General features: G+C 47.6%; 4 protein-coding genes across 10 annotated transcripts; 3 read left to right on the top strand and 1 right to left on the bottom strand.

Annotated features, from left to right (window-relative positions):
- The first annotated feature begins 18,565 nt into the window (after positions 1-18,565).
- Positions 18,566-24,981, top strand: LOC134945412 (uncharacterized). Its single transcript, XM_063934671.1, has 2 exons — positions 18,566-19,409; positions 22,718-24,981. Exon 2 carries the CDS (start codon positions 22,971-22,973, stop codon positions 24,207-24,209), a length of 1,239 nt encoding a protein of 412 aa, XP_063790741.1. The 5' UTR covers positions 18,566-19,409; positions 22,718-22,970; the 3' UTR covers positions 24,210-24,981.
- Positions 24,982-71,389: 46,408 nt separating this feature from the next.
- On the top strand, positions 71,390-176,607 carry TELO2 (telomere maintenance 2). Of its 3 annotated transcripts, XM_063934669.1 has the most exons (22): positions 71,390-71,542; positions 111,507-111,602; positions 113,745-114,093; positions 115,398-115,678; positions 116,205-116,273; positions 116,470-116,617; positions 118,644-118,746; positions 118,856-118,924; positions 127,534-127,675; positions 127,770-127,906; positions 128,397-128,494; positions 128,595-128,684; positions 135,595-135,683; positions 135,767-135,855; positions 136,410-136,526; positions 142,900-142,971; positions 143,151-143,339; positions 155,189-155,280; positions 156,111-156,210; positions 172,427-172,491; positions 174,295-174,410; positions 176,100-176,607. In XM_063934669.1, exons 2-22 carry the CDS (start codon positions 111,590-111,592, stop codon positions 176,204-176,206), a joined length of 2,535 nt encoding a protein of 844 aa, XP_063790739.1. In that variant the 5' UTR covers positions 71,390-71,542; positions 111,507-111,589; the 3' UTR covers positions 176,207-176,607. The 3 variants fall into 3 exon arrangements, with proteins under 3 accessions (XP_063790739.1, XP_063790740.1, XP_063790738.1); XM_063934670.1 differs by lacking the exon at positions 111,507-111,602 and having other exon boundaries at positions 71,391-71,542; XM_063934668.1 differs by lacking the exons at positions 71,390-71,542; positions 111,507-111,602 and adding an exon at positions 71,913-72,242.
- Positions 176,608-209,321: 32,714 nt separating this feature from the next.
- IFT140 (intraflagellar transport 140) lies at positions 209,322-574,230 on the bottom strand. 5 transcript variants are annotated; one of them, XM_063934664.1, is made up of 33 exons: positions 573,966-574,230; positions 573,167-573,225; positions 515,133-515,287; positions 514,112-514,288; positions 510,529-510,750; positions 504,570-504,691; positions 503,761-503,882; positions 501,129-501,304; positions 471,554-471,645; positions 470,684-470,790; positions 468,846-468,991; positions 468,562-468,765; positions 466,519-466,591; positions 458,401-458,492; positions 451,498-451,625; positions 450,633-450,750; positions 446,231-446,349; positions 426,788-426,950; positions 419,751-419,882; positions 418,175-418,210; positions 413,897-414,099; positions 301,348-301,525; positions 293,164-293,354; positions 247,483-247,578; positions 246,860-246,992; positions 245,975-246,118; positions 245,747-245,875; positions 245,453-245,635; positions 213,345-213,551; positions 212,159-212,371; positions 211,916-212,082; positions 210,789-210,930; positions 209,322-210,275 (listed from the first exon to the last, which is right to left on the bottom strand). In XM_063934664.1, exons 4-33 carry the CDS (start codon positions 514,256-514,258, stop codon positions 210,072-210,074), a joined length of 4,389 nt encoding a protein of 1,462 aa, XP_063790734.1. In that variant the 5' UTR covers positions 514,259-514,288; positions 515,133-515,287; positions 573,167-573,225; positions 573,966-574,230; the 3' UTR covers positions 209,322-210,071. The 5 variants fall into 5 exon arrangements, with proteins under 5 accessions (XP_063790734.1, XP_063790736.1, XP_063790735.1 ...); XM_063934666.1 differs by lacking the exon at positions 515,133-515,287; XM_063934665.1 differs by lacking the exon at positions 573,167-573,225.
- On the top strand, positions 388,534-409,536 carry TMEM204 (transmembrane protein 204). The gene is made up of 3 exons (XM_063934662.1): positions 388,534-389,391; positions 397,613-397,768; positions 403,263-409,536. Exons 1-3 carry the CDS (start codon positions 389,130-389,132, stop codon positions 403,505-403,507), a joined length of 663 nt encoding a protein of 220 aa, XP_063790732.1. The 5' UTR covers positions 388,534-389,129; the 3' UTR covers positions 403,508-409,536.
- Positions 574,231-576,716: the final 2,486 nt, after the last annotated feature.

Genomic DNA, 576,716 nt, shown 5'->3' with positions numbered 1-576,716 from the left:
GAGGCCGTCTTGTCAGGGTCATCATACAACATGCCCAGTGCCGTAAAAAAAGCATCAACACTTTTAAGCGACGGACAGTCAGGCTGCAACCCATATGCCCAGACCTGTGGGTCTCCTTGTAGCAAGGAAATCACTATGCCCACCCGCTGAATCTCCAAACCAGAAGACTGAGGCCTAAGCCGGAAGTATAGCTTGCAGCTCTCCTTGAAACAAAAGAACTGCGAGCGATCTCCAGAAAAACGATCCGGGAGATTTACTTTCGGCTCCTTAACCCCTGCAGGTGCTGCTGCTGCGGGAGCTCCACCAGCAGCCTGGGAGGTGTGCATTTTAATGGACAAATCATTAAATTGTCGAGTCAGGACCTGCACCTGATCGACCACCTGTTGCAACGTATTTTGAGGGGTATGCTCCATATTCCCACAAAATTTCAACAGGAGTATTAGGCTGCTGAATATGTTATGCACACCAGTGCCTGCAGGAAAGTACTGGTGTCAGAACTGTTATGCACTCCAGTGTCTGCAGGAATGTACTGGTGTTAGAACTGTTATGCACTCCAGTGTCTGCAGGAATGTACTGGTGTTTGAACTGTTATGCAAAACAAATGGACTCACAGACAAACTGGGGAATATGACATAACGTACACAGAAGGTAATAGGGTAACAAAATACACACAAAGTGAACAGAGAAGCCCAGAGGCTAAGGAACTGGGTATCTCCCTTGTATTAGAACTGCACAGATGGAAAAAGCAAGATGTTGTGTTTTAATACATAGAGAACCCGAAATGCTGTTGCTAAGGGCAACAGCAAAACCCTAAAGGGTTACCAACGGGTGTGGCAGTAAACTCCTTGGTCAGAGATGGAATGATAGACACAAGGAGAGTCTCCACAATCCTATTTCTCACTTGCAGTGCACAGGTTTTAGCTTACTGCCACTAAACTGACCCCTGACACCTAGCACAGTGAGACAGGATTAGACAGGCAAGTCTTAGAATACAGCCGCAAACTTGCTAAGTTCACAGAGTAGTAACAGAACCCCAGCAAGCTAAACGACTGACTCCAGTCTTACTGCTAGGTCTGGATTGGCAGAGTGTAATACCAAATCCCCAGGCCTATTTGCAGTAAGCAACAAACAAATACAAAGCTACACAGTACTGGCTAACTTTCATGAACTGACTAACCAACAAAGATTCAGCAGCATCTGCTTACCCTGAAAAGAGGCCTTATAAAGCAGGTGCTGTCCACGCCCCACTCAGACCTCACAGACTGTGAGCACAAAAACCAGCACCGGATCCCCTGCCGTGCACAGAGCCTATAACCACTGCACAGCAAAAGACCCGAACCGGAGTATCAGCTGCGCTCAGGTTACTCCACTAGCACTTGTCTCCCGGTTGCCATGACGATGTGGCAGCACAGGGCAGGAGACCCTAACAAAAAGATTGTAAGCTTGTGAGCAGGGCCCTCTTACCTTTGTGTCTGTTTGTTATTACCCACCCCCCATGTGCCTACACTACCACTTTATCACATGTACAATATCCCATCCCAGAAAATAAGATCTAGTTTTCCAGTTTTCACAGATAATAATCCTCATTCAGCAAACAGTTCCATTGGTTGACCCATCTCCCCCATTCAGGGGACTTTATGAATTCCTGCAGCATTTGGCTTGTAAATTACTTTATGGGTTTATTCACACCAATCAACTGTTAATGCACTTTTCATGGTCTGACACTTGAATAGGATAAATGGTTTATTGATGCTCATACCTACAACGCGTTTCACCAGCTCTCAATACCATATTAACATTTGTACAATGTTAGAACTTAATTATAATAGTTTGTAACGGTAAAACCACAGTGCATGTATGGCACACAGAAAACACAGTATGACGCATGTAAAAAGTACATTCTTTCTCAAATGTTTTATTCATTTTGCCAGGGCACGAGTGAGTGAGGCCTTAATGATATAATTTTAACTTCCAATATAATTACTGAAAATTAGATACATTTTTGTGACTGAAATGAAACATAACTACACGTACAAATGGGGCGGAGGGAGCTCTAGCTCCAGGCCTCCACATAAAAATAGGCCCATCATAATGGCAGTTGGCCACACATTTCTATTTTTCTTACAAAATTACGCATTTTTTAAATATTTTTACATATTTAGGGAGACATTGGAGCTGATAGTGTAGGGGATGTACATGCCCACATGGATCTCACCACACCCACACAGCACTGATCACACCTCTCCTGTTTCTCACAATGGGCCCTTGAATATTTTCAGCTTCAGGTCCATGTAGCACTTAATCCGGCCCTGCACGTCCAATGGGCCTAATTCAGACCTGATCGCTCCTCTGCGAGTTTGCAGAGCTTTGAGATCAGATAATCTCCACCCAAAGTGAATACCCGCCCCATGCAAGTCTGCATACGCCAGTCTTGCGTATGCCAGCCTGCAAATCTGTTCGCAACTCACTCACCAGCAAATGTTTTTTTTCCAGTCTGTGCAGTCTGTGCGTAACCCAGGACCTACTCCCACAGTATGATAGAAACAGGTTGAGAGTGCACCCTCCCTGAAAACGCTTGGGAATGCTTGCATTTTTCCTGACACTCCCAGAAAACGGCCAGTTACCACCCCCAAACGTCCGCTTCCTGTCAATCAACTTAGACTTAGCAATCAAAAAAAGATGATTTTTTTGCAGTTTGGTCTCGCGCATGTGTACTACATCCACACAACAGCAATCAGGTCTGAATTACCCCCAATATTGCTCATTACAAAACATTATACTTTCTATTGTATTGTTTTCTTCATAGCCTTCTCTTTACTAGGTTATTACTCTATATGCATCAGTGGATAAACCTGTTAATGGCGCAGCAGTAGCAACAGTGCCACCTGCAGGCACTATCAACCACTACAAGTAAAAACTTGATGGATACTGTATGAGATAAATATGATTAACCTTTATTTACCTCCAAATAATATGTAGCACTATACAGAGAATAATCATTCACATCGGTCCCAGACCCAGTTACCTTACTGTTCTCTACCATACACCTACTGGTACGGTAACCCACAAACACAGGTTGAATATACAAATAGAAAGACAGACAGACAGACAGACAAGAGCTAGATGGATCCAGACAGACTGATGAGACACTAGAAGTTGCGACCAGTGTTGCCTGTTTTTTTGCTGTGAAGTAAAACTGTGCAATGTCTGCATAGCCCGGTATGTATGGCAGGTTAGGCCGCACTCACTCGCTTCTTCTCCGGATTGTGGCAATTTCCCTCCGGAACTTTGAGAAAAAGATTACAGTAATTAAGATGGGAGAGTACATGAACTCCAACAGTCATGTTAACAGTCAAGCCAAAAATAAACTGCAGTGTTATAGATCATCAGTAAGTGATTTATATTTGTTGTGAATAATTCAGAACAGTAAATCGGAACCAGGAATGCCAAACCAGCCTTTCGTGAAACATTATAATCTGATCTTGTTCATACTATTACAGGATGCAAAGCCTCCTTCAGACGCCAGCAGAGAACAATCGGCCCCTCTTGGGAATCCCAATTACCTGACTGAGCAATGCTGCGTGAACTGTAAAAGTACATCTGAGCGGTATGGATCTCCGGAGAGGTCTCCTGTCATATACCATTATTGCAGGACTGTGTCATCTGCAGCCACAATACAGTGTGCAGCTTCTGGCGCCCAATACTGTACATTCACCCTGCTCTGTGACTAAACTACAATACATCATTCTGCACACTTGACAGTTTTACCATTTAGGGCCTAAGGGGCCTATTTATCACCATCCGCATCCAGGATGTGGATGACAAGTGATAAAATCGCCCCAACTCGCACTGCGCTAACTGATTACATCGCAGAGATGTATCAATTATCGCGTGCATGGACAGAGCTTGCGGTCAAGCTCTGTCCCTGCGATGCCTCTACGCAGCACCATCAGGGTATTTTTCGTAAAAAAATACCCCGATGTACTGCTGCGCATGCGCCGCCCCCACCAACATCGCCGCTACCACCACCACCCGGTCGACATCCATCCCCCCCCCCGTCGAGACTACCCTTGCGCGCCGTGAACACACCCCCAACAGGATAATATACTCACCAGTCCAAGGAGCTGGTCCGCACTGCTTCAGGAGGCTGCTGGGCGTGGGTTCCTTCGCCTGCGCTGTGACCCCCGGTGCTGTATAATGCGCTGCCGATTTGCAACGTCACTTTACTGCACCGGGGCTCAAAGCGCAGCATATGGGGGACCCAGCGCCCGGCAGCGCTCACCGGAGCAGCGGACACCGGCTCCCTGGACAGGTGAGTGTTTTTTTTTACTTAGGACACACAGAGCTGATCACTCTACTGGATCCCCGCCCAGCTTTCTCTGCCAGGGGCAGAGAAAGCTGGGCAAAAGGGTGCTTATCGCACTGCTGCCCTGTGAACTCGCCAGCCTGAGCTGGCGAGATTATCACAGGGCGCACTGAGGTATTTTTTCAGTTTTTTTTTTTTTTTGTAAATTTGGCCACATCACATTTCCTATTATAAGTATTGGGAATGCGATGCGGCTTACTAAAAAAAAGTGACTTAAAGGGTTTGGAGCAGTTTTTCTTGAAAACTGCTCCATATGTAATGGATAACCCGCGCTTTAGAAATAATGTGGAGCTGCTCCTTTAAAAAATGGTAACAATAAAACGGAGTGAAAGGAGCGCTTAAGATGTATGAAAAAAAAAAATATAAGGGAAAAAGAAAATAATAATAAATTTAAATGAAAAATAATTTTTCTGCAAACACCTGTGAAAAGAAAAAATGGTTAGTGAGAAATGTTTACAGCACTTTCGTGCTAATGTGAGTAGTCCTGTGTGGGAGTCCTTTTTATAAATGCCGGCACTTTTGTCCGTTCTGCGGCTGCAGTTGGGACGTCTAGCTAACTATCCCTATTGCTGCCTACCTTTCAGTCACGTCCAGACTGTAATTCTTTCTTGCGGATCGCGTCCTGCCGGCTGGTCCCAATGCTGGTGCACGCGCTCCCGTCTTTACACCTGTTCGGCGCAGGTGGGATGACGTCAGGGCTTCACTCACAGATTGTTTGCAGCCGCAGAACGGACAAAAGTGCCGGCATTTATAAAAAGGACTCCCACACAGGACTACTCACATTAGCACGAAAGTGCTGTAAACATTTCTCACTAACCATTTTTTCTTTTCACAGGTGTTTGCAGAAAAATTATTTTTCATTTAAATTTATTATTATTTTCTTTTTCCCTTATTTTTTTTTTTTTTTCATACATCTTAAGCGCTCCTTTCACTCCGTTTTAATGAAAACTGCTCCAACTACCCTTTAATACATTCAGGTGATACTAAAATAATGTGAAAAGGGTGTGAAAACACCCTTTTTCACATTATTTTAGTAAAAATAATGGAGGTCATTCCGAGTTGTTCGCTCGGTAAAAAATTTCGCATCGCAGCGATTTTCCGCTTAATGCGCATGCGCAATGTCCGCACTGCGACTGCGCCAAGTAAATTTGCTATGCAGTTAGGAATTTTACTCACGGCTTTTTCATCGTTCTGGCGATCGTAATGTGATTGACAGGAAATGGGTGTTACTGGGCGGAAACAGGCCGTTTTATGGGCGTGTGGGAAAAAACGCTACCGTTTCCGGAAAAAACGCAGGAGTGGCCGGAGAAACGGAGGAGTGTCTGGGCGAACGCTGGGTGTGTTTGTGACGTCAAACCAGGAACGACAAGCACTGAAATGATCGCAGATGCCGAGTAAGGTTGAAGTTACTCAGAAACTGCTACGAGGTGTGTAATCGCAATATTTCGAATACTTCGTTCGCAATTTTAAGATGCTAAGATTCACTCCCAGTAGGCGGCGGCTTAGCATGAGCAAATCTGCTAAAATCCGCTTGCGAGCGAACAACTCGGAATGACCTCCCATGTTAATAAATAGACCCCTTATTCAGGTTGGATCGCTATTCGAGATCCAATCACAAAAATTACTAAAAAGGAAAGGATACGGGCGCATGCACAGCCCCGTCCTGTGTATGCACCCGCATTTACTATGGGCAGCCACAGAAAATGTGAATGCCTCTGCCTGTCAATCAGGCAGGGCATTCGCGGGGCGCCAATTTTCCGTTTCTTAGGTGGAGACGGAGCGTTGCAGGGGCGCTCATGACACACAGCAGCTGCAATCAGAAAAATGGCATCAGGCCCACTGCGGGCGCAGCCAGGCTGCGTTGGCAGGAGGCATCCCCACTTTTTGCGATCAGGCAGAAATTGCAGTGCAATCGCAATTCCTTCTTGGTCAAGAGGGGAAGGGGGTGGCGGTTAGCATGCTGGGCGGCCTTGCCCTATGATGGGCAGCCTCCAGCATGCGATCACAAGGATTGCCAATTCTGCTACTTTGCAGAATCTGCCATCCTTACTGAATTAGGACCTTGGTGTTTACCTCAACGATAATTATCAAATTATTACGTTTACTCCAGGTCTATGCCTCAGGTCTCCCATACTGTGACACCTCAAAGTGAACCAATCTTGTAGACTCTGGAATCGCTTGCTTGGATGCAAACACTGGGGGTAATTCAGACCTGATCGCAGCAGCAAATGTGTTAGCAGTTGGGCAAAACCATGGGGGTCATTCCGAGTTGTTCGATTGTTATTTTTTTCTCGCAACGGAGCGATTAGTCGCTAATGCGCATGCGCAATGTCCGCAGTGCGACTGCGCTAAGTAAATTTGCTATGCAGTTAGGTATTTTACTCACTGCATTACAAGGTTTTTTCTTCGTTCTGGTGATCGTAATGTGATTGACAGGAAGTGGGTGTTTCTGGGCGGAAACTGGCCGTTTTATGGGTGTGTGCGAAAAAACGGTACCGTTTCTGGGAAAAACGCGGGAGTGTCTGTAGAAATGGGGGAGTGTCTGGGCGAACGCTGGGTGTGTTTGTGACGTCAAACCAGGAACGAAACTGACTGAACTGATCGCAATGTAGGAGTAAGTCTGGAGCTACTCAGAAACTGCTAAGAAATTTCAATTCGCAATTCTGCTAATCTTTCGTTCGCAATTCTGCTAAGATACACTCCCAGAGGGTGGCGGCTTAGCGTGTGCAATGCTGCTAAAAGCAGCTAGCGAGCGAACAACTCGGAATGAGGGCCTATGCTTGAAGGCTTGGGGTCCACCCCGTTCACAGCTGCCTCTCTCTGTGAATATTCCCTTCATTATTTAGAGCATTTTCACACATGCAGAAACTGGAATGGACAAGTGTGGCTCACAATGATGTGTAATTCCTGCGCAGAGTCATAGGGATCTAATCCAGGGACGTGCAGTGAGGTAAATGGCTCAGGATGCAATGGCTAGTACCAAAGCCAGATATACACACAATATATGAGCCCATGGGTTCACATGGGCATTATACACAGGTGCAGCAGTATATACTGCTAGAAATTTGATGAGTTTTGTTCAGAGATAAGTGGACTAGGAACTGCCTCACCTGTCATAGACTTTTCACTCCAGAGTTTTGACTATAAAAATGATTAGAATAATACAAATAAGATATTTCTAATATATTATTTGTATTTTTCATATACTTTATATAGCCAAACCTCTGGTTAACATGTTAGTACGATGGGAAAGGCTATGCCTCACTTGACCGTACGTCACTGGTCTATTCATGAAGCAGTGAAAAGAGTGGAGTAGTTGTCCATGGCAACCAATCAGCTACTCTGTATAATTTTATAGTATGCTAATTACAAATGTTACTTCAATGCTGATTGGTTGCCATGGGCAACTTATCCACTGGCTCACTTCTCCACTCTTTTCACTGCGTCATGAATAGACCCCATAGGGAGAGCAGGCAGCAGGGAGGGGTAGCAGAGGAAAGACAGGAAGGAAGAGGGAGACTGCAGTGATGGGGAAACTGAAATAAGAGGAGGAATGTGACAATAACAAGGAGGAAAGAAAGTGCTGTTGGAAGGATTACATAAATCATATTTACACACTCACTTGTTTTCTTACTGTCAGATTTATGGATAATATGAGGAGACCTTTTAAAATAACATTGTTGAAATGCAGCTCGATAACTCCAGCCTGACCATAATGCCATGTTACAGTTCTTGTGCATGCTCAGCATATACTTAATGCACCCAAATATGCAGATCAGAGGCGGAACTGCCGGCAGTGCAACCAGTGCGTTGCACTGGGGCCCGCCTCTGTCCAGGGGCCCAAAGCATGTAATGAGTCAAACTGACTCATTACATGTCGCTGTGTGCTGCGGGCAACCGCTGCCCGCAGCACACAGCCGCCCGGACAGGAGAGGAGCAGCGGTACTGGGGAGAAGCAGGAGGAGGGAGGTGGAGGAGGGAGCCGCAGCAGCGCTTTGTTAATGGTTGAGGCGCTGCTGCTGCTGGCCCTCTGCTTCACTATAGGCTGTCTTCCGAGAACAGCCTATAGTGAAGCAGAGGGCCAGCAGCAGCAGCGCCTCCACCAATAACACAGCGCTGCTGCGGCTCCCTCCTCCACCTCCCTCCTCCTCCTTCTCTCCTGCCCGGGAATCGTGAGTGACCAGAAGCTGCACCGAGGAGCCTGAGCCAGCGGAGAGGGTAAGTATAATTCATTCTTTCTTTCTTTCTTTCTTTCTTTCTTTCTTTCTTTCTTTCTTTCTTTCTTTCTTTCTTTCTTTCTTTTCTTTTCTTTCTTATCTTTCTTTCTACAAAAAGGGGGACTGTCTGCCACAATGTGTAAAAAGGGGGAATCTGCCTGCTGCAATGTGTAAAAAGGGGGAATCTGCCTGCCGCAATGTGTAAAAAGGGGGAATCTGCCTGCCGCAATGTGTAAAAAGGGGGAATCTGCTTGCCACAATGTGTAAAAAGGGGGAATCTGCCTGCCGCAATGTGTAAAAAGGGGGAATCTGCCTGCCGCAATGTGTAAAAAGGGGGAATCTGCCTGCCGCAATGTGTAAAAAGGGGGAATCTGCTTGCCGCAATGTGTAAAAAATAAGAATTTACTCACCGGTAATTCTATTTCTCGTAGTCCGTAGTGGATGCTGGGAACTCCGTAAGGACCATGGGGAATAGCGGGCTCCGAAGGAGGCTGGGCACTCTAGAAAGATCTTAGACTACCTGGTGTGCACTGGCTCCTCCCACTATGACCCTCCTCCAAGCCTCAGTTAGGTACTGTGCCCGGACGAGCGTACACAATAAGGAAGGATTTTGAATCCCGGGTAAGACTCATACCAGCCACACCAATCACACCGTACAACTCGTGATATGAAACACAGTTAACAGTATGAAACAATAGAGCCTCTCAACAGATGGCTCAACAATAACCCGATTTAGTTAACAATAACTATGTACAAGTATTGCAGATAAACCGCACTTGGGATGGGCGCCCAGCATCCACTACGGACTACGAGAAATAGAATTACCGGTGAGTAAATTCTTATTTTCTCTGACGTCCTAGTGGATGCTGGGAACTCCGTAAGGACCATGGGGATTATACCAAAGCTCCAAAACGGGCGGGAGAGTGCGGATGACTCTGCAGCACCGAATGAGAGAACTCCAGGTCCTCCTCAGCCAGGGTATCAAATTTGTAGAATTTTGCAAACGTGTTTGCCCCTGACCAAGTAGCTGCTCGGCAAAGTTGTAAAGCCGAGACCCCTCGGGCAGCCGCCCAAGATGAGCCCACCTTCCTTGTGGAATGGGCATTGACAGGTTTTGGCTGTGGCAGGCCTGCCACAGTATGTGCAAGCTGAATTGTACTACAAATCCAACGAGCAATAGTCTGCTTAGAAGCAGGAGCACCCAGCTTGTTAGGTGCATATAGGATAAACAGCGAGTCAGATTTTCTGACTCTAGCCGTTCTGGAAACATATATTTTCAGTGCCCTGACAACGTCTAGCAACTTGGAGTCCTCCAAGTCCCTAGTAGCCGCAGGCACCACAATAGGCTGGTTCAGGTGAAACGCTGACACCACCTTTGGGAGAAACTGGGGACGAGTCCTCAATTCTGCCCTATCCATATGGAAAATCAAATAAGGGCTTTTACAAGACAAAGCCGCCAATTCTGATACTCGCCTGGCAGAAGCCAAGGCCAATAACATAACCACCTTCCACGTGAGATATTTCAGATCCACTGTTTTTAGTGGTTCAAACCAATGTGATTTTAAGAAACTCAACACCACGTTGAGATCCCAAGGTGCCACAGGAGGCACAAACGGGGGCTGACTATGCAGCACTCCTTTTATAACTGTCTGAACTTCAGGTACTAAAGCTAGTTCTTTTTGAAAGAAAATCGACAGAGCCGAGATCTGTACCTTAATGGAACCCAATTTAAGGCCCATAGTCACTCCTGCTTGCAGGAAATGCAGAAATCGACCTAGTTGAAATTCCTCTGTTGGGGCCCTTTCGGCCTCACACCATGCAACATATTTTCGCCATATGCGGTGATAATGAGTTGCTGTAACCTCTTTCCTGGCTTTAGTAAGCGTAGGAATGACTTCCTCCGGAATGCCCTTTTCCTTCAGGATCCGGCGTTCAACCGCCATGCCGTCAAACGCAGCCGCGGTAAGTCTTGGAACAGACAGGGCCCCTGCTGCCGCAGGTCCTGTCTGAGTGGCAGAGGCCATGGGTCCTCTGATATAAATTCTTGAAGTTCTGGGTACCAAGCTCTTCTTGGCCATCCACGAGTATCGTTCTTACTCCTCGCCTTCTTATTATTCTCAGTACCTTTGGTATGAGAGGCAGAGGGGAGAACACATAAACCGACTGGTACACCCACGGTGTTACCAGAGCGTCCATAGCTATCGCCTGAGGGTCCCTTGACCTGGTGCAATATCTTTTATAGCTTTTTGTTGAGGCGGGACGCCATCATGTCCACCTGTGGCCTTTCCCAATGGTGTACAATCCTATTGGAAGACTTCTGGAGGAAGTCCCCATTCTCCCGGGTGGAGGTCGTGTCTGTTGAGAAGATCTGCTTCCCAGTTGTCCACTCCGGGAATGAACACTGCTGACAGTGCTAACACATGATTTTCCGCCTATCGGAGAATCCTTGTGGCTTCTGCCATCGCCATCCTGCTTCTTGTGCCGCCCTGTTGGTTTGCATGGGCGACTGCCGTGATGTTGTCTGATTGTATCAGTACCGGCTGGTTTTGAAGCAGAGGCCTTGCCGGCCTCAGGGCATTGTAAATGGCCCTCAGGTCCAGAATATTTATGTGTAGGGAAATAACCTGACTTGACCAAAGTCCCTGGAAGTTTCTTCCCTGTGTGACTGCCCCCCCAGCCTCAAAGGCTGGAATCCATGGTCACTAGGACCTAGTCCTGTATGCCGAACCTGCGGCCCTCTTGAAGATGGGCACTCTGCAGCCACCACAGTAGAGATACCCTGGTCCTTGGAGACAGGGTTATCAGCCTATGCATCGGAAGATGCGATCCGGACCACTTGTCCAACAGGTCCCTCTGAAAAGTTCTTGTATGGAACCTGCCTAATGGGATTGCTTCGTAGGAAGCTACCATTTTTCCCAGGACTCGCGTGCAATGATGCACCGCTACCTATTTTGGCTTCAGGAGGTCTCTGACTAGAGATGACAACTCCTTGGCTTTCTCCTCCGGGAGAAACACTATTTCTGGTTTATGTCCAGAACCATCCCCAGGAACAGTAGACGTGTCATAGGAACCAGCTGTGACTTTGGACTGTTTAGAATCCAACCATGCTGTTGTAGCACTTTCCAAAATAGTGCTACCCCGACTACCAACTGCTCCTTGGACCTCGCCCTTATAACGAGATTGTCCAAGTACGGGATAATTACAACTCCCTTTTTTCGAAGGAGTATCATCATTTCGGCCATTACCTTGATAAAACACCCTCGGTGCCATGTACAGTCCAAACGGCAGTGTCTGGACTTGGTAATGGTAATCCTGTACCACAAATCTGAGGTACTCCTGGCGAGGATGGTAAATGGGGACATGCAGGTAAGCATCCTTGATGTCCCCGGATACCATGTAATCCCCCTCGTCCAGGCTTGCAATAACCGCCCTGAGCGATTCCATCTTGAACTTGAATTTTTTTATGTATGTGTTCAAGGATTTTAAATATAAAATGGGTCACACCGAACCATGCGGTTTCGGTACCCCAACCCGTGTGGAATAGTAACCCCGTCCTTGTTGAAGTAGGGGCACCTTGAGTATTACCTGCTGGGAATACCGCTTATTAATTGCCTCTAGCACAGCCTCCCTGCCTGAGGGAGTTGTCAGCAAGGCATATTTTAGGAAACGGCTGGGGGGAGACATCTCGAATTCCAGCTTGTACCCCTGAAATACTACTTGAAAGAAACAGGGATCCACCTGTGAGCGAGCCCACTAATTGCTGAAATTTTTGAGACGGCCCCCCACCGTACCTGGCTACACCTGTGGAGCACCCGCGTCATGGTGTGGACTCACAGGAGGCGGGGGAAGAATCTTGATTCTGGGAACAGGCTGACTGGTGCAGCTTTTTCCCTCTACCCTTGTCTCTGTACAGAAAGGAAGCGCCATTTGACCCGCTTGCTTTTCTGAAGCCGAAAGGACTGTACCTTTGTCTGTGAGGAAACCTGAGGTAAAATTATTTCTTCCCAGCAGTTGCTGTGGATACGAGGTCCCAGAGACCATCCCCAAATAATTCCTCACCCTTATAAGGCTCTCTATGCGCTTTTTAAGTCAGTATCACCTGTCCAGTGACAGGTCTCTAATACCCTCCTGACAGAATGGACATTACATTCATTTTGGATGCCAGCCGGCAAAATATCCCTCTGTGCATCCCCCATATATAAGACGACGTCTTTATATGTTTTTATGTTTGCCAACTAGTATCCCTGTTTGACAGGGTCACCGACCACGCTGCAGCAGCACTATCTGCAGGTCTCAGTCTAGTACCTGAGTGTGTAAATACAGACTTCAGGATAGCCTCCTGTTTTTTATCAACAGGTACCTATTAAAGTGGCCGTATCCTAAGACGGCAGTGCCACCTTTTTTGACAAACGTGTGAGCGCCTTATCCACCCTAGGGGATATCTCCCAGCGTAACTTATCCTCCTGGCGGGAAAGGGTACGCCATCAGTAACTTTTTATAAATTACCAGTTTCTTAACGGGGGAACCCACGCTTTTCACACACTTCATTTATTTATCTGATGGGGGAACAAAACACTGCCTGTTTTTTCTCCCCAAACCTAAAACCCATTTTTAAAGGTGCTTGGGTTAAAGTCAGAAATGTATAACACATTTTTTATTGCCGGGATCAAGTCACGGATGTTCCTAGTGGATTGTGTATATGTCTCCACCTTGTCGACACTGGAGTCAGACTCCGTGTCGACATCTGTGTCTGCCATCTGAGAGAGCGGGCGTTTTTGAGCCCCTGATGGCCTTTGAGACGCCTGGGCAGGTGCGGGCTGCGAAGCCGGCTGTCCCACAGCTGTTACGTCATCCACCCTTTTATGTAAGGAGTTGACACTGTCGGTTAATACCTTTCACCTATCCATCCACTCTGGTGTCGGCCCCACAGGGGGCGACATCACATATATCGGCCTCTGTTCCGTCACCATATAAGCCTCCTCATTCAACATGTCGACACAGCCGTACCGACACATCGCAGACACACAGGGAATGCTCTAAACGAGGACAGGACCCACAAAAGCCCTTTGGGGGGACAGAGTGAGAGTATGCCAGCACACACCAGAGCGCTATATAATGCAGGGACTAACTGAGTTATGTCCCCTATAGCTGCTGTTTTTATATATATAATGTATACTGCGCCTAAATTTAGTGCCCCCCCTCTCTTTATTAACCCTTTGTAGACTGCAGGGGAGAGCTAGGGAGCTTCCTTCCAGCGGAGCTGTGAGGGAAAATGGCGCCAGTGTGCTGAGGAGATAGGCTCCGCCCCTTTTTCGCGGCCTATTCTCCCATTTTTTATGGAATTCTGGCAGGGGTATTTACCTCATATATAGCCCCTGGGGCTATATATTGAGGTATTTTAGCCAGCCAAGGTGTTTTTATTGCTGCCTCAGGGCGCCCCCCCCAGCGCCCTGCACCCTCAGTGACCGGAGTGTGAAGTGTGTGAGAGGAGCAATGGCGCACAGCTGCAGTGCTGTGCGCTACCTTGGTGAAGACAGAGTCTTCATGCCGCCGATTTTCCGGACCATCTTCTTGCTTCTGGCTCTGTAAGGGGGACGGCGGCGCGGCTCCGGGACCGAACATCAAGGCTGGGCCTGCGGTCGATCCCTCTGGAGCTAATGGTGTCCAGTAGCCTCAGAAGCCCAATCCGGCTGCAAGCAGGCGAGTTCGCTTCTTCTCCCCTTAGTCCCTCGCTGCAGTGAGCCTGTTGCCAGCAGGTCTCACTGAAAATAAAAAAATCTAAGACTATTACTTTCTAAGAGCTCAGGAGAGCCCCTAGTGTGCATCCAACCTCGGCCGGGCACGAAATCTAACTGAGGCTTGGAGGAGGGTCATAGTGGGAGGAGCCAGTGCACACCAGGTAGTCTAAGATCTTTCTAGAGTGCCCAGCCTCCTCCGGAGCCCGCTATTCCCCATGGTCCTTACGGAGTTCCCAGCATCCACTAGGACGTCAGAGAAAGGGGGAATCTGCTTGCCGCAATGTGTAAAAAGGGGGAATCTGCCTGCCGCAATGTGTAAAAAGGGGGATGATGTCTGCCGTAATGTGTAACAAGGGCACGCTGTCTGCCGTAATGTGTAACAAGGGCACGCTGTCTGCCGTAATGTGTAAAATGGGGACGCTGTCTGCCGTAATTGTGTAAAAAGGGCACGCTGTCTGCAGTTATGTGTAAAAAGGGCACGCTGTCTGCCGCTATGTGTAACAAGGGCACGCTGTCTGCCGTTATGTGTAAAAATGGCACGCTGTCTGCCGTTATGTGTAAAAATGGTACGCTGTCTGCCGTTATGTGTAAAAAGTGCACGCTGTCTGCCGCTATGTGTAAAAAGGGCACGCTGTCTGCCGTTATGTGTAAAAAGTGCACGCTGTCTGCCGTTATGTGTAAAAAGGGCACGCTGTCTGCCGTTATGTGTAAAAAGGGGGACGCTGTCTGCCGTAATGTGTAAAAAGGGGACGCTGTCTGCCGTAATGTGTAAAAAGAGGAATCTGTCCGCCGTAAGGTGTAAAAGAGTCTCTACCTGGTGTAGTGGTGCTACTGTGCGGCGTAATTTGAATAATGGAGACTACTGTGCACCGTTTTATGAATTGGTATTATTTTGTGGCCACACCCCTTCCCCATGCCACTATGTATTTTTGCGCGCGCCTATGGCGCGCACTGCCCTTGTTTTGCATGCAGGGGTGGGGCTCCGATGCCGTTTCTTGCACACAGTGCTAAAATGTCTAGTTACGGCACTGTTGCTAGGTATCCATTTCTCTGGCCCTGAGCAGGTCCCCCTCACCAGATCCTCTCCAGGGGTGAGGGGGTGGACTTGGATGGGATGGGGGGCCCAAAGCATTTTGTCGCACCTGGGCCCACCGCTCGCTAGTTCCGCCACTGATGCAGATATCATGGGCGGGATGTACTAATGTACATCGCCGCCCTGCACCACGATGCTGATCGCATATGTACTTCCAATAAGAGCTGTCCTCCATGATGCGCAGCGGCAGCCTGACTTCCGGGATTCAGCCTCGGGAGTCAGTCTGCGCATGCGCGGGGTGACAGGGCCGGCCGTGGGGCATGATGGGAGGCAGGGTTGGTTGTAGGTCTTTTGGCGCCCAGGGCGGAGAATAGGGGCGTGGCTTCATGCAGGGGGCATGGTCAGTTACGCCCCCTGTAGAGTTGTGCCCCCATTTGTGCCCCCTGTAGCGTAGCGCCACTTACACACACACACACAAAAAATAATACTTACAATCCCCGCTCCTGACCGCTGCAGACCTCCGCCGGCGCCGCTCCTCTCCTCGGATCTATGGGAGAGACGTCATGACGTGTCTCCCATAGCACAGCATACACAGATACTAGAGGTCAAATATGACCCCTAGCGTCTGTCAGTCCCACAATGCTGTGTGGTGCGCGATGATGTCATCGCGCACAGCAAAGGTCCTCTCCACGAAGGGAAACTAGATGCGTAGCGTCTAGTTCCCTTCACAGCAGGGGACACAGCGGTGGGCACAGTAGCGGATCTTGCCATGGTGCGGCGCCCTCCGGAAGGCGGCGCCCCGGGCAAAAGTCCTGCTTGCCTGTGGCAAGATTCGCTACTGATGGGAGGGATCCAATCGGATCCCTCAGACAGCACCGCAGAGAGAAGCTCATAGGCTTCTATGGGATATCGCCAGCAAAAGCTGGTGAACCCAGTCACGGCGCATCACCTGCCGGCCAGAGGATAGAACATCAGGAAAATGCGGTAAACACAGGGTTTACCATATTTTCCGCTTAGTACATCTCGCCCCATATAAGTAATACTTATATAGTACAGTCCAGAGGCAAAACTACCATTGGTGCAGCAGGTGCATTGCACCAGGGCCCCTAAGGGCTAAGGGGGCACCACTGCCCAGACCAGCAATGAGTATATCCCCTGGCCCCCCTGCAGAACATTTTGAGCAATGTCAGATGAATGCAGAGAGCAGGCAGGACAGGCTCCGTACTTTAGGGAAGCAGGGCTGACCTTGTGTGTGTTGGACTGAGAGGAGTTCTGCCATCTATGAGCACTGATAATCACAGCCACATACTGCCTCTAAATAGCAGACATCTGTACATCATTCTGATTCACTCCTGTCTGTGTATTAAAGGCAGCCACAACCGATGAAACTGGCACTGTCAAAGGGCCTAATTCAGACCTAAATTTAGCACATCTACGATCAGCTTCCTTGACGTGTGGGCCGACGCACTAGTCCGCCCCATATGTTAGGCCCTACCCAACCGCACAGGTACAAAAGCATTGCACGGCAGCGATGCTTTTGTACTTGACGAGTAGCTCCCTACCAGTGCAGCTCCAGCTACTCGTCGCTGTCCGGTTCACAGCGGCTGCGTGTGACATCCCGCAGCCGCTGCAGCCCGCCCCCGCACGGTCCGGGCACACCTGCGTTGCCCGGACCGCGCCCCTAAAACTATGGCCAAACGCCGCCGGCCCGCCCACTCCAGCCCAGTGACCACCTCTGCTTGTCAATCAAGCACAGGCGATCGCAGGGCTGAGACGGTCGTCGGCTGTCTGGCATGTGCGAAAATGCACAGCAGCGATCAGGTCTGAATTGGACCCAAAGTCTGCCTGACCTTGTGCCAAACTGAGGAAAGCACAAGCAAGGGGACAGGAAAGGGGCGGCTGTGTTCCTGCCCCCACCAAGGAACACGCCCCTTGTTATCTGCACTGCACAGGACATTGTGCTTGCACCCTGTCACCCTTTAGCTCTGTCACATTCTCCCTGGCACCCACTCAAGGTCAGGGCTAGGGTGTACAGTGCCCCCCCCCCATCCCTGCAAACTATAAATTTGCACCTTATCATACTTCACAAAGGTGGGGGCAGGTGACACAATAGCTGGGACAGAACACAGAGGGGTGGGGTGTGTGAAACCGTGACAGAACACGGGGGGGTGACAAAACACAGAGGGTGGTGAAATAGCGACAAAAAAGGTGTGTGTGCGTGGGTTGGTGAAATAGTGACAGAAAACGGGGGGTGAAATAGTTACAGAACAAAGAGAGTGGGTGTGAAAGAGTGACAGAACAGAGGGGAGTGGTTAAGTAGTGACAGAACACAGGGGGATGAAATAGCGACACAACGCGGAGGGGAGGGGGGGGGGGGACAGTGACAGAACATAGAGGGGGGATGAAACAGTGACAGAACATGGAGGGGTGGGTGAAACAGTGACAGAACATGGGGGGGGGTGAAACAGTGACAGAACACAGAGGGGGAGGGAAATAGTGACAGAACACAGAGGGGGAGGGTTCTGTGAGAAAATGGCTGGGACAGAACATGGGGTGGGGGTTTGAAAGTGACAGAACACAGAGACCAAACACTGATCACAGAGTCTCAGTGCACCCCCCATGCCCTCCCCCAGCCCAGTGACCTGAAATGCTGCACAGCTCAAAGCTGCGTGGGACTATTGTGGCTTCATTGCTGCTGCGGAGGGGCAAGGCATGGCGGCTGCAGCAGGAATATGAGGCGCAGTGAGGATGTAAGGGGGTGGAGCTTACCACACTCCGTGTGCGGTCTCCATTGCAAGTGATGGAGAGGAGCTTAATAAAATTATGCTGCAGTTTATAACCACAGAGCTGCTGGCGCCGCAGCCTGCGCACAGCGTCAGCCGGCAGCAAGTCAGGTACAGCAGGGATGCAGAGCAAGGAGACCATCTGTAAAGCCTGGGCCCTCCCTGCTTCGCATACCTCTGCTGGGCGAGTAGCGCTGGGCCTGCACCCACTGTCTCCCCTGTCACCCTCTGCCTCCTCCTACATTCTGGTGACACCCTCTGACACTTCTTGGCTTTCGTTGTCACCGTCTGCCCCCTACGTCAACCTCTGACTCCCCCTGCTTTATGCTATCACCCACTGTTTCTCTCTGTCATCCTCTGCCTCCCCCTGCATTCCCGTTGTCACCCTCTGCCTCTCCTTGCCTTCCATTGTCAGTCTTTGCATCCCACTGCTTTACGAGGTCACTGAAGGGTTAAATATGTTATATGAACTGTTATGGGCTTGAATAAATACGTACCATTCTGTGCCGGGTACCTTTATCTGTTCATACAATACAAGGCTTGTATGTGTCTCCTTTTCAGGGACAGCTACATTCCAGACCAAATCTGTTATCTCTACTTCTGTGTGATTAACAACTTTTCTTAGAGGTTTTAAGACGTTTGCAGAAAACCCATATATGGACATCCGCCTGATGCACAATCTTTTGTATTCTGCCTGGTAACTACTAACGAGCCAATAAGAGTGTAACAACATGTCAGTTACACCCATGTACGTTGTCTTTATATACCTTTGTTAACCTTATAATAAAGCAGAGTGACTCTTAACCCTCAACTGTGTGTTGTCTGTATGGGGTTAGGAGCTGCTTTCACTGGTACCAGAGATGATTACATCGAGGAGGCACAAAAAGGGTTAAATCCCTTCAGCTGGGGGCTAGGTCCGGTATCTAGGCGATCGTCCCCTGCCCGGTAAGATAGAGAATTTTATTGTCTGTCTTTTCCGTTCAGGGATTGCGATTACTACTAGATCTGAACTCATTCCGTGTTCCGGGAACACGTGACCAAAAATACAATCCAAGTCCGGGACTTGGCAGAAAAGAAACTTGTTTTCTTAAAGGCGCCGGGCGCCACATAAAGGTATCAGGGATACCAATCTTTAAAGGCAAAGGTATCAGGGATACCAATACAAGGACCAGGGGTCCACGAAATCTTTAAAAGGCACAGGTATCCGGGATACCATAGATGGACCAGAAATCCAAATAACAACGCCTCCTCGATTTGATCACCTAAATGTTTGTATGTTTGTCTTATAAGTACTTATATTGTAATTTTTCTATTAAGGACACTCAGTGAACGGTTGGTAAGTGCACGGGCGCTGAGTCTCAGAGGACATTGTTGTTTACAGTGATTTTAAGTACATTTGAAAGTTGATTTGTAACAAATAACATTGTCCACGATTGCAGAGATATTAATTGTACGGGTGGTAAGTTTACGTACATTTGGTATCACAAGTTGTGCTGTTATTCCTTATCTTCTCTGTTCTGTCTCTGGTAGTTTGTGTAGGGAATGTGTAATCCCACATGTTACCAATGATTTATGATCAGATCAGCTGAATGCATACATAGACTATTGCTCCCCTTCCCTGTTATTTGTGAATTCTTTTAGAAATATATTGCGTGGGTGGTAAGTGTACACGCATTATATGACAGTGTGTTCGGAACAGTCTATGTTTTTATGATAGGATTGTTGTTGCTTCACCTTAAAATACGTTAGTTACTTGTTGGTAATATGGGATCAGACCACAGTAAAGAGATTGAATACCCCCCTCCCCTCCCCTCCCCTCCCGGGGGAGACCTGCAAGGAATGTGCTGCTCGTCTCTCCCAGCAGCAGCAGTAGCTTGCAAACAGAAACCTAGTGAGAATGTGACTGAATTCTGGAATTGATTTAAAAGTGTTGGTCAGAGGAGGCAGGTTTCACCCTAGTTAATACCGACAACTTACTCATTTCTACATTTATAAACAACTTGTTGCCAACAGTGTCATTAACTGTAAAACAGAGTGTTTCCAGTTGGACCTCTGATAATTTAAAGATTCTGAAAAAAATTTATATGAGAAAGAAGCAGCAGGTTGTTTTGAAATGAGGAAATCTGTCAGTACTATACCCTCACATAACTACCAGAACCCCCCGGGAAAGCCAAATAGGTCTTTCCGCCCACCCAAGACAATAGGTTCCAGAGGGGCCCTATGACACTGGCCTAATATCTTGTACCCCCTACAAGGCCACACTGAAACCTGATGTACACCCCTTTACCAGAAACAATATCCATTGTCTAAAAGAAAAAATAGAAGGTCTTAGACCTATGGTACAGCAATTTTTAGAGCAAGGCATTCTTAGACATGTAGTATCCCCATACTGCACACCAGTTAACCCTGTAGCAAAAGTAGATGGGACTATAAGGTTTGTGCAAGATCTTAGAGCAATTAATCAGCTAATTGTTCCCATTGCACCAATTGTACCTGATGTAAACTCACTCCTCTCAGCCATCCCTGTAGATGCTGCATTTTTTTCAGTGATTAATTTAAAAAATGCATTTTTCAGCATACCAGTGGACCCCCAAACACAGTTACTTTTTGCTTTTTCTTTTGAGGGCAAGCAGTTAACATGGTGCAGATTACCACAGGTATGTTTATTCACCTGTTGTGTATAGCATTGTACTCCAAGCCATATTGGCTCCCTGGCACCCCCCCTATGGTTCTGTCCTGCTACAGTATGCAGATGATCTGCTTCTCTGTAGTCAAACGGAGGAGGCCTGCCGACAGGATGGTATATCACTGTTAAACTGGCTCTGTGAATGTGGACACAAGGTGTCTAAAAACTAAAATGCAATGGTGTAAAAAGCATGTCGATTATTTGGGTTTTGTACTCACAGAGGGAGAAAGGAAAATCAGTCCACAACGCATTCAGTCTGTATTGGGCCTGGTCACCCCAACTACTCAGAAGGAAATGCTATCCTTTCTGGGCATGATTAATTACTGCAGACAGTGGATATCTGATTGTTCCTACTATGACAATATCTTGAGACAAGCCACTCTCAATGACAAACCTAAACAGATTCAATGGTCACAAGAAATGTTAGCTGCATATGAAAGTCTAAAATGTATGTTGGTAAAAAGTCCGGCACAGAGCCTCCCAAACTGTATTGCCGTTTCATTTATATGCAAGGGACAACTGTAAAACCATGGCGGGGGTACTAACTCACATGGAGGCAAACTGCGCCCTGTGGCATTCCTGTGTCGGTCCAAGGTATGCCTGCCTGCCTCAGAGCACTGGCAGCTTGTGCAATGGTGGCTGAGATGGCAACTACACTCACCTTAGGTCACACAACAATTCTACACACAACACATGATGTCGTAGCAATACTTAACGGCTTGCATACACAGCATATGTCGGCCCAACGCCTTAGTGGGTATGAAGTCCTATTGCAAAGCAGCCCATCCCTCATCATCAAATATGCAAACACGTCATCAGGCCCAGCACCCATTCTTAATGCACTCCTAGGACAAAAGGGTCCCCAAGATGACATACCTGACGACCATGACTGCTCAGCATCAATAGAATCAGAGACCTCCCCGAGATTAGACATGTCCCCTGTGCCAATACCCGGTTCAGACAATGTCTTTGTTGATGGCTCCTGTAGCAGACCAAATGACTCCACATACCAAGCAGGTTATGCCGTTGTGCGCCTGCCCAATGACATTCTTGAAGCAAAGCCCATACCTTACCAATCGGCACAGGCTGCAGAGCTCATAGCCCTTATCAGAGCCTGCCACATGTACCAAAACAAACCCGTTACAATTTACGCAGACTCCAAATATGCCCATGGCGTTGTCCACGACCATGAAGTTATTTGGGCAAGAAGAGGCTTTGTAGGAGCCGATGGAAAAGGCATTTCCCATGCACAACTTATCACAAACCTCCTCCATGCCATCACACTGCCCTCTGACATTGCAATTTTGCACTGTAGGGCCCATACTGGTGGCAAGGACGACATATCAGAAGGAAATGCCCTTGCTGACAGAACTGCCAAAGAAGCAGCTCTACAACCCATTGCCCAGTCCCATATGACTGTCATGACCCCCCCTGCCATTAATGATCAATATCTTATCACGGAACTACAGGCCACAACCTCCAACAAGGATTTGGATGATTGGGTATATCCTGTATTGCAGAAAAATCCCAAATCAGGATTAATCTGCAAAGAGGGGAAACCTTGTATACCCCAAACAAGTGCCCCTTTGTTCATTGCTCACTACCATGGGGTAGGACAAACTTAGGAAGGCCACAGGAGGTACCTTCCACAAATGGAAACAGGTTCTTCCCATTATCTTAGCAGAAATCAGAATGACCCCACAAAAGACCCTAGGTTACGCACCCTTTTGAAATACTTATGGGTAGGCCCTTCCCTACACCTTGGGCTAAGAAACCATTAATAGTACAGGAAGGTGATTTAGAACTTATAAAGGAAGAATATGTGAGGTCCCTCATCAGCAAATTAGATGAAATTGAACACAAGGTTGTTTGTAAAAATCCTTTTAATCCACAGGAACCGACACATCCTTTTCAAGTCGGAGACAAAGTCGTTGTAAAAGTGCTCCCGAGGAATGAAGGTCCAGGAGATTTCACCTATGGTCCAGAGACGGAAGTCGTGGCAGTGACCAGGACGGCTGTCCTTACTGAAGACGGGCCCACGTGGATACACGCATCCCGAGTAAAGAAGATACCCAGCCCAAACCGCGAAGCAAGTCGAGGAGATTCCAGCGAGGTACTAACCGGGGCAGACAGCCCTGACCTCCAACATGGAGAAGCAGACGATGCAGAAAAAGAACAAGATGCCTACCTATGGCCAGGGGACTATGTTGACAATCCTAATGGTCCTCACTTGCCAAGCTACAGCTGAAGTAGACATTACACAAAACTCTGGCATTTACACATTCTGGTACAACTCCTCCAACACTGAGGTTGCTACTTATAAAATAGACTTTTGCAATTTTGGCCCATGCCTCAGAAAACATTATGAATGGGGATGTGACCAGTATGGAACACGTAATACCCCCAATGAAGCTTATATTTGTGTTACTAGTAAATATTGGGGAAATAAATGTGCGTATTGGGGATCAGTGGGATGGAATTCTGGTCATAGTTACGGATACCAGCCCAAGGAGGCTCTCTCAAGTAAAGACAAATATGGTGAGTCCCTGCTTACCCGTCTTACCCTTTATAGACAAAACAGATGTGATAGTAAATTCATATTAAGCATAAGACATCCCCAGTCTACTGATGCAGGCACCTATGTCCTGGGTGAATCCTTTTTTATAAATCCATCCCTTACACAATTCTTGTTACAGGATATGTTTAACAATGAAAAGTATGCCCAGCTCAAGTCCCCTAAACCACGCCCCAACCTCTTGAGACCTCATATAACCACCTTCCAGTTAATGATTGCTATAGACAACCCCACTTTTGAAGGCACTATGGCCATTGAAACTGGGTTTTCAGATATTAATCTTTGGGTAGAATGGATGAGATATAATGCCAAGAAACATAATATGACTAATTGTTATGTATGTGGTAAATCTAGACCCCATCTGGGAACAGTCCCTCTAAATATCCCCTTAGACCAAGAAAGCTGTTTCTTTAGTTTATACAATGACACAGAAACTAATGAAGGTTCCCCTACCTCAAACACTGCTCCCACACATAGAAGAAAAAGGGAAACTCCAGTAGGTAGCTTCGATCCACATGTTTATATTGACACAATTTGGGTCCCAAGAGGGGTGCCAGACGAATTCAAAGCTAGAGATGAAGTAGCTGCAGGATTTGAATCCTTAATCCCTATAATAACTGTCAATAAGAATGTTGCATGGATCAATTATATCTACTATAATCAGCAGAGATTTGTAAATGACACAAAAGATGCTCTTAAGGGTCTTTCTGAGCAACTAGAAGCCACTTCCCAGATGACATTCCAAAACCAAATGGCCCTTGATATGATACTAGCAAAAAAGGTGGTACTTGTGTTTACATTAGTAAGGTAGAAGGGTGTTGTACCTATATACCTGACAATACTGGCCCTAATGGTAAAGTTACCTTAGCCATAAAGAAACTAGATGATTTATCCATAGAGCTAAAAAAGAATTCAGGTATTGATAATCCATGGAGCCAATACTTTGGTTGGTTTGAAAATTGGAAACAGGGTCTTGTTCAACTAGGAATCTACATATTGATTGTGATAGTAATTTTGTGTGTTGTTTTCTTTTGCATTATACCCTGCTGCATAAAAACTCGCCACAAAAGGTATTGAAAACTCGCTTATGTATGAAGCCGTCCTTACAATCCCTCCTAACTCCCCTGCAGCCTATAAGCAATACCTAACTGAATATAGAAATAAAAAGCTCTATGAAAAGAATCATGTTATATAAATATATGATTCTAAGAGGGGATTGAAGGGTTAAATATGTTATATGAACTGTTATGGGCTTGAATAAATACGTACCATTCTGTGCCGGGTACCTTTATCTGTTCATACAATACAAGGCTTGTATGTGTCTCCTTTTCAGGGACAGCTACATTCCAGACCAAATCTGTTATCTCTACTTCTGTGTGATTAACAACTTTTCTTAGAGGTTTTAAGACGTTTGCAGAAAACCCATATATGGACATCCGCCTGATGCACAATCTTTTGTATTCTGCCTGGTAACTACTAACGAGCCAATAAGAGTGTAACAACATGTCAGTTACACCCATGTACGTTGTCTTTATATACCTTTGTTAACCTTATAATAAAGCAGAGTGACTCTTAACCCTCAACTGTGTGTTGTCTGTATGGGGTTAGGAGCTGCTTTCACTGGTACCAGAGATGATTACATCGAGGAGGCACAAAAAGGGTTAAATCCCTTCAGTCACCCTCTGCCACTCCCTATCACACACTGCTGTGTGGCATGCAGGGGTGTATCTACCCATTGGCCAGGATGGCACTCGCCAGGGGCGCCAGCCAAAGAGGGGGCGCTACCCGGCAGTGCCACCCTCAGCCAATGGGAGGAATCACTTAGTAGTGGCATCTCCTGTGCTGGAGGATCGCGCAGTATTCAGGAACAAGCGCCGGTGTTCGGCACTGCAATGCACTAGTGAAGAAAGTGAAAATAAACTAAAGTTACCAGCAGCCCTTGCTGTAGGGAGCTCATGCAAGCAAGGGTTGCTGGGAGCTGTAGTTTACTTTCACTTTCTTCAGAAAGTGTGGTGCGGTGCGGAAGTCTGGTGTTCCTGCCTACTGTGCGACCCTTCAGCCCAGGTGATGCCCAGCTCATCACACTAGGTATACATATTATGGATATGTTCTTTGAGGGGAGAGGACTATAAGCAGGGAGGGGAAAGACATTGTGCAGGGAGGGGGGAGCCTATGTGCAGGAGGGGAAACTATGGATATGTGCTGAGAGTGGGGAGACTTTGCCTATGTGCAGGGAGGGGGAGACTATGCCGATGTGCAGGGAGGGGGAGACTATGCCTATGTGCAGGGGTGGTCTTCTGTATGCCGGCGGTCGGGCTCCCGGCGCTCAGTATACCGGCGCCGGGAGCCCGACAGCCGGCATACCGACAGCCGGCATACCGACACTTATTTTCCCTCGTGGGGGTCCACGACCCCCATAGAGGGAGACGCCACCGTACCCGTAGCGTGGCGAGCGCAGCGAGCCCGCAAGGGGCTCATTTGCGCTCGCCACGCTGTCGGTAAGCCGGCGGTCGGGCTCCTGGCGCCGGGATGCTGGTCGCCGGGAGCCCGACCGCCGGCCAGCCGTAGTGAACCCTATGTGCAGGGAGGGGAGACGATGGATATGTGCAGGGAGGGGGGACACTATGCCTATGTGCAGGGAGGGGAGACTGTGGATATGTGCAGCTAGGGGGGGAGACTATGCCTATGTGCAGGGGGGGAGACTGTGAATCTGTGCAAGGAGGGAGGAGACTATGCCTATGTGCAGGGAGGGGGAGACTATGTCTATGTGCAGGGAGGGGAGACTGTGGATATGTGCAGGGAGGGGGAGACTATGCCTATGTGCAGGGAGGGGGGAGACTATGCCTATGTGCAGGGAGGGGGGAGACTATGCCTATGTGCAGGGAGGGGGAGACTATGCCTATGTGCAGGGAGGGGGAGACTATGCCTATGTGCAGGGAGGGGGAGACTATGCCTATGTGCAGGGAGGGGAGACGATGGAAATGTGCAGGGAGGGGGGAGACTATGCCTATGTGCAGGGAGGGGAGACTGTGGATATGTGCAGCTAGGGGGGAGACTATGCCTATGTGCAGGGGGGGGAGACTGTGGATCTGTGCAGGGAGGGGGGAGACTATGCCTATGTGCAGGGAGGGGGAGACTATGTCTATGTGCAGGAAGGGGGGAGACTATGCCTACAGTATGTGCAGGGAGGGAGAAGACTATGTAAATGTGCAGTGGGGGAGACTATTCCTATGTGCAGGGAGGGGAGAGACTATGCCTATGTGCAGGGAGGGGGATGGGGGCTATGGCTATGTGCTGGAATGGGGGCTATGGCTATGTGCTGGGGGGAGACTATGGCTGTGTGCTGAGAGAGGGATGAAGACTATGGCTACATGCTGGGAGGAGGATGGAGACTACTTCTATGTGCTGGGAGGGGGATGGAGACTACGGCTATGTGCTGGAAGGGGAATGGGGACTACTTCTGTGTGCTGGGAAAAGAATGGAGACTACGGCTATATGCTGGGAGGGGGATGGGGACTACTGCTATGTGCTGGGAACGGGATGGAGACTACGGCTATGTGCTGGAAGGGGGATGGAGACTACGGCTATGTGCTGGGAGGGGGATGGAGACTACGGCTATGTGCTGGAAGGGGGATGGAGACTACGGCTATGTGCTGGAAGGGGGATGGAGACTACGGCTATGTGCTGGGAGGGGGATGGAGACTACGGCTATGTGCTGGAAGGGGGATGGAGACTACGGCTATGTGCTGGAAGGGGGATGGAGACTACGGCTATGTGCTGGGAGGGGGATGGAGACTACGGCTATGTGCTGGAAGGGGGATGGGGACTACTTCTGTGTGCTGGGAATAGAATGGAGACTACGGCTATATGCTGGGAGGGGGATGGGGACTACGGCTATGTGCTGAATGGGGGATGAAGACTACGGCTATGTGCTGGAAGGGGGATGGAGACTACGGCTATGTGCTGGAAGGGGGATGAGGACTACTTCTGTGTGCTGGGAAAAGAATGGAGACTACGGCCATGTGCTGGGAGGGGAATGGGGACTACTTCTATGCTGAAAGGATGTGGGGACTACGGCTATGTGCTGGGGACAGGAGGTTATCTACAGTACCCATTGGCCAGGATGGCACTCACCAGGTGCACTGGCCGAGGAGAGGGCGCTTTCTAGTGTTGCCACCCTTGGCCAGGGGGTGAAATCACTTAGTAGTGGCAGTGACAGGGCAGGTGGTTCACACAGCAGCCAGGAGCTGGCACCGGTGTTCAGCACTGCAATGCACCACAGTGAAGAAACTCAAAATAAACTACTAGAATACTATCCTTAATATATAACTACATTACCACTACTAGGTAGTGAGCAGAGATTCGGGTGACATCGCCGGGTGGTGCCCCTCCTTGACAGCACCAGGCACTGCTGATTTCTCCACAGTGTGACAAGGATTACTACTGTAGTACTGTGAAACGTAATTTTAACTGGGAGTAATATTGTGTTTGGTCATGTCCCTTTCCCACAAGATCATGCCCCTTTTTTGCACATGCCCTTCCTTTTTTCAAATATGGGGGCGCCAGTCTCTTACTTTGCCAGGGGCGCCCGGACCCCTAGATACACCTCTGGTGGCATGTTGTGAAATTTGGTTGGGATGGAGGAGGAGGGCCCAAATTATATATTTACACCTGGGTCCACTACTCACAAGTTCTGCCACTGGTACGGTCCTCCGTCTACCAACAGACAATGCACTAAAATATAATAATTATACCATACGGTGCGCTCCACCTTTGTTATAATTCCAGTTTGGGCTATACAGTATATTAAATCTAGCTGTAAGGTGTGTAAGTAGTTGTGCTGGCCCCAGACTCATGTGTAATAGATAGGGCTGGCACATAGTTAGCTAGCCAATATAAGTTTGTTGGCTATGGAGGCTATGGTGTGGGCTGATGATCCAACGTTTTGTCTATTGCTTCTGCCCTTTGCAACACACTTACCCACATGCTGTGTTGTAATTCATGCTACAGTTGATTTATTGGCCCAAATGTGTTAGCCAGCGAGTTACATTCACAGACACATTTTCATTAATTGCTACATTTAAAGCAGCAACCTGGTTTGGCCTTTTAAATAGTAACTTTAAATCTAGCTGCTAAATCATCAAAAACACAGTGATGCTGCAACTTGCTGTTATTACATTTGGTTTCTTGTTAATCAGTATTCAACTTCTAAAGTGTCATAACCAGTGCTCAAAGTGGGCCGATATACAACGGTATGGCATACCGGCACTTCTTCGAGCACTGAGTCAGTCTGCCCCCGCCGCCGCATTGAGCTCTCGCTGAAATGACAGTGGCGCTACTATTTCAAATCTGCCTTGGACCGGCAGCCAATCAAAAGCGTCCGCTCCTGATTGGTTGCCAGTCCGCAACAGTGCTGCTGACCCAGGGCCGGCCTGAGCTTAATTTTTTTGGTAAGTGAATTTAGAATTTAGTGCCCCTTGTTGGGATCAAATTTTAAAAGAGGTGTGGTCTCACAAGGAAGGGGCGTGGCCACACAATAGTACCCACAGGGGTCCAGGGAGATTGTCAGTGACAGGGAGAAAGTGCGTGACTGGGTGGCAGAGGTGATGGAGAGAGTGGGTGACTGAGGAGGCTGGGATCACAGGGAGATAGTGGGTGCCATGTGCTCACAGTGCTAGATATGCCCCCACAGTGCCAGATATGACGCCACAGTGCCAGATACAGATATGCTCCCACAGTGCCATGTGCCCACAGTGCCAGATATGCCCCCACAGTGCCAGATACAGATATGCCCCCACAGTGTCATGTGCCCACAGTGCCAGATATGCCCCACAGTGCCAGATACAGATATGCCCACACAGTGCCATGTGCCAGATATGCCCCCACAGTGCTAGATATGCCCCCACAGTGCCACATATGCCCCCACAGTGCCATGTGTCCACAGTGCTAGCTATGCCCCTACAGTGCCACATATGCCCCCACAGTGCCAGATATGTCCCCACAGTGCCATGTGCCCACAGTGCTAGCTACACGCCCACAGTGCCAGATATGCCCCCACAGTGCCAGATACAGATATGCCCCCACAGTGCCATGTGCCCCACAGTAACAGATATGCCCCCACAGTGCCAGATACAGATATGCCCTCACAGTGCCAGATATGCCCCCACAGTGCCAGATACAGATACGCCCCCACAATGCCATGTGCCAGATGCAGATGATATGACCCTACCGTGCCATGTGCCCACAGTGCCAGATATGCCCCCACAGTGCCATGTGCCAGATATGCCCCCACAGTGCTAGATATGCCCCCACAGTGCCAGATATGACCCCAGTGCCATGTGCCCACAGTGCTAGCTATACCCCCACAGTGCCACATATGCCCACAATGCCAGATATGCCCTCACAGTGCCCCCATAGTACTGCTCACTGTTTTGCTGCGTAGAGAGCGCAGCGCATGCCTCTCCTCTCCTGTATATCTCAAATCAGGCGCCGGTCCGCGAGCTCTGATTGGCTAATGAACCGGAGCCTGATTTGAGCTATACACTCTGCCATCATTGCCGGAGACCAGACTGAGGGGCAGGGTGGCAGGCAGGAGAGGCGCGCGCTGCGCTATCCTCGCCTGTTGTCGATGGGTGGCGGATCGCGATCGACTGGTCGCATGTCCATGATCGACCAGTCGATCGCGAACGACTGTTTGGCCACCCCTGCGGCTGCCAACGCCTTCAACACTGTGACGCCTTACCTGTGCGCGTACCACGCATAACGGGCGGGCCGGCCCTGTGCTGACCACAGCCTCCTCCTCCTTGCACCATCATCGCTGCTCTCTTCCTCCTCCTCTGCTACACCGCCGCCCTCAGTCCTTCTCTGCACCTCTGCCTCCTCCGCACCATACCGACCACAGCCTCCTCATCCACCGCACAGCATCCTCAGCACCGCCGCTGCTATATAGGTAATCTTACCCGCTGCCTTTCTCTCTCCCTAGTCCCTACTGTATGCCCTTGCTGTCCTTCTCTCTGTCCCTATGTCCCTGCTGTCACTTTCCCTGTCCCTATGTCCCTGCTGTCACTTTCCCTGTCCCTCTGTCACTTTCCCTGTCCCTACGTCCCTGCTGTCACTTTCCCTGTCCCTCTGTCACTTTCCCTGTCCCTACGTCCCTGCTGTCACTTTCCCTCTGTCACTTTCCCTGTCCCTATGTTCCTGCAGTCACTCTCCCTGAATTTTGTCTCATTCCATGTGGCATAATGTGAATTTCGGCTCATTCTGTGTGCTATAATGTGAATTTCGGCTCATAACGTGTGCTATAATGTGAATTTCGGCTCATTCTGTATGCTATAATGTGAATTTCAGCTCATACCGTGTGCTATAATGTCAATTTCAGCTTATACCATGTGCTATAATGTGAATTTTGGCTCATTCTGTGTGCTATAATGTGAAAGGGGCACCAGTACTAGATAGTATAAGGGGTCCTACTATTGTGGTGCATAATGTGTATAGGGGGTGGTAAACTACACTGAAGGACATGCCCTCTTTTGAGTGGCCACACCCCCTTTTCTGGAGCGTGGGCATAATTGTAACCTTCACTTTTTCATACCCCCACTTCAAAATTTCCACTTCGACCAGTGGCCATAGGGCTCACAGGGAAGATTCCCGGTGGGCCGACGTACCCACGGGGCCTGTTTTGTTTGAGGACATGTGGTCCTATTTATAGACATAATGAATAAGATGCAAAATAATTTGCTTATATGAAAATTACTTTGCCACTTAGCCTGTGATTGCAGATGATCTAGTGCATGCTCTGTCTGCCTGCTTGGCTGATATATAAGATTGAGTGAATAGTGATTGGGATACGCGGTTGGTGTAATAAGCAAGAAAATATATCTTTCTAAAGAATTATATAGTTTCCTAAATTCTAAAGGTGTATCATATAATGTGCTCATAATATTTAATTTTATTTCCTTTTAACTTCCCCCTTGATACTGGACATGCCCACTATCTGGAAAGTCTTGGGGGGAGGGTGCTGCTGCCATGGCCCATGGCTAGACCTTACACCTCTGGTGCTGCCCATGTGGGGCCACTAGTACAAATTTTTCCAGGGCCGCTTTTTGTTCCCAATCCGCCCCTGGTCATAACACCATGTACGTGCGGTGAGGCAAATGGCTCAGGAGGCACAGGCTAGTACCAGAGCCAGATTTACACACAATATATGAGCTTAAGGGTACATGTGGACATTATACACAGGTGCAGCAGTATATACTGCTGGAAATTTGGTGAGTTTTGATCAGAGATGTGTGGAATAGGTAGGCAGGGATGCACTACCTCACCTGCCATAGACTTTTTACTCCAGTGGTCTGACTATAAAAATAATTTGAATAATATAAAGAAGATATTTCTACTATATTCTTTGTATTTTTCATATACTTTTGTAATGTCCACCCACAAACAAACACATGACATTTACGGTGCCGAAAACTTGAACTAAATTGTGGGGTGCTAGTGTGAATCAGGTTCGGGTGATCAGTAGAGATGAGCGGGTTCGGTTTCTCTGAATCCGAACCCGCCCGAACTTCATGTTTTTTTTCACGGGTCCGAGCGACTCGGATCTTCCCGCCTTGCTCGGTTAACCCGAGCGCGCCCGAACGTCATCATGACGCTGTCGGATTCTCGCGAGGCTCGGATTCTATCGCGAGACTCGGATTCTATATAAGGAGCCGCGCGTCGCCGCCATTTTCACACGTGCATTGAGATTGATAGGGAGAGGACGTGGCTGGCGTCCTCTCCATTTAGATTAGGGTTGAGAGAGAGAGAGAGAGATTGACCTGAGGCTGTGATACTGTAGAAGAGAGTGCAGAGTTTAGTGACTGACGACCACAGTGACCACCAGACAGTGCAGTTGTTTGTTTTATTTAATATATCCGTTCTCTGCCTGAAAAAAACGATACACACAGTGACTCAGTCACATACCATATCTGTGTGCACTGCTCAGCCCAGTGTGCTGCATCAATGTATATATATATCTGACTGTGCTCAGCTCACACAGCTTATAATTGTGGGGGAGACTGGGGAGCACTGCAGTGCCAGTTATAGGTTATAGCAGGAGCCAGGAGTACATAATATTATATTAAAATTAAACAGTGCACACTTTTGCTGCAGGAGTGCCACTGCCAGTGTGACTAGTGACCAGTGACCTGACCACCAGTATATATAATATTAGTAGTATACTATCTCTTTATCAACCAGTCTATATTAGCAGCAGACACAGTACAGTGCGGTAGTTCACGGCTGTGGCTACCTCTGTGTCGGCACTCGGCAGCCCGTCCATAATTGTATATACCACCTAACCGTGGTTTTTTTTTCTTTCTTTATAGTCATACTAGTTACGAGTATACTATCTCTTTATCAACCAGTCTATATTAGCAGCAGACACAGTACAGTGCGGTAGTTCACGGCTGTGGCTACCTCTGTGTCGGCACTCGGCAGCCCGTCCATAATTGTATATACCACCTAACCGTGGTTTTTTTTTCTTTCTTTATACATACATACTAGTTACGAGTATACTATCTCTTTATCAACCAGTCTATATTAGCAGCAGACACAGTACAGTGCGGTAGTTCACGGCTGTGGCTACCTCTGTGTCGGCACTCGGCAGCCCGTCCATAATTGTATATACCACCTAACCGTGGTTTTTTTTTCTTTCTTTATACATACATACTAGTTACGAGTATACTATCTCTTTATCAACCAGTCTATATATTAGCAGCAGACACAGTACAGTGCGGTAGTTCACGGCTGTGGCTACCTCTGTGTCGGCACTCGGCAGCCCGTCCATAATTGTATATACCACCTAACCGTGGTTTTTTTTTCTTTCTTTATACATACATACTAGTTACGAGTATACTATCTCTTTATCAACCAGTCTATATATTAGCAGCAGACACAGTACAGTGCGGTAGTTCACGGCTGTGGCTACCTCTGTGTCGGCACTCGGCAGCCCGTCCATAATTGTATATACCACCTAACCGTGGTTTTTTTTTCTTTCTTTATACATACATACTAGTTACGAGTATACTATCTCTTTATCAACCAGTCTATATTAGCAGCAGACACAGTACAGTGCGGTAGTTCACGGCTGTGGCTACCTCTGTGTCGGCACTCGGCAGCCCGTCCATAATTGTATATACCACCTAACCGTGGTTTTTTTTTCTTTCTTTATACATACATACTAGTTACGAGTATACTATCTCTTTATCAACCAGTCTATATTAGCAGCAGACACAGTACAGTGCGGTAGTTCACGGCTGTGGCTACCTCTGTGTCGGCACTCGGCAGCCCGTCCATAATTGTATATATCACCTAACCGTGGGTTTTTTTTCTTTCTTTATACATACATACTAGTTACGAGTATACTATCTCTTTATCAACCAGTCTATATTAGCAGCAGACACAGTACAGTGCGGTAGTTCACGGCTGTGGCTACCTCTGTGTCGGCACTCGGCAGCCCGTCCATAATTGTATATACCACCTAACCGTGGTTTTTTTTTCTTTCTTTATACATACATACTAGTTACGAGTATACTATCTCTTTATCAACCAGTCTATATATTAGCAGCAGACACAGTACAGTGCGGTAGTTCACGGCTGTGGCTACCTCTGTGTCGGCACTCGGCAGCCCGTCCATAATTGTATATACCACCTAACCGTGGTTTTTTTTTCTTTCTTTATACATACATACTAGTTACGAGTATACTATCTCTTTATCAACCAGTCTATATATTAGCAGCAGACACAGTACAGTGCGGTAGTTCACGGCTGTGGCTACCTCTGTGTCGGCACTCGGCAGCCCGTCCATAATTGTATACTAGTATCCAATCCATCCATCTCCATTGTTTACCTGAGGTGCCTTTTAGTTGTGCCTATTAAAATATGGAGAACAAAAATGTTGAGGTTCCAAAATTAGGGAAAGATCAAGATCCACTTCCACCTCGTGCTGAAGCTGCTGCCACTAGTCATGGCCGAGACGATGAAATGCCAGCAACGTCGTCTGCCAAGGCCGATGCCCAATGTCATAGTACAGAGCATGTCAAATCCAAAACACCAAATATCAGTAAAAAAAGGACTCCAAAACCTAAAATAAAATTGTCGGAGGAGAAGCATAAACTTGCCAATATGCCATTTACCACACGGAGTGGCAAGGAACGGCTGAGGCCCTGGCCTATGTTCATGGCTAGTGGTTCAGCTTCACATGAGGATGGAAGCACTCAGCCTCTCGCTAGAAAAATGAAAAGACTAAAGCTGGCAAAAGCAGTAGCACCGCAAAGAACTGTGCGTTCTTCGAAATCCCAAATCCACAAGGAGAGTCCGACTCCAATTGTGTCGGTTGCGATGCCTGACCTTCCCAACACTGGACGTGAAGAGCATGCGCCTTCCACCATTTGCACGCCCCCTGCAAGTGATGGAAGGAGCACCCGCAGTCCAGTTCCTGATAGTCAGATTGAAGATGTCAGTGTTGAAGTACACCAGGATGAGGAGGATATGGGTGTTGCTGGCGCTGGGGAGGAAATTGACCAGGAGGATTCTGATGGTGAGGTGGTTTGTTTAAGTCAGGCACCCGGGGAGACACCTGTTGTCCGTGGTAGGAATATGGCCGTTGACATGCCTGGTGAAAATACCAAAAAAATCAGCTCTTCGGTGTGGAAGTATTTCACCAGAAATGCGGACAACAGGTGTCAAGCCGTGTGTTCCCTTTGTCAAGCTGTAATAAGTAGGGGTAAGGACGTTAACCACCTCGGAACATCCTCCCTTATACGTCACCTGCAGCGCATTCATAATAAGTCAGTGACAAGTTCAAAAACTTTGGGTGACAGCGGAAGCAGTCCACTGACCAGTAAATCCCTTCCTCTTGTAACCAAGCTCACGCAAACCACCCCACCAACTCCCTCAGTGTCAATTTCCTCCTTCCCCAGGAATGCCAATAGTCCTGCAGGCAATGTCACTGGCAATTCTGACGAGTCCTCTCCTGCCTGGGATTCCTCCGATGCATCCTTGCGTGTAACGCCTACTGCTGCTGGCGCTGCTGTTGTTGCTGCTGGGAGTCGATGGTCATCCCAGAGGGGAAGTCGTAAGCCCACTTGTACTACTTCCAGTAAGCAATTGACTGTTCAACAGTCCTTTGCGAGGAAGATGAAATATCACAGCAGTCATCCTGCTGCAAAGCGGATAACTGAGGCCTTGACAACTATGTTGGTGTTAGACGTGCGTCCGGTATCCGCCGTTAGTTCACAGGGAACTAGACAATTTATTGAGGCAGTGTGCCCCCGTTACCAAATACCATCTAGGTTCCACTTCTCTAGGCAGGCGATACCGAGAATGTACACGGACGTCAGAAAAAGACTCACCAGTGTCCTAAAAAATGCAGTTGTACCCAATGTCCACTTAACCACGGACATGTGGACAAGTGGAGCAGGGCAGGGTCAGGACTATATGACTGTGACAGCCCACTGGGTAGATGTATGGACTCCCGCCGCAAGAACAGCAGCGGCGGCACCAGTAGCAGCATCTCGCAAACGCCAACTCTTTCCTAGGCAGGCTACGCTTTGTATCACCGCTTTCCAGAATACGCACACAGCTGAAAACCTCTTACGGCAACTGAGGAAGATCATCGCGGAATGGCTTACCCCAATTGGACTCTCCTGTGGATTTGTGGCATCGGACAACGCCAGCAATATTGTGTGTGCATTAAATATGGGCAAATTCCAGCACGTCCCATGTTTTGCACATACCTTGAATTTGGTGGTGCAGAATTTTTTAAAAAACGACAGGGGCGTGCAAGAGATGCTGTCGGTGGCCAGAAGAATTGCGGGACACTTTCGGCGTACAGGCACCACGTACAGAAGACTGGAGCACCACCAAAAACTACTGAACCTGCCCTGCCATCATCTGAAGCAAGAAGTGGTAACGAGGTGGAATTCAACCCTCTATATGCTTCAGAGGTTGGAGGAGCAGCAAAAGGCCATTCAAGCCTATACAATTGAGCACGATATAGTAGGTGGAATGCACCTGTCTCAAGCGCAGTGGAGAATGATTTCAACGTTGTGCAAGGTTCTGATGCCCTTTGAACTTGCCACACGTGAAGTCAGTTCAGACACTGCCAGCCTGAGTCAGGTCATTCCCCTCATCAGGCTTTTGCAGAAGAAGCTGGAGACATTGAAGGAGGAGCTAACACGGAGCGATTCCGCTAGGCATGTGGGACTTGTGGATGGAGCCCTTAATTCGCTTAACAAGGATTCACGGGTGGTCAATCTGTTGAAATCAGAGCACTACATTTTGGCCACCGTGCTCGATCCTAGATTTAAAGCCTACCTTGGATCTCTCTTTCCGGCAGACACAAGTCTGCTGGGGTTGAAAGACCTGCTGGTGACAAAATTGTCAAGTCAAGCGGAACGCGACCTGTCAACATCTCCTCCTTCACATTCTCCCGCAACTGGGGGTGCGAGGAAAAGGCTCAGAATTCCGAGCCCACCCGCTGGCGGTGATGCAGGGCAGTCTGGAGCGACTGCTGATGCTGACATCTGGTCCGGACTGAAGGACCTGACAACGATTACGGACATGTCTACTGTCACTGCATATGATTCTCTCAACATTGATAGAATGGTGGAGGATTATATGAGTGACCGCATCCAAGTAGGCACGTCACACAGTCCGTACTTATACTGGCAGGAAAAAGAGGCAATTTGGAGGCCCTTGCACAAACTGGCTTTATTCTACCTAAGTTGCCCTCCCACAAGTGTGTACTCCGAAAGAGTGTTTAGTGCCGCCGCTCACCTTGTCAGCAATCGGCATACGAGGTTACATCCAGAAAATGTGGAGAAGATGATGTTCATTAAAATGAATTATAATCAATTCCTCCGCGGAGACATTGACCAGCAGCAATTGCCTCCACAAAGTACACAGGGAGCTGAGATGGTGGATTCCAGTGGGGACGAATTGATAATCTGTGAGGAGGGGGATGTACACGGTGATATATCGGAGGGTGATGATGAGGTGGACATCTTGCCTCTGTAGAGCCAGTTTGTGCAAGGAGAGATTAATTGCTTCTTTTTTGGGGGGGGTCCAAACCAACCCGTCATATCAGTCACAGTCGTGTGGCAGACCCTGTCACTGCAATGATGGGTTGGTTAAAGTGTGCATGTCCTGTTTTGTTTATACAACATAAGGGTGGGTGGGAGGGCCCAAGGACAATTCCATCTTGCACCTCTTTTTTCTTTTCTTTTTCTTTGCGTCATGTGCTGTTTGGGGAGGGTTTTTTGGAAGGGACATCCTGCGTGACACTGCAGTGCCACTCCTAGATGGGCCCGGTGTTTGTGTCGGCCACTAGGGTCGCTTATCTTACTCACACAGCTACCTCATTGCGCCTCTTTTTTTCTTTGCGTCATGTGCTGTTTGGGGAGGGTTTTTTGGAAGGGACATCCTGCGTGACACTGCAGTGACACTCCTAGATGGGCCCGGTGTTTGTGTCGGCCACTAGGGTCGCTTATCTCACTCACACAGCTACCTCATTGCGCCTCTTTTTTTCTTTGCGTCATGTGCTGTTTGGGGAGGGTTTTTTGGAAGGGACATCCTGCGTGACACTGCAGTGCCACTCCTAGATGGGCCCGGTGTTTGTGTCGGCCACTAGGGTCGCTAATCTTACTCACACAGCTACCTCATTGCGCCTCTTTTTTTCTTTGCGTCATGTGCTGTTTGGGGAGGGTTTTTTGGAAGGGCCATCCTGCGTGACACTGCAGTGCCACTCCTAGATGGGCCCGGTGTTTGTGTCGGCCACTAGGGTCGCTTATCTTACTCACACAGCGACCTCGGTGCAAATTTTAGGACTAAAAATAATATTGTGAGGTGTGAGGTATTCAGAATAGACTGAAAATGAGTGGAAATTATGGTTTTTGAGGTTAATAATACTTTGGGATCAAAATGACCGCCAAATTCTATGATTTAAGCTGTTTTTTAGGTTTTTTGGAAAAAAACACCCGAATCCAAAACACACCCGAATCCGACAAAAAAAATTCGGTGAGGTTTTGCCAAAACGCGGTCGAACCCAAAACACGGCCGCGGAACCGAACCCAAAACCAAAACACAAAACCCGAAAAATTTCCGGCGCTCATCTCTAGTGATCAGAGCGGCAGACCTGCTTTACCTCTCAGACACAATGACAACACAAACATAATATAGTATCCAACTCCATTTTATTATCCTAACAAAATTTACAAGTGGCAGGTAAACAGGGAACTGGCGCACAATTGAAGCAGGCTGGTTATGGCTTCTAAATAACAGTCTCAAGTAACCAGCGTTAGCAATACAGGTAGCAGGTAAGCAAGTAACTGGTGCACAATTGAAGCAGGCTGGTTATGGCTTCTAAATAATAGTCTCAGGTAACCAGCGTCAGCAATACAGGTAGCAGGTAAGCAGGAACTTGTGCACGATTAAAGCAGGCTGGTTATGGCTATTAAACGACAGTCTCAGGTAACCAGCGTTAGCAATACAAGTAGCAGGTAAGCAGGTAACTTGTGCACAATTAAAGCAGGCTGGTTATGGCTACTAAACAACAGTCTCAGGTAACCAGCGTCAGCAATACAGGTAGCAGGTAAGCAGGAACTTGTGCACGATTAAAGCAGGCTGGTTATGGCTATTAAACGACAGTCTCAGGTAACCAGCGTTAGCAATACAGGTAGCAGGTAAGCAGGAACTTGTGCACAATTAAAGCAGGCTGGTTATGGCTACTAAACAACAGTCTCAGGTAACCAGCGTCAGCAATACAGGTAGCAGGTAAGCAGGAACTTGTGCACGATTAAAGCAGGCTGGTTATGGCTATTAAACGACAGTCTCAGGTAACCAGCGTTAGCAATACAAGTAGCAGGTAAGCAGGAACTTGTGCACGATTAAAGCAGGCTGGTTATGGCTATTAAACGACAGTCTCAGGTAACCAGCGTCAGCAATACAAGTAGCAGGTAAGCAGGTAACTTGTGCACAATTAAAGCAGGCTGGTTATGGCTACTAAACAACAGTCTCAGGTAACCAGCGTCAGCAATACAGGTAGCAGGTAAGCAGGAACTTGTGCACGATTAAAGCAGGCTGGTTATGGCTATTAAACGACAGTCTCAGGTAACCAGCGTTAGCAATACAGGAAGCAGGTAAGCAGGAACTTGTGCACAATTAAAGCAGGCTGGTTATGGCTACTAAACAACAGTCTCAGGTAACCAGCGTCAGCAATACAGGTAGCAGGTAAGCAGGAACTTGTGCACGATTAAAGCAGGCTGGTTATGGCTATTAAACGACAGTCTCAGGTAACCAGCGTTAGCAATACAAGTAGCAGGTAAGCAGGAACTTGTGCACGATTAAAGCAGGCTGGTTATGGCTATTAAACGACAGTCTCAGGTAACCAGCGTCAGCAATACAGGTAGTAGGTAAGCAGGAACTTGTGCACGATTAAAGCAGGCTGGTTATGGCTATTAAACGACAGTCTCAGGTAACCAGCGTTATCAATACAAGTAGCAGGTAAGCAGGTAACTTGTGCACAATTAAAGCAGGCTGGTTATGGCTACTAAACAACAGTCTCAGGTAACCAGCGTCAGCAATACAGGTAGCAGGTAAGCAGGAACTTGTGCACGATTAAAGCAGGCTGGTTATGGCTATTAAACGACAGTCTCAGGTAACCAGCGTTAGCAATACAAGTAGCAGGTAAGCAGGTAACTTGTGCACAATTAAAGCAGGCTGGTTATGGCTTCTAAATAATAGTCTCAGGTAACCAGCGTTGGCAATGCAGGTGGCAGGTAAGCAGGTAACTGTTGCACAATTGAAGCAGGCTGGTTATGGCTTCCAAATAATAGTCTCAGGTAACCAGCGTCAGCAATACAGGTAGTAGGTAAGCAGGAACTTGTGCACAATTAAAGCAGGCTGGTTATGGCTTGTTAACAACAGTCTCAGGTAACCAGCGTTCCTTAGTAGCGGATAAATGCATTAACATTAGCTTTCACACTGCTGGGCGGAGCTTGCATAAAAAGAACTATCAGTACCAGCATTCCTTAATAGCAGATAAATGCATTAACATTAGCTTTCACACTGCTGGGCGGAGCTTGCATAAAAAGAACTATCAGTACCAGCATTCCTTAATAGCAGATAAATGCATTAACATTAGCTTTCACACTGCTGGGCGGAGCTTGCATAAAAAGAACTATCAGTACCAGCATTCCTTAATAGCAGATAAATGCATTAACATTAGCTTTCACACTGCTGGGCGGAGCTTGCATAAAAAGAACTATCAGTACCAGCATTCCTTAATAGCAGATAAATGCATTAACATTAGCTTTCACACTGCTGGGCGGAGCTTGCATAAAAAAAAACTATCAGTATCAGCAATCCTTAATAGCGGATAAATGCTTTAACATTAACTTTCACACTGCTGGGCGGAGCTTGCATAAAAAAGAACTATCAGTACCAGCATTCCTTAATAGCAGACAAATGCATTAACATTAGCTTTTACACTGCTGGGCGGAGCTTGCATAAAAAAGAACTATCAGTACCAGCATTCCTTAATAGCAGATAAATGCATTAACATTAACTTTCACACTGCTGGGCGGAGCTTGCATAAAAAAGAACTATCAGTACCAGCATTCCTTAATAGCAGATAAATGCATTAACATTAGCTTTCACACTGCTGGGCGGAGCTTGCATAAAAAAGAACTATCAGTACCAGCATTCCTTAATAGCAGATAAATGCATTAACATTAACTTTCACACTGCTGGGCGGAGCTTGCATAAAAAGAACTATCAGTACCAGCATTCCTTAATAGCAGATAAATGCATTAACATTAGCTTTCACACTGCTGGGCGGAGCTTGCATAAAAAGAACTATCAGTACCAGCATTCCTTAATAGCAGATAAATGCATTAACATTAGCTTTCACACTGCTGGGCGGAGCTTGCATAAAAAAGAACTATCAGTACCAGCATTCCTTAATAGCAGATAAATGCATTAACATTAGCTTTCACACTGCTGGGCGGAGCTTGCATAAAAAGAACTATCAGTACCAGCATTCCTTAATAGCAGATAAATGCGTTAACATTAGCTTTCACACTGCTGGGCGGAGCTTGCATAAAAAAGAACTATCAGTACCAGCATTCCTTAATAGCAGATAAATGCATTAACATTAGCTTTCACACTGCTGGGCGGAGCTTGCATAAAAAAGAACTATCAGTACCAGCATTCCTTAATAGCAGATAAATGCATTAACATTAGCTTTTACACTGCTGGGTGGAGCTTGCATAAAAAGAACTATCAGTACCAGCATTCCTTAATAGCAGATAAATGCATTAACTTTAGCTTTCACACTGCTGGGCGGAGCTTGCATAAAAAAGAACTATCAGTACCAGCATTCCTTAATAGCAGATAAATGCATTAACATTAGCCTTCACACTGCTGGGCGGAGCTTGCATAAAAAAAAACTATCAGTATCAGCAATCCTTAATAGCGGATAAATGCTTTAACATTAACTTTCACACTGCTGGGCGGAGCTTGCATAAAAAAGAACTATCAGTACCAGCATTCCTTAATAGCAGACAAATGCATTAACATTAGCTTTTACACTGCTGGGCGGAGCTTGCATAAAAAAGAACTATCAGTACCAGCATTCCTTAATAGCAGATAAATGCATTAACATTAACTTTCACACTGCTGGGCGGAGCTTGCATAAAAAGAACTATCAGTACCAGCATTCCTTAATAGCAGATAAATGCATTAACATTAGCTTTCACACTGCTGGGCGGAGCTTGCATAAAAAAGAACTATCAGTACCAGCATTCCTTAATAGCAGATAAATGCATTAACATTAACTTTCACACTGCTGGGCGGAGCTTGCATAAAAAGAACTATCAGTACCAGTATTCCTTAATAGCAGATAAATGCATTAACATTAGCTTTCACACTGCTGGGCGGAGCTTGCATAAAAAGAACTATCAGTACCAGCATTCCTTAATAGCAGATAAATGCATTAACATTAGCTTTCACACTGCTGGGCGGAGCTTGTATAAAAAGAACTATCAGTACCAGCATTCCTTAATAGCAGATAAATGCATTAACATTAGCTTTCACACTGCTGGGCGGAGCTTGCATAAAAAAAAACTATCAGTATCAGCATTCCTTAATAGCAGATAAATGCATTAACATTAACTTTCACACTGCTGGGCGGAGCTTGTATAAAAAGAACTATCAGTACCAGCATTCCTTAATAGCAGATAAATGCATTAACATTAGCTTTCACACTGCTGGGCGGAGCTTGCATAAAAAAAAAACTATCAGTATCAGCATTCCTTAATAGCAGATAAATGCATTAACATTAACTTTCACACTGCTGGGCGGAGCTTGTATAAAAAGAACTATCAGTACCAGCATTCCTTAATAGCAGATAAATGCATTAACATTAGCTTTCACACTGCTGGGCGGAGCTTGCATAAAAAGAACTATCAGTACCAGCATTCCTTAATAGCAGATAAATGCATTAACATTAGCTTTCACACTGCTGGGCGGAGCTTGCATCAAAGAACTATCACCGCAGCACTTACCAAGGGGTGTCTACACTCCTACCCCCTACCAAACAATCCCAGATGTGGGTACCAATATATAAGGGCAGTCTACCCCCTTTTACAACATTCCCAAAACAAATATGCGGGGCACATACAAATGAGGGGAGCGCAACCCCTAATTATCTAAACTTTGCGGGGGTACTATCATGAGGGGAGCACACCCCTTTTATTACATAAGATGTTCCCAATTGCAGAGTTTATGCAGCGGAAGGGGTTAAATATCGGACACAGGGGATCTTAGGGGTGTCTACACCCTTTTTCAAATACTATGTCCCCTATTAGCAGAGTTTTTGCAGCGGAGGGCACAACAGGGGCAGAGTATGGCAGCGGAAGGGCGATCAGGGTCTCACCACCTGCTGCGGCGCTTCTGCCACCTCCGATCGGCTCCCATATCTTCTTCACTACTTCTGCCGGCGCTGTCCTCTTCTGCTCCGGTCCCCACTGTCCTCTCACTAATCTCGCTCTGCTCCTGTGCAGCAGGCTCCGGTCCGCGCCGTCATCTCCCACGCTGGGGTCTTCTCGGGTCCTCGCCGTACTCCAGCCGCCAGGGGTCCTCGCTGGGGTCTTCTTCCCGGGGTAGTCCTTCGCGATGCCTGCTCTCTTCCCAGCTGCCGCTCCTTGGAATCCAGGGGACGGATGTCATCACTGCTCTGCTGGACGGGCTGCGGTTCCTCCGGCCCAGCGCTCCAGTCTCTCAGCAGCGGCGGCTCTTCTCCGCACTCCATCCCCGCTGGCACTGACGCTGCCAGCTGTTCTCCTCAGGCAGGGTCTCCGGCATTCTTCTGGCACTGGTGCTCCGGTCGCTGGTTCTCCCCTCGGCTTCTTCTCTGCGCAGACGGTCCTCACACACTGGCAGGCGGCTCCTGGGGCTACATGGCGACACCTTCCCCAGGTAATCTTCCCATTCCTCCAGGGCTCCTCTGGCAGCGATCCTCCCAGCGCTGCATACTCCAGTCTTCAGGCTCTGGACACTACATGGCTCCACTTCCCCAGGTACATATTCCCATTCCTCCAGGGGCTCTCTCTCCTGTGCTGTGAGGCTTCTTTTAAGGGTCCTGGTGCTCCTCCACCTCCCCTCTCCTCTATGATGACTGGCTCCCGGGGCCCCAGCAACAGACTACCCCCTGGTCACTCTGCCCTACAACCCAGGGGACCCAATCAGCTGGGGACATGTTTCCCAGACTTTTTATGTTGCTGGGTAAGAAGTGACAGGACCAGAGAATTGGCGGCAAAATCCCTGTCCCAATCTGACAGGGTCACATAAAGTTCAGCCCACGATCTACTCTGGGACTTGTAGTTCCACAATGTAAACAAAAAAAAAATCACAAGGGGATCTCCATGGTGCAATAGCTTCAGGGTATTACATTTTATAAAATTAAAACTCATTAGTGTGACATGAAAGGCTCTGCCTCATCTCACCGCACGTCACTGCATAAGACTACCTGGTCAATTCAATTAAGAGTGATGTTTGGGTTGTGCAAGCAATGTACTATTATGAAGGTATTGGAACACTTATGACTGTGTTGCATAGCTGGCATCACACTTATTTGAATCATCCCCTATATCCAATATCCTTTACCTACTGTATATATAACGTGATATACATTACTGAATCGAACCCAGTTGTGACTATTGTAATACTCCCTTCTTTCATTCCCTATTTGTGGCTATTCCTCTTGTGTTGTAAAATCTTGTGTGAGGGACACTGCCCCCTAATGTTATAGTTGTTTATTGACATTTCTTCTTGTGGGTCTGATGGTTCCTGCCCCACGGAGTGAAATAAGTGAATATCGAAAATGTAATAATAGCAATAATAGCAGTAACAGAAGCCAACATATGTCCTAAATAACATTTTGTGCTATATCTTAGTAAGAGGAACCTCTTTACTGCAGACTTGTCTAATCAATCTCTGAAACATAGTGTTCTTTCATTTCATACTTTCGACAATTAGCAGACAATTAATATTTTATGTAAAGACTACAAAGAACAAACATTACCAGGGTTGTGTGTATCAGGTTTGAAAGTCTTTGAAAATGATTTTGACATTTAAAAAAAAAAAAAACACAAAAAACTTACTGACTGTTTTTTACTTACACATTCATATGTGGTTTGAACATATGTTAAAAACAGAAAGTAGAAGTGATATCAGCAACAAAACGGGGTCCAGGTGTTCTACAAAGCAGAGGCATCAAAGTCTTTGGTGCTTTCTCTGGTTGTCACACAATAGGAATTCTTCTACTTTATATCCTCATGCAAAGAGAAGGAAGAGTATCATAGTGTAATGACTTCAAATCAATTGAATAGCACTGCTTGTGACATACACACACGGGGCCTGATTCAAGTCCTGTTGGATCTCTTGCAAATGTGCCAGACGGCCTGTGATGTCGGACGCAGATCAGATTGAGTTTGCTGCCACATGGGGGCGGTGACGGCTGTTGTTTCTTCAAGCAGAGGTGTGCCGCCGATGTTTTGCCGGAGTGAGAAGTCCAGGATCTCCATCAGAAGACAATGATTTCCTGGCCTCTTTGCTGGATCTGCGGCGGCCGGCTTGTGTGACCCCATCGGTCACGTAGCCTGACGATGGTGTTGCAGATGATCCGATGCTGCATCCTAGGGCGCAGCCTGGATCACTAATACTGTACAAGTAGGAGGCGTCTACTTATACCAGATGCCTCCTGCTGCATTACCATATTAGTGCATCTGAATCAGGCCCACAAATCCTTAAGGGTGAAATGAGAGCCTCCTCCAGCACACAGGAATAAGGATTTCCTGGTTCTTAATAAAATGGTATTATATAGAAGTTCTCTTAGGACCAGATTCAGGGATGGACGGTATAGCACAGCCGCTACATCTTTGTACACAGCGGCTGTGCTAAAATATGCAAATTCCGCAGGAGGCGCCTGTAGTAGAAAGAGACTGTCTGCTTTATGTGATCCCCTTCTGCGTCCAAGGACTCAGCACTAGATTATCTTGCAAGCAACATTCCAGCCCTAGATCTGCACAAGCACAGTGCAGTGCTGTTTCTGCTCATGTACAGACTTACAAACATTGGGTTTGTGTAATCTATCAATTAGGTCCTTAGGGAAACATTTACTAAGCAGTGATAAGAGCGGAGAAGTGAGCCAGTGGAGAAGTGCCCATGGCAACCAATCAGCACTGAAGTAACATCTATAATTTGCATACTCTAAAATTATACAGAGCTGCTGATTGGTTGGTGGGGCAACTTCTCCACTTGCTCACTTCTCCGCTCTTATCACTGCTTAGTAAATGCCCCCCTTACAGGTCCATTTACTAAGCCTTGGATGGCGATAAAGTGAACGGTGATAAAGTCCCAGCCAATCGGCTCCTAACTGCCATGTTACAGGCTGGGTTTGAAAAATGACAGTTAGGAGCTGATTGGATGGTACTTTATCTCTGTCCATTCTATCTCCATCCACGGCTTAGTAAATAGACCCCTTAGTTCTTTAAGGTGCCCCATTTGGGTGTATACTTACACAGTATAGATGTAAAACACATATGCGGGGGGTTTCTTTACATATCACCATCAGAACAGGACCTCCATCAGTAGAGACATATATAAAGTTTATCTTGTGCATTACTCCTTTAAAATTATTGTTAATGCACACCATGCTATTGTGTGCCCTTACATGGCGGTATTTATGTACATTGTCTAGAAGAGTTCTATCCAGTGCACTTTTTTCATATTTTATAAAGAAGGTTTACAATGCGACACAATCTCAGAATCATTTTGGCTGCACTTTTCTGTGTATTATAGTAGGGAAGTGGTGTTTGATGCTTAATGATCAGTGTAAATGTGGCTTGTTTTTTATAATTGGTAAGTTTGGTAATAGTTGGCAATGGGTATGTACTAAACAACCCTATTGGCAGTGAATAATGGGTACATTACCAAAATAGCTGTAATGTTCTGTTACACCTATGCAAACACAAGAGGGCACTGCTGAGTTCCACTTTATTTATTTCCATTAAAACCTACAGGTATGCTTCTATTAAGTGCTCTGCGTGTGGTCTTTATCTGTCAACGAGCGGCCACGCAGACAAACTGCTTCAAGGGTGGTGTACTGTGTAATTACCAGCGAGAAAATCCACTTTGTTCCTAAATGTTTCATTTAGGAATAAACTTGCACAACTTCAGTCTTACCAGTCACACTCGCTCATGTACTAATTATCACAGCAACTGTTATTTAAATGGAATTTTTCACACAAGGAGGAGTTGACTCTCAGTGTACATGGTAGGTGGGCATTGTCAGTGTCACATTGGCACACTGGGGAACTCTCCATGAGCCCTATCTTCCTCTGTCCATAAACCTACCGCATGGCACTGCTCTCTTCACTGCTAAGTCGACATGGGCATCGACCATCAATGGTTTTGCAACCAGTGATGGTCTCTGGCCGATGGCAAGGGGTTTTCTTCAATCGATGATGGGCCACTGATGCTGCTGAAAGTCTGCGCATGCACAGCAATCAGTCATCGATGGCTCAAGCATGTATGATTTTCTGCTGATGTTCTAAAACCATCGATGGTCATCACTACGCCTAAGTTTGCCCACTGCCAGGGTTGAACTGGCCCCCAGGGCACAGGAAACCCCCTGGTGGGCCCTTCTGCCTGTGGCCCTTCCTCCTCATCTAGGGATCATGTTCCAGACTGTGCACTTGAATTATACAGAGTGATTCAAAAGTCGCAGTACACCCTTTTGTTTCAAAAACCGTGCAGGAAATGGGAAAACTGAATAGTCCAGTAAGGTATGGGTGAGATGGGCTATCTTTTAGGGTATGTACCGAACATGGGTGCCATCTTGAATTCGGCCATCTTGAATCTAAGTGGGGGGGTTTTCAAATGGAAAGGGGGTCATGTAACATGTCAAACGACATCTGACTTTGCTGAGAAATTTGTTGCTGCACACAGATTTGAAATAGCAGTTATGGTTCAAAAGTTACAACACTTTTATATTATACAGTATGTAACAAAATATACAGGTTCATAAATGTAAAGATGTTTCAGTATACAATACGTTTTTCACGATAAGCTCCAGATGATGTTCTTTTCTTTTCTATTTTCATCTGCTGTTGCTCCCGAGTATTTTCAAAGTGTGATGTTGATAAAGCTGATTATTTATCTTATAACATTCACTATATGTGGGTAAGAGACTCAGTACGCAATTGGCGTATGGGGTACCGTAAGGGTACGCACTTAGTGTAGCAGACGCTTAGCCGTGGTCGAGACGCACATGCGGCACGCTCGTTCACAGCTTAACGCTTGGTGTCGAGTACGCTATAGGCGGCCGACTACCGTAATGTTACGCTACCAGCGTAGCGGACGCTCGTGACCACGAGGGGAACACGAGCGGCGCAGACGCTCACGGGATGACACTCAGTAAACCTTGTATGCAACACACTGAAAGATTGAGTTTGTACTGTAAATCTTACTACTGAAATACTGTAGCGATATAACGCTGCTTGACCTTGTTAATGTGAAAGCTGTTTGAGCGATTGAGACGCTCCAAATACCCTCAGTAATGTAATAAACACACAATACCTTGCTAAGGTTCCAACACCTTTACTAACAATATCTAGCTATGTAAAAAGGGGAAAACAGTTAACAGTTCATACACTACAGACTAACATCAATATCTAAGCAGAATAACTACACATATACAATATACAACAGCGTAACAATAACACAGAGAGAGAGAGAGAGAGTATGGCAAATACAAACAGAGATCAAGTTGGTTACAGAGAATAACTTACACACATGGGAATGAATCGCAGGCGCAATCTGGAAATCCAGCTCTCAGTTAATCAGTGATGAAAACCTTGTGGAGAGTAGAGTCTTGTGTCCCCAAGCCTATTGCAAACTATATTTATTTACTAGCTCAAGACATACTACAATAGATACTGTGTGCCCTCTTTCCATTGGTTAGGGGGTGGGACATGTACTGCACCTGGGATCATTGGTTAGTTCAAGAAGTGGGCGATGGCTGGGACTAGTTAGTATTCTAAATTCCTCTTTGTCTTGTTATATTGAGGAAAGCTATTGTTTGGATCTTCCAAACAAACTCTGTCTCTGGGCTTTGTTTACCCCACCTTCAGTTGAGACAATTGACTACTCAGAACTCATTATTCTGGAGAGAAACCTGGTTCTATTCATAAACAAAGGTGTAAGCCCTCTTCATAGAATCTCAAAGCTTAGTGTAAATAAGGCTATTGTTTTCAGTCTGTGAGAAAGAAGTGACTGAATTCCATTCACCCACCCTGCATTTATGTGTAATTTATTCGGAATGCAATTAATCTTATTTTCTATTTCTGTGCATAACCATGAGCAGGAACTATGCAAGTCCCTCCCAATTATCATAGGCACAACATCCCTTCAATACCCCACAGCTGGACACCATACACTACCCTCCAACCTTTGTCTGAGCCCTCCCAGCATGCAAAGAGGAATCTCTCAGGTCCAAGAGCCGTTTTAAACTTACCATACTTGCTGACATTATGAAGGGGAATATTAACTATAAAACGCATTATATTGGTTAAATATGTAGTGATCGAGTCGCTCGCTAGTCGCACACAAACACAGCCCTAAATACCCATCTCCATGCGCAGGCGACGTCAGAGCGTCCCCTACGCAACCTGAGGGGATGCGTACGCACGGGGGAGTCGGTGCGCGAGCAGTGGGCACATGCATTGGGGTTAGTACAAGGCATCATAGGTCGCTATATTTTTCGACTTTGACAATGTACATAAAAAAAAATATGCAAATGTGTAGAACAGTCTCAAGTTCAAAAAGATAAGTGTTCACTTTTTCCTCAACATTCCCAATGCAACTTATTATAGTGTTAAACGTGGTAGAAGCGTACCACAGCTCACAGTTCAATATGTAGTGATGTGCATATAAAGGTATCTCCTAATTCTGTCACCCAAATAACAATAGATACTGTCACGCGATTAAATCAAGTGTGGTTAAATTTGTGTACCCCACTCACTAGATTTGTAGAATGGGTGAAGCCCATAAAGAATGTAGAATTTGTAGAATGGGTGAAGCCCATTCCTTTAAGGTGAAGAAACGTGCGTACCCGACTCACAATGTTAGAAACGATGCAAAGCACATCAAGGTTTCTATATTATTGTTCCTCCCCGTAGGTGATCCCGATATTCTTAGGCTCAGTTCCAACAAGTGGTTGAGTATATAAAGTAGTGAAAAAAAAAAAAAATCCAATGTGTAGTATAGAACAAAATATGTGAGATATAATTTATTTGTGATCTCAGAACATACCTGAAATCTTATATAAAGGTAAGTATTTTTAATACTTATCCTAAAGTTAACCCCACAGATGCCAAGATCAAGGGCTGGCTTCAACATCAGTATAAAGTAAGCGTACCCCACTAACTGGGAGAATGCAGAATGGCTTGCACATAAAGGTATCTTTATATATAACAGGTATCTTTACATCAGTAAGTATGTGGTATTTATTTAATGTACTTTTTAAAATCATCTTGTGGTGATCTGAGAGGCTGAATCTTCTGCCATATCTTCCATTGACATTACCGCGGGAGAGGATAAAACCTATGGTGAGGTCTGTAGCTACACAACATATAGCAGATGTAGCTTTGCTGCCAGTATAAAGGCACCAGACATTTATCAGCGGGTCATCAGCGACGTAGTTGTTCTGCACACCAGATGTGACAGCCCAATGGATGACGGCACACACCTGGATGCGGCACTGAACGATATATTGAATGGTTGCCTGCTATATCGTTCTGTGTGTACAGGCAACTGTTGTATCTTTACATCGGTCATCCCGTCCGCAACAATCCATGCTGTTGTAATCTGCACCGGTCTAATGGTTCTCAGTTTTTTATTGTGTAAATTGGCACAGCAAGGGGCATATTTTTTTATTATGACGTGGTTTTTTAAAGCTGGCGATCATTCATGGCTATGACTAGTTTTAAAATGCCAACAGGAATGAGTGGTAAAAATAGGATTTTAATACCTACCGGTAAATCCTTTTCTCTTAGTCTGTAGAGGATGCTGGGGATGCTTCAAGAACCATGGGGGGGTATAGACGGGATCCGCAGGAGACATGGGCACTTTAAGACTTTAAAAGGGGTGTGAACTGGCTCCTCCCTCTATGCCCCTCCTCCAGACTCCAGTTATAGGAACTGTGCCCAGGGTGATGGACATTTTGAGCAAAAGGATTTATTTAATTTTTAAACTAAGGTGAGATACATACCAGCTCACACCTCAAACACGCCGTACAACATGGCATTCAACAACAACGCATGCAACGGCATGACCAACATCAGCCACAGACTGACTGAACTTAACTCAACATGAGTGTAACCATAACCAAACTGCAGATACAGCCCGCACTCGGACGGGCGCCCAGCATCCTCTACGGACTAAGAGAAAAGGATTTACCGGTAGGTATTAAAATCCTATTTTCTCATACGTCCTAGAGGATGCTGGGGATGCTTCAAGAACCATGGGGTTTATACCAAAGCTCTAGAACGGGCGGGAGAGTGCGGATGACTCTGCAGCACCGATTGACCAAACAAGAGGTCCTCCTCAGCCAGGGTATCAATCTTGTAAAACTTCGCAAAGGTGTTTGAACCCGACCAAGTAGCAGCTCGGCAAAGCTGTAATGCCGAGACCCCTCAGGCAGCCGCCCAGGATGAGTCCACCTTTCTGGTAGAATGGGCTTTTACCAATTTCGGTAACAGCAATCCTGCCGTAGAATGAGCCTGCTGAATCGTATTACAGATCCAGCGCGCAATAGTCTGCTTGGAAGCAGGAATCCCAATCTTGTTGGGAGCCCACAGGACAAACAGAGCCTCTGTTTTCCTAATCTGCACCGTTCTGGCGACATACAGTAGATTTTCAAAGCTCTGACCACATCGAGAGACTTCGATTCCGCCAAGGCATCAGTAGCCACTGGCACCACAATAGGCTGGTTTACGTGAAATGATGAAACCACTTTTGATAGAAATTGCTGACGAGTTCTCAACTCCGCTCTATCAGCATGGAAGATTAAATAGGGGCTTTTGTGAGACAAAGCCGCCAACTCAGAAACCCGCCTTGTGGATGCCAAGGCCAACAACATGACTACTTTCCAAGTAAGGAATTTTAACACCACCTTACGTAAAGGTTCAAACCAATGAGATTGCAGGAACTGCAATACCACATTAAGATCCCATGGTGCCACAGGGGGCACAAATGGAGGTTGGATGTGTAGCACGCCTTTCACGAAGGTCTGAACTTCTGGAAGGGAGGCCAATTCTTTCTGAAAGAAGATTGATAAGGCCGAAATTTGTACTTTAATATAGCCTAACTTTAGGCCCGCATCCACACCTGCTTGCAAAAAATAGAGCAAACGCCCCAGCTGAAATTCTTCCGTAGGAGCCTTCTTAGATTCACACCAAGACACATATTTCCTCCAAATATGGTGGTAATGCTTTGCCGTTACTTCTTTTCTAGCCTGAAGAAGTGTGGGAATGACTTCACTGGGAATACCCTTTCGGGCTAGGATTTGGCGTTCAACCGCCATGCCGTCAAACGCAGCCACGGTAAGTATTGATACACGCACGGTCCTTGTTGTAACAGGTCCTCCCATAGAGGAAGAGGCCAGGGATCTTCTATGAGCAACTCCTGAAGATCTGGAAACCAGGCCCTCTTTGGCCAATCCAGAACAATGAGTATCACCTGAACCCTTGTTCTTCTTACAATCTTTATCACCTTCGGAATGAGTGGAAGTGGAGGGAACACATAGACCGACGGAAACACTCACGGTGTCACTAGGGCGTCCACCGCTATTGCTTGATGGTCCCTCGACCTGGAACAATATTTCTGAAGTTTCTTGTTGAGGCGGGACGCCATCATGTCTATTTGAGGAATTCCCCAACGACTTGTTACTTCTGCAAAGATCTCTTGATGAAGACCCCACTCTCCTGGATGGAGATCGTGTCTGCTGAGGAAGTCTGCTTCCCAGTTGTCCACTCCTGGAATGAAGACTGCTGATAGAGCGCTTGCATGTCTCTCCGCCCAGCGAAGAACTTTCGTGGCCTTGGCCATTGCCGCTCTGCTCTTTGTTCCACCCTGGAGGTTTATGTACGCCACTGCTGTTATGTTGTATGACTGAATCAAGACGTGCAGACCGCGAAGATGTTCCGCTTGCAGAATGCCGTTGTAAATGGCCCTTAATTCCAGAATGTTTATGTGCAGACAAGCTTCCTGGTTTGACCATTTTCCCTGAAAGTTTCTTCCCTGTGTGACTGCTCCCCAACCTCGGAGACTTGCATCTGTGGTCACCAGGATCCAATCCTGAATCCCGAACCTTCGTCCCTCCAGAAGGTGAGAACTGTGCAGCCACCATAGAAGGGAGATCCTGGTCCTGGAAGATAGGATTATTTTTACGGTGCATGTCCAGGTGAGACCCGGACCACTTGTCCAACAGGTCCCACTGAAACACCCTCTCGTGGAACCTGCCATACGGAATGGCCTCGTAGGCCGCCACCATCTTCCCCAGCAACCGAGTGCATTGAAGAATTGACACTCTTGCCGGTTTCAGAATCTGTTTTACCATGTTCTGTATTTCCAGAGCCTTTTCCACTGGAAGAAAAACTCTCTGTAATTCTGTATCCAGAATCATACCTAGGAACGACAGCCGTGTCGTCGGAACCAACTGTGATTTTGGCAAGTTTAGGAGCCCCCCATGTTGTTGCAGAATCGTCAGTGAGAGCGCAACATTTTTCAGCAATTGCTCCCTGGATCTCGCCATTATGAGGAGATCGTCCAAGTACGGGATAATTGTGATTCCCTGGTTGCGCAGGAGAACCATCCTTTCCGCCATAACCTTGGTGAAAATTCTCGAAGCCGTGGACAGACCAAACGGCAACATCTGAAATTGGTAATGACAATCCTGAACAGAAAACCTCAGGTATGCCTGATGTGGAGGATATATGGGAACATGTAAGTAGGCATCCTTTATGTCGAGTTTGAGACGTGCCCCCACCGGTGTGGACTCCCGCAGAGGAGCCCCAGCGTCATGCGGTGGATTTGGTAGAAGCCGGAGAAGACTTCTGCTCTTGGGAACTTGCCACAGCCTGTGACCTTTTTCCCTTTCCTCTTCCTCTCGCAGCCAGGAAGGAGGACCCTCGTCCTTTTTAGTATTTATTGGGCCGAAAGGACTGCATCTGATAGTGGGGCGTTTTCTTTTGTTGTGCAGGAACATAAGGTAAAAATTATGACTTACCCGCGGTAGCCGTAGATACCAGGTCAGTGAGGCCGTCACCAAACAAGACACTACCGTTAAACGGTAGAGACTCCATAGTCTTCTTAGAGTCAGCATCAGCATTCCATTGATGAATCCACAATGCCCTCCTAGCTGAGACTGCCATGGCATTGGCTCTTGATCCCAAAAGGCCAATATTCCTCGCAGCTTCTTTTAAATATGCTGCAGCGTCCCTGATATGACCCAGAGTCAAAAGCACGCTATCCCTGTCCAGGGTATCTATCGCAGATGACGTTATCTGCCCACTTTTCAATAGCGCTACTAACCCATGCCGAAGCAACGGCAGGCCTGAGTAGCGACCCTGTAGTGACATAAATGGATTTTAGTGTATTTTCCTGCTTACGATCCGCAGGATCCTTTAGGGCTGCCGTGTCAGGAGACGGAAGCGCCACCTTTTTGGACAGACGTGATAGAGCTTAGTCCACGTGGGGGTTGACTCCCACTTTTCCCTGTCCTCAGAGGGGAACGGATATGCCACTGGAATTCTTTTGGGAACCTGTACCTTCTTGTCAGGATTTTCCCAAGCCTTTTCAAAAAGAGCGTTCAGTTCATGAGAGGGAGGAAACGTTACCTCAGGTTTCTTTCCTTTAAACATACAGACCCTTGTATCAGGAACAGCAGGGTCCTCTGTGATATGCAAAACTTCTTCTTTTATTGCCACAATCATGTACTGAATGCTCTTAGCCAGTTTAGGATTTAATCTGGCATCACTATAGTCGACACTGGAATCAGAGTCCGTGACGGTATCTGTATCAGCTATCTGGGTAAATGTACGTTTCTGTGACCCCGACGGGGTCTGAGCTTGTGACAATGCATCCTCCATGGATTTTCTCCATGTCTGGTTCTTAGACTCAGATTTATCTAATCTCTTAGTCAACCGAGCCACATTTTCATTCAAAACACTCAACATATTTACCCAATCAGCTGTCGGCGGTGCCGACACGGTCACTCCCACAGCCTTTTCTGTCCCCACTCCAGCCTCCTCCTGGGAAGAGCACTCAGCCTCAGACATGTCGACACACGCGTACCGACACCCACAACCACACTGGGGCTATAGGAGACAGACCCACAGTAAAGCCTGTTAGAGAAACACAGAGGGAGTTCTGCCAGCTCACAACCCAGCGCCTGTCCCAGTTCTGAAGCGAGTAATATACTGCCCAGACCTATTAGCGCTTTTAATTTCAACAAAATAGCACCAAATCTCTTATGCCCCCCCCCCCCCCCGTTTTGCACCCTGTTAGTTGCACAGTAGTGTGGGAGGACAGGCTCAGCATCTCTGCAGCTTCTGTGAAGTGAAAATGGCGCTGGTCACAGCTGTGAGGGCTAAGCCACGCCGCCTTAATGGCGCGCTTCAGTCCCGCTTAATTTCACATATTTATACTGGCGGGGTCTGTATTTAGTGCCCAGGCACTGTATACACTCTCAGGGGCGTATCTACGCATTGGCCAGGATGGCACTCGCCAGGAGGGGCGCCTGCCAAGGAGGGGGTGCCGCCCAGCGGTGCCATGCTGGCCTGACACCCTCTGTCCTCAGCAGCCGCTACGCTGAGCTGTGCGGACGGCTGCGGAGGCAGGGGCTGGAGACGTCTGGCCTGCCTCGGGGGGGGGGGGGGGGGGGGGCTTGCGGGCGTGCAGTAGCGTAGCCTCTATGGCCACAGCACCCGGACCCGCCCCCTACTATCCCTCACTGGCGGCTTCTCACAGGGCGGAATGTGGCTGAGCGCACTTTCCCGCTGCTGTTCTCCCACGGTGGCCATGCGGCTGTGAGCCTGTGCCACCCTCAAGGGACAGCTTTCCTTCATCACTCTCCTGGCTGCCTGCATTTATTTACAGGAGGAAAGAAAATAAGAGGTACCATGGGGGGCACTGTGTTTTAGGGGGCTGTACGGGGGAGCTTAATGTACTGGGGTGATATAGGGGTGCAGTGTGTATGGAGGGGCAATATGGGGGTGCTGAATGTATTGCAGATAATATGGGAGTGCTATGTGCACTCGGGCAAGGGTAAAATGGAGACACTGTGTACTGGGCTTAATATGGGGTACTGTGTGTACTGGGGGTAATATGGGGGGTGCTGTATATACTAGGGTTTTATATAGGGGTGCTGTGTGGGGTTGGGAATGAAATGCCGGCTGTCGGGATGCCAGTGGTCAGGAGGCCAGCAGCAGCATCCCAATTGTCGAAATCCTGATGTGGGTTGGTAAGAAGTCTAATCCCTACCCTAACTCTAACCCTCCCCCTACCCCATCTCTAACCCTCCCCCCTACCCCATCTCTAACCCTCCCCCCTACCCTAACTCTAACCCTCCTCCTACCCTAACTCTAACGCTCCCCCTACCCTATCTCTAAACCTCCCCCTACCCTATCTCTAACCCTCCCCCTACCCTATCTCTAACCCTACCTTTTAGGTGCCTAACCCTAACCCCTCCTTGCAGCCTACCCTGAACCCCCACGGGAGCGCCTAAACCTAACTGCCCTTGCCAGCACCCTAAACCTAACCGTCTCCCCTCCGCAGCCTAAGCCTAACTCCCCTGGTGGTGCCTAAACCTACACCCCCCCATCCCAGGTGTAGTACTTACGTGGTCCGCTGTCTGTGACTGTACATTCAGGATCCCGGCGGTTGGGGTTCCAGCGTCAGTGTCCTGTGCCCTTTTGGGATTCCAGCGTCGGCCTTCCTTTGTGTGTAGGGATTCCGGCGCCGTTATGTTGTGCACCGGGATCCCGACCGTCGGGATATTAACTGCATCCCGCTGTGTGTACTGGGGGAATAAATAACATGGTGGTCACTGAGACTGATGCATTCTGGAGCCTGACAGGGATAGCCGGAGGGGGGAGTTTTCACTCCCACACTCTGGCATAAAAGATGTTCTTACATCTTGGTAAAGAGGCGAAGAGGGAAGACTTACACCGACACAATCCCGGGCAGTGTAATACATCCCCCCCTAATGTGTGGCTAGACTAGGTTAGGGTTAATGGTGAAGGTGTCGGTGGGGTTAGTGAGAGTATATTATTTAAAAAATATGGCGTGGATGGGGGGGAAGGGGGGGGGGGGCGCCAGTTCCTTACTTTGCCAGGGGAGCTCAGACCCCTAGATACACCCCTGTACACTCTTGCCAGTCACTATTTAAGGATTTATGCTGCCCAGGGTGCCTCCCCTGCGCCCTGCTGTGCCGTTATGTATGTGGGAGGATGGCGCACGGCGCGGCCACTGCGCGGTACCTCAAACGCCGTCTTCTGCCGTCACTGAAGTCTTCTGATCTTCTTCTACTTACCCGGCTTCTGACTTCTGGCTCTGCAAGGGGGTTGACGGCGCGGCTCCGGGAACGAGCATCTAGGCGTACCTAGCGATCAGACCCTCTGGAGCTAATGGTGTCCAGTAGCCTAAGAAGCAGAGCCCTGAAACTCACAGAAGTAGGTCTGCTTCTCTCCCCTCAGTCCCACGATGCAGGGAGCCTGTTGCCAGCAGGTCTCCCTGAAAATAATAAACCTAACTAAAGTCTTTTTTCTGAGAAACTCTGGAGAGCTCCTCAGTGTGCATCCAGTCTCACTGGGCACAGAATCTAACTGGAGGAGGAGGGGCATAGAGGGAGGAGCCAGTTCACACCCCTGTTAAAGTCTTAAAGTGCCCATGTCTCCTGCGGATCCCGTCTATACCCCCCCCCCATGGTTCTTGAAGCCTCCCCAGCATCCTCTAGGATGTATGAGAAATGCCTGGTGCCCCCAGACCTGCCCCTCCAGTGTTCTCCTTGTAGGGAGGTCTCTTGTAGTAAGGGAGTCTACAGCAAAGTACAAATGGGCAATTAAATGATTGGTCTCTGAATCTGACTAACCTGAAGAATATACACATTATAGAAGCCCCTTAGATATGTTATCAATTCACATAATTCTAGTTAAGATACAGAGGAGTGGGCTGGTCATTATTATTATTATCATTTATTTATATGGCGCCACATGGGATCCACAGCGCCCAATTACAGAGTAAACAAATAAGCAAAACGTGAATACAGTGACTTACAGTTCAATACAATATAGGACAAGTACAGGGTATATAAACATAGCTGCGTCAGTAAACAGCACTGAAATAAGTATCACGGTGGCAGAAAATTAAGGATTTGGCGCCATCAAAGGGAGTATTGAAAAGAAGATAGGTTAAGTAAGAGACATAAAAGCACATGAGGGAAGAGGAACCAGCTCGTGAGAGCTTACATTCTAAAGGGGAGGGGCACACAAACAGGGGTGACACAGATGGAGTAGAAAGTGAGCGTGGGCCACAGAAGGCTTAGGATGAGAGACAGCTGGGTTTGGTGAAGAAGTGTGTCTTGAGAGCCCATTTGAAGTTTTGTAGAGAGGTGAAGAGTCTGGGGGGGGGGGGGAGAGGTAGAGAATTCCAGAAAAAGGGAGCAGCACGTGCAAAATCTTGGAGGTAGGAGTGGGAGGAGGTAATCAAAAGGCAGGAGAGGCCATTACTGCAGCTCAGATCTTACATGGACAAAATAACCACATCTTCCCACACCTGGCCCTGCTATTGGCTGTTTCTCATACATTGTACGCTGCTGGCCCTGCATTGTCATCGCTAGGTGAGAATGAAGGTACAGATGTGTCCTCATACATCTAGCCTCAATCAGCCATGCACTGTGAAATGAGTGAGCTGGCAGTTCCCGGGTAACTCTGCTAACATTGGATGTCTTTTTTCGCTGAAACTGCGTCTTATTCGCATCGCAAGATGCACAAGCAGACTCTGCTGATTTAAATGATATGCTGCATGCCTTTATTCTATGTATGACTGCAGCGGTGTCTGCATAAGGAATGCTACGTTACAGTGTTTTCCAGGAAAACACTGCAACATAGCATTTCATATGCAGATACAGCTGCAGTCGCACACAGTATATACACAAGCCGCATATCATTTTAATCAGCAGAGTCTGCTTGTGCGTCTTATTCACATAGTGATGTGAAAAAAATGCACAAAAAAGAAACTCAGTCTTAGTAAACGTGCTCATGACAAGGCGCGACTAGAAGGACACACAGAGCAAGTAGAATGAGCAGAGACTGTAGGCGGCACAGGAAGACCAGTCTGCGAGTAAGCCCGTGAGATAGTCAAGTGAAGCCATCTGGCCAGAGTCTGTTTGTCAGCAGGTCTGCCCTTCTTGTGGAATCCGTAGAGCACAAAGAGGGAATCTGATTTCCGTATGGAACTAGTACAATCCACGCAGATCCGGAGGGCAGGGACCACATCCAGGGAGGCCTCCCCCGCGAACTTATCTGGAGAGTGAAAGGCCGGTATGGCACATCACCTCAGAAAGGCAGCCAGGCCAAGTTCGAAGAACAGCCCTGTCTCGTTGAGATCAGAAAGGGAGATCGACAGGAGAGTGCCCCTAAATCTGACACCATTCGGGCCAATGCAATAGCCATAAGAAAGAGTCTTTGCAGTTAGCCATTTGAGGTCCACTGATTCCAGGGGTTCAAACGGATGCTCCTGTAGTGCATGAAGAACCACTAACAAATCCCACAGAGCCACTAGAGTTACGAAGAGAGGTTGAACATGGAGGACACCTTGAAAAAAGGTGCAAACATCCATCGGTGGAGTAATTCCAGATTGACAGAGCAGGGCAGAACTATCAAAGAGGCCAGGCGGAGACAGAGATCCAGTCCAGCTTGGAGAAAGGCGAGGATTCAGGACTCTCTAAAAACCAGAGGGTAATAGCATCTTGCAGCACACCACTGGAAGTACGTATGCGATACACGGTAATACATATGGGTGAAGGCCGGCTTTTGCTCTCCGTGCATGGTCTGGGCCATGAAGCAATCATTTGGATTTTAGGAGGGATGACTCTAGAGCCACGCTGTCAAAGACAGATGGGCTAAGTCCTGGTGTAGACAGGGACCCTGAGACAACAGGTCTGGTCTTAGAGGAAGTGGAAAGTCCATGGATAGACTCTGGAGATGCGAGAACCAATGGCATCAGGGCCAGGCCGGCGCTACCAACAGGGCGGTGCCTCTTCCTTGAACTTCCGAAGAACCCACGGAAGTAGGGAGACGAAGGGAAGACGTATGGCAGATGGAAGGTCCACTTCACTGCCAGGGCATCCACAAAGGCTGATCTTGTGCCCTGGACCCATACACTAGAATCTTGTGGTTGTGTCGTGAGACCATGAGGTCCACGTCCGGCTGACCCCATTTGTCCACCAGAAGCTGGAAGACCTCTGGGTGTAGATACCACTTATTATCACAATAATACTACATAATTACCTGGGATTTAGAATAGATATAAATATATTTATTCACGTAAGGTACATATGTCGGATCTTTGGATATTTGATGGTATTATGGACATATATTATTACTCACAGTAAAAGAGTGTGACTTACACAAGATATGTGAACACTTCTTAAAAAATTAAAGAAGTCTGCATACACCGTAACGAACAATCATTCTTTTTCTTTCATTTTCTGTGCTCTCTCATTGGGCAACAAATAGTTAAGATACCGAACGCAGAAGCACGCTTTTTCATTTTGCACAAGCACCTGAGGGTTCTCTCATCTTCAATTCGATGCCGCAAGGTATGATTGAGGACAGCAGAAATCCTGGATGCTGGTGCATGTGAAATCTGTTTTTCTTAGATATTCTATTTCATTAGGATGTGTCTGTGATATATATTACCAGTGGCGGATCTTGCCACGGGCAAGCGGTACTTTTGCCCGGAGCACCACCTTCCGGAGGGCGGACGTCATCGCGCACCGCACAGCAAAGGTCCTCTCCATGAAGGGAAACTAGACGCTACGGTCTAGTTTCCCTTCATGTAGAGGACCTTTGCTGTGCGGTGCGCGATGACGTCATCGCGCACCGTACAGCATAGTGGCACAGACACTAGGGGTCATAATTGACCTCTAGTGTCTATGCTGTTCTATGGGAGAGACGTAATAACGTCTCTCCCATAGATCAAGCAGAGGAGAGAAGAGCAGCGCCGGCGGAGGAGGTCTGCAGCGGTCTGGATCAGGAACGGGGATGGTAAGTATACTTTTTTTTTATTTTCTTTTTTCTTTCAGCGTCGCTACAGGGGGCATAAATGGGGGCGTAACTGACCACACACCCATTTGAAGCCACGCCCCTATACTTTGCCCGGGGCGCCACAAGGCCAAGAACCGGCCCTGTATATTACCTACAAAATTGTAAGATTATCTTTACCTCAATTACTATCCATGTATGTCACTATTTAAATCGTGACACTCTGTCAAATTAATGTATTATTTTCTTAATTAATTTTCGCTGAGCTCATAAAAATTGAGCAATAAAGGTGGATAATCCATTTCAGCTAGGGACCTCTCCCCTGTACTCTCATTAACCCAAGCCCATAATTGGGCATATTAGGAGTTAACAGCAGATACAGGTCTAGGGACTTATGCATGTGCTCCATGTGGTTCTCTCATTGAAAATTCAATGCTATTTAGCAGATTTTCAAAAGCAGAAGCCTGGTACATGTCACATGTGCCCCACTTCCTTCTGACTTTACCTTGGTTATTATAATTAGATCGTAATCCTCTAATTACAAAATAGACATAGAAATAAAAATCTATATAATTATCTGTATCAGATTACAGTTTTTGCACTATACAGCCATATACCATGGTTTGGGACTGAAAACTGTCATGACATTTGTTACAATACCGTTATAGTGCATATGATGGACATGGAAATAGTGTTCAGGTACATTTGGCAACATTGTTTCTATTGGTTGGCTGTGAATGTGTTTTCTTGAAATGTTCTTTGAAAAGTTACTGTCCTAAACATTGCTATAATGTGTTAATATAGAGGAATAACTGTATCAACATAATTCATACACTGATTTCAACCAAGTCATAAGGCTATTTCATTCAAATACAGTAATCTATTTAGAGGTTTAACGACTGACACCAAAAAATGCTTTTTATATTTATATGTTATATGTTTGTATGTCAGTCTAAGTCATTAAAATCTTATTAAAGTTACGTTTTAAAATTATGTTAAGAGTGCCCCATAAAAAAAAAAGAGTTGTCTTTTCTCTCTGTATCATATGTAGATAGCAGTCGCCAGACTGAACGTAGTGATGGCTGGGAAAGTCTGCTTCCCAGTTGAGGACTCCTAGGATGAACACTGCTGAACTGGCCTTGAGAAGCCGTTCGGCCCATTGGAGGATGTGCATCGTTAACCGTCTGGGCGTGCCTCCCTGATGGTTAAGGTAGGCCGCACCGCAGTGAGGGCTCTGTAGACAGATCATAGTTCCAGGATGTTGATTGGTAAGCAACTTTTGGCAGATCGTCCAACGGCCCTGAATGGAGTGTTGCCCAGACATGGCCCACCAGTCGCGGAGACTGGCATCCGTGGTCAGGGGAACCTAATCCGGGATCCAGAAGGGGCGACCCTTGTCCAAGTGGGACGAGTGGAGCCACCAAGTTAGAGACAGATAAACTTCCATCATCTGGGACTAGAGCAGATGTGGTTGTCCGTTCCATCTTGATAGGATGAGGTGTTGTAGTGGTTTGGAGTGGAACTGGGCGTACTCCACCATGTCGAAGGTGGACACCATGGACCCCAAGACCTGCAAGCTGAGTGGATCGACATTCGGCGACTGTGAAGCAACTTATGGACCCGTTGCTTTAGAGCGGAAATTTGGTCTGTGGTAGGAAAATCCATTGTACCTGAGAGTTCAGGAGAGCTTCCAGATGCACCATCCTTTGAGAAGGTAGAAGGGATGATTTTTCCAATTGATGAGCCAGCCGTGCTTCTGTAGGAAGACAATGGCCAGCTGAAGATGGCAGTGAAGAACTTCCGGAGAGTGTGCAAGGATCAGCAGATCGACCATGTCAGGGAGTATTCTGACCCCCTGATGACACAGATGTGCTGCCATAATAGTAAGAATTTTGGTAACCCTGGGAGCAGTAGAAAGACCAAAGGGCAGTACCTGAAATTGGAAATGTAATTGAAGTACAGCAAATTGTAGGAACCATTGATGAGAAGGTGCTATAAGGACCGACCTATTCTCGATCTCAAATCCATTAACAAGTTCGTTAGGTTACAAACTTGTTAACGGATTTGAGATCGAGAATAGGTCGATAAGACCCGTTGGGTTTCTGAACCAGGAACAGGGTAGAGTAAAAACCTGTCCTGTGTGATAAAGTACCAACCAATCAGCTCCTGTAATTATTAAAACCCAGCCTGTAACATGGCAGTTAGGAGCTGATTGGCCTGTACTTTATCACCGTGCAATTTATCATTCTCCAAGGTTTGACGTATGGCCAGTCTTAAGCTGGGTACACACTTGACGATAAGCACCATGAGCAATATCGCCTATTGTTTTCCCTACCCTCCCGGGTGACCGATACAGTGCGTACACACTGTACGATATCATTAGCGATATCGTTCATTGACGTCACGCCGCCCCGTACATGCAGTTTTGGACGATAAGTCCAAATTGAGCTGCATGTACAGTCGACAGAGGTTTATAGTTGTTCATCGTTTGTAGCGTACATAACGGACAATATTCCAAACGTTATCGCTCAGAAGCGTGAAAATGAGCGATAAAAATAGGATTTTGGTACTTACCAGGTAAATCCTTTTCTTTGAATCCATAGGGGGCACTGGAGTACTCTTGGGATATGGACGGCCTCCATAGGAACAGGGCACTGAATATTTAAATTTAGAACACTCCACTCCTCCATATCCCAGAGTACCTTAGTGTTTTTTACTGAGCCGAACAGGAGCTATAGAGAGGTTGACAATGGAGTATTACATATAACATAACGGACAACAATGAAGTTGACACATAACGTTACTGACAACTAAACAGTTGACACCATAACCAGCACTTGATAATTTGAACCAGTCGGTGAGAGTGTGTTACCATAAGATCCCCTGAACTTACCACAAACCAGGTAAAACTGCTCTGGGTGGGCGTCCAGTGCCCCCTATGGATTCAAAGAAAAGGATTTACCTGGTAAGTACCAAAATCCTATTTTCTTTTTCATCCACTAGGGGTCACTGGAGTACTCTTGGGACGTACCAAAGCTTCCCCCGTGGGCGGGAGAGCTGTTTGGCATCTGTAACACTAGGCGGCCAAAGCTAGATGCTGGTGCCGCAAACGTTTCAAACTTGTAAAAGCGCACAAACGTGTGCACTGAAGACCATGTAGCCGCACGGCAAAGCTGCGTCGTAGAAGCTCCACGACCAGCTGCCCATGAAGTTCCCACAGAACGTGTGGAATGAGCTGTTACTGATGTAGGCGGCTGTAACCTAGCATGAAGGTAAGCCTGACGTATGGTCAGTTTTATCCATCTGGATAAGGTCTGCTTAGAAGCTGGCCAACCCATCCTGGCAGCATTATAGAGAACAAACAAAGTATCCGTCTTACGAACTGTAGACGTTCGGGATACATAAACGCGTAATGCGCGTACCGCATCCAGAGTTCCAGAATGTGCTGTTAACACAGGAACTACTATTGGTTGATTGATGTGAAAAGATGACACTACCTTTGTCAATTTGGGGGTGAGCTTTTGGGGCGTGGAGCTCCCTATATTGCTCTGGCTGGGCCACCTTGGGGCATCACCACCTTACATTTACTTTTAACACTTATATCACATTGTGTTTGTTTTATATTTATGTAGCTTTTTTCACATATTTTTTACACTTCTAACACTGCTCAGCTAAACTTCACATTCTAACACTTTACTGCTGTCCTCTTCTTTTCTTTTACATTCAGCAGCCTCTTTCATTTGCTTAACACTGATCTTTCACTCCTATCCTTTTTTCTGTGTGATGCCCTGGGGTGGTTTGGCTGGGGTGGTCTGAGGGTGCTCTGCGTCCCGGAGGTGAACCCCTATAGTGTTAGGGACCTGTCCGATGAGGTCACCGTGAAGCAGGTGGGCAGGCTCATATACTGGCCAATATATGCCAAGAACCTCAAATATTATATTATGGTTATAATAATTTTAATGGTTTATGGTGCACCTGCACCCTTTGTTCCTATGTTGTATTACTACCTTTGGTAAGAAAGCGGGATTCGTCCAAAGTTCCGCTCTGTCATCATGAAACACCAAATACGGTGGCTTGCATGATAAGGCACCCAAATCTGAAACACGCCTTGCCGAAGCTAAGGCTAGAAGAAAAATTGTTTTCCAAGTGAGAAACTTTATATCCACTTGCTGTGAGGGTTCAAAATATGAAGACTGTAAGAAATCTAAAACCAGATTCAAGTCCCATGGCGCTGTAAGTGGAATGAATGGAGGCTGTACTCTGAAGACACCTTGCAGAAAAGTGTGTACCGACGGCAATAGAGCCAATCGTCTTTGAAAATAAATTGACAACGCAGATACCTGCACCTTTAGTGTAGATAAACGCAGTCCTCCATCTAACCCCGTCTGTAGAAATAACAAAAGACGGGATAACTTGAAAGATAATGTCGGAAACTTCCGAGCTTCACACCAACCTATATAGGCACGCCAAATTCTGTAATAATGAGCTGCCGTAACTGGCTTCCTAGCGCGTAACATGGTTGGTATTACCGATTCTGGAATGCCCTCACTTCTTAAGAGTGCGGTCTCAATAGCCACCCCGTCAAACGCAGCCGCGCTAAATTGGGGTAAAGGAACGGACCCTGTTGTAACAAGTCCGGACGTAGTGGGAGCGGCCAAGGATCGACTGCGAGTAGTCCGTGGAGATCCGAGAACCAAGCTCTCAGAGGCCAATGAGGAGCCACTAGTATGACTGTGACAGACTCTCTTTTGATCCGTTTTAGCACCAGAGGAAGCAGCGGAAACGGTGGAAACAGGCACACTAGGCTGTTCGGCCAAGCGATTGTGAGATCATCCACCTCCACTGCCTTTGGATCTCTCGTTCTGGACACATACTGGAGCATTTGGTGATTGTGGCGAGACGCCATCAGGTCCACTTGAGGGTAACCCCACCGCTGAACCAACATGTGAAACACTTCTGGATTTAATGCCCATTCTCCTGGATGAAAATCCAGACGGCTGAGATAATCCGCCTCCCAGTTGTCCACATGAACACTGCCGACAATATCATCTGGTGGTAGTCTGCCCAATTGAGGATTCAAGCTACTTCCCGCATTGCCATGCGGCTTCTCGTTCCTCCTTGTTTGTTGATGTATGTGACTGCCGTCGAGTTGTCTGACTGCACTTGGACAGTCTGAGAGCGAAGCATGTGTACTGCTTGTCGTAGTGCATTGTAAATTGCGCGGAGTTCCAGGACATTTATAGACAGCAATCTTTCGTGATCCGCTCAGAGACCCTGGAGCTGACAATTTTGAACTACAGCTCCCCAACCTCTGAGACTCGCGTCCGTCGTTAGAATTATCCAATTCCAGCCGCCGAACAGTTTCCCTGCGGTTAAATTGTGTACCTTGAGCCACCAGAGTAGAGACACCCTTGCCCTTGGCGACAACCTCACCCTGTGGTGAATCTGCAGATGCGAGCCCGACCACTGTGCGAGCACATCCAGTTGAAATGGACGTGAGTGAAATCTTCCGAACTGAAGCGCTTCGAAAGCCGCCACCATTGTTCCTAAGAGGCAATCTTTCGTGATCCGCCCAGAGACCCTGGAGCTGACAATTTTGAACTACAGCTCCCCAACCTCTGAGACTCGCGTCCGTCGTTAGAATTATCCAATTCCAGCCGCCGAACAGTTTCCCTGCGGTTAAATTGTGTACCTTGAGCCACCAGAGTAGAGACACCCTTGCCCTTGGCGACAACCTCACCCTGTGGTGAATCTGCAGATGCGAGCCCGACCACTGTGCGAGCACATCCAGTTGAAATGGACGTGAGTGAAATCTTCCGAACTGAAGCGCTTCGAAAGCCGCCACCATTGTTCCTAAGAGGCGAATGCACAAATGTACCGAGACTGTGCGTGGCTTGAGCACTAATTGTACCAGATGGCAAATAATCTGTACTTTCTGTTGTGGTAGGTAAATTATTTGATTTACCGTATCGAGAATTATACCTAGGAATTGAAGGCGTTGAGACGGAATTAGATGTGATTTCTTGAAGTTGACAATCCAACCGTGGTGAACCAGTACATTGTACGTTAGCAGCGCATGTTGGAAAAGCATCTGTTGAGACGGGGCTTTGATGAGCAGATCGTCTAAGTACGGAACTATTGTCACTCCCAGGGATCTGAGATGAGCTATCATCACAGACATCACTTTGGTGAATACCCGAGGCGCTGACGAAAGGCTAAACGGTAGAGCCTGAAACTGGTAATGGTTCTGGCGTATTGCAAACCGCAAGAACCTCTGATGAGGTTGCCAAATCGGAATGTGTAAGTACGCATCCTTGAGATCTAGCGCAATCATGAATTCCTTTGGCTCTAAACCTGCAATTACTGAGCGCAGAGATTCCATCTTGAATCTGTAGTAAGTTACGTACCGATTGAGACCCTTTAAGTTCAATATTGGCCTGACTGAGCCATCCGGCTTCGGTACCACAAACAGACTGGAATAATAACCCTGACCCTGTTGGTGTACAGGGACCGGAATCAAAACTGCTGAATCCAGTAGGGACTGAATGGCAATTTGCAGAACCGCCCTCTTGTCATCCGAGAGAGGTAGGCCTGTCTTGAAAAACCGCAGTGGCGGAAGACAGTCGAACTCTATTTTGTAACCTCTTAACACTAAATTGCGGATCCACCCATCCGCGGATGTCTGGAACCACGCCAAATGGAATGTCTGAAGGCGTGCTCCCACAATCGGAGAACCGAGATGGGCTGGTAGCCCGTCATGCCACTGGCTTGTCGGTGACCTTAGCGTCCTGACGACTTGAGTTGGTTTGTTGGAAACCACGTCCTCGACCCCGTCTACCAGGCGTGGCTGTTCCTCTGCCACGTCCGCGAAAGGACTGAGGTCTAAAGGATTTGAACGCAGATCCAGAGTATCTCCGTCTTGGTACCGGTGGAGGCAATGGTAAGAAAACCGACTTTCCTCCCGTGGCCTCAGAAATCCATTTGTCCAATTCAGGACCAAACAACTTCTCGCCACCGTAAGGTAACGCCTCTATACCGCTTTTGACCTCTGCCTCCGCTTGCCAAGAACGCAGCCAGAGAGCTCGTCGTACTGTAACCAGTGACAATGAAATGTGAGAAGTGAGCTGACAGACGTCAGTAGAAGCTGTACATAGATACTCCGCAGCCTCACACATTTGATCAGCAAGAAGTATAAGGTGTTCGTCATGTAGGGCAGACTTGAGTTCTGTTATCCATACTATGAGCGCCTTAGTGACCCAGATGCCAACCAAGCCAGGTCTCAGCAGCACTCCTGCTGCTACATACATGGACTTTAGCATAGTTTCTATTTTGCGATCTGAAGGGTCTTTAAGCGTAGTAGCAGCTGGCACTGGTATGGTTAATTTCTTTGTAAGTTTCGACAATGACGAATCAACCGTTGGTGGATTCTCCCATGTACATGTCACAGAGTCTGGAAACGGGTAACTAGACTTAAATCTGCGATGTATAGAAAACCGTTTATCTGGATTCTGTCGTGTTTCTACTAACATCTTATTAAGAGACTCCGAAACAGGAAAACACATTGGAGTTCTCTGTCGTTTAGTAAATACGACTTCATCATTTGTCAGAGGCTCCTCAGTTTCTGTAAACTTCAGAGACTGACGCACCGCTCTGATGAGATTATCAATGCCTGAGCTGTTAAAATCCTCACTATCTGACTCCACTTCGCCCTCCTCACCCTCATCTTGTGCCGTGAGGTCTGGCATGGAATCGTCAGAATGCAACATAGCAGAAACTGGTAAATCATAAGACATATGAAATTTATCCCGTCTACCCAAAATGGATTTGGACCTTTCGCAAGGCTGAGACGCCTCCGGTAGTTCTGGCGGTCTCACCCTAGACTCAGATCTTGCCGCTTCCCGCTCTTGTCGAGCGGCGGTCAATTCTGATTGCAACCCAGCCAGTACATTGGCTAGCATTTCCCATGGAGGGTCCGGGGAGGAAACTGGCTTTAAAACCGGAGCAGAAATTGTATTCGTAACTGAATCCACAAAACATACTGTACATGTGGTAGATCCATCCGGTAACACACTGCTACAGACTTTGCAGTGATGCTTTTTAATTTTTGCTGGTGCCTTACTCATTATGGAGACAGACAATACAATACACAAAAACAGACAACTTGCACGACTCAGTAAAATAGTACAAAGGTGTCTCTATATATATATCTGGCTAAGTGCAGTACACGTGGCCAGTACTATGAAATGTGATCCCAAATTCCCACTAACACCCCTGCGCCTCCGGTGGAGTAGAGATGTAGTACTGGAACGTTCTGGAATCACAACAGGAAGACAAAGGAAGCATGGTTAAAATGCTGCCATGCTTAAACTTATAGTCACACTACAGGTTATAAGCTTTTAAACTGATATATAACCATGTATGAACAGCCTGTGTAAATCATCCTGCAGCCTAGCATACTGCTGTTTATCCCCCCTCGTGCCGCTGATTGTACCCCCTCGTGCAGCTGCTTGCAGCCTGTAATGCCCCCCCCTGTATGCTCCGTTGCGGAGGCAGTATGCGGGGCGGGCAGCTTTAGTGTGGGGCGGCCAGCGGGAGCCGGGTAGCGGGACGCGCTGGAAACAGACAGCGGAAGGTGGGGAGCGCGGTCCTTTAAAGCGCTCTGATCAGCGCAGGCGGCCGGAGCAGCGGTGGCGGGCGGGCTGTATAGGGATCCAAGCAGCCAGTATGGTGCGCCAGCGTAACTATTAAAGAAAACATTGTCCCCACACAGCGGGGCGGCAGCGTGAGCTGACCGCCCCAACCAACATACCTGGACTCCTGTGGTGAGGCTCCGACGGGGCTTCTCTGTAAGCACCGGCCAGCCTTTCTGCAGGATGTCTATCTGGCTGTGAGGGTGCTCATTTAGTGAGGACCGACACGCCACAGCTGCTTGTAGCAGCTTGCACTATCCCTGACCCTGGCCTTTTGGAAGGGGGAAAGGGATGTGTATGAAAAAAGAAAGAATATTAACTAAAAAATAAAAATATTCAAAATAATTGTGGACTAAGCCACAGAACCTGTTGCTACTTGAGCACAGAAAAAACACTGAGGTACTCTGGGATATGGAGGGGTGGAGTATTCTAAATTTAAATATTCAGTGCCCTGTTCCTATGGAGGCCGTCCATATCCCAAGAGTACTCCAGTGACCCCTAGTGGATGAAAAAGAAATTTAAAATATTACCTAGTGTGTATGCACATTTAGGCTATATATACTATCAAGAAAACCTGCACACCTGACGACTGCGGGTGTGGGTATATTCAAAACAGCGTCGGGGTATGAGAGTGCAGGGATGTTATGCTGCAGGCTGTATTGATGTGTGCAGCTGTGTGATAGAGAGCAGACCCTGCTGTACTAGGACTGGTAACAGTCACTAATTTCAGTGTCTAGCACGGGGGATACGGTCGTTAGGTCGACACAACTTAGGTCAACAGTCATTAGGTCGACCACTGAAGGTCGACATGTACTATGTCGACATGAGCTTTTCTATTCCCCCCCATTTTTGGACTTTTTCATACTTTACTATCCACGTGGACTACAATTGGGAACGATAACCTGTCCCGAGCGCAGCGGTAGCGGAGTGAGGCACCTCGCTCACCATGTGAGGGGACACGGTGCACTAATTGGTGCTCCCCGTCACTTTACGAAGGAAACAACACCAAAAAAAGTCCAAAAACTCATGTTGACCTTTTCACCTGTCGACCTAATGTCCATGTCGACCTTCAGTAGTCGACTCGACCTAATGACTGTCGACCCAGCTAAGTTGTGTTGACCCAACGGCCCATACCCCTAGCACGGAGTCCAGAGTGCGTTGCTGGGAGGGTGGTATCAGGACTGCTGCGTTTGGTTTGTAGAATTAACACATCACCGCTGCTGCTGACAGTGTGCTAATGGTACGGTAGATGCTTGAATCAAGTGGTACTAGCGACTAGATCAGCCATAATTAATAGCAGCAGCAGCAGCAGAGTTTCGCGCTGGTGCTCCCATCACATGACGCTGTGTCATCGCCTCCTATCACATGACGCTGTGTCATCGCCACCTTTTGCCGATTCTCTCTTACCGCTGCGGTTTGTGCTGGTGTAGTAAGATGGCGGCGCCGAGGCCGAGCTTCCCACTGAGAGGAGCAAGATGGCGGCGCCCATCAAAGCAGACAGATGTGTTGACAGTGTAGGAGAGAGGGTGAGTGTTTAAAGGAAGTATCCGTTGCCTGTATCTGTATCGTGTGTGTTCTGTGTCATAAGCCGATGTGACTGGAGGTGTAATGTAGGATATGAGCAAACCTTCAGTGTTAGGAAGCTGATAATGTACAGTATGTGAGACGGTAACTTAAGTCTCTGTCGGCCTGGATATTCTTGGTAGAAACATTCTTATTTTTATTCCAGGGCAGTACTGGTACTGTCCTCACAGCTAAAGTGGAACTAACAGTCCCAGCATGCACTACCACTCTATGGCATCTTCATTGTCTACCTGTTCTGGAACTGCAAGTCACAGCATGTCTGCTATTCTGTGGAAATGGCAGCCTGTGGCTTTCCTGTTGTGAACTACAAATCCCTCATAACCGCTGTGACTTGTAGTTCTGCAGCAGTGGAAGAGCAGAGGTTACCTAAATCATGGATTTTTTATATAACATAAATCATACTTGTCAACTCCCGCATTGTCCAAGAGACTCGGGTAGCTCTCAGGATCTTGAGACTAAAATGTTTCCTTGCAAATATCACCATCACGACCTGAGCAGAAATATGGGGAAAGGGATGACTGGGCTGATAACACATTTCACGGCACTATGTTCCCCGCACTCATCTGGACGTTCTCCTCCAGGATTTCCCAGAGGGGAAGCATTAAGGAAATATGTAGAACATGCCGACCCAGAATGGTTTAAGTAAATATATATATATTTTTTTTAAGTGTGACAAAGGGCCGGATGTAATGCCACCCAAGTTCGGCGAATGTGCTGGATGCCGGCCGAACCTTGATGGGTTTTTTTTTAAAGGGGCAATCACTTACAAGGCAAAACAATGCCCTGTATGTGATTGCCCCTTTAAAAAAACGTACGAGTTTGGCCGGCATCCCGCACAGCAGCCAAAATCGGGCAGCGTTACATCCGGCCCAAAGTATTAGATTGTGTTTTATTGAAATTGGTTTTATATCAAATTATTCATGTTTTAAATGTTCATATTATATGGCCCATATCTATCAAGCCTTGGAGAGTGATCAGCCAATCACCTCCTAACTGTCATTTTTCAAACACAGCCTTTAACATAGGAGGTGATTGGCTGACACTTTATCACTGTACTATTTATCACTCTCCAAGGCTTGATAAATGTGGACCTTAATTTCTATCAACATATTATAAGCAGAATACCGCACCAGCTATTCTTTTATATTCTATCTTCTACCCTTTCACACGCATATGGAAATCCCTGTTTCTCTGACGTCCTAAGTGGATGCTGGGACTCCGTAAGGACCATGGGGACAACTAAAAGAAAGCTTTAGACTACTGGTGTGCACTGGCTCCTCCCACTATGACCCTCCTCCAGACTTCAGTTAGATTCTTGTGCCCGGCTGAGCTGGATGCACACTAGGGGCTCTCCTGAGCTCCTAGAAAGAAAGTATATTTTAGGTTTTTTTATTTTACAGTGAGATCTGCTGGCAACAGACTCACTGCAGCGAGGGACTAAGGGGAGAAGAAGCGAACCTACCTAACTGGTGGTAGTTTGGGCTTCTTAGGCTACTGGACACCATTAGCTCCAGTGGGATCGACCGCAGGACCCGACCTTGGTGTTCGTTCCCGGAGCCGCGCCGCCGGCCCCCTTACAGAGCCAGAAGCAAGAAGTGTTCCGGAAAATCGGCGGCAGAAGACTTCTGTCTTCAACAAGGTAGCGCACAGCACTGCAGCTGTGCGCCATTGCTCCTCATGCACACCTCACACTCCGGTCACTGATGGGTGCAGGGCGCTGGGGGGGGGGGGGGCGCCCTGAGGGCAATATAATACACCTTGGCTGGCAAATCATCACAATATATAGTCCCAGGGCTATATATGTGACAAATTACCCCTGCCAGAATCCATGAAAAAGCGGGAGAAAAGTCAGCCGAAAAAGGGGCGGGGCTATCTCCCTCAGCACACTGGCGCCATTTTATCTTCACAGTGCAGCTGGAAGATAGCTCCCCAGGCTCTCCCTGTAGTTTTCAGGCTCAAAGGGTTAAAAAGAGAGGGGGGGCACTAAATTTAGGCGAAATATGTTTATACAAGCAGCTATTGGGGGAAAAATCACTCAGTTATAGTGTTAATCCCTGCATTATATAGCGCTCTGGTGTGTGCTGGCATACTCTCTCTCTGTCTCCCCAAAGGACTTTGTGGGGTCCTGTCCTCAGTCAGAGCATTCCCTGTGTGTGTGCGGTGTGTCGGTACGGCTGTGTCGACATGTTGGATGAGGAAGGTTACGTGGAGGCGGAGCAGAGGCCGATAAATGGGATGTCGCCCCCTGTGGGGCCGACACCAGAGTGGATGGATAGGTGGAAGGTATTAACCGACAATGTCAACTCCTTACATAAAAGGCTGGATGACGTAACAGCTGTGGGACAGCCGGCTTCTCAGCCCGCGCCTGCCCAGGCGTCTCAAAGGCCATCAGGGGCTCAAAAAACGCCTGTTACCTCAGATGGCAGACACAGATGTCGACACGGAGTCTGACTCCAGTGTCGACAAGGTTGAGATATATACACAATCCACTAGGAACATCCGTTACATGATCTCGGCAATGAAAAATGTGTTACACATTTCTGACATGAACCCAAGTACCACATAAAAGGGGTTTTATTTTTGGGGAGAAAAAGCAGCCAGTGTTTTGTTCCCCCATCAGATGAGTGAATGAAGTGTGTAAAGAAGCGTGGGTTCCCCCGATAAGAAACTGGTAATTTCTAAAAAGTTACTGATGGCGTACCCTTTCCCGCCAGAGGATAGGTCACGTTGGGAGACATCCCCTAGGGTGGATAAGACGCTCACACGTTTGTCAAAAAAAGTGGCACTGCCGTCTTAGGTTACGGCCACCTTGAAGGAGCCTGCTGATAAAAAGCAGGAGGCTATCCTGAAGTCTGTATATACACACTCAGGTTCTATACTGAGACCTGCAATTGCCTCAGCATAAATAGTGCTGCTGCAGCGTGGTCTGATACCCTGTCAGATAATATTAATACCCTAGACAGGGATAATATTTTGCTAACATAGAGCATATTAAAGACGTCGTCTTATATATGAAGGATGCACAGAGGGATATTTGCCGGCTGGCATCCAGAATTAATGCAATGTCCATTCTGCCAGGAAGGTATTAGAGACCCGGCAGTGGACAGGTGATGCTGCCTTTAAAAGGCACATTGAGATTCTGCCTTATAAGGGTGAGGAATTGTTTGGGAATGGTCTCTGGGACCTCGTATCCACAGCAACAGCTGGGAAGAAATTTTTTTACCTCAGGTTTCCTCACAGCCTAAGAAAGCACCGTATTTTCAGGTACAGTCCTTTCGGCTTCAGAAAAGCAAGCGGGTCAAAGGCGCTTCCTTCCTGCACAGAGACAAGGGAAGAAGGAAAAAGCTGCACCAGACAGCCAGTTCCCAGGATCAAAAATCTTCCCCCGCTTCCTCTGAGTCCACCGCATGACGCTGGGGCTCCACAGGTGGAGACAGGTGCGGTGGGGGCGCGTTTCGGGAACTTCAGGGACCAGTGGGCTTGCCCACAGGTGGATCCCTAGGTTCTGCAAGTAGTATCACAGGGATACAGGCTGGAGTTCGAGGCGACTCCCCCTCGCTGTTACCTCACATCAGCCTTGCCTGCTGCCCTCGGAGAAAGGTAGTACTGGCGGCAATTCACAAGCTGTACTTCCAGCAGGTGAAATCAAGGTACCCCTCCTTCAACAAGGCCGGGATTACTATTCCAAAATGTTGTGGTACCGAAACCAGACGGTTCGGTGAGACCCATTCTAAAATTGAAATCCTTGAACACTTATATACGAAGGTTCAAGTTCAAAATGGAATCGCTCAGGGCGATTATTGCAAACCTGGAGAATTTCATGGTATCACTGGACATCAAGGATGCTTACCTGCATGTCCCTATTTACCCTCTTCACCAGGAGTACCTCAAAATTGTGGTACAGGATTGCCATTACCAATTCCAGACGTTGCCGTTGGTCTGTCCCCGGCACCGAGGGTATTTACCAAGGTAATGGCCGAAATAATTATCCCGTACTTGGACGATCTCCTTATAAAGGCGAGGTCCAGGGAGCAGTTGTTCGTCGGAGTAGCACTATCTCGGGAAGTGCTACAACAGCATAGCTGGATTCTGAATATTCCAAAGTCGCAGCTGGTTTCTACGACGCGTCTACTGTTCCTGGGTATGGTCTGGACACAGAACAGGATAAAAAGGGTTTCTCCCGGAGGAGAAGTCCAAGGAGTTGTCGTCTCTAGACAGAGACCTCCTAATACAAATACAGGTGTCGGTGCATCAATGCACGCGAGCCCTGGGAAAGATGGTAGCTTCTTACGAAGAAATTCCATTCGCCAGGTCCCATGCAAGGATCTTCCAGTGGGATCTGTTGGACAAGTGGTCCGGGTCGCATCTTCAGATGCATCGGTGGATAACCCTGTCTCCAAGGGCCAGGGTGTCGCTGTTGTGGTGGCTGCAGAGTGCTCATCTTCTAGGGGGCCGCAGATTCGGCATACAGGACTGGGTCCTGGTGACCACGGATGCCAGCCTTCGAGGCTGGGGGGCAGTCACACAGGGAAGAAACTTCCAAGGCCTATGGAAAAGTCAGGAGACTTCCCTACACATAAATATTCTGGAACTAAGGGCCATTTACAATGCCCTAAGTCAGGCTAGACCCCTGCTTCAACACCGGCCGGTGCTGATCCAGTCAGACAACATCACGGCGGTCGCTCATGTAAACCGACAGGGCGGCACAAGAAGCAGGATGGCGATGGCAGAAGCCACAAGGATTCTCCGATGGGCGGAAAATCATGTGTTAGCACTGTCAGCAGTGTTCATTCCTGGAGTGGACAACTGGGAAGCAGACTTTCTCAGCAGACACGACCTCCACCCGGGAGAGTGGGGACTTCATCCAGAAGCCTTCCAAATGATTGTACACCGTTGGGAAAGGCCACAGGTGGACATGATGGCGTCCCGCCTCAACAAAAAGCTACAAAGATATTGCGCCAGGTCAAGGGACCCTCAGGCGATAGCTGTGGACGCTCTGGTAACACCGTGGGTGTACCAGTCGGTGTATGTGTTCCCTTCTCTGCCTCTCTTACCCAGGGTAATGGGAATAATAAGAAGGAGAGGAGTAAGAACTATACTCATTGTTCCGGATTGGCCAAGAAGAGCTTGGTACCCAGAACTCCCAGAAATGATCTCAGAGGACCCATGGCCTCTGCCGCTCAGACAGGACCTGCTGCAGCAGGGGGCCTGTCTGTTCCAAGACGTACCGCGGCTGCGTTTGACGGCATGGCGGTTGAACGCCGGATCCTGAAGGAAAAGGGCATTCCGGAGGAAGTTATCCCTACGCTAATTAAAGCTAGGAAAGAAGTGAACGCAAACCATTATCACCGCATATGGCGGAAATATGTTGCGTGCTGTGAGGCCAGGAAGGCCCCAAAGGAGGAATTTCAGCTGGGTCGATTTCTGCGCTTCCTACAGTCAGAGGTGACTATGGGCCTAAAATTGGGTTCCATTAAGGTCCAGATTTCGGCTCTTTCGATTTTCTTCCAAAAATAGAACTGGCTTCACTGCCTGAAGTTCAGACTTTTGTTAAGGGAGTGCTGCATAGTCAGCCCCCTTTTGTGCCTCCTGTGGCACCTTGGGATCTCAACGTGGTGTTGGATTTCCTAAAGTCACATTGGTTTGAGCCACTTAAAACCGTGGAATTGAAGTATCTCACGTGGAAAGTGGTCATGTTGTTGGCCTTGGCTTCGGCCAGGCGTGTTTCAGAATTGGCGGCTTTGTCATGTAAAAGCCCTTATCTGATTTTCCATATGGATAGTGCAGAATTGAGGACTCGTCCACAATTTCTCCCTAAGGTGGTATCAGCCTTTCATCTGAACCAACCTATCGTGGTGCCTGCGGCTACTAAAGACTTGGAGGCTTCCAAGTTGTTGGACGTAGTCAGGGCCCTGAAAATTTATGTTTCCAGGACTGCGGGAGTCAGAAAGACTGACTCGCTATTTATCCTGTATGCGCCCAACAAGTTGGGTGAACCTGCTTCAAAGCAGACTATTGCTCGCTGGATCTGTAGTACGATTCAGCTTGCACATTCTGCGGCTGGACTGCCGCATCCTAAATCAGTGAAAGCCCATTCCACGAGGAAAGTGGGCTCTTCTTGGGCGGCTGCCCGAGGGGTCTCGGCTCTACAACTTTGCCGAGCAGCTACTTGGTCGGGGTCAAACACATTTGCTAAATTCTACAAGTTTGACACCCTGGCTGAGGAGGACCTAGAGTTTGCCCATTCGGTGCTGCAGAGCCATCCGCACTCTCCCGCCCGTTTGGGAGCTTTGGTATAATCCCCATGGTCCTTACGGAGTCCCAGCATCCACTAGGACGTCAGAGAAAATAAGATTTTACTCACCGGTAAATCTATTTCTCGTAGTCCGTAGTGGATGCTGGGCGCCCATCCCAAGTGCGGATTGTCTGCAATACTTGTATATAGTTATTGCCTAACTAAAGGGTTATTGTTGAGCCATCTGTTGAGAGGCTCAGTTGTTATCATACTGTTAACTGGGTATTGTATCACGAGTTATACGGTGTGATTGGTGTGGCTGGTATGAGTCTTACCCGGGATTCAAAATCCTTCCTTATTGTGTCCGCTCTTCCGGGCACAGTATCCTAACTGAAGTCTGGAGGAGGGTCATAGTGGGAGGAGCCAGTGCACACCAGTAGTCTAAAGCTTTCTTTTAGTTGTGCCCAGTCTCCTGCGGAGCCGCTATTCCCCATGGTCCTTACGGAGTCCCAGCATCCACTACGGACTACGAGAAATAGATTTACCGGTGAGTAAAATCTTATTTCTCTAACGTCCTAGTGGATGCTGGGGACTCCGAAAGGACCATGGGGAATAGCGGCTCCGCAGGAGACTGGGCACAAAGTAAAAGCTTTAGGACTAGCTGGTGTGCACTGGCTCCTCCCCCTATGACCCTCCTCCAAGCCTCAGTTAAGATTTTGTGCCCGAACGAGAAGGGTGCAATCTAGGTGGCTCTCCTGAGCTGCTTAGAGTAAAAGTTTAAATAGGTTTTTTATTTTCAGTGAGACCTGCTGGCAACAGGCTCACTGCATCGAGGGACTAAGGGGAGAAGAAGCGAACTCACCTGCGTGCAGAGTGGATTGGGCTTCTTAGGCTACTGGACATTAGCTCCAGAGGGACGATCACAGGCCCAGCCATGGATGGGTCCCGGAGCCGCGCCGCCGGCCCCCTTACAGATGCTGAAGCAAGAAGAGGTCCATAAATCGGCGGCAGAAGACTTTCCTGTCTTCATAAGGTAGCGCACAGCACTGCAGCTGTGCGCCATTGCTCTCAGCACACTTCACACTTCGGTCACTGAGGGTGCAGGACGCTGGGGGGGGCGCCCTGGGAAGCAATGAATTTACCTTATTTGGCAAAAAATACATCACATATAGCTCCTGGGCTATATGGATGTATTTAACCCCTGCCAGTTTTCCAGAAAAAAGCGGGAGAAGAGCCCGCCGTGAAGGGGGCGGGGCCTATCTCCTCAGCACACAGCGCCATTTTTCCCACACAGCTCCGCTGGTAGGAAGGCTCCCAGAATCTCCCCTGCATCCTGCAACTACAGAAACAGGGTAAAAAAGAGAGGGGGGCACTTATTTGGCAAAATAACAGATATAAGCAGCTATAAGGGATAGACACTTATTGTAAGGTTGTCCCTATACATATATAGCGCTCTGGTGTGTGCTGGCAAACTCTCCCTCTGTCTCCCCAAGGGGCTAAGTGGGTCCTGTCCTCTATCAGAGCATTCCCTGTGTGTGTGCTGGGTGTCGGTACGTGTGTGTCGACATGTATGAGGAGGAAAATGATGTGGAGGCGGAGCAATTGCCTATAATGGTGATGTCACCCCCTAGGGAGTCGACACCTGAATGGATGGCCGTAATTAAGGAATTACGTGACAGTGTCGGCACGTTACAGAAAACTGTTGACGACATGAGACAGCCGGCAGCTCAGTTAGTGCCTGTCCAGGCGTCTCAAACACCGTCAGGGGCTATTAAACGCCCGTTACCTCAGTGGGTCGACACGGACCCAGACACAGACACTGACTCCAGTGTCGACGGTGAAGAAACAAACGTATTTTCCAGTAGGGCCACACGTTACATGATCACGGCAATGAAGGAGGTTTTGCACATCTCTGATACTGCAAGTACCACAAAATGGGGTATTATGTGGGGTGTGAAAAAACTACCCGTAGTTTTTCCTGAATCAGATGAATTGAATGAAGTGTGTGATGAAGCGTGGGTTACCCCAGACAAAAAACTGCTAATTTCTAAAAAATTATTGGCACTATATCCCTTCCCACCAGAGGTTAGGGCTCGTTGGGAAACACCCCCTAGGGTGGATAAGGCGCTCACACGCTTATCAAAACAAGTGGCGTTACCGTCTCCAGAAACGGCCGCCCTTAAGGAGCCAGCAGATAGGAGGCTGGAAAATATCCTTAAAAGTATATACACACATACTGGTGTTATACTGCGACCAGCAATCGCCTCAGCCTGGATGTGTAGTGCTGGGGTGGCTTGGTCGGATTCCCTGACTGAAAATATTGATACCCTGGACAGGGACAATATATTATTGACTATAGAGCATTTAAAGGATGCATTCCTATATATGCGAGATGCACAGAGAGACATTTGCACTCTGGCATCAAGAGTAAGTGCGATGTCCATTTCTGCCAGAAGAGGATTATGGACGCGACAGTGGTCAGGGGATGAGGAGTTATTTGGGGGCGGTCTATCGGACCTGGTGGCCACGGCAACGGCTGGGAAATCCACCTTTTTACCCCAAGTCACCTCGCAGCAGAAAAAGATACCGCCTTTTCAGGCTCAGTCCTTTCGTCCCCATAAGGGCAAGCGGGCAAAAGGCCACTCATATCTGCCCCGGGGCAGAGGAAGGGGAAAAAGACTGCAACAGACAGCTTCTTCCCACGACCAGAAGCCCTCCCCCGCTTCTGCCAAGTCCTCAGCATGACGCTGGGGCCTTACAAGCGGACTCAGGCACGGTGGGGGCCCGTCTCAAGAATTTCAGCGCGCAGTGGGCTCACTCGCAAGTGGACCCCTGGATCCTGCAGGTAGTATCTCAGGGGTACAAATTGGAATTCGAGACGTCTCCCCCTCGCCGGTTCCTGAAGTCTGCTTTACCAACGTCTACCCCCGACAGGGAGGCGGTATTGGAAGCCATTCACAAGCTGTATTCCCAGCAAGTGATAATCAAGGTACCCCTCCTACAACAGGGAAAGGGGTATTACTCCACGCTGTTTGTGGTACCGAAGCCGGACGGCTCGGTGAGACCCATTTTAAATCTGAAAGCCTTGAACACTTACATAAAAAGGTTCAAGTTCAAGATGGAGTCACTCAGAGCAGTGATAGCGAACCTGGAAGAAGGGGACTATATGGTGTCTCTGGACATCAAGGATGCTTACCTCCATGTCCCAATTTGCCCTTCTCACCAAGGGTACCTCAGGTTTGTGGTACAGAACTGTCACTATCAGTTTCAGACGCTGACGTTTGGATTTACACAAAAACAACAATTGAGTCAAAGGCTTCCTTCGGCGCATGGGAAAAATTGAGGAATGATTGAAACTTTCCTCAACCATGTAGTATAACGTATTAATAGGCGTACCCCCACTCACGCTGTAATGAGGTGGGTTAAACTCATCAAGGTATCTTTAATTTTCTAATGTCAAAAAGAGGGTCTCAGATGGCGTACCCCAACTCACACGATAATGGGAATCTGGACTCCTATCAAGGTTTCTTTAAGGTGTCTTCTAACGATAGTTTATGCAGGTGTGTCCTCCATACGTGATGACATCATTTACATGCGGAAAACGACAAGAAAATATCCAATGTATAGAATTTTCTATACCATACACTATAAACTGTGCAATTATATATTGTTATAGTAATTGTATGTACCACCACTAAGTGATTCCTTCACCAGATTGTAAATGAGGCAGGCGTACCCCTCACTCACACAGAGATTAGATGTATAACTCGTATAAAGGTATCTTTGTGTTGAACGAGGGTAAAAATCTCATGGGCGTACCCCAACTCACACGTGAAGCAATGGATGGAATCTCATCAAGGTATCTTTATCTGGTCTTTATAACACACCCACACTCACACAGGGGTTTGATATATGACTTCTAAGGTGTCTTTTTGTGCAGAGGGAAAGGATATGAATATCTCATGGGCGTACCCCAACTCACACGTCAAGAGGCAGGTTGAATCCCATCGAAGGTATCTTTATCCTGTCCTTATATCAACACTTTATGCAAGGGAAATCCTCTGTACCAATCTTTGGCAGTATTAAACTCCAAGGCATAAATCCCAAAATTGAGAGAATTCAATGAAAGAGAGTCTTTGTGTGACATATGGTTTCCAAAAACATCGGTAACATCAAAGTTCCAAAAAATTTTTTTTATTGAAAACCATAAGATATTTTATATTCCACAAAAATTGACATCTATAGCCTATTTGATATCAAAAATTGATATAAAAAAAAATTGTTTACATCCAAAAACATAAATACAGGAATGGAGTTAAAAAATGTATGTCCACTGAAAATTCAATAAAAAATAAAAACTCAAAAAATTAAAAATTCAATAAAAAAATTCCGATTGAAAGAAATGGCTACTCACACAGGGATCTGTCGACGCGTTTCGGTCTCCTGGACCTTTTTCAAGACATGACCTTCTGTGTGAGAAGCCAGCTATTTATGATGCCTGTAGCCAATTGTCTCCTAACCGGAAGTCAAAAAACCGGAAGTGACCTCATTGCTGGTAATTTACATTTTCATTAAAAATTTACATTAAAAATTACATATACATAAAGAGGCAAATATGGTCCCTATTATTAAACCAAAGTTATGCCTTATTATTATAAATATATTGTGATAGAGGAGCGAATCTATCTTTTACCATTCTACGACAAAATGTCGCTCGGAATTATGGGAAATGTAGTCCCACAAAGATAACGTTACTCCTTGTTTACTAAATTAATCTAAATCGAATTTTTCACATCTTATAGTCTCCAGATAGCGTGTGCATATAATAATCTTGTTATTCAAACAATATTCACAAAGTTCATAGGGAAAATTAGAGACCCGATATTTCGCCGCTTTGCATCTTGGGAAATGTAGTCTTATGGGATCGTGGGTTGCCGTGGCGTCGTGAAGCTGGAACCGGAAGTTGTCGACGTGTCTACTTCCCTTCTATGCATGACGGGAAGTGTAGTTCTTTGATTGTCCTTTGCGCATGCGTTCTTGCCTCTCTTTCCGGGACATCGTATTCCTCCGTTCTCTGTGATATTGAAAACTTTAGTTTCTCTCTCTCTTTGGGTGTTGCGCATGCGTCTTTGCAATTTGTCTCCTTCATTGGCGTTCAAGAGCATTTTTATTATACACGGCCGCCTCCATTATCAATACTTTTTAGATGATTCGGGTTTCTTTTGACATTTTCATATGGCCAGTGATATTTCAATGACAGGAGAAAAAATACAGATGGATTATTACTAATGTACAATAAAAAATATATTACTGATATACAGTGAAAAATTAAACCATATTGTTGAACTGATGTTTTGTAATAGATAGCATTAATCCTAATTGAAAATGACATTCAAAATTACTAAAAGAATGCATAGAAACAAGATGAATAAAGTGAAATGAACATCTATGTGGCAGGGAAATTTTCATAGAAACCACTTCAATTCGAAATCTGAATTGAGACCACTGGGAATTAAAGTTTTACATTGATAAATTAGTTTCATTTCTGCTTTTGCTAGCGCTGCAGATGAATCTTTGTTTCTCACATTTGGTTTAATCACTTTTAACCCATAGATACCCGTTATTCCTGACGGGCAACAGTTATGTTGTTCTTTAAAATGTGTGGATAGAGAGTGCGTTAATAATCCCTTTCGAATGTTTCTGAGATGTTCACCTACACGAATCTTAAGGGGGCGGGATGTGCGGCCTATATAATAAAGACCACAACTGCAGCCTATGGCATATATCACATTCTTTGTATCGCATGTGACAAAATCCACTATTTTAATAATTTGATTGTTAATACATATCTCATTGATCTTATTTGCTCCTTTAGTGTTTTTACATCCCATGCAGTTCAGGCATCTATAAAACCCCTTTGATGTTATTTTTGAATTTAAAGTGGAAGATGGTAAATGACTCGCTACCAATGCTGATTTGATATTGGGGGCCTTCCGGTATATATGGATAGGTTTGTCAGGTATTAATGACCCGATGGACGGATCTCTTTTCAAAAGATTCCAGTGTTTTTTAAAGATATTTTCTATCTTTTTATGATGGGTGCCATATTCAGAAATAAAAGCCCATTCAAATTTGTTATTTTGTTTAGATTTTTTGGTATTCTTCTTTAGTAGTTCATGGCGTGGGACTGCATTCGTCTCATTTCTGGCTCTTTCTATAGTATCTCTGGAATAGCCACATGCGGTGAATCTTTCCTCCAATCTATTAGCTTGGGACTGGAATGTCGCATCATCGGTGCAATTTCTCTTGATGCGTTTAAATTGACCCACTGGAATCGATTGGAGCCAATTTTGATGATGGCAGCTATCTGATGGAATGTAACACTGGGAATCTGTTGGTTTTGTAAAAGTCTTGGTATTTAATTTGCCTTCCTCTACATAAACTGTAATGTCTAGGAAGTTGACCTCTTGTTGACTTATTTCGAAACTCAGGTTAATATTTCTATTGTTGTTATTGAGTTTACTACAAAATAAATTCAAGGAATCAAGATCTCCTTTCCAAACAAAAAAGATATCGTCTATGTACCGAACATAGGACACTAGGTTCGCGCCATAGGGATTATTGGACCATATATTGTCCAGTTCCCACGCCCCCATGAAAAGGTTGGCGTAACTTGGCGCGAACCTAGTGCCCATTGCTGTTCCTGTCTTTTGTATATAAAAATTATTTTTGAACAAAAAGAAGTTATTGGTTAATATAAAATTAATCCCACTCAAAATTAATTCTTGTAACTTCTCATCTAAATCTGAAAGTGTTAGGAAATATTTTACTGCTTCAACACCTTGTGTATGATCAATTATGGTGTAAAGCGAACTTACATCCGCAGTCACCAGGAAGAAATTATCTTCCCATACTTGTTGATCTAAATGAGTCAAGAAATCACCGGTATCCTTTAGGTGCGATTTGTTAAGCAGCACCAAAGGTTGTAGGTAAAAATCTATGAATTTAGACAAATTGGCCGTAATTGAATTAACCCCTGAAATTATAGGCCTTCCCGGGGGATTTTCAACACTTTTATGTACTTTAGGGAGTATATAAATTACTGGTGTCGTGGGACTTTCATTAACAATAAATTTGGCTTCCTTAGTTGTAATGGTTCCATTCTGTCTCATAATCTCTGACTCATATTTCTTTATGTCCATTAGACAGCTGGTTTTACTATATCTTTTTCCCGAAGTATATACAAGGCCCGTTCATAGAAACATTTGGGGCACTGGTAATAGAGGACCTAGAACAACTAAAGAAAAATCCCAAGAGTAGATCTAACCTTACATTTAAAGAACGTAAGGCATTACAAGATCTTAAAAATGATAAATCCCTCATAGTAAAACCAGCTGACAAAGGGGGTGGGATTGTCCTAATGGACATAAAGAAATATGAGTCAGAGATTATGAGACAATTAGAGGATATAGTAACTTACAGAAGTCTCAGGAACGATCCAACAGAGACCACAATCACCAAACTCAAAGCCCTGATTAGCATTTATGAGAAGAATGGAACCATTACAACTAAGGAAGCCAAATTTATTGTTAATGAAAGTCCCACGACACCAGTAATTTATATACTCCCTAAAGTACATAAAAGTGTTGAAAATCCCCCGGGAAGGCCTATAATTTCAGGGGTTAATTCAATTACGGCCAATTTGTCTAAATTCATAGATTTTTACCTACAACCTTTGGTGCTGCTTAACAAATCGCACCTAAAGGATACCGGTGATTTCTTGACTCATTTAGATCAACAAGTATGGGAAGATAATTTCTTCCTGGTGACTGCGGATGTAAGTTCGCTTTACACCATAATTGATCATACACAAGGTGTTGAAGCAGTAAAATATTTCCTAACACTTTCAGATTTAGATGAGAAGTTACAAGAATTAATTTTGAGTGGGATTAATTTTATATTAACCAATAACTTCTTTTTGTTCAAAAATAATTTTTATATACAAAAGACAGGAACAGCAATGGGCACTAGGTTCGCGCCAAGTTACGCCAACCTTTTCATGGGGGCGTGGGAACTGGACAATATATGGTCCAATAATCCCTATGGCGCGAACCTAGTGTCCTATGTTCGGTACATAGACGATATCTTTTTTGTTTGGAAAGGAGATCTTGATTCCTTGAATTTATTTTGTAGTAAACTCAATAACAACAATAGAAATATTAACCTGAGTTTCGAAATAAGTCAACAAGAGGTCAACTTCCTAGACATTACAGTTTATGTAGAGGAAGGCAAATTAAATACCAAGACTTTTACAAAACCAACAGATTCCCAGTGTTACATTCCATCAGATAGCTGCCATCATCAAAATTGGCTCCAATCGATTCCAGTGGGTCAATTTAAACGCATCAAGAGAAATTGCACCGATGATGCGACATTCCAGTCCCAAGCTAATAGATTGGAGGAAAGATTCACCGCATGTGGCTATTCCAGAGATACTATAGAAAGAGCCAGAAATGAGACGAATGCAGTCCCACGCCATGAACTACTAAAGAAGAATACCAAAAAATCTAAACAAAATAACAAATTTGAATGGGCTTTTATTTCTGAATATGGCACCCATCATAAAAAGATAGAAAATATCTTTAAAAAACACTGGAATCTTTTGAAAAGAGATCCGTCCATCGGGTCATTAATACCTGACAAACCTATCCATATATACCGGAAGGCCCCCAATATCAAATCAGCATTGGTAGCGAGTCATTTACCATCTTCCACTTTAAATTCAAAAATAACATCAAAGGGGTTTTATAGATGCCTGAACTGCATGGGATGTAAAAACACTAAAGGAGCAAATAAGATCAATGAGATATGTATTAACAATCAAATTATTAAAATAGTGGATTTTGTCACATGCGATACAAAGAATGTGATATATGCCATAGGCTGCAGTTGTGGTCTTTATTATATAGGCCGCACATCCCGCCCCCTTAAGATTCGTGTAGGTGAACATCTCAGAAACATTCGAAAGGGATTATTAACGCACTCTCTATCCACACATTTTAAAGAACAACATAACTGTTGCCCGTCAGGAATAACGGGTATCTATGGGTTAAAAGTGATTAAACCAAATGTGAGAAACAAAGATTCATCTGCAGCGCTAGCAAAAGCAGAAATGAAACTAATTTATCAATGTAAAACTTTAATTCCCAGTGGTCTCAATTCAGATTTCGAATTGAAGTGGTTTCTATGAAAATTTCCCTGCCACATAGATGTTCATTTCACTTTATTCATCTTGTTTCTATGCATTCTTTTAGTAATTTTGAATGTCATTTTCAATTAGGATTAATGCTATCTATTACAAAACATCAGTTCAACAATATGGTTTAATTTTTCACTGTATATCAGTAATATATTTTTTATTGTACATTAGTAATAATCCATCTGTATTTTTTCTCCTGTCATTGAAATATCACTGGCCATATGAAAATGTCAAAAGAAACCCGAATCATCTAAAAAGTATTGATAATGGAGGCGGCCGTGTATAATAAAAATGCTCTTGAACGCCAATGAAGGAGACAAATTGCAAAGACGCATGCGCAACACCCAAAGAGAGAGAGAAACTAAAGTTTTCAATATCACAGAGAACGGAGGAATACGATGTCCCGGAAAGAGAGGCAAGAACGCATGCGCAAAGGACAATCAAAGAACTACACTTCCCGTCATGCATAGAAGGGAAGTAGACACGTCGACAACTTCCGGTTCCAGCTTCACGACGCCACGGCAACCCACGATCCCATAAGACTACATTTCCCAAGATGCAAAGCGGCGAAATATCGGGTCTCTAATTTTCCCTATGAACTTTGTGAATATTGTTTGAATAACAAGATTATTATATGCACACGCTATCTGGAGACTATAAGATGTGAAAAATTCGATTTAGATTAATTTAGTAAACAAGGAGTAACGTTATCTTTGTGGGACTACATTTCCCATAATTCCGAGCGACATTTTGTCGTAGAATGGTAAAAGATAGATTCGCTCCTCTATCACAATATATTTATAATAATAAGGCATAACTTTGGTTTAATAATAGGGACCATATTTGCCTCTTTATGTATATGTAATTTTTAATGTAAATTTTTAATGAAAATGTAAATTACCAGCAATGAGGTCACTTCCGGTTTTTTGACTTCCGGTTAGGAGACAATTGGCTACAGGCATCATAAATAGCTGGCTTCTCACACAGAAGGTCATGTCTTGAAAAAGGTCCAGGAGACCGAAACGCGTCGACAGATCCCTGTGTGAGTAGCCATTTCTTTCAATCGGAATTTTTTTATTGAATTTTTAATTTTTTGAGTTTTTATTTTTTATTGAATTTTCAGTGGACATACATTTTTTAACTCCATTCCTGTATTTATGTTTTTGGATGTAAACAATTTTTTTTGATATCAATTTTTGATATCAAATAGGCTATAGATGTCAATTTTTGTGGAATATAAAATATCTTATGGTTTTCAATAAAAAAATTTTTTTGGAACTTTGATGTTACCGATGTTTTTGGAAACCATATGTCACACAAAGACTCTCTTTCTTTGAATTCTCTCAATTTTGGGATTTATGCCTTGGAGTTTAATACTGCCAAAGATTGGTACAGAGGATTTCCCTTGCATAAAGTGTTGATATAAGGACAGGATAAAGATACCTTCGATGGGATTCAACCTGCCTCTTGACGTGTGAGTTGGGGTACGCCCATGAGATATTCATATCCTTTCCCTCTGCACAAAAAGACACCTTAGAAGTCATATATCAAACCCCTGTGTGAGTGTGGGTGTGTTATAAAGACCAGATAAAGATACCTTGATGAGATTCCATCCATTGCTTCACGTGTGAGTTGGGGTACGCCCATGAGATTTTTACCCTCGTTCAACACAAAGATACCTTTATACGAGTTATACATCTAATCTCTGTGTGAGTGAGGGGTACGCCTGCCTCATTTACAATCTGGTGAAGGAATCACTTAGTGGTGGTACATACAATTACTATAACAATATATACCGTATATACTCGAGTATAAGTCGACCCGAATATAAGCCGAGGCACCTAATTCTACCACAAAAACCTGGGAAAACTTATTGACTCGAGTATAAGCCTAGGGTGGGAAATGCAGCTCTAGCCGTACACAGCCCTCAGTGCCAGATATGCCCTCATAGTGCCAGATATGCCCCCACAGTGCTGCCAGATATGCCCCCACAGTGCTGCCAGTTATGCCCCCACAGTGCTGCCAGATATGCCCCCACAGTGCTGCCAGATATGCCCCCACAGTGCTGCCAGATATGCCCCCACAGTGCTGCCAGATATGCCCCCACAGTGCTGCCAGATATGCCCCCACAGTGCTGCCAGTTATGCCCCCACAGTGCTGCCAGATATGCCCCCACAGTGCTGCCAGATATGCCCCCACAGTGCTGCCAGATATGCCCCCACAGTGCTGCCAGTTATGCCCCCACAGTGCTGCCAGATATGCCCCCACAGTGCTGCCAGATATGCCCCCACAGTGCTGCCAGTTATGCCCCCACAGTGCTGCCAGATATGCCCCCACAGTGCTGCCAGATATGCCCCCACAGTGCTGCCAGATATGCCCCCACAGTGCTGCCAGATATGCCCCCACAGTGCTGCCAGATATGCCCCCACAGTGCTGCCAGTTATGCCCCCACAGTGCTGCCAGATATGCCCCCACAGTGCTGCCAGATACGTTCCCTCCCCAAGTGCCAGGTATGCCCCACAGTGTTGTTACTTACCCCTCCATCGATCCCGCGCTGTCTTCTGGAGGGACACGAAGCGCACAGCATGCGCCTCTCCTGTGTCCCTCCTGCATCTTCGGCGGCCGCGGCGGGTCTATTATAGGAAGTGCCGGTTCGTGATCAGAGGTCACGAACGGGTACTTCCTGTAATAGAACCGCCGCTGCTGCCGCCGGAGATGCAGGAGGGACACAGGAGCGCCGCGCGCTGTGCGCTCCATGTCCCTCCTTCACACTGCTCTGCCTCTGCCTGCACTGACTCGAGTATAAGCCGAGGTGGCTTTTTCAGCACAAAAAAAAGTGCTGAAAAAGTCGGCTTATACTCGAGTATATACGGTAATTGCACAGTTTATAGTGTATGGTATAGAAAATTCTATACATTGGATATTTTCTTGTCGTTTTCCGCATGTAAATGATGTCATCACGTATGGAGGACACACCTGCATAAACTATCGTTAGAAGACACCTTAAAGAAACCTTGATAGGAGTCCAGATTCCCATTATCGTGTGAGTTGGGGTACGCCATCTGAGACCCTCTTTTTGACATTAGAAAATTAAAGATACCTTGATGAGTTTAACCCACCTCATTGCAGCGTGAGTGGGGGTACGCCTATTAATACGTTATACTACATGGTTGAGGAAAGTTTCAATCATTCCTCAATTTTTCCCATGCGCCGAAGGAAGCCTTTGACTCAATTGTTGTTTTTGTGTATGTTCATTCTGTTGGATTAAGGGGTTATATCCATTCCCGAGTCATAGGTTCCCACCTGGCTGCATTTTCCTTTGCGCCAACTTGTGGAAATCACAGAAATCTTTTTTCTGTCACGCTGACGTTTGGATTGTCCACGGCACCCCGGGTCTTTACCAAGGTAATGGCCGAAATGATGATTCTTCTTCTAAGAAAAGGCGTCTTAATTATCCCTTACTTGGACGATCTCCTGATAAGGGCACGGTCCAGAGAACAGTTAGAGGTCGGAGTAGCACTATCTCAAATAGTACTACGACAGCACGGATGGATTCTAAATATTCCAAAATCGCAGCTGATTCCGACGACACGTCTGCTGTTCCTAGGGATGATTCTGGACACAGTACAGAAAAAGGTGTTTCTCCCGGAAGAGAAAGCCAGGGAGTTATCCGACCTAGTCAGGAAACTCCTAAGACCAGGCCAGGTGTCAGTGCATCAGTGCACAAGGGTCCTGGGAAAGATGGTGGCTTCTTACGAAGCGATTCCATTCGGCAGATTCCACGCAAGAACTTTTCAGTTGGATCTGCTAGACAAATGGTCCGGATCGCATCTTCAAATGCATCAGCGGATAACCCTGTCTCCAAGGACAAGGGTGTCTCTCCTGTGATGGTTACAGAGTGCTCATCTCCTAGAGGGCCGCAGATTCGGCATTCAGGATTGGGTCCTGGTGACCACGGATGCCAGCCTGAGAGGCTGGGGAGCAGTCACACAGGGAAAAAATTTCCAGGGCTTGTGGTCAAGCATGGAAACGTCACTTCACATAAATATCCTGGAACTAAGGGCCATTTACAATGCCCTAAGTCAGGCAAGGCCTCTGCTTCAGGGTCAGCCAGTATTGATCCAGTTGGACAACATCACGGCAGTCGCCCACGTAAACAGACAGGGCGGCACAAGAAGCAGGAGGGCAATGACGGAAGTGACAAGGATTCTTCGCTGGGCGGAAAATCATGTGATAGCACTGTCAGCAGTGTTCATTCCGGGAGTGGACAACTGGGAAGCAGACTTCCTCAGCAGACACGATCTTCACCCGGGGGAGTGGGGACTTCACCCAGAAGTCTTCCACATGATTGTAAACCGTTGGAAAAAACCAAAGGTGGACATGATGGCGTCTCGCCTCAACAAAAAACTGGACAGATATTGCTCCAGGTCAAGGGACCCTCAGGCAATAGCTGTGGACGCTCTGGTAACACCGTGGGTGTACCGGTCAGTGTATGTGTTCCCTCCTCTTCCTCTCCTACCAAAAGTACTGAGAATCATAAGAAGGAGAGGAGTAAAGACTATACTCGTGGCTCCGGATTGGCCAAGAAGGACTTGGTACCCGGAAATTCAAGAGATGCTCACGGAAGACCCGTGGCCTCTACCTCTAAGACAGGACCTGCTCCAGCAGGGACCATGTCTGTTCCAAGACTTACCGCGGCTGCGTTTGACGGCATGGCGGTTGAACGCCGGATCCTGAAGGAAAAAGGCATTCCGGATGAAGTCATCCCTACCCTGATCAAAGCCAGGAAGGATGTAACCGTACAACATTATCACCGTATTTGGCGTAAATATGTTGCGTGGTGCGAGGCCAGGAAGGCCCCTACGGAGGAATTTCAACTGGGTCGATTCCTGCATTTCCTGCAAACAGGACTGTCTATGGGCCTCAAATTAGGGTCCATTAAGGTTCAAATTTCGGCCCTGTCGATATTCTTCCAAAAAGAACTAGCTTCTGTTCCTGAAGTTCAGACGTTTGTCAAGGGAGTACTGCATATACAGCCTCCTTTTGTGCCTCCAGTGGCACCTTGGGATCTCAATGTAGTGTTGGGATTCCTAAAATCACATTGGTTTGAACCACTCACCACTGTGGACTTGAAATATCTCACATGGAAAGTGGTAATGCTGTTAGCCCTGGCTTCAGCCAGGCGTGTATCAGAATTGGCGGCTTTATCCTATAAAAGCCCTTACCTAATTTTTCATACGGACAGGGCAGAATTGAGGACTCGTCCTCAATTTCTCCCTAAGGTGGTTTCAGCATTTCACTTAAACCAACCTATTGTGGTGCCTGCGGCTACTAGGGACTTGGAGGATTCCAAGTTGCTGGACGTAGTCAGGGCCCTGAAAATATGTTTCCAGGACGGCTGGAGTCAGAAAATCTGACTCGCTGTTTATCCTGTATGCACCCAACAAGCTGGGTGCTTCTGCTTCTAAGCAGACGATTGCTCGTTGGATTTGTAGTACAATTCAGCTTGCACATTCTGTGGCAGGCCTGCCACAGCCAAAATCTATAAAAGCCCATTCCACACGGAAAGTGGGCTCATCTTGGGCGGCTGCCCGAGGGGTCTCGGCTTTACAACTTTGCCGAGCTGCTACTTGGTCAGGGGCAAACACGTTTGCTAAATTCTACAAATTTGATACCCTGGCTGAGGAGGACCTGGAGTTCTCTCATTCGGTGCTGCAGAGTCATCCGCACTCTCCCGCCCGTTTGGGAGCTTTGGTATAATCCCCATGGTCCTTTCGGAGTCCCCAGCATACACTAGGACGTTAGAGAAAATAAGAATTTACTTACCGATAATTCTATTTCTCATAGTCCGTAGTGGATGCTGGGCGCCCATCCCAAGTGCGGATTGTCTGCATTACTTGTACATAGTTATTGTTACAAAAATCGGGTTAATGTTGTTGTGAGCCATCTTTTCAGAGGCTCCTTCAGTTATCATGCTGTTAACTGGGTTCAGATCACAAGTTGTACGGTGTGATTGGTGTGGCTGGTATGAGTCTTACCCGGGATTCAAAATCCTTCCTTATTGTGTACGCTCGTCCGGGCACAGTATCCTAACTGAGGCTTGGAGGAGGGTCATAGGGGGAGGAGCCAGTGCACACCAGCTAGTCCTAAAGCTTTTACTTTGTGCCCAGTCTCCTGCGGAGCCGCTATTCCCCATGGTCCTTTCGGAGTCCCCAGCATCCACTACGGACTATGAGAAATAGAATTATCGGTAAGTAAATTCTTATTTTCTCTGACGTCCTAGTGGATGCTGGGAACTCCGTAAGGACCATGGGGAATAGCGGCTCCGCAGGAGACTGGGCACAAAAGTAAAAGCTTTAGGACTACCTGGTGTGCACTGGCTCCTCCCCCTATGACCCTCCTCCAAGCCTCAGTTAGATTTTTGTGCCCGGCCGAGAAGGGTGCACACTAGGGGCTCTCCTGAGCTTCTTAATGAAAGTTTAAGTTTAGGTTTTCTATTTTCAGTGAGACCTGCTGGCAACAGGCTCACTGCATCGAGGGACTAAGGGGAGAAGAAGCGAACTCACCTGAAGTGCAGAGTGGATTGGGCTTCTTAGGCTACTGGACACCATTAGCTCCTCGGAGCTCGGTCCCAGAGCCGCGCCGCCGGCCCCCTTACAGAGCCAGAAGCAAGAAGAGGTCCGGAAAAATCGGCGGCAGAAGTCATCAGTCTTCAACAAGGTAGCGCACAGCACTGCAGCTGTGCGCCATTGTTACTCAGGCACACTTCACACTCCGGTCACTGAGGGTGCAGGGCGCTAGGGGGGGGCGCCCTGAGCAGCAATGTAAAACACCTTGGCTGGCATAAATACACCACATATAACCCCCAGGGCTATATGGATGTATTTTAACCCCTGCCAGAACTCACCTAAAAAGCGGGAGAAAAGGCCGCCGAGAAGGGGGCGGAGCCTATCTCCTCAGCACACGGGCGCCATTTTCCATCACAGCTCCGCTGGAAGGACGTCTCCCTAACTCTCCCCTGCAGTCCTGCACTACAGAAAAGGGTAAAAAAGAGAGGGGAGCACTAATTTGGCGCAGTTTTGATACTAACAGCAGCTATAAAGGGAAAAGCACATTTTATAGTGGTATTCCTGTCTATATATAGCGCTCTGGTGTGTGCTGGCATACTCTCCCTCTGTCTCCCCAAAGGGCTAGTGGGGTCCTGTCCTCTATCAGAGCATTCCCTGTGTGTGTGCGGTGTGTCGGTACGATTGTGTCGACATGTTTGAGGAGGAAAATGAGATGGAGGCGGAGCAATTGCCTATTATACAGTTGTCACCCCCTAGGGAGTCGACACCTGAGTGGATGAGCTTATGGAAGGAATTGCGTGATAGTGTCAGCTCTTTACGACAGACAGTTGACGACATGAGACAGCCGGCTACTCAGCTTGTGCCTGTCCAGGGGTCTCAAACGCCATCAGGGGCTTTAAAACGCCCGTTACCTCAAATGACAGACACGGATACTGACTCCAGTGTCGATGATGAGGAGACATACGTGACTTCCACTAGGGCCACACGTTACATGATTGAAGCAATGAAAAATGTATTGCATATCTCTGATAATACAAGTACCACTAAAAAGGGTATTATGTTTGGTGAGAAAAAACTGCCTGTAGTTTTTCCTGTATCCGAGGAATTAAATGAAGTGTGTGATGAGGCGTGGGTTTCCCCCGATAAAAAAACTGATAATTCCTAAAAGGTTATTGGCATCGTACCCTTTCCCGCCAGAGGATAGGGCACGTTGGGAAACACCCCCATGGGTGGATAAAGCGCTCACACGCTTGTCTAAACAGGTAGCACTACCCTCTCCTGATACGGCCGCCCTAAAGGAACCTGCCGATAGAAAGCTGGAGAATATCCTAAAATGTATATACTCTCACACGGGTGTTATACTGCGACCAGCAATCGCCTCAGCCTGGATGTGCAGTGCGGGCCTGGCGTGGTCGGATTCCCTGACTGAAAATATTGATACCCTAGATAGGGACAGTATATTACTGACTATAGAGCATTTGAAGGATGCATTTCTATATATGCGTGATGCACAGAGGGATATTTGCCGACTGGCATCAAGAGTTAGCGCGCTGTCCATTTCTGCAAGAAGAGGTTTATGGACGCGGCAGTGGTCAGGTGATGCGGATTCTAAAAGGCACATGGAAGTATTGTCTTATAAGGGGGAGGAGTTATTTGGGGTAGGTCTATCAGACCTGGTAGCCACGGCAACTGCTGGAAAATCCACATTTTTACCCCAGGTAGCTTCTCAACCTAAGAAGACGCCGTATTATCAGGCGCAGTCCTTTCGGCCCCATAAGGGCAAGCGGGCAAAAGGCGCCTCATTTCTGCCCCGTGGCAGAGGGAGAGGGAAAAGGCTGCAACAAACAGCCAGTTCCCAGGAACAAAAGCCCTCTCCCGCCTCCGCAAAGTCCTCAGCATGACGCTGGGGCTTTACAAGCGGACTCAGGCACGGTGGGGGCCCGTCTCAAGAAGTTCAGTGCGCAATGGGCCCACTCGCAAGTGGACCCCTGGATCCTTCAAGTGGTATCTCAGGGGTACAAATTGGAATTCAAGACGTCTCCCCCTCGCCGTTTTCTAAAGTCTGCTTTACCGACGTCTCCCTCAGACAGGGAGGCAGTATTGGAAGCCATTCACAAGCTGTATTCCCAGCAGGTGATAATCAAGGTACCCCTCCTACAACAGGGAAAGGGGTACTATTCCACACTATTTGTGGTACCGAAGCCGGACGGCTCGGTGAGACCAATTTTAAACCTAAAATCCTTGAACACTTACATACAAAGGTTCAAATTCAAGATGGAGTCACTCAGAGCAGTGATTGCAAACCTGGAAGAAGGGGACTATATGGTGTCTCTGGACATCAAAGATGCTTACCTACATGTCCCAATTTACCCTTCTCACCAAGGGTTCCTCAGGTTTGTGGTACAGAACTGTCACTATCAGTTTTAGAAGCTGCCGTTTGGATTGTCCACGGCACCCCGGGTCTTTACCAAGGTAATGGCCGAAATGATGATACTCCTTCGAAGGAAGGGAGTTTTAGTTATCCCTTACTTGGACGATCTCCTGATAAGGGCAAGATCCAGGGAACAGTTGGAAGTCGGGGTAGCACTATCTCAGATAGTGCTGCGCCAGCACGGTTGGATTCTCAATATTCCAAAATCACAGCTGATCCCGACGACACGACTTCTATTCCTAGGGATGATCCTGGACACAGTCCAGAAAAAGGTGTTTCTCCCGGAGGAGAAAGCCAGGAAGTTATCCGAACTAGTCAGAAATCTCCTAAATCCAGGCCAAGTCTCAGTGCATCAATGCACAAGGGTCCTGGGAAAGATGGTGGCTTCTTACGAAGCAATCCCATTCGGCAGATTCCACACAAGAACCTTCCAGTGGGATCTGCTAGACAAATGGTCCGGGTCGCATCTTCAGATGCATCAGCGGATAATCTTGTCACCAAGGACAAGGGTGTCTCTCCTGTGGTGGTTGCAGAGTGCTCATCTTCTAGAGGGCCGCAGATTCGGCATTCAGGACTGGGTCCTGGTGACCACGGATGCCAGCCTGAGAGGCTGGGGAGCAGTCACACAGGGAAGAAATTTCCAGGGCTTGTGGTCAAGCCTGGAGACATTACTTCACATAAATATCCTGGAGCTAAGGGCCATCTACAATGCTCTAAGCCTAGCAAGACCTCTGCTTCAAGGTCAGCCGGTGCTGATCCAGTCAGACAACATCACGGCAGTCGCCCACGTAAACAGACAGGGCGGCACGAGAAGCAGGAGGGCAATGACAGAAGTTGCAAGGATTCTCCGCTGGGCGGAAAATCATGTGATAGCACTGTCAGCAGTGTTCATTCCGGGAGTGGACAACTGGGAAGCAGACTTACTCAGCAGACACGACCTCCACCCGGGGGAGTGGGGACTTCACCCAGAAGTCTTCCACATGATTGTGAACCGTTGGGAAAAACCAAAGGTGGACATGATGGCGTCCCGCCTCAACAAAAAACTAGACAGGTATTGCGCCAGGTCAAGGGACCCTCAGGCAATAGCTGTGGACGCTCTGGTAACACCGTGGGTGTACCAGTCAGTGTATGTGTTCCCTCCTCTGCCTCTCATACCCAAGGTACTGAGAATCATAAGAAGGAGAGGAGTAAGGACTATACTCGTGGCTCCGGAATGGCCAAGAAGGACTTGGTACCCGGAACTTCAAGAGATGCTCACAGAGGACCCGTGGCCTCTACCTCTAAGAAAGGACCTGCTCCAGCAGGGACCCTGTCTGTTCCAAGACTTACCGCGGCTGCGTTTGACGGCATGGCGGTTGAACGCCGGATCCTAAAGGAAAAAGGCATTCCGGATGAAGTCATCCCTACCCTGATCAAAGCCAGGAAGGATGTAACCGTACAGCATTATCACCGTATTTGGCGTAAATATGTTGCGTGGTGCGAGGCCAGGAAGGCCCCTACAGAGGAATTTCAACTGGGTCGTTTCCTGCATTTCCTGCAAACAGGACTGTCTATGGGCCTAAAATTAGGGTCCATTAAGGTTCAAATTTCGGCCCTGTCGATTTTCTTCCAAAAAGAACTGGCTTCAGTTCCTGAAGTTCAGACGTTTGTCAAGGGGGTACTGCATATACAGCCTCCTTTTGTGCCTCCAGTGGCACCTTGGGATCTCAATGTAGTTTTGGGGTTCCTAAAATCACATTGGTTTGAACCACTCTCCACTGTAGACTTAAAATATCTCACTTGGAAAGTGGTAATGCTGTTAGCCCTGGCTTCAGCCAGGCGTGTCTCAGAATTGGCGGCTTTATCCTATAAAAGCCCTTACCTAATTTTTCATACGGACAGGGCAGAATTGAGGACTCGTCCTCAATTTCTCCCTAAGGTGGTTTCAGCGTTTCACTTGAACCAGCCTATTGTGGTACCTGCGGCTACTAGGGACTTGGAGGACTCCAAGTTGCTGGACGTAGTCAGGGCCCTGAAAATATATGTTTCCAGGACGGCTGGAGTCAGGAAATCTGACTCGCTCTTTATCCTGTATGCACCCAACAAGCTGGGTGCTCCTGCTTCTAAGCAAACTATTGCTCGTTGGATTTGTAGTACAATTCAGCTTGCACATTCTGTGGCAGGCCTGCCACAGCCAAAATCTGTAAAAGCCCATTCCACAAGGAAGGTGGGCTCATCTTGGGCGGCTGCCCGAGGGGTCTCGGCTTTACAACTTTGCCGAGCAGCTACTTGGTCAGGGGCAAACACGTTTGCTAAATTCTACAAATTTGATACCCTGGCTGAGGAGGACCTGGAGTTCTCTCATTCGGTGCTGCAGAGTCATCCGCACTCTCCCGCCCGTTTGGGAGCTTTGGTATAATCCCCATGGTCCTTACGGAGTTCCCAGCATCCACTAGGACATCAGAGAAAATAAGAATTTACTTACCGATAATTCTATTTCTCGTAGTCCGTAGTGGATGCTGGGCGCCCATCCCAAGTGCGGATTGTCTGCAATACTTGTACATAGTTATTGTTACAAAAATCGGGTTATTATTGTTGTGAGCCATCTTTTCAGAGGCTCCTCTGTTATCATGCTGTTAACTGGGTTCAGATCACAGGTTGTACGGTGTGATTGGTGTGGCTGGTATGAGTCTTACCCGGGATTCATTATCCTTCCTTATTGTGTACGCTCGTCCGGGCACAGTATCCTAACTGAGGCTTGGAGGAGGGTCATAGGGGGAGGAGCCAGTGCACACCAGGTAGTCCTAAAGCTTTTACTTTTGTGCCCAGTCTCCTGCGGAGCCGCTATTCCCCATGGTCCTTACGGAGTTCCCAGCATCCACTACAGACTACGAGAAATAGAATTATCGGTAAGTAAATTCTTATTTTTCTCTTACGTCCTAGAGGATGCTGGGGACTCCGTAAGGACCATGGGGTATAGACGGGCTCCGCAGGAGATAGGGCACCTAAAAAGAACTTTGACTATGGGTGTGCACTGGCTCCTCCCTCTATGCCCCTCCTCCAGACCTCAGTTAGATCTTGTGCCCAGAGGAGAATGGGTGCACTGCAGAGAGCTCTCCAGAGTTTTCTGTGGAAAAAGAATTTTGTTAGGTTTTTTATTTTCAGGGAGTCCTATTGGCAACAGGCTCCCTGCATCGTGGGACCGAGGAGAGAGAAGCAGGGCTGGCTTGTCAAGTTGGGCACTGCTTCTAAGGCTACTGGACACCATTAGCTCCAGAGGGAGTCGGAACACAGGTCTCACCTGGGGTTCGTCCCGAAGCCGCGCCGCCGTCCTCATCACAGATGCCGAAGATAGAAGCCGGATAGAGAAGGCAGAACACGTCTTAGGCGGCAGAAGACATCAGATCTTCATGAGGTAAGGTACCGCTGCGCGCCATTGCTCCCAGTCACACACACACAGAGCAGCACTGAAGGGTGCAGGGGGGGGCGCCCTGGGCAGCAATAAACCTCACATTTTGGCACAAATACACTTGGATTAGACTGCTTAGGCAGTAAATCTATGATCCCCCGACATTTTATGAAAAATCACTGGGACCGAAGCCCTCCGTCAGGTGGGCGGGGCTTCATCCTCAGCACTAACCAGCGCCATTTTCTCCACAGAAGCTGCATGAGGAAAACGCTGGCTCCCTGGTCTCTCCCCTGCTGAACTCACAGGCTGGAAAAAAGAGGAGGGGGGCACATTAGCGATGCAGTGAGTGGAAATTGGCATATTATATATAAAAAAGCGCTATCTGGACATATTTTTTCCAGTGCTTTTAAGCGCTGGTGTGTGCTGGCATACTCTCTCTCTGTCCCTCCTTAGGACCTGGTTGGGGTTTTGTCCCCTTATAGGTTAATCCCTGTGTGTGTGGGGTGTCAGTACGTGTGTGTCGACATGTCTGAGGCGGAAGGCTTCTCCAAGGAGGGGGTGGAGCAAAGGAGTGGTGTGTCCCCGTCGGTTGTGCCGACTCCAGATTGGATGGACATGTGGTATATGTTGAATGCAAGTGTGGCATCTTTACATAAAAGGCTTGATAAGGCTGATTTAGGGGGGACATCAGGGGGTCAATCCTCAGATTGGACCGACTCACAGGGCCCTTCGGGGTCTCAAAAGCGTCCCTTAACACAAGACACTACTACCGACACGGATTCTGATTCCAGTGTCGACTATGACGAAGTAAAATTGCACCCTAGGGTGACTAAAACCATTCAGTGTATGATTGTGGCAATAAGGGATGTGTTGCATATTGTGGATGAACCCTCTGTCCCAGACACAAGGGTACACATGTTTAAGGAATAGAAACAGATTATTAACTTTCCCACATCTCATAAATTAAATGAGTTCTTTGAAAAAGCTTGGGAGACTCCGGATAAGAGACCGCAGATCCCCAAAAGAATTTATATGGCATACCCTTTCCCTAAGCAGGACAGGGAGATTTGGGAATCACCCCCCACTGTGGACAAAGCCCTGGCACGCTTGTCCAAGAAAGTGGCGCTACCGTCTCCTGACACAGCAGCCCTTAAGGACCCTGCAGATCGCAGGCAAGAATCTACCTTAAAGTGTATTTGTTCTCATACGGGTGCTGTGCTAAGACCGACAATAGCGTCGGCATGGGTGTGTAGCGCAATTGCAGCTTGGACAGATGAGCTGACAGATCAATTTGATAATATGGATAAGGATACTATATTCCTAACTCTAGCCCATATTAAAGACGCAGTCTTATTTATGAGGGATGCTCAAAGGGACATTGGATTGCTAGTTTCTAGGGCCAATGCCATGTCTGTCTCGGCGAGAAGATCCTTATTGACTCGCCAATGGACGGGTGATGCGGATTCCAAGAAACATATGGAAGTACTACCCTACAAGGGTGATGTATTGTTTGGGGATGGGCTGACGGATCTGGTTTCCACAGCCACAGCAGGTAAATCAAATTTTTTACCATATATTCCCCAACAGCAAAAGAAAGTAACACCCTATCAGATGCAGTCCTTTCGGTCGCACAAGTCCAAAAGAGGTCGGGGATCCTCTTTCCTCGCCAGAGGTAAGGGCAGAGGCAAGAGAGCACCTGCTTCGGCAGGTGCCCAGGAACCAAAGTCCTCCCCGGCTGCTCCAAAACCCACAGCATGACGCTGGGGCTCCCCTGAGGGAGTCTGCACCGGTGGGGGCACGTCTTCGACTTTTCAGTCAGGCCTGGGTCAGTTCGGACCTGAATCCCTGGGTGCTGGAAATAGTTTCCCAGGGTTACAAATTGGAATTCGAGGAGGTGCCCCCGCGCCGATTTTTCAAATCGGCCCTACCAGCTTCCACATCGGAAAGGGATGTAGTGTTAGCTGCAATTCAAACGCTGTGTATACAGCAAGTGATAATCAAGGTTCCCCCGCACTAGCAGGGAAGAGGTTACTATTCAACCCTATTTGTGGTCCCGAAACCGGACGGTTCGGTCAGACCTATTTTGAATCTGAAATCCCTAAACCTGTACAGAAGAAGATTCAGATTCAAAATGGAATCTCTCAGAGCGATAATAGCCAACATGGAGGAGGGGGAGTTTATGGTGTCTCTGGACATAAAGGTTGCATACCTTCCTGTCCCCATATATGCCCCCCATCAGGAATACCTGAGATTCGCTGTACAGGATTGTCATTACCAATTTCAGACGTTGCCGTTTGGACTCTCCACGGCCCCGAGGATTTTCACCAAGATAATGGCGGAAATGATGGTGGTCCTGCGCAAGCATGGAGTCACAATTATCCCATACTTGGACGATCTCCTGATAAAAGCGAGATCAAGGGAGAAATTGCTGAACAGTGTGGCGCTCTCGTTGAGAGTGCTCAAGCAACACGGTTGGATTCTAAATCTACCGAAGTCACAGTTGATTCCGACAACTCGACTACCGTTCCTAGGTATGATACTGGATACGGAACAAATTAAGGTCTTCCTCCCAATAGAGAAAGCCCAGGACATCCAGAACATGGTCAGAGACCTGCTAAAACCGAAAAGGGTGTCAGTTCACCAATGCACTCGAGTTCTGGGGAAGATGGTGGCGGCCTACGAGGCCATTCCCTTCGGCAGGTTCCATGCAAGGACTTTTCAATGGGACCTTCTGGACAAGTGGTCCGGGTCCCATCTGCACTTACATCGGAAAATAACTCTGTCCCCAGGGACCAGAGTGTCCCTCCTGTGGTGGTTGCAAAGTGCTCACCTCCTGGAGGGTCGCAGGTTCGGAAATTCAGGATTGGATCCTGGTTACCACGGACGCGAGCCTCCGAGGATGGGGAGCGGTCACACAGGGAAAACATTTTCAGGGTCTTTGGTCAGACCAGGAGTCCTGTCTACACATCAATGTTTTGGAACTCAGGGCCATTTACAACGGCCTTCGACAAGCGGAGAGTTTTCTTCGAAACCTACCGGTTCTGATTCAATCAGACAATGTCACAGCAGTGGCTCATGTGAACCGCCAAGGCGGGACAAAAAGCAGAGTCGCGATGGCGGAAGCCACAAAGATCCTTCGCTGGGCGGAAAATCATGTAAGCGCTCTGTCAGCTGTCTTCATTCCGGGAGTGGACAACTGGGAAGCAGACTTCCTCAGCAGACACGATCTCCATCCAGGAGAGTGGGGACTTCATCAAGAAGTCTTTGCAGACGTAACACGTCTTTGGGGAACTCCTCAAATAGACATGATGGCGTCACGCCTCAACAAAAAACTTCAGAGGTACTGCGCCAGGTCTCGGGACCCTCAGGCAATAGCAGTGGACGCTCTGGTAACACCGTGGGTGTTCAAATCGGTGTATGTGTTTCCTCCTCTTCCTCTCATCACAAAAGTGTTGAGGATCATAAGACGAAGAAGAGTACGAACGATACTCGTTGTCCCAGACTGGCCTCGAAGGGCCTGGTACTCTGATCTACAAGAGATGCTCACAGGAGATCCCTGGCCTCTTCCTCTGAGGGAAGACCTGTTGCAACAGGGGCCCTGTGTATTTCAAGACTTACCGCGGTTACGTTTGACGGCATGGTGGTTGAACGCCGAATCCTAGTGAAAAAGGGGATTCCGGAAGAGGTCATCCCTACGTTAATAAAGGCTAGGAAGGAGGTGACGATAAAACATTATCACCGTATCTGGCTAAAGTATGTGTCTTGGTGTGAGACCAAGAATGCACCTACGGAAGATTTTCATCTGGGTCGTCTTCTCCACTTCCTACAGACAGGAGTGGATATGGGCCTGAAATTAGGCTCTGTTAAGGTACAGATTTCGGCCCTCTCGATTTTCTTTCAGAAGGAATTGGCTTCTCTTCCAGAAGTCCAGACGTTTGTAAAGGGAGTGCTGCACATTCTGCCCCCTTTTGTGCCTCCAGTGGCACCATGGGACCTGAACGTGGTGTTGCAGTTCCTAAAATCACACTGGTTTGAACCGCTTAACAAGGTTGAGTTGAAATTTCTTACCTGGAAGGTGGTCATGTTGTTGGCCTTAGCATCAGCAAGGCGAGTGTCAGAATTGGCGGCTTTGTCACACAAGAGCCCCTACTTGATTTTTCATGTGGATCGAGCTGAATTGAGGACACGTCCGCAATTTTTGCCTAAAGTGGTTTCTTCGTTCCATATGAATCAACCTATTGTGGTGCCTGTGGCTACAAGTGACCTGGAGGATTCCAGATCCCTGGACGTAGTCAGGGCCTTAAAAATTTATGTAGCCAGGACGGCTAGAATTAGGAAAACACAGGCTCTGTTTATCCTGTATGCGGCCAATAAGATTGGCGCTCCTGCTTCGAAGCAGACTATTGCTTGCTGGATCTGTAATACGATTCAGCAGGCTCACTCTACGGCTGGATTGCCGGTACCAAATTCGGTTAAGGCCCATTTCTCTATCGTCCTTGTGGATGCTGGGGTTCCTGAAAGGACCATGGGGAATAGCGGCTCCGCAGGAGACAGGGCACAAAAAGTAAAGCTTTCCGATCAGGTGGTGTGCACTGGCTCCTCCCCCTATGACCCTCCTCCAGACTCCAGTTAGATTTTTGTGCCCGGCCGAGAAGGGTGCAATCTAGGTGGCTCTCCTAAAGAGCTGCTTAGAGAAAGTTTAGCTTAGGTTTTTTATTTTACAGTGAGTCCTGCTGGCAACAGGATCACTGCAACGAGGGACTTAGGGGAGAAGGAGTGAACTCACCTGCGTGCAGGATGGATTGGCTTCTTGGCTACTGGACATCAGCTCCAGAGGGACGATCACAGGTACAGCCTGGATGGTCACCGGAGCCGCGCCGCCGGCCCCCTTGCAGATGCTGAAGTAAGAAGAGGTCCAGAATCGGCGGCTGAAGACTCCTGCAGTCTTCTAAAGGTAGCGCACAGCACTGCAGCTGTGCGCCATTTTCCTCTCAGCACACTTCACACGGCAGTCACTGAGGGTGCAGGGCGCTGGGAGGGGGGCGCCCTGGGAGGCAAATGAAAACCTTTTTTGGCGAAAAATACCTCACATATAGCCCCCAGAGGCTATATGGAGATATTTAACCCCTGCCAAGATTCACTAAATAGCGGGAGACGAGCCCGCCGAAAAAGGGGCGGGGCCTATCTCCTCAGCACACAGCGCCATTTTCTCTCACAGAAAGCCTGGAGAGAAGGCTCCCAGGCTCTCCCCTGCACTGCACTACAGAAACAGGGTTAAAACAGAGAGGGGGGGCACTGATTTTGGCGATATTGAGATATATATAAAGATGCTATAAGGGAAAACACTTATATAAGGTTGTCCCTATATAATTATAGCGTTTTGGTGTGTGCTGGCAAACTCTCCCTCTGTCTCCCCAAAGGGCTAGTGTGGGTCCTGTCCTCTGTCAGAGCATTCCCGGTGTGTGTGCTGTGTGTCGGTACGTGTGTGTCGACATGTATGAGGACGATGTTGGTGAGGAGGCGGAGAAATTGCCTGTAATGGTGATGTCACTCTCTAGGGAGTCGACACCGGAATGGATGGCTTATTTAGGGAATTACGTGAGAATGTCAACACGCTGCAAGGTCGGTTGACGACGTGAGACGGCCGACAAACTATTAGTACCGGTCCAGGCGTCTCAGAAACACCGTCAGGGGCGTTAAAAACGCCCATTTACCTCAGTCGGTCGACACAGACACAGACACGGACACTGAATCCAGTGTCGACGGTGAATAAACAAACGTATTTCTCATTAGGGCCACACGTTAAGGGCAATGAAGGAGGTGTTGCATATTTCTGATACTACAAGTACCACAAAAAAGGGTATTATGTGGGAGTGAAAAAACTACCTGTAGTTTTTCCTGAATCAGATAAAATAAAATGAAGTGTGTGATGATGCGTGGGGTTACCCCGATAGCAAATATTGGCGTTATACCCTTTCCCGCCAGAAATTAGGGCGCGTTGGGAAACACCCCTTAGGGTGATAAGGCGCTCACACGCTTATCAAGTGGCGTTACCGTCTCCAGATACGGCCGCCCTCAAGGAGCCAGCTGATAGGAAGCTGGAAAGATATCCTAAAAAGTATATACACACATACGGTGGTTATACTGCGACCAGCGATCGCCATCAGCCTGGAGATGCAGTGCTGGGTTGGCTTGGTCGGATTCCCTGACTGAAAATATTTTATTCATATAGAGCATTTAATAGGATGCATTCTATATATATGTACGTGAGATGCACAGAGGGATATTTGCTCTCTGGCATCAAGATAAGTACGTTGTCCATATCACCCAGAAGATGTCATGGACACGACAGTGGTCAGGTGATACAGATCCCATACGGCACATGGAAGTATTGCCGTATAAAGGGAAGGAGTTAGTTGGGGTCGGTCCATCGGACCTGGGGACCACGGCAACAGCTGGGAAATCCAACCTTTTTACCCCAAGTTACATCTCAGCTGAAAAAGACACCGTCTTTTCAGCCTCAATCCTTCCTTTCCCATGAGGGCATGCAGGCAAAAGGCCAGTCATATCTGCCCAGACATAGAGGTAAGGGAAGTAGACTGCAGCAGGCAGCCCCTTCCCAGGAAAAGAAGCCCTCCACCGCGTCTGCCAAGTCCTCAGCATGACGCTGGGGCCATGCAAGCGGACTCAAGGTGGGGGGGTAGTCTCAAGAGTCTCAGCGCGCAGTGGGATCACTCGCAGGTTGACCCCTAGATAGTACAAGTATTATCCCAGGGGTACAGATTGGAGAGTCGAGACATCTTCTCCTCGCAGGTTTCTGAAGTCTGCTTTACCAACGGCTCCCTCCGACAGGGAGGCAGCATTGGAAACAATTCACAAGCTGTATATCCAGCAGGTGATAATCAAAGTACCCCTCCTACAACAAGGAAAAGGGTATTATTTTTCCACACTATATTGTGGTACTGACGCCAGACGGCTTGGTGAGACATAGTCTAAACTGAAATCTTTGAACACTTACATAAAAGGTTCAAATCGAGATGGAGTCACTCAGAGCAGTGATAGCGAACCGGAAAAAAGGGGACTATATGGTGTCCCTGGACATCAAGGATTACCTCCATGTCCAAATTTGCCCTTCTCAACAAGGGTACCTCTGGTTCGTGGTACAGAACTGTCAATATCAGTTTCAGACGATGCCGTTTGAATTATCCACGGCACCCCGGGCCTTTTACCAAGGTAATGGCCGAAAAGATGTTTCTTCAAAGAAAAAAGGCATCTAAATTATCCCTTACTTGGACGATATCCTGAAAAGGGCAAGTTCCAGAGAACAGTTGGAGGTCGGAAGAGCACTATCTAAAGTAGTTCTACGACAGCACGACTGGATTCTAAATATTCCAAGAATCGCAGCTGTTTTCCGACGATACGTCTGCTGTTCCTAGGAATGATTCTGGGCATAGTCCAGAAAAAGGTGTTCCTCCGGGAGGAAAAAGCCAAGGAGTTATTCGACCTAGTCAGAAACCTCCTAAAACCAGGCCAAGTATCAGTGCATCAATGCACAGGAGTCCTGGGAAAAATGGTGGCTTCTTACGAAGCGATTCCATTCGGCAGATCTCAGGGGATTTGCTGGACGAATGGTCCGGATCGCATTTTCAGATGCATCAGCGGATAATCCTGTCTCCAAGGACAAGGGTGTCTCTTCTGTGGGGGCTGCAGAGTGCTCATCTTTTAGAGGGCAGCACACTCAGCATTCAGGACTGTGTTCTGGGGACCACGGATACCAGCCTGAGAGGCTGGGGAGTAGTCACACAGGGAAAAAATTTCCAAGGAAGTGTGGTCAAGTCTGGAGACTTCTCTCCACATGAATATACTGGAGCTAAGGGCAATTTACAATGCTCTGAGCCTAGGAAGACTCCTGCTTCAAAGTCAACCGGTGCTGATCCAGTAGGACATCATCATGGCGGTCGCCCACGTTATCAGACGGGGCGACACAAGAAGCAGGAGGGCAATGACAGCAAGGATTCTTCGCTGGGCGGAAAATCATGTGATAACACTGTCAGCAGTGTTCATTCCGGGAGTGGGCAACTGGGAAGATTTCCTCAGCATAAATGAATTCCACCCGGAAAAGTGGAAACTTAATCTGGAAGTTTCCACATGATTGTAAACCGTTGGGAAAGACCAAAGGTGGTTATGATGGCGTCCCACCTGAAGCGCCAGGTCAAGAGACACTCAGGCAATAGCTGGGACGCTCTGGTAACACCGTCGGTGTACCAGTCGGTGTATGTGTTCCATCCTCTGCTTTTCATACCCAATGTATTGAAAATGATAGGAAGGAGAGGAGTAAGAACTATACTCGTGGCTCCGGTTTGGCCAAGAAGGACTTGGTTCCCGGAACTTAAAGAGATACTAAGAAGGGTCTTGATTCGGCAAGAACCGTGTCTGTTCCGGGACTTACCGCAGCTGCGTTGACGCCAAGGCGGGTGAACGCCGGATCCTAAGGGAAAGAGGCATTCCGGAAGAGGTCATCCCTACCCTGGTCAGAGCCAGGAAGGAGGTGACCGCACAACATTATCACCACTTAGGTGAAAATATGTGCCAGGGTGTGAGTCCAGGAAGGCTCCACGGAAGAATTTCAACTAGGTTAATTTCTACATTTCCTGCAAACAGGAGTGTCTATGGGTCTCAAATTGGGTCCATTAAGGTTCAAATTTCGGCCTGTTGATTTTCTTCCAGAAAGAAATTGGCTTCAGTTCCTGAAGTCCAGAAGTTGTTAAGGGAGTACTGCATATACAGCCCCTTTGATGTCTCCAGTGGCACTGGGCGATCTCAACGTAGTTTTGGGATTCCTAAAAAATCACATTGGTTTAAACAACTCAAATCTGTGGATTTGATATATCTCACATGGAAAATGACCATGCTGTTGGTCCTGGCCTCGGCCAGGCGAGTGTCAGAATTGGCGGCTTTATCTCACAAAGCCATATCTGATTGTCCATTCGGACAGAGCAAAGCTGCGGACTCGTCCCCAGTTTCTCCTTAAGGTGGTGTCAGCGTTTCACCTGAACCAGCTTATTGTGGTACCTGCGGCTACTAGGGACTTGGAGGACTCCAAGTTGCTGGATGTTATCAGGGCCCTGAAAATATAGTTTCCAGGTTGGCTGGAGTCAGGAAATCTGACTTGCTGTTTATCCTGTATGCACCCAACAATGCTGGGTGTTTCTGCTTCTAAGCAGTCGATTGCTCGTGGGATTGGTAGCACAATTCAACTTGCACATTCTGTGGCAGGCCTGCCACAGTCTAAATCTGTTAAGGCCCATTCCACAAGGAAGGTGGGCTCATCTTGGGCGGCTGCCCGAGGGGTTTCGACATTACAACTTTGCCGAGCAGCTACGTGGTCGGGGGAGAACACGTTTGTAAAATTCTACAAATTTGATACCCTGGCAAAAGAGGACCTGGAGTTCTCTCATTCGGTGCTGCAGAGTCATCCGCACTCTCCCGCCCGTTTGGGAGCTTTGGTATAATCCCCATGGTCCTTTCAGGAACCCCAGCATCCACAAGGACGATAGAGAAAATAAGAATTTACTTACCGATAATTCTATTTCTCGGAGTCCGTAGTGGATGCTGGGCGCCCATCCCAAGTGCGGATTATCTGCAATACTTGTACATAGTTATTGCTAACTAAATCGGGTTATTGTTGTTGTGAGCCATCTTTTCAGAGGCTCCGATGTTATCATACTGTTAACTGGGTTCAGATCACAGGTTGTACAGTGTGATTGGTGTGGCTGGTATGAGTCTTACCCGGGATTCAAAATTCCTCCCTTATTGTGTACGCTCGTCCGGGCACAGTACCTAACTGGAGTCTGGAGGAGGGTCATAGGGGGAGGAGCCAGTGCACACCACCTGATCGGAAAGCTTTACTTTTTGTGCCCTGTCTCCTGCGGAGCCGCTATTCCCCATGGTCCTTTCAGGAACCCCAGCATCCACTACGGACTCCGAGAAATAGAATTATCGGTAAGTAAATTCTTATTTTCACTAGGAAGGTGGGCTCTTCTTGGGCTGCTGCCCGAGGCGTCTCGGCTTTACAACTTTGCCGAGCGGCGACTTGGTCGGGGTCAAACACTTTTGCTAAATTCTACAAGTTTGATACCCTGGCTGATGAGGACCTAGCGTTTGCTCAGTCGGTGCTGCAGAGTCATACGCACTCTCCCGCCCGATTGGATGCTTTGGTATAAACCCCATGGTCCTTCCGGAGTCCCCAGCATCCTCTAGGACGTAAGAGAAAATAAGATTTTAAACCTACCGGTAAATCTATTTCTCCTAGTCCGTAGAGGATGCTGGGCGCCCGTCTCAGTGCGGAAACTCTGCAAGACTTGTATATAGTTGTTGCTTACATAAGGGTTATGTTACAGTTGACATCGATCTTGGACCGTTACTGTCGTTTGTTCATACTGTTAACTGGTTATGTATGTTCCAGGTTACATGGTATGATTGGTGTGGGCTGGTATGAATCTTGCCCTTGGATTACTAAATCCTGCCTTGTATTGTCCATCTCCTATGGGCACAGTTCTCTAACTGAGGTCTGGAGGAGGGGCATAGAGGGAGGAGCCAGTGCACACCCATAGTCAAAGTTCTTTTTAGGTGCCCTATCTCCTGCGGAGCCCGTCTATACCCCATGGTCCTTACGGAGTCCCCAGCATCCTCTACGGACTAGGAGAAATAGATTTACCGGTAGGTTTAAAATATATATTTTTTTCACGTGAATGCGCATTAACACGGGATATCTGTATGTGTGAATGCAAACGACCCGGGACTAAGGAATCTATTTACTAAGCCTTGGATGGAGATAAAGTCGACAGAGATAAAGTACCAGCCAATAGACTCCTAACTGCCATGTTACAGGCTGTGTTTGAAAAATGACAGTTTGGAGCTGATTGGCTGGTACTTTATCTCTACCCACTTTATGTCCATCCAAGGCTTAGTAAATAGACCCCTAAGTCCCGTGTCCATGACCCTGAGCTCCAACCAGGGTCACGGAGCTGAGACCTGAGAATTTGCCGGTTTGCTAGACCCGGCATATTCCCAGGTCACATGTTTGTAAGCGGTTTTATTTATTTATTAACAGTTTCTTATAGAGCGCAGCAAATTCTGTTGCACTTTACAACTGGACACAATGATAATACAAAACTGTGTAATAACAAACAGTCAGAGGTAGGAAGGCCCTGCTCACAAGCTTACAATCTGTGGGGAAATAGGGGTGTAGTATGTTATGCCGGCGGTCGGGCTCCTGGCGGCCAGCATACCGACGCCGGCATAACGACAGCTGGGCAAGCGCAAATGAGCCCCTTGCGCGCTCGCAACGCTGTGCTCGCTACGCGTGCCACGCTATCTATTCTCCCTCCAGGGGGGTTGTGGACCCCCAAGAGGGAGAAAAGCTGTCGGTATGCCGGCGGTCGGGATTCCGGCGCCGGTATGCTTGTCGTCGGGAGCCCGGCCGCCGGCAAACTGAAGACCACCTGGGAAATAGGCATTGATACACAAGAAAAGGTGCTCTCTATTGCATAGTTGTCCACCAGATTGCAAACGTTCTTGGTGGGCTGCATGATATCACATCACAGCAATGATGAACCATGGTCATGAGGAAGGGAAAGTGAAGAAAGATAAAATGTGTGAGTATATGTGTGAACTGTACAGTGGTGATATAATTGGATAGGAAAGCTATGAAGGTTATGTGAGCGGTTCTGGAATTTGATAAGCTTGTCTGAATAGGTGAGTTTTCAGGGAACGCTTGAAGGTTTGGAGACTAGAGGAGAGTCTTATTGTATGTGGTCGGGCATTCCACAGAGTGGGTGCAGCCAGAAGAAAGTCCTGTAATTGTGCATGGGAGCAAGTAATGAGTGTGGATGAGAGACGAAGATCTTGTGAAGAACAAAGGGACGGGTTGGGAAATATTTTGAGATAAGCAAAGAGATGTATGTTGGTGTAGTATGGTTAATAGCCTAGTGTGTGAGTAAAAGTATTTTATATTGAATACAGATAACCAATGGAGGGACTGACAGAGTGGCTCTGCAGACGATGAACGTCTAGCGAGGAAGATTAGCCTCGCAGCTGCATTCAGAATGGATTGTAATGGTGAGAGTCTCTTCTTGTTAAGACGAGTAAGAAGACAATTGCAATAATAATGCGGGAGATAATTAGAGCATGGATTAGATTTTTAGCAGTGTCTTGTGTAAGGTATGATCGTATTCTGGATATGTTTTTTGTTTTTAGATGCATGTAAAATGATTTTGAGACCGATTGAATGTGGGGAACAAAGGACAGTTTAGAGTCATGTATATAGAGAGCCAGCATCTCTCTGAACAGGTGGCTGCTATAGAGGCTTCTGTTTTAGGAACATATTTGATACAAATTGTGACAAAGAGAGCATAAATCGGACATGGCTGTAAAACTGCAGAGTTGTGGCTGGAGAGAATCCAGGACAAGCATTTCTTGAGGCCAGTGTTGATAAGCAGCTGATTGCAGGCATCTGTCAGTTGCTGCTAAAAGGGCTTCTGGCACAAAGAACATTGCCCCTGATGTTGGACAAGCTGCCTAGGTTGGTATTCAGTATGCTGGCTGTTGGTATCCCGGCGCTCAGTATACCGGAGCCGGAATCCCGACACCCGGCATACCGACACCTATTCTCCCTCTTGGGGGTCATAACCCCCCTGGAGGGAGAATAAATAGCATTGCGCGCCACCATGGCCGCCGGCATACCATACTACACCTGCTGCCTAGGATGTTACTGTTAGGGGTCCTGGAACTTAGGGCCTACTGAAGAATTGTGTTTGCAGTATTTGAAGACTCTGTGAACATTGTTTGGCTGTTAAGAACTAACCTGTCATGTGAATTCACTAAATTGCCTGTAAACTGCCTGTGGTGAGAATAAAACTAGATTTACTCCGGTCTAAGTGATACTTGTCACAGCATACAAATACTATATAATGGATATATTTTCTAATTAGCATTAAGCACCTGAAATTGTGTGTTCCACACTCTTTTTATCCAGAATGGTAAAAGGTTAAGTCTCCCATATCTAGAAATCTGAAATTTTTTGAGCACGGCAGAGATAGTGACAACTTTGCCTCTGATTGTTCAGTTTACACAAACTTTATTTCATGCACAAAATTATTAAACATACTGTATAAAATTACCTTCAGGCTGTGTGTCTAAGGTGTATATGACACACAAATGCATTCTGTGTTTAGACTTTGGTCACATCTCTAAGATATCTCATTATGGTATGCATCTATTCCAAACTACGGAAAACTCTGAAAGCAAGAATGCTTCTGGTCCCAAGCATTTAGGATATGGGAGACACATCCTGTACTGCACCGATCGTGACTCTCTGTCCTTTGCTGCTAAATGTATATTACCATTTAATATAGATTTGAAGGGCAAAGTATTGAAATTCTAAGTCTAAAGGGCCCTACACTTTTAGTGATATTGAAGGACAATATGAGTGATATCGTTAAAAAATGAACGACAAATTGTTCATAGCGTAACCATGTCCCCTCAGTCGTTCATCGTTGGTCGATCATCGTTTATTCATGCAGGCAAATTTGGACGATATCGATGTAATGTCATATCGTCCAAAACGGCCATAAAAATCATTGTGTGGATGTAAAAAATCGTTGAAGAACATTCAGCCAACGATAATATCGTTGGTCATCAAAATCGGCCAAATCGCCAAGTGTGTAGGGTCCTTTAGATTATGTTTTACCATTGGCATGTATTGAATGAAATCTACTCAAAGCAACTGATCTTTGCCTTTAATAAGGAAATACCAGTAAGCACATGTAGAAGTATGAATTACATTACTTTTAATACCTTTGAGAGTTTTGTTCAAAAATGACTGCATGTTTCTTTTTCTTTCTTTTTTTGCTTTATAATTTGATTAGGTGGTGCAGTTCTATTGAAGTTTTTATGGCATTCTTTACCCTTTGGAAAGTCTGTCGGTTGGTATTTGTTACTAGTTGGCGCCGCGGATGGCTGCCTCGGTGCTGCTCTGCCAAGCAGCCTTAGTTTTTAGTCTTAAATGTATAATATGTCTACTGTACACTTGCATATGTGCAGTATGAACTCATATGTGTAATGTTTGTAATGTATGCTACATTTTTTTTCCTCCATGTTGCTGCTTGGCGATGCATTGTACCACAAAGAATTCCTAGTGTACGTGAGTACACCTGGCCAATAAAGCTGATTCTGATTCTCACTATCTCTTTCACTTTGTAGGATTAGCGAGTTCCTCTATGATGGATCAGGAGATTTTGTCTGTGCGCTCTGCGGTCCAAAATATTTTTACTGACTTATCTAAGATCCATGATGGCGACACATTAGTGAAAGAACTGACGAGTGTGAAATGTTACCTTGGAAAAGGCGAAAACCCTGCATCTGCTCAGGAGATTGCTGAATTTAATAGAACACATTACACCCCATTCCTCAGGTTTTTGGTGGTTCAAATGGGTCCACAATGGTTTGACCTCCTGACACCCGAACGTTTGGAGATATGGGACAGTTTCTTCTTGGAAGGTCCAGCAGACCAGGCTTTCTTAGTGCTAATGGACAGCTTGGGAACAACAGGGTGAGTGTGGAACATACATTTGATAGTTTTCCCTAATTTGTGTCCTCTCCTCAGGCTCCAGGGCCTCCCTCATGTTCCGTCCCCTGGCCAGCTCATGTGGCTCCTTCTGGGTCTGATTGTGTGCCAACAAAAAGCTATATAGCAATGAAATAAGCAACTTCGAAGAGTATTGTAAAAGGCAGAATGTTTCTAAGGGGGCATTGGACTCTACAGCAGGCTAGCCTGAAGAAAGTGTGTAGTTGTTGTATGTTGGAGATATGGGATGCAGTTAAGTTGCCGATGGTCGGTATTCCAGTGGTCAGAATACTGACGTGGAATTGCGACCGCTGACAATGCCACCAGCCGAAATCCCAGCTAACGGGCTATGCCCACTCTGTGGATGTCCTCTACACTCATAGAGTGGGAATAGAACCTGTGGTGATCGCGGCGAGCCACCGATCCCGCAAGGGGACTCTTTGCACTTGCCCCGCTGCCGGCATACTGTCGGCCGGAATGCCATTGTCGGTATACTGACGGCCGGCATCCCGGCCGCAGGTATATCGTACTGAACCCAGAGATATTGATAGGAATTCTGGGAGGGAATTTCAAAGCTTTCTCGAAGTTCTAAAAAATGCAGGAAACCTGGACATGGGGCATGACCTCAGAGAAACTCAATATTGGGCCTGAACCAAGGAGCAAAACTTTTAGGGCTAATTCCTTATGGTTCCATTTCTGGAGCAGGTTTTTTTTTTTTTTTTTCAACCAATGTAAAAAATAGTCTTTAGTAAATGTGTTATTTAGACCCTCTAACACAGCATCAATTTTGATTGATTTACATCAGTTTAAAACAGAACAAAAATGAATCTTTAGTAAATTACCCCTTAGTCCTATGTGGAAAGTGTGAATTTGGTGGTAGGGGGAACAAGGATGGATGGAGGCCTGTTGCTGGGGTGAAACCAACAAAAAGGTCCACCCATACTCAAAGGTGGCGTCTACATGGGCTAGGGCCGCCTGGCAGGATGGGCAGCTAAATAGTATTTTTGAAAATGTTGTAATCCCAAACTGTCATCTATAGCATGCTTACATAAATACAGAGAGGGACCCTCAGTCTCCTACTGAACTAAATAAATGTGCCAGAGGTTCTGAAGGAAAAGGGATGGAACACAGACAAGTAAGCTTTGGGGAAAAAATAAATATAGGGTGGCTGCATTCTTATGGATGTAGGTTCAAGAAAATTATGTTCCCGTTGTGAGTAAATGGCAGCAGGAGGGCTACGGCTATGTATTTCCCTTAGCATACTGCAGTGACTATTGCTCTTATTGTAGGCCCTGTATCCGCCAAGATCGCTGTGTCCATGTGCTGGAGAAGTTCCTACAGCGCGGGGCCCTAGCTGAGGTTATCTGGGAGGTTTGTCAGCAGCAGCTGGAGGTTACCCCAACACCCATCTTGCATGATGCCATCTTGGCAAAGATCTGCAGTTTGCCAGACCACCTGGCTAACTGTCTCCAACAACACAATAAATCGGTCTTCTATCCCAAAAACTATTACCCTCGTGTGGGAAATGCCATACTGAGTGTGCTACTGATGGTATCTGTCTCTCTGAGAGGTAGGTGTAGCCAGTATTTTGTTTTTTTACCATAACAAGCATTTGTACACCGTCAGCAGAATCCTAGTTACAGAATACTAGCAGAGAACTACTATAGTAATTCTTCAAAAATGTACTTCACATCTGACTGGATCTGGATTAATGGATCGACAAATGTTATGGTCGACAGTGGTTAAGGTCGACAGGATGAAAAGGTGTGACATGACAATGGCCGCCACAAAAAACTTGGTTTTTGGGCCATATCTTGTATATTTCATATTATATGACCACCATCATTACAGTCTACCCTCACGGGCTCGCTTTCCACAGGTTACTATTCCCAATAAATGTCCACTTGGATAGTAAATCAAGCAAATGTTGGAAAAACATGTGAAAACCCCCCCCAAAAAATTCCGCCCATCATAAATATTAAAATGAAAGAATTCTTTTTGCATCTACTATCTTATATAGAGACCATTCCCGTCCCATAAACATAGATGTGTACTCCTAATACTGTATATCTCTCATTATCCCTCCTCTCTCCTAGATGGGAAGGGCTGTTCCATCTCTTTCGTATCCCAGCTCCTGGGAAAAGTCTGTATGCAGGGCCGGCAGAGTAAGTATTTGTTCGCTACACCTGAGAATAGTGCCGACTCACATCAACAGCTGAATGGCAGTAAAATATAACCCCATCCCAGGGGAATGGCTTTCTTTGATTGGCAGATTTACAAGAATGCTCTTGTTACCTGCTATGAAAGTCTGCCCTCTGCTGGAAGTGCCGTATGTCAACATCTACTTACATTTACTTACAGAGGAGCTGTTTACTCTCTTGCTGCCACGCCTGAGCTCACTCATCCAATCCGATTGCATCTGGCAAAGGATCTGTTGGAGATTGGTAGAGTCTGTTCCTGACCGGTGGATGGAGCCTGTGGTAACTGGACTGGTGCATTTGGCACCTGGGTAAATTGCATCTGTTCTACCTTGACATCTGTCTGAGCCACTGTCACGCACACTTGCCAGTTTTTACGGTACTCTGCGTCTTTCCTTAAACGATAGGGCAGATTGAAAGTTGCACAGCGATCAGCCGCAATTACCCTGGCACTGCGCGCACAAAATGAAATGCAGGCATTCGCCCACATGCAGAGTTGTACACGTCTCTATTGCTGCACCTCCCCAATTCATGCGCTTGCCAAAATAGACCTCATCCCTCCCAGTGTGTACGTGCACCAGCTCTGTATCCGGTACAGGACATCATCTGCAAGCAGGTGGATCTCTGTATACACATACCCAACATAGCCCATAGTACTATCTACATGCCAGTGCCACATTACCACCCAGTTACACACATTCAGTTGCATGTAGAGAGGCAAAGAGATGCGAATGACCCCTGAATCACCCGCAGAGGCGCATGCTCCGCAGATGCATGCTCTCAGGTTCTGACCACGTGCAGTGCCAAAACCCGCTAGGTCTGTCCGCAAAACAGGCTTGTGCATTGGCCCCTGTGCCGACAGTGTATTATTGGGTTTCAACTATATGAAATGGCTAAAAAACTATATATATTTATCAATCTATATCCATGTGCATCTCTATCTGTCCAATCTTCACTTTGCCCTATTGCAGTGGTTCCCAATCTCTGTCATCAAGGAGCACCAGCAGTCTAGGTTTAGTACATGACTCAATTTGATGAAAGCATTTGTGCTGAGACATGGATACCTTTAAAACCTGGACTTTTAGTGCTCCTTGAAGACCGAGTTTAGGAACCACTGCTCTGTTGATACCAGATACAGATAAACAGACCGATGTCTGATAGAATCTCCTGATGTTCCCTCTTGCGGTGATTGTGACTCTTGCACAGAAAGCAATTTTTAAGACGTGGGCTCCTCCTCCCAGCCTAGATTGATGTGTTGGGTACGCTGTACATGGATAGGAGACCTGATTGACCAGATGTAGATTCTACCAACAATGGGCCTGTATATATAATCTCCTGATCAGGTGCTAAGTCCAGTATTATGACAACCTCAGGTTGCTCTCACAGTTGTGATAAAGTTTGTAGCTTGTAACATCTTTGGTCTCATGGGACACTAAAACACCTCCATCCCTGTAGTTCGACTTGTTCCTTCAGCACCCCTATCTCTGTTGAATATCACCATTCTCTGTATTCCCTCCGGTCTTCTAGATTATGGTTTTCTCATCTAATTGGATGCCCCCCAGTGATGCTCTAAAACAGGGGTTCTCAACTCCAGTCTGCTAGTGCCACCAACAGGTCATGATTTGTGGATCTCATTTGCAGACAGAAATCCTCAAATCTTGATCTGTTGAGAACCCCTGGCCTTAACTGTTTTGTTTGTTTAATTGTATCTGTGCATCACACCGGATGTTAATCTTTATTAATTCCATGTCAGTATTGCTTCCGATGTGTGGACAGCTGCTACCAAAATACTGTCTGCACATGCGTGATCAGATGTCATACATGATTCTCGCAAACTAGAATCAACTGAATACTAGGTAGCCTCTTGGGACCTCTAATAAAGAAAGGACCTGTTACAGAAAATATGTGAAAACTAGCGTTTCTGCTTTAGTAACAGGCCTTTAAGTGAGGATGAATAGGCCCCAATGTCTAATTATGTCCTTTTCCCCTTGAGAACCATACAGCCAGGTATGACAGGTGCATTCATCACATTGTTTCTGAGAAAACCAGGGGAGAACATAACATCATATCCTTGTTAACGCACAAAGCTGCGGTTAATCTATTACATAGAGTGCATGGCTTATTTATTACACTTCCAATATCTCTAATAGTACACTACAGATGTGTCTCTTCCTCTGCATTAGTTCTCCCATCTTATCATATACCCCAGTCTTGGATTCCCATCCTAAGCGTCACTGCTGGCCTGTTGTCTGCAGATCCCCAGCCTGACATTGCACAGCGCTGTGTAGTGCAGTGCCAAGTGCCAGTCCCTCTTATACAGGCCTCTGTCATTCTCAGGTCCGCTGCTCTCTCCCAGTTACTAGGGGATCTGGTTTTGAAGAATAAAAAGACCAAGTTCCTACTCACCCAGAAGCTGCTGTTTCTGCAGTACAATCTCAAGGTAACTTTCAGCCTTTCTCTTATTATACTGCTATTATATATAGATTTGATACATTGTGATGGGAACTATGAAAATTAAATGACTGGTAGTTTCTCTTTCTCTCCTACAGAAAGAGGTGCTGCTGAGCATTCTGGGGTATTTGTCTCTGGATTCCAGTCGCCGGCCCTTATTGATTAAGGTGAATACAACGTATGGTTGTATGAGGATCAGTCATATCTGAATGCACCGTTGTGTTCCTGATGCTGGGAAGCATGCCTCATTTCCAGCTTTGGGATCTGCTGAGGCTTAGAGAATGTAATGTATGGGTGTGTATGAGGATCAGACATATCTGAATGCACTGTTGTGTTACTGATGCTGGGAAGCATGCCTCATTTCCAGCCTTGGGATCTGCTGAGGCTTAAAGAATGTAATGTATGGGTGTATGAGGATCAGTCATATCTGAATGCATCGTTGTGTTACTGATGCTGGGAAGCATGCCTCATTTCCAGCCTTGGTGTCTGCTGGGGCTTAGAGAATGTAATGTATGGGTGTATGAGGATCAGACATATCTGAATGCACTGTTGTGTTACTGATGCTGGGAAGCATGCCTCATTTCCAGCCTTGGAATCTGCTGGGGCTTAGAGAATGTAACGTACATTAATAGCAAGAGATTAAAGAAGGAGAGTATAGGCCCTTTAAAAGACAAGTTGGGAGTCTTAAGCAAAAATGATAATGACACAGCGGACACACTAAATTAGTTTTTTTCAACAGTATTTACTAGAGAGGACCCAATTCAGGGACCAACACATAATCTCAATAATGAGAATATCCCACTGATAGGTACTTATTTAAACGAGGAAGTAGTCTGTGACCGATTAAACATTTAAAGATTAATAAGTCACCAGGTCCCGATGGTATTCACCCAAGGGTTCTAATGGAGCTTCACTCTGAACTTGCAAAACCGCTATTTTTGATCTTTAAGGATTCAGTAATATCAGGTATGGTTCCCAAAGACTGGCGTATAGTGGAAGTAGTGCCTATATTCAAAAAGGGAAGTAAAGCTGAACCAGGTAATTATAGACCAGTTAGTCTTACATCTATAGTGGGGAAAGTATTGGAAGGTATTCTAAGAGATAGTATTCAGAAGTTCCTTGAAGTCAATAAGGTCATTAAAAGGAATCAACATGGGGTTATGAAGGACAGATCCTGTCAAACCAATTTACTTGGCTTTTATGAAACAGTAAGCGCAAACCTAGATCAGGGTAAAGAGGTGGATGTAATCTTTTTAGATTTTGCCAAAGCATTCGACACTGTACCACACATGATACTTATCTACAAGCTACAAGAATCAGGGCTAGGAAGCACAATATGCACTTGGGTCAAAAACTGGTTAGATAATAGGGAGCAGCGCGTTGTGGTTAATGGATCTTTTTCAACTTGGACTGAAGTGCTAAGTTATGTGCCGCAAGGCTCAGTATTAGGACTGCTATTGTTCAATGTTTTCATTAACGACCTAACAGAAGGTCTAGAGAGCATGGTGTCAATTTTTGCAGATGATACCAAATTGTGTAAAGTTATAAATGCGGAGGGGGATGCTGAGTCGCTTCAGAACGACTTAGTTAAATTAGAAGCTTGGGCAGCGAAATGGAGAATGCGCTTCAATACAAACAAGTGTAAGGTAATGCACTGTGGTAACAAGAACAAAAATAACACCTACCTACTAAATGGGGTAAAATTAGGGGATTCTGAACTGGAAAAGGACTTAGGTGTCCTCATAGCAAACTAAGCAGTAGTACCCAAAGTAGGACTGCAGCAAAGAAGGCTAATAAGATATTAGCATGCATAAAACGGGGAATTGATGCTAGGGACGAGAGTATTATACTCCCGTTATATAAATCACTTGTGAGGCCACACCTTGAATACTGTGTACAATTCTGGGCACCTTACTACAAAAAGGATATCCTGGAGCTAGAAAAGGTTCAAAGGCGGGCGACCAAACTAATTAAGGGTATGGAGACGCTGGAATACGAGGAAAGGCTTGCAAGACTAGGCATGTTTACACTGGAAAAGAGGAGATTAAGAGGGGACATGATCAACATTTACAAATATATAAGGGGACATTATACAGATCTTGCGCAGGACCTGTTTTTGGTTAGATCAACACAGAGAACTCGTGGACACTCGCTCAGGTTAGAGGAGAGGAGATTCCGCACAATACGGCGTAAAGGCTTTTTTACGGTAAGGACGATACGTGTTTGGAATTCCCTGCCTGAGGGAGTTGTAATGGCCGACTCAGTCAACACCTTTAAGAATGGGTTAGATAAATTCCTAATGGATAAAGGATATCCAGGGTTACGGGGCATAGTCACGCACTATGGTTATTATAAAAAAGAGGGGTAAAACGTAACGGCAGTCATCAACTTCAGTCAAAATTTTCTACAAAATAATCGTGCATAGGAGACCACAAATAGGTTGAACTCGATGGACAATTGTCTTTTTTCAACCTTAGAAACTATGTTACTATGTATGGGTGTATGAGCCTCAGTCATATCTGAATGCACTGTTGTGTTATTGATGCTGGGAAGCATGCCTCCAGGGCCGGTGTAAGGTTATTTGGCACCCTAGGCAAAACTTAAGACTACCTCCCCCCCTCCTTATTCACGTTACGCTACAATGTTACGTCACACAGTAGTGCCCCTTATTCACGTTACATCACAGTAGTGCCCCTTATTCACGTTACAACCGAGCCCATTTACATTAAACCACACAGTCCATTCACATCATGCCACCCAGTAGTACTCCTTATACACATTATGCCACACAGTTCTAGTGCACCTTATAACACAATATGTCAACAGTAATGCCCCCTATACATTATGCCACACAGTAATACCCCTTATACATTTAGCCACACAGTAATGCCACTTACACATTATGACACACACAGTATTGCCCCTTACAACATTATGCCACACATTAGTAATTCCCCTTACACATGATGACACATTGCCTCGCGGACGGCTCCAGATTTAAAATGACGGTGTTGTTGTCTCTGACATGGCTCTGTGCACTTGCCAGTGCACCACCTGTAAACAGTTGGCACAGAAAACAAAAATGTGTGCCTGTACTGGAGCAAAAATGCTAATTTTATATATATATATATATATATATATATATATATATATATATATATATATATATATATATGCACAAAGAAATGAGGCGGCACTCGGAGTCTGGTGAAAATAGTGAATGTTGTATTAACAAACGAGTTGACGTTTCGGGGACGTGCTCCCCTTCCTCAGAACAATCTAAATAGTGTGACATGTGTACAATAAATACCCTACTTACCTCGTGGACCTCACCCACCAGCGTGCATCCTCGACACGTTGCCCGCGGCTCCGGTCTGACGCTTCCAGCATCCGGCGGCGGGGCGGACGTGACGCGACGGGACCCAGCCTGGTGACCATGGCAACGCTGCGCCTGACCGCCCGCTATACTCCTGCTGTCCCATCAGCTGCCCACAGCCGGGCGGATGTGACATCATGGAGCCCGGCTCGGTTGCCAGGGAGACACTGTAACAAAACACATAAACAATAATTCATATACAGTGCCCATACAATCATCAAATGCACAATACGTGTTATACTCAAAGAGATAAAATCGTAATATTAAAAACAAACCCTGTTAAACTCATTGATTATTGAATATGCTATAATATAAAAACAAACTAAAGTTCAGCATGTAAACAACATAAACACAAGCATCCATTTAGATTGTTCTGAGGAAGGGGAGCACGTCCCCGAAACGTCAACTTGTTTGTTAATACAACATTCACTATTTTCACCAGACTCCGAGTGCCGCCTCATTTCTTTGTGCTTTGGTATTGTGGGGTAGCCCCCCGGGAGGAAGGCACAGGAGCAAGGTATTTGTTTGCCATTTTTGGAGTGCCGGAGTTTCTATGTGGGATATATATATATATATATATATATATATATTATATATACACAACCTTTTTATAATACAGTAATTCCATTTCATGAAAAGTGACTGCCTATTATGTTTCTTTCATTAGTTATAGTTGCAAATGGTAGTTACACGTGTGTGTGTGTGTGTGTGTGTGTGTGTGTGTGTGTGTGTGTGTGTGTTATATATATATATATATATATATATATATATATATATATATTGATTTTGTGTCATTTTTCCCCTTTCCTATTTCTAGATTTTTTTTAAAACAATTATTTTATTTATTTATATATATACTTTATAGGGGGTGGGGGTGATTAACAGAAAATATATAAGGGTGTCCACAAAAGGATACTATATATATATATATATATATATATATATATATATATATATATATATATATATAAATTATATCTATATATGCTCAAGTTCACATACGTTTTTTGCTGACTGTGGCTGGGACTTTCATTGAGGTGCGGTTCCATGGCAGCACTGCGTTGTTCCTCTCTGTACACTGAGCAATGAGCATGCAGGGTCAGGAGGTGGAGCCGGCCAGGGTCAGTCAAAATACAAGGGAGGGAGCCTAAAGCAGGTGGGCGGCCAGCAGGTGGTGGCAAACGGCGTCGGCGGAAGGAGCATGAAAGACTGGGGACATCGATCGGTTCTCCCTGCCTGCGGCTGCAGGGGGAGGAGGGAGAGGACGATGCTGCCTACCCGGACTTTAGGACACAGCAGCATCGCGCAGCTGTTTCTGCTTGTTGCCGGGGTCCGCCAGCAGAGGGGGCGCGGCAGATGCAGTTCACCCTGGCTGGGGTTGAGGGTGACTGATAGCGATGGCTGCGGCCGGCTAGACGCGCACTGCGGCCGCTACTAGCCAGCCCAGCACAATATGATTTTTAGGTAAAACTAATTCAGGAGGAGCGTGCCGCCCTCCAATGGCTGGCGCCCATAGGCAGCTGCCTAAAGCTGCCTAGTGGAAGCGCCGGCCCTGCATGCCTCATTTCCAGCCATGGTGTCTGCTGGGGCTTAGAGAATGTAACGTATGGGTGTATGAGCCTCGCGTCATATCTGAATGCACCGTTGTGTTACTGATGCTGGGAAGCATGCCTCATTTCCAGCCTTGGTGTCTGCTGGGGCTTAGAGAATGTAACATATGGGTGTATGAGGATCAGTCATATCTGAATGCACCGATGTGTTACTGATGCTGGGAAGTATGCCTCATTTCCAGTCTTGGGATCTGCTGGGGCTTAAACATATTTGGAGTGATCCCAGTATTGTGTCTGCCTATCTGTATAGTCTTCTAACCAAGCCTGTACTCCTTGCCATTACATTACCCAGATTCTTAGTTTATCTGTCTCCATCGACCATCTATAAATGGCCTGTAGAGCAGGTGTTTGACCAAGTGAGCCCTCCCTAATCTAGTGGATTTTGGCAAAAGTTCAGAACCCTTTTTTTTTTTTTAAAGTGAACAAGGGGCTTTTAAAATAATTAATAATTGCAACTAAAATAATATAGAGTTTTAACATGCCCCCTATCTCTTGTCTAAAGTGACGGGAGATAGAGGTGTGATATTCAAATGGCCCCCGTTATCGCCCCTATCACGCCCAATACAGTAAGGTTTAGGCACGCAAAGCACCTAAATCCGACTAAACTAATGGGCGCGATCGTGAAAAGACCTGTTTGGGCGCCCAAACGGGTCTCTTTATGCTCATTTCAGCGCGCTACCTCCGGGGGCAGCGAGCTGAAATTAACATAACGCGCTCATCCACAGCGACATTAGAATAGCTGCGGGCGGGCGGGAGCAGGGGGGAACATTTGAATCCTGCCCCATATGTTGTAACCATTTGAACCTAACTCTGATCATGACAGCCAGTGCTTCTGACTTAGAAGAACTGGCTGACGTAGTGACATCTTACATCCGCTTTTGTGAGGACCTGTGTGTGCCAATTTAACAACAACAAGCCGTGGTTCATTGCTCAGTTGAAGAAGCTTCTTCGGGCCAAGGAGCAGGCCTTCAGCAGTGGGGATAAGGACCGGTATAAATTGGGCAGAAACTCCCTGACCCGTGAAATTATGCTGGCATAAAAGCAGTTTTCTAACAAGCTGAAGGTGGGCTTGGGAGAGGTAGAAGACTTGTTTAAAAGGGTCAAACATTGGAAAGCGTCTGGCCCGGATGGTGTGTCGCCATCTGCCCTGAAGATCTTTGCTGTTCAGCTTTTTACCATGATCTTCAATTCCTCACTGGAGATGTGCAAGGTTCCCTCCTGCTTTAAACACTCAATAATTGTTCTGGTTCCCAACAACTCAACTGTAAAAGATATGAACGATTATAGGCCAATTGCATTAACATCGGTGGCCATGAAAGTGTTTGAGCGGTTGGTGCTGACTCATCTGAAAGAGGCGACTAACTCTCACCTGGATCCTTTGCAGTTCGTATACCGTGCGATTAGGAGTGTCGAGGATGCAGTTAACTTGGGGTTGCATTATATCTTACAGCACTTGGAACGACCAGGCACCTATACGAGGGTTTTATTTGTTGACTTTAGCTCAGCATTTAATACAATCGTCCCCTGTGTCTTGCAATCCAAACTTCTCTCCTTGGGGGTTCCTGTATCAACATTCTCCTGGATTGTAGATTTCTTGACAGCGAGGACACAGGTGGTGAAAGCAGGGAAGACTTCATCCAGTGTGCATTCGACCAGTACAGGGGCCCCTCAACCCTCAAGGATGTGTTCTCTCCCCCCCCTGCTCTTTTCCCTATGACTGTACTATGGCTGAGCAATCTGTAAAAATTATAACATTTGCAGATGACACCACCATCATCGGTTTAATCAAAGACGGGGATGAGGCTGCTTATAGATGTGAGGTGAACTGGATAACACAGTGGTGCGGCAGGAACAACCTCGACCTAAATCCTCTTAAAACGGTTGAGATGCTGGTAGATTTTAGAAAGAAACCTGCTGCACCCACTTGTGATAGCCGATAGCGTGGTGTCATGGGTTGACTCCTTCAAATTCCTGGGGTCCACAATTTCCCATGACCTTAAATAAGGGCCGAACATTGGCTCCATTGTCAAGAAGGTGCAACAGCGGTTGTTCTTTCTGAGCAACTCTGGAAATTCAATATTTCACAGAAACTGCTGATTATCTTCTATACAGACATTGGGGAGTCTGTTTTATGCTCTTCAATCACAGTCTGGTATGGAGCTGCCAATGAGTGTGACAGATGGAGGCTACAGAGGGTTGTGAGGACCGCAGAAAAGATCGTTAGTGCTGTTCTCCCCTCTATTCAGGACCTCTACCTGTCCAGAGTCCAGAAGTGTGCAGGGAAAATCAAACAGACAAGCTGCACCCTGGTCACGTCCTGTTTGAAACACTTCCATCATGCAGGCGTTATAGGTCCATTCTTTCCAAGTTGACCAGAACTAAAAAAAGCTTCTTTCTGTTGGGTGTAGTACGGTATGCCGGCGCTCGGGCTCCCGGCGACCAGCATTCCCGGTGCCGGGAGCCCGACTGCCGGCATACCGACAGTGTGGCGAGCGCTAAGGAGCCCCTTGCAGGCTCGCTGCGCTCGCCACGCTGCGCTCGCCACGCTGCGAGCTCGGTGGCGCGCTACGCGCGCCACACTATTTTATGCTCTCTCCAAGGGGGTCGTGGACCCCCACGAGGGAGAATAGCTGTCGGTATGCCGGGTGTCGGGATTCCGGCGCCGGTAAAATGTGCGCCGGGATCTTGACATTCGGCATACTGAAGACCACCCCTTTCTGTTAGCTATCCACTTACTAAATTATGCCTAACAAGTCTGGCACAACGAACTGCTAGGTAATTCTAAACAGTGTTTTATAAACAATGGGGTATATTTACTAAGGTCCCGATTTTGACCGAGATGCCGTTTTTTCTTCAAAGTGTCATCTCGGTCATTTACTAAACTCAAATCTCGGCAGTGATGAGGGCATTCGTATTTTTTTTGAAGTCCAACAAAAAAAATACGAATGAATACACCATCGGTCAAAACGCGGCTGTTTAAGTATGAATCTCGGTCATTTACAAGTGCAAAGCAACAAAAAAAAAAAACACTGCCGTGAAAAAATACAACCCGGTGCTGGTTTTAAAAATACGGGGGACCCCTACTCTTTTTGTCCCCCGTATTTTTGGAACCAGGACCAGGCGCAGAGCCCGATGCTGGTTGCTTAAATATGGGGGAACCCCTGTCCATTTTTTTCCCATATTTCTGCAACCAGGATCGGCTCAAAGAGCCCGAGGCTGGTTTGCCTTAGGAGGGGGGACCCCACGCAATTTTTTTTTAACATTTAAACTTTATTTATTTTTTTAACAAAGTGCACAATGAAGCCCAGCGCGGATCTCTCAGATCCGTCCGAGATTCATTGTATTAAAGTCGGCAGTGTTTTACAAGTCACTCACGTAAAATACAGCCAAAAAAAACGAATGACATCGACATCGGAAAACCCGAAAATGCAGAATACGGCAGCTTAGTAAATTAGTCGTAATAAATTCAAAAAGTTGCAGTTTTACACTTTCGATGTCATTCGTGATTATTCTCCCACCAAATCGGGAGAATCACGAATGTTAGTAAATATACCCCAATGTATGTAATGTGGGTATGTATGTTATGCTATGTACTATGTAATGTTCGTATTTGGCGAAGCATTGTAAACCGCAAACAATTCCTAGTATATGTGAGTATACATGGCCAATAAAGTCGATTCTGATTCTGATAGGCTTGTTACACATTGCGCCAGACTTGTCTTGGCTTTATCAGTAGCAGAAACTTGGGATCAGTCTGCAGACCATTGATTGTTGTGTATTGTTTCGGCAGGTCCTGCGAGACCTCCTGGAAGTCTGGTCATCAGGCAGTGTAGTGAAACACTCTCCTTATTCCCAGCTGCTACATGTTAGTAGATCCATTTTTATCTGCCTGAGTCTTCTGAACAAAAAAGAACTTGAGAGCTGCAAGCAGGGTAAGATGATAAACTGCGGCAGTGTCTCTTATAACAGTGCTTATCTGCTATCTCTCCCTGCTATCTCCTCTGTCCCCTGCACATTCTTCCACAGAGTTACTCTTCGCGCTAACCTCTGGGACCCGCTTCTATCTGGACAGTTCTCTCCCTCCAGTCAGATGCTTGGGGATGGTAGTCTCTGAATGTTTGAGCCGTCAAGTGGATTCTGAGGGTCCCAGTCTCTCGTTCCAGGTAAGTTTCCTCGTTATACAGACCATAAGGGACAACTGTCCCACTGGGGATGTGTTATTGCCTACATGTAGGGGATGTAAACTTCATACCAGCCACAAATGTGCTTGTCATGGTTTTTGCTTGCAACACAAAGATGTTATTTTGCTTTGCAGTAATAATACATTTTCAAAGTACTGTAAGTTTGTTTAAAGAAATCTCCCCACAAGTGTGGTATGATGGGAACAAGTCTCCATCATCACCAATCGCCAGCTCAGGCAGTATGCTGAAACAGCCGAGGGTGCTGTGACTTTGTGTGATCTTCTGAATGTAGAAATGGTTCCCCAGACCTTTAGATGGTGCCCATTTCGATGACTCTTGGAGTGACCAGTTGTAGCATTTGGGGTATCATTAGGGCAGTTCATGAGCCAGGTTATTATAGCATTGGCAGGACGGTGTGAGTGGGTAACCAGTATTAGGAATACATGAACTGTATATAAATGACATCTTACAGTATGAAGAAGATGCAGAAATCAGAGACCTGAAGTCACTGCTGTCTCCTCCGTGCATTTGCCCGGACTCTACAGAGGACAAGACGGTTCCAGCTCAGAAGTAAGTAGAGAGCATATGTGGTATGAGCACAGCCCTGCTGGCATTGCTGTTTACATCTTCTTACCAGTGTGGTAAGTTCCAAATTTTCTTTAATTCTCAGCTCCTTGTCCAAAGTCCAGTCTGCCACGAATGAAGGGAAACCTGAGGAAGAGCCGAAAATGGACACAGGATCAGAATCCGAACTAGACAGGTGATTATCTCAGAGAGTTCTTATCTGTTTTTAATATATGAGTAGGTCTGTGTATGGAAAGCTGGTGCAGGTACATCTTTAACCCCTATGAGACAGTGATCATCACTGGAGGGTGGATCTCCTTTTACACTATGTAGGCAAAAGTTATTGGACACTGGCAGCAAATAGATCAATGAGATTTTATTGCTATCCGTACTCTGTAGGTCCACCACATACAGTGATTACTGCAGACCTTTCTTGGCAATCTGTCCACAAGTTCCTGGACAACAGCGGACGGAGTGTTTTGCCATTCTGCCTAAAGTACAGTGACCATCTGCGACACTGCAGGAGGTTGAGTCGGTCTAGATCGCACATGTTACTCCAATTTGTTCCAGAGGTTCTCAGTGGGGTGAAGATCTGGACTTTGAGCTGGCCAGTCCATCCAGGTTACCAAACTTTCTGTATACCAGTCCAGCGTCGCCCTGCAAACATGACATTGTGCAGACTACACAGATCTGCTATTAAAATTCTGTTCCTTCTGGCAAGCCATTTTGTTAGCAAATTATGTAATCATTGCCCCTCTACCCATTTTAAACCTTCACTAATGGGATGCGTTCGGCGTCCCGGCGGTCATGTGACAGACGCCGGAATCCCAAAACACCACTCGGGAGACGGACACCGGAATACAGACAGCTGATATTCTGAAGGTAAGTATCGGGGGGTTAGGGCCCGTGGGGGGGTTTAGCGTTAGCCGTAGCTGCCACCCCCTGAGTTTGGATTAGCCCTAGCTACCACTCCCGGAGTGTTAGCCATAGCCGCCACCCCAGGAGGGTCAGGGTAGGGGAGGGTTAAAAAACGTACACCCGTCCGGTGTCGGGATGCCGACGTCAGTCATGTAACCGCCGGTATTACATACTGAACCTTCACAAACTCGTGTCTGCTGTAGCAGCATAACATTTTGCTTGCAAGGGGATGGGGGGTTCAATCATGTTTGTCTACATCAGAGGTTCTCAAACTCGGTCCTCGGGAGCCCACACAGTGCATGTTTTGCAGGTAACCCAGCAGGTGCACAGGTGTATTAATTACTCACTGACACATTTTTCTCTGACGTCCTAGTGGATGCTGGGAACTCCGTAAGGACCAGGGGGAATAGACGGGCTCCGCAGGAGACTGGACACTCTAAAGAAAAGATTAGGTACTATTTGGTGTGCACTGGCTCCTCCCTCTATGCCCCTCCTCCAGACCTCAGTTAGAATCTGTGCCCGGCCAGAGCTGGGTGCTCCTAGTGGGCTCTCCTGAGCTTACTAGTAAAGAAAGTATTTATTAGGTTTTTTATTTTCAGTGAGCTTCTGCTGGCAACAGACTCACTGCTACGTGGGACTGAGGGGAGAGAAGCAAACCTACCTGCTTGCAGCTAGCTTGTGCTTCTTAGGCTACTGGACACCATTAGCTCCAGAGGGTTCGAACACAGACACCTGTCCTCGATCGTCCGTTCCCGGAGCCGCGCCGCCGTCCCCCTTGCAGAGCCAGAAGAACAGAAGCTTGAAGACGGCGAAATCGGCGGCTGAGGACTCCTGTCTTCATTAAGGTAGCGCACAGCACCGCAGCTGTGCGCCATTGCTCCCAGCACACTTACACACTCCGGTCACTGTAGGGTGCAGGGCGCTGGGGGGGCGCCCTGGGCTGCAGTTGAAGTACCTTTGGCATAAAAACATACATATATACAGTCTAGCACTGTATATATGTAAAAAAACCCGCCATTTTTTTTTACATGGAAAGCGGGACAGAAGCCCGCCACTGAGGGGGCGGGGCCTTCTTCCTCAGCACACCAGCGCCATTTTCTCTTCACAGCTCCGCTGGAAGCAGCTCCCCAGGCTCTCCCCTGCAGTATCCAGGTACAAGACGGGTTAAAAAGAGAGGGGGGGCACATAAATTTAGGCGCAAACAATACAAAAAAAGCAGCTATTGGGTAAATCACTTATTAGCAGTGAAAATCCCTGTGTTATATAACGCTGTGGTGTGTGCTGGCATACTCTCTCTCTGTCTCCCCAAAGGACTTTGTGGGGTCCTGTCCTCAGTCTGAGCATTCCCTGTGTGTGTGCGGTGTGTCGGTACGGCTGTGTCGACATGTTTGATGAGGAAGGTTACGTGGAGGCGGAGCAAGGGCAGATAAGTGTGGTATCGCCCCCGTCGGGGCCGACACCTGATTGGATGGATATGTGGAAGGTCTTAAATGACAATGTAAACTCCTTACATAAAAGGTTTGATGACGCTGCAGCCTTGGGACAGCCGGGGTCTCAGCCCGCACCTGCCCAGGCGACTCAGAAACCGTCAGGGGGTCATAAACACCCTCTATCTCAGATGGTTGACACAGATGCCGACACGGAGTCCGACTCCAGTGTCGACGATGATGAGGCACATTTACAGTCTAAAATGACCAAGGCCATCCGATACATGATTATTGCAATGAAAGATATATTACACATTTCTGAGAGTAACCCTTTTAATACCAAGAGGGTTTATATGTTTGGGGAGAAAAAGCAGCCAGTGACTTTTCCCCCATCTGATGAATTAAATGAATTGTGTGAAGAAGCGTGGAGTTCCCCTGATAAGAAATTAGTGATTTCTAAGAGGTTACTGATGGCGTACCCTTTCCCGCCATCGGACAGGTTACGTTGGGAAACATCCCCTAGGGTGGACAAGGCGCTATCCTGAAGTCAGTGTATACACACTCTGGTACTCTACTGAGACCTGCTATTGCTTCAGCCTGGATGTGTAGTGCTGTAGCAGCGTGGACAGATACTCTGTTAGACGACATAGATTCCCTCGACAGAGATACTGTTTTGCTAACCCTGGGCCATATCAAAGACGTCGTCTTATATATGCGAGATGCTCAGAGGGACATTTGCCTGCTGGGCTCTAGAATTAATGCTATGTCCATTTCTGCCTGGAGGGTCTTATGGACTCTGCAATGGACAGGAGATGCTGATTCTAAAAAACACATGGAGGTTTTGCCTTATAAGGGTGAGGAATTGTTTGGGGACGGTCTGTCGGACCTCGTGTCTACAGCGACAGCTGGAAAGTCGACTTTCTTGCCTCAGGTTTCCTCACAGCCTAAGAAAGCACCGTATTATCAAATGCAGTCCTTTCGTTCCCAAAAAGGCAAGAGGGTCAGGGGCACATCCTTTCTTGCCAGAGGCAGGGGTAGAGGTAAGAAGCTGCACCATGCAGCCAGTTCCCAGGAACAAAAGTCCTCCCCTGCTTCCACTAAGTCCACCGCATGACGTTGGGGCTCCACAGGCGGAGCCAGGTGCGGTGGGGGCGCGTCTCCGAAACTTCAGCAGCCAGTGGGTTCGCTCACAGGTGGATCTCTGGGCTATACAAATTGTATCTCAGGGATACAAGCTGGAATTCGAAGCGACTCCCCCCCGCCGTTACCTCAAATCAGCCTTGCCAGCTTCCCCCATGGAAAGGGAGGTAGTGCTGGCGGCAATTCACAAGCTGTACCTCCAGCAAGTGATTGTCAGGGTCCCCCTCCTTCAACAGGGAAGGGGTTACTATTCCACAATGTTTGTGGTACCGAAACCGGACGGTTCGGTGAGACCCATTCTGAATTTAAAGTCCTTGAACACTTATATAAAGAAATTCAAGTTCAAAATGGAATCGCTCAGAGCGGTTATTGCAAGCCTGGAAGAGGGGGATTTTATGGTGTCGCTGGACATCAAAGATGCTTACTTGCATGTCCCCATTTACCCACCTCACCAGGAGTACCTCAGATTTGTGGTTCGGGACTGTCATTACCAATTCCAGACGTTGCCGTTTGGCCTGTCCACGGTACCGAGAATATTTACCAAGGTAATGGCCGAAATGATGATACTCCTTCGGCAGAAGGGAGTTATAATTATCCCGTACTTGGACGATCTCCTCATAAAGGCGAGGTCCAGGGAGCAGTTGTTGATCAGCGTAGCACTCTCTCAGGAGGTGTTACTACGGCACGGCTGGATTCTGAATGTTCCAAAGTCGCAGCTGATTCCTACGACGCGTCTGCTTTTCTTGGGCATGATTCTGGACACAGAACAGAAGAAGGTGTTTCTCCCGGTGGAGAAGGCCCAGGAATTAGCATCTCTGGTCAGGGACCTCCTGAAACCAAAACAGGTATCGGTGCATCACTGCACGCGAGTCCTGGGAAAGATGGTGGCTTCATACGAAGCCATTCCCTTCGGCAGGTTCCATGCGAGGATTTTTCAGTGGGATCTGTTGGACAAGTGGTCCGGATCGCATCTTCAGATGCATCGGCTGATCACCCTGTCCCCGAGGGCCAGGGTGTCTCTTCTGTGGTGGCTGCAGAGTGCTCACCTTCGGCATACAGGTTCGGCATACAGGACTGGATCCTGGTGACCACGGATGCAAGCCTCCGAGGATGGGGGGCAGTCACTCAGGGAAGAAACTTCCAAGGGCTGTGGTCAAGTCTGGAGACTTCTCTACACATAAATATACTGGAATTAAGGGCCATTTACAACGCCCTGAGTCAAGCAGAGCCCCTGCTTCAAAACCGGCCAGTGCTGATTCAGTCAGACAACATCACGGCAGTCGCCCATGTAAACCGCCAGGGCGGCACAAGAAGCAGGATGGCAATGGCGGAAGCCACAAAGATTCTACGATGGGTGGAGAATCACGTGCAAGCACTGTCAGCAGTGTTCATTCCGGGAGTGGACAACTGGGAAGCAGACTTCCTCAGCAGACACGACCTCCACCCGGGAGAGTGGGGACTTCATCAAGAAGTCTTCCGACTGATTGCAAACCGTTGGGAACTGCCACAGGTGGACATGATGGCATCCCGCCTCAACAAAAAGCTAAAAAGATATTGCGCCAGGTCAAGGGACCCTCAGGCGATAGCTGTGGACGCCCTAGTGACACCGTGGGTGTACCAGTCGGTATATGTGTTTCCTCCTCTTCCTCTCATACCAAAAGTACTGAGAATAGTAAGAAAGAGAGGAATAAGAACAATACTCATTGTTCCGGACTGGCTAAGAAGGACTTGGTACCCGGAACTGCAAGAAATGCGCACAGAGGACCCATTGCCTCTGCCTCTCAGACAGGACCTGCTGCAACAAGGGCCCTGTCTGTTCCAAGACTTACCGCGGCTGCGTTTGACGGCATGTCGGTTGAACGCCGGATCCTAGCGGAAAAAGGCATTCCGGATGAAGTTATTCCTACGCTGATAAAGGCTAGGAAAGACGTGACAGCAAAGCATTATCACCGTATATGGCGGAAGTATGTTGCGTGGTGTGATGCCAGGAAGGCCCCTACAGAGGAATTCTAACTGGGTCGTTTCCTGCACTTCCTACAGTCATGGGTGACTATGGGCCTAAAATTGGGGTCCATAAAGGTCCAGATTTCGGCCCTATCCATTTTCTTTCAAAAAGAACTGGCTTCACTGCCTGAGGTTCAGACATTTGTTAAGGGAGTGCTGCATATTCAGGCCCCTTATGTGCCACCAGTGGCACCCTGGGATCTTAACGTTGTGTTGGATTTCCTGAAATCCCACTGGTTTGAGCCACTTAAGACCGTGGAACTAAAGTATCTCACGTGGAAAGTGGTCATGCTGTTGGCCTTAGCATTGGCTAGGCGTGTGTCGGAATTGGCGGCTTTGTCATGTAAAAGCCCATATCTGATCTTCCATATGGACAGGGCAGAATTGAGGACTCGTCCCCAATTTCTCCCAAAGGTGGTGTCATCGTTTCATTTTAACCAACCTATTGTGGTGCCTGCGGCTACTCGGGACTTGGAGGACTCCAAGTTGCTGGACGTAGTCAGGGCTTTGAAAATATATGTTTCCAGAAGGGCTGGAGTCAGGAAGACTGACTCGCTGTTTATCTTGCATGCACCCAACAAGCTGGGTGCTCCTGCTTCAAAGCAAACTATTGCTCGCTGGATCTGTAGCACGATTCAGCAGGCTCATTCTGCGGCTGGATTGCCGCATCCAAAATCGGTGAAGGCCCATTCCACAAGGAAGGTGGGCTCTTCTTGGGCGGCTGCCCGAGGGGTCTCGGCTTTACAGCTTTGCCGAGCGGCTACTTGGTCGGGTTCAAACACATTTGCAAAGTTCTACAAGTTTGATACCCTGGCTGAGGAGGACCTTGTGTTTGCTCATTCGGTGCTGCAGAGTCATCCGCACTCTCCCGCCCGTTTGGGAGCTTTGGTATAATCCCCATGGTCCTTACGGAGTTCCCAGCATCCACTAGGACGTCAGAGAAAATAAGAATTTACTCACCGGTAATTCTATTTCTCGTAGTCCGTAGTGGATGCTGGGCGCCCGTCCCAAGTGCGGACTTTCTGCAATACGTGTATATAGTTATTGCTTAACTAAGGGTTATTGTTATGAGCCATCCGTTGAGTGAGGCTCAGTTGTTGTTCATACTGTTAACTGGGTAAGGTTATCACAAGTTGTACGGTGTGATTGGTGTGGCTGGTATGAGTCTTACCCTGGATTCAAAATTTCCTTTCCTTGTAATGTCAGCTCTTCCGGGCACAGTTTCCCTAACTGAGGTCTGGAGGAGGGGCATAGAGGGAGGAGCCAGTGCACACCAGATAGTACCTAATCTTTTCTTTAGAGTGCCCAGTCTCCTGCGGAGCCCGTCTATTCCCCCTGGTCCTTACGGAGTTCCCAGCATCCACTACGGACTACGAGAAATAGAATTACCGGTGAGTAAATTCTTATTTAAAAGGTCCACAGGTGGAGCTAATTATTTCACTTGCGATTCTGTGAGGAGACCTGCAAAACATGCACTGTGTGGGCTCCCGAGGACCGAGTTTGAGAACCTCTGGTCTACATAATGTAGTTTGGGCAGAAATGATGGGTTCCAGAGCAGCCACTCTACTACGCTATAACCCTCCTAGTAATAATTGTCTTCCCAAATCCATTCTACAGCGATGATGACCTTACTCCATATGACATGAGTACGGATTCCGAGCTAAAGAAAAGTAAGACCCCTGCATATATCCGGGACTGCATGGAAGGTAGGACACGGTCCAGTCTGTCATGTATCAGAGGGATTACTGAGAACTTTGACGGTACTCAAGGTCTGTGTCCATCTCCCTAGTGCTGTTTTCTGAAGATGTGGAGAAGCTGGAGGTGACCATGGTCTCACTAGCCACCCAGATCCGCTCAAACCCTGCTGCCACCAAAGAGGTATAATTAGAGGTTAGGGGCTGGATTCAGAGGTGGATGCAGAAGTCCCCGCAGCAGCGTCTGTTGGCGGTCGCCCACCTGCGACTTAATTCGAACACTGTTACATAGCCCTTCCCTTATGTACATCCATGCATGCGAATGTACAAGGACTGACTTGCCCACTGTCAGCTCCCATACATGGAGTAATACCGAGTGGTGCATCCTTAGACACCATCGTTCACGGCATCAAAACTCGCTCCAGCCCTATGGCAGGTGCACTTTCTCTGTCCGAGTATGGCCTCAGGAACTCTCTGCATTTACAATATACTTCTTCCTGCATGTGCCTGAAACAATGACGGCGACTCTGCACGGACACAGTCGGGACGCATGCACGGTGCGACTTATATGCATTTGCAGTAGCAAGAAATCTTATTGCTACATCTGACATAGGCAGTGTGCCCACCTCTGGCCCAGGCCCTAGATGTGGACCATTGGTAATGGATCAGTTTTTTTAGGTTTTGCTTAGGAAGGAACCAAATAGAACCAGTGCTGCAATTCATTTGTGTCTTCTGTAGGTCAGTACGGAGCTGGCCAAAATCCTCTTGCACCTTGATGACCGCCCTGGTGTAGAGCTTTTCAGAGAGTACAGATTTGCAGCCATGGTTGCAGTCACTGTAACCGATCCTGTGCCGGTAAGAATCCTTACCCTGCCTGCCGCCTGTTGTTAAGTACTTACCATTCACCTCGTACGTATCATTCACCTCATCAACCAATATCTAGTTTTCTGCTGCGGGGTACACTGGGCTCCACAAGGAATGGACAATGGGGTGTAGAGTAGGATCTTGATCCGAGGCACCAACAGGCTCAAAGCTTTGACTGTTCCCAGAATGCACAGCGCCGCCTCCTCTATAACCCCGCATCCCTGCACAGAAGCTCAGTTTTGTAGTTGGTACTGCAGTAAGCAGGCACATAACAGAGGGGCTGCTCTAGGCAGCCCTAAGAAGAGCTTTTTTTGAAGAAAAAAGTGAAGACTTCAAGGGCAGCAGCGGTGGTAAATGTCAGAAGACATTTACTGCTGCAGCTCCAGCTCTCCCCAGCGGCGCTGTATACTCCCGAGCCCTGGTTGCCGGGTAACTACAGCAGGAGGCTCCGGTTTTCTTCACGTCAGGCACACACGACGGGGGCTCTCCGGGATCGCGTGGCCGCGTTTCGGGAGGCGGTAGGTGGGTCCCGCTTGCGGGACCCGGTCTTTATCGTGATCCGGCGCGGTCAGTGGGAGGCGGACCGCGCGCTGGCGGTGGACACTGTGGCAGTACAGGCGAACCCACTAGATCACCAGGGCATGGGTGCAGGTCAGGTTTTCTCTCTAAACCATTTTCAGTAGCCCACAGTACCCGGTGGTTTTGCCAGCAGGGGGATAAGGCTTAGACCTGAAGCCCATCCCCCAGCCCCAGGGTGCCATTTCCCGCAAATGTTCCCGCCCTGGAGCTGCATATCTGTCTTTCCCTCACTCCCTGTCAGTGTCTGGGCGCCATTATCTCTCAGCTTCACTGTTCCTGGGACTGCTTGGGCAAATCCTCCTGTGTAAAGCCGCCTGGTTGTCAGTGCTGTGACTTTACATGACACTTAAGTATTCTACCTGCCTTTTAGACAGTGCTAGTTAAGAAAGAGTGCATTTAGTCAGGGTTTTCTAGTACAATTACCCTGTGATATACATCCAGTTCTTACTGTGTAGTGTTATATCTATTGACTATATAGCTATATATATAAGCTAGTCCACTGCAGTATTATTGTTAGTAATAACCTCTGCATTGTACAAACTGTGACTATCTGTGTGTGCATTAGATAGCTGAGTGGTGTCCATTTCGTGTCTTTCACTCAACTTGCTATCCCTATATTCTATAACCTGAGGGGGCTTGGTGCGTCAGGTTTTATATTGATATAGGATTTTCACAAAGATATAGTTTAATACGTATTTTTCTCTGTGATTTTAGTCACCATATCTCTCCTTTATCTCTGCTAGTGCTGACTACACTGCGCAGGGGTTTGGGTTTAGAGGTATAGTACTGCTGATAATTGTACTGTGTTACCTGATACTGCAAGTTATATCATGTCTGCTTCTGAGGGTAACGGTTCTGGGGCTGAACACACTGCCGGTGTTGCTGAAGCCACAGATCCATTTGAGGAGAATATAGCAGCTGTGGGCTCTGGTTCTGGGGGCTCATTGCCCCCAAGTGGGACTGTGGCAACGCAGGTACATAATGACCCACCGTGGGCCGCTTTTTCCACGCTTCTACATACGCTAGTTAATAAAACTAACACCCCACTATGGGACCCCCTATGCCGGTACAACCGTATGTGGTCCCTGCAGCTAACACGCCGTGGGCGGACGATTTATCTGCCATTTGAAGAAGTTGAACCAGTCCCTGACTACTAAAAAGTCTGACCATCGCTCGCCTAAGTCCAAGGGGTCCTCTAAGCAAGCGCTTGTCTACTCACAATCCACTGCTGTCACTGACACCTCGTCAGATGAAGACGGTACTTACACTGACCCCACAGGTTCTGACTCGGATACGGCTGATGGGGAGGGTAGTTCACATGTGGATGTTCCTGATCTTTTGGAGGCTATTAAGTTAATTCTACAGATTACGGATGATCCCGAGCCATCCATCCCTCCTAAGAAACCAGATAGGTTCAAGCGTCAGAAGGTAGTTAAACAAGTTTTACCTCACTCTGACCACCTAGTGGATATACGTCAGGAACCCTGGGAAAACCCGGGTACGAAGTTTGTGCCTCAAAAGAAGATGCTGGCTCGCTATCCCCTCGCACCAGAGCTGTCTAAGAATTAGGAAACGCCTCCTCCAGTAGACTCACATGTGGCTAGGATGGTGGTTTCCTCAGCTCTACCTGTCACTACCGTCACGTCTCTAAAGGAGCCTACGGATAAACGTGTGGAGGGTTGTCTGAAAGCGATTTACACCCTCACGGATGCTGCACAAAGGCCCACTATTGCAACAACATGGGCTGTAGAGGCTATTGAAGCATGGGCCTTGGAGTTAGTAGCTGAAATCTCTTCTGACCATGCTAGACAATGCTTGTCATATATTGTCACAGCTTCTCGCTATATTAAAGAGGCGGCTTCTGATGCCGGTATCCTAGCAGCCAAGGCCTCTACTACGTCAGTCCTGGCTCGCCGGATATTGTGGCTGAGATCCTGGTCTGTGGATCTGGACTCTAGAAAAACCCTGGAGGTACTCCCTTTCAAGGGAGATATTCTGTTTGGGGAGGACTTAAATAAGATAGTGGCTGACTTGGCTACTGCCAAAACTGCCCGTCTGCCAAGTACCGCTCCTTCTGTGTCGAAGGCTAAAGGTACTTCCTTTCGCCCCTTTCATCCTTCAGGTAAAGCAAAAGGTCAGGTGTACAACAAGCAGGCCCGCACTTACAAACCTGGTAAGCCAAAGCCCAAAAGAGCCTGGGCGGCCCGTCAGCCAGCTTCCAAGGCCGATAAGCCTGCCGCATGACGGGGCGGGCCTCCCCCTGGGGTATCCCAGGGTGGGGGGCCGGCTTCTAGGGTATACCCAGGAATGGTTGAAGACCACGTCGGATGCCTGGGTACGGGAAGTTGTCACTCGAGGTTACGCCATAGCCTTCAAAAACCGACCCCCTCATTGATTTTCCCAGACAGACCAGTCAAAGGCAAACACTTTGCATTCGGTTGTACAGACCCTCCTGGATACAGGAGTCGTAATACAGGTGCCTCTTGCGCAGAGGGGCCGGGGGTACTATTCTCCACTGTTTCTAGTCCCGAAACCGAAAGGGTCCTCCCGGCCCATTCTCAACCTCAAGGCATTGAACAGGTTTGTGAAGGTTTCCAAGTTCCGTATGGAAACCCTTCGCTCTATAGTTCTGGCCTTGGAACCTGGGGACTACATGGTCTCCCTGGACATACAGGATGCTTACCTGCATATTCCTATAGCAGCGTCACATCAGCAATACCTGAGGTTTGCTATTGGCAACCTCCATTTCCAGTTTCGGGCGTTACCTTTTGGTTTAACAACGGCATCGCGAGTCTTCACCAAAGTCATGGCGGTGTTGATGGTGGTACTCCACTGTCCAGGGGTCAGGATACTGCCATATCTGGACGACTTGTTAATCCTGGCAAATTCCCCAGAACTTCTCCTACGTCATCTAGATATGACGGTCCGGTTTCTACAAGCCCACGGGTGGCTCATCAACTGGAAGAAATCCTCCCTGATCCCTGCTGAGAGCATGGTGCATCTGGGAGCGCTATTGGACACTCACAACCTGAGGTTGTTCTTGTGTCAGGAGAAAGTCCTGAAGCTTCAGGACATGATTCGTTGCTTCCTTTCTCGTCCGCAAGTGTCGATACATTCGGCGATGCGGGTGCTGGGCCTCATGGTGTCAGCATTCGACATGGTGGAGTATGCTCAATTCCATTCTCGCCCCCTCCAGAGGCTGATTCTAGCCAAGTGGAACGGCCTGCCTCACCGGATCAGGTCTCAAATGATCTCATTGACTCCGGAGGTCCGTCTGTCGCTGCTCTGGTGGCTCCAGGACCAACAATTGTGCAGGGGCCGTCCCTTCTGGATATCCAACTGGGTCCTGTTGACGACAGATGCCAGTCTAAGAGGTTGGGGCGCGGTGCTGGAGCAACACTCCCTTCAGGGTCGGTGGACCAAGGAGGAGTCCCTCCTTTCAATCAACATTCTGGAATTGCGGGTGGTCTTCAATGCATTGAACCTAGTCCAGCATTTAATTCAGAACTGTCCTTTTCAAGTGCAGTAGGACAACGCCACCAAAGTGGCTTACATAAATCATCAAGGCGGCACTCAATGCCGTCTGGCAATGAAGGAAGTCTCACGGATTCTACATTGGGCGGAATGCCATCTACCGGCCATATCGGCAATCTTCATTCCGGGAGTCCTGAATTGGGAAGCGCACTTTCTCAGTCGTCAGGACGTACATGCCGGCGATTGGGGCCTCCATCCAGAAGTGTTTCAACTCCTAGTGGAAAAGTGGGGTCTTCCAGACGTAGATCTGATGGCATATCGACACAATCACAAGGTTCCGGTCTTCGGAGCAAGGACAAGGGATCCTTCAAGCAGCATTCGTGGATGCGCTGGCGGTGCTGTGGAGGTTTCGGCTGCCGTACGTGTTCCCTCCGGTGTCACTCCTGCCCAGGGTAATTCGGAAGTTCAAGCAAGAAAAAGGAATTCTGCTTCTCATAGCTCCAGCGTGGCCCAGACGGCACTGGACCTGCAAGGCCTATTGTCAGAGCGTCCAACTCTACTTCCACAACGCCCAGACCTCCTCGTTCAGGGCCCCTGTGTCTACCATTAACTAGCCCGGCTGTCTTTGACGGCGTGGCTCTTGAAGCTTCCGTCTTAATGGCTAAAGGGTTTTCTGAGGCGGTCATTCAAAGTATGTTGCGGGCCCGGAAACCGGCTTCGGCTCGGATTTACTATAGGGTCTGGCATTCTTACTTTGTTTGGTGCGCATCTAACGATTATGACGCTTCCAAGTTTAGTATAGCCAAGTTCCAAGTTTAGTATAGCCAAGTTGTTGGCTTTTCTTCAGCAGGGCCTGGATTTAGGCCTGCGTCTGGCTTCCCTCAAGGTTCATATTTCTGCCTTGTCGGTGTGGTTTCAGAGAAAAATTGCGACCTTACCTGATGTGCATACCTTTACTCAGGGTGTGTTGCGTATCCAACCTCCGTATGTCCCGCCTGTGGCTCCTTGGGACTTGTCGGTGGTTTTGAAGGCATTACAAGAGTCTCCGTTTGAACCTCTTGGTTCAGCTGATCTTAAGTGGCTTTCCCTTAAGGTGGTGTTTCTGCTGGCTATTGCTTCAGCTAGAAGAGTGTCGGATTTGGGTGCCTTGTCCTGTAGTTCCCCATATCTGATATTTCACCGTGACCGGGCGGTTCTTAGGACTCGTCCCGGATATTTACCTAAGGTGGTTTCCTCGTTCCACCTTAACCAGGAGATTGTAGTTTCGGCACTTGTTTCTCCTGATCTGTCTCCCCAAGAGCGGTCTTTTGATGTTGTACGGGCTCTCCGTATCTATGTGAAGAGAACTGCTTCCATTAGGAAATCTGATTCTCTCTTTGTACTGTTTGGATTTCACAAACGGGGCTGGCCTGCTCACAAGCAGACTTTGGCCAGATGGATTAGAATGGTGATTGCACATGCTTATGTGAGGGCTGGTCGGTCAGCTCCTGCTCACATTACGGCCCATTCTACTCGGTCTGTTGAACCTTCTTGGGCGGCCCGCCGTGGTGCGACCCTTGAACAATTGTGCAAGGCAGCTACGTGGTCCTCTGTGAACACGTTCATAAGGATCTATGCCTTCGATACTGCCCCTTCCCAGGATGCTTCCTTTGGACGCCGGGTTCTTGTGCCCGCTACAGTGCGTCCCCTCCCATAGGTAACTGCTTTAGGACATCCCCAATGTCTATCCTTGTGGAGCCCAGTGTACCCCGCAGCAGAAAACGAGATTTATGGTAAGAGCTTACCTTTGTTAACTCTCTTTCTGCGAGGTACACTGGGCTCCACAAGGCGCCCACCCTGACGCACTTAGCTTCTTTGGGTTGGTATGGCATTAGCATCTGACACTTCTCCTGTCGTGAGAATGTGGTAGCCACTACTAACCATTGTCGTCTCTTTTCCTGCTACTGCATTGGGCTGGTTAACTAAAAACTGAGCTCCTGTGCAGGGAGGCGGGGTTATAGAGGAGGCGGCGCTGTGCATTCTGGGAACAGTCAAAGCTTTGAGCCTGTTGGTGCCTCGGCTCAAGATCCTACTCTACACCCCAATGTCTATCCTTGTGGAGCCCAGTGTACCTCGCAGAAAGAGATTTAACAAAGTTAAGTTCTTACCATAAATCTCATTTTAAAATAATCACAACTAAGTAAAAGGAGAGGTAGTCTTAGTAGCATTATGTCTGGGGTTGCTTTCAGGTGGTCTTAGCATGTGGTGCTTGATTTATAATGATGTTGGGCATGCTGGGAATTTTCTGATCAAAAATTCTCCCTCTTCACAGGTGTCTCAGTATCTTACCGGAGAATTCTACTCCTTAAACTACAGCTTGCGACAGAGAATGGATATATTAGACGTATGTTTGTCCTAATATTGTGGTTTGTGAAGTTTCCTGTGTAAAGAGTGGAAGTCTGCATTTGAGCCTACAACTGATTTGTCTGTCATCTGCTTGTGGTATAATACACTGTAATAAGCGAATCTGTGTCTGCCAGCGTTCTAGTATTGTCCATGTGAAGACTTCCCTCTCTTTGTCAGGTTGTGTCATCAGCAGCGCAGGAGCTTTCAGAATCTGAGGACTCCAAAAAACCTGCGGCCTCTAAGACCCTGACTCATACCCTCCAGCCAGCTAGTAGCGCGGCTGAGACAGGTAAAGGAGATGCCCCCGTCGATTGGAGAAAAGTTGTAGAGGAAAGGATTGCAAAAAAGACCAGGCGCTTTGCCAAGGTATGTGCAGGGGATGAATATATAACCTGAATGTCAAATCTTGTGTGAGAGAGCACCCAGTGGAGGCTGCCATTTTGTGGTCTTGTGTAATATCTAAGTATACAGCAGTCTATTTACTGGTTACCAATGACAGAGGCACAGTACGACTAGTGTTCAAGAGCTAAGACCCAAATCCATGTTGTTCTGATTTGTAATGCGTTGGTTGGCTGTATTTTTATTTATTGGTTCAGCCCACAAAATGGCTGCCACCTGTGTTGGTGATAAGTGTACTTTATTATAGCAAAGTGGATGTGTCCTGCTTACATGTTATATAGAGTTCTTGCCAAGTTGAAACGCTAATGAGTTAAAAATTGTCTAAGGGGGGAATTTTATTGCCTGTGAATACATTTGCTTGGCCGAATTTGCATGTCAGTAGCTGCACTGTATGGCAGCCACATAGGTGAGAAGGGTGCACGATGGGGTGCCGTTGCCGATGTTTAAACGCCACGACAATAGCAATTTGCAGCCTTTGCCCGGATTTGAATTACCCTACTAAGAACCTTACAGAGATGCAAAGTACAAAGCTCATGTTAACTCTAGGCAACATATAGGATTCACAATTGTTATCTTAGAAATGTTTCCCTTGTTCCACTGTGCCCAAAACGGGTCACTTTTTGTTTTTGGTACAGATGAATTTGGTGTTATTATCTAAAGCTGCTCTCACCCTTTCACACCCTGATTATTGCAATCCTCTTTCTGGTTTACCTACTTCGATTGTGCTTCTTAAACATCTGCAGCCCGCTCTGTCCCCTCGCTTTGCAGCCCGCTCTGTCCCCTCGCTTTGCAGCCCGCTCTGTCCCCTCGCTTTGCAGCCCGCTCTTTCCCCTCGCTTTGCAGCCCGCTCTGTCCCCTCGCTTTGCAGCCCGCTCTGTCCCCTCGCTTTGCAGCCCGCTCTTTCCCCTCGCTTTGCAGCCCGCTCTGTCCCCTCGCTTTGCAGCCCGCTCTGTCCCCTCGCTTTGCAGCCCGCTCTGTCCCCTCGCTTTGCAGCCCGCTCTTTCCCCTCGCTTTGCAGCCCGCTCTTTCCCCTCGCTTTGCAGCCCGCTCTGTCCCCTCGCTTTGCAGCCCGCTCTGTCCCCTCGCTTTGCAGCCCGCTCTTTCCCCTCGCTTTGCAGCCCGCTCTGTCCCCTCGCTTTGCAGCCCGCTCTGTCCCCTCGCTTTGCAGCCCGCTCTGTCCCCTCGCTTTGCAGCCCGCTCTTTCCCCTCGCTTTGCAGCCCGCTCTGTCCCCTCGCTTTGCAGCCCGCTCTTTCCCCTCGCTTTGCAGCCCGCTCTGTCCCCTCGCTTTGCAGCCCGCTCTGTCCCCTCGCTTTGCAGCCCGCTCTGTCCCCTCGCTTTGCAGCCCCCCGCTCTTTCCCCTCGCTTTGCAGCCCGCTCTGTCCCCTCGCTTTGCAGCCCGCTCTGTCCCCTCGCTTTGCAGCCCGCTCTGTCCCCTCGCTTTGCAGCCCGCTCTGTCCCCTCGCTTTGCAGCCCGCTCTGTCCCCTCGCTTTGCAGCCCGCTCTTTCTCCTCGCTTTGCAGCCCGCTCTGTCCCCTCGCTTTGCAGCCCGCTCTGTCCCCTCGCTTTTTAAATTTTCTAGCATCTCACAGTATAAAGGAAATCTTCTCATATCTAACCGTACTTTGTATTACCCATCTTTTTCTTTGCTTTTAAAATAAAAATACTTTCAACTTCCTATATATAAAATATCTTCTTATTCCCTAAACTCGGTCCTCTAGCTACCCTAACAGTTCAGGTTTTAAGGCTATCCATGCTTAAGCACATGTGACTTAATTAGTACCTCAGTCAGTTTGAATATACCATCTGGGCACAAGCCTGGGCTATTAGAGTGCCTTGAGGACTACGTTTGGGAAACCATGCTCTAAGGCAGTGATGGCTAACCTTGACACTCCAGCTGTTGTTGAACTACACATCCCAGCATGCCCTGCATCAGTTTTGCTATTTGGCCATGCTAAAACTGATGCAGGGCATGCTGAGATGTGTAGTTCAACAACAGCTGGAGTGTCAAGGTTAGCCATCACTACTCTAAGGCATTGTCTTTATTCCTGGCTTTACCATCTACTCCACATGCTAAACTTTCTGACTGACCACATTTCATGACCATCTGTCCTTAAATCTGAACTAATTTCTTAAATCTAGAAATATCATTTTTAACATTTATTTAGAGGGTGCCATATGGAGTACTGTCCCAAACAGGGGAGACATATTAACAGGATTACAGGGTAAACTGCATAGCTATAGATAATTACAAGCAATTCTAGCTGTGTGACCTATAAGAGGGGGGAGAGTAATGCTCATGAGCACTTACCTTCAAAGGGAGAGAGGCGGGAGTGGTGGTACTAGAGAGAGGCAGCAGGGGCTCTGATGGAATTGCAATGGTCCGGCAGGCTTCAGTGAATGCATTTTGGGGACACTAAGGTTGGGGAGAGTCTGATAGAGGAAGGTAAAGTGTTCCATAGCTTATGTGCAACACCGGAAAAGTTTTTGGGATTGGAGAGAGAGGGGTGGAGAGGCTGTGGGCATGCAGTGTTCAGTGGAGAGATGAGGTTGTAGATTTATGTAGTAGATCAGAGAGGAAGGGCTAGATCTAAAATAGACAAATGGCGGTGTTATCCATAAGCAACCAACCTGATTCTGTCTATCATGTTATTGAATGTAATAGACCAAGCCTGGACAACCTGTGGCTCTCCAGCTGTCCCATCATGCCTTGCCACAGTTTTGCTATTAGGGAATGCTAAAACTGTGGCTGAGCATGCTGGGTTGTGTAGTTTCACAACATCTGGAGAGCCACAGGTTGGCCAGGCCTGTAATAGACAAATGATAGCTAGAATCTAATTGGTTTCTTTCACCAACACCACTACTTGTCTATTTAAGAAGCTTTAGTAAATCTACCCCTAAGAGCTTTGTAGGTGAGGGGGAAGAGGTTGAATTGAATTCTGAGTGGGTTAGGGCAAGGTTTTCCCAGAATCCGCCATTACAGTCCAGGTTTTAAAGATATCCATGCTTGAGCATTGGTGACTTAATTAGTACTTCAGTCAACTCCATCTGGACTCAAGCATGGAATTCCTTAAACCTGTACTGTAATGGTGGAGTTTGGGAAACTGGGTTAGAGAGTTGATGGATGGAGTGGCTGAGTGTGTTGGGGCTGGGGAGGGGGGCAGAAGGCGAGGGGCATGAGATATATATATATATATGTGGCAGCAACATAAAGGACAGACTGAAGAGGAGAAGACCTCCACTATCACACTATGCTCCTATGTGTTTGGGGAGATACCCCAGCAGGGCTATTCCATTATCTTTCTGCAGTATCTACACTGAGATGAAATATATTGTCTTGTCAAAAATCCTACAATAAATGGTAAAGCTACAGTGAGCGCAGAGATTGATCCTGTCACCTATTATGCAGGATAATTAATGGTTTTCCACGTGTGACATTGTTAATAATCAATAATACCGTGGTCTGTTTGTGATATGATTCCCCAATAACAATAGTTTCAGATTTCTAATAAATGGCTCCTTAGGCCTCCGCCTCCTATCTAGGTGCCCCTTCATGTTCCCCCTTTTCTCTGACGTCCTAGTGGATGCTGGGGACTCTGTAAGGACCATGGGGAATAGACGGGCTCCGCAGGAGACTGGGCACTCTATAAGAAAGATTTGGTACTATCTGGTGTGCACTGGCTCCTCCCTCTATGCCCCTCCTCCAGACCTCAGTTAGATTTCTGTGCCCGGCCCGAGCTGGTTGCACACTAGGAGCTCTCCTGAGCTTCTAGAAAGAAAGTTTAAATTAGGTTTTTTATTTTACAGTGAGACCTGCTGGCAACAGGCTCACTGCATCGAGGGACTAAGGGGAGAAGAAGCGAACCTACCTGCTTGCAGCTAGCTTGGGCTTCTTAGGCTACTGGAAACCATTAGCTCCAGAGGGATCGACCGCAGGACTCGTCCTTGGTGTTCGTTCCCGGAGCCGCGCCGCCGTCCCCCTTACAGAGCCAGAAGCATGAAGATGGTCCGGAAAATCGGCGGCAGAAGACTTCAGTCTTCACCAAGGTAGCGCACAGCACTGCAGCTGTACGCCATTGCTCCTCATACACACTTCACACTCCGGTCACTGAGGGTGCAGGGCGCTGGGGGGGGGGCGCCCTGAGCAGCAATAATATCACCTTGGCTGGCAAAATAACCACAATATATAGCCCCAGAGGCTATATATGTGGTAATTACCCCTGCCAGAATACAGAAAAAAGCGGGAGAAAAGGCAGCCGAAAAAGGGGCGGAGCCATCTCCCTCAGCACACTGGCGCCATTATTCCCTCACAGTTCCGCTGGAAGGAAGCTCCCTGACTCTCCCCTGCAGTCTACACTACAGAAAGGGTAAAAAAGAGAGGGGGGCACTAAATTTGGGCGCAGTTTAATACAATAAGCAGCTATAAAGGGTCATAATTCAGTTAGTCCCTGTATTATTATAGCGCTCTGGTGTGTGCTGGCATACTCTCTCTCTGTCTCCCCAAAGGGCTTTTGTGGGGTCCTGTCTCCTTTAAGAGCATTCCCTGTGTGTGTGTGTGTGCGGTGTGTCGGTACGGCTGTGTCGACATGTTTGATGAGGAGACTTATGTGGAGGCGGAGCAGATGCCTATAAATGTGATGTCACCCCCTGCGGGGCAGACACCTGAGTGGATGGATTTATGGAAGGAATTACGTGCAAGTGTCGACTCCTTACATAAAAAATTTGACGACATGCCAAATGCGGGACAGCCGGCTTCTCAGCTCGTGCCTGCCCAGACGATTCAAAGGCCGTCAGGGGCCCTGAAACGACCACTACCTCAGATGGCAGACACAGATGTCGACACGGATACTGATGCAAGTGTCGACGACGATGAGTCAAATTTAATGTCCACTAGGGCCATTTGTGGCATGATTGAGGCAATGAAAGAGGTGTTACACCTTGCTGATATAAACCTAGGTACCTCAAAAAAGGGTATTATGTTTGGGGAGAAAAAACTACCAATAGTTTTTCCCCCATCTGAGGAATTGAATGAGGTGTGTGAAGAAGCGTGGGCTTTCCCCGATAAAAAATTGGTGATTTAAAAAAAATTACTAATGGCGTTCCCTTTCTCGCCAGAGGATAGGTCACGTTGGGAAACTCCCCCTAGGGTGGATAAAGCGCTCACACGTTTGTCTAAAAAGGTGGCACTACCGTCTCCGGATACGGCCGCCCTAAAGGAACCTGCTGATAGAAAGCAGGAGGCTATCCTAAAATCTATATACACACACACTGGTGTTATACTGAGACCAGCTATTGCTTCAGCCTGGATGTGCAGTGCTGCTGCTGCTTGGTCAGATTCCCTGTCGGAAAATATTGACACCCTAGACTAGGGGTGGGCAACATGCGGCCCGCGGGCCGGATGTGGCCCGCGGACCGATCGTGCCTGGCCCGCTGTGCCCCACCAGAGTGCAATGACAAGCGGCCCGACAGGCCGCTTGTCATTGCACTGCTCTCAGACGCGGCGCCGCTGAGGAAATCCCGGTCACGTCACAGGGTCAGCTGACCGGGATTTCCTCTGTTACCATGCGCACGCTGGGCGGCACGGGGGGCGGGCACTGCAGTGAGCAGGAGCGGCGGCTGAGTCAGGAGAAGAAGCGGTGGCCAGCGAGCGGGAGCAGGAGAGGCCACATCAGCAGCGACTCCAGGCGGCAGCAGCAGCGCGGATCATCGGACAGTGGGGACCGTCTGCCACTGTGACAAACAGGTAAACCCCCTGTCCAGCCAGCCCCTGGATCAGCGCTTCAGCTGCCATATAGGTTTAGGGGTGGGGAGGCCGCGGAGTTAAAATCTGCAATATGGGTTTAGGGGAGGGGGGAAGGGACTGTCTGCCATAATATGTAAAAAAGTGGGACGCTGTCTGCCGTAATGTGTAAAAAGGGGGACGATGTCTGCCGTAAGGTGTAAAAAGGGGGACGATGTCTGCCGTAATGTGTAAAAACGGGGGCACTGTCTGCCGTAATGTGTAAAAAGGGGGACGATGTCTGCCGTAATGTTTAAAAAGGGGGACGATGTCTGCCGTAATGTGTAAAAAGGGGGACGTTGTCTGCCGTAATGTGTAAAAACGGGGGCACTGTCTGCTGTAATGTGTAATAAGGGGGACGATGTCTGCCGTAATGTGTAAAAAGGGGGACGATGTCTGCCGTAATGTGTAAAAAGGGAGACGATGTCTGCCGTAATGTGTAAAAAGGGGGACGTTGTCTGCCGTAATGTGTAAAAACGGGGGCACTGTCTGCCGTAATGTGTAAAAAGGGGGACGATGTCTGCCGTAATGTGTAAAAAAAAGGGCACACTGTCTGCCGTAATGTGTAAAAAGGGGACTCTTTTTGAGTATTTTGTGTGTGGCCCTCGAATATTCGCTGGAAGTGTTAAGCGGCCCCCCAGCTGATATAATTGCCCACCCCTGCCCTAGACAGAGACACTATATTGCTAACCATAGAGCATATAAAAGACTCAGTCTTATACATAAGAGATGCACAGAGGGAGATCTGCCGGCTGGCATCTAGAATAAGTGCTTTGTCCATTTCTGCTAGGAGAGGCTTATGGACTCAGCAGTGGACAGGAGATGCAGATTCTAAAAGGCACATGGAAGTTTTGCCTTATAAGGGTGAGGAGTTATTCGGGGACGGTCTCTCAGACCTTGTTTCCACAGCAACAGCTGGGAAGTCTGCATTTTTGCCCCATGTCCCCTCACAGCCTAAGAAAGCACCGTATTATCAAGTACAGTCCTTTCGACCCCAGAAAAATAGGCGGGGAAAAGGCGGGTCCTTTCTGTTGATAAAGCTAAATTATTTATCTTATATAACACCCTTTATGAGGTCTAAGAACACTGTACGCTATTCACGTATGGAGTACCGTAAGGGTACGCACGTTGCGTAACAATCGCTTAGCCGTAGTCGAGACGCTCAAGCGTCACGTTCGCTCACGGCCAAGAGATCACAGGCAGGCACGCTATTGGCTGCCGACTAACGTAATGATTCGCTATAGCGTAGCGGACGCTCGGGACCACGAGGAGATCACCAGCGGCGCAGACGCTCACAATGTTAAACCTTTATATCTAAACCATAAACAATGTAATATGCAGTAAAACCTTAGTGTAATGATAGAGTGTAGATGCAACCTTGTGTAACCTTATTAACTTAAAAGCTGTTCGAGCGTCACCGACGCTCTGAGAATACTTAACACTATAAGAAATACACAGATACCGTGCTTAGGGTCTAACGCCTTATATGAATGTTATTACTTGCAAAAAGAATAATACAATACAAGTCACACACTACAATATAACATAGACTAACTAACCAGATAACTACACAGGGAATACAATATAATACAATTACGTTTGCAGGAAAATTAAGAGAGAAAGGGGAGAAGAGAGAGAGAGAGAAATGGCCCACAACAACAAGAAATACAATATGATTGCGGAGAAAAACTTACGCACAAAGGGGAACGATCGCATGCGCCTCTGGACATCCAGCTCCCGATTATCAGCAATGAGAACCGTTGAAGAGTGAGAGCTGGATGTGATCGGCTTGTCTATGTATGCCCCACACACAATACAATTCAATGGTCCCTACAATCTCATTGTTCATTGGACACAGGAATTCCTCCTCGCATTATAACAAAAGGTCATAGGTTGATTCATACAGGTGGGCTGTGACGATTTCCAACTGCTCAGGTGGGTGGGAAACTAGGTTTCCCGCCGCATGGATAAGTAAGTGCAAATAATAGTAAATGGACATAAACTTCTTATGTCCATAACTATTCGCACGAGCGATTAATTCGCTTCAAACCAACACCGGAATATTGCTAATTAAATACTCTTCCGATGGATACTAAACACCACTGTATTACTCCTGTCTGACCCTTCGTATCAAACAAAGAGGGATTTCTCCGTACATGAACATTCTACATTAACCAAACTTTCAGATTCTATCAAAGGGACCATAATCTACAAAATACATTATATGGTGAAAATATGTAACGAAAGAGTCGCCCGCTAGACGCATACAATCTCTACCGTAAATGCGCATACCGTGCGCCTGCGGGTGCCCGCAACAGCGAGTATGCGCACGCACGGGAGAGCGCACGCATGCGCAGCAGGGACACATATGAGGTGCAAATATGGCAGTGTGCATCGTGATATTTTTCTGACTTTGACACTGTCTAGAGGCAGAGGAAGGGGGAAAAAGCTGCAACACACAGCAGGTTCCCAGGACCAAAAGTCCTCCCCCGCTTCTTCCAAATCCGCCGCATGACGGTGGGGCTCCACAGGCGGAGCCAGGTACGGTGGGGGGCCGCCTCAAGAATTTCAGCGATCAGTGGGCTCGCTCACGGGTGGATCCCTGGATCCTTCAAGTAGTATCTCAGGGGTACAAGCTGGAATTCGAGGCGCCTCCCCCCCGCCGTTTCCTCAAATCAGCCTTACCGACGACTCCATCGGGCAGGGGGGCTGTGCTAGAGGCCATTCACAAGCTGTATTCCCAGCAGGTGATAGTCAAGGTACCCCTACTTCAACAAGGCCGGGGCTACTATTCCACACTGTTTGTGGTACCGAACCCAGACGGTTCGGCGAGACCCATTTTAAATTTGAAATCCTTGAACACTTACATAACAAAATTCAAGTTCAAGATGGAATCGCTCAGGGCGGTTAATGCAAGCCTGGACGAGGGGGATTACATGGTATCCCTGGACATCAAGGATGCTTACCTGCATGTCCCTATTTACCTTCCTCACCAGGAGTACCTCAGATTTGTGGTACAGGATTGCCATTACCAATTCCAGACACTACCGTTTGGACTGTCCACGGCACCGAGGGTGTTTACCAAAGTAATGGCAGAAATGATGATACTCCTTCGAAAAAAGGGAGTTTTAATTATCCCGTACTTGGACGATCTCCTTTATAAAGGCGAGGTCCAGGGAGCAGTTACTGGTCGGAGTAGCACTATCTCGGGAAGTGCTACAACAGCATGGCTGGATTCTAAACATTCCAAAGTCACAACTGGTTCCTTCCACTCGCTTACTGTTCCTGGGGATGATTTTGGACACAGAACTGAAAAAGTGTTTCTCCCGCAGGAGAAAGCCAAGGAGCTGTCATCTCTAGTCAGAGACCTCCTAAAACCAAAACGGGTATCGGTGCATCACTGCACACGAGTCCTGGGAAAAATGGTGGCTTCATACGAAGCAATTCCATTCGGCAGGTTCCATGCGAGGACCTTCCAGTGGGACCTCTTGGACAAGTGGTCGGGATCGCATCTTCAGATGCATCAACTGATAACCCTGTCTCCAAGGACCAGGGTGTCTCTACTGTGGTGGCTGCAGAGTGCTCATCTTCTAGAGGGCCGCAGATTCGGCATACAGGACTGGGTCTTGGTGACCACGGATGCCAGCCTTCGAGGCTGGGGAGCAGTCACACAGGGAAGAAACTTCCAAGGACTATGGTCAAGTCAGGAGACTTCCCTACACATAAATATTCTGGAACTGAGGGCCATTTACAATGCCCTAAGTCAGGCAAGACCCCTGCTTCAAAACCAGCCGGTACTGATCCAGTCAGACAACATCACGGCAGTCGCCCATGTGAACCGACAGGGCGGCACAAGAAGCAGGATGGCAATGGCAGAAGCCACAAGGATTCTCCGATGGGCGGAAAATCACGTACTAGCACTGTCAGCAGTGTTCATTCCGGGAGTGGACAACTGGGAAGCAGACTTCCTCAGCAGACACGACCTACACCCGGGAGAGTGGGGACTTCATCCAGAAGTCTTCCTACTGTTGGTAAACCGTTGGGAAAGGCCACAGGTGGACATGATGGCGTCCCGCCTCAACAAAAAGCTAAAGAGATATTGCGCCAGGTCAAGGGACCCTCAGGCGATAGCTGTGGACGCTCTAGTGACACCGTGGGTGTACCAGTCGGGGTATGTGTTCCCTCCTCTGCCTCTCATACCAAAGGTACTGAGAATAATAAGAAGGCGAGGAGTAAGAACGATACTCGTGGTTCCGGATTGGCCAAGAAGGGCTTGGTACCCAGAACTTCAAGAAATGATATCAGAGGACCCATGGCCTCTACCGCTCAGACAGGATCTGCTGCAGCAGGGGCCCTGTCTGTTCCAAGACTTACCGCGGCTGCGTTTGACGGCATGGCGGTTGAATTCCGGATCCTAAAGGAAAAGGGCATTCCGGAGGAAGTCATTCCTACGCTGATAAAAGCCAGGAAAGAAGTAACCGCGAACCATTATCACCGTATTTGGCGAAAATATGTTGCGTGGTGTGAGGCCAGGAAGGCCCCAACAGAGGAATTTCAGCTGGGTCGCTTTCTACACTTCCTACAGTCGGGAGTGACTATGGGCCTAAAATTGGGTTCCATTAAGGTCCAGATTTCGTCCCTGTCGATTTTCTTCCAGAAAGAACTGGCTTCACTGCCTGAAGTTCAGACTTTTGTAAAGGGAGTGCTTCATATTCAGCCCCCTTTTGTGCCTCCCGTGGCACCTTGGGATCTCAATGTGGTGTTGAGTTTCCTAAAATCACATTGGTTTGAACCACATAAAACTGTGGATCTGAAATATCTCACGTGGAAAGTGGTCATGTTATTGGCCTTGGCTTCGGCCAGGCGTGTGTCAGAATGGGCGGCTTTGTCTTGTAAAAGCCCTTATCTGATTTTTCATATGGATAGGGCAGAATTGAGGACTCGTCCCCAGTTTCTCCCTAAGGTGGTATCTGCTTTTCACTTGAACCAACCTATTGTGGTGCCTGCGGCTACTAGGGACTTGGAGGATTCCCAGTTACTGGATGTAGTCAGGGCCTTGAAACTTTGTTTCCAGGACGGCTGGAGTCAGGAAGACTGACTCGCTTTTTGTCCTGTATGCACCCAACAAGATAGGTGCTCCTGCTTCTAAGCAGACTATTGCTCGCTGGATTTGTAGCACAATTCAGCTGGCGCATTCTGCGGCTGGATTGCCGCATCCTAAATCAGTGAAAGCCCATTCCACGAGGAAAGTGGGCTCATCTTGGGCGGCTGCCCGAGGGGTCTCGGCTTTACAACTTTGCCGAGCTGCAACTTGGTCAGGGGCAAACACGTTTGCTAAATTCTACAAATTTGATACCCTGGCTGAGGAGGACCTTGAGTTCTCTCATTCGGTGCTGCAGAGTCATCCGCACTCTCCCGCCCGTTTGGGAGCTTTGGTATAATCCCCATGGTCCTTACGGAGTCCCCAGCATCCACTAGGACGTCAGAGAAAATAAGATTTTACTCACCGGTAAATCTATTTCTCGTAGTCCGTAGTGGATGCTGGGCGCCCATCCCAAGTGCGGATTGTCTGCAATACTTGTATATAGTTATTGCCTAACTAAAGGGTTATTGTTGAGCCATCTGTTGAGAGGCTCAGTTATATTTCATACTGTTAACTGGGTATAGTATCACGAGTTATACGGTGTGATTGGTGTGGCTGGTATGAGTCTTACCCGGGATTCAAAATCCTTCCTTATTGTGTCAGCTCTTCCGGGCACAGTATCCTAACTGAGGTCTGGAGGAGGGGCATAGAGGGAGGAGCCAGTGCACACCAGATAGTACCAAATCTTTCTTATAGAGTGCCCAGTCTCCTGCGGAGCCCGTCTATTCCCCATGGTCCTTACGGAGTCCCCAGCATCCACTACGGACTACGAGAAATAGATTTACCGGTGAGTAAAATCTTATTTTAATTTCTCTGAAAATTTTAGCACCATATAATTAAACATGCAAATAAAATTTTTTCATTTTTATTTATTTATTTTGGATTGGTTTCTGTAGGGTCAGTCAAGCACCACCCCTGCCCCCTCCCCAAACCGGTTTCATGCTGTCGCTGGATACTTCTTTTTTCCACTTACCCAGAACTTTGACAGGTGAGTGCAGTTTATGTAGATCCGTATTCTGCTTTTATACCACGTTCTAGTTTTTGTTTTCTGCTTGATTTTGGGTCTAGTGCTGCTTAGTGATTATATGTATGCATCAGTAAGAGACCCACTGCTCTCGGCTAGCTATCGGTCAGCACGCACTTTCATTTTAGGATTTTCCCGCTAACATCGGAAGGATATTTAACCCCTAATTTCTGATGCTCTGGAATTACTAGTAGAATTGGGTAGCTATAGATGCCACTCCCACCTCCCCTACATATGTAAGCCCTACAGAGCCAGAGCTTGCACAGGCAGGAGGGAGTGCGCGTGGTGCAGAATCCACTGCACTCTCTCCTCCTGGTCAGTCTCCTGTGCTCAGAATAAGTCAGACTGGGGCACAGGGATGAGAGCTATGGGTGATGGCTCACCGGCCATCTGTTGCCCACCAGTGGCTTAGAACTCCCCAAATAACAAACGTTTCTCAGGAGAATGTGTGACTGAGATACTGGTTTAGCTCTGTCAAAACACAGCAATGTGGGATTTGCTTGTTCCAAAACAGAAATAGACTTGACCACTGGTGGATCTCCTTCACCACCTGCCCTACTCCACCGGGGATCAGACGCATATTCCGTGTCCCTCGCGCATAGCTGCATCCTTTCTGCCCACTACCCTCATTTAAAATAGGGATATAGAATGTTTGCAGATATGTCCATGTAGGATCATTTTATGTTGCTGTAGAGCGCTGTTGTGCCTCATTATGTAGCTGATGCCTGTACCATACAGTTTCTGTTTTTTCTTTTGATTCTTCAATAATTACACTTATTTCTTATTATTCCTAGGCCTGTCGTGACGTTTGACCTGCTGGGGGAAGACCGTCTGATCCTCGGAAGATTGGTGCATACGCTGGGCATCATGATGCACCTCTCATTGCACTCCATGGTAATGTATATATGTATGAGAAGCAAAAATGTACAATAATACAGGATTGACACACATATCATTCCTAAAAAAAACACACACACACATATATATATATATATATATAACATCCAAGAGTCCGGCTCTACGCAATAAATATAAATTGCACTGGGTGCCTGCACGGAAAGATAGCATACACAACGGAGGATGCGGCGCTCCAAGCGGCGGGTAAATCAGAGACGATACTGGATCAATTGAGAGACAACGTTTCAGTGCTGGTTACTCTAGTATTTTCATCAGGTCACAAAAAAACATAAAACACACTCACCTATTTAACAAGTGTCAATCCCCGTGCACCTGCGCTTCCGGAAATCGGATCACCCGCCCGACTCCATAGGCGCATACCCATGACGTGCATTTACCTGACGTCATCCCCCTGTGTCCGTAACCCTGGCAACCTACATAGAAACAATACAATGTATAATCAAACAGTATCATTAATGCATAATGATGACCCTACGTTACTTAAACCATAGGTACAAACCTCAACGCTACCATAAGTAACCACAGGTTATGTAAATATTCACTAAAACCACAAAGCGCTTACACGGAGTCAAAAACACTAATGCAATACAACTACTGGATTAGATAAAACTGCTCAAACCTAGCTGTTCATTAAGACCCTTAGGCTGTAGAGTACTCAAGCGGTGAATCCACCTAGTTTCAAGTTGAAGCAATATCTGCCCGCGGTCGCCACCACGCAATGTTGCCGGCACATGGTCGATCATCAGATATCGTAATGATACCAACGTATGTCGCGCCTGGCTGAAATGCCTAGCCACCGGCTGGTCACCGGAACCCTTACTAATCGCTGATTTTATTGCCGACCTATGAGCTGCCATACGCTCTTTGAACATTCGTTCCGTTTTCCCAATGTATGACAGCCCACAGGGGCACAGCAGTTGATAGACCACGTACCGGGAGCTACAAGTAAGGGTAAAGTTGATGTGCAAAGTGCGTCCCGTCAGCGGATGCTGGAATGTATTGCCAATAATATGATACTGACAGGTGGTACAAGTGCACCTAACACAACCCCTAGGTCTAATGTTGCTAAGCAAAGACACATTTCTGGTAATGTCTGGTTTAACCAGATAGTCCCTGAGGTTTTTCCGCCTAGTATAGCATAATAGTAGCCTAGTCTGACTCACATTTAATTCCGGGTCTGTTTGCACATGTGCCATAATATTTTAGAGATATTATTAATGCCAGGACTAGCCGGACTGAACTGTCCTACCCAAGGAATCACAGCAGACTGGACTTTACTCTTAGGTATACCATGTAACAACTGCGCTCGATCTACTGACACAGCCTTGTGTTTCACTTGCTCAAGCACATGTAGCGGGTATCCTCGTACCTGAAACCTCTCTCTCATCTCGTTCTTCTGGCACTCAGCTACATCCGAATCTGAAGTAATTTTCCTTATTCTAATTAATCGAGGATAAGGCAATCCCAATTTAAGGGGAGCTGGATGGAAACTGTCAAAATGTAGCAGGTTATTACGGTCTGTAGGTTTACTGAATAATGACGTCTGTACAGAACCATGGACTAAAGATATTTGTACGTCTTTTGGAAAGGTACTCAACAACGGTTGGAGCAAATTGTTAATGATCATAATGACTGTGAGCATCCAGTCAAACTTACTTATTCCATGAGCAAGGTGGCCATCAACTATTTGGACGAACAAATATCTTTAGTCCATGGTTCTGTACAGACGTCATTATTCAGTAAACCTACAGACCGTAATAACCTGCTACATTTTGACAGTTTCCATCCAGCTCACCTTAAATTGGGATTGCCTTATCCTCAATTAATTAGAATAAGGAGAATTACTTCAGATTCGGATGTAGCTGAGTGCCAGAAGAACGAGATGATAGAGAGGTTTCAGGTACGAGGATACCCGCTACATGTACTTGAGCAAGCGAAACACAAGGCTATGTCAGTAGATCGAGCGCAGTTGTTACATGGTATACCTAAGAGTAAAGTCCAGTCTGCTGTGATTCCTTGGGTAGAACAGTTCAGTCCGGCTAGTCCTGGCATTAATAATATCTCTAAAATATTATGGCACATTGTGCAAATAGACCCAGAATTAAATTTGAGTCAGACTAGGCTACTATCATGCTATACTAGGCGGAAAAACCTCAGGGACTATCTGGTTAAACCAGACATTACCAGAAATGTGTCTTTGCTTAGCAATATTAGACCTAGGGGTTGTGTTAGGTGCACTTGTACCACCTGTCAGTATCATATTATTGGCAATACATTCCAGCATCCGCTGACGGGACGCACTTTGCACATCAACTTTACCCTTACTTGTAGCTCCCGGTACGTGGTCTATCAACTGCTGTGCCCCTGTGGGCTGTCATACATTGGGAAAACGGAACGAATGTTCAAAGAGCGTATGGCAGCTCAAAGGTCGTCAATATAATCAGCGATTTCTAAGGGTTCCTGTGACCAGCCGGTGGCTAGGCATTTCAGCCAGGCGCGACATACGTTGGTATCATTACGATATCTGATGATCGACCATGTGCCGGCAACATTGCGTGGTGGCGACCGCGGGCAGATATTTCTTCAACTTGAAACTAGGTGGATTCACCGCTTGGGTACTCTACAGCCTAAGGGTCTTAATGAACAGCTAGGTTTGAGCAGTTTTATCTAATCCAGTAGTTGTATTGCATTAGTGTTTTTGACTCCGTGTAAGCGCTTTGTGGTTTTAGTGAATATTTACATAACCTGTGGTTACTTATGGTAGCGTTGAGGTTTGTACCTATGGTTTAAGTAACGTAGGGTCATCATTATGCATTAATGATACTGTTTGATTATACATTGTATTGTTTCTATGTAGGTTGCCAGGGTTCCGGACACAGGGGGATGACGTCAGGTAAATGCACGTCATGGGTATGCGCCTATGGAGTCGGGCGGGTGATCCGATTTCCGGAAGCGCAGGTGCACGGGGATTGACACTTGTTAAATAGGTGAGTGTGTTTTATGTTTTTTTTGTGACCTGATGAAAATACTAGAGTAACCAGCACTGAAACGTTGTCTCTCAATTGATCCAGTATCGTCTCTGATTTACCAGCCGCTTGGAGTGCCGCATCCTCCGTTGTGTGTGTGTGTGTATATGTCTCTGTCTGTCTGTCTATCTATCTCTCACGTTCTAGAGGATGCTGGGGTCCACATTAGTACCATGGGGTACAGACGGGTCCACTAGGAGCCACTGGCACTTTAAGAGTTTAATAGTGTGGGCTGGCTCCTCCCTTTATGCCCCTCCTACCAGACCCAGTTTAGAAAATGTGCCCGGAGGAGCCGGTCACAGCTAGGGGAGCTCCATAGGAGTTTTTCTAGTTTTATTATTTTTCTTAAAGTTAGGCACAGGAAGGCTGCTGGCAACAGCTTACCTACTTCGTGGGGAAATAGTGTCCAACCCTGAGAGGTTAATGGCCACTATCTTCGCTGACAGGACTCTGAGCTCCTGAGGGTGATGATCGTTAGCTGCCCGAGGCGACCGCTCACTCCCGCAGTATGCCGCCACCCCATAACACAGCCAGAAGATTCCGCTGGCGAGTGAGTCACCGGCGACCCGACAAGCGGGGAGCTGGTGTGAATGGCGGCAACAGGGTAGGAACGCAGTACTAACTATGCTCCGGAGAGCTCAGCGGTACTCAGTGCGGCGCTATGAGGGGAGTCCTGAGCCAGCGCAGAGACACCCTACACGGCTACCGCGGGTAAGTCACCTTTTCTTCCCTCAGCTGCTCCTTCTACGAAGAAACCCTTTTCTTCCTCGGCATCGCAGTCCTTTCGGACCGCTAAGACAAAAAAGTCCAAGCCTCCTACCACTTTCTTTAGAGGTGGTCGGTCAAAATCCAAGAAGCCTGGTATCCCTGGATATCAAGCATGCGTACCTCCACATCCCGATTTGGCCGCCGCATCAGGCTTATCTCAGATTTGCACTGTTAGACAGTCACTATCAGTTTCAGACACTACCATTCGGGCTCCCACAGCACCGAGGGTGTTCAACAAGGTGATGGCAGAGATGATGTTCTCCTCCGCAGACAGTGAGTGAACATAATTCCATATCTGGACGATCTGCTGATAAAGGCATCGTCCAGGGAGAGGTTGTTGCAGTCCATTGCTCTCACGACTCGTCTGCTCAGGGAACATGGTTAGATCCTGAACCTTCCAAAGTCACATTTGGAACCGACGAGGAGATTGTCTTTCCTGGGGATGATCCTCGACACGGAAATGCAGAGCGTGTTTCTACCGGTGGAGAAAGCGTTGGTGATACAATCGATAGTCCGGGATGTCTTGAAGCCTGCCCGGGTATCTGTTCATCAGTGCATTCGCCTTCTGGGAAAGATGTTGCCTCCTACGAGGCTCTATAGTACGGCAGATTTCAAGCTCTATCCTTCCAACTGGACTTCCTAGACAAGTGGTCGGGTTCTCATCTACATATGCACCAGAGGATACGTCTGTCGCCGAAAGCAAGGATTTCACTCCGCTGGTGGCTGCAAATGCCTCACCTTCTGGAGGGCCGCAGGTTCGGGATTCAGGACTGGATCCTTCTAACCACGGATGCAAGTCTGAGGGGAAGGCGCAGTCACTCAAGGGGAAACATTCCAAGGAAGGTGGTCAAGTCTGGAATCCAGTCTTTCAATAAACATTCTGGAGCTAAGAGCAGTGTACAACGGTCTTCTCCAAGCGGCATATCTTCTGCGAGATCGGGCCATTCAAGTGCAGTCAGACATTGTAACGACGGTGGCCTGCATAAACCGACAGGGCGGAACGATGAGCAGAGCTGCAATGTCGGAGGTAACAAGAATCATCCTTTGGGCAGAAAAGCACGCGTTGGCGCTGTCAGCAATTTTCATTCTGTGAGTGAACAACTGGGAAGAAGACTTCCACAGCGGACTCGGCCTCCATCCGGAGGTGTTCATGGAGGTGACAAATCTTTAGGGTGTACCTCAAATAGACATGATGGCCTCCCATCTCAACAAGAAGCTTCGGAGGTATTGTTCCAGGTCAAGAGTCCCGCAAGCAGTGGCTGTGGATGCCCTGGTGACTACGTGGGTGTTCCAGTCGGTGTACGTGTTCCCTCCACTTCCACTCATTCCAAGGATCCTAAAGCTCAAAAGGAGAACAAGAGTTCAGGCAATCCTCATCGCTCCGGATTGGCCAAGAAGGGCTTGGTTTGCGGACCTTCTGGGTCTACTGCTGGAAGACCCGAGGCCTCTCCCTCTTCGGGAGGACCTGTTGCAACAGGGGCCGTTCGCCTATCAAGATTTACCGCGGCTACGTTTGACGACATGGAGGTTGAATGCCAGATACTAGTTCGGTAGGGCATTTCGAACAAGGTTATTTCTACCCTGATACAGGCTAGGAAAGGAGTAACGTCTAAACATTTACCATCGCATTTGGAAAAAGTATGTATCTTGGTGTGAATCCAAGAAGTTTCCTACGGTGGAGTTTCAACTGGGACGATTTCTCTTCTTCCTACAAGCAGGTGTGGATATGGGCCCGAGGTTGGGATCCGTAAAGGTCCAGATTTCGGCCCTATCCATTTTCTTCCAGAAACAACTGACTTCCCTCCCTGAGGGTCAGACTTTCTTGAAAGGGGTTCTGCACATTCTGCCTCCCTTTGTGCCACCTATGGCACCCTGGGAACTTAACGTGGTGTTACAGTTCTTCCAATCGGATTGGTTCGAGCCTGTACCGGAAGTTGAGGTTCCGTTTCTCACGTGGAAGGCTGTCACGTTGTTGGACTTAGCTTCTGCTAGACGTGTGTCGGAGTTGGAGGCTTTTTCTTCTAAGAGCCCCTACTTGATCTTCCATGAAGATGGAGCTGAGCTCCGGACACGTCAGCAGCTTCTTCCTAAGGTTGTGTCAGCTTTTCATATCAATCAACCTATTGTGGTGCCAGTTGCTACTGACTCCTCAATTACTTCAAAGTCCTTGGATGTTGTAAGGGCTCTGAAAATCTATGTGAAGAGAATTGCTCGTCACAGAAAATCAGACTCTCTGTTTGTCCTGTATGATCCCAAGAAAATTGTGTGTCCTGCTTCTAAGCAGACGATCTCTCGCTAGATCAGGTTCACTATCCAGCATGCGTATTCTACGGCAGGATTGCAGTGTCCAAAATCTGTTAAAGCCCACTCTACTCGTAAGGTGGGTTCTTCCTGGGCGGCTGCCCGGGGTGTCTCGGCTTTGCCGAGCGGCTACTTGGTCAGGGTCGAACACGTTTGCTAAGTTCTACAAGTTCGATACTTTGGCCTCTGAGGACCTAAAGTTTGGTCAATCAGTTCTGCAGGAACTGCATCTGAGGAATTAAATGAAGTGTGTGATGAAGCGTGGGTTTCTCCCGATAAAAAAATGATAATTCCTAAAAAGTTATTGGCATCATACCCCTTCCCGCCAGAGGATAGGGCACGTTGGGAAACACCTCCTAGGGTGGATAAAGCGCTCACACGCTTGTCTAAACAGGTGGCACTACCGCCTCCTGATACGGCCGCCCTTAAGGAACCTGCTGACAGAAAGCAGGAGAATATCCTAAAATGTATATACACTCACACGGGTGTTATACTGCGACCAGCAATCGCCTCAGCCTGGATGTGCAGTGCTGGGGTGGCTTGGTCGGATTCCCTGACTGAAAATATTGATACCCTGGATAGGGACAGTATATTACTGACTATAGAGCATTTAAAAGATGCATTTTTATATATGCGTGATGCACAGAGGGATATTTGCCGACTGGCATCAAGAGTAAGTGCGCTGTCCATATCTGCCAGAAGAGGGTTATGGACGCGGCAGTGGTCAGGTGATGCTGATTCCAAAAGGCATATGGAAGTATTGCCTTATAAAGGGGAGGAGTTATTTGGGGTAGGTCTATCGGACCTGGTATCCACGGCAACTGCTGGGAAATCCACATTTTTACCCCAGGTAGCCTCTCAACATAAAAAGACGCCGTATTATCAGGCGCAGTCCTTTCGGCCCCATAAGGGCAAGCGGGCGAAAGGCTCCTCATTTCTGCCCCGTGGCAGAGGGAGAGGAAAAAGGCTGCAGCAAACAGCCAGTTCCCAGGAACAGAAGCCCTCTCCCGCTTCTGCCAAGTCCTCAGCATGACGCTGGGGCTCTACAAGCGGACTCAGGCACGGTGGGGGCCCGTCTCAAGAATTTCAGCGCGCAGTGGGCTCGCTCACAAGTGGACCCCTGGATCCTTCAGGTGGTATCTCAGGGGTACAAATTCGAATTCGAGACGTCTCCCCCTCGCCGTTTCCTAAAGTCTGCCTTACCGACGTCTCCCTCCGACAGGGAGGCGGTATTGGAAGCCATTCACAAGCTGTATTCACAGCAGGTGATAATCAAGGTACCCCTCCTGCAACAGGGAAAGGGGTATTATTCCACGCTGTTTGTGGTACCGAAGCCGGATGGCTCGGTGAGACCTGTTTTAAATCTAAAATCTTTGAACACTTACATACAGAGGTTCAAATTCAAGATGGAGTCACTCAGAGCGGTGATCGCGAACCTGGAAGAAGGGGATTATATGGTGTCTCTGGACATCAAGGATGCTTACCTCCATGTCCCAATTTACCCTTCTCACCAAGGGTACCTCAGGTTTGTGGTACAGAACTGCCACTATCAGTTTCAGACGCTGCCGTTTGGATTGTCCACGGCGCCCCGGGTCTTTACCAAAGTAATGGCCGAAATGATGATACTCCTTCGAAGGAAGGGAGTTTTAATTATCCCTTACTTGGACGATCTCCTGATAAGGGCAAGATCCAAGGAACAGTTGGTAGTCGGTGTAGCACTATCTCAAGTAGTGCTGCGGCAGCACGGTTGGACTCTCAATATCCCAAAATCGCAGCTGATCCCGACGACACGTCTTCTGTTCCTAGGGATGATCCTGGACACAGTCCAGAAAAAGGTGTTTCTCCCGGAAGAGAAAGCCAGAGAGTTATCCGAGCTAGTCAGAAACCTCCTAAAACCAGGCCAAGTATCAGTGCACCAATGCACAAGGGTCCTGGGAAAAATGGTAGCTTCCTACGAAGCAATCCCATTCGGCAGATTCCACGCAAGAACATTCCAGTGGGACCTGCTGGACAAATGGTCCGGATCGCATCTTCAGATGCATCAGCGAATAACCCTGTCCCCGAGGACAAGGGTGTCTCTCCTGTGGTGGTTGCAGAGTGCTCATCTTCTAGAGGGCCGCAGATTCGGCATTCAGGACTGGGTTCTGGTGACCACGGATGCCAGCCTGCGAGGCTGGGGAGCAGTCACACAGGGAAGAAACTTCCAGGGCTTGTGGTCAAGCCTGGAGACATCACTTCACATAAATATCCTGGAGTTAAGAGCCATTTACAATGCTCTAAGCCAAGCAAGACCTCTGCTTCAAGGTCAGCCGGTGCTGATCCAGTCGGACAACATCACGGCAGTCGCCCACGTAAACAGACAGGGCGGCACAAGAAGCAGGAGGGCAATGGCAGAAGCTGCAAGGATTCTTCGCTGGGCGGAAAATCATGTGATAGCACTGTCGGCAGTGTTCATTCCGGGAGTGGACAACTGGGAAGCAGACTTCCTCAGCAGGCACGACCTCCACCCGGGAGAGTGGGGACTTCACCCAGAAGTCTTCCACATGATGATAAACCGTTGGGAAAAACCAAAGGTGGACATGATGGCGTCCCGCCTCAACAAAAAACTGGACAGGTATTGCGCCAGGTCAAGGGACCCTCAAGCAATAGCTGTGGACGCTCTGGTAACACCGTGGGTGTACCAGTCAGTGTATGTGTTCCCTCCTCTGCCTCTCATACCCAAGGTGCTGAGAATTATACGGCGGGGAGGAGTAAGATCTATTCTCGTGGCTCCGGATTGGCCAAGAAGGACTTGGTACCCGGTACTTCAAGAGATGCTCACAGAGGACCCGTGGCCTCTACCTCTGAGAAGGGACCTGCTCCAGCAGGGACCCTGTCTGTTCCAAGACTTACCGCGGCTGCGTTTGACGGCATGGCGGTTGAACGCCGGATCCTAAAGGAAAAAGGCATTCCAGACGAAGTCATCCCTACTTTGATAAAAGCCAGAAAGGATGTAACCGCAAAGCATTATCACCGCATCTGGCGGAAATATGTTGCGTGGTGCGAGGCCAAAAAGGCCCCGACGGAGGAATTTCAATTGGGTCGATTCCTGCATTTCCTGCAAGCAGGAGTGTCTATGGGCCTAAAATTAGGATCCATTAAGGTCCAGATTTCGGCCCTGTCGATTTTCTTTCAGAGAGAACTGGCTTCAGTGCCTGAAGTCCAGACGTTTGTTAAGGGAGTGCTACATATACAGCCTCCTTTTGTGCCTCCAGTGGCACCCTGGGATCTGAATGTTGTTTTAAATTTCCTAAAATCACATTGGTTTGAACCACTCAACTCTGTGGAATTAAAATATCTCACATGGAAAGTGGTCATGTTGTTGGCCCTGGCTTCAGCCAGGCGTGTGTCCGAATTGGCGGCTTTATTCTGTAAAAGCCCTTACCTGATTTTTCATACGGACAGGGCAGAATTGAGGACGCGTCCTCAATTTCTCCCAAAGGTGGTTTCGGCGTTTCATCTGAACCAGCCTATTGTGGTACCTGCGGCTACTAAGGACTTGGAGGACTCCAAGTTGCTGGACGTTGTCAGGGCCCTGAAAATATATGTTTCCAGGACGGCTGGAGTCAGAAAATCTGACTCGCTATTTATCCTGTACGCACCCAACAAGCTGGGTGCTCCTGCTTCTAAGCAGACTATTGCTCGCTGGATTTGTAGTACAATTCAGCTTGCGCATTCTGTGGCAGGCCTGCCACAGCCAAAATCTGTAAAAGCCCACTCCACAAGGAAGGTGGGCTCTTCTTGGGCTGCCCGAGGGGTCTCGGCTTTACAACTCTGCCGAGCTGCTACTTGGTCAGGGTCAAATACTTTTGTAAAATTTTACAAATTTGACACTCTGGCTGAGGAGGACCTGGAGTTTTCTCATCCGCACTCTCCCGCCCGTTTGGGAGCTTTGGTATAATCCCCATGGTCCTTACGGAGTTCCCAGCATCCACTAGGACGTCAGAGAAAATAAGAATTTACTTACCGATAATTCTATTTCTCGTAGTCCGTAGTGGATGCTGGGCGCCCATCCCAAGTGCGGATTATCTGCAATACTTGTACATAGTTATTGTTAACAAATCAGGTTATTGTTGTTGTGAGCCATCTATCCAGAGGCTCCTCTGTTATCATGCTGTTAACTGGGTTTATATCACAAGTTGTACGGTGTGATTGGTGTGGCTGGTATGAGTCTTACCCGGGATTCAAAATCCTTCCTTATTGTGTACGCTCGTCCGGGCACAGTATCCTAACTGAGGCTTGGAGGAGGGTCATAGGGGGAGGAGCCAGTGCACACCAGGTAGTCCTAAAGCTTTTCTTTTTGTGCCCAGTCTCCTGCGGAGCCGCTATTCCCCATGGTCCTTACGGAGTTCCCAGCATCCACTACGGACTACGAGAAATAGAATTATCGGTAAGTAAATTCTTATTTTTCTCTGACGTCCTAAGTGGATGCTGGGACTCCGTAAGGACCATGGGGATTATACCAAAGCTCCCAAACGGGCGGGAGAGTGCGGATGACTCTGCAGCACCGAATGAGTAAACTCTAGGTCCTCCTCAGCCAGGGTATCAAACTTGTAGACTCTTGCAAAAATGTTTGAACCCGACCAAGTAACAGCTCGGCAAATTTGTAAAGCCGAGACCCCTCGGGCAGCCGCCCAAGAAGAGCCCACTTTCCTTGTGGAATGGGCTTTTACAGATTTAGGGTGCGGCAGTCCAGCCGCAGAATGTGCAAGTTGAATCGTGCTACAGATCCAGCGAGCAATAGTCTGCTTAGAAGCAGGAGCACCCAGCTTGTTGGGTGCATACAGGATAAATAACGAGTCAGTTTTCCTGACTCCAGCCGTCCTGGAAACATATACTTTTCAGGGCCCTGACTACGTCCAGTAACTTGGAATCCTCCAAGTCCCAAGTAGCCGCAGGCACCACAAAAGGTTGGTTCACATGAAAAACTGATACCACCTTAGGAAGGAATTGGGAACGAGTCCTCAATTCCGCCTTATCCATATAAAATACAGATAAGGGCTTTTGCATGACAAAACCGCCAATTCTGATACACGCCTGGCCGACGCCAAGGCCCACAGCATGACCACTTTCCACGTGAGGTATTGTAGCTCCACGGATTTAAGTGGCTCAACCCAATGCGACTTCAGGAAATCCAACACCACGTTGAGATCCCACGGTGCCACTGGAGGCACAAACGGGGGCTGACTATGCAGCACTCCCTTAACAAAAGTCTGAACTTCAGGCAGTGAAGCCAGTTCTATTTTGGAAGAAAATCGATAGAGTCGAAATCTGGACCTTAATGGAACCCAATTTTAGGCCCATAGTCACCTCTGATTGTAGGAAGTGCAGAAATCGACCTAGCTGAAATTCCTCTTTTGGGGCCTTCCTGGCTTCACAGCACGCAACATATTTCCGCCATATGCGGTGATAATGGTTTGCGTTCACTTCTTTCCTAGCTTTAATTAGCGTAGGGATAACTTCCTCCGGAATGCCCTTTTCCTTCAGGATCCGGCGTTCAACCGCCATGCCGTCAAACGCAGCCGCGGTACGTCTTGGAACAGACAGGCCCCCTGCTGCAGCAGATCCTGTCTGAACGGCAGAGGCCATGGGTCCTCTGAGATCATTTCTTGGAGTTCTGGGTACCAAGGTCTTCTTGGCCAATCCGGAACAATGAGTATAGCTCTTACTCCTCTCCTTCTTATCATTCTCATTACCCTGGGTAAGAGAGGCAGAGAAGGGAACACATACACCGACTGATACACCCACGGTGTTACCAGAGCGTCCACAGCTATCGCCTGAGGGTCCCTTGACCTGGCGCAATATCTTTGTAGCTTTTTGTTGAGGCGGGACGCCATCATGTCCACCTGTGGTCTTTCCCAACGGTGTACAATCATTTGGAAGACTTCTGGATGAAGTCCCCACTCTCCCGGGTGGAGGTCGTCTGCTGAGAAAGTCTGCTTCTTAGTTGTCCACTCCGGGAATGAACACTGCTGACAGTGCTAACACATGATTTTCCGCCCATCGGAGAATCCTTGTGGCTTCTGCCATCGCCATCCTGCTTCTTGTGCCGCCCTGTCGGTTTACATGAGCGACCGCCGTGATGTTTGACTGGATCAGCACCGGCCGGTGTTGAAGCAGGGGTCTAGCCTGACTTAGGGCATTATAAATGGCCCTTAGTTCCAGAACATTTATGTGTAGGGAAGTCTCCTGACTTTTCCATAGGCCTTGGAAGTTTCTTCCCTGTGTGACTGCCCCCCAGCCTCGAAGGCTGGCATCCGTGGTCACCAGGACCCAGTCCTGTATGCCGAATCTGCGGCCCCCTAGAAGATGAGCACTCTGCAGCCACCACCACAGCGACACCCTGGCCCTTGGAGACAGGGTTATCCGCCGATGCATCTGAAGATGCGACCCGGACCACTTGTCCAACAGATCCCACTGGAAGATCCTTGCATGGGACCTGGCGAATGGAATTTCTTCGTAAGAAGTTACCATCTTTCCCAGGGCTCGCGTGCATTGATGCACCGACACCTGTATTTGTATTAGAAAGGTCTCTGTCTAGAGACGCCAACTCCTTGGACTTCTCCTCCGGGAGAAACCCTTTTTATCCTGTTCTGTGTCCAGAACCATACCCAGGAACAGTAGACGCGTCGTAGGAACCAGCTGCGACTTTGGAATATTCAGAATCCAGCCGTGCTGTTGTAGCACTTCCCGAGATAGTGCTACTCCGACGAACAACTGCTCCCTGGACCTCGCCTTTATAAGGAGATCGTCCAAGTACGGGATAAGTACTTCGGCCATTACCTTGTTAAATACCCTCGGTGCCGGGGACAGATCAACGGCAACATCTGGAATTGGTAATGACAATCCTGTACCACAATTTTGAGGTACTCCTGGTGAAGAGGGTAAATAGGGACATGCAGGTAAGCATCCTTGATGTCCAGTGATACCCTGAAATTCTCCAGGCTTGCAATAATCGCCCTGAGCGATTCCATTTTGAACTTGAACCTTCGTATATAAGTGTTCAAGGATTTCAATTTTAGAATGGGTCTCACCGAACCGTCTGGTTTCGGTACCACAACATTTTGGAATAGTAACCCCAGCCTCGTTGAAGGAGGGGTACCTTGATTTCACCTGCTGGAAGTACAGCTTGTGAATTGCCGCCAGTACTACCTTTCTCCGAGGGCAGCAGGCAAGGATGATGTGAGGTAACGGCGAGGGGGAGTCGCCTCGAGCCTGTATCCCTGTGATACTACTTGCAGAACCTAGGGATCCACCTGTGGGCAAGCCCACTGGTCCCTGAAGTTCCCGAGACGCGCCCCCACCGCACCTGTCTCCACCTGTGGAGCCCCAGCGTCATGCGGTGGACTCAGAGGAAGCGGGGGAAGATTTTTGATCCTGGGAACTGGCTGTCTGGTGCAGCTTTTTCCTTCTTCCCTTGTCTCTGTGCAGAAAGGAAGCGCCTTTGACCCGCTTGCTTTTCTGAAGCCGAAAGGACTACCTGAAAATACGGTGCTTTCTTAGGCTGTGAGGAAACCTGAGGTAAAATTTTTTCTTCCCAGCTGTTGCTGTGGATACGAGGTCCCAGAGACCATCGCCAAACAATTCCTCACCCTTATAAGGCAGAATCTCCATGTGCCTTTTAAAGGCAGCATCACCTGTCCACTGCCGGGTCTCTAATACCCTCCTGGCAGAATGGACATTGCATTAATTTTGGATGCCAGCCGGCAAATATCCCTCTGTGCATCCTTCATATAAGACGACGTCTTTAATATGCTCTATGTTAGCAAAATATTATCCCTGTCTAGGGTATTAATATTATCTGACAGGGTATCAGACCACGCTGCAGCAGCACTATTTATGCTGAGGCAATTGCAGGTCTCAGTATAGTACCTGAGTGTGTATATACAGACTTCAGGATAGCCTCCTGCTTTTTATCAGCAGGCTCCTTCAAGGTGGCCGTATCCTAAGACGGCAGTGCCACCTTTTTTGACAAACGTGTGAGCGCCTTATCCACCCTAGGGGATATCTCCCAACGTGACCTATCCTCTGGCGGGAAAGGGTACGCCATCAGTAACTTTTTAGAAATTACCAGTTTCTTATCGGGGGAACCCACGCTTCTTTACACACTTCATTCACTCATCTGATGGGGGAACAAAACACTGGCTGCTTTTTCTCCCCAAAAATAAAACCCCTTTTATGTGGTACTTGGGTTCATGTCAGAAATGTGTAACACATTTTTCATTGCCGAGATCATGCAACGGATGTTCCTAGTGGATTGTGTATATATATCTCAACCTCGTCGACACTGGAGTCAGACCCCGTGTCGACATCTGTGTCTGCCATCTGAGGTAACGGGCGTTTTTTTTTGAGCCCCTGATGGCCTTTGAGACGCCTGGGCAGGCGCGGGCTGAGAAGCCGGCTGTCCCACAGCTGTTACGTCATCCAGAATTTTATGTAAGGAGTTGACATTGTCGGTTAATACCTTCCACCTATCCATCCACTCTGGTGTCGGCCCCACAGGGGGCGACATCCCATTTATCGGCCTCTGCTCCGCCTCCACGTAACCTTCCTCATCCAACATGTCGACACAGCCGTACCGACACACCGCGCACACACACACAGGGAATGCTCTGACTGAGGACAGGACCCCACAAAGTCCTTTGAGGAGACAGAGAGAGAGTATGCCAGCACACACCAGAGCGCTATATAATGCAGGGATTAACACTATATGAGTGATTTTTTCCCTCAATAGCTGCTTGTATACATATATTGCGCCTAAATTTAGTGCCCCCCCCTCTCTTTTTAACCCTTTGAGCCTGAAAACTACAGGGGAGAGCCTGGGGAGCTATCTTCCAGCTGCACTGTGAAGATAAAATGGCGCCAGTGTGCTGAGGGAGATAGCCCCGCCCCTTTTTCGGCAGACTTTTCTCCCGCTTTTTCATGGATTCTGGCAGGGTTAATTCATCACATATATAGCCCTGGGACTATATATTGTGATGATTTGCCAGCCAAGGTGTCTTATATTGCCCTCAGGGCGCCCCCCCCCCCCCCCCAGCGCCCTGCACCCATCAGTGACCGGAGTGTGAGGTGTGCATGAGGAGCAATCGCGCACAGCTGCAGTGCTGTGCGCTACCTTGTTGAAGACAGAAGTCTTCTGCCGCCGATTTTCCGGAACACTTCTTCTGGCTCTGTAAGGGGGTCGGCGGCGCGGCTCTGGGACCGAACACCAAGGTCGGGTCCTGCGGTCGATCCCTCTGGAGCTAATGGTGTCCAGTAGCCTAAGAAGCCCAAACTACCACCAGTTAGGTAGGTTCGCTTCTTCTCCCCTTAGTCCCTCGCTGCAGTGAGTCTGTTGCCAGCAGATCTCACTGTAAAATAAAAAACCTAAAATATACTTTCTTTCTAGGAGCTCAAGAGAGCCCCTAGTGTGCATCCAGCTCAGCCGGGCACAAGATTCTAACTGAGGTCTGGAGGAGGGTCATAGTGGGAGGAGCCAGTGCACACCAGGTAGTCCTAAAGCTTTCTTTAGTTGTGCCCAGTCTCCTGCGGAGCCGCTATTCCCCATGGTCCTTACGGAGTCCCAGCATCCACTTAGGACGTCAGAGAAAATAGGATTTTAATTACCTACCGGTAAATCCTTTTCCTGTAGTCCGTAGAGGATGCTGGGCGCCCGCCCAGCGCTTCATTATCCTGCAGTGGTTATCTGGTTCAGTACGGCTTTGTTCTTCGTTAAGTACTGCCTTGTTACTTAGTTTAGTAATGTTCAGCTGTTGCTGAGTTTCAAGCTAGTTTGCTTGGTTCGCCTTGTTGTGTGAGCTGGTGTGAATCTCGCCACTATCTGTGTATAATCCTTTTCTCGAAGATGTCCGTCTCCTCGGGCACAGTTTCTAGACTGAGTCTGGTAGTAGGGGCATAGAGGGAGGAGCCAGCCCATACTCTCAAACGCTTAAAGTGCCAATGGCTCCTGGTGGACCCGTCTATACCCCATGGTACTAATGTGGACCCCAGCATCCTCTGCGGACTATGAGAAAAGGATTTACCGGTAGGTAATTAAAATCCTATTTGTTCTTACACAGGTGGCGTCTCAGATGGGGAAATCGCTTCTGGAGTTCGTGTGGCTCTTGCGCTTTCATACTGACCAGTGAGTGTGGAATTGTGGCCAGAGGCGTGCAGTTTGTTTTATTACACATCCATGGATGACTTCCACTGAGGGTTCCGTAAGACCAGCAGTGTCTTCTGATGTCACTTACCTTTTTCCCATCTGTAGTATCACTTGAATCACACAATGACAATATATTCCCCCTGTAGGGCAGTAATTATACAATCTCTTTACGTAAATATCGTCCATAAAGAAAAGTATTTTGAAGTAAGATATATATATATATATATAAAGTGAAATGATGGTTTAATCATTTTGAATTTCTAGCTTAATAGTCCATTGTATACATTTCCCGTTCTGATACTGCAGTGTGCTCCTTGCTGACCCGTAACGCTAACTGATCACCTGGCCACTCACGCGTTTCACCCGCACTGTGCTGTGCTCATCCGTCTCTCCGTTCCACTCTGCTGTTTGGCTTATACTTATCTGTTTTCTATATCACCGTGTGATGTTACATTGAAATGGGTCTAACCTATAGCCACTCTTTAGGGCTTGTATAGGATCTGCTATATCCTTACTGTCAGCATAGGTACCATATATGTACTCACCACATCAGTCATTATGGGATTATCTAGATCAAGGGTATTCAACATGCGGCCCTCCAGCTGCTGCGGAACTACACACCCCAGCATGCCTTGCCACAGTTTTGCTGTCAGGGCATGCTGAGATGTGTAGTTCCACAACAGAGGTAGAGCCACATGTTGAGTAATCCCTCATCTAGATAACCCACTGATCAAGGATGGAGACCCCATATTGTCTCTTTTCTATCGAGACCCACTGCTACACATAAGAGACTTCTTCCAGTGGCAGAAGTGGAATGTTTCTCCTTTTGCCATCTGCCTAATTCTTAGTAGTCTAGTACTAGAGTTGTGCTCACATACACCTATTACACTATTACTGAATTTACACACAAAATTAAAAGTTCTTAGATGCTCCGCCATGGGTAGCGATTCCTTCTCCTAAGTCGTGCCAAGCGTCTCACACCATATGTCGCAAAAATGATAGGTGTATGAGGACAATCGTTCCTAATTTACCCTCTCTCTCACCCCTGTGCAACACTACAGACTCCTACAAATGGAATTATGGCTCATCCCTCTTCAGTTCTAAATAGTGTATCTGCCTATGTGTGATCCATATCATTGTACGCTCAGCATAGGGCCTGTATAACAATCTTGTACCCACTATCTCACCCTGGCTTTTCTCCTCCCTTCCCCGTTCTGTGGTCTCCTTCCTCTCACACATGGGTAAAACTCCTGAAAGATGGGGTTTGCAGTATATATAGCTTACCGTACTATCCCTTAAAACCGGGACGCTCATGGATAAAACAGGTTCTGTGGCTGAACCTGTGTAATTCATTAGCGTCCAAGAGTGACTGAGCTACAGGGCCGGATGTAAGTCCGAGTTGGCCAGACATGCGGGTTCCCAGTCGAACTTTGATTTTTATTTTTTTTAAAAAGTGGCAACCATGGGCCTAATTCAGACCTGATCACTGCTGCAAATTTGTTAGCAGTTGGGCAAAACCATGTGCACTGCAGGTGGGGCAGATGTTAGATTTGGGTGGGTTATTTTGTTTCTGTGCAGGGTAAATACTGGCTGCTTTATTTTTACACTGCAATTTAGATTTCAGTTTGAACACACCCCACCCAAGTCTAACTCTCTCTGCACATGTTATATCTGCTGCCCCCTGCCGAGTTTGGCTGGGAACCCACACCTCTGACTTAATTACATCCGTCTCACAGTGTCTTAATCACAGGACCGTGCATTAATATAACGTCTTCTCTACAGATATGTTAGACAGGGCCTCCTGTTTTGTGTGTCTACCATTCTGCTGAGCGTCCCCTGGGAACGGCTAATGACTGACATGGCTGAGGAGACCCTGGAAATGAAATGCTGGCTGGAAGGTGAGGAGCAGAACAACGTTTATTAAACTCGCCTCTCTCTGATGTATGTACATTGTACAGTCATGCAGTATGACAAATCTAGCATTAGTATGGTCTGAGCAAAATTACGGCTAGCTGCATAGCGCTCTGGCGAGAATAAAGTATAAAACTTTGCTCCGCTATCTATTCTACTTTATACTTCACCACCGTGGCATCATTTAAAGAAGAAGATTTATCAGAGATTGGAGAGAGAAAAAGTACCAACCAATCAGCTCTTAACTGCCATGTTACAGGCTGGGTTTGAAAAATGATGTGAACTGATTGGTTGGTACTTTATCTGTCTCCAAGATTTGCTAAATCTCTCCCCAAATGTCTGAAGATCGTGTGACTATTCAGAACCAATCAGGTGCAGGTGTTGGAAGCTTGCATAGTTCCTTGTGTATTCTCATTCATGCTTATGACCAGCAGTGCCTGCTGCTCCTGGGCTGCAGCGCCATCCAAAGTTTCCAGGTTGCTGACCAGGACATGTGAAAATACATGTGAAGTTGTATACAACATATGTCCTAGTTTTTTCCCCAGGATCTGCCGCAGCACTGAACTAACTGCTCAGCCTGTCAATCTGTCAGTCGTTATTTAGCCCGCCTCCGGACTGCTGTGAAGCCAGCCAATGGAAGTCCGGCGGCGGGCTAAATGACTAGTGACAAGCTGTGCAGTGTGTCCCATACTGCGGTGGCTGCTGATTCCTGGGGAAGGAAGTCAGAGCATATGTATATACATGAGAAGTCGTTTGTAACATATGTCCTGGTCTGCTCCCCCCTGCACACTTTGTACGACGCTGCATCCCAGGGGTAGCAGCCGCCGCTGCTTGTTATTATTTCTACCTCCCAATAGAGGGTCATATTATGCAGACATGTATAAAGGTGATGGTAGGAGAATCTATACATATTCCTAATCATTATATGCCTGGACAAGTGCAGGGACGGAGTCACTGAGGGAGATTAGATAGCGTTAGCTGACTATCACTAGTGATCTATGGCTGCGGCGGTGCAGGAAGAACAGGGGTTTCTAACGTCATTCCTAATGTTCCAGTGACAGGCGTAGGGAGGGGTCTGTCACCTCTTCCACTCTCTCAGCAGTTATAGAGCTCAAGCTGTGATGTACAAAAATAAACCTACATTTATACAGTTACTACGATATCTTCTCCGACATCCATGTAATTTCCAGTTCCGTGTAGGCGACAGGTACTCTGATGTATTATTCTCATAGTACACATAGGGGAGTTGTATCAAGCCTCCTAAAGAGTGGCGTTCCCATAGCAAACAGCCAGCTCTGAGGTAGCATTTATTAAGTACATTCTGCAACGGAGTGAGGCGGCCTGTGCACTGGAGCTGCTGTGGAACTACACATCCCATTATATCCTGTCATGGTTATAGGATGTGTAGTTCCACATCCACTGAAGTGCAGCCCGTTCTATATAATGATAGGTAGATGCTAATTGGTTGCTATGGGCAACTTCACTACTCTTTTTAGAAGGTTTGATACAAGGATCTCCGTCATTGTACCTTCTCAGTGGCGTTACCATGGGATTTCCATGTTATTCCCCATTATTAGATCCCCCCAATACAGGCAGAAGTGAGGAAAACATGGAGGCCGGGTGGTCTGGTAAAGTGCAAACCGTTTCATTAATCTGAGCTTGGTGCTGTCTTTCAGATGTGGCCGAGAAGGACCCTGACGATGACTGCCGTCACTTAGCAATGAATGGCCTGTTACTGATGGAGAAGCTGAGGAATAACCTCCAGGTGGCCCCCAGCCAGTGAGCGGCTATGCAGGAATCCTACTGGTGTGTTGGAGGAATCGGGACTGTGGTGCCCAGGCAGCTGCCTGGACTGGTAGAAGTTACCAGAGTTCCGGCCATGGTTCCATGCTCTGACGTCTGTGGCTGGATGACATCTCAATGCACTGCGCCCAATGTCAGCAGCTCACCTAACTGCTGTATGGGGACTACAGTGATACAGTCTCCCTACACAGCATCCGAGCCCACATCTGCTCTCACCAACCAATATCCTCATGTACAGAGTGTTGTAATATCCGTTATCCAGTGGTAATGGAGAAAGAGCAAATAAAGGGGCAGCAGCATTGCCAAGTTTTACAGTATGTCAAATTCTGTCTGAATTGAAAGAGAAATAAATTGTAATAATTTACATTTTTTTCCAAATAATGATGCTCCTGTGACAAATGTTCTATCACTGTATGCAGATACTGCGCCGATAAACATTGCTCTCAGTTGGTGAAACACAATGATACTTTTGTTTAAACAGTGTATAGTTTTATTTACATTTATCGGATTGCAATGCACTTTCCTAATGCCCAGCTGCAGGTCCTTGCACAGTGATACCGAATCGCACTGGTAAAAGAGACGGAACTTACAGGTCTGAAACAGGCATGTAATGCCTAACGATAAGACAATCCCCACTACTCACAGCAATTCCTACTGATGGCACCATCTCCTGCTAATTTCCGAACACCCCCTCAGCTATGTGCATGGAACTCCTTCTGTATGCTGAAATGTAGTTATTAAGGGCACGTGTCAGAATTACGCACAAGTCGTCCACAATAGTACTCTATTGCGCGCACAGAACTAAGGGCCCGTTTCAGATTGGATCGCAAAGCTCTATCCGACCGTAAATATTACAAAAAGGATGCGCCTGCAGAAACTGCGCATGAGAGGCAGTCGCGGGGGGGGAAGGGGGGCAGTGTGGCGCAAACGGGATTGGGGCGGCTGTGTGACGTCACACGCAGCCACCGTGATCAGAACGATGGCAGCCTCGCCAGCAGAATTTCTACGATCAAGCAGAAATTGTGGTGCGATCACAATTTCTGCTTGGTCAAGGTGGGGGAGCGGTGGTCAGCATGCTGGGCGGCCTGCAGCATGCGATCGCAAGTATTGCAAATTCTGCTACTTAGCAGAATTTGCAATCCTTACTGAATCGGGCCCTAAATGCGGATAATTGTCTGTATGGTGAGACTACACATCAATCTGACCGCATTGCTCCTATCCATCTGCTTTGTTCAAACGGCCATTATCATTGGCAGTGCCCACTTTCACCAGTGTGCTGTCTGCTGCAAGAGATGTGTCTGTAATCAGATGGGCTATGAAGGAGAAGAATGTGCCTTGCAGGGTTCCCTAAAAATACATCTTGTTTATTGCATAGAGAACAGGAGCGTGACATGTTAGGAATCTATTTCCTACCAAGCACAGCCTACAACCTAGCAGAATAACACAGCCAGAAGAGGAGCTAAGGCGGAGAGCTGCAAGGTGAAGCGTTCTCATATACCCGCTCTAGGAAGTGTCGGCAGGCTGTATGGAGAGGCAGCGTGGCTTCAGTCCAAAAGTGCTACATTTAAATCCAGCAGAGTCTCTGGTCTTTACACCGCGCAGAACGCTCACAGCAGCCATGGGGCAGAAGTGGGATCATTAGCGAATAGGCCACACAGCACTGAGGTCAGCCCTAAGGAAGGGGATAGCGCTTGCATTGGGATATAGTAAAATGGCAACATTGTTAAAATGTTGATATCAAATGTGTTGGCGGTTTCACAATGTTGGCGTGTGAAATGCCGACATTCTGCATGGACCAAAAGTGGATGACTGTCGACATTCTAATCTTGTCAACATTTCATTAGTGTCAACATGATGAATATCTACCTAGTCCATGTCGACATGACCATGATGACAAAATATTCAACAACCTCTGATTATTATAGTTTATTTATTTTTTGCTCTGTTCTCTTTTTTTTATCTAAAACTTTAAAGTTGGGGGATAGAATCTGCAGTTATACATATGTTATACAGACGTTATATGTGACGCCTGCAAACAACAGGAAAAGGAGCAACCTCTGGAAAATAATACGGATATTATTATATGGAAAGACCAAAAAAAAAAAATCCATTTACACATTTGTCACTAAAGATTTAAGTCTCCTGGTTTAGAGTTGTCCAGACAATTAATAAGTTGAGATCTCTTCCATGGTGGGTATCAGATAAGATGGAGAGCTGTATGAAGAACCTGCGTAGCACTACAAGCGTCACTCTGGAGATTGTAGCACTAAAATACAAGAAGGTGTTAATTACATGATAGGTACTGTACATAACCAAAATGTATCACTAGATGTTGCACTGAAGAGCTCAGTGAGTTTCAAAGTGGCACTGCCATAGGATGCCACCTTTCCAAGTCAGTTTGTCAAATTTCTGCCATGGTCAGCTGCTTGTGCTGGCCCGAAGTCAAGCGTGTCACCATATACAATAGTAATTATCAGCTGTAGCGGTCTAAAGATGACTTGGAGCAGCTGAAGTGCGTGTCTGCAATGATGAATCATGTTTCACCATCCGGCAATCTGATGGATCAATCTGGGTTACCAGATGCCAGGAGATAACTTCCTCATATTGCCACCTGTAACGTTTGGTGAGGAGCAATAACGTGGTCTGGGGCTGCTTCTCATGGTTTGACCTGGGTCCTTTTGTTCCAGTGAAGGGAAATGCTAATGCAATGGCATACTATCACATTTTAAAGGATTGAGTGCTTTCAGCTTTGTGGGACCAGTTTATAGAAGGCCCTCTCCTGTTTCTTCATGACAAAATTAGTTTGTCATATTCGGTGTGGAAGAACTTAACTAACCTGAACAAAGCCCTGACCTCCACCCACTGAACACTTTTGAACTGAGTTGTTACTATGATTGCGGGCCAGACCTTATATCCCTACATTACTAATAGTCGTAGGGGAGACGTAGTAAAGGAGAAGTTGCCCAAAGAAACAATCAGCTTCTGTCATTTCAAAGACTGATAAATTTCTCCATTTTATCTGTCTCCAAGGCTTGACACATCCAACCCCCCTCCCCCCCCCCCTCTTGAGGTGGATTGGATATTAATCAACCTTGCCCTGGGCAATGCGATTTAATCAGTAGCAGAATCTGCAACTGATACTGAATATTGTCCTATATCCAATGTCACATTGAGCATGTACATTTATTCCCAGTCCTGCCACAAGGTGGGGATAGAGAGTCATAAAGGTAACGGTTTTTAACAACCAGCCTTGAGCATAGTACAAAGCAAGGAACTTCTGTCTCTGGTGGGTATAGACTACTGATAGGTTTTTCATGTAGACCACAAATGCTAGACAGCTTTTTTTTTTTTTTTTAAACCGTGCATTCAGATTCGAGTTTGGACACTGCTCTCTCACATCCCAATCTCGCCTTGCGAATCTTGGGCATCTGTCTCTGTGCCATATGCAGTGCAATATGGTTTTACCAAGGTGCAATGTTGTTTGCTCCGCCTTGCTTTGCTTCCAGTTTAGGATCATCTCCATTAACATCTCGCAGAAAACTGCAGCAAATCAGGGAGGGTTGGCAAGTATGGGTTCTACTGGCACCTAATCTAGAGGGCCATCTAGTGGTTGTGTAATGCAAATACATTGCTGTAATCATGGGCAAGTGCTGGGCTAATGTTACATCCACTCAGGACACAGGGGGTCATTCCGACCCGTTCGCTCGCTGCGTTTTAACGCAGCAGAGCGAACGGGTCCCTGCTGCGCCGTAGTGCGCCGGCGCATGCCGGACAGCAATCGCCTCTGCCTGATTGACAGGCAGAGGCGATCGATGGGCGGGAGGGGGCGAAATGGCGGCATTTGGCCGCCGTTTCGTAGGCGCGGTCCGGCCAATGCAGGCTTAGCCGGACCGAACGGGGGCCGGGCCGCAGCGGCTGCGTGACGTCATACGCAGCCGCTGCGGGCCGGGGAGCGAGGAATAGCTCCCGGCCAGCACGCTAAGGCGGCGCTGGCCGGGAGCTACTCCTGAAGTGCAAAGGCATCGCCTTTGCTTGAGGGTCTCTCGACCTGGAACAATATCTCTGAAGCTTCTTGTTGAGACGAGATGCCATCATTGAGAAAACTCCCCAACGACTTGTCACCTCAGCGAAGACCTCTTGGTGGAGGCCCCACTCTCCTGGATGGAGATCGTGTCTGCTGAAGAAGTCCCTGGAATGAAGATTGCTGACCGAGCGTTTGTATGTCTTTCCGCCCCGCGGAGGACCTTCGTGGCTTCTGCCATCGCCGCTCTGCTTTTTGTTCCGCCTTGGCGGTTTATGTACACTACTGCTGTTACATCGTCCGACTGGATCAATACGGGCAGATCGCGAAGATGTTCCGCTTGCAGAAGGCCATTGTAAATGGCCCTTAACTCCAGAACGTTTATGTGGAGACAAGTTTCTTGACTTGACCATCTTCCTTGGAAGATTTTCCTCCGTGTGACTGCACCCCAGCCTCCAGTCCTGGATCCCGAACCTGCGCCCCTCTAGGAGGTGAGAGCTGTGTAGCCACCACAAAAGTGAGATTCTGGTCTCAGAAGACAGGATAATCCTTCGGTGCATGTGTAAGTGGGATCCGGACCACTTGTCCAGCAAGTCCCACTGGAACACTCTGGCATGAAATCTGCCAACTGAATGGCCTCGTAGGCCGCAACCATCTTTCCCAGCAACCGAATGCATTGATAGATTGACACATTTGTTAGTTTCAGAACATGTTTGACCAGGGTCTGAAGTTCCAGAGCCTTTTTCCCTGGAAGAAAAACTCTGTAGTTCTGTGTACAGTATCCTTCCCAAAAAACGACAGCAGCGTTGTTGGAATTAACTCTGCTTTTGGCAAGTTTAGGAGCCAACCATGTTGTTGAAGAACTGTCAGGGATAGTGCAATGTTTTGCACCAACTGGTCCCTGGATCTCGCCTTTATCAGGAGATCGTCCAAGTACGAGATAATCGCGACTCCATGCTTTTGAAGGAGAACCATCATTTGCGCCATTATGTCGGTGAAAATCCTCGGAGCCGTGGATAGACCAAACGGCAACGTCTGAAACTGGTAATGACAATTCTGAATTGCAAACCTCAGGAAAATGGAAAATCAGAATGGAATGGAAATCTGTAAGTAGGCATCCTTCATGTCTACCGAAATAATGAAAACTCTTTCCACCAGACTGGAAATCACTGTCCTGAGAGATTCCATCTTGAATTCGAGTTTCTTTTGGTAGAAATCGAGGGATATCTGTTAAGGATTGGCCTCTGTCCGGTCTCAGGACCACGAAAAAGGGCTTGATTAAACGGCTTCACCCTGTTGTGACGGGGGAACCAGGACAATGACATGATTCAGACATAGACGTTATGGTAAGAATTTACCGTTGATAACGTGATTTCTCTTATGTCCACAGGTATCCACAGGATAACATTGGGATATGGTTGAGCGACAGCGGAAATGGCACCAACACGGTCACGAGCTTTCTGGCCTCCCAGGATGCATCGGGGCCTTCACCATATAGTCCCGCCCACTGACTCAGTCAAATCAGTTCTTTCCACAGCGATTTAGGCAGGAGCACACCCTCACACCCTTCCATACAAGAAGGAAGAGGTTTAGTGATTGTCAAGATCCTCAAATCAGGTGCGTCAGGGTGGGATCCCTGTGGACGTAAGAGAAATCACGTTATCAACGGTAATTTCTTACCATAACGTCTATTTCTCTGGTTGGGTCCACAGGATTACATTGGGATTCCCAAAGCCATTCTAGTGGTGGGGATGCTCCTGATTGCACAGGAGGACCTTTTGCCCGAAGTCTGCGTCATGAGAGGCAAAAGTATCCAAGGCATAATGTCTAATGAATGTGTTTATGGAAGACCATGTGGCTGCCTTACATATCTGTTCTGCTGAAGCACCCTGTTGTGCTGCCCATGAAGGACCTACCTTACGTGTAGAGTGTGCAGAGACGTTAGCCGGAGTAGGGAGATCTGCATGAGAATAAGCTTCTGATATTACCATTCGGAGCCATCTCGCCAGCGTCTGTTTACTAGCAGGCCATCCTCTTCTATGAAATCCGTAGAGGATGAAGAGAGAATCTGTTTTCCTGATGGCACTAGTACGATCTATGCAACGCTTCTCCCGCAGATAGTCCCGATACCTGAAAAGCTGGGACTACAATCTCTTCATTCAGGTGAAACTTTGATACCACCTTTGGAAGATAACCAGATCTCGTTCTGAGAACTGCTCTGTCTGGAAAATAACTTAGGGAAGGAGACTTACACGATAACGCTCCTAAATCTGACACTCTTATGGCTGACGCCATTGCCAGTAAAAAAAAAAGTACTTTAACCGTTAACCATTTAAGATCTGCTCTCTTAAGTGGTTCAAACGGAGGACCCTGGAGGAATCAAAGAACTAGATTCAAATCCCAGGAAGCTGCAGGAGGAACAAATGGAGGTTGAATATGTACCACTCCCTGAAAGAAAGTACGTACATCCTGTAAATCAGCAATCTTTCGCTGAAACCATACAGTTAATGCTGATACTTGAACTCTCAAGGAAGCCACTTTCAAACCTTTATCCAATCCTGCTTGAAGGAAATCCAAAATCCTGGATACTTTAAAAGATCTTGGATTGAAATTTTTTCCAGTACACCAATGAATATAGGCTTGCCATATTCTATGATACACACGAGCTGAAGAAGGCTTTCTTACTCTAAGCATAGTTTGGATTACTTGTTTCGAAAATCCTCTAGCTTCTAAGATAGAGGTTTCAACAGCCACGCCGTCAAAGACAGACGATCCAGATGGCTGTACCAAAAAGGACCCTGCATTAGCAGATCTGGACGTTGAGGGAGCAGTATTGGTGCTTCCACGGACATCCTCAGAAGATCTGTGTACCAATGCCTTCTTGGGCAAGCTGGGGCTATTAGAATTATGACTCCCTTTGCTTGCTTTATTTTTCTCACTACTCAGGGTAACAGAGATATTGAAGGGAACAGATACGCCAGATGAAATTTCCATTCTACTGACAGTGCGTCTACAAGGACCGCTCCGGGATCCTTTTCTCGATCCGTACTTCGGAACTTTGTTGTTTAGACGAGACGCCATGAGGTCTATCTCTGGTAGACCCCATCTGTTCACTAGTGTCTGAAACACTTCTGGGTGTAATGCCCATTCGGTTTCCTGAATGGTGTGTCGACTGAGAAAATCCGCTTCCCAGTTCAGTACACCTGGGACAAACACTGCTGACAATGCTGGAAGATGGAGTTCTGCCCATCTTAGAATGGGAGTTACTTCCTCCATCAGTCTCTTGCTGTGAGTTCCTCCTTGATGATTGAGGTACGCTACTGCTGTCACATTGTCTGAGCGAATCTGGACCGGTCTTCCTTGCAGACTGTCCTTTGCCTGAACTAGAGCCATGTAAATAGCCCTTATTTCCAACAGGCGACTTTCCCTTGCGGTCTCCCCTTGTTTAAATGGTCTGTCTGTAGCCACCACGCTAGAGACCTTTTACGTTTACTGGAAACTTTATCATCTGCTTTTTTATCGTCTGATGATTTCCGTTCCATTTGGTCAGAATAAGGTGCTGCAATGGTCTGGAGTGGAATTGCGCATATTCCACCATGTCGAAGGTTGATACCATCAGACCCAACAGTCGCATTGCTGCATGGACTGACATTGTCTGGGCGTGCAACGCTTCCTGAGCCATGACCTGCAACTTGACTATCTTTTTCTCTGGTAAGAGAACTTTCTGTAGGTCTGAATCCAATATGGCCCCCAAATGAACCATCCGCTGTGACGGATTCAGGGACGACTTTTCCCAATTTATGAGCCACCCGTGTCTCTGTAAACAAACTATTGTCTGTTGAAGATGGCTCAAAAGTAGATCCTGCGAATGTGCTAGGATTAACAGGTCGTCGAGGTATGGGAATATTCTTATTCCCTGTTTGCGCAGACAAGCTGCTATAACCACCATAATTTTGGTAAACACCCTGGGTGCTGTTGCTAGCCCGAAGGGCAAGGCTTGGAACTGAAAATGTTCCTGGAGGATGGCAAACCTGAGGTAACACTGATGCTATAGGCACATGAAGGTAAGAATCCCGTACATCCAGAGATACCATGTAATCTCCCGGTTCCATAGCCAACATTATGGAGCGTAACGTCTCCATGTGGAACTTCGGGATCCAAATGTATTTGTTCAACATTTTCAGATTGAGAATTGGTCGATATGACCCATTTGGCTTCTGGATTAGAAATAGATTGGAGTATACGAGACAGGCTGGTGCAAAAAAATCTTTGAGAAGGCTGCCTCCTGAATGGGAACCCATACCCCTGAGATACTACCATCTGCACCCAAGCACTGTTGCCATATGTGTGCAAAATGAAGGAGTCGGCCCCCAACCCTGGAATCCTCCAGGCGGAGGCTCGTCTCTTCAGGCTGATGGTTTCTGTTCAGGTTTAGAAGCTGTCTTTTTGCTAGCCCACTGCTTCCTACCCCTGGTTTTAAACTGGGGTTGCTTAGGTTCCTCTTTAGCTTTCGCTTTGCCAACGAAAAGAGTGAAATTTTAGACCCTTGGATTTAGGGTTATAGGTAGCCGGAAATCTGACCTTCTTTGATTCAGCCTCTGATTCTAGGATATCAGATAATGGTTTTCCAAACAATATATTACCAACGAAAGGCAATGCTTCCAATTCTTTCTTGGATTCCGCATCTGCCTTCCAGGTACGTAGCCAAACTGCTCTGCGAGCGACTACTGTCAAGGCTGAAGCTTTAGAGGCAACTGTACCCACATCAATTGCTGCTTCTTCCAAGTATTGGGCAGATTATCTTAAACGGCTAAAACAATCCTCTTGCTCCCTACTAGGAGAAGAGATGTCATTATTTAGTTCCTCTTTCCATTCGCCCATTGCCTTTGCTACCCAGGCCGAAGCCATAGCAGGTCTTACCACTGCTCCTACTAGAGAAAATACATTTTTCAAAAGGCTATCTACCCTTCTGTCTGTGACATCATTTAGTGAGGTAGATGACAGTGGTAAAGCAGATTTATGCACAAGTCACAGAACATGTGCATCTACTTTTGGAGGAACTTCTCTTTTTGAACACTCCACAGCTGGAAATGGATAATAAGAATCCCATCTTTTCGGAATCTTATATTTCTTACTGGGCATCGCCCAAGACTCATCCACCATTTCCGTCAGCTCATCTGACGCTGGGAATTCAGCTTTAACTTATTTTGTTCGTTTAAACACAGGTGCTTTAGATTTTAACACTGTCTTGGCTGGCTCTTCTAAAGAGAGAACAGCCTTCACAGCATTAATAAGTTCAGCTACATCTTCTGAACTAAAACTCTGCGACTGATCATCATACGGAGTATTTGAATCTACTATATCATCATCTGTTGTATCATCTTGTGTAGTCTGCCACATAGACGTATCTGTCTTAGTCTTACCTGTCCCTTGGTTGCTTGTAGAGGCTACTGGAACCAAGCCGTAGGAAAGGAGCTGTATGTATGGGTTAATAGTGTAACCTAACCCTTGAGGTGGTGCTACTGGAGTTAACCTGTCCGCTATTGAAGATAGAGTCTTTGAGAACATATTCCATGGTGGTTCAACTACCTCCTGTTTTTTACTTTGCTGAAAAGCAAAACAGTTCGCACACAAGCCCTCATAAGTGACCAATTGGTCCATACCAATTAACCCTGTCTTACAAGATAAGCATGTTAGGGATGTAGGAGTGCTTGATAAATTCTCCTCGTCACTTTTGCCACTCACAGACATGGTAATAATGTGTTAAATGACTACACAATTTGTGACTGAAAATCACCTATATATAAGTATATAGAAGTGAGATCAATCTGACCACAGTGCACCTGAATTGAGGGTCAGAACATGACTGATATTACACAGAAAAGTCAGCACGCATACTAGCAGTCAGTCACATGTTAAAGCGTTAGACATTGTCATATGAGAATACAACCCCCATAACAACTTATAAATAAGTAGGAAAATTGTACTTCTGTTTTAACTGGTTCTTTTTCAAACATAACATGCAGAAAACACAGTAATATACAGATCCCATATGCAATAGCTACTAAAAAATAAGAATTTACTTACCGATAATTCTATTTCTCGTAGTCCGTAGTTGATGCTGGGGACTCCGTAAGGACCATGGGGATTAGCGGCTCCGCAGGAGACTGGGCACATCTAAAGAAAGCTTTAGGACTAGCTGGTGTGCACTGGCTCCTCCCCCTATGACCCTCCTCCAAGCCTCAGTTAGGATACTGTGCCCGGACGAGCGTACACAATAAGGAAGGATCTTGAATCCCGGGTAAGACTCATACCAGCCACACCAATCACACCGTATAACTTGTGATCTGAACCCAGTTAACAGCATGATAACAGAGGAGCCTCTAGAAAAGATGGCTCACTACAGCAATAACCCGATCTTTTTGGTAACAATAACTATGTACCAGTATTGCAGACAATCCGCACTTGGGATGGGCGCCCAGCATCCACTACGGACTACGAGAAATAGAATTATCGGTAAGTAAATTCTTATTTTCTCTAACGTCCTAAGTGGATGCTGGGGACTCCGTAAGGACCATGGGGATTATACCAAAGCTCCCAAACGGGCGGGAGAGTGCGGATGACTCTGCAGCACCAATTGAGAGAAACTCCAGGTCCTCCTCAGCCAGGGTATCAACTTTGTAGAATTTTACAAACGTATTTGCTCCTGACCAAGTAGCTGCTCGGCAAAGTTGTAAAGCCGAGACCCCTCGGGCAACCGCCCAAGATGAGCCCACCTTCCTTGTGGAGTGGGCATTTACAGATTTTTTGGCTGTGGCAGGCCTGCCACAGAATGTGCAAGCTGAATTGTACTACAAATCCAACGAGCAATAGTCTGCTTAGAAGCAGGAGCACCCAGCTTGTTGGGTGCATACAGGATAAACAGCGAGTCAGTTTTCCTGACTCCAGCCGTCCTGGATATTTTCAGGGCCCTGACAACATCTAGCAACTTGGAGTCCTCCAAGTCCCTAGTAGCCGCAGGCACCACAATAGGTTGGTTCAGGTGAAACGCTGAAACCACCTTAGGGAGAAACTGAGGACGAGTCCTCAATTCCCCCTGTCCGAATGGAAAATCAGATAAGGGCTTTTACAGGATAAAGCCGCCAATTCTGACACGCGCCTGGCCCCGCCAGGGCCAACAGCATGACCACTTTCCATGTGAGATATTTTAACTCCACAGATTTAAGTGGTTCAACCCAATGTGACTTTTGGAACCCAAAACCTACATTGAGATCCCAAAGTGCCACTGGAGGCACAAAAGGAGGCTGTATATGCAGTACCCCTTTTACAAACGTCTGAACTTCAGGGACTGAAGCTAGTTCTTTTTGGAAGAAAATTGACAGGGCCGAAATTTGAACCTTAATGGACCCCAATTTCAGGCCCATAGAGACTCCTGTTTGCAGGAAATGTAGGAATCGACCCAGTTGAATTTCCTCCGTCGGGCCTTACTGGCCTCGCACCACGCAACATATTTTCGCCAAATGCGGTGATAATGTTTTGCGGTTACATCCTTCCTGGCTTTGATCAGGATAGGGATGACTTCATCCGGAATGCCTTTTTCCCTTCAGGATCCGGCGTTCAACCGCCATGCCGTCAAACGCAGCCGCGGTAAGTCTTGGAACAGACAGGGTCCATGCTGGAGCAGGTACCTTCTTAGAGGTAGAGGCCACGGATCCTCCGTGAGCATTTCTTGAAGTTCCGGTTACCAATTTCTTCTTGGCCAATCCGGAGCCACGAATATAGTGCTTACTCCTCTCCATCTTATCAATCTCAGTACCTTGGGTATGAGAGGCAGAGGAGGGAACACATACACTGACTGGTACACCCACGGTGTTATCAGAGCGTCTACAGCTATTGCCTGAGGGTCCCTTGACCTGGCGCAATACCTGTCGAGTTTTTCCCAACGGTTTATAATCATGTGGAAGACTTCTGGGTGAAGTCCCCACTCTCCCGGGTGGAGGTCGTGTTGAGGAAGTCTGCTTCCCAGTTGTCCACTCCCGGAATGAATACTGCTGACAGTGCTATCACATGGTTTTCCGCCCAGCGAAGAATCCTTGCAGCTTCTGCCATTGCCCTCCTGCTTCTTGTGACACCCTTGTTTGTTTACGTGGGTGACTGCCGTGATGTTGTCCGACTGGATCAACACCGGCTGATCTTGAAGCAGAGGTCTTGCTAAGCTTAGAGCATTGTAAATGGCCCTTAGCTTCAGGATATTTATGTGAAGTGACGTCTCCAGGCTAGACTATAAGCCCTGGATATTCCTTCCCTGTGTGACTGCTCCCCAGCCTCGCAGGCTGGCATCCGTGGTCACCAGGACCCAGTCCTGAATGCCGAATCTGCGGCCCTCTAGAAGATGAGCACTCTGCAACCACCACAGGAGGGACACCCTTGTCCTTGGTGACAGGGTTATCCGCTGATGCATCTGAAGATGCGACCCGGACCATTTGTCCAGCAGGTCCCACTGGAAAGTTCTTGCGTGGAATCTGCCGAATGGGATTGCTTCGTAGGAAGCCACCATTATACCCAGAACCCTTGTGCATTGATGCACTGAGATTTGGCTCGGTTTTAGGAGGTTCCTGACTATCTCGGATAACTCCCTGGCTTTCTCCTCCGGGAGAAACACCTTTTTCTGGACTGTGTCCAGGATCATCCCTAGGAACAGAAGACAAGTCGTCGGAACCAGCTGCGATTTTGGAATATTGAGAATCCAATCGTGCTGCCGCAACACTACCTGAGATAGTGCTACACCGACCTCCAACTGTTCCCTGGATCTTACCCTTATCAGGGAATCGTCCAAGTAAGGGATAACTAATATTCCCTTCCTTCGAAGGAATATCATCATTTCGGCCATTACCTTGGTAAAGACCCGGGGTGCCGTGGACCATCCATACGGCAGCGTCTGAACTGATAGTGACAGTTCTGTACCATAAACCTGAGGTACCCTTGATGAGAAGGGTACATTTTTTACATGAAGGTAAGCATCCTTGATGTCCCGAGACATCATGTAGTCCCCTTCTTCCAGGTTCGCAATCACTGCTCTGAGTGACTCAACCTTGAATTTGAACCTCTGTATGTAAGTGTTCAAAGATTTTAGATTTATAATCGGTCTCACCAAGCCGTCCGGCTTTGGTACCACAACAGTGTGGAATAATACCCCGTTCCCTGTTGCAGGAGGGGTACCTTGATTATCACCTGCTGGGAATACAGCTTGTGAATGGCTTCCAAAACTATCTCCCTGTCAGAAGGAGACATCGGTAAAGCCGACTTTAGGAAACGGCGAGGGGGAGACGTCTCGAATTCTAATTTGTACCCCTGAGTATCACCTGAAGGATCCAGGGGTCTACTTGCGAGTGAGCCCACTGCGCGCTGAAATTCATTGAGACGGGCCCCCCACCGTGCCTGATTCTGCTTGTAAAGCCCCAGCGTCATACTGAGGGCTTGGCAGAGGCGGGAGAGGGTTTCTGTTCCTGGGAACTGGCTGATTTCTGCAGCCTTTTTCCTCTCCCTCTGTCACGGGGCAGAAAAGAGGAACCTTTTGACCGCTTGTCCACGAAAAGACTGCGCCTGATAATACGGCGTCTTCTCATGATGAGAGGCGACCTGGGGTACAAACGTGGATTTCCCAGCTGTTGCCGTGGCCACCAGGTCTGAAAGACCGACCCCAAATAACTCCTCCCCTTAATAAGGCAATACTTCCAAATGCCTGATAATACGGCGTCTTCTCATGTTCCAAATGCCGTTTGAAAACCGCATCACCTGACCACTGACGTGTCCATAACCCTCTACTGGTAGAAATGGACAACGCACTTAGACTTGATGCCAGTCGGCAAATATTCCGCTGTGCATCACGCATACATAGAAATGCATCTTTAAAATGCTCTATAGGCAATAATATACTGTCCCTATCTAGGGTAACAATATTTTCAGTCAGGGAATCCGACCACGCCAACCCAGCACTGCACATCCAGGCTGAGGCGATTGCTGGTCGCAGTATAACACCAGTATGTGTGTAATACATTTTTGGATATCCTCCTGCTTTCTATCAGCAGGATCCTTAAGGGCGGCCATCTCAGGAGAGGGTAGAGCCCTTGTTCTTACCAGCGTGTGAGCGCTTTATCCACCCTAGGGGGTGTTTCCCAACGCACCCTAACCTCTGGCGGGAAAGGATATAATGCCAATAACATTTTTATCAGTTGTTATCGGGGGAAACCCACGCATCATCACACACCTCATTTAATTTCTCAGATTCAGGAAAACTACAGGTAGTTTTTCCTCACCGAACATAATACCCCTTTTTGGTGGTACTCGTATTATCAGAAATGTGTAAAACATTTTTCATTGCCTCAATCATGTAACGTGTGGCCCTACTGGAAGTCACATTTGTCTCTTCACCGTCGACACTGGAGTCAGTATCCGTGTCGGCGTCTATATCTGCCATCTGAGGTAACGGGCGCTTTAGAGCCCCTGACGGCCTATGAGACGTCTGGACAGGCACAAGCTGAGTAGCCGGCTGTCTCATGTCAACCACTGTCTTTTATACAGAGCTGACACTGTCACGTAATTCTTCAAACAGTTCATCCACTCAGGTGTCGACCCCCTAGGGGGTGACATCACTATTACAGGCAATCTGCTCCGTCTCCACATCATTTTTCTCCTCATACATGTCGACACCAACGTGCCGACATACAGCACACACACAGGGAATGCTCTGATAGAGGACAGGACCCCACTAGCCCTTTGGGGAGACAGAGGGAGAGTTTGCCAGCACACACCAGAGCGCTATACATATACAGGGATAACCTTATATAAGTGTTTTTCCCCTTATAGCTGCTGTATTGTTTATACTGCGCCTAATTAGTGCCCCCCTCTCTTTATTTAACCCTTTCTGTAGTGTAGTGACTGCAGGGGAGAGACAGGGAGCTTCCCTCCAACGAAGCTGTGAGGGAAAATGGCGCCAGTGTGCTGAGGAGATAGGCTCCGCCCCCTTATCGGCGGCCTTATCTCCCGTTTTTTTGTGTATTTTTGGCATGGGTTAAATGCATCCATATAGCCCAGGGGCTATATGTGATGCATCTTTTGCCATTTAAGGTATTTTTATTGCGTCTCAGGGCGCCCCCACCCAGCGCCCTGCACCCTCAGTGACCGGAGTGTGAAGTGTGCTGAGAGCAATGGCGCACAGCTGCGGTGCTGTGCGCTACCTTGGTGAAGACAGGACGTCTTCTGCCGCCGATTTTCCGGATCTCTTCAGGCTTCTGGCTCTGTAAGGGGGCCGGCGGCGCGGCTCTGGGACCCATCCAGGCTGGGCCTGTGATCGTCCCTCTGGAGCTAATGTCCAGTAGCCTAAGAAGCCCAATCCACTCTGCACGCAGGTGAGTTCGCTTCTTCTCCCCTTAGTCCCTCGATGCAGTGAGCCTGTTGCCAGCAGGACTCACTGAAAATAAAAAACCTAAAACTAACTTTTCACTAAGCAGCTCAGGAGAGCCACCTAGTGTGCACCCTTCTCGTTCGGGCACAGAAATCTAACTGAGGCTTGGAGGAGGGTCATAGGGGGAGGAGCCAGTGCACACCAGCTAGTCCTAAAGCTTTCTTTAGATTTGCCCAGTCTCCTGCGGAGCCGCTAATCCCCATGGTCCTTACGGAGTCCCCAGCATCCACTTAGGACGTTAGAGAAATTAACAATTCATACTAACAAGTAGAGCGGGATACAGGGAGACTCACCACACTTCTATATCCAAGCAAATGCGCTCGTAAGACGCTAAGTGGATTCAGACGCTACTGATGTACACTACTGCTGTAACTGATAACGGACACAGTCGCTCACTGACGGACACGGACGCTCAGCGACTTCCACGTGTATGCAGACGCTAAGGCCTGCGACTCGGTCTAGGCGGGATCTCTAGTGTACACAACCGCAGCGTCTAAGCTGCGACCGAGTACCCTCGTGGTAGCGTTTGAGACGGAAGTGAGGTCATTCAGTTCATGGACGGGAGACACGCGGAAACTGGTCATGAACTCGGAGGAGGGGGCGGCCAGGAGAGCGTCTGAATCCCCCTGTTGACTTAAACCCTAAGGATCGCGGCCTCTACCTAGTCCTGGCGCCTATGATCCCTAGAGTGTAGCGCCGTTGCACTCAAGATGTTCGGCGCATCAACACACTGTAGTCTCCACCAATACAGTGTAGCTGTGTCCGGACCCCCCTAGTAAGAGGAAATCCATAGACTTACCGTCCCCCCATGCTTTGTCTACAGCCTGGTTACGTCTGCTGGACCTGCTAGAACATCCGACAGAGACGCCCGTCGAGACAGCACTATTACCGCGAAGGTAAGCGTTGTTGCGACCGGGTGGGGAGTTGTTGGAGCGACTCTTTCCAGTATGCGTTTAAGATGGTGTTAAGAAAAGTCGCTCAAAAAAAACATAGTAAGTCTATAAAAATAAAATAATAAAAGCTTCAGGCTGCTTTATCTCAGCAGCCCTGTGACCATGCGGCTTCCTGCCGCACCAAGCAAAAAACTGATTTGACTGAGTCAGTGGGCGGGGCTTTATGGTGAAGGCCCCGATGCATCCTGGGAGGCCAGAAAGCTCGTGACAGTGTTGGTGCCATTTCCGCGGTCGCTCAACCATATCCCAATGTTATCCTGTGGATAATCCTGTGGACGCAGCCAGAGAAACAATTTTTTGTATTGCGTCGCATCCTACCTCCCTGTTCGGAGAACTGGTAAGGCCAATTTGAAAAATCGTTGAGGGGAAATGTCTCGAAAACTGCCAGTTTTCCGAATGAATCCAGAGCTGACTGAAGAGTTTTTTGTTTTGTTTTTTTTAGACGCGCCCCCACCGGTGCGGCCTCCCGCAAGAGAGCCCCAGCGGCATGCGGTGGATTCGGCGGACGCAGAGGATGATTTCTGCACCTGTGATCTGAAAGAGACTGCGGACCTCTTCCCTTTCCTAAACCTGCAAAGAAAAGGGAATCTAACGTCTTGTGCATCTATTGGGTCGAGATGACGGCATCCGATAGTGATGCGTCTTCATTCGTTGTGATTGACCATAGGGCCAGAAGGTTGACTTACCTGCGGCCGTTGCTGAGATCAAATCAACTAAGCCATCACCAAACAAGGCTTCCCCTTCATAGGGGAGAGGCTCCATTTCTTCTTGGAGTCAGCATCAGCATTCCACTGGTGAATGCACAACGACCGCCTAGCCGAGACCGCTATAGAAATGGCCTGTGAATCCAAAATTCCAATTTCCCCTGCAGTCTCACTTAAGCATGCTGCAGCGTCCTTGATATGACCCAACGTAAGGAGTATCTCATCTCCCTCCAGGGTATCTATATATCGGATGACAAGGTATCCTATCATTTTCGAATACTACTACTCACCCATGCGCCTGCCATGGGAGGTCTAAGTAAGGTCAGGGCCGAAACTAGGAGTTTTGGCACCCGGGGCGAGCCATTAACTTAGCGCCCCCCCTCGCATTCAAGTGGGGGGGGGGGTGTAATTTCTCCCCTGTGGCCCCTCTTAATGCGGCTCTGCTGTGCCGATCACAGCACGCTGCAGAGATGAAACTGAAAGTAAAGTACAGCTCCCGGCAGCAAGGGCTGCTGGGAGATGTAGTTTAATTTCAGTGTCTTCTCTGCGATGCGGTGCGTGTGCCTGCTGGCTAGAAGGGAGCTTGCAAAGTCTGGAGCTCAAGCTGCCCGGCTCTATGCTATTGCTGCCGCATAGGGAGGGGGCGTTAGGGGGGATTAAAGTGACAGTCTCGGCGCCCTCTCCAGTCTGGCGCCTAGGTCACATGCCCCCCTAGCCCCCCCCCCCCCCCCTAGTTTAGGCTCTGGTAAGGTACCTGTGGTTACACAGCTAGGGTATAGTGTAGCTTCCTGTATACGATCCACTGGATTTGTGACATGGTCCCATGCAGGGCAGGGAGTGACTCATACTTTATTCTGTCCGCGGGGGGAACGAATAACCATCGGAAGCCACCAGGATTCTTTCTCAAACAGAGCGCTCAGTACATGAGATTAGCTATCTGTATATGCCTATACATACATATACATACTATATACATATAAACATATATTAATCCACATACATATATAGACCCTCCGTCAGGAACAGCAGGGTTCTCCGTGACGTTAATACGTCCTTAATTGTACTGCACAATATTGGATCTAATCAGGAAACAATCTGGTCGACACAGGAATCAGTATCCGTGTCGGTATCAGGGAGTAGCAACTGGGCAAAATAAAATTTTATGTTATTCATGTACTGAATATGTTAATCATGTACTGAATGCTCTTTTCCAATTTTGGATCTAAACTGGAATCACTATAGTCGACACGAATCCGTGTCCGTATCAGTATGTAACATTTCTAATTTCTTACTGATATGCTCCATATTTGCATTCAAGACATTCACCCAGTCAGGAGTCGGCGGTGCAGACACGGTCACCCCCTCATACGTCTGTGTCCCTAATATAGCTTCCTCCTGGGAAGAGCACTCAGCCTCAGACATGTCGACACACGTGTATCAAACACCAACAGACACACCGGCTTATATGAGACAGACCCACAGTAAAGTCTGTCAGAGAGACACAGAGGGAGTTTGCCAGCCCACAACCCAGCGCCTAATCACCGGTTCTGAAACACTAAAGAATGCCCCAGACCTGCAGCGCTTTTATATTAAATATATATTGCACCAATATTTATTCAGAAGTGTGAGGAAGGACCAGCGTCTCTGCAGCCTGTGTAGAGGAAAATGGCGCTGAGCTGTGTGGACAAAGCCCCGCCCCCTTAATGGCGCGCTTCAGTCCCGCTTTTTTGAAATATAGATTTATACTGGCGGGGGTTAGGACAGTGCCTAGGCACTTATGTCCCCTCTTGCCAGTTTATTTTGAGTTTTTTCTGCTGCCCAGGGCGCCCCCCCACCACCTCAGAATGCAGTCACTGAAGTCTTCTTGATCTTCTTCTACTCACCTGTCTTCTGACTTCTGGCTCTGTAAGGCGGGTGACGGCCGGCTCTGGGAACGAGCATCTAGGGGTACCTAGCGATCAAACCCTCAGGAGCTAATGGTGTCCTGTAGCCAGAAGCAGGGCCTTTGAACTCACTGGAAGTAGGCTTCTCTCCCCTTAGTCCCACGAAGCAAGGAGACTGTTGCCAGCAGTCTCCCTGAAAATAAAAAACCTAACAAAAGACTTTTTTAGAGAAACTCAGTAGAGCTCCTCAGTCTGCCTGGACACAATTCTAAAACTGGAGTCTGGAGGAGGGGCATAGAGGGAAACCAGTTCACACCCTTTGAAAGTCTTAAAGTGCCCATGTCTCCTGCGGATCCCGTCTATACCCCATGGTTCTGAATGTGACCCCAGCATCCTCTAGGACGTATGAGAAAAGAAGAATACATTTAAAGTTTTGGAATGACCAAGTCAAAGTCCTGACCTTAATCCATAAGAAATATTGTGGAAGGACCTGAAGTGAGCAGTTCATGGGAGGAAACCCACCAATAGAACAGAGTTGACGCTGTTTTGTACGGGGGAATGCGGTAAAATTCCTCCAAGCCGATGTTCAGGATCAACAATTACCGGAAACATTTGCATGCAGTTATTGTTGCACAAGGGGGTCATACCAGATACTGGAAGCAAAGAGTCGCATACTTTGGTCAATCACAGATATGTGATACTGGATTATTTTACTCTATAAAAAATTATCACGTCTAATTTTTTTTAGTCTCATTTGTTTGATTTGGTTCTCTTTATCTACTTTTAGGACTTAGGTAGTTTTAGGCCAAATTTCAGCAGAAATATGGAAAATTCTGAAGGGTTCACAAACTTTCAAGTACCACTGTAGGCAGGGCCGGTTCGAGCGGTTGCAGCGCCCCGGGCAGGCAATGGGGGTGTGGCTTCATACAGGGGGCGTGGTCAGTTACGCCCCCTGTACAGTATGAGCGCCGCTGAAATGATGTGCGGTGCGCGATAACGTCATCGCGCACCGCACAGCAAGTTCCTCTCCACGAAGGGAAACTAGACGCTACGCGTCTGGTTCCCTTCACAGCAGGGGGCACAGCAGCAGTGGATCTTGCCATGGTGCGGCGCCCTCCGGAAGGCGGCACCCCGGGCAAAAGTCCTGCTTGCCCGTGGCAAGATCCGCTACTGACTGTAGGAGTGATTAGATCTGCGTCATGTAATGTATCTAGGTTATCCTTTATTTATATGGCGCCACAAGGGTTCCGCAGCGCCCAATTACAGAGTACATAAACAAATAATCAAGCGGGAAAACATCAACTTACAGTTGAAGACAATATAGGACAAGTACAGGGTAAATAAACATAGCTACATCAGCAGATGACACTGGAATAAGTATCAGGTGGCAGAAGACTGCTGGATTTGGTGCAGCTGAAGATTATTAAAGTAAGAAAAGAATAAGCACATGAGGGAAGAGGGCCCTGCTCGTGAGAGCTTACATTCTAAAGGGGAGGGGTAGACAGACAGGGGTGAGACAGATGGAGTACATAGAGAGCGTAGAACAGAGGGTTAGGATGAGATTTGTCTGGGTTTGGTGAAGAAGTGGGTCTTGAGAGCCCGTTTGAAATTTTGTAGAGAGGTGGAGAGTCTGAGGGGGAGAGGTAGGGAATTCCAGAGAAGTGGTGCAGCACGTGAAAAATCTTGGCGGTAGGAGTGGGAGGAAGTAATCCGTAGGCAGGAGAGTCGGAGTGCATTAGCAGAGCGAAGAGGACGTGTGGGAGTGTAAAGGGAGATAAGGTCAGAGATGTAGATGGGAGAGGAGTGGGTGAGGGCTTTGTAAGTGAGTGTGAGAAGCTTGAAATGGATTCTGAAAGGGAAGGGGAGCCAGTGAAGGTCTAGTAAGAGAGATCCACGTCATGTAATGTATCTAGGTGTGATTAGATCCGCATCACCTAATGTATCTAGGTGTAATTAGATCTGCATCACGTAATGTATCTAGGTGTGATTAGATCTGCTTCATGTAATGTATCTAGGTGTGATTAGATATGCATCATGTAATGTATCTAGGTGTGATTAGATCCGCGTCATGCAAATGTATATAGGTGTGATTAGATCTGCATCATGTAATGTATCTAGGAGTGATTAGATCTGCGTCATGCAAAGGTATATAGGTGTGATTAGATCCGCATCACGTACTGTATCTAGGTGTGATTAGATCTGCGACACGTACTGTATCTAGGTGTGATTAGATCCACGTCACCTAATTGTATCTAGGTGTGATTAGATCTGCGACATGTACCGTATCTAGGTGTGATTAGATCCGCGCCACCTAATTGTATCTAGGTGTGATTAGACCCACGTCACCTAATGTATCTAGGTGTGATTAGATCCGCGTTACGTACTGTATCCAGGTGTGATTAGATCTGCGTCATGTAAATGTATCTAGGTGTGATTAGATCCGCATCACATACTGTATCTAGGTGTGATCAGACTCGCGTTACGTACTGTATCTAGGTGTGATTAGACCCACGTCACCTAATGTATCTAGGTGTGATTAGATCCGCGTTACGTATCCAGGTGTGATTAGATCTGCGTCATGTAAATGTATCTAGGTGTGATTAGATCCGCGTCACATACTGTATCTAGGTGTGATCAGACTCGCGTTACGTACTGTATCTAGGTGTGATTAGATCTGCGTTGTGTAAATGTATCTAGGTGTGATTAGATCCGCGTCACGTAATGTAGTTTATATGCAAACTTGTATTTTACACATAATGTCCAAGGGCGGCTTAAGAGTGGAGAAGATCCGTCACAGGCCGTGCACTGGCTTGGTGTGTATATAAGGTGTGACGTAGGCCGTCTGCACACATCATTCGTTGCTGTCATGGATAAAAGAGGAGATTTATTAGAGTTGCAAAAAGGGACAAGGGTGGCAGTATTTCTGGAACAGCGCAGTGTGTGAGCGTGCTGCTGTGGTGAAGGTGTATTGTAAGTGGACAAATGGCACTATTGCGAATAACAGATGTGGAAACTACGGAGCACCACGTACCATTGATGTGAGAGGTGAACGTTGGCTGAGGAAGGTGCATGAAGGCCGACCGACATGCTACAGTGGATCAGCTCACCGTCAAACCTGGGGGTTACCAGACGCAGAGCCGGCCATAGGCATGGGCAAACTAGGCAATTGCCTAGGGCATTTGATATGCCTAGGGGCATCAGCAGCTTCTACTGATTAAAATGATATGTGGCATGCCTATATTCTGTGTGTAGCATTTCATATGCAGATACAGCCACAGTCTCACACAGTATATAGGCATGTTGCATATCATTTTAATAAGCAGAAGCTGCTTGTGCATCCTAGCCACATACCAATGCAAATAAGATGCATTTTCATAAAAAAAAGGTGCCCGACGTTAGCATTGAGGCAAGATTTATGAGGACACACCTGTTTCCAAGCAGAGGCAGAGTGCATGTGAGTGGGTTGGTTGTGCAGTAGTGTTTGGAATATGTGTAAGGAGCATTATGTGTGTCATGTAAATATGCATTAATAATGTGCAACATATGTGTAAGAGGCACTATGTGTCATTATGTGTATAAGGGCATTAATAATGTGCGGCATATGTGTAACAGGGTACTACTGTATGTGTGTCATTATGAGTATAGGGGCACTAATAATGTGCAGCAAATGTGTAGGGGGCACTATGCATGTCATTATGTGTATAAGGGCATTAATAATGTGCGGCATATGTGTAAGGGACATTGGTGGTCATTCCGAGTTGTTCGCTCGCTGCCGATTTTCGCAGTGCAGCGATCAAGTGAAAAAAATGGCAAAAATGCGCATGCACATGGTACGCAGCGCGCATGCGCTAAGTACTTTCACACAAAACTTTGTAGATTTACACAAGCTCGAGCAACGTTTTTTCATCGCTCCAGTGATCATAGTATGATTGACAGGAAGTGGGTGTTTCTGGGCGGAAACTGGCCATTTTCAGGGAGTGTGCTAAAAAACGCAGGCATGCCAGGTAAAAACGCAGGAGTGGCTGGAGAAACGGGGGAGTGGCTGGCCGAACGCAGGGCGTGTTTGTGACATCAAACCGGGAACTAAACGGACTGAGGTGATTGCAGTCTAGGAGTAGGTCTGGAGCTACTCAGAAACTGCAGGGAATCATTTAGTAGCAGTTCTGCTAATCTTTCGTTCGCTATTCTGCTAAGCTAAGATACAGTCCCAGAGGGCGGCGGCCTAGCGTTTGCAATGCTGCTAAAAGCAGCTTGCGAGCGAACAACTCGGAATGAGGCCATTATGTGTAAAAGGGCATTAATAAAGGTTGTCATAATGTGTAAGGCGCATTATGTTTATAAGAACATTAATAATGTATCTAATATGTGTAAGGGTCATTACTGTGTGGAATTATGTGTATAAATGCATTACTAATGTGTGGCATTATGTGTATAAGGTGCTCTACTATGTGGCATTGCGTATAGAAAGGGCACTACTGGGTAGTCTAATGTGAATAAAGAGCGATAGGGTGTGGTGTAAGGGGCTCTACTGTGAGGAGTAACGTTTATAAGGTAAAGTTATACTACTGTGGGATGTAATATGAATTATGGACACTATTGCATGATCAAATGTGAATAAAGTTGCAGTACTGTGTGGCGTAATTGGAATTGGGGTTACTATTGTGGGGCCATGCCCCTTGCCAGCAAAAACACACCCCTTTTTGGACTGTGCGCCAAATGTGCTAACTGTTCCTATTTAAAATATAGGGGTACAAACCCCAAAATAAGGACTGCTATGGGTGAGGGGTGATGATGCTGGGAAAGAGGTGCAAGGTCAGAGGTGGAACCAGCGGTGGTGCTAGGGGGCACCAGCCAAAATCTTGCCTAGGGCATCATATTGGTTAGGGCCGGCTCTGACCAGACGTGTGTCTAAAAATGACAGTTCAGCCCATCTAGCTGCTGTCCGTGCTGTACATGGTGGTTACTCTGGCTATTAGCTGGTGGTCATACTAATGTGACTCGACCATGTATAGATATATATACATCAGGGACGTGCAGTGAGGTAAGTGAACTAGATGAGTTTTGATCAGAGATGTGCAGATTTATGCCCCAGATTTAAGCAATGCTCTGCCTTCGCTCTCTGGTGGCTATTTCTGAGAATAAAATAAGAGAAACAATTTTTAAGTAATTGAAGTGGCTTCTACTCCACATAAAGTAAAGCCGAGATAAGACAAGCAATGTTATACATAGGTAGGAAGCAAAACATCCCTTTTTATGTTGTTTAACTGATTCTGTATCCTGAACACTGAGTCCCAGGGAAGGAAAGAGAGGGACTGGCAGACGGAGGAGTCATGAAAAGGACACACTATATAAAGCCAGGCTGATCCCATGCAGAAAGCGCTAAAAATACCCTATAAGGATCATCTTCTCACGACTCTGAGCGCAGGGCGTCTCCTCCTGGCAAACCCTGATTGGGAGACACCTTTGCTGGAAACGAAGCCTGTGTCCTATTCGCCAACCTTTTTATAATACTTTCTCTATTGCTAAAATGTTTTGTTTTTCATTTAAATTTCACTGCGTGTTGCAGAATTCTACACTAGAAATATTCCAGAACCAGGGGTGTACATAGAACTTTGTGGTTCCATTAGATCAGGCATGTCAAACTCATGGTCATCCAGCTGTTGTGAAACTACAAGTCCCAGCATGCTTTACCAGCTGATCAGTGGAAGGTATGCTGGCAAAGCATGCTGGGACTTGTAGTTTCACAACAGCTGGAGGGCCACGAGTTTGACATGCCTGCATTAGATCATTTTGGAGTGACCCGTCCAAAATCCACATACACGAAAGGGTAGAGGGGTGTATCTACATACAGGGGTCCACAATAACATATCATCCATCACCTTGACCCCAAAACAGCAATACTGGAGGCAACATCTCCATATCTAGGTAAGGGGGGTCATTAACCCTCTCACTGCATGATCACCAATGAATGCTCAAGCCAACCATCACTACGGAGACCATGATAATGGTGGTGCACCTGGGAGAGGCAGTGTAATGCCATCTGTCCTATCACAGTGTGCAATGATTGGTGACATGCAGGAGCTAAGTGGCTCTGAGGTTATCTATCAATGTAAATTGATAGCAGCTGCTACTGCATCACCGTCCACCTGACTGTGCAGGGACTGGGAAGCTGCACTCCTGCTTGGTGCGTCTTTAGAGGACACTACCGGTCGTACCACTGAAACTTCCATCCCAGTGTCTGAGTACACAAACACATCAGCGACACACCTGAGACACTATAATAACACGCCCGACATCTCTGTGCATCTGAATAGTCACTGGCCAGTAACGCACAATACATTTCCATTACTGTTCTCTGTGTGTGCCTTTTACTGTTCTTCCAGACTAAAACTCTGTACAAACACAATCAGGACACAACATAGATGTATGTGCAATTACAAAAAATGTCACACAACTAGGTGCATCATTGATACAGCGTATTCCTCGGAGTCAGGCCGTATGTTACGCAGGACAGAACCAGAGAAAGATCAAAGAGAAAGGGAAAGGCCACTGCTCTTATATGTGGCTCTAGATCTTCTGCTTTTGATTCTTCAGTCTTGGGAATGTTCAAGAGTATTAGTTATTGTGTCCCTGAAATTAAAAGAAGGACATTTGCTGAGGACTTGTTGTTGTAAGCCGGGATTTACTGTTCCATTTTTGACACGAATGAGGAGTTTGGTGGTGTTTCTGGCTGCACTTTTAATCTGGAAAAGTCACTGTCGATGTGGCGTAATGTGGTGTCCAGACTGGGTTGGTGAGCTCAGGTGAGGCTGCCCTATGCCACCATAGTTATTTAATTGCCTGGGACACAGGAGTGGAGGAGATGCTGGCATTAGATCTGTAATGACTGATTTCTGCTACCTGGTTGTATAAACCTTTGCTTATGCCCGTTATGCTCCTCCAGTACCCGGCTTCTGCAGTAGAGCCCTTAACTGTTTTGCTATAGAAATGGACATCGATTTTTCTCCATCAATAATGCCTGAGTTCCAATGATGGCGTAGCAACTTTTTATTTCCCCCGTTGCATATTACTAAGCTCTATTCTCCCATCAGGCATTCCTGAGCCTCACCCTATTCTTCTGATTGGTTCGCCTGTCACATAGCTGCACACAATGGTGATACCATTGATGGTTTTCCTGTCATCGATGGAAGGTACCAATTGCGCCATCAATGGAAAGCATTTGATGTCCATCCCTACTTTGTTTCTACACATCATCAAGGAGAAGGCATTTAACTTACCACACTCACTCAGCAGTCAGACGCAATGGCACCCGCCCATTGACACTGTGGTAGCATTGGTCCCTTGGTCACTGCCTGTGCCAATAGTGAAGACTGCCTTCTGGAAAACATTCCACGGATGGTGGCAGGAAGAAGCTATGAGATCAGAGCCTTCCCTGCCTGCTTCATGTCTCAAGCAGCCCCTTGTTAATCAAAAGTAGTGTAGCAAAAAAATTGGATTTTACTTACTTACCGGTAAATCCTTTTCTCGTAGTCCGTAGAGGATACTGAGGTCCATTTAGTACCATCGGGTATAGACAGGTATACTAGAAGCCTTGGGCGCATTAAGAATTTGATAGTATGTGCTGGCCCCTCCCTCTATGCCCCTCCTACCAGACTCAGTCTAGGAAAGTGTACCCGAGGAGACGGACATATCTTGAGAGAAGGATTTAAATGACAGTGGTGAGATTCGAACCAGCACACACAAACAAGAGGAAAGCCATGCTAACCAAACTTGATGAGGAATAGCAACAGCTGAACCAACAACAGTACTTAATAAGTAACAGTGCAAGAAAACACAAAGCACTGGGTGGGCGCCTAGTATCCTCTACGGACAAGGAATTACCGGTAGGTATTTAAAATCCTATTTTCTCTTACTTCCTAGAGGATACTGGGGTCCACATTAGTACCATGGGGTTGTACCAAAGCTCCCAAACCGGGTGGGAGAGTGCTGAGGTTCCTGCAGAACTGACTGACCAAACTGAAGGTCCTCAGAGGCCAAAGTATCGAACTTGTAGAACTTAGCAAACGTGTTCGAACCTGACCAAGTAGCTGCTCGGCAGAGCTATAAAGCCGAGACACCCCGGGCAGCCGCCCAGGAAGAACCCACCAACCTAGTAGAGTGGGCCTGTACAGATTTTGCAAACCTGCCGTAGAATAAGTATGCTGGATAGTAAGCCTGATCCAGCGAGCAATGGACTGCTTTGAAGTAGAACACCCAATTTTATTGGGATCATAGAGAACAAACAGCGATTTTGATTTTCTGTGATGAGCTGTCTGCTTCACGTAGATCTTCAAAGCCCTCACAACATCCAAGGACTTTGAAGAAGCAGAGGTGTCGGTAACCACCGGAACCACAATAGGTTGGTTGATATGAAACCCAGACACCACCTTAGGAAGAAATTGCTGACGAGTTCTAAGTTCAGCTCTATCTTCATGAAAAGTCAAATAGGGGCATTTGTGAGACAATGCACCCAGTTCCGACACACGCCTTGCTGAAGCTAAGGCCAACAGTGTGACGGTATTCCACGTAAGAAACTTCACGTCAACCTCCTGTAAAGGCTCAAACCATTCTGATTGTAGAAACTGCAACACTACGTTGAGATCCTAAGGTGCCGTGGGAGGCACAAAGGGCGGTTGGATGTGCAGAACACCCTTCAAGAACGTCTGAACCTCTGGGAGGGAAGCCAATTGTTTCTGGAAGAAAATGGACAAGGCCGAAATCTGGACTTTTATGGAGCCCAAGCGTAGGCCCACGTCCACCCCTGACTGCAGAAAAAGGAGAAAACGTCCCAGTTAAAATTCCACCACAGGAAATTCCCTGTTTTCACACCAAGAGACGTATCTTTTCCAAATACGGTGGTAATGTTTAGACGTTACCCTCTTTCTGGCTTGGATCAAAGTTGGAATAACCCTGTCCGGGATCCCTTTCTGGGCTAGAATTTGACTCTCAATTTCCATGCCGTCAAACGTAGCCGTGGTAAGTCTTGATAGACGAACGGCCCTTGTTGCAGAAGAGCCTCGCAAAGAAGTAGAGGCCACAGGTCCTCTAAGAGCATCTCCAGTAGATCCTCGTACCAGGTCATTCTTGGCCAGTCCGCAGCAATAAGTATTGCTTGAATCTTTTCTCTTTTTATTCTTTTGAGAATTCTTGGGATCAATGGAAGTGGTGGAAACACGTACACCATCTGGTAAACCCATGGAGTCACCAGAGCGTCCACCGCCACAGCCTGTGGGTCTTTTGACCTGGAAAAATACCGCTTGAGCTTCTTGTTGAGACGAGAGGCCATCATGTTGATCTGAGGAACCCCCCACCGACGTGTCAAGCCCCCGAACACCTCCGGGTGAAGGCCCCACTCTCCCGGGTGGAGGTCGTGTCTGCTGAGGAAGTCTGCTTCCCAGTTGTCCACTCCCGGAATGAAGATTGCCGACAATGGCACAGCGTGTCTTTCTGCCCAGAGGAGAATCCTTGTTACCTCTGACATTGCTGCTCTGCTCTTCGTTCCGCCCTGCCGGTTTATGTACGTTACTGCCGTCACATTGTCCGACTGAACCTGAATGGCTTGATCTTGAAGAAGATGTGATGCCTGTTGAAGGGCGTTGAATATGGCCCTTAGTTCCAGAATGTTGATTGGGAGAATGGTTTCCTGACTTGACCATTTTCCTTGGAACTGTTCCCCTTGGGTGACTGCTCCCCAACCTCTGAGGCTTGCGTCTGTGGTTAGCAGAATCCAATTTTGAATTCCGAACCTTTGACCCTCTATCAGGTGAGAAGTCTGAAGCCACCACAGAAAAGAAATCCTGGCTCTTGGCGACAGACATATCTTCTGGTGCATGTGGAGATACGATCCGGACCATTTGTCCAACAGATCTAGCTGGAAGGGCCTTGCATGAAACCTTCCGTACTGCAGTGCCTCATAAGCGGCTACCATCTTCCCCAGAAGGCTAATGCATAGATGCACCTATATCTGGGTTGGTTTCAGAACATACCGCACCATCGACTGGATTACCAAAGCCTTTTCCAATGGAAGGAATACCTTCTGTGCTTCCGTATCTAGTACCATCCCCAGGAACGGAAGCCTCCGTGTTGGTTCCAGGTGAGATTTTGGTAGGTTCAGAATCCACCCGTAATCCCTTTATCAGCAGATCGTCCAGGTACGGAATTATGTTCACTCCCTGTTTGCGGAAGAAAAACATAATCTCTGCCATTACCTTGGTGAACACCCTCGGTGCCGTGGAGAGGCCAAATGGCAGGACCTGGAACTGGTAGTGACAGTCCTGTAATGCAAACCTTAGATAAGCCTGATGAGGAAGCAAGGGTCTTACCGAACCGTCCGGCTTCGGTACCACAAACAGGGTGGAATAACAACCTTTGTTGCGCAGATGAAGTGGAACTGGAACAATGACCTGAGTCTGTACCAGTTTTTGAATTGCTTCCTGTAAAGTCATACTTGTTTCCTGAGAAGCTGGTAAGCCTGATTTGAAGAATTTGTGAGGTGGGAGTTCCTGAAACTCAAGCCTGTACCCCCGGGTGATAAGATCTTTGACCCAGTTATCCTGGCATGATGTCGCCCATATGTGACTGAAATCTCTTAATCGGGCTCCCACCTGCCTGTCTTCCAGGCAGTGCATTCCACCGTCCTGCTGAAGGCTTTGAGGAAACAGAACCTGACTTCTGTTCCTGTGAACCTGCAGTTGCTGGTTTTCAGGGTTTACCTCTATTGCTTCTGGAGGATGTAGAAGAACCTCTGGTTTTATTTTTAAATTTGGCTGTCCGAAAGGACTGCAAAGTTGGAGCCGAGTAGGTCTTCCTAAATAGGGGGGGGTAGTTATGGGGGGAAGGGGGCCGCGGAAGGAAGATATGTAGACTTACCCGCCGTAGTCTTGGATATCCACGTATCCAGTTTATTTCCAAATAGGGCCTCACCTGTGAATGGTAGGCTTTCCACGCCCTTCCTGGTATCCACAGTCCGCTGGCGTAGCCATAAGCCCCTGCGTGCTGACACTCCCATGGCAGTGGTGCGTGCGTTGAGCAAGCCTATTTCTTTTATGGCCTCCACCATAACATTTGCAGAGTCCTGTATATGTTGTAGGAGAAAAACTACCTCCCCCCTGGATAATGAATCTAATCCCTCGATTAGGTTACCTGACCATTTTGCAATGGCCCTAATGATCCATGCACAGGTAACAGTGGGTCTTTGGGCCACTCCAGCAGCTGTATATACAGATTTGAGAGTGGTCTCAATCTTGCGGTCAGCAGTGTCCTTTAAGGAGGCTGCCCGAGGGACAGGTAAGATTATCTTACGTGATAACCTAGATACCGATGCATCAACAATCGGTGGATTGTCCCATTTCTTCCTATCATCCTGAGGAAAAGTGAAGGATGTGTGTAACCTTTTTGGGATCTGAAATTTCTTATCAGGATTTTCCCAAGTCTCTTCAAATAGGGAATTCAACTCTTTTGATGCAGGAAAAGTAGCAGAGGATTTCTTTTTTACATTAAGATTCCTCATCCTCTGTCACCTTATAAGGAATGTGCAGGACATCTCTAATAGCTTCTGTATTAGGGCCTGTATTCCTTGTGACAGAGCAGCATCCCTCCCTCCTGAGTCCACCTCACCGTCCTCCGCGTCTGATACGTCATCATCAGTGTCAGCCTGCAGGATTTGAGCAAGTGTACGCTTTTGCGGACAAATGGTAGGGGCCTGTGACGCCGGTATGGGAACTGAATCTCTATTTATCAGGTCATCCACAGACTGCCTTAAGTATTGAGTCTCTCTTTCATTATGGGATAATTTATTTGAAATATGTGAGATCATCCCTTTAAGGGAATTCAACCATGCTGGTTCGGACCCACTAGCCTGAGAATGTGTACTATCCTGAGTACACTGTAGAGATCTCCCTGAGGAAGAAAGACACTCTGCCGTGCATGAAACACACTCCTTGCCTAACATTGTAAATGTGAAGCACACAAACACAGGAAAGGTTAAAATACAGTTAACCCACACAGAGCCCTTCCAGGGAGACACAGAGTATATAGGGGCCATCCACACTGCCCTGCCCTTAGTGCTTATGCCAAGCTTAGCTGGGTCGCAGACTAAGTACCCTGATAGGGGCTTAGTACTCTAAAAATGCTGCCCCCCCTTACTATGACCCCCTGGTACCGCTGAGCTGCGCTTCCCTGCCAGTCTGTTTGTGTAGAACTGCAGCGGGAAAATAGCGCTGGTGAGCCGCTCATAGTGAAACCCCGCCCCCTTAATTGCAAGCGGTCTTCCAGGTTTTAATTTAAACTGACTGAGGTGTATTAGATGCTTAAACAGTGGGACATAGCCCCTGTAAGCGTATTTGCCGGTGTGGGTACTGTATAGGATGACTCAGCTCGCCCCTCATAGCGGTACAGCCTGCGCTGATCTGGGCCTGGAGACGCAGCCTGCTCCTCAGTGCTGCGCTCCGTATCCTCATGCCGCCATAATAGCCGGCGACCTGCTAACCGGGACGCCGGCATAACATTCACCACACTTCTTTCTTCTGGCTCTGTTAGGGATGGCGGCGTGCTGCGGGAATGTCCGCTCACCGTGGTAGGGCTTGCGAATGGTTCCTTCAAGAGCTCAATGTCGTGTCAACAGGGAACGGGACCATTAACCCTATAAGAGGTCGGACCGCCCCCCCAAGTCCCACGAAGCAGGCAGACTGCTGCCAACCGGACCTGCATGAAAATAACAAATAGAAAATAAATGCAGAAAACTCTTCAGGAGCTTCCCTAAGCGTGACCGGCTCCTCCGGGCACATTTTCTAACTGAGTCTGGAAGGCGGGGCATAGAGGGAGGAGCCAGCGGACACTATCAAATTCTTAAAGTGCCCAAGGCTTCTAGTGGACTCGTATATACCCAATGGTACTAAATGGACCTCAGTATCTTCTAGGACGTAAGAGAAATAAAATAAAAAACATCAATGCACTGATAATAAGTAGCTTAATAAGCATCCTCTCCTGTGCGTACTCTAAAAGTCTTTAGCTTAGTCTTTGTCCAGAGTGGATAAGGACAGAATTGTAAACACATTGGGACTTCTACAAGTCTGTTTTGCAAATATATCATGTGTGTTTTTGTACCATGCATGCACCTGGCATAATCATATAATTATGGTTTCTTTTGCACCAGTGAGTGAGCTATTGCAAGTGCGCATGGAAGAGGACAATAGTTATGGTGTGGTGTTTTCAGGTCCTGGGGAAAGCAATGCACTGGGACCCTGACCAACCCATTCAGGTTAATAAATAAATCATAATTTGCTACTCCTTTGATCCCGCGCTGTCGCTCCACCTGCTCCCGCACAGTGAATGTCTGTCAGCACTCTGACTGGTGGATTGCTCCAGTCATCCACCAATAAGCGTGCTGCCAACCTTTCACTGTCTGGCTGCAGGCTGGGAGGCAGAATTGGTGCCTGCACAGAAGCTGTCAATAACCGCAGGTACGCCTTATGACAACAGGTGTACAGTCCACTTGCAGAGATGTGTACAGTTCAGCCCTTTTGTGGATAAGGGGGGGGCCATGCCTGTACGGGGGCGGGCCGGGAACATTTTCAGGGTGGCTGCTTGATGTCACATGCAGCAAATCCGATTAAAATAAATGGCCGCTGACCGCCTGACAGCACAGCTAGGCTGCGCTGCCAAGGGTCAACCTTAATTCGATGCATCTGCAATTTTGCATCAGGAGGTGGCGTCACACATGCTGGGTGGCTTTACCCTGTGCTGGGTGGCCCCCAGCATGTGAGGAGATGGACACAGATCTTGCTGCGTATATATCTGAATCAGGTCCAATGAACGAGGGGCGGAAATATTTGAGATGATAATGTAAACCCTTCTAGGGCTAATGAAGGGGTTGAAGCTGCATGTTCTCCCCATTATGAAGGAAGCGTGGTACAATGAAGTAACAAAGGATTACACCCTTTTCACGGCATATCTCAGCATTTCATATATCTAATATATAACTACCAAGATTTTACCTTGTATGGACAAAACCAAGCAGTCATAACAGGTGGATCAGTCAATAAAATCTTTTATATATACATACATGTATAAACAGACAATAAAAAATAATTTAACTTTTTTAGAAAAACAAAATCATTTCCCCAGTTTCTCCCTTTGCTGTAACTATTATATAAAAAGTGAGAGTTGGCCGACGGTTTCATCCGTTTCCAACAGTGCTGTGACGCTACACGCTTGTCTGACTTTGGCTGTATGGTGGCCTCTGGAGTACAATGCCCACCATCTAGGCTGACGTTGGATGTGCTCTGGAAGTAGAAGTTACACTTTGCTGCACCTGCTTCTTATCACATTACATGACATTATGCCCTGATCCCATTGCTTTATGTTAATATCAGGGCATCATAAACTGTCTGTCACTGGTTCCATAGGTAAGCTCGTCCCTGGTGTCTGTGAGCAATGCTGCCTGACTTTACACAATCAGGGTAAGGAGCCGCACTGGGGACTTCACTAGAAAAAGGCCGCTTAGATTGCAGAGGGATATGTGCCATTGTATGCTGGATAGAACTGATCCAATACCCTTTATCAATCACTTATAGTCTCTTTGACCAAAGGCCCAAGTGACGGGATAAAGGTCAGAGACAAGAAGCTTGATTGGTGCCAGAAGGCTAGGCACACATAAACGTGATGTACGTTATGGTTGTGTAATGATGCAGCTCATTTACAACTGCTATTTACAGTACATCTCCATGCTGGAATAGGGTAGTCAACATGAGCCAATGATAGGAACCAATGATGCAGGAATGGTTAACCATTGTACTCTATATCGGGTGCTTCTTCCACCTCCTCGCTGTCTTCCATGCTATTGTGCCGCACATGCTCAGACACAGGTTGCTGGCTGTGTGGGATGGAGAGGGCCCGGTACACCGTCTCCACTGTGCTCTGCGGTACGTAATAGCTTAGGTTGACTGAGGGCATCTTGGATCTCATTTCCTCTAGAAAGCGGTACGCCTGGTGAGAAGGGAGCGAGAGAGGGAACAGCAACATGTTTCAGATATGTTGTCCATCTGTACATCTCTAATATACATATCTGGCTGCATACAGTAGGTGAGACACTAATATTCACCAATTGTGGTATGGTGGGTTATGGTTCCCGGGACTGTGAGCTGAATATCCCAAACCAAAGGGTTAAGTCAATAAATCCAATCTCATTTGTAGAATATCCTACAATATAAATTAACATTAATATTGAAGCTCCCAGGCCCAGGAACAAGGTCACACAGGATCTACTTATTCTTGCAACATGCACACTGGCAGATCGGGCTTTTAAGGCAGTCTCAACCAACATCCGATGGACTGAGCTGGTAGTTTTGGTGACCAATTTTGGGTCAATTTGATCTAAAACAGTTAAATTGGTTGCGCAAATAAAACTACATATTGGGCAACTTAAGGTTATATGCAGAGCACCCTGTTTTGTGCTACATTGCTGGGGGTAATAGATAAATTCTCAGCTGCCCACTTTACCTTCTGAAAGTCTTCCTGCTGTGTATAATGATCCACCAGAAATGCATACACATCCCCGATGCGGACAGCACTTTCCAAGTCTGGTTCTTCCAGCAGCTGCTCACATTGTCTGATTGCTTCTTGCTTGTCCACGGAGTAAGATCTGTTGGGGCAACCATAAATTATTGTCTGTCTGCCTATCATAGCACTAGAAACCGGTAACATGACTAATATACAAAGTTGCAACTTACAGCCTAACACATCACTAGGAGCCATAGAAACAACACTGATGTATAAAGTGACAATATAGAACCAATCAAATCACTAGGAAACAGTGACATTACTTAGGTAAAGAACTGCAATCGTAAACCATGGTACAACCCTTCTATTCATTTAGCTTTATTCATATAATGGCTGCTTCAGGCTTATTGCAGACCCCATCACTATCCCTTATACACTAAAAGAAGCCAAAAGAAGCCACTGAATAAGATGAAGAAACAGAACCTGTCATAGGAGCAGCTTTAACCCACGTAATATTTCTTGTGGAAAATCCACCAAACTAGAGTATTGTACACTTTTTGCTGCATTAGAATGGACAAAATGTCAGAATGTTGCGTGTGGTTACTGGAGGTGGTGTGTTGATGTTATTATACACACTGATCTTTGCTAACACCGATTGGATACTAAGGTCCTAAGAACGTCCCCAGCCCTGGTGAAGAACAGGCGAGATGGTCAGACTTGAATATCTGGAGGACGCAGAGTTTGTAGCAGGAATTTTGTAGATGAACCTACAGAAGGCTTATTAATATGTGGTCACAACCCCCGAGGGACAGCCACACCGGAGAAAGGGTGGGGCCATGAAGGAGTAGAGAGTGGATGCTCTCTGAGGCCTGAGAGCGGAAGATGGCTGGATGGCATTACTGGTAACGCACAACTGCAATTGCTGGAGTCATACGTCTGGGAGTGCACACATTCCTGGCCAGGTGGGAATGACCATCAAACTTCCAGCTGTGATACCAAAAGAGGACTTGCTGGGTGGGTGCCCTTACACTGCTAGGGGTCTTTTACAGAGCCATATAAAGTCTACATACTGTTGGAGGAATCTACAGAATGGTATAAAGAATACAATGGTTCCAGTTATATCTTACCTGCGTGCCTGGACAAACCGCTTGACCAGCGTTATCTTGTTCTGCATGTCAGACAGCTTTCTTTCTTGTTCCTCAGGGCTCCGCATCTTGGCTTTGCTCAAACACTTGTAAGCCTCCGTCAGTGCCCCTATTGCCTTCTCATAATTCTGATACTCGTCAATCTCCACCTAAAACAGAGGTGGGTTCAGGAATAGACAAGAAAACATCATAGATAATCATTAATTCATTGTCCCAAGCTCTCACCTGAGCGCAGGCATCGTAGAAACCAGCTAAAAGGTCAAGGGCCCGTCCCTTAGTGTAGAAGGTGATAATGTTATTGATGATGTTGGGATCGTGGCGCCAGTCCAGGGACTGCAGATAATTGGCTGCCATGATGTAGATTTCCTTCTGTCGGGACACTCCAGCAAAGAACACAATCTTCTCAGTGTCACCTGACTTTAGCAATGACCTCATGGCCTACAATGGACAACAAGGACATGTCTGGAGAGTCTGGTGCATTATACAGATAATGGCAAGCATACATCGCTACACTGTGGCAGCAATCTTAGTCATTACAATCCTCTGCAATTCCTTAACAATAACCTATTACCATATATTAACATTTCCTAATTCTAAAGAATATTGGGGCAGATGTATTAACCTGGAGATGGCATAAGGAAGGGGTGGTCTTCAGTATGCCGAATGTCGGGATCCAGGCGCACATTATACCGGTGCCGGAATCCCGACACCCGGCATACCGACAGCTATTCTCCCTCGTGGGGGTCCACAACCCCCCTGGAGGGAGAATAAAATAGTGTGGCGCGCGTAGCGCTCCACCGTGCCCGCAGCGTGGCGAGCGTAGCGAGCCCGCAAGGGGCTCCTTAGCGCTCGCCACGCTGTCGGTATGCCGGCGGTCGGGCTCACGGCGCCGGTATGCTGGTCGCCGGGAGCTCGAGCGCCGGCATACCGTACTACACCCTAAGGAAGTGATAAACCAGTGATAAATGCAAGGTGATACACGCACCAGCCAATCAGCTCCTAACTGTTAATTTACATACTGGAGCTGATTGGCTGGTGCGTGTATCACCTTGCATTTATCACTGATTTATCACTTCCTTGTGCCTTCTCCAGGTTAATACATCTGCCCCATTGTATATAAACTCTGATCTTTTAGAAAGTGTCTGAATGACTACATAGAGACCTCGCACAACTGTGGAAGACAGGCATCCAGAGCATTACTCTAACCTCAGAGGTGCATTTCTCATACCTGCATCCCTGGCATCATTACTTATCACCCACGGAAATGGTCTGCTTTGGTTTTCTTACTTTATGGCATTTAAATACATTATTATATTACATATTCTGTATATTAAGTCTACCCACAGAGCTATTCACCTATCAGAGCGTTTCTATTACTGTCTGGCGGAGACAAAGAAAAGAATGGCCTTACCTTCAGTTTGTTTCCAGCCTGGGTGTATTTCTTAGTTGCAAGGTGATAATTGCCTTGCCGCATGCAGCAGTCTGCGATTCGCTCCAGCAGCTCCCGTCTGGCTTCCTCACTAAGCTCTTTGGAGTTTTTCGACACAGTCATCTTTTCCGCCATGTCTTCTGTGATTATGAGGTTCTGCTCCAGGCATAGCTGAAGAGCATCGTAGTACTATGGGGAAAGTATACATTGGATGCATTGTCCTACTCACACTGATAAAAGTCAGATTGATCATGTTCAGTGGTCAGGTCATCTTGGGGGTGTAGTGTCCTATATCTGTATAGGGTGTTATAGAAGTATATTACGGTCACGTCATGTTGGGGGTGTAGTGTCCTATGTCTGTATAGGGTGTTATAGAAGTATATTAGGGTCATGTCCAGTGGTTAGGTCTTGTTGGGGGTGTAGTGTCCTATGTCTGTATAGGGTGTTATAGAAGTATATTAGGGTCATGTCCAGTGGTTAGGTCTTGTTGGGGGTGTAGTGTCCTATGTCTGTATAGGGTGTTATAGAAGTATATTAGGGTCATGTCCAGTGGTCAGGTCATAAAGGGTGTGTAGTGTCCTATGTCTGTATAGGGTGTTATAGAAGTGTATTATGGTCATGACCAGTGCTCAGGTCATGTTGGGGGTGTAGTGTCCTATGTTGGTATAGGGTGTTATAGAAGTGTATTGTGGTCAGGTCATGATGGAGGTGACTTGCATTGCATACTGTAGTAACAAGGAGTACTATGCAGCCCATGGGCTTTAGCTGCAACACTTATTGTTAGCTACCCTGTTAGGAAAAGGGCTGTTACTAGCTAAAGCTTAGCTAAGGCTGGAGATATTCTCTAACACAGAACAAGGAACACGTATGGAACCAATCCACGATTCTATTAGCTTTCTAGCTCTCTCTAAACACTCAGATGCTCACTCGTACAATAAAAAAAGGTAGCTGACTGGAAGCGCTGGGTAAGATGCAATTTGTGTAGGAATTCACGGTCTATTTGCAGCATCAGAAATTTTATTATTCCCCTTCTATCCTCTTGGAGGACAGTGGAACAGAGGGCCAACAAAGAATTTTAAGAACTTCTAGACAAAGTCTGGAATCCTCCTCATCATATGCAGACATGATAGCCTCATTAACCACTTGCCTGGCATAGTCGCATTGTTTGCAACCCCACCAGCAAGTGCACTATCTGATCTGGTTGCAAACGATGCGACCAGTCAGATACATAGCATGGGCGGCTGCCAGAATATAATCTTTCTGCAGCCACCACTCACACAGGGACCTCCCTCCCCTTCTGCTTTCCTGCACCCTCCCCCAGTGTCTGCTGTGCTGCTGATTACTGATGAGCAGCCGCTGGGCAAATCAAAAGTCGCAATGGTCACAATGTGTTTCGATGTTCTGATGGTGGTGAGCCGGTGTTTGAAAAGCAGATATTTCTTACAAATATTTAAATATATATATATATATATATATATATATATATACATACATACATACATACATACACACACACAAGTTTTATGGTAAGAACTTACCCTTGTTAAAACTCTTTCTGCGAGGTACACTGGGCTCTACAAGGAATGGACAAGGCTCAAAGCTTTGACTGTTCCCAGAATGCATAGCGCCGCCTCCTATATCATCCCGCCTCCCTGCACAGGATCTCAGTTTTTAGTTAACCAGTCCAATGCAGTAGCAGGAAAAGAGACGACAACGGTTAGTAGCCACAACACTGCATTCTCACGACAGGAGACGTGTCAGCGGCTAATGCCATACCAACCCAAAGAAGCTAAGTGCGTCAGGGTGGGCGCCTTGTGGAGCCCAGTGTACCTCGCAGAAAGAGTTTTAACAAGGGTAAATTCTTACCATAAAACTCGTTTTCTGCTGCGGGGTACACTGGGCTCCACAAGGAATGGACAATGGGGATGTCCTAAAGCAGTTCCTTATGGGAGGGGACGCACTGTAGCGGGCACAAGAACCCGGCGTCCAAAGGAACCATCCTGGGAAGCGGCAGTATCGAAGGCATAGGTCCTTATGAACGTGTTCACAGAGGACCACGTAGCTGCCTTGCACAATTGTTCAAGGGTCGCACCATGTTGGGCCGCCCAAGAAGGTCCAACAGACCGAGTAGAATGGGCCTTAATGTGATCAGGAGCAGAGAGACCAGCCTTCACATAAGCATGTGCAATCACCATTCAAATCCATCTGGCCAGAGTTTGCTTGTGAGCAGGCCAGCCACGTTTGTGAAACCCAAACACAACAAAAAGAGAATCAGATTTCCTAATAGGAGCAGTTCTCTTCACATAGATACGGAGAGCACGTACCACATCCAAAGACCGCTCTTTGGGAGACAGATCAGGAGAAACAAGTGCCGGAACTACAATCTCCTGATTAAGGTGGAACGAAGAAACCACCTTAGGTAGATAGCCGGGACGAGTCCTAAGAACCGCCCGGTCACGGTGAAATATCAGATATGGGGAACTACAGGACAAGGCACCCAAATCAGACACTCTTCTAGCTGAAGTAATAGCCAGCACAAACACCACCTTAAGGGAAAGCCACTTAAGGTCAGCTGAACCAAGAGGTTCAAACAGAGACTCTTGTAACGCCTCCAAAACCACCGACAAGTCCCTAGGAGCCACAGGCGGGACATAGGGAGGTTGGATACGCAACACGCCCTGAGTAAAGGTATGCACATCATGTAAGGTCGCAATTTTTCTCTAAAACCACACCGACAAGGCAGATATTTGAACCTTGAGGGAGGCCAGACGCAGGCCTAAGTACAGGCCCTGCTGAAGAAAAGCCAACAACTTGGCTATACTAAACTTGGAAGCGTCAGAATCGCTAGATGCGCACCAAATAAAGTAAGAATGCCAGACCCTTTAATAAATCCGAGCCGAAGCCGGTTTCCGGGCCCGCAACATAGTTTGAATGACCGCCTCAGAAAACCCTTTAGCCCTTAAGACGGAAGCTTCAAGAGCCATGCCGTCAAAGACAGCCGGGCTAGGTCCTGGTAGACACAGGGGCCCTGAACGAGGAGGTCTGGGCGTTGTGGAACTAGAATTAGACGCTCTGACGATAGGCCTTGCAGGTCTGAGAACCAGTGTGGTCTGGGCCACGCTGGAGCTATGAGAAGCAGAATTCCTTTTTCTTGCTTGAACTTCCGAATTATCCTGGGCAGGAGTGACACCGGAGGGAACACGTACAGCAGCTGAAACCTCCACGGTACCGCCAGCGCATCCACGAATGCTGCTTGAGGATCCCTTGTCCTTGCTCCGAAGACCGGAACCTTGTGATTGTGTCGAGACGCCATCAGATCTACTTCTGGAAGGCCCCACCTTTCCACTAGGAGTTGAAACACTTCTGGATGGAGGCCCCACTCGCCGGCATGCACATCCTGACGACTGAGAAAGTCCGCTTCCCAATTCAGGACTCCCAGAATGAATATTGCCGATATGGCCGGTAGATGGCGTTCTGCCCACTGTAGAATCCGTGAGACTTCCTTCATTGCTAGGCGGCTTCGAGTGCCGCCCTGATGATTTATGTAAGCCACTGTGGTGGCGTTGTCCGACTGTACTTGAACAGGAGGGTTCTGAATTAAATGCTGGGCTAGGTTTAAGGCATTGAAGACCGCCCATAACTCCAGAATATTGATCGAGAGGAGGGACTCCTCCTTGGTTCACCGTCCCTGAAGGGAGCGTTGCTCCAGCACCGTGCCCCAACCTCTTAGACTGGCATCTGTCGTCAACAGGACCCAGTCGGATATCCAGAACGGACAGCCCCTGCACAGTTGTTGGCCCCGGAGCCACCAGAGCAGCGACAGACGGACCTCCGGAGTCAATGAGATCACTTGAGACCTGATCCGGTGAGGCAGGCCGTCCCATTTGGCTAGAATCAGCCTCTGGAGAGGGCGAGAGTGAAATTGAGCGTACTCCACCATGTCGAATGCTGACACCATGAGGCCCAGCACCAGCATCGCCGAATGTATCGACACTTGCGGACGAGATAGGAAACAACGAATCCTGTCCTCAAGTTTCAGGACTTTCTCCTGAGACAGGAACAACCGCTGGTTGCGAGTGTCCAATAGTGCTCCCAGATGCACCATGTTCTGAGCAGGGATCAGAGATGACTTATTCCAGTTGATGAGCCACCCCTGGGCTTGCAGAAACTGGACCGTCACATCTAGATAATGCAGGAGAAGTTCTGGGGAATTTGCCAGGATTAACAAGTCGTCCAAATACGGCAGTATCCTGACCCCTTGACGGCGGAGTACCACCGTCATCACCGCCATGACTTTTGTAAAGACTCGCGGAGCCGTTGTTAAACCAAAAGGTAACGCCCGAAACTGGTAATGGCAGTTGCCAATCGCAAATCTCAGGTATTGCTGATGAGACACTGCTATAGGAATATGCAGGTAAGCATTCTGTATATCCAGGGAGACCATGAAGTCCCCAGGTTCCAAGACCAGAACTATAGAGCGAAGGGTTTCCATCCGGAACTTGGAAACCTTCACAAACCTGTTCAATGCCTTGAGGTTGAGAATGGGCCGGGAGGACCCATTCGGTTTCGGGACTAGAAACAGCGGAGAATAGTACCCCCGGCCCCTCTGCGCAAGAGGCACCTGTACTACGACTCCTGTATCCAGGAGGGTCTGTACCACTGAATGTAGAGTATTTGCCTTTGTCTTGTCCAACGGGACATCTGTCTGGCAAAATCGATGAGGGGGTCGGTTTTTGAAGGCTATGGCGTAACCTCGAGTGACTACTTCCCGTACCCAGGCATCTGAAGTGGTCTTCAACCATTCCTGGGTATACCCTAGAAGCTGGCCCCCCACCCTGGGATCCCCCAGAGGGAGGCCCACCCCGTCATGCGGCAGGCTTATCTGTCTTGGAAGCTGGCTGACGGGCCGCCCAGGCTCTTTTGGGCTTAGGCTTACCAGGTTTGGAAGTGCGGGCCTGCTTGTTGTACGCCTGACCTTTTGCTTTACCTGAAGGACGAAAGGGGCGAAAGGAAGTACCTTTAGCCTTCGACACAGAAGGAGCAGTACTTGGCAGACAGGCAGTTTTGGCAGTAGCCAAGTCAGCCACAATCTTATTTAAATCCTCCCTAAACAGAATATCTCCCTTAAAAGGGAGTACCTCCAGGGTTTTTCTAGAGTCCAGATCCACAGACCAGGATCTCAGCCACAATATCCGGCGAGCCAGGACTGACTTAGTAGAGGCCTTGGCTGCCAGGATACCGGCATCAGAAGCCGCCTCTTTAATATAACGAGAAGCTGTGACAATATAAGACAAGCATTGTCTAGCATGGTCAGGGGAGATTTCAGCATCTAACTACAAGGCCCATGCTTCAATGGCCTCTGCAGCCCAAGTAGCTGCAATAGTGGGCCTTTGTGCAGCACCCGTGAGGGTGTAAATCGCATTCAGACAACCCTCTACACGTTTATCCGTAGGCTCTTTAAGAGACGTGACGGTGGTGACCGGTAGAGCTGAGGAAACCACCATCCTAGCCACATGTGAGTCCACTGGAGGAGGCATTTCCCAATTCTTAGACAGCTCCGGCGCGAGGGGATAGCGAGCCAGCATCTTCTTTTGAGGCACAAACTTCGTACCCGGGTTTTCCCAGGGTTCCTGACGTATATCAATTAGGTGGTCAGAGTGAGGTAAAACTTGTTTAATCACCTTCTGACGCTTGAACCTATCTGGTTTCTTAGGAGGAACGGATGGCTTGGGATCATCCGTAATCTGTAAAATTAACTTAATAGCTTCCAAAAGATCAGGAACATCCACATGTGACCCACCCTCCTTATCAGCCGTATCTGAGTCAGAACCTGTGGGGTCAGTGTAAGTGCCGTCTTCATCCGACGAGGTGTCAGTGACAGCAGTGGATTGTGAGGAGACAAGCGCTCGCTTAGAGGACCCCTTGGACGTAGGCGAGCGACGGTCAGACTTTTTAGTAGTCAGGGACTGGTTCAACTTCTTTATTTGAGCAGATAAATCGTCCGCCCACGGCGGGTTAGCTGCAGGGACCACAAATGGTTGTACCGGCATTAGGGGTCCCATACGGGGTGTTAGTTTATGAACTAGCGTATGCAGAAGCGTGGAAAAAGCGGCCCACGGCGGGTCATTATTTGCCCCCGTTGCCCTGTCCCACTGGGGGGCAAGGAGCCCGCTGAACCAGAGCCCAAAGCTGCTATATTCTCCTCATAGATATCTGCGGCTTCAGCAACACCGGCAGTGTGTTCAGCCCCAGAACCGTTACCCTCAGAAGCAGACATGATATAACTTGCAGTATCAGGTAACACAGTACAATTTGTCAGCCGCACAATACCTCTAGCCCAAACCCCTGCGCAGTGTAGTCAGCACCAGCAGAGATAAAGGAGAGATATGGTGACTAAATCACAGAGAAAAAATAAGATTTTACTTACCGGTAAATCTATTTCTCGTAGTCCGTAGTGGATGCTGGGGACTCCGTAAGGACCATGGGGAATAGACGGGCTCCGCAGGAGACATGGGCACTTTAAGAAAGAATTTAGGTTCTGGTGTGCTCTGGCTCCTCCCTCTATGCCCCTCCTCCAGACCTCAGTTAGAGAAACTGTGCCCAGAAGAGCTGACAGTACAAGGAAAGGATTTTGGTCATCCAGGGCAAGATTCATACCACCCACACCAATCACACCGTATAACATGAGTTTATAACAACCAGTCAACAGTATGACAACAACAGAGCATCAGGTCCAACCCTGATGCAACCATAACATAACCCTTATTGAAGCAATAACTATATACAAGCATTGCAGAAGAAGTCCGCACTTGGGACGGGCGCCCAGCATCCACTACGGACTACGAGAAATAGATTTACCGGTAAGTAAAATCTTATTTTCTCTAACGTCCTAGTGGATGCTGGGGACTCCGTAAGGACCATGGGGATTATACCAAAGCTCCCAAACGGGCGGGAGAGTGCGGATGACTCTGCAGCACCGATTGAGCAAACACAAGGTCCTCCTCAGCCAGGGTATCAAACTTGTAGAACTTTGCAAAAGTGTTTGAACCTGACCAAGTAGCCGCTCGGCAAAGCTGTAATGTCGAGACCCCTCGGGCAGCCGCCCAAGAAGAGCCCACCTTCCTAGTGGAATGGGCCTTAACTGATTTTGGCAGCGGCAATCCAGACGCAGAATGAGCCTGCTGAATCGTGTTACAGATCCAGCGAGCAATAGTTTGCTTTGAAGCAGGAGCACCAAGCTTGTTGGAAGCATACAGGAGAAACAAAGACTCTGTTTTCCTGACCCTAGCCGTTCTGGCTACATAAACCTTCAAAGCCCTGACCACATCCAGCAACTCGGAATCCTCCAAGTCAGTAGTAGCCACAGGCACCACAATAGGTTGGTTTATATAAAAGGATGAAACCACTTTCGGCAGAAATTATGGACGGGTCCGCAATTCTGCTCTATCCGCATGGAAAACCAGATAGGGGCTTTTATGTGACAAAGCCGCCAACTCTGACACACGCCTAGCCGAAGCCAAGGCTAATAGCATGACCACCTTCCACGTGAGATATTTCAACTCCACCGTTTTGGGATTTCAGGAAACTCAACACCACGTTAAGATCCCAAGGTGCCACTGGAGGCACAAAAGGGGGCTTAATATGCAGCACTCCCTTTACAAACGTCTGAACTTCAGGTAGAGAAGTCAACTCCTTTTGAAAGAAAATGGATAGAGCCGAAATCTGGACCTTAATGGAAACCAATTTTAGGCCCAAATTCACTCCTGACTGTAGGAAGTGAAGGAACGGCCCAGCTGGAATTCCTCCGTAGGGGCATTCCTGGCCTCACACCAAGCAACATATTTTCGCCATATACGGTGATAATGTTGAGCTGTTACGTCCTTCCTAGCCTTTATCAGCGTAGGAATGACCTCATCCGGAATGCCTTTCTCTGCTAGGATCCGGCGTTCAACCGCCATGCCGTCAAACGCAACCGCGGCAAGTCTTGGAACAGACAGGGCCCCTGTTGCAACAAGTCCTGTCTTAGAGGAAGAGGCCACGGGTCCTCTGTGAGCATTTCTTGCAGATCTGGATACCAAGTCCTTCGTGGCCAATCTGGAACAATGAGTATTGTTCTCACTCCTCTTTTTCTTATTATCCTCAGCACCTTGGGTATGAGAGGAAGAGGAGGGAATACATAGACCGACTGGAACACCCACAGTGTCACCAGGGCATCTACAGCTATCGCCTGAGGGTCTCTTGACCTGTCGCAATACCTCTGTAGCTTTTTGTTGAAGCGGGATGCCATCATGTCCACCTGTGGCAGTCCCTACCGACTTGTAATCTGTGCGAAGACTTCCTGATGAAGTCCCCACTCTCCCGGGTGGAGGTCGTGTCTGCTGAGGAAGTCTGCTTCCCAGTTGTCCAATCCCGGGAGGAACACTGCTGACAGTGCGCTTACGTGATTCTCCGCCCAGCAAAGAAATCTGGTGGCTTCCGCCATCGCCACTCTGCTCCTTGTGCCGCCTTGTCGGTTTACATGAGCCACTGCGGTGATGTTGTCTGACTGAATCAGAACCGGTTGGTCGCGAAGCAAGTTCTCCGCTTGACGCAGGGCGTTGTATACGGCCCTTAGTTCCAGGATGTTGATGTGAAGGCAAGTCTCTTGACTTGACCACAGACCTTGGAAATCTCTTCCCTGTGTGACTGCCCCCCACCCTCGGAGGCTTGCATCCGTGGTCACCAGGACCCAGTCCTGAATGCCGAATCTGCGGCCCTCTAGAAGGTGAGCGCTCTGCAGCCACCACAGAAGAGGCACCCTGGCCCTGGGGGATAGGGTGATTAACCGATGCATCTGAAGATGTGATCCGGACCACTTGTCCAGTAAGTCCCATTGAAAGGTCCTCGCATGGAACCTGCCGAAGGGAATGGCCTCTATGATGCCACCATCTTTCCCAGGACTCGAGTGCAGTGATGCACTGACACCTGTTTTGGTTTTAATAGGTTCCTGACCAGTGTCATGAGTTCCTGAGCTTTCTCTATCGGGAGATAAACCCTTTTCTGGTTTGTGTCTAGAATCATGCCCAGGAAAGGCAGACTAGTCGTAGGAACCAACTGCGACTTTGGAATATTTAGAATCCAGCCGTGTTGCCGTAACACTTCCAGAGAAAGTGCTACGCTGATCAGCAACTGCTCTCTTGATCTCGCCTTTATGAGGAGATCGTCCAAGTATGGGATAATTGTGACCCCTTGCTTCCTCAGGAGTACCATCATTTCCGCCATTACCTTGGTAAATATTCTCGGTGCCGTGGAGAGACCAAACGGCAACGTCTGAAATTGGTAATGACAATCCTATACCACAAATCTGAGGTACGCCTGATGAGGTGGATTAATGGGGACATGAAGGCATGCATCCTTTATGTCCAGAGACACCATAAAATCCCCCCCTTCCAGGCTTGCGATGACCGCTCTCAGCGATTCCATCTTGAACTTTAACCTTTTCAGGTATATGTTCAGGGATTTTAAATTCAATATGGGTCTGACCGAACCGTCCGGTTTCGGGACTACAAACATGGTCGAATAATAACCCCTTCCCTGTTGAAGGAGGGGAACCTTGACCACCACCTGTTGAAGATACAATTTGTGAATTGCAGTTAACACTATTTCCCTCTCGTGGGGGGAAGCTGGTCGGGCCGATTTGAGGTATCGGTGAGGGGGGCATCTCTTCGACTTCCAGCTTGTATCCCTGAGACACAATTTTTATTGCCCAGGGATCCACCTGGGAGTGAACCCACTTGTGGCTGAAATTTCGAAGACGTGCCCCCACCAGGCCTAGTTCCGCCTGTGGAGCCCCAGCGTCCTGCGGTGGATTTTGTAGAGGCCGGGGAGGACTTCTGTTCCTGGGAACTAGCTGTGTTGTGCAGCTTCTTTCCTCTGCCCCTGCCTCTGGCAAGAAAGGACGCACCTCGGACTTTCTTGATTTGTGATCGAAAGGACTGCATTTGATAATGTCGTGCTTTCTTAGGCTGTGCGGGAATATAAGGCAAAAGATCAGAATTACCAGCTATAGCTGTGGAGACCAGGTCCGTGAGCCCTTCTCCACACAATTCCTCAGCCTTGTAAGGTAAACCTTGCATATGCCTCTTTTAGTCGGCATCACCTGTGCATGTTCCACAGGACAAGTCTAGCAGAAATCGACATAGCGTTGACTCTAGAACCCAGTAGACTAATGTCTCTTTGGGCATGTTTTATATATATATATATATATATATATATATAAAAAAGACAGCATCTTTTATATACATATATATATATATATATACACATACATATACATATGTATACCCATACTAGGGTCTCAATGTCCACGCTGCTACAGCGCTATAACCCCATGCCGACACAATCGTCGGTCTGAGTAGTGTACCAGCCTGTGTGTAAATGGACTTCAAAGTACTTTTACTGCAAGCTATCTGCAGGATCCTGAGGATAGCTGTTAAGTCAGCGCTACCTTTTGAGTAAACGTGACAAGCTTTGTCCACCCTAGGGGAAGATTCCCATCGTATCCTGGCCCTAGTAGGGAAAGGATACTCCCTGAGAATTCTTTGTGGGAAGCTGCAGCTTCTTGTCTGGAGATTCCCGCTCTTTTTCTTCATGAGAGGAGGGAAATTTACCTCAGCTTTCTTCCCCTTAAACATGTGTACCCTTGTGTCAGGGACAGATGAGTCATCAGTGATATGCAAAACATCTTTTATTACAATAATCATATATTGAATACTTTCCTGCCATTTTGGCTGTAACTTTGCATTATTGTAGTCGACACTGGAGTCAGACTCTGTGTCGATATCAGTGTCTATTATTTTGGATAGTAAGCGTTGTGAGACTCTGAATGTCTCTGCGACATAGGGACAGACATGGGTAGATTCCCTGTCTGTTCTCTAATCTTTTGTGCAATAAATTTACCTCAGCACTTAATTTCACATATCCAATCAGGTGTCGGCGTTGTCGACGGAGACACCACACACACACACATTTGCTCCATCACCTCCTTAGGAGAGCCTTTTACCTCAGACATGTCGACACACACGTACCGACACACCACACACTCAGGGAATGCTCATCTGAAGATAATTCCCCCACAAGGCCCTTTGGAGAGACAGAGAGAGAGTATGCCAGCACACACCCCAGCGCTATATGACCCAGGAAAAAACACAGCAATTTAATGTTTACCCAGTAGCGCTGTTATTATCTGCGCCAAATTATGTGCCCCCCCTCTTCTTTAAAACCCTCTCTTCTACCGTGGTATAAGCAGGGGAGAGACCGGGGAGCTTCCTCTCAGCGGTGCTGTGGAGAAAAAACATGGCGCTGGTGAGTGCTGAGGAAGAAGCCCCGCCCCCTCGACGGTGGGCTTCTGTCCCGCTTAAATATACATTTTCTTGGCGGGGGCTCATATATACAGTGCCCAACTGTATATATGTTTACTTTTGCCAAAAAGAGGTCCAAATGCTGCCCAGGGCGCCCCCCCCTGCGCCCTGCACCCTTACAGTGACCGGAGTATGTGAGGTGTGTGGGAGCAATGGCGCACAGCTGCAGTGCTGTGCGTTACCTCAGTGAAGAACGGAGTCTTCTGCCGCCGATTTCGAAGTCTTCTTGCTTCTCATACTCACCCGGCTTCTGTCTTCCGGCTCTGCGAGGGTGACGGCGGCGCGGCTCTGGGATCGGACGGCGAGGGTGAGATCCTGCGTACGATCCCTCTGGAGCTAATGGTGTCCAGTAGCCTAAGAAGCAGGACCTAGCTTCAGAGAGTAGGGCTGCTTCTCTCCCCTCAGTCCCACGATGCAGGGAGTCTGTTGCCAGCAGAGCTCCCTGAAAATAAAAAATCTAACAAAATACTTTCTCTCAGCAAACTCAGGAGAGCTCACTGAAAAGCACCCAGCTCGCTCTGGGCACAGTATCCAACTGAGGTCTGGAGGAGGGGCATAGAGGGAGGAGCCAGAGCACACCAGAACCTAAATTCTTTCTTAAAGTGCCCATGTCTCCTGCGAAGCCAGTCTATCCCCATGGTCCTTACGGAGTCCCCAGCATCCACTAGGACGTTAGAGAAATACGTAATACAGTATCTCTTTGTGAAAATCCTATATTAGATAAAACCTGACGCACCAAGCCCCCTCAGGTTATAGAATATAGGGATAGCAAGTTGAGTGAAAGGCACGAAATGGACACCACTCAGCTATCAAATGCACACACAAATAGTCACAGTTTGTACAATGCAGAGGTGCACTGGACTAGCTTACACAGCTATATAACAATAGATATAACAGTCAGTGGTGCAAGTGGGCGGGTACGGGTGGGTACGGCGTACCCGTAAGAATTTAGCCGTGGGTACGCCGTACCCACACCGACGGGCCGCCGCTCCTCTTCCTTCCCTCCCTCCCCCACGCCGCACCGCCGCACACGCCGCTGATGTGAGGGCAGGAGAGGCAGGAGAGTGCAGCCTGCGCCTCTCGTTCCCCTCAGTCTCCGGTGGGTGTTTCAGTTTACGTCAGCGCCGATCCGTGAGCCAATCAGAGCTCGCACCCGCGAGCTCTGATTGGCTCACGGATCGGCGCTGAATTAAACTGAGACACCCGCCGGAGACTGAGGGGAACGAGAGGCGCAGGCTGCACTCTCCTTCCCTCACATGACAGACATGAGGACAGCGACGGCAGCAGCAGCGGTGAGTAGGGGAGGGGGGCATGTTATACCTGGCACTGGGGGGGCATGTATACCTGGCACTGGGGGCATATCTGGCACAGGGGGGCATATATACCTGGCACTGGGGGATATCTGGCACTGGGGGGGCATGTTATACCTGGCACTGGGGGATATCTGGCACTGGGGGCATATTTGGCACAGGGGGGGTATATATACCTGGCACTGGGGGATATCTGGCACAGGGGGGCATGTATACCTGGCACTGGGGGCATATCTGGCACAGGGGGGCATATATACCTGGCACTGGGGGCATATCTGGCACAGGGGGGCATATATACCTGGCAATGGGGGATATCTGGCACAGGGGGGCATGTATACCTGGCACTGGGGGCATATCTGGCACAGGGGGGCATATATACCTGGCACTGGGGGATATCTGGCACAGGGGGGCATGTATACCTGGCACTGGGGGATATCTGGCACTGGGGGGGCATGTATACCTGGCACTGGGGGATATCTGGCACTGGGGGGGGGGGCATGTATACCTGGCACTGGGGGATATCTGGCACTGGGGGCATATCTAGCACAGGGGGGCATATATACCTGGCACTGGGGGATATCTGGCACTGGGGGGGGGGGGCATGTTATACCTGGCACTGGGGGGGGCATGTATACCTGGCACTGGGGGATATCTGGCACTGGGGGCATATCTGGCACAGGGGGGCATATATACCTGGCACTGGGGGATATCTGGCACAGGGGGGCATGTATACCTGGCACTGGAGGATATCTGGCACTGGGGGCATATCTGGCACTGTAGGGGCATTTCTGTATCTGGCACGGGGGGCAATGTATATCTGACACAGTGGGGGCATTTGTGTATCTAGCACTGTGGGGCAATGTGTATCTGACACTGTGAGGCAATGTATGGCACTCTGGGGGCATTTCTGTATCTGGCACTGTGGGGCAATGTGTATCTGGCACTGTGGGGCAATGTGTATCTGGCACTGTGGGGCAATGTGTATCTGGCACTCTGGGGACATTTGTGTATCTGGCACTGTGGGGCAATGTGCATCTGGCACTGTGGGGCAATGTGTATCTGGCACTCTGGGGACATTTGTGTATCTAGCACTGTGGGGCAATGTGCATCTGGCACTGTGGGGCAATGTGTATCTGGCACTGTGAGGCAATGTGTATCTGACACTCTGGGGACATTTGTGTATCTGGCACTCTGGGGACATTTGTGTATCTGGCACTGTGGGGCAATGTGTATCTGGCACTGTGGGGTTATATGTATCTGGCACTGTGAAGCAATGTATATCTAGCACTGTGGGGCAACGTGTATCTGACACTATTGGGGTCATACGTGTATCTGCCCCTCCCCCATATGTGTATCACGCCCCCATTTTCATTGACCACGCCCCATGTGGCATTTGGCCACACCCATTTTTTTGCCCGCGCGCCTTCGGCGCGCGCACACAGTACCCGTAAGACATTTTTTCTACTTGCACCACTGATAACAGTACACAGTAAGAACTGGATGTATATCACAGGGTAATTGTACTAGGAAACCCTGACTAAATGCACTCTTTCTTAACTAACACTGACTAAAAAAGGCAGGTAGAATACTTAAGTGTCTTGTAAAGTCACAGCACTGACAACCAGGCGGCTTTACATAGGTGGATTTGCCCAAGCATTCCCAGGAACAGTGAGCTGAGGGATAATGGCGCCGCAGACACTGCCAGGGAGTGAGGGAGAGACAGATATGCAGCTCCAGGGCGGGAACATTTGCAGAAAATGGCGCCCTGGAGCTGGGGGAGGGGCTTCAGGTCCAAGCTCTATCCCCCTGCTGGCAAAACCACCGGGTACTGCGGGCTCTAATAAAACGGTTTATAGAGAAAACCTGACCTGTCCATGCCCTGGTGATCTAGTGGGATCGCCTGTACTGCCACAGTGTCCACCACCAGCGTGCGCTGCCCGCCTCCCACTGACCGCGCCGGATCGCGATAAAGACCAGGTCCCGCAAGCGGGATCCACTTACCACCTCCCGAAGCGCGGCCACGCGATTCCGGAGAGCCCCCGTCGTGTGTGCCTGACAAGAAGAAAACCGGAGCCTCCTGCTGTAGTTACCCGGCAACCAGGGCTCGGGAGTGTACAGCGCCGCTGGGGAGAGCCGGAGCTGCAACCGTGAATGTCCACTGACATGTAACACTGTTGCTGCCCTTGAAGTATTCACTTTTTTCCTCAGAAAAAAAGCTCTTCTTAGGGCTGCCTGGAGCAGCCCCTCTGTTAAGTGCCTGCTACTGCAGCACCAACTACAAAACTGAGATCCTGTGCAGGGAGGCGGGGTGATATAGGAGGTGGCGCTATGCATTCTGGGAACAGTCAAAGCTTTGAGCCTGTTGGTGCCTCGGATCAAGATCCTACTCTACACCCCATTGTCCATTCCTTGTGGAGCCCAGTGTACCCCGCAGCAGAAAATATATATATATATATATAATAAGAATTTACGCACCGGTAATTCTATTTCTCGTAGTCCGTAGTGGATGCTGGGTACTCCGTAAGGACCATGGGGTATAGACGGGCTCCACAGGAGACTGGGCACTCTTAAAAGAAAGATTAGGTACTATATCTGGTGTGCACTGGCTCCTCCCTCTATGCCCCTCCTCCAGACCTCAGTTAGGGAAACTGTGCCCGGAAGAGCTGACATTACTAGGAAAGGATTTGGAATCCAGGGTAAGACTCATACCAGCCACACCAATCACACCGTACAACTCGTGATAACTATACCCAGTTAACAGTATGAACAATAACTGAGCCTCTCTCAACAGATGGCTCATACAATAACCCTTTAGTTAAGCAATAACTATATACATGTATTGCAGAGAGTCCGCACTTGGGACGGGCTCCCAGCATCCACTACGGACTACGAGAAATAGAATTACCGGTGAGTAAATTCTTATTTTCTCTGACATCCTAAGTGGATGCTGGGTACTCCGTAAGGACCATGGGGATTATACCAAAGCTCCCAAACGGGCGGGAGAGTGCGGATGACTCTGCAGCACCGAATGAGCAAACTCAAGGTCCTCCTATCAAACTTGTAGAATTTTGCAAAAGTGTTTGAACCCGACCAAGTAGCAGCTCGGCAAAGTTGTAAAGCCGAGACCCCTCGGGCAGCCGCCCAAGAAGAGCCCACCTTCCTCGTGGAATGGGCTTTTACTGATTTAGGATGCGGCAGTCCAGCCGCAGAATGTGCAAGCTGAATCGTGCTACAGATCCAGCGAGCAATAGTCTGCTTTGAAGCAGGAGCACCCAGCTTTTGGGGGCATGCAGGATAAATAGCGAGTCAGTTTTTCTGGCTCTAGCCGTCCTGGAAACATAAAGTTTCAGGGCCCGGACTACGTCCAGCAACTTGGAATCCTCCAAGTCCCTAGTAGCCGCAGGCACCACAATAGGTTGGTCCAAATGAAACGATGATACCACCTTAGGGAGAAATTGGGGACGAGTCCTCCATTCTGCCCTTTCCATATGGAAGATCAGATATGGGCTTTTACATGACAAAGCCGCCAATTCTGACACACGCCTAGTCCAAGCTAAGGCCAAAAGCATGACCACTTTCCACGTGAGATATTTTAGCTCCACGGTCTTAAGTGGCTCAAACCAGTGGGATTTTAGGAATCCAACACACGTTAAGATCCCAAGGTGCCACTGGAGGCACAAAAGGGGCTGAATATGCAGCACCCCTGTAACAACGTCCGAACTTCAGGCAGTGAAGCCAGTTCTTTTTGAGAGAAAAAGGGATAGGGCCGAAATCTTGGCCTTTATGGATCCTAATTTTAGGCCCATAGTCACTCCTGACTGTAGGAAGTGCAGGAATCGACCTCCCTGGAATTCCTCTGTAGGGCCTTCCCGGCCACACACCAAGCAACCTATTTTCGCCATATACAGTGAAAAAGTCTTGCTGTCACGTCTTTCCTAGCCTTTATCAGCGTAGGAATAACTGCATCCGGAATGCCCTTTTCCGCTAGGATCCGGCGTTCAACCGCCATGCCGTCCAACGCAGCCGCGGTAAGTCTTGGATCAGACAGGGTCCCTGTTGCAACATGTCCTGACTGAGAGGCAAAGGCCATGGGTCCTCTGAGAGCATTTCTTGCAGTTCCGGGTACCGAGTCCTTCTTGGCCAATCCGGAGCAAAGAATATTGTTCACACTCCTCCGTTTATTACAATTCTCAGCCCTTGGGTCTGAGAGGAAGAGGAGGGAATATATAGACCGACTGGAACACCCAAGGTGTTACTAGTGCGACCACAGCTATCGCCTGAGAGTCCCTTGACCCAGCGTAAAACCTTTTTTATCTTTTTATTGAGGTGGGACGCCATGTAGTCCACCTGAGGCAGTTTCCATCAATTTGCAAAACTGCGTGAAGACTTCCTGATGAAGTCACCACTTTCCCGGGTGGAGGTCGTGTCCACTCCCGGAATGAACACTGCTGACAGTGCGCTTACTTGATTCTCCGCCCAGCAAAGAATTCTGGTGGCTTCTACCCTCGCCACCCTGCTCTTTGTGCCGCCCTGGCGGTTTACATGAGCCCCTGCGGTCTGACTGGATCAGAACCGGTTGGTCGCGAAGCAGGAACTCCGCTTGACTTAGGGCGTTGTATATGGCCCTTAGTTCCAGGATATTGATGTGAAGGCAAGTCTGTTGGCTTGACCACAAACCTTGGAATTTTCTTCCCTGTGTAACTGCCCCCCACCCTCGGAGGCTTGCATCCGTGGTCACCAGGACCCAGTCCTGAATGCCGAATCTGCGGCCCTCGAGAAGGTGAGCACTCTGCAGCCACCACAGTAGAGACACCCTGGCCCTGGGGGATAGGGTGATTAACCGATGCATCTGAAGATGTGATCCGGACCACTTGTCCAATAAGTTCCATTGTCCTTGCATGGAACCAGCCGAAGGGGATGGCCTAGTATGATGCCATCATCCTTCCCAGGACTCGAGTGCAGTGAAGCACTGACACCTGTTTTGGTTTTCAATAGATTCCTGACCAGTGTCATGAGCTCCTGAGCTCTCTCTGTCGGGAGATAAACCCTCTTCTGGTCTGTGTCTAGGATCATGCCTAGGCGAGGCAGATGAGCTGTAGGAACCAACTGCGACTTCGGAATATATAGAATCCAGTCGTGTTGCCGTTTCACTTCCAGAGAAGGTGATACGCTGTCCAGCAACTGCTCTCTTGATCTCGCTTTTATGAGGAGATCATCCCAGTATGTGATAATAGTGACACCTTGCTTCCGCAGGAGCACCATCATATCCGCCATTACCTTGGTGAAATTGGTAATGACAATCCCGTACCGCAATTCTGAGGTACGCCTGATGAGGTGGATAAATTGGGACACGAAGGTATGCATCCCTTATGTCCCGATTAATTTCAGGCATGCAGTGACCGCTCTTAGCGATTCCATCTTGAACCTGAACCTTTTCAGGTATATGTTCAGGGATTTTAATTCAATATGGGTCTAACCGAACCGTCTGGTTTCGGGATTATAACATGGTCGAATAATAACACCCTCTTGTTGAAGGAGGGGACCCTTGACCACCACCTGTTGAAGATACAATTTACGAATTGCAGTTAACACTGGCTCCCTCTCTTGGGGGGAAGCCCGCCGGGTCCTCGGTATCTTCTCACAGTCCAGCCTGTATCCCTGCGATACAATTTCTATTGCCCAGGGATCTAACAGGGAGTGAACCCACTTGTGGCTGAACTTATGAAGGCGTGTCCCCACCGGGCCTAGCTCCGCCTGTGGAGCCCCAGCGACATGCGGTGGATTTTTGTAGAGGCCGGGGAGGACTTCTGTTCCTGGGGACTAGCTGTGTTGTACAGCTTCTTTCCTCTGCCCCCGACTCTGACAAGAAAGGACGCACCTCAGACTTTCTTGTTTCTTTATTAGAAAAGCTGCATTTAATAATGTCGTGCTTTCCTAGGCTGTGCAGGAATATAAGGCAAAATTTCAGAATTACCAGCTATAGCTGTGGAGACCAGGCCCGAGAACCTTTCTCCACACAATCCTCAGCCTTCCATATGCCTCTTAAGTCGGCATCATCTGTCCAATGTATATTCTACAGGACACGTCAAGCAGAAATCGACATAGCTTTTGTCTCTAGGACCCAGTATACTCATGTCCCTTTGGGCATGCTTTATAATTATATATCTATCACTTAAGACAACATCTTAAAATATTTATATGCATACTAGGGTCTCAATCTCTGCTGATAAGGTACCTGTCCACGCTGCCACAGCGCTATAAACCCATGCCGACACAATCGCCGGTCTGGGTAGTATACTAGAATGTGCACACTATCTGCAGGATCCCTGAGAATAGCTAGTGCAAACAGGACACCCAAGGGGAAGATTCTCAACACATCCTGGCCCTAGTGGGGAAAGGATACAGCATGAGAATTCTCTTGTGGGAAGCTGCCGTCTCTTGTCTGGAGATTCCCGCTCTTTTTCCTCATGAGAGGAGGGAAATTTACCTCAGCATTCTTCCCCTTAACATGTGTACTCTCGTGTCAGGGACAGATGAGTCATCAGTGATATGCAAATCATCTTTTATTCCAATAATCATATATTGAATATCTTTTAGCCCTCTTGGCTGTAACTTTGCATTATCGTAGTCGACAGTGGAGTTAAACTCCGTGTCGATACTTTGTTATTTTGGATAGTGAACATAGAGAGACTCTGAAGGACTCTGTGACATAGGGACAGACCAGGGAAGATTTCCTTTCTGTTCCCTAACCTTTTGTGCAATAATTTTACCTCAGCACTTACACATATCCAAACAGGTGTCGGCGTTGTTGACGGAGACACCCTCCCACACACTTATCCGCTCTATCACCTCCTTAGAGGAGCCTTTTACCTCAGACATGTCGACACACGCGTACCGACACACCACACACACAGGGGATGCTCTATTTGAAGACAGTTCCCCCCACCAGGCCCTTTGGAGAGACAGAGTATGCCAGCACACACCACAGCGCTATATAATACAGGGATGTACACTATACTGAGTGATTTTTCCCCTATAGCAGCTTATATACACAGTTTTGCGCCTAAATTTATGTGCCCCCCCCTCTCTTTTTTACCCTTTGTGTACCAGGATACTGCAGGGGAGAGCCTGGGGAGCTTCCTTCCAGCTGAGCTGTAAAGAGAAAATGGCGCCGGTGTGCTGAGGAAGAAGGCCCGGCCCCCTCAGCGGCGGGCTTCTGTCCTTTTATGTACTTTAATGGCGGGGGTTAATGCACATATACAGTTTATCAGACTGTATTATGTGCTTTTCGCCAAGTAAGGTAATCTAATTGCTGCCCAGGGCGCCCCCCCCCAGCGCCCTGCACCCATCAGTGACCGGAGTATGTGGTGTGCTAAGGGAGCAATGGCGCACAGCTGCAGTGCTGTGCGCTACCTTAATGAAGACCGGAGTCTTCAGCCGCCGATTTTCAACTTCTCTTCGTTCTTCTGGCTCTGCAAGGGGGACGGCGGCGCGGCTCCGGGACCGGACGACCGAGGACTGGGCCTGTGTTCGATCCCTCTGGAGCTAATGGTGTCCAGTAGCCTTAGAAGCCCAAGCTAGCTGCAAGCAGGTAGGTTCGCTTCTCTCCCCTCAGTCCCACGTAGCAGTGAGTCTGTTGCCAGCAGATCTCACTGAAAATAAAAAACCTAACAAATACTTTCTTTTCTAGGAAGCTCAGGAGAGCCCCTAGGGTGCATCCAGCTCTGGCCGGGCACAGATACTAACTGAGGTCTGGAGGAGGGGCATAGAGGGAGAAGCCAGTGCACACCAGATATAGTACATAATCTTTCTTTTAAGAGTGCCCAGTCTCCTGCGGAGCCCGTCTATACCCCATGGTCCTTACGTAGTACCCAGCATCCACTAGGACGTCAGAGAAATATATATATATATATATACCACCGCACGTCACTGATATATACACACACATACACACACACACACACACACACATGTATATAAACACTGCTCAAAAAAATAAAGGGAACACTAAAATAACACATCCTAGATCTGAATGAATGAAATATTCTTATTAAATACTTTGTTCTTTACATAGTTGAATGTGCTGACAACAAATTCACACAAAAATTATCAATGGAAATCAAATTTATTAACCCATGGAGGTCTGGATTTGGAGTCACACTCAAAATTAAAGTGGAAAAACACACTACAGGCTGATCCAGCTTTGATGTAAAGTCCTTAAAACAAGTCAAAATGAGGCTCAGTAGTGTGTGTGTGGCCTCCACGTGCCTGTACGACCTCCCTACAACGCCTGGGCATGCTCCTGATGAGGTGGCAGAGGGTGTCCTGAGGGATCTCCTCCCAGACCTGGACTAAAGCATCCGCCAACTCCTGGACAGTCTGTGGTGCAACGCCACGTTGCACCACAGACTATCCAGGAGTTGGCGGATGCTTTAGTCCAGGTCTGGGAGGATGGAGCGAGACATGAGTTGGTGGATGGAGCGAGACATGATGTCCCAGATGTGCTCAATTGGATTCAGGTCTGGGGAACGGGCGGGCCAGTCCATAGCATCAATGCCTTCGTCTTGCAGGAACTGCTGACACACTCCAGCCACATGAGGTCTAGCATTGTCTTGCATTAGGAGGAACCCAGGGCCAACCGCACCAGCATATGGTCTCACAAGGGGTCTGAGGATCTCATCTCGGTACCTAATGGCAGTCAGGCTACCTCTGGCGAGCACATGGAGGGCTGTGCGGCCCCCCAAAGAAATGCCACCCCACACCATTACTGACCCACTGCCAACTGGTCATGCTGGAGTATGTTGCAGGCAGCAAAACGTTCTCCTTGGCGTCTCCAGACTCTGTCACATCTGTCACATGTGCTCAGTGAGAGCCTGCTTTCATCTGTGAAGAGCACAGGGCGCCAGTGGCGAATTTGCCAATCTTGGTGTTCTCTGGCAAATGCCAAACGTCCTGCACGGTGTTGGGCTGTAAGCACAACCCCCACCTGTGGACGTCGGGCCCTCATACCACCCTCATGCAGTCTGTTTCTGATCGTTTGAGTAAACACATGCACATTTGTGGCTTGCTGGAGGTCATTTTGCAGGGCTCTGGCAGTGCTCCTCCTGTTCCTCCTTGCACAAAGGCGGAGGTAGCGGTCCTGCTGCTGGGTTGTTGCCCTCCTACGGCCTCCTCCACGTCTCCTGATGTACTGGCCTGTCTCCTGGTAGCGCCTCCATGCTCTGGACACTACGCTGACAGACACAGCCAACCTTCTTGCCACAGCTCGCATTGATGTGCCATCCTGGATGAGCTGCACTACCTGAGCCACTTGTGTGGGTTGTAGACTCCGTCTCATGCTACCATTAGAGTGAAAGCACCGCCAGTTTTCAAAAGTGACCAAAACATCAGCCAGAAAGCATAGGAGCTGAGAAGTGGACTGTGGTCACCACCTGCAGAACATCTCCTTAATTGGGGGTGTCTTGCTAATTGCCTATAATTTCCACCTGTTGTCTATTCCATTTGCACAACAGCATGTGCAATTGATTGTCAATCAGTGTTGCTTCCTAAGTGGACAGTTTGATTTCACAGAAGTGTGATTGACTTGGAGTTACATTGTGTTGTTTAAGTGTTCCCTTTATTTTTTTGAGCAGTATATATATATATATATATATATATATATATATATATACACACACACACACACACACACATTTTTTTTTTTTTTTTAGAAGACCATGTTGGATAAATTTGAGTGGTTTTTGGGAAAACATTTTGTCAGTTAAGTGGTTAAAGCAAGGGTGGGTAACCTTTGGCCCTCCAGCTGTTGCTGAACTACACATTCCAGCATGCCTTGCTACAGTTTTGCTATTTGGCTATGCTAAAACTGTTGCAGGGCCTGCTGGGATGTGTAGTTTAACAACAGCTGGAGGGCCGCAGGTTCCCCACCCCTGCGTTAAAGGGTCTAGCACAGTCTCTCTATTGGCTCTCAAATGGATATCTGTAGTGTTCTGCGAGAAGGTTTTACAGTCGGTAAGATTGTCTTGATCTATGAGCCAGTACGGCTCATTCTTCTAAGACTGAAACAACTTCAACAAGGGTCACCCCTACATCATTCCCTATATAGCACTTGACAATGGACAGAAGCCTTCGGGAGTTGAAGGCTGTCACCCTTCGGCGTTAGGAATTAACAGCATTCAAAGCTCCCAATAAGTGTGCACAAGGTAAGTGGAGTACTATATGTCCTAGTTGGAGGACATCTTCTGTTGCTAGGAAGTACCATAAATACATAAATAGATCATCAATGAGGCACAAAGAGCTCTCTTTCTCATGAGAAAAAGGAGATTTATGGTAAGAACTTACCTTTGTTAAATCTCTTTCTGTTAGGTACACTGGGTTCCACAGGGAATAACATCGGGGTGAAGAGTAGGATCTTGATCCGAGGCACCAACAGGCTAAAAGCTTTGACTGTTCCCAGAATGCCTAGCGCCGCCTCCTCTATAACCCCGCCTCCGTGCACAGGAGCTCAGTTTTGTTAACCAGTCCAATGCAGTAGCAGGTAAAAGAGACGACAACTGTTAGTAGCCACGTTCACCACATTCTCACGACAGGAGAAGGTATCAGCGGCTAATGCCATACAAACCCAAAGAAGCTAAGTGCGTCAGGGTGGGCGCCCTGTGGAACCCAGTGTACCTCGCAGAAAGAGATTTAACAAAGGTAAGTTCTTAACATAAATCTCCTTTTCTGCTGCGGGGTACACTGGGGTTCCACAGGGAATTACATCGGGGATGTCCTAAAGCAGTTCCTCATGGGAGGGGACGCACTGTAGCGGGCACAAGAACCCGGCGTACAAGGAAGCATCCTGGGAGGCGGAAGTATCGAAAGCATAGAACCTTATGAACGTGTTCACTGAGGACCACGTCGCCGCCTTACACAATTGTTCAAGGATCGCAACACGGCGGGCCGCAAAAGAAGGTCCAACTGACCGAGTAGAATGGGCCTTCATAGTAGCAGGAGCTGGAAGGCCAGTCTGTACAGAAGAATGTGCAATCACCATTCTAATCCATCTGGCCAGGGTCTGCTTGTGAGCAGGCCAGCCACGTTTGTGAAAACCAAACAGTACAAAGAGAGAATCAGACTTTCTAACAGAAGCTGTCCTCTTCGCATAGATACAGAGAGCCCGTACCACATCCAAAGACCGTTCTTTGGAAGACAATTCAGGAGAGACAAAGGCCGGTACAACAATCTCCTGATTAAGGTGGAAAGAAGACACCACCTTAGGTAGATACCCGGGACGTGTTCGAAGAACCGCCCGTTCACAGTGGAAAATCAGATAGGGGGACCTACACAACAAGGCACCCAAATCCGATACCCGTCTAGCAGAGGCAATAGCTAGCAGAAACAAGACCTTAAGAGAAAGCCACTTAAGGTCTGCAGATTCAAGAGGCTCAAACGGAGACTCATGCAATGCCTCCAGAACCACCGACAAATCCCAAGGAGCCACAAGCGGGACGTAACGAGGTTGAATCCGTAACACACCCTTAGTGAATGTATGAACATCAGGCAGAGTCGCAATTTTTCTCTGAAACCAAACCGACAAGGCAGAAAAATTAACTTTGAGGGTGGCCAGACGAAGGCCTAAGTCCAGGCCCTGTTGTAGAAAGGCCAAAAAATTTGTCCGTACTAAACTTGTAAGCGTCATGATTGTTATTCGCGCACCAAGCAAAGTAGGAATTCCAGACCCTATGGTAAATCCGAGCCGAAGCTGGCTTCCGGGCCTTCAACATGGTTTGAATGACCGCCTCAGAAAATCCTTTGACCCCTAGAACCGAAGCTTCAAGAGCCACGCCGTCAAAGCCAATCGGCCCAAATCCTGATATACACAAGGGCCCTGAAGGTCGGAGAACCAATGCCGTCTTGGCCACGCTGGGACAATCAGAAGCAGGCGTCCTCCTTCTTGCTTGAACTTCCTTATTACCCTGGGCAGAAGTGACACCGGAGGGAACACGTACGGCAGCCGAAAGTTCCATGGAATTGCCAGTGCGTCCACGAACGCTGTTTGAGGATCCCTTGTCCTTGCCCCGAAGAACGGAACCTGCCGATATGGCTGGCAGATGGCGTTCCGCCCACTGAAGAATCCTTGATACTTCCCTCATTGCCATGCGGCTTCGAATACCGTCTTGATGATTTATGTACGCCACCGTGGTGGCGTTGTCCGACTGTACCTGAACAGGCCTGTTCTGTATTAAATGCTGGGCCAGGTTCAGAGCATTGAACACCGCCCGCAGTTCCAGAATGTTTATCAGGAGGAGAGACTCCTCCTTGGTCCACCAACCCTGAACGTAGTGTTGCTCCAACACCGCGCCCCAACCTCTCAGTCTGGCATCTGTTGTCAGGAGGACCCAGCTGGAGATCCAGAAGGGACGACCCCTGCTCAATCGATGGTCCTGCAGCCACAAGCTCAGTGACCGACAGACCTCCGGAGACAAGGAGATCATGTGAGACCTGATCCGGTGAGACAGGCCGTCCCACTTGGCTAGAATCAGTTTCTGCAGAGGGCGGGAATGGAATTGAGCGTACTGCACCATGTCGAAAGCCGACACCATGAGACCTAGCACTTGCATCGCCGAGTGTAGCGACACTTGCGGACGAGATAGGAAGCATTGAATCCTGTCCTGAAGCTTCAGGACCTTCTCCTGAGACAAGAACAACCTCTGGTTGTGAGTGTACAACAATGCCCCTAGGTGCACCATGCTCTGAGCAGGGACCAGGGAAGACTTCTTCGGGTTGATGAGCCACCCGTGGACTTGCATAAACTGGAGCGTCAGATCCAGATGACGTAGGAGAATTTCTGGGGAATTTACCAGGATCAACAAGTCGTCCAGATACGTGAGGATCCTGACCCCTTGATGGCGAAGTACAGCCGTCATTACCGCCATGACCTTTGTGAAGACACGCGGGGCCATGGTCAAACCAAAAGGTAAAGCCCAAAATTAATAATGGAGGTTGCCCACAGCAAACCTCAGGTACTGCTGATGTGACATTGCAATAGGAATATGCAGTAAGCATCCTATTATATGTCCAGGGAGACCATATAATCCCCATGCTCCAAGGTCAGAACAATAGAGCGAAGAGTTTCCATACAAAACTTGGAGACTCTCACAAATCTGTTCAAGGACTTGAGGTTGAGAATGGGCCGAGAGGACCCATTCGGTTTCGGGACTAGGAACAGCGGTGAATAGTACCCCTTGCCTCTCTGAGCCAGAGGCACCTGTACCACCACTCCTGTGTCCAGGAGGGACTGTACCACCAAATGAAGAGTTTTTGCCTTCACCTGATCCAAAGGGATGTCTGTCAGGCAAAATCGATGAGGGGAGACGATTCTTGAAGGATATGGCGTATCCGCGAGTGACGACTTCCCGTACCCAGGCGTCGGAAGTGGTCTTCAACCATTCCTGGGTAAATCCTAGAAGTCGGCCTCCCACTCTGGGATCCCCCAGAGGGAGGCCTGCCCCGTCATGCAGCAGGCTTGTCAGTTTTGGAAGCAGGCTGACGGGCCTCTCCAAAAGAATGTCTCCCTTAAAAGGGAGCACCTCCAGGGTTTTCTTAGAGTCCAGGTCCACAGACCAGGACCGTAGCCATAGGATCCGGCGAGCCAAAATGAACTTAGTGGAAGCCTTGGCCGCCAGAACAATAGCATCAGAAGCCTCCTCCTTAATGTAATGAGATGCTGTGACAATATACGAGAGACACTGTCTAGCATTATCAGAAAAGTTGGAAGGCAGCTCCGCTTCCACCTCCTGAGCCCACGCTTCAATAGCCTCTGCAGCCCATGTCGCTGCAATAGTGGGTCGATGCACAGCTCCTGCGAGGGTGTAAATCGCCTTTAAGCAACCGTCCACACGCTTATCCGTCGGTTCTTTCAGAGAAGTGACGGTAGTTACAGGCAGAGCTGAGGATACTGCCAGCCGCGCCACTTGCAAATCCACTGGCGGGGGTGTTTCCCAATTTTTACTTAGCTCCGCAGCGAGGGAATAGCGAGCTAGCATCTTCTTGTGAGTTTTGAATTTCTTTCCTGGATTTTCCCAGGATTCCTGACGTATGTTAACTAAATGTTCAGAGTGAGATAAAACTTGTTTAACAATCTTCTGACGTTTAAACCTGTCCGGTTTCTTAGAGGTAGCATCAGGTTCTGGATCATCAGTAATTTGAAGAATCAGTCTGATAGCCTCCAATAAGTCAGGAACATCCACCTGTGAGACAGATTCCTCATCAGAAGTATCTGGATCAGAGTCTGTGGGGTCAGTATACTTGCCATCCTCATCAGACGAGGTGTCTGGGACGTGGGTGGATTGTGATGAAGTAATGGCCCGCTTAGAGGACCCCTTGGTCTTAGGCGGGCGAGGGTTCGATTTCTGTTTAGTCAATGAGTGGTTCAATTGCTGTAACTGAGTGGACAATTGATCTGCCCATGGCGGATTAAACTCAGGGACAATATGCAGTTGTACCGGGACATGAGGCCCCATAGGGGGCATAAGTCTCATTACCAGCGTACTTAATAACGTGGAGAAAGTAGCCCAAGGCGGGTCATTATGAACCCCTATTGCCACAGACCCATTGGGGAGTAGAGAACCCCCAGAACCTGAACCCTCTGCTGCTATGTTTTCCTCTAATGTGTCTGCAGCGTCACCACCACGCATTGTGGGATCAGCCCCAGCTCTGTCGCCCCTTGTAGCGGACATACAGTACCTGAAAGCTCAATTCACAGGCAACCCAGTACAATATCAGCAGCTTAATACCTTAACAAGAACCCCCTGTGCAGTATTAGCACAAACAGAGAATTCAAGAGGTATATGGTGACTGAAAATCAAAGAGAAAAGTACTCAATAAGTATATCCTGTGAAACACCTATATGAACTAATACCCCTGACGCACTTAGCCCCCTGCAGGGTACAGAATATAGGGATAGCAATCTGAGTGAGATACACGGAATGGAAGTCACGCAGCAGCTGTATATGCACGCACACACACACACACACACACACACACACACACACACACACACACACACACACACACACACACACAGTCACATGTACAATGCAGAAATTATGACATGCAATAAAACTGCACTGGACCAGCAATACTAAGTAACACTGAGTAAAGCTATACAGATTACAGTAAAACACTGGATGTATATCACAGGGAACTTGTACTACATTACCCTGAATAACTGCACTGTTTCTTAACTAACACTGTCAACAGACATGTAGAATACTTAAGTGTCCTGTAAAATGCACAGCGCTGACATGCAGGCGGATTTACAGAGGAGAATTTGCCCAAACAGTCCCTGGATCAGCTCAGCATGTGAAGATGGCGCCCAAAACCTGACAGGGAGTGAGGGAGAGAGAGAGATGCAGCTTCAGGGCGGGAACATTTACTCTAAATGGCGCCCAGGGACTGGAGAAGGGGCTACAGGTCAGAGCCTTATCCCCTTGCTGGACTTCACCACCGGGGTTCTGTGGGCCATAGACAAAATGGTTTTTAGTAAAACAGACCTGTGCCCTTGCCCTGGTGGTCTAGTGGGGTCCCTGTACTGCCACCGTGTACATGCCAGCGCATGCGGCCTGCCTCCCACCGGCCACGTCGGATCGCGATTTCTAGCGGGTTCCGCTTGGGGGACCCACTTACCTCCTCCTGAAGTGCGGCCACGCGATCCTGGAGAGCTGCGGTGGTGTGTGTGTGCCTGACTGAAGAAAACAGGAGCGCCGCTGGGGGAGGTGATGGAGCTGCAGCAGGAGATGTCTGACTGACATCTAACACTAACAGTGTCTCTGCTGCAGCCCTTGAAGTCTTCAATATTCACTTAAAAAAGCTCTTCTGAGGGCTGCTGGAGCAGTCCTGCCCGTTGTCTGCCTGCACTGCAGGCACCAACTACAAAACTGAGCTCCTGTGCACGGAGGCGGGGTTATAGAGTAGGCAGCGCTATGCATTCTGGGAACAGTCAAAGCTTTTAGCCTGTTGGTGTGCCTCGGATCAAGATCCTACTCTACACCCCGACGTTATTCCCTGTGGAATCCCAGTGTACCCCGCAGCAGAAATGAGTGATTCTGCCCAAAGACAAGGGATTCGCAGGTGTGTTTGGTAGATGCTATGTCCGTCCCATGGAACTTCATCTTATTAACCTGTAGCAATGATTTCACAGATTCTAAACAAGGTAAAAAGCAAAGGGTGCTCAGTTGATTCTGGTGTCTGCAGGCAGCCCAAGAATGAAACAGTACCTGGAGATTTTGAAGTTGGCAGCCGGACCTTCATGGTGTCTTCCTGTATGACAGGACTGGTTAAGCCTGGGCCCATTTCATATGCAGGGTTCAACATGACTGGGTTTAATAGTTTGGCTAAAGAAGCGATGATTTTTATGGAAAAGAGCTTTTCCTGACAGTGTGGTCAGGAGCATGCTCAAGGCAAAAGTGTCATTTTTGGACAAGAATGATCATAGATTGTGGAAGATACACTATATGGACAGAAGTATTTGGCCATAACTGTTATTTATTGAATTCAGGTGTTTCAGTCAGACCCATTACCACTGGTGTATAAAATCAAGCACTTAGCCATGCAGTCTCCATTTGCAAACATTTGTGACACAAAATCGATCTTTCTGAAGAGCTCAGTGACTTCAAGCGTGGTACTGTAAAAGGAGGCCAGCTTTGCAATATGACTGTTCCTGAAATTTCATCCCTGCTGGATATTCCACGGTCAACTGCAAGTGATATTGGCCCTCATTCCGAGTTGATCGCTCGCTGCTGTTTTTCGCAGCGTAGCGATCAGGCTAAAAATCGGCTGTTCTGCGCATGCGTATGGTACGCAGCGCGCACGCGCGAAGTACTTTCACACAAAACTATGCAGTTTTACACAAGCTCGAGCGACGCTTTTCAGTCGCTCGAGTGTTCGTAGTATGATTGACAGGAAGTGGGTGTTTCTGGGCGGCAACTCAGCGTTTTCAGGGAGTGTGCTGAAAACCGCAGGCGTGCCTGATAAAAACGCAGGAGTGGCTGGGGAAACGGGGGAGTGGCTGGCCAAACGCAGGGCGTGTTTGTGACGTCAAACCAGGAACTAAACATTCTGCAGTCATCGCAAGGTAGGAGTAAGTATTGAGCCACTCTGAAACTGCATGAAATTTTTTAGTAGCAGAACTGCTACCCTTTCGTTCGCACTTCTGCTAAGCTAAGATACACTCCCAGAGGCCGGTGGGCTTCAACTCGGAATAAGGGCCATTATCAGAAAGTGGAAGCATTTAAGAACAGCAGCAACTCAGTCACAAAGCCCAAGACCACGTAAAAGCACAGAGTCAGGTCAACGACTACTAAGGCGCATGCTGCGTAAAAGTCGCCAACGTTTTGCTGATTCCATAGCTGAAGAGTTCTGAATTTCCACTGCCATTAATGTAAGCACAAAAACTGTGCGGTGGGAGCTTAATGGAATGGGTTTCATTGGCCAAGCAGCTGCATGCAAGCCTCACATCTGCAATGAAAAGCGTCGGATGGAGTGGTGTAAAGCACACCAACACTGGACTGTGGAGCAGTGGAAACGTGTTCTATGGAGTGATGAATCACACTGGCAGTCAGATGCCTGGAGAATGTTATATGTGTGACTGCATTATGCCAATTGTGAAGTTTGGTGGAGGAGTGATAATGGTATGTGGCTGTTTTTCAGGGTTTGGGCTAGGCCCCTTATGTCCAGTGAAGCGCAATCTTAATGTTTCAGCATACCAAGACATTCTGGACAATGCTATGCTTCCAACTTTGTGGCATCAGTTTGGTGAAGGCCCTTTTCTATTCCAACATGACAGTGCCCCAGTGCACAAAGCAAGTACTATAAAGACATAGTTTGACGAGTTTGGTGTGGAAAACTTGACTGGCTCGCAGAGCCCTGACCTCAGCCTCATCGGGCACCTTTGGGATGAACTGGAACGGGGATTGTGAGCCAGGCCTACTCGTCCAACATCAGCACCTGACCTCATAAATGCTGTACAGAATGAATGGGCACAAACTCCCACAGAAACACTCCAAAATCTTGTGGAAAGCCCCCCAAGAAGAGTAGAAGCTGGTATAGCTGCAAAAGGGAGACCAACTCCATATTAAAGTCTATGTATTTGAATACAATGCCATTACAGTCCCTGTTGGTGTAATGGTCAGACTTTTGTCCATATACTGTACCTCCTAATGTGAGAAGAAAAAGGTCACCATCTCTTCTTTTCAGTTGGTTTGAGACTAGGGGGTATATTTAATAACGTGCACGTTTCAAATGTGAAGATGTTGGCCACAGCAACCAATCAGATTCTACTTGTCATTTATCTTAACACCTTCTGGAAGATAACAGCCAAAATATGATTGGTTGCTATGGGAAACATCTTTTGGAAATCTGCACTTTAGTAAATATACCCCTTAGTGTTTTAGAAGTTTACATCTCAGTAGTCTCTGTATTTTTTCAGAAGTAGATGGCACCGTTACCGGAAGTGCACACCTTTTTGCAGAGAGTGATATACTTTAGTTGCAACCTCTGTACACTCTTTCAATACCTCAATGAGACTTAATCTGAGCATTTAGTCTTGACAGCTTTAGAACATTCTTCTCTTACATGGCAAATAACCTTTATTTTGGTTACATCTAAAGCAAGGAGAGTATCGGAGCTAGGAGCTCTGTCTTTCAGGTCAACGGGTCTTATTTTTCAGGAGGATTGCTCTTTCGGTCAGTCTAAGGCAGTGTCATCAGAAGGCGGGTGCAGGGGGTGCGGCCCGCACCCAGGTGTCACCCTCGGAAGGGGTGACACCAAAGTGACGGCTCTTCTGCAGTGACAGGAGCCGAGTGCTGCAATGTGATAATCCTCTGCAGCACTCAGCTCCTGTCACAGATAAGGAGCCGGCACTGCAAGCTGCACAGTCTCCGAGGGCAGCCAGCATCTCCGGGGAAGCTGGACACGCCCCCGGAGTGAAGATGTGGAGATCAGTGAGGTCACGCCCCTTTAAATCGTACAACGCCCCCTTTTCGGGCGGCCGCAGCTACGGCGGGGTGAGTGGGGGGGGTGTAGTAATGCAGAGTGCGCACCGGGTGTCACCACACCTGGTGACGTCTCTGGTCTAAGGTGGTACCCAGTTTCCACTTAAATCAGGATACTGTGATCCTAACTGTAGATCATTTCTCTTGTTGGATGTTGTCAGAACGCTGAAGACCTATGCTGAGTTTTTGCCCAAACGCCTAGCTAAGCCTCTATACCACCAAGAGGTTCCAATGTCCCCCAATGGAATCATAAAAAACTATTTCATGTATGTACAAAAGTCCTGTTTTATATTTGGCTGATATGTAAATAGATGATATCTCTTATGTATACAAATGAAATGATTTACCTTTTTAGCAGCTAGTAGTAACTCCACGGCCTTGGCATACTGGTTATGCTGGATGAAGAAATCTGAGCAACGGGCGAGTAGGGCTGTGTCTGACTTCTCATCCAAGTCCTCAGCGATTAACTGAAGAGCCCCAAACTGCTCAGTGGCAAATGCCAACTCCAGGGCTTTAGAGAGGTGTCCGGACTGAGAGGAAAAGAGGAGGAGGTCAAGTTTTGCATTTTACTGCAAGCTTCAAATGCAGACTAGGTAACAACTGGCTTTCCCCTAGGACAAAGCTCCACTCCAAAGCTCTACCTTGTGGTAAAGCATGACTGCTCTATCCATCTGCTCCCCCTTCTCTTCATAATAGCGAGCTGCTCCCATCATGTCCTCCGGGGTGCTCAGCAATGCCAGGTTCATGAGCTGGTCATCCAGGTTATTCTCCTGTACAGTGAGAGACGGTCTGGGTTACACTGCACTCAGTACACTAACATACAGTCTATATTCCCTATCACCTGGTGATATGTAATGTTGTGAGTCTACCTTGCACAGCCTGATGGCGTTGTTATATGCCTGTGCTCTGGTGTAGAAGTGCACTGCCTGCTTCAGATCCCCTTGGGTTTCATAATGACGTGCCAGGTGGTAGGAAGCTGCCAAGTTACCCGTCTCATTGGCTATCTCTGCAGCCTGTAAAATATGATTGTTACCACAGATGGACAACAAAGGTAAACTCATAATGTAAGGTCTACAAAGAAATATTTATAAGCATTCAGTTACATTTCTTATTTTAAGAGATGATCCCTTCCTCCAAGTGTCTGTGTTTGGTAAAACTTTTCCAGGTTGTATAGTCACAAAAGAGGGAACAGTGCCAGGCCTGGCAAGGATGGCTACTGCTGGGTCCCTCTGCAACTGGAAAGTTCAATTCTATACTAAAGAATGCGTGGATGTATCATCATTCACCTAGTGTGTTTGTGCTAGATGGCAGAAGCTTGGCATGACTTACAGTAGATGCTCCACCACGGGTAGTGATGGGTACTTTTTCCTAAGTTCTACATCTTATTCACATCGCAGCACCACACAAAGTCACTCACACGGTACCAGGGACACTAGATTAGTACTTTCATCACAAAGGAACTGGGATAAAATGTGTTTCGGATTGTTGCAGATTAGACATAACGACATGTCGGCAGGTACAATGTGGCTGCTTGTATCGGAACGCTGTCTTTTGCCTTTTTTATCTAGATTTGTCGCACACAGAAGTACAAGTAATGCCGGCCCTAGTAGTCAGTGTACCTTTAGAATGTACTTTTCTCGTATTTGTGATGAGACTTCTACTTATATTTACAGAAAAAAACTACATGGACTCCAAAACAAGACTATTTGGCACATCTGTAAGCGATCCACTTGATGTGTGTGGTGGTCTCTCACCTTCTGAATGTTCCTCAGGAAGCAATGCACTCGCACCAAGGACAGGTAATCCTGAGCCAACTCGTAGTACTTGAGAGCAGAGTCCATGTCTGAGCGGCTTTCCAGGAACTGAGCCCACCACTTCCAGAGACTTCTGCATGAGGACACCCAGACAAAAACACAAATCTATAATAGTGAGTAATATGTCTTCTTATATCAACTTCTTGGTATCTATGGTACAGAAAAGCAACCAAGAGGCCCTGAAGGAGCCAATCAGCAATGGTGGATATAGATGGTAAGCGAAGAGAGTCATAGCAGCACATGTAGCACAGAATTGGGTCTAACAAGGTCAATATTTGAAGCCAGTCTGGGGGCAAAGTAAAACTAACAGTAAGAGGATTAGCAATCAGACATGTCATGTTACAATTTATAGAGAAAGCAGTAAGAGAGGACATGACAAGCCAACATAAATAATAATAATGGCATTACCACCAAATACAATAACTAGGCAATACCCATGTTCATTTGCAGGTAAGTGACCCCCTAATTCTCCTTTGCAGGTAAAAAAGTAATGCTACATCCTGCTTTGACATAGGCCTGTTCCTATACATTACATGCAGGTGAGTGGGATTGGATTAACTTACTTATCCTTCTTCGTATTAATGTAGTTTTCTAAGGCCTGTGGGTCATCGTGGAGCATCCTTGGAACCTCGAAACGGTGGGTGTCTGACTTCTCATAACTACACAAAAGAAAAGGACAGTTCTGTGAGTGTGACTAGCTTCTCATGGAATATACAGTATACGGTAAGTCTATAGTCACAGTGTGACTATACAAACAGGCGAAAGCTGGTACCGGGATCCTGACATGGCTAAAATGCTATGTAAAGCATTGTAACCACACAAGCATTATCATTTTAAACACTGCACTGTAGGAGTATGTATAAAGTTATAATGCCTGCGCACAGATCCTGGGTCCACACAGTGGCTGCAGACTTCAGAACTACATCCCTTCCTAATGACATTACACATTTCAGTACTTTACGACATCCCAACTCTAAGGATTTTCTCAGTCAGGAAGGAAACCAAATGTACTGTATATTAAGCATTCCCATCTGCTACTTCAAGACTGATTTCCAGTTCACCTACTAACTGAAATGAAACGTAAAATCGTGCTACAGTTACTATTACAGAAACCTGCTTGAACAGCTGCACTGTATAACATACAAGCTGTATCACTGATAGCTATAATTATGAGACGTATAATCAAGGGTACTGAAATACACCTGAGGCACATCTTACGGCTTGCCACAGTGGCCCTCATTCAGATCCCGAAGGATCTGTGGCACATGCTACAAACTACCAATGTTCGGTACTTTGCGCATGCCCCGGACCTGTACTGCACATGTGCAGTATGGGACTCCGCCAGCAGCAAAGGCAGGATGGCCTCAGACAGTCAGCGATTCACAGTCTGATGCAGTTTGGGGGCAAGGAGAGGGTGGCAACTTAGGCCTCCAGATGCATGTCGCCAGCGTTGCAGGGGAGGGAAGAGGCCAGGAGCTCCGTAAGAGTATGGTGATCTCCGGGCTTCTGTGTAACAAATGCGGCTGCCGTTTTGCGCAACCACATGGGTCACACAGTTGACCAATGGGGTCACAGATGATCTGACACTTCTTCCTAGGATGCAGCTCTGATCAGTAATGTGTGCAGGAGGCGTGACGCCCTCTGCTGCATTACCCTATTAGAGCTATCGCCCCTTCTCTGTAAGCAGCGATAGCAACTCTGTCCACATCTGAATGAGGGCCCATGTGCAGAACGTTCCGATACAGGAGTAAGGGGTGATAATGCTTCTGTCTTGGGGCATAGCATGGCCAGTACATCTAATGGTCCAAAGAGTACAATACTCTATTCCGTACAGGAAACAGTCAGAAACACACATCACACCCTTTAAATGTTGTTTGAACTTATTTTTACACAAATCGACAGATGCTTGTAATATGCAAGGAATTTACAATTCCATTTTATTATTTATTAACCATTTATTAACCATTATTTATATAGAACACACATATAATGTAGAACTTTACAGAGACTATTTCAGTCACTCAGGTCAGTCCGTCCCCTAGTGTAGCATATAATCTCAATTTCCTATCACCGGGAGACACATACACTATTTTTTTGGTTAGAAGCCAATTAACCTAGCAGTCTATTTTTGGAGTATGGGTGGAAACCGGAGTACTCAGAAGAAACCCACACAAATGTGGGAGAACATACAAACCCCGCACAGATAGTGCCATGGTCAGGAATCAAACTCATGACCTCAGGGTTGTGAGGTAGTAATGCTAACCACTGTTCCAACCTTTCTGCTTAGTGTGGGACAAATACTTTAATGGGTTTAGTAAAGAAATGATCTACGTGAACTGGGGAATCCCTTCTTGGCGTGGGGCAGGCACACTAATGAGACTAGTTATCACCCATATGCAAAGATTTAATTTAGCTACATATGTTATATTAAATTAGATTTAAGGTGTGAAATATATATATATATGAACAAGGGGGGGAAGGGGGGTCCCAAGGGAGCTAATTATGGTAATAATTTAGCTACACAATATCTCCAAGATGTTTATAACCACAACATTTTCTAAAAACAAATTTATTCATAAAACAATACTGGATCCCAGTCAATAAATTTGTCATCAGCACATAAAGTACATCCAAAATGACAATTCACAATTACTTATTAAAAACATGTATGTTACAATCATTTGTGGGTATATGATTTATAATCCAATTTTCATTCAACACCAAATAAGAGAATGCATGATGACTTCAATCCTATGGAGTACAACCCCATTAACTGTGCCTCCCAGGCCTCTACTAAATTCCCTAACCAATTCTATGGATTGGTTAGGGTATTTAGTAGAGTCCTGGGAGGCACAGTCCTTAGACCAGTTCCTTGCTGTTGACTACTATATGTATGTGCTCTTGTGACTACGTTGCTGTACCTTGAGAAATGTCCTCATCTAGACCGAAACATCGGTGAACCTTGTAACCATTTGGAACTGTAAGATAGTTTTTTCCTTTCTCTAAATAAATTGTATTTTTTGCACTATTGATATATAAGTCTGGGGAGTGCTATCATTTCCACATTTGTGGCAAACACTGCACCTATATATATATATATATATATATATATATATATATATATATATATATAAAAAATATGCAAAAAGGAGATTGACTCACTGATTGACTCATCACGAAGTCTCTTAAACCACAAGGCCTACAATCTTGAAACTTGGCAGGTAGCTTCTCCTTAGGTCCCAGGTGCTTGCTAAGAACCGGTTCTACAAATGTCACTACCCATCCACGGAAATCGCCAAAAATGGATTTTGGGTGTGTATGTACGTACGTACGTACGTACGTACGTACGTACGTACGTACGTATCTATCTATCTATATATATTTATTAGTGATGGGCAACGATTAAAATTTCTAATCGCGATTAATCGAATGATTTTCTCAGATTAATCGCATTGTTATGCACAAGATTCAATAATGAATTCAAAAGTAGTGTATTGCGCACATGTAGAGAGAGAGGGAGAGAGAGGGAGAGAGAAAGAGAGAGAAAATAAGATTTTACTTACCGGTAAATCTATTTCTCGTAGTCCGTAGAGGATTCCGTAAGGACCAAGGGGAATAGACGGGCTCCGCAGGAGATAGGGCACTTTACGAAAGCTTTGGACTCTGGGTGTGCACTGGCTCCTCCCTCTATGCCCCTCCTCCAGACCTCAGTTAGGGAAACTGTGCCCAGAGGAGATGGACAGTACGAGGAAGGATTTTTGTAAATCTAAGGGCGAGATCCATACCAGCCACACCAATCACACCGTATAACTTGTGATAAACTACCCAGTTAACAGTATGAACAACAACATAGCCACGGTTCAACCGATAAACTATAACATAACCCTTATGTAAGCAATAACTATATACAAGTCTTGCAGAAGAAGTCCGCACTTGGGACGGGCGCCCAGCATCCTCTACAGACTACGAGAAATAGATTTACCGGTAAGTAAAATCTTATTTTCTCTAACGTCCTTGAGGATGCTGGGACTCCGTAAGGACCATGGGGATTAAACCAAAGCTCCCAAACGGGCGGGAGAGTGAGGATGACTCTGCAGCACCGATTAAGCAAACAGGAGGTCCTCCTCAGCCAGGGTATCAAACTTATAGAACTTTGCAAAGGTGTTAGACCCCGACCAAGTAGCTGCTCGGCACAACTGTAATGCCGAGACCCCTCGGGCAGCCGCCCAAGAAGAGCCCACTTTCCTAGTGGAATGGGCCTTAACCGATTTCGGTAACGGCAATCCTGCCGTAGAATGCGCCTGCTGAATCGTGTTACAGATCCAGCGAGCAATAGTCTGCTTTGAAGCAGGAGCGCCAACCTTGTTGGCCGCATACAGAACAAACAGAGCTTCAGTTTTCCTGATTCTAGCCGTTCTGGTCACATAAATCTTCAAAGCCCTGACCACATCCAGGGACTCGGAATCCTCCAAGTCCCGTGTAGCCACAGGCACGACAATAGGTTGGTTCATATGAAAAGATGAGACCACCTTTGGCAGAAATTGAGGACGAGTCCTCGACTCTGCCCTATCCACGTGAAAAACCAAGTATGGGCTTTTATGTGATGAAGCCGCCAATTCTGAAACACGCCTAGCCGAAGCTAATGCCAACAACATGACCACTTTCCACGTGAGGTATTTCAACTCCACAGTTTTGAGTGGTTCAAACCAAGGTGACTTGAGGAAACGTAACACCACGTTAAGATCCCAAGGCGCCACCGGAGGCACAAAGGGAGGCTGAATATGCAGCACCCCCTTCACAAAAGTCTGTACTTCAGGAAGAGAGGCTAATTCTCTTTGAAAGAAAATGGATAAGGCCGAAATTTGGACCTTTATGGACCCTAATTTTAGGCCCAAAGTCACTCCTGTTTGAAGGAAGTGAAGCAGACGGCCCAAATGGAACTCCTCCGTAGGAGCAGCCCTGGCCTCACACCAAGAAACATATTTCCGCCATATACGGTGATAATGTTTTAACGTCACGTCTTTCCTAGCCTTGATCAGGGTAGGAATGACTTCCTCCGGAATTCCTTTTTCCGCTAGGATCCGGCGTTCAACCGCCATGCCGTCAAACACAGCCGCGGTAAGTCTTGGAACAGACAGGGCCCCTGCCGCAGCAGGTCCTGCCTTAGAGGAAGAGGCCACGGATCTTCTGTGAGCAACTCTTGCAGCTCCGGATACCAAGTCCTCCATGGCCAATCTGGAACAATGAGGATTGTTCTGACCCTGCTCATTCTTATTATTCTCAACACTTTGGGTATGAGAGGAAGAGGAGGAAACACATAGACCGATCTGAACACCCAAGGTGTCACCAGAGCGTCTACCGCTACCGCCTGAGGGTCCCTTGACCTGGCGCAATACCACTTTAGCTTTTTGTTGAGACGGGATGCCATCATGTCGATTTGAGGCAGTCCCTATCGATCCGTGATCTGTGCGAAGACTTCTTGATGAAGTCCCCACTATCCCGGATGCAGTTCGTGCCTGCTGAGGAAGTCCGCCTCCCAGTTGTCCACCGCCGGGATGAACACTGCTGATAGTGCGCTTACATGGCCTTCCGCCCAGCGTAGAATCCTGGTCGCTTCTGCCATGGCCACTCTGCTCCTTGTTCCGCCTTGCCGGTTTATATGAGCCACTGCCGTGACGTTGTCCGACTGAATCAGAACCGGTTTTCTCCGTAGCAATTCCTCCGCTTGACACAGGGCGTTGTATATGGCCCTCAACTCCAGGACGTTGATGTGGAGACAAGTCTCTAGGTTTGACCAGAGACCTTGGAAATTTCTTCCCAGTGTTACTGCTCCCCAGCCTCGGAGGCTTGCGTCCGTGGTCACCAGGACCCAGTCCTGAATGCCGAACCTGCGACGCTCTAGCAGGTGAGCACTATTCAGCCACCACAGGAGAGATACCCTGGTCCTGGGAGACAAGGTGATCCTTTTATGCATTCGTAAATGGGACCCGGACCACTTGTCCATTGAAAGGTCCTCGCATGGAACCTGCCGAAAGGGATGGCCTCGTATGAAGCCACCATCTTCCCCAGGACCCGCGTGCAATGATACACTGAAACCTTTTTTGGTTTTATGAGGTTCCTGACCATGGCTTTGAGCTCCTGAACCTTTTCGATCGGAAGAAAAACCTTTTTCTGGTCTGTGTCTAGAATCAGGCCCAAAAAGGTTAGGGACTAGCTGGGACTTCGGTATACTGAGAATCCAGCCATGTATCTGCAACGTCTTCATGGACAGAGACACACTGTCCAGCAACTTCTCCCGAGATCTCGCCTTTATGAGGAGATCGTCCAAGTATGGGATAATTGTGACCCCCTGCCTGCGCAGGAGCACCATCATTTCCGCCATTACCTTGGTGAAAATCCTCGGGGCCGTGGAAATCCCAAACGGCAACGTCTGAAATTGGTAGTGACAGTCCTGCACTGCAAATCTCAGGAACGCCTGATGAGGGGGGAATATCGGAACATGAAGGTATGCATCCTATATGTCCAGGGACACCATCCAATCCCCCCCCTCCAGGCTGGCGATGACCGCCCTGAGTGATTCCATCTTGAACTTGAACCTCTTCAAGTACAGGTTCAGAGATTTTAGGTTTAAAATGGGTCTGACCGAACGTCCGGTTTCGGAACCACAAACAGGGTCGAGTAATATCCCTCTCCTTGCTGGAGATGAGGAACTGTGACAATCACCTGTTGAATATACAATTTTTGGATTGCCGCCAACACTAGCTCCCTCTCTGACGGGGAAGCCGGCAGAGCCGATTTGAAAAACCGGCGAGGAGGCAAGTCTTCGAATTCCAGCCTGTATCCCTGAGAAATAATCTCTAATGCCCAGGGATCCACCTGCGACCCAGACGTGGCTGAAAAACCGAAGACAAGCCCCCACTAGATCTGCCTCCCCCCGGCAATGACTGCATATGCCGCTTTGAGTCGGCGTCTCCCGTCCACTGGGGGTCATTCCGAGTTGTTCGCTCGCAAGCTGCTTTTAGCAGCTTTGCACACGCTAAGCTGCCGCCTACTGGGAGTGAATCATAGCTTATCAAAATTGCGAACGAAAGATTAGCAGAATTGCGAATAGACACTTCTTAGCAGTTTCTGAGTAGCTCCAGACTTACTCGGCATCTGCGATCAGTTCAGTCAGTTTCGTTCCTGGTTTGACGTCACAAACACACCCAGCGTTCGCCCAGACACTCCTCCGTTTCTCCAGCCACTCCCGCGTTTTTCCCAGAAACGGTAGCGTTTTTTCGCACACACCCATAAAACGGCCAGTTTCCGCCCAGAAACACCCACTTCCTGTCAATCACATTACGATCACCAGAACGAAGAAAAAACCTTGTAATGCCGTGAGTAAAATACCTAACTGCATAGCAAATTTACTTGGCGCAGTCGCACTGCGGACATTGCGCATGCGCATTAGCGACTAATCGCTCCGTTGCGAGAAAAAAATAATGAGCGAACAACTCGGAATTACCCCCACTGTCGGGTCCACAAGAGTCGCCTAGCAGAAATAGACATAGCGTTTATTCTGGAGCTTAGTAAACAAATGTCTCTCTGAGCATCCCTCATATACAAAGCAGCATCTCTGATATGCTCAATGGTCATTTGAATAGCATCCCTATCTAAGGTGTCAATCTCCGTAGATAAGGAATCTGCCCATGCCACAACCGCACTACAAACCCAGGCCGACGCCATAGCCGGTCTAGCAATAGTACCTGAATGAGTGTAAATGTGCTTCAAGGTAATTTCCTGCCTGCGGTCAGCAGGTTCCTTGGGGGAAGCTGTATCCTGAGCAGGCAGTGCCACCTTTTTGGACAAGCGTGTCAGCGCCTTGTCTACTTCAGGCGAAGATTCCCAGCGTATCCTATCAGTTTGTGGAAAAGGATACGCCATAAGAATCCTTTTGGGAACTTGTGGTCTCCTATCCGGAGATTCCCAAGCCTTTTCGCACAATTCACTTAGTTCAAATGAGGATGGAAAGGTGACTTCAGGCTTTTTCCCTTTATACATGTGTAACCTCGTGTCAGGGACCGGGGGGTTCTTCAGTAATATGCAAAACCTCTTTAATGGCAATAATCATGTACCGAATACCTTTTGCCACCTTCGGCTGTAATTTTGCATCTTCATAGTCGACACTAGAGTCAGTATCTGTGTCAGTATCTGTGTCATCGATCTGGGATATGGTGCGCTTCTGCGACCCCGAAGGGCCTGGCGCCACAGGGACAGGCATGGACTGGCTACCTGACTGATCCCTAGCTTCTGCCTTGTCTAACCTTTTATGCAATAGATTAACATTTGCATTCAAGACATTCAGCATATCCACCCATTCCTGTGTCGGCGTTGCCGACGGCGACATGACATTCAAGCACTCCCCATCCACATTAAGCGAGCCTTCCTCGTCAAACATGTCGACACACGCGTACCGACACACTTCACACACACACACACACACACACACACACACACACACACACACACACACACAGGGAACCCCTTTCCTGAAGACAGTATCCCTGTCAAGGCCCTTTGGAGAGACAGAGAGAGAGTATGCCAGCACACACCCCAGCGCAATGATCCTGGAGACCAACACAAAATGTTTTTGCCCAGCAGCGCTGTATAATATGTTATCCGCCAATTATGTGCCCCCCCCCCTCTCTTTTAAACACCCCTTCACCGTGTGTAAGCAGGGGAGAGTCTGGGGAGCTTCCTCTCAGCGGTGCTGTGGAGAGAAAATGGCGCTGGTGAGTGCTGAGGGAGAAGCCCCGCCCCCTCGGCGGCGGGCTTCTGTCCCGCTCAAACTTACAAAAATATGGCGGGGGCTCTTTTATATACATGTACAGTGCCCACCTGTACATGTATATTGTCTTTTGCCATAAGAGGTGTTTATATTGCTGCCCAGGGCGCCCCCCCCTGCGCCCTGCACCCTTACAGTGACCGGAGTGTGTGAGGTGTATGGGAGCAATGACGCACAGCTGCAGTGCTGTGCGTTACCTCCGTGAAGCTGAAGGCTTCTGCCGCCTGACGACTTCTGTCTTCTGTTCTTCTAGCTCTGTGAGGAGAACGGCGGCGCGGCTCCGGGGGTGGACGCCCAGTAAGAACCTGCGTTCACCCCCTCTGGAGCTAATGGTGTCCAGTAGCCGAGGAAGCAGAGCCTATCTTAGACAAGAAGGTCTGCTCCTCTCTCCTCAGTCCCTCGATGCAGGGAGCCTGTTGCCAGCAGTGCTCCCTGTGAAAAAGTAGAGAAAAAATCCAAACAAAAATGCTTTTAGGCAGAGAACTCAGGAGAGCTCTCTGCAGTGCACCCATCTTGCTCTGGCACAATGTAAAACTGAGGTCTGGAGGAGGGGCATAGAGGGAGGAGCCAGTGCACACCCAGAGTCCAAAGCTTTCTTAAAGTGCCCTATCTCCTGCGGAGCCCGTCTATTCCCCATGGTCCTTACGGAGTCCCAGCATCCTCAAGGACGTTAGAGAAAAAAGTAAGAGAGAGATACACATACATACATACATACATACATACATACATACATACAGCATGTAAGTATTCTATTGTGCAAAACTGGATCAGGCTGTGTAGTGCATGGCTTTATAACTTCAAATAGGTATCACAAAACAAAGCCTTCATTTATGTATAAACAGGAGTCTGTCTCAAAAGAAACACTGCCTCTTAGCTCCTATTCTTGAGGCAGGACCATGAACAGATTGTGAGCAATGAGTGCATAATGTACCTTAGCAAATGTCCACCTCCCCGTGCCGCTCCAGACTCGTCTGTCAGCTTGGTGAGTCCCATGTGCTGATTTTGCTAGCTGCTGCTTCCTCTCGTCTCCTCCATCTTGCCGGGCGCCAGCTGCTTGGTGAGTCCAGCATGGGAAAGTAGATGCAGCCTCTACAGCCTGTGTGGGCCAATCTTGGAGCCATGGAGACCGTGATAGCGCCGGCGGCATTTCAAATGTGCCGCCGCCATGAGCCAATCAGAGCTTGTCGCCCAGCAGCAAATCAGGAGCCACCGATACGGATGCTTCTGATTGGCTGCCAGTCCTCGAGTTCCGATTGGCTCGCTGGTGGCCAGCAATGCACTTGAACAGCACCGGCGCTGTCACGGTCTCCATGGCTGCCCGCAGCTAACCACTGTATGCACCAAACAGCTGGGAGGACGAAGAGAGCTGATTACAACTGCACAGTGCTATGGGGGGTGGGGGCGATCACCACAATCGCCGCCCGCTGTATCCGCCAATGACTGCAGGGAGATGGAGAGGAGCTGCATGGCCGCCAAGCGTTAAAATAATTGTCGGAGTTAATTAGTTAATGCGTTAACGCGATATTAACGCGTTAACTTGCCCAGCCCTAATTATATATATATATAAATATATAAATACAGGTTGAGTATCCCATATCCAAATATTCCGAAATACGGAATATTCCGAAATACGGACTTTTTTGAGTGAGAGTGAGATAGTGAAACCTTTGTTTTCTGATGCCTCAATGTACACAAACTTTGTTTAATACACAAAGTTATTAAATATATTGTATTAAATGACCTTCAGGCTGTGTGTATAAGGTGTATATGAAACATAAATGAATTGTGTGAATGTACACACACTTTGTTTAATGTACAATGTTATAAAAAATATTGACTAAAATTACCTTCAGGCTGTGTGTATAAGGTGTATATGAAACATAAATGCATTCTGTGCTTAGATTTAGGTCCCATCACCATGATATCTCATTATGGTATGCATTATGGTATGCAATTATTCCAAAAAAACTGAAAAATCCGATATCCAAAATACCTCTTGTCCCAAGCATTTTGGATAAGGGATACTCAACCTGTATGTATGTATGTATATATATATATATATATATATATATATATATATACATACATATATACACATACACAGTTCTTGCGTGGACCGGCACTCCCGCTGCTGGAAAAAATGTGCCCCGGTGCCCTCTGGTACAAATGAGTTAGACGAGAGGCGGTAAAGCAATCAGCGGCACTCAGGGTCTTGTTGTAGCAAACGGGTGTATTAATGAATCACTGCACGAATGCCAACGTTTCGGGACAAACAAGTCCCTTTATCAAGGTGAATAGCAAATGAACAAAGGAAAAGAACATACCTTTATACCAAGAAGTGAAAAGTCCCTCAGGTGCTCGTGCGTCCGGCGCCGCCCGCTGCTCCCCGGCAAGTCCCGGCTTTACCGCCTCTCGTCTATATATATATATATATATATATATATATATATATATATATATATGTACATGTATGTTCCAGAACAATTCCAGAATGCCTGCAGCAATTTACACCAAGCTTGGTACACATGTGACCTAACAATCTGGGAACAAACACTGTGGGGGTAATAACCCCCTAGCACCCCTAGGGGTGGGACAGCAGCACAGAGTATATCAGGAGACAGCATCACTCTGGAATGCCTGGACCAATTTACACCACACTTGGTACACATATGACTTACAATCGAGGAACAAACACTGTGCGGGTAACACACCCCTGGCACCCCAAGGGGTGAGGCAGAAGCTCAGAGTATTTCAGCAGACAGCATAACTCTGGAATGCCTGGTGCAATTTACACCAAACTTGGTACACATATGACTTAAAATTTGGGAACAAACACTGTGGGGGTAACAAACCCTTAGCAAGCCTAGGGGTGGGCCAGCAGTACAGTCTATATATCAGGACATGCATGATATGTCAGTGACGACAGGGCTTCATGTGACAGTGGCAGTGACATGATGCGAGGAGGGGAATGGAGGTAGCAGGAAGCCACACACTGACAGTCATATAGTGGGAGGAGCAGGGTCCCCAGCAGCACAGAGTATATTAGGAGATGCATGATATGTCAGGTAGGACAGGGCTTCATGTGACAGTGGCAGTGACATGGGGGGTAATTCTGAGTTGATCACAGCAGGAACTTTGTTAGCAATTGGGCAAAACCATGCGCACTGCAGGGGAGGCAGATATAACATTTGCAGAGAGAGTTAGATTTGGGTGTGGTGAGTTCAATCTGCAATCTAAATTGCAGTGTAAAAATAAAGCAGCCAGTATTTACCCTGCACAGAAACAAAATAACCCACCCAAATCTAACTCTCTCTGCAAATGTTATATCTGCCCGCCCTGCAATGCACATGGTTTTGCTCAATTGCTAAAAAATGTCCTGCTGCGATCAACTTGGAATTACCCCCATGATGTGAGGAGGGAAATGGAGGTAGCAGGAAGCCACACGCTGACAGTCATATAGTGGGAGGAGCAGGGTCCCCAGCAGCACAGAGTATAATAGGAGATGCATGATATGTCAGGCAGGACAGGGCTGCATGTGACAGTGGCAGTTACATGATGTGAAGAGGGGAATGGAGATAGCAGGAAGCCAAACGCTGAGAGTTATATAGCGGAAGCATCTTAAAATTGAGGATGAGTCCTCAACTCTGCTCTATCCACATGGAAAATGAGATAGGGGCTCTTATTAGACAAGGCCGCCAATTCGGACACCAGCCTTGCAGATGCCAAGGCCAACAACATGACCACCTTCCAAGTGAGAAATTTTAACTCAACAGTTTGAAGAGGCTCAAACCAGTGAGATTTTAGGAACTGTAACACCACGTTAAGGTCCCATGGTGACACTGGGGGCACAAAAAGAGGCTGGATGTGCAGCACTCCCTTCACAAAAGTCTGGACTTCTGGGAGAGAAGCCAATTCTTTCTGGAAGAATATAGAAAGGGACGAAATCTGTACCTTAATGGAGCCTAACTTTAGGCCCATATCCACTCCAGTCTGTAGAAAGTGGAGAAACCGGCCCAAGTGGAAGTCTTCCGTATGAGCATTCTTGGCTTCACACCAAGAAACATACTTCCTCCAGATACGGTGATAATGTTTCGCCGTCACCTCCTTCCTAGCCTTTATCAGACATATATGGGAAAGGAAAAGACAAAAGAAATCCTTTTTGGGAGCACTCTTATTTGAAAATAATAATAATGACAATCAATCAAAACAGTATACAATGAGATGATGTGATAATGAATAATCTAAAACTTAACATTTATTCTGTTCCTTTAAAATATCGACCTATGCGGTCCAAAGTAATTGAAATCTCTATCTTAATTTCTAAATAAGAGATGAGAGGGTGAAATATAGATTAAAATGGTGAGAGTGAGCAGCATAGAACAGCTCCACCAGTGTTTTTCAAATGAAAATATAGGTGATCATCTTGATGATATCCACAGTGCCTGGTATTCCTAAATGGTCCCCCTTCAAAGTACTAGCCAGGTCTATCCTATCAGCTTCCGAGATTGAAGATCGGGCTACTTTCAGGATAGTACGACCTTGAATAGTAAAGATGATATATGAAGGAAGAAAGAACCCACTTCTGCTGTCTGTACTCTGCCTGCTACACGTCACTGGATAAATTGGCCCCAGGCTTTTCCAGGTGAGAGAGTGTTGGAAAAAAGAGCCATCACCTGTCTTAAAGTGGAGTAAATCGAATATCAAAATAATTTTCCACTTTAAATATAAGACAGAAGGCAGTGTTTTAGGGGCGTGGCTACGACGGCTGAGGAGTAGGCAGCAGAGTTCGGGAGCTCCCCGGCCATTAACTCCTGCAATCAATCCTGACCCCCTCTGGTGTCTCTGCCCGGCCGGAATCTATCACCACAGGCTGTGGGCACCGGCGGGCACCTCATCGCGCACTCTCCGGGACTCGTGGAGCGGCATTTCCCGACTTCCAGCCCTGCGGCCTGCACCTCCTCCGGATCCCCGGCCTCGATTTTCGGCGACCCGGACCGCGAGTCGCCCGCAGCTCGAACGGCGGGTTGCTGCTGCTGCCGGAAGCCGCTGAGAGTCTGGAAACAGGGGATAACATCTCCTCTGCCTGTCGGGCCGTGATCTGGGGCCCTGGTAGCTGGAAAAGATTAAGGTACTCCTGGGGAAGGGGAAGAGGCACGGCGGCCATCTTAGAAGCTGATTATAGGCTGCTGCCCACGCATGGTCACATGTAAAATCACCTGATGGGATTCACATATTCTCATATGCCCTGCGAACTGTCCCTGCATTCTGAGACCTTTCTGCATGCTGCTCTCTCCCATTCCTGACAGGATCCTTTAATGCACACTGATTTCTTCTACTACTACTCTCCTAATGACTATGCTAATACCTACCTGAGACTGGAGACAAACTCAGCTATTTATTGTGCACTGCCCTTCCAATATAACATACTGGAACTGCACTTAAATCAGATCTGCCTACACTGCTGTGCTGCACCAATTTCTCACAGTGTACTACGTACCATCATCCTATTTTACTATTCTGACATATTGACTGTACGCGGCTGATTCCCGCCACTGATTATACGCGGCCTGGCTGCGTCCGTCATCTAGCCACAACCCTATACTATAGCCTTAATCTGGGAAGTGTGTGACTGCTCCTGCTCAGCATGGTGGGGGGCGGCCGGAGTGCGGCCGCGGCCAAACTTGAAAAATTTACCAGGCAACCCAACCCTAGGGCTGCACCGGCTCCTTCTCAAGAAGCCTCTCCAACACACTCGACCTTCCCTCCTGAGACAGCGGTTGATTCCCCGGAAGTGGTGGGGGCCCCGTCTATTCAACAAGTGCTGGAGGCTATAGCCGGCAGTGAACAGCGTCTCTCCGATAAGATGGAAAAGGTGCAGTGCGATCTCTCCTTGCTCCGCCAAGATGTACAGCGTATCCGAGAGAGAGTGGGTGAGGCGGAGACACGGGTCTCCAACCTGGAAGATTTATGTGGTCCCCTTAAGCAATCTGTATCCGGGGTGACCCAGCAGGTCTCCTCACTTCAAACCAAGCTCCTAGACATGGAGGGACGGCTGCGTAGGAACAACGTCAGATTCGTAGGCCTGCCTGAAAAAGAAGAGGGTCCGCAGCCGGAGGAATTCCTCGAATCCTGGCTTAAAGAACTATATGGCGCTGAGTCCTTTACGGCCCATTTTACGGTGGAGCGTGCACATAGGATACCATCTCGGCCTTTACCCCCAGGTGCCCCTCCTCGCACCTTCATCGCTAAATTCCTGCACTATAAAGACCGTGACTCGGTTCTCCGTTTAGGTCGCACGAAGGGCCCGCTGATCCGCAATGGAGTTGGGGTTTCGGCCTTCCCGGACTTTGCCGCTGACGTCCAGAAGGACCGTGCCCAGTTTATGCCCATCAAAAGACGGCTGCGAGACCTCAACATTTCATACTCTATGCTGTTTCCCTCAAGGCTCCGAGTTGTGGCGGATGGGGAGACCAAGTTTTTCAACTCCCCCAGAGAGGCGGCCCAGTGGCTGGACAGATATGCACCGGGTGCTCGGCAACTGGCTCCGGAGTGATCTCCTACGAAAACAGCCCGGGGTTTGATCCACCGGAGGCTTGATCATGGTTCGGGGAGCCCCCTCTCTTTGCACTGGTGGCTCAAGACTTGTACGGCCAAGCGGCGTTGGCTAGAGAAGGGTTGGAGGTTCAGTTAAGAATCTAGCCTTCCTAGCGCTTGGTAGCTAGCTGATTGTTCGGGATATAAGTATGCCGAAGTTGGGGGTGGTATACGGGGAGGGAATGGTTATTTGGGAAGCTGCTAGTTGCGTTTCCTTTTACTATTTTTGGGGTTTTATTTTTTTCTTTAGTTTGTTATTTTTCTTATTCAAGTATTTACGGAGGCAAGGATGTTTCATATTTAGATGCTGTGGCTTACAACGCAGGGCTCATATACGTCATGTTTTATGGGTATTGATAATGCTTATACTCAAAATGTATTTTGGGAGAGGTCCATCCGGGAGGTGTATAGAGTTTATAGGGGGTCATGATTAATCTGAAAATTCTGGCATGGAATGTTCGAGGTCTGAATAACAACATCAAACGCTCTTTGATACTAAATATGATTAAGAAATATGACCCGGATATTGCATGCCTCAGTGAGACCCACTTGGAGGGACAGAGGTTACTGTCCTTACGACGGGCCTGGGTGGGCTGGGCATATCATGCCTCCCACTCCTCCTTTTCTAGGGGGGTCTCAGTTTTGATTAAGAAGACAGTGCAATTCGAGTTGATATCGATTAAAACTGACCCGTATGGAAGATATGTATTTATAGAGTGCAAGCTGAACTCCCAGCCCTATTACATATTAGCAGTGTATGTCCCCCCTCCTTTCTCATACAATGTGCTGCAACAAGCTGCGTCCTTCATAGCCCCCTCCCCTAATACCCCAGTGATATGCTTGGGGGATTTTAATAATGTCCTGGATCTGTCTATGGACCGATGGCACTCCCCACCGGCTGCGCTGGCGGGAGGTGGTCCTACCAAGTTTGCGGATTTTTTAAATAGTTTGCAATGGGTAGATGTATGGCGACTTCGTCATCCTGCGGTTCGTCAGTTCTCCTGCTTCTCCAGTACTCATGGCTCCTTCTCCAGAATTGACCTGATGCTGGTGTCCCCCACCCTCGTCCCTAGGATAATTGACGTCCACTACGAGGCTCGAGGGGTCTCTGATCACTCTCCTCTGATGATGACTCTTGCTGTGGAAAGTCAGAGGGGGCACTCCTATTGGAAATTGCACCCCTCCTGGCTGACCCAGCTGGGGGACTGCGGTGACTTGGAGACTCAATGGGAGGGGTTCTTTGGCGACAATATAGGGTCTGCCCCGGGTACAGTAGTTTGGGACTCGTTTAAGGCGTTCTTGAGAGGCTCATATATTGGACGGATAGCGGCTCATAAAATGGCCTCTAGGGAGAGAGAACAGGCCCTTGAAAAAGATGCTAGAGACCTAGAGTCCCAATATTTATCTGACAACGCCCCTGCGACAAAGACACGATGGCTGGTGGCTCAGTCAGTCTGGTTGGCCCACCTGTCTGATAGAAACTCTCGCTCCCTTCTTTTCAAAGCTACTAATATATATATGCAGGCTGATAGGACGGGGGGCCTTCTGGCCCGCCTTATACATTACGATCGCCCTGGGACCACGATCACCCAGATGTCCGGAGCGGATGGCTCCTTTGTCGACACCACACCGGACATTGCGCTGTTATTCCGATCTTACTTTTCTGAGGTTTATAATTCTCAGTTGCAGCGCTCTATTTCTGATCTTTCACGCTACATGGGGGGTGTCCCGCTACCTGCACTCTCCTCTGAGGCCTGCGAGTTGCTGGAGGCACCTTTAACGCTCGAGGAGGTGACTGCGGCCATTGGTATGTCCCCTAATGGCAAGGCTCCGGGATGCGATGGAATTCCCTCCGAGGTATATAAGAATCATATTGATTTTTTTGGCCCCAAGCTGCATGCCCTATATTTAGATATATTTGCCAGAAACGATCTCCCCCCCTCCATGTCAGAGGCAGTTATAATAGTGATCCCAAAACCCGGTAAAGACCCCAAATCTCTGGACTCCTATAGACCGATATCCCTGATTCCCACCGACGCCAAGATCCTGGCAAAGATACTGGCAATACGGCTTAACACAGTGATAACCTCCCTCATTCACCCGGATCAGACTGGCTTCATGCCAGGAAAGTCCACGTCTATTAATTTACGTAGATTGCATACCATTTTACAGCTCCCACACGGACTCCCTTCTGACTCGGCTGTGGTCTCGCTGGACGCGGCCAAGGCCTTTGACAGCATTGAGTGGGCTTATTTGTGGGAGGTGTTGGCTCGTATGGGATTTGGACCCAATTATATAAAATGGATTAAACTACTGTATCAACATCCGAGTGCCAGGATCTTGGTGAACGGTTATGTATCCCCATCTTTTCAGTTGACCCGAGGTACTAGACAGGGTTGCCCCCTGTCCCCTACGCTGTTTGCCTTGGCCATAGAGCCCCTGGCATGCTTGATTAGATCACACCCGGATATTGTGGGAATATGTACAGGATCACGTGAGGATAGGATAGCTCTTTATGCCGATGACATGTTGCTGTTTTTGCAGGATTACACCAGGTCAATGCCCATCCTGCTGCGTGTGATAGAAAGATTTGGAGATCACTCGGGCCTTAGAATTAACTGGCCTAAATCATACATTATGCCAGTCATAGGCCCCCCTCCTACGGTTTCCAAAATCCCCCTACCACTGTGTTGGACGGTACAGTTTAAGTACCTTGGAATCCAAATAACTAATGACCCTTCTGATTTTCTCCCACTGAATCTGGATCCGACCATGCAGTGGGTCATGGGCAAATCTAAGACTTGGTGTAAGCTTCCACTAACGGTCTCTGGCAGGGTTAATCTCATTAAAATGATTATACTGCCTAAACTCCTATATATTATTCTTCAATCCCCGGTATATATCTATCCAACATTCTTTAGAAAATTGAATAGCGTTCTGTCCTCACTGATCTGGGCTAATAAAAGACCTAGGATACAGTTAAATACTCTTACCAGACAGAGATCTGACGGTGGCCTGGCTCTACCTAACTTTCAGATATATTACTTCGCTGCTCAGCTGACTCATATCACTATATGGGCACAAAACTCTGAGACCGACTCTCTACATTGTGAGTTTATCCGTTGTTACTTTCCCTACCTCTCTCCTATGCAGGTGCTACTGAGTGGGAGCATAGCTAGGTTTCTTCCCCCTATCATTTTTCAGGCCCTAAAGATTTGGAGGGCCCTGAGAGACCTCCTGAGATATGACGACCTAGACCCGGATACTCCCCTGTGGTACTCTGACTGGCTCCCTGAATTGCATGCGCTTGAGGGGCGGGAGGTGTGGGCTCCTAGATCGGTGATCTCTGTCTCTCAACTTTATCTAGATACTACATTAAAATCCTTTCAACAGCTGAGGGATGAGTTTGACCTACCCAATTCCTACTTCTTCAGATACCTCCAGCTTCGTCATGCCCTCCAGACCCAATTTGCTGAATCACCCCCGCGAATCCTCCCATTTCCCATCAAGACATTTGTGACCACTTTGGGTCAGGCTAAGATGGTCTCACTTGCGTATGGATATCTTCTCACCAAGCTCCATGCGGACCCCTTGACGCGTCTCCGTGGAAAGTGGGAGGAGGATCTGGGTCCAATAAATGAGGAGGATTGGGTCCTCGCTTTAGAATACCCTGCTAAGGTTACTAAGTCCCTTAGATATCAACAGATTCAATTCTTCATTTTACACAGAACTTATATGACTCCAGCTAGACTGGCTACGTTTGGCACAGGCAGATCTCCTCTCTGTCCTAAGTGTGGGGGGGCGGTGGGAACATACTGGCATTTAGTGTGGGACTGTCCGAGGTTGGGGGTGTTCTGGTCGGGGGTCGGGTCAATTCTGGAGAGTACGGGGGTGCCTGGCGGACTGCTTACCCCACATTTCTGTATATTGGGAATAGGGTGCCTTGCTCCTGAGTCTGGTTCAATGGGTCTCTATGCTCTAAATGTATGTGCCTTGGCTAAGGTTTGCATTGCAAGAGTGTGGATGGCCCCTAAAGGACCGTTAATATCTGCACTTAAGGCCTTAATTAATGACACTATAATTAAGGAGAGATATGTTTACATGAAGCAAAACGCATCAGCTAAGTTTGAAAAAGTTTGGTCTCCATGGCTAGATTCCCCCCACTCTCATCCTGTTCCCCAAATATAGTAGACACTAAAGTGCAAGCATGTCAATAAATTACTATGACTGAAGTGTACTGAGACGATGACGGTTGGGCCCTGTGAGCCCACATGCTCACACACGTGTATGACTAGTGGAGCCCTGAATCAAAATACTCCTTAATTTGCCTCCCTTGCCTTTTTCTTTGGTTGTTTGTTATTTTTCTATAGTTTAGATTACGGGTTTAAAATAAGATTTTACTTACCGATAAATCTATTTCTCGGAGTCCGTAGTGGATGCTGGGGTTCCTGAAAGGACCATGGGGAATAGCGGCTCCGCAGGAGACAGGGCACAAAAAGTAAAGCTTTTCCGATCAGGTGGTGTGCACTGGCTCCTCCCCCTATGACCCTCCTCCAGACTCCAGTTAGGTACTGTGCCCGGACGAGCGTACACAATAAGGGAGGATTTTGAATCCCGGGTAAGACTCATACCAGCCACACCAATCACACCGTACAACTTGTGATCTAAACCCAGTTAACAGTATGATAACAGCGGAGCCTCTGAAAGATGGCTTCCTTTAACAATAACCCGAATTAGTTAACAATAACTATGTACAACTTATGCAGATAATCCGCACTTGGGATGGGCGCCCAGCATCCACTACGGACTCCGAGAAATAGATTTATCGGTAAGTAAAATCTTATTTTCTCTATCGTCCTAGTGGATGCTGGGGTTCCTGAAAGGACCATGGGGATTATACCAAAGCTCCCAAACGGGCGGGAGAGTGCGGATGACTCTGCAGCACCGAATGAGAGAACTCCAGGTCCTCCTTAGCCAGAGTATCAAATTTGTAAAATTTTACAAACGTGTTCTCCCCTGACCACGTAGCTGCTCGGCAAAGTTGTAATGCCGAGACCCCTCGGGCAGCCGCCCAAGAGGAGCCCACCTTCCTTGTGGAGTGGGCCTTTACAGATTTAGGCTGTGGCAAGCCTGCCACAGAATGTGCAAGTTGGATTGTGCTACAGATCCAACGAGCAATCGTCTGCTTAGACGCAGGAGCACCCATCTTGTTGGGTGCATACAATATAAACAACGAGTCAGATTTTCTGACTCCAGCTGTCCTTGCAATATATATTTTTAATGCTCTGACAACGTCCAGTAACTTGGAGTCCTCCAAGTCACTTGTAGCCGCAGGCACTACAATAGGCTGGTTCAGATGAAATGCTGACACCACCTTAGGGAGAAAATGCGGACGAGTCCGCAGTTCTGCCCTGTCCGAATGGAAAATCAGATATGGGCTTTTGTAAGATAAAGCTGCCAATTCTGACACTCTCCTGGCAGAAGCCAGGGCTAGAAGCATGGTCACTTTCCATGTGAGATATTTCAAATCCACCTTTTTTAGTGGTTCAAACCAATGAGATTTTAGGAAGTCCAAAACCACATTTAGATCCCACGGTGCCACTGGAGGCACCACAGGAGGCTGAATATGCAGCACTCCCTTAACAAAGGTCTGGACTTCAGGGACTGAAGCCAATTCTTTTTGAAAGAAAATTGACAGGGCCGAAATTTGAACCTTAATAGATCCCAATTTGAGACCCATTGACAATCCTGATTGCAGGAAATGTAGGAATCGACCCAGTTGAAATTCCTCCGTCGGAGCACTCCGATCTTCGCACCACGCAACATATTTTCGCCAAATTCGGTGATAATGTTGCACGGTTACTTCCTTCCTTGCTTTAATCAAAGTAGGAATGACTTCTTCCGGCATGCCTCTTTCCTTTAGGATCCGGCGTTCAACCGCCATGCCGTCAAACGCAGCCGCGGTAAGTCTTGAAACAGACAGGGACCCTGCTGAAGCAAGTCCCTCCTTAGAGGTAGAGGCCACGGATCTTCCGTGATCATCTCTTGAAGTTCCGGGTACCAAGTCCTCCTTGGCCAATCCGGAACCACTAGTATCGTTCTTACGCCTCTTTGCCGTATAATTCTCAATACTTTTGGTATGAGAGGCAGAGGAGGAAACACATACACCGACTGGTACACCCAAGGCGTTACCAGCGCGTCCACAGCTATTGCCTGCGGATCTCTTGACCTGGCGCAATACCTGTCCAGTTTTTTGTTGAGGCGAGACGCCATCATGTCCACCATTGGTCTTTCCCAACGGGTTACCAGCATGTGGAAGACTTCTGGATGAAGTCCCCACTCTCCCGGGTGAAGATCGTGTCTGCTGAGGAAGTCTGCTTCCCAGTTGTCCACTCCCGGGATGAACACTGCTGACAGTGCTATCACATGATTCTCTGCCCAGCGAAGAATCCTTGCAGCTTCTGCCATTGCCCTCCTGCTTCTTGTGCCGCCCTGTCTGTTCACATGGGCGACTGCCGTGATGTTGTCCGACTGGATCAATACCGGTTTTCCCTGAAGCAGAGGTTCTGCCTGGTTTAGAGCATTGTATATTGCTCTTAGTTCCAGAATGTTTATGTGAAGAGACGTTTCCAGGCTCGTCCATACTCCCTGGAAGTTTCTTCCTTGTGTGACTGCTCCCCAGCCTCTCAGGCTGGCGTCCGTGGTCACCAGGATCCAATCCTGTATTCCGAATCTGCGGCCCTCCAATAGATGAGCACTCTGCAACCACCACAGAAGAGACACCCTTGTCCTTGGAGACAGGGTTATCCGTAGGTGCATCTGAAGATGCGACCCTGACCATTTGTCCAACAGATCCCTTTGGAAAATTCTTGCGTGGAATCTGCCGAATGGAATCGCTTCGTAAGAAGCCACCATTTTTCCCAGGACTCTTGTGCATTGATGTACAGACACCTTTCCTGGTTTTAGGAGGTTCCTGACAAGCTCGGATAACTCCTTGGCTTTTTCCTCCGGGAGAAAAACCTTTTTCTGAACCGTGTCCAGAATCATCCCTAGGAACAGCAGACGAGTTGTCGGCATTAACTGGGATTTTGGAATATTCAGAATCCACCCGTGCTGTTTTAGCACTTCTTGAGACAGTGCTAATCCCATCTCTAGCTGTTCTCTGGACCTCGCCCTTATTAGGAGATCGTCCAAGTATGGGATAATTAATACGCCTTTTCTTCGAAGAAGAATCATCATCTCGGCCATTACCTTTGTAAAGATCCGAGGTGCCGTGGACAATCCGAACGGCAGCGTCTGAAACTGATAGTGACAGTTTTGTACAACGAACCTGAGGTACCGCTGGTGTGAGGGGTAAATTGGAACGTGGAGATACGCATCCTTGATGTCCAAGGATACCATAAAGTCCCCCTCTTCCAGGTTCGCTATCACTGCTCTGAGTGACTCCATTTTGAACTTGAACTTCTTTATGTACAGGTTCAAGGACTTCAGATTTAGAATAGGCCTTACCGAGCCATCCGGCTTCGGTACCACAAAAAGAGTGGAATAATACCCCTTCCCTTGTTGCAGAAGAGGTACCTTGACTATCACCTGCTGAGAGTACAGCTTGTGAATGGCTTCCAACACCGTCTCCCTTTCGGAGGGGGACGTTGGTAAAGCAGACCTCAGGAAACGGCGAGGTGGATCTGTCTCTAATTCCAACCTGTATCCCTGAGATATTATCTGCAGGATCCAGGGATCTACTTGCGAGTGAGCCCACTGCGCGCTGTAATTTTTGAGACGACCGCCCACCGTCCCCGAGTCCGCTTGAGAAGCCCCAGCGTCATGCTGAGGCTTTTGTAGAAGCCGGGGAGGGCTTCTGATCCTGGGAAGGAGCTGCGTGTTGCTGTCTCTTCCCTCGACCTTTGCCTCGTGGCAAATATGAATAGCCCTTTGCTCTCTTATTTTTAAAGGAACGAAAGGGCTGCGGTTGAAAAGTCGGTGCCTTTTTCTGTTGGGGAGTGACTTGAGGTAGAAAGGTGGATTTCCCGGCTGTAGCCGTGGCCACCAAATCTGATAGACCGACTCCAAATAACTCCTCCCCCTTATACGGCAAAACTTCCATATGCCGTTTTGAATCCGCATCGCCTGTCCACTGTCGCGTCCATAAAGCTCTTCTGGCCGAAATGGACATAGCACTTACCCGTGATGCCAGTGTGCATATATCCCTCTGTGCATCACGCATATAAAGAAATGCATCCTTTATTTGTTCTAACGACAGTAAAATATTGTCCCTGTCCAGGGTATCAATATTTTCAATCAGGGATTCTGACCAAACTACCCCCGCACTGCCCATCCAGGCAGTTGCTACAGCTGGCCGTAGTATAACACCTGCATGTGTGTATATACTTTTTTGGATATTTTCCATCCTCCTATCTGATGGATCTTTAAGTGCGGCCGTCTCAGGAGAGGGTAACGCCACTTGTTTAGATAAGCGTGTTAGCGCCTTGTCCACCCTAGGAGGTGTTTCCCAGCGCTCCCTAACCTCTGGCGGGAAAGGGTATAATGCCAATAATTTCTTTGAAATTATCAGCTTTTTATCAGGGGCAACCCACGCTTCATTACACACGTCATTTAGTTCTTCTGATTCAGGAAAAACTATAGGTAGTTTTTTCATACCCCACATAATACCCTGTTTAGTGGTACCTGTAGTATCAGCTAAATGTAACGCCTCCTTCATTGCCAAAATCATATAACGTGTGGCCCTACTGGAAAATACGGTTGATTCGTCACCGTCACCACTGGAGTCATCGCCTGTGTCTGGGTCTGTGTCGACCGACTGAGGCAAAGGGCGTTTCACAGCCCCTGACGGTGTTTGAGTCGCCTGGACAGGCACTAATTGATTGTCCGGCCGTCTCATGTCGTCAAACGACTGCTTTAGCGTGTTGACACTATCCCGTAGTTCCATAAATAAAGGCATCCATTCTGGTGTCGACCCCCTAGGAGGTGACATCCCCATATTTGGCAATTGCTCCGCCTCCACACCAATATCGTCCTCATACATGTCGACACACACGTACCGACACACAGCAGACACACAGGGAATGCTCCTAATGAAGACAGGACCCACTAGCCCTTTGGGGAGACAGAGGGAGAGTTTGCCAGCACACACCAAAAGCGCTATATATATATCAGGGATAGCCTTATAATAAGTGCTCCCCTATAGCTGCTTTGTTATATAAAAATATCGCCATAAATTTGCCCCCCCTCTCTGTTTTACCCTGTTTCTGTAGTGCAGTGCAGGGGAGAGACCTGGGAGCCGTCCTGACCAGCGGAGCTGTGAGAGGAAATGGCGCCGTGTGCTGAGGAGATAGGCCCCGCCCCTTTTCCGGCGGGCTCGTCTCCCGCTATTTTGAGAAATCAGGCAGGGGTTAAATATCTCCATATAGCCTCTAGGGCTATATGTGAGGTATTTTTAGCCTTTATAGGTACTATTTTGCCTCCCAGGGCGCCCCCCTCCCAGCGCCCTGCACCCTCAGTGACTGCCGTGTGAAGTGTGCTGAGAGGAAAATGGCGCACAGCTGCAGTGCTGTGCGCTACCTTTAGAAGACTGCAGGAGTCTTCAGCCGCCGATTCTGGACCTCTTCTGTCTTCAGCATCTGCAAGGGGGCCGGCGGCGCGGCTCCGGTGACCATCCAGGCTGTACCTGTGATCGTCCCTCTGGAGCTTGATGTCCAGTAGCCAAGAAGCCAATCCATCCTGCACGCAGGTGAGTTGACTCCTTCTCCCCTCAGTCCCTCGCTGCAGTGATCCTGTTGCCAGCAGGAATCACTGTAACATAAAAAAACCTAGCTAAACTTTCTCTAAGCAGCTCTTTAGGAGAGCCACCTAGATTGCACCCTTCTCGGCCGGGCACAAAAATCTAACTGGAGTCTGGAGGAGGGTCATAGGGGGAGGAGCCAGTGCACACCACCTGATCGGAAAAGCTTTACTTTTTGTGCCCTGTCTCCTGCGGAGCCGCTATTCCCCATGGTCCTTTCAGGAACCCCAGCATCCACTAGGACGATAGAGAAATATAAAAAATAAATGAGGACTAATATAGATGGGTGCGGATTTTGTAAGTCATGAAGGTTAGAGCATTAGGAAATCCTAGTATACATCTATACTGAAAATGTATTGATACTTTTTTGATGTAAGATATGTGTAAAACGCGACTTGACATATTTTGAATAGATGTAATGCTTGAGACATGATTATGCTCTGCAATGTATGTACCTTAATCTCCAGACTGCTGAATAAAAATTACTTTATAAAAAAAAAATATAAGACAGAAGAAAGAAACACTTCTGCTTTCTGTTGTGACAGCAAAGTGTACGCTGAAGAGGGCGAGGCCCTTGTCAGCACTGCTGTCAGCCAGATGAGAGAGTGATGGAAGGAGGTACAGCTCAAATAGAATATTTGGGATGATTAATACTACATAGCTTGATTGTATTAGTTCATTCAAAAGGCATCCCGATTTCATATATAACTGATCACCTCTGAATTTACTAGACAAATGTGCACAAGAACAGCAATGAATAAGCTAATATTTCTAAAAGAGGAACCAGCTAGGGTTCACACACTTTAGTTCAATTGTATATCCTAAGCATTGGTCATTCAGCATACAATAGTAATTCCAGTTAAATAGTCAGACAGGAGTAGCAAAATCTGTGGGGATAAACACGATCATATTCACCTAAAACACATTTAAATAATGGGTCATTAATAACAGGAAGACCCTGGTCTCTCACATAGGAATGTTAAAATTAAACAATGTTGCAGAAAAAATCATCAAGCAGTAAGTCTGCAGAATCAATTCAAAGGTTCATTGGTCGATGCAATAAGCCTATATCAATTCAACAAGAAGGTATCCACATATATAAATCCTTAATTATGCTCATTACATAGCACAGTACTGCAGAAGGTATATCATCAGAAATTGTTATACTAATTAATTCAGAGAATCATTCATCTTCTGCTACTAAAGCTGTAAATTAAGTCTGTAAAGATTCTGCCACATTAGATTACTGATCAATGATATAAACAATCATAAAACAGAACTTTTTATGGAGAAAAATTGCAACATATGTAGCAAGTGTAACAAAGCACCTCAATAATAATTTATTTATTTATAGGGACGGCAGGGAGATATTCTTAACTAGAATTAGTACTAGGCATATACGTTAATACATTTGATTATCAATCCTGCAGAGGGATATGTATACGTATAAATCCCTGATAATAGTCCTCAAGTATTGGCGTGAAATATGGGAGGAGGGAGGGGGAAACAAGGCAAATGCAGCCGTGGATGAGCACTAACAGGTGACACACATCACATTACCGATCGCCGCTCCAAACCAATTTGGATGCCGGCGTTTGTCAGTCTCCTCTGCTGCTCCGGCCCAGCCTGCTTCCACTTTCCATCACACACCTCTCACACGCGCCGAGGTGCAGCGGCCGCCCGGATCAAAGAGGGGGGGCGTGGCCGCACGACGTCCCTTGATGACGTCAGTCCCGACGTACGTTTCACCGCTGGGCTTGTTCACGGGAGGCTCCCATGAACAATCCCAGCGGTGAAACGTACGTCGGGACTGATGTCATCAAGGGACGTCGTGCGGCCACGCCCCCCCTCTTTGATCCGGGCGGCCGCTGCACCTCGGCGCGTGTGAGAGGTGTGTGATGGAAAGTGGAAGCAGGCTGGGCCGGAGCAGCGGAGGAGACTGACAAATGCCGGCATCCAAATTGGTTTGGAGCGGCGATCGGTAATGTGATGTGTGTCACCTGTTAGTGCTCATCCACGGCTGCATTTGCCTTGTTTCCCCCTCCCTCCTCCCATATTTCACGCCAATACTTGAGGACTATTATCAGGGATTTATACGTATACATATCCCTCTGCAGGATTGATAATCAAATTTATTAACGTATATACCTAGTACTAATTCTAGTTAAGAATATCTCCCTGCCGTCCCTATAAATAAATAAATTATTATTGAGGTGCTTTGTTACACTTGCTACATATGTTGCAATTTTTCTCCATAAAAAGTTCTGTTTTATGATTGTTTATATCATTGATCAGTAATCTAATGTGGCAGAATCTTTACAGACTTAATTTACAGCTTTACTAGCAGAAGATGAATGATTCTCTGAATTAATTAGTATAACAATTTCTGATGATATACCTTCTGCAGTACTGTGCTATGTAATGAGCATAATTAAGGATTTATATATGTGGATACCTTCTTGTTGAATTGATATAGGCTTATTGCATCGACCAATGAACCTTGAATTGATTCTGCAGACTTACTGCTTGATGATTTTTTTCTGCAACATTGTTTCATTTTAACATTCCTATGTGAGAGACCAGGGTCTTCCTGTTATTAATAACCCATTATTTAAATGTGTTTTAGGTGAATATGATCTTGTTTATCCCCACAGATTTTGCTACTCCTGTCTGACTATTTAACTGGAATTACTATTGTATGCTGAATGACCAATGCTTAGGATATACAATTGAACTAAAGTGTGTGAACCCTAGCTGGTTCCTCTTTTAGAAATATTAGCTTATTCATTGCTGTTCTTGTGCACATTTGTCTAGTAAATTCAGAGGTGATCAGTTATATATGAAATCGGGATGCCTTTTGAATGAACTAATACAATCAAGCTATGTAGTATTAATCATCCCAAATATTCTATTTGAGCTGTACCTCCTTCCATCACTCTCTCATCTGGCTGACAGCAGTGCTGACAAGGGCCTCGCCCTCTTCAGCGTACACTTTGCTGTCACAACAGAAAACAGAAGTGTTTCTTTCTTTCTTCTGTCTTATATTTAAAGTGGAAAATTATTTTGATATTCGATTTACTCCACTTTAAGACAGGTGATGGCTCTTTTTTCCAACACTCTCTCATCTGGAAAAGCCTGGGGCCAATTTATCCAGTGACGTGTAGCAGGCAGAGTACAGACAGCAGAAGTGGGTTCTTTCTTCCTTCATATATCATCTTTACTATTCAAGGTCGTACTATCCTGAAAGTAGCCCGATCTTCAATCTCGGAAGCTGATAGGATAGACCTGGCTAGTACTTTGAAGGGGGACCATTTAGGAATACCAGGCACTGTGGATATCATCAAGATGATCACCTATATTTTCATTTGAAAAACACTGGTGGAGCTGTTCTATGCTGCTCACTCTCACCATTTTAATCTATATTTCACCCTCTCATCTCTTATTTAGAAATTAAGATAGAGATTTCAATTACTTTGGACCGCATAGGTTGATATTTTAAAGGAACAGAATAAATGTTAAGTTTTAGATTATTCATTATCACATCATCTCATTGTATACTGTTTTGATTGATTGTCATTATTATTATTTTCAAATAAGAGTGCTCCCAAAAAGGGTTTCTTTTGTCTTTTCCTTTCCCATATATGTGTAGTTAACCTACAAAAGTGTTTTGGGAGCACCACCAATAAGGAAAGTGCTATCTAAAGATTTTGCTATTAGCAGTGTTTATATTGGTTATTTTCAGATTTGTTTATATTTAAGCGTGGCTTTATAGTGCACTGCTAGTGCGGAACTGACAAACCATATTACAAACATAGCCTTTATCAGAGTAGGGATGACTTCTTCCGGAATACCCTTCCCAGCTAGGATTTGGTGTTCAACCGCCATGCCGTCAAACGTAACCGCGGTAAGTCTTGGAACACGCAGGGCCCCTGCTGCAACAGGTCCTCCCTGAGAGGAAGAGGCCATGGATCTTCTGTGTGCAGCTCCTGAAGATCTGAATACCAGGACCTTCGAGGCCAATCTGGAACAATGAGTATTGTCTGCACTGTTTTTCGTCTTATGATTCTCAGTATCTTTGAGATGAGAGGAAGAGGAGGGAACACATAGACCGACTGAAACACCCATGGTGTCACGAGGGCGCCCACCGCTACTGCCTGAGGGTCCCTTGACCTGGCACAATACCTCCAAAGCTTCTTGTTGAGGCGTGATGCCATCATGTCTATTTGAGGAAGTCCCCAAAGACTTGTTATCTCTGCAAAAACTTCTTGATGAAGTCCCCACTCTCCTTGATGGAGATCGTGTCTGCTGAGGAAGTCTGCTTCCCAGTTGTTCCTTGTGTGACTGCTCCCCATCCTCGGAGGCTCGCGTCCGTGGTCACCAGAACCCAGTCCTGAATGCCGAACCTGCGACCCACTAGAAGGTGAGCACTCTGGAGCCACCACAGGAGAGACACCCTGGCCCTGGGGGACAGTTATTTTCTGATGAATTTGAAGGTGGGACCCGGACCACTTGTCCAGAAGGTCCCACTGAAACGTCCTCGCATGAAACCTGCCGAAGGGGATGGCCTCGTAGGTCGCCACCATTTCCCCAGTACTCGAGTGCATTGATGGACTGACACTCTTTTCGGTTTTAACAGGTCTCTTACCATGTTCTGGAGTTCCCGGGCTTTTTCCCTCGGGAGAAAAAGCCTCTTTTGTTCTGTGTCCAGAATCATGCCTATGTAAGACAGCCGAGTCCATGGAACCAACTGCGACTTTGGTAGATTTAGAATCCATCCATGTTGCTGTAGCACTCTCAGGGAGAGCGACACGCTTTTCTGCAACTGTTCCTTTGATCTCGCTTTTATCAGGAGATCGTCCAAGTACGGGATAATTGTGACTCCTTGCCTGCGTAGGAGCACCATCATTTCCGCCATTACCTTGGTGAACACCCTCAGGGCCATGGAAAGCCCAAACGGCAACGTCTGAAACTGGTAATGACAGTCCTGTACAGCGAATCTCAGGTATGCCTGATGAGGAGGATATATGGGGACGTGAAGGTATGCATCCTTTATGTCTAATGACACCATAAAATCCACCCCTTCCAGGCTGGAGATGACTGCCCTGAGCGATTCCATCTTGAACTTCAACCTTTTTAAGAACAGGTTCAGGGATTTTAGATTTAGAATGGGTCTGACCGAGCCATCCGGTTTCGGGACCACAAATAGGGTTGAATAGTACCCTTTCCCCTGTTGTGTTAGGGGAACCTTGATAATCACTTGCTGTTGACACAGCTTTTGAATTGCAGCTAAAATTATCTCCCTCTATGGGGGAGAAGCTGGTAAAGCCGATTTGAAGAATCGACGAGGAGGCACGTCTTCGAATTCCAGCTTGTAGCCCTGGGATACAATTTCCATCGCCCAAGGATCCACGTCCGACTGACCCCAGACGTGGCTGAAGAGTCGAAGACGTGCCCCCACCGGTGCGGCCTCCCTCAGTGGAGCCCCAGCGTCAGTAGCGGATCTTGCCATGGGCAAGCAGGACTTTTGCCCGGGGAGCCGCCTTCCGGAGGGCGCTGGCGCCATCCGGAGGGCGCCACACCATGGCAAGATACACCACTGCTGTGCCCTCCGCTGCCCGCTGTGTTCCCCGGCTGTACGGCTGTGTCCCCTGTGAAGGGAACTAGACGCTACGCGTCTAGTTTCCCTTCGTGGAGAGGACCTTTGGCTGTGCGGTGTGCGATGACGTCATTGCGCACTGCTCAGCATTTAAGCGGCGCTACTACTGTACAGGGGGCGTAACTGACCACGCCCCCTGTATTAAGCCACGCCCCCATTTCCGCAACGGGGCGCAGAGAGGGCTCGAACCGGCCCTGCCCATCATGTGGTGGATTTAGTAGAAACCAGGGAGGACTTCTGTTCCTGGGAACTGGCAGTAGCAGGCATTCTTTTCCCTCTACCCTTACCTCTGGCGAGGAAGGAAGAGCCCCGACCTCTTCTGGATTTATGCGACCGAAAGGACTGCATCTGATACTGTGGAGTTTTCTTTTGCTGTGGGGGAACATTAGGCAAAAAAGTAGATTTACCCGCGGTAGCTGTGGAAACTAGGTCCGTGAGACCTTCCCCAAATAAAACCTCACCCTTGTAAGGTAAAACTTCCATATGCCTCTTTGAGTCTGCATCACCCGTCCATTGGCGGGTCCACAGTGCTCGCCTAGCCGAGACCGCCATCGCGTTGGCCCTTGAACCTAGAAGTCCGACGTCTCTCTGAGCGTCTCTCATATATAAGACTGCGTCTTTGATGTGACCTAAGGTCAATAAAATGGTATCCCTATCTAGGGTATCAATATCAGCTGACAAGGTATCTGTCCAAGCTGCTACTGCGCTACAGACCCAAGCCGATGCTATAGCTGGTCTGAGTAAAGCACCAGTATGTGTATAAATTGATTTTAAAGTCGTTTCCTGCCTGCGATCAGCAGGATCTTTGAGAGCTGCCGTGTCTGGGGATGGTAGCGCCACCTTTTTGGATAAGCGCGTCAAAGCCTTGTCCACCCTGGGCGAGGACTCCCACCGTACCCTGTCCTGTGCCGGGAAAGGATACGCTATAAGAACTCTTTTGGGAATCTGCAGTTTTTTTTCTGGAGTATCCCAAGCTTTTTCAAATAACGCGTTTAGCTCATGAGATGGGGGAAATGTTACCTCAGGTTTCTTTTCCTTAAACATGTGTACCCTTGTGTCAGGGACAGAGGGGTCATCTGTGATATGCAAAACATCTTTTATTGCAATAATCATATAATGAATACTTTTGGCCATCCTTGGGTGTAGCCTGGCATCATCGTAGTCGACACTGGAGTCAGAATCCGTGTCGGTATCAGTGTCTGCTATTTGGGATAGGGGACGTTTTTGAGACCCTGAAGGGCCCTGTGACACCGTCAAAGCCATTGATTGACCCCCCGTATTATCCCTGGACTCTGCTTTGTCCAATCTCTTATGTAACAAGGTCACATTTGCATTTAAAACATTCCACATGTCCAACCAATCAGGTGTCGGCGTTGCCGAGGGAGACACCACAATCATCTGCTCCACCTCCTCTCTAGAAGAGCCTTCCGCCTCAGACATGCCGACGCAGGCATACCGACACCCCCCCACACACAGGGATTGTATGTATATATATATATATATATATAATAAGAATTTACTTACCGATAATTCTATTTCTCGTAGTCTGTAGTGGATGCTGGGGACTCCGTAAGGACCATGGGGAATAGCGGCTCCGCAGGAGACTGGGCACATCTAAAGAAAGCTTTAGGACTATCTGGTGTGCACTGGCTCCTCCCCCTATGACCCTCCTCCAAGCCTCAGTTAGGATACTGTGCCCGGACGAGCGTACACAATAAGGAAGGATTTTGAATCCCGGGTAAGACTCATACCAGCCACACCAATCACACCGTACAACTTGTGATCTGAACCCAGTTAACAGCATGATAACAGAGGAGCCTCTAGAAAAGATGGCTCACTACAGCAATAACCCGATTTTTTGGTAACAATAACTATGTACCAGTATTGCAGACAATCCGCACTTGGGATGGGCGCCCAGCATCCACTACGGACTACGAGAAATAGAATTATCGGTAAGTAAATTCTTATTTTCTCTAACGTCCTAAGTGGATGCTGGGGACTCCGTAAGGACCATGGGGATTACACCAAAGCTCCCAAACGGGAGGGAGAGTGCGGATGACTCTGCAGCACCAAATGAGAGAACTCCAGGTCCTCCTCAGCCAGGGTATCAATTTTGTAGAATTTTACAAACGTATTTGCTCCTGACCAAGTAGCTGCTCGGCAAAGTTGTAAAGCCGAGACCCCTCGGGCAGCCGCCCAAGATGAGCCCCCTTCCTTGTGGAGTGGGCATTTACAGATTTTTGGCTGTGGCAGGCCTGCCACAGAATGTGCAAGCTGAATTGTACTACAAATCCAACGAGCAATAGTCTGCTTAGAAGCAGGAGCACCCAGCTTGATAAACAGCGAGTCAGTTTTCCTGACTCCAGCCGTCCTGGAAACATATATTTTCAGGGCCCTGACAACGTCTAGCAACTTGGAGTCCTCCAAGTCCCTAGTAGCCGCAGGCACCACAATAGGTTGGTTCAGGTGAAAACGCTGAAACCACCTTAGGGAGAAACTGAGGACGAGTCCTCAATTCCGCCCTGTCCGAATGGAAAATCAGATAAGGGCTTTTACAGGATAAAGCCGCCAATTCTGACACGCGCCTGGCCCAGGCCAGGGTCAACAGCATGACCACTTTCCATGTGAGATATTTTAACTCCACAGATTTAAGTGGTTCAAACCAATGTGACTTTTGGAACCCAAAAACTACATTGAGATCCCAAAGTGCCACTGGAGGCACAAAAGGAGGCTGTATATGCAGTACCCCTTTACAAACGTCTGAACTTCAGGGACTGAAGCTAGTTCTTTTTGGAAGAAAATTGACAGGGCCGAAATTTGAACCTTAATGGACCCCAATTTAAGGCCCATAGACACTCCTGTTTGCAGGAAATGTAGGAATCGACCCAGTTGAATTTCCTCCGTCGGGCCTTACTGGCCTCGCACCACGCAACATATTTTCGCCAAATGCGGTGATAATGTTTTGTGGTTACATCCTTCCTGGCTTTGATCAGGATAGGGATGACTTCATCCGGAATGCCTTTTTTCCTTCAGGATCCGGCGTTCAAAACCGCCATGCCGTCAAACGCAGCCGCGGTAAGTCTTGGAACAGACAGGGTCCTTGCTGGAGCAGGTCCCTTCTTAGAGGTAGAGGCCACGGATCCTCCGTGAGCATCTCTTGAAGTTCCGGTTACCAAGTCCTTCTTGGCCAATCCGGAGCCACGAATATAGTGCTTACTCCTCTCCATCTTATCAATCTCAGTACCTTGGGTATGAGAGGCAGAGGAGGGAACACATACACTGACTGGTACACCCACGGTGTTACCAGAGCGTCTACAGCTATTGCCTGAGGGTCCCTTGACCTGGCGCAATACCTGTCGAGTTTTTCCCAACGGTTTATAATCATGTGGAAGACTTCTGGGTGAAGTCCCCACTCTCCCGGGTGGAGGTCGTGCTGAGGAAGTCTGCTTCCCAGTTGTCCACTCCCGGAATGAATACTGCTGACAGTGCTATCACATGATTTTCAGCCCAGCGAAGAATCCTTGCAGCTTCTGCCATTGCCCTCCTGCTTCTTGTGTCACCCTGTCTGTTTACGTGGGTGACTGCCGTGATGTTGTCCTACTGGATCAACACCGGCTGACCTTGAAGCAGAGGTCTTGCTAAGCTTAGAGCATTGTAAATGTCCCTTAGCTTCAGGATATTTATGTGAAGTGATGTCTCCAGGCTTGACCATAAGCCCTGGATATTCCTTCCCTGTGTGACTGCTCTCCAGCCTCGCAGGCTGGCATCCGTGGTCACCAGGACCCAGTCCTGAATGCCTAATCTGAGGCCCTCTGGAAGATGAGCACTCTGCAACCACCACAGGAGGGACACCCTTGTCCTTGGTGACAGGGTTATCCGCTGATGCATCTGAAGATGCGACCCGGACCATTTGTCCAGCAGGTCCCACTGGAAAGTTCTTGCGTGGAATCTGTCGAATGGGATTGCTTCGTAGGAAGCCACCATTTTACCCAGAACCCTTGTGCACTGATGCACTGAGACTTGGCTCGGTTTTAGGAGGTTCCTGACTAGCTCGGATAACTCCCTGGCTTTCTCCTCCGGGAGAAACACCTTTTTCTGGACTGTGTCCAGGATCATCCCTAGGAACAGAAGACACGTCGTCGGAACCAGCTGCGATTTTGGAATATTGAAAATCCAATCGTGCTGCCGCAACACTACCTGAGATAGTGCTACACCGACCTCCAACTGTTCCCTGGATCTTACCCTTATCAGGGAATTGTCCAAGTAAGGGATAACTAAAATTCCCTTCCTTCGAAGGAATATCATCATTTCGGCCATTACCTTGGTAAAGACCCGGGGTGCCGTGGACCATCCATACGGCAGCGTCTGAACTGATAGTGACAGTTCTGTACCATAAACCTGAGGTACCCTTGGTGAGAAGGGTAAATTTTGACATGAAGGTAAGCATCCTTGATGTCCCGAGACATCATGTAGTCCCCTTCTTCCAGGTTCGCAATCACTGCTCTGAGTGACTCAATCTTGAATTTGAACCTCTGTATGTAAGTGTTCAAAGATTTTAGATTTAGAATCGGTCTCACCGAGCCGTCCGGCTTCGGTACCACAACAGTGTGGAATAATACCCCGTTCCCTGTTGCAGGAGGGGTATCTTGATTATCACCTGCTGAGAATACAGCTTGTGAATGGCTTCCAAAACTGTCTCCCTGTCAGAAGGAGACATCGGTAAAGCCGACTTTAGGAAACGGCGAGGGGGAGACGTCTCGAATTCTAATTTGTACCCCTGAGATATCACCTGAAGGATCCAGGGGTCTACTTGCGAGTGAGCCCACTGCGCGCTAAAATTCATTGAGACGGGCCCCCCACCGTGCCTGATTCTGCTTGTAAAGCCCCCGCGTATACTGAGGGCTTGGCAGAGGCGGGAGAGGGTTTCTGTTCCTGGGAACTGGCTGATTTCTGCAGCCTTTTTCCTCTCCCTCTGTCACGGGGCAGAAATGAGGAACCTTTTTGCCCGCTTGTCCACGAAAAGACTGCGCCTGATAATACGGCGTCTTCTCATGTTGAGAGGCGACCTGGGGTACAAACGTGGATTTCCCAGCTGTTGCCGTGGCCACCAGGTCTGAAAGAACGACCCCAAATAACTCCTCCCCTTAATAAAGCAATACTTCAAAATGCCGTTTGGAATACGCATCACCTGACCACTGACGTGTCCATAACCCTCTACTGGTAGAAATGGACAACGCACTTAGACTTGATGCCAGTCGGCAAATATTCCGCTGTGCATCACGCATATATAGAAATGCATCTTTTAAATGCTCTATAGGCAAAAATATACTGTCCCTATCTAGGGTATCAATATTTTCAGTCAGGGAATCCGACCACGCCAACCCAGCACTGCACATCCAGGCTGAGGCGATTGCTGGTCGCAGTATAACACCAGTATGTGTGTAAATACCTTTTAGGATACCCTCCTGCTTTCTATCAGCAGGATCCTTAAGGGCGGCCATCTCAGGCGAGGGTAGAGCCCTTACAAGCGTGTGAGCGCTTTATCCACCCTAGGGGGTGTTTCCCAACGCACCCTAACCTCTGGCGGGAAAGGATATAATGCCAATAACATTTTAGAAATTATCAGTTGTTATCGGGGGAAACCCACGCATCATCACACACCTCATTTGATTTCTCAGATTCAGGAAAACTACAGGTAGTTTTTCCTCACCGAACATAATACCCCTTTTTGGTGGTACAGGTTGAGTATCCCATATCCAAATATTCCGAAATATGGAATATTCCGAAATACGGACTTTTTTGAGTGAGAGTGAGATAGTGAAACCATTGTTTTCTGATGGCTCAATGTACACAAACTTTGTTTAATACACAAAATTATTAAAAATATTGTATTAAATGACCTTCAGGCTGTGTGTATAAGGTGTATATGAAATATAAATGAATTGTGTGAATGTACACACACTTTGTTTAATGCATAAAGTTATAAAAAATATTGGCAAAAATGACCTTCAGGCTGTGTGTTTAAGGTGCATATGAAACATAAATGCATTCTGTGCTTAGATTTAGGTCCCATCACTATGATATCTCATTATGGAATGCAATTATTCCAAAATACGGAAAAATCCGATATCCAAAATACCTCTGGTCCCAGGCATTTTGGATAAGGGATACTCAACCTGTACTCGTATTATCAGAAATGTGTAAAACATTTTTCATTGCCTCAATCATGTAACTTGTGGCCCTACTGGAAGTCACATTTGTCTCTTCACCGTCGACACTGGAGTCAGTATCCGTGTCGGCGTCTATATCTGCCATCTGAGGTAACGGCGCTTTAGAGCCCCTGACGGCCTATGAGACGTCTGGACAGGCACAAGCTGAGTAGCCGGCTGTCTCATGTCAACCACTGTCTTTTATACAGAGCTGACACTGTCACGTAATTTCTTCCAACAGTTCATCCACTCAGGTGTCGACCCCCTAGGGGGTGACATCACTATTACAGGCAATCTGCTCCGTCTCCACATTATTTTTCTCCTCATACATGTCGACACAAAAGTACCGACATACAGCACACACACAGGGAATGCTCTGATAGAGGACAGGACCCCACTAGCCCTTTGGGGAGACAGAGGGAGAGTTTGCCAGCACACACCAGAGCGCTATATATATACAGGGATAACCTTATATAAGTGTTTTTCCCCTTATAGCTGCTGTATAGTTAATACTGCGCCTAATTAGTGCCCCCCTCTCTTTTTTAACCCTTTCTGTAGTGTAGTGACTGCAGGGGAGAGCCAGGGAGCTTCCCTCCAACGGAGCTGTGAGGGAAAATGGCGCCAGTGTGCTGAGGAGATAGGCTCCACCCCCTTATCGGCGCCCTTATCTCCTGTTTTTCTATGTATTCTGGCAGGGGTTAAATGCATCCATATAGCCCAGGAGCTATATGTGATGCATTTTTTTGCCATCTAAGGTGTTTTTATTGCGTCTCAGGGCGCTCCCCCCCAGCGCCCTGCACCCTCAGTGACCGAAGTGTGAAGTGTGCTGAGAGCAATGGCGCACAGCTGCAGTGCTGTGCGCTACCTTGTTGAAGACAGGACGTCTTCTGCCGCCGATTTTCCGGACCTCTTCTGCCTTCTGGCTCTGTAAGGGGGCCGGCGGCGCGGCTCTGGGACCCATCCAAGCTGGGCCTGTGATCGTCCCTCTGGAGCTAATGTCCAGTAGCCTAAGAAGCCCAATCCACTCTGCACGCAGGTGAGTTCGCTTCTTCTCCCCTTAGTCCCTCGATGCAGTGAGCCTGTTGCCAGCAGGTCTCACTGAAAATAAAAAACCTAAACTAAAACTTTCACTAAGAAGCTCAGGAGAGCCCCTAGTGTGCACCCTTCTCGTTCGGGCACAGAGATCTAACTGAGGCTTGGAGGAGGGTCATAGGGGGAGGAGCCAGTGCACACCAGATAGTCCTAAAGCTTTCTTTAGATGTGCCCAGTCTCCTGCGGAGCCGCTATTCCCCATGGTCCTTACGGAGTCCCCAGCATCCACTTAGGACGTTAGAGAAATATATATATATATATATATATATATATATATGGAGACAGTTCCCCCAATAAGGCCCTTTGGAGAGACAGAGAGAGAGAGTATGCCAGCACACACCCAGCGCCAATAACACTGGAAACAAAATTCCCAGCTAAACAGCGCTTTTATATAATCATATGGATAAATCTATACACTCACTGCGCCTTACAAGTGCCCCCCCCCCAATCCTCTTTTTTGCCCTCCATCACCGTGTACAGCAGGGGAGAGTCCGGGGAGCCAGCTTCTGCAGTGTGCTGTGGAGAAAATGGCACTGGTTAGTGCTGTGAGATCAAGCTCCGCCCCCTCAGCAGCGGGCTCCGGTCCCGCTCAAATGTATTTATACTGGCGGGGGATTATAAAATATACTGCCTCCGCAGCCTATATATTCATATGAGCCAGTCCTAGAGGTTTATTGCTGCCCAGGGCGCCCCCCCAGCGCCCTGCACCCATCAGTGCATGCAGTGTGTGTAGGGTGTGGGAGCAATGGCGCTGCGCGTTACCTCATAGAAGATCTGAAGTCTTCTGCCGCCTTTGAAGTCTTCTTTCTTCTTATACTCACCCGGCTTCTATCTTCCGGCTCTGCGAGGAGGACGGCGGCGCGGCTCCGGGACGAACGGCGAGGGTGAGACCTGAGTTCCGACTCCCTCTGGAGCTAATGGTGTCCAGTAGCCTAAGAAGCAGAGCCTATCATTTAAGTAGGTGTGCTTCTCTCTCCTCAGTCCCACGATGCAGGGAGCCTGTTGCCAGCAGTGCTCCCTGAAAATAAAAAACCTAACAAAATTCTTTTTCAGAGAAACTCACGAGAGCTCCCCTGTAATGCAACCAGTCTTCTCTGGGCACAGGATCTAACTGAGGTCTGGAGGAGGGGCATAGAGGGAGGAACCAGTGCACACCCATTCTAAAGTTCTTTATAGTGCCCATGTCTCCTACGGAGCCCGTCTATACCCCATGGTCCTTACGGAGTCCCCAGCATCCTCTAGGACGTAAGAGAAATAACGAGATTTATGGTAAGAACTTACCTTTGTTAAATCTTTTTCTGCGAGGTACACTGGGCTCCACAAGGATTGGACAATGGGGTGTAGAGTAGGATCTTGATCCGAGGCACCAACACGCTCAAAGCTTTGACTGTTCCCAGAATGCACAGCGCCGCCTCCTCTATAACCCACCTCCCTGCACAGGAGCTCAGTTTTTAGTTAACCAGCCCAATGCAGTAGCAGGAAAAGAGACGACAACGGTTAGTAGCCACATACACCACACTCTCACGACAGAAGTGTCATCGGCTAATGCCATACCAACCCAAAGAAGCTAAGTGCGTCAGGGTGGGCGCCTTGTGGAGCCCAGTGTACCTCGCAGAAAGAGTTTTAACAAAGGTAAGGTCTTACCATAAATCTCGTTTTCTGCTGCGGGGTACACTGGGCTCCACAAGGATTGGACAATGGGGATGTCCTAAAGCAGTTCCTTATGGGAGGGGACGCACTGTAGCGGGCACAAGAACCCGGCGTCCAAAGGAAGCATCCTGGGAAGCGGCAGTATCGAAGGCATAGAACCTTATGAACGTGTTCCCTGAGGACCACGCAGCCGCCTTGCACAATTGATCAAGGGTCGCACCACGGGGTATCCGGACTCCAGGTCGACAGCACAAAGGTCGACACACCTTAGGTCGACGCCAATTGGTCGACACACCTTAGGTCGACATGGGCAAAAGGTCGACATGGACAAAAGGTCGACAGGAACAAGGTCGACATGGAAAAAGGTCGACATGGAAAAAGGTCGACATGAGTTTTTCACGATTTTTTTCTTTTTTTGAATCTTTTCATACTTAACGATCCACGTGGACTACGATTGGAACGGTAAAGTGTGCCGAGCGAAGCGGTAGCGGAGCGAAGGCACCATGCCCGAAGGGGACGCGGTGCACTAATTGGGGTTCCCGGTCACTCTACGAAGAAAACGACACCAAAAAAACATAAAAAACTCATGTCGACCTTTTTCCATGTCGACCTTGTTCCTGTCGACCTTTTGTCCATGTCGACCTAAGGTGTGTAGACCAATTGGCGTCGACCTAAGGTGTGTCGACCTTTGTGCTGTCGACCCTCAGTCCCAGACCCGCACCACGGCGGGCCGCCCAAGAAGGTCCAACAGACAGAGTAGAATGGGCCGTGATGTGAGCAGGAGCTGAGAGACCAGCCCTCACATAAGCATGTGCAATCACCATTCTAATCCATCTGGCCAGGGTCTGCTTGTGAGCAGGCCCGCCACGTTTCTGAAATCCAAACAAAGAGAGAATCAGATTTTTGAATAGAAGTAGTTCTCTTCACGTAGATACGGAAAGCCCGTACCACATCCAAAGTGCGCTCTTTGGGAGACAAATCAGGAGAGACAAAGGCCGGAACCACAATCTCCTGATTAAGGTGGAACGAAGAAACCACCTTAGGCAAATATCCGTGACGAGTTCGAAGAACCGCCTGGTCACGGTGAAAAATCAGATATGGAGAACTACAAGACAAGGCACCCAGATCCGACACTCTTCTAGCAGAGGCAATAGCCAGCAAGAACACCACCTTAAGTGAAAGCCACTTAAGGTCTGCTGAACCCAGGGGTTCAAACGGAGGCTCCTTCAACGCCTCCAAAACCACGACAAGTCCCAAGGAGCCACAGGCGGGACATAGGGAGGTTGGATACGCAACACACCCTGAGTGAAAGTATGAACATCAGGTAAAGTCACAATTTTTCTCTGAAATCACACCGACAAGGCAGAAATATAAACCTTGAGGGAGGCCAGACGCAGGCCTAAATCTAGGCCCTGCTGCAGAAAAGCCAAAAGTTTGGCCGTACTAAACTTGGAAGCGTCATAATTATTAGATGCGCACCAAACAAAGTAGGAATGCCAGACCCTATGGTAAATCCGAGCAGAAACCGGTTTCCGGATCCGCAACATAGTTTTAATGACCTCTTCAGAAAAACCCTTAGCCCTCAAGACGGAAGCTTCAAGAGCCATGCCGTCAAAGACAGCCGGGGTCCCTGAACGAGTAGGTCTGGGCGTTGTGGAAGTAGAAGTGGACGCTCTGACGATAGGCCTTGCAGGTCTGAGAACCAGTGCCGTCTGGGGCCACGCCGGAGCTATGAGAAGCAGATTTCCTTTTTCTTGCTTGAACTTCCGAATTACCCTGGGCAGGAGTGACACCGGAGGGAACACATACGGCAGCCGAAACCTCCACGGCACCGCCAGCACACCCACGAATGCTGCTTGAGGATCCCTTGTCCTTGCTCCGAAGACCGGAACCTTGTGATTGTGTCGAGACGCCGTCAGATCTACATCTGGAAGACCCCACTTTTCCACTAGGAGTTGAAACACTTTTGGATGGAGGCCCCACTCGCCGGCATGCACGTCCTGACGACTGAGAAAGTCCGCTTCCCAATTCAGGACTCCCGGAATGAATATTGCCGATATGGCCAGTAGATGGTGTTCCGCCCAACGTAGAATCCGTGAAACTTCCCTTCAGTGCCAAATGGCTTCGAGTGCCGCCTTGATGATTTATGTAAGCCACTGTGGTGGCGTTGTCCGACTGTACTTGAACAGGACGGTTCTGAATTAAATGCTGGGCTAGGTTCAAGACATTGAAGACCGCCCGCAATTCCAGAATGTTGATCGAGAGGAGAGATTCCTCCTTGGACCACCGACCCTGAAGGGAGTGTTGCTCCAGCACCGCGCCCCAACCTCTTAGACTGGCATCTGTCGTCAACAGGATCCAGTTGGATATCCAGAAGGGACGGCCCCTGCACAATTGTTGGTCCCGAAGCCACCAAAGTAGCGACAGACAGACCACCGGAGTCAATGAGATCATTTGAGACCTGATCCGGTGAGGTAGGCCATCTCACTTGGCTAGAATCAGCCTCTGGAGGGGGCGAGAATGGAATTCAGCATACTCCACCATGTCGAATTCTGAGACCATGAGGCCCAGCACCTGCATTGCCGAATGTATCGACACTTGCGGACGAGAAAGGAAGCAACGAATCCTGTCCTGAAGCTTCAGGACTTTCTCCTGAGACAAGAACAACCGCTGGTTGTGAGTGTCCAATAGCGCTCCCAGGTGCACCATGCTCTGAGCAGGGACCAGGGAGGATTTCTTCCAGTTGATGAGCCACCCGTGGGCTTGTAGAAACCAGACAGTCATATCCAGATGACGTAGGAGAAGTTCTGGGGAATTTGCCAGGATTAACAAGTCGTCCAGGTACGGCAGCATCCCGACCCCTTGACGGCGGAGTACCACCGTCATCACCGCCATTACTTTGGTGAAGACTCGCGGAGCCGTTGTTAAACCAAAAGGTAACGCCCGAAACTGGTAATGGAGGTTGCCAATAGCAAACCTCAGGTATTGCTGATGTGACACTGCTATAGGAATATGCAGGTAAGCATCCTGTATGTCCAGGGAGACCATGTAGTCCCCAGGTTCCAAGGCCAGAACTATAGAGCGAAGGGTTTCCATACGGAACTTGGAAACCTTCACAAACCTGTTCAATGCCTTGAGGTTGAGAATGGGCCGGGAGGACCCATTCGGTTTCGGGACTAGAAACAGCGGAGAATAGTACCCCACGGCCCATCTGAGCAAGAGGCACCTGTACTACAACTCCTGTATCCAGGAGGGTCTGTACCACCGAATGCAGTGTGTTTGCCTTTGTCTGGTCCGACGGGACGTCTGTCTGGCAAAATCGATGAGGGGGTCGGTTTTTGAAGGCTATGGCGTAACCTCGAGTGACGACTTCCCGAACCCAGGCATCTGACGTGGTCTTCAACCATTCCTGGGTATACCCTAGAAGCCGGCCCCTCACCCTGGGATCCCCCATGGGGAGGCCCGCCCCATCATGCGGCAGGCTTATCGGTCTTGAAAGCTGGCTGACGGGCAGCCCAGGCTCTTTTGGGCTTTGGCTTACCAGGTTTGGAAGTGTGGGCCTGCTTGTGGTATGCCTGACCTTTTGCTTTACCTGAAGGGCGAAAGGACGTACCTTTAGCCTTCGACACAGAAGGGGCGGTATTTGGCAAACAGGCAGTTTTGGCAGTAGCCAAGTCAGCCACTATCTTATTTAAGTCAACTCCAAACAGAATATCTCCCTTGAAAGGCAGTACCTCCAGGGTTTTTCTAGAGTCCAGATCCACAGACCAGGATCTCAGCCACAATATCCGGCGATTCAGGACTGACGTAGTAGAGGCCTTGGCTGCTAGGATACCGGCATCAGAAGCCGCCTCTTTAATATAACGAGAAGCTGTGACAAGCATTGTCTAGCATGGTCAGAGGAGATTTCAGCTTCTAACTCCAAGGCCCATGCTTCAATAGCCTCGGCAGCCCATGTCGCTGCAATAGTGGGCTTTTGTGCAGCACCCGCGAGGGTGTAAATCGCTTTCAGACAACCCTCCACACGCTTATCCGTAGGATCTTTTAGAGACGTGACGGTAGTGACAGGCAGAGCTGAGGAAACCACCATCCTAGCCACACGTGAGTCCACTGGAGGAGGCGTTACCCAATTCTTAGACAGCTCTGGCGCGAGGGGATTGCGAGCCAGCATCTTCTTTTGAGGCACAAACTTCGTACCCGGGTTTTCCCAGGGTTCCGGACGTATATCCACTAGGTGGTCAGAGTGAGGTAAAACTTGTTTATCCACCTTCTGACGCTTGAACCTATCTGGTTTCGGGATCATCCGTAATCTGTAGAATTAACTTAATAGCCTCCAAAAGATCAGGAACATCCACATGTGAACTACCCTCCCCATCAGCCGTATCTGAGTCAGAACCTGTGGGGTCAGTGTACGTGCCGTCTTCATCAGACGAGGTGTCAGTGACAGCAGTGGATTGTGAGGAGACAAGCGCTCGCTTAGAGGACCCCTTGGACTTAGGCAAGCGATGGTCAGACTTTTTAGTAGTCAGGGACTGGTTCAACTTCTTTAATTGAGCAGATAAATCGTCCGCCAACGGCGGGTTAGCTACAGGGACCACATACGGTTGTACCGGCATAGAGGGTCCCATAGGGGGTGTTAGTTTATGAACTAGCGTATGCAGAAGAGTGGAAAAAGCGGCCCACGGTGGGTCAGTATGTGCCTCCGTTGCCACAGTCCCACTGGGGGGCAAGGAGCCCCCAGAACCAGAGCCCACAGTTGCTATATTCTCCTCATATGGGTCTGTGGCTTCAGCAACACCGGCAGTGTGTTCAGCCCCAGAACCGTTACCCTCAGAAGCAGACATGATATAACTTGCAGTATGAGGTAACACAGTACAATTATCAGCAGTACTATACCTCTAAACCCAAACCCCTGCGCAGTGTAGTCAGCACTAGCAGAGATAAAGGAGAGATATGGTGACTAAATCACAGAGAAAAATACGTAATACAGTACCGGTATATCTTTTTGAAAATCCTATATTAGATAAAACCTGACGCACCAAGCCCCCTCAGGTTACAGAATATAGGGATAGCAAGTTGAGTGAAAGACACGAAATGTACAACACTCAGCTATCAAATGCACACACAGAAAGTCACAGTTTGTACAATGCAGAGGTTATTACTGACAATAATACTGCACTGGACCAGCTTACACAGCTATATAACAAGAGATATAACAGGACACAGTAAGAACTGGATGTATATCACAGGGTAATTGTACTATAAAACCCTGACTAAATGCACTCTTTCTTAACTATCACTGTCTAAAAAGGCAGGTAGAATACTTAAGTGTCATGTAAAGGCACAGCGCTGACAACCAGGCGGCTTTACATAGGAGGATTTGCCCAAGCAGTCCCAGGAACAGTGAGCTGAGGGATAATGGCGCCGCAGACACTGCCAGGGAGTGAGGGAGAGACAGATATGCAGCTCCAGGGCGGGAACACTTGCTAGAAATGGCTCCCTTGGGCTGGGGGAGGGGCTTCAGGTCTAAGCCTTATCCCCCTGCTGGCAAAACCACTGGGTACTGTGGGCGATAAAAAAATCGGTTTAGAGAGAAAACCTGACCTGCGCCCATGCCCTGGTGATCTAGTGGGATCGACTGTACTGCCACAGTGTCCACTGCCAGCGCGCGCGGCCCGCCTCCCACTGACCGCGCCGGATCGCGATAAAGACCGGGTCCCGCAAGCGGGACCCACTTACCACCTCCCGAAGCGCGGCCACGCGATCCTGGAGAGCCCCAGCCGTGTGTGTCTAACGTGTTAAGTGCCTGCTTACTGCAGCACCAAACTTACAAAACTGAGCTCCTGTGCATGGAGGCGGGGTTATAGAGGAGGCGGCGCTATGCCTTCTGGGAACAGTCAAAGCTTTGAGCCTGTTGGTGCCTCGGATCAAGATCCTACTCTACACCCCATTGTCCAATCCTTGTGGAGCCCAGTGTACCCCGCAGCAGAAAAAACAAATAGTAAAAATAACTCAATGGTCTTCCTCGCCATCTTTTAATTTAAGGAGAATGAGATAGTCCTATATTTTTAAAGACTTTTTAAAACAAATTTCCAAGAGCACTCCAAACACTACAACAAAAAGCTTCACACACAATTGTAATAAAGATAATTCCCATTTTCACTCACACTCATGATTAAAATAAACCATAACTAAGGCTAAACTGAAGCTAAAACTAATCTGTGTTTTAGGAGAAATATTAAGAAAAAAAAGTTAAACAGAAAAATATGTGAGGAGAAAAATGAAAGAAAATTTGCACAAATACAAATGTATTGCATAGCTGTATAGTTTGTGGTTCCAAAATGACTTTTACTGTATACTTCTCCCCACCTTCTCTAGTCCAGTTACCATGATAGTACTGATCACTATTAGTATACTTACTGCATGAGAGATACACTACGGTCTCCAGTAGCCTCCATGTGCTTGGCATAGTGATAGTAGGTAGTGCGGAGGTGCATTCGGTCATGGCTCTCCGCGGTCTCAATGGCCTTCTGCCACTGGCCCCAAGCCTGGTAGAGGTTATTTAGAAGATCGTAGCGCCTGCAGCTTTTATACAGCTGTTCTGCATCTTCCTACAAGAGAGACACTAATCATCCATGCACTTCTATTTCAGCAGGCTCTAATGATTAGTGCTCCAAGCATGCAACAACAGAACACATCTTCCTTGTCAACATACTAAAGTGACTTACATCTGCCCCCAAAGAATCTAACTGCTAAGGACAAATTTCTAGTCTCCCTCAGATTTATAATTTGTATTTTTATTTTCTCAAGATATTCACAAATTGCAACTATCCCGATTAGTGCAAATTAAATAAACGTGGAGAAGATCATTTACATATTTGTCATTTACACCTCGGCTTCATGATCAGATAGAAGTCAGGTACAACTCTGAAATCAGAAGCTACTGCGCAGTTCATCCACACCAGACATGTTGTTGAAGTTGTCGCTGGCTGCTAAAGGAGATCATCATTCCAGCTGTAGCTGCTCATATATAGTCCACTAAATTGAATGTGTTCTTCGGATTTGATACATTACCTAAGTTATTTCTAAAAATGATAATGCAATGCTAGCACTTTAATATGTGCACTAATGCATATCAGTAAATATCTTTATTACAGCGCTATTGCAAATCTGCATTTTGTTTTTCCTGCTGTGTGACAAGCGATCAGTACTTGCTCTGTTTACTGTGCCCGTTTAGAACATGTAACTAGCATCAATAGTTGCCTAAAACCTGTAAAGCCATATTCCCATCTTTGGTAACCAGTAAATATATAACAATATATTCCATGAACATTCATACTGAATATTTGAGCAATATCTTCTAATTCATTTCACTTTTCTTACATCTTATTAACTTTAGCAAAGATGGCACTGCTTTCAGAATAGCACAGGAGGTCCTAATAAGTATGAACAACAATCTAGGATTACGCACCAGTATCTGCCACAAAGAAAGGCAGCTACACCGACGCGTACCTTCCAAATGCCCTAATCTAGGCAGGCCAGTAACAATTCTAGGGGTGTCTTATTGCGTACTTGGCTACTTTACCAGAAGCACACTGCCAAATTTTGAGGGAGTTCTCCCACACTCTGTGAAATGCGAGATCCAGAGGCTGATTAAGTCACTTGAGGTGAAACGCGACATCATGGCCCAAGGTGTTGCAAATCACTGCAACATCTCCCTCTACAGAAAGTATGTCCAGCTGGCTCAACTACCAGGATTTTTGTACCGACTGCCAGGATTGTTGGGAAAGTCCACACAAGTGTCTTACTGGGGGGTCATTCCGAGTTGATCGTAGCCCTGCAAAATTTTGCAGGGCTACGATCATGTCCATAGACATGCGGGGGGACGCTCAGCACAGGGCTATCCTGCCCCGCATATCAGTGCCGCCCCCCTCCCCCGCAGAAGTGATTTTGCACTTTAGGAGTAGCTCCCGGCCAGCGCAGATTTAGCGTGCTGGCCGGGAGCTACTCGTTGCTCCCCGGCCCGCAGCGGCTGCGTGTGATGTCACGCAGCCGATGCGGACCACCCCCCCGCACGGTCCGTCTGGCATGTGCTGCGATAAACTGCAGCGTGCGATCGGGTCAGAATGACCCCCAGAATCACTTAGATCTTTAGAAGCACTAGATACACCCTGTTGACGTGGCACGGCCAAATGATAGGGGCACATCCCCAGAGAAAATTCTGGAGATTTCACTGACAAAACACAGCTGTGTACCAGTTTTCCTTTCTCCAAATGAAAAAATAAATCAAAAAAACTATTTAAAAATTTTTTTATTTTTTTATTTCTTTGTCAAAAACTTCTAGTCATGTAAAATAAAATAAGAATTTACTTACCGATAATTCTATTTCTATTTCTCGTAGTCCGTAGTGGATGCAGGGGACTCCGTAAGGACCATGGGGAATAGCGGCTCCGCAGGAGACTGGGCACATCTAAAGAAAGCTTTAGGACTATCTGGTGTGCACTGGCTCCTCCCCCTATGACCCTCCTCCAAGCCTCAGTTAGGATACTGTGCCCGGACGAGCGTACACAATAAGGAGGGATTTTGAATCCCGGGTAAGACTCATACCAGCCACACCAATCACAGCGTACAACTTGTGTTCTGAACCCAGTTAACAGCATGATAACAGAGGAGCCTCTAGAAAAGATGGCTCACTACAGCAATAACCCGATTTTTTGGTAACAATAACTATGTACCAGTATTGCAGACAATCCGCACTTGGGATGGGCGCCCAGCATCCACTACGGACTACGAGAAATAGAATTATCGGTAAGTAAATTCTTATTTTCTCTAACGTCCTAAGTGGATGCTGGGGACTCCGTAAGGACCATGGGGATTATACCAAAGCTCCCAAACGGGCGGGAGAGTGCGGATGACTCTGCAGCACCAATGAGAGAACTCCAGGTCCTCCTCAGCCAGGGTATCAATTTTGTAGAATTTTACAAACGTATTTGTTCCTGACCAAGTAGCTGCTCGGCAAAGTTGTAAAGCCGAGACCCCTCGGGCAGCCGCCCAAGATGAGCCCACCTTCCTTGTGGAGTGGGCATTTACAGATTTTTGGCTGTGGCAGGCCTGCCACAGAATGTGCAAGCTGAATTGTACTACAAATCCAACGAGCAATAGTCTGCTTAGAAGCAGGAGCACCCAGCTTGTTGGGTGCATACAGGATAAACAGCGAGTCAGTTTTCCTGACTCCAGCCGTCCTGGAAACATATATTTTCAGGGCCCTGACAACGTCTAGCAACTTGGAATCCTCCAAGTCCCTAGTAGCCGCAGGCACCACAATAGGTTGGTTCAGGTGAAACGCTGAAACCACCTTAGGGAGAAACTGAGGACGAGTCCTCAATTCCGCCCTGTCCGAATGGAAAATCAGATAAGGGCTTTTACAGGATAAAGCCGCCAATTCTGACACGCGCCTGGCCCAGGCCAGGGCCAACAGCATGACCACTTTCCATGTGAGATATTTTAACTCCACAGATTTAAGTGGTTCAAACCAATGTGACTTTTGGAACCCAAAAACTACATTGATATCCCAAAGTGCCACTGGAGGCACAAAAGGAGGCTGTATATGCAGTACCCCTTTTACAAACGTCTGAACTTCAGGGACTGAAGCTAGTTCTTTTTGGAAGAAAATTGACAGGGCCGAAATTTGAACCTTAATGGACCCCAATTTCAGGCCCATAGACACTCCTGTTTGCAGGAAATGCAGGAAATGTAGGAATCGACCCAGTTGAATTTCCTCCGTCGGGCCTTACTGGCCTCGCACCACGCAACATATTTTCGCCAAATGCGGTGATAATGTTTTGCGGTTACATCCTTCCTGGCTTTGATCAGGATAGGGATGACTTCATCCGGAATGCCTTTTTTCCTTCAGGATCCGGCGTTCAACCGCCATGCCGTCAAACGCAGCCGCGGTAAGTCTTGGAACAGACAGGGTCCTTGCTGGAGCAGGTCCCTTCTTAGAGGTAGAGGCCACGGATCCTCCGTGAGCATCTCTTGAAGTTCCGGTTACCAAGTCCTTCTTGGCCAATCCGGAGCCACGAATATAGTGCTTACTCCTCTCCATCTTATCAATCTCAGTACCTTGGTTATGAGAGGCAGAGGAGGGAACACATACACTGACTGGTACACCCACGGTGTTACCAGAGCGTCTACAGCTATTGCCTGAGGGTCCCTTGACCTGGCGCAATACCTGTCGAGTTTTTCCCAACGGTTTATAATCATGTGGAAGACTTCTGGGTGAAGTCCCCACTCTCCCGGGTGGAGGTCGTGCTGAGGAAGTCTGCTTCCCAGTTGTCCACTCCCGGAATGAATACTGCTGACAGTGCTATCACATGATTTTCCGCCCAGCGAAGAATCCTTGCAGCTTCTGCCATTGCCCTCCTGCTTCTTGTGCCACCCTGTCTGTTTACGTGGGTGACTGCCGTGATGTTGTCCGACTGGATCAACACCGGCTGACCTTGAAGCAGAGGTCTTGCTAAGCTTAGAGCATTGTAAATGGCCCTTAGCTTCAGGATATTTATGTGAAGTGATGTCTCCAGGCTTGACCATAAGCCCTGGATATTCCTTCCCTGTGTGACTGCTCCCCAGCCTCGCAGGCTGGCATCCGTGGTCACCAGGACCCAGTCCTGAATGCCGAATCTGCGGCCCTCTAGAAGATGAGCACTCTGCAACCACCACAGGAGGGACACCCTTGTCCTTGGTGACAGGGTTATCCGCTGATGCATCTGAAGATGCGACCAGGACCATTTGTCCAGCAGGTCCCACTGGAAAGTTCTTGCGTGGAATCTGCCGAATGGGATTGCTTCGTAGGAAGCCACCATTTTACCCAGAACCCTTGTGCATTGATGCACTGAGACTTGGCTCGGTTTTAGGAGGTTCCTGACTAGCTCGGATAACTCCCTGGCTTTCTCCTCCGGGAGAAACACCTTTTTCTGGACTGTGTCCAGGATCATCCCTAGGAACAGAAGACAAGTCGTCGGAACCAGCTGCGATTTTGGAATATTGAGAATCCAATCGTGCTGCCGCAACACTACCTGAGACAGTGCTACACCGACCTCCAACTGTTCCCTGGATCTTACCCTTATCAGGGAATCGTCCAAGTAAGGGATAACTAAAATTCCCTTCCTTCGAAGGAATATCATCATTTCGGCCATTACCTTGGTAAAGACCCGGGGTGCCGTGGACCATCCATACGGCAGCGTCTGAACTGATAGTGACAGTTCTGTACCATAAACCTGAGGTACCCTTGATGAGAAGGGTAAATTTTGACATGAAGGTAAGCATTCTTGATGTCCCGAGACATCATGTAGTCCCCTTCTTCCAGGTTCGCAATCACTGCTCTGAGTGACTCAATCTTGAATTTGAACCTCTGTATGTAAGTGTTCAAAGATTTTAGATTTAGAATCGGTCTCACCGAGCCGTCCGGCTTCGGTACCACAACAGTGTGGAATAATACCCCGTTCCCTGTTGCAGGAGGGGTACCTTGATTATCACCTGCTGGGAATACAGCTTGTGAATGGCTTCCAAAACTGTCTCCCTGTCAGAAGGAGACATCGGTAAGGCCGACTTTAGGAAACGGCGAGGGGGAGACGTCTCGAATTCTAATTTGTACCCCTGAGATATCACCTGAAGGATCCAGGGGTCTACTTGCGAGTGAGCCCACTGCGCGCTGAAATTCATTGAGACGGGCCCCCCACCGTGCCTGATTCTGCTTGTAAAGCCCCAGCGTCATACTGAGGGCTTGGCAGAGGCGGGAGAGGGTTTCTGTTCCTGGGAACTGGCTGATTTCTGCAGCCTTTTTCCTCTCCCTCTGTCACGGGGCAGAAATGAGGAACCTTTTGCCCGCTTGTCCACGAAAAGACTGCGCCTGATAATACGGTGTCTTCTCATGTTGAGAGGCGACCTGGGGTACAAACGTGGATTTCCCAGCTGTTGCCGTGGCCACCAGGTCTGAAAGACCGACCCCAAATAACTCCTCCCTTTAATAAGGCAATACTTCCAAATGCCGTTTGGAATACGCATCACCTGACCACTGACGTGTCCATAACCTTCTACTGGTAGAAATGGACAACGCACTTAGACTTGATGCCAGTCGGCAAATATTCCGCTGTGCATCACGCATATATAGAAATGCATCTTTTAAATGCTCTATAGGCAAAAATATACTGTCCCTATCTAGGGTATCAATATTTTTAGTCAGGGAATCCGACCACGCCAACCCAGCACTGCACATCCAGGCTGAGGCGATTGCTGGTCGCAGTATAACACCAGTATGTGTGTAAATACATTTTAGGATACCCTCCTGCTTTCTATCAGCAGGATCCTTAAGGGCGGCCATCTCAGGAGAGGGTAGAGCCCTTACAAGCGTGTGAGCGCTTTATCCACCCTAGGGGGTGTTTCCCAACGCACCCTAACCTCTGGCGGGAAAGGATATAATGCCAATAACATTTTAGAAATTATCAGTTGTTATCGGGGGAAAACCACGCATCATCACACACCTCATTTAATTTCTCTGATTCAGGAAAACTACAGGTAGTTTTTCCTCACCGAACATAATACCCCTTTTTGGTGGTACTCGTATTATCAGAAATGTGTAAAACATTTTTCATTGCCTCAATCATGTAACGTGTGGCCCTACTGGAAGTCACATTTGTCTCTTCACCGTCGACACTGGAGTCAGTATCCGTGTCGGCGTCTATATCTGCCATCTGAGGTAACGGGCGCTTTAGAGCCCCTGACGGCCTATGAGACGTCTGGACAGGCCCAAGCTGAGTAGCCGGCTGTCTCATGTCAACCACTGTCTTTTATACAGAGCTGACACTGTCACGTAATTCCTTCCAACAGTTCATCCACTCAGGTGTCGACCCCCTAGGGGGTGACATCACTATTACAGGCAATCTGCTCCGTCTCCACATCATTTTTCTCCTCATACATGTCGACACAAACGTACCGACATATAGCACACACACAGGGAATGCTCTGATAGAGGACAGGACCCCACTAGCCCTTTGGGGAGACAGAGGGAGAGTTTGCCAGCACACACCAGAGCGCTATATATATATACAGGGATAACCTTATATAAGTGTTTTTCCCCTTATAGCCGCTGTATCTTTAATACTGCGCATAATTAGTGCCCCCCCTCTCTTTTTTAACCCTTTCTGTAGTGTAGTGACTGCAGGGGAGAGACAGGGAGCTTCCCTCCAACGGAGCTGTGAGGGAAAATGGCGCCAGTGTGCTGAGGAGATAGGCTCCGCCCCCTTATCGGCGGCCTTATCTCCCGTTTTTCTATGTATTCTGGCAGGGGTTAAATGCATCCATATAGCCCAGGAGCTATATGTGATGCATTTTTTGCCATCCAAGGTGTTTTTTATTGCGTCTCAGGGCGCCCCCCCCAGCGCCCTGCACCCTCAGTGACCGGAGTGTGAAGTGTGCTGAGAGCAATGGCGCACAGCTGCAGTGCTGTGCGCTACCTTGTTGAAGACAGGACGTCTTCTGCCGCCGATTTTCCGGACCTCTTCTGCCTTCTGGCTCTGTAAGGGGGCCGGCGGCGCGGCTCTGGGACCCATCCAGGCTGGGCCTGTGATCGTCCCTCTGGAGCTAATGTCCAGTAGCCTAAGAAGCCCAATCCACTCTGCACGCAGGTGAGTTCGCTTCTTCTCCCCTTAGTCCCTCGATGCAGTGAGCCTGTTGCCAGCAGGTCTCACTGAAAATAAAAAACCTAAACTAAAACTTTCACTAAGAAGCTCAGGAGAGCCCCTAGTGTGCACCCTTCTCGTTCGGGCACAAAGATCTAACTGAGGCTTGGAGGAGGGTCATAGGGGGAGGAGCCAGTGCACACCAGATAGTCCTAAAGCTTTCTTTAGATGTGCCCAGTCTCCTGCGGAGCCGCTATTCCCCATGGTCCTTACGGAGTCCCCAGCATCCACTTAGGACGTTAGAGAAAAGAATATACTCCCTCCTTAATGTATAAGTATATGAGAAGTCTACTTGACCATTACCTTTACAATATCACTTGACCTGCAGCTTAATGTTTTTCAATGGTCACCGAAATCCTTACACCCCTTTCACATCGCCAATGCCGGAACCCACCCGGGAATTTGAAACGGGTCCTTCCCGAGTGGGATCCGGCATTGGACGCTACTGCTGGCTTCCCTGACCCGGCAATATGCTGGGCGGGTTGCCATGGCAGCGGGGGGCAGAGCTGGCAGTGGGAGCTCATCTCCGCGCCGCCTCTCCCTGTTGTAGTGAACGGGTCCTGGGTTTCATCGACCCGGGAGCCCGTTTACGCTGTCATTGACCCGGTATTCAACCAGGGAATAACACTGTTTTATTTCCGGGTTGAATTGCCAGGTCAGTCGACCCGGGATTTCAACTATGGCGCTTTCACACCGCATGCTGACCCGTGTCGTCCCGGCAATATGCCAGGTCGATATTGGGTTATTTGAGCGGTGTGAAAGGGGTATTAATGATCTCTAGTATCATAATCTCATATATGTCCTTTTACTGTATATGCTGGTGTTGCTATCTGTTGAAGTCAATGTCAGTGTGAAGACAATCTCCTACCAGCATGCCCAGCTGTATGGCTAACATAGCCACTCTGGCCTCTATCTCCGGCTCCTGCTCTGCTTCTCGCAATGCCTTGGCTCCTCTGGCGTGGCCCATTTTTCCCAGGCACACTTTGGCAACATCGAGTCGTCTTGTCTTGACGCACATACGTGCCATGTTTTCCCAGACTGTTTCACTATAATGAAGACAATATACATGGTTACCAATTTTAATTGGAACAATAAGGTTATATTTTATTTTAATTGTTTCCTATTAGTGTACCCAATGTAGACAACTTTTATATCTTTGTTTAATCCATGTACTTTAATATTGCCTACAGTATCACCCTCTTCGCTTCATTCACAGAAATAAAGATATGTAGTCTACACATTAAACATTGTCAATAATATACAAACAGGGGTCATTCAATCCATTTGTCCACCTATTTCCAGTACTGATGATTAATCCACCCTTTGCACTATTCCATACAGGTTGAGTCCCATATAGCCAAAAATCCACTATCCAAATATTACAAAATTCTAAATACTTTGAGATAGTGACAGCTTTGCTTTCTGATGTACACAGACTTTGTTTCAAGCACAAAATTATTCAAAAGCCTATATAATAAGAATTTACTTACCGATAATTCTATTTCTCGGAGTCCGTAGTGGATGCTGGGGTTCCTGAAAGGACCATGGGGAATAGCGGCTCCGCAGGAGACAGGGCACAAAAAGTAAAGCTTTAGGATCAGGTGGTGTGCACTGGCTCCTCCCCCTATGACCCTCCTCCAAGCCTCAGTTAGGATACTGTGCCCGGACGAGCGTACACAATAAGGAAGGATTTTGAATCCCGGGTAAGACTCATACCAGCCACACCAATCACACTGTACAACCTGTGATCTGAACCCAGTTAACAGTATGATAACAGCGGAGCCTCTGAAAGATGGCTCACAACAATAATAACCCGATTTTTTGTAACTATGTACAAGTAATGCAGATAATCCGCACTTGGGATGGGCGCCCAGCATCCACTACGGACTCCGAGAAATAGAATTATCGGTAAGTAAATTCTTATTTTCTCTATCGTCCTAGTGGATGCTGGGGTTCCTGAAAGGACCATGGGGATTATACCAAAGCTCCCAAACGGGCGGGAGAGTGTGGATGACTCTGCAGCACCGAATGAGAGAACTCCAGGTCCTCCTCAGCCAGGGTATCAAATTTGTAGAATTTTGCAAATGTGTTTGCCCCTGACCAAGTAGCAGCTCGGCAAAGTTGTAATGCCGAGACCCCTCGGGCAGCCGCCCAAGATGAGCCCACCTTCCTTGTGGAGTGGGCATTTACATATTTTGGCTGTGGCAGGCCTGCCACAGAATGTGCAAGCTGAATTGTATTACACATCCAACTAGCAATAGTCTGCTTAGAAGCAAGAGCACCCAGTTTGTTGGGTGCATACAGGATAACAGCAAGTCAGTTTTCCTGACTCCAGCCGTCCTGGAACCTATACTTTCAGGGCCCTGACAACATCCAGCAACTTGGAGTCCTCCAAGTCCCTAGTAGGCGCAAGGCACCACAATAAGCTGGTTCAGGTGAAACACTGACACCAACTTAGGGAGAGAACTGGGGACGAGTCCGCAGCTCTGCCCTGTCCGAATGGACAAACAGATATGGGCTTTTTTGAGAAAAAAAACACCAATTTGACACTCGCCTGGCCCAGGCCAGGGCCAAGAGCATGGTCACTTTTCATGTGAGATGCTTCAAATCCACAGATTTGACTGGTTTTAAACCAATGTGATTTGAGGAATCCCAGAACTACGTTGAGATCCCACAGTGCCACTGGAGGCACAAAAGGGGGTTGTATATGCAATACTCCCTTGACAAACTTCTGGACTTCAGGAACTGAAGCCAATTCTTTCTGGAAGAAAATCGACAGGGCCGAAATTTGAACCTTAATGGGCCCCAATTTGAGGCCCATAGACACTCCTGTTTGCAGGAAATGCAGGAATCGACCGAGTTGAAATTTCTTCGTGGGGCCTTCCTGGCCTCACACCACGCAACATATTTTCGCCACATGTGGTGATAATGTTGTGCGGTCACCTCCTTCCTGGCTTTGACCAGGGTAGGAATGACCTCTTCCGGAATGCCTTTTTCCCTTAGGATCCGGCGTTCCACCGCCATGCCGTCAAACGCGGCTGCGGTAAGTCTTGGAACAGACATGGTACTTGCTGAAGCAAGTCCCTTCTTAGCGGCAGAGGCCATAAGTCCTCTGTGAGCATCTCTTGAAGTTCCGGGTACCAAGTCCTTCTTGGCCAATCCGGAGCCATGAGTATAGTTCTTACTCCTCTACGTCTTATAATTCTCAGTACCTTGGGTATGAGAAGCAGAGTAGGGAACACATACACCGACTGGTACACCCACGGTGTTACCAGAACGTCCACAGCTATTGCCTGAGGGTCTCTTGACCTGGCGCAATACCTGTCCCGTTTTTTGTTCAGACGGGACGCCATCATGTCCACCTTGGTATTTCCCAACGGTTCACAATCATGTGGAAAAACTTCCCGATGAATTTTCCACTCTCCCGGGTGGAGGTCGTGCCTGCTGAGGAAGTCTGCTTCCCAGTTTCCACTCCCGGAATGAAACACTGCTGACAGTGCTATCACATGATTTTCCGCCCAGCGAAAAGTCCTTGCAGTTTTTGCCATTGCCCTCCTGCTTCTTGTGCCGCCCTGTCTGTTTACGTGGGCGACTGCCGTGATGTTTTTCCCACTGGATCAATACCGGCTGACCTTGAAGCAGAGGTCTTGCTAAGCTTAGAGCATTATAAATTTACCCTTAGCTCCAGTATATTTATGTGGAGAAAAGTCTCCAGACTTGATCACACTCCCTGGAAATTTTTTCCTTGTGTGACTGCTCCCCAGCCTCTCGGGCTGGCCTCCGTGGTCACCAGCATCCAATCCTGAATGCCGAATCTGCGGCCCTCTAGAAGATGAGCACTCTGTAACCACCACAGGAGAGACACCCTTGTCCTTGGATATAGGGTTATCCGCTGATGCATCTGAAGATGCGATCCGGACCATTTGTCCAGCAGATCCCACTGAAAAGTTCTTGCGTGAAATCTGCCGAATGGAATTGCTTCGTAGGAAGCCACCATTTTTACCAGGACCCTTGTGCAATGATGCACTGACACTTTTCCTGGTTTTAGGAGGTTCTTGACTAGCTCGGATAACTCCCTGGCTTTCTCTTCCGGGAGAAACACCTTTTTCTGGACTGTGTCCAGAATCATCCCTAGGCACAGCAGACGTGTCGTCAGGATCAGCTGCGATTTTGGAATATTTAGAATCCACCCGTGCTGTTGTAGCAGTATCCGAGATAGTGCTACTCCGACCTCCAACTGTTCCCTGGACTTTGCCCTTATCAGGAGATCGTCCAAGTAAGGGGTAATTTAAGACGCCTTTTCTTCGAAGAAGAATCATCATTTCGGCCATTACCTTGGTAAAGACCCGGGGTGCCGTGGACAATCCAAACGGCAGCGTCTGAAACTGATAGTGACAGTTCTATACCACGAACCTGAGGTACCCTTAGTGAGAAGGGCAAATTTGGGACATGGAGGTAAGCATCCCTGATGTCCCGGGACACTATATAGTCCCCTTCTTCCTGGTTCGTTATCACTGCTCTGAGTGACTCCCTCTTGCTTTGAACCTTTGTAAGTGTTCAAATTTTTTTAGATTTAGAATAGGTCTCACCTAGCCTTCTGGCTTCAGTACCACAATATAGTGTGGAATAATACCCCTTTCCTTGTTGTAGGAGGGGTAATTTGATTATCACCTGCTGGGAATACAGCTTGTGAATTTTTTTCCATACTGCCTCCTAGTCGGAGGGAGACCTTGGTAAAGCAGACTTCAGGAGCCTGCGAGGGGGAAACGTTTCGACATTCCAATCTGTACCCCTGGGGTACTACTTGTAGGATCCAAGGGTCCTGTACGGTCCCAGCGTCATGCTGAGAGCTTGGCAGAAGCGGTGGAAGGCTTCTGTTCCTGGGAATGGGCTGCCTGCTGCAGTCTTCTTCCCTTTCCTCTATCCCTGGGCAAATATGACTCTTATAGGGACGAAAGGACTGAGGCTGAAAAGACGGTGTCTTTTTCTGCAGAGATGTGACTTAGGGTAAAACCGGTGGATTTTCCAGCAGTTGCCGTGGCCACCAGGTCCGATGGACCGACCACAAATAACTCCTCTTCCTTTATACGGCAATACACCTTTGTGCCGTTTGGAATCTGCATCACCTGACCACTGTCGTGTCCATAAACATCTTCTGGCAGATATGGACATCGCACTTACTCTTGATGCCAGAGTGCAAATATCCCTCTGTGCATCTCGCATATATAGAAATGCATCCTTTAAATGCTCTATAGTCAATAAAATACTGTCCCTGTCAAGGGTATCAATATTTTTAGTCAGGGAATCCGACCAAGCCACCCCAGCTCTGCACATCCAGGCTGAGGCGATCGCTGGTCGCAGTATAACACCAGTATGTGTGTATATACTTTTATATGATATTTTCCAGCCTCCTGTCAGCTGGTTCCTTGAGGACGGCCCTATCTATAGACGGTACCGCCACTTGTTTTGATAAGCGTGTGAGCGCCTTATCCACCCTAAGGGGTGTTTCCCAACGCGCCCTAACTTCTGGCGGGGAAGGGTATACCGCCAATAATTTTCTATCGGGGGGAACCCACGCATCATCACACACTTCATTTAATTTATCTGATTCAGGAAAAACTACAGGTAGTTTTTTCACATCCCACATAATACCCTCTTTTGTGGTACTTGTAGTATCAGAAATATGTAACCCCTCCTTCATTGCCCTTAACGTGTGGCCCTAATAAGGAATACGTTTGTTTATTCACCGTCGACACTGGATTCAGTGTCCGTGTCTGTGTCTGTGTCGACCGACTAAGGTAAACGGGCGTTTTAAAACCCCTGACGGTGTTTTTGAGACGTCTGGACCGGTACTAATTGTTTGTCGGCCGTCTCATGTCGTCAACCGACCTTGCAGCGTGTTGACATTATCAAGTAATTCCCTAAATAAGCCATCCATTCCGGTGTCGACTCCCTAGAGAGTGACATCACCATTACAGGCAATTGCTCCGCCTCCTCACCAACATCGTCCTCATACATGTCGACACACACGTACCGACACACAGCACACACACAGGGAATGCTCTGATAGAGGACAGGACCCACTAGCCCTTTGGAGAGACAGAGGGAGAGTTTGCCAGCACACACCAAAAAACGCTATAATTATATAGGGACAACCTTATATAAGTGTTTTCCCTTATAGCATCTTTTTATATATTTCTAACGCCAAATTAGTGCCCCCCCTCTCTGTTTTAACCCTGTTTCTGTAGTGCAGTGCAGGGGAGAGCCTGGGAGCCTTCCCTCCAGCCTTTCTGTGAGGGAAAATGGCGCTGTGTGCTGAGGAGATAGGCCCCGCCCCTTTTTCGGCGGGCTCGTCTCCCGCTCTTCAACGGATTCTGGCAGGGGTTAAATATCTCCATATAGCCCCCGGAGGCTATATGTGAGGTATTTTTTGCCAAAAAATAGGTTTACATTGCCTCCCAGGGCGCCCCCCTCCCAGCGCCCTGCACCCTCAGTGACTGCCGTGTGAAGTGTGCTGAGAGCAATGGCGCACAGCTGCAGTGCTGTGCGCTACCTTAAGAAGACTGAGGAGTCTTCTGCCGCCGATTCTGGACCTTCTTCTCTTTTCAGCATCTGCAAGGGGCCGGCGGCGAGGCTCCGGTGACCATCCAGGCTGTACCTGTGATCGTCCCTCTGGAGCTAATGTCCAGTAGCCAAAGAAGCCAATCCATCCTGCACGCAGGTGAGTTCACTTCTTCTCCCCTAAGTCCCTCGTTGCAGTGATCCTGTTGCCAGCAGGACTCACTGTAAAATAAAAAACCTAAGCTAAACTTTTCTAAGCAGCTCTTTAGGAGAGCCACCTAGATTGCACCCTTCTCGGCCGGGCACAAAAATCTAACTGAGGCTTGGAGGAGGGTCATAGGGGGAGGAGCCAGTGCACACCACCTGATCCTAAAGCTTTACTTTTTGTGCCCTGTCTCCTGCGGAGCCGCTATTCCCCATGGTCCTTTCAGGAACCCCAGCATCCACTAGGACGATAGAGAAAATAAAAGGTTAACGCTGCTCCTCACCTCTATGGGGGGAATTCAAGTGTTTTGCTCGCTGGCATCTGACAGAGCAATTCAAGTGTTGCTCAGTTCGGGTGCGCACAGCCAGCGCTGACATTACTGTTATGTTTGGTACGTCATTTAGACGGGCTGGTAACTAGTATTGTAGAAATTTAGCGTCAGGTTATGTGTATAAGGTGTATATGAACATAAAATGCATTTCGTGGTATGCAAATATTCCAAACTACGGAAAACTTCTAAATCCAAAATACCCAATCACTTCGGATATGGGAGACTCAACCTGCACAAAGTCATTTAAAGCATTAGGGGGGTATTCAATTAGTGCTGTTTTTTCGACCACGCGTATTGGTGAATTCGCTGCCGATACACGTGTTTTGGCGAATTTGTGGGGCGTTTTTGCTCATTTTTGGTGCATTTTCGCCCATGCCGATTAAAAAACAAAACAAAAAAAAGGGAAACAGCATGGGCAAAAATGGATTAAAAATCAGGCGAAAATGCCTGCAATTGAATACCCTGTCGAATTACTGCCATTTTTTTCGACCAGTCGAAAAAACAGCACTTCATTTTATATCCTCCTTAATCTTTAACAGATGGTAAAATAGCACATAGCTGCCACTGTTGTTAATAGTGATGAGATCATAAATTATATAAAAACTCTACCAAGATACTACTAAAATATTGCTAATGGCAAAAGATGAATTATATAAAGAAAACATTAAGGACACTGATTAGTAACCCTTTTCTCAATAATTCCTTATCAAATCTCAGGATCCATGTTTGTATCCTTACAAATTAAAGTAAATAATTTAAATATGAAATCAGTAAATGATGAGCAGATGTAAAACAGGGTCGTTCTTCATAAATTGTCTTGTGACCTTTGTATCTTGGCATGCCCAGATAGATTTGTCTTTTTATAGATGTTTATTATATGTGATGAGTGTTTATGAATGTGCTTGAAGCACAAACACGGCTGAACACGAGAACACGTACACAGAATCCCTTCCCATCAGTAAACACCCCCTGTTCTCACTATGGTGTGGACAGTGCATTTCCTGTTTCTAAGTCAAGAAGAGAGAGCCCTGGCTTGGCCTTACTCTGACTCTGGGCATTAATGGCAGGAGAAGTGATAGAAGGGAGAGAGGAATAAATATATAGGAGAGAGAGAAAAAGATAGGAGGGAGAGAAAGAAATAAGGAAAGGGAAGAGAGATGTGAGAGAAAAAGAAAGAGGAGAAAGTGGAAGAGTATGAGAAAATGAGAAAAAAGGTGAGAAAGAAATAGGAAGAGAGAGATAAAGGAGTGAAGGAAAAAAGATGACAGAAGAAAAGGGAAGAGGTCAGAGAAAAATAAAGAGGAGAGACTGAAAGAGAAAGAGAAAAGGAGAGAAATAAAGTTATAAAAGGGGAGAAAGAATGAGAGATAATGAGAAGGAAGACAGAGGAGAAAGAAAGAGAAGGAAGAGAGGAGAAAATAAGAATTTACTCACCGGTAATTCTATTTCTCGTAGTCCGTAGTGGATGCTGGGGACTCCGTAAGGACCATGGGGAATAGCGGGCTCCGCAGGAGACTGGGCACGCTAAAGAAAGATTTAGTACTATCTGGTGTGCACTGGCTCCTCCCTCTATGCCCCTCCTCCAGACCTCAGTTAAGGAAACTGTGCCCGGAAGAGCTGACATTACAAGGAAAGGATTTTGGAATCCAGGGTAAGACTCATACCAGCCACACCAATCACACCGTATAACTTGTGATAAACTTACCCAGTTAACAGTATGAACAAACAACAGAGCATCAACCAATGGATGCCAACATAACATAACCCTTTATTAAGCAATAACTATATACAAGTATTGCAGAAAGTCCGCACTTGGGACGGGCGCCCAGCATCCACTACGGACTACGAGAAATAGAATTACCGGTGAGTAAATTCTTATTTTCTCTAACGTCCTAGTGGATGCTGGGGACTCCGTAAGGACCATGGGGATTATACCAAAGCTCCCAAACGGGCGGGAGAGTGCGGATGACTCTGCAGCACCGAATGGGCAAACACCAGGTCCTCCTCAGTCAGGGTATCAAACTTGTAGAACTTTGCAAATGTGTTTGAACCCGACCAAGTAGCAGCTCGGCAAAGCTGTAATGCCGAGACCCCTCGGGCAGCCGCCCAAGAAGAGCCCACCTTCCTAGTGGAATGGGCTTTTACTGATTTTGGATGCGGCAATCCAGCCGCAGAATGAGCCTGCTGAATCGTGTTACAGATCCAGCGAGCAATGGTTTGCTTTGAAGCAGGAGCACCCAGCTTGTTGGATGCATACAGGATAAACAGCGAGTCAGTCTTCCTGACTCCAGCCGTCCTGGCAACATAGATCTTCAAAGCCCTGACTACATCAAGCAACTTGGAATCCTCCAAGTCACGAGTAGCCGCAGGCACCACAATGGGTTGGTTCAGATGAAAAGATGACACCACCTTTGGCAGAAACTGCGGATGAGTTCGCAATTCTGCCCTGTCCATATGGAAAACAAGATAGGGGCTTTTACATGACAAAGCCGCCAATTCTGACACACGCCTAGCTGAGGCTAGGGCCAACAGCATGACCACTTTCCAAGTGAGATACTTTAGCTCCACCGTCTTAAGTGGCTCAAACCAGTGGGATTTCAGGAAAGCCAATACCACGTTAAGATCCCAAGGTGCCACTGGTGGCACAAAAGGAGGCTGAATATGCAGCACTCCCTTAACAAACGTCTGAACCTGTTAGGGTCTCCTGCCCTGTGCTGCCACGTCGTCATGGCAACCGGGAGACAAGTGCTAGCGGAGTGACCTGAGCGCAGCTGATACTCCGGTTCGGGTCTTTTGCTGTGCAGTGGTTATAGGCTCTGTGCATGGCAGGGGATCCGGTGCTGGTTTTTGTGCTCACAGTCTGTGAGGTCTGAGTGGGGCGTGGACAGCACCTGCTTTATAAGGCCTCTTCTCAGGGTAAGCAGATGCTGCTGAATCTTTGTTGGTTAGTCAGTTTCTGAAAGTTAGCCAGTACTGTGTAGCTTTGTATTTGTTTGTTGCTTACTGCAAATAGGCCTGGGGATTTGGTATTACACTCTGCCAATCCAGACCTAGCAGTAAGACTGGAGTCAGTCGTTTAGCTTGCTGGGGTTCTGTTACTACTCTGTGAACTTAGCAAGTTTGCGGCTGTATTCTAAGACTTGCCTGTCTAATCCTGTCTCACTGTGCTAGGTGTCAGGGGTCAGTTTAGTGGCAGTAAACTGAACCTGTGCACTGCAAGTGAGAATTAGGATTGTGGAGACTCTCCTTGTGTCTATCATTCCATCTCTGACCAAGGAGTTTACTGCCACACCCGTTGGTAACCCTTTAGGGTTTTGCTGTTGCCCTTAGCAACAGCATTTCGGGTTCTCTACGTATTAAAACACAACATCTTGCTTTTCCCATCTGAGCAGTTCTAATACAAGGGAGATACCCAGTTCCTTAGCCTCTGGGCTTCTCTGTTCACTTTGTGTGTATTTTGTTACCCTATCACCTTCTGTGTACGTTATGTCATGTTCCCCAGTCTGTCTGTAAGTCCATTTGTTTTGCATAACAGTTCAAACACCAGTACATTCCTGCAGGCACTGGAGTGCATAACAGTCCTGACACCAGTACTTTCCTGCAGGCACTGGTGTGCATAACATATTCAGCAGCCTAATACTCCTGTTGAAATTTTGTGGGAATATGGAGCATACCCCTCAAAATACGTTGCAACAGGTGGTCGATCAGGTGCAGGTCCTGACTCGACAATTTAATGATTTGTCCATTAAAATGCACACCTCCCAGGCTGCTGGCGGAGCTCCCGCAGCAGCAGCACCTGCAGGGGTTAAGGAGCCGAAAGTAAATCTCCCGGATCGTTTTTCTGGAGATCGCTCGCAGTTCTTTTGTTTCAAGGAGAGCTGCAAGCTATACTTCCGGCTTAGGCCTCAGTCTTCTGGGTCGGAGATTCAGCGGGTGGGCATAGTGATTTCCTTGCTACAAGGAGACCCACAGGTCTGGGCATATGGGTTGCAGCCTGACTGTCCGTCGCTTAAAAGTGTTGATGCTTTTTTTACGGCACTGGGCATGTTGTATGATGACCCTGACAAGACGGCCTCAGCCGAGGCTCAGATTTCGATCCTTAAGCAAGGGCGAAGGCCAGTTGAGGTTTACTGTACGGAGTTTCGGAGGTTGGCCCATGATACCCAGTGGAATGACCCAGCCCTGAGACACCAGTACCGAAGAGGTCTTTCTAACCAGATAAAGGACCAACTGGTACAATATCCCTTGCCTGATAGCTTGGATCAGCTCATGCAGTTATCCATCCGGGTGGATAGACGGCTGAGAGAGCGTAGGCTTGAAAGGGAGACTGAGATTTCCTTCCTTCCCAAGGGAACCTCAGACTCTGAGGAATTTTCCGAGGAGCCTATGCAGATTGGGGCTACCCGCCTCTCCTCGCGTGAGAAGACGCGGAGGAGACAGCAGGGGTTGTGTTTGTACTGTGGGAATAAAGGTCATGTGGTAGTATCATGCCCAGAAAAGCCGGAAAACTTCAGGGCCTGAGGGTGATGGGAAATATCCTGTCAGGCCAGAAGTCAGAATTTCCCAAGAAGACTTTTATCATTCCGGTGACCTTGAAGATCCTCGGTCAAACTGTCAAGACTGAGGCCTTTGTGGACAGTGGGGCCGACGGGGTTTTTATGGACCGCCAATTCGCCCTGAAACACTCTGTTCCCTTAGTACCCTTGGCATCGGAAATTGAGATTTGTGGGTTAAACGGGGAACCATTATCCCAAGGTAAAATTACCTCTTGCACTAGCCAGATTTCTTTGTTTATTGGAGCCACACACTCTGAAAAATTGTCCTTTTATGTGACTGTCTGTACTTTTGCCCCATTGGTGTTGGGGTTACCCTGGTTAAGGGCCCACAATCCTCAATTTGACTGGGTCTCTGGGGAGATTCTTAGTTGGGGTACTGATTGTTTCAGGAGTTGCTTGAGCCTTCCAGTCAGGCTCTCGCAGCTAAGTTTGCCAGGATTGCCCGGGTGTTATGCAGATTTTGCGGACGTGTTCTCCAAAAAAGTTGCAGAGGTACTACCTCCCCATCGCCCCTATGACTGTGCCATTGATTTGTTGCCAAATGCTAAGCTTCCCAAGAGCAGGTTGTACTCCCTGTCACGTCCTGAGACTCAGGCTATGGCAGAGTACATTCAGGAGAACTTGGCTAAGGGATTTATCAGACCTTCACAGTCTCCAGTTGGGTCGGGGTTCTTCTTCGTGGGTAAAAAGGACTGTTCGTTGCGACCCTGCATCGACTTCAGGGAATTGAACCGTATCACGATTAAAAACTCATACCCACTGCCTCTCATTTCGGTCTTGTTTGACCAGCTTCGTACTGCCACCATTTTTTCTAAGATTGACCTACGCGGTGCGTACAATCTGATCCGAATAAGAGAGGGGAATGAATGGAAGACTGCCTTTAATACCCACTCAGGGCATTATGAATATTTGGTGATGCCTTTTGGGCTCTCTAATGCCCCGGCAGTCTTCCAGGATTTCATGAATGATGTGCTCAGGGAATATTTGGATAGATTCTTAGTTGTATACTTAGATGACATCCTAATCTTCTCCCATTCCCTGGAGGAACATCGGAAGCATGTACGCTTAGTCCTCCAGAAACTCAGAGACCACCGGCTTGGGGCGAAGCTGGAGAAGTGCGAATTTGAAGTTCAGCAAATCGCATTTCTAGGATATATTATCTCCCCAGAAGGTTTCCAAATGGAGGGTTCCAAGGTACAGGCAGTCCTGGATTGGGTGCAGCCCACTAGTTTGAAGGCGCTTCAGCGTTTCCTGGGCTTTGCGAATTTTTATAGACGATTTATCGCTGGATTTTCGTCTATAGTGGCGCCCTTGGTGGCACTCACTAAGAAAGGGGCGGATGTTGCTCACTGGTCTTGTGAGGCTAAAGCGGCTTTTGCCCGTCTCAAAAGGGCATTTGTTTCGGCCAAGGTGCTGCGACACCCAGATCCAGAGCGTCCTTTTGTGGTGGAGGTGGATGCCTCTGAGATGGGTATTGGGGCAGTGCTTTCTCAGATGGGAGTGTCTGATAATCGCCTTCATCCCTGTGCTTACTTTTCCCGTAAATTTTCGCCTGCCGAGATGAATTATGACGTGGGTAACCGGGAATTGTTGGCTATTAAGGATGCACTCGAGGAGTGGAGACACTGGCTTGAGGGGGCTAAGTTTGTGGTCTCAATTCTCACTGACCATAAGAATCTGGCATATTTAGAGTCAGCGAAGCGTCTCAATGCCAGGCAGGCACGATGGGCTTTGTTTTTTGCTCGCTTTAATTTTTTGATAACATATCGCCCTGGGTCAAAAAACATCAAGGCTGATGCGCTCTCGCGGAGTTTTGCTCCAATCCAGGAGACCACCGAGGAGCCGTTGCCCATTGTTTCCCCATCATGTATTAAAGTGGGCATTACCCAGGACCTCTTATCATTAGTCCTTAGAGCACAGGAGCAGGCTCCTCCAGACCTTCCGGTAGGTCTTTTGTTTGTGCCTCCTAGGTTAAGACAGCGAGTGTTTCTGGAATTCCATGCCAAGAAGTCTGCAGGTCACCCGGGTATTGCCAGAACTCGGGAGTTGCTATCTAGGGCGGTGTGGTGGCCCTCGGTGGCTAAGGATGTGGATCAGTGGGTTCGGGCATGTGACATCTGTGCCCGAAATAAGACTCCTAGAGGGGTTCCTGTTGGCCCATTACATCCACTCTCTATCCCATCTAAGCCATGGACCCACATTTCAATGGATTTTGTGGTGGACTTGCCCAAATCCTCGGGGATGACAGCCATCTGGGTTGTCGTTGACAGGTTTTCGAAGATGGCGCACTTCGTTCCACTGGTTGGGCTGCCATCGGCCAGACGCCTGTCTGAATTATTTATGCTGCATGTTGTGCGTCTCCACGGGTTGCCACTTGATGTGGTCTCTGACCGCGGATCCCAGTTTGTGGCCAAATTCTGGAGGGCATTTTGTTCCGATCTCCAGATTTCTGTCAGCTTGTCGTCGGGCTACCATCCGCAGTCTAATGGGCAGACTGAAAGGGTGAACCAGTCCTTGGAGCAGTTCCTCAGGTGTTATGTCTCCAAGTGTCAGACTGACTGGGTTGCTCATCTGTCCATGGCGGAGTTTGCCTATAACAACGCGGCTCACTCTGCTACAGGGATCTCTCCCTTCCTTTGTGTGTATGGGCATCGTCCTAAGGCCAATTCTTTTGACCCCCTGGACTCCACGCCTGGTGGTTCCTCTGTGGTTTCGGTCCTTAGAGGTATTTGGCGGAAAGTGAAGAAAGCCCTTGTGTCTGTGTCATTAGTGACCAAAAGGGTTTTTGATAAGCGGAAAAGACCCTGCAGCTTGAAATTAGGAGACTTCGTCTGGTTGTCTACCAAGAATTTGAAGTTGAGACAGCCATCTCATAAGTTAGGCCCCCGGTTCATCGGCCCTTATAAGATCACCAGGGTTATCAATGCGGTGGCATTTCAGTTAGATCTGCCCCGTTCTTTGGGTATCAATAAAACATTTCATTGTTCCCTTTTAAAACGGGCGATTAGTAATCCTTCTTCCAGTGGAAGACCTTCCCCTCTTCTGATACGTGGCCAGAGGGAGTTTGTTGTTGAAAGGATTCTTGACTCCAAGGTGGTTCGGGGTCGGCTGTCATTTTTGGTGCACTGGAAGGGGTATGGCCCGGAGGAGCGGTCGTGGGTGCGCAGTTGTGATCTTCATGCCCCCAGACTGATACGCTCTTTCTACTCGCAGTTCCCCGATAAACCCGGTGGTAGGGGTTCTTTGACCCCTCGTCAGAGGGGGGTACTGTTAGGGTCTCCTGCCCTGTGCTGCCACGTCGTCATGGCAACCGGGAGACAAGTGCTAGCGGAGTGACCTGAGCGCAGCTGATACTCCGGTTCGGGTCTTTTGCTGTGCAGTGGTTATAGGCTCTGTGCATGGCAGGGGATCCGGTGCTGGTTTTTGTGCTCACAGTCTGTGAGGTCTGAGTGGGGCGTGGACAGCACCTGCTTTATAAGGCCTCTTCTCAGGGTAAGCAGATGCTGCTGAATCTTTGTTGGTTAGTCAGTTTCTGAAAGTTAGCCAGTACTGTGTAGCTTTGTATTTGTTTGTTGCTTACTGCAAATAGGCCTGGGGATTTGGTATTACACTCTGCCAATCCAGACCTAGCAGTAAGACTGGAGTCAGTCGTTTAGCTTGCTGGGGTTCTGTTACTACTCTGTGAACTTAGCAAGTTTGCGGCTGTATTCTAAGACTTGCCTGTCTAATCCTGTCTCACTGTGCTAGGTGTCAGGGGTCAGTTTAGTGGCAGTAAACTGAACCTGTGCACTGCAAGTGAGAATTAGGATTGTGGAGACTCTCCTTGTGTCTATCATTCCATCTCTGACCAAGGAGTTTACTGCCACACCCGTTGGTAACCCTTTAGGGTTTTGCTGTTGCCCTTAGCAACAGCATTTCGGGTTCTCTACGTATTAAAACACAACATCTTGCTTTTCCCATCTGAGCAGTTCTAATACAAGGGAGATACCCAGTTCCTTAGCCTCTGGGCTTCTCTGTTCACTTTGTGTGTATTTTGTTACCCTATCACCTTCTGTGTACGTTATGTCATGTTCCCCAGTCTGTCTGTAAGTCCATTTGTTTTGCATAACAGTTCAAACACCAGTACATTCCTGCAGGCACTGGAGTGCATAACAGTCCTGACACCAGTACTTTCCTGCAGGCACTGGTGTGCATAACAGAACCTCAGGCAGTGAAGCCAGTTCTTTTTGAAAGAAAATGGATAGGGACGAAATCTGGACCTTTATGGACCCTAATTTTAGGCCCATAGTCACACCCGACTGTAGGAAGTGCAGGAATCGACCCAGTTGGAATTCCTCTGTAGGGGCCTTCCTGGCCTCACACCAAGCAACATATTTTCGCCATATACGGTGATAATGTTTTGCTGTCACGTCCTTCCTAGCCTTTATCAGCGTAGGAATAACTGCTTCCGGAATGCCCTTTTCTGCTAGGATCCGGTTTTCAACCGCCATGCCGTCAAACGCAGCCGTGGTAAGTCTTGGAACAGACAGGGCCCTTGTTGTAACAGGTCCTGTCTGAGAGGCAAAGGCCATGGGTCCTCTGTGAGCATTTCTTGCAATTCCGGGTACCAAGTCCTTCTTGGCCAATCCGGAACAATGAGTATTGTTCTCACTCCTCTTTTCCTTACAATTCTCAGCACCTTTGGTATGAGAGGAAGAGGAGGAAACACATAGACCGACTGGAACACCCACGGTGTTACTAGTGAGTCCACAGCTATCGCCTGAGGGTCCCTTGACCTGGCGCAATATCTTTTTAGCTTTTCGTTGAGACGGGACGCCATCATGTCCACCTGTGGCACTTCCCATCGATTTGCAATCTGCGTGAAGACTTCTTGATGAAGTCCCCACTCTCCCGGGTGGAGGTCGTGTCTGCTGAGGAAGTCTGCTTCCCAGTTGTCCACTCCCGGAATGAACACTGCTGACAGTACTAGTACATGATTCTCCGCCCACCGAAGAATCCTGGTGGCTTCTGCCATTGCCACCCTGCTTCTTGTGCCGCCCTGGCGGTTTACATGGGCCACTGCCGTGATGTTGTCTGACTGAATCAGCACTGGTTGAAAGATCTTCGCATGGAACCTGCCGAAGGGAATGGCTTCGTATGACGCCACCATCTTTCCCAGGACTCGCGTGCAGCGATGCACCGACACCTGTTTTGGCTTTAGGAGGTCTCTGACCAGAGTCACGAGCTCCTGAGCCTTCTCCTCCGGGAGAAACACCTTCTTCTGGTCTGTGTCCAGAATCATGCCCAGGAAGGGCAGACGTGTCGCAGGAATCAGCTGCGACTTTGGAATGTTCAGAATCCAGCCGTGCTGACGCAACACTTCCTGAGAGTGTGCTACGCTGATCAGCAACTGCTCCCTGGACCTCGCCTTTATGAGGAGATCGTCCAAGTATGGGATAATTGTAACCCCTTGCTTCCGAAGGAGCACCATCATTTCCGCCATCACCTTGGTAAAAACTCTCGGTGCCGTGGACAGGCCAAACGGCAACGTCTGGAATTGGTAATGACAGTCCCGTACCACAAACCTGAGGTACTCCTGATGAGGCGGATAAATGGGGACATGCAAGTAAGCATGCTTGATGTCCAGAGACACCATAAAATCCCCTTCCTCCAGGCATGCAATGACCGCTCTGAGCGATTCCATTTTGAACTTGAATTTCTTCAGATAAATGTTCAGGGATTTTAAATTTAAAATGGGTCTGACCGAACCGTTTGGTTTCAGTACCACAAACATAGTGGAATAGTAGCCCCTTCCCCGTTGAAGGGGGGGGGACCTCTACCACCACTTTCTGGAGAAAAAGTTTGTGAATTGCCTCCACCACTATCTCCCTTTCCATGGGGGAAGTTGGTAAGGCCGATTTTAGGTAACGGTGAGGGGGCATCACCTCGAATTCCAGCTTGTATCCCTGAGACACAATTTGTATAGCCCAAGGATCCACCTGTGAGCGAACCCACTGGTGGCTGAAATGTCGGAGACGCGCCCCCACAGCTCCTGGCTCCGCCTGTGGAGCCCCAGGGTCATGCGGTGGATTTAGTGGAAGCCGGGGAAGACTTTTGTTCCTGGGAACTAGCTGCATGGTGCAGCTTTTTTCCTCTACCCCTGCCTCTAGCAAGAAAGGACGCACCTCTGACCTTCTTGCTCCTCTGAGAACGAAAGGACTGCATTTGGTAATACGGTGCTTTCTTAGGTTGTGGAGGGACATAAAGGCAAGAAATTTGACTTCCCAGCCGTAGCTGTAAAACTAGGTCCGAGAGACCGTCCCCAAACAATTCCTCACCCTTATAAGGTAAAACCTCCATGTGTTTTTTAGAGTCGGTATCCCCTGTCCATTGCCGAGTCCATAAGACCCTTCTGGCAGAAATGGACATTGCGTTAACTCTAGAGCCCAGCAGGCAAATGTCCCTCTGGGCATCCCGCATATATAGGACCGCGTCCTTGATATGTGCCAGGGTCAGTAGAACAGTGTCCCTGTCCAGGGTATCTAACTCCTCAGACAGAGAATCCGTCCATGCAGCTACCGCACTACACATCCAGGCCGAAGCAATTGCTGGCCTCAGCAGTGTGCCAGAATGTGTATAAACAGACTTCAGGATAGCTTCCTGCTTTCTATCCGCAGGATCCTTTAGGGCGGCCGTATCCGGAGACGGCAGGGCCACCTTCTTAGACAAGCGTGTCAACGCCTTGTCTACCCTAGGGGAGGATTCCCAGCGTAACCTGTCCGTTGGCGGGAAAGGATAGCCATAAGTCATCTCTTGGAAACTATCACCTTCCTGTCAGGGGAATCCCACGCTTTTTCACATAATTCATTTAATTCATGTGAAGAGGGAAAAGTCACTTCATGCTTTTTCTCCCCATACATATAAATCCTCTTGTCAGGGACAGGATTTTCCTCAGAAATGTGTAATACATCCTTCATAGCTACAATCATGTAACGGATGGCTTTAGTCATTTTAGGCTGCAACTTTGCCTCATCGTCATCGACACTGGAGTCAGATTCCGTGTCGACATCTGTGTCAACTATCTGGGATAGTGTGCGCTTTTGAGACCCTGACGGCCTCTGCCCTGTAGGATCAGGCATGGGTTGAGACCCTGACTGTCCCCCGGTTACAGTTTTATCCAATCTGTTATGCAAGGAGTTTACATTATCATTTAACACCTTCCACATATCCATCCAATCAGGTGTCGGCCCCGTCGGCGGCGACACCACACTCAGCTGCACTTTTTCTGCCTCCACGTATCCTTCCTCATCAAACATGTCGACACAGGCGTACCGACACACAGCACACACACAGGGAATGCTCTGACTGAGGACAGGACCCCACAAAGGCTTTTGGGGAGACAGAGAGAGAGTATGCCAGCACACACCCCAGCGCTATATAACCCAGGGATTACACCGTACCTTAGTGTTTACCCTGTAGCTGCTGTTAATATATATACTGTGCCTAAATTTATGTGCCCCCCCCTCTCTTTTTTACCCTTTAATGCACCTGTATACTGCAGGGGAGAGCCTGGGGAGCGTCCTTCCAGCGGAGCTGTGAAGAGAAAATGGCGCTGGTGTGCTGAGGAAGAAGGCCCCGCCCCCTCAGCGGCGGGCTTCTGTCCCGCTTTAATGTGTAAAAAATGGCGGGGGCTCGGGCATATATACAGTCCCAGACCGTATATATGTCTCTTTTTGCCAAAAAGGTACTTAATTGCTGCCCAGGGCGCCCCCCCCCTGCGCCCTACAGTGACCGGAGTGTGCGGTGTGCTGTGGGAGCAATGGCGCACAGCTGCAGTGCTGTGCGCTACCTTAAGTGAAGACAGGAGTCTTCAGCCGCCGATTTCGATGTCTTCATGCTTCTGCTGCTTCTGTTCTTCTGGCTCTGCGAGGGGGACGGCGGCGCGGCTCCGGGAACGGACGATCAAGGTTAGGTACCTGTGTTCGATCCCTCTGGAGCTAATGGTGTCCAGTAGCCTAAGAAGCGCAACCTAGCTGCCGTGAGTAGGTTTGCTTCTCTCCCCTCAGTCCCTCGTAGCAGAGAGTCTGTTGCCAGCAGAAGCTCTCTGAAAACAAAAAACCTAACAAAATACTTTCTTTTCTAGCAAGCTCAGGAGAGCCCACTAGGAGCACCCAGCTCGGCCGGGCACAGATTCTAACTGAGGTCTGGAGGAGGGGCATAGAGGGAGGAGCCAGTGCACACCAGATAGTACTAAATCTTTCTTTAGAGTGCCCAGTCTCCTGCGGAGCCCGCTATTCCCCATGGTCCTTACGGAGTCCCCAGCATCCACTAGGACGTTAGAGAAAGAGAAGGAATAAAGAGAAGACAAAAGGAGAAGGAAGACAGAGGAGAAAGAAAGAGAAGGGAGATAGTGGAGAAGAGAAGGAAGAGAGAGGAGAAAGAAGGAAAAGAGCAGAAAAAGAAGGAAGAGAGGAGAAAGAAAGGAGTGAAGAGAAAGAGAGAAAATGAGAAGAAGAGAATGAAATAATAAAAGAGTGGAGATAGATGAAAGGAAGGAGAGATAGAGAATGAAAGAGTGAGGTGAGAAAACAGAACAGGCTACAGAGAAAAGTGTAACGGAACGATTAGCATGAGGGTGGCAGAAGCAAAAGATGGAAGATTAGAAAAATGAAGCTACGGAACTATATAAATGAATACAGGCAGCTTTTTGGTGCATTTACAGGAATCATATCTAAGAAAATAATGAAATAGTAAAGACAATATCCAAAGGTTCAATTAGGAAAACCTAATCCACCAAGTTTCCCCACGTGTAAGCATACTAACATGATCCTATTCCGAATTCTCGCATTCCAAAACCAAAAGTTGCAGTTAGCTTGGAAGGCTTGCTATGAATAAAATTAGTCTACGACCTACTGTCCCATACTTTATCCACCAATGCATGATTTGTTCTCACTCAACCAATCCTAAGCTTTCTAGATAGTTTCACCTACATTCAATGTCACAGGGACATCTAATAGCATAAACCATAGGTGCTCAACCTCTCTCAAGTGTCAGCGTACCATTGTCAGCTCCTAGTTGAATGTACTGCCTATCTGACATCCAGGAGACAGAGATTCTGGGGCTCCTTTTTGGGTCCCAGGCCGCAGGTTGGCACCTCTGCCATAACCAATAAAGCCAGTGTCACAAGTGGCAAACAGCTTATGATAAACCAGGTCACCCTGTATCACATTAGTCAATGCATCCCTATTCATAACAGTTTGCCAATTTATGTAATTGAAACTGAGGACAAACCTGGTCCAATAAAGTAATAACATATTCTGGCTCATTTACTGGAGAGCACAAGTGGACTGCTAAACTTGGAACAATCAGTGATGGAAAAGAACAAGCCAATGCCATAGGTGTATAGTACCATCTGTAATGATGTGTTTATCTTATATAAGCCAAAGAGACCATTGGGGGATGGGTGAAAAATTTCACTACACAAGAGCGTTGTGTTTTTTTGGATCCATGTCTAAAGAATATTGACCTGTTTACAATGAACTGTCCCGAACATGGACTTTACTGTGCAGAAATGCTACGTCTGAAATGAAAAAAAGTCATGGTGACTCAAGGTGATCAGAAAAAAAAATGAGGGCATACAAAAACTGAAGGGATTCCAGGAGGCTCATCTATAAACCATGGTTCTTGCAGAGGGATCCTGATGGACAAACCTGGCACACAAAACAACCATGCGGGCAAATACACAACTCATGAGATGACGCATGGGAATTGTGTGACAATGCAGAGATAAATATGGTCAAGTTTAAACAATGGTGTATTTACCAACAAGGTGTTTTCAACAGCAAATCTGTCATTATCTGTATAATAATCATTCTTTCTACTATAATAATAATAATATGTTAAATCCCCCCAGAATTTGCTACCTGAAACACCTGACTCAGGTTGCCTAACCACATAATATGCTGATTTTTAAAGCGGTCCTCAGACATTGTGCAATATACAAGTCTGCCACCATCCCATGTGTCTTCTGCAGTCTGAGATATGCTCACCATGTATTTGTTATGGTGGGTACACACTATGCGATACACTCTATGAGCGATATCGCATAGTTTTTCCCCTCCCGGGCCGCCGACATAGTGCATACACACAATGTGATATCACAAGCGATATCGCATTGTGACGTCATGCCGCGGCCGGCTCGAACATGCAGCATCTGACCGGCGACAGCAGGGGGTAGTTAACGGACCCTGTGAGCGTGTATTGGCCATTACGGCAGCACACGCACTTGGCGATATTGTAAACAATATTGCTCAGGAGGGTAAAAATTGGTGATATTGTTTACAAAATTGCCTAGTAAGAGACAAAGGGGGTCATTCCGACCTGATCGCACGCTGCCGTTTTTTGCAGCGCAGCGATCAGGTTACTACTGCGCATGCACCGCAATGGGCAGGCTCGTCGTACTGATACAAAGCAGATCGTTGCTGTGCGATGAGTTTAACGAATAATCCATTCGCACAGCCGATCGCAAGGAGACTGACAGGAAGAAGGCGTTTGTGGCTGTCAACTGACCGTTTTCAGGGAGTGGTTGGAAAAACGCAGGTCTGTCCAAGCATTTGCAGGGCGGGTGTCTGACGTCAATTCCGGGACCGGACAGGCTGAAGTGATCGCAGCAGCTGAGTAAGTCCAGAGCTACTCAGAAACTGCACAAAATGTTTTTGCAGAGCTCGGCTGTACAGGCATTCGCACACTTGCAAAGCTAAAATACATTCCCCTATAAGTGGCGACTATCTGATCGCAGCGCTACAAAAAGTAGCTAGCGAGTGATCAACTTGGAATGACCCCATTGTGTAATATCACCAGGCACGCGTACAGAGCCGGCCATAGGCAAACTAGGCAATTGCCTAGGGCATTTGATATCCCTAAGGGCATCATCAGCTTCTGCTGATTAAAATGATATGCGGCATGCCTATATTCTGTATGTAGCATTTCATATGCAGATACAGCCACAGTCTCACACAGTATATAGGCATGCTGCATATCAGTTTAATCAGCAGAAGCTGCTTGTGCATCCTAGCCACATAGCAATGCAAATAAGATGTATTTTCATTAAAAAAAAAGGTGCCTGACGTTAGCATTGATGCAAGATTTGTGAGGACACATCTGTATCCAAGCAGAGGCAGAGGTCACAGTGTTATTGGAAGTGTGAGTGCTGTGTGCATGTGAGTGGGTTGGTTGTGCAGTAGTGTTCGGAATATGTGGAAGGAGCATTATGTGTGTCATGTAAAAATGCATTAATAATGTGCAACATATGTGTAAAGGGCCACTAAGTGTGCCATTATGTGTATAAGGGCATTAATAATGTGCGGCATATGTGTAACAGGGTACTATTGTATGTGTGTCATTATGTGTATAGGGGCACTAATAATGTGCAGCAAATGTGTAGGGGGCACTATGTGTGTCATTATGTGTATAAGGGCATTAATAATGTGCGGCATATGTGTAAGGGACATTATGTGTAAAAGGGCATTAATAAAGGTTGTCATATTGTGTAAGGTGCATTATGTTTATAAGGACATTAATGTGTCTCATATGTGTAAGGGGCATTACTGTGTGGAATTGTGTATAAATGCATTACTAATGTGTGGCATTATGTGTATAAGGTGCTCTACTATGTGGCGTTGCATATAGAAAGGGCACTACTGTGTCGTCTAATGTGAATAAAGAGCAATAAGGTGTGGTGTAATGTGAATAAGGAGCAATTCAGTGTGATGTAATGTGAATAAGGGGCTCTACTGTGAGGAGTAACGTTTATAAGGTAAAGTGATACTACTGTGGGATGTAATATGAATTATGGACACTATCGTAAGATAAAATGTGAATAAAGTTGCAGTACTGTGTGGCGTAATTGGAATTGGGGTTACTATTGTGTGGCCATGCCCCTTCCCAACAAGAAGATGCCCCTTTTTGGGCTGTGCGTCAAATGTGCGAACTGTTCCTATTTAAAATATAGGGGGTACAAGGACTGCTATGGGTGAGCGGTGATGGTGCTGGGAAACAGGTGTAAGGTCAGAGGCAGAACCAGCGGTGGTGCTAGGGGGCACCAGCCAAAATCTTGCCTAGGGCATCATATTGGTTAGGGCCGGCTCTGCACGCGTAACATTTATGCCCCCCTTGCTCACATGCTGTAAGCCTTTTATTATATATAAGTAATGAAGAGAGCAGCAGTCGGAGTCAATGCAGCATCCACATATAGCCAATCACAAGCCTTCTGCAAATAAAACTGACTTTCCGAGTGTAAATACATAGTTTTTTCCCAGTCTGGTGGGGGATATTCAATTACCCGCACTCACTGCTCGGGTGTAAAAGTATCACCAGGGGGCTATTAAATTTTAAAAGTAGCTAGTGAGTGATCAACTCGGAATGACCCCCAATAGGGGTCATTCCGACCTGATCGTAGCTGTGCTAAATGTAGCACAGCTACGATCATCTTCCCTGACATGTGGGGGGACCCCCCCCCCCCCACAGCGGCGATGCTTTTGTACTTGTAGAGTAACTCCCAGCCAGTGCAGCTCCTGCGGCTGGCCGGGAGATACTCGTCGCTTCCCGGCTTGCAGCGGCTGCGTGTGACGTCACGCAGCCGCCGCGGCCCGCCCCCCCGCACGGTCCGGCTAAGCCTGAGTTGGCCGGACCGCGCCCAGAAAACGGCGGCGAAACACCGCTGTGCCGCCCCCTCCCGCCTCTGCCTGTCAATCAGGCAGAGGCGATCGCTAGGCAACAACAGCCGTCGGCGCACGCGCAGTTCTGACCTGAACGCTGCGAAGCACTGCAGCGAGCGTTCAGGTCAGAATGACCTCCAATATACTGGCAAGATCTGACGATAAACTTATTTATTGCTACACCATTTACACAGACAGTCATTTGTTGAAAGACTTCTCCTGGCAATACCCTTATTTTTCATCATTACTTGCCTGTATAGTAAATCTTATACTTTATATGATGTAAATATCACTTCTGACATTTTATTGATTTTAAATGTTAATATTTAATCAAGATATGTTAAATGCAAGACTCCTCTGATGTGCTTACAGCCTCCTGCTCAGTAGCAAATGTCCCAGGAAATCACTACAACTTGGTTACAATACTACAGAACACTGCGCGTTTAGTTATTACTGTCCCATGATCTGAGAACTGCAGTCCATCAACAGTCAGATATACAACTGCTCCATCATAGACTATTATCAGTGTGCGGCTCATTAGAGCACTGCAGAGAGAGGATAAGGTGTGTACCCTGCTCTTCCTCTGGACACTCATCACATCAGTAACTGCTTCAGAGCAGACCCTGATAACATTTTCCTGCCACGGCAGTGACGCAGCTAAAATGTGGGGTCCATCCCAGTGAGTGCATGAGACGTGATTACTGGGGGGGATCTGAAGGTGCAGTTGCTTCTCAGACCAAGTCAACAATTTTATGTTTGTTTAGCACATGGCAGCTTGTAGCCCGTTCCCTCTCCATTTAACCCATAACACTCTGTGCAACAAATGCAAGATATCATAAGTGTTCAGTACCACATTTATTTCATGTGCTTACACCAACTTTAACAGTGCAAGTACTATAGATGTACAGTATATCACACTTTGAGGCTCATTAATTAACTAAAGGGTTTTAGGCGTATTTAGACAGTTTTATAGCGGCAAAAATAAGAATTTACTTACCGATAATTCTATTTCTCGGAGTCCGTAGTGGATGCTGGGGTTCCTGAAAGGACCATGGGGAATAGCGGCTCCGCAGGAGACAGGGCACAAAAAAGTAAAGCTTTACTAGGTCAGGTGGTGTGCACTGGCTCCTCCCCCTATGACCCTCCTCCAGACTCCAGTTAGGTACTGTGCCCGGACGAGCATACACAATAAGGGAGGCATTTTGAATCCCGGGTAAGACTCATACCAGCCACACCAATCACACCGTACAACTTGTGATCTAAACCCAGTTAACAGTATGATAACAGAAAGGGCCTCTTAAAGATGGCTCCTTAACAATAACCCGAATTAGTTAACAATAACTATGTACAAGTATTGCAGATAATCCGCACTTGGGATGGGCGCCCAGCATCCACTACGGACTCCGAGAAATAGAATTATCGGTAAGTAAATTCTTATTTTCTCTATCGTCCTAAGTGGATGCTGGGGTTCCTGAAAGGACCATGGGGATTATACCAAAGCTCCCAAACGGGCGGGAGAGTGCGGATGACTCTGCAGCACCGAATGAGAGAACTCCAGGTCCTCCTTTGCCAGGGTATCAAATTTGTAAAATTTTACAAACGTGTTCTCCCCCGACCACGTAGCTGCTCGGCAGAGTTGTAATGCCGAGACCCCTCGGGCAGCCGCCCAAGATGAGCCCACCTTCCTTGTGGAGTGGGCTTTTACAGTTTTAGGCTGTGGCAGGCCTGCCACAGAATGTGCAAGTTGAATTGTGTTACAAATCCAACGAGCAATCGACTGCTTAGAAGCAGGTGCGCCCAACTTGTTGGGTGCATACAATATAAACAGCGAGTCAGATTTTCTGACTCCAGCCGTCCTTGAAATGTATATTTTTAAGGCTCTGACAACGTCCAACAACTTGGAGTCCTCCAAGTCGCTAGTGGCCGCAGGCACCACAATAGGTTGGTTCAGATGAAATGCTGATACCACTTTAGGGAGAAAATGCGGACGAGTCCGCAGTTCTGCCCTATCCGAATGGAAGATTAGATAAGGACTTTTATAAGATAAAGCCGCCAATTCAGATACTCTCCTGGCAGAGGCCAGGGCTAGTAACATAGTCACTTTCAATGTGAGATATTTCAAATCCACCTTTTTCAATGGTTCAAACCAATGGGATTTGAGGAAATCTAAAACTACATTTAGATCCCACGGTGCCACCGGAGGCACCACAGGAGGCTGTATATGCAGTACTCCCTTGACAAAAGTCTGGACCTCAGGGACAGAGGCCAATTCTTTTTGGAAGAATATTGACAGGGCCGAAATTTGAACCTTAATGGATCCCAATTTGAGACCCATAGATAATCCTGATTGCAGGAAATGTAGGAAACGACCCAGTTGGAATTCCTCCGTCGGAACACTCCGATCCTCGCACCACGCTACATATTTTCGCCAAATGCGGTGATAATGTTTCACGGTGACTTCCTTCCGTGCCTTAATCAAGGTAGGAATGACTTCTTCTGGAATGCCTTTCCCTTTTAGGATCTGGCGTTCAACCGCCATGCCGTCAAACGCAGCCGCGGTAAGTCTTGAAAAAGACAGGGACCCTGCTGTAGCAGGTCCCTTCTCAGAGGTAGAGGCCACGGTTCGTCCGTGAGCATCTCTTGAAGTTCCGGATACCAAGTCCTTCTCGGCCAATCCGGAACCACTAGTATTGTTCTTACTCTTCTTTGCCGTATGATCTTCAATACCTTTGGTATGAGCGGCAGAGGAGGAAACACATACACTGACTGGTACACCCAAAGAGTTACCAGTGCGTCCACAGCTATTGCCTGTGGATCTCTTGACCTGGCGCAATATTTGTCCAGTTTCTTGTTGAGGCGAGACGCCATCATGTCTACAATTGGTCTTTCCCAACGGTCTATTAACATGTTGAAGACTTCTGGATGTAGACCCCACTCTCCCGGATGAAGATCGTGTCTGCTGAGGAAGTCTGCTTCCCAGTTGTCCACGCCCGGGATGAACACTGCTGACAGTGCTATCACGTGATTCTCCGCCCAGCGAAGAATCTTGGCAGCTTCTGCCATTGCACTCCTGCTTCTTGTGCCGCCCTGCCTGTTTACATGGGCGACCGCCGTGATGTTGTCCGACTGAATCAACACCGGCTTTCCTTTCAGGAGAAGTTCCGCCTGGCTTAGAGCATTGTAGATTGCTCTTAGTTCCAGAATGTTTATGTGAAGAGACTTTTCCAGACTCGTCCATACTCCCTGGAAGTTTCTTCCTTGTGTGACTGCTCCCCAGCCTCTCAGGCTGGCGTCCGTGGTCACCAGGATCCAATCCTGAATGCCGAATCTGCGGCCTTCTAATAGGTGAGCCTTCTGCAACCACCACAGAAGTGACACCCTTGTCTTTGGTGACAGGGTTATTCGCAGGTGCATCTGCAGATGCAACCCTGACCATTTGTCCAACAGATCCCTTTGGAATATTCTTGCATGGAATCTGCCGAATGGAATTGCTTCGTAAGAAGCCACCATTTTTCCCAGGACTCTTGTGCATTGATGTACTGACACCTTTCCTGGTTTTAGGAGGTTCCTGACCAGATCGGATAACTCCTTGGCTTTTTCCTCTGGAAGGAAAACCTTTTTCTGAACCGTGTCCAGAATCATTCCTAGGAACAGCAGACGAGTTGTCGGGATTAAATGGGATTTTGGAATATTCAGAATCCACCCGTGTTGTCTTAGCACCTCTTGAGATAGTGCTAAAGCTGTCTCCAGCTGTTCTCTGGACCTTGCCCTTATTAGGAGATCGTCCAAGTATGGGATAACTAATACGCCTTTTCTTCGAAGAAGAATCATCATCTCGGCCATTACCTTGGTAAAGACCCGAGGCGCCGTGGACAATCCGAACGGCAGCGTCTGAAACTGATAGTGACAGTTTTGAACAATGAACCTGAGGTACCCCTGGTGTGCGGGGTAAATCGGAACGTGTAGATACGCATCCTTGATGTCCAAGGATACCATAAGTCCCCTTCTTCCAGGTTCGCTATCACTGCTCTGAGTGACTCCATCTTGAACTTGAACTTTTTTATGTAGAGGTTCAAGGACTTCAGATTTAGAATAGGCCTTACCGAGCCATCCGGCTTCGGTACCACAAATAGAGTGGAATAATACCCCTTTCCTTGTTGTAATAGGGGTACTTTGACTATCACCTGCTGAGCGTACAGCTTGTGAATGGCTTCCAACACCCTCTCCCTTTCGGAAGAGACGGTTGGTAAAGCAGACTTCAGGAAACGATGAGGAGGATCCGTCTCTAATTCCAACCTGTACCCCTGAGATATTATCTGCAGGATCCAGGGGTCTACCTGCGAGTGAGCCCACTGCGCGCTGTAATTTTTGAGACGGCCGCCCACTGTCCCCGAGTCCGCTTGAGAGGCCCCAGCGTCATGCTGAGGTTTTTGCAGGAGCCGGGGAGGGCTTCTGTTCCTGGGAAGGAGCTGCCTGTTGGTGTCTCTTCCCTCTTCCTCTGCCTCGTGGCAGGTACGACAAACCCTTTGCTCTCTTATTTTTGTAGGAGCGAAAAGGCTGCGGTTGAAAGGTCGGTGCCTTTCTCTGTTGGGGAGTGACTTGAGGTAAAAAAGTGGATTTCCCGGCAGTAGCCGTGGCCACCAAGTCTGATAGACCAACTCCAAATAACTCCTCCCCTTTATACGGCAAAACCTCCATGTGACGTTTTGAATCCGCATCGCCTGTCCACTGTCGTGTCCATAAGGCTCTTCTGGCTGAAATGGACATAGCACTCACCCGAGATGCCAGTGTGCAAATATCCCTCTGTGCATCACGCATATAGATAAATGCATCCTTTATTTGTTCTAACGACAGTAAAACATTGTCCCTATCTAGGGTATCAATATTTTCAATCAGGGATTCTGACCAAACTACTCCAGCACTGCACATCCAGGCAGTTGCTATAGCTGGTCGTAGTATAACACCTGCATGTGTGTATATATTCTTTTGAATAACTTCCATCTTTCTATCTGATGGATCCTTAAGTGCGGCCGTCTCAGGAGAGGGTAACGCCACTTGTTTAGATAAGCGTGTGAGCGCCTTGTCCACCTTAGGGGGTGTTTCCCAGCGCGCCCTAACCTCTGGCGGGAAAGGGTATAATGCCAATAACTTTTTTGAAATTATCAACTTTTTATCAGGAGCAACCCACGCTTCATCACACACGTCATTTAATTCTTCTGATTCAGGAAAAACTGTTTGTAGTTTTTTCACACCATACATAATACCCTGTTTTACGGTATCTGTAGTATCAGCTAAATGTAACGTCTCCTTCATTGCCAAAATCATATAACGTGTGGCCCTACTGGAAAATACGTTTGAATTTCTACCGTCGTCCCTGGAGTCAGTGCCTGTGTCTGGGTCTGTGTCGACCGACTGAGGCAAAGGGCGTTTTACAGCCCCTGACGGTGTTTGAGGCGCCTGGACAGGCATTAATTGATTGTCCGGCCGCCTCATGTCCTCAACTGACTGTTTAAGGGAAGATAAACCATCACGTAATTCCACAAATAAAGGCATCCATTCTGGTGTCGACCCCCTGGGGGGTGACATCTGCATATTTGGCAATTGCTCCGCCTCCACACCAATATCGTCCTCATACATGTCGACACCCCGTACCGACACACACCGCAAACTCACAGGGAATGCTCTAATGAAGACAGGACCCACTAGCCCTTTTGGGGAGACAGAGGGAGAGTCTGCCAGCACACACCACAAAGCGCTATATATACAAGGGATATCCTTATATTAAGTGCTCCCTTATAGCTGCTTTAATATATAATATATATATATATAGCCATTAATGTGCCCCCCCTCTCTGTTTTACCCTGTTTCTGTAGTGCAGTGCAGGGGAGAGACCTGGGAGCCGTCCTGACCAGCGGAGCTGTGACAGAAAATGGCGCCGTGTGCTGAGGAGATAGGCCCCGCCCCTTTTTCGGCGGGTTCTTCTCCCGCTATTTTTCCAGTCAGGCAGGGGTTAAATATCTCCATATAGCCCCTATGGGCTATATGTGAGGTATTTTTAGCCTTGTATAAGGTTTATATTTGCCTCTCAGAGCGCCCCCCCCCAGCGCTCTGCACCCTCAGTGACTGCCCAGTGAAGTGTGCTGAGAGGAAAATGGCGCACAGCTGCAGTGCTGTGCGCTACCTTATGAAGACTGAGGAGTCTTCAGCCGCCGGTTTCCGGACCTCTTCACGCTTCAGCATCTGCAAGGGGGTCGGCGGCGCGGCTCCGGGACCGGACTCCACGGCTGGGCCTGTGTTCGATCCCTCTGGAGCTAATGGTGTCCAGTAGCCAAGCAGCAAATCCACTCTGCATGCAGGTGAGTTTACTACTTTCCCCCTAAGTCCCACGTTGCAGTGATCCTGTTGCCAGCAGGACTCACTGTAAAGAAAAAAAACCTAAACTAAACTTTCTCTAAGCAGCTCTTTAGGAGAGCCACCTAGATTGCACCCTTCTCGTTCGGGCACAAAATCTAACTGGAGTCTGGAGGAGGGTCATAGGGGGAGGAGCCAGTGCACACCACCTGACCTAGTAAAGCTTTACTTTTTTGTGCCCTGTCTCCTGCGGAGCCGCTATTCCCCATGGTCCTTTCAGGAACCCCAGCATCCACTTAGGACGATAGAGAAATGAAATTATATGCCGCCAAGCTGCTGAATTCAGGCACAACTCAGCTGGGAAAGAGTGAGCAGCTGCACTGGGGTAAGGTGAGCAGCTGAGCTAAGGGATGGCTCAGCTGTGTAATGTGAGCAGCTGAGTTCAGGCATGGTTTAACGAGGTTAGATGAGCAACTGAGTTCAGGGATGGCTCAGCCTGGGGTAAGGTGTGTTCAAGCATTGCTCAGCTTGGTAAAGTGAGCAGCTGAGTTCAGGTAAGACTCAGCAGGGGTAAGGTGTGTAACCGAGTTTAGGCATGGCTCAGGTGGGTAAGGTGAGCAGCCAAGTTCAGGCATGGCTCAGCTGGGTGAGCAGCTGCACTGGGGTAAGGTGAGTTGCTTAGCTAAGGCATATCTAAGCGGAAGTAAGGTGAGCAGCTGAGTTCAGGCATGGCACAGTGGGGGTAAGGTGAGCAGTTGAGTTCAGGCTTGTCTCAGAGGGGTACAATTTTGTGTGTCATACAAAAGGTGCTGTTCAGTTTGAACCGCTGAATGATACACTGGAGCAAGAGTGTATGTCAATTTTGTGGTAGATAGAAGTATGCGTATTTTAGTAATAAGTATAACACATTTATTTAAGTAAAAAACAATTAAAAGGTATTTCCATAACAAATTATTTACAATGGAGGTATACCGCACAGGTTAAATATCATGATCAGTTATAGGTACCAAGATAACAGTGATAAGATTTAATAAAATCACATTTTCTAGTCTAAATCTATCCTTGGTGGTGCACCCTGAGTCAGTGTGAGAATTTGCAGACACAAAAGGAGAGAAAGAAGACTCTTTTGTCTGAATAATAAAGAGAGTATAAAATTAATTGAGTTTTATTAAATTCATAGTAAAATATATCCCGCACGTCTGCCCTGCTGTCTGCATGCACGGACTGATCTCCCTGCCGCCTTCTGGAGCCCTGCACCCGTCCCCACCGCCTTGCTTCGTCACACTCCCCAGGGAACGAGGTTCCATACTGTGACGGATCACAGTCTCCGCTGCGGCACGCTAATTACCGGTAATATCTACCATCTCCCCAACCCATTTTAAAGATCACCGCAACGGGACATCATCTGTTTGATATTTCACTCTCACCTGATAACCATTTATCAGCAGTACACCTTGATTCCCTCTTAATAACTGAGTGTGACTTAGTCCTCATTTATACGTATAGCAACACTGTGTCAGATCAGCTTGTATCATTAATGCCATTTCCAATCAGGCATTTGCAAATTGAATCTATAAACTGAACTAAGGGGGTAATTCCAAGTTGATCGCAGCAGGATTTTTGATAGCAATTGGGCAAAACCATGTGCACTGCAGGGGAGGCAGATATAACATGTGCAGAGAGAGTTAGATTTAGGTGGGTTATATTGTTTCTGTGCAGGGTAAATACTGGCTGCTTTATTTTTACACTGCAAATTAGATTGCAGATTGAACACACCCCACCCAAATCTAACTCTCTCTGCACATGTTATATCTGTAGTACTCGGATCCTTGAGCCAATCACTCCATTTCTCTACCATTTTTCTGGACTCTCACCAATGATTCAGAGTTTCCTACCTCTGTCTAATGTTGGCAGCAGATCCACCCATTTCTCTTTTTTCCCACTATCCTTGTTGCTACTTTCTTTATTCTTATGAGTTTGTGAACTCTCATCAGTGACCCCAGAGCGTTAAAGATCATCTGTACATCACTCTACTAGCTAATCAGTGCCGGGCTGAGTCAGTACTCGGGAGGGAGACTCCTGAGGAAGACCCAGTTTAGTAGAGTATTTTCATGATCACCATGCCGAGTACTTAACACTGACAGCAGATTTACCTTTTTCTATTTTTTCTATTCTTAACACTCATTCGTTAATATTAATATTTTTTGGCGGCTTATACGGTCAATTTTTGACCCTAAAAGACGTTTGAAATTACCGCTTAGGCCCTGAGGCGGCTTCTGATTATTAACTTTGTCAAAATGATGTATTGAGATCAATTTGTGAATCTACTATATGCAGGATAAACCTCAAGTAATTTCAAAATTTTCGCAGACAGAAGTTATGTGTTAATTCATACCAATCGTTGTTATTATTGTCGTCATTATTGTTATTATTTTTGTCATTGTTACACAAACTATTGATATATTTTACTATGAATTTAATAAAACTCAATTAATTTTATACATTCATTACTTCTATCAAGTTTCTAAAATATTAAGAGTGCACCCACAAAAGATTCTTCTCTCTCTCCTTTTGTGTCTCCATAACAAATTATGAAAGACAAAATTGTATATAAAAAACAAAAGTATTTTGTGCAGCAAATATTTCAGAACTGTGTCAAATAATGCTTGGATGGTACCCCAAGAAGAAGGTGGGAGCCGCGGGTGTTAGTAGTTATGGTGTTCGGTATACCCTGCATCGACTCCTTGCACTTCTACTAGGTAAAGTCCAGTCCAGTGTTGGATATGGTGTAATCCAGATGATGAAGGTAAGTAGTTCCAACGCGTTTCAAGACCTTAGTCTCTTCCTCAGGGCTTGTGTGATCCTCATGTCAGGTTAACCCCTTGATTAGGATGATAATGGTTTGGAAGATTAAAAAAAACAAAAAACGGGTACTTCCGGTCCGGAAATGACAGGAAATGGAAGTGGATGGAAATTTGAAAATAAATGTTATATTTTGTTGACACAATATGGTCCTTCATTCAGGGTAATGTATGGGGTGGTCTGATTATAATAACTGAGCCTCAGTGTGCTCCTGGTGGCTAAACTGAACAGAATTACTGAATCGGGCAGCCGGTGACGTCATGGGAAGTGACGCGGCCCGCATCCGCGACTGGAAGTGGGGCATGGTGGAGGTAAGACTGGGCCAATGACGTCTCGGGAAGTGGCGTGGCCGTACCGGAAGTGGGGCATATAGTCAATTATTCATTCTTGTGACCAGTATTTTAATATTGTTAATGTTGATAGGAAATAAAAATAGTAAAAATAGTATAAATAAGGGGAGAGACTAAATGAATAGTACTGTGAACTTGTTTCACTGCCACATTGGGGCATAAAAAAGGAAAAATCAAAATGAAAGATGGTAGGTCAAATATAGGTGCCCTATCTAGGGGAAAATAGGATTTTGGTGAGTTCCAGGATAGAGAGGAAGAAACCGGAAGTCTCGGGCGTCCATTTTCTAGGGGATTTATGTCGCTGTTTTTGGGCGCCATCTTCTTGAGGATTGACATCCGGTCGGAGATGGAAGTCCTTCGGTGGCTATCTTGTGGTTGGTATGTGTTCTTCATTGAAAGGTTTATTTTCTTAGGACTTTCAAAACAGTCAACCGCCATTTTGTTGTTTATCAGTGTCCTGAAAATTGAACGTTTTGGTCTGCCATTTTCTTGAGGTGGATTTTGATTATTAGTGATGATTTCAAAAACCACATAAAAACAGAAAGAACATGGACATGATTAAATATTAGATAATCAAGGTTTTTTTTAATTTTAATTATTTTATGTGAGGTATGTGAGGTAAGGCATGTGTGAGATCATGAGGGGGTTGTGTTTTGTGTTGTTATTGCAGGAACCATTTGATTTCAAAATCTCGGTTAAGTCCAGAAGATTCTAAGGTTTGAAGTCTGTAAATGGTTTTCATCTTTGTACGTGCCAAGTTTTTTTCTGTGTTTCTATTACGCCATATCGGCCTGATGGTTTGTAGGCCCAAGAAGTATTTGATATGGTTGGTGGAACATTTGTGGCGAGTTCGAAAATGTTCCAACGGAGTATGAGTAGTGAGACCTTTTCTGATATTTCTCAGATGTTCCCCTAGTCGTATTTTAAGGGATCTTGACGTTCTGCCTATGTAAGTTTTATTGCACGTGCATGTAATTGCGTATATCACATTTGTGGTGTGACAGCTGATAAAGTCTTTTATTTTCCATTCAATTCCATTTATTTCCACTTTCATGTATTTAGCGGTACTGTCTTTAATAATTCTGAGACAAAACAGTCACCGCATCTATGAAATCCTTTAGTTCTTATTGGATTCGATGATTTGGCTGGAAAAATGCTCTTTACTATGCGGTTTTTTAGGTTAGCTGCCTTTTTGGGAATGATGTTTTTAAGAATGGGGATTTCACAGAGTATGTGCCAATGTTTCTTGATGGTGGTTTCAACTTGTTTGAATCCTGAGTAATAACCAGTGAGGAAGGACAACTAATGTTTGCAATTGTTGGTTTTATTCAGGGGCGTAGCTATGCACATTGGGGCCCCATAGCACAGTTAGTCAGGCCCCCCCGCCAACTGACAGTCGGGGCCGGGGATTAGGGTTACTCAGAGATCCTCCCGCCGCCCCCCCCCCCCCCATAGGACTAACTGCAGTGGGTGTGGGCACTCACCAACGGGGCGCCGTTTTCTGGGGTTTTAGTAATCAGCAGTGTCAGTGTGCCCATATCTGCTGCTCTCCCAGCCGGCTCCATCTAGATGAAGAGGAGGTGGATGCTGAGAGGAGGAGTGGTGCGAGTGGTGCCCGTAGTCTAGTGATGTCCCTGCAGACTCGGCTACGCCTCCTCCCAGCGTTAGGACTCAGGAGAGGTACAGCCAGCCGGGTGAGCAGCAGCACAGCCAGCGCCTTTAAGGGAAAAAAAAGCAGCCAGCGGGGCTCAGCAGCTAGGTGCAGGGGAAGGACTAGGCCTCAGAGACGGCTCGGGCCCCATAGCAACCGCATCCCCTGCACATATGGTAGCTACGCCCATGGTTTTATTGGTTACCGGCTTATTCGTCAACAAAACTGGTCTCTCCAAATTGAACGATGTGGTGGCTGCGTGTCCAGGTCTTCTTTTTTTTTTTTTTTTTTTAAAGCCTTTTTTTGAGAACTTGGTTTTGAGTTCTTTCATTTGTTCAAGGCAGACCGTGTCTTCGCTACAATTTCTCCTGATTCTGATTAATTGATTTCTGGGAATTCAATTCAGCCAGTTGTGATGGTGTTTGCTGTTAATGGGCATGTAATTTTAAGTGTCAGTTGGTGTCACGATCCGGGTATCTGGACGCCATTTCTTACCCATCAGATGCCTCCTAAGGCTGGCTCAGCGCTCCAGGACCGGATCCCATCTGTTATCCTGATGTGTACATTCCTGTATCCTCTCCTGTCACTCTGGGACGCTGTCACAGTAAACGCCATATTACACCTGGCATGGCGTCTCCCGCGGCCTCCGCCGCCGTCCCTGAACTTCTGCATGCAGAGTGTCTGAGTGGCGATTACGTCAGCCGCGGCCTCCGCTGTGTCCGCGTGGTTGGATGTGCATCTGTCAGCCTGGCGCCTCCTGTCTCCGGTGGCCGGCGCCGCCATTACTGTTTTCATTACCACATGGATTACAAACCAAACTTCCCTCCAAGTGTCTGCATGGGCGCAGCCATCTTGGATTCTGTCAGCTGATCATTTCCACCAATCTGTTCTCAGTATTGATAATCTGCATAATTGCCTAGCCAATCCCTTCCTTGCTGCAGGTATAAATACACTGTGCCTGAGCAAGGAAGGCGTCAGTGCTTTGGTTGTCAAACCTAGTTCCTGTTTGTCTCTCTCCTGTGATTGTCTTCCAGGTTCCAGCTCCTGTCTCAAGACTTCCACCATAGAGACCCGCACCAGCATTCCACCTGCGGTGTAGCCTGACTCTCCAATCCATTGTGGATTCATCTGTTTCCAGCTACAACATTACCTGCTTCCAGCTCAGCTTCCAGCAGAGTACAGCTTCCCTTAAAGGGCCGGTGTCCTTTCTACACTTTACCACTCTCCACCGGTATTATTATTTCTCCGCTCTCAAGTTCTACATTTCAGTTCATATTTCATCGCTCCCAAGTTCATTTATTATTTAACTGGTTCCAGCCAGTATCTACTCCGTGCTAACAACAGTCTGGTTCCAGCCAGTATCCACAGCAGCTGTTTTATCTTCAGCAACCCAGCTTTTCCTGGAACACCAGCTGGCACAATCCTGGGTTATCTCCATTGCTACAGTCGGGCCTGGTAAGGACTTTCCATCTAGAAGATCATAAGAACTATCTCACACTACCAGTGCCCTGTGGCTCCTGCCATCCTGTAGTACCCAGGAACTGTATTTATTCTTTGCTGACTTTTACGTTTTCTTTTACTGCTGCTGTGTTGCGGAGTTGTCATAATAAACATCATTGACTTTTATCCAAGTTGTCGTGGTCACGCCTTCGGGCAATTATTATTCATGTTACTTACATGTCCAGGGGTCTGATACAACCTCCCAGGTTCCGGTACATCTCAGCCCCTACAACTGAGGCTGCCTCCCGTCACCTCAGGCCCTCAGTTGTGACAGTTGGTTTGTAATGAGTCCTGGTTTGGATGATGCTCTCCTTAACGTAGATGGCCAGGAAGTGGATTTCTTCTTTGCTGTAAGTGAAATTGAGTTTCATGTTTCTAGATTCAAGCCATCACAGAAAGCTTGAAGACATTCCACCGTGCCTTTCCAGGTGAAGATAATGTCATCGATATATCTATTCCATTTTATGATGTTGCTCTCCCAGACTTCTTTACAGTAGATCTCCTTTAATTCCCAATATGACATAAATAAATTTGCATAACTGGGTGAGAAAAACACGTGCCCATTGCGGTCCTGTTTCTGCAAGTAATAAGTTGTGTATCATGATTGTTTTAAAAACTATGCGATTGCTTCTTCTCCTTGTTGGTGTGCTATAATGGTATATAGTGTCAAAGTTGAAAAATATCATGATGCATATCTTTTTGTGCTAACCCCTCATGCACATGCACGCTGCTCGTGCACCTGTTCCCCCGTGCGTGCACATACCCGCAAGTTGCGTAAGATCGCTCCGGCGATCGTGCACATGAGATGTGTATTTACGGCGGAGTTTGTGAGCGTGTAGCGTGCGACTCGATCGTAGCATATTTAACCCAAATAGTGCATTTTGAAGTTAATATTCCCCTAGACCATGTCAGCGAGTATGATTAGTTTAAACTGCTCCTGGACAGAGAGATTCCTCTTTGCATGATAGGAAGGGTCAGATAAAGGTTGAAAGGTGGTGTCTAGTATCCAGCTGTAGGGTATTTTAAGAGTAACATTCCGGTGTTAGTTAGGAAAGGATCGCTCGCTCCTGCGTATAGTTATGTACAGAAGTAGATTATGAACATTAACTGTATTTGCTGTAAATTACACATGCGGCGGGAATCCTGAGGATACCACCCACAAGAGCAGTTGGGGAAAGACACAGCCCACCTGTTCAAATCCACCTATGACCTTTGCTGTAATGTAGAGACACATCCCTGTGTCCAATGAACAATGAGATTACAGGTACCATTGTATTGTGAATGTATGTTGTGTATATAAAGACCACTGTTGCCTGGCCAGCCTCATGTCTCTGAAGGCTTTCTACCTGAATAGCTGAGGACTGGATTCCAGGTCGCGCATGCGAAAGATTCCCCACGTATGTATATTCTCTGTAGCCATTGTTCGTTTTATTCTCTGTTATTCTGTTAGATTTCTGTGTTAGCTTGTAGTGTATAACTTGTATTGTTTTCCCCTTTTTCTCTGAATAATCCACGGCAGTGTTAGAGCTGCTGTGGTTTTAACCAAAACCCGGTGTTGTGTTTTCACTTTCCTGCAAAGGGCTCTCTTAGCGTCTTAATCGCTCAAACAGCATACACATTGTTAAGGTTTTTAAGCGTTACATCATTACAGTATTTGACTACAAAGGTTTAGACAGTACGGATGGTGTAATGGTTAGCATTACTGCCTCACAGCACTGAGGTCATGGGTTCAATTCCCACCATGGCCCTAACTGTGTGGAGTTTGTATATTCGCCCCGTACTTGCGTGGGTTTCCTCCGGGTACTCCGGTTTCCTCCCACAATCCAAAAATATACTGGTAGGTTAATTGGCTCTCAACAAAATTAACCCTAGTGTGAATGTGTGTGTGTTTACATGTGATAGGGAATATAGATTGTAAGCTCCACTGGGGCAGGGACTGATGTGAATGGCCAAATATTCTCTGTAAAGCGCTGCGGAATATGTGTGCGCTATATAAATAACTGGTAATAAATAAATAATAATAAATAATAATATTCTTACTGTGTTTTATTAACAAGGTTTAAAGGTTATCAACTGTGTGTGCGCCCGCTGTGTGTATTCCGTACACTCAGCGCAGCGTGTGTACGCCAAGTGCGTACTACTTGCGGGACTCTGTACGCAAATAGCGTACAAAGTGCGTAGCACGTGCACGTGGTCTGGCGGCCATAGCGGCTCCACGGTAATAGTGTATAGCTTTATGTTTAAAGATAATAATTGACAATTTCAATTGGGGGCTCGTCCGGTTCTCCTCATATCCGCAGCCTAGCAGGACAAGGCAGACTTTTATCTATCAGCAAAGGGCAGGAAGGTAGTATCCCCTGTTAGCCGTTTTGTGGTCGGGGATACATTAGTGCTGATTAGATAAGCGTCTGCTCCGCTTGGTTTGAAGGGATGCTGGTTGGATCCGGAAGGTAAGAACGTAAAGCTATTGTTTTTTTGTTTTTTTAAATCTGTTTAATTTCTGTTTGGTGCAAACTGCGCACGCAACACACGTAACACACGCACACACCTGTATTTCATTTGTGTATTTTTCGCATATCTACCCTCTTGTTTGCCATTAGCATTGATCACGTGCTGAGAAAATTTGTTGCTATTTTAGTTAAAAGTAAAGAGTAATATTTAAGGGAGTAATTGTAAAACACACACGCAGCCTGACCCAGTTATAAAGGTTTATACAGGAGATACTGTGTGGTGTTAGTAAGCGATTATAGTTGAATATCGTTTACATTTATATAAACGTGTTATTTGTGTTACTGCGGGCGCATCCGGCCTTTGTACACGTGTCTCGGACAGCGTACGGGACTGCGTACGCAACGCAAAGGCCTACACACGTGGCGTGTTTACGCAACGTGCGTACAGATACGCCCACTAAATTCAAATCACACGATAGCATTGTTTTAGTTTAGGCGATACGGTAGCCACGCGATAAAAGCACAAATTTGTTCAGTTTCCAATATTTTAGTTTAAAAGATCCTTCTCTTATTGCATCACCTCTGGGATTAGCCTGTTTTACCTGAATGAAAGTAATTTTCTGTACAGAAAAATTGAAGTGTATATGAGTGAGCAAGAGTGAGTGTGCAAATAAAGGTTTTGTGAACCCAGAATTCGGGATCCCGTAGGAGACCACATCAGGTGAGTGGACACTTGGTGGCGTGGGAGTGGCTTTCTCACGTTAACATTGTATAAGGTATAAAGGAGCAATTAGTATTACAGCAGACCAAAAGGTCGGCGAAGTCAGAAATCCGCTGACCAGGTCAAGCGAAGCTCTGAAAACCCTGGCCTGAGAAAGGTCAGAGGTAGAGAGCGCAGCCCCGGGGTTTGCGTAGTACCCATATAGGCCCGTTTTGAGAATACGCTCCGGCTGAGGTTTCGCAGCCTAAACAACCGATTCCGTTGGTCGTTCGGCGGATAAGTAATAGTTACTTATACGCAGTGCGACTGTACCGCACGTTACTGTGTGCATTAGTTAGTTCACCTTGATACCCACTCAATTTGCGGGGTCATAGACGCTAATTGTACACGTAACGTGATTTGTGTAACAGTTTTTTTTATTTTAAGGGAGTTTCGCTGTTCACTCAGGAAATCTCCAACAACTGATATTTACTGGGAGGGGTAGCATACTCCCACACGCTCTCAGTAAATAACGGTTACACAGGAGCCCGAGGTTGGGTACGACCAGCATTGGGCACAGTGTTCGGTGTATTGGCCAACAGGGGCGTGAGTGGGTGAGAGCGCTCGGAGAACTTTCACCGTCGCCTTATCACTGAGTAATTTGGTTTTTGTAAGGATTAGCTGAGAAGGCAATACCTGCAAAGAATGGGGGCCAGTTGCTCAAGTAAGGGACGATCAACAAGGGTTCACGTTGATATCATTCCGCGGCCCAAAGGGTCGGCGAGGTACATAATGTGTGAAAAATATGGATCACACGCAGAGGTCTTATGCAATGAATGGGAACGAATGACTGTGGATGATAGGGAACCGTTCCCTAGGGTAGGCAGTTTTAATCCTGAGGTGTTGCAAAATCTAAGTAGAAGGATATGTCTGATAAAATCAACAAAGGATTAGACATTATGATTATTTACAGTTATGGCAACAGGAGGGTGAGATACAACAGGGATTAGCTCAAGCAGCTGGTTCCAACCCTAGCAGGAAACTGATAGCAACAGCACCACCACCACCATACATAACAGGAGAGAAAATGGCTACAGAGAATGGCATACTGGTATACGATAAAAGTGCACTTAATAAATGTATTAATGGTGATAAGAGTAAAGTAGATAAGTGTATTGATGCTAATGCTAACCCGTGCAAGTTGTATCCCATCTTAAACTTCCCTCAGGACTGCGACCAGGAAGATGAGCCCACCACGATATCGGCACTCTCTCTAGCAGCCACCATACAAGATACTACAGTGGGCACGGCCCAACCAGTAAGAGCAGTAGCGAAGGCCCCTAGTGGAGGGACAGGTGAGGTCGTGTCCACAGGTAAGTACGGTACTGTACATTATGCAGAAACAATCACACCTCACATTGTAGAATCAACCCAGAGTGATGTAATTGAACTTAATCCTGTCAGGGTGATCGCAGTCCCCAATGGAAAGACTGACGCACAGGGAGTCACTCCCGTCAAGAACATTGCAATGCATTGTCCCTGGTCCCGGACAGAATTAAGGACAATTATGTCTGAATTTCCCGATCCCAGGAAAGATCTAGCCGCATGTCAAAGGTTTATTAAGGAACTAGGTAACGCCGCCGAACCCAATAACAAAGATTGTCGGACAGTGCTGCGGGCATGTTTGCCTTCTAGTATTGACCCTGTGAAATTCATTACTGATTGTAAATTAGATGAAGAGGTACCTCTCACTGATGAATACAATCAGGAGAATGTTAAACAGATCAATCTGCAGTTAGGAGTATATTTCCCAACTGTTGTCAAGTGGAACAAAATTTTCTCCATTAGACAAAAAGAAGGTGAAACTGCTTCTGACTATTTCCATCGAGCACTAGAGGAAATGGCTAAATACACTGGGGTCGTGGACATTGAGGAAAATATGCATCATAGGGAGGTAGCGGTGTCCGTATTAATGGACGGTTTAAAGGAAGTGTTGAGAACCAGGGTACAGACCACTCAACCTAACTGGAGAGGTATCTCGGTGGCTGCATTAAGAGAGTCCGCTGTCGGGCATGATCGGAACATCGTTAGACACAGGGAGTCACAGGGGGATAAGCTGATGACAGTAAGTATACAGGCCCTTACAACAAGGCCTCATCAGCCTAAACCCCAGACCCCTGTTGGTAAGTCGAATGTGATAACATGTTTTAACTGTTAGAGAGAAGGACATTACGCACGAAGCTGTATTTTTAGAGACCCACATAAGGTATATCGACCCCCTAGACCAGAACATGACACACGGTATGGCGCACGCAAATGGGATCAGGACTGCAGAGGAGGAGTTATGAGCCACATGCAGGGGAAACAAAGAGGTACCCACCAAAGAGAGACTGGCAGGTCTCTGAAAATTCTCAGTTACCCCCCCTCACATATCGTAGCTGCCAATGCGCTGCGGGAGGGTCTCAACCTACAATAGGGGTCAGGCCACACCTGTAGTCTGCAGCCAGTAAAATTTATAGCGAGCCTTGGAAGTGAACCTGAGGTCACAATTGATGTAGCTGGTAGATCACTACCTTTCCTTGTAGATACGGGGGCGGCCAAGTCAGTGTTAAATTCAACGGTGGGTATGAAAACCACGGGTAAAACAATTCCAGCAATGGGAGTAACAGAAGTAGTACAACACTACCCTTTAAGTAAACCAGCAGAGATTACGATAGGGCCTTTGCAGACCAAGCACTCCTTTTTGCTAGCTGCATCGGCTCCGACTAATCTACTTGGGAGAGATTTACTGTGTAAGATGGGGTGTGTCATATATTGTACTCCTGAAGGTGTTTTCTTAGATATAACCGAGAACCACGCTCAGGAAGTGCAGGATATGCTAGACTACCCACAAAGGTTAATGTCACACACTGCTGTTACAGACAGGTGTCCATCCAAGGTAGAGGAAATGATCTCCCAGATACCGGAGTCACTTTGGACCAAAGATGGACAAGACACTGGATTGATGGCAAATGTAGCTCCTGTAGTAGTTCAAGTAAAAGATGGTAGGATAGCTCCAAAAATCCCACAGTATCCTCTGAAGCCAGAGGTGGAGTTAGGAGTGTACCCAGTCATACAGCGCTTGCTGCAACAGGGCATCCTAGTCAGGACGTCCAGCACTGCCAATAGTCCCATCTTCCCTGTGAAAAAGAGTGGGGGGAGGGGTTACAGGCTAGTGCAGGATCTAAGGGGGATCAACAAAATAGTCGAGAGCCAATTCCCCGTAGTGTCAAATCCAGCTGTCATCCTTATGCAAATCCCTCCCACTGCGACATTTTTCACTGTTATTGACCTCTGCTCCGCCTTCTTCTCGGTCCCTCTGCACCCTGACAGCCAATACTTGTTTGCATTCACATACAGAGGAGTACAGTACACCTGGACTCGCTTACCACAAGGTTTCATTGACAGCCCAAGTATTTTCTCACAGGCTTTGCATGATTGTTTACAATCCTTTCAACCTGAGAGCGGATCAGTATTAATACAGTACGTAGATGACTTACTGCTGTGTTCTGATTCACTCAAATCGTCCTTGAGAGACACGAAACAGCTTTTGTTTCATCTTTCTAATACGGGACACAAGGTTTCAAAGGATAAGTTGCAGTTATGCCAGACCAAGGTAAAATATTTGGGACATTGCTTAACACAAGGACTGAGACACCTCACTGCTGATAGAATACAGGCGATTCGCGACATGACTCTGCCACAAACCCAGCAACAGATCCGCACTTTCCTAGGAATGTGTGGGTATTGCCGCAACTGGATCCCAGGGTTTTCCATGCTAGCCTTATCTTTGCAAGAGATGGTCTCATTAAACAAACCATATCGGATTTCGCACACAGACGAGTCCGAACTGGCATTTGAGAGACTCAAACAGTGCCTATCGCAGGCACCAGCATTAGGTATGCCAGATTATGGGAAACCCTTTGAATTGTGTGGTACGGAGAATGCTGGGTGTGCGGCAGGTGTTTTAACCCAGAAACATGGTGATGCCAGCAGGCCGGTAGCCTACTACAGCGCTCAGCTAGACACCGTAGCACGATCCCTCCCCACATGCTTGCAAAGTGTTGCAGCGATAGCATTGCTAGTGAGTAAAAGCGAAGATGTAGTGTTAGGTCACAACCTGACCATCCATACACCTCATGCAGTGTCAGCCTTACTGAATTCTGCCCAAACCAGACACGTCTCATCTGCACGGTGTACGAGGTGGGAATTAGCACTAATGGCCCCTGTAAACATCACCATAAGGAGATGCAGCGCACTAAATCCTGCAACGTATCTCCCAGGTGTGCCTGGACAGGCACAAAGGGTGGGGGATGAGAGTGATGGTGTAGGAGGATTTAGTACAGACACTGACACACATGATTGTATGGAATATTTGACCCAAAATTTCACTGCAAGGCCTGACATCAGTGACAACCCACTGGAAGGTGTAGATTTTACTTTTTACACTGACGGTAGTTGCCACAGACAGACGGACTCGGGAGACTTGTGTACTGGATACGCAGTCGTAGATGACAAAGGTACCATAGAAGCGGAACCCCTGGGCCCACCACACTCAGCACAAGTTGCTGAGCTGGTCGCCCTAACCAGAGCGTGTGAATTGGCTAAGGGTAAGTCAGCCAATATCTACACGGATTCTAGGTATGCCTTTGTAGTAGTGCATGATTTCGGGGCCCTATGGCGCCTCAGAAACTTCATGACGGCAGCTGGCACACCCGTGGCGCATGCGACAAACATCAAAAGACTTCTAGCAGCGATACAGGAACCTGACAGAGTGGCTGTTATCAAGTGTAAAGCCCACACGTACAGCCAAGACCCAGTGTCACTTGGTAACAGCCGGGCAGACGAAGCTGCTAAATCAGCAGCCAGCACCCCCATACAGACAGACATCACACAACTGATGGTATTCAATACCGTCAACACACAGAAATTGAGTGAAATGCAAAATTTGTGTTCCCCACAGGAAAAGGCAGTCTGGAGGTCAAAAGGATATGGCCAGGAGTCCTCAGGACTCTGGACAGATGGACAGGGTAAGCCAGTGGCACCCAGAGCATACCTTCCAAGTTTAGCTGAGGCGGCACATGGTCTGACCCATCTAGGCAAAGAAGGTATGTGCAAGTTGGTAAGAGCCTACTGGTGCGCGCCAGGATTCTCTTCTCATGCGGGTAAGAGAGCAATGACATGCCTCACCTGCTTGAGGAAGAATATTGGAAAGGCGATACCAACAGAACCATCCCATATCCCGCGAACGGACGGCCCTTTTCAGGTGATACAAATTGATTTCATACAATTGCCACCTTGTAGAAACTTAAAGTATGTGTTGGTTTGTATTGATGTGTTTTCAAATTGGGTAGAAGCGTTCCCTGCTGCCACAAATACTGCTGTGTTTACTGCAAAGAAAATTGTGCAGGAATTTGTGTGCAGGTATGGTATCCCTAGGATAATTGAAAGTGATAGGGGTACCCATTTTACAGGTGAAGTCTTTCAGGTAATGTGCCAATTAATGGGAATTAATAGTAAGCTGCATACTCCGTACCGCCCACAGGCGAGTGCGAAAGTGGAAAGAGTAAACAGCACTATTAAGAACAAGTTGAGCAAAGTGATGGCTGAAACTGGATTGTTGTGGCCAGAAGCTTTGCCACTTGTATTGTACAGCATCAGAACCATTCCCAGGTCCCCTCTTAACCTGTCACCCTTTGAGATTCTTTTTGGTCGACAACCTCATGTAATGATTGACCCCCAGGATGATTTGAAATGCAACAATGAAGTAACTGTAAAGTATTTGGTTAAGATGAGCAAGCAGTTGAGGAATCAAAATAGCAATCTAAAGCTAGTGATTCCTGACCTGCCAGACAGTAATTGTCATGACATTGAACCTGGGGATTATGTAATGATTCGGAATTTTCTACGCTCAGGTTGCCTGATTGACCGGTGGGAAGGACCGTACCTAGTCTTACTAACCAGCACGACAGCATTGAAGGTTGCCGAAAGAGAGACTTGGGTCCACTCGTCCCACTGTAAGAAGGTCGCTGACCCAGATAAAGCCCGTGACAAAGAGCAGAGTATAGAGGAAACCATATCACTGGAGTGCCTGTTCCGGGAAGGTTGTTAGGCAGGACTGTTGTCATGGCACCTGAGCACAGAGAACTACAAGATCAGAGGCGGTTGTCGCACCAGTTGTTTTCTTTCCCCTTCTAATTATTTTCTTTACCTCCCATTACCACTCTTTCTTTCTCCTCCTGCAAGATGGACTTGCCCCAAGAGACTGCATTCCGGGTTTTCCTGTTGACCCTGTTGTTGACCAGAGCAGTCTATTTCGGTGAAAGTACCAGAGAGGTCGAGAAAGGATCTGGAATGGGTTCTGATGACAAGGATGGATTCGTAGAATTCCAAGAGCAACACAATCACCGAGCAAAGGCGAGTATCAGAAAACGATCTGGTAGTCATGACACTAGGAGACATTGTGAAGGATTGTTAGCTGAGGAAAATTGTATCTGTAGGAATTGTGAAAACATAGTTGAGGACGGGTGCATCCAGAGATGTCAGTCCAGCCTTAATATCAACATGGACCGTCATCCATTGAGTGACTATCACTCATTAGTGGGTAAGGTTTTAAACCAAACGGAATGCTAGGTGTGCTCACAAGTACCTCAAGGTCAGAGCAAGTCAGGACTAGTGCCATACTCTTTAACAATAGGTGAGGTACTTGAATTAAGTGGTGGGAGACCGGTGGACAAGAAATGTAATATTTCTAGGCCTCCTAGTTTGAAGCTCCACCAATATCATGTGGATAGGTCCTTAGTATGTTTTAACATTTCCAATCCCCGAAAGCCGGGAAATTGGGAAGTGACATGGAACAACCAAACCATGGCATTTTCACACAGAGCCGATAGAATGCCCGTAGACTCAGAACTTATACGCCAAATAGCCACCGGTGGGAGATATTTTCAGTATAGGTACACTCTAGGAAGTAGGACCATGCGGGTTGGAGAAGTATCACCAGGATACTGTGCGCATATCATACAGCCTGATACGTGTACTGAACAGATGAGAGAGTTAGGCATAGGATTTTTCACCTGGAAGGTTTGCAATATGGTGATGTCATATTCTGTCCCATATGTCCTCCCCGATGATGCATATTTCATATGTGGGAGGAAGGCGTATAAGTGGCTTGCCCCAAGCTCAGAGGGATTGTGTTACATTGGAAGAGTGTTGCCAGAAGTAATGACCATTACCCATGATAAGATGAAAGACGTTCACCACAATGCTCAAGCTCCTTACACTCACACTCACTACGAACACATTGTTAAGAGACACCTTATAGATAGGACAGAGCACGCAGCCTCTGATTTGATCCACGAATCCACCGGGATTCAATTCCTACTCGCGTTAGATATCACCCATACCGCCAGAGGAACTATAAATTTTAGGTATATTACTGCGCTAGTGAACCTGATAGACAATATCACCGAAATGTATGATGACACCTTCAGGTATAATGGGAGGGAATTGCAAGCTTACAAAACGGAACTGATCCAGCACAGGATGGTTCTCAATTATATCACAGCGGTGACAGGCGGGTATTGTGTCACCCTAGCAACTCAGTATGGCGTGAAGTGCTGTACATATATCACAAACAGCACCAATGACCCAACCGAGGTCATAGATCAAAAGATGGACGATATCTTGCAATTGAAGTGGGAGTTCCGAAGGAGACACAACCTTACCCTTACTGCTGTGAGTAATGAACTGACCGGCTGGGTTTCATGGTTGAACCCACGCAATTGGTTCTCAGGTTTAGGAGAATGTGCTCAAAATGTTATCGTGAATGTAGGGAAATTTCTCTTGTGTATCCTGGGGGTTGTCATAAGGATTGGTTTGATATTTAGATGTGTTCGGATTTTAATGCATTGCAAGCGCAGTACCAAAGTGATGAGTTTAAGAAGCGAGGGCATTGTTACAACAACTGGTTTGATTTATGACCCATCAATCGAGACAATGTTGTGATAAGACGTGATTCCACGGTCCGTTTCTTTCACCCGTTTCTCCTTTGTTTTTCTCCAAGGTAAAAAGACATCCACTCGGAAGAAGATTTTGATGAACAGTTCTACAGACCTTTTGATGAACATTTTCACAGACTTTGCGAGACACTTTAGGAGACTTTAACTTTCTATGGACACTTGAAAAACTTTGCTTACCACCCACAGCAAAGATACACCTATCCGGACAAGACTTCAACAAGACATCCAAGGACAATTACACACATTATCATATGAATGTATTTATAACACGTTTCTTATCTTCATCTCTACGATTTTCAGGTAGTGACACACATAGTTGACAGGTGATATAGGTACATATATTAGCACTCACATATTTCTCCCCCTCCATGTATCATCAACTAATGTGCACCCCATTTGTTGGAACAAAAAAAAGCCGAAAAGAGCTCGGTAGTGTTTGTTAGCCCACTTACAGACCCTTAATACGGGATAAGAAGGATTTAATGTATACTTCGCAATACCTCGAAGCTTATCTAGCACATGTACGGCACGATGATACATGACCCCTCAGACATGAATTTCATACATACATGCTTTTACTATCCCACTAGGTCATACATTTCCCACCTTCTCCTCTCCTCCCTCCACCCAATCATCTATAAGTATTTCATTGTATTATATATTTTTCTGCTTAATTGTTTAGATAGTGGCAGTTATTGTTGACTGCCAAAGGGTGGACTGTCAAAGTCAAAAAATATCATGATGCATATCCTTTTGTACTAACCCCTCATGCACATGCACGCTGCTCGTGCACCTGTTCCCCCGTGCGTGCACATACCCGCAAGTTGCGTAAGATCGCTCCGGCGATCGTGCGCATGAGATGTGTATTTACGGCGGAGTTTGTGAGCGTGTAGCGTGCGACTCGATCGTAGCATATTTAACCCAAATAGTGCATTTTGAAGTTAATATTCCCCTAGACCATGTCAGCGAGTATGATTAGTTTAAACTGTTCTTTGCATGATAGGAAGGGTCAGATAAAGGTTGAAAGGTGGTGTCTAGTACCCAGCTGTAGGGTATTTTAAGAGTAACATTCTGGTGTTAGTTAGGAAAGGATCGCTCGCTCCTGCGTATAGTTATGTACAGAAGTAGATTATGAACATTAACTGTATTTGCTGTAAATTACACATGCGGCGGGAATCCTGAGGATACCACCCACAACAGCAGTTGGGGAAAGACACAGCCCACCTGTTCAAATCCACCTATGACCTTTGCTGTAATGTAGAGACACATCCCTGTGTCCAATGAACAATGAGATTACAGGTACCATTGTATTGTGAATGTATGTTGTGTATATAAAGACCACTGTTGCCTGGCCAGCCTCATGTCTCTGAAGGCTTTCTACCTGAATAGCTGAGGACTGGATTCCAAGTCGCGCATGCGAAAGATTCCCCACGTATGTATATTCTCTGTAGCCATTGTTCGTTTTATTCTCTGTTATTCTGTTAGATTTCTGTGTTAGCTTGTAGTGTATAACTTGTATTGTTTTCCCCTTTTTCTCTGAATAATCCACGGCAGTGTTAGAGCTGCTGTGGTTTTAACCAAAACCCGGTGTTGTGTTTTCACTTTCCTGCAAAGGGCTTTCTTAGCGTCTTAATCGCTCAAACAGCATACACATTGTTAAGGTTTTTAAGCGTTACATCATTACAGTATTTGACTACAAAGGTTTAGAGTATAAGCATATTCTTACTGTGTTTTATTAACAAGGTTTAAAGGTTATCAACTGTGTGTGCGCCGCTGTGTGTATTCCGTACACGCAGCGCGTGTACGCCAAGTGCGTACTACTTGCGGGACTCTGTACGCAAATAGCGTACAAAGTGCGTAGCACGTAGTCTGGCGGCCATAGCGGCTCCACGGTAATAGTGTATAGCTTTATGTTTAAAGATAATAATTGACATTATCAATAGGGAGGTTACGTCTGCAGTTACTAGGAACAAGTCTTCATCTCATGTGATGTCTTTTAGTTTGTTGATTGTGTCCACTGTATCTTTCAAGTATTTTAATCACTAGGGTTTGTATTAGGTGATCTATGAAGGCGGAGGTTTGACGTGAGGCTACTGGTTCCTGCTATGATAGGCCATCCAGGGGGGTGCAGTGATGTTTTTGTGCACTTTTGGTAGTACATATATAGTGGGGTTATCGGGTCTTCTATGTTGATGTAGCCGTATTGATCTTCTGAGATTGCTCCAGCTTCCATGTGTTCAGTGTGTTGAAAGTTCGTTTTGATTTTGATGGATGGGTCACTTTGTAATTTTTGATATGTGGTATTATCAGATAATTGTCTGAGAATATAATTTTTGTAATCTTCTTTGTTTAATATGGTGATTCCCCCGCCTTTGTCGCACAATTTGATTATAATGGTTTCGTCTTTTTTTTTTATCTGTGATGGCCTGGCGTGCTTTCTTGCTTAGATTCCAGGTGATATTCTTACTCTTTTTGATGTTTCGGATGTCTTCTGTAATCAATTTTTGGAAGGTCTCCACAAAGTTCCCTTTTACATGTGTGGGATTGAAATGTGAGTCTTTTTTGAAGGCGCTGGATGAGTGAGCCGTTTCATCTACTTGTTGGTTGTTTTCTTCTGGGTTGGTTTTTGTTTGCGTCTTGATTTAAAATAAAAATTTTTTAAGAGAGATCTTCCTGATAAATTTTTGAATGTCTCAGGGAGTGAGGTTGGTGCAAATTTGAGTCCTTTTTCAATACTCTTTTATTCTATTTCTTGAGCTCAAACTAAAAATTACTCTTATTTCTTTTCTTGTACTTCGCTGTTTGTAGGTGTGAGGTTAGTTATTTATTCGGGATGTAGTCACCATCCCGGCGGTCAGCATACCGACGCCAGGATCCGGCCGCCAGAATGCCTGCAGGGGGCCCAAGACTATTCCCACTCATAGGTGTCCACGACACCCATAGAGTGGGAATAGAACTTGTGGCAAGTGCAGCGAGCCACCGAGCTTGCAAGGGGCTTTGTTGCACTCACCCCCTGCCGGCATTCGGGCGGCCGGGATCCCGGCGGTCAGCATACCGACACCGGGATCCCGGAGGGTAAGGTGAGCAGCTGAGCTACGGTATGACTCAACTAGGTAAGGTGAGCAGCAGAGTATAGATGTGGCTCAATAGTAAGCAACTAGTTCCAGCATCGCTTCGTTGGATGAAAGCAACAGAGTGCATCTGTATTCTATTCGCATAGCAATGCGACTTAAGACGCATTTAAACAGAAAAAGTCGCACATAAAGAAGCTCAGCGCGCCGAGCCACACTACGGCATGGCGTGACTAGAAGGGCTGTTTAACGTGACTGCAGACACATCTGTATGTCCTGGATATCGACAGTGGCAGATAAAATGCCTGTCGGGCTGACAGGCATTTTATCTGGCCGTGTATGCCCAGCATACAGTAAGTGACAGTCCGCCTTCTTAATGTGATGGCTAGGCAGCAGAGAGGGAAGTTACCTCAGCAGCATACAGTGATCCCTGCGGCAGCTGTGCTCACTGACACAGCAGTCCGACAGCCTCCCCTAGTGATCCTATGCAGTCCGAATCACAGAAGGAGGGAGGGAGGGAGCTAAGGAATCAGAGGGATCCTACAGGTAACTATAACTACTGCCTGTTTAGCTGTGAGAAGACTATAAGTCCCAGCACATCTTGTCAACTGGATGTGCTGGGACTTTTAGTACCATCACAGTTAGAGAGGACCTGACAAGAACACAAGTACAAAGCTTGAGTAATTACTGTTTTTTCACACACACACACACACACACACACACACACACACATGCGCACACACACACACACACACACACACAAATATTTGTAAATACACATCTACTTCAATAAAACTGGCATATATTTTCTCAAAATGTTTTTACAGTGAACTACAGATCCCATCATGGCTGGCTGCATACCTGTCCAGGTACCAGTACTATATACACAGAGCCGTGTAACCTGCATGGCCACACCCACCACCTTAAAGTTGTATATATTGGTGGAAGAAAACAGTGACACCATTAGCAGATGTACAGGGATAAGCAAGTGTGCAGTTCTTCGGGGACATCCCAGCAATACAGTGGTTAGCATTGCTGCTTCACAGAACTGAGGTACTGGGTTTGATTCCCATATGTGTGTGGAGTTTGCATGTTTTCCATGGTTTATGTGGGTTTAGTCTGAGATGTCCAGTTTCCTCCCACAATATAAAGACATACTGCTAGGTTATTTGTCAAGATTATTTGGCAAGATTAATTAATCTGACAGGAAAATAAAAAATGAAGCCTAGTGTATATGGGTACATGTGTGTACATGTGGTAGGGAATATATGCCCTCATTCCGAGTTGATCGCTAGCTACCGTTGATCGCAGCGCAGCGATCAGGCAAAAATCGGCACTTCTGCGCATGCATACGGGCCGCAGTACGCACGCCCCAAGTACTTTCACACAAAACTATGCAGTTTTGCACAAGGTCGAGCAACGCTTTTCTGTCGCTCTGTTGATCGGTGAGTGATTGACAGGAAGTGGGTGTTTTTGGGTGGTAACTGACCGTTTTCCGGGAGTGTGCTAAAAACCGCAGGCGTGTCAGGTAAAAACGCAGGCGTGCCTGGGGAAACGGGGGAGTGGCTGGCCGAACGCAGGGCGTGTTTGTTACGTCAAAGCAGGAACTAAACTGACTGAAGTGATCGCAAGATAGGAGTAGGTTTGGAGCTGCTCAGAAACTGCATGAAAATTTTTACGAGCAGTTCTGCTAACCTTTCGATCGCACTTCTGCTAAGCAAAGATACACTCCCAGAGGGCGGCGGGCTAGCGTTTGCACTGCTGCTAAAAGCAGCTAGCGAGCGATCAACTCGGAATGAGGGCCATAGATTGTAAACTCCACTGGGGCAGGGAATGATGTGATTAATGTGTAAACTGCTGAGATAAATAACACCCTGCTGTATCTGAAACCTCCTGGAACTTATTTAATTTCCTAGAGCACAAACTGTGGGTGAGATTCAGAGGTGGACGCAGGGATGGCAACGGACACAAGCAGATCATGTTTTCAGTCAGCACACACATCCAAATCACAATGCAGATGTGTCCCAAAGGTTACGGCTCTGAGACATAGATCACAATTGAACACAGATCCATGCAATTTGGATTTGTCTCTCTGGGTGGTAACTGGGGGAGGATGCAGGGCTATATAAAGTATATATACAGTATATGTAGAAAAAAAGGGATTGGACCCTCCCAACACAAGCGAAATGGGTGTGCTTCTGCAACAGACACATGTTCGCAAATGAATAAAATGGGTGGAGGGTCACTGGTTAGATCTTTTGATAACGAAATGGCTTGCCAGAAGGAGCTAGCCAAGTTTGAAAAGGGGATCATCGTAGGCAGTGCAATACAGAATATACAGAATATACAGAATATTTGGTAACCCGGATGGACTGGCTACCTCAGAGTCCACAGGTAGAATGTAATAGGGTGTGAGAATCAGAAAGTGAGAGATTTTGAGAAAATTCTTTTTTTTAAGTGAAAATCATTGACATGGCAAAATCAACCTGGTCTTGCCATGTAAATGATTGCCACTTTAAAAAAAACGAGTTTTATGGTAAGAACTTACCTTTGTTAAAACTCTTTCTGCGAGGTACACTGGGCTCCACAAGGAATGGACAATGGGGTATAGAGTAGGATCTTGATCCGAGGCACCAACAGGCTCAAAGCTTTGACTGTTCCCAGAATGCATAGCGCCGCCTCCTATATCACCCCGCCTCCCTGCACAGGATCTCAGTTTTTAGCTAACCAGTCCAATGCAGTAGCAGGAAAAGAGACGACAACGGTTAGTAGCCACAACACCACATTCTCACGACAGGAGACGTGTCAGCGGCTAATGCCATACCAACCCAAAGAAGCTAAGTGCGTCAGGGTGGGCGCCTTGTGGAGCCCAGTGTACCTCGCAGAAAGAGTTTTAACAAAGGTAAGTTCTTACCATAAAACTCGTTTTCTGCTGCGGGTTACACTGGGCTCCACAAGGAATGGACAATGGGGATGTCCTAAAGCAGTTCCTTATGGGAGGGGACGCACTGTAGCGGGCACAAGAACCCGGCGTCCAAAGGAAGCATCCTGGGAAGCGGCAGTATCGAAGGAATAGAACCTTATGAACGTGTTCACAGAGGACCACGTAGCCGCCTTGCACAATTGTTCAAGGGTCGCACCACGTTGGGCCGCCCAAGAAGGTCCAACAGACCGAGTAGAATGGGCCTTAATGTGATCAGGAGCAGAGAGACCAGCCTTCACATAAGCATGTGCAAGCTTGTGAGCAGGCCAGCCCCGTTTGTGAAACCCAAACACAACAAAAAGAGAATCAGATTTCCTAATAGGAGCAGTTCTCTTCACATAGATACGGAGAGCCTGTACCACATCCAAAGACCGCTCTTTGGGAGACAGATCAGGAGAAACAAGTGCCGGAACTACAATCTCCTGATTAAGGTGGAATGAAGAAACCACCTTAGGTAGACAGCCGGGACGAGTCCTAAAAACCGCCCGGTCACAGTGAAATATCAGATATGGGGAACTACAGGACAAGGCACCCAAATCCGACATTCTTCTAGCTGAAGCAATAGCCAGCAGAAACACCACCTTAAGGGAAAGCCACTTAAGGTCAGCTGAACCAAGAGGTTCAAACGGAGACTCTTGTAACACCTCCAAAACCACCGACAAGTCCCAAGGAGCCACAGGCGGGACATAGGGAGGTTGGATACGCAACATGCCCTGAGTAAAGGTATGCACATCAGGTAAGGTCGCAATTTTTCTCTGAAACCACACCGACAAGGCAGATATTTGAACCTTGAGGGAGGCCAGACGCATGCCTAAGTCCAGGCCCTGCTGAAGAAAAGCCAACAACTTGGCTATACTAAACTTGGAAGCGTCATAATCGTTAGATGCGCACCAAACAAAGTAAGAATGCCAGACCCTATAGTAAATCCGAGCAGAAGCCGGTTTCCGGGCCCGCAACATAGTTTGAATGACCGCCTCAGAAAACCCTTTAGCCCTTAAGACGGAAGCTTCAAGAGCTACGCCGTCAAAGACAGCCGGGCTAGGTCCTGGTAGACACAGGGGCCATGAACAAGGAGGTCTGGGTGTTGTGGAAGTAGAATTGGACGCTCTGACGATAGGCCTTGCAGGTCTGAGAACCAGTGCCGTTTGGACCACGCTGGAGCTATGAGAAGCAGAATTCCTTTTTCTTGCTTGTACTTCCAAATTACCCTGGGCAGGAGTGACACCGGAGGGAACACGTACGGCAGCCGAAACCTCCACGGTACCGCCAGCGCATCCAAGAATGCTGCTTGAGGATCCCTTGTCCTTGTTCCGAAGACTGGAAACTTGTGATTGTGTTGAGACGCCATCAGATCTACGTCTGGAAGGCCCCACCTTTCCACGAGGAGTTGAAACACTTCTGGATGGAGGCCCCACTCGCCGGCATGCACGTCCTGACGACTGAGAAAGTCCGCTTCCCAATTCAGTACTCCCGGAATGAATACTGCCGATATGGCCGGTAGATGGTGTTCTGCCCACTGTAGAATCCGTGAGACTTCCTTCCTTGCTAGGCGGCTTCGAGTGCCGCCTTGATGATTTATGTAAGCCACTGTGTTGGCGTTGTCTGACTGTACTTGAACAGGACGGTTCTGAATTAAATGCTGGGCTAGGTTCAAGACATTGAAGACCGCCCGCAACTCCAGAATATTGATCGAGAGGAGGGACTCCTCCTTGGTCCACCGCCCCTGAAGGGAGTGTTGCTCCAGCACCGCGCCCCAACCTCTTAGACTGGCATCTGTCGTCAACAGGACCCAGTCGGATATCCAGAACGGACGGCCCCTGCACAGTTGTTGGTCCCGGAGCCACCAGAGCAGCGACAGACGGACCTCCGGAGTCAATGAGATCATTTGAGACCTGATCCTGTGAGGCAAGCCATCCCATTTGGCTAGAATCAGCCTCTGGAGAGGGCGAGAGTGAAATTGAGCGTACTCCACCATGTCGAATGCTGACACCATGAGGCCCAGCACCTGCATCGCCGAATGTATCGACACTTGCGGACGAGATAGGAAGCAACGAATCCTGTCCTGAAGTTTCAGGATTTTCTCCTGAGACAGGAACAACCGCTGGTTGCGAGTGTCCAATAGTGCTCCCAGATGCACCATGCTCTGAGCAGGGACCAGGGATGACTTCTTCCAGTTGATGAGCCACCCGTGGGCTTGCAGAAACCGGACAGTCACATCTAGATGATGCAGGTGAAGTTCTGGGGAATTTGCCAGGATCAACAAGTCGTCCAAATACGGCAGTATCCTGACCCCTTGATGGCGGAGTACCACCGTCATCACCGCCATGACTTTTGTAAAGACTCGCGGAGCCGTTGTTAAAACAAACGGTAACGCCCGAAACTGGTAATGGCAGTTGCCAATCGCAAATCTCAGGTATTGCTGATGAGACACTGCTATAGGAATATGCAGGTAAGTATACTATATATCTAGGTAGACAATGAAGTCCCCAGGTTCCAAGGCCAGAACTATAGAGCGAAGGGTTTCCATCCGGAACTTGGAAACCTTCACAAACCTGTTCAATGCCTTGAGGTTGAGAATGGGCCGGGAGAACCCATTCGGTTTCGGGACTAGAAACAGCGGAGAATAGTACCCCACGGCCCATCTGAGCAAGAGGCACCTGTACTACGACTCCTGTATCCAGGAGGGTCTGTACCAACGAATGTAGAGTGTTTGCCTTTGTCTTGTCCAATGGGACATCTGTCTGGCAAAATCGATGAGGGGGTCGGTTTTTGAAGGCTATGGCGTAACCTCGAGTGACGACTTCCCATACCCAGGCATCTGAAGTGGTCTTCAACCATTCCTGGGTATACCCTAGAAGCCGGCCCCCCACCCTGGGTTCCCACAGAGGGAGGCCAGCCCGGTCATGCGGCAGGCTTATCTGTCTTGGAAGCTGGCTGACGGGCCGCCCAGGCTCTTTTGGGCTTAGGCTTACCAGGTTTGGAAGTGCGGGCCTGCTTGCTGTACGCCTGACTTTTTGCTTTACCTGAAGGACACAGAAGGAGCAGTACTTGGCAGACAGGCAGTAGCCAAGTCAGCCACAATCTTATTTAAATCCTCCCCTAACAGAATATCTCCCTTTAAAAGGGAGTACCTCCAGGGTTTTTTAGAGTCCAGATCCACAGACCAGGATCTCAGCCATAATATCCGGCGAGCCAGGACTGACGTAGTAGAGGCCTTGGCTGCCAGGATACCGGCATCAGAAGCCGCCTCTTTAATATAACGAGAAGCTGTGACAATATAAGACAAGCATTGTCTAGCATGGTCAGAGGAGATTTCAGCATCTAACTCCAAGGCCCATGCTTCAATGGCCTCTGCAGCCCAAGTAGCTGCAATAGTGGGCCTTTGTGCAGCACCCGTGAGGGTGTAAATCGCTTTCAGACAACCCTCCACACGTTTATCCGTAGGCTCTTTTAGAGACGTGACGGTGGTGACCGGTAGAGCTGAGGAAACCACCATCCTAGCCACATGTGAGTCCACTGGAGGAGGCATTTCCCAATTCTTAGACAGCATCTTCTTTTGAGGCACAAACTTCGTACCCGGGTTTTCCCAGGGTTCCTGATGTATATCAATTAGGTGGTCAGAGTGAGGTAAAACTTGTTTAATCACCTTCTGAGGCTTGAACCTATCTGGTTTCTTAGGAGGAACGGATGGCTCGGGATCATCTGTAATCTGTAAAATTAACCTAATAGCCTCCAAAAGATCAGGAACATCCACATGTGAACCACCCTCGCCATCAGCCGTATCTGAGTCAGAACCTGTGGGGTCAGTGTAAGTGCCGTCTTCATCCGACGAGGTGTCAGTGACAGCAGTGGATTGTGAGGAGACAAGCGCTCGCTTAGAGGACCCCTTGGAAATAGGCGAGCGACGGTCAGACTTTTTAGTAGTCAGGGACTGGTTCAACTTCTTTGTTTGAGCAGATAAATCGTCCGCCCACTGCGGGTTAGCTGCAGGGACCATAAACGGTTGCACCGGCATTGGGGGTCCCATAGGGGGTGTTAGTTTATGAACTAGCGTATGGAGAAGCGTGGAAAAAGCGGCCCACGGCGGGTCATTATTTGCCTCCGTTGCCACCATCCCACTGGGGGGCAAGGAGCCCCCAGAACCAGAGCCCAAAGCTGCTATATTCTCCTCATAGGAATCTGCGGCTTCAGCAACACCGGCAGTGTGTTCAGCCCCAGAACCATTACCCTCAGAAGCAGACATGATATAACTTGCAGTATCAGGTAACACAATACAATTTGTCAGCAGAACAATACCTCTAGCCCAAACCCCTGCGCAGTGTAGTCAGCACCAGCAGAGATAAAGGAGAAATATGGTGACTAAATCACAGAAAAAAATACGTAATACAGTATATCTTTGTGAAAATCCTATATTAGATAAAACCTGACGCACCAAGCCCCCTCAAGTTATAGAATATAGGGATAGCAGGTTGAGTGAAAGATCGAAATGGACACCACTCAGCTATCAAATGCACACACAAATAGTCACAGTCTGTACAATGCAGAGGTTATTACTAACAATAATACTGCACTGGACTAGCTTACACAGCTATATAACAATAGATATAACAGTACACAGTAAGAACTGGATGTATATCACAGGGTAATTGTACTAGGAAACCCTGCACTCTTTCTTAACTAACACTGGCTAAAAAAGACAGGTAGAATACTTAAGTGTCTTGTAAAGTCACAGCACTGACAACCAGGCGGCTTTACATAGGAGGATTTGCCCAAGCATTCCCAGGAACAGTGAGCTGAGGGATAATGGCGCCGCAGACACTGCCAGGGAGTGAGGGAGAGACAGATATGCAGCTCCAGGGCGGGAACATTTGCAGAAAATGGCGCCCTGGGGCTGGGGGAGGGGCTTCAGGTCCAAGCTCTATCCCCCTGCTGGCAAAACACCGGGTACTGCGGGCTCTAATAAAACAGTTTATAGAGAAAACCTGACCTGTCCCATGCCCTGGTGATCTAGTGGGATCGCCTGTACTGCCACAGTGTCCACCGCCAGCGCGCGCGGCCCGCCTCCCACTGACCGCGCCGGATCGCGATAAAGACCGGGTCCCGCAAGCGGGACCCACTTACCACCTCCTGAAGCGCGGCCATGCGATCCCGGAGAGCCCCCGTCGTGTGTGCCTGACAAGAAGAAAACCGGAGCCTCCTGCTGTAGTTACCCGGCAACCAGGGCTCGGGAGTGTACAGCGCCGCTGGGGAGAGCCGGAGCTGCAGCCGTGAATGTCCACTGACATGTTACACTGCTGCTGCCCTTGAAGTCTTCACTTTTTTCCTCAGAAAAAAAGCTCTTCTTAGGGCTGCCTGGAGCAGCCCCTCTGTTAAGTGCCTGCTACTGCAGCAACAACTACAAAAACTGAGATCCTGTGCAGGGAGGCGGGGTGATATAGGAGGCGGCGATATGCATTCTGGGAACAGTCAAAGCATTGAGCCTGTTGGTGCCTCGGATCAAGATCCTACTCTACACCCCATTGTCCATTCCTTGTGGAGCCCAGTGTACCCCGCAGCAGAAATAGGATTTTAATTACCTACCGGTAAATCCTTTTCTCGTAGTCCGTAGAGGATGCTGGGGTCCGCATTAGTACCATGGGGTATAGACGGGTCCACCAGGAGCCATTGGCACTTTAAGAGTTTGAGAGTGTGGGCTGGCTCCTCCCTCTATGCCCCTCCTACCAGACTCAGTCTAGAAACTGTGCCCGAAGAGACGGACATCTTCGAGAGAAGGATTATACACAGATAGTGGCGAGATTCATACCAGCTCACACATACAAGGAACATCAAGCTAACGAGCGCAAAAAACTTCAGCAACAGCTGAAACATTACTTACCAAGTAATAATGCAGTACATAACGAACAACAAAGTTGTACTGAACCAGATAACAACTGCAGGAAAACGAAGCGCTGGGCGGGCGTCCAGCATCCTCTACGGACTATGAGAAAATGATTTACCGGTAAGTAATTAAAATCCTATTTTCTCTTACATCCTAGAGGATGCTGGGGTCCACATTAGCACCATGGGGATGTACCAAAGCTCCCAGAACGGGAGGGAGAGCGCGGAGGCTCCTGCAGAACTGATTGACTTAACTTCAGATCATCAGAGGCCAAAGTATCGACCTTGTAGAACTTTGCAAACGTGTTCGACCCAGACCAAGTTGCTGCTAGGCAAAGTTGTAATGCCGAGACACCCCGGGCAGCCGCCCAGGAAGACCCCAACTTACGAGTAGCAGGGACGTGCAGTCAGGGGAGGCAGTGCCTCCCCTGTGACCCCTGTGATTAATTATTAAAATAATATAAAGAAGATACTTATGACACATATTCTGTGTCATAAGTATATTCTTTATGTAATTCTAATAATTTCCCTGGTTTAAATGTGTTTGGGAGGCAAAGATAACAGTGCCTCCCAAACATAATGGAAACGGGACTGAGCTGGGGGGGCGGGGCCAAGCTTGGGCTGTAAAAGCCCATTCAAAAAGATATGCAAAGCGGCACTGAAACAAGTGCCTCGCTGACAGGGACACCACCCCCATGTCAGCGAGGCACCTGTGATTGGACAGCGGATCCAGTGCTGGATCCGCCATCCAATCACACACATGCGGCGCTGGAGGCGGTGGGTCCCGGCGGTGAGTGTCGCTGGAGAGGTAGGCGGGAGTGCGGCTCTCCCCGACCTCCTCAGTCGTCCTGTTGACCAAAGCGCCGTGGTGTGCGGCTATCCCCTCCTCCACCCTCCCGCTGACCGCAGCGGCTCTCCCCAGCAGCAGCAGAGGTAGTGTTTGTGTGTGATGTGTGATGTGTGTGTGTGTCCAACACCAGGTAGGGGGGGGGGGGGGGGGTCGTCCAGCAGCAGCAAAGGCAGTGTAGTGTGTGTGTGTGTGTGTGTGTGTGTGTGTGTGTGTGTCCAGCAGCAGCAGGTGTGTGTGTGTGGGGGGGGGGGGGGAGGGGGGGGGAGTGTCCAGCAGCAGCGGTAGTGTTTGTGTGTGTTGTGTGTGTGTATCCAGCAGCAGGTATGGGGGGGTCGTCCAGCAGCAGAGGTAGTGTGTGTGGGGGGGGGAGGGGTGTCCAGCAGCAGCAGAGGTAGTGTTTGTGTGTGTGTGTGTGTGTGTGTGTGTGTGTGTCCAACATCAGGTAGGGGGGGTGGTGGGTCGTTTAGCAGCAGCAGCAAAGGTAGTGTAGTGTGTGTGTGTGTGTGTGTGTGTGTCCAGCAGCAGCAGCAGGTGTGTGTGTGGAGGGGGGGGGAGTGTCCAGCAGCAGCGGTAGTGTTTGTGTGTGTTGTGTGTGTGTGTGTGTGTGTGTCCAGCAGCAGGTAGGGGGGAGGGGAGGGTGTGCAGCAGCAGGTAGGGGTGTGTGTGTGTGCAGCAGCAGGTAGGGGTGTGTGTGTGTGCAGCAGCAGGTAGGGGTGTGTGTGTGTGTGTGTGCAGCAGCAGGTAGCTGTGTGTGTGTGTGTGTGTGTGTGTGTGTGTGTGTGTGTGTGTGTGTGTGTCGGTCTCGTGCGGCTCTCCCCTGCAGCAGGTAGGGGGGTGTGTGTGTCCTACCAGCTCAATATCTTTTCACCGTATTTAATTAACCCCCAGCCTGCCACGCTGTCACTTGCACCTGTTACACGTGACTTCTGCACGATACCTGCTCTCATAGGTAGCCTATTGGTCCACCGCGGGCACCGTACATACGAACGTACGGGACCCATCCTCTCCGATCATTAAACGATGGCACATATGCCTGGAGGTGACAGGTCCTGTACGTTCGTACATACGGTGCCCGTAGTGGAACAATAGGCTACCTATGACAGCAGGTACCGTGCCGAAGAAGTCACGTGTAACAGGAGATGCAGAAGCAACTGACAGCGCAGAAGGCTGAGGATTAATAGAACATACGGGGAAAAGACATCGGGCCCATAACAGGTTTTACAGCTATACTACTGCTTAGTCCACCCACCCTCACTCTCTTTCTCTCTCATTTTTACAGGTACCCCAACCCTATTGGATTCTACTGGACAAGTGGACGTGATCGGCATGGGATGTAGGTAAGTAATCTGTCTCTCATTTTTACAGGTACCCCTATTGGATTCTACTGGACAAGTGGACGTGACCGGCGTGGGATGTAGGTAAGTATGTGTGAGTGTGTAAGTGTGTTTTAATAAATTTTTACTTTCACGGTGTGGGAGTTGTGTTTTTATTTGGGTATTTTTTTGGTTGTAGAACTACAGGTACCAGCGGGCCCGTTATTTCCCCGCATGCTGGTACTTGAGGTTCTCCAAGTACCAGCAAGCGGGGGAGGCTTGCTGGGCCTTGTAGTTCCACAACAAAAAACAATATTCTTTTTTTTACACACATGACTATCAGCCCGGCACCCACCGCCCAGGGGTGCTGGGGACAGCCTCGGGCTTCACCCCTGGCCCTTGGGTGCCTGGAGGGGGGGTGACCCCTTGATTTAAGGGGTCCCCACTCCTCCGGGGAACCCCGGCCAAGGGTGACTAGTTGGGGGGGGGGGTAATGCCATGGCCGCAGGGACCTACATAAATGTGTCCCCCGGCTGTGGCATTATGTCCCTGGCTAGTGGAGCCCGGTGCAGGTTTTAAAAATACGGGGGACCTCTACATCTTTTGTTCCCCGTATTTTTGGAATCAGGACCGGTCTAAGAGCCCGGTGCTGGTTGTCTAAATACGGGGAACCCCTGTCCAATTTTCCCCCCAGTATTTAAACAACCAGGACACGCTCAAAGAGCCTGAGGCTGGTTATACTTAGGAGGGGGAACCTCACGCATTTTTTTGTTTTACATTTTTTTAACCCATTCAGACCCTTCTCCATTAAGTTAATGGAAGCCCTAGACAAAAAAATTGCATTCATGCCCTCCTCCCACTCCCTCCCCAGTCCCAAACACTATTTATTTTTTCTATAAAAATGTACAATATACAACAAGTATGATGAGCAGGCAGGCAGCGGGCATTGGCGGCATCGGACTGAGATGAAAATTAGTGGCGGAGGGCTGGGTCAGTTGATCGTGGGTGAGTTTGTAAGCCATTGGCGGTGGCAGCGGGCATTGGCTCGGAGGCGGTAGGGGTCATCGGCAGGATGCGGCATACATTATGGCTGTAGTGCCTCACCAGCCACTGACCTCACCGCACGCCACTGACGAGTAGAGTGGGTCTTAACAGACTTAGGACACGGCAATCCCGCCGTAGAACACGCATGCTGGATAGTGAACCTGATTCAGCGAGAGATAGTCTGCTTAGAAGCAGGACACCCAATTTTCTTGGGATCATATAGGACAAAAAGAGAGTTTGATTTTCTGTGACGAGCAGTCCTCTTCACATAGATCTTCAGAGCCCTTACCCCATCTAAGGACTTAAATGAAATTGAGGAGTCAGTAGCAACTGACACCACAATAGGTTGGTTGATATGAAATGCTGACACAACCTTCGGAAGAAACTGCTGACGTGTCCGGAGCTCTATCTTCATGGAGATCAAGTAGGGGCTCTTACAAGACAAAGCCCCCAACTCCGACACACAGCTAGCAGAAGCTAAGGCCAACAAAGTGACAGCCTTCTACATGAGAAACTTGACCTCTACCTCTTGCAGAGGCTCAAACCAGTCAGACTGGAGAAACTGCAACACCACGGTAAGATCCCATGGCGCCGTAGGTGGTACAAAGGGAGGCTGGATGTGCAGAACTCCCTTCCAAAGGGCCTGAACCTCAGGGAGGGCAGCCAATTGTTTCTGAAAGAAAATGGATAGGGCCGAAATCGGACCTTCAAAGATCCCAACCTCAGGCCCATATCCACTCCTGCCTGCAGGAAGAGGAGAAACCATTCCACTTGAAATTCCACAGTAGGAAACCTACATTTTTTTCCAAATACGATGGTAATGTTTAGACATTACTCCTTTCCTAGCCTGTATCAGGGTAGGAATAACTTTGTTCGGAATGCTCTTCTGAGCTAGTATCAGGCATTCAACCTCCATGCCGTCAAATGTAGGCTGTCACGATCCGGGTATCTGGACGCCATTTCTTACCCATCAGATGCCTCCTAAGGCTGGCTCAGCGCTCCAGGACCGGATCCCATCTGTTATCCTAATGTTCACATTCCTGCATCCTCTCCTGTCTCTCTGAGACGCTGTCACAGTAACGCCTTATTACATCTGGCATGGCGTCTCCCGCGGCCTCCGCCGCCGTCCCTGAGCTTCTGCATGCAGAGTGTCAGAGTGGCGATTACGTCAGCCGCGGCCTCCGCTGTGTCCGCGTGGTTGGATGTGCACTTGTCAGCCTGGCGTCTCCTGTCTCCAGTGGCCGGCGCCGCCATTACTGTTTTCATTACCACATGGATTACAAACCAAACTTCCCTCCAAGTGTCTGCATGGGCGCAGCCATCTTGGATTCTGTCAGCTGATCATTTCCTCCAATCTGTTGTCAGTATTGTTAATCTGCATAATTGCCTAGCCAATCCCTTCCTTGCTGCAGGTATAAATACACTGTGCCTGAGCAAGGAAGGCGTCAGTGCTTTGGTTGTCAAACCTAGTTCCTGTTTGTCTCTCTCCTGTGATTGTCTTCCAGGTTCCAGCTCCTGTCTCAAGACTTCCACCATAGAGACCCGCACCAGCATTCCACCTGCGGTGTAGCCTGACTCTCCAATCCATTGTGGATTCATCTGTTTCCAGCTACAACATTACCTGCTTCCAGCTCAGCTTCCAGCAGAGTACAGCTTCCCTTAAAGGGCCGGTGTCCTTTCTACACTTTACCACTCTCCACCGGTATTATTATTTCTCCGCTCTCAAGTTCTACATTTCAGTTCATATTTCATCGCTCCCAAGTTCATTTATTATTTAACTGCTTCCAGCCAGTATCCACTCCGTGCTAACAACAGTCTGGTTCCAGCCAGTATCCACAGCAGCTGTTTTACCTTCAGCAACCCAGCTTTTCCTGGAACACCAGCTGGCACAATCCTGGGTTATCTCCATTGCTACAGTCGGGCCTGGTAAGGACTTTCCATCTAGAAGATCATAAGAACTATCTCACACTACCAGTGCCCTGTGGCTCCTGCCATCCTGTAGTACCCAGGAACTGTATTTATTATTTGCTGACTTTTACGTTTTCTTTTACTGCTGCTGTGTTGCGGAGTTGTCATAATAAACATCATTGACTTTTATCTAAGTTGTCGTGGTCACGCCTTCGGGCAGTTATTATTCATGTTACTTACATGTCCAGGGGTCTGATACAACCTCCCAGGTTCCGGTACATCTCAGCCCCTACAACTGAGGCTGCCTCCTGTCAGCTCAGGCCCTCAGTTGTGACAGTAAGCACTGACCTAATGAATCCAGCCGGAGACCAGGATCAAGCGGCCAGGCCGATGCAAGAACTGGCAGCCCGACTAGAACATCAGGAGGCTGCACAGGGCCACATCATCCGCTGTCTCCAGGATCTCTCTACTCGGCTGGATGGGATTCAGACAACTCTCCGTGGATCAGGCGCATCTGGTGCGTCAACCACAGTGACTCCAGCTATAACCCCACCCACCTTACCCATTTCTGCTCCACGTCTTCATCTTCCAACGCCAGCAAAATTTGACGGATCTCCAAGATTCTGCAGGGGATTTCTCAACCAGTGTGAGATTCAGTTTGAGCTACAACCTGGCAATTTTCCCAGTGACCGTACAAAAATTGCCTACATTATTTCTCTTCTCAGTGGCTCAGCCCTTGATTGGGCATCACCGTTATGGGAGAGGTCCGACACCCTGCTATCTTCCTACACTGCCTTTGTGTCAACATTCAGGCGCATCTTCGACGAGCCAGGCCGGGTAACCTCAGCTTCATCCGAGATTCTCCGTTTACGCCAGGGGTCACGTACTGTAGGACAATATCTGATACAGTTCCAGATCCTGGCATCCGAACTGGCATGGAACGACGAGGCCCTGTATGCTGCATTCTGGCATGGCTTATCTGAGCTTATTAAAGATGAGTTAGCTACCAGAGACTTACCTTCTAAGTTAGATGAGCTAATCTCACTCTGCACGAAAGTTGATTTACGTTTCAGAGAGAGAGCAACTGAGCGTGGAAGATCATCTGCTCCAAAATCTTCTGCTCCTCCTCCTCGTCAACTGTCACCATCTAAAGATGAGCCCATGCAAATTGGCCGTTCCCGTTTAACTCCTGCTGAGCGCCGAAGACGTCTCTCTGAGTCTCTTTGTCTTTACTGTGCAGCTCCGTCTCACACCATCAATGCCTGTCCCGAACGTCCGGGAAAACTCCAAACCCTAGCTCGCCCAGGAGAGGGCCGGCTAGGAGTAATGATCTCCTCTCCATCTCCTCATGATTGGAATCTCCCAGTCTCGCTTCAAGTTGCTCAACGTTATCGGAACGTCATTGCTCTCCTTGATTCCGGAGCAGCTGGGAACTTTATTACTGAAGCCTATGTTAAACGGTGGTCCCTACCCACCGAGAGACTTCCTTCCTCCTTTTCCTTAACTGCCGTGGATGGCAGTAAAATTTTTGATACTGTTATTGCTCTAAGGACTCTACCAGTTCGTCTGAGAGTGGGAGTTCTTCATTCCGAACTTATTTCACTTTTAGTGATTCCAAGAGCCACACATCCTGTGGTCCTGGGCCTTCCATGGCTCCGTCTTCACAATCCTACAATTGATTGGACGACTACGCAAATCCTGGCATGGGGTTCCTCCTGTGCAGAGACATGTTTGTTTAAAGTATTGCCTGTCTGTTCTTCCTCCCCCAGGTCGTCTGATGTTCCACCTCCTCCATATCAAGATTTCACGGATGTGTTCAGTAAAGCTTCTGCTGATATCCTTCCTCCTCATAGAGAATGGGACTGCCCGATTGATCTCGTTCCAGGGAAGGTTCCACCTCGAGGCCGAACTTATCCGTTGTCTCTGCCTGAGACGCATTCTATGGAGGAATACATTAAAGAGAACCTAGCAAAGGGGTTCATTCGACCTTCTTCTTCCCCAGCCGGCGCAGGCTTCTTTTTTGTAAAAAAGAAAGATGGTGGTCTGCGGCCGTGCATCGACTACAGAGGTTTGAACGACATTACCATCAAGAACCGTTATCCTTTACCCCTGATTACTGAGCTCTTTGACAGAGTTAGCGGAGCTACCATCTTTACAAAGCTGGACTTGCGAGGTGCATACAATCTCATCCGGATCCGTGAGGGTGACGAGTGGAAGACCGCCTTTAACACCCGTGACGGACATTATGAGTACCTCGTCATGCCCTTCGGATTGAGCAATGCTCCAGCTGTCTTCCAGCATTTTGTCAATGAGATTTTCAGAGACATTCTATACCGTCATGTCGTGGTCTATCTAGACGATATCCTCATTTTTGCCAACGATTTAGAGAAACATCGTTTTTGGGTTAAAGAGGTTCTGTCCCGTCTCCGTGTCAATCATCTCTATTGCAAATTAGAAAAATGCGTCTTTGAAGTCAAGTCCATTCCGTTTCTAGGGTACATTGTGTCCGGTTCCGGACTAGAGATGGATCCTGAGAAACTACAAGCAATTCAGAATTGGCCGGTACCCTTAACCCTCAAAGGGGTCCAGAGGTTCTTAGGGTTCGCCAATTATTACCGAAAGTTTATACGAGACTTTTCCACCATTGTGGCGCCTATTACTGCTTTCACCAAGAAGGGTGCTAACCCGTCCAAGTGGTCTGAAGAAGCCATGCAAGCTTTTCATCTTTTAAAACAGAGGTTCATCTCTGCGCCTGTCCTGAAACAGCCTGACATCGACTCTCCTTTCATCCTAGAGGTGGATGCCTCCTCCGTTGGAGTAGGAGCGGTGTTATCTCAGAGGGCTAAAGATGGCCATTTACATCCTTGCAGTTTCTTCTCCCGGAAGTTCTCCCCAGCTGAGCGCAACTATGCCATTGGCGACCAGGAGTTGCTAGCCATCAAGCTCGCTCTAGAAGAGTGGAGGTATCTGTTGGAGGGAGCTTCTCATTTAATCACCATACTTACAGACCACAAGAACCTTTTATACCTGAAGGGCGCACAATGTCTCAACCCTCGTCAGGCCAGATGGGCACTTTTCTTTTCCAGGTTCGACTTTAAACTCCAGTTCTGTCCGGGCTCTCAGAATCGCAAGGCCGATGCCCTTTCCCGCTCATGGGAGCAAGAAAATGAGTCAGAGTCTTCAGACAAGCATCCTATTATAAATCCGTTGGCATTCTCCACGGTAGGGATGGACTCTACGCCCCCATCAGGGAAAAGTTTTGTGAAGCCGATGCTAAGGAAGAAGCTCATGCATTGGGCCCATGGTTCCCGTTTTGCCGGACATACAGGTATCCAAAAAACCCTGGAGTTTATCTCTAGGTCCTATTGGTGGCCAACTCTGAAAAAGGACGTCTTGGAGTTTATTGCATCTTGCCCAAAGTGTGCCCAACATAAAGTATCCCGCCAGTCGCCTGCGGGGCAACTGGTTCCACTATCCGTTCCCCGTCGACCATGGACCCACTTGTCGATGGATTTCATTACAGACTTACCCATGTGCAACAAGTTCAATACCATCTGGGTGGTAGTTGACCGGTTCACCAAGATGGCACACTTCATTCCTCTCACCGGTCTTCCGTCAGCTTCCAAGTTGGCTCAAGTATTCATACAAGAGATCTTCCGACTCCACGGTCTTCCTGAAGAAATTATCTCAGATCGAGGAGTTCAATTCACAGCCAAATTCTGGCGAAGTTTATGTCAAGTCCTCCAAGTCAAGCTAAAGTTTTCCACGGCTTACCATCCTCAGACCAATGGTCAAACCGAGAGGGTGAATCAGGACTTGGAGGCCTTCCTCCGCATCTATGTGTCCTCCTCTCAAGATGACTGGGTTCAATTACTTCCCTGGGCCGAGTTCTGTCATAACAACCAGTATCATTCTTCATCTGCTTCAACACCATTCTTCACTAACTTTGGATTCCACCCTAAAGTTCCTGAGTTCCAACCGCTTCCAGCAACTTCTGTTCCCGCAGTGGATATCACCTTGCATCAGTTTGCCAATATCTGGAAGAGCGTACGATCAGCTCTGCTCAAGGCATCGTTCAGGTACAAGAAGTTTGCGGATAAGAAGCGTCGAGCAGTTCCTGCTCTCAAGGTGGGTGATCGGGTATGGTTATCCACGAAGAATTTGAGGTTAAGAGTTCCCAGTATGAAGTTTGCACCTCGCTATATCGGTCCTTTCAAGATTGAACAAGTCATCAATCCTGTTGCTTACAGACTCCAGTTGCCTCCCTTCTTAAAAATACCCAGGACATTCCATGTTTCCCTGTTGAAACCGCTGATCTTGAATCGGTTTCATTCCTCACTTCCTCCAACTCCGAAAGTCCAAACTCAACGAGGCGTTGAGTATGAAGTGGCCAAGATCCTGGACTCACGTCACCGTTACGGTCAACTACAATATCTTATTGACTGGAAGGGTTATGGTCCTGAGGAACGTTCATGGACCAATGCTTCTGATGTCCATGCTCCTGCCTTGGTCCGGAGATTCCATTCCAAGTTTCCTCAAAAGCCAAAGAAGTGTCCTGGGGCCACTCCTAAAGGGGGGGGGGGGGTGCTGTCACGATCCGGGTATCTGGACGCCATTTCTTACCCATCAGATGCCTCCTAAGGCTGGCTCAGCGCTCCAGGACCGGATCCCATCTGTTATCCTAATGTTCACATTCCTGCATCCTCTCCTGTCTCTCTGAGACGCTGTCACAGTAACGCCTTATTACATCTGGCATGGCGTCTCCCGCGGCCTCCGCCGCCGTCCCTGAGCTTCTGCATGCAGAGTGTCAGAGTGGCGATTACGTCAGCCGCGGCCTCCGCTGTGTCCGCGTGGTTGGATGTGCACTTGTCAGCCTGGCGTCTCCTGTCTCCAGTGGCCGGCGCCGCCATTACTGTTTTCATTACCACATGGATTACAAACCAAACTTCCCTCCAAGTGTCTGCATGGGCGCAGCCATCTTGGATTCTGTCAGCTGATCATTTCCTCCAATCTGTTGTCAGTATTGTTAATCTGCATAATTGCCTAGCCAATCCCTTCCTTGCTGCAGGTATAAATACACTGTGCCTGAGCAAGGAAGGCGTCAGTGCTTTGGTTGTCAAACCTAGTTCCTGTTTGTCTCTCTCCTGTGATTGTCTTCCAGGTTCCAGCTCCTGTCTCAAGACTTCCACCATAGAGACCCGCACCAGCATTCCACCTGCGGTGTAGCCTGACTCTCCAATCCATTGTGGATTCATCTGTTTCCAGCTACAACATTACCTGCTTCCAGCTCAGCTTCCAGCAGAGTACAGCTTCCCTTAAAGGGCCGGTGTCCTTTCTACACTTTACCACTCTCCACCGGTATTATTATTTCTCCGCTCTCAAGTTCTACATTTCAGTTCATATTTCATCGCTCCCAAGTTCATTTATTATTTAACTGCTTCCAGCCAGTATCCACTCCGTGCTAACAACAGTCTGGTTCCAGCCAGTATCCACAGCAGCTGTTTTACCTTCAGCAACCCAGCTTTTCCTGGAACACCAGCTGGCACAATCCTGGGTTATCTCCATTGCTACAGTCGGGCCTGGTAAGGACTTTCCATCTAGAAGATCATAAGAACTATCTCACACTACCAGTGCCCTGTGGCTCCTGCCATCCTGTAGTACCCAGGAACTGTATTTATTATTTGCTGACTTTTACGTTTTCTTTTACTGCTGCTGTGTTGCGGAGTTGTCATAATAAACATCATTGACTTTTATCTAAGTTGTCGTGGTCACGCCTTCGGGCAGTTATTATTCATGTTACTTACATGTCCAGGGGTCTGATACAACCTCCCAGGTTCCGGTACATCTCAGCCCCTACAACTGAGGCTGCCTCCCGTCAGCTCAGGCCCTCAGTTGTGACAGTAAGCACTGACCTAATGAATCCAGCCGGAGACCAGGATCAAGCGGCCAGGCCGATGCAAGAACTGGCAGCCCGACTAGAACATCAGGAGGCTGCACAGGGCCACATCATCCGCTGTCTCCAGGATCTCTCTACTCGGCTGGATGGGATTCAGACAACTCTCCGTGGATCAGGCGCATCTGGTGCGTCAACCACAGTGACTCCAGCTATAACCCCACCCACCTTACCCATTTCTGCTCCACGTCTTCATCTTCCAACGCCAGCAAAATTTGACGGATCTCCAAGATTCTGCAGGGGATTTCTCAACCAGTGTGAGATTCAGTTTGAGCTACAACCTGGCAATTTTCCCAGTGACCGTACAAAAATTGCCTACATTATTTCTCTACTCAGTGGCTCGGCCCTTGATTGGGCATCACCGTTATGGGAGAGGTCCGACACCCTGCTATCTTCCTACACTGCCTTCGTGTCAACATTCAGGCGCATCTTCGACGAGCCAGGCCGGGTAACCTCAGCTTCATCCGAGATTCTCCGTTTACGCCAGGGGTCACGTACTGTAGGACAATATCTGATACAGTTCCAGATCCTGGCATCCGAACTGGCATGGAACGACGAGGCCCTGTATGCTGCATTCTGGCATGGCTTATCTGAGCTTATTAAAGATGAGTTAGCTACCAGAGACTTACCTTCTAAGTTAGATGAGCTAATCTCACTCTGCACGAAAGTTGATTTACGTTTCAGAGAGAGAGCAACTGAGCGTGGAAGATCATCTGCTCCAAAATCTTCTGCTCCTCCTCCTCGTCAACTGTCACCATCTAAAGATGAGCCCATGCAAATTGGCCGTTCCCGTTTAACTCCTGCTGAGCGCCGAAGACGTCTCTCTGAGTCTCTTTGTCTTTACTGTGCAGCTCCGTCTCACACCATCAATGCCTGTCCCGAACGTCCGGGAAAACTCCAAACCCTAGCTCGCCCAGGAGAGGGCCGGCTAGGAGTAATGATCTCCTCTCCATCTCCTCATGATTGTAATCTCCCAGTCTCGCTTCAAGTTGCTCAACGTTATCGGAACGTCATTGCTCTCCTTGATTCCGGAGCAGCTGGGAACTTTATTACTGAAGCCTATGTTAAACGGTGGTCCCTACCCACCGAGAGACTTCCTTCCTCCTTTTCCTTAACTGCCGTGGATGGCAGTAAAATTTTTGATACTGTTATTGCTCTAAGGACTCTACCAGTTCGTCTGAGAGTGGGAGTTCTTCATTCCGAACTTATTTCACTTTTAGTGATTCCAAGAGCCACACATCCTGTGGTCCTGGGCCTTCCATGGCTCCGTCTTCACAATCCTACAATTGATTGGACGACTACGCAAATCCTGGCATGGGGTTCCTCCTGTGCAGAGACATGTTTGTTTAAAGTATTGCCTGTCTGTTCTTCCTCCCCCAGGTCGTCTGATGTTCCACCTCCTCCATATCAAGATTTCACGGATGTGTTCAGTAAAGCTTCTGCTGATATCCTTCCTCCTCATAGAGAATGGGACTGCCCGATTGATCTCGTTCCAGGGAAGGTTCCACCTCGAGGCCGAACTTATCCGTTGTCTCTGCCTGAGACGCATTCTATGGAGGAATACATTAAAGAGAACCTAGCAAAGGGGTTCATTCGACCTTCTTCTTCCCCAGCCGGCGCAGGCTTCTTTTTTGTAAAAAAGAAAGATGGTGGTCTGCGGCCGTGCATCGACTACAGAGGTTTGAACGACATTACCATCAAGAACCGTTATCCTTTACCCCTGATTACTGAGCTCTTTGACAGAGTTAGCGGAGCTACCATCTTTACAAAGCTGGACTTGCGAGGTGCATACAATCTCATCCGGATCCGTGAGGGTGACGAGTGGAAGACCGCCTTTAACACCCGTGACGGACATTATGAGTACCTCGTCATGCCCTTCGGATTGAGCAATGCTCCAGCTGTCTTCCAGCATTTTGTCAATGAGATTTTCAGAGACATTCTATACCGTCATGTCGTGGTCTATCTAGACGATATCCTCATTTTTGCCAACGATTTAGAGAAACATCGTTTTTGGGTTAAAGAGGTTCTGTCCCGTCTCCGTGTCAATCATCTCTATTGCAAATTAGAAAAATGCGTCTTTGAAGTCAAGTCCATTCCGTTTCTAGGGTACATTGTGTCCGGTTCCGGACTAGAGATGGATCCTGAGAAACTACAAGCAATTCAGAATTGGCCGGTACCCTTAACCCTCAAAGGGGTCCAGAGGTTCTTAGGGTTCGCCAATTATTACCGAAAGTTTATACGAGACTTTTCCACCATTGTGGCGCCTATTACTGCTTTCACCAAGAAGGGTGCTAACCCGTCCAAGTGGTCTGAAGAAGCCATGCAAGCTTTTCATCTTTTAAAACAGAGGTTCATCTCTGCGCCTGTCCTGAAACAGCCTGACATCGACTCTCCTTTCATCCTAGAGGTGGATGCCTCCTCCGTTGGAGTAGGAGCGGTGTTATCTCAGAGGGCTAAAGATGGCCATTTACATCCTTGCAGTTTCTTCTCCCGGAAGTTCTCCCCAGCTGAGCGCAACTATGCCATTGGCGACCAGGAGTTGCTAGCCATCAAGCTCGCTCTAGAAGAGTGGAGGTATCTGTTGGAGGGAGCTTCTCATTTAATCACCATACTTACAGACCACAAGAACCTTTTATACCTGAAGGGCGCACAATGTCTCAACCCTCGTCAGGCCAGATGGGCACTTTTCTTTTCCAGGTTCGACTTTAAACTCCAGTTCTGTCCGGGCTCTCAGAATCGCAAGGCCGATGCCCTTTCCCGCTCATGGGAGCAAGAAAATGAGTCAGAGTCTTCAGACAAGCATCCTATTATAAATCCGTTGGCATTCTCCACGGTAGGGATGGACTCTACGCCCCCATCAGGGAAAAGTTTTGTGAAGCCGATGCTAAGGAAGAAGCTCATGCATTGGGCCCATGCTTCCCGTTTTGCCGGACATACAGGTATCCAAAAAACCCTGGAGTTTATCTCTAGGTCCTATTGGTGGCCAACTCTGAAAAAGGACGTCTTGGAGTTTATTGCATCTTGCCCAAAGTGTGCCCAACATAAAGTATCCCGCCAGTCGCCTGCGGGGCAACTGGTTCCACTATCCGTTCCCCGTCGACCATGGACCCACTTGTCGATGGATTTCATTACAGACTTACCCATGTGCAACAAGTTCAATACCATCTGGGTGGTAGTTGACCGGTTCACCAAGATGGCACACTTCATTCCTCTAACCGGTCTTCCGTCAGCTTCCAAGTTGGCTCAAGTATTCATACAAGAGATCTTCCGACTCCACGGTCTTCCTGAAGAAATTATCTCAGATCGAGGAGTTCAATTCACAGCCAAATTCTGGCGAAGTTTATGTCAAGTCCTCCAAGTCAAGCTAAAGTTTTCCACGGCTTACCATCCTCAGACCAATGGTCAAACCGAGAGGGTGAATCAGGACTTGGAGGCCTTCCTCCGCATCTATGTGTCCTCCTCTCAAGATGACTGGGTTCAATTACTTCCCTGGGCCGAGTTCTGTCATAACAACCAGTATCATTCTTCATCTGCTTCAACACCATTCTTCACTAACTTTGGATTCCACCCTAAAGTTCCTGAGTTCCAACCGCTTCCAGCAACTTCTGTTCCCGCAGTGGATATCACCTTGCATCAGTTTGCCAATATCTGGAAGAGCGTACGATCAGCTCTGCTCAAGGCATCGTTCAGGTACAAGAAGTTTGCGGATAAGAAGCGTCGAGCAGTTCCTGCTCTCAAGGTGGGTGATCGGGTATGGTTATCCACGAAGAATTTGAGGTTAAGAGTTCCCAGTATGAAGTTTGCACCTCGCTATATCGGTCCTTTCAAGATTGAACAAGTCATCAATCCTGTTGCTTACAGACTCCAGTTGCCTCCCTTCTTAAAAATACCCAGGACATTCCATGTTTCCCTGTTGAAACCGCTGATCTTGAATCGGTTTCATTCCTCACTTCCTCCAACTCCGAAAGTCCAAACTCAACGAGGCGTTGAGTATGAAGTGGCCAAGATCCTGGACTCACGTCACCGTTACGGTCAACTACAATATCTTATTGACTGGAAGGGTTATGGTCCTGAGGAACGTTCATGGACCAATGCTTCTGATGTCCATGCTCCTGCCTTGGTCCGGAGATTCCATTCCAAGTTTCCTCAAAAGCCAAAGAAGTGTCCTGGGGCCACTCCTAAAGGGGGGGGTGCTGTCACGATCCGGGTATCTGGACGCCATTTCTTACCCATCAGATGCCTCCTAAGGCTGGCTCAGCGCTCCAGGACCGGATCCCATCTGTTATCCTAATGTTCACATTCCTGCATCCTCTCCTGTCTCTCTGAGACGCTGTCACAGTAACGCCTTATTACATCTGGCATGGCGTCTCCCGCGGCCTCCGCCGCCGTCCCTGAGCTTCTGCATGCAGAGTGTCAGAGTGGCGATTACGTCAGCCGCGGCCTCCGCTGTGTCCGCGTGGTTGGATGTGCACTTGTCAGCCTGGCGTCTCCTGTCTCCAGTGGCCGGCGCCGCCATTACTGTTTTCATTACCACATGGATTACAAACCAAACTTCCCTCCAAGTGTCTGCATGGGCGCAGCCATCTTGGATTCTGTCAGCTGATCATTTCCTCCAATCTGTTGTCAGTATTGTTAATCTGCATAATTGCCTAGCCAATCCCTTCCTTGCTGCAGGTATAAATACACTGTGCCTGAGCAAGGAAGGCGTCAGTGCTTTGGTTGTCAAACCTAGTTCCTGTTTGTCTCTCTCCTGTGATTGTCTTCCAGGTTCCAGCTCCTGTCTCAAGACTTCCACCATAGAGACCCGCACCAGCATTCCACCTGCGGTGTAGCCTGACTCTCCAATCCATTGTGGATTCATCTGTTTCCAGCTACAACATTACCTGCTTCCAGCTCAGCTTCCAGCAGAGTACAGCTTCCCTTAAAGGGCCGGTGTCCTTTCTACACTTTACCACTCTCCACCGGTATTATTATTTCTCCGCTCTCAAGTTCTACATTTCAGTTCATATTTCATCGCTCCCAAGTTCATTTATTATTTAACTGCTTCCAGCCAGTATCCACTCCGTGCTAACAACAGTCTGGTTCCAGCCAGTATCCACAGCAGCTGTTTTACCTTCAGCAACCCAGCTTTTCCTGGAACACCAGCTGGCACAATCCTGGGTTATCTCCATTGCTACAGTCGGGCCTGGTAAGGACTTTCCATCTAGAAGATCATAAGAACTATCTCACACTACCAGTGCCCTGTGGCTCCTGCCATCCTGTAGTACCCAGGAACTGTATTTATTATTTGCTGACTTTTACGTTTTCTTTTACTGCTGCTGTGTTGCGGAGTTGTCATAATAAACATCATTGACTTTTATCTAAGTTGTCGTGGTCACGCCTTCGGGCAGTTATTATTCATGTTACTTACATGTCCAGGGGTCTGATACAACCTCCCAGGTTCCGGTACATCTCAGCCCCTACAACTGAGGCTGCCTCCCGTCAGCTCAGGCCCTCAGTTGTGACATAGGCGTGGTAAGTCCTGATAGGCGAACGGACCCTCTGCTCTTCTTGTAGTAGATCCAGAAGGTCCGCGTACTAAGCCCTTCTCGGCCAGTCTGGAGCAATGAGGATCGCTTGAACCCTTGTTCTCCTTATGAGCTTTAGGATTCTTGGGATGAGTGGGAGTGGTGGAAACACGTACACAGACTGGAACACCCACGGAGACACCAGGGCGTCCACTGCCTGTGGGTCCCTCGACCTGGAACAATAACGCCGAAGCTTCTTGTTGAGACGAGAGGCCATCATGTCTATTTGGGGTAATCCCCAAAGGTCTGTTATGTTTTTGAACACCTCCGGATTGAGACCCCACTCCCCCGGATGGAGGTCGTGTCTGCTGAGGAAGTCTGCTTCCCAGGTGTCTACACCCGGAATGAAGATTCGGCAGAAAAACACGCGTTGGCGCTGTCAGCAAAGGAGGATTCTTGTTACCTCCGCCATGGCAGCTCTGCTCTTCGTTCCGCCCTGTCGGTTTATGTAAGCCACTGTTGTTATGTTGTCCGACTGCACTTGAATGGCCCGATTTCTCAGAAGATGGGCCGCCTGAAGAAGACCGTTGTATACAGCTCTTAATTCCAGAATGTTGATTAGAAGGCCGACTTCCAGAATTGTCCACCTTCCTTGAAAGATCTCCCCTTGAGTGACTGCGCCCCAGCCCCGGAGGCTTGCATCCGTGGTTAGAAGGATACAGTCCTGAATCCCGAACCTGCGACCCTCCAGAAGGTGAGGTAGTTGGAGCCACCAGAGGAGCGAAATCCTGGCCTTTGGCGACAGATGAATTCTCAGGTGCATGTGCGGATGAGATCCTGACCACTTGTCCAGGAGATCCAGTTGGAAGGACCGAGCATGAAACCTTCCGTACTGGAGAGCCTCATAAGAGGCCACCATGTTTCCCAGAAGGCGAATGCATTGATGAACCGACACCCAAGCCGGCTTCAAGACAACTCGGACCATTGTTTGTATCACCAACACTTTTTACAGTGGAAGAAATACCCTCTGTACTTCCGTGTCGAGGATCATCCCCAGAAAGGATAACCTCCTGGTTGGTTCCAAGTGTGATTTTGGAAGGTTCAGAATCCAATCGTGGACACTGAGAAGATCGGTCGTGAGAGCAATGGACCGCAATAGTTTCTCCCTGGACGACCCCTTTATCAGCAGATCGTCCAGATATGGAATGACGTTCACCCCCTGTTTGCGAAGGAGAACCATCATCTCTGCAATCACCTTGGTGAATACCCTCGGTGCCGTTGAGAGGCCGAATGGCAGGGTCTGGAACTGGAAATGACAGTTCAACAAGGCAAAGCGGAGATGCGCCTGATGCGGCAGCCAGATCGGAATGTGGATGTACGCATCCTTGATATCCAGGGATACCAGGAATTCCCCCCTCTTCCAGACTTGATATCACCGCTCTTAGAGACTCCATTTTGAACTTGAACTTGAACTCCTTCAGCAAGAGGTTTAGTGACTTTAGGTTCTGAATGGGCCTGACCGAACCATCCGGTTTCGGTACCACGAAAAGGTTTGAATAGTAACCCTTGTTGTGGTACAGGCACAATCACTTGTGACTCCACCAACTTCTGGACGTTGGCTTGTAGGACCGTCCTGTCTGCCAGCAGAGCTGGTAAAACTGATTTGAAAAATCGGTGAGGGGGGAGATTTTGAAACTCCAGCCTGTACCCCTGGGACACAATATCTTGCACCCAGGGATCCAGGCCGGACGACACCCAGACGTGACTGAACTGCCTGAGTCTCGCTCCCACCGTCCCCACCTCTGGGACCAGCAGTCCACAGTCATGTGAAGGACTTTGGTGTACCTGAAATAGGTTTCTGTTCCTGGGAACCTGCCGTAGCGAGTCTCTTGGACTTGGGCCTACCTCCCCGAAAGAAGGTGTTGGACGGCCTGGCCTTTCTGGGCTTCGTAGCCCGAAAGGGCTGTTATGTAGGTGAAGAAAACGGTTTCTTCGGAGCAGGAGCAGCTGAGGGAAGAATGGGAGACTTACCCGCTGAAGCCGTGGAAATCCACGCATCTAGCGCTTCCCCAAAGAGGGATTCCACACTTTTCCTGGATTCAATGTCGGCAGACCATTGACGTAGCCACAGTCCTCGCCGCGCTGAGACCGACATGGAGAAATTCCTGCAGCCATTGAACCCAGATCTTTCATGGATTCCACCAGAAATCCCGCTGAATCCTGAATGTTGCGCAAAAATAAGCCAACATCATCCTTATCCATAGTATCCAAATCTTCAAGTAAGGTGCCAGACCACTTTACTATAGCTTTGGCAATCCAAGCACTGGCAATAGTGGGACGCAGTATAGCCCCTGAAGCCGTGTACATGGATTTGAGCGTATTATCAATCTTACGATCAGCCGGCTCTTTTAAGGCGGAAGATACCGGAACAGGCAACACCACCTTTTTGAATACTGACGCGTCAACAATAGGCAGGTTTTCCCATTTTTTCCTATCCTCAACAGGGAAAGGAAATGCCACCTGAACCCTCTTAGGGATCTGGAATTTTTTCTCAGGGTTTTCCCAAGCCTTTTCAAAAATAGCATTTAATTCTTTTGACACAGGGAAGGTTAGCGAGGCTTTCTTATTCTCAGTGAAGTAAGCCTCCTCAACATGCTCAGGTGGTGTATCATTAATTTTCAACACATCCCTAATAGCCTCTATCATCAACTGCACCCCTTTAGCAAGAGATGCTGTCCCCCGTACCCCATCACCGTCAGAATCTGTATCGGTGTGATCCTGCATAATTTGTTCTAAAGTTCTATAGATTGTAAGCTTGCGAGCAGGGCCTTCCTACCTCTGTCTGTCTGTTTTTACCCAGTTTTGTTCTATTACTGTTGTTCTAATTGTAAAGCGCAACGGAATATGCTGCGCTATATAAGAAACTGTTAATAAATAAATAATAAATAAAGGACGCTTATGGGAGCACACAGTGGAGGGACCTGAGGTACCAGAACAGGGCCAGACTGCCATATTCTGCAGCTCCTGGGAAGCAGATTAATTTTGTGCAACCCTCTGTGAAATCTGAGAAATCATATTTTTGACAGAGGATAACCATTCCGGCTCCCTTGCTGGAATCTGTGCCAAATCAGTGCAATCCTGATTACATGGAATGGGATCATCTTGAGGGGACAAATCCTCTGCAGCATATGACACAGGATCCCTGGACAATGTTATTGGTGACCACAAACTCTCCACACACACACACAGGGGATACAGACAAGAGTTTTTCCCCAAGAATGGCAAGAGAGACACAGAGATTGGAGCCAACCCACAAAAACCGCACTTTTATACATATACGGGCGACCCCCTATGAGCGCTGACTGTGTACCTTAATAGGTTACACAGCCGTTTTGCAGCCTCCCCCCCTTCTACAACCCCCTGGTACCGTGAGATAGCTGGAGATTGCTGTGGAGGGACTTGCTTCTTTCCTGGACAGCGCTGTGCAGGCAGGAAAATGGCGCTGAACACTGCTGGGTCCGCTCTGAGGAGAAGCTCCGCCCCCAAAATGGCGCAGTCTTCCCGCTCTTCATAGGATTATACTGGCCTGAGGATTGAGCTGGCTGAGATCCGGGGACCCCGACAGGCTGAGTGACCAGTGTAGGGTGCAGGCGCTGGCTCAGGGCACCCCTCACAGCGTCGCACAATGTACCGCTGAGCCTCCCGGAGCGCAGTTAATACTGCGCTCCTACCCTGATGCCGCCATCTTCACACTGGCCCCCCGCTTGCTAGGGGGGTCGGTGTCTCACTCGCCACAATCTTCAGCTCTGCAAGGGGGTGGCGGCATGCTGCTGGGGTGAGCGATCCCCTGTGGCGGGGAACGATCTATCCCCTCTGGAGCTCAGTGTCTAGTCAGCGGAGACAGTGGCTCAGACCCCGCAGGGCGGACACTGCTTCCCCCCTAGGTCCCTCGCTGCAGGGAGGCTGTTGCCAGCAGCCTCCCTGTAAAACAATAAACTCTAAAAAAAAATAAGAATTTACTTACCGATAGTTCTATTTCTCGTAGTCCGTAGTGGATGCTGGGAACTCCGTAAGGACCATGGGGAATAGCGGCTCCGCAGGAGACTGGGCACATCTAAAGAAAGCTTTAGGATCACCTGGTGTGCACTGGCTCCTCCCCCTATGACCCTCCTCCAAGCCTCAGTTAGGATACTGTGCCCGGACGAGCGTACACAATAAGGAAGGATTTTGAATCCCGGGTAAGACTCATACCAGCCACACCAATCACACTGTACAACTTGTGATCTGAACCCAGTTAACAGCATGATAATAGAGGAGCCTCTAGAAAAGATGGCTCACTACAACAATAACCCGAATTTTTTGGTAACAATAATTATGTACCAGTATTGCAGACAATCCGCACTTGGGATGGGCGCCCAGCATCCACTACGGACTACGAGAAATAGAATTATCGGTAAGTAAATTCTTATTTTCTCTGACGTCCTAGTGGATGCTGGGAACTCCGTAAGGACCATGGGGATTATACCAAAGCTCCCAAACGGGCGGGAGAGTGCGGATGACTCTGCAGCACCGAATGAGAGAACTCCAGGTCCTCCTCAGCCAAGATATCAACTTTGTAGAATTTTACAAACGTATTTGCTCTTGACCAAGTAACTGCTCAGCAAAGTTGTAAAGCCGAGACCCCTCGGGCAGCTGCCCAAGATGAGCCCACCTTCCTTGTGGAGTGGGCATTTTAAGATTTTTGGCTGTGGCAGGCCTGCCACAGAATGTGCAAGCTGAATTGTACTACAAATCCAACGAGCAATCGTCTGCTTAGAAGCAGGAGCACCCAGTTTGTTGGGTGCATACAGGATAAACAGCGAGTCAGATTTTCTGACTCCAGCCGTCCTGGAAACATGTATTTTCAGGGTCCTGACCACGTCAAGCAACTTGGAATCCTCCAAGTCCTTAGTAGCCGCAGGTACCACAATAGGTTGGTTCATGTGAAATGCAGAAACCACCTTAGGTAGAAAATTTGAGGACGAGTCCTCAATTCTGCCCTTTCAGAATGAAATATTAAGTAAGGGCTTTTATATGATAAAGCCGCCAATTCTGACACCCGCCTGGCTGAGACCAGGGCTAACTCGTCACTTCCATGTGAGATATTTTAAGTCCACAGTGGTGAGTGGTTCAAACCAATGTGACTTTAGGAAACTCAACACAACATTGAGATCCCCAAGGTGCCACTGGAGGCACAAAAGGAGACTGTATATGCAGTACCCCTTTTACAAATGTCTGAACTTCAGGCACTGAAGCCAGTTCTTTTTGGAAGAAAATCGACAGGGTCGAAATTTGAACCTTAATGGACCCTAATTTTAGGCCCATAGACAGTCCTGTTTGCAGGAAATGGAGGAAACGACCCAGTTGAAATTCCTCTGTAGGGGCCTTCTTGGCCTCACTCCACGCAACATATTTTCGCCAAATGCGGTGATAATGTTTTGCGGTTACGTCTTTCCTGGCCTTGACCAGGGTAGGGATCTTCAGGATCCGGCGTTCAACCGCCATGCCGTCAAACGCAGCCGCGGTAAGTCTTGGAACAGACAAGGCCCCTGCTGGAGCAGGTCCTTTCTTAGAGGTAGAGGCCACGGTTCGTCCGTGAGCATCTCTTGAAGTTCCGGATACCAAGTCCTTCTTGGCCAATCCGGAACCACGAGTATAGTTCTTACTCCTCTCCTTCTTATGATTCTCAGTACTTTTGGTACGAGGGGCAGAGGAGGGAACACATACACTGACTGGTACACCCACGGTGTTACCAGAGCGTCCACCGCTATTGCCTGAGGTTCCCTTGACCTGGCGCAATATCTGTCTAGTTTTTTGTTTAGACGGGACGCCATTATGTCCACCTTTTGTTTTTCCCAACGGTTTACAATCAGGTGGAAGACTTCTGGGTGAAGTCCCCACTCTCCCGGGTGAAGGTCGTGTCTGCTGAGGAAGTCTGCTTCCCAGTTGTCCACTCCCGGAATGAACACTGCTGACAGTGCTATCACATGATTTTCCGCCCAGCGAAAATCCTTGCAGCTTCTGCCATTGCCCTCCTGCTTCTCGTGCCGCCCTGTCTGTTTACGTGGGCGACTGACGTGATGTTGTCCGATTGGATCAATACCGCCTGACCCTGAAGCAGGGGTTTCGCTTGACTTAGGGCATTGTAAATGGCCCTTAGTTCCAGAATGTTTATATGAAGAGATGTCTCCAGGCTTGACCATAAGCCCTGGAAATTCCTTCCCTGTGTGACTGCTCCCCAGCCTCGCAGGCTGGCATCCGTGGCCACCAGGACCCAGTCCCGAATGCCGAATCTGCGGCCCTCTAGAAGATGAGCACTCTGCAACCACCACAGGAGGGATACCCTTGTCCCTGGTGACAGGGTTATCCGCTGAAGCATCTGAAGATGCGACCCGGACCATTTGTCCAGAAGGTTCCACTGTGCGTGGAATCTGCCGAATGGGATTGCTTCGTAGGAAGCCACCATTTTTACCCAGAACCCATGTGCATTGATGCACTGAGACTTGGTTCGGTTTTTGGAGGGTCCTGACTAGCTCGGATAACTCCCTGGCTTTCTCCTCCGGGAGAAGCACCTTCTTTCTGGACTATGTCCAGAATCATCCCTAGGAACAGAAGACAAGTCGTCGGAACCAGCTGTGATTTTGGAATATTGAAAATCCAATCGTGCTGCCGCAACACTACCTGATATAGTGCTACACCGATCTCCAACTGTTCCCTGGATCTTACCCTTATCAGGGAATCGTCCAAGTAAAGGATAACTAAAATTCCCTTCCTTCGAAGGAATATCATCATTTCGGTCATTACTTCAGTAAAGACCCGGGGTGCCGTGGACCATCCCTACGGCAGCGTCCGAACTGATACAGTTCTGTACCATAACCTGAAATACCCTTGGTGAGAAGGGTAAATTTTGACATGAAGGTAAGCCTCCTTGATGTCCCGAGACATCATGTAGTCCCCTTCTTCCAGGTTTGCAATCACTGCTCTGAGTGACTCAATTTTGAATTTGAACCTCTGTATGCAAGTGTTCAAAGATTTTAGATTTTAGATTTTAAAATCGGTCTCACCGAGCCGTCTGGCTTCGGTACCACAATAGTGTGGAATAATACCCCGTTCCCTGTTGCAGGAGGGGTACCTTTATTATCACCTGCTGGGAATACAGCTTGTGAATGGCTTCCAAAACTGCCTCCCTGTCAGCGGGAGACGTCGGTAAAACAGACTTTTGGAAACGGCGAGGGGAATACGTCTCGAATTCCAATTTGTACCCCTGAAATATTATCTGAAGGATCCAGGGGTCTACTTGCGAGTGAGCCCACTGCGCACTGAAATTCATTGAGAACGGGACCCCACCGTGCCTGAACTTGTAAAGCCCTAGCGTCATACTGAGGGCTTGGCAGCGGCGGAAAAGGGTTTCTGTTCCTTGGAACTGGCTGATCTCTGCAGCCATTTTCCTCTCCCTCTGTCACGAGCAGAAAAGAGGAACCCTTTTGTCCGCCTGCCAACCAGGACTGCGCCTGATAATACGGCGTCTTATTTTGAGAGGCGACCTGGGGTACATCCCCTCTTTTAAGGCAATACTTCCAAATGCCGTTTGGAATCCGCATCACCTGACCACTTTACTGGAATAATTGGACAACGCACTTATACTTGATGCTAGTCGGCAAATATTCCGCTGTGCATCCTGCATATATAGAAATGCATCTTTTAATTGCTCTATAGGCAATAATATACTGTCCTTATCTAGGATATCATATTTCCAGTCAGGGAATCCGACCACGCCAACCCAGCACTGCACATCCAGGCTGAGGCGATTGCTGGTCGCAGTATAACACCAGTATGTGTGTAATTACATTTTAGGATACGCTCCTGCTTTCTATCAGCAGGATCCTTAAGGGCGGCCATCTCAGGAGAGGGTAGAGCCCTTGTTTTTACAAGCGTGTGAGCGCTTTATCCACCCTAGGGGGTGTTTCCCAACGCACCCTAACCTCTGGCGGGAAAAGGTATACTGCCAATAACTTTTTAGAAAATATCAATTGTTATCGGGGGGAAACCCACGCATAATCACACACCTCATTTTATTTCTCAGATTCAGGAAAACTACAGGAAGTTTTTCCTCACCAAACATAATACCCCTTTTTTTTGGTGGTATTCATATTATCAGAAAAGTGTAAACTTTTTCCATTGCCTCAATCATGCAATGTGTGGCCCTATTGGAAATCACGGTTGTCTCTTCACCGTCGACACAGGAGTCAGTACCCCTGTCGGCGTCTGTATCTGAGGTAACGGGCGCTTTAGGGCCCCTGTATGAGACGTCTGGACATGCACAAGCTGAGTAGCCGGCTGTCTCATGTCAACCACTGTCTTTTATACAAAGCTGACACTGTCACGCAATTTCAACAGTACATCCACTCAGGTGTCGACCCCCTAGGGGGTGACAACACTATTCCAGACACTCTACTCCGTCTCCTCATCATTTTTCTCCTCATACATGTCGACACCAACGTACCGACACACAGCACACACACAGGGAATGCTCTGATAGAGGACAGGACCCCACTAGCCCTTTGGGGAGACAGAGGGAGAGTTTGCCAGCACACACCAGAGCGCTATATATATATATACAGGGATAACCTTATATAAGTGTTTTTCCCTTTATAGCTGCTGTATTGTTATATACTGCGCCTAATTTGTGCCCCCCTCTCTTTTTTAACCCCTTTCTGTAGTGTAGTGACTGCAGGGGAGAGCCAGGGAGCTTCCCTCCAACTGAGCTGTGAGGGAAAATGGCGCCAGTGTGCTGAGGAGATAGGCTCCGCCCCTTTCTCGGCGTCCTTATCATCCTTTTTCTGTATGTTTTGGCAGGGGTTAAATGCATCCATATAGCCCAGGAGTTATATGTGATGCATTTATTTTAGCCATATAAGGTTTTTTTATCGATTTATTGCGTCTCAGGGCGCTGCCCCCCCCAGCGCCCTGCACCCTCAGTGACCGGAGTGTGAAGTGTGCTGAGAGCAATGGCGCACAGCTGCGGTGCTGTGCGCTACCTTATCTGAAGACAGGATCGTCTTCTGCCGCCGATTTTTCCGGACCTCTTCGCTCTTCTGGCTCTGTAAGGGGGACGGCGGCGCGGCTCCGGTGACCCATCCAGGCTGAACCTGTGATCGTCCCTCTGGAGCTAATGTCCAGTAGCCTAAGAAGCCCAATCCACTCTGCACGCAGGTGAGTTCGCTTCTTCTCCCCTTAGTCCCTCGATGCAGTGAGCCTGTTGCCAGCAGGTCTCACTGAAAATAATAAACCTAAACTAAAACTTTCACAAAGAGCTCAGGAGAGCCCCTAGTGTGCACCCTTCTCGTCGGGCACAGAAATCTAACTGAGGCTTGGAGGAGGGTCATAGGGGGAGGAGCCAGTGCACACCAGGTGATCCTAAAGCTTTCTTTAGATGTGCCCAGTCTCCTGCGGAGCCGCTATTCCCCATGGTCCTTACGGAGTTCCCAGCATCCACTAGGACGTCAGAGAAATAACTTTTACTAAGGAAACTCTGGAGAGCTCCCCTAGCAGTGACCGGCTCCTCCGGGCACATTTTCTAAACTGAGTCTGGTTGGCGGGGCATAGAGGGAGGAGCACGCCCACACTCTCAAACTCTTAAAGTGCCAATGGCTCCTGGTGGACCCGTCTATACCCCAAGGTACTAATAGTGACCCCAGCATCTTCTAGGACGTAAGAGAAGAAAACAAAAAATGAGAACTCTCCCAAAATCTCTCACTTTCTGATTCTCACAACTTGATACATCCCCCCAATCCCCCCCCCCCCCCCCCCCCCCCCAAGATCTTAACCCCACTGCACGTGGTGGACCAGGATGTAGTTACAATGCCAACAGGCGGGATCCCGGTGGCCGGAATCCCGACTGGTGGCATAATGCCGGCATCATGATCCCTCCGTCAAAATACAGACGCCAGGAATCTCGAACGCTCTTTTAGCAGGAAGCTCTCGCGTCCTGCTGTGGGGGAGGTGGGAGGTTAGGTTTAGGCATTAGAAAGGGGGTTAAGCTTAGGGTGCAGGGACAGGAATGGGGTGGTTAGGTACCGAGGAGGGGGGTTTGGCACTTACAAGGGGAGGTTAGGGTTAGGCACCAAGCGGGGAACAGTTAGGATTAGGCAGCAGGGAAGGGGGTGGTTAGGGTTAAGTACCACTGGGGAGGGTTAGGGTAGGAGGTAGGGCAGGGTTAGGGTACTTTTTGGGAGGCTGCTTGTATTCTGGTGGTCAGAATGCCCCGGTCGGTATTCTGACCGCTAGCATCCCGTCCATCGTTACATCATACCGAATCCGGTGGACCTACAAAGTGCCGACATCAATAAATTCTTCTTGATCTATTTGCTGTCAGTGCCCAAAACGTTTGTCCAGTGTATATGTATGTGTGTGTAATATATATATATATATATATATATATATATATATATATATATATATATATCTTTTAAGTTTTATTGCCATGACAAATACCCTACAGTAGGACCAGGAGGTGTGACTTTTTATTTGTGGTGGGCCTCAAAAGCGAAGGTGAAACTTTCAGCAAAACCTGTAGCATCCAATCAGAAATTAGCTTTTATGCATTTATGATTGGTCTATTTCAGATTTGCACGTTTCAGGAATATCACAGAAAGGTGCATATTTGAAATAAACAATCACATTTGCTTTCATTGCGTAACTTGCTGTAAACACATAGAAGCTCATTTCTGATTGGATGCTACAGGCTTGGCAGAAATTTTCACCTTTGAGCAATGTTACTAAAGAATGTAATTATTAATTCAATTAGAGAACGCGCTGGTTTATAGCTAGTCCCTTCTTCGAACCACCTCTATGAAGTCAATTTAACATCAGACAGTAATCAATTCCCCACGTTCTTTTACCCCTCCTACTGGGCTTTTTATTTAACAATGAATAAATAATGGATGAAGTTAGGGGGAAGGGGAGATGGGGCTATTTGCCTTCCAGGAAATGCATCCTGCTTGGAGTTTCTTTACAGAATTTCTATCTACACCCAAAGCTTGACCAAAACTCTCCAATGAGGAGGGGGGAACTGGGAGAAAAGAGGAAAGGGGGGTGGGAAGCACGGCGACAAAAAAAAAAAAACAGCCATTTCCTCTGCTCTGAAAGAGACAGTTAGGAAACAAATTAACAGAATCCCATGCCAAAAATATATATATCCGTAAAACAAAAACTTCCTATCAGCTGCTGCCTCCCCAGCCCCTCTCTCTGCGATTCGCATCCCTCGCGCACACACACACACACACACTGGTGAGCTCTCTGCCTCCATCCTGTAGCAGCTGCAAGGAGCAACAGGGATTTCTGATCCTCAAATTCACTTTCTCCCTTGAAATCTGCACAAAGCTTTTATATCCTCCTTTCAGATATGGAAACTGTTGCACCTCTGCCTCTTAAGTGACTTTAACAGACGCCCACGTTGGTTGCGAGTGGACAGAGAGGGGCCACATCTGGAACACATCTGTCTTCTTGGGGCGTGGGAAGACCAGAATCTGATTTCCAGTGTTCCTGGGGGCTCTTAGTTCGGTGGGGTCCAGGCGGGAATGCTGTTGCATCTCCGAGTCCAGGAGGTGGGGGTTGCCTTGCAGGAGTGTGGATAGAGTGGAAATACAACCTTGGTGGATTCCCTACTTTGCATCTGCCTTTCATGGGACTTCCAAGCCAGCCTGCCTGGCTGCGCCATTTCTGGGGGGCTCCCACCTCTCAAAATGAGTGGGGATGTTCTCTAGCAGCTCCTGACCCTGTGCAGCACAGCAGGGCTCGTCCTGTTTAAGAGGAGATTTGGTGGCAACAGGCGATGGGCATGCAAAGACTAGTGGCGGCGGCTGTGGCAGTGGCATTGGTGTCCCTTATCCTTAACAATGTGGCTGCCTTCACTCCAAACTGGGTATACCAAACAATGGAGGAAGGACGCAAGCGCAGCGTTGGCCTTTGGAAGATGTGCCTGGCTGGAAGAGGGGTAGGCACCCGGCCAGGACAAGGGGAGGAGAGGGTGTGCCTACCTATTGGATGGGGATCTGAGCCATCTGGCTTACAAGAATCCCGGAACACAGTCAAGTGTAAGTATCTATGCAGCAGTATATAATATATACCTGTAACGTCAGATACATCTTCTAATCTGGATGACAATGGAGTCAATTGTTAAAATTTCCCTGGTAAGCTGTATTTGTTATGTCCGTAGCTAAGTCAAACATTTTACTATTAGCATTTACTTATGAGGCGCCACAAATTTCTGCAGCGCCGTATAGGGCAAAGATACTAAACAGAGTGAACAACGTAACAGATTAACCTACGTACATAATTATTTACATAGTTACAGTATAGTGTTTACCAATTGAGTTAATAGACCTGAGGGGAGAAAAGAAACAAGAGGAGGGCCCTGCTTGTGAGAGCCAGAGCCTTTCCATATGCTGACATTCATGTATGCTGCTTGAGACACAATGACAAGTTCCATCCTTTAATTCATGATTAAGGGGGACATTTACTAAGCAGTGATAAGAGCGGAGAAGTGAGCCAGTGGAGAAGTTGCCCATGGCAACCAATAAGTCCCGAAGTAATATCTATAATTTGCATACTATAAAATGATACAGGGCTGCTGATTGGTTGATGGGGCAACTTCTCCACAGGCTCACTTCTCCGCTCTTATCACAGCTTAGTAAATGTGCCCCTAAGTCATTAAGACAGATCATCTTTCTAATGATCCAGATTGCATGCTGCTTCACTCGCATCGCCATCCCCTCATTACATGCCTGTGTAGTAGATTTGCATCAAGAAGAGGTGAAGTTTTATAACAAAGAAATGTTGTGGAAAGCAAGTTGCAGACAGAGTAAGAAATTTCAGCCAACGCAGCTCATTACAGCGACAAAATAAAACCAATTGATTGGCTGGCTTCCCCCAATTATTACATATGCTGAAAACCACAACTGAGACACCAGACGCAATAAACAAATGACCTTATTGGGTCCCAGGGTCATACAGACAGTTTAACCCTTGTGGAACCCTGGAAAATGTATTCGGTAATGACGCCTGGTGCACAGAAACCTGCCTTACAGTTAACTTTGGGAGACGTTATTCAGTTTTCATTTAATAATGTATTTACTGGATTCAAATAGAATGTATTATCGTATTAGAGGATCTAAATTAGGAGAAAAGTGAACTAGTAAATGAATCTTAATCATAATAAGATGACCCAGTACTTACTTTCTATTTTACAATACCAAGTACTTCTACAATGGATAGGTAATATTATTTGTTCCTTAACAAAATGTCCTGGAAACTTGACATTTCAAAGTTTACAAATGTCTAAAACTTTCTCGAATGCAGGGTATCTTTTCCACACACTGAAACGTGTTGAACCAAACAGACCCCCCACTCTATGCTTTCTGGATAGGAATGCACAAAATCAAAGGTTACTCCATTAAAATAAATGGTCTAGCAATTTTTACTAATATGCGTTATCTTAGTAACATTGTATATAGTTAATCTTACCATAATGTCCCTTTAAAATGGGATACCTATGCTTTACTCAGGTTCCGTGGCTCCCTAAATTCAAGCCACCAGGTTTTAATCAGCCACAGGACCTGTGTAAATCATATTTGTCCTGGGTGAAATGGATATTATGGCAAGCCTATACAGTATACACTGTACAGTATATGGTGCACCCCGTAAGAGTATATGTTAAAAAGTGGATTGGGGTGGGGGCGAGGGCTGCAGGAGAAGCTGGTCATTGTTCTGCGCCAATGTACAAGCAGGGGGTGGTCTTCAGTATGCCGGCGGTCGGGCTCCCGGCGACCAGCATACCGGCGCCGGGAGCCCGACACCCGGCATACCGACAACTATTCTCCCTCGTGGGGGTCCACGACCCCCCTGGAGGGAGAATAAAATAGTGTGTAGCGCGCCACCGTGCCCGTAGCGTGGCGAGCGCAGCGAGCCCGCAAGGGGCTCATTTGCGCTCGCCACACTGTCGGTAAGCCGGCGGTCGGGCTCTTGGCGCCAGTATGCTGGTCGCCGGGAGCCCGACCGCCGGCATATCGTAGTGAACCCCAAGCAGGCTGTGTCATAAGAATTTATGTATTAGGAGCAGTACGGATGGTGTAATGGTTAGCATTACTACCTCACAGCACTGAGGTCATGGGTTCGATTCCCACCATGGCCCTAACTGTGTGGAGTTTGTATATTCTCCCCATGCTTATTCTGGGTACTCCGGTTTCCTCCCACAATCCAAAAATATACTGGTAGGTTAATTGGCTCCCAACAAAAATTAACTTTAGTGTGAATGTGTGTGTGTACATGTGGTAGGTAATACAGATTGTAAGCTCCACTGGGGGCAGGGATTGATGTGAATGGCTGAATATTCTCTGTAAAGCGCTGCGGAATATGTCTGCGCTATATAAATAACTGGTAATAAATAGGAGAACCAAGACAACTATAATGTAACAAGCATGATATAGGAAATAGGTATTCACTGAAAATGATAAGAATTTATCAGTATTTTGCACGTCTTGTGTTTTACATGTTACGTTTCTGTATATTAGATAATATTAACATATTTAAATATTTAAATATGAAGGGAAAATGAAATCTGTGTCTGGGAACTGCTGATGGTATATGGCGCTTGTCACTGCGTCAGTTATCTGCCTAAAGCACAGAAGGAAGATTAGATTGCCCGTGGGTTAGACCACAATATAATATAATGCTTCAGCACCAGAACAGTTATTTCTTGTGCCTGCAGCAAATGTCTGCTAGGAATCATTGTCAGGACATTTACATTTCAGTTGTAAAGAAATGAGTCCCCCTCCACTTCTGAGTGCCCAGGGGGTATCAGGCATGACTGGTTGTATTATGGCGATTGTAGGCCTTAACCCCTTCCAATAACATAACCAGAGCAGAGAGGGAGCTGAGATGTGATGCCTGGAAATGGTTAAGCAGAAAATGCAAGCATGCATTAGGTCACTAGTAATAAAACATTCATCATCCACTTTCCTTCCCCCTCTGCGCTCCCCCAAAGGTCAAATACCACATGTAGAAAGCAGCCTGTTACACAGTGTACAGCATGTTACAGGATAGGGTGCTCTCCACAGGCCAGGTATTTGCAGCTAGTTCAGTCTGTGAATGATCATTTTACAACTTTCCATTGTATCTTCTTGTAACTTGTGTGATTGGTGCGAAGATGCCAACATCAACCTCGCCTTCTGTGACCTCATCTAGTAGTAATGCTTTACCAGAATGCCAACCTTACTTCATCCCGAGGAGAAGAAACATTGTATTTTCCAGGCCCCGTGTGATCCTGAAGGGGGCCCAGAATGGCTTTGTAGAGAAGCATGAGACAAACAAATGTAAAAAGTCTCCATTGAATAATATACCCTATCCCTTACATTATCACACATCTCATCACCAGAGAAGTCAGGCAGAACGTAGGTCCGTGACTGGCTGCTTGTGCAGGTAAATAAATGGTGGAAGGTATAAACATGAATGTCATAGATTACTGACAAGGAGCTGGCACATGTTTCACAGGTATTGGCAGTGTCATATTTATAATCTCTTCTGCAACCATGAGAGATTTGCCAGTGTGTCCGTACCCCCCCCCCCCCCCCCCTTCCTTATACCACAATACAATGGAAAACAATAATTAGAGACATCGGGTTATTTATATAGAAAGTTCTCCATGCTTCACACAAATAAACTTATGAACATGTAACATAGTTACAGACGGGTTACCCTAAACCACTATACAGAAGTGTCTTCATACATCTATCCTTTATGCAGTGCATGTGCCGGTCTCCAGGAAAATGGAGCCCACGTCTCATTCCTGGGGACATCTCTACCACGCATGCGCAAATCACCAGGTAAATGGCCGCAGTGCCATCTACCAGTGATTTCTGCCTGCAGCACCGACCCCTCTGGACTCTGGAGGGGTAAGTATAATTTTATGGGTGCAGGATGTGGACCCCCTTGGACCCTGGGGCCGGTGTGCACCACACACTTTGCACCCACTATGTACAAGGTATTTAGGATTAGTGTTTTGGCATAGTTAAACCGCAAAGTCTGTGGCCTACTAAACAGGGTTATTTGGTGCGATTTGACGATAGCTGTAATGGGACACATATGCATACCGGGAATTAACTCCCTGCTCAGGTGGATTATAGGAGGGCTATTAGAGAAGCAGGCATCCTAAGAAACAAATGTGGCTCCACCTGACTGTAATCTTTTCCTAGAACTGCTGCTCATTCCTGTAACCTTTTCTGTGTGTCCTCTCTATATTTATGACTTATAATGTGTCCACTCCTACAACTGTTATACTTGATGCATTCACACTGTGAGTTTCTACAAGGGTCTACAGCAGTGGTCAGGGAACAGGGGTAAATTACCCCAAATGGGGTAAAAATTAAATTCCTGGGGGTAATGGACGGTTGCGCTGCCGAGATACAGCCCCGTCCAGCACTGGCTGGCTCGCGATGTGACGTGCTGACGTCACACCGCGCTCCCTCCTGGCCGCCCTGTGCTGTGTTCTTGGCCGCGGTGTGACGTGCTGATGTCACACCGCGCTCCCTCACACCGCGCTCCCTCACACCCGCCCGTCCTGCGCTGTCCTGTCCCCCCGCCCGCAGCCCGCCAACCCACACACAGAACTTGAAGTCTTCTGTGGCTGACCGCTGACGGAGTTCAGCACGATCAGACAGTGGCCCACATAACAGTGGGAAATTCCCACTGACATTACTGAGGTGAGGATGTGACCATCTGTCTCCTAAAAGTTCCCTGACCCCCGGTCTACAGGGACCAGTAAGGGACAAATATTCCACTCTTTTCAAATACTAAGTGACAGAATTACTATACAATTTGGTCATACTGGATGAGAATGAGTCATTGGTGCATGGGCTGGAGAGGGCCAGATCATTCCTAAGACAAATGGGTACCCATTAGCGAAATCTGAAAATGAATGCGTACACATCTTGCAGAGGTCATTTCCGCTATATATATATATATATATATATATATATATATATATATAATTGTCCAATTATTACATTACCTGTTATTTATATAGTGCACGCATGTTCCCCAGCGCTTCACAGATAATAGTCATTCACATCAGTCCCTGTGGCGCTTACAATCTATATTGCCTATGACATTGACATATATACATTCAGAGTTTATTTTCTTTGATAACCTACCAGTATGATTTTGAAGTGTGGGAGGAAACTGCAGCACCCAGAGGAAATGCACAGACACATGGAAAAAACATCCAGACTCCACATATATAAGGCCATGGTTTGAATCGAACCCATGACCTCACTGCTATGAGGCAGGAATGGTTCCGGTATGAATGGTCGACCATGTTATGGTCGACAGTCATTAGGTCGACCACTATTGGTCGACATTGACATGGTCGACATGGACACATGGTCGACACATGAAAATAGTCGACACATGAAAAGGTCGACGTGAGTTTTTAAACTTTTTTTGGTGTCGTTTTTTGCGTAAAGTGACTGGGAACCCCAATTAGTGCACCGCTTCGCTCGCCATGCTTCGGGCATGGTGCCTTCGCTTCGCTCGGCACAGATTACCGTTCCAATCGTAGTCCACGTGGATCGTAAAGTATGGAAAAGTTCCCCATAAGAAAAAAAAGTTAAAAGACTCATGTCGACCTTTTCATGTGTCGACCATGTGTCCATGTCGACCATGTCAATGTCGACCAATAGTGATCGACCTAATGACTGTCGACCATAACATGGTCGACCATGTGAACGGATACCGGCAGGAATAGGGATGGCTATCAAACGGTACACCATTGATGGAACCCTCAGTACTTTCCATCAATGGCAAGAAACCACCAACAGAAAACCATTGATAATCGTCACTAGTGGGAACATGTTTCAGCTATGTTCTAACCAGGGAAGGAGCACAGGGCTAAGAGACTAGGGATGGCCATCGACTATCGATGGTTCACAATCATGGATGGGTTACGGTTGATGTTGAATACTTTTGCCATTGATGAGAGAGAATCATTTGACTTCCCTCCATCGTGGTACACTGAGCATAGCTCTGCCCCCAGTCTGTGATTGGCCCATTGGCCAGTCACTGAAATAACAGGGATGACCATCAATGGGTGAAACTATCGATGGTCTTCCATTCCATAAGTGTTTATCAACAATGGCCACACACAGCTTCGTGGACACCCATAGAGGTGGTATCACCTACCTCGCTGGTATGGTATACCGGTCGGGATCCCGGCATTGGTATTGTGGTATTGTGACAGCCGGGATCCCGATGAGCGGTATGCTGACCGCATACCGCAACACAGAAGTTACATGAAGTTCCAGTGCCAGTATACAGGGCACCCATGCGCAGTCATTGTGTGGCATTAGTGATGCGAGTAAGGTGCATAGGTTGTGAAAATGTCTCTAGCAGGATGCATGACACAGGGATGTCACAAATTGCGCAACGTGCATAATGGCGCTATTTGAGGACATACATATAATACATATCATATATTACATAGTCTTGTATTGATATTGTAGTGCAGTGCGCACACCTCAATGGCTGTCGTTATTACCTGTAAGACACATCAACATAAGCATCTGGGCGCCACTAAGCCCCACACATTACAGAATGTCCCACAATAGCTCAAGGAATATCCTTGCACATGCAACTAAGCCACACATTACACGGTCACTATCTGCATTAATGTTGTAACACACAGTACACAGACCTATATATCACTACATTACTACATTGACCCTCCTATTTATTACAGCCCAATCACTGTTTGCCAAGGAAAAAACTCTTCATATAAAATGTTTATCTGTGTCAGCAAAAACACTACCCTGTGGCCCTTCCGTATTCAGAGACAGGACGTTAGCATGGCGGTTTGTAAGCCCATTTCTCAGCAGCTGCCATGCACAGTTCACAGTGCAGTACTTCACTCCCACTCTTATAATACATAACTCGCCTGCCAATCTGATATCACATGGGCAGCAGGTGGATCTCTTTTGCAAGTCTTAAAGTGTGTATTCATTTTTGGACTACTACTAAAAGACCCGTTCCAGAGAACTCCCACTGTTACCGGAGTAGTCTGTCAATATCTAACAGTGGGGCGGATGTATTAAGCCTGGAGAAGTGATAAAGTGGAAGGAGCTGACTGGCTGGTGCGTTATCACCAGGGTCGGACTGGCCCACAGGGGAACAGGGGAAACCACCGGTGGGCCCCACTGCCTGTAGGCCCTCCTCCTCCTCTAGGGATCAGGTTCCAGACTCTATCCTAGTGCACTTGAAATATGCATTATACTTATGATACATTATACTTCACAATAATATGGTTTATTATATAGGCCCTCATTCCGAGTTGTTCGCTCGCTAGCTGCTTTTAGCAGCTGTGCAAACGCTAAGCCGCTGCCCTCTGGGAGTGTATCTTAGCAGAAGTGCGAACGAAAGGATCGCAGCGCTGCTACCAAAAAAAAATTGTGCAGTTTCAGAGTAGCTGCAGACCTACTCCTACCTTGCGATCACTTCAGACTGTTTAGTTCCTGTTTTGACGTCACGAACACGCCCTGCGCTCGACCAGCCACACCCGCCTTTCCCCAGGCACGCCTGCGTTTGTATCTGACACGCCTGCGTTTTTCCACACACTCCCAGAAAACGGTCAGTTACCTCCCAGAAACGCACCCTTCCTGTCAATCACTCTGCGGCAAGCAGTGCGACTGAAAAGCTTTGCTAGACCTTGTGTGAAACTACTTCGGCTGTTGTGAAAGTACGTCGCGCATGCGCAGAAGTGACGCTTTTTTGCCTAAATGCTGCGCTGCGAACGAAAACTGCTAGCGAACAACTCGGAATGACCACCATAGTTACCATGGGGAACAGAACATGTACCAGTGGAGCCTGGCCACACCTTTAAGCATGGGCCCTACAACAGCATCCCCTGGTGGGCCCTTCATGCCCCAGTCCGACACTGGTTATCACCTTCCACTTTATCACTTCTCCAGGCTTAATATACCTGCTCCAGAGAACCACAGTAAAGTTCTAATGTAGAGCAATGGGAAACGTGCAATAAACTAATGTTCCATGGTAAAAATGTGCTTTATGAGAAAGTATGGCACGTGTATCCCCCTAATTTGCTGTGCAAAGGGGGCATATTATATTCCATTAAACATAATCCAGAGTACCTAAAACTAGCTCCAAGTTTTTTGTCCTAATATCTATCTACTAAAGAAAGCGTTACAGTTATGAGCATAAAGATTAAAGCGGTATAGTGACATCCTGTATCCTACTTTGTCTCCCTCCCAGTACAGTTTGACATGATGCGGGCATGCAATTTGATTGCCACGGTAGCCCTGACTGCTGGACAGCTCATTTTCCTCCTGGGTCTGATGGAGCTGCCGATTATTTCCCAGGATTCTCAGTGGTGGGAAGAAGCCATAGCTGCTGTATTTCAACTTGCAAGTAAGTGCCACTCATGCAAAATACTCATCTCCTGACACTGTCCACAGTAAAATGGCAGTCATGTACACTAATGTGTAGCTGTATGACCCCCCGTAAGCGACACAAACACAACATTAATCCAGATATATTTGGCTAATATAAGAGAAGCTGGAAATCAGTCACACTTTGCTGGTGCTTCCAAACAGCCAGAAAAAGTCTGAGCTGCACCCTACATTATCTCCGAAGTCACCCGTCCCAGCTGCTGTGAGAGATAAGATCCGGAATGAGAGTCTGTGCTACAGTATGGGGTACACTATATTATAAAGGCCTGAGGATTGGGGTAGTGCTGCTAGGATGTGTGTAGGTACTCAAACACCCCAAAGTGATCAGGTAGAACAAGAACCTCTGGTGCATATATATGAGGGATGATCTATATGTGTGTATGTGATTCCCACCTATTTTACAAATTCCGATAAAGTCAATAAAAATTTGATTTTAAAAAAACTTGTTTAATAAACTTGTTTATTTTTATATGATGATCACTGTAAACAAAAATATTCTAGCTGATACAAAATTCAGAATGTAGCGATGATTAAGACTTCAGTCCAAAAAGCTGGACTGCTATGCAGCCACAATAGAACCGCCCTGCACTCAGGGGGTAACGCAGACCTGATCGCTGCTGTGCACAGCGGGCGATCAGATCCAAACTGCGCATGCGTATGCACCGCAATGCACAGGCGCAACGGACGGCTGCAAAGCGGATCACCGGTCAGCGACGGGTTTGTGCGAAGGATCCATTCACACAGGCGTTAGCAAGCAGACTGACAGGAAGAGGGCGTGTGTGGGTGGAAACTGACCGTTTTCAGGGAGTATTTGGAAAAACGCAGGCGTGTCCAAGCGTTTGCAGGGAGGGTGTCTGACGTCAAATCCAGTCCCAAACAGGCTGATGTGATCGCATCGGCTGAGTAAGTCCTGGGCTGCGCAGAATCAGTTTGTGCAACTCTGCTACACATGCAATCACACACTTGCACAGCTAAAATACACTCCCCCTGTAGGGGGCGACTATCTGATCGCAGGGCAGCAAAAACCGCTGCCCAGTGATCAGGTCTGAATTACCTCCTTAGTTGGGAGATACTTGTTGCCGCAACTTAAACTGGCTGTTTAGTCGTGGTAACCGGAATTCAACGACTTAAGTGCCGGCACACGCGATAAGGCAGATAACAGCATTGCAGCACCAGTTTACTCGGATTTCTGCTTGCACCTCAGGACAGGTGCAAAAAGAAATCCTCTAGTCAGGCTTAACAGCATGGCAATTGAATAGCTCCAGATCCTCCTTCCCTGCGCTATTCATATCACGCTCAATTGAATCCCCCCATAGGTCTACTGTAATGGCACCATGAGCATGATGACGGACCATTAATTCAATTCTATACCATCCTCTTGATGTGAATAGGTATGTTAGCAATGAGAAGTGAAAAGACCTCCCAAATTTGTGCACCAAAGGTCAGATTTAGGGCCTGATCCTGAGATGGACGCATCCAGCAGATACATAAATGTGCCACATAAAGCAATTGCAAACTATGCACGAGCCATACATATGCACACAAACGGGGCTAAAAGTGCGGATCAATTGATTTGTCCATTGGCGAACCTCTCTTTGCGTCACATAGGGTCGATGGTCTTCCACCAGTGGTAAGAAACCATTGATGGTTTCTTCTACGTGCAGACTACGCCCACGCATGTGTATAGCACTCAAGAATTTTTTACATGATGAAAACACTCATCCTCGTCATTGGACCATCGATGTTTGCTAACCATCAAAGACTGATGGCCAACCATAGAGTGAAATGGGCACTTCTAGGTGGTTATTTTGCAGAGGCATGGAACAGATACATATCGTGGGCATGTAGCCCGCCTTCTGTGCGAGTTTGTGGCATGCAGACAGATGGAATGTCTGTTTCTGATGGATCATTTGCACCCAGAATGGAGTGGGTGTAAGCGTCTATATTAATGATGACAGCAGCGGACGGGAAACAGTGGTAGGTGCGGCATTCCACAGAATATCGGCATAGACAGGCGGGCACTCACTTTAGCATAAGGTAGGAGGCTGATGACAAAGCAGAAAAGCAGATAAGGAGGCGTCCAACTCAGATTCAGGCCCTGAATGTCTAAGTAAAGGGAAGTGTCTCAAGTGGACAGGAGAAGAGTCTAATGTCTGTGGTGCCTCAGCTGGCTGAGTTCTAGGAAGAGCTAACTGCATAAGTCACAATATTATTATAAGCAGAGAAGTTGTAGCCCGGGGAGAGCAAATATAGCCAAAAGGATTACGTTTGCTCCAAGTGGTGTCTTCATCTTAGCCCATCGGAAACAAAGAATGCTCATTTGGCGTAATTCTCACTGTCTCAGCTTTTCCAGTTTCACTACTTTGATGTTTTATCATGTACATACGTATCCGTTGTCTCCTCAACAAAGACCCCGAGTCCTTCACTAACCTTGCACCTAAATAAAAAACCCTAATATTACAATTTGGCAAGGACAGGCAGCCTGGCATGCGGATGTCCTGAGCAGGCACTGTGATAGGAATATCCCTTGGACACTCTGCATGCCATCCGCTTAGGCGTCTCTAGACCATGCAAAGAAACACCACCATTCTCCACTCAACCAAAAATGTATACATTTGCTGTTCTTGAATGATTACCAGCATTTCGCCATAGATTTTTCCACTAATATGATCAAAGGAAGAAATATGCAGCTAAGGCATGAGACCACGGCCAAATGAGATATCTGTCCTGCAGTGGATGAGGTCAGTGGTATTAAATCCATGAACACCTGCAGTACTAGCACAGGCCCAGCCGTTTGTGCCGATATGCAAGTAGTTTCCATTATCTCGTTATGGCATGCATCGGGACTACCCCTTTAAGCTTACTTCCTCAATAGATTCTCTCTCCAACCCCCCTCCATTTTCATGTCCAAGCTTTCAAGGCCCAGTTTGCATAACAGGTAGTAACAGGCATTTCCTCCTCCTCCTGTATGGGGACATCCTGGCGCCCTCCAGTCTCTGTCCCTCAGCCCAGCATTCACAGCAGCCTGCAGCACAGAAAGAGGAAGCTAGGGGCAGGCTAAATATAGCCGCGGGGAGTGTGCATGCTGCTGTGTGCCATGAGAGACAAAATAACAACACAGAGTGTTTCCTTCCTAATTCAAACATGCAGAGCAACAGTAGCCAAGCTGAGAGTATGGAGTGCTGCTGAGCTCTCCTGCGGCTTCTGCTAATGCGGTGACACCCGCATAACACAACAAGCCAATATAATGCCCACTTTATGCAGTCTGCTGCTGCAATGAGTCTCCATTTATTGGGTCCTCCTTTGTAGAGGCTCATTTTAATAAGAGCCCAACAATGACAGAGAGGGACTCCTTTGGAGTGAGCCACAGAAGGCAAGTGAAGAATTAGCAGTTAGATGTACTAAACCTTGGAGAGTGATAAAGTGGAGAGAGAGAAAACACCAGCCAATCAGCTACTGTCATTTACAGGTTGTGTTTGAAAAATGAGAGTAGCTGATTGGTTGACACGTTATCTCTCTCTCCAGATGTACTAAGGTACATCTGCCCCCAAGTGTGAACATAAGCTGTAACTGTGCAACCCCTAGCCCCAAACAAATCAAAATATACCGCCATTATAATGGACAGACTAGATGAACCATTCATTCGTCTTCCGCTGGAAAATGTTGTTTGATGATAGCCCTGACCATCACCTATAATAACTTAACCTGCAAAATCAAATGTTGTTCTGCTCTTTTGCGCTCACCCCGCTGCCTGCATGTCGGCGGTCGGGATCCCGGCGCCGATATGCTGGGCACCGGGATCCCAAGTGCCAGCATAACATATTACACCCCATTTATGAGGGAATTCAAATAGCCTCAGTAATTTATAGTGGCTAATTGACTCCCGGGGCTTGGCAAATAGCCCCAAAGATGGCGCTAATCAGGGATTTTTTTCTTCACCTGCCTGAGGCAGGAAAACAAAAATCCCCAATAAACAGCCTTGTTTTCGCAACTGCGCCCATGAAAACATATGGGTCCATCAACTTATCCAGAGTCTTATGTATTTTTACCCAAAAACAGGTAATTGTTCGGGTGAAAAAAAGACAGGCTACAATTGAATTGCACAAAAAAAAAAAAGAGAAAAATCAATGTAAAAGCCCATCTTCTAACAATGTATTGCAATTATCAACTACCATTACACAATAGGAGCACACATTTCGGAGCACAATTCCATTTTTCTGCACTGCGCAGCAATGTGTCTTCACTCATTTTATCTCGTACCCGATCGACGTGCATAGTGAACATTACATAATAACCAGATATATCGGCAGGACATCACATAGAGTTGAATTGCCCTTATGTACAATACAGTATATGTCATAAAGAAGAACAAAAATCAGTGTCATGGCCATTCCATAGTCACATTAAAGAAACAGTGTCATGGCCATTCCATAGTCACATTATGGAATCAGTGTCATGGCCATTCCATAGTCACATTATGGAACCAGTGTTGTCTATTCCATAGTCACATTATGGAATCAGTGTCATGGCCATTCCATAGTCACATTATGGAATCAGTGTTATGTCCAGTCCATAGTCCAGGCATGTCCAAACTGCAGCCCTCCAGCTGTTGTGAAACTACATATCCCAGCATGCCCTGACAAAATTTTGCTGTCAGAGAATGCTAAAGCTGTGTCAGGGCATGCTGGGATGTGTAGTTTCACAACAGCTGGAGGGCCGCAGTTTGGACATGCCTGCCATGGTGACATTATGGAACCAGTGTTATGGCCATTCCATAGTCACATTATGGAATCAGTGTCATGGCCATTCCATAGTCACATTATGGAATCAGTGTTATGGCCATTCCATAGTCACATTATGGAATCAGTGTTATGTCCATTCCATAGTCACATTATGGAACCAGTGTTATGGCCATTCCATAGTCACATTATGGAATCAGTGTCATGGCCATTCCATAGTCACATTATGGAACCAGTGTTATGGCCATTCCATAGTCACATTATGGAACCAGTGTTATGGCCATTCCATAGTCGCATTAAGGAACCAGTGTTATGGCCATTCCATAGTCACATTATGGAATCAGTGTTATGGCCATTCCATAGTCACATTATGGAACCAGTGTTATGGCCATTCCATAGTCACATTATGGAATCAGTGTTACGGCCATTCCATAGTCACATTATGGAATCAGTGTTATGGCCATTCCATAGTCACATTATGGAATCAGTGTTATGGCCATTCTATAGTCACATTATGGAATCAGTGTTACGGCCATTCCATAGTCACATTATGGAATCAGTGTTATGTCCATTCCATAGTCACATTATGGAATCAGTGTTATGGCCCTTCTATAGTCACATTATGGAATCAGTGTTATGGCCATTTCATAATCACATTACTTTAATTATGAACCTCAGAAACATACAAATGCAACTTCTCCCATTCTCTTGCAGGCTTTGTTCTGGTCATAGGACTGGTGACCTTTTACCGGATTGGACCCCACACAAATTTATCCTGGTCCTGTTACCTAGATATCGGTGCTTGCCTACTGGCAACTTTGGCAGCTGCTATCCTTATCTGGAACATCCTCCACAGGCGGGAGGATTGCATGGCGCCCCGGGTCATAGTCATCAGCCGTACACTGACCGCCCGCTTCCGCAGAGGCCTAGACAATGATTATGTGGAGTCTCCCTGCTGATGACGACATGGAGCAGACATCAAAATGCGTAACGTGCTATGTAGAACAATCTAATGTTCTCAAAAACCACAAACAATCAATGTTATCAAGAGTAAAGAGTTATAAAGATATAAGTACCAAATGCATAAATGCAAACAAACAGATCGGATGATTCAACTAAAGACAGTGGATTCCTCTCAACGTAGAAAGGCTCATATGACAACGCGTATATATCAGCGTGAAAGAGTGAACTAATATATACACGGATCTACATCACTCGGCTCTTTTGGAATACAAAAAATATCAATTGCTCTGTTCATGTTTGGCACCTGGATTCCATGGTGAATTCTCTAATTGTATCATGAAGAAGGGTCTATAAAATACACAGAGGAACACCGTACAGGCCATCCAGCCTCACGGTCTTTCAATATCTCTGTGATGACAAACACAATATAGTAATTCAGCACTTTTTTCCTCCAAAAGTTACGGTCAAGGATGTACGGCAACAGCCAATAAACTGACTGCTCATAAATCTATGAAACAAGCTATAAGCAATTATTACTCCATCTTTCAGAACAGATGCAACATACTGGACCTAGGATCACTGTTTATTTGGAGGGTCCAATTTTAAAATTACCAATATATATTTATAATCTGTTAATGTATGAAAATAACCGACAATATATTTTAATTTTTTTTATTTTATTTTTATTTATCACCTGTTTTTGTAAAGGTAAAATTAATAAATGAGGAAAAGACCTTTTTATAAGTCTTGAGGACTTTTTTGTTTTAGGATATTGAGCTTTATGTTAGGGCCTGATTCATGTTTGTTAGTAAAGCAAACAAAATAAAAATAAAGTAACTTTCTGTCTGTGACTAAACATGTTGCCATTCATGCAGAAGCAAATACTTTTTTATTTTTCTATGCAGGGTATATACCGGCTACTTTTGCATGGAGCCCACAAATGTTAGGCAGCTTTATTTTTACACTGCAATTTAGATTCCAGTTTGAACACATCCCATCCAAATCTAACTCTCTCTGCACATGTTACATCTGCCCCACTTGCAGGGCAACATGGTTTTGCCCATTTTCTTGCTTTTTTGCTTAACTTACAAACATGAATCAGTCCCATACTGTGTAATTACTCTATTAAGCAGAAATGCAGACAGTAGTAGTGCCTGCAACAACCAATGGCCACCTGTCACACTGGCCCTCATTCAGATGTGGCTGGAGGTGCTGCGTCCGTCGTAAAGTACCGATTATTGGTACTTTGCGCAGGACCTGTTCTGTGCATGCGCGAATGGGTCCTGCGACGATGGACGCAGATTGGCACCTGTCAGTGATTGCAAGTCTGATGTCACTTGGGGACAGCAATGGCCTCCGTTTTTGCAAACAGAGGTGTGTTGCCACTACTGCAGGGAAGGTACGAGGCCTGGATCTCTGTCAGAGGACGGAGATTTCCTGGCCCCTCGTTGCTGCTGCGGCAGACAACTTGCACGATCCCATGGGTCACGCAGCCGGCAGATGGTGTGTGTTGGAGATGAACAGATGCTGCGTCCAGGGACGCAGTTTGGATCAATAATGCAGCAGAAGGTGTGACCCCCCGCCTCCCTAACCATATTACTGCTTCTATGTAAGCAGCAGCGATAGCAACTCCAACCACATCTGTATGAGGCCCACAGTGCATCGACTGCACTATTCACATAGCTGTAGTAATACATGAATGGGCCAGGTTTGTGTGACCAACGGCGGGATCCCGGCTTTTAGCTGGCCGGCGGGGAAGGGGGGGCACAACGAAGCCACGCAGCGGGCTCAGTGGCTCGCTGCAGGTTCTATTCCCACTCTATGGGTGTCGTGGACACCCACGAGTGGAAATAGTCCCTGTTGGTCGGCATGCCGACCATCGGGCTGTTCACCGGTCGGGATCCCGGCGTCAGTATAGTGACCGGCGGTCAGGACCGCATCCTGTTGTGTGAGCCATGGGCATCCCCGCTGCTCGATTACACGGTTTGTCCTTAAATGTAGTGTATTCCAGTTTACCACAAATACTGTCCTAACTATCAACCCTTCACCCTCCTGAACTTATGCCCTCACTAGCACAATCTTTTCCCGGTCCTTAAAACTAAGGAAATATAGTTTCACCTCAACTCCACAGTTACTCAGCATTTCCAAAGTGGTGTGCAAACATCTCTATAGAAGCAGCTTGTATTATAGTACAGTTCCTTTTAGGCATCAGCCTCGTGCACAAACAATGTCCTGCCAGAAGACATGTAAGGTAATTTCCCTTTAAAATCAATAATGCTGAAATCTTCACTCAGGAGACATCCATACAAATATGATCTGCGCTCACTGACTGGGCCCAAATCCTGACTGCTCAGTAACCAGGCCCTGCATAAAGGACTTTCACAGAGAAATAGTAAGAGTATACAAAACTGACAACTACATTGCCAAGAATAACAGCACAAGCAATATGGTGTATTTCTTCTGATGCTACTAATGTGTAGCCTGTCTAAACCTACCCATAAGTAGACAAAATAAATAAAGAAACTCGGGACGGAGCAGCAACAATAGGTTCGATTAATTTAACGCGTATATGTGTACTGAAAACGGTGTGAAACAAAGCACAACTTTGACCTATTATTGACACGGTCTATTCCCCTCACACTGGTCAAACCTAAGCGGCACGAAAAAAATTTATTACTCACTGGCGCCATTGTCTCTGTGATTTCTGTACTGCACAGGAACAGATCTTTGGGAGAAACTGGAGCATGAACCATTTTTCAAGGGAATTCTGCAGCGCTCGGTGGAGAAATAAGTATAGTCTTTGGGTACAGGGTTTGTGGTGTGAACCCCCTGGACCCATTTGAAGAGGTAAGTATAATCTATGGGTGCAGAGTGTGCGGTGTGGGCCCCCCTGGACACATGTGAAGAGGTAAGTGTAATCTATGGGTTCAGGGTATGTGGTGTGGACCCCTCTGGATCCATGTGGGGAGGTAAGTATAATCTATGGGTGCAGGGTGTGCGGTGTGGGCCCCCCTGGATCCATGTGGGGAGGTAAGTATAATCTATGGGTTCAGGGTATGTGGTGTGGACCCCTCTGGATCCATGTGGGGAGGTAAGTATAATCTATGGGTGCAGGGTGTGCGGTGTGGGCCCCCCTGGATCCATGTGAAGAGGTAAGTATAATCTATGGGTTCAGGGTGTGTGGTGTGGGCCCCCCTGGATCCATGTGGGGAGGTAAGTATAATCTATGGGTTCAGGGTGTGTGGTGTGTACCCCTCTGGACCCATGTGAAGAGGTAAGTATAATCTATGGGTGCAGGGTGTGCGGTGTGGGCCCCCCCTGGACCCATGTGAAGAGGTAAGTATAATCTATGGGTGCAGGGTGTGCCCCCCTGGATCCATGTGGGGAGGTAAGTATAATCTATGGGTTCAGGGTGTGTGGTGTGTACCCCTCTGGACCCATGTGAAGAGGTAAGTATAATCTATGGGTGCAGGGTGTGCGGTGTGGCCCCCCCCTGGACCCATGTGAAGAGGTAAGTATAATCTATGGGTGCAGGGTGTGCAGTGTGGGCCCCCCTGGATCCATGTGGGGAGGTAAGTATAATCTATGTGTGCAGGGTGTGCATTGTGGTCCCCCCTGGACCCATGTGCACCGCACAACCTGCACCCAGTGCAGAGTACATAAGCCCAAGACTTTGATTCTTTATTTACGCACAAGTTGGCACATGAGATATATATGTTATCAAGGTGGCTAATGGCTGCACATACAAAATAATAAGTACTGACTGTTCAATGGACCCTTCAAGCTAACCATGCTTAAGTTTTCCTCTCCCAGAAATATTTTAAGGTGAATAAGACACTTCATTGATTAATCAGAAGCAGCAGCAAATGCTTACATATACAGTATATGGCAGAGGTTCCCAAACTGTGTGCCGTGGCTCCCTGGGGTGCCTCTGGACACTTGCAGGGGTGCCCTGGGTTGATGGTCAAGGACCAATTCAAATTATTCATGGTCAATATAATAGGCAAAACCAGTGCTGTTGGCTGCTAGTCATAAAATATGTGGCCAAACAGAAGCAAATCTTGTCCCTCACCACACAACTGACCCTAAGGATGACATATAAACGCGATCTACATAATGTAATATTTCTTTCTAAATTTCTCAAAAAGAAATTTTTGGCCTAGGGGTGCCGTGAAAAAAAATCTGATATTCTAGGACGCCGTGATTCAAAAAAGTTTGGAAACCACTGGTATATGGTAATGCAGCAGAAGGCGTCTGCATAAGTAAATGCCTCCTGCGTGCATGTGTGCTCCTCTGCGACACCATTGGCCGGTTGAGTGACCCATGAGGTTATGCAGACCGGCCTCCACAGCATGTTGGAGAGTCCAAAAAATCTATTTCCGAAGAAACGTGCTTTGTGAAAAACCTCGCCGCCCCCTGTCAATCAACTGAGGTCTGCAGCCTTACTACGTGCAACAATGCAGTACAGGTCCGGCACATGCGCAATGTACTGAACATCGGCACACTGCAAACTTCTACAGACTGCGACCGGATCTGAATCTATAATCCATAGTGTTCTAGGTATTTAGGATTAGTTTTTTCATCACAAAGGAATTAGTATAAAGTTGCGAATAAAGCCTAATGATGGGGGTCATTCCGAGTTGTTCGCTCGTTATTTTTTTGTCGCAACGGAGCGATTAGTCGCTAATGCGCATGCGCAATGTCCGCAGTGCGACTGCGCCAAGTAAATTTGCTATGCAGTTAGGTATTTTACTCACGGCATTACGAGGTTTTTTTCTTCGTTCTGGTGATCGTAATGTGATTGACAGGAAGTGGGTGTTTCTGGACGGAAACTGGCCGTTTTATGGGTGTGTGCGAAAAAACGCTACCGTTTCTGGGAAAAACGCGGGAGTGGCTGGAGAAATGGAGGAGTGTCTGGCCGAACGCTGGGTGTGTTTGTGACGTCAAACCAGGAACAAAACGGACTGAACTGATCGCAGTTGCCGAGTAAGTGTGGAGCTACTCAGAAACTGCTAAGAAGTGTCTATTCGCAATTTTGCTAATCTTTCGTTCGCAATTTTGATAAGCTAAGATTCACTCCCAGTAGGCGACGGCTTAGCGTGTGCAAAGCTGCTAAAAGCAGCTTGCGAGCGAACAACTCGGAATGAGGGCCGATGAACGGCCTGGGGGCCTCGTATCTGTGTTTTGCCTTTTAACACAGACTGCTTACTTTTTCCATAATTTTCGGTCTTACTTTGTTTACAGTGTACTAGACACTTCGTATTAGAACTGGAATAAAGTCATAGATAATACGAAACTCATGGCATAGGTTACTCATATCGGACCTGTCCTTTGTCTGTTTAACCTGGATTGTGCACTTTTTCCTCAATTTTGCAGCATTTTGCGTCTCAGTTTGCATATAGTGTACTCTGTATATAGGATTAGTGTTTTGGCATGGCTAAGTATGTGGTACGCAAATAGGGTTCTTTGATGCGATTTGGGGATAGGTCTATGTGGACATAATGAGTGTCTCATAAAACACACTTTTCTTGTTTGCTACTGTATATCCATGCACTGAACAATATAATATGTAAGGGAAATGTAGTGATCAGAGACCAAACTGACTTCTAATAAGTGGATATGGGTCCAAATTGACCTTTCACCCTAATTAGCTACCAATCAATGAGATGCTGATCCAGAGTTCTGCCAGTTCCCAGATGGCCGAGGACTGCAGACTGTTAGTGTGTGTGGTTGTCAGTCTACCACATGCATTGGGAAAGGTCTCCTTTATGACAGGGAAACAGATTCCCATAAAACCACAGGCGACAGAAACAGAGCAAGTACTATGTCAGTCGGCCTACCACCTGCATGAATTCGCACAGTACAGTGGGCACACATACCGTATATGCATACAGACAGATGTATATGGCTGTCAATTGCCTGAGCATGGATGGGCGGAACAGGGTGAGATGGGACTGTTTTAACACAGTGGGGGTAATTCCAAGTTGATCGCAGCAGGATTTTTGATAGCAATTGGGCAAAACCATGTGCACTGCAGGGGGGCAGATATAACATGTGCAGAAAGAGTTAGATTTGGGTGGGTTATTTTGTTTCTGTGCAGGGTAAATACTGGCTGCTTTACTTTTACACTGCAATTTAGATTGCAGATTGAACACACCACACCCAAATCTTACTCTCTCTGCACATGTTATATCTGCCACCCCTGCAGTGCACATGGTTTTGCCCAACTGCTAACAAAAATCCTGCTGCGATCAACTTGGAATTACCCCCAGTGTTCATGCAATTGCAAACACATTCAGGGGGATAATCAATTACCGTCGATGAAGCTTTGGGTGATATTTCCCGATGTTTCATCAATGTTTTTTCACACGGTTTAAACATTCTTTTCACCCAAAAACACGCTGGTTCAGTGAAACCTGTGTGTTTTCGGTAGAAACAGCCCCGTTTTATGGTGAAAATGTGTCTGTTTTCGGGGATTTTGCTTCGCCTGCCAGACGCAGGTGAAAAAATCCCAGAAAAGCCGCGGCACATGCCGGCTTATCAGAGTTAATTTAATAGCCCCCTGGTGATACTTTTACACCTGAGCAGTGAGTGCGGGTAATTGAATATCCCCCACCAGACTGGGAAAAAAAAACTATGTATTTACACTCGGAAAGTCAGTTTTATTTGCAGAAGGCTTGTGATTGGCTATATGTGGATGCTGCATTGACTCAGACTGCTGCTCTCTTCATTACTTACATATAATAAAAGGCTTACAGCATGTGAGCAATGGGGGCATAAATGTTACGCGTGCCTGGTGATATTACACAACGGGGGTCATTCCGAGTTGATCGCTCGCTAGCTATTTTTTTGCAGTGCTGAGAACAGATAGTTGCCACCTATAGGGGAGTGTATGTTTGCTTTGCAAGTTTGATCGCATGTGCAGCCGAGCGGTACAAAAAAGTTTTGCGCAGTTTCTGAGTAGCTCAGAACTTACTCCGCCACTGCGATCACTTCAGCATGTCCGGGATCGGAATTGATGTCAGCCATCCGCCCTGCAAATGCTTGGACATGCCTGCATTTTTCCAAGCACTCCCAGAAAACGGTCAGTTGACACCCACAAACGCCTTCTTCCTGTCAATCTCCTTGCGATCGGTTGTGTGAATGGATTCTTTGTTAAATCCATCACTCAGCAATGTTCCGCTTTGTACCGGTACGACGCGCCTGCGCATTGCGGTGCATACACATGCACAGTTGTGACCTGATCGCAGCGTAGCGAAAAATCCTAGCGTGCGATCAGGTCAGAATGACCCTCAATGTTTCCATGCTACTTTTTTTTATTTATTTTTTTAGGTCAGTTTACACTGATTTTCAACCAAGTCTGCAGCACCACAAGGAATCCCTACAAGACGTTTCAAAATGCATGCAAGCCATATGTTTTAAAGTTGGGCTAAGAAATTTATGATATACCACGCTGCATATTCAAATTTAACTCCGTCCCTTCCTCCCTTAAAAACAAACAAAAAACACAAGCAAACAAATCCCAAATAGCCCACGTTCTGCAGTATTAGCCTAACGCTCAAAGTGGCTCCTGCAGTACCCATTAGCAGACTTACAGTAAGAAAAAGTGGGGTGCCGGGTTGTGACGTTGCGTGAGCGGGTGTGTAGTGGTGCTTTGTTACCCGTATGGATCTTTTAGTATACTAGACGCAACCAACAAAGCCGTTTAAAAAGGGAAATCTGGAGTACAATAAAAATGCTTTATTATCCATGATTATGTACAAGGCTATTTCTAAGAACATCCTGATGATATGAAGCTATAGCTGAGAATTTAATAGCACCTCTGTTATATAACGTGCACTTTTATATTATTAATGATATAAAAGAGTTGCACAAACACCTCATTCTACCATACACGTGGGGCCCGATTCAGAGATGGGAGCTGCTCGCCCGCTATTGCATCTGCTGCATCTGAAATACTATGTACATGCTAGTATCAGCCTTCCCCTGATGTAGTAGTCTGACGCACCCGCATTCTGCATCTCTGCATGCTGCAATACAGCCGGTGATTCTTTAGAGGACGCCATCAGTGCACCATTGGCACATGCACCAGTCTTAATGCAGGTGCAGCTTCTCTGTCTGACCCTGGCCTCTGTCAAAGTCAGAAAAATATCACGCTACACACTGCCATATATGCACCTCATGCGAGTGCCTGCTGCGTGTGCATGAGCCCTCCCGTGCGTGCGCATACTCTCAGTTGCGTGCACCCGCAGGCGCGCGGTATGCGCATTTACGGTAGAGTTTATGTTCGTCTAGTGGGCGACTCAATCGTAACATATTTTATTCATATAATGTATTTTGTAGATTATGGTCCCTTTGATAGAATCTGAAAGTTTAGTTAATGTAGTATGTTCGGGAACAAAGAGATCCCTCTTTGTTTGATACGAAGGGTCAGACAGGGGTTACACAGTGGTGTTTAGTATCCATCGGAAGAGAATATAATTAGCAATATTCCGGTGTTGGTTTGAAGCGGATTAATCGCTCGTGCGTATAGTTATGGACATAAGAAGTTTATGGACATTTACTATATTTGCACTTTATTACCCATGCGGCGGGAAACCCAGTTTCCCTCCCACCTGAGCAGTTTGAAATAGTCACAGCCCACCTGTATGAACCAACCTATGACCTTTTGTTATAATGCGAAGACGAATTCCTGTGTCCAATGAACAATAAGAATGTAGGGACCATTGTACTGTATTGTGTGTAGTGTATAAAAGGACAAGCCGATCTGGGCCAGCTCTCTACTCTCTTCAACGGTTCTCATTGCTGATAATCGGGAGCTGGATATCCAGAAAGGCGCTTGCGATTGTTTCCCCTGGTGCGTAAGTTCTCTGCAACCATATTGTCTCTTATTTTAATGTTATAAGCCATTCTCTCTCTCTCTCCTTCCCCCCTTTAAATGTAATTGTATCTGTATTGTATTTTATGTGTAGTTATCCGGTTAGGTATTTTATGTTATCTTGGTAGTGTATAACTTGTATTGTATTATTCTTTTGCAATTGAACGTTCATTCATTTCCTTAAAAGGCGTTAGACCCTTAGACCGGTATTTGAGTGTTTATTATATTGCTAAGGGGTTCTCTGAGCGTCACATACGCTCATACAGCTTTTAAACTAACAAGGTTACACTGTGTTGCATTTACACCTTATCACTGCACAAGGTTTACAGTATAAGTACATTGTTTATGGTATAGTTATAGAGGTTTAACACTGAGCGTCAGCGCCGCTTGTGATCTCCTCGTGGTCCCGAGCGTCCGCTACGCTGATAGCGTATCATTACGTTAGTCGGCAGCCTATAGCGTGCTTGCCTGTACGCTCTAAGCCGTGAGCGAACGTGCCGCTCGCGCGTCTCATCCACGGCTAAGCGTTCGTTACGCTACGTGCGTACTCTTACGGTATTCCATACGCCAATTGCGTACTGTGTTCTTTAACCTTTTAGCGTGTTTTATACAGGGTATAGAATAGGCATCGTCACCTCCTAAGGCTGTGGTTGTTTGTCTGGCAATGTAGTCGCTTTGTAGTCGCAATGTAGTCGCTTTCACGGACACACCTGTGACCCTCCAAGAACACGCCCATAAGCCACCTCCCAGTCACTGCCCAGGAACTCCCATCACGTTTCCGCCCCATTTCTGATACCATCTGTTCTGATCACAACAGCACCTCTGTACCAACACTCTGGGTAACACATGCACCGCATGGCCAGTAACTTACCCTGGCTAACCTACTCGTCCGAGGCTATCCCATAAGTTATGAGGATTTATGTTTTGCGTGCCTCAGGAACGCTTATGAAGGGGAATAAGCCCAGTGCATCCTGGGAGGCTCACAAGCTTATTGTTCGGTGTCAGTCCTGGTCTCCACCAGCCATCATGCCTAAGGTTAAGAATTAACCCTGTGCAGACCATGGACCCAGATGTGTTTTCGCCCAAAAACGAGACAATTTTTTGGGTGAAAAAAAACGAGCTATAAAAAATGACCATTAGGCTAAAATCGCGATAACAGCCCATTTTTTCCATCCAAAAAAGTATCACTGGCAATTGGATCCCACCCGATGTGTTTTCATAAATTCTCACACAAGCGTAATTGCAAACAACTGCTCAACTACGTGAATATGCCATTGCATGCGGCTCAGGGTCAAGTCCCTAATATAGACAACAAGTAAATAAAGTACAGGTGGGTCAAAGCAGTGGAAGATTACCCCGTGCACCCCATTACCCTCCAGGTTATCACTTGCTGTGTTATTTGTCTTCTGTATTGTACGGTCTTGTAGTCTGCCCTCTGTGCGATGCTGCAGACCACATATGGCACCATATCAATAATAATAATAATAATAATAATTACACTTCATACCTTTTAATGAGCTTTATTGATTTGAAGGCCTCATCCATGTCTCCTACAGTGAGGTAGAAGCTGAAGTTAAGTAAAGCATCTCGTGTCGCCTTTTCACAATCCTCCAACCCAATGAAGTCCCTCAGGGGCTTCTTTGCCACCATGCTGGGCATCCGCGGTGTGTCTGCTTCCGCTGTGGCGGGTATCTCCTCATCCTCACCTGGCTGTGGAAGTTCAAAGAAGTTAAGTAGTTAGTGGCTTCCTTTACAACAGCTGCCTAAATAAACAGGTGGTAAATTTACTAAGATGGGAGTTCTCTTTAAGATGGGATGTTGCCCTTAACAACCTATCAGATTCCAGGAATTATCTTCTAGAAGGTGCTAGGTAAATGAGAAGTAGAATCTGATTGGTTGCTATGGGCAACATCCCATCTTAAATAGAACTTCTATCTTAGTAAATTTACCTCACTGACCGTTATGCAACACTAGTCACCTTAGTTATCTTATCATGTGAACATATGGTCACATCGCCTGCATGATGCGTGTGGCTGACAGATTACCATGCATCCTCCTATCACCAGGAGAAAACAGAGGCCATATCTTTGGAGTACTAGGCTCTGTGACTCCTGAACTTAGGTCCTTGCACCCCAGCAGTTTACATTTTGGGTATGTCTTTATTGACGCAAAGGTGGCTGGGTAATTGATATCGCATCTATTCTCAAAGAGAGCAATTCCCAGAAAAACAGCTGAAGATTTTGCTTGAAAGCTCTGCCAAAAGCTACTTCAACAAGTACTCTAAAAATTGCGCACAGTAAACCCAAGGAGCCGCACTGTGATACTCTCAATCCCATGGTTTACATTGGATAAATCCTTTGTTGGGAGTTATTTCCTTACCGCCTAATAAGGACATGGCACGATGGGTTTTATATCACATTCTAAAAGAGCATCATAATGTACATCATTTTGTAATACAGGGTAATGATAATGCCCCCAAACTGTATGTAATTCAGTCGGAGCAGTCTGCACTTCTCACTAAGCTCTGAGTGTCACTCCCTCACTGCAAGGCGAAGCTCATGCGCATGCTCTCTACACTAACTGAGCGGTTACCTGAGTGACCACTACTCTAATGTCACCATGGTTGAAGAGGTGACTGGGTGTGGGTGGAGTGAAAGCAGTGAAAAATGGGTTATTGGTTAAATTTGCTAGCAGATACAGGGAGGGGGGGAGATTTATCAAATCTTGGAGAAATAAAGGAGTCTTTGTACTAAGCCTTGGAGAAAGATAAAGTACCAGCCAATCAGATCCTAATTGCCATGCCGCTATGTTTGGAAAATGCCAGTTAGGAGCTGATTGGTTGGTACTTTATCTCTCTCAACTTGATCTCTCTGCAAGATTTGATAAATTCCCCCATTGTATTTATAAATAAAGGACCTGCTATATATATGGATGGAGATCATATTCAGTAAAATAGGCCTGCATTTACAGTAGGATTGAGCATAACTTGGTCACGTGACCGTTTAATTGGAGGGCATGCACCTGTAACTATAACTATTACACACCAGGTAGACTCTGCCACATCTGCATATACATCTAGTAGGAGGCACATAAGCAGCAGCTCTAGCAGACATATGTGCTTACACTGATGATGGTGACACAGTAAACACATAACTTTAGTGTTTTCCTTTTCCAAATAATAATGAAAAATAAAATGGCCCCACCCCTCCACCCCCACAAGACCCCGAAGCACTGTTGGACTAATAAAGTATGGCATTTTAACTATGATTGGAGTCTGTGGAGTGACACTGAATATAGCATCTATATGAGGCCATTGCTTTGACCTATGAAGGGTACCGCAGCAAGGATATACAACACCCTTTGAGGAGTGCCGGGCACACACTAATATATAATATATATATATATATATATATATATATATATATATATATATATATATATACACACATACACACACACACACACTGCTCAAAAAAATAAAGGGAACACTTAAACAACACAATGTAACTCCAAGTCAATCACACTTCTGTGAAATCAAAAAGTCCACTTAGGAAGCAACACTGATTGTCAATCAATTTCACATGCTGTTGTGCAAATGGAATAGACAACAGGTGGAAATTATAGGCAATTAGCAAGACACCCCCAATAAAGGAGTTGTTCTGCAGGTGGTGACCACAGTCCACTTCTCAGCTCCTATGCTTTCTGGCTGATGTTTTGGTCACTTTTTAAAGCTGGCGGTGCTTTCACTCTAGTGGTAGCATGAGACGGAGTCTACAACCCACACAAGTGGCTCAGGTAGTGCAGCTCATCCAGGATGGCACATCAATGCGAGCTGTGGCAAGAAGGTTTGCTGTGTCTGTCAGTGTAGTGTCCAGAGCATGGAGGCGCTACCAGGAGACAGGCCAGTACATCAGGAGACGTGGAGGAGGCCGTAGGAGGGCAACAACCCAGCAGCAGGACCGCTACCTCCGCCTTTGTGCAAGGAGGAACAGGAGGAGCACTGCCAGAGCCCTGCAAAATGACCTCCAGCAAGCCACAAATGTGCATGTGTCTATTCAAACGATTAGAAACAGACTCCATGAGGGTGGTATGAGGGCCCGACGTCCACAGGTGGGGGTTGTGCTTACAGCCCAACACCGTGCAGGACGTTTGGCATTTGCCAGAGAACACCAAGATTGGCAAATTCGCCACTGACGCCCTGTGCTCTTCACAGATGAAATCAGGTTCTCACGGAGCACATGTGACAGACGTGACAGAGTCTGGAGATGCCAAGGAGAATGTTCTGCTGCCTGCAACATCCTCCAGCATGACCGGTTTGGCAGTGGGTCAGTAATGGTGTGGGATGGCATTTCTTTTGGGGGCCGCACAGCCCTCCATGTGCTCGCCAGAGGTAGCCTGACTGCCATTAGGTACCGAGATGAGATCCTCAGACCCCTTGTAAGACCATATGCTGGTGCGGTTGGCCCTGGGTTCCTCCTAATGCAAGACCATGCTAGACGTCATGTGGCTGGAGTGTGTCAGCAGTTCCTGCAAGACGAAGGCATTGATGCTATGGACTGGCCCACGCGTTCCCCAGACCTGAATCCAATTGAGCACATCTGGGACATCATGTCTCGCTCCATCCACCAACGCCACGTTGCACCACAGACTGTCCAGGAGTTGGCGGATGCTTTAGTCCAGGTCTGGGAGGAGATCCCTCAGGAGACCATCCGCCACCTCATCAGGAGCATGCCCAGGCATTGTAGGGAGGTCATACAGGCACGTGGAGGCCACGCACACTACTGAGCCTCATTTTGACTTGTTTTAAGGACATTACATCAAAGTTGGATCAGCCTGTAGTGTGTTTTTCCACTTTAATTTTGAGTGTGACTCCAAATCCAGACCTCCATGGGTTAATAAATTTGATTTTTATTGATAATTTTTGTGTGATTTTGTTGTCAGCACATTCAACTATGTAAAGAACAAAGTATTTAATAAGAATATTTAATTCATTCAGATCTAGGATGTGTTATTTTAGTGTTCCCTTTATTTTTTTGAGCAGTGTGTGTATGTATATATATATATATATATATATATATATATATTCAGAAGTCGCAGTACACATTTTTGTTTCAAAAACTGTGCAGAAAATGGGAAAACAGACTTAGATTCAAGATGGCGCCCATGTTTTGTACATACCCTAAAAGATAGCCTACCTCACCCATACCTTACTGGAGTATTCAGTTTTACCGTTTCCTGCACGGTTTTTGAAACAAAAGGGTGTACTGCGACTTTTGAATTATATATATATATATATATATATATATATATACATACACACACATACATATATATATATATATATATATACACACACACAATGCAGTTTACCCGGCACTCCACCTCGTACACAGCTGGTTCTGGTGCCCTCATAAAACAAATACAAGCAAGCAGGGATGCGGCACTCACGAACACTTGGGAAGAAAATCACAGACACCAATTCTGGTATAATCAACGTTTAAGGATTTTCGTCAGGAGCAATGCTTGCTCCTGACGAAAATCCTTAAAGGATTGAAACGTTGATTATACCAGAATTGGTGTCTGTGATTTTCTTCCCAAGTGTTCGTGAGTGCCGCATCCCTGCTTGCTTTTATATATATATATATATATATATATATATATATATATATATATATATAAAATATCTTATTCCAGGTTTTGTTCTGGAGGTTTAAAAACACCAAACAAAATGATTAGAAAAGATAAAACAAAGCCCACTATGGAAAGATGACATTTATATACTTACAACAGGCTGAAATATACACCCCCTCCTGAATAACAACTGAAGGCAAATGGCAAAAAAAAAAGATAAAGAAAATAAATACATCATGCAAAGCAAAACAAATGAAAACTAGCATAAAGGACAATTACATTTAAAGGACCAAATGAACAGCAAACGTTAGTTCTGGTCCTGGCAAGCCGTGAGTCTCTAACATGCTGACAATACATAAAGTGAATCATTTCTGTCTAGTGAAAGGAGTATATTGTCAAAGTCGAAAAATATTGTAATGCATACATCATGTACTAACCACTCACACATGCCCGCTGCGCGTGCACTTGTTCCGCCGTGCGTGCACATATCCGCAATTTGCGTATGATCGCTCCCGCGTTCCTGCGCGTGGTGTGGGTATTTACGGCGGAGTTTGTGAGCGCATAGAGGGTTATCAGAACATTACATATTTAACCCAAATAGTGCATTTTGTACACATAGCTCCCCTGCACCACATCAACAAGTATCAACAGTTTAAATGATTCCAGGACTAGGGGATTCACCTTTGCATGATAGGAAGGGACAGACAAAGGTTATAGGGTGATGTCTAGTATCCAGCTGTAGGGTATTTTAAGGGTAACATTCCGGTGTTGGTTAGAGAAAGATTGCATGTTCCTGCGTATAGTTATGTGCAGAAGTAGAATATAGATATAAACTGTATTTACTGTATATTATGTATGCGGCGGGAATCCAGAGGATAACACCCACAAGAGCAGTTGGGAAAGACATCGCCCACCTTTTCAAATCAACCTATGACCTCTCCTGTAATGTAAAGATGCATCTCTGTGTCCAATAGACAAAGGGATTACAGTAACCATTGTATTGTATATGGAAGTTGTGTATAAAAAGCCTGTTGTTGCCTGGCCTGTCACAAGACTCTGAACGCTATCTACCTGATGAGCGGAGGACTGGTCCAGGTTGCGCAAGCGAATATTCTCACGTATGTACATTGACTGTAGCCATTATTCTGTTGTAGATTTATCTTGTTAGCCTTGTAGTGTATAATTTGTACTGTTATCCCCTTTCAATTAATCCACTGTGGTGTTAGAACCCAGCGGTTAACTACAAATCGGTGTTGTGTCCTCATTTCCCTGCTAGGGTTTAAAGTGTATTTAACTGTATAAGGTTTAAGAGTGTATTGATAAGGTGTGTACGCATAGCAGGTACTTTATACCGTCAGCGCTGCGTAAGGTTTAAGGTGTAACATCATTACAGTGCTTTGCGGCACATGGTTTAGAGTGTAAGAATAACATTGCATTGCATTACGAATAAGGTTTAAAGTTTATTAAAAGTGCGCGCGCGCGCTGTGCGTACTCTGTACACCCAGCGCGGCGTGTGTACGCCAAGTACGTACAACGTACGGGACTCTGTACGCAAATAACGTACAAAGTGCGTAGCGTGTGTAATAAGTCTAGCGGCCGCAGCGGCTCAATGGTAAAAGTGTGTTTAAAGGTATAGCTTTATGGTTTAAGATAATATCGATATTATCAATATACAGTAACAAGTGATGCCCAGTTATCTTCTTTTCGGGCTAATCAGACGGCTCACTCACCCTCTTAGTGAAGTAATAGTGCGGGACCTCAATGCCGAGAAGTGACTGAAAAGGAGCAGGCCTGGGATAGCTTTCCTGCAGTAAGAGACCATATTCCGGGGTGCTGAAAAATGACATGACCAGCACATCATCCTGTAAGTACAAGAAAACATGCTTAAGTGCCCTTATCCAATCCAATCTCACAGAAATCAACTCAGTCATGTTCACACAGGATAACAGCAACTTTAGGTACATAAATATAATAAAGAATATAAATCAGTCAAGTCAAAGCCATCATGAGGTAATCAAACATGGCTGACACTTGAAAGTAGGCTTACACAAAAGCAGATAAAAAAATAAGAATTTACTCACCGGTAATTCTATTTCTCGTAGTCCGTAGTGGATGCTGGGGACTCCGTCAGGACCATGGGGAATAGCGGCTCCGCAGGAGACAGGGCACAAAATTTAAAAGTTTGACCACTAGGTGGTGTGTACTGGCTCCTCCCCCCATGACCCTCCTCCAAGCCTCAGTTAGGATACTGTGCCCGGACGAGCGTACACAATAAGGAAGGATTTTGAATCCCGGGTAAGACTCATACCAGCCACACCAATCACACCGTACAACTTGTGATCTGAACCCAGTTAACAGTATGATAACGTAGGAGCCTCTGAAAAGATGGCTCACAACAATAAACAACCCGATTTTTTTGTAACAATAACTATGTACAAGTATTGCAGACAATCCGCACTTGGGATGGGCGCCCAGCATCCACTACGGACTACGAGAAATAGAATTACCGGTGAGTAAATTCTTATTTTCTCTGACGTCCTAGTGGATGCTGGGGACTCCGTCAGGACCATGGGGATTATACCAAAGCTCCCAAACGGGCGGGAGAGTGCGGATGACTCTGCAGCACCGAATGAGAGAACTCCAGGTCCTCCTTAGCCAGGGTATCAAATTTGTAGAATTTTACAAACGTGTTCTCCCCTGACCACGTAGCTGCTCGGCAGAGTTGTAATGCCGAGACCCCTCGGGCAGCCGCCCAAGATGAGCCCACCTTCCTTGTGGAGTGGGCATTGACAGATTTAGGCTGTGGCAGGCCTGCCACAGAATGTGCCAGTTGAATTGTGCTACAAATCCAACGAGCAATCGTCTGCTTAGAAGCAGGAGCACCCAGCTTGTTGGGTGCATACAGTATAAACAGCGAGTCAGATTTTCTGACTCCAGCCGTCCTTGAAATATATATTTTCAATGCTCTGACAACGTCCAGCAACTTGGAATCCTCCAAATCGCTAGTAGCCGCAGGCACCACAATAGGCTGGTTCAGGTGAAACGCTGATACCACCTTAGGCAGAAAATGAGGACGCGTCCTCAATTCTGCCCTGTCCGAATGGAAAATCAGATATGGGCTTTTATACGATAAAGCCGCCAATTCCGACACTCTCCTGGCTGAAGCCAGGGCCAGTAGCATGGTTACTTTCCATGTAAGATATTTCAAATCTACCGATTTGAGTGGCTCAAACCAATGGGATTTGAGAAAATCCAAAACTACATTGAGATCCCACGGTGCCACTGGGGGCACAACCGGGGGCTGTATATGTAGTACTCCTTTTACAAAAGTCTGGACTTCAGGAACTGAAGCCAATTCTTTCTGGAAGAAAATCGACAGGGCCGAAATTTGAACCTTAATGGACCCTAATTTGAGGCCCATAGATAATCCTGTTTGCAGGAAATGTAGGAATCGACCCAGTTGAAATTCCTCTGTCGGGGCCTTCCTGGCCTCACACCATGCAACATATTTTCTCCAAATGCGGTGATAATGTTGTGCAGTCACCTCCTTCCTGGCTTTGACCAGGGTAGGGATGACCTCTTCCGGAATGCCTTTTTCCCTTAGGATCCGGCGTTCAACCGCCATGCCGTCAAACGCAGCCGCGGTAAGTCTTGGAATAGACACGGTCTCTGCTGAAGCAGATCCCTTCTTAGAGGTAGAGGCCACGGATCTTCCGGGTACCAAGTCCTTCTTGGCCAGTCCGGAGCCACTAGTATCGTTCTTACTCCCCTTTGCCGTATAATTCTCAGTACCTTGGGTATGAGAGGCAGAGGAGGGAACACATACACTGACTGGTACACTTATGGTGTTACCAGAGCGTCCACAGCTATTGCCTGAGGGTCTCTTGACCTGGCGCAATACCTGTCCAGTTTTTTGTTGAGGCGGGACGCCATCATGTCCACCATTGGTCTTTCCCAATGGACTACAATCATGTGGTGAACACTGCTGACAGTGCTATCACATGATTTTCCGCCCAGCGAAGAATCCTTGCAGCTTCTGCCATTGCCCTCCTGCTTCTTGTGCCGCCCTGTCTGTTTACGTGGGCGACTGCCGTGATGTTGTCCGACTGGATCAACACCGGCTGACCCTGAAGCAGAGGTTTTGCCAGGCTTAGAGCATTGTAGATTGCTCTTAGTTCCAGTATATTTATGTGAAGAGACGTTTCCAGGCTTGACCACACGCCCTGGAAGTTTCTTCCTTGTGTGACCGCTCCCCAGCCTCTCAGGCTGGCATCCGTGGTCACTAGGACCCAGTTCTGTATGCCGAATCTGCGGCCCTCTAACAGATGAGCACTCTGCAACCACCATAGCAGAGAGACCCTTGTCCTTGTCGACAATTTTATCCGCTGATGCATCTGCAGATGCGATCCGGACCATTTGTCTAGCAGATCCCACTGAAAAATTCGTGCATGGAATCTGCCGAATGGAATCGCTTCGTAAGAAGCCACCATTTTTCCCAGGACTCTTGTGCATTGATGCACAGACACTGTCCCTGGTTTTAGGAGGTTCCTGACGAGTTCGGATAACTCCCTGGCTTTCTCCTCCGGAAGAAATACCTTTTTCTGAACAGTGTCCAGAATCATCCCTAGGAACAGCAGACGTGTCGTCGGGATCAGTTGGGATTTTGGAAAATTCAGATTCCACCCGTGCTGTTGGAGCACTACTTGAGTTAGTGCTACTCCGACCTCCAGCTGTTCTCTGGATCTTGCCCTTATCAGGAGATCGTCCAAGTAAGGGATAATTAATACGCCTTCTCTTCGAAGAAGGATCATCATTTCGGCCATTACCTTGGTAAAGCCCCTGGGTGCCGTGGACAATCCAAACGGCAGCGTCTGAAACTGATAATGACAGTTTTGTACCACGAACCTGAGGTACCCTTGGTGTGAAGGGCAAATTGGGACATGAAGGTAAGCATCCTTGATGTCCAAGGACACCATAAAATCCCCTTCTTCCAGATTCGCTATCACTGCTCTGAGTGACTCCATCTTGAACTTGAATCTTTGTATGTACAGGTTCAGAGATTTCAGATTTAGAATAGGTCTTACCGAGCCGTCCGGCTTCGGAACCACAAATAGCGTGGAGTAATACCCCTTTCCCTGTTGTAGAAGGGGTACCTTGATTATCACCTGCTGAGAATACAGCTTGTGAATGGCTTCCAATACCGTCGCCCTGTCTGAGGGAGACGTTGGCAAAGCAGATTTTAGGAACCGGCGAGGGGGAGACTTCTCGAATTCCAACCTGTAACCCTGAGATACTACCTGCAGGATCCAGGGGTCCACCTGCGAGTGAGCCCACTGTGCGCTGAAATTCTTGAGGCGACCCCCCACCGCCCCTGAGTCCGCTTGTAAGGTCCCAGCGTCATGCTGAGGCCTTTGCAGAAGCCGGGGAGGACTTCTGCTCCTGGGAAGGGGCTGCTTGCTGCAGTCTCTTACCCTTTCCTTTGCCTCGGGGCAAATATGAATGTCCTTTTGCTCGCTTGTTCTTATAGGAACGAAAGGACTGCGGCTGAAAAGACTGCGTCTTTTTCTGCTGGGAGGGGACTTGAGGTAAAAAGGTGGACTTCCCGGCTGTTGCCGTGGCTACCAAATCCGATAGACCGACCCCAAATAATTCCTCCCCTTTATACGGCAATACTTCCATATGACGTTTGGAATCCGCATCGCCTGACCACTGTCGTGTCCATAGACTTCTTCTGGCAGATATGGACATCGCACTTACTCTTGATGCAAGAGTGCAGATATCCCTCTGTGCATCTCGCATATAAAGGAATGCATCCTTTAAATGCTCTATAGTCAATAAAATACTGTCCCTATCCAGGGTATCAATATTTTCAGTCAGGGAATCCGACCAAGCCACCCCAGCACTGCACATCCAGGCTGAGGCGATTGCTGGTCGCAGTATAACACCAGTATGTGTGTATATACTTTTTAGAGTATTTTCCAGCCTCCTATCAGCTGGATCCTTGAGGGCGGCCGTATCAGGAGACGGTAACGCCACTTGTTTGGATAAACGTGTGAGCGCCTTGTCCACCCTAGGGGGTGTTTCCCAGCGCGCCCTAACCTCTGGCGGGAAAGGGTATAACGCCAATAACTTCTTTGAAATTAGCAGTTTTTTATCAGGGGTAACCCACGCTTCATCACACACGTCATTCAATTCCTCTGATTCAGGAAAAACTACAGGTAATTTTTTCAGACCCCACATAATACCCCTTTTTGTGGTACCAGTATCAGAGATATGCAAAGCCTCCTTCATTGCCGTGTTCATATAACGTGTGGCCCTACTGGAAAATACGTTCGTTTCTTCACCGTCGACACTAGATTCGGTGTCCGTGTCTGGGTCTGTGTCGACCGACTGAGGCAAAGGGCGTTTTACAGCCCCTGACGGTGTTTGAGACGCCTGTACAGGTACTAACTGGTTTGCCGGTCGTCTCATGTCGTCAACCGACTTTTGCAGCGTGCTGACATTATCACGTAATTCCATAAACAAAGCCATCCATTCCGGTGTCCACTCCCTAGGGGGTGACATCACCATTACCGGCAATTGCTCCGCCTCCACACCAACATCGTCCTCATACATGTCGACACACACGTACCGACACACAGCAGACACACAGGGAATGCTCTGATAGAAGACAGGACCCCACTAGCCCTTTGGGGAGACAGAGGGAGAGTTTGCCAGCACACACCAAAGCGCTATAATTATATAGGAACAACCTTATATAAGTGTTGTTTCCTTATAGCTGCTTAAATATATATAATATCGCCAAAAAATGCCCCCCCTCTCTGTTTTTTACCCTGTTTCTGTAGTGCAGTGCAGGGGAGAGCCTGGGAGCCTTCCTAGCAGCGGAGCTGTGTAGGAAAATGGCGCTGTGTGCTGAGGAGATAGGCCCCGCCCCCTATTCCGGCGGGCTCTTCTCCCGGTTTTTCTGAGACCTGGCAGGGGTGAAATACATCCATATAGCCTCATGGACTATATGTGATGTATTCTTTTTAGCCAGAAAGGTATTAACATTGCTGCCCAGGGCGCCCCCCCCAGCGCCCTGCACCCTCAGTGACCGCCGGTGTGAAGTGTGCCTGAGCGCAATGGCGCACAGCTGCAGTGCTGTGCGCTACCTCATGAAGACTGAAAAGCCTTCAGCCGCCGGTTTCTGGACCTCTTCTTACTTCGGCATCTGTAAGGGGGTCGGCGGCGCGGCTCCGGTGACCCATCCAGGCTGTACCTGTGATCGTCCCTCTGGAGCTAGTGTCCAGTAGCCTAAGAAGCAAATCCATCCTGCACGCAGGTGAGTTCACTTCTTCTCCCCTAGGTCCCTCGTTGCAGTGAGCCTGTTGCCAGCAGGACTCACTGAAAATAATAAAACTATCAAAACTTTTACTCTAAGCAGCTCTTTATGAGAGCCACCTAGATTTCACCCTGCTCGGACGGGCACAAAAACCTAACTGAGGCTTGGAGGAGGGTCATGGGGGAGGAGCCAGTACACACCACCTAGTGGTCAAACTTTTAAATTTTGTGCCCTGTCTCCTGCGGAGCCGCTATTCCCCATGGTCCTGACGGAGTCCCCAGCATCCACTAGGACGTCAGAGAAATGTATTTGAAATATTATGTTCCTTCTGGCACCCTTTTCATGGTTATCAATGTTGTTTATATTGTATTTTATAAATCAATTAAAACTTCATTAAAGTGCAAACCATTGTCCAAACTCAGTGGAGTCAGCCATTTTGTGGACTGAACCAGTATGCATGAGAACATTACCATGACATTTTGAAGGAACTAGTGGTATCACTAAGTCATGAGGAACAGACTCAGTTCCTAGGGACTGACAGACTGACTAGTCATCCCACAATGGATTTTTCCTAAGTGCCCAGGGAGTACTGCAGTAATATTGGTGAACCAAAGAGATAGTTACTAAGGGGTATACTTACTAAAGTGCTGGTTTATAGAAGTGGAGATGTTGCCCACGGCAACCAATTATGGCCCTCATTCCGAGTTGTTCGCTCGCTAGCTGCTTTTAGCAGCATTGCACACGCTAAGCCGCCGCCCTCTGGGAGTGTATCTTAGCTTAGCAGAATTGCGAACGAAAGATTCGCAAAATTGCGAATAGAAATTTCTTAGCAGTTTCTGAGTAGCTCGACACTTACTCTGCCACTGCGATCAGTTCAGTCAGTTTCGATCCTGGTTTGACGTCACAAACACACCCAGCGTTCGCCCAGGCACTCCCCCGTTTCTCCAGCCACTCCCGCGTTTTTCCCAGAAACGGCAGCGTTTTTTCACACACACCCATAAAACGGCCAGTTTCCGCCCAGAAACACCCACTTCCTGTCAATCACACTCCGTTCACCAGAACGAAGAAAAATCCTCGTAATGCCGTGAGTAAAATACCTAACTGTTGAGTAAAATAACTAAGCGCATGCGCTCTGCGAACATTGCGCATGCGCAGTAAGCGACTAATCGCAATATAGAGAAAATCGGCAACGAGCGAACAACTCGGAATGAGGGCCTATATTCTTTCTAGCTATAATCTTCTAGAAGGTGGTAAATAAATGATAAATAGAATCTAATTGTTTGTGATGGGCAACATCTCCACTTTTATAAACCTGCACTTTAGTAAATATACCGCTAACAGTGCATTGTATATATACAATAGGCTTAACAGGTTTCTTTCTTCAGTTTACAGGTAGATATGCACAACATTTTCCTGTGACTTGTTATAGCATCGCCCGTTCTGTACCTTTCCATCATTTATCTCCATGAGCTGGTTGTGCTTTGGTGATGGGTGCACTGACTGTACGACGGCCAGCACTGCCTCGCATGCTAGCAGCCGTGGTTCACTTTGGTCCCAGAAGTGGCTGATAGGGATGCGATCCAGAAGTTTCGAATTCTCTGGGAGGTTTCTGTAGACAGATAATGGTCGGTTTATCTCATTGGTTTTCTAACTACTATACACCATAATAATTAAATTTTCTGGAAGCACCTGGCACCTTCAATTCCAGCCATGCTTTCCACGCACAGGAACTAGGAATTGAGCTGTCTAGGTGTTAATACCCAGTCTTGATGTAGTACTGTGTTACCAAATGAAAGTGCAACAGAATATGATGGTGCCCTATAATGTATAAAAATTGATAATTATGCATTTGTAGGCAAGAAAAAGAAAAAAATGCAAATAATTATATTATGAGCAGAAAAATAAGATTTTACTCACCGGTAAATCTATTTCTCGTAGTCCGTAGTGGATGCTGGGAACTCCGTAAGGGCCATGGGGAATAGACGGGCTCCGCAGGAGACTGGGCACTCTAAAAGAAAGATTAGGTACTATCTGGTGTGCACTGGCGCCTCCCTCTATGCCCCTCCTCCAGACCTCAGTTAGGATACTGTGCCCGGAAGAGCTGACACAATAAGGAAGGATTTTGAATCCCGGGTAAGACTCATACCAGCCACACCAATCACACCGTATAACTCGTGATACTATACCCAGTTAACAGTATGAAATATAACTGAGCCTCTCAACAGATGGCTCAACAATAACCCTTTAGTTAGGCAATAACTATATACAAGTATTGCAGACAATCCGCACTTGGGACGGGCGCCCAGCATCCACTACGGACTACGAGAAATAGATTTACCGGTGAGTAAAATCTTATTTTCTCTGACGTCCTAGTGGATGCTGGGAACTCCGTAAGGACCATGGGGATTATACCAAAGCTCCCAAACGGGCGGGAGAGTGCGGATGACTCTGCAGCACCGAATGAGAGAACTCAAGGTCCTCCTCAGCCAGGGTATCAAATTTGTAGAATTTAGCAAACGTGTTTGCCCCTGACCAAGTTGCAGCTCGGCAAAGTTGTAAAGCCGAGACCCCTCGGGTAGCCGCCCAAGATGAGCCCACTTTCCTTGTGGAATGGGCTGTTACTGATTTAGGATGCGGCAATCCAGCCGCAGAATGCTCCAGCTGAATTGTGCTACAAATTCAGCGAGCAATAGTCTGCTTAGAAGCAGGAGCACCTATTTTGTTGGGTGCCTACAGGATAAAAGAAACTAGTCCGTTTTCCTGACTCCAGCCGTCCTGGAAATATAAATTTTTAAGGCCCTGACTACGTCCAGTAACTTGGAATCCTCCAAGTCCCTAGTAGCCGCAGGCACTACAATAGGTTGGTTCAAGTGAAAAGCTGATACCACCTTAGGGAGAAACTGGGGACGAGTCCTCAATTCTGCCCTATCCATATGGAAAATCAGATAAGGGCTTTTACATGACAAAGCCGCCAATTCTGACACACGCCTGGCAGAAGCCAAGGCCAATAACATGACCACTTTCCACGTGAGATATTTCAAATCCACAGTTTTAAGTGGCTCAAACCAATGTGATTTTAAGAAACTCAACACCACGTTGAGATCCCAAGGTGCCACAGAAGGCACAAAAAAGGGGCTGAATATGTAGCACTCCCTTTACAAATGTCTGAACTCCAGGCAGTGAAGCCAGTTCTTTCTGGAAGAAAATCGACAGAGCCGAAATCTGGACCTTAATGGAACCCAATTTTAGGCCCATAGTCACTCCTGACTGTAGGAAGTGCAGAAAACGACCCAGCTGAAATTTCTCTGTTGGGGCCTTCCTGGCCTCACACCACGCAACATATTTTCGCCAAATACGGTGATAATGGTTTGCGGTTACTTCTTTCCTGACTTTTATCAGCGTAGGAATGACTTCCTCCGGAATGCCCTTTTGCTTTAGGATCCGGAATTCAACCGCCATGCCGTCCAACGCAGCCGCGGTAAGTCTTGGAACAGACAGGGCCCCTGCTGTAGCAGATCCTGTCTGAGCGGTAGAGGCCATGGGTCCTATTATTTCTTGAAGTTCTGGGTACCAAGCTCTTCTTGGCCCATCCGGAACCACGAGTATCGTTCTTACTCCTCGTTTTCTTATTATTCTCAGTACCTTTGGTATGAGAGGCAGAGGAGGGAATACATAAACCGACTGGTACACCCACGGTGTCACTAGACCGTCCACAGCTATTGCCTGAGGGTCCCTTGACCTGGCGCAATATCTAGTTTTTTGTTTAGGCGGGACGCCATCATGTCCACCTGTGGCCTTTCCCAACGGTTTACCAACAGTTGGAAGACTTCTGGATGAAGTCCCCACTCTCCCGGGTGTCGGTCGTGTCTGCTGAGGAAGTCTGCTTCCCAGTTGTCCACTCCCGGAATGAACACTGCTGACAGTGCTAAGACGTGATTTTCCGCCCATCGGAGAATCCTTGTGGCTTCTGCCATCGTCATCCTGCTTCTCGTGCCGCCCTGTCGGTTTACATGGGCGACTGCCGTGATGTTGTCTGATTGGATCAGTACCGGCTGGTTTTGAAGCAGAGGCCTTGCCAGACTTAGGGCATTGTAAATGGCCCTCAGTTCCAGAATATTTATGTGTAGGGACGACTCCTGACTTGACCAAAGTCCTTGGAAATTTCTTCCCTGTGTGACTGCCCCCCAGCCTCGAAGGCTGGCATCCGTGGTTACCAGGACCCAGTCCTGTATGCCGAATCTGCGGCCCTCTTGAAGATGAGCACTCTGCAACCACCACAGTAGAGATACCCTGGTCCTTGGAGACAGGGTTATCAGCCGATGCATCTGAAGATGCGATTCCGACCACTTGTCCAAGAGGTCCTACTGAAAGGTTCTTGCATGGAACCTGCCGAATGGAATTTTGCTTCGTAAGAAGCTACCATTTTTCCCAGGACTCGTGTGCAGTGATGCACCGATACCTGTTTTGGTTTCAGGAGGTCTCTGACTAGAGATGACAGCTCCTTGGCTTTCTCCTGCGGGAGAAACACTTTTTTCTGTTCTGTGTCCAGAACCATCCCCAGAAACAGCAGGCGTGTGGTAGGAACCAGCTGTGACTTTGGAATGTATAGAATCCATCCGTGCTGATGTAGCACTTCCCGAGATAGTGCTACTCCGACCAACAACTGCTCCATGGACCTCGCCTTTATAAGGAGATCGTCCAAGTACGGGATAATTAAAAAGTCCCTTTTTTCGAAGGAGTATCATCATTTCTGCCATAACCTTGGTAAAGACCCTCGGTGCCGTGGACAGTCCAAACGGCAGTGTTTGGAATTGGTAATGGCAATCCTGTACCACAAATCTGAGGTACTCCTGGTGAGGATGGTAAATGGGGACATGTAGGTAAGCATCCTTGATGTCCAGGGATACCATGTAATCCCCCTCCTCCAGGCTTGCAATAACCGCCCTGAGCGATTCCATCTTGAACTTGAATTTTTTTATGTATGTGTTCAAGGACTTCAAATTTAAAATGGGTCTCACCGAACCATCCGGTTTCGGTACCACAAACAGTGTGGAATAGTAACCCCGTCCTTGTTGAAGTAGGGGCACCTTGACTATCACCTGCTGGGAATACAGCTTGTGAATTGCCTCTAGCACAGCCTCCCTGCCTGAGGGAGTTGTCGGAAAGGCAGATTTGAGGAAACGGCGGGGGGGAGACGCCTCGAATTCCAGCCTGTACCCCTGAGATACTACTTGAAGGATCCAGGGATCCACCTGTGAGCGAGCCCACTGATCGCTGAAATTTTTGAGGCGGCCCCCCACCGTACCTGGCTACGCCTGTGGAGCCCCCGCGTCATGCGGTGGACTCAGAGGAAGCGGGGGAAGAATTTTGATTCTGGGAACTGGCTGACTGGTGCAGCTTTTTCCCTCTTCCCTCGTCTCTGTGCAGAAAGGAAGCGCCTTTGACCCGCTTGCTTTTCTGAAGCCGAAAGGACTGTACCTGATAATACAGTGCTTTCTTAGGCTGTGAGGAAACATGAGGTAAAAAATTTTCTTCCCAGCTGTTGCTGTGGATACGAGGTCCCAGAGACCATCCCCAAACAATTCCTCACCCTTATAAGGCTCTATGTGCCATTTAAAGTCAGCATCACCTGTCCAGTGTCGGGTCTTTAATACCCTCCTGACAGAATGGACATTGCATTAATTCTGGATGCCAGCCGGCAAAATATCCCTCTGTGCATCCCTCATATATAAGACGACGTCTTATGTTCGCAAAATAGTATCCCTGTTTGACAGGGTTACAGACCACGCTGCAGCAGCACTATCTGCAGGTCTCAGTCTAGTACCTGAGTGTGTAAATACAGACTTCAGGATAGCCTCCTGCTTTTTATCAGCAGGTACCTTCAAAGTGGCCGTATCCTAAGACGGCAGTGCCACCTTTTTTGACAAACGTGTGAGCGCCTTATCCACCCTAGGGGATATCTCCCAGCGTAACTTATCCTCTGGCGGGAAAAGGTACGCCATCAGTAACTTTTTAGAAATTATCAGTTTCTTATCGGGGGAACCCACGCTTTTTCACACTTCATTCACTCATTGGATGGGGGAACAAAACACTGCCTGCTTTTTCTCCCCAAACATAAAACCCTTTTTTAGTGGTACTTGGGTTAATGTCAGAAATGTGTAACACATTTTTTATTGCCGGGATCATGTAACGGATGTTCCTAGTGGATTGTGTATATGTCTCAACCTCGTTGACACTGGAGTCAGACTCCGTGTCGACATCTGTGTCTGCCATCTGAGGGAGCGGGCGTTTTTGAGCCCCTGATGGCCTTTGAGACGCCTGGGCAGGCGCGGGCTGAGAAGCCGGCTGTCCTATAGCTGTTACGTCATCCAGCCTTTTATGTAAGGAGTTGACACTGTCGGTTAATACCTTCCACCTATCCATCCACTCTGGTGTCGGCCCACAGGGGGCGACATCCCATTTATCGGCATCTGCTCCGCCTCCACATAAACCTCCTCATCAAACATGTCGACACAGCCGTACCGACACACCGCACACACACAGGGAATGCTCTGACTGAGGACAGGACCCCACACAGCCCTTTGGGGAGACAGAGAGAGAGTATGCCAGCACACACCAGAGCGCTATATAATGTAGGGATAAACACTATCACTGAGTGAATTTTCCCCAATAGCTGCTTGTATAAACAATATTGAGCCTAAATTTAGTGCCCCCCCCTCTCTTTTTAACCCTTTGAGCCTGAAAACTACAGGGGAGAGCCTGGGGAGCTGTCTTCCAGTTACACTGTGAAGAGAAAATGGCGCCAGTGTGCCGAGGGAGATAGCCCCGCCCCTTTTTCGCAGACTTTTCTCCCGCTTTTTTATGGATTCTGGCAGGGGTAATTATCACATATATAGCCTCTGGGGCTATATATTGTGATTATTTTGCCAGCCAAGGTGTTTTTATTGCTGCTCAGGGCGCCCCCCCCCCAGCGCCCTGCACCCTCAGTGACCGGAGTGTGAAGTGTGTATGAGGAGCAATGGCGCACAGCTGCAGTGCTGTGCGCTACCTTGGTGAAGACAGGATGTCTTCATGCCGCCGATTTTCCGGACCATCTTCATGCTTCTGGCTCTGTAAGGGGGACGGCGGCGCAGCTCCGGGAACGAACACCAAGGACGGGTCCTGCGGTCGATCCCTCTGGAGCTAATGGTGTCCAGTAGCCTAAGAAGCCCAAGCTAGCTGCAAGCAGGTAGGTTCGCTTCTTCTCCCCTTAGTCCCTCGTTGCAGTGAGCCTGTTGCCAGCAGGTCTCACTGTAAAATAAAAAACCTAACATATACTTTCTTTCGAGGAGCTCAGGAGAGCCCCTAGTGTGCATCCAGTTCGGCCGGGCACAGAAATCTAACTGAGGTCTGGAGGAGGGGCATAGAGGGAGGAGCCAGTGCACACCAGATAGTACCTAATCTTTCTTTTAGAGTGCCCAGTCTCCTGCGGAGCCCGTCTATTCCCCATGGTCCTTACGGAGTTCCCAGCATCCACTAGGACGTCAGAGAAATAAAAATTTCAGCAAAGTGAGCTTCTCCCAGGACCAATTCTGTAATTATAAAAGAAACAAGAGAGCAGCTGTCCTCATAATTACTGGAAGTCCCACATACTGTATAGTGTCTTCCAGCCTACTGGATACCACAGGTTGACTATGAAGCAAATTATAATCATGGGAAATTCACTGCATGAGCTCTATGCTTTCCTACAGTTGCAGGAGGGAACAATACAATTTACATTTAACTACACCAGACTGGGATCTGCCAGGAGGGGGTCACATTCAGCACCATTGTAACCTAATATACAGATGGAGCCTCGCTCATCTAGGCTTCTCTGCTGCGCCTAGGTGCACCAAGGCTTATTAGCATAAGCCTTTCATCTATTGTTCTCAGCTGCAATACAATACAGGGAGAGCAATACAGCAGGGGATTAAGTCATTACAGCAGGGGATTAAGTCCGACTGCCCTGGCTCAATTTTATTAAAGGGATAGATGAGGAGAGCTCCATCTGTAGAGGAATTTTGCAGCATTCAGTAGTTAGGACAAGAGAGGTAATCAATGACATGATATAACATTACGTAATATAATAGAACATGCTTAATATAGTGACATGTAATACACATATTATGAAATAGCAGAGGGTGACAGAGAAGGAAGGCACATGAGAGATTGGGGTAGGGTTGTGCAGCAGACTGGTAGGCTAGGCTGTGAATTGGTTAACTTCATGAAAAGGTGTGTTAGGTGGTGGATTGATCTGACTTCATGAACAGGTGTATTAGGCGGGGGAGGACTTATAAAGCAATCCTGGAGTTGTGGTGGAACTGATTTCCCCCGACACATAGCGCCCCCCCCCCCCCCCCCCCCCATTATGCAAAGCCGGCGCTAAAGTGTTGGCACCCCTCTGTACACTATAAACTACTACTGTGTTTAGAAAGGAACATAGTGAGCCAAAAAGGGGTGTGGTCTTAGAGGAAAGAGGCGTGGCCACAAAATAGTACCCCCCAACTCAAATTACACCACACTGTGGCACAATCTTATCCACATTACACCACATGTATTGCCCGATTCATATTACATAACAACGTAGTGCCATTTATACACATAATGCCAACAGTAGTAGTGCAGTGCCCCTTATACACTTAAGGCCCACAGTAGTAGTGATGCTTATACACATAATGCCAACAGTAGTAGTAAAGTGCCCATTATACAAGTAAGGCTCACAGTAGTAGTGCAGTGCCTCTTATACACTTAATGCTCACAGTAGTAGTGATGCTTATACACATAATGCCCACAGTAGTAGTGCAGTGCCCCTTAAACACTTAATGCCCACAGTAGTAGTGGTGCTTATACACATAATTACCACAGTAGTAGTGCAGTACCCCTTATACACTTAATGCCCACAGTAGTAGTGCCCCTTATACACAATGCTCACAGTAGTGATGTTTATACACATAATGCCCACAATAGTAGTGCCGATTATACATAATGTCCACAGTAGTAGTGCAGTGCCTCCTATACACTTCATGCCCACAGCAGAAGTGCTGATTATACACAGAATGCCCACAGTTGTAGTGTCCCTTATATACATAATGCCCGTCATCCATAGACTGTTAAGGGGACACCTGAGGTGAATTATGTAGAGCAGAGCTGCGCAGGAAGGTTCACCTGTCAGAGAGGGCAGCTGGCTCACACACGGGAAGTGTGCAGTGTGTAAAAAAATAAGAATTTACTTACCGATAATTCTATTTCTCGTAGTCCGTAGTGGATGCTGGGGACTCCGTCAGGACCATGGGGATAGCGGCTCCGCAGGAGACAGGGCACAAAATTAAAAGTTTGACCACTAGGTGGTGTGCACTGGCTCCTCCCCCCATGACCCTCCTCCAAGCCTCAGTTAGGATACTGTGCCCGGACGAGCGTACACAATAAGGAAGGATTTTGAATCCCGGGTAAGACTCATACCAGCCACACCAATCACACTGTACAACTTGAGATCTGAACCCAGTTAACAGCATGATAACAGAGGAGCCTCTGAAAAGATGGCTTCCAACAATAATAACCCGATTTTTGTAACAATAACTATGTACAAGTATTGCAGACAATCCGCACTTGGGATGGGCGCCCAGCATCCACTACGGACTACGAGAAATAGAATTATCGGTAAGTAAATTCTTATTTTCTCTGACGTCCTAAGTGGATGCTGGGGACTCCGTCAGGACCATGGGGATTATACCAAAGCTCCCAAACGGGCGGGAGAGTGCGGATGACTCTGCAGCACCGAATGAGAGAACTCCAGGTCCTCCTTAGCCAGGGTATCAAATTTGTAGAATTTTACAAACGTGTTCTCCCCTGACCACGTAGCTGCTCGGCAGCGTTGTAATGCCGAGACCCCTCGGGCAGCCGCCCAAGGTGAGCCCACCTTCCTTGTGGAGTGGGCATTTACAGATTTTGGCTGTGGCAGGCCTGCCACAGAATCCGCAAGTTGAATTGTGCTACAAATCCAACGAGCAATCGTCTGCTTAGACGCAGGAACACCCAGCTTGTTGGGTGCATACAGTATAAACAGCGAGTCAGACTTTCTGACTCCAGCCGTCCTTGAAATATATATATATATATATTTTTAAGGCTCTGACAACGTCGAACAACTTGGAGTCCTCCAAGTCGCTAGAAGCCGCAGGCACCACAATAGGTTGGTTCAGGTGAAACGCTGATACCACCTTAGGGAGAAACTGAGGATGCGTCCGCAGTTCTGCCCTGTCCCAATGGAAAATCAGATATGGCTTTTGTACGAAAAAGCCGCCAATTCTGACACTCTCCTGGCCGAAGCCAGGGCCAGTAGCATGGTCACTTTCCATGTAAGATATTTCAAATCCACCGATTTGAGTGGCTCAAACCAATGGGATTTGAGGAATCCCAAAACTACATTGAGATCCCACAGTGCCACTGGAGGCACAACCGGGGCTGTATATGTAGTACTCCTTTGACAAAAGCTTGGACTTCAGGAACTGAAGCCAATTCTTTCTGGAAGAAAATCGACAGGGCCGAAATTTGAACCTTAATGGACCCCAATTTGAGGCCCATAGACAATCCTGTTTGCAGGAAATGTAGGAATCGACCCAGTTGAAATTCCTCCGTCGGAGCCCTCTCCTTCAGGATCCGGCGTTCAACCGCCATGCCGTCAAACGCAGCCGCGGTAAGTCTAGAGGTAGAGTGCACGGATCCTCCGTGCGCATCTCTTGAAGTTCCGGGTACCAAGTCTTTCTTGGCAAATCCGGAGCCACGAGTATCGTTCTTACTCCCCTTCGCCTTATAATTCTCAGTACCTTGGGTATGAAAGGCAGAGGGGGGGAACACATACATTGACTGGTACACCCATGGTGTTACCAACGCGTCCACAGCAACGGGTCTCTTGACCTGGCGCAATACCTGTCCAGTTTTTTGTTGAGGCGGGACGCCATCATGTCCACCTTTGGTTTTTCCCAACGGTTCACAATCATGTGGAAGACTTCTGGATGAAGTCCCCACTCTCCCGGGTGGTGATCGTGTCTGCTGAGGAAGTCTGCTTCCCAGTTGTCCACTCCCGGAATGAACACTGCTGACAGTGCTATCACATGATTTTCTGCCCAGTGAAAAATCCTTGCAGCTTCTGCCATTGCCCTCCTGCTTCTTGTGTCGCCCTGTCTGTTTACGTGGGCGACTGCCGTGGTGTTGCCCTACTGGATCAACACCGGCTGACCCTGAAGCAGAGGTCTTGCCAGGCTTAGAGCATTGTAAATTGCCCTTAGCTCCAGTATATTTATGTGAAGTTAAGTCTCCAGGCTTGACCACACTCCCTGGAAATTTCTTCCCTGTGTGACTGCTCCCCAGCCTCTCAGGCTGGCATTCGTGGTCACCAGGACCCAGTCCTGAATGCCGAATCTGCGGCCCTCCAAAAAGGTGAGCACTCTGCAACCACCACAGAAGAGACCCCCTTGTCCTTGGAGACGGGGCTATCCGCTGATGCATCTGAAGATGCGATCCGGACCATTTGTCCAGCAGATCCCACTGAAAGGTTCTTGCGTGGAATCTGACGAATGGAATCGCTTCGTAAGAAGCCACCATTTACCCAGGACTCTTGTGCATTGATGCACTGACACTTTTCCTGGTTTTAGGAGGTTCCTGACTAGCTCGGATAACTCCCTGGCTTTCTCCTCCGGGAGAAAAACCTTTTTCTGAACTGTGTCCAGAATCATCCCTAGGAACAGCAGACGTGTCGTCGGGCTCAGCTGGGATTTTGGAAAATTTAGAATCCACCCGTGCTGTTGCAGCACTACTTGGGTTAGTGCTACACCGGCCTCTAACTGTTCTCTGGATCTTGCCCTTATCAGGAGATCGTCCAAGTAAGGGATAATTAATACGCCTTTTCTTCGAAGAAGAATCATCATTTCGGCCATTACCTTGGTAAAGACCCGGGGTGCCGTGGACGGATTGTCTGAAACTGATAGTGACAGCAACGGCAACGTCTGAAACTGATAGTGACAGTTTTGTACCACGAACCTGAGGTACCCTTGGTTTGAAGGGCAAATTGGGACATGGAGGTAAGCATCCTTGATGTCCAAGGACACCATAAAGTCCCCTTCTTCCAGATTCGCTATCACTGCTCTGAGTGATTTCATCTTGAACTTGAACCTTTGTATGTAAGTGTTCAAAAGATTTCAGACTTAGAATAGGTCTCACCGAGCCGTCCGGCTTCGGTACCACAAACAGCGTGGAATAATACCCCTTTCCTTGTAGTAGGGGTACCTTGACTATTACTTGCTGGGAATACAGCTTGTGAATAGCTTCCAACACCGTCTCCCTGTCGGAGGGAGATGTTGGTAAAGCAGACTTCAGGAATCTGCGAGGAAGAGACGTCTCGAATTCCAATCTGTACCCCTGTGATACTACCTGCAGGATCCAGGGGTCGACTTGCGAGTGAGCCCACTGCGCGCTGAAATTCTTGAGACGACCCCCCCACCGGACCCGAGTCCGCTTGTAAGGCCCCAGCGACATGCTGAAGACTTTTCAGAAGCGGGGGAGTGCTTCTGCTCCTGGGAAAGAGCTGCTTGCTGCAGTCTCTTACCCTTTCCTTTGCCTCAGGCAGATATGAATGGCCTTTTGCCCGCTTGTTCTTATGAGAACGAAAGGACTGAGGCTGAAAAGACGGTGTCTTTTTCTGTTGGGAGGTGACCTGAGGTAAAAAAGGTGGATTTTCCGGCTGTTGCCGTGGCCACCAAGTCCGATAGACCGACCCCAAATAATTCCTCCCCTTTATACGGCAAACTTCCATATGCCGCTTGGAATCCGCATCACCTGACCACTGTCGCGTCCATAAACTTCTTCTGGCAGAAATGGACAGCGCACTTACCCTTGATGCCAGAGTGCAAATATCCCTCTGTGCATCTCGCATATAAAGAAAATGCATCCTTTAAATGCTCTATAGTCAATAAAATATTGTCGCTATTCAGGGTATCAATATTTACAGTCAGAGATTCCGACCAAACCCCCCCAGCACTGCACATCCATGCTGGGGCGATTGCTGGTCGCAGTATAACATCAGTATGTGTGTATATACTTTTTAGAGTATTTTCTAGCCTCCTATCAGCTGGATCTTTGAGGGCGGCCGTATCAGGAGACGGTAACGCCACTTGTTTTGATAAGCGTGTGAGCGCCTTATCTACCCTAGAGGGTGTTTCCCAGCGCGCCCTAACCTCTGGCGGGAAAGGGTATAATGCCAATAACTTCTCTGAAATTAGCAACTTCCTATCGGGGGTAACCCACGCTTCATCACACTTCAATCAATTCATCTGATTCAGGAAAAACTACAGGTAGTTTTTTCACACCCCACATAATACCCATTTTTGTGGTACTTGTAGTATCAGAAATATGTAACGCCTCCTTCATTGCCGTGATTATGTAACGTGTGGCCCTACTGGAAAATACGTTTGTTTCTTCACCGTCGACACTGGAGTCAGTGTCCGTGTCTGTGTCTGTCGACCGACTGAGGTAATGGGCGTTTTAAAGCCCCTGACGGTGTTTGAGACGCCTGGACAGGTACTAATTGGTTTGCCGGCCATCTCATATCGTCAACCGACCTTGTAGCGTGTTGACACTATCACGTAATTCCATAAATAAAGCCATCCATTCTGGTGTCGACTCCCTAGGGGGTGACATCCCATTACAGGCAATTGCTCCGCCTCCACACCAACATCGTCCTCATACCTGTCGACACACACGTACCGACACACAGCACACACACAGGGAATGCTCTGATAGAGGACAGGACCCCACTAGCCCTTTGGGGAGACAGAGGGAGAGTTTGCCAGCACACACCAAAGCGCTATAATTATACAGGGATAACCTTATAGTAAGTGTTTTCCCTTATAGCAGCTTAATATATAATAATATCGCCAAAAAATGCCCCCCCTCTCTGTTTTAACCCTGTTTCTGTAGTGCAGTGCAGGGGAGAGCCTGGGAGCCTTCCCACCAGCGGATCTGTGTGGGAAAAATGGCGCTGTGTGCTGAGGAGATAGGCCCCGCCCCCTTCACGGCGGGCTCTTCTCCCGGTTTTTTCTGTAATCCTGGCAGGGGTTAAATACATCCATATAGCCCAGAGGCTATATGTGATGTATTTTTAGCCAGTAAAGGTAATTACATTGCTGCCCAGGGCGCCCCCCCCCAGCGCCCTGCACCCTCAGTGACCGCGGTGTGAAGTGTGCTGAGAGCAATGGCGCACAGCTGCAGTGCTGTGCGCTACCTTAAGAAGACTGGGAAGTCTTCAGCCGCCGATTTCTGGACCTCTTCTCTCTTCAGCATCTGTAAGGGGGCCGGCGGCGCGGCTCCGGTGACCCATCCAGGCTGTACCTGTGATCGTCCCTCTGGAGCTAGTGTCCAGTAGCCTAAGAAGCCAATCCATCCTGCACGCAGGTGAGTTCGCTTCTTCTCCCCTTAGTCCCGCGTTGCAGTGAGCCTGTTGCCAGCAGGACTCACTGAAAATAAAAAACCTAACAAACTTTTATTCTAAGCAGCTCTTTAGGAGAGCCACCTAGATTGCACCCTTCTCGGCCGGGCACAAAAAACCTAACTGAGGCTTGGAGGAGGGTCATGGGGGGAGGAGCCAGTGCACACCACCTAGTGGTCAAACTTTTAATTTTGTGCCCTGTCTCCTGCGGAGCCGCTATCCCCATGGTCCTGACGGAGTCCCCAGCATCCACTTAGGACGTCAGAGAAATAATAAGAATTTACTTACCGATAATTCTATTTCTCGGAGTCCGTAGTGGATGCTGGGGTTCCTGAAAGGACCATGGGGAATAGCGGCTCCGCAGGAGACAGGGCACAAAAGTAAAGCTTTCCGATCAGGTGGTGTGCACTGGCTCCTCCCCCTATGACCCTCCTCCAGACTCCAGTTAGATACTGTGCCCGGACGAGCGTACACAATAAGGGAGGAATTTTGAATCCCGGGTAAGACTCATACCAGCCACACCAATCACACTGTACAACCTGTGATCTGAACCCAGTTAACAGTATGATAACAGGGGAGCCTCTGAAAAGATGGCTCACAATAACACTAACCCGATTTAGTTAGCAATAACTATGTACAAGTATTGCAGATAATCCGCACTTGGGATGGGCGCCCAGCATCCACTACGGACTCCGAGAAATAGAATTATCGGTAAGTAAATTCTTATTTTCTCTATCGTCCTAGTGGATGCTGGGGTTCCTGAAAGGACCATGGGGATTATACCAAAGCTCCCAAACGGGCGGGAGAGTGCGGATGACTCTGCAGCACCGAATGAGAGAACTCCAGGTCCTCTTTTGCCAGGGTATCAAATTTGTAGAATTTTACAAACGTGTTCTCCCCTGACCACGTAGCTGCTCGGCAGAGTTGTAATGCCGAGACCCCTCGGGCAGCCGCCCAAGATGAGCCCACCTTCCTTGTGGAATGGGCATTTACATATTTTTTGCTGTGGCAAGCCTGCCACAGAATGTGCAAGCTGAATTGTACTACAAATCCAACGAGTAATAGTCTGCTTGGAAGCAGGAGCACCCAGCTTGTTGGGTGCACACAGGATAAACAGCAAGTCAGATTTCCTGACTCCAGCCGACCTGGAAACTATATTTTCAGGGCCCTGACAACATCCAGCAACTTGGAGTCCTCCAAGTCCCTAGTAGCCGCAGGTACCACAATAAGCTGGTTCAGGTGAAACGCTGACACCACCTTAGGGAGAAACTGGGGACGAGTCCACAGCTTTGCTCTGTCCGAATGGACAATCAGATATGGCTTTATGAGATAAAGCCGCCAATTCTGACACTCGCCTGGCCGAGGCCAGGACCAACAGCATGGTCACTTTCCATGTGAGATATATCAAATCCACAGATTTGAGTTGTTTAAACCAATGTGATTTTAGGAATCCCAAACTACGTTGAGATCGCCCAGTGCCACTGGAGACATCAAAAGGGGGTTGTATATGCAGTACTCCCTTAACAACTTCTGGACTTCAGGAACTGAAGCCAATTTCTTTCTGGAAGAAAATCGACCGGTCGAAATTTGAACCTTAATGGACCCCAATTTGAGACCCATATACACTCCTGTTTGCAGGAAATGTAGGAATTAACCTAGTTGAAATTCTTCCGTGGAGCCTTCCTGGCCTCACACCATGGAACATATTTTCACCTAAACGGTGATAATGTTGTGCGGTCACCTCCTTCCTGGCTCTGACCAGGGTAGGGATGACCTCTTCCGGAATGCCTTTTTCCCTTAGGATCCGGCGTTCACCCGCCCTGGCGTCAACGCAGCTGCGGTAAGTCATGGAACAGACATGATTCTTGCTGAATCAAGATCCTTTCTAGTATCTCTTGAAGTTCCGGGTACCAAGTTCTTCTTGGCCAAACCGGAGCCACGAGTATAGTTCTTACTCCTCTCCTTCCTATCATTCTCCATACACTGGGTATGAAAGGCAGAGGAGGGAACACATACACCGACTGGTACACCCACGGTGTTACCAGAGCGTCCCAGCTATTGCCTGAGGGTCTCTAGACCTGGCGCTTCATGTGAGACGCCATCATAACCACCTTAGGTCTTTCCCAACGGTTTACAAACATGTGGAAACTTCCAGATGAAGTTCCCACTTTTCCGGGTGGAATTCATTCATGCTGAGGAAATCTTCCTAGTTGTCCACTCCCGGAATGAACACTGCTGACAGTGTTATCACATGATCTTTCGCCCAGCGAAGAATCCTTGCTGTCATTGCCCTCCTGCTTCTTGTGCCGCCCCGTCTGTTTACGTGGGCGACTGCCATGATGATGTCCTACCGGATCAGCACCGGTTGACTTTGAAGCAGAGTTCTTCCTAGGCTCAGAGCATCGTAAATTGCCCTTAGCTCCAGTATATTCATGTGGAGAGAAATCTCCAGACTTGACCACACTTCCTTGGAAATTTCTTCCCTGTGTGACTGTTCCCCAGCCTCTCAGGCTGGCATCCGTGGTCACCAGAACACAGTCCTGAATGCTGAATGTGCTGCCCTCTAGAAGATGAGCACTCTGCAGCCCCCACAGAAGAGACACCCTTGTCCTTGGAGACAGGGTTATCCGCTGATGCATCTGAAGATGCGATCCGGACCATTCGTCCAGCAAATCCCCCTGAAAAGTTTTTGCGTGAGATCTGCCGAATGGAATCGCTTCGTAAGAAGCCACCATTTTTCCCAGGACTCCTGTGCATTGATGCACGGATACTTGGCCTGGTTTTAGGAGGTTTCTGACTAGGTCGGATAACTCCCTGGCTTTCCCCTCCAGGAGAAATACCTCTTTCTGGACTATGCCCAGAATCATTCCTAGGAACAGCAGACGTATCATCGGAAAACAGCTGCGATTTTTGGAATATTTAGAATCCACTCGTGCTGTCGTAGAACTACTTTAGATAGTTCTTTTCCGACCTCGAACTGTTCTCTGGAAACTTGCCCCTTTCAGGATATCGTCCAAGTAAGGGATAATTAAGATGCCTTTCTTCTTTTAAGAATCATCTTTTCGGCCATTACCTTGGTAAAGGCCCGGGGTGCCGTGGATAATTCAACGGCAGCGTCTGAAAATGATATTGACAGTTCTGTATCACGAACCAGAGGTACCCTTGTTGAGAAGGGCAAATTTGGACATGGAGGTAATCCTTGATGTCCAGGGACACCATATAGTCCCCTTTTTTCCGGTTCTCTATCACTGCTTTGAGTGACTCCATCTTGATTTGAACCTTTTTATGTAAGTGTTCAAAGATTTCAGATTTAGACTATGTCTCACCAAGCCTTCTGGCTTCAGTACCACAATATAGTGTGGAAGACTAATACCCTTTTCCTTGTTGTAGGAGGGGTACTTTGATTATCACCTGCTGGAAATACAGCTTGTGAATTTTTTTTTTTTCCAATACTGCCTCCCTGTCGGAGGGAGCCGTTGGTAAAGCAGGCTTCAGGAACCTGCGAGGAAAAATTGTCTCGACTCTCCAATCTGTACCCCTGGGATAATACTTGTACGATCTAGGGGTCAACTTGCGAGTGATCCCACTGCGCGCTGAGACTCTTGAGACTACCCCCCCACTGGTGGAGGGCTTCTTTTCCTGGGAAGGGGCTGCCTGCTGCAGTCTACTTCCCTTTCCTCTATGTCTGGGCAGATATGACTGGCCTTTTGCCCGCTTGCCCACATGGGAACGGAAGGATTGAGGCTGAAAAGACAGTGTCTTTTTCTGCTGAGATGTAACTTGGGGTAAAAAGGTTGGATTTCCCAGCTGTAGCCGTGGCCCCCAGGTCCGATGGACCGACCCCAAATAACTCCTTCCCTTTATACGGCAATACTTCCATGTGCCGTATGGGATCTGTATCACCTGACCACTGTCGTGTCCATGACATCTTCTGGGAGATATGGACAACGCACTTATCTTGATGCCAGAGTGCAAATATCCCTCTGTGCATCTCGCATACATATATATATAGAATGCATCCTATTAAATGCTCTATATCAATAAAATATTTTTAGTCAGGGAATTCGACCAAGCCAACCCAGCACTGCATCTCCAGGCTGATGGCGATCGCTGGTCGCAGTATAACCACCGTATGTGTGTATATACTTTTTAGGATATTTTTCCAGCTGCCTATCAGCTGGCTCCTTGAGGGCGGCCGTATCTGGAGACGGTAACGCCACTTGATAAGCGTGTGAGCGCCTTATCCACCCTAAGGGGTGTTTCCCAACGCGCCCTAACTTCTGGCGGGAAAGGGTATAACGCCAATATTTGCTATCGGGGTAAACCCACGCATCATCACACACTTCATCTTATTTTATCTGATTCAGGAAAAACTACAGGTAGTTTTTTCACTTCCACATAATACCCATCTTTTGTGGTACTTGTAGTATCAGAAATATGTAACACCTCCTTCATTGCCCTTAACGTGTGGCCCTAATGAGGAATACGTTTGTTTATTCACCGTCGACACTGGATTCAGTGTCCTTGTCTGTGTCTGTGTCGACCGACTGAGGTAAATGGGCGTTTTTTTAAAAACCCCTGACGGTGATTCTGAGACGCCTGGACCGGTACTAATTGTTTGTCGGCCGTCTCATGTCGTCAACCGACCTTGCAGCGTGTTGACATTCTCACGTAATTCCCTAAATAAGCCATCCATTCCGGTGTCGACTCCCTAGAGAGTGACATCACCCTTACAGGCAATTTCTCCGCCTCCTCCAACATCGTCCTCATACATGTCGACACACACGTACCGACACACAGCACACACACCTGGAATGCTCTGACAGAGGACAGGACCCACTAGCCCTTTGGAGAGACAGAGGGAGAGTTTGCCAGCACACACCAAAAAAAAACGCTATAATTACATAGGGACAACCTTATATAAGTGTTTCTCCCTAATAGCATCTTTATATATATATTTATATCGCCAATTAGTGCCCCCCCTCTCTGTTTAAACCCTGTTTCTGTAGTGCAGTGCAGGGGAGAGCCTGGGAGCCTTCTCTCCAGCCTTTCTGTGAGAGAAAATGGCGCTGTGTGCTGAGGAGATAGGCCCCGCCCCTTTTCCGGCGGGCTCGTCTCCCGCTCTTTAGTGAAGTTTGGCAGGGGTTAAATATCTCCATATAGCCTCTGGGGGCTATATGTGAGGTATTTTTAGCCAGTATATAGGTTTACATTTGCCTCCCAGGGCGCCCCCCCCCAGCGCCCTGCACCCTCAGTGACTGCGTGTGAAGTGTGCTGAGAGGAAAATGGCGCACAGCTGCAGTGCTGTGCGCTACCTTTAGAAGACTGCAAGGGTCTTCAGCCGCCGATTCTGGACCTCTTCTTACTTCAGCATCTGCAAGGGGGCCGGCGGCGCGGCTCCGGTGACCATCCAGGCTGTACCTGTGATCGTCCCTCTGGAGCTGATGTCCAGTAGCCAAGAAGCCAATCCATCCTGCACGCAGGTGAGTTCACTTCTTCTCCCCTCTGTCCCTCGTTGCAGTGATCCTGTTGCCAGCAGGACTCACTGTAAAATAAAAAACCTAAGCTAAACTTTCTCTAAGCAGCTCTTTAGGAGAGCCACCTAGAATTGCACCCTTCTCGGCCGGGCACAAAAATCTAACTGGAGTCTGGAGGAGGGTCATAGGGGGAGGAGCCAGTGCACACCACCTGATCGGAAAGCTTTACTTTTGTGCCCTGTCTCCTGCGGAGCCGCTATTCCCCATGGTCCTTTCAGGAACCCCAGCATCCACTAGGACGATAGAGAAAAATAAATAAAATTACATGAAGGAAAAGGGAGGGGAGTGTATGTGGAAAAGCATGCCCAGACCTGAGTGATGCTGGCGTGATCCACCCTGCGCATGGAAAGGTGGCGATACATGAGGGGAAGGAGGGGACCAGCAGCAGTCACCGCAATAGGTTCGCACAGTGAGGAAGTGGAGCGAGCAGCAGCACATGGACACAGACACTGACTGCACTGTACCTGTTAGATATGAGCGCACCACGGGAGGACCCAGAGCTGTATTTGGCAGGAAGAGCGTTGACCTTGGCTTGGCAAAGTTAGAGGTTTGTGTATGAGGCAGTAGCACATACCAACCCCCACAACCCCCTCACGAGGTCCCTGTTCATACAATGATTGGACAGCAGCAGAACCTATCCAATAAAGTGCTACCTTCACTACACGGACACTCTCATTCTCATGGCTCCGGCTCCAGTTGTCTAGCATTGAATCTTTACCCCTAAAGAATTCTTCTCTCGCATGAAAACAGTCCTTTAAGGGTGGGACCCAAGCTAAGCCGCTGCAGAGTTGAGATTGGCTACTACCTAGTGTGGAGGTGGGTAAACCCCTGAAGCACATCACTACCAAAGTTTCTTACGTGTCCAAGTTGGACGGAGAATCTCCTTGCTCTGCTTCTCCATTCCTAAAGTCGAAAAAGGATACTGTATCTAGTTCAACGTCATAGAAGTACATCTTGGAATCTAGGTTACTGTCAGCCTGCGGAAAGAATAAAAGGTAAATATAAGGATTGCACTACCTATAAAACACACGGTTTCTCATTTTTATTCCAATAGGACCCACTTCAAGGCCAAAAAAAGATGATTCTGTATAAATTTAGAAGACTAACAAAAAAGTAAGAGAGGGTTTTTGGGTATGTATTAGTATGTATTGTAATTAAAATATAAAAAAATTGTTGTGTGCGTTAGATGCGTTTGTCCAAATATATATTCCAGTGCACCCTTTATGCAAGGGCATGTAAGCCTTTGTAATTGTACAAATAAAGCCACCAATTTTATTAACCCCATGCAACAAATAAATGGAATGTATTGACTAAGGTTCTCTATTAAGTGCAAAACTCAAGCGTTGCACCAACTCTGTCAAGTGTTTTGAAAGCTTTCTTCAACTATAAAATACTGATGAACAGCGCCATCTTGTGGTAAAATGCAATATCTTATTTTATGACAAGAAACAAAACGACTGTAGGTATTGTATTTAATTTAGGCATGGCCACTTTGCAGCTAAAAAAACAGTACAATCATTTTTTAGGATCATTTAAAAATTATGTTAAAAATACAGATTTTGCTCAATGTAAATAAGGAGAAAATATATAAAATGTTTTTGTTTGTTTTTTAAACGTGTCTGCAGCAAATATATACTAGTGAAATACAGGGAGATTTAAAAGTTGCAGTACAGCATTTTGTTTTGTTTCAAAACTGTGCAGGAACTGGGAAAACTGAATACTTGAAATCGGCCATCTTGAATCTAAGTCAGATTACCCATTTCCTGCACAGTTTTTGAAACAAAGGGGCAGATGTATTAATCTGGAGAAGGCATAAGGAAGTGATAAATCAGTGATATGTGCAAGGTGATAAAGGCACCAGCCAATCAGATCCTAACTGTTAATTTACATATTGGAACTGATTGTCTGGTGCCTTTATCACCTTGCACTTATCACTGGTTTATCACTTCCTTATGCCTTCTACAGATTAATACATCTGCCCCAAAGGGTTGTACTGTGACTTTTGAATCACCCTGTACTATAATTTGTATCTCTTGTGGTGAAGGTTGCAATTTTGTAGTGTTGATCAATGTCTGACTGAGAATGTTCTATTGTTAAATGGCTACAGGGATCAATGATTTCTTAGTTCATCTGCATTCTGATGCAAGATACAAGTGATGAGTGCATTTAAACACACTATGGCAAAATGGTTTTAAGAATGTAATGTATCAATGATCCTAATTGGTGAAAAGAAACACCTTAATGAACAGTTAATTAAAATTCAGGGATAATGTAGGCAACATGGCACACCATGAGAGAGGGCCTGGAAGAAATCAGAAAGGACAAACTAATTACTACAACATCCCAGCTTGAAAAACCATGATGTTTACCCAAGGAAAGCCAAATCATATACCCATGTTAGAGGATATACATATTCGTTCTTAGGGGCTCATTCAGACCTGGCCACATTCAGGTGGTCTGCGCACGCACACTGGCCGTTGTGTGCGACATTACACATTGCAGCCGCATCCCTGAGGATGCCATTTCGCTACTTTTAGGGCGAATAGGGATTCGCCCTATTCAATGGCAGGGCCGTTTTTTTCGCCTAGGATAAAAATTTAGCAGGAGCAAAAACATGTGGTTCGGCGAATCCACGTTTTCTCACCTGTGCTGGCAAAATCGCAGGCCGTTATGGACGATTTTGAGGCATTTTTCACACAAAAAAGAGAAAAGGCTTCGGTGAAAATTCCCCCCCCCCCCCCAAAAATGGTGAAAACAGGCCTTAATTGAATAGGCGGGGGGTGAAATCAACAGCTCCCAGATTACCGGAGCAAATTGCATACCCCCTGTATCTTTCTAATGCCAAACACAACAAGGTGCCAACTGTTTTGCAGTCTGCTGTTTCCTATAGAGGAGTTACCAGAAACCCTCATAAACATAACAAAAAAACAACTATCACCGTCATATCTATCTACATTAGCGGCGGTATATACTTGCGCCAAGAGTTTGCCAGAGGTGCGGGATGCCGGCCGAACTTGGGCATTTTTTTTTTAAAGCGCCAGTCTTTTACAAGGCATGGTTTTGACTTGTAAATTACTTGTAAATCAAGCACTGTTCACCAGAGAGGTAACACCATCCCACCATGAAGTTGTTCAGAAGTGACTGATGGCCTTGTGAAGAACGGATCGGAGACTAATGGTGCACATTACAAATCATGGACAAAAACCTGATACACTCTGCCTGAAAGCTCAAACTAGGGAGGAAGTTTGTTCCAAGTGGCTTCAATCAGAGCTATAGGGGGGATTTCAATTAAGTGCAGGACGGATTCGCCTGGTGAATCTGCCCGACACTGCCGCTCTTTACGGCGGCGGGGATCTCGCTCAAAAATACTCCCTACCCTATGGAGCAGCGAGCACTTTTGAGCGAGATCCCTTTAGGTGAATCAGGCATTCGGCAGGCAAGGACGAATTGTGCTGCCTTTCCCGACATTTAAAAGCTGTGGCAACAGCAATTTGCCCACAACATCCTTGACTTGTCTAGGAAGTTTTTGTTCAACTTCAGTACTGTGGCAATTTTGTAAGAAAAACTGGGCAGATATTCCCCCAATCAGCGCCGATTCGGAGATAGGAGCAAAGCAGGAAAAAGCAAGTAACTGGACAAATCATGGGGTCGATTAAATTTTCCGACAGTTGAATAGCGCCGTGAATTAGCTCCCGTCGCTATTCAATTCAGCTCATGTTAAGTCAGCGAATGCCCATTCTCCCGGACTTAACAGGTTGATTTGTCGGGAGAACGGGCATTCTCCGACTTAACTCCCCGGTGCAATGCTGATTCCCAACAGAATCAGCCTCGCGCCCCCGGTGGTGAGAGAAGAATTCCTGACAATTGAGTGTCACTTGTCGCTGTATTGAATAGCACCAGGAGCTATTTCCCGGCGCTGTTCAACTGTCGGAGAATTGAATCAACCCCCATGTTGCAGTATAAGGGGTGTAAATACATAGATTACTTTTGCATGCAGGGTAAATACTGACTGCTCTGCATGTAGCACCACAAAAACTGGGCGGCTTTATGTTTACACTGCAATTTAGATTTGAGTTTGGATACACCCCCATCTAATCTCTCTGCACACTGTGCATCGCCCGCTGCAGCGTGGTTTTGCCACGGTGCAATGTTACGTTCTTATTTTAGCTTTTGCTCCCAACTCTGAATCAGACCCTAAGGGTTGAGTCAATTAGATGCGAGGGGGGAAACTCACCGCCATCATGACCGCATCTTCTCCAGGAGTTGTGAATTTATAGGTCTGCATACATAAATCTGCAAGTATGGCTGTACCACAAGTGTGGCATATAGTCCTACTTACTCGCGGACGCAACAACTGAACCATTAGTGTTCACAGTAAGAGAGTTATCTAGTAGCTGTGAGAGGTGGGACACTGAAGGTGAATGTGTGATTTACAAAGAACTTTCTCATGGTTACTTTGCACTGGTTTCCTGGGTGACGGGTCTACTTTAATGTGTGAAGAGTTTAATACATAAATAAGTGTATATATTATTAAAACATTAATACATACTAGCTGATGTGCCCAGTATTAACCGGGCAAAGGTTTGCTGGGTGGAACATTTTACCTTCCAGGCCTGTTCCAGACCAGTCAGCGGTCACATGTCCTATGTCACCCAGCAGGTGCACAGTGATAGTTCAGCAACTGTTACATTGTCCAGGGAGCAATGGTGATGCATAGTAACTGGAATAATATTTATATGCTACTCTATGGACCAATGCCGTCATGCAGGTTGAGTCGGAAATGTCAGAAAAACGCAAATGTGCGATTTTTGGGCATTTGCAAAAGTGCAGTGGCCGCACAGTACGTGTGCAAACTTTTACAGTGCAATCTCACTGTGACTGACAGGGGCATGCGGCAGCGATACAGCATTATGGGGGAGTGGTCTGACAATGCAGGCGTGTCAGGACCATTTTAGGGCCAGCTGCGTGACGTCACACGCACCTACTGCGGGACAAAACATGGCAAGGTCGACCCTAGTTGCTGCAATAGCCATCTAATTGCAATGTGATCGCTCAGACAACGGCATCATAGAAATAGGTCACTCATAAAAGTCGTGCTATTAATATATAGATTTATTATTCTCATTGTTCGTAAGACAAAGACTTTTTGGGAGCTATGCTTTGTGTAAGGATGAGTGCACTGTGAAAGAATAATAATATCAAAGATTTCAAGTTTAAAAAAAAATGACATTAACAATTGAGAGCGTAATTCTGGTCTTACCCTGTTGGCAAGGATGCTGCATTTACTGCCATTGGCATTACACCTGATGGACACAATGCCGCCCAGTCCTGGCACCAGCTCAGAGAGGTTTTTACAATTGCTGTGGGCTTTGGCCTCCCTTTAGAGTAAACAAAAACACAGCACAATCACACTGTAGCATGTATGTAAGGAAGTCAGAGTTGACCAGAGGTGCGGACTTCCTACCTGAATGCGGACCTTTGTTTTTTTCAAGCGCCAATCATGTACGAGGTAAAACCATGGGGGTAATTCAGACCTGATCGTAGCAGCAGATTTGTTAGCAGTTGGGCAAAAACATGTGTACTGCAGGGGGAGCACAGATATAACATGTGCAGAGAGAGTTAGATTTGTGTGGGGTGTGTTCAAACTGAAATCTAAATTGCAGTGTAAACATAAAGCAGCCAGTATTTACCCTGCATAGAAACAAAATAACCCACCCAAATCTAACTCTCTCTGCACATGTTACATCTGCCCCACCTGCAGTGCACATGGTTTTGCCCAACTGCTAACAAATTTGCTGCTACGATCAGGTCTGAATTACCCCCCCAAGCCTTGTAAATGACTGCTGCTTTAAAAAAAAAAGTCTGAATTCAGCCGGGAACCCGCACCTCCGGCATTACATCCGGCCCATAGGACATGATGAGAAGAACATTCTACCACGGCATTTATGTCCCAGTGATTTATAGACACAGCCTCCACCCTATGCTTACCCCAAATAGGCAAATTAATAATTTGTATTGTATTCAATAATTTGTATTGTATTCATTGTTTAGATAGCTGCTATTATACTGTCCCTATCTGCATTGTTAAGGGTAGATGGAAAGGATTTGACTTCCAAATGAATTACCTTCTGGAGAGGTCAAAGAGCTTGAAGTGAGCAGCATCAGTGGCTACCACCAGGAATCCCCCGCATATGTCTAGTGCACACGGGTTCCCCTCTGGCACCGAGAATGGGAGCAACTGCTTCACTGTGCCCTGTAATATAAGTGGGACAGGCTGACATCTGTAGGCATTATAAGATTAAAGATTTTCATCTGAAGCAGTAGAATGTGGTAATCACTGAAGAATGAAAAATCAGTACAATACAAAATCTGATGTAGTGCTTTACGGAGAAAAAAACAAAATGGTAAAACAGGATTTTTATACATAAAAATAGGTATTTGGTTACCTACCGGTAAATCCTTTTCTCGCAGTCCGTAGAGGATGCTGGGGTCCACATTAGTACCATGGGGTATAAACGGGTCCACCAGGAGCCATTGGCACTTTAAGAGTTTGAGAGTGTGGGCTGGCTCCTCCCTCTATGCCCCTCCCACCAGACGCAGTCTAGAAACTGTGCCCGAGGAGACGATATACTTAGAAGGATTAGAGAGAAGGATTATACACAGATAGTGGTGAGATTCATACCAGCTCACGCATACAAGGCACGTCAAGTCAACTAGCTTGAACTACTCAGCAACAGCTGAAACATTACTTACCAAGTAACAATGCAGTACTCAACTAAAATGAAGTTGTACTGAACCAAATAACATTTGCAGGAGAACGAAGCGCTGGGCGGGCGTCCAGCATCCTCTACAGACTACGAGAAAAGGATTTACCGGTAGGTAACCAAAATTCTATTTTCTCTTACGTCCTAGAGGATGCTGGGGTCCACATTAGTACCATGGGGATGTACCAAAGCTCCCAGAATGGGAGGTAGAACGCTGAGGCTCCTGCAGAACTGATTGACTGAACTTCAGATCATCAGAGGCCAAAGTAACGAACTTGTAAAACTTTGCAGACGTGTTCGACCCAGACCAAGTTGCAGCTCGGTAAAGTTGCACTGCCGAGACACCCCGGGCAGCCGCCCAGGAAGACCCCACTTTACGAGTAGAGTGGGCCTTAACAGATTTTGGACACGGCAGCCCTGCCGTAGAATAAGCGTGCTGGATAGTTAACCTAATCCAGCGAGAAATAGTCTGCTTAGAAGCAGGACACCCAATTTTCTTGGGATCATAGAGGACAAACAGAGAGTTCGACTTTCTATGACGAGAAGTTCTCTTCACATATATCTTCAGAGCCCTTACGACATCCAAGGACTTTGATGTAATTGAGGAGTCAGTAGCCAATGGCACCACAATAGTTTGGTTGCTATGAAATGCCGACACAACCTTCGGAAGAAACTGCTGACGAGTCCAGAGCTCAGCTCTATGTTCATGGAAGATCAAGTAAGGGCTTTTACAGGATAAAGCCCCCAGCTCGGACACACGTCTAGCAGAAGCCAAGGCCAACAAAATGACCGCCTTCCATGTAAGAATTTTAACCTCTAGCTCCTGTAGAGGTTCAAACCAATCCGACTGGAAAAACTGCAACACCACGTTAAGGTCCCAAGGCGCCGTAGGCGGTACAAAGGGAGGTTGGATATGCAGAACTCCCTTCAAAAAGGTCTGAACCTAACGGAGGGCAGCCAATTGTTTCTAAAAGAAAATGGAGAGGGCTGAAATCTGGACCTTCACAGAACCCAAACTCAGGCCCATATCAGCTCCTGCTTGCAGGAAGAGGAGGAAACGTCCCAGTTGAAACTCCACCATAGGAAACTTCTTGGACTCACACCAAGAGACATATTTCTTCCAAATACGATGGTAATGTTTAGACGTTACCCCTTTCCTAGCCTGTATGAGGGTAGGAATAACCTTCTTCGGAATGCTCTTCCAAGCAAGAATCAGGTGCTCAACTTCCATGCCGTCAAACGTAGCTGCGGTAAGTCTTGATAGGCGAATGGCCCCTGCTGCAGGAGGTCCTCCCGAAGAGGAAGAGACCTTGGCTCTTCTTGCAGTAGATTCAGAAGGTCCGTGTACCAAGCCCTTCTTGGTCAGTCTGGGACAATGAGGATCGCTTGAACCCTTGTTCTCCTTATGAGCTTTAGGATTCTTGGGATGAGTGGGAGTGGTGGAAACACGTACACTGACAAACACCCACGGAGACACCAGGGCGTCCACTGCCACTGCCTATGAGTCCCTCGACCAGGAACAATAACGTCGAAGCTTCTTGTTGAGATGAGAGGCCATCATGTCTATTTGGGGTAAACCCCAAAGATCTGTTACCTCCTTGAACACCTCCGGATGGAGTCCCCACTCTCCTGGATGGAGATCGTGTCTGCTGAGGAAGTCTGATTCCCAGTTGTCTACTCCCGGAATGAAGATGTCTGACAGCGCTAACGTGTGCTTTTCTGTCCAGAGGAGTATTCTTTTCACCTCTGACATTGCCGCTCTGCTCTTCGTTCCACCTTATCGGTTTATGTAAGCCACTGTTGTTACGTTGTCCGACTGCACTTGAATGGCCCGATTTCTCAGAAGAGGGGCCGCCTGAAGAAGACCGTTGTAGACGGCTCTTAGTTCCAGGATGCTGATGGGCAGGCCGGCTTCCAGGCTTGACCACCGTCCTTGGAAGGTTACTCCTTGAGTGACTGCTCCCTAGCCCCGAAGGCTCGCATCCGTAGTTAGAAGGACCCAGCCCTGAATCCCGAACCTGCGTTCCTCCAGAAGATGAGGCAATTGGAGTCACCAGAGGAGTGAAATCCTGGCCTTTGGCGACAGACGAATTCTCTGGTGCATGTGGAGGTGAGATCCCGACCACTTGTCCAGGAGATCCAGTTAGAAGGTCCGAGCGTGGAACCTTTCGTACCGGAGAGCCTCGTAAGAGGCCACCATCTTTCCCAATAGGCGAATGCATTGATGAACCGACACCCGGGGTGGCTTCAGGACATCCCGGACCATGGCTTGTATCACCAACGCCTTTTCCTGCGGAAGAAACACACTCTGCACTTCCGTATCCAGGATCATTCCCAGAAATTACAACCTCTGGGTTGGTTCCAAATGTGACTTTGGAAGGTTTAGAATCCAACCGTGACTCTGGAGCAGTCGTGTTGTGAGAACAATGGACTGCCGCAGCCTCTCCTTGGACAATGCCTTTATCAGCAGGTCGTCCAGATATGGAATGATGTTCACACCCTGCTTGCGGAGGAGAATCATAATTTCCGCCATCACCTTGGTAAACACTCTCGGTGCTGTGGAGAGGCCGAATGGCAGTGCCTGGAACTAGAAATGACAGTCCAGCAATACGAAGCGGAGAGAAGCCTGATGCGGCAGCCAGATCGGAATGTGGAGGTATGCATCCTTGATATCCAGGGATACCAGGAATTCCCCTTCTTCCAGACCTGATGTCACCGCCCTGAGAGACTCCATCTTGAACTTGAACTCCTTTAGAAAGGGGTTCAATTATTTTAGGTTCAGAATGGGCCTGACCGAACCATCCGGTTTTGGTACCACAAAAAGGTTCGAATAGTAACCATTGTTCAGCATGTGAGGTGGTACTGGCACAATGACCTTTGCCTCTACCAGCTTTTGGACAGCGTCTTGTAGTACAGTGCTGTCCTCCAACAGAGTTGGCAAGCCTGACTTGAAAAAGCGATGAGGAGGAAGACTTTGAAATTCCAGCCTGTATCCCTGAGACACAACATCTACCACCCAGGGATCCAGGCCGGACGATACCCATACATGACTGAAGTGTCTGAGTCTCGCTCCCACTGCCCCACCGCTGGGGCGTGCAGTCCGCCGACATGCGGAGGACTTTGGCGTACCCGAAGGGTTTACCCATGCTTTTTCAAATATAGCATTCAATTCCTTTGACGCAGGGAAGGAAAACGAGGCTTTTTTATTTTCAGTGAAAAAAGCCTCCACAACCTGCTCAGGTGTGGTATCATTAACATTTAACATATCCCTGATAGCCTCTATCTACAATTGCACCCCCTTTGCAAGAGATGCGGACCCCCGCAAAACATCCCCATCACCATCTGTAGTGTCAGAATCGGTATCCGTGTCGTCTTGTGTGACATGCACAAGCGCACGTTTGTGGGGGTATATAACGGGGCGTCCTGAGGTACCAGAACCAGGTCATACTGCCATAGAGCTCTGTAATACCTGGGTTGCAGATTCATTACTTGCAACCCTGTCAGAAATCTGAGAAATCCAAGATTTGATAGAGGAAAACCACTCTGGTTCCCTTGCTGGTATCTGTGCTAAACCAGTGCTATCCTGATTACATGGAATGGGATCATCCTGGGAGGATAAATCCACTGCAGCATATGACACAGTGTCCCTGGATATAGCTAAAGGAGACCACCAAACACTCCACACACACACACAGGTGGGGGCAGACAGAGTTCCCCCCCCCAAGAATGGCGAGAGACACAGAGATCGGAGCCAACCCATACACAGCGCTTTCAGCAAAGGGAGACCCCTTGTCAGCGCAGACTGTGTCCCTTAATAGGAGACACAGTCGGTTTACAACCTCCCCTCCCCCTTCTACCGTGTACTGACGGTTGGAACTGACAGTTGGAGCTGCTGTGGAGGGACCTGTGCTTCCATCCAGCGCTGTGCAGGCAGGAAAATGGCGCTGGAACACTGCTGGGTCCGCTCTGATGAGAAGCTCCGCCCTCTTAATGGTGCTGTCTTCCCGCTCTTCATAGATTATACTGGCCTGAGGTAAAACTTGCTGGCTGAGATCCGCAGACCCCGACAGACTTGTGGACCAGTGTGGGGGTAAGCGCTGGCTCAGGGCGCCCCTCACAGCGCCGCACCATGTGCCTCTGAACCTTCTCAGGAGCGCAGTTAATACTGCTCTCCCTCCCTGTGGCCGCCATCTACACACCGGCCCCCCGCTTGCTAGGGGGGTCGGTGACTCACCATTTCAGCTCTGTAAGGGTTTGGCGGCATGCTGCTGGGGCGAGTGGTCCCCTGTGGCGGAGAACGATCAGACCCCTCTGGAGCTCAGTGTCCAGTCAGCGGAGACAGTGGCTCAGACCCCGCAGGGCGGACACTGCTCCCCCCCTTAGTCCCTCGTTGCAGGCAGGCTGTTGCCAACAGCCTCCTGTAAAAAAATAAACTCTAAAAATAACTTTAACTAGAAAAGCTCTGTAGAGCTCCCCTAGCTGTGACTGGCTCCTCCGGGCACATTTTCTAAACTGAGTCTGGTAGGAGGGGCATAGAGGGAGGAGCCAGCCCACACTCTCAAACTCTTAAAGTGGTAATGGCTCCTGGTGGACCAGTCTATACCCCATGGTACTAATGTGGACCCCAGCATCCTCTAGGACGTAAGAGAAATGCTTTTCTCTGTATCCAAGTGTCCCCCAGTGGTATCACGGATAAGTCCAATTCAGCTGGTGGAAACTGATACTATGGGGTCCTCCCAAAACTGCCTCTTTGGGTGGGGATGCTCACAGGGCTGACCTGTAAAGTCTTGTAATCGTATGTACTAATGACCGTGAGGCTGCAGGCAGCAGTTTAGCTGAAGCTCCATACTGACCACAAAGCCCTTACTAATCTAGTAGAATGTGATGGCTGTAAGGAACAGACTTCCCTGCTCCAATACAAGCACAATGAATGACAGAACTAATCCATCTGGTAATAATCAGATGAGACGCTAGCAAACCTCTATTAGTAGCATCATATAGAACCAGGAGATCATCAGTCTTCCTAAACTCTAGTGCTTCTCTGACATAAATCCTTAATGACCTGACAACATCCAGCAAGTGAAGACATACTACTGTACTTCCTCTATACCTCTGCTCTGATTGGCTGACAACCTGACACAGATGTCTACTCTCGGTGACCACTGCAGAAGTAAAGTCAAATAAATAGCACATTCAATTCAAAGAAAGAGCAAAAGTAAAAAAAGCACCCTGTCCTGTTGGGCTTCCTGCAGGATGGGTATACAGTGGAGATCTTCAGTTTGATTGTATTTGAAATGCCAAAGTACTTAATGAGGCTTTGTATCTCCCCATGGTACCAGTGTCTCCCAATTGGATGAATGCGAAAAAGAGGGTAGGATCCGGTTATACAACAAAGTCGTGGCAAATAATGCCCCAGTTATTTCTGGCTGTCAGATGTTGTCATTTAAAAAAAAAATAAGATACCCATATAAATATAATGCTCTCATCATAGTACGGAAGGATATCTCACTTTTCTCTAGTACATTGTGCTTTTGTTGTCAAGATAACAGCTTCATCATGTGTAGCTAACAAACACGAGAAGACTTACCACAGAACAAGGTAAAGCGTGCAGGTAAAACTGTCTAAGAAATAATAGATAAGATACAATAGGAATACCTAGTTATTGAAAAACCAAACATTTCTCTGTGCAAATAAATATAAACAATTATCCTGTGTAAATAACTATATACTATTGGTGTGGAAGTTATTAGCCAGACCTTCATGAGTTAAAGAGATTTCTGTCCGCCTATGTCCACAGCAGGTTGGGTTTGAAATGCCGTCTGATAGGACGCTAGCGGTCAGAATACCGACCGTGGCATCCCGATGATCAGAATCCCGACAGGGGAAGGTAAGTATACTTACCTTCCCCTAATGGCCCCCTAACCCTAACCTCCCTTCATGCAGCCTAAACCTACCCCCCTTCCCCCCCTGCAGCCTAACCCTAACCCTCCTGGGATCCCGGGTGTCGTGATGCCAGCGCCGGCATTCCGATCAGCGCCGGGATCCGGTGACAGTAATCTGACAGCCGGGATTCCGTCCACAGCAATAGTGCATAAAGTCTATCTGAAGTTCTTAATCACAGGACTTGCTTTTCTTGTGTCCAGATATAGTATCAAGCACGTCCTGCTTTTAACCTTATAGGCAGTGGTGAAGGTGGGAAAGACCCTGAGTAACATAACAGTAAAAATGAATCCGGTTTATAACCATCTTTATATATAGACTTACCTGCAGAGTGCGGATCTGGACCTTACCAGGCTCTACAGTGTAAATGTTCTCCTCGTGTACCGCCAACACCGGAGACTCACACGCAAATGAGCCTACAGACAGATAATGATCACATGGCAGACGGTAACATTATCTAGCAGCATTCAGCAAGTAACAGAGATACTCCAACAATTTAGTGTAACCTCAACAAATATTAGGGTGGTGTCATTAATCAATACAAAAAGATGACTGCCAATATAATTTGTGCATGGGCTGGTCACACCATATAATGCAGAAAATAAGATTTTACTTACCGATAAATCTATTTCTCGTAGTCCGTAGTGGATGCTGGGGACTCCGTCAGGACCATGGGGATTAGCGGCTCCGCAGGAGACAGGGCACAAAAATAAAGCTTTAGGATCAGGTGGTGTGCACTGGCTCCTCCCCCTATGACCCTCCTCCAAGCCTCAGTTAGGATACTGTGCCCGGACGAGCGTACACAATAAGGAAGGATTTTGAATCCCGGGTAAGACTCATACCAGCCACACCAATCACACCGTACAACTTGTGATCTGAACCCAGTTAACAGTATGACAACGTAGGAGCCTCTGAACAGACGGCTCACAACAAGAACAACCCGATTTTTTTGTAACAATAACTATGTACAAGTATTGCAGACAATCCGCACTTGGGATGGGCGCCCAGCATCCACTACGGACTACGAGAAATAGATTTATCGGTAAGTAAAATCTTATTTTCTCTAACGTCCTAGTGGATGCTGGGGACTCCGTCAGGACCATGGGGATTATACCAAAGCTCCCAAACGGGCGGGAGAGTGCGGATGACTCTGCAGCACCGAATGAGAGAACTCCAGGTCCTCTTTAGCCAGGGTATCAAATTTGTAGAATTTTACAAACGTGTTCTCCCCCGACCACGTAGCTGCTCGGCAGAGTTGTAATGCCGAGACCCCTCGGGCAGCCGCCCAGGATGAGCCCACCTTCCTTGTGGAATGGGCCTTGACAGATTTAGGCTGTGGCAGGCCTGCCAGCCACAGAATGTGCAAGTTGAATTGTGCTACAAATCCAACGAGCAATCGTCTGCTTAGAAGCAGGAGCACCCAGCTTGTTGGGTGCATACAGTATAAACAGCGAGTCAGATTTTCTGACTCCAGCCGTCCTTGAAATATATATTTTCAATGCCCTGACAACGTCCAGCAACTTGGAATCCTCCAAATCGCTAGTAGCCGCAGGCACCACAATAGGCTGGTTCAGGTCAAACGCTGACACCACCTTAGGCAGAAAATGAGGACGCGTCCGCAGTTCTGCCCTGTCCGAATGGAAAATCAGATATGGGCTTTTATACGATAAAGCCGCCAATTCTGACACTCTCCTGGCTGAAGCCAGGGCCAGTAGCATGGTTACTTTCCATGTAAGATATTTCAAATCCGCCGATTTGAGTGGCTCAAACCAATGGGATTTGAGAAAATCCAAAACTACATTAAGGTCCCACGGAGCCACTGGGGGCACAACCGGGGGCTGTATATGTAGTACTCCTTTTACAAAAGTCTGGACTTCAGGAACTGAAGCCAATTCTTTCTGGAAGAAAATCGACAGGGCCGAAATTTGAACCTTAATGGACCCCAACTTGAGGCCCATAGACAATCCTGTTTGCAGGAAATGTAGGAATCGACCCAATTGAAATTCCTCCGTGGGGGCCTTCCTGGCCTCACACCACGCAACATATTTTCTCCAAATGCGGTGATAATGTTGTGCAGTCACCTCCTTCCTGGCTTTAACCAGTGTAGGAATGACCTCTTCTGGAATGCCTTTTTCCCTTAGAATTCGGCGTTCAACCGCCACGCCGTCAAACGCAGCCGCGGTAAGTCTTGGAATAGACACGGTCCCTGCTGAATCAGCTCCCGTCTTAGAGGTAGAGGCCACGGATTTTCCGTGAGCATCTCCTGAAGTTCCGGGTACCAAGTTCTTCTTGGCCAATCCGGAGCCACAAGTATCGTTCTTACTCCCCTTTGCCGTATAATTCTCAGTACTTTGGGTATGAGAGGCAGAGGAGGAAACACATACACTGACTGGAACACCCACGGTGTTACCAGAGCGTCCACAGCTATTGCCTGAGGGTCTCTTGACCTGGCGCAATACCTGTCCAGTTTTTTGTTGAGGCGAGACGCCATCATATCCACCTTTGGTTTTTCCCAACGGTTCACAATCATGTGGAAGACTTCTGGATGAAGTCCCCACTCTCCCGGGTGTAGATCGTGTCTGCTGAGGAAGTCTGCTTCCCAGTTGTCCCCTCCCGGAATGAACACTGCTGACAGTGCTATCACATGATCTTCCGCCCAGCGAAGAATCCTTGCAGCTTCTGCCATTGCTCTCCTGCTTCTTGTGCCGCCCTGTCTGTTTACGTGGGCGACTGCCGTGATGTTGTCCGACTGGATCAACACCGGCTGACCCTGAAGCAGGGGTTTTGCCAGGCTTAGAGCATTGTAAATCGCTCTTAGCTCCAGTATATTTATGTGAAGAGACATCTCCAGGCTTGACCATACTCCCTGGAAGTTTCTTCCCTGTGTGACCGCTCCCCAGCCTCTCAGACTGGCATCCGTGGTCACCAGGACCCAGTCCTGTATGCCGAATCTGCGGCCTTCTAACAGATGAGCACTCTGCAACCACCACAGAAGAGACACCCTTGTCCGTGGCGATAAGGTTTTCCGCTGATGCATCTGCAGATGCGATCCGGACCATTTGTCCAGCAGATCCCACTGAAAAGTTTGTGCGTGGAATCTGCCGAATGGGATTGCTTCGTAAGAAGCCACCATCTTTCCCAGGACTCTTGTGCATTGATGCACAGACACTTTTCCTGGTTTTAGGAGTTTCCTGACAAGTTCGGATAACTCCTTGGCTTTCTCCTCTGGAAGAAACACCTTTTTCTGAACCGTGTCCAGAATCATTCCCAGGAACAGCAGACGTGTTGTCGGGGTCAACTGAGATTTTGGAAAATTCAGAATCCACCCGTGTTGTTGCAGCACTACTTGGGTTAGTGCTACTCCGTCCTCCAGCTGTTCTCTGGACCTTGCCCTTATCAGGAGATCGTCCAAGTAAGGGATAATTAATACGCCTCTTCTTCGCAGAAGAATCATAATTTCGGCCATTACCTTGGTAAAGACCCGAGGTGCCGTGGACAATCCAAACGGCAGCGTCTGAAACTGATAATGACAGTTTTGCACCACGAACCTGAGGTACCCTTGATGTGAAGGGCAAATTGGGACATGCAGGTAAGCATCTTTTATGTCCAGGGACACCATAAAGTCCCCTTCTTCCAGATTCGCTATCACTGCTCTGAGTGATTCCATCTTGAACTTGAATTTTTGTATGTACAGGTTCAAAGATTTCAGATTTAGAATAGGTCTTACCGAGCCGTCCGGCTTCGGTACCACAAATAGCGTGGAGTAATACCCCTTTCCCTGTTGTAGGAGGGGTACCTTGACTATCACCTGCTGAGAAAACAGCTTGTGAATGGCTTCCAATACCGTCGCCCTGTCTGAGGGAGACGTTGGCAAAGCAGACTTTAGAAACCGGCGAGGGGGAGACTTCTCGAATTCCAACCTGTAACCCTGAGATACTACCTGCAGGATCCAGGGGTCCACCTGTGAGCAAGCCCACTGCGCGCTGAAATTCTTGAGTCGACCCCCCACCGTTCCTGAGTCCGCTTGTAAAGCCCCAGCGTCATGCTGAGGGCTTTGCAGAACCCGCGGAGGGCTTCTGTTCCTGGGAAGGAGCTGCTTGCTGCCCTCTCTTACCCTTTCCTCTGCCTCGGGGCAGATATGACTGTCCTTTTGCCCGCTTCTTATAGGACCGAAAGGACTGCGGCTGAAAAGACGGTGTCTTTTTCTGTTGGGAGGGGGTCTGAGGTAAAAAGGTGGATTTCCCGGCAGTTGCCGTGGCCACCAAATCCGATAGACCGACGCCAAATAATTCCTCCCCTTTATACGGCAATACTTCCATATGCCGTTTGGAATCCGCATCACCTGACCACTGTCGTGTCCATAAACTTCTTCTGGCAGATATGGACATCGCACTTACTCTCGATGCCAGAGTGCAAATATCCCTCTGAGCATCTCGCATATAAAGAAAAGCATCCTTTAATTGCTCTAAAGTCTGTAAAATACTGTCCCTATCCAGGGTATCAATATTTTCAGTCAGGGAATCCGACCAAACCACCCCAGCACTGCACATCCAGGCTGAGGCGATGGCTGGTCGCAGTATAACACCAGTATGTGTGTATATACTTTTTAGGGTAGTTTCCAGCCTCCTATCAGCTGGATCCTTGAGGGCGGCCGTATCAGGAGACGGTAACGCCACTTGTTTTGATAAGCGTGTGAGCGCCTTATCCACCTTAGGGGGTGTTTCCCAGCGCGCCCTAACCTCTGGCGGGAAAGGGTATAATGCCAATAACTTTTTTGAAATTAGCACTTTTCTATCTGGGTTAACCCACGCTTCATCACATACATCATTCAATTCCTCTGATTCAGGAAAAACTACAGGTAGTTTTTTCACCCCCCACATAATACCCCTTTTTGTGGTACTTGTAGTATCAGAGATATGCAAAGCCTCCTTCATTGCCGTGATCATATAACGTGTGGCCCTACTGGAAAATACGTTTGTTTCTTCACCGTCGACACTAGATTCAGTGTCCGTGTCTGGGTCTGTGTCGACCGACTGAGGTAAAGGGCGTTTTACAGCCCCTGACGGTGTCTGAGACGCCTGGGCAGGTACTAACTGGTTTTCCGGCCGTCTCATGTCGTCAACTGATTTTTGTAATGTGCTGACATTATCACGTAATTCCATAAACAAAGCCATCCATTCCGGTGTCGACTCCCTGGGGGGTGACATCACCATTACCGGCAATTGCTCTGCCTCCACACCAACATCGTCCTCATACATGTCGACACACACGTACCGACACACAGCAGACACACAGGGAATGCTCTATTGAAGACAGGACCCCACTAGCCCTTTGGGGAGACAGAGGGAGAGTTTGCCAGCACACACCCAAGCGCTATAATATATATGGGAACAACCCTATATAAGTGTTGTATTCTTATAGCAGCTTAAATATAGTAATATCGCCAAAAAAAGTGCCCCCCCTCTCTGTTTTACCCTGTTTCTGTAGTGCAGTGCAGGGGAGAGTCCTGGGAGCCTTCCTCACAGCGGAGCTGAGCAGGAAAATGGCGCTGTGTGCTGAGGAAAATAAGCCCCGCCCCCTATTTCGGCGGGCTCTTCTCCGGAGTTTGTGAGATCTGGCAGGGGTTAAATACATCCATATAGCCTCAAGGGCTATATGTGATGTATTTTTTAGCCATAAAAAGGTATTATATATTGCTGCCCAGGGCGCCCCCCCAGCGCCCTGCACCCTCCGTGACCGCTGTGTGAAGTGTGCTGACAACAATGGCGCACAGCTGCAGTGCTGTGCGCTACCTCAGGAAGACTGAAAAGTCTTCTGCCGCCTGCTTCTGGACCTCTTCCATCTTCGGCATCTGCAAGGGGGGTCGGCGGCGCGGCTCCGGGACCGGACTCCATGGCTGGGCCTGTGTTCGATCCCTCTGGAGCTAATGGTGTCCAGTAGCCTAAGAAGCCAATCCATCCTGCACGCAGGTGAGTTGACTTCTCTCCCCTAAGTCCCTCGATGCAGTGAGCCTGTTGCCAGCAGGACTCACTGAAAATAAAAAACCTAAAAACTTTTTCTAAGCAGCTCTTTAGGAGAGCCACCTAGATTGCACCCTGCTCGGACGGGCACAAAAACCTAACTTAGGCTTGGAGGAGGGTCATAGGGGGAGGAGCCAGTGCACACCACCTGATCCTAAAGCTTTATTTTTGTGCCCTGTCTCCTGCGGAGCCGCTAATCCCCATGGTCCTAACGGAGTCCCCAGCATCCACTAGGACGTTAGAGAAAAGGGCCTTCCTCTTGTGTAGTCAGAGGCAAGCACATGAAGTTGCGGGTCAAGATGGCAGTGACAGCAGGGGCTGAATTTGTTGGGGGCATTTCTCACTAAGCGCAACTACTTAGCCCACGCAGGCACATTTTTTTTTTAGTTTTACTGGGGTGTGGAAATATTACGCCCTTACATGTTATAAAGGGACACGTTTTACACATACTAATTGTATGTCTTTGGGAAAGTTCTCTTTGTCACGCTTTTTATTAACATTTATAATAGCACCAGCGTAATCCATTTATACTTGAGAATACAGTAACAAAACAAGACAGTATTAACAAAGAGACAAAGATCTGCTTGCAAGCCTGCAATGTGTGGGAAAACAGGAGTTTGATACATGTGGTTAAGTGCCACACAGTGAATACTGGTTCTTTGACATTGCAATGGGAAAGGTGCTTAGGGCCCGATTCAGACCTGATCGCTGCTGTGCGTTTTCACACAGCGGGCAATTATCGAACTACTGCGCATGCGTATGCACTACAATGTGCACATGCATCGCCAAACAGCGACAGGATGGTGAGAAAATTTCGATAGCATGGCTGTTTGCAAGGTGATTGATGGGAAGAGGACGTTTGTGGGTGGTAACTGCCCGTTTTCTGGGAGTGTCTGGAAAAACGTAGGAGTTCCCAAGCGTTATCAGGGCGGGTGTGTGACGTCAGCTCCGGCCCCGATCAGCCTGATTTCTTCGCACTGGAGGAGTAAGTGTTGAGCAACGCACAGACTGCACAGAATGGGGGAAAAAAAATTGCAGCTGTCCGCTGACTGAGGGGAATTTTCGCACAGCGTACACATGCTATCGCACACTTGAACGGGGCAAATTTTCACTCCCCCTGGGCAGCGACTATCTGAGGACAGTGTAATTTGCAGCACAGTGATCAGGTCTGAATCGGGCCCTTAGTTGGGCTCCTTTATATGAGCCGGTCACAAACCACTGTTGGTTTGAAAATCAGATGGTGGTTTGAGATGGAAAATCAATGTACATCCTGAATGTACTGGTGGAATACATGTAATAGAAGCCAACAAATACACCAGTGACATAGGTAATAAAGGCAGCCTAGGTTATCACTCTCATGAGCAAAACGGATATATAAATAAAGCTAAACCTAGAAGCATCTTAGAAGAATAGAAATGTGTACAGTAAATGAATACAGAGGGCGGTCATCGCATTGACTCCATCCACTATGTGTGTTGTCAGATGTGTGTGCAAACCAACAAAGTGCAGACTGATTCTCTGCACTGCCGACTCAACACACTGCAAATAAGAGCATTTCTCCCCAAATGGATTATTCTAGACACGTCCACTATTTTCCCATAAATCACACACAACTAAAATAATTTGTTATTTTATGTTCTCCTAGTTAAATGCCAAACCTATTACAAATTGGTTGCTTTGGATAAATTGCATTAGTGCATATTAATTTATGTCAAGATCACAGCAATGATTTATAAGACACATTACAGGGGATATATAATCTAATGAATAAAATTACCATAGGCTTTGTTGTGCAATATGTGTCCAGGAAGAACATTAGACAGCAAGTGAGAGAAAATGTGTCAGAGACAAGTGTATTTTTAAACTAGCTCATGCAACACCACCGTCAGCAATGTCAGTTCCTTCAGCTCAATGCTTCAATTACAGATTTTATCTAACATGGGGAGTTATTGGGCGATTCAGTTATCTGGGGTTTCTGGAACAGCCTTGCAGGTTACGGGTGGATATTCAATTGAAGTTGGAAACCGCCGTCTTGTCGGAAAGACGGCAGATCCGACTTTTTTCAGATCGGAAGAGGTTCCGACCTATTCAATGCTGCCTCTATTTTTCCGACAAGTCGGGAATTCCGACTTGTCGGAAAGCGCGTGTTTTGTCGGAAACGCAGCCAATTCTGACAGGTTTTAGCCCCGTTTCTGACAATGTCAATCCAACTTTAAAAAAAAGTTGGGTTGGCATTGTCAGGAACGTCCAAATCCTGTCAGATTTGGCCGCTCATTGAATACCGAGATGTCGGATCCCGTGATGTGTAGCTAATGATCTTTGCTCATACATAATAACCTAGGCTACTATGGAACCTTGCAGGTAATTGAATCACCCCCTTAGAGCCATAAAGCGGATCAACCTAGGGATGGGATGGGAATACCTGCGTTCCTCAGGGTGGGTCCGGTGAGTTCGTAGACTGTCACCTGTTTGCCGTTCCATACTGCAACAGAATCCTGGAAAATCACATGAATTTATATGGTCTTTGTTTACGGAATTGGAATCACATAGGCGATATGAGACATGTTTAATGCAAAGCTACAACGTATGTTTTCTTCATACATATTTCAAATGATACAACAAGAAAAATAAAAGTACTTGAGCAACCACACTGTGTATGGCAGGTAATAACTATGATACGATGTGAATTAATAAGGAGAGCGAGAGGGAGGGAGATACATGGATGGGAAGGGGAAGTTGTGCGTTACCCACAGTAGAAAAATGTCAGTGACATTGGTGGTTTTTAGCAGCCGTGCAAACTCTATGCCGCCTCCCACTGGGAGTGTATTTTAGCTTAGCAGAAGTGCGAACGAAAGGATCGCATAGCGGCGGCAAAGATTTTTTGTGCAGTTTTAGAGTAGCTCAATACCTACTCAGCGCTTGCGATGACTTCAGACTATTCAGTTCCTGTTTTGACGTCACAAACACGCCCTGCGTTCGCCCAGCCACGCCTGCGTTTTTCCGAACACTCCCTGAAAACAGTCAGTTGACACCCAGAAACGCCCACTTCATGTCAATCACTCTGCGGCCAGCAGTGCGACTGAAAAGCTTCGCTAGACCCTGTGTGAAACTACATCGATAGTTGTAAAAGTACGTCGCGCGTGCATATTGCGCCGCATGCGCAGAAGTGCCGGTTTTTTGCCTCATCGCTGCACAGCAAACGAATGCAGCTAGCGATCAACTCGGAATGACCACCATTATGCAAAATACTGGATGAGTCTTTACTTGAGGAGGGTCTGTTTAATAATAATATAAAATATAAATCCTTACTGTGTCTAATAACAGTCATACTTCCCATTAGCACACGACAACCATTCCAGTGTCCAGCAAATTCACCTAGCAAGTAAAACTGTACCATTCTCCTATAACTAACATTATAATCATAACCAGCAGATGGTCACTATGACCGAATGCACCATATCTTCCCTCTTCTGCACATATGAGCACATTCTCATAGCCAGGCTATATATGCAGCTATATACCTAGGCTAGTAATAAGACAATGTATTCACTATAAACAGCAAACTGTATACCGGTCCTTTCCAGCAATATATTGCATTATGACTGTAGCACCCTATCCAGTGCCAGCTATACAGTATATTGCATAAACCCCTCCTCCACTGACAGGCATATATCACACAGGAGGAAACAACTCTAATGTCCAGAGATAATCCTCTTACTCAGTAACAGGCATATATTGCAATGTAACACCACACCCATTGCCAGCTATATATTACAGAGAGATAAATCCTTTCACCGCTGGCAGGTACTTATCACACAGAAACTCCTCACCTGTCAGACAGTATGTACAGAGATAAACCCTTCCACCACTTCACGGCATATGTCACAAAGGTACAGATAGTACATCTTTCCTGGTCTAGACTCACAGCATACAGGGAACTTGAGAGCCACCTGGTCCTGTGTGACTTGGCCAGTGATGTACGTCCCATACCCCCCAAAAAAGTGAATAAGACGCACAAGCAGATTACGCTGATTTAAATGATATGTGGCATGTGTATATTCTGTGTGTGATAGCGCACAATTTTCGTATATGGAAATAAGATGTACCTTGCGTCCGCAGTATATAATAACGCTGGTATTTAAATGTTTATTTAAAATAATGGAAATTCACAACATATAACTGCCATCTCCAGCTATACATGGCACATATGTCTCAGAGAGATAGACCGAGGCAGATGGAGAAAGAGGAGGATGGATCAACCAACTCTTAAAATAGCAGAAATACAGTATGGGGGACTGTAATAGCCTGCAAGATGCAGACATCGGCATCATTCCAAACACCAACTTTACCGCCCATATGTCTGACTGGTGACATACAAAATCATTTTTAAAAAAGGGAAATAAAAAAATAACAAATCTTAAATCCAAGACCGAAGCAGCATAGTAGTCATTTAGTAATTACTTACTTTAGTGACGAAGACCCCTTTTATGTACATATCCGTCTTCAAGCTGTGGGTGACTCCTGTGCTGTAGTAAGTCAGGCTGAGCTGGGAAGGTGCCACCTGAATCGCTGCCACTTGTTGGTGGAAATGAGAGGACATGACGTGTTCACTGAGGACCAGAACAGAGCTGAGATTGTTCACAGCTAAGAGATTCTTGGATGATCCCCACTGCACCAAGACGACAAAGGGTGCGTTAAGCCGTCTTCTATCCAATGTTGTTTAGAGACATTTTTATGTCATTCTCTTACCTTTATTTGTGCTATATTGCCATCCAATTCTGTTGGGGTCTTAAGTTTCCAGCAGTCCTTCCCATCTGTTCTTAAGGACTTCCGTACATCAGTGACTTTGTGCCACATGGCCACCCGACCTTTACTAGTTCCTGCTGCCAGTGTTCCTGCAGTTCATAAACTCATCTCAGGTATGTAGGAAGCAATCTGGTGAGCTTGGATGCCCAGATTAACATATCAACTCCCTACTGTTGTTACTTATTTCCAAATAGCATAGAATTTACAAAATGTATTTAAAATATAGGAAATTGTTTTGATGAGGATCAGATTCCCTTATGCTCTATACTGAGTTTACAGGTGACCAAACGTACCAAATTCTGTAGAATTATCTAGTATTTCTAATAGTATGAGTAGGTTCCTTTAGTTTATGAAGCTCGCAGATAGATGGGGCACTGCTGTTTCTCCAGTGCTGTAGGATGAAGCTACTGACTGCATTTAAGAGAAAAGGAGTTCTAGAGTGTATGAAAGCACCCATTGGGCTGAGGCACAGTGGAGAAGGACCACAGGGCCTAAACTTCAGAAAACAAAAAAGGAACTATTTTTCCAACTAGATTGCTTTACTGATTTTCTCATGATGTGCGGATGCATGGAACATTAACTCCCAGAGTACCCCTGAAAGTCACGCAGATTGGCCGTGGGATTGGAAGCGCTGGCAACATATTTTCTGTGTACGAGAAAGGGATACGGTCCTTAGATCAACCTTACTTAGGCCGACAAGCAATAGGTTGACTACTATTGGTCGACATGCATTAGGTCGACACCTGCAAAAGGTCAACACATGAAAAGGTCGACATGAGTTTTTCGCATTTTATTTTCATTTTTTTTTTAACTTTTTCATACTTTATGATTCATGTGGACTACAACTGGGAAGAGTAACCTGCACGAGCCATGCGAGGGGAAATGGTGCCCTGATTGGGGTTCCCGGTCACTTTACGAAGAAAACAACACCCAAATAACAAAAAAAAACAACTCATGTTGACCTTTTTCCATGTCGACCTTTTCCATGTGTTGACCTACTGCGCGTCGATCTAAATAGGGTCGACACAACAAACCCATTCCACAAGATCGCATATGAAGGCTGAGGCATGCCCTGAAAATGGGTGCAACACATCTGCGTTTTTTGCTGCCACTCTCCGTTACCTCCCCCAAACGACCCCTTCCTGTCAATCACTCGGTGTATAAGTCCTCACTGAAAAAGGCATTGCAAAGGTACCTTGGTGCGTGCGCAGTGCGATCGCAGTCAGCCGATAATCGCACATCTGAGTGAATATTGGCATTGCGTACAAATCAGAATCAGACCCAAAGTTACTTATAGTGTACTAGGCACTTAGGATCAGAATTATTGTTACGAAGGTATGAAATCATAGATTAGGCAGAACGATGTGTGGTTTTTTTTACACAGGTTAGTGTCTCAGTTGCACACAGCAGATGCCCCCAATGCCAGTGCCCAGGGTACCCTTGCATTGTAATTTTATCGCGATAGCGATGAGACCAAGACGCATATTTCGTGAAGAAGTCAGTAGCGACACACGTTCATGACGCACCAAACAGGTCTATTTGGCCCAATTTGAGGATAGGTGCATGTGGACACATCTGTACATGATAAATAAGAACAAGGAAAGAAAGCTCCCACTGACCTTACAGTATAGTATTATATAATCAAGGGTCAAAGACTAATCACCAGCAAAAACCACTAATGTGACAGGCTTGCCAGGCAGCAGTAGAAAGTGACATACTGCCATACGCACAGAACCAGTCATACAGTAACTGGCATCTACAACTAAGCAGAGATGACTTACCTTTAGCAGCACAGTAAGAAATGCAGTTGATTACTTCTTCAGTTTCAAATCCCAGTTGCTGATCCAGAAACAGCACATAATTGTCATCCCGCTCCAAATCCCAGAATCTGAAAATTCATTTTAAGTATGACATCAATGCTGTCTGTGTGTACTAATAATATCTACCTATAGCTTACATACTATAATTTGCATTGTCACTGACATATGTTGACATAACATAAAAGGAGAACTTTTCAAAGAGTGATATTATAAACATTGTAATACAAGTGTCAGAGGCAGAGATGGCTCTCATGAAGGATGGCGGGCAGGCTATGTCGCAGGTTGTCTGTCTCTACCACTCAGCAGTTTTATAGCACAAAACTGATGTCATATTTAATAAACGAGCAAAGCACATTTAGCTGAAGGTAGTACATTTCAGTGGGAAGATGGTCTTCAAATCAGCTGGGGGACTGACCACTGTGAATTCGGTTTTCTATGTCATCCATTGGGGACACTGGAATCATGGGGTATAGGGGTGGAATCATGGGATACAGAGGTGTCTGTAAGAGCTTAGAACTTTCAGAAAATCTCAACATGCACAGCTCCCCCACCATCGGTTTAGTACGTAAGCCATCAAGCCATTGCTTACTTATCTAGCTTTTCATTTTTAAACATGAATGACCTCCTTAAGATGCTGGTCTGATCTTTAACATTGAAAATAATGATTTCCTTCCTTATGTTTTAAAACTGCCAGATCACCGCTTTCATCAGGGCATAGGGAGACAAAGAAGGTATAGGGATTTCCTTGAAAGACAAGCTCTTCAGAATAAAGGCTTCAGGACGAATATATGACAAGATACGCTGATCTCCCAGGATGTATTAGAGCATTACCTTATGACACTTTCGCCTGTTGCTGTAATCAGTAAAGAGTTTTCAACACAGATAATGTCAGCAGTCTTACCAATCCTCCCACTCAGCTTCACCTGTTAAGTAAAATCATTTGTTAATCAATTACACCAGGCACCAGAAGAGTATCTGCTATAACCTCCTAGCGCTACTCCCACCTCTAAGAGTTTTAGAGGTTTCTCTGACCCCCTCATAAAGATGATTTTTACTATATTTTCTTCTTTTGAGAAATCATCAAGATAATTATTTCATTTTTTTTTTTTACATATTCTGCATAGTCCTAATTTGAACTTTGATTAACTAGTAAACAAAATGAAATTTTTAGCCCTACTGTCAGATTGTAATTTATATATGGATGGTATATATTCACAAAAAGCCAAGAAGGGCACTCCACAATAATCATGGTACTTGCCCAGGTGGCCTCCTAGTGGATGAAAAATCCAGCAGACTATCCAAGCATAGTGAGGTGGCACTCACGGGAACTTAGTGAAGAAAATAACACACGTGACCCCAGGTCTAAATCTTAACACTAAGTTCCTGTGAGTGGCACCTTACTATGCTTGGATTGTATATGCTAAAGACGCATACTGAATATATCCCATATGCATGATATTTGGGTTACTAATTTACCACTGATCATCCCATAAAGAACAGAAGTCCATCGGGAATATAACTTACTGTCCCCTCAGGGCTGTGTCCTCTCATCCCTGCTCTTCTCCCTGTACACAAATGACTGCACCTCAGAGACGCAATCAGTAGAGATCATCAAATTTGCCAATGACACCACCGTAATCGGCCTCATCCAGGACGGGGACAAATCGGCCTATAGACGGGAAATAGATCAATTGTCCCAGTGGTGCAGTCACAACGACCTTGAGCTCAACCCCCTCAAAACTGTTGAGATGATAGTGGACTTCAGGAAGAAGTCTGCTAGTGCACCTCCGCTAACGATTTCTGACAGTGTGATATCGCTAGTGGACTCCTTCAAGATTCAAGGGACCACAATCTCCCAGACCTTAAATGGGAGTCCAACGCTGACGCCACTGTCGGGAAAACACAGCAGAGGTTGTTCTTCCTCAGGCAACTAAGGAAGTTCAACATCCCACAGAAGCTTCTGCTCCTCTTCTACTCCGCGATTGTAGAGTCGGTACTGTGCTCCTCGATACTGGTATGGTACAGCTCCGCCAGCGCAAGGAACAGATGTAGGCTCCAAAAGGTGATCAGAACCGCAGAGAAGATCATCAGGACCGACCTTCCCTCAGTCCAGGACTTGCAGAGCTAAAAAGCGGGCAACGAAGATAGTAAAGAACCAGCTACAACCTGGCCACAGCATGTTTAACTTGCTTCCTTCAGGCAGGCGTTACAGGTCCGTCCCCGCCAGGTCCACCAGATGCCTCAAAAGTTTCTTTCCCCAAGCGGTCCAACTGCTGAACTCCTGAACACTGACTGACTAGACATACATGTAACTCACTTGTGTCCCTACGGTATTCCGAACTGTATTACTTTACTTGCCCCCCCAGACCTGCCTATCTGTTACCTACTTCACTGTTGTATAGCAAACCGAAGACAAATTCCTAGTATACGCAAGTAAACCTGGCCAATAAAGCTGATTCTGATACACAGTCAATGTCAGGTAATGGTGTGAGGTTCCCCAACGCATGATGGAATCTTGAAGTTGGTGTGTTTATCATGTGATGTAGTCAGGATTCTGGCAGTCACCATTCCGGTGGTCACAATCCCAGAAGCAGCAACCAGATAGTCAAAATCCCAACGTTAAGTATTAGGGTTAGGGTTGGGCACCATTTGGAGGGGATGAGTAAGGTTAGGCTGCTGAAGGGGATGGTTAGGGTTAGGCTGCGGGTGGGGTGGGGTGGGTTAGGGTTACAATATTCACCAAAACGTGTTGAGATTTTAACAGTCGGGTGAAGCTACCAGGATTCTGACCACTGGGATATCATACCATACCCTTTATTACATACAGTATACACTATATTTTAGATCTTCCTTTTTTGGTGCACCATCCTTAATATCACCCACCCTTAGACACTGGAAGAGTGTTGGAACAACCCTCCTTTACTTTACACCTTTGTCGGAACTAGTAGTCAGCTCCTGTGTTCCAAACAGCATACCCCAAACCTCTGGAAGACCTTTTGTTTTTGGCAGACCATCTCCAAGCACATTCAGAGGACAGGAAATGCTTGTACCCGTGTGTAGATTATGGCAGTGGGATGAGGACATAAAAGGTGAACCCAATGTTTGGCATTACTATTGTTCCATATTACTACTAGTGCTGGGTTTTTCTACTGCAATTACTTATTACTACTGCTGTGCATATTACTGGTTTAAAACTACTACAGCATCCAGCAGGTACAGCTGCTGTACATTAATATATATAAACTACTGCTGTTGGCTACAATATTATGTATGGTATACTTAGAGTGGACTCTTCATTGTGGATTAGCCACTTTAGATGTGGTGAAGTTAATGACATATTTTCCCTCTTCCCTATGGGCAACTCAGGTAGAATCACTGTTGGCTAGCAAGTATTATAAGGGGCAGTCTACATTGCAAAGAAATCAAATGTAGATGATACTTAATCACTTTTGGGAAACCTCTGCTATTTAGTCAGTCTCACAATGGCCGTCAGCAAGACCTGTAAAATGACCTGCATTTGGTTCCCACTCCTGCTATAACAGCGGACAGAGTCCTGTAGACATGGCTGTGCATGAGAATCAGACTTCCTCTTTGTGGGTATGAACTGTATGTTACAGCTGATTGGACGAGAACTGTGGCCAATCCATTAAGTTGCCACAAACAAGACACACTCCAGTTCTAGGCACTTGAAAGACTACAACATTAAAGCTAGACTGACAACTCTAACTATGAAGCTGCCCCATTTCAGTAGAGACAACACACATCTCTTCTTCAGCTGCTTTCGTAATACAACTGCTGGCACACTTTAACTGCAGCAATGGATTTAAATGTATAACCGTCCCCACAGACTAATGCTATGCAGTTTATCCCACCTCTAATCTCATACAGTTACATGGCTTCAATCTCCACAATTTGCATAAAATATGTATCCTTTAAACCAGGCATGTCCAAACTGCGGCCCTCCAGATGTTGTGAAACTACATATCCCAGCATGCCCTGACACAGTTTTGCTGTCAGAGAATGCTAAAGCTGTGTCAGGGCATGCTGGGATGTGTAGTTTCTCAACAGCTGGAGGGCCGCAGTTTGGACATGCCTGCTTTAAACCATAGGTCTGCAAACTCGGTCCTCATTACCCCACACAGTGCATGTTTTGCAGGTCTCCTCACAGAATCACAAGTGAAATAACGAGTTTTATGGTAAGAACTTACCTTTGTTAAAGCTCTTTCTGCGAGGTACACTGGGCTCCACAAGGAAAGACATAGGGGGTGTAGAGTAGGATCTTGATCCGAGGCACCAACAGGCTCAAAAGCTTTGACTGTTCCCAGAATGCATAGCGCCGCCTCCTCTATAACCCCGCCTCCCTGCACAGGAGCTCAGTTTTTAGTTAACCAGCCCAATGCAGTAGCAAGAAAAGAGACGACAACGGTAAGTAGCCACATACACCACACTCTCACGACAGGAGAAGTGTCAGCGGCTAATGCCATACCAACCCAAAGAAGCTAAGTGCGTCAGGGTGGGCGCCTTGTGGAGACCAGTGTACCTCGCAGAAAGAGTTTTAACAAAGGTAAGTTCTTACCATAAAACTCGTTTTCTGCTGCGGGGAACACTGGGCTCCACAAGGAAAGACATAGGGGATGTCCTAAAACAGTTCCTTATGGGAGGGGACGCACTGTAGCGGGCACAAGAACCCGGCGTCCAAAGGGAGCATCCTGGGAAGCGGCAGTATCGAAGGCATAGAACCTTATGAACGTGTTCACTGAGGACCAAGTAGCCGCCTTGCACAATTGTTCAAGGGTCGCACCACGGCGGGCCGCCCAAGAAGGTCCAACAGACCGAGTAGAATGGGCCGTAATGTGAGCAGGAGCTGAGAGACCAGCCCTCACATAAGCATGTGCAATCACCATTCTAATCCATCTGGCCAAAGTTTGCTTGTGAGCAGGCCAGCACCGTTTGTGAAATCCAAACAGCACAAAGAGAGAATCAGATTTCCTAATAGAGGCAGTTCTCTTTACATAGATACGGAGAGCCCGTACCACATCCAAAGACCGCTCTTTGGGAGACAGGTCAGGAGAAACAAGTGCCGGAACCACAATCTCCTGGTTAAGGTGGAACGAAGAAACCACCTTAGGTAAATATCCGGGACGAGTCCTAAGAACCGCCCGGTCACGGTGAAATATCAGATATGGGGAACTACAAGACAAGGCACCCAAATCCGACACTCTTCTAGCTGAAGCAATAGCCAGCAGAAACACCACCTTAAGGGAAAGCCACTTAAGATCAGCTGAACCAAGAGGTTCAAACGGAGACTCTTGTAACGCCTCCAAAACCACCGACAAGTCCCAAGGAGCCACAGGCGTTACATAGGGAGGTTGGATACGCAACACACCCTGAGTGAAGGTATGCACATCAGGTAAGGTCTCAATCTTTCTCTGAAACCACACTGACAAGGCAGATATTTGAACCTTGAGGGAGGCCAGACGCAGGCCTAAGTCCAGGCCCTGCTGAAGAAAGGCCAACAACTTGGTTTTACTAAACTTGAAAGCGTCATAATCGTTAGATGCGCACCAAACAAAGTAAGAATGCCAGACCCTTAGTAAATCCGAGCAGAAGCCGGTTTCCGGGCCCGCAACATAGTTCGAATGACCACCTCAGAAAACCCTTTAGCCCTCAAGACGGAAGCTTCAAGAGCCACGCCGTCAAAGACAGCCAGGCTAGGTCCTGGTAGACACAGGGGCCCTGAACAAGGAGGTCTGGGCGTTGTGGAAGTAGAATTGGACACTCTGACGATAGACCCTGCAGGTCTGAGAACCAGTACCGTCTGGGCCACGCTGGAGCTATGAGAAGCAGAATTCTTCTTTCTTGCTTGAACTTCCTAATTACCCTGGGCAGGAGTGACACCGGAGGGAACACGTACGGCAGCCGAAACCTCCACGGCAGTGCCAGCGCATCCACGAATGCTGCTTGAGGATCCCTTGTCCTTGCTCCGAAGACCGGAACCTTGTGATTGTGTCGAAACGCCATCAGATCTACGTCTGGAAGGCCCCACTTTTCCACTAGGAGTAGAAACACTTCTGGATGGAGGCCCCACTCGCCGGCATGTACGTCCTGACGACTGAGAAAGTCCGCTTCCCAATTCAGGACTCCCGGAATGAATATTGCCGATATGGCCGGTAGATGGCGTTCCGCCCAATGTAGAATCCGTGAAACTTCCTTCATTGCCAAACGGCTTCGAGTACCGCCTTGATGATTTATGTAAGCCACTGTGGTGGCGTTGTCCAACTGTACTTGAACAGGACGGTTCTGAATTAAATGCTGGGCCAGGTTCAACGCATTGAAGACCGCCCGCAATTCTATAATGTTGATCGAGAGGAGAGATTCCTCCTTGGTCCACCGACCCTGAAGGGAGTGTTGCTCCAGCACTGCTCCCCAACCTCTGAGACTGGCATCTGTCGTCAACAGGACCCAGTCGGATATCCAGAAGGGACGGCCCCTGCACAATCGTTGGTCCTGGAGCCACCAGTGCAGCGACAGACGGACCTCCGGAGTCAATGAGATCATGTGAGACCTGATCCGGTGAGGCAGGCCGTCCCACATGGCTAGAATCAGCTTCTGGAGGGGGCGAGAATGAAATTGAGCATACTCCACCATGTCGAATGCTGATACCATGAGGCCCAGCACCTGCATCGCCGAATGTATCGACACTTGTGGACGAGAAAGGAAGCAACGAATCCTGTCCTGAAGCTTCAGGACTTTCTCCTGAGACAAGAACAACCGCTGGTTGTGAGTGTCCAATAGTGCTCCCAGGTGCACCATGCTCTGAGCAGGGACCAGGGAGGAATTCTTCCAGTTGATGAGCCACCCATGGGCTTGTAGAAACTGGCAGTCATATCCAGATGACGTAGGAGAATTTCTGGGGAATTTGCCAGGATTAACAAGTTATCCAGATACGGCAGTATCATGACCCCTTGACGGCGGAGTACCACCGTCATCACAGCCATTACTTTGGTGAAGACTCGCGGAGCCGTAGTTAAACCAAAAGGTAACACCCGAAAATGGTAATGGAGGTTGCCAATCGCAAATCTCAGGTATTGCTGATGTGACACTGCTATAGGAATATGCAGGTAAGCATCCTGTATGTCCAGGGAGACCATGTATTCCCCAGGTTCCAAGGCCAGAACTATAGAGCGAAGGGTTTCCATACGGAACTTGGAAACTTTCACAAACCTGTTCAATGCCTTGAGGTTGAGAATGAGCCGGGAGGACCCATTCGGTTTCAGGACCAGAAACAGCTGAGAATAGTACCCCCGGCCCCTCTGAGCAAGAGGCACCTGTACTATGACTCCTGTATCCAGGAGGGTCTGTACCACCGAATGTAGAGTGTTTGCCTTTGTCTGGTCCAACAGGACGTCCATCCGGCAAAATCGATGAGGGGGTCGGTGTTTGAAGGCTATGGCGTAACCTCGAGTGATGACTTCCTGTACCCAGGCATCTGAAGTGGTCTTCAACCATATCTGGGTATACCCTAGAAGCTGGCCCCCCACCCTAGGATCCCCCAGGGGGAGGCCCGCCCCGTCATGCGGCAGGCTTATCGGTCTTGGAAGCTGGCTGACGGGCCGCCCAAGCTCTTTTGGGCTTCGGCTTACCAGGTTTGGAAGTGCGGGCCTGCTTGTTGTACGCCTTACCTTTTGCTTTACCTGAAGGACGAAAGGGGCGAAAGGAAGTACCTTTAGCCTTCGACACAAAAGGAGCGGTACTTGGCAGAGTGGCAGTTTTGGCAGTAGCCAAGTCAGCCACTATCTTATTTAAGTCCTCCCCAAACAGAATATCTCCCTTGAAAGGGAGTACCTCCAGGGTTTTTCTAGAGTCCAGATCCACAGACCAGGATCTCAGCCACAATATCCGGCGAGCCAGGACTGATGTAGTAGAGGCCTTGGCTGCTAGGATACCGGCATCAGAAGCCGCCTCTTTAATATAGTGAGAAGCTGTGACAATATATGACAAGCATTGTCTAGCATGGTCAGAAGAGAATTCAGCTTCTAACTCCAGGGCCCATGCTTCAATAGCCTCTGCAGCCCATGTTGCTGCAATAGTGGGCCTTTGTGCAGCACCCGTGAGGGTGTAAATCGCTTTCAGACAACCCTCCACACGTTTATCCGTAGGCTCTTTTAGAGACGTGACGGTAGTGACAGGTAGAGCTGAGGAAACCACCATCCTAGCCACATGTGAGTCTACTGGAGGAGGCATTTCCCAAATTTTAGACAGCTCTGGCACGAGGGGACAGCGAGCCAGCATCTTCTTTTGAGGCACAAACTTCTTTCCCTGGTTTCCCCAGGGTTCCTGACGTATATCCACTAGGTGGTCAGAGTGAGGTAAAACTTGTTTAACCACCTTCTGACGCTTGAACCTATCTGGTTTCTTAGGAGGGGCGGATGGCTCGGGATCATCCGTAATCTGTAAAATTAACTTAATAGCCTCCAAAAGATCAGGAACATCCACATGTGAACTACCCTCCCCATCAGCAGTATCTGTATCAAAATCTGTGGGGTCAGTGTAAGCGCCATCTTCATCAGACGAGGTGTCAGTGACAGCAGTGGATTGTGAGGAGATAAGAGCTCGCTTAGAGGTCCCCTTGGTCTTAGGCGAGCGAGGGTCAGACTTTTTAGTAGTCAAGGACTGGTTCAACTTCTTCAATTGAGCAGATAAATTGTCCGCCCATGGCGGGTTAGCTGCAGGGACCACAAACGGTTGCACCGGCATAGGAGGTCCCATAGGGGGTGTTAGTTTATTAACTAGCGTATGTAGAAGCGTGGAGAAAGTAGCCCACGGAGGGTCATTATGTACCCCCGTTGCCACAGTCCCACTGGGGGGGCAAGGGGCCCCCAGAACCAGAGCCCACAGCTGCTATATTCTCCTCATAGGGATCTGTGGCTTCAGCAACACCGGCAGTGTGTTCAGCCCCAGAACCGTTACCTTCAGAATATAACTTGCAGTATCAGGTAACACAGTACAATTGGCAGCAGCACAATACCTCTTACCCAAACTCCTGCGCAGTGTAGTCAGCACAAGCAGAGATACAGGAGAGATATGGTGACTAAAATCACAGAGAAAAAATAAGAATTTACTCACCGGTAATTCTATTTCTCGTAGTCCGTAGTGGATGCTGGGAACTCTGTAAGGACCATGGGGAATAGCGGGCTCCGAAGGAGGCTGGGCACTCTAGAAAGATTTAGGACTACCTGGTGTGCACTGGCTCCTCCCACTATGACCCTCCTCCAAGCCTCAGTTAGGACACTGTGCCCGGACGAGCTGACATAATAAGGAAGGATTTTGAATCCCGGGTAAGACTCATACCAGCCACACCAATCACACCGTACAACTCGTGATACTATATCCAGTTTGACAGTATGAAAACAACTGAGCCTCTCAACAGATGGCTCAACAATAACCCTTTAGTTAGCAATAACTATTTACTTATTGCAGACAATCCGCACTTGGGATGGGCGCCCAGCATCCACTACGGACTACGAGAAATAGAATTACCGGTGAGTAAATTCTTATTTTCTCTGACGTCCTAGTGGATGCTGGGAACTCCGTAAGGACCATGGGGATTATACCAAAGCTCCCAAACGGGCGGGAGAGTGCGGATGACTCTGCAGCACCGAATGAGAGAACTCCAGGTCCTCCTCAGCCAGGGTATCAAATTTGTAGAATTTTGCAAACGTGTTTGCCCCTGACCAAGTAGCTGCTCGGCAAAGTTGTAAAGCCGAGACCCCTCGGGCAGCCGCCCAAGATGAGCCCACCTTCCTTGTGGAATGGGCATTTACAGATTTTGGCTGTGGCAGGCCTGCCACAGAATGTGTAAGCTGTATTGTACTACAAATCCAGCGAGCAATAGTCTGCTTAGAAGCAGGAGCACCCAGCTTGTTGGGTGCATACAGGATAAACAGCGAGTCAGATTTTCTGACTCCAGCCGTCCTGGAAACATATATTTTCAGGGCCCTGACAACGTCTAGCAACTTGGAGTCCTCCAAATCCCTAGTAGCCGCAGGCACCACAATAGGCTGGTTCAGGTGAAACGCTGACACCACCTTAGGGAGAAACTGTGGACGAGTCCTCAATTCTGCCCTATCCATATGGAAAATCAGATAAGGGCTTTTACATGATAAAGCCGCCAATTCTGACACTCGCCTGGCTGAAGCCAAGGCCAATAACATGACCACTTTCCACGTGAGATATTTTAGATCCACGGTCTTTAGTGGCTCAAACCAATGTGATTTTAAGAAACTCAACACCACGTTGAGATCCCAAGGTGCCACAGGAGGCACAAACGGGGGCTGAATATGCAGCACTCCTTTCACAAATGTCTGAACTTCAGGTACTGAAGCTAGTTCTTTTTGAAAGAAAATCGACAGAGCCGAGATCTGTACTTTAATGGAGCCTAGTTTTAGGCCCATATTCACTCCTGCTTGCAGGAAATGCAGAAATCGACCTAGTTGAAATTCCTCTGTTGGGGCCTTTGTGGCCTCGCACCATGCAACATATTTTCGCCATATGCGGTGATAATGATTTGCCGTAACATCTTTCCTGGCTTTAATAAGCGTAGGAATGACTTCTTCCGGAATACCCTTTTCCTTCAGGATCCGGCGTTCAACCGCCATGCCGTCAAACGCAGCCGCGGTAAGTCTTGGAACAGACAGGGCCCCTGCTGTAGCAGGTCCTGTCTGAGCGGCAGAGGCCACGGGTCCTCTGAGATCATCTCTTGAAGTTCCGGATACCACGCTCGTCTTGGCCAATCCGGAACCACGAGAATTGTGTTTACTCCTCGCTTTCTTATTATTCTCAATACCTTTGGTATGAGAGGCAGAGGAGGGAACACAAACCGACTGGTACACCCACGGTGTCACTAGAGCGTCCACAGCTATCGCCTGAGGGTCCCTTGACCTGGCGCAATATCTTTTTAACTTTTTGTTGAGGCGGGACGCCATCATGTCCACCTGTGGTTTTTCCCAACGGTTTACCAGCATCTGGAAGACTTCTGGATGAAGTCCCCACTCTCCCGGGTGGAGGTCGTGTCTGCTGAGGAAGTCTGCTTCCCAGTTGTCCACTCCCGGAATGAACACTGCTGACAGTGCTAGTACATGATTCTCCGCCCATCGGAGAATTCTTGTGGCTTCTGCCATTGCCATCCTGCTTCTTGTGCCTCCCTGTCGATTTACATGGGCGACTGCCGTGATGTTGTCTGACTGGATCAGCACCGGCTGGTGTAGGAGCAGGGATTTTGCTTGACTTAGGGCATTGTAAATGGCCCTTAGTTCCAGAATATTTATGTGAAGGGAAGTCTCCTGACTCGACCATAGTCCTTGGAAGTTTCTTCCCCGTGTGACTGCCCCCCAGCCTCGAAGGCTGGCATCCGTGGTCACCAGGACCCAGTCCTGTATGCCGAACCTGCGGCCCTCTAGAAGATGGGCACTCTGCAGCCACCACAGTAGAGACACCCTGGTTCTTGGAGACAGGGTTATTAAGCGATGCATCTGAAGATGCGATCCGGACCATTTGTCCAATAGGTCCCACTGAAAGATTCTGGCATGGAACCTGCCGAAGGGAATTGCTTCGTAAGAAGCTACCATCTTTCCCAGGACCCGCGTGCAGTGATGCACCGATACAAGTTTTGGTTTAAGGAGGTCTCTGACTAGAGATGACAACTCCCTGGCTTTCTCCTCCGGGAGAAACACTTTTTTCTGGACTGTATCCAGAATCATACCCAGGAACAGTAGCCGTGTCGTCGGAACCAGCTGTGACTTTGGGATATTCAGAATCCAGCCGTGCTGGTGCAGCACTTCCTGAGATAGTGCTACTCCCACCAACAACTGTTCCTTGGATCTCGCCTTTATTAGGAGATCGTCCAAGTACGGGATAATTAAAACTCCCTTTTTTCGAAGGAGTATCATCATTTCCGCCATAACCTTGGTAAATACCCTCGGTGCCGTGGACAGTCCAAACGGCAGCGTCTGGAATTGGTAATGGCAATCCTGTACCACAAATCTGAGGTACTCCTGGTGAGGATAGTAAATGGGGACATGCAAGTAAGCATCCTTGATGTCCAGGGATACCATGTAATCCCCCTCGTCCAGGCTTGCAATAACCGCCCTGAGCGATTCCATCTTGAACTTGAATTTTTTTATGTATGTGTTCAAGGATTTCAAATTTAAAATGGGTCTCACCGAACCGTCCGGTTTCGACACCACAAATAGTGTGGAATAGTAACCCCGGCCTTGTTGAAGTAGGGGTACCTTGATTATCACCTGCTGGGAATACAGCTTGTGAATTGCCGCTAGCACCGCCTCCCTGTCTGAGGTAGCAATCGGCAAGGCAGATTTTAGGAACCGGTGGGGAGGAGACGCCTCGAATTCCAGTTTGTACCCCTGAGATACTATTTGAAGGATCCAGGGATCCACCTTTGAGCAAGCCCACTGATCGCTGAAATTCTTGAGGCGGCCCCCCACCGTACCTGGCTCCGCCTGTGGAGCCCCACCGTCATGCGGCGGACTTGGAAGAAGAAGGGGGGGAGGACTTTTGCTCCTGGGAACCTGCTGTTTGTTGCAGCCTTTTTCCCCTACCTCTACCTCTGGACAAAAAAGACCCGCCTTTTCCACGCTTGTTTTTCTGGGTCCGAAAGGACTGAACCTGATAAAACGGCGCCTTCTTAGGCTGTGAGGGGACATGGGGTAAAAATGCTGACTTCCCAGACGTTGCTGTGGAAACTAGGTCCGAGAGACCATCCCCAAATAATTCCTCACCCTTATAAGGCAAAACTTCCATGTGCCTTTTAGAATCTGCATCTCCTGTCCACTGGCGAGTCCATAAGCCTCTCCTAGCAGAAATGGACAATGCACTTACTTTCGATGCCAGCCGGCAGATTTCCCTCTGTACATCTCTCATATATAAGACTGAGTCTTTGATATGGTCTATGGTTAGCAGGATCGTGTCTCTGTCTAGTGTGTCAATATTTTCTGACAGTTTATCTGACCACGCGGCGGCAGCACTGCACATCCATGCTGACGCAATAGCTGGCCTAAGTATAATGCCTGAGTGTGTATATACAGACTTCAGGATCGCCTCCTGCTTTCTATCAGCAGGTTCCTTGAGGGCGGCCGTATCCGGAGACGGTAGTGCCACCTTTTTAGACAAACGTGTGAGCGCTTTATCCACCCTAGGAGGTGTTTCCCAACGTGACCTATCCTCTGGCGGGAAAGGGAACGCCATTAGTACCTTCTTAGGAATTACCAATTTTTTATCAGGGAAAGCCCACGCTTCTTCACACACTTCATTTAATTCATCTGATGGGGGAAAAACTACGGGTAGTTTTTTCTCCCCAAACATAATACCCTTTTCAGTGGTACCTGTAGTTATATCAGAAATGTGTAACACCTCTTTCATTGCCTCAATCATGCAGTGAATGGCCTTAGTGGGCATCAGGTTAGACTCATCGTCGTCGACACTGGTGTCAGTATCAGTGTCGACATCTGGGTCTGCGGTATGAGGTAGCGGGCGTTTCAGAGCCCCTGATGACCTTTGAGACGCCTGGACAGGCACGAGCTGAGAAGTCGGCTGTCCCACATTTGGCATGTCGTCAAATTTCTTATGTAAGGAGTCTATACGTGCACTCATTTCTTTCCATAAGCTCATCCACTCAGGTGTCTTCCCCGCAGGGGGTGACATCCCTTCTAAAGGCATCTGCTCCGTCTCCACATCATTATCCTCATCAAACATGTCGACACAGCCGTACCGACACACCGCACACACACACAGGGAATGCTCCAACAGAGGACAGGACCCACAAAAGCCCTTTGGGGGGACAGAGTGAGAGTATGCCAGCACACACCAGAGCGCTATATAATGCAGGGACTAACTGAGTTATGTCCCCTATAGCTGCTTTTTCTATATAAATGTATACTGCGCCTAAATTTAGTGCCCCCCCTCTCTTTTTTACCCTTTTCTGTAGTGTAGACTGCAGGGGAGAGCCAGGGAGCTTCCTTCCAGCGGAGCTGTGAGGGAAAAATGGCGCCAGTGTGCTGAAGGAGATAGCTCCGCCCCTTTTCCGCGGACTATTCTCCCGCTTTTTCCTATATTCTGGCAGGGGTATTTTCCACATATATAGCCTCTGGGGCTATATATTGTGGTATTTTTGCCAGCCAAGGTGTTATTATTGCTTCTCAGGGCGCCCCCCCCCCAGCGCCCTGCACCCTCAGTGACCGGAGTGTGAAGTGTGTGTGAGGAGCAATGGCGCACAGCTGCAGTGCTGTGCGCTACCTTGGTGAAGACTGATGTCTTCTGCCGCCGATTTTCCGGACCTCTTCTTGCTTCTGGCTCTGTAAGGGGGACGGCGGCGCGGCTCCGGGACCGAACACCAAGGCTGGGCCTGCGGTCGATCCCTCTGGAGCTAATGGTGTCCAGTAGCCTAAGAAGCCCAAGCTGGCTGCAAGCAGGCAGGTTCGCTTCTTCTCCCCTTAGTCCCTCGCTGCAGTGAGCCTGTTGCCAGCAGGTCTCACTGAAAATAAAAAACCTAATTTCTATACTTTCTTTCTAAAGGCTCAGGAGAGCCCCTAGTGTGCATTCAACCTCGGCCGGGCACAAAATCTAACTGAGGCTTGGAGGAGGGTCATAGTGGGAGGAGCCAGTGCACACCAGGTAGTCATAAATCTTTCTAGAGTGCCCAGCCTCCTTCGGAGCCCGCTATTCCCCATAGTCCTTACGGAGTTCCCAGCATCCACTAGGACGTCAGAGAAATACTTGCTAGAGTTTATCTTGTGAAAATCCTATATAATTATAAAACCTGATGCACCAAGCCCCCTCAGGTTATAGAATATAGGGATAGCAAGTTGAGTGAGAGACATGAAATGGAAACCACTCAGCAAGCTAATGCACACACATATAGTCACAGTTAAACAATGCAGAGGTTATTACTAACAATAATACTGCACTGGACCAGCTTACATAGCTATGTAGTCAATAGATATAACACTGCACAGTAAGAACTGGATGTATATCACAGGGTACTTGTACTAGAGAACCCTGACTAAATGCACTCTTTCTTAACTAACACTGTCTAATTGACATGTAGAATACTTAAGTGTCATGCAAAGTCACAGCGCTGACAACCAGACGGCTTTACACAGGAGGATTTGCCCAAGCAGTCCCAGGAACAGTGTAGCTGAGAGAAATGGCGCCCAAACACTGTCAGGGAGTGATGGAGAGACAGATATGCAGCTCCAGGGCAGGAACATTTGCTGGAAATGGCGCCCCAGGGCTGGGGGAGGGGCTCCAGGTCTAAGCCTTATCCCCCTGCTGGCAAAACCACCAGGTACTGCGGGCTACACATAAAAAGGTTTTAAGGGAAAACCTGACCTGCACCCATGCCCTGGTAATCTAGTAAAATCGCCTGTACTGCCACAGTGTCCACCACCAGCGCGCGTGGCCCGCCTCCCACTGACCGCGCCTGATCGCGCTAAAGTACGGGTCCCGCGAGCGGGACCCACTCACCACCTCCCGAAGCGCGGCCACGCGATCCCGGAGAGCCCCCGTCGTGTGTGCCTGACCAGAAGAAAACCGGAGCCTCCTGCTGTAGTTACCCAGCAACCAGAGCTCGGGAGTGTACAGCGCCGCTGGGGAGAGATGGAGCTGCAGCAGTGAATGTCACTAGACATGTACACACTGCTACAGCCCTTGAAGTCTTCACTTTTCTTCAAAAAAAGCTTTTCTTAGGGCTGCCCAGAGCAGCCCCTCTGTTATGTGCCTGCTATCTGCGGCACCAACTACAAAACTGAGCTCCTGTGCAGGGAGGGGGGGTTATAGAGGAGGCGGTGCTAAGCATTCTGGGAACAGTCAAAGCTTTTGAGCCTGTTGGTGCCTCGGATCAAGATCCTACTCTACACCCCCTATGTCTTTCCTTGTGGAGCCCAGTGTACCCCGCAGCAGAAAATTAACTCCACCTGCGGAGCTTTTAAAATGTGTCTGTGAGTAATTAATACACCTCTGACCTGCTGGGTTACCTGCAACACGTGCACTGTGTGGGGTGATGAGGACCAGGGTTTGCAGACATATGCTTTAAACTAAAGGGGAGATGTATTAAGCCTGGAGAAGTGATAAAGCAATGATCAAGCAATGATAAGTGCAAGGTGATAACGCACCAGCCAATCAACTCCAATATAGGTTGAGTATCCCTTATCCAAAATGCTTGGGACCAGAGGTATTTTGGATATCGGATTTTTCCGTATTTTGGAATAATTGCATGCCATAATGAGATGATATGGCAATGGGACCTAAATCTAAGCACAGAATGCATTTATGTTTTATATGCACCTTATACACACAGCCTGAAGGTAATTTTAGCCAATATTTTTTATAACTTTGTGCATTAAACAAAGTGTGTCTACATTCACACAATTCATTTATGTTTCATATACACCTTATATACACAGTCTGAAGGTCATTTAATACAATATTTTTAATAACTGTGTGTATTAAACAAAGTTTGTGTACATTGAGCTATCAGAAAACAAAAGTTTCACTAATTCACTCTCGCTCAAAAAAGTCCGTATTTCGGAATATTCCGTATTTCGGATATTTGGATATGGGATACTCAACCTGTATATAAATTTAAAGTTATTAGCTGATTGGCTGATGCGTTCTCACCTTCCACTTATCACTTCTCTAGGCTTAATACATCTGTCCCTAAACACCTGCTCACCAATCCGTAGATATGAAAAACCAAAGCATAAATATAGAGTAGAAATACAAACTGCCAACTGCCATCAGGAATTTTTAGAGCAGTATCCATCTTTAACCTACACCCCACAAATTCAGGCTTGTCAGTCTGCCATTACAGTCACAGAATACTCAGTGATATACAACTTCACTGATCTTGCACTACTAACTAGATTGATCAACGTTAGGGTCTCACTGATTTGTGTTATGTCACACTTGTGTTGTTTACACCAGTCTATTAAATAAGCATTTATATGCCAATACATTATCTCTATATTAAACAAAGGACTGCCAATTGTGCAATAAGCTAACCCTCTGGTTGAGCAAAGGGCATTTATCTCCATGTCAGATGTTTATGTACAAGTAAATGCATCAGAGCCCCGTTTCCCCAATCAGACGGCCCTGCCAATTAGATCCGCCATTCGGCAACCACAGATGATCAGCGATCCATCAGGAAATCAGGGAAATTCTTCATTTTAATAATCCCTGATTTGCAGATCCTGATCGTTTTCAGTCAAGATCACGAAGCAAATTTTTTAAACATGTTTGATATTCCCGAGTCCACGACCCAGCCGTCGGGGGATGGGGAAATTCAAGCAATTTGTTGCTGATGTATGGGGGCCTTAAAAATTAAGGCACTCAGTGAAAGGGGCACATGCCACAAATGGCATGGGCCCCTTTCCAAGATACCAGCACCCGGACGTGTGTAATTTAGACACACTGTGGAGAGACTGTTCTGTGGGTAAGATTGCTGCCTATTGGGAGGAGGAGACCCGTCACCGTGGAAAGTCATCTACAGAGGGTGAGGATACACCGCAGTCTGCCTTTACCACCCATGTAATTTGGAGCATCTAACCTGCAGTTATGTCTCCAGGAAAATAAGATTTAAAACCTACCAGTTAATCTTTTTCTCGTAGTCCGTAGAGGATGCTGGGGACTCCGTAAGGACCATGGGGAATAGACGGGCTCCGCAGGAGACATGGGCACTTTAAGAAAGACTTTGGGTGTGCACTGGCTCCTCCCTCTATGCCCCTCCTCCAGACCTCAGTTAGAGAAACTGTGCCCAGAGGAGATGGGGAAAGGATTTTTGTTAATCCAAGGGCAAGATTCATACCAGCCACACCAATCACACCGTATAACTTGTGATATACTACCTCAGTTAACAGTATGAAAAACAACATAGCATCAGTCCAAGAGCGATGAAACTATAACATAACCCTTATGTAAGCAATAACAATATACAAGTCTTGCAGAAGTAGTCCGCACTTGGGATTGGCGCCCAGCATCCTCTACGGACTACGAGAAAAAGATTTACCGGTAGGTCTAAAATCTTATTTTCTCTAACGTCCTAGAGGATGCTGGGACTCCGTAAGGACCATGGGGATTATACCAAAGGTCCCAAACGGGCGGGAGAGTGCGGATGACCCTGCAGCACCGATTGAGCAAACAGGAGGTCCTCCTCAGCCAGGGTATCAAACGTATAGAACTTTGCAAAGGTGTTTGACCCCGACCAAGTAGCAGCTCGGCACAGCTGTAGTGCCGAGACCCCTCGGGCAGCCGCCCAAGAAGAGCCCACCTTCCTAGTGGAATGGGCCTTAACCGATTTCGTTAACGGCAATCCTGCCGTAGAATGTGCCTGCTGAATCGTGTTACAGATCCAGCGAGCAATAGTCTGCTTTGAAGCAGGGCCGCCAACTTTGTTGGCTGCATACAGGACAAACAGTGCTTCTGTTTTTCTAATCCTAGCCGGTCTGGCCACGTAAATTTTCAAAGCCCTGACCACATCAAGGGACTCAGAATACTCCAAGTCACGTGTAGCCACAGGCACGACAATAGGTTGGTTCATATGAAAGGATGAGACCACCTTAGGCCGGAATTGAGGACGGGTCCGCAATTCCGCTCTATCCATATGGGAAACCAGATAAGGGCTTTTATGTGATAAAGCCGCCAATTCCGAAACTCGCCTAGCCGAAGCCAAGGCTAACAACATGACCACCTTCCAGGTGAGATATTTCAACTCCACTGTCTTAAGTGGTTCAAACCAATGTGACTTAAGGAAACTTAACACCACGTTAAGGTCCCAAGGCGCCACCGGAGGTACAAAAGAAGGCTGAATATGCAGTACTCCCTTCACAAAAGTCTGGACTTCAGGTAATAAGGCCAATTCCTTTTGAAAGAAAATGGATAAGGCCGAAATCTGAACTTTTAATGGAACCTAATTTTAGGCCCAAATTCTCTCCAGTTTGTAGGAAGTGAAGAAAACGGCCCAGGTGGAATTCTTCCGTAGGAGCATTCCTGGCCTCACACCAAGAAACATATTTTCGCCATATTCGGTGATAATGTTTAGACGTCACGTCCTTCCTAGCCTTTATTAGCGTAGGAATGACCTCATCCGGAATACCCTTTTCCGCTAGGATCCGGCGTTCAACCGCCATGCCGTCAAACGCAGCCGCGGTAAGTCTTGGAACAGACAGGGACCTTGTTGTAACAGGTCCTGCCTTAGAGGAAGAGGCCACGGATCTTCTGTGAGCATTTCTTGCAGATCCGGATACCAGGTCCTTCGTGGCCAATCTGGAACAATGAGAATTGTTCTCACTCCTCTTTTTCTTATTATCCTCAACACCTTGGGTATGAAAGGAAGAGGAGGAAACACATATACCGACTGGAACACCCACGGTGTCACTAGGGCGTCCACAGCTACCGCCTGAGGGTCTCTTGACCTGGCGCAATACCTTTGTAGCTTTTTGTTGAGACGGGATGCCATCATGTCTATTTGGAGTAGTCCCCACCGACTTGCAATCTGCGCGAAGACTTCCTGATGAAGTCCCCACTCTCCCGGGTGCAGATCGTGTCTGCTGAGGAAGTCTGCTTCCCAGTTGTCCACTCCCGGAATGAACACTGCTGACAGAGCGCTTACATGATTCTCCGCCCAGCGAAGAACTCTGGTGCCACTCTGCTCCTTGTGCCTCCTTGGCGGTTTACATGAGCTACTGCGGTGATGTTGTCTGACTGGATCAGAACTGGTCGATTGCGAAGTAAGATCTCCGCTTGACGTAGGGCGTTGTATATGGCCCTTAGTTCCAGGATGTTGATGTGAAGACAAGTCTCTTGACTTGACCAAAGTCCTTGGAAATTTCTTCCCTGTGTGACCGCTCCCCAACCTCGGAGGCTCGCGTCCGTGGTCACCAGGATCCAGTCCTGAATGCCGAACCTGCGGCCCTCTAGAGGGTGAGCACTGTTTTGCCACCACAGGAGAGATACTCTGGCCCTGGGGAACAGGGTGATCCGCTGATGCAATTGCAGATACGACCCAGACCATTTGTCCAATAGGTCCCATTGGAAGGCCCTTGCATGGAATCTGCCTTATGGACTGGCTTCGTATGTTACCACAATCTTTCCCAGAACTTGAGTGCAATGATGTACTGACACTTGTTTCGGTTTCAACAAGTTCATGACTAAAGTCATGAGATCCTGCGCTTTTTCCTTCGGAAGAAAAACCCTTTTCTGGTCTGTGTCCAGAATCATGCCCAAGAAGGGCAGACGAGTTGTAGGATTCATCTGCGACTTTGGAATAGTGAGAATCCAGCCGTGTCGCTGTAACACATTCCGTGAAAGGGATACGCTGCTCAGCAACTTCTCCCGTGATCTCGCTTTTATGAGGAGATCGTCCAAGTACTGGACAATTGTGACACCCTGCTTGCGCAGGAGCACCATCATTTCCGCCATTACCTTGGTGAAAATTCTCGGGGCCGTGGAAACCCCAAACGGCAACGTCTGAAATGGGTAATGACAATCCTGTACCGCAAATCTCAGGTACGCCTGATGAGGAGGCTATATGGGGACATGCAGGTATGCAACCTTTAGGTCCAGAGATACCAAAAAATCTCCCCCTTCTAGGCTGGCGATGACCGCCCTGAGTGATTCCATCTTGAACTTGAACCGTTTAAAGCAAAGGTTCAGGGATTTTAAATTTAAAATGGGTCTGACCGAACCGTCCGGTTTCGGAACCACAAACAGAGTTGAGTAGTACCCCTGCCCTCTTTGAAGCAGGGGAACCTCTACCACCACTTGTTGCAGACACAATTTGTGAATCGCATGTAACACTATCTCCCTTTCCAGGGGTTGTTTCGGTAGGGCCGATTTGAAAAACCGTCGAGAAGGCACTTCTTCGAATTCCAGCCTGTAACCCTGGGAAACAATTTCTATTGCCCATGGATCCACCTGTGAGTGGACCCAGACATGGCTGAACAGTCGAAGACGTGCCCCCACAGGAGCTGACTCCCTCAGGGGGGCCCCAGCGTCATGCGGTGGATTTAGCAGAGGCCGGGGAAGACTTCTGTTCCTGTGAACTAGCTATGTTGTGCAGCTTTTTCCCTCTGCCCTTACCTCTGGCAAGAAAGGACGATCCACGTGCTCTCTTGCTTTTATTGGAACGAAAGGACTGCATTTGATAATGAGGCGCTTTCTTAGATTGTGAGGGAATATATGGCAAACATTTTTATTTACCTGCCGTAGCCGTGGAGACGAGATCCGAGAGGCCCTCTCCGAACAATTCCTCACCCTTGTAAGGCAACAACTCCATATGCCTCTTTTAGTCGGCATCACCTGTCCATTGCATGTTCCACAGGACACGTCTAGCAGAAATCGACATAGCGTTGACTCTAGAACCCAGTAGACTAACGTCTCTTTGGGCATGTCTTTTATATATATATATATATATATATAACATCTTTTACATATAAATATATATATATATATACATACACATACTAGGGACAACAACATGGTATCCTTATCTAGGGTTTAAATCTCCACTGATAAGGTATCAGTCTACGCTGCTACAGCGCTATAAACCCATGCCGACACAATCGCCGGTCTGAGTAATGTACCAGAATGTGTGTAAATGGACTTCAAAGTACTTTTACTGCATGCTATCTGCAGGATCCCTGAGGTTAGCTGTAAAGTCAGCGCTACCTTTTGGGTAAACTTGTCAATGCCTTGTACACCCTAGGGGAAGATTCCCCTCGTATCCTGGCCCCATTTAGGGAAAGGATACTCCCTGAGAATTCTTTTTGGGAAGCTGCAGCTTCTTGTCTGGAGATTCCCGCTCTTTTTCTTCATGAGAGGAGGGAAATTTACCTCAGCTTTCTTCCCCTTAAACATGTGTACCCTCGTGTCAGGAACAGATGAGTCATCAGTGATGTGCAAAACATCTTTTATTACAATAATCATATATTGAATACTGTTCTGCCAGTTTTGGCTGTACTTTGCATTATCATAGTCGACACTGGAGTCAGACTCCGTGTCGATATCAATGTCTATTATTTTGGATAGTGAGCGTTGTGAGACTCTGAAGGTCTCTGTGACATAGGGACAGACATGGGTAGATTCCTTGTCTGTTCTCTAATCTTTTGTGTAATAAATTCATCTTAGCACTTAATTTCACATATCCAATCCGGCGTCGGCGTTGTCGACGGAGACACCACACACACATTTGCTCCATCTCTTCCCTAGGAGAGCCTTTTACCCCAGACATGTCGACACACACGTACCAACACACCACACACTCAGGGAATGCTCTTCTGAAGACAGTTCCCCCACAAGGCCCATTGGAGAGAGAGAGAGAGTATGCCAGCACACACCCCAGCGCAATATGACCCAGGATAAACACAGCAATTTAATGTTTACCCCGTAGCGCTGTTATTATTATCTGCGCCGAATTATGTGCCCCCCCTCTTCTTTAAAAACCCTCTCTTCTACCGTGGTATAAGCAGGGGAGAGTCCGGGGAGCTTCCTCTCAGCGGTGCTGTGGAGAAAAACATGGCGCTGGCGAGTGCTGAGGGAGAAGCCCCGCCCCCTTGGCTGCAGTCCCGCTAAAAGTGTAAAAATTGGCGGGGGCTCATGCATATATACAGTGTCCAGCTGTATATATGCTCTCTTTTGCCAAATAAGAGGTTTATATTGCTGCCCAGGGCGCCCCCCCTGCGCCCTGCACCCTTACAGTGACTGCCGTTTGTGAGGTGTATGGGAGCAATGGCGCACAGCTGCAGTGCTGTGCGTTACCTCAGTGAAGATCAATGAAGTCTTCTGCCGCCTTTTGAAGCCTTCTTTCTTCTTATACTCACCCGGCTTCTTTCTTCTGGCTCTGTGAGGAGGACGGCGGCGCGGCTCTGGGACGAACGTCCAGGGCGAACCTGTGTTCCGACTCCCTCTGGAGCTAATGGTGTCCAGTAGCCTAAGAAGCAGAGCCTATCATTTAAGTAGGTCTGCTTCTCTCCCCTCTGTCCCTCGATGCAGGGAGTCTGTTGCCAGCAGTGCTCCCTGAAAATAAAAAAAACCTAACAAATATACTTTTTTAGCAGGAAACTCAGGAGAGCTCCCTGCAGTGCACCCATCTCCTCTGGGCACAGTCTCAAACTGAGGTATGGAGGAGGGGCATAGAGGGAGGAGCCAGTGCACACCCAAAGTCTTTCTTAAAGTGCCCATGTCTCCTGCGGAGCCCGTCTATTCCCCATGGTCCTTACGGAGTCCCAGCATCCTCTAGGACGTTAGAGAAAGTCTATTTATATCAGCCGAACTTTGCCTATAACGAGTCCATAGTGGCTTGAATTAGACTATTAAAGTAATATTGCTGCGGTCATGCAATCATCCGCTAAATGAAGTGAGACCGGTTGGTCATATTATCCTACAATTTAAAGTGAGATCGGTTGTTTGGAAAACGAGACAATTCCATATAATTGTTGTGGCAAGAACTGTCTAAATGAGGACATCTACTATAATCATCTGAATATAGTGTCTCCGCTTGGCACAAAATCTATATCATGTGATCTGAGAAGTGCACGTAATTTTAAGTAGCATTTAAGGGTGTATTTCACATTATATGCATATTTTTAAATCTAAACTGTATTTAAATTACACCGGCCGAGTGTATTGTATTGTATAATAAATGTATGTGGTTTTAATTTATAACCAGTGTTTGAGAGCTTCAATCAGCAGCGCTGTACAATTATTTGGTTTTTGATTCCCTTTCCAACTAGATATGTATTTAAATATAATACTAGAGATTAGTATTTTGCTGCTGATGAGAATAGGGCGCACACCACTATGTTAGAGGTTAGTGAAGTAGAGACTCGGGCCGGGATGCAATGAAGTCAGAATCCAGCGGCCGCGCGGGATGCCAGCCAAACTTGGGCGTTTTTTAAAGAAAGGGGCAATCATTTACAAAGGCATGATTTAGCCTTGTAAATGATTGCTCCTTAGAAAAAAATCCAGGTTCGGCCGGAACCCCGCACAGCCGCTGAAATCCGACTTCATTACATCCCGCCTTAGATGGTGGAAACTACTTGATGGCAGAAAAAATGTAAATCCATGTAGTTGTGGCATGTGCCTCTATTCCGCTGAGCCCATCAATTGTGGATTGCCTGTGGTGTAAAAATGTTTTCTTCTCACTTGAAAATAATAATAGATAGGAATATAGTTATGCTGCTGGCTATTACAGGTCAAAGAAATCTTCTAAATTAAAAAATATATCCCACATTACTAAAGAAAATGATTATAATAATAATAATAAAAATTAATAATAACAAAAGTATGTCAAAGTGCCGAGCAAAAATAAGATTTTACTTACCGGTAAATCTATTTCTCGTAGTCCGTAGTGGATGCTGGGGACTCCGTAAGGACCATGGGGAATAGACGGGCTCCGCAGGAGACAGGGCACTTTAAGAAAGAATTAGGAATACTGGTGTGCACTGACTCCTCCCTCTATGTCCCTCCTCCAGACCTCAGTTAAGGAAACTGTGCCCGGAAGAGCTGACAGTACAAGGAAAGGATTTTGGAATCCAGGGTAAGACTCATACCAGCCACACCAATCACACCGTATAACTTGTGATAAACTTACCCAGTTAACAGTATGAACAACAACAGAGCATCAGATAACCTGCTCTTATTAAGCTTATTTAACCCTTATTTAAGCAATAACTATATACAAGCATTGCAGAAGAAGTCCGCACTTGGGACGGGCGCCCAGCATCCACTACGGACTACGAGAAATAGATTTACCGGTAAGTAAAATCTTATTTTCTCTAACGTCCTAGTGGATGCTGGGGACTCCGTAAGGACCATGGGGATTATACCAAAGCTCCCAAACGGGCGGGAGAGTGCGGATGACTCTGCAGCACCGAATGAGCAAACACAAGGTCCTCCTCAGCCAGGGTATCAAACTTGTAGAACTTTGCAAAAGTGTTTGAACCCGACCAAGTAGCTGCTCGGCAAAGCTGTAATGCAGAGACCCCTCGGGCAGCCGCCCAAGAAGAGCCCACCTTCCTTGTGGAATGGGCTTTTACTGATTTTGGAGGCGGCAATCCAGCCGCAGAATGAGCCTGCTGAATCGTGTTACAGATCCAGCGAGCAATAGTTTGCTTTGAAGCAGGAGCACCCAGCTTGTTGGATGCATACAGGATAAACAGCGACTCAGTTTTCCTGACTCCAGCCGTTCTGGCTACCTAAACCTTCAAAGCCCTGACTACATCTAGTAACTTGGCATCCTCCAAGTCACGAGTAGCCGCAGGCACCACAATAGGTTGGTTCAAATGAAAAGATGACACCACTTTTGGCAGAAATTGCAGACGAGTCCGTAATTCTGCCCTGTCCATATGGAAACCCAGATAGGGGCTTTTATATGACAAAGCCGCCAATTCTGCCACACGCCTAGCTGAAGCTAAGGCCAATAGTATGACCACCTTCCACGTGAGATATTTTAACTCCACGGTTTTAAGTGGCTCAAACCAGTGTGATTTCAGGAAACTCAACACCACGTTAAGATCCCAAGGTGCCACTGGGGGCACAAAAGGGGGCTGAATATGCAGCACTCCCTTTACAAACGTCTGGACTTCAGGAAGAGAAGCCAGTTCCATTTGAAAGAAAATGGATAGGGCTGAAATCTGGACCTTAATGGACCCCAATTTTAAGCCCAAAGTCACTCCCGACTGTAGGAAGTGAAGGAAACGGCCCAGCTGGAATTCCTCAGTAGGGGCATTCCTGGCCTCACACCAAGCAACATATTTTCGCCATATACGGTGATAATGTTTAGCCGTCACGTCCTTCCTAGCCTTTATTAGTGTAGGAATAACCTCATCCGGAATGCCTTTTTCTGCTAGGATCTGGCGTTCAACCGCCATGCCGTCAAACGCAGCCGCGGTAAGTCTTGTAACAGACAGGGCCCCTGTTGCAACAGATCCTGTCTGAGAGGCAGAGGCCATGGGTCCTCTGTGAGCATTTCTTGCAGTTCCGGATACCAAGTCCTTCTTGGCCAATCCGGAACAATGAGTATTGTTCTCACTCCTCTTTTTCTTACGATTCTCAGCACCTTGGGTATGAGAGGAAGAGGAAGAAACACATAAACCGACTGGAACACCCACGGTGTCACTAGTGCGTCCACAGCTATCGCCTGAGGATCTCTTGACCTGGCGCAATACCTTTGTAGCTTTTTGTTGAGGCGGGATGCCATCATGTCCACCTGTGGCAGTTCCCAACGACTTGTAATCTGTGTGAAGACTTCTTGATGAAGTCCCCACTCTCCCGGGTGGAGGTCGTGCCTGCTGAGGAAGTGTGCTTCCCAGTTGTCCACTCCTGGAATGAACACTGCTGACAGTGCTTTTACGTGATTCTCCGCCCAGCGAAGAATTCTGGTGGCTTCCGCCATCACCACCCTGCTCCTTGTGCCGCCTTGGCGGTTTACATGAGCCACTGCGGTGATGTTGTCTGACTGAATCAGCACCGGTTGGTTTCGAAGCAGAGGCTCCGCTTGACTTACGGCGTTGTATATGGCCCTTAGTTCCAGGATATTGATGTGCAGACAAGTCTCCTGACTTGACCACAGACCCTGGAAATTTCTTCCCTGTGTGACTGCCCCCCACCCTCGGAGGCTTGCATGCGTGGTCACCAGGACCCAGTCCTGAATGCCGAACCTGCGACCCTCAAGAAGGTGAGCACTCTGCAGCCACCACAGAAGAGACACCCTGGCCCTGGGGGATAGGGTGATCGGCCGCTGCATCTGAAGATGCGATCCGGACCACTTGTCCAACAGATCCCACTAAAAGGTCCTCGCATGGAACCTGCCGAAGGGAATGGCTTCGTATGATGCCACCATCTTTCCCAGGACTAGCGTGCATTGATGCACCGACACCTGTTTTGGTTTTAAGAGGTCTCTGACCAGAGTCACGAGCACCCTGAGCCTTCTCCGTCGGGAGAAAAACCCTCTTCTGGTCTGTGTCCAGAATCATGCCCAGGAAGGGCAGATTCGTAGGAATCAGCTGCGACTTTGGAATATTCAGAATCCAGCCGTGCTGTTGCAACACTTCCCGAGAGTGTGCTACGCTGATCAGCAACTGCTCTCTGGACCTCGCCTTTATGAGGAGATCGTCCAAGTATGGGATAATTGTGACTCCTTGCTTTCGCAGAAGCACCATCATTTCTGCCATTACCTTGGTAAATATTCTCTGTGCCGTGGACAGACCAAATGGCAACATCTGGAATTGGTAATGACAGTCCTGTACCACAAATCTGAGGTACTCCTGATGAGATGGGGACATGCAGGTAAGCATCCTTTATGTCCAGAGACACCATAAAATTCCCCTCTTCCAGGCTTGCAATGACCGCTCTGAGCGATTCCATCTTGAACTTGAACCTTTTCAGGTAAATGTTCAGGGATTTTAAATTCAATATGGGTCTGACCGAACCGTCCGGTTTCGGTACCACAAACATTGTGGAATAGTAACCCCTTCCCTGTTGAAGGAGGGGAACCTTTACCACCACCTGCTGGAGATATAATTTGTGAATTGCCGCTAACACTATTTCCCTCTCTATGGGGGAAGCTGGCAGGGCCGATTTGAGGTAACGGTGAGGGGGCATCCCTTCGAATTCCAGCTTGTATCCCTGAGACACAATCTGTATAGCCCAGGAATCCACCCGTGAGCGAACCCACTGGTGGCTGAAATTTCGGAGACGTGCCCCCACCGATCTTGGCTCCACCTGTGGAGCCCCAGCGTCATGCGGTGGATTTAGTGGAAGCCGGGGAGGACTTTTGTTCCTGGGAACTAGCTGTATTGTGCAGCTTCTTTCCTCTACCCCTGCCTCTGGCAAGAAAGGACGCACCTCGGACTTTCTTGCCTCTTTGTGATCGAAAGGACTGCATTTGGTAATATGGTGCTTTCTTAGGCTGTGAGGGGATATATGGCAAAAAATTTGACTTCCCAGCCGTAGCTGTGGAAACTAGGTCCGAGAGACCGTCCCCAAACAATTCCTCACTCTTGTAAGGTAAAACCTCCATGTGCCTTTTTGAGTCGGCATCACCTGTCCATTGCCGAGTCCACAGGACCCTTCTGGCAGAAATCGACATTGCATTTATTCTAGAGCCCAGTAGGCTAATGTCTCTCTGGGCAACTCTCATATATAGGACAGCGTCTTTTATATGCCCCAGGGTCAGTAATATAGTATCCTTGTCCAAGGTATCAAGTTCCTCAGATAAAGTATCTGTCCATGCTGCTACAGCACTACACATCCAGGCCGACGCAATTGCCGGCCTTAGTATGGTACCTGAATGTGTATAAACGGACTTCAGGAAACCTTCCTGCTTTCTATCCGCAGGATCTTTTAGGGTGGCCGTATCCTGTGACGGCAGGGCTATTTTTCACATAACTCATTTAACTCATGTGAAGGGGGAAAGGTCACCTCATGCCTTTTTTCCCCAAACATATAAACCCTCTTGTCAGGGACTGGGTTTTCCTCTGAGATGTGCAATACGTCCTTCATTGCTATAATCATGTAGCGGATGGCTTTAGCCATTTTAGGCTGCAACTTTGCATCATTGCCATCGACACTGGAGTCAGAATCCGTGTCGATATCTGTGTCAACAATTTTGGATAGTGGGCGCTTCTAAGACCCTGACGGCCTCTGCGCTGTAGGATCAGGCATGGGTTGAGACCCTGACTGTCCCAAGGCTTCAGCTTTATCCAACCTTTTATGCAAGGAAGTAACATTATCATTTAAAACCTTCCACATATCCATCCAATCGGGCGTCGGCGGCGATCCCACATTCATTTGCACCTGCTCTGCTTCCACATAGGCTTCCTCGTCAAACATGCCGACACAAGCGTACCGACACACCACACACACAGGGGATGCTCTATTTGAGGACAGAACCCCCCACAAGGCCTTTTGGAGAGACAGAGAGAGAGTATGCCAGCACACACCCCAGCGCTATATGACCCAGGAATTACACAGTAACTTAGTGTTTACCCAATAGCTGCTGTATATACTGATTTTGAGCTAAATTTATGTGCCCCCCCCTCTCTTTTTACCCTCTTTTTACCATGAATCTGCAGGGGAGAGCCTGGGGAGCTTCCTCTCAGCGGAGCTGTGGAGAGAAAATGGCGCTGGTGAGTGCTGAGGAAGAAGCCTCGCCCCCTCAGCGACGGGTTTCTGTCCCGCGATTTTGTGTAAAATAATGGCGGGGGCTCATGCACATATACAGTGCCCAACTGTATATATGCCACTTTGCCAAGAAGTCTGTAATTGCTGCCCAGGGCACCCCCCCCCCCCCTGCGCCCTACACCCTACAGTGACCGGAGTGTGTGGGTTTAATGTGGGAGCAATGGCGCACAGCTGCAGTGCTGTGCGCTACCTCATATGAAGACTGGAGTCTTCTGCCACCACTTTTGACGTCTTCTTGCTTCTCACGCCGGCTTCTGGCTTCTGGCTCTGCGAGGGGGACGGCGGCGCGGCTCTGGGATCGGACGACCAAGGGTGCGTTCCTGTGTTCGATCCCTCTGGAGCTAATGGTGTCCAGTAGCCTAAGAAGCATGACCTATCCACAGTTAGTAGGGCTGCTTCTCTCCCCTCAGTCCCACGTAGCAGAGAGTCTGTTGCCAGCAGATCTCTCTGAAAAAAAAAACTCATAACAAAATACTTTCTATTTAGCAAGCTCAGGAGAGCTCACTAAGGTGCACCCAGCTCGTCCGGGCACAGATTCAAACTGAGGTCTGGAGGAGGGACATAGCGGGAGGAGCCAGTGCACACCAGTATTCCTAATTCTTTCTTAAAGTGCCCTGTCTCCTGCGGAGCCCGTCTATTCCCCATGGTCCTTACGGAGTCCCCAGCATCCACTAGGACGTTAGAGAAATGGCATTCAGTATCCACCTACAGTATTATCCATATTCCTTATGCCGATTGAATAAACAGGTGGCATGCTTGTGAATGGTATCCGGATGGAAGATAAACAGTAAATAGACAGTCATTAGGTTGACACCAGATGGACAACAGACAATATGTCGACATGGCATATGGTTTTTAGGATATGAGTTGGGGTTAGGCACTTGGTAGAGGGCAAGGCTGCAGAAGGGGACGATTAGGGTTAGGTACTAGGGGGAGGGTTAGGTTTAGTGTTAAAGTAGCACAAAAAACATGTGTAGACTATCTGCATGTCGACTGTTTGACCCTGTCGACCATCTGGTGTCGACCTATTTACTGTCTATTCTAGACACTGTTGATATTATAAACCACACCCCTTGTGAATACTGCTTCAGCCCACAAAACTGGCTATCATCTCTGTGTGTAGGCAACAGGTGAGTCTTAGGTCCAGTCTTACCTTAGAAATCTCCTCAGCATCTCCATCTGGACTTATAAAGAACTGTGACAGCTGCAATTTCTCTGTGATCACCACTAGAACCGATTTCTTCTTCAAGAAGAGCAATTTGCGTGTCGGGCTGTCCATGCTGATTATCTGACTGTTCTTCCCATGCTCATTCACCCAGTGTACAGAGCCTGAAACCAATTACACATAACCATTTACCACAAACACAGAGCAGAGCAAAAACCTGGGGTCCTTTATTGGCTAATGGATGTTTGCAATAGAACACAATGAAAAAACAAACCAATACAATGTTACTATATACCATTTCAGGTCCAAAAAACGAGCTTTGATTGTATAGAAGTAGTTTGGCTTTCAACTTACAGATATCAGTCATGGCTTTATTACAAGTGACCATACATAGTATTTGCTAGAGTGGTACCTTGAATGCTTTGTCCATTTAAAATTTCACTTACCAACTACAATACAGGTTTACAGGCTGAGCTAACATTCATGAGAACGCAATCTGTAATTTGTCTGGTAACACCACTGAGGCACAATGGACCTCGGTGGTACCTGGACCTCTGTGATGTTCAGAGGTGACCTGGACCTCTGTGATATACAGAGGAGGACTGGATCACAGTGATGTTCAGAGGTGCCCCGGATCTCGATGATCAGAGGTGGCCTAGAGCTCAGTGATGTTCAGAGGTGGCCCAGAATTCAGATATGTTCAGAGGTGGCCCAGAACACAGTGATGTTCAGAGGTGGCCCAGAACACAGTGATGTTCAGAGGTGGCCCAGAACACAGTGATCTTCAGAGGTGGCCCAGAACACAGTGATCTTCAGAGGTGGCCCAGAACACAGTGATCTTCAGAGGTGGCCCAGAACACAGTGATCTTCAGAGGTGCCCCAGAACACAGTGATCTTCAGAGGTGGCCCAGAACACAGTGATCTTCAGAGGTGGCCCAGAACACAGTGATCTTCAGAGGTGGCCCAGAACACAGTGATCTTCAGAGGTGGCCTAGAACTCAGTGATGTTCGGAGGTGGCCTAGAACTCAGTGATGTTCAGAGGTGGTCCGGATCTATGTGATGCGTGCTTTGGCCCTCGGTGGTGTTCAGAGGTGGTCCTGCTAATCTGCTACCGAAAGCATCACCAGAAATAGCACGCCTCTTTTTTCTTACAATAAGAAATCTAACCATTTTTATATCAGTAATGCATAGTATAATAGACAAACATTCACTACCATCAATAATAAATAAAGTATTTAAAACAACCGTTCACATAAATGCCTGGTGGGACTAAGTGAGTCAGTTGTAGTATAAATTGCCTTAAAACACAATCGTCCGAGACCAGTTCCCACACTTTATTTCATACAGCCCACTCTAGAGCAGCAGGCATTACATGCATTATTGAGTACAACTGCAAGAAGAATGGGCTTACCTAAGCAGGAATGTTCTAAACAACTATTTTATTTATGAGTAAGATATGCCTACTGGATAAGAGGAGAATAGAGCAGAGTACACATACTGCAGGAATAAGAAACAAAAGGAACATAGAAAGAAGTAAACGTTTTAAATAAGTTGGTTAAATGTAAAAGTACCATCAGGAATCATAAAATCCCCAGTATCCAATCTCGAGGTCGACCATACTTAGGTCGACAGTCATTAGGTCGACCATTATTGGTCGACATGGTCACTAGGTTGTCATGAGTTTTTCACAATTGTTTTGATTTTTTGAACTTTTAATACTTTATGATCCACGTGGACTACAATTGAGAACAGTAACCTGCCTAAGTTTGCGAGCAAAGCAAGCCATGCGAGGGGACACGGTGCACTAATTGGGGTTCCCGGTCACTTTACGAAGAAAACGTCATCAATTTATTTATTTATTTTTAACCTCATGTCAACCCTTTGCCATGTCGACCTTGCTCGTGTCGACCTGATGCTTGTGTCGACCTATTTTTGGGTGTCGACCTAAGTGTGGTCGACCCTATGAACCACACCCAAATCCCCTAATGTTTTAATACTATGTGAAGCCCATAGAGTAATATCAGCAACAAACAGTGGCATGACAAAATACCCCTGCCCACCCCACACAGTTCAAAGAAGAAATGTGCCACAGCAAGCCAGTGTTGCTGGTCTGTCCCCTGGAGTTCTGATCAAACCTCCTGGAGTGGAATTCGGCTTGTAGGTGACATTTGACCTTGGGGACACAACCCTAGAAGTAAGTCTGCGTGTGATAGCTAGCTATTAGATACTCCAGCCCATGCTGAGAGGGTGCTGAGGCCCCAGCAGCTGGCTGCACATGGACATACCCCTGCCACTAAAGTAAATATAACCAAGCTGACCCTAATGCCCAGCTAAGGGCCCAAGCAGCTGTGGACAAAGCCACCAATTTAATCGCCAAATAATAGAAGAGTGTACTAACATCCTTATATATCTAACGCATAGGTCAGGGCATGTTTTATCCTTTCCCCTTTCCTTTAATGGAAATTACAGTGAAATATTATGTGCCAAACTAAAATACAGAGAATCCTCAAAAACTCACTCAAAAACTTGGCAAACCATCCGAAATAGAGTAAATATGGCAGCTCAGACTTGCAAACGCGGGTATACAAAGAAGGCATGACCCACTTTAGTGCTGCTTACCATCTCCTGTGCTGAGGAAGAAGGAGAGCTCCTGCTGAGTACCCGCCTTCATTTTCCAATTAAACATATCCAAGGCTTTCTCATCCCCGCTCACTGCAGCCTTAGCCAGCTGCGTCATATCCCTGAAACATGAGTAGAAGATGGTATATATCTAGCACATATTAGCATGAGATGAGCACGAGAAGGTTATTTACTAATACCCCTTTCAGATCAAAATCCCAGGTCCGACCCAGGATTATGAACATGGGTCAATCTCTGATGCGACCCGGCTCAGACCCCTTTCACAATGGTAGCTGGATCCAGGTTATTCCCAGGTCCAGCCATTCACTCTGAACCCGGGTCTTCTGTGACCCGAGTCTATTTGGCTTTACAGTGGACGCTTGGAGATGATGTCATCTCCAGGAGATACTGCAGGCAGCCAATCCGGTGGTATGCAGCTCAACCTGGGTCATCGTGACCCAGGTCGGACCGGTTCACTGCACCATGACCTGGATCGGTCCCGTGTCCAACCCTGGACGCTACCCAGGTTGGATTGCTGGGATGCTCACCACGGGATATTTTTCCTGGCCCCTGTCAGACTGAGCCAAGACCCATGATGACCTGGCAATAACCCGGGTTACTGCAGCAATCTGAAAGAGACCTAACAGTGCTCAGAGCAGCAAATCTACACTAAACCAGCAACAGAAGTTTGTAATAAGTCTCCTGCAGACTTGCACCAATGTTAGAAAGTAACCGGCATAGATGCATGACTATTGTTGGTAAGCTACAGCTAACTTCAGCTCATTGGTCCTCTCTTGAACAGCGCTTACTTCTCAGGAGCCAGTGGTTTGAAGAGGCAGTGCGTCAGAGGTCTGTGGAACTCCAGCTTCAGTGACGGCACGCCCTGAACTCGCCCACGCTGGTCCAGTCGCCACGCGATGAGCAAACCATGCTAGAGCGGAATAGAAACCAAGCGTTAGACCACACGAAAATGAAAAATTAATTCTCACTTGCAATGTTATTTTGGATTTTACACATGTATATAATTTACTTCACAGGTGATTATTTACTACCTCGGGAGAATCCAGGCATTTATAACTGTTCAAATGTTACAGAAAGTACAACAGCATACTAAAATAAGATTTTAAACCTATCGGTAAATCTATTTCTTATAGTCCGTAGAGGATGCTGGGGACTCCGTAAGGACCATGGGGTATAGACGGGCTCTGCAGGAGATAGGACACCTAAAAAGAACTTTGACTATGGGTGTGCACTGGCTCCTCCCTCTATGCCCCTCCTCCAGACCTCAGTTAGAGAACTGTGCCCAGAGGAGATGGACAATACAAGGCAGGATTTAGCAATCCAAGGGCAAGATTCATACCAGCCCACACCTATCATACCATGTAACCTGGAACATACATAACCAGTTAACAGTATGAACAAACGACAGTAACGGTCCAAGACCGATGTCAACTGTAACATAACCCTTATGTAAGCGACAACTATATACAAGTCTTGCAGAGTTTCCGCACTGGGACGGGCGCCCAGCATCCTCTACGGACTAGGAGAAATAGATTTACCGATAGGTTTAAAATCTTATTTTCTCTTACGTCCTAGAGGATGCTGGGGACTCCGTAAGGACCATGGGGTTTATACCAAAGCATCCAATCGGGCGGGAGAGTGCGTATGACTCTGCAACACCGACTGAGCAAACGCAAGGTCCTCATCAGCCAGGGTATCAAACTTGTAGAATTTAGCAAAAGTGTTTGACCCCGACCAAGTCGCCGCTCGGCAAAGTTGTAATGCCGAGACGCCTCGGGCAGTCGCCCAAGAAGAGCCCAACTTCCTAGTGGAATGGGCCTTAACCGAATTTGGTACCGGCAATCCAGCCGTAGAGTGAGCCTGCTGAATCGTATTACAGATCCAGCGAGCAATAGTCTGCTTCGAAGCAGGAGCGCCAATCTTATTGGCCGCATACAGGACAAACAGAGCCTCTGTTTTCCTAATTTAAGCCATCCTGGCTACATAAATTTTTAAGGCCCTGACTTCGTCCAGGGATCTGGAATCCTCCAGGTCACTTGTAGCCACAGGCACCACAATAGGTTGATTCATATGGAACGAAGAAACCACTTTAGGCAAAAATTGCGGACGTGTCCTCAATTCAGCTCGATCCACATGAAAAATCAAGTAGGGGCTCTTGTGTGACAAAGCCGCCAATTCTGACACTCGCCTTGCTGATGCTAAGGCCAACAACATGACCACCTTCCAGGTAAGAAATTTCAACTCAACCTTGTTAAGCGGTTCAAACCAGTGTGATTTTAGGAACTGCAACACCACGTTCAGGTCCCATGGTGCCACTGGAGGCAAAAAAAGGGGGCTGGATGTGCAGCACTCCCTTTACAAACGTCTGGACTTCTGGAAGAGAAGCCAATTCCTTCTGAAAGAAAATCGAGAGGGCCGAAATCTGTACCTTAACAGAGCCTAATTTCAGGCCCATATCCACTCCTGTCTGTAGGAAGTGGAGAAAACGACCCAGATGAAAATCTTCCGTAGGTGCATTCTTGGTTTCACACCAAGACACATACTTTCGCCAGATACGGTGATAATGCTTAACCGTCACCTCCTTCCTAGCCTTTATTAAAGTAGGGATGACCTCATCCGGAATCCCCTTTTTCGCTAGGATTCGGCGTTCAACCGCCATGCCGTCAAACGTAACCGCGGTAAGTCTTGAAATACACAGGGCCCCTGCTGCAACAGGTCTTCCCTCAGAGGAAGAGGCCAGGGATCTCCCGTGAGCATCTCTTGTAGATCCGAGTACCAGGCCCTTCGAGGCCAGTCTGGGACAACGAGTATCGTTCGTACTCTTCTTTGTCTTATGATCCTCACTTTTGTGAGAGGAAGAGGAGGAAACACGTAGATCGATTTGAACACCCACGGTGTTACCAGAGCGTCTACTGCTATTGCCTGAGGGTCCCGAGAACTGGCGCAGTACCTCCGAAGTTTTTTGTTGAGGCGTGACGCCATCATGTCTATTTGAGGAGTTCCCCAAAGACGTGTTACGTCTGCAAAGACTTCTTGATGAAGTCCCCACTCTCCTGGATGGAGATCGTGTCTGCTGAGGAAGTCTGCTTCCCAGTTGTCCACTCCCGGAATGAAGACAGCTGCCAGAGCGCTTACATGATTTTCCGCCCAGCGAAGGATCCTTGTGGCTTCCGCCATCGTGACTCTGCTTTTTGTCCCGCCTTGGCGGCTCACATGAGCAACTGCTGTGACATTGTCTGATTGAATCAGAACCGGTAGGTTTCGAAGAAAACTCTCCGCTTGTCGAAGGCCGTTGTAAATGGCCCTGAGTTCCAACACATTGATGTGTAGACAGGACTCCTGGTCTGACCAGAGACCCTGAAAAAAAAATTTCCCTGTGTGACCGCTCCCCATCCTCGGAGGCTCGCGTCCGTGGTAACCAGGATCCAATCCTGAATTCCGAACCTGCGACCCTCCAGGAGGTGAGCACTTTGCAACCACCACAGGAGGGACACTCTGGTCCCTGGGGACAGAGTTATTTTCCGATGTAAGTGCAGATGGGACCCGGACCACTTGTCCAGAAGGTCCCATTGAAAAGTCCTTGCATGGAACCTTCCGAAGGGAATGGCCTCTTAGGCCGCCACCATTTTCCCCAGAACTCGAGTGCATTGGTGAACTGACACCCTTTTCGGTTTTAGCAGGTCTCTGACCATGTTCTGGATGTCCTGGGCTTTCTCTATTGGGAGGAAGACCTTCATTTGTTCCGTATCCAGTATCATACCTAGGAACGGTAGTCGAGTTGTCGGAATCAACTGTGACTTCGGTAGATTTAGAATCCAACCGTGTTGCTGGAGCACTCTCAGCGAGAGCGCCACACTGCTCAGCAATTTCTCCCTTGATCTCGATTTTATCAGGAGATCGTCCAAGTATGGGATAATTGTGACTCCATGCTTGCGCAGGACCACCATCATTTCTGCCATTATCTTGGTGAAAATCCTCGGGGCCGTGGAGAGTCCAAACGGCAACGTCTGAAAATGGTAATTACAATCCTGTAGAGCGAATCTCAGGTATTCCTGATGGGGGGCCTATATGGGGACATGAAGGTACGCATCCTTTATGTCCAGAGACACCATAAACTCCCCTGATGTTGCCCATAGCAACCAATCAGATTATATCTATTATCTGCTAGAAGCAGCTAGATAAATGGTAAGTAGAATCTGATTGGTTGCCATGGGCAACATCACCAGTTCTAAAAATCTCCCACCTTAGTAAATTTACCCCTATATCTCTTTCCGATGTGGAAGCTGGTAGGGCCTATTTGAAAAATCGGCGCGGGGGCACCTCCTCGAATTCCAATTTGTAACCCTGGGAAACTATTTCCAACACCCAGGGATTCAGGTCCGAACTGACCCAGGCCTGACTGAAAAGTCGAAGACGTGCCCCCACCGGTGGGGACTCCCTCAGGGGAGCCCCAGCGTCATGCTGTGAGTTTTGGAGCAGCCGGGGAGGACTTTTGTTCCTGGGCACCTGCCGAAGCAGGTGCTCTCTTGCCTCTGCCCTTACCACTGGCGAGGAAAGAGGATCCCCGACCTCTTTTGGACTTGTGCGACCGAAAGGACTGCATCTGATAGGGTGTTACTTTCTTTTGCTGTTGGGGAATATATGGTAAAAAATTTGATTTACCTGCTGTAGCTGAGGAAACCAGGTCCGTCAGCCCATCCCCAAACAATACATCACCCTTATAGGGTAGTACTTCCATATGTTTTTTTGAATCCGCATCACCCGTCCATTGGCGAGTCCATAAGGATCTTCTTGCTGAGACAGACATGGCATTGGCCCTAGAAGCTAGCAATCCAATGTCCCTTTGAGCATCCCTCATAAATAAGTCTTTAATATGGGCTAGAGTTAGGAATATAGTACCCTTATCCATATTATCAAATTGATCTGTCAGCTCATCTGTCCAAGCTACAATTGCGCTACACACCCATGCAGACGCAATTGTCGGTCCCGTATGAGAATAAATACACTTTAAGGTAGTTTCTTGCCTGCGATCTGCAGGGTCCTTAAGGGCTGCTGTGTCAGGAGACGGTAGCGCCACTTTCTTGGACAAGCGCGTCAGGGCCTAGTCCACAGTGGGGGGTGATTCCCAAATCTCCCTGTCCTGCTTAGGGAAAGGGTATGCCATATAAATTCTTTTGGGGATCTGCGGTCTCTTATCCGGAGTCTCCCAAGCTATTCCAAAGAATTAATTTAATTCATCAGATGTGGGAAAGTTAATAATCTGTTTCTTTTCCTTAAACATGTGTACCCTTGTGTCGGGGACTGAGGGTTCATCCACAATATGCAACACATCCCTTATTGCCACAATCATACACTGAATGGTTTTAGTCACCCTAGGGTGCAATTTTACTTCGTCATAGTCGACACTGGAATCAGAATCCGTGTCGGTAGTAGTTTCTTGTGTTAAGGGACGCTTTTGAGACCCCGACGGGCCCTGTGAGTTGGTCCAATCCGAGGACTGACCTCCTGATGTCCCCCCTAAATCAGCCTTATCAAGCCTTTTATGTAAAGATGCCACACTTGCATTCAACATATGCCACATGTCCATCCAATCTGGAGTCGGCACAACCGACGGGGACACACCACTCATTTGCTCCACCTCCTCCTTGGAGAAGCCTTCCGCCTCAGACATGTCGACACACACGTACCGACACCCCACACACACAGGGATTAACCTATAAGGGGACAAAACCCCAACCAGGTCCTAAGGAGAGACAGAGAGAGAGTATGCCAGCACACACCAGCGCTTAAAAAAACACTGGAAAAAATATGTCCAGATAGCGCTTTTTTATATATAATATACCAATTCCCACTCACTGCGTCGCTAATGTGCCCCCCTCCTCTTTTTTCCAGCCTGTGAAGTTCAGCAGGGGAGAGACCAGGGAGCCAGCGTTTTCCTCATGCAGCTTCTGTGGAGAAAATGGCGCTGGTTAGTGCTGAGGATCAAGCCCCGCCCACCCGACGGCGGGCTTCGTTCCCAGTGATTTTTCAATAAAATGGCGTGGGATCATAGATTTACTGCCTCCGCAGCCTAATCAAACTGTATTTGGCAAAAATGTGAGGTTTATTGCTGCCCAGGGCGCCCCCCCCTGCGCCCTGCACCCTTCAGTGCTGCTCTGTGTGTGTGTGACTGGGAGCAATGGCGCGCTGCTTACCGCTGCGCGCCTTACCTCATGAAGATCTGATGTCTTCTGCCGCCTATGTCTTCTGCCTTCTCTATCCGGCTTCTATCTTCGGCATCTGTGAGGAGGACGGCGGCGCGGCTCCGGGACGAACCCCAGGTGAGACCTGTGTTCCGACTCCCTCTGGAGCTAATGGTGTCCAGTAGCCTTAGAAGCAGTGCCCAACTTGACAAGCCAGCTCTGCTTCTCTCTCCTTGGTCCCACGATGCAGGGAGCCTGTTGCCAACAGGACTCCCTGAAAATAAAAAACCTAACAAAATTATTTTTCCACAGAAAACTCTGGAGAGCTCTCTGTAGTGCACCCATTCTCCTCTGGGCACAAGATCTAACCGAGGTCTGGAGGAGGGGCATAGAGGGAGGAGCCAGTGCACACCCATAGTCAAAGTTCTTTTTAGGTGCCCTATCTCCTGCGGAGCCCGTCTATACCCCATGGTCCTTACGGAGTCCCCAGCATCCTCTAGGACGTAAGAGAAAATACATTACTTATACCAGTAATCAATACATAGCCAAGATTTCTAATACTCACATGGTCTCCAGAAATCAACCAGCTGTTGTTACTGCACCACTCCAGCAACGTCACCTCCGCGCCATGTGCTGATGGCACTGGGTGATGCTCTTTGTCAGGCTCATTAAAAATGGTCACCTCTCCCGTGGCCCAGCCCACAGCGAGTAACCGTTTATTCGGGTGCCAGCTGAGTAAAGTGGGTTGGTATGACCTTTCTACAGGTGATCCACTCACATGATCGCCCTGTACAGAACATAATATAAAAGATGAAATCAATACACAGAGATTCAATAGTCTAGCACCATTGCAGAGAGGACAAGTGCTGCTGACAAACTGAACATGTCACTTGTATATTTGGCCTATAAAATAATCAGACCACTCAGAGGAACGTCCAATCAGGTGACTCAGATATCTGATATATCACACACTGCAATGTTAATTTATGCTTGACAGCACTGCGGCTACCAATGGTGATGACAGGGCAAATCCCATTAAGATCTCTCTCTCCAAAAGGTGACATTAATTAAGACATATTCACAAATGAACATTTAAATGAGATTTTGTTCTTCAATTGCATTTTTAGCAGGATTACCGATTATAGGGCTGGCGCTAGCGGCATCCACCCTCCCACCTTCCATGGAAGTGCCGCCCCCACCCTCTGCTGCTTCTTACCACAGCAGACAGGAAATTAGGTTTGGCTGTGATATTACAAGTAGGGTGGCCGATCCTGGGAATTTGGCCAAAAATGGTCCGGGATTCAATCCCGGGATTTGGGCTTCCAATTTCAGGGATTTCGGGATTAGGAAGCCCCCCTGCCCGGCTTCCCCTGACCTCGGCCGTGCGCACTGCGCAGTGTGACGTGGAGTCTGAGGTCACGTTGCGCAGGCAGCCTCACACCGCTCATTCCTCAGCGCCTGCACTGGCCCGGCCGCAACTCAGCAGCAGGTGGGCTCACCCTCCCACCCAATTAGACGGTAAATTATGTGGGACTGGTCAGGGCGGAGCAGCAGCGGCAGACACTGCAAAGGAACCAATCCCGGGACTGATAATTTTTCAATCCTGATTCCCGGGATTGAATAAATGGCCTAGGACTGGCCTCCCTAATTGTAAGTAAGTGCTACACTCCCAGACCACCACAGGAGAAGAGAAGCAACCGTCACACTGTGATGTAGCACCACATGGGTATTAAAAACACTTAACAAACGATTTATTCATTATGCACCAACATCCAGAGATGTCTACTTCTTAAATTAGGACATGATTTAGCATTTCCCCTTTTCTTTAACGGATCTTCCATCACCAAATGATGTTGCCATCACTGGCACAGTATGCAAATGCTTAGTAAAGCATAATGGTTATTCTGGCTCTAAGGGGTCTATTCATGAAGCAGTGAAAAGTGTGGAGAAGTGAGCCAGAGGAGAAGTTGCCCATGGCAACCAATCAACTGCTCTGTATAATTTTATAGTATGCAAATTATAAATGTTACTTCAATGCCCTAATAATTTTATTCAGATGGTCCTCAGCATTATGGAACTTTGTACACTGATATAACGCACAATGTTATATATGAGTAGGAAATGTCACTCATTTTTGCTCTCACCCTATAGAGATAAGGGCAAAGGACCTGATTTAGAGATGGACGCAGATCACTGCATACCCAGCCAGATCTGCACCAATCTCCTCACATGCTGGGGGCCGCCCAGCACAGAGCAAGGCCGCCCAGCATGTGTGACGGGCCACCTCCCGATGCATCCGCAAGTAGATTGCGGACGCTTCAAACTCAGGTTGACCCCTGGCAGCGTCAGGCAGTCGGACGCCTTTTTTTAATCAAAGCAGCTGCATGTGATGTCTCGCAGCTGCCCCGAAAACGGTCACGGCACGCCCTCTTTTGCCCTGTCTCCACCAACTCCACATCGCTGTCAATCACACTGTGGCCGCATCCTTCTAGGATGCGGCCGCAATGTGTAAGGTCGCATATGTGCACTGCAGCCAGTGCACGTGTGCACACCAGGTGGATGCAGCTGCTGCATGGGGACACGCGGCTGCGTTCATCTCAGAATCAGACCCAAAATCAAGTCGGGCTCTATAACCTGCCATGTGCACACAGTTCCTTATTTGCATCTCCACCTTAGACTCTCATTTTATTTTCAGAAAGGTTGTAATGTTTAATTTTAAAATAGTGAGGCAAACTTTATAATTAAAAGGAACCCATCACCTACATGCAGATGGGTCCACATTTATCTTGGCCTTTAATACAATTAATTGAGCCAGGTCAGTCAGACTTAACCCTGTGCTGTAATGACTTAATCCCCAGATGTATTATTCTCTGTATTGTATTGCAGCTGAGAACAATAGATGTAGGATTAGTAGTGATGATATTTTGTGTCCATTAATCCGACATGACCGTATTATAAAGCATCTCAATTTGCTGTGTTAGTGTCCAACGTGACTTGTGCGACTACTGTTATAAATGCTTGCAAGCTACAATCAATATTCAATCTATTAGCAAAGTCCGTGTGCAGAGTACACTTGCGTGGCCACGTGTAAAATGAGTATTGCACTGCCCGGCGTGCAGCGATCCGGTGTACAGCTATTAGTATGCTCAGGTGACGTCTCACCCACTTGCTAAGCCTCCGGTCCTCACGCCCTCTGTGCAGTGGTTATCAGCCGCGCCACCAACCGCAGGTCACACTCCTCTTCCTTTACGTGTTTCTCCGCCTTTAGAACATCAGCAGCTTCCTCAGAAGGAGTGGCAGGAGAAGGCAGTGCAATACTCATTTTACACGTGGCCACGCAAGTATACTCTGCACACGGACTTTGCTAATAGACTGAACACTGATTGTGAGCTTGCAAGCTTTTATAACAGTAGTAGTAGCACAAGTGACGTTGTACACTAACACAACAAATTGAGATGCTTTATAATATGGTCATAGATTAATGGACACAAATTATCATCACTACTAATCCATTACTAATGCGCTTTATGTTGGATGAATGGATATCAGCATATGAACAGATAACAGCATATGAATGGATATCAGCAGCATATAACCATTTTAATACTAACAAATGGACTTCAGTATATTACTAATACCAACATATTGCAACTAATATTGATTGCCTAATAAGAAGGGATTTTTGATGATAATCCTAACAGTAACAGAAATTGTAAATTTTAATCACCGGCCGTGTGGTATTATAAGTGTTGTATGTAATGCATGTAATAAATGTTTTACATATAATTAGCTGAGTCGGGCAGCGCCTCATTTTTTTTCTTATTTTTTTCTTGGTATATACTAAGAGGTGCAGTGACCTCTGTGAATGAAGCAGCAGCCCTGACTTTATATAGCTGCGGGAACGTGTTTTGTCAGCGCCTGAGGATTGTAGTTTCTTTTGTCAATAGATGAAGGGCTTATGTTAATAAACCATGCTGTGCCTAGGCACAGCAAAGAAGTTAAGATAAGTATGGACCCATCTGTACAGCAGACACAACCCTATTGTGGTTGAAACAAATATGCAGGGAAATAACTAAACAAAGAGCACAGAGTTTCATTGTATCTAAGCGGCTTCTGTGCTTTGATACTGGCGTATGAGAGCAACTTACCAGCTCACTGTAGATATCCACACAACCGCCAGCGCTGGAGCTTACAGAAGCCACAGCTAGCAGAGCATGGTGGCTGTGCCAGGAGATGTTGGAAGGCAAAGCTGCAGGATTCGGAGCTTCTATACGATGGTCAAAATACACAGCCATGGCATATAGTCCTTCAGTGAGAGACTAGACCTGTGGGATCCAACATAACTCTGATCAGCATAAATATTTTCTTATTGCTAATACAGCCATAAATGAGCTCATTTCACCACAAATTAACACTTTTACAACTCACATTTCCATACCCAAATGACAGAATATGGGAACCATAATTCCGTTATAAGGTTCAGTTCTGCCCTTCTGTGTGCTTTCATAAGTAATAAGAGATGTGTATAAAATATAATTTATTATTATCTCATGACAATGGCATTCTGGAAAAGATATTCTGCTATGGTTTATTCTTCCATAAGTGGATGATAGGGGCTTATGGGTAAAACTTCTTAAAACAGACGTCTATAAAGCAGGTCTCAAAACAACAGGCACAGGCTCATTTACAGGGTACACTCTTACATGATGGCTAATGGGAACCCTGCATTAATTATCAAGCTTCTTGACTCACTTGAGCTAGGCGGAGCAATGGGGGTATTCCCAATGGGTGGAAATTATTAGAGCTACACTAAAAATGTCTAAAGGCAATAGCTCTACCACTAATGGTAGACAAGCATTAGGTCGACAGGGTCACAAGGTCGACATATAATAGGTAGACAGTAGGAAAGGTAGACAGGGCCAAAAAATCAACACGTAAATGGTCGACACAATTTGAAAAAAAATTTGTGGGGGGGGTTTCGTCAATTTTCTGCCACAAACAAGCCCCATTAGTGTACCACGGCTCCTTGCATGGCGAGCGAACTTCGGGCAAGGTGCCTTACTCTGCTACCTCTGCGCACGGCACAGGTTACTATTCCCAATCATAGTTCACGTGGATGTTAAAGTATGAAAAAGTTGAAAAAAAATAAAATAGGACTTTAATACCTACCGGTAATTCCTTTTCTCGTAGTCCGTAGGTAATACTGGGATGGATTTGTACCATGGGGTATAGATCGGATCCATTGGAGCCTGGCACTTTTTTTTAAACCATTTTATTGAAGTATTCAGACTCAAAGATCAAACAAACATAGCAATTATGGGAGGCTATCGAGAAGATAACAAGAAGTACACATAAGATCACAGAGTACAAAGAAATCGTTTCACCGAGATCAGATACACTGTTCAGTATAATTAAAAAGCATCAGAGAAAAGACATGTTATCTCTAGTATTAAATCAGTGAAAATAGCAGTCCATAAATACCTTTAAACACAACAGAATACCATTTTTTAATTTTTTTATTACAGGATAGTATAAAAAGAGAAACGAAAGAAATGAAGAAAAGGGGAAAAGAGAAAAAGAAAGAAAAAGAAGATAGTAAGAAGAAAAAACAACCAGACAGGAGGGTGAAAAGGGAGAGGATAGGTACCATGGCACCATGGTGGTGTTGAGTCGACATATTTCAAAGGCGACATATATTGACATAAGCGAAATGATACTGCAGGGTATTCCTAGATAATTTGGTGAAGGAAAAAGAAAAAATACCAGAGGCATATAGAGTTGATAAAAACTTAAGATAGTCTACGTTTGAGCAACCAGGTAGTATTATCAAAGATATGCATAATGCGTGTATTTATAGCCTGTTGCAGAAATTCTAAATAAAAACTAAATTTTTTGTAAAACGTCTCCAATCCTTTCTCAGAGTTGGTCATAGCTGCTTTTCGGTCATAATAAATTAACTTAAGAAGTTCAGCCTTCAATAGTGTTATTGTAGGTTTAGATTTGGAGATCCAAAAAGATAGCATGAGTTTTTTAGCTAATGTAACCAGTACTGTCAAAATGGGAAGAACAGATTTATGCAAGAAAAAAGGTACCCAACCCGAAAAATCAGCTAGTAAAAAATGTTCCCAAAAGAATGGTAGTCTAACTTTAGTAATCTGTTGGAGAAAATCATGAATTTTATACCAGAACCTTTTAACCTTAGAGCATGTCCATACATTATGTAAGAAGTTAGCAATTGAGGCATAACATTACGGGCAAGTACTCAGCAAGGTCGGGGGCCATATGACTCCTTTGTGCTTGAGAAATGTATACCCTGTTTAGGAACTTAAAATTGACTTCTTGTAATTGAGCCGAGCCCAACCATTTGTAACATAAGAGAATTGTTTCATAATACGTTCTGGGTTAAAAAAATCTGGGAAATCACGAGACCATGTTTCCCAAACAGACTGCCATGGTCCATGAAGAGAAGAAATCACTAAATTGTTATAAAGAAATCTTATCTTAAATGAACTTTGGGATATTAAAGTAAAAATAAGAATTTACTTACCGATAATTCTATTTCTCGTAGTCCGTAGTGGATGCTGGGAACTCCGTAAGGACCATGGGGAATAGCGGCTCCGCAGGAGACAGGGCACATCTAAAGAAAGCTTTAGGATCACCTGGTGTGCACTGGCTCCTCCCCCTATGACCCTCCTCCAAGCCTCAGTTAGGATACTGTGCCCGGACGAGCGTACACAATAAGGAAGGATTTTGAATCCCGGGTAAGACTCATACCAGCCACACCAATCACACTGTACAACTTGTGATCTGAACCCAGTTAACAGCATGATAATAGAGAAGCCTCTCGAAAAGATGGCTCACTACAACAATAACCCGAATTTTTTGGTAACAATAATTATGTACCAGTATTGCAGACAATCCGCACTTGGGATGGGCGCCCAGCATCCACTACGGACTACGAGAAATAGAATTATCGGTAAGTAAATTCTTATTTTCTCTGACGTCCTAGTGTAGGGGTGGGCAACATGCGGCCCGCGGGCCGGATGCGGCCCGCGGACCGATCCTGCCTGGCCCGCTGTGCCCCACCAGAGTGCAATGACAAGAGGCCCGACAGGCCGCTTGTCATTGCACTGCTCGCAGACGCGGCGCCGCTGAGGAAATCCCGGTCACGTCACATGGTCAGCTGACCGGGATTTCCTCTATGTCATGCGCTGGGCGTCACGGGGGCGGCGCTGGGCGTCACGGGGGCGGTGCTGGGCGGGCACTGCAGAGTGGGACTCGGAGCAGAACGAAGCGGCCAGTGGGGAGCACAAGCGGAGGCCAGTGGGGAGAAGAAACGGCGGCCAGCGGGGAGAAGCAGCAGCAGCAGCAGCGCGGATCATCACTGACAGTGGGGATCGTCACTGACAAATAGGTAAACCCCCTGGATAAAGCTAAAGCTGCCCTATAAGTTATGGGGAGGGGAGTTAAAAACGGTTGTATGGGTTTAGGGGAGTGGGGGGGGGGGGGAGGGTAAGGACTGCTATATAGGTTTAGGGGAGGGTGGGGAAAGGGGGGTAGGGACTGTCTGCCGTAATGTGTAAAAACGGGGGCCCTGTCTGCCGTAATGTGTAAAAACGGGGGCGCTGTCTGCCGTAATGTGTAAAAACGGGGGCGCTGTCTGCCGTAATGTGTAAAAACGGGGGCGCTGTCTGCCGTAATGTATAAAAACGGGGGCGCTGTCTGCCGTAATTATAAAGACGGGGGTGCTGTCTGCCGTAATGTGTAAAAACGGGGGGTGCTGTCTGCCGTAATGTGTAAAAACGGGGGCACTGTCTGCCGTAATGTATAAAAACGGGGGCGATGTCTGCCGTAATGTGTAAAAAGGGGATGCTGTCTGCCGTAATGTATAAAAACGGGGACGCTGTCTGCCGTAATGTATAAAAGCGGGGGCGCTGTCTGCCGTAATGTATAAAAGCGGGGGCGCTGTCTGCCGTAATGTATAAAAGCGGGGGCGCTGTCTGCCGTAATGTATAAAAGCGGGGGCGCTGTCTGCCGTAATTATAAAAATGGGGGTGCTGTCTGTCGTAATCTGTAAAAAGGGGACGCTGTCTGTCGTAATGTGTAAAAAGGGGGACACTGTCTGCCATAATGTGTAAAAAGGGCACGCTGTCTGCCGTAATGTGTAAAAAGGTATCTCTTTTTGAGTATTTTGTGTGTGGCCCTCGAATATTCGCTGGAAGTGTTAAGCGGCCCCCCAGCTGAAATAATTGCCCACCCCTGTCCTAGTGGATGCTGGGAACTCCGTAAGGACCATGGGGATTATACCAAAGCTCCCAAACGGGCGGGAGAGTGCGGATGACTCTGCAGCCCCCAATGAGAGAACTCCCGGTCCTCCTCAGCCAGGGTATCAAATTTGTAGAATTTTACAAACGTATTTGCTCCTGACCAAGTAACTGCTCGGCAAAGTTGTAAAGCCGAGACCCCTCGGGCAGCTGCCCAAGATGAGCCCACCTTCCTTGTGGAGTGGGCATTTACAGATTTTTGGCTGTGGCAGGCCTGCCACAGAATGTGCAAGCTGAATTGTACTACAAATCCAACGAGCAATAGTCTGCTTAGAAGTAGGAGCACCCCGCTAGTTGGGTGCATAGAGGATAAACAGCGAGTCAGATTTCCTGACTCCAGCCGTCCTGGAAACATATATTTTCCGGGTCCTGACAACGTCTAGCAACTTGGAGTCCTCCAAGTCCCTAGTAGCCGCAGGCACCACAATAGGTTTGGTTCAGGTGAACGCTGAAACCACCTTAGGGAGAAACTGAGGACGAGTCCTCAATTCCGCCCTGTCCGAATGGAAAATCAGATAAGGGCTTTTACAGGATAAAGCCACCAATTCTGACACGCGCCTGGCCCAGGCCAGAGCCAACAGCATGACCACTTTTTCTGTGAGATATTTTAACTCCACAGATTTAAGTGTGTCAAACCAATGTGACTTTTGGAACCCAAAAACCACCTGGAGATCCCAAAAGTGCCACTAAAGGCACAAAAGGAGGCTGTATATGCAGTACCCCTTTAACAAATGTCTGAACTTCAGGGACTGAAGCTAGTTCTTTTTTGGAAGAAAATTGACAGAGCCGAAATTTGAACCTTAATGGACCCCAATTTCAGGCCCATAGATACTCCTGTTTGCAGGAAATGTAGGAATCGACCCAGTTGAATTTCCTCCGTCGAGCCTTACTGGCCTCGCACCACGCAACATATTTTCGCCAAATGCGGTGATAATGTTTTGCGGTTACATCCTTCCTGGCTTTGATCAGGATAGGGATGACTTCATCCGGAATGCCTTTTTCCTTCAGGATCCGGCGTTCAACCGCCATGCCGTCAACGCAGCCGCGGTAAGTCTTGGAACAGACAAGGTCCTTGCTGGAGCAGGTCCCTTCTTAGAGGTAGAGGCTACGGATCCTCCGTGAGCATCTCTTGAAGTTCCGGTTACCAATTCCTTCTTGGCCAATCCGGAGCCACTAATATAGTGCTTACTCCTCTCCATCTTATCAATCTCAGTACCTTGGGTATGAGAGGCAGAGGAGGGAACCCATACACTGATTGGTACACCCACGGTGTTACCAGAGCATCTACAGCTATTGCCTGAGGGTCCCTTGACGTGGCGCAATACCTGTCGAGTTTTTCCCAACGGTTTATAATCATGTGGAAGACTTCTGGGTGAAGTCCTTACTCTCCCGGGTGGAGGTCGTGCTGAGGAAAACTGCTTCCCAGTTGTCCACTCCCGGAATGAAAACTGCTGACAGTGCTATCACATGGTTTTTCGCCCCGCGAAGAATCCTTGCAGCTTCTGCCATTGCCCTCCTGCTTCTTGTGGCACCCTGTCTGTTTACGTGGGTGACTGCCGTAATGTTGTCCGACTGGATCAACACCGGCTGACCTTGAAGCAGAGGTCTTGCTAAGCTTAGAGCATTGTAAATGGCCCTTCGCTTCAGGACATTTATGTGAAGTGATGTCTCCAGGCTTGACCATAAGCCCTGGATATTCCTTCCCTGTGTGACTGTTCCCCAGCCTCGCAGGCTGGCATCCGTGGCCACCAGGACCCAGTCCCGCATGCCGAATCTGCGGCCCTCTAGAAGATGAGCACTCTGCAACCACCACAGGAGGGATACCCTTGTCCCTGGTGACAGGGTTATCCGCTGAAGCATCTGAAGATGCGACCCGGACCATTTGTCCAGTAGGTTCCACTGGAAAGTCTTGCGTGGAATCTGCCGAATGGGATTGCTTCGTAGGAAGCCACCATTTTTACCCAGAACCCTTGTGCATTGATGCACTGAGACTTGGTTCGGTTTTAGGAGGTTCCTGACTAGCTCGGATAACTCCCTGGCTTTCTCCTCCGGGAGAAACACCTTCTTTCTGGACTGTGTCCAGGATCATCCCTAGGAACAGAAGACAAGTCGTCGGAACCAGCTGCTATTTTGGAATATTGAGAATCCAATCGTGCTGCCGCAACACTACCTGAGGTAGTGCTACACCGATCTCCAACTGTTCCCTGGATCTCACCCTTATCAGGGAATCGTCCAAGTAAAGGATAACTAAAATTCCCTTCCTTCGAAGGAATATCATCATTACGGTCATTACTTCAGTAAAGACCCGGGGTGCCGTGGACCATCCCTACGGCAGCGTCTGAACTGATAGTGACAGTTCTGTACCATAACCTGAGATACCCTTGGTGAGAAGGGTAAATTTTGACATGAAGGTAAGCATCCTTGATGTCCCGAGACATCATGTAGTCCCCTTCTTCCAGGTTTGCAATCACTGCTCTGAGTGACTCAATTTTGAATTTGAACCTCTGGCTTCGGTACCACAATAGTGTGGAATAATACCCCGTTCCCTGTTGCAGGAGGGGTACCTTAATTATCACCTGCTGGGAATACAGCTTGTGAATGGCTTCCAAAACTGCCTCCCTGTCAGCGGGAGACGTCGGTAAAACAGACTTTTGGAAACGGCGAGGGGAATACGTCTCAAATTCCAATTTGTACCCCTGAAATATTACCTGAAGGATCCAGGGGTCTACTTGCGAGTGAGCCCACTGCGCACTGAAATTCATTGAGAACGGGCCCCCACCGTGCCTGAACTTGTAAAGCCCTAGCGTCATACTGAGAGCTTGGCAGAGGCGGAAAAGGGTTTCTGTTCCTGGGAACTGGCTGATCTCTGCAGCCATTTTCCTCTCCCTCTGTCACGAGCAGAAAAGAGGAACCCTTTTGTCCGCTTGCCAACCAGGACTGCGCCTGATAATACGGCGTCTTATTTTGAGAGGCGACCTGGGGTACATCCCCTTTTTTTTTTTTTTTTTTAAGGCAATACTTCCAAATGCCGTTTGGAATCCGCATCACCTGACCACTTTACTGGTATAATTGGACAACGCACTTATACTTGATGCCAGTCGGCAAATATTCCGCTGTGCATCATGCATATATAGAAATGCATCTTTTCATTGCTCTATAGGCAATAATATACTGTCCTTATCTAGGATATCAAATTTCCAGTCAGGGAATCCGACCACGCCAACCCAGCACTGCACATCCAGGCTGAGGCGATTGCTGGTCGCAGTATAACACCAGTATGTGTGTAAATACATTTTAGGATACCCTCCTGCTTTCTATCAGCAGGATCCCTAAGGGCGGCCATCTCCAGAGAGGGTAGAGCCCTTGTTCTTACAAGCGTGTGAGCGCCTTATCCCCCCTAGGGGGCGTTTCCCAACGCACCCTAACCTCTGGCGGGAAAAGGTATACTGCCAATAACTTTTTAGAAATTATCAATTGTTATCGGGGGGAAACCCACGCATCATCACACACCTCATTTTATTTCTCAGATTCAGGAAAACTACAGGAAGTTTTTCCTCACCAAACATAATACCCCTTTTTTTGGTGGTATTTATATTATCAGAAGAGTGTAAACTTTTTCCATTGCCTCAATCATGCAATGTGTGGCCCTATTGGAAATCACGGTTGTCTCTTCACCGTCGACACAGGAGTCAGTATCCGTGTCGGCGTCTGTATCTGAGGTAACGGGCGCTTTAGAGCCCCTGTATGAGACGTCTGGACATGCACAAGCTGAGTAGCCGGCTGTCTCATGTCAACCACTGTCTTTTATACAAAGCTGACACTGTCACGCAATTTCAACAGTACATCCACTCAGGTGTCGACCCCCCAGGGGGTGACAACACTATTACAGACACTCTACTCCGTCTCCTCATCATTTTTCTCCTCATACATGTCGACACAAACGTACCGACACACAGCACACACACAGGGAATGCTCTGATAGAGGACAGGACCCCACTAGCCCTTTGGGGAGACAGAGGGAGAGTTTGCCAGCACACACCAGAGCGCTATATATATACAGGGATAACCTTATATAAGTGTTTTTCCCTTTATAGCTGCTGTATTGTTTATACTGCGCCTAATTTGTGCCCCCCTCTCTTTTTTAACCCCTTTCTGTAGTGTAGTGACTGCAGGGGAGAGCCAGGGAGCTTCCCTCCAACTGAGCTGTGAGGGAAAATGGCGCCAGTGTGCTGAGGAGATAGGCTCCGCCCCTTTCTCTGCGTCCTTATCATCCGTTTTCTTGTATGTTTTGGCAGGGGTTAAATGCATCCATATAGCCCAGGAGTTATATGTGATGCATTTATTTTAGCCATAAAAGGTTTTCTATCGATTTATTGCGTCTCAGGGCGCTGCCCCCCCAGCGCCCTGCACCCTCAGTGACCGGAGTGTGAAGTGTGCTGAGAGCAATGGCGCACAGCTGCGGTGCTGTGCGCCTACCTTTATCTGAAGACAGGAAAGTCTTCTGCCGCCGATTTTTCCGGACCTCTTCGCTCTTCTGGCTCTGTAAGGGGGCCGGCGGCGCGGCTCCGGTGACCCATCCAGGCTGAACCTGTGATCGTCCCTCTGGAGCTAATGTCCAGTAGCCTAAGAAGCCCAATCCACTCTGCACGCAGGTGAGTTCGCTTCTTCTCCCCTTAGTCCCTCGATGCAGTGAGCCTGTTGCCAGCAGGTCTCACTGAAAATAATAAACCTAAACTAAAACTTTCACAAAGAGCTCAGGAGAGCCCCTAGTGTGCACCCTTCTCGTCGGGCACAGAAAATCTAACTGAGGCTTGGAGGAGGGTCATAGGGGGAGGAGCCAGTGCACACCAGGTGATCCTAAAGCTTTCTTTAGATGTGCCCTGTCTCCTGCGGAGCCGCTATTCCCCATGGTCCTTACGGAGTTCCCAGCATCCACTAGGACGTCAGAGAAAAGAGAGGATAAAACGGATGGGTTACGAGAATCCATAAAAGTATCATAGGTACAGTACTAGAAAACCTCTTACTGTTTACATAATGTCTGACTTGTAAAAACAGAAAAAATTGAGAATTAGAGAGATCATACTTCTCTTCAAGGTGTTGAAACGAAAATAAGTCACCACCTGGATCAAATACATCGCGGATTGATGCTATTCCTTTAGACTTCCAGGACTGAAGGTATGAGGACATGAGGGAGGGCGGAAAGTCTGGATTACCCCATAAAGGCATGTATTTCGTCAGAAATGGATTCGTACCGAAACGTTTATGAATGACGGACCACGCTCTATAGGTGTCTTAAAATAAAATATTATTCTGGACCCCCGCAGGTAATTTGTTCCGCGATAAGTGCAGCAATGCAGTCGGGGAGTAAGGACTAAATAGTGCTTCCTCCAAGGATAGATTAGTAAATTGGGAGCGGTTTAGACACCAATCAGCAATATATCTGAATGCGGCTGCGCAAGAAAAAAAGAGAGATATCAGGGAGTCCAAGTCCACCCTTCTCCTTAGGCAGAAGCAATCTAGCTCTAGCTATTCTCGGTTTCCTATTGTTCCATATAAATTTCTGAAACATTGTAGTGCATCTAATTTGATCCGATTTGGTTAAAAAGAGAGGCAACATTTGGAGTAGAAAAGACAATTTCAGAAATAGCACACTCTTTATGACCGCCACCCTTCCCATTAGTGATAAAGGTAACGGCATCCAGTTATTAAAAAGTTGGGTTATGCATGTGATTATGTGAGAAAAATTTGCCGAGTATATATGCTGAATATGAGGGGTAATAAATATACCGAAGTATTTCAATTGTGATGAAACTACAGGAAACGAGGAGAGGACTGGGCAAAGGAAGTATCTCCGACTTCACAGTGTTTACTTTATAAACCTCAAAAGAGCTGAAAGTCGAAATCTCAAGTAAAATAGCTGGGATAGAAATGGAGGGCTGGGACACAAATAATAACATATCATCTGCGAACAGTGATAATTTTAGATCTGCTCTACCCAGTTTAATACCTGTAAAAAAATGGTTCGCTCGTAGGGCCACAGCCAAAGGCTTCAAGGCAAGTACAAAGAGGAGGGGCGAGAGAGGGCAGCCTTGTCTGGTACCTCTTTGAACACACATAGGTTCCAAAATAAATTTGTTAGCCAGGACCATAGAGGCAGAGTTAAGCATCTGAATTAACGAGATCAATTGGGATGGAAAGCCAAAATTACGGAGTGTCTCAAAGAAGTGATCCCAAACTACAAGGTCAAACGCTTTCTCAGCATCAAGCGATAATAGAAGATGGAGATCATTAATATGGATATCATCTAAATGTTGGAGGACTGCCAGAACCTTCCTGATGTTGGTGACCGCATTGCGGCCCCAAACAAAACCAGTTTGATCTAGGTGCACCAGGGATGGGACCACCCGTTTGAGCCGCTCTGCAATAATCTTGGTAAAAAGTTTGTAGTCTGCGTTTAACAATGAAATGGGGCGATAGGAGCCCGGAAGAGTGGGGTCCCTGCCCACTTTTGGCAAAACTTTAATAATGGCACTGTTGAAAAAGAGAGAAAGTTTATCTGTAAGGAAGGAATTAAAAAGATTAGTGAGAGGAAGGGAGAGTGAAGATTGTAGGATTCTATAGAATTCCCCAGTGTATCCATCCGGACCTGGAGATTTACCGAGTTTAAGGCCTTTAAGGGCCGAAATCACCTCAGTTTCAGAGATTGAGGTAGTCAAAGCCGCTGATTGAAATTCAGACTATAAGGGAAGAGAAATTTTACTCCAAAATATATGTTTGTTACCAGTATCAATCGGGCCTTAAGCGTATAAATCGGAATAAAACTAATGTAAAATTTTGATAATAGATTGCTCTGTTGTGTGTGATATACCCATGGGATAAAATAACAGAACCTGACCTATCGGTCCGTAAGAGATTAGAAAGCAATTTACCATTTTTGTTTCCATATTTATGGAATAAGAATTTATTGTCCCTAACTCTCGCATCCCCCACCTGCTGCGTTAAATTATCAAAAACAACTTTAGATTCATCATAGCGTGCTCTATGAGCTGGAGAGGGGGTTTGTCACAAGTCTCCATAAGCTTGCGTTAGAGCGGTTTGATAGTCGAGAATCAAGGATTGTCTGTGTTTGTTATGGTAGGAAGCAAAGGACAGGATCTGACCACGGAGAACTGCCTTGGCAGTTTGCCAATACAGAGCTGTGTCAAAAGCATGCGCGGAGTTTGCGAACATAAAAGCGTTCCAGGCTGACTGGAGTATGTCTTTAAATGGAGAAGAGGATGCTAGGGAGGAAGGAAAGTGCCAAAGCTTATATCCGCCAGAGGGTACCAGAGGGGATAAAGTAAGCCAGATAAGAGCGTGGTCCGTCAATCCCAAAGTTTCTATACCTGAGCTATCTATGCGAACCGCCAGTTCCGAAGCTGGCAGCAAATAGTCGATCCTGGAGTACATAGTATAGGGAGCTGAATAATAGGTAAAATCTTTATCTATAGGATGGTGAACCCGCCAGATATCAACCAAATGCAATGTACAAATCGGATAGAGGATTCCAAACTTGCGGGATGGGTAAGGCGAGGGAGCATTAGAATGTCTATCCATATAAGGATCTATAACCATATTTAAATCGCCACCTAGAATTAATGGGGAATCTAAATGAGGATATAATAGGTTAACAATAGCAGTAAAGAATTTCTTATCATAGGACGTAGGTGCATATAAGTTACAGAAAACATAATGTGTACTATAAATTTCAGCTTTCAGTAATAAATAGCGGCCATTCGGATCCGATCTCTGCAGGGACACATCGAAGGGTACACCCTTCCTTATCAATATGGCCACACCTCTGGATTTTGAATTATAGGAGGCAAAGGCCCCACTCGAAAATCTAACATAGCTAGTTTTGGATGCTCTGAGTCCGTCAAATGCGTCTCTGGTAAAAAGGCAATATCGATTTTATGGAAATTTAAATAAGAAAGAAGTTTGCGCCTCTTAGCCGGGGAGTGGACCCCCTGTACATTCCAAGAGCAAATTTTAAGATCACTCAGTATATAAGAAAACCCAGAGTAAAGAGATCAGAACCCAAACCGTAGCAATGACATAAAATTTCCAGCAGTAGACTAAAACAATGACCAAATACACCGCACGCAGTAGCCACTCATGATGCGGTCCCACAAACATAGAAATAAGGTACAAGGAGGAGAAAGGGAATACAAAAAAGTAAAGGGGGGAGAAAAAAGCAAGAAGTAGAAATAGAAAAATAAAAAAAGTAAAAGAAAGAACACACTGCCAAAAGGCAATCCCACGCCAGCCGGCCAGGAAAAACTAAAAAAAAAAACATTAACCAAAGTCGGTATGGCAACAAAGTACCACATAACAAAATGAACGGAATCACTCAGATCCCAAGCCGGTTAAACCCAGCCTCCAACCTCCAACAACAAACATCAGAACTGAAAAACCACAATACTATATAAATTGCAAGTCAGATACAGAATACGAGAGGTATCAGCATGTAGATATATTTTGTGAAAGACTAAATAACAGTGTTAGAATGACCACAATCTAAATTTCAGAGAACATATGAAATACAGACCCGTAGGCCTCTCAATCCAGAACAGTCAATCAGCATGAGAAACATCCAGTAGGTTACATTGACCCATAATATTCTAGGATCAGGTGGTCATCGAGGAGGTAGTTGACGTATCCCCATCTAGATAGGCCATGGCATCAGACAGCTCCATAAAATCTTTAAAGTTCGAACCCGTGAATATACGTAATCTCGCAGGAAAAAGGAGAGCAAATTTGCGTTGCAGTTGAACCAATCGAGAGCAGACTGGTGACATATCTTTACATGCTTTGGATACTTCAGCAGAGTAATCCTGGAAAAGGAGGAGGCGGTTGTCTTGCCACTCCAATGATTTAAGCAGCAGTCCAGATCAGCGATTTGAGAGCGAAATTGAGGCATCGAAAGATGACAACTCTGGGACTCCTGGTATCTCTGACAGGGCCAAGGCGGTGGGCCCGTTGCACCGCAAAATCTTTCAACGTGTCTTGGAGATCCAACATTTGCAGAAGATCTTTGGATAAAAATTTATAAAGCTCAGGACCTTTAACGGATTCTGGGAGGCCCACGATTCTCAAATTGTTCCGCATTCTTCAAATCATCTACTTTATTAGAGAGGCAGAGAGTATGTTTCCGCTCCTCTTCCAGTTGCTGTTGTAGCTCATAAAGGGCTTGGTCTTGTTCTTCCAATTTATGTTGGTTCTCCATTACTTGCAAGTCAGTGGAGTCCAAATGGTATTTGATATCCTTGATGGCGGCAGAAAATGTTGCAGCTTGTTTATCCAAGAGTGGTGTTATAGTAGTATTTAGAGCTCTGACCACATCTTCGTAACTTAAAGACGTGCATACGTGAGATGACGGAGATGAAACGGGACCTCCCTGTTCAGAGTCAGAAGCATCTGAAGCGGTACCAGTTTTTGCAGCATCATCTTCGTCATGACTTTTGTGAATACCCTCGGAACCGTGGAGAGACCAAAGGGTAAGGCCTGGAACTGGAAGTGGCGGTCCAGTATAGCAAATCTGAGATAAGCCTGATGAGGGGGCCATATCGGGATGTGTAGACATGCATCCTTGATATCCAGGGAAACCAGGAATTCCCCTTCCTCCAGACCAGAGACCAACGCTCTTAGAGATTCAGTCTTGAACTTGTACACACGTAGGTACGGATTTTAGAGATTTGAGGTTCAAGATCGGTCATACCGAACCGTCCGGTTTCGGCACCACGAATAGGCTTGAATAAGATCCCCTGTTTTGCAACAGAGGAGGGACTGGAACAATAACCTTCGTTTGTAGAAGTTTGTGAATGGCATCCTGCAAGGTAACTCTTGCTACAGGTGAAGCTGGTAAGCTTGACTTGAAGATTCTGTGAGGAGGGAGTGCTTGAAATTTCAACCGGTAACCCTGGATATGAGGTCCCTCACCCAAGGGTTCCGGCAGGATTCCGTTCACACCTGGGTGAAATATCGTAGTCGAGCACCCACCTGAATGTCCCCCTGCAGCTGAGGCCAACCGTTACGCGGAGGGCTTAGTGGAGGAGGATCCGGATGCCTGATCCAGAGATCCAGGCACGGCAGACGACAGATAGGTAGACTTGCCCACCATTGCTTGAGAAATCCACTTGTTTAGTTCTTCCCCAAACAAGGCAGAACCTGTAAAAGGAAGATTTTCCACGCCCTTCTTGGAATCAGCATCCGCTGTCCATTGTCGCAGCCAAAATTAGCAGCATCTTGGATATGTTGCAGTAGAGTCAGGTTCTCATCCTGAGGCAGAATGTCAAACCCCTCAATTATATTACTAGACCATTTGACCATGGCCCTCGTGATCCAACCGCAACCAATGGTTGGCCTCTGCGCGACACCTACTGCAGTGTAAATGGATTTGAGTCTAGTCTCAATTTTACGGTCAGCAGTGTCTTTAAGAGAGGTAGCACAATCTAACGTGACAGCCTGGACACTGAGGTATCCACAGTCAAAGGGTTCTCCCATACCTTCCTATCCTCAAATGGGAAAGGGAAGGAATTCAGCAACTGTTTAGGGGTCTGAAATTTCTTGTCAGGATTGACCCACTCCTCTTTAAAGAGTGAGTTTAATTCCTTGGAGATATGAAAAGTGGCAGTAGATTTTGGTTTTACATTAAAAATAAAAGAAACTCTTCATTAGGTTCTGTCTCTTTATCTGGTATGTTGAAGACTTCCCTAATAGAATAAATTAGGGACTCCACACCCTGAGACAGAGTATTGTCACCTTCCATGTCCACTTCTTTACCTTCATCCAAATCTGGCATTTCATTTTCAGAGTCAGATTGGTGTACATGTGGGAGTGTGCAATTATGCGAGACCAGCAGGGGGAGCTGAATAGCCTGTCTGTGGTCAGCAGCCTTGACTAAAAAAAATCATCCACAGATTTCTTTAGGATCTGCCATTCCTGTCTGGCGTTAGCCAACTCCGTAGTAATATTAGATATCATTCCTTTAAATTATTCTAACCACTCTGGCTCCTGTACATTGCTACCCTGAGAAGGGAGAGAACACATGGAGATCCCCCCTGGGGAAGGGGAGAACATTGTGTTGCATGGGCAGGGGGGGAAGGGAGGGACAGCCTTTTTGCTAGTCATTCTGATACAGCATAAAAAATAAGATTTTACTTACCGGTAAATCTATTTCTCGTAGTCCGTAGTGGATGCTGGGGACTCCGTAAGGACCATGGGGAATAGACGGGCTCCGCATGAGACAGGGCACTTTAAGAAAAAATTTGGATACTGGTGTGCTCTGGCTCCTCCCTCTATGTCCCTCCTCCAGACTTCAGTTAGAGAAACTGTGCCCGGAAGAGCTGACAGTACAAGGAAAGGATTTTGGAATCCAGGGCAAGACTCATACCAGTCACACCAATCACACCGTATAACTCGTGATAAACTTACCCAGTTAACAGTATGAACAACAACGGAGCATCAGATCAACCCTGATGCAACCAACATAACCCTTATTTAAGCAATAACTATATACAAGTATTGCAGAAGAAGTCCGCACTTGGGACGGGCGCCCAGCATCCATTACGGACTACGAGAAATAGATAAACCGGTAAGTAAAATCTTATTTTCTCTAACGTCCTAGTGGATGCTGGGGACTCCGTAAGGACCATGGGGATTATACCAAAGCTCCCAAACGGGCGGGAGAGTGCGGATGACTCTGCAGCACCGAATGAGCAAACACAAGGTCCTCCTCAGCCAGGGTACCAAACTTGTAGAACTTTGCAAAGGTGTTTGAACCTGACCAAGTAGCCGCTCGGCAAAGCTGTAATCCCGAGACCCCTCGGGCAGCCGCCCAAGAAGAGCCCACCTTCCTTGTGGAATGGGCCTTAACTGATTTAGGCAGCGGCAACCCAGCCGCAGAATGAGCCTGCTGAATCGTATTACAGATCCAGCGAGCAATAGTTTGCTTTGAAGCAGGCGCCCCAAGCTTGTTGGAAGCATACAGGATAAACAAAGATTCTGTTTTCCTGACCCTAGCCGTTCTGGCTACATAAACCTTCAAAGCCCTGACCACATCTAGTAACTCGGAATCCTCCAAGTCACGAGTAGCCACAGGCACCACAATAGGTTGGTTCATATGAAAGGATGACACCACTTTTGGCAGAAATTGTGGACGGGTCCGCAATTCTGCCCTGTCCATATGGAAAACCAGATAGGGGCTTTTATGTGACAAAGCCGCTAATTCTGACACACGCCTAGCTGAAGCCAAGGCTAATAGCATGACCACCTTCCACGTGAGAAATTTTAACTCCACGGTTTTGAGTGGCTCAAACCAGTATGACTTCAGAAAACTCAACACCACGCTAAGATCCCAAGGTGCCACTGGAGGCACAAAAGGGGGATGAATATGCAGCACTCCCTTTACAAACGTCTGGACTTCAGGAAGAGAAGCCAGTTCTTTTTGAAAGAAAATGGATAGAGCCGAAATCTGGACCTTAATGGAACCCAATTTCAGGCCCAAAGTCACTCCCGACTGTAGGAAGTGAAGGAAACGGCCCAGCTGGAATTCCTCCATAGGGGCATTCCTGACCTCACACCAAGCAACATATTTTTGCCATATACGGTGATAATGTTTAGCCGTCACGTCTTTCCTAGCCTTTATCAGCGTAGGAATAACCTCATCCGGAATGCCTTTTTCTGCTAGGATCCGGCGTTCAACCGCCATGCCGTCAAACGCAGCCGCGGTAAGTCTTGGAACAGACAGGGCCCCTGTTGCAACAAGTCCTGTCTTAGAGGCAGAGGCCATGGGTCCTCTGTGAGCATTTCTTGCAGATCAGGATACCAAGTCCTTCTTGGCCAATCCGGAACAATGAGTATTGTTCTCACTCTTCTTTTTCTTATGATTCTCAGCACCTTTGGTATGAGAGGAAGAGGAGGAAATACATAAACCGACTGGAACACCCACGGTGTCACTAGTGCGTCTACAGCTATCGCCTGAGGGTCTCTTGACCAGGCGCAATATCTCTGTAGCTTTTTGTTGAGGCGGGATGCCATCATGTCCACCTGTGGCAGTTCCCAACGACTTGTAATCTGTGTGAAGACTTCTTGATGTCCGTTTGGTCCGGGTGTTCATTTTCTTTTTTTGCGAAGTACGTGGATTATAACCTGGACACTGGATTGAGGGGAGTATAATTTTTTTCACAGGTACCCCGGATTCTTCAGTGACGAGGGGGGCGTGGCAGTCAGCGGGTCAACATAGGTAAGTATGTATGTGTCGGCATGTATGAAATAAAGTTTTACTTTCATGGTGTGTGTCTCCTGTTTTTATTTGGGTATTTTTTTTCCAGTAGAACTACAGGTACCAGCGGGCCCGTTTTACTCCCGCAAGCTGGTACTTGTGGTTCTCCAAGTACCAGCTTGCGGGGGAGGCTTGCTGGGACTTGTAGTACTACTGGAAAAAACAATATTCTTTCATTTTTCCAAAGGCTATCAGCCCCCCATCCGCAGCCCTTGGATGGGGGGGGACAGCCTCGGGCTTCACCCCTGGCCCTTGGGTGGCTGGGGGGGGACCCCTTGATTGAAGGGGTCCCCACTCCCCCAGGGTACCCCGGCCAGGGGTGACTAGTTGGATATTTTAATGCCACGGCCGCAGGGCGCTGTATAAAAGTGACCCCCGGCTGTGGCATTATCTGTCCAGCTAGTGGAGCCCGATGCTGGTGTAAAAAATACGGGGGACCCCTACTCTTTTTGTCCCCCGTATTTTTTGCACCAGTACCAGGCGCAGAGCCCGGTGCTGGTTTTAAAAATACGGGGGATCCCATGACATTTTCCCCCCCGGATTTTTAGAACCAGGACCGGCTCGAAGAGCCCGAGGCTGGTTATGCTTTGGAGGGGGGACCCCACGCCATTTTTGTCCCCGTTATTTCCCGTTTTTTAAAAATCCGAACAAAATCCGTCAAATCGGCCGTTTTTCGTCAGCGGGACTGTCGAATCCGTTTTTCATTGAATATGGTCAATTTCGGCACCCACTTGCCGAAATTAGACGGTCGAATTGTGTTGAATTAAAAAACGGCCGAAAAATTGCCGCGATTCGCCGCTAATTGCATATACCCCAGAGAGAGAGTATGCCAGCACACACCCCAGCGCTATTAACCCAGGAATAACACAGTAACTTAATGTTAACCCAGTAGCTGCTGTTTATATTGATTTTTGCGCCTAATTATGTGCCCCCCCTCTCTTTTTACCCTCTTCTACCATGTAACTGCAGGGGAGAGACCGGGGAGCTTCCTCTCAGCGGTGCTGTGGAGAAAAAACATGGCGCTGGTGAGTGCTGAGGAAGAAGCCCCGCCCCCTCGACGGCAGGCTTCTGTCCCGCTTTCATGTACAATTTTGGCGGGGGCTCATACATATATACAGTGCCCAACTGTATATTATGCAAACTTTTGCCAAAGAGGTCTCTAATTGCTGTACAGGGCGCCCCCCCCTGCGCCCTGCACCCTACAGTGACCGGAGTATGTGGGTTTAATGTGGGAGCAATGGCGCACAGCTGCAGTGCTGTGCGCTACCTCAGTGAAGACTGGAGTCTTCTGCCGAAGATTTCAAAGTCTTCTTGCTTCTTTCACCGGCTTCTGTCTTCCGGCTCTGCGAGGGGGACGGCGGCGCGGCTCCGGGATCGGACAACAAAGGGTGAGATCCTGTGTACGATCCCTCTGGAGCTAATGGTGTCCAGTAGCCTAAGAAGCAGGACCTATCTTCAGTGAGTAGGGCTGCTTCTCTCCCCTCAGTCCCACGATGCAGGGAGTCTGTTGCCAGCAGAGCTCCCTGAAAATAAAAAACCTAACAAAATACTTTCTTATAGCAAGCTCAGGAGAGCTCACTAAGTAGCACCCAGCTCGTCCGGGCACAGATTCAAACTGAGGTCTGGAGGAGGGACATAGAGGGAGGAGCCAGAGCACACCAGTATCCAAATTCTTTCTTAAAGTGCCCTGTCTCCTGCGGAGCCCGTCTATTCCCCATGGTCCTTACGGAGTCCCCAGCATCCACTGGGACGTTAGAGAAACACACACACAGTATTAGAGAAATAACAAAGTTCAGTGAAATAACAAAGAAAACCCCCAGACAGCCCGAATGAAGTTATATAGAGAGGGATGAGACCAACACACAATGACACACAGTCAAAGCAGTGCTCTGCCGGGCATAAACCAGAGCCTTAGATAAGGCTGCTGGCTTTTGTTATTATTTATAAGCTCCCCCCTTTCTATAAATCCCACTGGCACCAGTACAAGGCGATTTAGCAGGGTCTGCGGAGGAGCAGCGTGTTGTATGAAGGCTGGAAATCAGCATCCGCTGGAAATGGCGCCTCTGAGCCGCTGGTCCCGCTCTCCGGGAAGCCCCGCCTCCATAATGGCGTGCGGTCCCTCTATAAAAGTTTATACTGGCTTTTTCTTTTTTTATGTGTAAAACGGAGTTAAAACCCCTTTTATCAACAGCGCCAGTGTGGGAGTCCTCAGTGGGCACCGCAGTCAGGTGCCCACCGCGCCCTTATGCCGCCACTGTCACCAGGGACCCGCTAACCGGGACCCCAGTGTCTGTACTCACCGCACCGCGTCTTCAGCATCTGTTAGAGGTGGCGGCATGCTGTCGGCATGTGCGCACACCCTCGGGGCATGTGAAACAGCGCCTCAGGAGCTTTTGTCTGTCAGCGGGGATCCGGACCATTAACCCTATAAGAGGTTAGTTCAGAGATCCCCTAAGTCCCATGATACAGGCAGACTGGTGCCAGCCAGTACTGCCTGAAAATAGTAAACTAAAAATGTTTTTGAAAAAAACACTCTGGAGCTCCAGAGAATGCACCCGGCTCCTTGGGCACATTTTTCTAAACTGAGTCTTCAGGAGGGGCATAGAGGGGAGGAGCCAGCACACACTGAACATTTCTTAAAATGCCAGGCTCCAATGGACCCGATCTATACCCCATGGTACTAATCCATCCCAGTATCCCCTAGGACGTTAAAGGGGGGAAATAAGAATTTACTCACCGGTAATTCTATTTCTCGTAGTCCGTAGTGGATGCTGGGTACTCCGTATGGACCATGGGGAATAGACGGGCTCCGCAGGAGACTGGGCACTCTAAAGAAAGATTAGGTACTATCTGGTGTGCACTGGCTCCTCCCTCTATGCCCCTCCTCCAGACCTCAGTTAGGGAAACTGTGCCGGGAAGAGCTGACATTACAAGGAAAGGATTTTGGAATCCAGGGTAAGACTCATACCAGCCACACCAATCACACCGTACAACTCGTGATAACCTTACCCAGTTAACAGTATGAACAACAACTGAGCATCACTCAACGGATGGCTCTTAACAATAACCCTTTATTAAGCAATAACTATATACACGTATTGCAGAAAGTCCGCACTTGGGAAAGCACCCACTACGGACTACGAGAAATAGAATTACCGGTGAGTAAATTCTTATTTTCTCTAACGTCCTAGTGGATGCTGGGGACTCCGTAAGGACCATGGGGATTATACCAAAGCTCCCAAACGGGCGGGAGAGTGCGGATGACTCTGCAGCACCGAATGAGCAAACTCAAGGTCCTCCTCAGCCAGAGTATCAAACTTGTAGAACTTTGCAAAAGTGTTTGAACCCGACCAAGTAGCCGCTCGGCAAAGCTGTAAAGCCGAGACCCCTCGGGCAGCCGCCCAAGAAGAGCCCACCTTCGTTGTGGAATGGGCTTTCACTGATTTTGGATGCGGCAATCCAGCCGCAGAATGAGCCAGCTGAATCGTGCTACAGATCCAGCGAGCAATAGTTTGCTTTGAAGCAGGAGCACCCAGCTTATTGGGTGCATACAGAATAAACAGCGAGTCAGTCTTCCTGACTCCAGCCGTTCTGGAAACATATATTTTCAAAGCCCGGACTACGTCCAGCAACTTGGAGTCCTCCAAGTCCCGAGTAGCCGCAGGGACCACAATAGGTTGGTTCAAATGAAACGATGATACCGCCTTTGGGAGAAATTGGGGACGAGTCCGCAATTCTGCCCTGTCCATATGGAAGATCAAATAAGGGCTTTTACATGACAAAGCCGCCAATTCTGATACACGCCTCGCCGATGCTAAGGCCAACAGCATGACCACTTTCCACGTGAGATACTTTAGTTCCACGGTCTTAAGTGGTTCAAACCAGTGGGATTTCCGGAAATCCAACACAACGTTAAGATCCCAAGGTGCCACAAAAGGGGGCTGAATATGCAGCACTCCCTTTACAAACGTCTGAACCTCAGGCAGTGAAGCCAGTTCTTTTTGAAAGAAAATGGATAGGGCGAAATCTGGACCTTTATGGACCCTAATTTCAGGCCCATAGTCACACCTGACTGTAGGAAGTGCAGAAATCGACCCAGCTGGAATTCCTCTGTAGGGGCCATCCTGGCCTCACACCAAGCAACATATCTTCGCCATATACGGTGATAATGCTTAGCTGTTACATCCTTCCTAGCCTTTATCAGCGTAGGAATCACTTGATCTGGGATGCCCTTTTCCGTTAGGATCCGGCGTTCAACCGCCATGCCGTCAAACGCAGCCGCGGTAAGTCTTGGAACAAACAGGGCCCCTGTTGCAACAGGTCCTGTCTGAGAGGCAGAGGCCATGGGTCCTCTGTGATCATCTCTTGTAGTTCTGGGTACCAAGTCCTTCTTGGCCAATCCGGAACGATGAGTATCGTTCTCACTCCTCTTTTTCTTACTATTCTCAGTACCTTGGGTATGAGAGGAAGAGGAGGTAACACATATACCGACTGGAACACCCAGGGTGTCACTAGCGCGTCCACAGCTATCGCCTGAGGGTCCCTTGACCTGGCGCAATATCTTTTTAGCTTTTAGATGAGGCGGGACGCCATCATGTCCACCTGTGGCAGTTCCCATCGATTTGCAATGTGTGTGAAGACTTCTTGATGAAGTCCCCACTCTCCCGGGTGGAGGTCGTGTCTGCTGAGGAAGTCTGCTTCCCAGTTGTCCACTCCCGGAATGAACACTGCTGACAGTGCTTGTACGTGAATCTCCGCCCAACGAAGAATCTTTGTGGCTTCTGCCATTGCCACCCTGCTTCTTGTGCCGCCCTGGCGGTTTACATGGGCGACCACCGTGATGTTGTCTGACTGAATCAGCACTGGTTGGTCTCGAAGCAGGGGCTCCGCTTGACTCAGGGCGTTGTATATGGCCCTTAGTTCCAGTATATTTATGTGCAGACAAGTCTCCTGACTTGACCACAGCCCTTGGAAGTTTCTTCCCTGAGTGACTGCCCCCCATCCGCGGAGGCTTGCATCCGTGGTCACCAGAACCCAGTCCTGTATGCCGAACCTGCGGCCCTCGAGAAGATGAGCACTCTGCAGCCACCACAGAAGAGACACCCTGGCTCTCGGGGACAGGGTGATCAGCCGATGCATCTGAAGATGCGATCCGGACCACTTGTCCAACAGATCCCACTGAAAGATCCTCGCATGGAACCTGCCGAAGGGAATGGCTTCGTATGAGGCCACCATCTTTCCCAGGACTCGCGTGCAGTGATGCACCGACACCTGTTTTGGTTTTAGGAGGTCCCTGACCAGAGTCACTAACTCCTGGGCCTTCTCCTCCGGGAGAAACACCTTCTTCTGTTCTGTGTCCAGAATCATACCCAGGAAGGGCAGACGCGTCGTAGGAATCAGCTGCGACTTTGGAGTACTCAGAATCCAGCCGTGCTGTTGCAACACTTCCTGAGAGTGTGCTACGCTGATCAACAACTGCTCCCTGGACATCGCCCTTATGAGGAGATCGTCCAAGTACGGGATAACCGTAACTCCTTGCTTCCGAAGGAGTACCATCATTTCGGCCATTACCTTGGTAAATACTCTCGGTGCCGTGGACAGACCAAACGGCAACGTCTGGAATTGGTAATGACAGTCCTGTACCACAAACCTGAGGTACTCCTGGTGAGGTGGATAAATGGGGACATGCAAGTAAGCATCCTTGATGTCCAGAGATACCATAAAAATAAGAATTTACTTACCGATAATTCTATTTCTCGGAGTCCGTAGTGGATGCTGGGGTTCCTGAAAGGACCATGGGGAATAGCGGCTCCGCAGGAGACAGGGCACAAAAGTAAAGCTTTACGATCAGGTGGTGTGCACTGGCTCCTCCCCCTATGACCCTCCTCCAAGCCTCAGTTAGGTACTGTGCCCGGACGAGCGTACACAATAAGGAAGGATTTATGAATCCCGGGTAAGACTCATACCAGCCACACCAATCACACCGTACAACCTGTGATATAAACCCAGTTAACAGTATGATAACAGAAGAGCCTCTAAAAGATGGCTCCCTACAACAATAACCCGAATTAGTTAACAATAACTATGTACAATTATTGCAGATAATCCGCACTTGGGATGGGCGCCCAGCATCCACTACGGACTCCGAGAAATAGAATTATCGGTAAGTAAATTCTTATTTTCTCTATCGTCCTAGTGGATGCTGGGGTTCCTGAAAGGACCATGGGGATTATACCAAAGCTCCCAAACGGGCGGGAGAGTGCGGATGACTCTGCAGCACCGAATGAGAGAACTCCAGGTCCTCCTTAGCCAGAGTATCAAATTTGTAAAATTTTACAAACGTGTTCTCCCCTGACCACGTAGCTGCTCGGCAAAGTTGTAATGCCGAGACCCCTCGGGCAGCCGCCCAAGATGAGCCCACCTTCCTTGTGGAGTGGGCCTTTACAGATTTAGGCTGTGGCAAGCCTGCCACAGAATGTGCAAGTTGGATTGTGCTACAGATCCAACGAGCAATCGTCTGCTTAGACGCAGGAGCACCCATCTTGTTGGGTGCATACAATATAAACAACGAGTCAGATTTTCTGACTCCAGCTGTCCTTGCAATATATATTTTCAATGCTCTGACAACATCCAGTAACTTGGAGTCCTCCAAGTCACTTGTAGCCGCAGGCACTACAATAGGCTGGTTCAGATGAAATGCTGACACCACCTTAGGGAGAAAATGCGGACGAGTCCGCAGTTCTGCCCTGTCCGAATGGAAAATCAGATATGGGCTTTTGTAAGATAAAGCTGCCAGTTCTGACACTCTCCTGGCCGAAGCCAGGGCTAGTAGCATGGTCACTTTCCATGTGAGATATTTCAAATCCACATTATTTAGTGGTTCAAACCAATGAGATTTGAGAAAGTCCAAAACAACATTGAGATCCCACGGTGCCACTGGGGGCACCACAGGAGGCTGTATATGCAGCACTCCCTTAACAAAAGTCTGGACTTCAGGAACTGAAGCCAATTCTTTCTGGAAGAAAATCGACAGGGCCGAAATTTGAACCTTAATAGATCCCAATTTGAGACCCATAGACAATCCTGATTGCAGGAAATGTAGGAATCGACCCAGTTGAAATTCCTCCGTCGGAGCACTCCGATCCTCGCACCACGCAACATATTTTCGCCAAATGCGGTGATAATGTTGCGCGGTTACTTCCTTCCGTGCTTTAATCAAAGTAGGAATGACTTCTTCCGGCATGCCTTTTTCCTTTAGGATCCGGCGTTCAACCGCCATGCCGTCAAACGCAGCCGCGGTAAGTCTTGAAACAGACAGGGACCCTGCTGAAGCAAGTCCCTTCTCAGAGGTAGAGGCCACGGATCTTCCGTGATCATCTCTTGAAGTTCCGGGTACCAAGTTCTTCTTGGCCAATCCGGAACCACTAGTATCGTTCTTACGCCTCTTTGCCGTATAATTCTCAATACTTTTGGTATGAGAGGCAGAGGAGGAAACACATATACCGACTGGTACACCCAAGGCGTTACCAGCGCGTCCACAGCTATTGCCTGCGGATCTCTTGACCTGGCGCAATACCTGTCCAGTTTTTTGTTGAGGCGAGACGCCATCATGTCCACCATTGGTCTTTCCCAACGGGTTACCAGCATGTGGAAAACTTCTGGATGAAGTCCCCACTCTCCCGGGTGAAGGTCGTGTCTGCTGAGGAAGTCTGCTTCCCAGTTGTCCACTCCCGGGATGAACACTGCTGACAGTGCTATCACATGATTTTCCGCCCAGCGAAGAATCCTTGCAGCTTCTGCCATTGCACTCCTGCTTCTTGTGCCGCCCTGTCTGTTCACATGGGCGACTGCCGTGATGTTGTCCGACTGGATCAACACCGGCTTTCCCTGAAGCAGAGGTTCTGCCTGGCTTAGAGCATTGTAGATTGCTCTTAGTTCCAGAATGTTTATGTGAAGAGACGTTTCCAGGCTCGTCCACACTCCCTGGAAGTTTCTTCCTTGTGTGACTGCTCCCCAGCCTCTCAGGCTGGCGTCCGTGGTCACCAGGATCCAATCCTGTATGCCGAATCTGCGGCCCTCCAATAGATGAGCACTCTGTAACCACCACAGAAGAGATACCCTTGTCCTTGGAGACAGGGTTATCCGCTGGTGCATCTGAAGATGCGACCCTGACCATTTGTCCAACAGATCCCTCTGGAAAATTCTTGCGTGGAATCTGCCGAATGGAATTGCTTCGTAAGAAGCCACCATTTTTCCCAGGACTCTTGTGCATTGATGTACAGACACCTTTCCTGGTTTTAGGAGGTTCCTGACAAGCTCGGATAACTCCTTGGCTTTTTCCTCCGGGAGAAAAACCTTTTTCTGAACCGTGTCCAGAATCATCCCTAGGAACAACAGACGTGTTGTCGGAATTAACTGGGATTTTGGAATATTCAGAATCCACCCGTGCTGTTTTAGCACTTCTTGAGACAGTGCTAATCCCATCTCTAGCTGTTCTCTGGACCTTGCCCTTATTAGGAGATCGTCCAAGTATGGGATAATTAATACGCCTTTTCTTCGAAGAAGAATCATCATCTCGGCCATTACCTTGGTAAAGACCCGAGGTGCCGTGGACAATCCGAACGGCAGCGTCTGAAACTGATAGTGACAGTTCTGTACGACGAACCTGAGGTACCCCTGGTGTGAGGGGTAAATTGGAACGTGGAGATACGCATCCTTGATGTCCAAGGATACCATAAAGTCCCCTTCTTCCAGGTTCGCTATCACTGCTCTGAGTGACTCCATCTTGAACTTGAACTTCTTTATGTACAGGTTCAAGGACTTCAGATTTAGAATAGGTCTTACCGAGCCATCCGGCTTCGGTACCACAAATAGAGTGGAATAATACCCCTTTCCTTGTTGTAAAAGAGGTACCTTGACTATCACCTGCTGAGAGTACAGCTTGTGAATGGCTTCCAAGACCGTCACCCTGTCGGAGGGGGACGTTGGTGTCTCTTCCCCCTTCCTCTGCCTCGTGGCAGATATGAATATCCCTTTGCTCTCTTGTTTTTAAAGGAACGAAAGGGCTGCGGTTGAAAAGTCGGTGTCTTTTTCTGTTGGGGAGTGACTTGAGGTAAAAAATAAGAATTTACTTACCGATAATTCTATTTCTCGGAGTCCGTAGTGGATGCTGGGGTTCCTGAAAGGACCATGGGGAATAGCGGCTCCGCAGGAGACAGGGCACAAAAAAGTAAAGCTTTACTAGGTCAGGTGGTGTGCACTGGCTCCTCCCCCTATGACCCTCCTCCAGACTCCAGTTAGGTACTGTGCCCGGACGAGCATACACAATAAGGGAGGCATTTTGAATCCCGGGTAAGACTCATACCAGCCACACCAATCACACCGTACAACTTGTGATCTAAACCCAGTTAACAGTATGACAACAGAAAGGGCCTCTTAAAGATGGCTCCTTAACAATAACCCGAATTAGTTAACAATAACTATGTACAAGTATTGCAGATAATCCGCACTTGGGATGGGCGCCCAGCATCCACTACGGACTCCGAGAAATAGAATTATCGGTAAGTAAATTCTTATTTTCTCTATCGTCCTAAGTGGATGCTGGGGTTCCTGAAAGGACCATGGGGATTATACCAAAGCTCCCAAACGGGCGGGAGAGTGCGGATGACTCTGCAGCACCGAATGAGAGAACTCCAGGTCCTCCTTTGCCAGGGTATCAAATTTGTAAAATTTTACAAACGTGTTCTCCCCCGACCACGTAGCTGCTCGGCAGAGTTGTAATGCCGAGACCCCTCGGGCAGCCGCCCAAGATGAGCCCACCTTCCTTGTGGAGTGGGCTTTTACAGTTTTAGGCTGTGGCAGGCCTGCCACAGAATGTGCAAGTTGAATTGTGTTACAAATCCAACGAGCAATCGACTGCTTAGAAGCAGGTGCGCCCAACTTGTTGGGTGCATACAATATAAACAGCGAGTCAGATTTTCTGACTCCAGCCGTCCTTGCAATGTATATTTTTAAGGCTCTGACAACGTCCAACAACTTGGAGTCCTCCAAGTCGCTAGTGGCCGCAGGCACCACAATAGGTTGGTTCAGATGAAATGCTGATACCACTTTAGGGAGAAAATGCGGACGAGTCCGCAGTTCTGCCCTATCCGAATGGAAGATTAGATAAGGACTTTTATAAGATAAAGCCGCCAATTCAGATACTCTCCTGGCAGAGGCCAGGGCTAGTAACATAGTCACTTTCAATGTGAGATATTTCAAATCCACCTTTTTCAATGGTTCAAACCAATGGGATTTGAGGAAATCTAAAACTACATTTAGATCCCACGGTGCCACCGGAGGCACCACAGGAGGCTGTATATGCAGTACTCCCTTGACAAAAGTCTGGACCTCAGGGACAGAGGCCAATTCTTTTTGGAAGAATATTGACAGGGCCGAAATTTGAACCTTAATGGATCCCAATTTGAGACCCATAGATAATCCTGATTGCAGGAAATGTAGGAAACGACCCAGTTGGAATTCCTCCGTCGGAACCCTCCGATCCTCGCACCACGCTACATATTTTCGCCAAATGCGGTGATAATGTTTCACGGTGACTTCCTTCCGTGCCTTAATCAAGGTAGGAATGACTTCTTCTGGAATGCCTTTCCCTTTTAGGATCTGGCGTTCAACCGCCATGCCGTCAAACGCAGCCGCGGTAAGTCTTGAAAAAGACAGGGACCCTGCTGTAGCAGGTCCCTTCTCAGAGGTAGAGGCCACGGTTCGTCCGTGAGCATCTCTTGAAGTTCCGGATACCAAGTCCTTCTCGGCCAATCCGGAACCACTAGTATTGTTCTTACTCTTCTTTGCCGTATGATCTTCAATACCTTTGGTATGAGCGGCAGAGGAGGAAACACATACACTGACTGGTACACCCAAGGAGTTACCAGTGCGTCCACAGCTATTGCCTGTGGATCTCTTGACCTGGCGCAATATTTGTCCAGTTTCTTGTTGAGGCGAGACGCCATCATGTCTACAATTGGTCTTTCCCAACGGTCTATTAACATGTTGAAGACTTCTGGATGTAGACCCCACTCTCCCGGATGAAGATCGTGTCTGCTGAGGAAGTCTGCTTCCCAGTTGTCCACGCCCGGGATGAACACTGCTGACAGTGCTATCACGTGATTCTCCGCCCAGCGAAGAATCTTGGCAGCTTCTGCCATTGCACTCCTGCTTCTTGTGCCGCCCTGCCTGTTTACATGGGCGACCGCCGTGATGTTGTCCGACTGAATCAACACCGGCTTTCCTTGCAGGAGAAGTTCCGCCTGGCTTAGAGCATTGTAGATTGCTCTTAGTTCCAGAATGTTTATGTGAAGAGACTTTTCCAGACTCGTCCATACTCCCTGGAAGTTTCTTCCTTGTGTGACTGCTCCCCAGCCTCTCAGGCTGGCGTCCGTGGTCACCAGGATCCAATCCTGAATGCCGAATCTGCGGCCTTCTAATAGGTGAGCCTTCTGCAACCACCACAGAAGTGACACCCTTGTCTTTGGTGACAGGGTTATTCGCAGGTGCATCTGCAGATGCGACCCTGACCATTTGTCCAACAGATCCCTTTGGAATATTCTTGCATGGAATCTGCCGAATGGAATTGCTTCGTAAGAAGCCACCATTTTTCCCAGGACTCTTGTGCATTGATGTACTGACACTTTTCCTGGTTTTAGGAGGTTCCTGACCAGATCGGATAACTCCTTGGCTTTTTCCTCTGGAAGGAAAACCTTTTTCTGAACCGTGTCCAGAATCATTCCTAGGAACAGCAGACGAGTTGTCGGGATTAAATGGGATTTTGGAATATTCAGAATCCACCCGTGTTGTCTTAGCACCTCTTGAGATAGTGCTAAAGCTGTCTCCAGCTGTTCTCTGGACCTTGCCCTTATTAGGAGATCGTCCAAGTATGGGATAACTAATACGCCTTTTCTTCGAAGAAGAATCATCATCTCGGCCATTACCTTGGTAAAGACCCGAGGCGCCGTGGACAATCCGAACGGCAGCGTCTGAAACTGATAGTGACAGTTTTGAACAATGAACCTGAGGTACCCCTGGTGTGCGGGGTAAATCGGAACGTGTAGATACGCATCCTTGATGTCCAAGGATACCATAAAGTCCCCTTCTTCCAGGTTCGCTATCACTGCTCTGAGTGACTCCATCTTGAACTTGAACTTTTTTATGTAGAGGTTCAAGGACTTCAGATTTAGAATAGGCCTTACCGAGCCATCCGGCTTCGGTACCACAAATAGAGTGGAATAATACCCCTTTCCTTGTTGTAATAGGGGTACTTTGACTATCACCTGCTGAGCGTACAGCTTGTGAATGGCTTCCAACACCCTCTCCCTTTCGGAAGAGACGGTTGGTAAGGCAGACTTCAGGAAACGATGAGGAGGATCCGTCTCTAATTCCAACCTGTACCCCTGAGATATTATCTGCAGGATCCAGGGGTCTACCTGCGAGTGAGCCCACTGCGCGCTGTAATTTTTGAGACGGCCCCCCACTGTCCCCGAGTCCGCTTGAGAGGCCCCAGCGTCATGCTGAGGTTTTTGCAGGAGCCGGGGAGGGCTTCTGTTCCTGGGAAGGAGCTGCCTGTTGGTGTCTCTTCCCTCTTCCTCTGCCTCGTGGCAGGTACGACAAGCCCTTTGCTCTCTTATTTTTGTAGGAGCGAAAAGGCTGCGGTTGAAAGGTCGGTGCCTTTCTCTGTTGGGGAGTGACTTGAGGTAAAAAAGTGGATTTCCCGGCAGTAGCCGTGGCCACCAAGTCTGATAGACCAACTCCAAATAACTCCTCCCCTTTATACGGCAAAACCTCCATGTGACGTTTTGAATCCGCATCGCCTGTCCACTGTCGTGTCCATAAGGCTCTTCTGGCTGAAATGGACATAGCACTCACCCGAGATGCCAGTGTGCAAATATCCCTCTGTGCATCACGCATATAGATAAATGCATCCTTTATTTGTTCTAACGACAGTAAAACATTGTCCCTATCTAGGGTATCAATATTTTCAATCAGGGATTCTGACCAAACTACTCCAGCACTGCACATCCAGGCAGTTGCTATAGCTGGTCGTAGTATAACACCTGCATGTGTGTATATATTCTTTTGAATAACTTCCATCTTTCTATCTGATGGATCCTTAAGTGCGGCCGTCTCAGGAGAGGGTAACGCCACTTGTTTGGATAAGCGTGTGAGCGCCTTGTCCACCTTAGGGGGTGTTTCCCAGCGCGCCCTAACCTCTGGCGGGAAAGGGTATAATGCCAATAACTTTTTTGAAATTATCAACTTTTTATCAGGAGCAACCCACGCTTCATCACACACGTCATTTAATTCTTCTGATTCAGGAAAAACTGTTTGTAGTTTTTTCACACCATACATAATACCCTGTTTTACGGTATCTGTAGTATCAGCTAAATGTAACGTCTCCTTCATTGCCAAAATCATATAACGTGTGGCCCTACTGGAAAATACGTTTGAATTTCTACCGTCGTCACTGGAATCAGTGCCCGTGTCTGGGTCTGTGTCGACCGACTGAGGCAAAGGGCGTTTTACAGCCCCTGACGGTGTTTGAGGCGCCTGGACAGGCATTAATTGATTGTCCGGCCGCCTCATGTCCTCAACTGACTGTTTAAGGGAAGATAAACCATCACGTAATTCCACAAATAAAGGCATCCATTCTGGTGTCGACCCCCTGGGGGGTGACATCTGCATATTTGGCAATTGCTCCGCCTCCACACCAATATCGTCCTCATACATGTCGACACCACGTACCGACACACACCGCAAACTCACAGGGAATGCTCTAATGAAGACAGGACCCACTAGCCCTTTTGGGGAGACAGAGGGAGAGTCTGCCAGCACACACCACAAAGCGCTATATATACAAGGGATATCCTTATATTAAGTGCTCCCTTATAGCTGCTTTAATATATATATATATAGCCATTAATGTGCCCCCCCTCTCTGTTTTACCCTGTTTCTGTAGTGCAGTGCAGGGGAGAGACCTGGGAGCCGTTCTGACCAGCGGAGCTGTGACAGAAAATGGCGCCGTGTGCTGAGGAGATAGGCCCCGCCCCTTTTTCGGCGGGTTCTTCTCCCGCTATTTTTCCAGTCAGGCAGGGGTTAAATATCTCCATATAGCCCCTATGGGCTATATGTGAGGTATTTTTAGCCTTGTATAAGGTTTATATTTGCCTCTCAGAGCGCCCCCCCCCAGCGCTCTGCACCCTCAGTGACTGCCCAGTGAAGTGTGCTGAGAGGAAAATGGCGCACAGCTGCAGTGCTGTGCGCTACCTTATGAAGACTGAGGAGTCTTCAGCCGCCGGTTTCCGGACCTCTTCACGCTTCAGCATCTGCAAGGGGGTCGGCGGCGCGGCTCCGGGACCGGACTCCACGGCTGGGCCTGTGTTCGATCCCTCTGGAGCTAATGGTGTCCAGTAGCCAAGCAGCAAATCCACTCTGCATGCAGGTGAGTTTACTACTTTCCCCCTAAGTCCCACGTTGCAGTGATCCTGTTGCCAGCAGGACTCACTGTAAAGAAAAAAAACCTAAACTAAACTTTCTCTAAGCAGCTCTTTAGGAGAGCCACCTAGATTGCACCCTTCTCGTTCGGGCACAAAATCTAACTGGAGTCTGGAGGAGGGTCATAGGGGGAGGAGCCAGTGCACACCACCTGACCTAGTAAAGCTTTACTTTTTTGTGCCCTGTCTCCTGCGGAGCCGCTATTCCCCATGGTCCTTTCAGGAACCCCAGCATCCACTTAGGACGATAGAGAAAGGTGGATTTCCCGGCTGTAGCCGTGGCCACCAAATCCGATAGACCGACTCCAAATAACTCCTCCCCTTTATACGGCAAAACTTCCATATGCCGTTTTGAGTCCGCATCGCCTGACCACTGTCGCGTCCATAAACTTCTTCTGGCCGAAATGGACATAGCACTTACCCGTGATGCCAGTGTGCAGATATCCCTCTGTGCATCACGCATATAAAGAAATGCATCCTTTATTTGCTCTAAAGACAGTAAAACATTGTCCCTATCCAGGGTATCAATATTTTCATTCAGGGACTCTGACCAAGCTACCCCAGCACTGCACATCCAGGCTGTCGCTATAGCTGGTCGTAGTATAACACCTGTATGTGTGTATATACTTTTTTGGATATTTTCCATCCTCCTATCTGCTGGATCTTTAAGTGCGGCCGTCTCAGGAGAGGGTAACGCCACTTGTTTTGATAAGCGTGTGAGCGCCTTGTCCACCCTAGGAGGTGTTTCCCAGCGCGCCCTAACCTCTGGCGGGAAAGGGTATAAAGCCAATAACTTCTTTGAAATTAGCATTTTTTTTTTTTATCGGGGGCAACCCACGCTTCATCACACACCTCATTTAATTCTTCTGATTCAGGAAAAACTATAGGTAGTTTTTTCACACCCCACATAATACCCTGTTTAGTGGTACCTGTAGTATCAGCTATGTGTAACGCCTCCTTCATTGCCAAAATCATATAACGTGTGGCCCTACTGGAAAATACGGTTGATTCGTCACCGTCACCACTAGAATCAGTGCCTGTGTCTGGGTCTGTGTCGACCGACTGAGGCAAAGGGCGTTTTACAGCCCCTGACGGTGTTTGAGGCGCCTGGACAGGCACTAATTGATTGTCCGGCCGTCTCATGTCGTCAAACGACTGCTTTAGCGTGTTGACACTATCCCGTAATTCCATAAATAAAGGCATCCATTCTGGTGTCGACCCCCTAGGAGGTGACATCCCCATATTTGGCAATTGCTCCGCCTCCACACCAATATCGTCCTCATACATGTCGACACACACGTACCGACACACAGCAGACACACAGGGAATGCTCTTAAGGAAGACAGGACCCCACTAGCCCTTTGGGGAGACAGAGGGAGAGTTTGCCAGCACACACCAAAAGCGCTATATATGACAGGGATAGCCTTATAATAAGTGCTCCCTGTATAGCTGCTTTAATAATATATTTTTGCCACAATTTTGCCCCCCCCTCTCTTTTTTACCCTGTTTCTGTAGTGCAGTGCAGGGGAGAGCCTGGGAGCCGTCCTGACCAGCGGAGCTGTGTAAGGAAAATGGCGCTGTGTGCTGAGGAGATAGGCCCCGCCCCTTTTTCGGCGGGCTCGTCTCCCGCTCTTTAGTGGATTCTGGCAGGGGTTAAATATCTCCATATAGCCCCCGGAGGCTATATGTGAGGTATTTTTAGCCAAATTAGGTTTTCATTTGCCTCCCAGGGCGCCCCCCTCCCAGCGCCCTGCACCCTCAGTGACTGCCGTGTGAAGTGTGCTGAGAGGAAAATGGCGCACAGCTGCAGTGCTGTGCGCTACCTTTAGAAGACTGAGGAGTCTTCTGCCGCCGATTCTGGACCTCTTCTCGTTTCAGCATCTGCAAGGGGGCCGGCGGCGAGGCTCCGGTGACCATCCAGGCTGTACCTGTGATCGTCCCTCTGGAGCTAATGTCCAGTAGCCAAGAAGCCAATCCATCCTGCACGCAGGTGAGTTCACTTCTTCTCCCCTAAGTCCCTCGTTGCAGTGATCCTGTTGCCAGCAGGACTCACTGTAAAATAAAAAACCTAAGCTAAACTTTTCTAAGCAGCTCTTTAGGAGAGCCACCTAGATTGCACCCTTCTCGGCCGGGCACAAAAATCTAACTGAGGCTTGGAGGAGGGTCATAGGGGGAGGAGCCAGTGCACACCACCTGATCGTAAAGCTTTACTTTTGTGCCCTGTCTCCTGCGGAGCCGCTATTCCCCATGGTCCTTTCAGGAACCCCAGCATCCACTAGGACGATAGAGAAATCCCCCTCTTCCAGGCTTGCAATTACCACTCTGAGCGATTCCATTTTGAACTTGAATTTTTTCATATAAATGTTCAAGGATTTTAAATTCAGAATGGGTCTTACCGAACCGTCCGGTTTCGGTACCACAAACAGTGTGGAATAGTAACCCCTTCCCTGTTGAAGGCGGGGGACCATTATTATCACTTGCTGGAGGTACAGCTTGTGAATTGCCGTCAGGACTACCTCCCTTTCTGTGGGGGAAGCTGGCAAGGCTGATTTTAGGTAACGGTGAGGGGGAGTCGCTTCGAACTCCAGCTTGTATCCCTGAGATACAATTTGTATAGCCCAAGGATCCACCTGTGAGCGAACCCACTGGTTGCTGAATTTTCGGAGACGCGCCCCCACCGCTCCTGGCTCCGCCTGTGGAGCCCCAGCGTCATGCGGTGGACTTAGTGGAAGCCGGGGAGGACTTTTGTTCCTGGGAACTAGCTGCATGGTGCAGCTTCTTTCCTCTACCCCTGCCTCTGGCAAGAATGGATGCACCTCCGACCTTCTTGCTTTTCTGAGAACGAAAGGACTGCATTTGATAATACGGTGCTTTCTTAGGCTGTGAGGAAACCTGAGGCAAGAAAGTCGACTTTCCAGCTGTCACTGTGGACACAAGGTCCAAGAGGCCGTCCCCAAACAATTCCTCACCCTTATAAGGCAAAACCTCCATGTGTTTTTTAGAATCGGCATCCCCTGTCCATTGCCGAGTCCATAAGACCCTCCTGGCAGAAATGGACATTGCATTAATTCTAGAGCCCAGCAGGCAAATGTCCCTCTGGGCATCCCGCATATATAAGACGGCGTCTTTTATATGGCCCAGGGTTAGCAAGACAGTATCCCTGTCCAGGGCATCTATGTCCTCTGACAGAGTATCTGTCCATGCTGCTACAGCGCTACACATCCAGGCTGAAGCAATAGCTGGTCTCAGTAGAGCAGTGATTTTCAACCTTTTTTTACTCGCGGCACACCAAACAATATTTTAAAATTGCCAAGGCACACCATCAGTTCCCCACAGAAAAAAAAATTCCACACATACATTGGCCTACACAGAAAAAACAATCATATTGCTCCCCACATAAATCCTATTGCTCCCAACATGAATTATTCACATTGTTCCCCCCATCAATCCTTATTCTCCCCACATAAATCCTATTGTTCCCCACAGGAGAACTAAAACAGCAAATATTAGCCCCTACCGGTCAGTTGTCCTCCTCCCTGTCCTTCAGTGGCGGGGGTTGTTCATAGTGGAGTGCTGCGAATACTGAGCAGCGGGCAGTCGGGCAGGTGTGGATGTGGATGGGCAAGGAAAGCTGTGTATGCAGGCAGGAACTGGAAGATGTGTATGCAGGTGGGTAGGCTGGCTGGGTGGTGAGATGTGGCAGCCGTGACCTATGATATCACACCGCCGCGTCTTCAAGGCATAGGTCATGGCTGGAGCATGACTAATCCTCTAAGAAGAGCCTGGGCCAACAGTTCACTCTGAAGGTGCAGGAAGCTGCTCTGGCTCCGCGGCACACCTTGCAACTGGTCGCGGCACACTAGTGTGCCACGGCACACTGGTTGAAAAAGCTTGCAGTAGAGTACCAGAGTGTGTATACACTGACTTCAAGAAAGCTTCCTGCTTCCTATCCGCAGGATCCTTTAGGGCGGCCGTATCCTGAGACGGCAGGGCCACCTTCTTAGATAAGCGTGTCAGCGCCTTGTCTACCCTAGGGGAGGATTCCCAACGTAACCGGTCCGTTGGCGGGAAAGGGTACGCCAGCAGTAATTTTTTGGAAATCACCACTTTCTTATCAGGGGAACTCCACGCTTCTTCACATAACTCATTTAATTCATGTGACGGGGGAAAACTCACTGCCTGCTTTTTCTCCCCAAACATATACACCCTCTTGTCAGGGACAGGGTTAACCTCTGAAATGTGCAATACATCTTTCATTGCAATAATCATGCAGCGGATGGCGTTGGTCATCTTAGGCTGTAATTGTGCCTCATCATCGTCGACACTGGAGTCGGACTCCGTGTCGGCATCTGTGTCAACCATCTGAGATAGTGGGCGTTTATGAGACCCTGACGGCCTCTGAGTCGCCTGGGCAGGCCCGGGTTGAGACCCCGGCTGTCCCAAGGCTGCAGCGTCATCAAACCTTTTATGCAAGGAGCTTACATTATCATTTAAGACCTTCCACATATCCATCCAATCAGGTGTCGGCCCCGACGGCGGCGACACCACATTTATCCGCACTTGCTCCGCCTCCACGTAACCCTCATCAAACATGTCGACACAGCCGTACCGACACACAGCAGACACACAGGGAATGCTCTGACTGAGGACAGGACCCCACAAAGGCCTTTGGGGAGACAGAGAGAGAGTATGCCAGCACACACCACAGCGCTATATAACCCATGGATATTCACTATAATAAGTGATTACCCAATAGCTGACGATTTTATGTCTTTTGCGCCTAAATTTATGTGCCCCCCCCCTCTCTTTTTTACCCTTCTTGTACCTGGATACTGCAGGGGAGAGCCTGGGGAGCGTCCTTCCAGCGGAGCTGTGAAGAGAAAATGGCGCTGGTGTGCTGAGGAAGAAGGCCCCGCCCCCTCAGCGGCGGGCTTCTGTCCCGCTTCTGTGTGAAAAAAATGGCGGGGGTTTTTACATATATACAGTGCCTGACTGTATATATGTATGTTATGCCAAAAAGGTACTTCAATTGCTGCCCAGGGCGCCCCCCCCCCCCCCCAGCGCCCTGCACCCTACAGTGACCGGAGTGTGAAAGTGTGCTGGGAGCAATGGCGCACAGCTGCGGTGCTGTGCGCTACCTTAAATGAAGACAGGAGTCTTCAGCCGCCGTTTTCGCAGTCTTCAAGCTTCTGTTCTTCTGGCTCTGCGAGGGGGACGGCGGCGCGGCTCCGGGAACGGACGATCGAGGACAGATGCCTGTGTTCGAACCCTCTGGAGCTAATGGTGTCCAGTAGCCTATGAAGCGCAACCTAGCTGTAGACAGGTAGGTTTGCTTCTCTCCCCTCAGTCCCTCGTAGCAGTGAGTCTGTTGCCAGCAGAAGCTCACTGAAAATAAAAAACCTAATAAATACTTTCTTTTCTAGCAAGCTCAGGAGAGCCCACTAGGAGCACCCAGCTCTGGCCGGGCACAGATTCTAACTGAGGTCTGGAGGAGGGGCATAGAGGGAGGAGCCAGTGCACACCAGATAGTACCTAATCTTTCTTTAGAGTGCCCAGTCTCCTGCGGAGCCCGTCTATTCCCCATGGTCCTTACGGAGTCCCCAGCATCCACTAGGACGTTAGAGAAAATTGTCTACCATATGTGTGTCGACCATTGACACGTCAACCTTTTGACCTTGTCGACCTTTTGACCCTGTCTACCATTAGTGGAAGACCTATTGACTGTAGACCTATAGTCTGGATACCATTTCCAATGGGATGCCGGGATTTAGTATGTATTCCGGAGCAACGTCAGACCCAGTACATACCATCCACTCTCCCCATTTACTAAACCTAAATGCTTATGGAGAATTTCCTGGTTTCTTTCAGATAGTTTCTCAGTGGAATATAGTTTTATACATGTTTAGGGCTCCTATCATATCACTGTGGATTTTTTAAATACCTACCGGTAAATCCTTTTCTCGTAGTCCATAAGGGATATTGGGGACAGATTAGTACGAAAGGGCATAGACGGGTCCAGGGGAGCCAGTGCACTTTAAATTTCTTCAACTGGGTGTGCTGGCTCCTCCACTCTATGCCTCCTCCTACAGGTCAGCTATAGGTAAAACAGTGCCGAAGGAGAATGACATACTTGAGAGAAGGAACATAACAATAAGTGCGGTGAGATTTACACACCAGCACACCAAAACATAACCGAGCCAGCAATGGCTGGCAACATTAACAGCAACAGCTGAACAGGTAACACCTAACAGAGAACCTGCAGAAAGTCACCGCACAGAGGCGGGCGCCCAATATCCCTTATGGACTACGAGAAAAGGATTTACCGGTAGGTATTTAAAATTCTATTTTCTCTAGCATCCATAAGGGATATTGGGGACAGATTAGTACGATGGGGATGTCCCAAAGCTTCCAGAACGGGTGTGAACGTGCGGAGACAACTGCAGTACCGCCTGCCCAAACTGGGTATCCTCTTTGGCCAGGTTATCAAATTTGTATAACTTCACAAAGGTGTTCTTCCCCGACCAGGTAGCAGCCGCCCAGGAAGAGCCCACCTATCTCATACGTGGGCCTTCAGAGACTGTGGAACAGGTGAGGCTGTCGACACATAGGCCTGTTGGATAGTAAGCCGAATTCAACGAGCAATAGACTGCTTTGAAGCAGGGCAACCCTTCTTCTGCGCATCATACAGCACGAACAAGGAATATGTCTTTCTGATCCGAGCTGACATAGATTTTCAAGGCTCGGACTGCATCAATGCCTCCGGAGGGGCAGAAGTGCCAGAACTGGACGGGATCACAATAGGTTGATTCAAGTGAAACGCGGAGCTACCTTCGGCAGGAACTGCTGTCTAGTCCTGAGCTCCGCTCTGTTCTCGTAAAAGACCAAGTAGGGACTTTTACATGATAAGGCGCCTAATTCTGAGACACGTCTAGCAGAAGCCAGGGCCAGTAACATCACAGTCTTCGACGTGAGGTACTTGCTTTCTGCCTTCATCAGAGGTTCAAACCAGGATGACTGTAGAAAGCGTAACACCACATCCAAATCCCAAGGTGCCGTAGGCGGCACAAACGGAGTTTGTATGTGAAGCAACCCTTGCAAGAAGGTCTGAACTTCTGGTAGGAGAGCCAACTTCTTCTGGAAAAAGAAAGAGCTGAAATCTGGATCTTAATGGATCCAAGACAAACCTTTATCCACTCCTGTCTGCAGGAAACAAAGGAATCTCCCCAAGTGGAATTCTGCAGATGGATATGTGCGTTCCTAGCACCAAGAGACATATCTCCGCCAGAGATGATGATAGTGTTTTGATGTCACAGGTTTTCTGGCTTGCACCATAGTGGTAATTACCTTTTTGGAAAGCCCTTTGTGAGCTAGGATGTTCTGATCAACTTCCATGGCGCCAAACAAAGCCGCTGTAAGTTTGGGTAGATGAACGGTCCTTGCTGAAGAAGATTTCTTCTTAGCGCCAGAGATCAAGGGTCCTCTACGGACATGTCCAGAAGAGCCGCGTACCACGCTCTTTGGGGTCAATCTAGGGCAATCAAGATTGCCTTCACTCCTTGATGCCTGATTCTCATGAGTACCCCGGGGATCAACGGGATCGGAGGAAATAGGTAGACCAGCTGGTAAGGCCGAGGCGTTGTCAGCACATCCACTGCGCTCATCTGAGGGTCTCTGGTTCACGAGCAATAGCAATGAAGCTTCTTGTTGATGCGAGAGGCCATCATGTCGATATGTGGACAGCCCCACCTGTCGATGATCTGTTGAAACACCTGAGGGTGTAGTCCCCACTCCCCTGGGTGGAGATCGTGGCGACTGAGGAAGTCCGCTTCCCAGTTGTCCACACCCGGAATGAAGATTGCGGACAGTGCTCTTGCATTTCTTTCTGCCCAGAAGAGTATTCTTGACACTTCTCGCATGCAGGCTCTGCTTTTTGTCCCTCCATGTCGATTGATGTATGCCACAGCAGTGGCGTTGTCCAACTGGACCTGGATCGCCCTATCCCTGAGTAGACGGGAGGCCTGAATCAGACCATTGTAGATCGCCCGAAGTTCCAGGATGTTGATCGGAAGGAGGGCCTCTTGGGTAGACCACCTGCCCTGGAACTGTGCCCCCTGGGTGACAGCTCCCCATCCTCTCAGACTCGCATCCGTCGTGAGGAGGATTCAATCCTGAATCCCGAAGCGTTGACCTTCCTGCAAATTGGAAGACTGTAGCCACCACAGGAGTGAAATCCTGGTCTGGGGTGACAGCCAAATCATCCGGTGCATCTGAAGATGGGAGCAGGACCACTTGTTCAGGATATCCCATTGGAACAGTCTGGCATGAAACCTTCCGAACTGTATCGCCTCGTACGAGGCCACTATCTTTCCCAACAATTTCATGCAAAGATGAATGGATACTCGAGCAGGTCGGAGCACCATGTGAACCATTTCTTGAAGTGTTCTCACTTTTTCCTCTGGGAGGAACACTTTCTGTGCTACCGTATCCAGGAGCATACCCAGAAACAGGAGCCGCTGAGACAGTTCCAGGTGGGACTTCTGCAGATTGAGGATCAACCCGTGGTGAGACAGAAGTTGGATAGTGCGATCTATATGGAGCAACAAAAGCTCCCTGGAACTCGCTTTTATCAGGAGATCGTCCAGGTATGGAATTACGTTGACCCCCTGGACCCTGAGCTGAAACATCATTTCCGCCATCACCTTCGTGAACACCCTCGGAGCTGTAGACAGGCCGAAGGGTAACGCCTAAAACTGGTAGTGATCATTCAGTAGGGCGAACCGCAAATAGGCCTGATGAGGAGGCCAAATTGGGATATAGAGGTAAGCGTTCTTGATATCCAGGGACACTAGGAATTCCTGTTGTTCAAGGCCTGCGATCACTTCTCTCAACGATTCCATCTTGAATTTGAAAACCTTCAAGGACTTCAGATTCAGAATGGGTCTCACAGACCCGTCTGGTTTTGGTACTATGAACAGACTGGAGTAGTAACCCTGTCCTCGTTGTTGTAGGGGTACTGGAACAATGACCTGGGACTGGACCAACTTGTTTATGGCCAGTAGTAGCGTGCCATGCATATTTTCCAAAGCTGGTAAGCCTGATTTGAAAAATCGTTGGGGAGGAGCACCGTCGAACTCCAGCTTGTAACCCTGAGAGATAAGCATCTTGGCAGGAACGGTCCCAGATGTGGCTGTAGTGACATAACCGAGCTCCCACCATGAGATCCCCTCTGGGTGGGTGGGCGCCGTCATGCTGAAGTCTTTGCGGAAGCAGAACTGGTGCTCTGGTCCTTAGATCCGGCAACGGCTCGTTTCTTAGGTTTACTTCTGGAGCCTCTAGCTGCGTTGGAGGCCCTCCTGGCCCTAGATCGAAATCTGGAGGACCGAAAGTATAGACGGTCCCAGGTAGGTACATCTAGCAGGCGGAGCCCCCGAAGTGAGAAAATAAGAATTTACTCACCGGTAATTCTATTTCTCGTAGTCCGTAGTGGATGCTGGGAACTCCGTAAGGACCATGGGGAATAGACGGGCTCCGCAGGAGACTGGGCACTCTTAAAAGAAAGATTAGGTACTATCTGGTGTGCACTGGCTCCTCCCTCTATGCCCCTCCTCCAGACCTCAGTTAGGGAAACTGTGCCCGGAAGAGCTGACACAACAAGGAAAGGATTTGGAATCCAGGGTAAGACTCATACCAGCCACACCAATCACACTGTACAACTTGTGATAACCATACCCAATTAACAGTATGAACAACTACTGAGCCTCATTTAACGGATGGCTCATAACAATAACCCTTTAGTTAAGCAATAACTATATACATGTATTGCAGAGAGTCCGCACTTGGGACGGGCGCCCAGCATCCACTACGGACTACGAGAAATAGAATTACCGGTGAGTAAATTCTTATTTTCTCTGACGTCCTAGTGGATGCTGGGAACTCCGTAAGGACCATGGGGATTATACCAAAGCTCCCAAACGGGCGGGAGAGTGCGGATGACTCTGCAGCACCGCGTGAGCAAACTCAAGGTCCTCCTCAGCCAGGGTATCAAACTTGTAGAACTTGGCAAACTTGTTTGACCCCGACCAAGTAGCAGCTCGGCAAAGCTGTAAAGCCGAGACCCCTCGGGCAGCCGCCCAAGAAGAGCCCACCTTCCTTGTGGAATGGGCTTTCACCGATTTTGGATGCGGCAATCCAGCCGCAGAGTGAACCCGCTGAATAGTGCTATAGATCCAGCGAGCAATAGTCTGCTTCGAAGCAGGAGCGCCAACCTTGTTGGCTGCATACAGAATAAACAGCGAGTCAGACTTTCTGACTCCCGCCGTTCTGGAACATAAATTTTCAAAGCCCGGACTACGTCCAGCAACTTGGAATTCTCCAAGTCCCTAGTAGCCGCAGGCACCACAATAGGCTGGTTCAAATGAAATGATGATACCACCCTAGGGAGAAATTGGGGACGAGTCCTCAATTCTGCCCTGTCCATATGGAAGATCAGATAAGGGCTTTTACATGACAAAACCGCCAATTCTGACACACGCCTAGCCGAAGCTAAGGCCAATAGCATGACCACTTTCCACGTGAGATATTTTAGCTCCACGGTCTTAAGTGGCTCAAACCAGTGGGATTTCAGGAAATCCAACACAACGTTAAGATCCCAAGGTGCCACCGGTGGCACAAAAGGAGGCTGAATATGCAGCATCCCCGGAACAACGTCTGAACTTCAGGCAGTGAAGCCAGTTCTTTTTGAGAGAAAATGGATAGGGCCGAAATTTTGACCTTTATGGATCCTAATTTTAGGCCCATAGTCACTCCTGACTGTAGGAAGTGCAGGAATCGACCCCGCTGGAATTCCTCTGTAGGGCCTTCCCGGCCTCACACCAAGCAACCTATTTTCGCTATATACAGTGAAAAAGTCTTGCTGTCACATCTTTCCTAGCCTTTATCAGCGTAGGAATAACTGCATCCGGAATGCCCTTTTCCGCTATGATCCGGCGTTCAACCGCCATGCCGTCAAATGCAGCCGCGTTAAGTCTTGGAACAGACAGGGCCCCTGTTGCAACATGTCCTGTCTGAGAGGCAGAAGCCCTGAGTCCTCTGAGAGCATTTCTTGCAGCTCCGGGTACAGAGTCCTTCTTGGCCCATTCGGAGCACAGAATATTGTTCTCACTCCTCCTTTTATTACAATTCTCAGCCCTTGGGTATGAGAGGAAGAGGAGGGAATACATAGACCGACTGGAACACCCACGGTGTTACTAGTGCGACCACAGCTATCACCTGAGGGTCCCTTGACCCGGCTTAAAACCTTTTTTAGCTTTTTATTGAGGTGGGACACCATCTAGTCCACCTGAGGCAGTTCCCATCAATTTGCAAACTGCGTGAAGACTTCCTGATGAAGTCCCCACTTTCCCGGGTGGAGGTCGTGCCTGCTGAGGAAGTCTGCTTCCCAGTTGTCCACTCCCGGAATGAACACTGCTGACAGTGCGCTTACTTGATTCTCCGCCCAGCGAAGAATTCTGGTGGCTTCTACACTCGCCACCCTGCTCTTTGTGCCGCCTTGGCGGTTTACACGAACCCCTGCGGTCTGACTGGATCAGAACCGGTTGGTCGCGAAGCAGGATCTCCGCTTGACTTAGGGCGTTGTATATGGCCCTTAGTTCCAGGATATTGATGTGAAGGCAAGTCTGTTGACTTGACCACAGACCTTGGAAATTTCTTCCCTGTGTAACTGCCCCCCACCCTCGGAGGCTTGCATCCGTGGTCACCAGGATCCAGTCCTGAATGCCGAATCTGCGGCCCTCGAGAAGGTGAGCACTCTGCAGCCACCACAGGAGAGACACCCTGGCCCTGGGGGATAGGGTGATTAACCGATGCATCTGAAGAGGTTATCCGGACCACTTGTCCAGTAAGTTCCATTGGAAGGTCCTCGCATGGAACCTGCCTAAGGGAATGGCCTCGTATGATGCCACCATCCTTCCCAGGACTCGAGTGCAGTGATGCACTGACACCTGTTTTGGTTTTAATATATTCCTGACCAGTGTCATGAGCTCCTGAGCTCTCTCTTATCGGGAGATAAACCCTTTTCTGGTCTGTGTCTAGGATCGTGCCTAGGAGAGGCAGATGAGCTGTAGGAACCAACTGCGACTTTGGAATATATAGAATCCAGCCGTGTTGCCGTTACACTTCCAGAGAAAGTGATACGCTGTTCAGCAACTGCTCTCTTGATCTCGCTTGTATGAGGAGATCGTCCAAGTACGTGATAATAGTGACACCTTGCTTCCGCAGGAGCACAATCATATCCGCCATTACCTTGGTTATGACAATCCCGTACTGCAATTCCGAGGTACGCCTAATGAGGTGGATAAATGGGGACATGAAGGTATGCATCCCTTATGACCCGATTCACGATAAAGTCTCCCTCTTTTTAGGCTTGCCCTGACCGCTCATAGCGATTCCATCTTGAACTTGAACCTTCTCAGGTATATGTTCAGGGATTTTTAATTCAATATGGGTCTGACCGAACCGTCTGGTTTTGGGATTACAACATGGTCGAATAATAACACCCTCTTGTTGAAGGAGGGGACCCTTGACCACCACCTGTTAAAGATACAATTTGTGAATTGCAGTTAACACTGGCTCCCCCTCTTGGTGGGAAGCCCGCAGGGCCGTCGGTGAGAGGGCATCTTCTCACAGTCCAGCTTGTATCCCTGAGACACAATATCTATTGCCCAGGGACCTAACAGGGAGTGAACCCACTTGTGGCTGAACTTACGAAGGCGTGTCCCCACCGGGCCTAGCTCCGCCTGTGGAGCCCCAGCGGCATAGGTGGATTTTTGTAGGGACCGGGGAGGACTTCTGTTCCTGGGAACTAGCTGTGTTGATCCCGGCTCTGACAAGAAAGGACACACCTCATACTTTCTTGTTTCTTTATTCGAAAGGCTGCATTTAATAATGTCGTGCTTTCTTAGGCTGTGCAGGAATATAAGGCAAACTAGCAGAATTACCAGCTATAGCTGTGGAGACCAGGCCCGAGAACCCTTCTCCACACAATCCTCAGCCTTCCATATGCCTCTTAAGTCGGCATCATCTGTCCAATGCATATTCTACAGGACACGTCAAGCAGAGATCGACATAGCTTTGACTCTAGGACCCAGTATACTCATGTCTCTTTGGGCATGTTTTATAACTATATATCTATCACTTAAGACAGCATCTTTAATATATTTACTAGGGTCTCAATCTCTGCTGATAAGGTACCTGTCCACGCTGCCACAGCGTTATAAACCCATGCCGACACAATCGCCGGTCTGGGTAGTATACTAGAATGTGCACGCTATCTGCAGGATCCCTGAGAATAGCAAGTGCTACCGTCTGTGCAAACAGGACACCCTAGGGGAAGATTCTCAACACATCCTGGCCCTAGTGGGGAAAGGATACAGCCTGAGAAATCTCTTGTGGGAAGCTGCCGTCTCTTGTCTGGAGATTCCCGCTCTTTTTCCTCATGAGAGGAGGGAAATTTACCTCAGCATTCTTCCCCTTAAACATGTGTACTCTTGTGTCAGGGACAGATGAGTCATCAGTGATATGCAAATCATCTTTTATTTCAATATCATATATTGAATACCTTCTAGCCATCTTGACTGTAACTTTGCATTATCGTAGTCGACAGTGGAGTTAAACTCTGTGTCGATACCAGTGTTTGTTATTTTGGATAGTGAGCATTGTGAGACTCTGAAGGTCTCTGTGACATAGGGACAGACATGGGTAGATTTCCTGTCTGTTCCCTAACCATTTGTGCAATAAATTCACCTTAGCACTTACACATATCCAAACAGGTGTCGGCGTTGTTGACGGAGACACCCTCTCACACACATATCCGCTCTATCACCTCCTTAGAGGAGCCTTTTACCTCAGACATGTCGACACACGCGTACCGACACACCACACACACAGGGGATGCTCTATTTGAAGACAGTTCCCCCACAAGGCCCTTTGGAGAGACAGAGAGAGAGTATGCCAGCACACACCCCAGCGCTATATAACCCAGGGATTACACTACAACTCAGTGTTTACCCAGTAGCTGCTGTATATACAATTTTTGCGCCTAAATTTATGTGCCCCCCTCCCCTCTCTTTTCACCCTTTGTGTACCAGGATACTGCAGGGGAGAGCCTGGGGAGCTTCCTTCCAGCGGAGCTGTGAAGAGAAAATGGCGCTGGTGTGATGAGGAAGAAGGCCCCGCCCCCCTTCAGCGGCGGGCTTCTGTCCTGTTTCTGACTAAAAATGGCAGGGGTTTTACACATATATAGTCACAGACTGTATTATGTGTATTTTTATGCCAAAGGTATTTTTATTGCTGCCCAGGGCGCCCCCCCCAGCGCCCTGCACCCTACAGTGACCGGAGTGCGTGGTGTGCTGTGGGAGCAATGGCGCACAGCTGCAGTGCTGTGCGCTACCTTAATGAAGACAGGAGTCTTCTGCCGCCGATTTTATCGCTTCTCTTCTGTCTTCTGGCTCTGCAAGGGGGACGGCGGCGCGGCTCCGGGAACGGACGATCGAGGTCAGGCCCTGTGTTCGAACCCTCTGGAGCTAATGGTGTCCAGTAGCCTAAGAAGCACAAGCTAGCTGCAAGCAGGTAGGTTTGCTTCTCTCCCCTCAGTCCCACGTAGCAGTGAGTCTGTTACCAGCAGATCTCACTGAAAATAAAAAACCTAACAAATACTTTCTTTCTAGCAAGCTCAGGAGAGCCCACTAGGAGCACCCAGCTCTGGCCGGGCACAGATTCTAACTGAGGTCTGGAGGAGGGGCATAGAGAGAGGAGCCAGTGCACACCAGATAGTACCTAATCTTTCTTTTAGAGTGCCCAGTCTCCTGCGGAGCCCGTCTATTCCCCATGGTCCTTAAGGAGTTCCCAGCATCCACTAGGACGTCAGAGAAATGTAGATTTCCCAGCAGTAGCTTTGGAAATCCATGCGTCCAATTCACCTCCAAAAAGCCATTCACCTGTGAGGGGAAGAGATTCCACATTACGTTTGGAGTCAGCATCAGCAATCCACTGATGCAACCACATGGCTCTGCGCGGAGACAAAGCCATAGCCGTGGTCCTAGCATTAACATTGCCAATCTCTTTAAGGGAGTCACAGAGGACTCTTGCCGTGTCCTGAATGTGTTTTAGGAAAGTTACAGTAGTAACTAAGGTCATATCACACGAGAGGCCTTCCTGAATTTGAGTAGCCCAGGAATGAATTGCACGTGTCATCCAGCAACCTACAATGACCGGTCTTTGAGCTACACCTGCAGCAGTGTAGATAGATTTCAGAGTGGTCTCAATTTTCCTATCTGCCGGGTCCTTTACCGTAAAGGAGCCGGGAGCAGGAAGTACCACCTTTTTAGAAAGGTGAGAGACTGAGATGTCTACTGCTGGAGATTCTTCCCAGAATTTCCTGCCTTCAGGGGCAAAGGGGAAGGTATGCAAAAACCGCTTGGACAACTGATATTTTTTATGTGGGTTTTTCCAGGCTATTTTAACTAAATCATCCAATTCCCTGGAGTCAGGAAATGTGACTGTCATGTTGTCTTGTGGGAGGAAAAATGACTGCAGATTATTAGCATCCTCCAGGGGGAGCTTTAACACATCCCTAATAGCCAATATGAGGGGTTCAATACGCTGTGTAGGTGTGGCGTCCCCGCTTATGGGATCCACATCATCCTGTATATCATCATCAGTATCTGACAGTAGTGCAGGTAAAGCACATTTTTGTGCACCTGCAGTAGACGGGGGGATGTTTAGCAGCTAGATTTGCCACTGCTTGTTGCAGTTCCTGAGTATTATTGGCATTTGCAGTGAGTTGAGATGACATATTAGACATCATAGTTTTGATAGCCCCCAGCTAGGAGGGCTCTTGACTCTCCCACACATCGTTATCAGCATTTTGTGATGACTGACTACACTACTCGCATGATATTGAGCCAGATAAGATAGGGGAAAATCTAGTATTACATACACTGCATAACTTCTGTTTTACCATTGTGAAAAAGAAAATAAGAATTTACTTACCGATAATTCTATTTCTCGGAGTCCGTAGTGGATGCTGGGGTTCCTGAAAGGACCATGGGGAACAGCGGCTCCGCAGGAGACAGGGCACAAAAAGTAAAGCTTTAGGATCAGGTGGTGTGCACTGGCTCCTCCCCCTATGACCCTCCTCCAAGCCTCAGTTAGGATACTGTGCCCGGACGAGCGTACACAATAAGGAAGGATTTTGAATCCCGGGTAAGACTCATACCAGCCACACCAATCACACTGTACAACCTGTGATCTGAACCCAGTTAACAGTATGATAACAGCGGAGCCTCTGAAAAGATGGCTCACAACAATAATAACCCGATTTTTGTAACTATGTACAAGTATTGCAGATAATCCGCACTTGGGATGGGCGCCCAGCATCCACTACGGACTCCGAGAAATAGAATTATCGGTAAGTAAATTCTTATTTTCTCTATCGTCCTAGTGGATGCTGGGGTTCCTGAAAGGACCATGGGGATTATACCAAAGCTCCCAAACGGGCGGGAGAGTGCGGATGACTCTGCAGCACCGAATGAGAGAACTCCAGGTCTTCCTTAGCCAGGGTATCAAATTTGTAGAATTTAGCAAACGTGTTTGCCCCTGACCAAATAGCTGCTCGGCAAAGTTGTAAAGCCGAGACCCCTCGGGCAGCCGCCCAAGATGAGCCCACCTTCCTTGTGGAATGGGCATTTACAGATTTTGGCTGTGGCAGGCCTGCCACAGAATGTGCAAGCTGAATTGTACTACAAATCCAACGAGCAATAGTCTGCTTAGAAGCAGGAGCACCCAGCTTTTTGGGTGCCTACAATATAAACAGCAAGTCAGACTTTCTGACTCCAGCCGTCCTGGAATTATGTATATATATATATTTTCAAGGCCCTGACAACATCTAGCAACTTGGAGTCCTCCAAGTCCCTAGTAGCCGCAGGCACCACAATAGGTTGTTTCAGGTGAAACGCTGACACCACCTTAGGAAGAAACTGGGGACGAGTCCGCAGTTCTGCCCTGTCCGAATGGAAAATCAAATATGGGCTTTTGTAAGACAAAACCGCCAATTTTGACAATCGCCTGGCCGAGGCCAGGGCCAACTCTAGTTGAAATTTTTTCGTGGGGCCCTCCTGGCCTCACCCACGCAACATATTTTTACCACATGTGGTGATAACGTTGTGCGGTCACCTCCTTCCTGGCTTTGACCAGGGTAGGTATGACCTCTTCCGGAATGCCTTTTCCCTTAGGATCCGGCGTTCAAACCGCCATGCCGTCAAACGCAGTCGCGGTAAGTCTTGGAACAGACAAGGTCCCTGCTGGAGCAGGTCCTTTCTTAAAGGCCGATGCCACGGTTCCTCTTGGAACAGACATGGTGCTTGCTGAAAGCAAATCCCTTCTTAGCTCCCGAGGCCATTAGTCCTCTGTGAGCATCTCTTGAAGTTCCGGTTACCAAGTCCCTCTTGGCCAATCCGGAGCCACGAGTATAGTTCTTACTCCTCTATGTCTTATAATTCTCAATACCTTGGTTATGAGAAGCAGAAAAGGGAACACATACACCGACTGTTACACCCACGGTGTTACCAGGACGTCCACAGCTATCGCTTGAAGGTCTCGTGACCTGGCGCAATACCTGTCCCATTTTTTTGTTCGGGCGGGACGCCATCATGTCCACCTTTGGTCTTTCCCAACGGTTCACAATCATGCGGAAAACTTCCCGATGAAGTTCCCACTCTCCCGGGTGGAGGTCGTGCCTGCTGAGGAAGTCTGCTTCCCAGTCGTCCACTCCCGGAATGAACACTGCTGACAGTGCTATCACATGATTTTCCGCCTAGCGAAAAATCCTTGCAGTTTTGTCACTGCTGCTAAGCTTAGAGCATTATAAATTTGTTCTTAGCTCCAGTATATTTATGTGGAGAGAATTCTCCAGACTTGATCACACTCCTTGTGTGACTGCTCCCCAGCCTCTCAGGCTGGCCTCCGTGGTCACGAGCATCCAATCCTGAATGCCGAATCTGCGGCCCTCTAGAAGATGAGCACTCTGTAATCACCACAGGAGAGACACCCTTGTCCTTGGATATAGGGTTATCCGCTGATGCATCTGAAGATGCGATCCGGACCATTTGTCCAGCAGATCCCACTGAAGAGTTCTTGCGTGAAATCTGCCGAATGGAAGCGCTTCGTAATAAGCCACCACTTTTACCAGGACTCTTGTGCAATGATGCACTGACACTTTTCCTGGTTTTAGGAGGATCCCGATTAGCTCGGATAACTCCCTGGCTTTCTCCTCTGGGAGAAACACCTTTTCCTGGACTGTGTCCAGAATCATCCCTAGGACCAGCAGACGTGTCGTCGGAACAACTGCGGTTTTGGAATATTTAGAATCCACCCGTGCTGTCGTAGAACTACTTGAGATAGTGCTACTCCGACCTCCAACTGTTCTCTGGACCTTGTTCTTATCAGGAGGTCGTCAATTTTCTTTGAAGACGAATCCTCCTTTCGGTCATTACCTTGGTAAGGACCCGGGGTGCCTTGGACAATCCAACGGCATCGTCTTGAAACTGATAGTGACAGTTCTGTACCACGAACCTGAGGTACCCTTGGTGAGAAAAGGCAAATTTTGGGACATGGAGGTAAGCATCCCTGATGTCCCGGGACACCATATAGTCCCCTTGTTCTTTGCTATCACTGCTCTGAGTGACTCCATCTGGATTTGAACCCTTGTAAGTGTTCAATTTTTTCAGATTTAGAATAGGTCTCACCTAGCCTTCAGTACCACCATATAGTGTGGAGTAATACCCCTTTCCTTGTTGTCGGAGGGGTAAATTTATTATCACCTGCTGGGAATACAGCTTGTGAATTGTTTTCAATACTGCCTCCCTGTCGGAGGGAGACATTGGTACAGCAGACTACAGGAACCTGCGAGGGGGGAAACCTCTCGACATTCCAATCTGTACCCCTTGGATACTACTTGTAGGATCCAGGGGTCCTGTACGGTCCCAGCGTCATGCTGAGAACTTGGTAGAAGCGGTGGAGGGCTTCTGTTCCTGGGAATGGGCTGCCTGCTGCAGTCTTCTTCCCTTTCCTCTATCCCTGGGCAGATATGACTCTTATAGGGACAAAAGGACTGAGGCTGAAAAGACGGTGTCTTTTTCTGCAGAGATGTGACTTAGGGTAAAAAACTGTGGATTTTCCAGCAGTTGCCCTGGCCACCAGGTCCCATGGACCGACCCCAAATAACTCCTCCCCTTTATACGGCAATACATCTTTGTGCCGTTTGGAATCTGCATCACCTGACCACTGTCGTGTCCATAAACATCTTCTTGCAGATATGGACATCGCATTTACTCTTGATGCCAGAGTGCAAATATCCCTCTGCATATATAGAAATGCATCCTTTAAATGCTCTATAGTCAATAAAATACTGTCCCTGTCAAAGGTATCAATATTTTTAGTCAGGGAATCCGACCAAGCCACCTCAGCTCTGCACATCCAGGCTGAGGCGATCGCTGGTCGCAGTATAACACCAGCATGTGTGTGTATACTTTTTAGGATATTTTTCAGCCTCCTATCAGCTGGCTCCTTAAGTACGGCCCTATCCGTAGATGGTACCGCCACTTGTTCTGATAAGCGTGTGAGCGCCTTATCCACCCTGAGGGGTGTTTCCCACCGCGCCTTAACTTCTGGCGGGAAAGGGTATACCGCCAATAATTTTCTATCGGGGGAAACCCACGCATCATCACACACTTCATTTAATTTATCTGATTCAGGAAAAACTACAGGTAGTTTTTTCACCTCACACATAATACCCTTTTTTGTGGTACTTGGAGTATCAGAAATATGTAACACCTCCTTCATTGCCCTTAACGTGTGGCCCTAAAAGAAAATACGTTTGTTTCTTCACCGTCGACACTGAAATCAGTGTCCGTGTCTGGGTCTGTGTCGACCGACTGAGGTAAATGGGCATTTTACAGCCCCTGACGGTGTTTGAGACGCCTGGACAGATACTAATTTGTTCGCCGGCCCTCTCATGTCGTCAACCGGCTTGCAGCGTGTTGACATTGTCACGTAATTTCCATAAATAAGCCATCCATTCCGGTGTCGACTCCCTAGAGAGTGACATCACCATTACAGGCAATTTGCTCCGCCTCCTCACCAACATCGTCCTCATACATGTCGACACACACGTACCGACATATAGCACACACACACAGGGAATGCTCTGATAGAGGACAGGACCCCACTAGCCCCTTGGGGAGACAGAGGGAGAGTTTGCCAGCACACACCAAAGCGCTATATTTTACAGGGATAGCCTTATAATAAGTGCTCCCTTATAGCTGCTTTTATAAAATCACAATTTCGCCAAATTTTGCCCCCCCTCTCTTGATTTAACCCTGTTTCTGTAGTGCAGTGCAGGGGAGAGCCTGGGAGCCTTCCTGACCAGCGGAACTGTGTGAGGAAATGGCGCTGTGTGCTGAGGAGATAGGCCCCGCCCCCTTTTCGGCGGGCTCGTCTCCCGCTTAAAAATGGATTCTGGCAGGGGTTAAATATCTCCATATAGCCCCGGAGGCTATATGTGAGGTATTTTTTGCCAAAAAAAGGATTTTCATTGCCTCCCAGGGCGCCCCCCCCAGCGCCCTGCACCCTCAGTGACTGCCGTGTGAAGTGTGCTGAGAGCAATGGCGCACAGCTGCAGTGCTGTGCGCTACCTTAAGAAGACTGAGGAGTCTTCTGCCGCCGATTCTGGACCTTCTTCTCTTTTCAGCATCTGCAAGGGGGCCGGCGGCGAGGCTCCGGTGACCATCCAGGCTGTACCTGTGATCGTCCCTCTGGAGCCAATGTCCAGTAGCCAAAGAAGCCAATCCATCCTGCACGCAGGTGAGTTCACTTCTTCTCCCCTAAGTCCCTCGATGCAGTGATCCTGTTGCCAGCAGGACTCACTGTAAAATAAAAAACCTAAGCTAAACTTTTCTAAGCAGCTCTTTAGGAGAGCCACCTAGATTGCACCCTTCTCGGCCGGGCACAAAAACCTAACTGAGGCTTGGAGGAGGGTCATAGGGGGAGGAGCCAGTGCACACCACCTGATCCTAAAGCTTTACTTTTTGTGCCCCGTCTCCTGCGGAGCCGCTGTTCCCCATGGTCCTTTCAGGAACCCCAGCATCCACTAGGACGATAGAGAAAATCAGGTACAATACATATACAACACAGCCTGAAATACAGTACCAGCCTGCCCTATTGCATGTGAGGAGACACAAGAGAGAGGACACCAGCGCACCCTATGCTGCACACTCCCAGTGAGGCTATCAGCGTTTTACATACACATAACCAACAGTGAGACTGTCTTATGAAAATTCCCTCAGAGGAATGATATTTGTGCACAATATAGCAGCTCTCGTCCTCTACACCCGGTACCAGTGATCCAGCGTGTGACCGTTATGGAGGAGCTGTATGAGACTGCTGCTGCTGCTTATGCAGAGGAAGGCGCTAAAATGCCGCTGAGCCAGCTCTGATGTAGCTCCGTCCCCTGTAATGGCGCTGGAGCTACTGTGTAATATTTATACTGGCCATGTCTCCCTATGTGTTTGTAGCCTCACATAAATGCTTGGTACAAGAATATTTAGCCAGTCTCACACAGGGGCTACAGCGGGTCCCCCCCAGGGGGAATCCGTACGCCTCACCCGCGCTTCTGCTGCACAGTGAACCGGGGGACCCCCCCTAGCGGTGTCCCCGGTGTGTACTCAACACCGATGATCACCCTAAGGCAGCGTCAGGGGTGTGCGGCATGCTGCGGCTGCTACAGCAAAGGCCCCATGCCCCGCTGAACAAACAGCCCCTCAGGACGGTGTTCCAGCAGCAGGGAAGCGGCTCTGCACCTCAAGAGGCCGGTGACCGCCCCCACCTAACTCCCACGGCGCCGGTATGCTGTTGCCCAAACAGCATACCGGAAGAAATAAAAGTTTAAAAGAAATTGAAGAAAAAAATCTGGAGCTAGCAGAGTGTGCATCCTCTCCTGAGGGCACTTTTTTCTAAACTGAGCTGTAGGAGGGGGCATACAGGGGAGGAGCCAGCACACCCAGTTGAAGAAATTAAAAGTGCACTGGCTCCTTTGGACCCGTCTATGCCCCATAGTACTGATCTGTTCCCAATATCCCTTATGGATGCTAGAGAAACAACAGGTGACCTGAAGTTTTCAACTGGGACAGTCCTGAGAATGCAACATATGTGAGTCTTGTACGCTTTATTCTTTCATTTTGTTTCCAATCTACACAGAGGCACATAGATTGTACATTACTATACCATTACAGATTGGGACCTGAATTTATTGTCGTTTACTGGAGACATTATCTCTCTTTACTAAGTAATAATAAAGATAATTATAACATCACAGCAGCCTACCAAACACCTTGTCACAGTGTGAAAATACACTGGTTCTGCATTTCCCACTTGCTTTTAAAATGCAGAGCTGAATGAAGTCATGGATGTTAACATTTATTTATTACCAGTTATTTATATAGCACACACATATTCCGCAGTGCTTTACAGAGAATATTTGGCCATTCACATCAGTCCCTGCCCCAGTGGAGCTTACAATCTATATTCTCTACCACAGATACACGCACACATACATTCTAGGATTAATTTTGTTGGGATCCAGTTAACCTACCAGTATATTTTTAGATAGTGGGAGGAAACCGGAGTACATGGAGGAAACCCACGCAAGTACGGGGAGAATATACAAACTCCGCACAGTTCGGGCCATGGTGGGAATCGAACCCATGACTTCAGTGCTGTGAGGCAGTAATACTAACTACTGCACCATCCGTACTGCCCAAATTTAAAATGTGAATTAATTAAACCATTACAGATTACTGCAATATGAAAAATGATGTATCCATACAGATGTGTCCACATACACGTAAGTCGCGTTACACATAACGCGTGAGCATCTGTTACTTGGTAACCGCGAGCATCTTTTCATGCTACTTTTTCCAATAAAATGTGTCTTATTCGCAAAGCGATGAGAATAGTATGCACAAGCAGCTTATGCTGATTAAAATAATATGCGGAATGCCTATGGGGGTAATTCCAAGTTGATCGCAGCAGGATTTTTGATAGCAATTGGGCAAAACCATGTGCACTGCAGGGGAGGCAGATATAACATGTGTAGAGAGAGTAAGATTTGGGTGGGTTATTTTGTTTCTGTGCAGGGTAAATACTGGCTACTTTATTTTTACACTGCAATTTAGATTGCAGATTGAACACACCCCACCCAAATCTAACTCTCTCGGCACATGTTATATCTGCCTCCCTGCAGTGCACATGGTTTTGCCCAATTGCTAACAAACTTGAAGCTGCGATCAACTCAGAATTACCCCCAATATTCTGTGTGTGACCGCGGCTGTATCTGCATACGAAATGCTACGTTAGTGTTTTACTGCAAAACGTTGACTGGAAAACACAGTAACGTAGCCACAGTCACACACAATATATAGGCATGCTGCATATTATTTTAATCAGCATAAGCTGCTTGTGTGTCCTATTCACATATCTTTGTGAATAAAATGCATTTAATGAAAAAAGTCACGCTAAAATACGCTCAGCGCTACCGAGTCGAAGGGCTGTTTAACATGCAAAGAGGCTAGATGTATGTGGACATATCTGTATATCTACAGTACAAAGGGCCTAATTAAGACCTGATCACAGCAGCAAATGGGCAAAACCACGTGCACTGCAGGGGGGCAGATGTAACATGTGCAGAGAGAGTTAGATTTGGGTGGGTTATATTGTTTTTGTGCAGGGTAAATAATGGTGGCTTTACTTTTACACTACAATTTAGATTTCACTTTGAACACACCCCAACTAAATCTAACTCTCTCTGCACATGTTACATCTGCTCTCCCCCCTGCAGTGCACATGGTTATGCCCATTTGCTAACAAATTTGCTGCTGCAATCAGGTCTGAATTAGGCCCATATAGCTCTAGTGTTCCTGCTAGGTTGCAGTCAGGGCGGGGCACTGGTGCGCGCCACAAAGGTGTCAACACGTCTGAAAAGGGGGTGCGGCCCCGTCGCCATCACTCTTGGTGGTGTGCCCAACACTTACAGGCACGCTGGGCTGCCCCCAAGCTTTCCCCTCACTGTGAATAGGTGTCGTGCGCATGCACACGGCATCTATTCACCTGTCGGCGGTGTTACGCAACCGCAAGTAACCCTCCCCCCCCGCGGGACACTGTGGCCCACAGGTGGGAAGGCACTGGCAGGCTGTTTTAGCAGGGCGCTGCTAAAAGGGCAGAGGACACTTTGCCGTTTTCAAATCTGGCAGGGCGCAGCACCCTGTTAAAACAGCCTAGTATGAACACTAAGGGGGTTATCCAGAGATGAACGCAAATGGCTGCATACACAGCCAGATCTGCGCTCATTTCTGCACATGCTGAGGGCCGCCCAGCACAGGGCAAGGCCTCCCATCATGTGTGGGGCTGGCTCCCGATGCGTCCGCAATCTTATTGCGAACACATCGGATCTAGGGTTGACCCCTTGTCAGGCAGTAAGTGGGCATTTTTTTTTTCAGAGCGGCTGAATGATATCACGCAGCCTCCTGAAAAGGTCCCATTCCGCCCCTTTTTTTCGGTGCCACCCCGCAATACTGTAATCCCGCCTCCGCAATGCCACTGCCTGTCAATCACATTGCGGTCGCATCCATCAGGGGTGCGACCGCAATGTGTGAGTCCGCGCAGCCACTGCGCTGCATGCCGCAACAGCGGCTGGGTCTGAATGACCCCCTATATCTCTATACTGTATAAAAGCTCATGTGCTGAATATCCTGCAAAACACTTCAGTGTTCTCACCATACATTCCAGCCAGTTAGTATCTCCACAATAATACCCTTATTAACTCAAGACCCAGAACTTGACACCATGTACTGTGTATACTGGATGAATACGTTTTCGCAATTAGTAATGCCAGGAACTATAAACATACAGTACATCTGTGGTTTCCATTATACGTAATAAATGACAATTTTTAAGATACTACTTAGAGCTGTTGAAATTAGACTCTACAGAACCAACTAAATGTATAAACATAAATTAGAAAAACAAAAACAAAAAAAAACAAAGCGATGACAATTAGACATTAGAGACATTGGATCGAATACAGATGTGGAGTCAAGTTGGGTACGTGACGCGTCTTCGATCGCAGTGAATGGGAGAAGTTGTACAAATGCTGCAGGTGCCGTAATTTGTAATGAGATGCCCACCGCCGGCTTCTCAGATCCTCTGCATGTGTCTGTGGATGCAGCATCAGATAAACATCAGGAGCATCATGTAGGCCATCAGAGAAACCCTAAGATTGAATGTGTGCCACAACTAAGATGCCGGGGCCATTGAAACTGCATCTGAAGACACAATGGTTGGCTTCGGAACGCCCCCAAAACGGCGCTGACACGCCTCCTTCCCAGATGCCTGCAATCTGTCAATCAAACTGCGAATAGCGCTGCAATAGTATCACGGCATATGCGCACCGCTGTTCCGACGCACGCACAGACCACAAAACATTGGTTACTTATGGCCGCATCTAAACTACATCCACCTCTGAATCAGGCCCATTGACTCCCTGGAAAGAGGGCTCTGCCTGCAAGCTTACAGTCCTTAGGAAACTAAAGCCTGGAACAGACTATGCCGATCACTCGGCAGAATAGATACGCATTCTGATCCTCGGAGCGATTATTATTAGTGTGTACCATCATCAATAGATCAGGAGATTGGGCAACTTCAGTATTAAGCTGGGTACACACTAGGCGATTCGCTCCATGGGGGTCATTCCGAGTTAATCGCTCGCTAGCTACTTTTTGCAGCCGTGCAAACGCATAGTCGCCGCCCACTGGGTAGTGTATTTTAGCTTTGCAAGTGTGCGAACGCCTGTGCAGCCGAGCACTACAAAAATAGTTTGTGCAGTTTCTGAGTAGGTCTGAACTTACTCAGCCGCTGCGATCACTTCAGCCTGTCCGGTCACAGAACTGACGTCAAACACCCGCCCTGCAAACACGCCTGCGTTTTTCCAACCACTCCCTGAAAACGGTCAGTTGACACCCATAAACGCCCTCTTCCTGTCAATCTTCTTGTGATCGACTGTGCGAATGGATTCTTCGTTAAATCCATCGCCGAACGATCTGCTCTGTACCCGTACGAAGCGCCTGCGCATTGCAGTGCATACGCATGCGCAGTAGTGACCTGAACGCTGCGCTGCGAAAAATGGCAGCGTGCGATCAGGTCGGAATGACCCCCCATGAGCGATATCGTCTAGTGTTTTTCGCTACCCTTCCAGAAATGCAGTTTTGGATGATAAGTCCAAACTGACCTGCATGCCAAGGCGACGGAGGGGGCAGATAACGATCGCAGGAGTGTGCATCGTTGATTGCTTGTAGCATACACACTGGGCAATATTATAAACGATATCGCTAAGAATGGTGAAAATTAGCGAGATTGTTTAAAATTTTGCATAGTGTGTACGCACCTTTAAACTGCTCATAACATGCATCTCAATCCGACAGTTTGCAAAAGTGCTTTGAGACGTTTATCAGCTAACGCTCCTGCATACACACCTGATTATCGGGGAAATCAGCTGATATCGAGCAATTTGCCCAGGATCTGACTGGCCTACAGGGGAAATCCCCGATGGGACCCACTGCCCCATGGTCCACCTCTCTACTCTAGGAGTCATTTTCCAGACTGCGCACTCGAAATATACAGTACATTGCTACTCTATTAAAGAGCAAGTTAACTGGTGCAGCAGGACCACTGACAAAGAAACGGCACCAACGTTCACCTAACAGTATGCCAACTGTCTGTGGTGGCTGGCCAAACCCCATCTGGTGGCTGACCACAGCCCTTAAACATGGGCCCTCTACACTGCATTACCCCGATGGGCCTTTCATACCCCAATCCGACATTGAACTTGCCCAATGACTGTATATGTCTGTGTACCTAACTTTCGGATTCTGCAGAAGGTGACGTGCCACATATTGCAAATTGGTCCAGGCAGACTGTAATGGGAATAAGTTAGTAGGTTAAAGGTAGAAAGAGAAATACATGTAAGTTGTGCATAAACTGCGCAGAGGGGTGCTAAGATATAATTGTGGACAGTTTAGTTAAAAACAGCATTTCAAAGCAAGAGGAGTTGTACCCTCTCTACTCTCCGTCTTACATCTGCTCCTTTATCGTCACCTTGTATGGTTTTTTTTTCTGTTATTACTGTACCACACTCGCTGTCATTTGAATGGAGTAATCCAGGAGATCCCGGGGGTTGGGTTTTCCTGGCAACTAGCGTCTTTGTGCAGCACAGGGAGGGCCCACGTTGACGTAGTTCTACAGAAGTAGCATCATGAAGCCCACCTGACTGGGACGGTCAGTGGTATCTAGGATGCTAGGCTACTCTGCCTAAAGAGTGGGCATTGTGCCATATGCATAGGATGTGTTACACAGAATTATGTTATGGTGCTTTACATAATAAACTATATTAATTAAATTGCCAATAACAATAATGGTAATAATGATGATGTGCCTGCATATGACCAAGTATAAAGCTGTAATGCAGGAACCTGCACAAAACACATCAGTCTCTAGCATAGACCAACACAGTGCACCCCAGGGATACATTATATGGTACATGACTGTGGCTTACATACAGGGTATACTAATCCATTTACCCATACCCCTGCTACACGCACTAATAAATTGTGTCCTTATACCCCCTCTCCATCACTCTTAGCATTCATTATCTCACCCTCCGGTCTCCTTGCCGTTTATCTCGCTTCTCTCGTTAGGCTTGAAGCCCGGTACCAGGCCGCTTCGCTTTCCCGTTACCCGGACAACGGAGCAGCCAGTCACGTGACACTCAACCCGCAAATTGCAGCGCGGCATGAGATACGAGCGTCGCCGAATACAGGACGTTCGGCAGCCAGGGAGAGCGCGCGCATCTCCGGAGCATTCCGAACACTGCCGGACGTCACTCGGTAATTTCCGGAAAGAGACAGTCAGTCTGGGGTTCCATCATGTTACCGTGTTGCTGCATTCTGTGTAACTAGCATTCCAACTGCAGCATACCACATCACAGTTACCCATTTACAGACCCTCCAACATGACCCACCCCACTAGTTACAGAATGCTCTGTTTCTAGACTTCCCTCTTAATTTATGATTTCCATCACCTGTGTTGAACTAGTTAAATGATAAGAAAGCTGTTTCTTCACAGGTAATGGCAATAATAAATTAAGAGGGAAGTCCAGGAGCATTTCTCTAACGTCCTAGTGGATGCTGGGAACTCCGAAAGGACCATGGGGAATAGCGGGCTCCGAAGGAGGCTGGGCACTCTAGAAAGATTTAGGACTACCTGGTGTGCACTGGCTCCTCCCACTATGACCCTCCTTCAAGCCCCAGTTAGATTTTGTGCCCGGCCGAGGTTGGATGCACACTAGGGGCTCTCCTGAGCTCTTAGAAGAAAGATAGTCTTAGGTTTATTATTTTCAGTGAGACCTGCTGGCAACAGGCTCACTGCAGCGAGGGACTAAGGGGAGAAGAAGCGAACTCGCCTGCTTGCAGCCGGATTGGGCTTCTTAGGCTACTGGACACCATTAGCTCCAGAGGGATCGACCGCAGGCCCAGCCTTGATGTTCGGTCCCGGAGCCGCGCCGCCGTCCCCCTTACAGAGCCAGAAGCAAGAAGATGGTCCGGAAAATCGGCGGCATGAAGACATCAGTCTTCACCAAGGTAGCGCACAGCACTGCAGCTGTGCGCCATTGCTCCTCTCACACTTCACACTCCGGTCACTGAGGGTGCAGGGCGCTGGGGGGGGGGCGCCCTGAGGCAGCAATAAAAACACCTTGGCTGGCAAAAATACCTCAATATATAGCCCCAGGGGCTATATATGAGGTAAATACCCCTGCCAGATTCCATAAAAAAGCGGGAGAATAGGCCGCGGAAAAGGGGCGGAGCTATCTCCCTCAGCACACTGGGCGCCATTTTTCCCTCACAGTTCCGCTGGAAGGAAGCTCCCTGGCTCTCCCCTGCAGACTACTCTACAGAAAAGGGTAAAAAAGAGAGAGGGGGGGCATTTAATTTGGCGCAGTATATAGTTTATATTAAAAAGCAGCTATAAGGGACATAACTCAGTTAGTCCCTGCCTTATATAGCGCTCTGGTGTGTGCTGGCATACTCTCACTCTGTCCCCCCAAAGGGCTTTTGTGGGTCCTGTCCTCTATATAGAGCATTCCCTGTGTGTGTGGAGTGTGTCGGTACGGCTGTGTCGACATGTTTGATGAGGATAATGAGTTGGAGGCGGAGCTGATGCCTTTAGAAGGGATGTCACCCCCTGGGGGGCAGACACCTGAGTGGATGTGCTTATGGAAAGAAATGAGTGCACGTATAGACTCATTACATAAGAAATTTGACGACATGCCGACTGCGGGACAGCCGAGTTCTCAGCTCGTGCCTGTCCAGGTGTCTCAAAAGTCATCAGGGGCTCTGAAACGCCCCCTATCTCAGATGGCACAAGTAGATGTCGACACGGATACTGACACCAGTGTCGACGACGATGAGTCAAATTTAATGCCCATTAAGGCCATTCACTGCATGATTGAGGCAATGAAAGAGGTGTTAAATATCTCTGATTTACATCCAGGTACCACAAAAAAGGGTATTATGTTTGGGGAGAAAAAACTACCTGTAGTTTTTCCCCCGTCAGATGAATTAAATGAAGTGTGTGAAGAAGCGTGGGCTTCCCCTGATAAGAAATTGGTAATTCCTAAGAAGGTACTAATGGCGTTCCCTTTCCCGCCAGAGGATAGGTTACGTTGGGAAACACCTCCTAGGGTGGATAAAGCGCTCACACGTTTGTCTAAAAAGGTGGCACTACCGTCTCAGGATACGGCCGCCCTTAAGGAACCTGCTGATAGAAAGCAGGAGGCGATCCTGAAGTCTGTATATACACACTCAGGCATTATACTTAGACCAGCTATTGCGTCAGCATGGATGTGCAGTGCTGCCGCTGCGGGGTCGGATAAACTGTCAGAAAATATTGACACACTAGACAGAGACACGATTCTGCTAACAATGACCATATCAAAGACTCAGTCTTATATATGAGAGATGCACAGAGGGAAGTCTGCCGGCTGGCATCTAAAATAAGTGCATTGTCCATCTCTGCTAGGAGATGCTTATGGACTCGCCAGTGGACTGGAGATGCAGATTCCAAAAGGCTCTTCCAAGTCTGCCGCATGACGGTGGGGCTCCACAGGGGAGCCAGGTACGGTGGGGGCCCGCCTCATGAATTTCAGCGATCAGTGGGCTCGCTCACAGGTGGATCCCTGGATCCTTCAAATAGTATCTCAGGGGTACAAGCTGGAATTCGAGGCGGCTCCACCCCACCGGTTCCTAAAATCTGCCTTGCCGATTGCTCCCTCAGACAGGGAGGCGGTGCTAGCAGCGATTCACAAGCTGTATTCCCAGCAGGTGATAATCAAGGTACCCCTACTTCCACA

This window comes from Pseudophryne corroboree, chromosome 7 (assembly GCF_028390025.1).
Source record: "Pseudophryne corroboree isolate aPseCor3 chromosome 7, aPseCor3.hap2, whole genome shotgun sequence".
In the NCBI taxonomy this organism is placed as follows: Eukaryota; Metazoa; Chordata; class Amphibia; order Anura; family Myobatrachidae; genus Pseudophryne; species Pseudophryne corroboree.
The sequence above is the reverse complement of the archived record's forward strand: the minus strand, read 5'-3'. Positions and strand labels throughout refer to the sequence as shown.

Excerpts from the sequence above, each read along its gene's own strand:
- LOC134945412 (XM_063934671.1), top strand. The coding sequence starts at position 22,971 with ATGGAGAAGCAGACGATGCAGAAAAAGAACAAGATGCCTACCTATGGC.
- TELO2 (XM_063934668.1), top strand. The coding sequence starts at position 72,221 with ATGCCGACCCAGAATGGTTTAA. Across the intron at positions 142,972-143,150 it reads AGAGAATGGATATATTAGAC|GTTGTGTCATCAGCAGCGCA; the intron begins GTATGTTTGTCC and ends TCTCTTTGTCAG. Across the intron at positions 174,411-176,099 it reads AATGAAATGCTGGCTGGAAG|ATGTGGCCGAGAAGGACCCT; the intron begins GTGAGGAGCAGA and ends GCTGTCTTTCAG.
- TMEM204 (XM_063934662.1), top strand. The coding sequence starts at position 389,130 with ATGGGCATGCAAAGACTAGTGGCGGCGGCTGTGGCAGTGGCATTGGTG. Across the intron at positions 389,392-397,612 it reads ATCCCGGAACACAGTCAAGT|TACAGTTTGACATGATGCGG; the intron begins GTAAGTATCTAT and ends TCTCCCTCCCAG. Across the intron at positions 397,769-403,262 it reads TGCTGTATTTCAACTTGCAA|GCTTTGTTCTGGTCATAGGA; the intron begins GTAAGTGCCACT and ends ATTCTCTTGCAG.
- IFT140 (XM_063934664.1), bottom strand. The coding sequence starts at position 514,258 with ATGGCTGTGTATTTTGACCATCGTATAGAAGCTCCGAATCCTGCAGCT. Across the intron at positions 510,751-514,111 it reads TGGATATCTACAGTGAGCTG|GGCGATCATGTGAGTGGATC; the intron begins GTAAGTTGCTCT and ends TGTTCTGTACAG. Across the intron at positions 245,636-245,746 it reads CAGTCATGCTTTACCACAAG|TCCGGACACCTCTCTAAAGC; the intron begins GTAGAGCTTTGG and ends TTTTCCTCTCAG.